A 576716-nucleotide genomic window follows, 5' to 3' on the forward strand; every position below is an offset into this window, starting at 1 on the left:
CTCTGCTGCTACCTCCCCCTGCCCCACTCATGCTCTCTCTCTCTCTCAAATAAATAAATACAATCTTTAATTTTTTAATTAAAAATAAGATAAATAAAATAAAATAAAAAGTCTGGTCTTACTGCCCCATTTAGCTCCTTTTTTCTTTTTGAGTTGTATTTAAAGCAGCATGAGAGAACATGAGGCTCTCAAACTTAAAAAAAAAAGGAAAAAATTGAGTTTTGTTAGGATTTAAGATCTTGTCTGCTAGAAAATACGTTGGCTTTGTTAACATGTGAAAATTAACAAAAGAGAATAAGATAGAATTCTAATAATTTTTGTAGAAATTAAAAATTTCCTCCAACACAATGACATACAGACCCATTAAGTAAATTCATTCCAATGTCCGAAACCAACCTTTTCTAATACTAATGCATCTGTGTAAACAGAGTCAACCCAAGGAATAAATAAATATTATTATTTTTTTCCTGTCTCTTCCACAGTCACATCTGGGTATATTGGTAGCAAGCCAATTATCTATCTTATAAGACATGATATCATAAGGAAGGGTCTTCTGTCCATTTGGAACAACTGAAAATCATTGTAATTTTATCTTGGTGCAGTAACTTGAGATGGCACAGTGTGGGTTATGAATATATTTTATTTTTTTTTTACTGGGAAGAAGAGATTATAGAGATATTGGTTATCCAAGAGAGACTGACAGGTGTTGATAGTTGCCAGGTCAATATCCATTTACTTTTTCCTTGAATCTCAGAAAGCACTGAGGGATTGACAACAAGGAAACTTAAAACAACATCAAATATTTTATTGTCTCTTTTCTATTTATATTGTAACCACATGACAAAGTATCAGTCGTACAAGATATCATTCTCTTTACCTCTATCTTTCTGCAAGAAATGTGGGCTTAATAGTGAGTACTCCAACAGCAATTTTTGCAACTGTGAATAAAAAGCCATGAAAACCTCTAAGATACTTCACTTGACTTTCTTAAGACGCTGAACCAACACCAGAATACACTCTCTGTAGTCTTCTTGTTAAATGAAAAAATATGGTTAAACCACTTTTGAAAGTCTACTACATACAGCAAAATGTAAATCTTAATTGAAATATGTCCTCTTAGCTGTGCTTAAGCAACTGAGTCCTGAGCTTTTCGGGTTTTCAGTCTGAAAGAGTACACCTCTGGTGCTCTGAAAGGGAAGAGAAAGGACACCCTGTTCTCCATATAAATTAAAGAAGAGAAATCTATGCATTTAAGTGGGCCATATAAAATTTATCAAGCAATTATCTCCTAACTCCTTCCTATCCAAATTACCTGATATGCTCTCCCTACTCCTTTATTCCACGTTACTGCCTTTTCCAGGATTCTGTATCACATCACAACATGTCTTCTGTTATTTCCTTCTTGCAAGCTAGTTTTGTTTTCTCCATCTAAAAAAATCAACAATCATTGTGTATTTCAATTCCCATTTTCCTCAAATGCATTGATTCTTCTTATCTATTACTCTTTTCTCATACTCAGTGTCTTTGTCTTTATGGGGTTTGTACTTTGCTTTTCCCCATCCTTTACTGCCATTATATAATCATATCTAATAACTTCTTAGAGAAAGTTAAAAATTCCTGCATAGCCACACGTGAACACAAAGTCACTGATTTTTAGCAAACCTATAAGATAGTCAGACATCCATTCAATTTGTTTTTTTTTAAGATTTTATTTATTTATTTGACAGAGAGAGATGACAAGCAGGCAGAGAGGCAGGCAGAGAGAGAGGAGGAAGCAGGCTCCCTGCTGAGTAGAGAGCCTGACTTGGGGCTCGGTCCCAGGACCCTGGGATCATGACCTGAGCCGAAGACAGTGGCTTAACCCACTGAGCCACCCAGGCGTCCCTCCATTCAATTTCTTAACTGAGTCTCAAATGCATCCTGAGTTCTAACCTAAACCTAAGTTCTACTTCTTACACGTTGTTCTATGACCAAATCCTTTCAGTTCAGTATTTTGTAACATTTAAATATTAATCAATTGATGCTTTGTCTGTGTATTTCTATGATAATAATTTGAATACTGTAGATTTATTGTTATATTTATAGATTTATAATCAAAGTTTCATCAGTTGAAGTTTTTGGAAATTTCAGATATAATGATTAACCTAAAATGATAGTGCCTCAAATCCCTCTGATATCAAGGCCCAACACTTGATTATAGCCAAACCTGTGGTGGATAGTTCCATGGGAAATTGCAGTTACTTAACACTGATAGCATCTCATGTTCTCTCTCTCATTTTAGAATGTCTCCAACACAACCCAAAAGTGTAGGAGAGTTAATGTCCTCTGAGGACAGCTCTCAGTGAAGTGGAAATAAGAGCTATAGATAAAATTGTCAGTTTTCAGGTCTTCATGAGGACAACTTAAAGAAGTTTCTCAGGACCTTTCAGTAAAAGCAAGCCTTCATTTTCTATCCACAACAATTATATCAACAATGTACCTCTTTGACAAAGTTGCTTCTTCACTGTATCACTTTCCCATTCTTTTCTACCTTGGATAATCTCCCAGATAAACTAACAGTACTCAAATCCTTTGTCCTACTCTTTGCTCTCAGGATAAATGGAGCCAAAAGACTTAGATTAATATCAAGTTCTGAATGGGATCTCAGAGCTATTTCTGTCCAGATTTTCATAAACATAGGGACCTTTGAATTATCAGGCTATAAATAAGTTCTAAATGGAGGGGGCAAAAGCAAAAAGTAGGAATTTTTATGTTTGATTTTTAATCATGATTAAAAATAATGTTAGTACATTATAAAAGTGTGGATCTTTGTAAAACAATGTCATAATGTAAGAAATAGGTTGCATAGTCCTTTTGAGAATATTAAACCAAGTGTTCAGGTGCCATCTAATTTCTTGTTTAATCCAGAACTTTGGTGTGCATTATCTTGAGGAATAGAATTTTGAAGTCCAGACAGACTAACAGAAAACTGACCCAAATGTGTGTGTTTATATTTCTGCTTTTGTTGTGAAGATCAAAGTGTGATTGCTGGTTTAAAATGGTAAAACTAATAATGTTCATGGACTCTATTATAAATTTTCTAATTGTATGGGAAGAATCCAAGAAACATATAATTAATTGATTTGCAAATCCTCAAAGAGCTACAGGATCAGGTAGTGGTATGTTCTGATTCAACAGCATCATAATGCAGCATTTTATATGTGTGGCTAATGGATATTTTCATGAATGTTTGCTAGCTAGTCAACCAATACAGAGAAATATTAGGTAGGGTAATTACTCACAGTTGTGTTTAATAAAATGAGAGAAAATGATCAAATGACACTAATAATAATAATCCTATAGCAGGCTAAATAATTCAATGATAATTACAAGTATTAATCTACCTTTCTTCCCTGATTATGACTCTTCTCTCCTTTATCCTAATGGGAGTAGCAGATTGTCTGCTATGAATTGTGAAAACCCAGCAGTGACTTTGGCAGTGAAGGCCTCCCATCAATTTTGATAGGTTAAAATGATTCTGGATGGTCTTGAGCAAATGTGTCAATTTTTTTTTCTGTGTGTGTCAAAAAAGAAAGAAGCAATAGTAAATTCTTGCTGTTATTCCATGGAGCCAATAAAATCATACTGCCAACAAGAGGCTGTTGACACCGTAAGTGTGGTTAACTGTCTTGAAATACTAGACCTCGAAATAAAATTCCAATATTTCACATAACCTCTTTTTATTTTTAAAGCACAAAACAAAACAAAACAACTATACTGCTTACATTTAGGGCCCTGCTGTTGTGTAACTATTTTTGAACATGTCTACTGTAAGTGTATATATATATATTTTTTTTCCTGTGCAATAAATTCATTTAGAGATAAATTTGGATTGCAAATTATTTGGGGGGAGGCATGGTATTTGTGGCTAGTCTTACAAGTAAAAAGGACTAAAAGAAAGAAGAAAAACTTTTTTTATTACAGCATATTTACATCTGTCCAAAGTACTTATTTACTATCATACTGACTAATGTATAATACTGTACACAAAGAAAGAAGTTAAATGAGTTATAATTCAGTCGAAGTATAGCTGGCCATTTTAAAACTTACCACTGAATCTTTCTGGTATGAAATGTGATATCTGGCAATCTGGTCCAGTTCATTACATCAGGTCATTTGTATGTTCTTATTACCATTTTGATAGCATAGCACATTTTATAACCCAGACATTTTACAATGGAACTATGATGCATGTATTTTCAAAAGTATAGACATACATGAAGCTATGAGGTCAAAAAAGATGAATGTCCGTAGTACCATATAGACTCAACAAATAAAAATGTCCAAGGCTCTGAGTGAGATTTATGAATATTGTATAAGATTAGGCCAACATGTGGTTTTGATATAAATCATCTGTTCTTAAATTAGAATTACAATCGTTGAGTACAGTGTTGAAAATGGCAGATAGATTTTAGCTATCTTTGCTCAGTAGGGAAAATGGAAAAATGTTTAGTTTGGTCAGATTTTCACTTAACTTCTAAAAAATCTTACGTTTGAGAGAACCCTTCTGAAATAAGAATCCTTAAAGAAATAACCCCTTTGGCACAAGTTTTCAAGAAACTTGTTGGATATTGTAGACAATTATATGGCACATGTACTGTTCTAGATGTTTCATGCCAATAATATGTAAGCCATACCAAGGCTACATATACATATAGAGATGTTCCTCAGCTTACAAGGGGGCTATGTACAGAGAAACACATAAAAAACTGAAAATGCATTTAATACCCCTAAACTATCAAATATCATAGCTTCTCTTAAGCTTATTTCAACATACTCAGAACACTTATATTTGCCTGCATTTGGGCAAAATCATCTTAAGCAAAGCCTATTTTATAACAAAGTATCAAATATCACATGCAATTTATTAAATATTACACTAAAAAAAAGAAGAATGGCTATATATAGAATGCTTGTAAGAATATCAGGTGTTCACCCCTGTAATCTTCTAGCTGACTGGGAGCTGTGGCTCACTACCCCTGCCCAGCATCACAAGACGGCACCATACCACATGTCACTGGCCCTTTTTATAAAGACCCAAATTCAAAATTCAAAGTACAGTTTCTACTGAATCACTTTCACTTTCACATCTTTGCGAAATATATTGTAAGTTGAATCATTGTAAATCAGGAGCCATCTTATTTGAAAGTTAAATCACAGTCACCCGTATACACACAAAAAAGGCCTTCATGTAGGGCCATCTATGGATCTCTAAACAACATAGCATGACCTATCAACAGCAAAAAATGGATGTGAAGGGGACAATTGCTTCGCGTCGGTACTCTGAGCAGTAACATACATGGCCTTACTCACCTAGCAGAACTCCAGAGCTAGCTGATGGCAAGGAATTTTACAAATGTTTGCTGAACAGCTTAAGCACGATTCTTTTTAAATTAGTGTGCATATCTGTTTTCTAAAGATATGTTAATTTATTTTATTGACTTATTACAAAACCAAATAATTTCCTCTTATTTAAGTGGCAGGTAAATGGAATTCTTTTTAATTTAAATCAAATGGCTTTTTAGGGAAAATATACTAAAAATTCTGAAACTTGTATTGCTTATGAATCTTTTATTGGAATCCTTATCAAGTTGTATTTTTCAAGTTTTTCCTAAATAATCTTCAATGAATTGAAAATATTTTTTGGATTTTATTCAAGGCTATTAACTCACAATTTCACTTTGTTAAATAGAGTGCTAGCCTTTCAACCAAAACATTGTGTCTTTTTTTTTTCCACTACCACATCCTCCATCTACTGACTGGATTCTCTCCCCAACTAGCACATATATACCATTGTCTATCTTTAGGATAAGTAAGGGTCATCTTTTGTCTTTATTCTATTCCTTGCATGCTTCTGAACTTGTTGAATTTTAATATAGTCACACCATAAGCATCACATATTGGATTCCCCTTTCAATAGTAAACAGGGCACAACCAGAGCATACCTTCAAAGCTATCAATATACTTTCTCTGATATATTACTTTTGTATTTCTGTACATTAAAATAATTAAATTATAGAACAAGAGTTTCAGGTGGTAGGTGTTGTAAGTTTTACCCAAACTGACTTTTGTCAAACTCGTTTTTGTCATCATATATGACAAGTAGTTTTCTCACGTTGATTTTTAGAATATCCTTGTATAATGAATATTTACACTGATATCTACTATAAAAATCTTGCAATTTATTTTAGAAACATTAAGATATTGAAAATCAATCTATTTCTTTGATTCATTAAAGACATTTTTGGCTTGTTTCCAGTACTTTCTTACTGGTTAAAAAATGAATTTGAAGTAGTCTGAATTTCATTATTATATGGCACTTTCCCTTTGATGAATACAAAGACGATATTCTATATTAGCTATCTGAGAAGAATTTGTTTTTTTAATTTTATTTATTTGTGAGTGAGAGAGAGCACAAGCAGGGGGAGCAGCAGGGTGAGGGAGAAGCAAACTCCTGGCTAAGCAGGGAATCTGTTGCAGAACTGAGTCCCAGGACCCTAAGATCATGACCTGAGCTAAAGGCTCAGGCGTTCAAATGACTGAGCCACCCAGGTGTCCCAATCTGAGAAGAGTTCTGTATGTTATTCCTATTAATATGCAGTTTAAAGTCTAGGTGATTAACTTAATATTTTAGTGGCTATTACATAGATAGCACTATGTTCCAGGCAGAGAGTAAGAAAGAAATATTAAATCAACCATATTCTATGCATTCTAAATGAAAATAATTAATCAATCATAATAAATCCTTCTATTTATGGAATACCAACTTATAAGCTTTCCTCCATATGAAAAATGCCAAATACCAGAATAAAGGGTCATCTAATACAAATAAAGGATAGAATTAAAGAATTCTGGTAAGCCATTTAATTTTGAAAAATGGTGTTCTATTGTTGCTGAGTTGTGGTTTTCAGTTACATAATATCTGATAAGTGTAGAAGTAACATGAGTGTTACGTGAGAAGAGAAATGGTTTATAATTAAGATAATTTTAAAAGTACAGATAAATACAAATTTGTAAACATAGCATTATGGAGGAATAAAAATAAAATACACACTCTAAAGTGAATAAATCTTGCAAAGCTAATAGAGAAGTAAAACAAGGACAGTGCAAAAAGTGTGGTACATTTTTATGAAGTTCAAACAAATTCTGTGAATCCGTAGATGGACTTAAAGATACTATTATGTATCAAATATTGTAAAAATTAAGCAAGGAAATAGCAAACATAAAATAACCAAAGCATACAACCTTGGGTAGATACAATAGGTGTGATCATGTTCTACTTCATAAAGAGATGAGTTAATAGATAAATAGAAGTAACTAGACTTTTTAGAAGTTAATAAAAGTTTGCCTGGTATTTCTTAGTAATATAAAATATGTGGTTTTCTAACAAAAACGTTTATCTTAAAAATATTTAAAAATAAATTTCAGGCTACTCATAAGGTTATATTTACTTTTCCACTGAAGGAAAAGCTGGTTGTTGTAGTTGTAGTTGTTTGTTTGTTTTAGTCTCCTCCTAGTTTTTATTATTATAATGTGGAATGAGGAATGTTAGATTGAAAAGTGAATTATTTTATAGACAAAAATCATTACTTGATTCACCTCCTGGTACAGCAGATGGAACTCCTGAAAATATGCCCTTTTGCCTTACAGAAGAGTAACAGTTATGCTTACTTCTGAAACATACTTGGTGGTGGCCCTAAATAGTGACACCATAGTAAACATTTTGAATATTTGCAATTAATTTTTATAGTCATAGGGCTCCAAAAGGCACTGCTGGTATCTTAGCAGGTATTTCAATAGAGCTAAAAGTTGCCTGACTGTTTAAAAATATTAACAAGGCACAAAACATGGCAGAAGTATTGTCTTCAGATATTATTTTTTTCCATATGCTCCTGATTCCAGACATGACAAGTTATTTTTTTAAATTTTTTTATAAAAGATTTTATTTATTTATTTGACAGAGACCACAAGTAGGCAGAGTCAGGCAGAGAGAGAGAGAGGAGGAAGCAGGTTCCCTGCTGAGCTGAGAGCCCGATGTGGGACTCAATCCAAGGTTCCTGGGATCATGATCTGAGCTGAAGGCAGAGGCTTTAACCCACTGAGCCACCCAGGCGCCCCCATGACGAGTTATTTTTGATAGATATATATATACAATGTATTTTCCAGTTATAAGAAAAATGGTTCTGCTATTTTTAACCTTTTTTTAAAATTACATAATTTTTAATTGAAATTTTATTTTTTAATGTTTTACTTTTCTTTTTTAAAGATTTTATTTATTTATTTGACAGACAGAGATCACAAGTAGGCAGAGAGGCAGGCAGAGAAAGAGAGGGAAGCAGGCTCCCTGCAGAGCTGAGAGCCCAATGCGGGGCTCAATCCCAGGACCCTGAGATCATGACCCGAGCCGAAGGCAACAGCCCAACCCACTGAGCCACCCAGGTGCCCCAATGTTTTACTTTTCAATATACTACTTAGAATATAAAACCTATTCCATTTTGTAAGAAGTTTAACCATTTAAAAAATGGTAATTTTCTCATTGTGTCTTCCCCTCACATTGCTTTATTTTGAATAAAAATTTCACAATAAACATAACTGATGATTTCCTTCTGATGGTCCCTTCGTTGGTCATATTGTATATGAGCCATGACAATTAGTTTCACAAAATTTATTGATGTTTGTTAATATGTTTTATCATAACTAATTTTCCCTCCCTTATCTAGGTTCCCCAGCTTTCAGACAGGTGGACACTTCAATAAACCATACCCAAGGGAAGTATCAAGTACTTCTTAGACATTCTCTTAGATCCTTGAGGTCTCATTTAGCCTAGGGATTTGCAATAGGTTCTGCCAGAGGCACCACTGTGACAACTGATGTCCATGGTCTATCTCCTGCTAAGCTCAAGAGGTCACTGGTTTCCAAGTTTATCTATACAATTAATGCATTCCAGCAAGTTCTTTTTTTTTTAATATTAACAAACTTATTTTAAAGTTTATATGGAGAGGAAAAGACTCACAATAGTCAACATAGTGTTGAAGGAGAACAAAGACTGAGGACTGACTTCAAAGTTTACCATAACGATGGGGCGGCTGGGTGGCTCAGTGGGTTAAGCCTCTGCCTTCGGCTCAGGTCATGATCCCAGGGGCCTGGGATCGAGTCCTGCATTGGGCTCTCTGCTCAGCAGGGAGCCTGATTCTCCTCATCTCTCTCTCTGTCTGTCTCTCTGCCTATTTGTGATCCCTCTCTGTCAAATAAATAAATAAAATCTTTTAAAAAAGTTTACCATAACGACAATTGTAAGCAAGATATTGTAATACCACAGAAAGACTAGATTGAAGCAACAGAATATATATTATCAATTATATTTTATATTTAATATAAAAGCAAAAGCAATACAAGAGAGCAAAATACAATCTTTTAAACAAATGGTTCTGGAGTAATGGTGAAGCTAAATGTAAAAATATCAAATCAAATCAAATCAAATAATAAAATAAAATAAATTCAGGCAGATATCATACACTCTTCACAAAAATTAACTCAGATTGGATTATAAACCTGAACATGAAACATGTAGAAGGTAATATAGAAGAAAATTTAAATGACCTTGGTTTTGGCGATAACTTTAGCTACAAAAGCACAAGCACTGAATTTTAAAATGTCTATTCTGTGAAACACAATGCCAAGAGAATGAAAAGGCAAAGCACAGGCTATGAGAAAAAATTTGCAAAATACACATCTGGCAAAGGACTGTTAATCAAAAATACACAAAGACCCCTTAAAACTCAACAATGGGGGAAAAACCTGATTAAAAATGAGCCAAAGACCTTAGCAGATACCTCACAAAAGAAAATATTACAGATGGCAAATGAGCATATAAAAAGATGCTTCACATCATAAGTCATCAGGAAAATGCAAATTAAAACAAAAAAGAGACACCAGTACATTCCCAGAACCCAGAGCACTGACAACAGAACACGAAATGTTGGTGAGGACGTGGAGCAACAGGAATGTTCTTCCATGTCTATTGAGAATAAAGTATGGAAAACAACTTGGCAATTTCTTACAAAACTAAACATATTCTTGCCAAATGATTCAGCAGTAGCAGTTCTTGGTATTCATCCAAAGAAGATGAAATCTATACCCACAAAGATGTCTATAGAAGTTTTATTCATAACTGACAAAGGCTTGGAAGCAACCAAGATATCCTTCCATAGGTGAAAGGTCAAATAAAAAGTGTAGTACATGCAAACAATGGAATATTATTTAATGCTAGAGAAATGAATTACCAAGCCATGAAAAGATATGGATATGAATATTTAATAAATATTTGATTTTAGGCTTCTACCAATCTATCCATAGTATTAGTATATTTTAACAGTGAATGCTCAGCATTCATGAATTTACCTAATAAAATATTTTGGGTTCAATATTTTAAATACTTCAACCTCTATGATTATATTCCTAATAATTTTGAATTGGGGTAAATAAACCTTAATTTTTTGTAACTTGTTTCTTATTGCAAAAGAGCTCAATGAAATTTTAGAAAATAAAAATTTACAAAAAAAAGTTTAGTTTACTATTGCCAAATAATTTAAAACTTTATCTTATATCAAATACATATATTTTTCTAAATTGATTTATATGCTACTAAAACCAAAAACTTTTAGTTATACTAGATTTCATATCATGCCATCAATGCCAGAAATCCATCTGGCAATGATTTGTCTTAAATAGAGTTAAGATGGGTGTTATTACAATGCAAGATGGAAACAAAGATAGTATAACAATTGGTGTTACATAACTTTTCCGTTTTGATCAAGTTACTAATCTACAAAAGGCTTTTATCAGTGACAGACTTGGGAATTTAACAAAACTTTTAAACTAGCATGTGCGACTCATTCCTAGAAAACAACACAATCAGTAACACTTTATTTAGATTAAATCATGACTATTTCTCCATTTGAATAAAAAAGGTAGCAACCCCAATAAGTTTATTGAACATGAAAAGTTGAAATGCTATAATGCTTCTAAGGAATTAAATGATCCAGTCATGAATTACAAAAAAAGGATATAAATTACCAAAGTGTTTGTATAATTGTAATGTACAACTGCGCATTATCGTTCAAGAGTGTAGGCTTGTACAAGAACTGTATAAAAGAACTCCACTTCTAAACTGTGGAAAATATGTTCCCTTCCCCCCTATATACAACTATTAAGCCATTCATTTAGCTTTTAAAATATCGACTTAATACATGCTTTTTACACATTTGAACAGGCAGCAGGGCTCTATTCTTATTGCTTACATCTGAAGGATAGACTTCTAGCGTAAGAGGTAAAGCCCATAAAGGAGCCCAATAATAACAACAAAATACAGTTTAGTGAGCCCTTACAATCTGCCAGCTACCTTTCTGAGAATAATTCGATTAATAAAACATATAAAATACCTGACCACAAAGAGCTTACATTCTTTTGAAATATAATAGTGAAATAAACCAATAATAGAGGGGCACCTCGGTGGCTCAGTCCATTGAGTGACTGCCTTTGGCTTGGGTCATGATCTCAGAGTCCTGGGATGTAACTCCCCAGCAGGCTTTCTAGGCAGTGGGGTGTTTTCTTCTTCCTCTGCGCACCCTCCCAATTCTCTCTCTCTCTGTCTCAAATAAGGTAATAAACCAGTAATAGAATAATGATTGATGGTTGATGGCGATAAGTGTTACAAAGAAATACAAGAAAGGTAAAAGCCATTGGAGAATGCTGGGATGAAAGTTAATTTTATTTTGTGTTGGGTAGTTATATCTCATTTAGGAGATGTTATTTGCACAAAGACCCAGGAAGTGAAGGAGAGTGTTATACAAATATTAAAGGAAAAGATTGCTCTAGGCAGAGCAAGTAAGTATATAGACTTTGTGTGAACAGCTTGTCTGTTACTTTTGAGGAAAAGCAAGGAGGCCAATGAGGAGTTCATAGTGGTGGAGAGAGGAAGAACGTATTGATGTATGACCTTCTAGTACATTGAAACGCCTTCAGTTTTTATTTAATATGAAAGGGGAAGATACCAAAAGACTTTCAACAGCAGAATAAAATCATCTGACTTGATTTTTACGTTAAGTTGCTGTACCAAAATAAATTTGCAGGGAGAAAGGAGTGCATTATGTGTGGAAGTGGGGCTATCAATCAAGTCAATAATTCAGGAACATATGATGGTGTTTTTAGCATGCTGGGTGGTAATAGAAGTGGTGAGGTATGGTTTTCATTTTGTATATATTTTGATGGTGAATATTCTGGTGAACAGGATGGGGTATGTGCAGGACAGACAATATCAACATTTATTTTACCTGCACAAACAGAAGGGTGGAGTCTTCATTCCCTGATATGGAGAGAACTCTGAGTTCAAATGTTATTTCTCATTAAATGGCATAGTGATGATGAGGATTTAGTCAGACAGTGAAAGAGAGCAGTAAGCATAGTGTTAAGCGGTAAGACATTATAATACATTTGAACATCAAAAAACGTTGTGTTGGATCATCTGTTTATGTGAGTAAATAAATAAATAAAGCTTCTTGGGGTTCTGATACAGGTAAAGAAGACTGCTATATGATCCAAAGGGGCACGTGCACCAAATGTTTATTGCAGTAATATCCACAATAGCCAAACTATGGAAAGAACCTAGATGTCCATCAACAAATGAATGGTATATATATATATATATATATATATATATATATATATATATATATATATATGATGGAATACTATGCAGCCATCAAAAGAAATGAAATCTTGCCATTTGCGTTGCCATGGATGGAACTAGAGGGTATTATGCTTAGCAAAATAAGTCAACCAGAGAAAGACACTATCATATGATCTCCCTGATATGAGGAAATGGTGGTGCAATGTGGGGAGTTTGGGGGACAGGAAAAGAGTAAAAGAAACAAGATGGGATCAGGAGGGAGACAAACCATAAGAGACTCTTCATCTCACAAAACAAACTGAGAGTTGCCGGGGGGGTGGGGAGGGTAGGGAGAGGGTGGTGGGGTTATGAACATTGGGGAGGGTATGTGCTGTGGTGAGTGCTGTGAAATGTGTAAACCTGGCGATTCACAGACCTGTACCACTGGGGCAAATAATATATTATATGTTAATTAAAAAAAAGAAGAAGAAAAAGAAGACTACTATAAATCAAATGCTATGGTGTTCAGCAAAGAGTGTGTAATCAGGCATATTTTATTAAAGTAACCAAGTAAAATGATGGTCGAAAATTGGAATAACAGAAAACATAAAAATCAGAGATTTTAAAAAGAGATATGGGACAGTGTAGAGAATATAGTAAATGATATTATAATAGTGTTATATGGTGAAAGATGGTGGCTATATTTGTAGTGATCATAGAATAATGTATGGAGATATTGAAAACCTGAAACCAATGTAACACTGAATATCAACTATACTCAAATAAAAAAATAGTAAAAATAAAACATTTTAATTTAAAAAGATAAAAAGAGGGACAAGAATTTGAAAAGTGAATTTCAAAAAGAGTAAAGATGAGGCTAAGACATACTCTGAACCTTGAGGAAAACACCATTTTGAAAAGTCTTCCCATTTTGAGAAAACTCAAATGAATCAATACCATAAAAGAACCCATTTTAACTGAGAGATGTAATGAATGCTCAAGAAATAATTTTATGACAGGATAATTCTTCCCTATGAAACAGCATCCAGAAACCAGGGGAAACACCTGGAAGCGAAATAAACTATACTGAAAATAAGAATTAGGAAAAAGATAAATGATGAACGATAGGAAAATTAGACCTATGACAGAGACCTAGTGAAGAGAATTTTTAGCTTGTGGTTTAATGTTTTTGAGGATAATCTAGAGTTCATAACTGCCTTGAGGCAGGCTGGTTGTAGGCAGTTTAGGCAGACCCCTAAGACAGGCCTATTTTGGGCAGGTGGTGATGGAGGAGGCCATTGGGCTGGACAAAGACAAATCCAACCATTTGACTAAAGTGTCTGTGAAGATGTTGAAGTCAGATGCAACAGAGAAAGACCTGTTAACCTAATCTCAGAAATGGAGATGATGAAGATGATTGGACAGCACAAGGACACCATCAACCTGCTGGGTCCTGCTCACAGGATGGTCCTTCGTACACTCTCATGGAATAGGCCTCCAAAGACAACATACAGGAGTACCTGCAGGCCCAGAGGCCTCCTGACCTGGAGTACTGTTACAATATCAGCCACAATGCAGCAGAGCAACTCTCCTCCAAGGACCTTGTATCCTGTGCCTATCAGGTAGCCTGAGGCATGGAGTACCTTACCTCCAAGAATTGCATACACCAAGACCTGGCCACCAGGGATGTGCTGGTGACAAAGGACAACATGATGAAGATCTCAGACTTCAGACTTGCCAGAGATATCACCACATCAGTTACTATAAAAAGACAACCAACAGTGGACTGCCTGTGAAGTGGATGGTCCCTAAGGCCATGTTTGACCAGATCTACATCCACCAGAGTGACTTCTGGTCTTTTGGGGTGATCCTGTGCAAAATTTTCACTCTGGAAGCCTCCCACATCCTGGAGTGCCTGTGGAGGTGGTTTTCAAGCTGCTGAAGGAGTCATTTGATGGATAAGCCAATAAGTGCAACAGAGAGATATACACAATAATGAGGGGTGGCTGGCATGTGGTACCTTCAAGCTGCTGGTAGAAGACCTGGATCATACTGTGGCCTTGACCTCCAACCAGGAGTACCTCGACCTGTCCTTGGCCCTGGAACAATACTGTCTATGCTTTCCCAACACCCGAAGCTCCACCTGCTCCTCAGAGAAGAGCACCTTCTCTCATGTGCCATTGCCCAGGGAGGCCTATCTGCCCTGACACCCAGCCCAGCTTGCCAATGGTGGACTCAAATGACTAGTATCCCTATTACTCCTGTCCAGATTCCGTCATAAGCTGTAACCCTTACCCCCCACCCTCCCTGCAAGACTCACTGCCTTCTCCTTTGTCCCTTTCCTACTGGCAGGAGCCAGATGCCTACCTGAGGCCTTCACCCCCTGAAGTTCACCTCTCTTCCCCTTCCTCTTCCTCCTCCTTACAACCTGCTCATGAAAGAAAGGCACAGAGAGGCAGGTACTTGCTCGTGGCTACTTCCTTCCCGCCCATATGTTGGACCAAGACCCCTCCCTGGCATCTGGTACTGCCTGGACGTCGTTGGGAGTGGGAGATGAGGCATGCCAGTGAAAGGTGTCGGAGCTTTCCTGTTTTGGTTTTGTCTGCTTAGCATAACATGTAAGACTGAGTTCTGGTGGCAGGGACCTAGTCCTTGGGGCTATAGCACTAGCGAGGGGAGGTCAACTGCTCTGGGCCTTGGCTAAGAGCAACCCCTGCTCCAGAGATATGGTGCCAAAGGCTTATTAATTTTGATACTAATTTGCTTTGCTGACCAAATACCTGGTATCAAAAGATGGGAAGGCAAAGGCTGAAAGCAGTGTTGTCACCATGGGGTCCAGCCCCAAACTATGAAGAAAACACAAAGTGTATAAATCTGAGTAAGTATATATTTACACACCTTTTTAAATAGGTTGTTATCAAAGATTTAATCAATGGGTATTATGCTCCTCGTGGCTGGGAAGCATCAGTTGCCATATATTAAAAACAAAGAAAAGAGGTGTCTGGGTGGCTTCCTCCATAAGTGTTCCTTCTTTTCAGGTCACGATCCCAGGGTCCTGGGATGGAGCCCCACATCAGGCTCTCTGCTCAGTGGGAAACCTGCTTCTCCTTTTCCCTCTGCCCTGCTTATAGTTCCTCTTCCTATCTCTCTGTCTGTCAAATAAATAAAATATTAAAAAAAATACAAGAAAGAAACAAAATGTTTTTAAAAGTTATTTTTTTTTAATTTTCTAGGGGTGCCTGGATGACTCAGTTGTTTAAGCAGATGTTTGCCTTTGGCTGAGGTCATGATTCCAGTGTACAGGGATCTAGCCCTGCATGGGACTACTTGCACCACAAGGAGCTTGCTTCTTCCTCTCCCTTTGCACGTGATTCCCCATGCTTGTGAGCTTCTTCTTCTCTATCTCTCTCTCTCTCTTGCTGTCAATAAACAAAATAAAATCTTTTACTAAATAAATAAATAAATTTCTAATCCTACTTTCACTTTAGGTCCCTTAACAAAAATTGCTACTGCTTTATTTAAAAAAAAAAAAAGATAATTTAGAAAGATGCTTCCAGAGTTAAAAATCTTTTTGTTTCTTTGTCAGGATTAAATATAGAAGTGCTTTAAAAAGTAAAAGAAAAAGTATGCTATATTAACACTAATCACACTATAACTTTGGTGGTTATATCAAGATAGTGAAAAGTGATTTTAAAGCAAATTTTATTATCAGACATAAAGATCAAGTCAAAATTACAGAAGAGTAAAAGGATGAATTCATCAGGGAGTATAATAATTCTTGACTTTTAATATTTAATAACAGATTTGGGGATATATTGGGAAAAACTAAGAAAAAATCATAACTTCTACCTTAGAAGAGAAATGGAAAAAAATGTCAACACCCTTATTTTAAGATTATATAGACAAATGGTCATCAAATTGGTAAGATATGTAAGACTTGAACAAAATTATCAACTAACTAGATATGCTTGATATTACAGAACACTCCAAACAACCGCATACTACATATATCTTAAGCCATGATTTTCTTTGCAAAGGTCAACATTGATAATGTTCTAGTCATACATTGGTGTACCAGGAAAGAAGTAGCACTTTCTTGAAAGACACAGCTATCAAAGCTCCATTCAGAAACCGTAAAGATGAAGAATGGATTTGCAAATTATATATCTGATAATGGACATCTACTCTGATTATTAAAAAATGAAAAAAATTAAAAACCTTACTAATAACCAAACAGAGTATCCAATTTTGAAGAAAATTATTGAAGAGATATGTCACGAAAAGAATATGGATGGCTTATAAGCACATGACAAATTTCTCAACATTTAGACATTAAAGAAATACAAACTAAAATCATAAGGAGACATGCTTACATATCTATTAGAATGGCTAAAATTATAAAGGCTAATTGTACTTCGTCTGAGCTAGATTGAGAAGCAACAAATAATCCAAACTGTTGTTGGCATATATCATGATACCACCACTTTGGAAAATAGTTTGAAAATTTTTTTAAATGCAAAATATGTTGCAGTTACACAAATAGCCATTTTACTTCTAGGTATTTAACCAAGAGAAACAAACCCTATGTTCATACAAGGACTTGTATATGAATTTCATAGCAGCTTTAAGAATTGAAAACAGTGGAAATGTTCATCAATATCCATCAATTGAGCAAAGACAAATTATGATCTATTCATTAAAGAGATTACTATTCAACATCAAAATGAACTATTTACAATTGCAGATTCTCAAAGTAATGATGCTTTTCTCAAAGAAAAGCCAGGCAATGAATAGTATATACTGTGTGATTCCATGACTATAAAAAATCTAGAAAATACAAATTTATATATAGTCACAGTCATCTAATATATTGGTGTGATTTTAGTGCCTTCTTCTGTGCTCCCATAGCTTCCTACACTTGGATCTCCGAGCATTTGTTACACCATGTGAAAATATGAACTCTTTTTCTTTATTCCGTCTTAGTAGAATAAGAATCCTTGAAATTTTATGGACATTTGAACTCTCAGTTATTAGCAGAAATTCTATCACACAGTAAGTTTCCAAATATAAAAGCCAGAGTTTTACAATGACTTCTAAGCTTTTACATGATCTAGCCACTCATTTAACCTCTGTGACCTCTTTCCCTGCTACTCTTCAGTCACTCACAGTGGCCTCCTTGCTATTCCTCAGATATGCCAGGCATGATCCAACCTTATGGCCTTCAAGATAGCCAATTCCTTTGTCTGGAGTGATCTTATTGCTAATAGTTCTGGGCAAATTCATCACCTTTCCATACCTTTGTTCAATTGTCAGCTTCATTGTAACTACCCTGATCTTCCTATTAAAAATTTTAACTCCCCATCCCCTGCCTAGCAACCTTGATTTTTCTCACCCTGATCGAATTTTTCTTTTTCCCCATTTTACTCATCATTTTTGAATGCACTATGCAATTTTTATTAAGGTTTATAGCTTTTAATTGTCTCACCCATGAAAATAAAAGTTCTACAAAGCCAAGTATTTCATTTACCAGTGTAGTCTGAAGTAATATCTGCCATATAATAGGTTCAGTAGACAACTGGTAAATTTCAAAATAAATTAATGTTGAGAGTATACTGAATTTCATAAGTCATTTCAATATTTTTTCCAAAAAATAAACTATGAAAAACATACTTTAAATTTACTTTCAAAATATTTTATAGCATATAATGGACAATATACATAAGCCTTAAAGAAAAAATCTTATAAATAACCATTTCATACCTGCTTAAAAACTGCATAATATCACACTACTAGATCCTCTCTGAACGCTCTAAAATAACCCTTCAAAGGATATACATTTTTAAAAATAACAGATTTTTTGGCAAATAATTTAATAAAATAAAAGTTTCATTCATCTATGTAGATCATAATAAATGTTTTTAATAAGCATGAAATTATAACTCTGAAGTGTGCTAAAATGAAACCACCTGCTAAGGGTGAGAGAACAAAAATAAACATCATTTTTCCAAATAAGAGGAATTTATTACCTTTGAATCCAAGCATGTGGATTTGTTCAAACTGGCAATAAAGGAATATGGACACAAACCATAGAAAGTCATATTTTAGATTTCTAAAAGACTTCAAAGTGAAGAGTATACATTTTTTAAATGCTACATAATGCTACATAATGAAAAGATGACAGGTTGTGACAAATAGCATTTTAAAAGCTCTACTCATAATGGAACAGAAGGTGTCATTTCCCTATAATTTTATATATGTCATTAATTTACTATATCTGGATACAACATATTACTAAAAAGATGTTCATCAAAGACTAAATCATTTTTAATGGAACATAATAATTTGAACCTACATCTATTAATCATTTTTTTTGATCTAACATTTATAGTCTCGCTAAACATTTTATCAATTGTCGACAAAATTCAAAAAAAATAGGATGAAAAGTCGTGTTTGGAAAAGTAGATTTTTTTTCAAATTTGCATTTAAATGAAAATATTTGATGATATTTTTAAAACTTTAAAAGTAATTTTATATATATCTGACCTATCTGATGATATAAAATTTTTGTATAAAATATGACATATTTTTTGATCTTGGTTGAAGGTATTAATAAAGAGCAACTGTTTGTATTATTTGTATTGTGATATCTTCGTTAATAAACATGAATAACTGGTATAAAATATGTTTTTTAAAAAATTTTATTTATTTACTTGACAGAGATCACAGGAAGGCCGAGAGGCAGCCAGAGAGAGAGGAATGGAAGCAGGCTCCCTGCTGAGAAGAGAGCCCACTGTGGGACTCAATCCCAGGAACCTGGAATCATGACCTGAGCCGAAGGCAGAGATTTTAACCCACTGAGCCACCCAGGCACCCTAAAATATGTTTTTTTTTTATATATAGAATTATAGTTCTTGCCAAAATATGGAACTAGCTGGAACTGAATGCCTCCTTCAAAGTCAGCTCTGGAGAAATTATGCAAGTGTAATATGGAACTATTTCAGATATTAACCAAAAACAAAGAAATGATGATAAATTCCTTAAAAGACTCAAAGTTGCTCTTGACTGGTATGTTTCAAGCTCTATTCCTGGTTTGAAGACAGGTTTTAACAGGCCTGTCACTGTAGAAATCAGCTGGATGTTTAGAGGCTATCAGAACTGTACAAAAACCTTGAAGGGGTAAAGACTTGAAAATTCTTTAGAGAGATTAGCTCCCTAAGGCATTATTCCTCCACACATTTTCCTCCAATCAATTAAGACTGATGGATGAGGGGCACCTGAGTGGCTCTCTCATCACGTGGGTGGTGGGTTAAGCCTCTGCCTTCATCTCAAGTCATGGTCTCTGGGTCCTGGGAACCAGCCCCACATCGGGCTCTGCTCAAAAGGAAGCCTGCTTCTTTCCCTGCTTGCCTGCCTCTCTGCTTACTTGTGATCTCTCTCTCTCTCTCTCTTTCTCTCTCTCTGTGTCCAAGAAATAAATAAAATCTTAAAAAAAAGGCTGATGGATGATAAATTATGAAAACTGCTCCCTCCAAATGATGCTTCTTCATAAGGATTTAAGAATTTAAAATTGTAAGAATTTAAAATTGAAACTTGATCGTAGGATTTATCTTACATCAAGTGAAGGCAGTTATAATTAGTTCTGAATTATTTGTGATTCTGAATTCTTGGCCTCATTAGTAAATTTATTTTTAAATTCTCCCATGGAGTGGTGATTGGCCTTCAGTCTTTCATTGATATACATCATTGGGTCAAATGAGATGTGTGTGCCCAGAACTATACATAATCTTCTTTGTATTTCACTGGAGATGGCATTTCTGAGTTTTGTTCAATTTAATTTGGACAGATGTTTTAATAGTCACTTCTAGAGTTGGCCCTGGAGAATATCTTCCTTTTTTTATCTTCCCGATTCTCTAAAAAACCCTGACTAATTCACATTATCACAGTGATATCACAATTCAAGTTTTTCCAAACACTATAGCTGCAAAATAGAAGGAAGCTACTCAGAATGTAATACTATTGTGAATGATTGAGAAAGAAAACATTATTATAATTAAGCTACCAGGTTTCAATGTATTTTATTGTTGCTTAGAAAATCCTAGCATACCCAGACTTTACAGAGATTTGATGATCCTAAGAGGAGCTGAACTCATGGACCAAAATAACTATGCACATAAAAAGTACAATTACTTACCTAAAAAAGGTGATGTGGTTAACTTTATATGGCAATTCAAGTGTTATTGGAACAGGAATTAAAAAAATAGCTTAGGGGCGCCTAGGTGGCGCAGTGGATTAAGCCACTGCCTTCAGCTCAGGTCATGATCTCAGGTTCCTGGGTTCAAGTCCTGTATCAGGCTCTCTGCTCAGCAGGGAGTCAGCTTCCCTCTCTCTCTCTTTCTCTCTCTCTCTCTGCCTGCTCTCCGTCTACTTGTGATCTCTCTCTGTCAAATAAATAAAGAAAGAAAATCTTAAAAAAAAAAAAAAGAATGACTGTACTTTAAAAAAATAGCTTAAAAGGGGCGCCTGGGTGGCTCAGTGGGTTAAGCCGCTGCCTTCGGTTCAGGTTATGATCTCAGGGTCCTGGGATCAAGCCCCACATCGGGCTTTTTGCTCAGCAGGTAGCCTGCTTCCCTTCCTCTCTCACTGCCCGCCTCTCTGCCTATTTGTGATCTCTCACGGTCAAATAAATAAATAAAATATTTTTAAAAATAGCTTAAAAGTATATGATAAAATAATGATATACATATACAAAGAAAAGATACTATACTGTGAATATAAATTAAGTGAAAATTGTTGAAATAAAGAATACAATAAATGGAGACTAAGATGAATATAGCTGTAAAATGAATAAATGAGTTGGGAAAAACAAACAAACAAACAAATTAATGACTTTTGCCCAAATGCAGCAGAAGAGAAAAAAAAATAAAGAAAATATTTAAATAAGTACTGAGATAAATTTTGGAGAATTAAAGAAAGATAAAAGATACTAGACTTAAAATGATGCCAAACATGAGAAATCAGAAACAAAACAAAACAAAAACCACACACACACAAAACCACTCATATACTTTATGGTGAGTTTTAAGAATATCAAAAACAGAGAAGAGCATAAATGATGCCCAAGAGAAGAACAGATCACCTAAAATGTACAAGAATAATACTGACAGCAGAATTCTCAATAGTAATAGCATATAAAGGAGACAGCTGGGTGTTTGTATAGATGGAAAAGATATTTGAAACTAGATATTATACATCAAGCCAAATTATTGATTAAATTTGAGAGCACAGTAAAAATACAATGAAGCATGTTAGGTCTTAGAACATTTATCACACAGAGATACACATTTTAGAAAACTTCCTTGGAGAACAGCTCAATTTAGATAGAGAAAACAGAATTATGTACTCAAAGGCACATTTTGAAGGAAGGATTGAATATAGTCTGCACTGCAAATATTCCTTAATCGTATGTTCTGAATTTCCTAAATTTAAGAAGTATTTGTTCAAATATTTATCTTTAAATAAACCCTAGGAGACTTTTTCTTGGATTCTGGAAAATCAGTCCATTTGGATACAAATCTTCTTGTCACTGATGGAAATTTTGATATGATAGCCCTCAACAGTGGAATGCCTAATGTATTGTTACAGCAACTGTAATTTGCCAATACATGGGTGATGTGTGTGTGTTGTGTGTGTTTATTTTTATTTTTGATGGTTTTACTCTCTATGAGATTTTTAAGTAGACATAATTTTAATAAATTATGATTTGTTGAAATTTATCTGAGGTTATATATAATAAAATGAAATTTGTGTGAACTAAAGAAGTGCGTCTCCATTTTTTTGTTTTAAGAGTAGACTGGTCTTTTTTTTTTTTTAACTTTTTATTTTTTATAAACATATATTTTTATCCCCAGGTAGACTGGTCTTTAAAAATTGTCCAAAAAGTACATTATATTCATTATTAAATTTGATAATATACAATAAAGTATTTATGGGCATATGGAACCATATCAAATTCTACTATTAATTCATATTAATAATTACCATAAGAGGAAAAAGGGATATTTTTCAAAATGAAAATTAGCGTATTTTTCAGAATATGATATAGTGTTATTCACTGAACAGAGGGAACAAATGTCAAAGTTTAACACAGTTTACAGAATGTTTTAACATAAATTGAAAATTAAATCTGACCAAATTTCACAGTTTTAAGTAAAATGGTAGCACTTTATATCCTTGAAAAGTGGTAAGTGACCCAAAACATTGCTTAGAAAAACAAATTTAACACTTCACTAGTCTGAGATGGTTAAGTTATGGTACAACTTGCCATTGTGTATCATCAAATGGTATATTTTTTCTTTTGGTCTTGTCATTATATTTAGTTTTAGCCATTCTGGTAAGTGGGTAGTGATATCTCAGTGTCATTTTAATTGCATTTCCTTGATGTCTAATTATGTCAAAATATATTATTTTGATGTTTAATGTTCTGAGATTTCTCAGTTCAAGACCATGAAGCCACTTAGGAAAAATACAGTTGCAGATGCACTCATAGACCAACTCTTATTTAGAAATAAGAAGAAACATTACTACCCATTCCAATAAAAATAGACTTGTTATGCAGTAGGGATTTTATAAATTACCTGACAAAACTTATATAGTAAGATGAAATGGGACAGGCGGCTTCTTGCAGCTATATACAACATCATTTTAATTTCAATTTTCAGTATAATTTTTCCAAGGTACACACAGAATATATATTTAATGTAAATTGTGAACATTTTAAACTCTGTATATGGAAATTAATCAGTTTTAAGTTTATAACAATCAAAATTAACGGAAGTTTATTTTAATTTAGTTAGCTTTCTCTGCATTGCAAGACAGAATAATCAAGAATTGGTAAGAAAAAAATAATCTCTGTAAAATTACCAGGGGTGCATTATAAACTGTTCGGTAACCGATCAAACTCACAATTTGGATTGAATGGCAAGTGATTTTTAAAATCTGGAACTCATTGTCAATTTTTTTTTCTTCATTGTGTCTTAATAAATTACTGTGTTCATTTGCATGGAAGTGAAGAAAAATGCATGACATTTCATCTCAACACTAACACTTTTAACTGGCAACTCTGAATGTACTTTACAGCAGTGTCACAAAGTAAAGATCAATGATGTTTCATGAAATATTTGTTATAATTCTCAAGGAGATAGGGAGTTTGTGCAAAAATGCAAATCACTTTGCGACTAAACACATTGTTTATTTCAGCTAATTTTAAGAAAATATGCTAAGACTCTCTCAAAAAAGGAAGCAATGATTTAGGTTTTCCTTCAAACTCCTTATCTAATCCTGAACCAACAGCACATAGTTCAAAGAGCAACTAATTTGAGCAGCTCCAATTTACACGTTTCCTAACAATGCTTAATTTAGTGGAATTTCTGTCCAATTATGTTAATTTGATGTAGTGAAAGACAAACATTCAAAAAGATCATCCTTAATTTATATAGATTGCCAAACTCTGCATTTTCTGAATGACGCCCAGGGACGTATTTTCAAAAACAAACAAACAATGGCAGAACCACTATTAGGTCATCTCTAGGCAGAAAGTGACTCAGAGCCTACATTACTCTCTCCCTGAAAGTATACTGTAGGCACTGAAACTACTACCCTGAGTCTGTGCTATCAAATCCCTTAAGTTAGAAAGTTTTAAAACACGTCTGTGTGGGAGTATTTCATTTACAGATAGAGATTTGGTTGTTTATACATTTTCATACTTGATTTTTAGGGTGTAAAAACTATGTCTTAAAATTCATGGTGGTTTTGAATACTGTTGGATAATTGTGCTAAAATGGTATATCCATTCCTTCTAGGAAACAGAAATTATAGAAAGGTAGTGCTTTTCAGATCTGACATCTTTGAGTCATTGCAGTTTCAGTATAAATGCAATAGGAAAAGTGACATTCATGTTTATGAAATTTTCTATAAATAAATTATAATGTACTGGAGGCCTGATATAAAGTGGGATGCCTAAACTTCAGTAAGATCTTGTTTTCAATTCAAAATAAATTTTATTTTTTATTTTTTTTATAATGTCCCTCAATTTCAGATAAGCACCCCCGTAAGGTCCACTCCATTTTTTTTAAGATTTTATTTATTTTAATTGACAGATAGAGATCACAAGTAGGCAGAGAGGCAGGCAGAGAGAGAGGGAAGAGGAAGCAGGCTCCCTGCTAGGCAGAGAGCCCGATGCGGGGCTCGATCCCAGGACCCTGGGATCATGACCTGAGCCAAAGGCAGAGGCTTTAACCCACTGAGCCACCCAGGCGCCCCCAAAATAAATTTTAAATTGAATTATGCACCTCTAAGTTCAGAAACAATAAACATCAACCAACACAATTAATAAGTTCTATTTCTTGAAATTTCAGGAACATTGATAGTCTCATCTCCTAGAAGAACAACAGCTAAAATTTTTGGTCATGGATTCTTGCTAAAATATCACTTTCCCAAAGAAAATTAATGTTGTGAATTTTCATTGATTGTTATTGATCATGAAGAATATAACAACCACGATAAAAAGAGTAGGAAAAACATGATATCTCATCTGTAAGGGCATGTGGAAAGTAGGAAATGCTAATAAAAATAACTACCATTATTTCCTAAGTTAACATAATATAACAGAACACAAATATTTCATAACAATATTTTCTAGGCTCATTCTGATAACTCTTTTCTACATTCAAATTTAAAGGTTGAGGCATGTGATATATATTACACAAAAAACATCCCAAGCAATTTGTTAAAAAAAAAAAAAAAACTCTTAATAAAGGACAAATCCAAAGGAATTTTTTTCTAATTTAATTAACAAATTATGAATCGACTTACCTATTTCATCACAGTGTATCAGGCACCAATAATATTTTTTAATCGTCATACCTGATGCAATAGTTACCATCTTTCAGACATACTGATCACGAACAAGCAAATAAACAAGAGCACCGTAGCTTAAGATCTACCTGCATAAATATAGGACTACTTCAGACAATCTCTTCACCACAACATAGCAATGAATAGAAATCATACATGCTCTGTAATGGACATACAGATGAGATAGAAGGGGATGGGTGTTAATATATGCAAAATCTTTATTAATTACATTGTAAAACACAATATGGAAAAACAGAATACAATTTTAGAAATACCCAGGTCACCATCATTGTTTTATTTTTATATGTGTAGATAAGGAGTTTAATAAACAATCCATGACTATTCAACTTCTTATATTTTGAAAATTTTAGCAAAAGTAACAAACCTAGCAACTAGAAAATTGAATCTATCTGCAAAATACAGCTTTGCCAGCATCGTAGAGGAAAAGCAAAACAAAATAAGTAAGAAAAGTTTAACATTTCACAAGAGTTTTACTTTTATTTTTTTATTTACTATTTTTTATTTTTCATTTATTATTTACTTCTATTTTCTACTTTATTTTAATGAAAATGTCATGACCATAACATAAGAGCAGAATTAAACCAACATGAGAAATTATTTTTTCATAAGTTATAATAAACTAGCTTGGTGATTAATTCAAAAATTATATTACAAACTTCAGTGTTCTTGCAGTAAGCATCACTGCATAAACAAATGAGTCAGGAGTCATAAACTAATGATTCTAAATGTTATTTAGAGAGACATTCTGTTCTTAATATATTTCAAATATTCTACACAAGGCAAAGTGGATCCAAGTAATCTGTAGGCAAAATAAGATTTTAGAGAAGTATATATTTCCAACAGTATTTATAAAATATTACCTTTATGTAAGGCATCATCCTGGACTTTGTGGAAAACACACAAAGGAGTAAGAAGTGGCCCTTCAAGAAACATATCCAATATCAAGGTTTAACATGAAGCAGCATGTCTTCTCTAAGTAAAAAAACATTGTACCAACTGACTTTACTGAAACTTTATATTTATTGCTCTCGTTTTAGGTCATAGTGTTCTTCTGCATGCAGGCTGCTATAATGGACATGATATAGACTGAATAGCTTATAAAGAACAGGAATTTATTTCTCACAGTTCTAGAACTGAAAAGTTCAAGATTAAGGAATGGGCAGATCCAGGGAGAGCCCACATCCTCATAGATGGCTATCTTCTCACTGTAAACGTACATGATGAATGAATCAAGAGAACGCTCTGGGGTCTCCTTTAAAAGGACTGTAATCCCACTTATGACATAATCACCTCCCAAAGGCCCCTATGTTTTAATACTATCACTTCCAGAGTTAGATTTCATAATATGATTTTGGGAGACATAAACATTCACACCATAGTATATATAAACAAAAAAAAGGCACAAAAACAACAAACAACAAAAATTATTTTAACCACCTATTATTTTCAACAACATAAAATTTTAATTTGTTTCTATATAATATTAAATAACTCATTTGAGTGATTCACTTATATCCAATGCATCTGAGTGCAATTAAATTTGCTCACCCAACATATCCAGCAGCACATTTCTTCAGACTATCCCATTTCCCACTTTACAAGATTTACCACAATTAGAAGACAGGAACGGGGATAGAGGATAGATAGATAGATGTATACATAAACACACTTGTACATACACATATGCATATTTTTTCCTGTTAATGACACTCATGCAAATAAAATTTAAGCTCAAGGAAACCTGTCTTGTGTGTTACTTAATATCCAGTTTTTAGTCAACATCCAAAAACAAATAATCCAATAAAAACATGGATAGAAGACATGAACAAGTGTTTCCCCAAAGAACACATTCAAATGTTCAGTAGATACATGAAAAGATGTCTATCATCATGTATCATCAGGAAATTGCAAAGCAAAACTAGAAAGAGATACCACCTCACACCTGTCAGAATGGCTAAAATCAACACTACAAGAAACAAAAGGTGTTGGAGAGGATGTGAAAAAGTAACACTTGTGGGGGCTGCCTGGGTGGCTCAGTGGGTTAAGCCTCTGCCTTCAGCTCAGGTCATGATCTCAGGGTCCTGGGATCAAGTCCCACATTGGGCTCTCTGCCAGGCATGGAGCCTGCTCTTCCTCTCTCTCTCTACTTGTGATCTCTCTCTGTCAGATGAATAAAATCTTAAAAAAAAAGAAAAAGTAACAATTGTGAACTGTTAGTGGTGATGCAAACTGATACAGCCATATTTGAAAACAGTATGGAATTTCCATAAAATTTAAAAATAGAAGTCCTTTGTGATCCAACAATTCTGTTGGTGTGTATTTACCAATGAATATAAGAAAACGTATTCAAAGGGATGCTAGCACCCCTATGTTTATAGTAGCATTATTTGTAAAGCTAAGATATGGAAAGAGCCCAAGTATCCATCAATTGATGAATAAATAAAGAATAAGTGGTATGTATATACAATGGAATATTATTCTGCCATAAAAAAAGACTGAAATCTTGCCATTTGCAATAACATGGCTGGAACTAGACAGTATAATGCTAAAAGTGAAATAAGTCAGTCAGAGAAAGACAAATACCTTTACTCATATATGGAATAAAAGAAACAAAACAAACAAGCAAAGGGGGAAATAATAAGACATAGAAAGAGAAAGAAAGCAAGAAACAGACATTTCATTACGGAGAATAAACTGATGGTTACTTGAGAGGATCTGAAAGGAGTGATGGATTAAATAAGTGATGGGGGTTAATTAGAGCACTTGTCATGATGAGCACCGAGTGCTAGATGTTATATTGTACACATGAAACTAATACAACCATATATGTTAACTAACTGGATTTCAAATAAAAACTTTTTTTTTTTTTAAATTTTTAACTTTTTATTTTTTATAAACATATATTTTTATCCCCAGGGGTACAGGTCTGTGAATCACCAGGTTTACACACTTCACAGCACTCACCAAAGCACATACCCTCCCCAATGTCCATAATCCCACCCCCTTCTCCCAAACCCCCTCCCCCCAGCAACCCTCAGTTTGTTTTGTGAGATTAAGAGTCACTTATGGTTTGTCTCCCTCCCAATCCCATCTTGTTTCATTTATTCTTCTCCTACCCACTTAAGCCTCCATGTTGCATCACCACTTCCTCATATCAGGGAGATCATATGATAGTTGTCTTTCTCTGCTTGACTTATTTCGCTAAGCATGATACGCTCTAGTTCCATCCATGTTGTCGCAAATGGCAAGATTTCATTTCTTTTGATGGCTGCATAGTATTCCATTGTGTATATATACCACATCTTCTTGATCCATTCATCTGTGGATGGACATCTAGGTTCTTTCCATAGTTTGGCTATTGTGGACATTGCTGCTATAAACATTCGGGTGCATGTGCCCCTTTGGATCACTACATTTGTATCTTTAGGGTAAATACCCAATAGTGCAATTGCTGGGTCATAGGGCAGTTCTATTTTCAACATTTTGAGGAACCTCCATGCTGTTTTCCAGAGTGGCTGCACCAGCTTGCATTCCCACCAACAGTGTAGGAGGGTTCCCCTTTCTCCACATACTCGCCAGCATCTGTCATTTCCTGACTTGTTGATTTTAGCCATTCTGACTGGTGTGAGGTGATATCTCATTGTGGTTTTGATTTGTATTTCCCTGATGCCGAGTGATATGGAGCACTTTTTCATGTGTCTGTTGGCCATCTGGATGTCTTCTTTGCAGAAATGTCTGTTCATGTCCTCTGCCCATTTCTTGATTGGATTATTTGTTCTTTGGGTGTTGAGTTTGCTAAGTTCTTTATAGATTCTGGACACTAGTCCTTTATCTGATATGTCGTTTGCAAATATCTTCTCCCATTCTGTCAGTTGTCTTTTGATTTTGTTAACTGTTTCCTTTGCTGTGCCAAAGCTTTTGATCTTGATGAAATCCCAATAGTTCATTTTTTCCCTTGCTTCCCTTGCCTTTTGCGTTGTTCCTAGGAAGATGTTGCTGCGGCAGAGGTCGAAGAGGTTGCTGCCTGTGTTCTCCTCAAGGATTTTGATGGATTCCTTTCGCACATTGAGGTCCTTCATCCATTTTGAGTCTATTTTTGTGTGTGGTGTAAGGAAATGGTCCAATTTCATTTTTCTGCATGTGGCTGTCCAATTTTCCCAGCACCATTTATTGAAGAGGCTGTCTTTTTTCCATTGGACATTCTTTCCTGCTTTGTCGAAGATTAGTTGACCATAGATTTGAGGGTCTATTTCTGGGATCTCTATTCTGTTCCATTGATCTATGTGTCTGTTTTTGTGCCAGTACCATGCTGTCTTGATGATGACAGCTTTGTAATAGAGCTTGAAGTCCGGAATTGTGATGCCACCAATGTTGGCTTTCTTTTTCAATATCCCTTTGGCTATTCGAGGTCTTTTCTGGTTCCATATAAATTTTAGCATTATTTGTTCCATTTCTTTGAAAAAGATGGATGGTACTTTGATAGGAATTGCATTAAATGTGTAGATTGCTTTAGGTAGCATAGACATTTTCACAATATTTATTCTTCCAATCCAGGAGCATGGAACATTTTTCCATTTCTTTGTGTCTTCCTCAATTTCTTTCATGAGTACTTTATAGTTTTCTGCGTATAGATTCTGTGTCTCTTTGGTTAGGTTTATTCCTAGGTATCTTATGGTTTTGGATGCAATTGTAAATGGGATTGACTCCTTAATATCTCTTTCTTCTGTCTTGCTGTTGGTGTAGAGAAATGCAACTGATTTCTGTGCATTGATTTTATATCCTGACACTTTACTGAATTCCTGTATAAGTTCTAGCAGTTTTGGAGTGGAGTCTTTTGGGTTTTCCACATATAGTATCATATCATCTGCGAAGAGTGATAATTTGACTTCTTCTTTGCCGATTTGGATGCCTTTAATTTCCTTTTGTTGTCTGATTGCTGAGGCTAGGACCTCTAGTACTATGTTGAATAGCAGTGGTGATAATGGACATCCCTGCCGTGTTCCTGACCTTAGTGGAAAAGCTTTCAGTTTTTCTCCATTGAGAATGATATTTGCAGTGGGTTTTTCATAGATGGCTTTGATGATATTGAGGTATGTGCCCTCTATCCCTACACTTTGAAGAGTTTTGATCAGGAAGGGATGCTGTACTTTGTCAAATGCTTTTTCAGCATCTATTGAAAGTATCATATGGTTCTTGTTCTTTCTTTTATTGATGTGTTGTATCACATTGACTGATTTGCGGATGTTGAACCAACCTTGCAGCCCTGGAATAAATCCCACTTGGTCGTGGTGAATAATCTTTTTAATGTACTGTTGAATCCTATTGGCTAGTATTTTGTTGAGTATTTTTGCATCTGTGTTCATCAAGGATATCGGTCTATAGCTCTCTTTTTTGGTGGGATCCTTGTCTGGTTTTGGGATCAAGGTGATGCTGGCCTCATAAAATGAGTTTGGAAGTTTTCCTTCCATTTCTATTTTTTGGAACAGTTTCAGGAGAATAGGAATTAGTTCTTCTTTAAATGTTTGGTAGAATTCCCCCGGGAAGCCATCTGGCCCTGGGCTTTTGTTTGTTTGGAGATTTTTAATGACTGTTTCAATCTCCTTACTGGTTATGGGTCTGTTCAGGCTTTCTATTTCTTCCTGGTTCAGTTGTGGTAGTTTATATGTTTCTAGGAATGCATCCATTTCTTCCAGATTGTCAAATTTATTGCCGTAGAGTTGCTCATAGTATGTTCTTATAATAGTTTGTATTTCTTTGGTGTTAGTTGTGATCTCTCCTCTTTCATTCATGATTTTATTTATTTGGGTCCTTTCTCTTTTCTTTTTGATAAGTCGGGCCAGGGGTTTATCAATTTTATTAATTCTTTCAAAGAACCAGCTCCTACTTTCGTTGATTTTTTCTATTGTTTTTTTGGTTTCTATTTCATTGATTTCTGCTCTGATCTTTATGATTTCTCTTCTCCTGCTGGGCTTAGGGTTTCTTTCTTGTTCTTTCTCCAGCTCCTTTAGGTGTAGGGTTAGGTTGTGTACCTGAGACCTTTCTTGTTTCTTGAGAAAGGCTTGTACCGCTATATATTTTCCTCTCAGGACTGCCTTTATTGTGTCCCACAGATTTTGAACCGTTGTATTTTCATTATCATTTGTTTCCATGATTTTTTTCAATTCTTCTTTAATTTCCCGGTTGACCCATTCATTCTTTAGAAGGATACTGTTTAGTCTCCATGCATTTGGGTTCTTTCCAAACTTCCTTTTGTGGTTGAGTTCTAGCTTTAGAGCATTGTGGTCTGAAAATATGCAGGAAATGATCCCAATCTTTTGATACCGGTTGAGTCCTGATGTAGGACCGAGGATGTGATCTATTCTGGAGAATGTTCCATGTGCACTAGAGAAGAATGTGTATTCTGTTGCTTTGGGATGAAATGTTCTGAATATATCTGTGATGTCCATCTGGTCCAGTGTGTCGTTTAAGGCCTTTATTTCCTTGCTGATCTTTTGCTTGGATGACCTGTCCATTTCAGTGAGGGGAGTGTTAAAGTCCCCTACTATTATTGTATTGTTGTTGATGTGTTTCTTTGATTTTGTTATTAATTGGTTTATATAGTTGGCTGCTCCCACGTTGGGGGCATAGATATTTAAAATTGTTAAATCTTCTTGTTGGACAGACCCTTTGAGTATGATATAGTGTCCTTCCTCATCTCTTATTATAGTCTTTGGCTTAAAATCTAATTGATCTGATATAAGGATTGCCACTCCTGCTTTCTTCTGATGTCCATTAGCATGGTAAATTCTTTTCCACCCCCTCACTTTAAATCTGGAGGTGTCTTTGGGCTTAAAATGAGTTTCTTGGAGGCAACATATAGATGGGTTTTGTTTTTTTATCCATTCTGATACCCTGTGTCTTTTGACAGGGGCATTTAGCCCATTCACATTCAGGGTAACTATTGAGAGATATGAATTTAGTGCCATTGTATTGCCTGTAAGGTGACTGTTATTGTATATGGTCTCTGTTCCTTTCTGATCTACCACTTGTAGGCTCTCTCTTTGCTTAGAGGACCCCTTTCAATATTTCCTGTAGAGCTGGTTTGGTATTTGCAAATTCTTTCAGTTGTTGTTTGTCCTGGAAGCTTTTAATCTCTCCTTCTATTTTCAATGATAGCCTAGCTGGATATAGTATTCTGGGCTGCATGTTTTTCTCGTTTAGTGCTCTAAAAATATCATGCCAGCTCTTTCTGGCCTGCCAGGTCTCTGTGGATAAGTCAGCTGCCAATCTAATATTTTTACCATTGTATGTTACAGACTTCTTTTCCCGGGCTGCTTTCAGGATTTTCTCTTTGTCACTGAGACTTGTAAATTTTACTATTAGGTGACGGGGTGTGGGCCTATTCTTATTGATTTTGAGGGGCGTTCTCTGAACCTCCTGAATTTTGATGCTCGTTCCCTTTGCCATATTGGGGAAATTCTCCCCAATAATTCTCTCCAGTATACCTTCTGCTCCCCTCTCTCTTTCTTCTTCTTCTGGAATCCCAATTATTCTAATGTTGTTTCGTCTTATGGTGTCACTTAATTCTCGAATTCTCCCCTCGTGGTCCAGTAGCTGTTTGTCCCTCTTTTGCTCAGCTTCTTTATTCTCTGTCATTTGGTCTTCTATATCACTAATTCTTTCTTCTGCCTCATTTATCCTAGCAGTTAGAGCCTCCATTTTTGATTGCACCTCATTAATAGCTTTTTTGATTTCAACTTGGTTAGATTTTAGTTCTTTTATTTCTCCAGAAAGGGCTTTTATATCTCTCGAGAGGGTTTCTCTAATATCTTCCATGCCTTTTTCGAGCCCGGCTAGAACCTTGAGAATTGTCATTCTGAACTCTAGATCTGACATATTACCGATGTCTGTATTGATTAGGTCCCTAGCCTTCGGTACTGCCTCTTGTTCTTTTTTTTGCGTTGAATTTTTACGTCTTGTCATTTTGGCCAGATAAGAGTAAATGAAGGGGCAAGTAAAATACTAAAAGTGTGGCAACAACCCCAGGAAAATATGCTTTAACTAAATTAGAAGAGATCCAAAATCGTGAGTGGGGAGAAAGGGGATAAAAAGAGGTTCAAAAAGAAAGAAAGAAAAAAAAAGAAAAGAAAAAAAATTTTTTTTTAAAAAAAGAAAACACCTGAGAAAAATGTAAAAAAGAAAAAATATATATATTAGATAAACTAGTAAAAAATAGTTAAAAAAGAAAAAGGTAACAGTTAAAAAAAAAAATTTTTACCCGAAGGCGAGAAGAAAAAGAAATAAAAAAAATGAAAAAGAAAAAATTAAATTAACTGCAAGACTAAAAAAAAAAATCACAGGAAAAAAGCCATGAGTTCCGTGCTTGGCTTTCTCCTCCTCTGGAATTCTGCTGCTCTCCTTGGTATTGAAACCGCACTCCTTGGTAGGTGAACTTGGTCTCGGCTGGATTTCTTGTTGATCTTCTGGGGGAGGGGCCTGTTGTAGTGATTCTCAAGTGTCTTTGCCCCAGGCGGAATTACACCTCCCTTACCCGGGGCCGGGGTGAGTAATCCGCTCGGGTTTGCTTTCAGGAGCTTTTGTTCCCTGAGCGCTTTCCGTAGAGTTCCGGAGGACGGGAACACAAATGGCGGCCTCCTGGTCTCCGGCCCGGAGGAGCCGAGAGCCCAGGGCCCCACTCCTCAGTGCGCCCTCAGAGAACAGCGCCCAGTTATTCCCGTCTGCCTGACCTCCGGCCGCGCTCCGAGCTCACCGAGCCTGCGATCGGTTCAAGGTAACACCGAGCTGTGAGCTTACTGTCGGCTCTGTTTCTGTAGCCGGCTTTCCCGTTCCAATACCCGCAAGCTCTGCGACACTCAGACACCCCCGATCCTTCTGTGACCCTGCGGGACCTGAGGCCACGCTGACCCCGCGTGGGCTTCGCCCCGGTTTAGCCTCTGGAGCGATGTCCCTCAGCAGAACAGACTTTTAAAAGTCCTGATTTTGTGCGCGGTTGCTCCGCCGCTTGCCGGGAGCCGGCCCCTCCCCCCGGGGTCTATCTTCCCGTCGCTTTGGATTCACTTCTCCGCCGGTCCTACCTTTCAGAAAGCGGTTGTTTTTCTGTTTCCAGAATTGCTGTTCTTCTTCTCTTCGGTCTGCCGATGGATTTTCAGGTGTTTGCAATCTTTAGATAAGCTATCTAGCTGATCTCCGGCTAGCTGAAGCAGTCTCAGCTTGCTACTTCTCCGCCATCTTGACTCCTCCCTCGAAAACTTTTTTAAAATCCCAGTTTTTAGCTCACATTCTGGCTTACAAAAGGGATTTAGTCAGGAATTTGGAGATTAGTTAATGATCAAATAAGGGGTGAACAGGCAGTTGTTAGATAAAATTACTATCCTTTCAGGCATGATCTTATACCTTTTATCTAGAATTACATTTAGCACTTTAGACTCTTCCTATTTTATTTTGAGTCATTAAACAAAAATTTCCTCAAAGGACCTTAGACTCCATCCAATTTGAGCAACAGTGTGAGAGAGGAAATGGTGTCCAGGAGGAAAAAAAAAGAAGATAAAACTACTTTTGTTTACTAGTGAATGCATAGTTCTTCCACAGAAGAAGCTCTAAATGGTCATGGCTCCAGCTTTATATGTGTTCAGTCATATGTTCAGAAGTAGGTAACACTATCAAAAAATATAAAGCATCTGAGATTATTTTCCCTTATTTGAAAGCTGGTGTATGAGTCTGCCGTGGTTTCTTGGGTGTTGATAGAAGACGCAGACTCATGGTTCAGAAATAATATAGTTTATTATTCACAGCAATAGAAGTAGCCAGAATATTAACAGTATTTGTGTGTGTGTGTGTGTGTGTTTGTGTGTGTGCGTGTGTGTGTGTGTGTGTGTAGGGGTGGGAGTTATATATCAGTTCTGAGCACCAGTTCCCACAAGAAGAATCAAAACAGAGGCAGATAATATTTGCAAACACAACAGGTTAAGTTAAAAAAAAAAGATACTATTTCTGTCTTCCAAGTCTATTCAATACAACCATCTTCAAAGGATGGTCTAGAACAAATAATAAATGCAGAAATGTAAGCAACCAATTGAAAAGTGTCTCCCAAGAAACACACTTTGAGAGTCTTCATTTGACAAAAATACTATAGGATATTACATGGATCAGGTGCATTGAATACTGGAAGGTTAAAATTACAAGGGACCAAATATTTTTAAGCAGTTCTGGCATCCAGTAGAGTTCAAATAGGTTTTATAAGATTGAGGAAAGAAGCCATCAAAACCTGGGCCCAGGGGCGCCTGGGTAGCTCAGTGGGTTAAGCCTCTGCCTTTGGCTCAGGCCATGATCTCAGGGTCCTGGGATCGAGCTCTGCATCAAGCTCTCTGTTCAGTAGGGAGCCTGCTTCCCCCTCTCTCTCTGCCTCTCTGCCGACTTGTGGTCTCTGTCTGTCAAATAAATAAATAAAATCTTAAAACAAAACAAAGCAAAACAAAAAAACCTAGGCCCAATTTTCCCAAAAGCATGATTCTGATTCTAGTCTCTATGATGTTATCCCTTGAAGACAATGTCTCTAATTGAGTTGAATTAGTTTACTAAAGAGCATACCCCCATTTGTTGTAGGAGATGAACAATATGCAAGAGGCAAAATGCCACATGGAAGCCACCTGGTCTTCAGTGGAATATAGAATCTGTTCCTTTGGGATGAATTTGTTCCACATTTGAATTCCCACTTAAGGGAAAATAAGAATGCCTTCTAATAGATTTTAAATAGGAAATGACAACGGAAGCTTATACAAGATTATAAAATGGGAAATTTCATTTAGATAAGCAATAATTTCAAAGTCATCTTCTTAATATTACAGACTCTTTACATAATCATAATTTTATTTTGGTATTATATGGTAATTTCAAATATAGTAAATATAAAGAATTTACCTCTGTAATTATAGCGAGTCTGGTCGTAGTTTAATGGCAACAAAACTTCAAGTTAGAAGTATGGTCTACCAATTATGAATACATTTGGAAATGGTGTGTCATCTTCACTCCACTTGTCTCACTAAAACAGTGAGCCAAAAAAAGTAGGTCCAAGCTGTTTACTATGGTCAAAATGGGTTGCTTTTGCACTTGATAAAGAAGCAGTCATATTTTGGAAGAAGAAACTGAGGCTATTAATATTTTCAACTTATTTTCAGAAAAGGAAAGAAAGGATAATCTAAGCTAAAGCCAAAATCTTACACAAGGTGGCAGGAGAATGATCTTTTCCCAGATAAAGGGTTTTTCAACTTAGCCATGTTAGGAGGAAGAAGAGATGAGACATTGTGGACTTGACTAACGTTTGTACACTGTTCAAAAAGTTTTCAAAATAATGTGTATTATTTTTCTTCTTTTAGTTGAGACAAACAAACAAACAAACAAACAAAAAACCACTAATGAGCTTACTTTTAAAAGGAGGTAAACAAGAAACTAGCACAGATTGAGTGTTAGGTACTGTTCCCCTCCTTTTTTTTTTTAATTATGTTATGTTAGTTACCATACAATACATCATTAGTTTTTGAAGTAGTGTTCCATGATTCATTGTTGGTGTAAAACACCCAGTGCCCCATGCAATATGTGCCCTCCTTAATACCCATCACCAGGCTCACCCATCCCCACATCCTTCTCATCTTTAAAACCCTCAGTTTGTTTCTTGGAGTCCATATTTTTTCATGTTTCATTTCCCCCTCCAATGCCCCCACTTCATTTTTCCTTTCCTTCTCCTAATGTCCTCCATGCTATTCCTTAGGTTCCACAAATAAGTGAAACCATATGATGATTGACTTTCTCTACTTGACTTATTTCACTTAACATAATCTCCTCCAGTCCCATCCATGTTGATGCAAAAGTTGGGTATTCATCCTTTCTGATGGCTGAGTGATATTCCATTGTATCCATAGATCACATCTTCTTTATCCGTTTGTCTGTTGAAGGGGATCTTGGCTCTTTCAACAGAATGGCTATTGTGGACATTGCTGCTATGAACACTGGGGTGCATATGGCCCTTCTTTCCAGTAAAATAGAGCTAGCCTATGACCCAGCGATTGCACTACTGAGTATTGACCTCAAAGATACAGATGTAGTGAAAAGAATTAGGTATTGTTAAAGCACAAATGCAGGGGATAGAAGTTATGGTACAGAAGAGGGAAGGGCAACCATATGGCAGAGTAGAATAAAGTAGCTCAGGAAGAAATTAGTCATATCCAGATATTGTAAGGCATGTGGGGTTGGCAGGGAGAGCATGAGAAATCATGAGAGAAGAGAGAGAAAATGGACCAGGCAGGAGAGGTATATAACATTTTAACATCTAAGGTAAGCATATGCAAAGCAGAATAGGGAAAGAAATAAAAGTTTTTATAAGACTCAATACATAAGGAATAACGTGGAGGACACTGGGAGATGGAGAGAAGTGTGCTGGGGGAAATCGGAGGGAGAGACAAACCATGAGAGACTGTGGACTCTGAGAAACAAACTGAGTGTTTTGAAGAGGACGGTGGCAGGTGGTTGGGTGAGCCCAGTGGTGGGTATTAAGGAGGGAATTTATTACATGAAGCACTGGGTGTGGTACATAAACAATGAATTTTAGATCACTGAAAATAAATTAAAAGAAAAAAAAAAGACTGACTACAGACATGGACCTCAGTGTAACACAGATATGGAACTCACTGTAATAACAGCCACTTCCCACCGACACACACAGACTATGATAATAATAAATAATAATAAATAATCATGCAATTAAGAAAATTGCCTGCCGGGCGCCTGGGTGGCTCAGTGGGATAAGCCGCTGCCTTCGGCTCAGGTCATGATCTCAGAGTTCTGGGATGGAGTCCCGCTGAGCAGAGAGCCTGCTTCCCTCTCTCTCTCTCTCTTGCTGCCTCTCCATCTACTTGTGATTTCTCTTTGTTAAATTAATAAATTAAATCTTTAAAAAAAAAAAGAATATTGCCTGCCAAATAATTTTTCCTCTTTTTTATTTTTATGATTATTATTTTCATTTTATTTTTAAAGTTTTTATTTAAATTCCAGTTAGTTAAAATAACGTTAATATTAGTTTCATGTGTACAATATAGTGATCAACACTGCCATACAATGGCTTAAATAAAAAAATGAAAAAAAAATTTTTTAAAGATTTTATTTTTAAAAACCTCTACACCCAAGGTGGTTTTCAAACGTACAACCCCAAGATCAAGAGTTACATATTTTACTGACTGATCCAGCCAGGCACCCCAACAAATAAAAATTTTATAAAATTGTTGAGTTTGTGGGAGTCTCATTTGCTCAGTCAGTTAAGTGTCTGCCTTTGGCTCAGATCATGATCTCAAGAGTCCTGGGATCGAGCCCCATATTGCTCATGCTCTCTCTCTCTCTCTCTCTTTCTCTCTCTCTCTGGCTTTTCCTCTTAAATAAATAAATAAAATATTTTTTAAAAAATTGTCGAGTTTGTTTAACTAGTTTTAAACTAGTAGACAGAGATGAAGATAAAGTATGATGTCATGGCAGGGAAAAATACAACTTAAACACGTTTTAAAAATAAAATGTGCAATGCAAGTTACATCACTTCTTTGATCACCACACTGGGACTTTCCCTACTGAGTTGTTGTAATGTAAAAACCTATTTTATATTTTTATATTTTAGCAAGAGGCTTTCATTGAGGTTAACCCTGAAACTGTCCTTGCTGCCCTTCCCCCAGGGAATTCACTTAAAAACAAGACCTGGAAATCAGCTCCAGGTAACAAAGCCCATATACAAGGGTGGGTCAGGCCAGGTGGAGACATCAATCAGCGGGAGGGGGGGTGGTGTTTGCATATTGTCTCCCTAGATACTAAGGAGTATGCCCCACTCCTCTGCCCTTTGGGAACCATTTTGGCACCAATCCTAATCAAGGTGTAATAGGCTGGGTCAAATGTCTATACTAGGGTAAATTGAACCTCAATTGGTCACCTAGCCTCACTGTGGAGTTTCCTGTGTGTGTTAAAATCTCATTGGTCACCTGTGCGTGGCCAGGCCTGACTTCATGGCCTTTGCCCTTAAAAGCTAGACTGTGAGGGGCGCCTGGGTGGCTCAGTGGGTTAAGCCTCTGCCTTCGGCTCAGGTCATGATCTCAGGGTCTTGGGATCGAGCCCCGCATCGGGCTCTCTGCTCGGCAGGGAGCCTGCTTCCTCCTCTCTCTCTCTCTCTCTTCCTGCCTCTCTGCCTACTTGTGATCTCTCTCTGTCAAATAAATAAATAAATTCTTTAAAAAAAAAAAAAAGCTAGACTGTGAAACAGTGAAGGGTTGCCTTCTCTCATAAGAGGTGTGGCTCTGAACGTTCGGTTTGATTCTTGATGCTTGGCATGAAATAAGGCTTTGCTTGACCTTCGCTTTACATCAGTCTCACTCCTTTAATCATAGACCCATTATTGGGGCATAACAGTATTAATCTTATAGTTATAAGTCCACAATGCACCCATCATCCATTCTACCCCTTAACATTCCCCTTTGGACAGACCCATGATCTAGAACAAGCCTTATTTTATAGTGCCTTGTAGGAGATTTTTGCTGCTGCCTAAATTGCCTACTTTCCTCTCACCATTACCACGGAAATTGGGTCCACTGAAACAAAGGGGTAGTGTAAGAAATTAACAACTTCCATAAATCTCTTTAAATCATAAAGTATAAGATAGTGATACCTTTTTTTCTGCCACATAACCAATTTTTGCAAGAATAAGGTCATATAAGAGAATTTACAACACATGCTAGCATTATCCTACTGGACCCAGATCATTTGTATGTTTCGCTGTCTCTGAGAAATGTAGTTATTTACATGACTGAAACCTACAAACTGTTTGATATGACTACTAATATCACCTACATTATTTTAAAGCCTGTTTAAGGCTTCTGAAATACATAGGTTTTGTAAACACTTATTAAGCATCTTGTATATATCAAACACTTTAAAAATCTCTGCTTTAAAAACAAAACAAAAAAACTCTACCTCAATGGAACTTTGAGTCTGAAAAAGATACAGGCAATATACAAGGCAACAGATAGAATAATTACATATTTGATTATATACTCCGAGGATGTCACATTAAATTGATATGAAAATGATGAGAAGGATCTGGATTTCTTGTCAAAATTTTTTGCCTTAAAAAGAAATTGATATTTAGGGAATTTGTTACTGAAAGAGGTCCCGTGTCAACCAAAAATGTTAAACCATGATCTGATTAAATTTTCCAGTTGTGATCATTGCTTTGTTTAGCTGTCTTATATTAAGACTGAATTTAGTAATTCAGTCTCAGATTTCAGTCAGTCTTTTTTTTTAATGATTTTATTTATTTATTAGAAAGAGAGAGGGAGGGGCAGAGGGAGAGGAAGAACCAGACTCCTTGCTGAGCAGGCAGCTGATGCAGGACTGGATCCTAGTACCCTGGCATCATGGCCTAAGCTGAAGGAAGACACTTAACCAACTGAGCCACCCAGGCACTCTAGACTGTAAACTTCTTAAAGGTAAAAAAGTTTATTCTTCTAGAAGTTCCACAGACATTTATAACATCCATAAGAAAGCATGTACTGATGTAAAATGCCAGCAAATGAAATTATTTAGAAAAGAAAGAAAGAAAGAAAAGATATATCTGGATAAAAACAGAAAATCTAATAATACATTGAATTATTAGAGCAAAGAGTGGAGGAAGAGAAAATAAATATGAAATAGAGATTTCCACTAAAAGAAAAAAATTGAATAAGGCAGGAGATTTAGAAAATTATTATGACAGACTTGAGAAAAAAATAAAATAGGAATTTTTAGAAAATAGCAATGAATGAAAAGGTAAATTGTTCCTACCTCTATAATATTAGCTGTTTGTTGTTGTTGTTGTTGCTAATTTACCTATTTAAGCTAATAAACAAAGAAAGGTTTCATTTAGGGATAAGGTTTCTATATATATATATTTTTTTTTTCCATTTAGGGATAAGGTATATATATATATATATATACCTTATCTATAAATTTTCATTGTTAGAAAATGTGTCACAGAAAGTGTTTAAACTTTAAGATACAGATGCAACATGTAACGAACTACATTGTTTGAACGTCTTATTTGTAAATGCTGTTAGAGGAAACTTGGTGGAAATGTCCTTATGTGGTTGTGTTTCTGGAACTAAGTATATTTATTAATAAGGAATAGTTTAAAATTATGAAATGACCAGGAGTGGACAATTTTCCTAATCCTATCAGCTCTTTGCAGCTCTTTTTTTAGCCCCCTTCAGGAATACCAGCTTTATTTATCTAATTAAATTTTATATTAATATGCTTTTGACTTTTGGCCTTTCTCTTCCTTCTGTTCTTTTTTTTCCCCTAAATTACATGTTTCTGTTTAACAGCTACTATCAATTCTTTGATATGAATTCTCAGCATCAATGGACTAACTCCAGAGATGAAGCAGCATCAATGTTTAGAAGCGAAGAATACAAAGCCTTGGGCATCTGGATGGCTCAGTCAGTTAAGCATCTGCCTTCGACTCAGGTGGTGATCCCAGGGTCGTGGGATGGAACCCCAGTTTGAACTTTCTGCTCAGCTGGGAGCCTACTTCTCCCTCTCCCTCTGCCTGCAGCTCCCTTTGCTTGCGTTCTCCCTCTCTTTGTCAACTAAATAAAATAAAGTAAAATAAGATAATGTAAATAATACATTTATTTATTTATTAAAATGCAATTATTACACAATACATAATGTATTGCATAATCATTATAATAATGATTAAATAATTTATTAAATATTTATATTAAATATATCGATTTAATTAAATAACTATTTTTTAGAATTTAAAATATTTCAAATTTAGATTTTTAAATATTAAATCATTAATTTAATAAATAAATATCTAAACATAATTAAATAAAATAATTTATTTATTAAAATGAATAAAATAATGTTGTCATTATCTGAGCATGTCTAAAAATAGTCTAAAAGAACCATCTAATACAGTCTAAATAGTCTAAAAGAACCATCTAATACAGTCTAAATACCTTGAGTTCAGATATTTATACTAGTTAACCCAGACACTCAACCCACAGACAGTTTCAGAACATTTGTTTTTATCTACGACTCAAAATATGATTGTAATGTATTTAATTATAACTTTGACATAGCAAGGAAACTTGGAGGAAAAGGAGACATTTGCTTTTAATATTTGAAAATTATTTTGTTGATTTTAAAAAAAATAAAAACCTTAACACATGAGCATTTCTTCTTAAATAACACTGTGAAGTTTCTGAGTCGCATTCTATTAAAAGTGCTGATAAAATGGCCTCAGTTACTCTTTTAAATTATCAGCTGAATGTGTAACAAATGAAGTAGAGAGCTTTTTAATTATTTATAAATGTATTGCTTGTGGATGGAGTGCCACATAGAGTTACCTCTCTTTTTGGCTTTGTTTTGTGAGCAGCAGTGGAATCTATGAATGAGATTAAACATAAGGACATTCACAGAAATTCTTAATGAACTTCTGGGGAAGGGCAATAAGTGCAAGGAAAACCTGCAGCAAGACTAATTACAAATTTCAAGTGGTCATCGCTTAATTATAGAAGCTTTTAAGTTCAAGTAATATATCTTTTTTATGAGCCTATCATGTTGTATTAATTACCACAAACTGCACTCTTGAACACTTATCTTTTCACATATTTCTTATTCTTAGTACTTAACATTACCCTTATGATTGATAAGTAAATGGATTTTACTGACAATGCATTTATTTACATAAATAAATAATGCTGTTTATATATATAAAAACAATTGAATATGTGTATGTGTTCAATGAAATTTTTTTTTCAAATTAACATCTTAATTCTACCACATTGGTTACAAATAGATATAGACTTTATAGATTCATCAAATATTTTATTCTCAAATTTATATCTCCTTTGTGAAGTAAATGAAACTGTATATAATAAATATAATCCTATCACATGTAACAGTTACTAGTGCATCCCAGGACATACATAGGTCAGGTCCTACTCTAGGCATCACGGATAACTGGATTTAACTTTCTATCCTAGGAGTCTTCTGAATATTTCTGTGGCTTTTATACTACAATCAGGAGGAAGAATTCTTTTGCTAAAAGCTTCCAAATCACTATGTGAGTAGATTATTTGTAGACTAGTGATATAATATTATAGTTTCATATGTAAAGCATGACAAAATAAAATGCTATTGCCATATTTAATTTGTTCAGTAAAGCATTCATTTAGTTATCAAGCATTCATTTGCTTTTTTTAAGATTTTATTTATTTATTTGACAGACAGAGAGCACAAGTAGACAGAGAGGCAGGCAGAGAGAAAGGAAAGGAAGCAGGGTCCCTGCTGAGCAGAGAGCCTGATGTGGGGCTCTATCCCAGGACTCTGGGATCATGACCTGAGCAGAAGGCAGAGGCTTTAACGCACTGAGCCACCCAAGAGCCCCAAGCATTCATTTTCTTTATACAGAAGAGATAGAACAATATTATATAGTAGAAAATACAGTAAATAATCTAGAAACCTTGATCATTTTGTTTTGGCAATTTTAGAACATAAAATTAGCTAAAGCTCAAGTGCAAGTTATATTTGTATCCTAGGAGGAAAAGTTCATTAAAAGTTTGTTTATTACCATAGTTTAACACTTCAACAAAATGATAACGAGTCAAAAATTAATGAATATATGAAGTATACAATAAAAACAATAATCTTGAGTGTATGTGACTCACTGTAGGTATTGATAGGCTAGAAATCAAAGGGAAAGTATCTATAGGGTTTGTTCAGTTCCATGCTCATCAGATTAATAGGCTTTCTCATATTGCTTCCTTCACCACATTAATTTGTATAATAAAGTTTTCAAGAGTTAAAGACAGTGATAGGTTCATGGCTGGAGAGAAGGTACAGAATCTAAGATAGTTCAGCAGTGCTTATTATTTAAGAGAAAGACAGCATGGGAGGTGAGGGGTGGAAGGAAAGGGATAAGAAGAGAGAATCTTAAGCAACCTCCTTGCCCAGCACAGAGCCTATAGGGGCTTCATCTCATCGCCCTGAGATAACAACCTGAGCTGAAATCAGATGCTTATCTAATTGAGTCACCCAAGTGCCCCATTTTTTTCCCTGTATCTTTATTTTCATCTCTTTCTGTAACTGAGTTTCCCTTCAAAATCAGGACTTGCATACACAACCTAAATAATTATTTTGGGATTTGATCACATGGAAGAGGAGAGAATGAGAAGAGCTAAGTGGTCCAGGAGAAACATATATGAGTTCAGACTGAGTGGATTATGATTGTGGACAACTGAGCATCAATCCTAATGCACAGAATACATCTCAGAATTATTTTCCTGAAACAAGAAAGAATCTGTTTAACCCACTGGCTTCTGCATCCTATCCACAGTGGTTAAAATTCATCCCAGAAGTAATTAATGTCCCTGACTTTTCTATTACTGGGCATGAGAGAGGAGCTGAGTGGGCTTGGTCAGTGTCCCACCTAATGAAAGGCAGATCAGATTCAGGAAAAAAAAAAAACTATTAGTTCTTTCCAAATTAGATTTAATGGGATTCTCTTTTTCATTCATGAATTTATTTTACATTTTATATTTTATTGATTTTTCTAAGCTTTGGCCAATATTCACTGCATTTTTGAATAGCTTTTATCTATTATTGTAAATCATTTTTCTGCTACATTTGTTTAGTCATGGTTATCCATTTCTTCTTCCAAGTTTTTCAGATATGTGATATCAATTTCCAAATAAATTATTTAAAATGTTTATTTTTTATACTAAACTTCTATGAAAAACATTGATATATGTATTATGGCATATTGTTCCCCTTTCAACTTATTTTTTAAAATGTGAATGTGCCTTGGCGAATATATATTGTTTCATTTTATGTTTATGTAGATTCTTCATAATTTTCCCAAGTTCATTGGCTTATGGTTTATATTTTTTTAATAATTTTCCTACTGCCAATTAATAGATTTTTTTCCATTACCTTGTCTAAGTTGCTATTGCCATTATAAGTAAAAAGCATCTGGAAATCTATATCCCTGTCCAGTTTCCTCAAATCACTCATTATTTTCAGGATCTAGTTGGATTTTCTTACAGGTTCCAGGTGGACAAGCTTTTGTACTGGTGCTAATTATTATTTGTTTGTTTCTGGCTTCCTGCATTTACCAGCTTAGGAATCATTTTTAACAACTATGATGAAATGAGGCATCATATTCTTATTCTCAACTTCATTAATAATGATCTTAGTGTAATATGTCCTACAAGATAATAATAGATACATGTAAAATAATTTCATTGACCAAAAAAGTGGTGGAAAATGTAAATGGCAACCAACTAGTCATTTCAAGTTGAGCTATTTTTTTCCCCCTTTATCTTTCTGTCTCTTTAATTTCCTGTAGCACATTCCAACAAAGTATATTAAGGTGTTTTATATGCACATACATAGAGATCATCATGGAGTCTAAATCTAATAATTCCTTGTCAGTTTTAAATATTTTAAGTATTGTTCATTCCTATGTCAGTTGTCTATTAACTTTTCCTCCACACTGCACTTAATTGCAAGGAAATATTTAATTTTAATATAAATTAATTAATCACTTTAATAAAGATTTTTACCTTATGGATTAATCTTTGATGCTTATTTCTTAATTTTTTTAACTTTTAAAATTTTATTTATTGAGAGAGAGAGTGAGAGAGAGAAAGAACAAGTGCAAGCAGGGGAAGCTGCAGAGGGAGAGGGAAAAGAAGAAGCAGGTTCCCCACCAAGCAGGGAGTCAAACTCAGTCTCAGGGCCTTGGGATCATGATCTGAGGTGAAGGCAGAGGCTTAGCTGACTGAGCCACTGAGTCTACTTGTTATCTTTGATATTTAAGGAAATACTTTATCATCTCTAATTGCTCCCCTATGTCACAAATACAGTTTTGTCTATGGTGCTATTAATTTTATTGTCTTCAAATGAGACTCTTTTTCTAGAAGCATTTTTAATTAGTCTATAATTTAGTTTTTATACATTTCATTTAGTATTTTATTTTATCTTCATCATCTCTGAGTATTCCTGACCAGTACTCATTGGTCAAATCTTTCTTATTAATCTATTCCAAAAATTTGCTTGTTTCCATAATATTTTGTTATTACTGCTGCTGTTCTTAGGTTTTGCCTTTATATTCTTTTTGTTTTGTTTTGTTGTTTTATGCTTTGGTGTTTTGTTGTATTGTTTTGTTTTTCTTTTGAATTAATACAATTAAACCTTTAGATTTCCTTCATACCTTTAATTATTGTCACATATTTTCACAAATGATATTACCATAGTACAGTAATTCTAAATATTTCTGAATTAGCTGTATTATTTCTTTTTAGGTATAAAGTTAACTTCCAGTTACATGGACTTAATATTTTGGTCATTCTATTCTAGTTTTATTGCCTTATCATTGGAAAATATAGCCTGATACTTAACTCTAGGGAATGATGTGGGAGAGCTAGGTTCTTGTCTCTTGGAGTCAAGGAAGGAATCTCGTGGGCAATGGAGAGTGAGTAAGTGACAGAAGTTTATCAAGTGAATATATAGAAAAAGTTCTCACAACTAAGAGGGGTCCCCACTCAGTTAACAATGAGTGCCTTCAGGGTTTATTTTTTATAAAAAGGTAACCAGGCAACTTTAATCCTTTTAACATCTCTATCAATAACTGCTGCAATGGCTTACCTCCTTTTGAGGGTCTGATTATTCTTTTTTGGTTACAGGTGTTTATCATAGAGACACCCACCCCACATGACCCACCCCATACACCTAGGGAAGGGTGGTCCTCCATCCTACATGCCTAGATCAGGGTGCTCTTCCCGGGGTAGGGTGGTCCAATTTATCTCTTTACCACACCACATTTTGGGGATTTCTGAGAGCCTGTTCACAAAGTTCCCTATGGATCTCTTCCTCCCTAGCCCCACCTGTCCGTTACTCATTTTGAGAGTTGATATTACCAAAGTACTGTAATTCTAAAAATTTCTGAATTAGCTGTATTATTTCTTTTTAGGTATGAAGTTAACTTCCAATTATATGAATTTAATATTTTGGTCATTGTTTTCTAATTTTATTGCCTTATTCTTGGAAAATATAGCCTGATATTTAACTCTAGGAATTTATTGGCATATACTTCTGGCCTAAATAATGGCCTGTTTGTGTAAATGTTCAACTTATGCTTATATACTTACTGAAGACTATTGTTTTGGGGTCAGGATGGCTACATTTATTAATAGATCAGGACTATTAGATTCTCTAAATTTTGATGTCTCTTAATTTAATCTAATTAAATTATCAGTTAATGAAAGAAGTTAAATTTTTTATGTACTACTGCATCTACACTTATCAAAGTCTTTTGCTATAATTAGACAAGTATGTCATCCTGTTTTTATACCAAGTCTTACATTAAAAAAATCATGCTATCTGTAATATTATTTATTATTATTATTATTATTATTTGTAAAGATTGTATTCATTGGGGGTACGTGAGTGGCTCAGCCAGTTAAGTGTCTACCTATAGCTCAGGTCATAATACCCGGGTCCTGAGATAGAGCCCGCAGGGGATTCCCTGCTCAGTGGGGTGCTTCTCCCTCTCCCTCTGTTATTCCCCCTGCTGTGTGCATGTTTTTCTTTTCTCACTCTCTCTCAAATAAATAAGTAAAATTTAAAGATTATCTCTCTCAAATAAATAAGTCAAAATTTTTTTCTCAATGGGAGGGAGAAGCAGACTCTCCACTGAGCAGGGAGCCTGATGCAGGGCTCAATACCAGAACCCTGGGATCATCATCTGAGCTGAAGGCAGACACTTGAACCGAATAAGTCACCCAGGCACTCCAGTTGTTTATTTATTTATTTTTATTATGCATATGTTTTATCTCTCTTTTCTTCAAGTCTTTTTTTCGATCTTTTTACTTTTTACATAAAACTGAATTATTTCAAGATGACTTGGTCATCCTCTTTTCCCCTACCCCATAGGTCATAGATACATTTTAACTGTTAAAATAATATTAGTATTTAAGTGCTGCCTACACAAATTAAGGCAAATTAACTGTGGTCTGTATTCCTGAAAATTTTTTTTATTATGCCTTCCTATTCCAATGACATTTTATAAGGATCTAAATGTTTACATTTGTGATTATTTTTTTCAAGATAATAAAGCTATTACTTCATTCTTTTTTATAACTGATGTTATTTAAAAAATTTCTGTCAGTCTGATACTTGTCTCTTTATTAATGAATTATTTTTTTTCTCTCTAACACTTATGATTTTATTTTTGTCTTTGGTATGTATGCCCTAGTTTGGGATTCATAGAGTCAACTATAGTTAAGAATATTTTCTTTCTTTTCTTGTATGTAAGTTTTAATCCAGTGTCTTGACTATTTTATGCTTGAGAAACAGATGTACATTAATATTCAAATATTTCTTTCCTTTTTCTTCTTTCATTTAAAAAAAGTCATTTATTTTATTTTATTTAAAAATATTTATTTATTTATTTGGAGTAGAGAGAGAGGGTCATGAAGAGTGGCTGATTATATACTTTCAATTTGGGAGGAGGTTAGGGATAGCACAGGCCTCCAAGGTATTTTATAAACAAGGTTTCCAGGACCTTGAGGGGGCTAGCTATTGTTAGGGAAAGGTCATTTATTACTATTTAGTAAAAACTTGGGGAAGAGACTCTTCTGATGTGTATCAGTGGGTATATGCTTGGGAGATGATTGCCAATGTATATCTTGAGGGTAGGGGTGGGGAGTAGAGATAAAGAAGTTTCCAAAGTAATTTTTACATGTGAAAGTAGATTTTCAGTATCCTGGGGGGGGGGTGGACTAAGAATGCTTTTTGCCCTGAGTGGATGTGTCCACATGGAAGCAGCTGAGTCCCCAGAGGAACTTCAAGGACTTGTCAACAGGCTATGAGTAGTAAGGAAATCTAATTTTTTCTCTAGCTTTTGTTCCACACACATCACCTACATCTTACACCTCTTTTATATTAATAATTTTAATGCTTTGCTGGTATCCAGATGACTATATCCTTAAGTGACTTCTTATCTCTATTGAATCCATTATGTATTCTATCCATTGTATTCTTAATTCAACTAGATTACATATATTTAATCTATTAGTACCACTAGGTTCTTATTCTTGTTTTCATTTCAAAATCTTTTCTTATTTCCTTACATTATTTATTGGGTATATTTTAAATCCCTGAAATACTCACTTATTATATCTAAGCTGTCAACCTTATTCTTATTTTGAGGTAGCTATATCTTTTTGGGTTTTGGGACATCATACCAACAATGCCAAATAATTTTCAGACAACAGCAGGATCTCCAAGAATTCAACTAAATTCTGACACTATCTACCTGAACATAGCGTAAGATTTCATCAGTTAAGGGATCAGTCCTCCAAGACTATCTCCAACCCCATCTCAGATGCCAGTCTCACTGTAGGCCCCAGGTTATTACCTGTGCTTGTGACTGAGCAACTACAGGTTGGAGGTCCCAGTGGCCTACTTCTTTCATTCTTTTAATTTGCTACAGGGACTCACAAAACTCAGAAAAATACTTACTTTGTGTTTGCCAGCTTATTAAAAGATATAATAGAAGATTTAAATCAATAGATAGATAAAGAAGTACACAGGGCAAGGTATGGAGAATGGGCACAGAGCTTCTATTACCTTCTGTAAGACTGCCACTCTTCCTGCCTTTTCATACATTTAACAAACTAAAAGCTTTCTGAACCCAGTCCTTTCAGGTTTTCTGTGGAGGCTTCATGACATAGTCATGACTGACTAAATCATTGTCATTTGCTGATCTAATCTCCAGCTCCTCTTCCCTCCCCAGATAATCCTGAATTGGGAGGAAGGGGAGGCATGTTGGGCAAAAAGTTATGAAGGCTTTCACCAAGTGGTTGGTCCTTCAGGCAAAGAGCCCTTGCCTTGAGTGAGGTCTGAAGGTCACTTCATTAACATAACAAAACACACCTCTCTCACCCTTATCACAGGAAATTCCAAGAGTTTTAGGAGCTGTGAGTTAGTAGCCATGGTTGAAAACCAAATATTCAGATGACCAAAATATATTTCTTGTAAACCACTATATTACACTACATGCTTAAGTATTTAATTATGTGATCTTTTAAACTAATATTTTTCTAAGGGTCTAAACTGTTCTGTCAGTAATCTGGATTGGGGAGTGATGTATTGCCAAATTTCTGTCGTTTCAGTCCAGGAAGTCAAAGAGAAACAACAGGAGAGCCCCTTAGGGCAGGAAGTTCAAAGTAACAATGTTGACTACTACTCCCTTTGCTTGATTTTTTTTTAAACAAGCAAATCATCTCTTCAGAGTTGCAGTTTAAAGCCAAGAACATGTGGAATTGGGAGAAAAAAATAGTTAAATTTGGAGACTTGCAGAGGTAGAATCAGAGTAGTGAAAGCCATTACAGTAACGGAACTAACTGAGGTCAGTCTTTGGTGAATCACAGAAACAGGTGGAGTTGTCAAACAAAGGAATCTTTGTTTACAACATACAAGGAGATCACAGGGAATAAGTTCCAAAGCCTTGACTGTTTGAACAGGAGAGAGATTTTTATTTAGTATTTAAGATGAATACTCAGAAGGGAGAGTTTTATTATCCCGTGTATGGTTGGTCATAAGGTTGTGGATGCATGCACATCCACATATGTATTTGTGCAATATGTATTGCATGTTCACATGAATGAAGCTTGTATTCCACCGAGGGCAGAAACTTCAACGTTAGAATAAAGCAGAGGTAACTGTTGGACAAGGGAAAGGGACTCTGCAGGCTTCAAGAGCAAATATAAACTAGATGGGGTCTTGGGCTCATTTTCTGGAACAAGGAATGCAAGGCCTTGATTACTTTTGAAATAGCACTAGGAGTTTTACCACTCATTTATTGTCTCAATAGCTTAGGCTATTTCCTGGTCTGCTGGTGACTGTTAGTTTTCCCATTGCCTTGTTCCCTCAAAATCCTTAACTAGTGAGGTTTTTGCATTTCTTTGTAAGAACCTCCCAGGAAGTTTTGGAAGAAGTGTGCTTGGGCAAGTACACAGGTGGGGTATAGATCATTGAAAATAGCTGGGGAAAAAAATGACTTTTCTCATGTCAGGAAAACTATATCTCATCTTTAATTTTCTGGGAACCTCTAACTCTTTCTGCTGATGTTACCAGCAGGCATCTGAGATATTACTGATTGTTCTCTTGAACCTAAGGAAAAGGAAATGTAGAAAGCAAAAGACAAAACTTTAAAATCTATCCTGCAACTCATCAATTCACTGCAGCCACCTCTCTGTCTTTCCCTTTTTCTTTTTCTCTCTTTCTCTTTCTCTCTCACTTTCTCTCCCACATACGCACAACACACGCAAATCAACTTAAAACAATTTTTAATTTTCCCTATTCCATTTTAATATACTTGAGGCATGATCATTTTCTTAGTAAATAGAAGAAAAAAAATCTAGGATTCCATCATTCTGTGTGATTAAAATATTGAGGAATTTACTTCCAATAGCACTTATAAAAACATATTTTATTTAAGTAATATTATATAATCAGGTGCCTGCATTTTTCTTATTCTCCAACTAGTGTTATTTGGCAATTAATATTTTGTCAATCAATATTCCCCTATATCTGAATGTGTGGGCAGTGAGAGATGAGTGAGAGGCAAGGATGGTGAACACTCCCAACAACTGCAGACTACATATATCTTAAGCCATGATTTTCTTTGCAAATGTTCTAGTCATACCTCCGTGTACCAGGAAAGAAGTAGCATATTTCGGGGCGCCTGGGTGGCTCAGTGGTTTGGGCTGCTGCCTTTGGCTCAGGTCATGATCTCAGGGTCCTGGGATCGAGCCCCGCATCTGGCTCCCTGCTCCGCAGGAAGCCTACTTCCCTCTCTCTCTCTCTCTGCCTGCCTCTCTGCCTACTTGTGATCTCCGTCTTTCAAATAAATAAATAAAATTAAAAAAAAAAAGAAGTAGCATATTTCTTGAAAGAGACAGCTATCAAAGCTCCATTGAGAAACCGTAACAATGGAGAAGGGATTTGCAAATTATATATATGATAATGAACATCTACTCTGATTATTAAAAAATGAATAAAAATAAAAAACCTTACTAATAACCAGAGTATCCAATTTTACATGTGAAGGAAATAATGGAAGAGACATGTCACCAAAAGTATATGGATGGCTTATAAGCACATGACAAATTTCTCAACATTTAGACATTAAAGAAATACAAATTAAAATCATAATGAGACATGCTTACATATCTATTAGAATGGCTAAAATTATAAAGGCTAATTGTACTTCGTCTGAGCTAGATTGAGAAGCAACAAAAAATCAAAACTGTTGTTGGCATATATCATGATACCACCACTTTGGAAAATAGTTTGAAAATTTTTTAAATGCAAAGTATGTTGCAGTTACACAAATAGCCATTTTACTTCTAGGCATTTAACCAAGAGAAACAAACCCTATGTTCATACAAGGACTTGTATATGAATTTCATAGCAGCTTTATTTTTAAGAATTGAAAACAGTGGAAATGTTCATCAATGTCCATCAATAGAGCAAAGACAAATTATGATCTATTCATTAAAGAGATTACTATTCAACATCAAAATGAACTATTTACAATTGGAGATTCTCAAAGTAATGATGCTTTTCTCAAAGAAAAGCCAGGCAATGAATAGTATATACTGTGTGATTCCATGACTATAAAAAATCTAGAAAATACAAATTTATATATAGTCACAGTCATCAAATATATTGGTGTGATTTTAGTGCCTTCTTCTGTGCTCCCATAGCTTCCTACACTTGGATCTCCGAGCATTTGTTACACCATGTGAAAATATGAACTCTTTTTCTTTATTCCGTCTTAGTAGAATAAGAATCCTTGAAATTTTATGGACATTTGAACTCTCAGTTATTAGCAGAAATTCTATCACACAGTAAGTTTCCAAATATAAAAGCCAGAGTTTTACAATGACTTCTAAGCTTTTACATGATCTAGCCACTCATTTAACCTCTGTGACCTCTTTTCCTGCTACTCTTCAGTCACTCACAGTGGCCTCCTTGCTATTCCTCAGATATGCCAGGCATGATCCAACCTTATGGCCTTCAAGATAGCCAATTCCTTTGTCTGGAGTGACCTTATTGCTGATAGTTCTGGGCAAATTCATCACCTTTCCATACCTTTGTTCAATTGTCAGCTTCATTGTAACTACCCTGATCTTCCTATTAAAAATTTTAGCTCCCCATCCCCTGCCTAGCAACCTTGATTTTTCTCACCCTGATCGAATTTTTCTTTTTCCCCATTTTACTCATCATTTTTGAATGCACTATGCAATTTTTATTAAGGTTTATAGCTTTTAATTGTCTCACCCATGAAAATAAAAGTTCTACAAAGCCAAGTATTTCATTTACCAGTGTAGTCTGAAGTAATATCTGCCATATAATAGGTTCAGTAGACAATTGGTAAATTTCAGAATAAATTAATGTTGAGAGTATACTGAATTTCATAAGTCATTTCAATAATTTTTTCCAAAAAATAAACTATGTAAAACATACCTTAAATTCTCTTTCAAAATATTTTATAGCATATAATGGACAATATACATAAGCCTTAAAGAAACAATCATAGAAATAACCATTTCATACCTACTTAAAAACTGCATAATACCACACGCCTAGATCCTCTCTGAACGCTCTAAAATGACCCTTCAAAAGAATTACATTTTTAAAATAACAGATTTTTTTGTCAAATAATTTAATAAAACAAAAGTTTCTTTCATCTATGTAGATCATATTAAATGTTTTTAATAAGCATGAAATTATAACTCTGAAGTGTGCTAAAATGAAACCACCTGCGAAGGGTGAGAGAACAAAAATAAGCATCATTTTTCTAAATAAGAGGAATTTATTACCGTTGAATCAAAGCATGTGGATTTGTTCAAACTGGCAATAAAGGAATATGGAGACACAAACCATAGAAAGTCATATTTTAGATTTCTAAAAGACTTCGAAGTGAAGAGTATACATTCACTTCTCACTTATTGCTCCTACATATTCATGAATTTGAGAGAAAAAATAGGCCCTGTGTGTCTTAGCAACTAATGGGATATATTTTGATATTTACATGCTTACACATATTATGTGTTATAGTCTTCTCTTTTACATGCAGTAAAAAGGTTAGCCCCTTTTCTGCAGAGATCTGAAAATGTGAAACAGTGCCTGAGTAGCTGAATTCATCAAATTCGAATTTCTTGCAGGTCTAAGACCTATTGTTTTTCACTTGACTGCCTCCTTTTTCATCTGTCAATTGGTTACAAATTCTGGTACTGAAGAGAATACATTGGGGCTGGTGGCTCAGTGGGTTAAAGCCTCTGCCTTCAGTTCAGGTCATGATGTCAGGATCCTGGGATTGAGCTCCACATCGGGACATAATGTAACGACAGATAGTTTATATGGGAGCCCTTTGGGTACTCTGGTGGATGAATGTTTTTAAATTAGTTTTTCATGGACATGAGGAGTTAGAAACGAGAAGGGAGGTGGGGGAAATTGGAAGGGGAGCTGAACCATGAGAGACTATGGACTCTGAAAAACAATCTGAGGGTTTAGAAGGGGCGGGGGGTTGGGAGGTTGGGGTACCAGGTGTTGGGTATTATAGAGGGCACTGCTTGCATGGAGCACTGGGTGTGGAGCTGAAAATAAATAAAATATAAATTTTAAAAATATTAGTTCTTCGTAAACTACAAAAAAAAGAAAAGCGCTCCCATTTATAGCATACACTTTATGGTTCACAAAGAACGTGCCAACAATAAAAATAATGATGGGAAGGGAAATTTTTTTACCGTTACAATTCATAGAAAAGGAGGTACAGGGAAATTGAATGAAAGGGAATAACAAAGTAGGTTCATAAGTCAATCTTCCTTGTAAAAAAATTAACCTGAAAGTGCGTTTCTGCCACCTCTCTACTGTGTGATATGATAAATAATGACCACGATACATGAATTAGTGTTCGGGGTTTTGAAAAGCATAATAGCTTTATACCAACACTTGAGCATGCCGCCCATGCGCTCCCGCGTGAGGCCCTGCTGTCCCGCTCCTGCTGCCTGCTGCCCCTTCCCGCCCCAAGGCTTCTCCTGACCACCCTGGAGATGAGGAGACTGCTCAGACAGATCCTGGGCAGGCATCTCAGCTCAGGCCTGTGCTGGGGCAGCTGGTTCCTGGCTTTGGGCGCAATCTGGAAGCCAGCAAACTGACCCAAGTGTGCAGCCGGCATTTAGGACTGATGACCTTTTCACAGCCAGGCCGGGCGCAGACACCTGCTCAGGGAGCCAGGCTAGGAGGCTGCCCAGCACTGGCGCTGGCAACACTTGCAACACTTGCAGCCCGCCAAGGCTTCGCCCCCCACCCCAGGCCGGCGGGGCCTCAGGAGGGAGGGGGGCAGGGGCGGCGCAGAGAAGGGGCATTGCTAATTTCCAAAGCGGGAAGTGAGCTTGCTGAGGACTCAGGAGGAAGGGTCGGGGGCCAGGCGGGAGCAGCCCGGAGAAGGGGCTTTGCTAATTGCCAAGGCAGGATGTGAGCTCTGGGAGGATGCAGTGGAGAGTCTGGGAGGAGGTGGAGGGGCTGGTGGAGGAGGGGCGCTCAGCGCCAGGGTGCTGTGCTGCAGCCCAGTCTGGACTGCAGGACCCACCATACCGCCGCCCTCGCCGCCCGTGCGCTCCCTGCTCCAGCCTAGCCCCCGAGGCCCCGCTGTCCCGTTCCGCCGCCTGCTGCCCCTCCAGGCCCCATGGCTTCTCCGGAAGACCCTCTGCTCACAGGTAAAGTGACACCGCGCCGCGCCCTCACCTGGAGCAGAAAACGGGGGCCACGAGCTGGGGGGGCGGGGCCCAGCCTCCAGCAAACCCCATGGCACCGGGACCACCCTGGACGCGGCGCCGCACCCCGACCCCCAGGGGTCGGGCCAGGCACAGCGCTGCAGGAGGTATTCCCGAACCGAAAAGGGGCGGGCTAGCCCCCTTCGTTTGGCACCCCCACGCGCGGGTCAGAGCCTCCTGCCATTCCAGGCCACCCAGAACCCAGAGAGTGAGGCCTTGGGTGCTTTCTTGTGACAGATTCAAGGCAATTCTTCGACTTTGGGACTTCAGAGTTAACATAGTTTTCATTTGTGATTATTATTTTTGTGTGGGGGCCATAGCTTTTCTTTTGACCTATGGTTGTTTTCACTCCCGGTTCTGAAGAAGCCCCTAAATCCTAACCCTGTTGAGGACTCTGAAAACTCTCAGAGCAGCAGTGCTGGGCGACAGTGTGGACACATGGTTTGGTTTCTCCTCTGGCCTGATTCTGTGGCAGCCCTGCTCTGTCCTCCTCAGACTTCAGAGCAATATCTGAACAAGTGGAGAAGGGACCAGGGGGTCAGGAAGGTGGCTACCGAAGAGAGACTTCTCTGGAGGGTGACTGAGCTAGCAAGTGAGCATGTTAGTCCAGCTCTGCCTGCAGTCGGGATGGAGCTGAACAGGGCCCAGGGAAGGGGAGGAGGAGCAGAGAGCAAGGACAAAGGGAACAAAGAGGAGATTCAGATGAAGGGAAGTAATGGGGAGGAAAGAGAAGAAACTCTACAAGTCAGGCATGTAGAAAGGAAAAGGGATGAAGTGGGCATTGGGAAAGGGCACCACCAGGGAAGGAGAGAGGGGAAGGGAAGAGGGAGGAAGAGAGGAAAGGGGAAAGGGAGAAGGGAGGAGTCAGCATGCCAGGGTTCCCTCTGCATCTGAAGAAGAGGTGGCTGGTCCAGCTTGTCAAACAGGGTGCTCACTCTTTGGTCCCAGTTTCTGCTCCCAGTGCTACTGGGCTTTTCAAGGAAGGCAGGCTGTCCCCTGGGACCTACTGGAGCCCACTGGAGCCCACAGGAGGGTGAGAGAGGTAAGATGCCACCGGGTCCTGTCCTGAGCTGCTCCCAGCCACCAGCCTCACCACATGGTGCAAGAGGGACCCCAGAACAAAGGAAGGACACAGGCCCGCATGTCTGCCCCTAGCCCTGGGCACTTAGCTCATTGCAGTGAACCAAACCGCCTCCTCAACCCAGGCTTTCAAAGCCTCCTTCTTCGTTCCTGGCTTTCATGTCTGTAAGAACATGAGCCAGATCTAACTCATCTCCAACAGACAATTCTGACTCACCCCGTGTCAGATTTTTATGAGTGGCTGTGATAGAGTAAGATAGCAATGCTCCAACAAACGGACTGTTTTCTCCCACTTGACCTCAACAGTCTTATACATTTTCTTAGTGAAAACATCTTGTCTCCTTCCATTAAGCTCATAACGTGGTCTAATAGTATACATGTGCCTTCGTTAGATGCGAAGCGATACAGAGGTCCTTTTTTTTTTTTTTTTTTTAATTTTACAAGGTAAAGTCAGTGAACACATCCAACTTGATGAATACGTCTCTAAAATGTCAATCCAGGCAAAGCTTTTTCTGCCTACAGTTTGGAGCCTACGTGGTGACCTTTTTAAAATGCTTTCAGTCCCTCAGTGAGGCTCTTAGAAGCTAGCCAGGGCTTACTACGTGCCAGGCACTGTGTCAGGTGTTGGAGCTAAAGGGAAGGAGAGCTTGGAGGCTGGCTGGGGAGGGACATCCATGACACAACCACAGCTAGAAACAGAGGCCAGTGCTAGAAAAGAGAGAGCAGGCTGCATGGAGAGTGTGTACCATGGGGCTAGTTAGCTCACGAATAAGTGGGAGTAACTGGAGTGGGGAGATGGGGGAGAGGAAGAGGGTCTTCCCATCAATGGGAATCACCTGTGCTTGGAGGCAGGCACCATGAGGGGTCTCCACAGGAAGAGGGAGGCAGTGTGGTTGAAGGGCAGAGAGATGGGGGCAGAACAGGCATCAGTCAGTTGGAGGGGTATGAAGAGACTGATGGGAGGATTATGGGTGCCTTTGGAGGACTGGGAATTTGTTAGAAGATCAATGCAGATTTCTATGGAGACAAATGCCAGGAACTGATAGGTCTTTGAAAGGTCACTCTGGCTGCCTTTTGGCAAAGGGGTTGGTAAAAGGCACTTGCAGGTGTGAACACACCAGGTGGGAGGTGAGTGCAGGAAATCAGGTGAGGGAGCATGGGAACTTTGTCAGGGGGTATATAATGGAGAATAGCCTTTAAGGAGTTCCACAAATTGGCACCAGCTGTGGCTTCATTACAGAGCTGGAAGGGGGAGGTGGGTGTGTCCTGGAGGTTACAGAAATTACATGAGAAAGGGACATCTTTTTAGATCTTTTTTTCAACTAGAGGAACTCTCACCTTATTGATAGAATTCCAGAGTGGGAACCGATGGACATGAGGACATCTTTGAAATGTCTGAATATGTTCTTCGACATCTTTGCAAGTGACAAGGAGACCTCGACCTTAGGAGGCCTCGGCCCTCTTTGTAGCCAAAAAGATTTCACCTACAGATTTGGGTTCTCCCTTTTAAAGTCAAGGAGACAGTCCTTCCAAAGGACACCTCCTATTATTTTACCCTCTCATCATACCTCACGTGCTGGGATCTCCAAGACCCTCTGTTCCAGGTTGTGAGTATCCACTTTGGCCGGGCTGGTCTTGCCACCACAGGAAATCTAGAGCCTGTAGTGCTATTAATAACATCATCTAAGACTGTATTTGCTGCCCTCATGGCCTCTTCCCACCATGACTCACTGAAGCTTTTTACACATTGTATCCATTAAGCTATAGTTCCCAAAGCTCATCTTCTCTAGTGCCATTAATTTTTAGGGGACCAGGCAAACCTTAAACTTGTCCCCCTTAATTGGATCCCTGTGCCCCCACAATCTCTTTGAATGCCTTTCACCATGATCCTTGAATGAGATCTGAGACCACTGCTGGTACCTAACACTTCTTGGCACCTTGTCTGTTAGGTTCTTGGAAGAGGAGGTGGCTATGGAGGTGAGTGGGGATGGGAGTGGGAGGATTTCTCCCTTCACTTCCCTTTTTGTTTTTTCAAATAATGGGTTTTGAGGGGGAGGGAAAGGTTAACCAGACCATTTATTTTCAATCTCCCATCCATAAAATGTTTACCACTCCCCACTGGAAGAATTTAGATCTTTCGTTTGAATCTCCAGGAGAATCTCCCAAACCCAGACCACCACCATGTGGATTCAGCCATCTTCTGATTCGCCTCCAGATTGTCTCCTCCTAACTGCTCAAGCCACAGGTTAAGGGCGAAATGTTCAATGCCCAAGCAATTAAGTGGGGAACACGTTTAAGCAATTGCATGCAGCTCTGTATCTCCATACAGGGGGTCTCGCCCAAGCCTTTCCAACCTCAGCAAAACAAGACAAAGCCCCAGCGATCTGGGGTATATATCATTCATTCATTCCTGGGTTCAACACTCATGGCGGATTCCCACCAAGACAGTGGGAGAGCAAGGACTGGAGAAATCCTGGAAGCTGAAGTCTGAGGAGGATTTCAAATTCAAGTCAGAGATGAAAGAAACATCTGGACTCGGTCCTCAGATACATGCAGTATTCTGAACTGAGGCTAGAACCAGAGACCATTCTAATGAAAGGCCTCTACAGGTGGGCTCTCACAGGTGGGTTCCGAATAATGGGGGCTAGCGCGCCGCTGGCGGGGGGCACCTCGCAAGGCGCTGTCCCCAGCCCGACCCCATGCGGACCCGGATTCTGCCCAGCGTTTGGGGTGGTCCCGGTGCCCTGGTGTTCCCGGGAGGCTGGGTTACAACAACCCCCCTCCCCGCCCCCAGGTCGCGTCCCCCGCTTTCTGCTCCAGGTGAGGGTGAGGCGCAGTGTCACTTTACCTGTGCACAGAGGGTGGTCAGGAGAAGCCTTGGGGCGGGAAGGGGCAGCAGGCAGCAGGAGCGGGACAGCAGGACCTCACGCGGGAGCGCATGGGCGGCGAGTCCGGTGGGTCCTGCAGTCCCAACTGGGCCGCAGCACAGCACCGGGGCGCTGCGCGCCCCTCCTCCTCCAGCCGCTCCACCTCCTCCCAGACTCTCCGCCACATCCTCCTTGAGCTCACTTCCCACTTCAGCAATTAGCAAAGTCCCTTCTCCTGGCCGCCCTCGACCCGCCCCCGCCCCCATCCCTCCTGAGTCCTCAGCGAGCTCACTTCCCGTTTTGGCAATTAGCAAAGCCCCTTCTCTGCGCCGCCCCGCCCCCCTCCCTCCTGAGGCCAGGCCGGTGCTGGGGGCGGGGCGAAGCCCCAGGGGGCTTGTAAGCATTGCCAGCTCAGGCGCTGGGCAGCCTCCTAGCCTGGCTCCCTGAGCGGGTGTCCGCGCCTGGCCTGGCTGCTAAAAGATCATCAGTCCTGTTCACCGTGGCTGCACTCTCCGGTCAGTTTGCTGGCTTCCTGATTGCGCCCAAAGCCAGCTCCAGCTTCCCCAGCACAGGCCTGGGCTGAGATGCCTGCCCAGGGTCTGTTGAGCAGTTTACTCATCTCCAGTCAGGGATGGCACTTCGACCTGGATGTTTGGGTTTTTTGTTTGTTTTTTGGTCATTGGTTATTACATGACCTCCAGGGTAGGTGCTCCACAAAGGGAGTGAAAACAGGACACCTGATATATAGGCATACGGCCATTCTTCCTTCTATTTATGGAATATCAATTTATAAGCTTTCCTCCATATGAAAAATGCCAAATACCAGAATAAAGCGTCATCTAATACAAATAAAGGATAGAATTAAAGAATTCTGGTAAGCCATTTAATTTTGAAAAATCTGCTATATTGTTGCTGAGTTGTGGTTTTCAGTTACATAATATCTGATAAGTGTAGAAGTAACATGAGTGTTACGTGAGATGAGAAATGGTTTATAATTAAGATGATTTTAAAAGTACAGATAAATACAAATTTGTAAACATAGCATTATGGAGGAATAAAAATAAATGATAGCTACACACTCTAAAGTGAATAAATCTTGGAAAGTTAATAGAGAAGTAAAACAAGGGCAGTGCAAAAAGTATGGTACATTTTTATGAAGTTCAAACAAATTCTGTGAAACCATAGATGGACTTAAAGATACTATTATGTATCAAATATTGTAAAAATTAATCAAGGAAATAGCAAACATAAAATAACCAAAGCATACAAACTTGGGTAGATACAATAGGTGTGATCATGTTCTACTTCAAAAAGATATGAGTTAATAGATAAATAGAAGTAACTAGACTTTTTAGAAGTTAATAAAACTTTGCCTGTTATTTCTTAGTAATATAAAATATATGGTTTTCTAACAAAAACGTTTATCTTAAAAATGTTTAAAAATAAATTTCAGGCTACTCATAAGGTTATATTTACTTTTCCACTGAAGGAAAAGCTGGTTGTTGTAGTTGTAGTTGTTTGTTTGTTTTAGTCTCCTCCTAGTTTTTATTATTATAATGTGGAATAAGGAATGTTAGATTGAAAAGTGAATTATTTTATAGACAAAATCATTACTTGATTCACCTCCTGGTACAGCAGATGGAACTCCTGAAAATATGCCCTTTTGCCTTACAGAAGAGTAACAGTTATGCTTACTTCTGAAACATACTTGGTGGTGGCCCTAAATAGTGACACCATAGTAAACATTTTGAATATTTGCAATTAATTTTTATAGTCATAGGGCTCCAAAAGGCACTGCTGGTATCTTAGCAGGTATTTCAATAAAGCTAAAAGTTGCCTGACTGTTTAAAAATATTAACAAGGCACAAAACGGCAGAAGTATTGTCCTCAGATATTATTTTTTTCCATACGCTCCTGATTCCAGACATGACAAGTTATTTTTTTAAATTTTTTTATAAAAGATTTTATTTATTTATTTGACAGAGATCACAAGTAGGCAGAGTCAGGCAGAGAGAGAGGAAGAAGCAGGAACGCTGCTGAGCTGAGAGCTCAATGTGGGACTCGATCCAAGGATCCTGGGATCATGACCTGAGCCGAAGGCAGAGGCTTTAACCTACTGGGCCACCCAGGCGCCCCCATGAAAAGTTATTTTTGATAGATATATACACAATGTATTTTCCAGTTATAAGAAAAATGGTTCTGCTATTTTTAACCTTTTTTAAAAATTACATAATTTTTTAAATTAAAATTTTATTTTTTAATGTTTTAATTTTCTTTTCTTTTTTTTAAAAGATTTTATTTATTTATTTGAAAGACGGAGATCACAAGTAGGCAGAGAGGCAGGCAGAGAGAGAGAGAGAGGGAAGCAGGCTTCCTGCGGAGCAGGGAGCCCGATGCGGGGCTCGATCCCAGGACCCTGAGATCATGACCCGAGCCAAAGGCAGCAGCCCAAACCACTGAGCCACCCAGGCGCCCCAATGTTTTACTGTTCAATATACTACTTAGAATATAAAACCTATTCCATTTGGTAAGATATTTACCATTTAAAAAATGGTAATTTTCTCATAGTGTGTTCCCCTCACATTGCTTTATTTTGAATAAAAAAATTTCACAATAAACATAACTGATGCTTTCCTTTTGATTGTCCCTCTGTCGGTCATACTGTATATGAGCCATGACAATTAGTTTTACAAAATTTATTCATGTTTGTTGATATGTTTTTCATCACTAATTTTCCCTCCCTTATCTAGATTCCCGAGCTTTCAGACAGGTGGACACTTCAATAAACCATACCCAAGGGATGTATCAAGTACTTCTTAGACATCTCCCAGATCCCTGAGGTCTCATTTTACCTAGGGATTTGCAAAAGGCTCTGCCAGAGGCACCACTGTGACAACTGATGACCATGGTCTATCTCCTGCTAAGCTCAAGAGGTCACTGGTTTCCAAGTTTATCTATACAATTAATGCATTCCAGCAAGTTCTTTGTTTTTTAATATTAACAAACTTACTTTAAAGTTTATATGAAGAGGCAAAGACTCACAATAGTCAACATAGTGTTGAAGGAGAACAAAGACTGAGGACTGACTTCAAAGTTTACCATAACGATGGGGCGCCTGGGTGGCTCAGTGGGTTAAGCCTCTACCTTCGGCTCAGGTCATGATCCCAGGGGCCTGGGATCGAGCCCTGCATTGGGCTCTCTGCTCAGCAGGGAGCCTGATTCTCCTCATCTCTCTCTCTGTCTGTCTCTCTGCCTATTTGTGATCCCTCTCTGTCAAATAAATAAATAAAATCTTTTAAAAAAAGTTGACCATAACGATAATTGTAAGCAAGATATTGTAATACCACAGAAAGACTAGATTAAAGGAACAGAATATATATTATCAACTACATTTTATATTTAATATAAAAGCAAAAGCAATACAAGAGAGCAAAATACAATCTTTTAAACAAATGGTTCTGGAGTAATGGTGAAGCTAAATGTAAAAATATAAAATTAAAATAAAATAAAATAATAAAATAAAATAAATCCAGGCAGATATCATACACTCTTCACAAAAATTAACTCAGATTGGATTATAAACCTAAACATGGGGACGCCTGGGTGGCTCAGTTGGTTAAGCAGCTGCCTTCGGCTCAGGTCATGATCCCAGCGTCCTGGGATCGAGTCCCACATCGGGCTCTTTGCTCCGCAGGGAGCCTGCTTCTCCCTCTGACTCTGCCTTCCACTCTGTCTGCCTATGCTCGCTCTCGCTCACTCTCTCTCTGACAAATAAATAAATCCAAAAAAAAAAAAAAATCTAAACCTACACATGAAACATGTAGAAGGTAATATAGAAGAAAATTTAAATGACCTTGGTTTTGGCAATAACTTTAGCTACAAAAGCACAAGCACTGAATTTTAAAATGTCTACTCTGTGAAACACAATGCCAAGAGAATGAAAAGGCAAAGCACAGACTATGAGAAAAAATTTGCAAAATACACATCTGGCAAAGGACTGTTAATCAAAAATACACAAAGACCCCTTAAACCTCAACAATGGGGGAAAAACCTGATTAAAAATGAGCCAAAGACCTTAGCAGATACCTCACAAAAGAAAATATTACAGATGGCAAATAAGCATATAAAAAGATGCTTCACATCATAGGTCATCAGGAAAATGCAAATTAAAACAAAAAAGAGACTCCCGTACATACCCAGAATTCAGAACACTGTAAACAGAACATGAAATGTTGGTGAGGATGTGGAGCAACAGGAATGTTCTTCCATGTCTATTGAGAATAAAGAATGGAAAACAACTTGGCAGTTTTTTACAAAACTAAACATATTCTTGCCAGATGATTCAGCAGTAGCAGTTCTTGGTATTTATCCAAAGAAGATGAAATCTATACCCACAAAGAGATCTATAGTAGTTTTATTCATTACTGACAAAAGCTTGGAAACAACCAGGATATCATTCCACAGGTGAAAGGTCAAATAAAGTATAGTACATGCAAACAATGGAATATTATTTAATGCTAGAGAAATGAATTACCAAGCCATGAAAAGATATGGATATAAATATTTAATAAATATTTGATTTTAGGCTTCTACCAGTCTATCAATAGTATTAGTATATTTTAACAGTGAATGCTCAGCATTCATGAATTTACCTAATAAAATATTTTGGGTTCAATATTTTAAATACTTCAACCGCTATGATTATATTCCTAATAATTTTGAATTGGGGTAAATAAACCTTAACTTTTTGTAACTTGTTTCAATATGCAAAAGAGCTCAATGAAATTTTAGAAAATAAAAATTAACAAAAAAAAAGTTTAGTTTACTATTGCCAAATAATTTAAAACTTTATCTTATATTCAAATACATAGATTTTTCTAAATTGATTTATATGCTACTAAAACCAAAAACTTTTAGTTATACTAGATTTCATATCATGTTTGGGGCACATGGTAAGCAATAATCACCTTTTTAGTTGATCCAGTGTTGGACCTTTCTTATTTATTCTACTACCACAATTTACTTGTTCTAAGATTTGTCCCCCCCACCATTTTAATATCTCTTAAGGTGTCTCTCACCTTGCACTTGATGACTTATCCTAGTTTAACTGACAGCATTTCTGTTTCTTAGTCGAACATAAACTATAGTGCATCTTACCCTTGATGAAAGCTAGGATGCAATTAAATACTCTATTATGGTTACGATTCTGATATTTGAAATCCTCCGGTAGCTCCCTGTGCCCCCACAGTGTAGTACCTCACCTCCTCGCCATAGGATACAAACCTTCTCACCCCCAGTGTTAACCCCGGGGCTCAGCCTCCATCCCCAGGTGATGCTGCCAGATCAGCTGTCGGTAGTCATGAACTTGCTGTAGTTTCCCCAATGCATGTGCTGCCTCCTGGCATTTTGACACTTGACACACTCATCCTCATTCTTCGCTTTGCCCTTGTCTATCAACTCCCCTGAAAATCTGTTCCTAAGTGGCTTTTCCCAGGTCCAACCTACCCTTGGCAGTGTATTATCTCCCTGTGGTAAAGCCTGTCACACTGCACCATGGACATGCCCGTTGTCCCCCTGAGAAGAGAAAAGGGACAATGAGGGCCCCCAACATTTACAGCTCTAGTGCAGATCCCCATGCCTGGCTTGCAGGAAATGCCGGAACATGAAGACAAACGGAGATCATCCTCTGGCTAAAACCAGCTCTTCTTTGCCTACCGCAGGATCTGGATCAATAAAGAGCAGCCAGTTATTATTGCTGTTTGTCTAGGGATTTTTTCCCCATATATTTCCCAGGTCTTTACTTTTTTTATAGCACATCAATTCAGGCTTCAACCATTTCCTAGTCAGATCAGGTGAAATCATTTCCTTCCTATACCCTCGATGTATTTCACACCTAGTAATTCTTTTTTTAAAGATCATATTTACCCATTTGACAGACAGATCACAAGTAGGTAGAGAGCGAGGCAGAGAGAGAGGGGGAAAACAGGCTCCCCGCTGAGCAGAGAGCCCGATGTGGGGCTCCATCCCAGGACCCTGAAATCATGACCTGAGCCGAAGGCAGAGGCCTAAACCACTGAGCCACCCAGGAGCCCCCATATCTGGTAATTTTTAACCAACGTGGATTTGCTGCATCAAATAGTTCCTTCTTCTTCAAATATTAATATATAAATATATTGATCAAGTCACTCACATGTCTTAGGCGAATGTCATACCATTAGAAGCAAACTTGAAATCTTGGCCATTGGTTTTGATTTTTGTTTTGGTTATATTTGAATCGGTTTTTGTAATTTTAAAAATCCCTCCAGCCCTTGGCTCTGTCTGACCTGATTGCTTTCAGCTGTTTCTGCAACAAAAATATCCCTGCAGCAAAAACTCTCATTGTTTACAGTGGCGCCCCCTTCTGAACACTTTGTTAATAAAAAGCTTTTTTTTGTTGTTTGTTTTTCGGTTAAGGTAAATGTGGAACAACAATGAGGTATTTCAAAGAGGTGAACCACAGATAAATTTCTCTAAGGGTGGGGTGAGTGTTACTCAAAAAGGAACTTGACAAGGCTTTTAAAATATTGACAATCATTATAACATAACGTGACTGATTGTTACCGTGCTCTTAACTGGGCCAACACTTGTTGGCTTCCAAGATAGACTAACAACGTTGAGATGGTTCTAGCGGTCATCTAGCACAGGGTCTCATGAGGCAGGGATTCTAGCCACTGGCTTTGCAAGGCATGAGGCCTGTTAGTGACTCTATTTTTTTCTCTGCAGAATGGGTCTTTCTACATTCCAGGTCCTTTCTACCCCAATAAATAAAGCAGCGATTCTCTCTATGAGTTGTACTATTGGTTTAAACAGCCAACTGTCTCTTTAAAAGGACTTTTGTTTAAATTCCTTTAAAAAAAAGTCCTTTCAAAAAAATCTTTATTTTTTATTTTTTATTTTTAATCCCATATGTTTACTCTGATCGTGGAACTTTGTCATTTTGACCTTCTCTGCTGATTAAAATATTCTTCATCATCAGCACCTACTGCTCTCCTCTCCTGGTGGTCTCTCCGGAACGGGTCTTCTCTAGCTCTTCTAGCAGGAGATGGGCACTTCCCCTCTACCCATGTTTCCAGACCAGCCTTACCTATCCTGCAGGGCCAGGTCGGCCTGGCTTTTTATCTGTTGTTCTCTTCTGAGTCGTTACTTTTTCATAGATACCGTGCTTTGCATTTGTCAGGACTTACCCTGGACTATCAAAACCCTTTTCTGGTGCCAGTGAATCCTAAGAAACAATCGTGATGAGAGAACCAGGAACTCGAACAGATCATATTTATCCTGAATGTTCTGTCCAAAATGAAAAATTCATTTCTGAGGAGCCTCAAGATCTCTGAGAAGGGAAGTTTCACCAACTCTGTCATGTAGGGGCATCAATTCCGATTCTGTGTCAATTGTCCTACTTTCCCAGCTAGTAATTCTCTACCTCAGAAAGCCCACTCTCAACCGATTCCTCGTTCAAAGGCAGTTGCTCTTAGAGTCTGCACATGGCACTTGGGACCTGCTGGTCGTTGGCTACTGCCCTCTGTACCTTGGGTCTAACAGCTGCGGGGCATCAAGATGAGCACGTCTCTTGTTCCTGGTCTTAAAGTAGTTTGGGTCACATGGTAAGCAGTAATCACTTCTTTAGTTGAACCAAGTGTAATCTTTCTTATTTATTCTACTACCACAATTTACTTGTTCTAAGATTTCCCCCCCCTTTTAATATCTCTTAAGGTGGCACTCACGTTGCACTTGATGACATATCCTTGTTTAATTGACAGCATTTCTCTTTCTTAGTCGAACATAAACTATAGTGCATCTTACCCTTGATGAAAGCTAGGATGCAATTAAATACTCTTTTATGGTTACGATTCTGATATTTGAAATCCTCCGGTAGCTCCCTGTGCCCCCACAGTGTAGTACCTCACCTCCTCGCCATAGTATACAAACCTTCTCACCCCCAGTGTTAACCCCGGGGCTCAGCCTCCATCCCCAGGTGATGCTGCCAGATCAGCTGTCAGTTGTCATGAACTTGCTGTAGTTTCCCGAATGCACTGTGATGCCTCCTGGCACTTTGAAACTTGACACACTCATCCTCATTCTTCGCTTTGCCCTTGTCTATCACCTCCCCTGAAAATCTGTTCCTAAGTGGCTTTTCCCAGCTCCCACCTACCCTTGGCAGTGTATTATCTCCCTGTGGTAAAGCCTGTCACACTGCACCATGGACATGCCCGTTGTCCCCCTGAGAAGAGAAAAGGGACAATGAGGGCCCCCAGCATTTGCAGCTCTAGTGGAGAGCCCCATGCCTGGCTTGCAGGAAATGCCAGATCATGAAGACAAACGGAGATCATCCTCTGGCTAAAACCAGCTCTTCTTTGCCTACCGCAGGATCTGGATCAATAAAGAGCAGCCAGTTATTATTGCTGTTTTTCTAGGGATTTTTACCCCATATATTTCCCAGGTCTTTACTCTTTTTATAACACTTAATTCAGGCTTCAACCACTTCCTAGTCAGATCAGGTGAAATCAATTTCTTCCCATACCCTCGATGTATTTCACATCTAGTAATTCTTTTTTTAAACATCTTATTTACCCATTTGACAGACAGATCACAAGTAGGTAGAGAGGGAGGCAGAGAGAAAGGGGGTAAGCAGGCTCTCCACTCAGCAGAGAGCCCGATGTGGGGCTCCATCCCAGGACCCTGAAATCATGACCTGAGCCGAAGGCAGAGGCCTAAACCACTGAGCCACCCAGGAGGCCCCATATCTGGTAATTTTTAACCAACGTGGATTTGCTGCATCACATAGTTCCTTCTTCTTCAAATATAAATATATAAATATATTGATCAAGTCAATTGCATGTCTTACGAGAATGTTATACTTTAGTAGCAAACTTGAAATCTTGGCCATTGGTTTTGATTTTTGTTATGGTTAGATTTGGTTCGGTTTTTGTAATTTTAAAAATCCCTCCAGCCCTTGGCTCTGTCTGACCTGATTGCTTTCAGCTGTTTCTTCAACAAAATTGTCCCAGCAGCAAAAACTCTCATTGTTTACAGTGGCGCCCCCTTCTGAACACTTTGTTAATAAAAAGCTTTTTTTTTTTTTTTTTTTCGGCTATGGTAAATGTGGAACAACAATGAGGTATTTCAAAGAGGTGAACCACAGATAAATTTCTCTAAGGGTGGGGTGAGGGTTACTCAAAATGAACTTGACAAGGCTTTTAAAGATATCGACAATCATTATAACATAACGTGACTGATTGTTACCATGCTCTTAACTGGGCAAACACTTGTTGGCTTCGAAGAAAAACTAACATAGTTGAAATGCTTCTTGTGGCCTTCTAGCACAGGGTCTGATGGGGCAGGTATTCTAGCCACTGGCTGTGCAAGGCATGAGGCCTGTTAGTGATTCTATTTTTCCTCTGCAGAATGGGTCTTTCTACATTCCAGGTCCTTTCTACCCCAACCAATAATACGGCGATTCTCTCAGTGAGTTGTACTTTAGGTTTAAACAGACAACTGTCTCTTAAAAATGTCTTTTGGTCAAATTCCTTTAAAAAAAAAGTTCTTCCAAAAAATTTTTTTTTATTTTTTATTTTTAAATCCCATATGTTTACTCTGATCGTGGAACTTTGTCATTTTGACCATCTCTGCTGATTAAAATATTCTTCATCATTAGCACCTCCTACTCTCCTCTCCTGATGGTCTCTCCGGAAGGGGTCTTCTCTAGCTTTTCTAGCAGGAGATGGGCACTTCCCCTCTACCCCTGTTGCCAGACTAACCTTCCCTATCCTGCATGGTCAGGTCGGCCAGGCCCTTTATCTGTTGTTCTCCTCTAAGTGGTTAGTTTTTCATAGATACCGTGCTTTGCTTTTGTCAGGATTTACCCTATATTATCAAAACCCTTTTCTTGTGCCTGTGAAGCCTAAGAAACAGTCCTAATGAGAGAACCAGGAACTTAACAGATCATATTTATCCTGAATGGTCTGTCCAAAATGAAAAATACATTTCTGAGGAGCCTCAAGTTCTCTGAGAAGGGAAGTTTCACCAACTCTATCATGTAGGGGCATCAATTCCGATTCTGTGTCAACTTTCCTACTCTTCCAGCTAGTAATATTCTACCGCAGAAAGCCAACTCTCAACCGTTTCCTCTTTCAAAGGCAGTTGCACTTAGAGTCTGCACATGGCACTTGGGGCCTGCTGGTCGTTGGCTACTGCCCTCTGTACCTTGGGTCTAACAGCTGCGGGGCATCAAGATGAGCACGTCTCTTGTTCTAGGTCTTAATATAGTTTGGGGCACATGGTAAGCAATAATCACTTCTTTAGTTGATCCAAGTGTTGGACCTTTCTTAATTATTCTACTACCACAATTTACTTGTTCTAATATTTGCCCCCCCCCACCATTTTAATATCTCTTAAGGTGTCTCTCACCTTGCACTTGATGACTTATCCTAGTTTAACTTACAGCATTTCTGTTTCTTAGTCGAACATAAACTATAGTGCATCTTACCCTTGATGAAAGCTAGGATGCATTAAATACTCTATTATGGTTACGATTCTGATATTTGAAATCCTCCGGTAGCTCCCTGTGCCCCCACAGTGTAGTACATCACCTCCTCGCCATAGTATACAACCCTTCTCACCCCCAGTGTTAACCCAGGGGCTCAGCCTCCATCCCCAGGTGATGCTGCCAGATCAGGTGTCAGTTGTCATGAACTTGCTGTAGTTCCCCGAATGCACTGTGCTGGCTCCTGTCACTTTGAAACTTGACACACTCATCCTCATTCTTCGCTTTGCCCTTTTCTATCACCTCCCCTGAAAATCTGTTCCTAAGTGGCTTTTCCCAGATCCCACCTACCCTTGGCAGTGTATTATCTCCCTGTGGTAAAGCCTGTCACACTGCACCATGGACAAGCCCGTTGTCCCCCTGAGAAGAGAAAAGGTACAATGAGGGCCCCCAGCATTTGCAGCTCTAGTGTAGAGCCCCATTCCTGGCTTGTAGGAAATGCCAGATCATGAAGACAAACGGAGATCATCCTCTGGCTAAAACCAGCTCTTCTTTGCCTACCACAGGATCTGGATCAATAAAGAGCAGCCAGTTATTATTGCTGTTTTTCTAGGGATTTTTACCCCATATATTTCCCAGGTCTTTACTCTTTTTGTAGCACATCAATTCAGGCTTCAACCACTTCCTAGTCAGATCAGGTGAAATCATTTTCCTTTTTATACCCTCGATGTATTTCACATCTAGTAATTCTTTTTTTAAAGATTTTATTTACCCATTTGACAGACAGATCACAAGTAGGTAGAGAGGGAGGCAGAGAGAGAGGGGGAAAGCAGGCTCCCCGCTGAGCAGAGAGCCCGATGTGGGGTTCCATCCCAGGACCCTGAAATCATGACCTGAGGCGAAGGCAGAGGCCTAAACCACTGAGCCACCCAGGAGCCCCCATATCTGGTAATTTTTAACCAACGTGGATTTGCTGCATCAAATAGTTCCTTCTTCTTCAAATATAAATATATATATATTGATCAAGTCCTTCGCATGTCTTAGGAGAATGGCGTACCTTTAGTAGCAAACTTGAAATCTTGGCCATTGGTTTTGATTTTTGTTTTGGTTAGATTTGGTTCGGGTTTTGTAATTTTAAAAATCCCTCCAGCCCTTGGCTCTGTCTGACCTGATTGCTTTCAGCTGTTTATGCAACAAAATTGTCCAGGCACCGAAAACTCTCATTGTTTACAGTGGCGCCCCCTTCTGAACACTTTGTTAATAAAAAGCTTTTTTTTTGTTTCTTTTTGTTTTTTAGCTATGGTAAATGTGGAACAACAATGAGGTATTTCAAAGAGGTGAACCACAGATAAATTTCTCTAAGGGTGGGGTGAGGGTTACTCAAAAAGGAACTTGACAAGGCTTTTAAAGATATCGACAATCATTATAACATAACGTGACTGATTGTTACCGTGCTCTTACGGGCAAACACTTGTTGGCTTCCAAGAAAGACTAACATCGTTGAGATGGTTCTAGTGGCCTTCTAGCACAGGGTCTCATGAGGCAGGGATTCTAGCCACTGGCTGTGCAAGGCATGAGGCCTGTTAGTGATTCTATTTTTTCCTCTGCAGAATGGGTCTTTCTACATCCCAGGTCCTTTCGACCCCAATAAATAATGCGGCGATGCTCTCAGTGAGTTGTACTATTGGTTTAAATAGCCAATTGTCTATTTAAAAGGACTTTTGCTTAAATTCCTTTAAAAAAAAGTCCTTTCAAAAAAATCTTTTTTTTATTATTTATTTTTAAATCCCATATGTTTACTCTGATCATGGAACTTTGTCATTTTGACCATCTCTGCTGATTAAAATATTCATCATCATTAGCACCTAGTGCTCTCCTCTCCTGGTGGTCTCTCTGGAACGTGTCTTCTCTAGCTCTTCTAGCAGGAGATGGGCACTTCCCCTCTACCCCTGTTGCCAGACTAACCTTACCTATCCTGCAGGGTCAGGACAGCCTGGTCCTTTATCTGTTGTTCTCCACTGAGTGGTTAGTTTTTCATAGATATCTTGCTTTGCTTTTGTCAGGATTTTCCCTGGACTATCAAAACCCTTTTCTTGTGCCAGTGAAGCTTAAGAAACAGTACGGATGAGAGAACTAGGAACTCGAACAGATCATATTTATCCTGAATGGTCTGTCCAAAATGAAAAATTCATTTCTGAGGAGCCTCAAGATCTCTGAGAAGGGAAGTTTCACTAACTCTGTCATGTAGGGGCATCAATTCCGATTCTTGTCAATTGTCCTACTTTCCCAGCTAGTAATTCTCTACCTCAGAAAGCCCACTCTCAACCGTTTCCTCTCTCAAAGGCAGTTGCTCTTAGAGTCTGCACATGGCAATTGGGGCCTGCTGGTCATTGGCTACTGCCTTCTGTACCTTGGGTCTAACAGCTGCGGGGCATCAAGATGAGCACTTCTCTTGTTCTAGGACTTAATATAGTTTGGGGCACATGGTAAGCAATAATCACTTCTTTAGTTGATCCAAGTGTGGGACCTTTCTTATTTATTCTACTACCACCATTGACTTGTTCTAAGAGTTGTCCCCCCCCATTTTAATATCTCTTAAGGTGGCACACACCTTGCACTTGATGACATATCCTAGTTTAACTGACAGCATTTCTCTTTCTTAGTCGAACATAAACTATACTGCATCTTACCCTTGATGAAAGCTAGGATGCAATTAAATACTCTATTATGGTTACGATCCTAATCCAATCCATTACTCTAACACTGACTGTCAACTGTCGTTGACACTAATGTGGACTTTAAACTAATACCTGATCCTGACCGTCAACCTGACACTGGCCCTAGACTTCACCCTGACCCTGACTCAGGCAAACAACAGAAACCTAACCCTGAACCTAAAAGTGACCCTGACCCTGACATTAACACTAACCCTGACACTGAATGTGAGCCTGACCCTAACTCTAACCCTAAACCTAACCCTCCCTGACACTAACACGGGCCCTGACCCGAAACCTAACACTGAACCTAACCCTAAAACTAACCCCTAACATTATCCCTGACACTGACCCTAACCTGGTCTAACCCTAACCCTCAACCTACCTCTACCCTAAACCTAACCACACTTTAACCATAATCCCGAACCTCTCCCTGACCATGATCATAACCCTAAATCTGAAATTTGCCTTTGTCATTTCTTAAACTTAAACCTGACTCTGGCCTTGACCTTATCACTGACTCTAACCTAGACTGTAAACCTAACTCTGACGCAAACCGTGATCCTGAACAGAATCGTAACCCTAAAGCTAACCCTGATCCTGAACCTACTCATAAAACAGAACCTAAACATAAATATCAGAATCGTAACCATAATAGAGTATTTAATTGCATCCTAGCTTTCATCAAGGGTAAGATGCACTATAGTTTATGTTCGACTAAGAAAGAGAAATGCTGGGGCACCTGGGTGGCTCAGTGGGTTAAGCCGCTGCCTTTGGCTCAGGTCATGAATCAGGGTCCTGGGATCGAGTCCCGCATCGGGCTCTCTGCTCAGCAGGGAGCCTGCTTTCCTCTCTCTCTCTCTGCCTGCCTCTCCATCTACTTGTGATTTCTCTCTGTCAAATAAAAAAAAAAATTAAAAAAAAAAGAAAGAGAAATGCTGTCAGTTAAACTAGGATATGTCATCAAGTGCAAGGTGAGTACCACCTTAAGAGATATTAAAACAGGGGGGGCAAATCTTAGAAAAGTAAATTGTGGTATTAGAATAATTAAGAGAAGTTCGAACACTTGGATCAACTAAAAAAGTGATTATTGCTTACCATGTGCCCCAAACTATATTAAGTCTTAGAACAAGAGAAGTTCTCATCTGATGCCGCGCAGCTGTTAGACCCAAAGTACAGAGCGCAGTAGCCAACGACCAACAGGCCCCAGGTGCCATGTGAAGACTCTAAGAGCAACTGCCTTTGAGAGAGGAAACGGTTGAGATTGGGCTTTATGAGGTAGAGAATTATTAGCTGGGAAAGTAGGAAAATTGACACAGAATCGGAATTGATGCCCCTACATGACAGAGTTGGTGAAACTTCCCTTCTCAGAGATCTTGAGGCTCCTCAGAAATGTATTTTTCATTTTGGACAGAACATTCAGGATAAATATGATCTGTTCGAGTTCCTGGATCTCTCATCAGGACTGTTTCTTAGGCTTCACTGGCACAAGAAAAGGGTTTTGATAGTCCAGGGTAAATCCTGACAAAAGGAAAGCACGGTATCTATGAAAAACTAACCACTCAGAAGAGAACAACAGATAAAAGGCCAGAACGACCTGACCCTACAGGATTGGTAAGGCTCGTCCGGCAATAGGGGTAGAGGGAAAGTGCCCATCTCCTGCTAGAAGAGCTAGTGAAGTCCCCTTCCGGGAGACCACCAGGAGAGGAGAGCAGTAGGTGCTGATGATGAATATTTTAATCAGCCGAGAAGGTCATAATGACAAAGTTCCACGATCAGAGTAAACATATGGGATTCAAAAATAAAAATTAAAAAAAAGATTTTTTTAAAAAGACTTTTTTTTAAGGGAATTTAAACAAAAGTCCTTTTTAAGAGACAGTTGGCTGTTTAAACCAAAAGTACAACTCACTGAGAGAATCGCCGCATTATTTATTGAGGTCGAAAGGACCTGGAATGTACAAAGACCCATTCTGCATAGGACAAAATAGAATCACTAACAGGCCTCATGCCTTGCACATCCAGTGGCTAGAATCCCTGCCTCATGAGACCCTGTGCTAGAAGGCCGCTAGAACCATCTCAACGATGTTAGTCTTTCTTGGAAGCCAACAAGTGTTTCCCAGTTAAGAGCACGGTAACAATCAGTCACATTATGTTATAATGATTGTCGATATCCTTAAAAGCCTTGTCAAGTTCCTTTTTGAGTAACCCTCACCCCACCCTTAGAGAAATTTATCTGTGGTTCACCTCTTTGAAATACCTCATTGTTGTTGCACATTTATCATAGCCAAAAAAAAAAAATCTTTTTATTAATAAAGTGTTCAGAAGGGGGCGACACTGTAAACAATGAGAGTTTTCGGTGCCTGGACGATTTTGTTGCATAAACAGCTGAAAGCAATCAGGTCAGACAGAGCCAAGGGCTGGAGGTATTTTTAAAATTACAAAAACCGAACCAAATCTAACCAAAACAAAAATCAAAAATCAAAACCAATGGCCAAGATTTCAAGTTTGCTACTAAAGGCATGACATTCTCCTAAGACATGCGAGTGACTTGATCAATATATTTATATATTTATATTTGAAGAAGGAAGTATTTGATGCAGCAAGTCCACGTTGATTAAAAATTACCAGATATGGGGTCTCCTGCGTGGCTCAGTGGTTTAGGCCTCTGCCTTCGGCTCAGGTCATGATTTCAGGGACCTGGGATGGAGCCCCACATGGGGTTCTCTGCTGAGCGGGGAGCCTGCTTCCCCCCTCTCTCTCTGCCTCGCTCTCTATATACTTGTGATCTGTCTGTCAATGGGTAAATAAGATCTTTAAAAAAAGAATTACTAGATGTGAAATACATCGAGGGTATGGGAAGCAAATTGATTTCACCTGATCTGACTAGGAAGTGGTTGAAGCCTGAATTAAAGTGCTATAAAAAGAGTAGAGACGTGAGAAATATATGGGGAATAAATCCCTAGGCAAACAGCAATAATAACTGGCTGCTCTTTATTGATCCAGATCCTGCGGTAGGCAAAGAAGAGCTGGTTTTAGTCAGAGGATGATCTCTGTTTGTCTTCATGATCTGGCATTTCCTGCAAGCCAGGCATGGGGCTCTGCACTATAGCTGCAAATGCTGGGGGCCCTCACTGTCCCTTATCTCTTCTCAGGGGGACAACGGGCATGTCCATGGTGCAGTGTGACAGGATTTACCACAGGGAGATAATACACTGCCAAGGGTAGGTGGGAGCTGGGAAAAGCCACTTAGGAACAGATTTTCAGGGGAGGTGATAGACAAGGGCAAAGCGAAGAATGAGGATGAGTGTGTCAAGTTTCAAAGTGTCAGGAGCCAGCACAGTGCATTCGGGAAACTACAGCAAGTTCATGACAACGTACAGCTGATCTGGCAGCTTCACCTGGGGATGGAGGCTGAGCCCCGGGGTTAACACTGGGTGTGAGAAGGTTTGTATACTATGGCGAGGAGGTGAGGTACTACACTGTGGGGGCACAGGGAGCTACCGGAGGATTTCACATATCAGAATTGTAAATATAATAGAGTATTTAATTGCATCCTAGCTTTCATCAAGGTTAAGATGCACAATAGTTGGGGCGCCTGGGTGGCTCAGTGGGTTAAAGCCTCTGCCTTCGGCTCGGGTCATGATCCCAGGGTCCTGGGATCGGGCCCCGCATCGGGTTCTCTGCTCGGCAGGGAGCCTGCTTCCTCCTCTCTCTCTCTGCCTGCCTCTCTGCCTACTTGTGATCTCTGTCTGTCAAATAAATAAATAAAAATCTTTAAAAAAAAAAAAAAAAAAAAAAAGATGCACAATAGTTTATGTTAGACTAAGAAAGAGAAATGCTGTCAGTTAAACTAGGATATTTCATGAAGTGCAAGGTGAGTGCCACCTTAAGAGCTATTAATATGGAGGAGAGTGGAAAAATCTTAGAAGTATAAATTGTGGTACTAGAATAATTAAGAAAAATAATACAAGAACACTTGGATCAACAAAAAAATTGATTATTGCTTACCATATGCACCAAACTATATTGTCTCCAAAAATTTTATATCATTTGATAGGTTAGATATATATAAAATTACATTTAAAGTTTTAAAAATATCAGCAAATATTTTCATTTAAATGCAAATTTCAAAGAAAATCTACTTTTCCAAACACGACTTTTTATCCTATTGTTTTTTAATTTTGTCGACAACTGATAAAATGTTTAGTGAGACTGTAAATGTTTGATTGAAAAAAATGATTAATAGATGTAGGTTCAAATTATTATGTTCCATTAAAAATGATTTAGTCTTTGATGAACATCTGTTTGGTAATATGTTGTATCCAGATATAGTAAATTAATGACATATAAAATTATAGGGAAATGACACCTTCCGTTCCATTATGAGTAGAGCTTTTAAAATGCTATTTGTCACAACCTGTCATCTTGTCATTATGTAGCATTATGTAACATTTAAAAAATGTATACTCTTCACTTTGAAGTCTTTTATAAATCTAAAATATGACTTTCTATGGTTTGTGTTTCCATATTTCTTTATTGCCAGTTTGAACAAATCCACATGCTTGGATTCAAAGGTAATAAATTCCTCTTATTTGGAAAAATGATGTTTATTTTTGTTCTCTCACCCTTAGCAGGTGGTTTCATTTTAGCACACTTCAGAGTTATAATTTCATGCTTATTAAAACATTTATTATGATCTACGTAGAATGAATGAAATTTTTATTTATTAAATTATTTGCCAAAAAATCTGTTATTTTTAAAAATGTATTTCCTTTGAAGGGTTATTTTAGAGCATTCAGAGAGGATCTAGGAGTGTGGTATTATGCAATTTTTAAGTAGGTATGAAATGGTTATTTATATGATTGTTTCTTTAAGGCTTATGTATATTGTCCATTATATGCTATAAAATATTTTGAAAGTAAATTTAAGGTATGTTTTACATAGTTTATTTTTTGGAAAAAAATATTGAAATGACTTATGAAATTCAGTATACTATCAACATTATTTTTTTCTGAAATTTACAAATTGTCTACTGAACCTATTATATGGCAGATATTTTCCAAAGTGGTGGTATCATGATATATGCCAACAACAGTTTAGATTTTTTATTGCTTCTCAATCTAGCTCAGACGAAGTACAATTAGCCTTTATAATTTTAGCCATTCTAATAGATATGTAAGCATGCCTCATTATGATTTTAATTTGTATTTCTTTAATGTCTAAATGTTGAGAAATTTGTCATGTGCTTATAAGCCATCCATATACTTTTGGTGACATGTCTCTTCCATTATTTCCTTCACATGTACAATTGGATACTCTGGTTATTAGTAAGGTCTTTTATTTTTATTCATATTTAATAATCAGAGTAGATGTCCATTATCAGATATATAATTTGCAAATCCCTTCTCCATCTTTACGGTTTCTCAATGGAGCTTTGATAGCTGTGTCTTTCAAGAAAGTGCTACTTCTTTCCTGGTACATGGAGGAATGACTAGAACATTATCAATGTTGGCCTCTGCAAAGAAAATCATGGCTTAAGATATATGTAGTCTGCGGTTGTTGGGAGTGTTCTGTAATATCAAGCATATCTAGTTAGTTGATAATTTTGTTCAAGTCTTAAATATCTTACCAATTTGATGACCATTTGTCTATATACTCTTAAAATAAAGGTGTTGAAATTTTTTTCCATTTCTCTTCTAAGGTAGAAGTTATGATTTTTGTTCTTAGTTTTTCCCTATATATCCCCAAAACTGTTATTAAGTATTAAAAGTCAAGAATTATTATACTCCCTGAGGAATTCATCCTTTTACTCTTCTGTGTTTTTGACTTGATCTTTATGTCTGATAATGAAATTTGCTTTAAAATCACTTTTCATTATCTTGATATAACCACCAAAGTTATAGTGTGATTAGTGTTAATATAGCATATTTTTTCTTTTACTTTTTAAAGCCCTTCTATATTTAATCCTGACAAAAAAACAAAACAGCTTTTTAGCTCTGGAAGCACATTTCTAAATTATCTTTTTTTTTTTTTTTTTTTAATGAAGCAGTAGCAATTTTTGTTAAGGGACCTAAAGTGAAAGTAGGATTAGAAATTTATTTATTTATTTATTTAGGAAAAGATTTTATTTTGTTTATTGACAGCAAGAGAGAGAAAGAGAGAGAGAGAGTGGAAGCACACAAGCGGGGGGAATCACGTGCAAAGGGAGAGGAAGAAGCAAGCTCCTTGTGGTGCAAGTAGTCCCATGCAGGGCTGGAGCCCTGTACACTGGAATCATGACCTCAGCCAAAGGCAAACATATGCTTAAACAACTGAGTCATCCAGGCACCCCTAGAAAATTAAAAAAAAAAAAAAGACCTTTTAAAAACATTTTGTTTATTTCTTTTTTTAAAAATATTTTATTTATTTGACAGACAGAGAGATAGGAAGAGGAACTATAAGCAGGGCAGAGGGAAAAGGAGAAGCAGGTTTCCCACTGAGCAGAGAGCCTGATGTGGGGCTCCATCCCAGGACCCTGGGATCATGACCTGAAAAGAAGGGACATTTATGGAGGAAGCCACCCAGACACCTCTTTTCTTTGTTTTTAATATATGGCAACTGATGCTTCCCGCCACGAGGAGCATATTACCCATTGATTAAATCTTTGATAACAACCTATTTAAAAAGGTGTGTAAATATATACTTACTCAGATTTATACACTTTGTGTTTTCTTCATAGTTTGGGGCTGGACCCCATGGTGACAACACTGCTTTCAGCCTTTGCCTTCCCATCTTTTGATACCAGGTATTTGGTCAGCAAAGCAAATTAGTATCAAAATTAATAAGCCCTTGGCACCATATCTCTGGAGCAGGGGTTGCTCTTAGCCAAGGCCCAGAGCAGTTGACCTCCCCTCGCTAGTGCTATAGCCCCAAGGACTAGGTCCCTGCCACCAGAACTCAGTCTTACATGTTATGCTAAGCAGACAAAACCAAAACAGGAAAGCTCCAACAGCTTTCACTGGCATGCCTCATCTCCCACTCCCAACGACGTCCAGGCAGTACCAGATGCCAGGGAGGGGTCTTGGTCCAACATATGGGCGGGAAGGAAGTAGCCACGAGCAAGTACCTGCCTCTCTGTGCCTTTCTTTCATGAGCAGGTTGTAAGGAGGAGGAAGAGGAAGGGGAAGAGAGGTGAACTTCAAGGGGTGAAGGCCTCAGGTAGGCAGCTGGCTCCTGCCAGTAGGAAAGGGACAAAGGAGAAGGCAGTGAGTCTTGCAGGGAGGGTGGAGGGTAAGGGTTACAGCTTATGACGGAATCTGGACAGGAGTAATAGGGATACTAGTCATTTGAGTCCACCATTGGCAAGCTGGGCTGGGTGTCAGGGCAGATAGGCCTCCCTGGGCAATGGCACATGAGAGAAGGTGGAATTCTTCTCTGAGGAGCAGGTTGAGCTTCAGGTGTTGGGAAAGCATAGACAGTTTTGTTCCAGGGCCAAGGACAGGTCCAGGTACTCCTGGTTAGAGGTCAAGGCCATAGTATGATCCAGGTCTTCTACCAGCAGCTTGAAGGAACCACATGCCAGCCACCCCTCATTATTGTGTATAACTCTCTGTTGCACTTATTGGCTTATCCATCAAATGACTCCTTCAGCAGCTTGAAAACCACCTCCACAGGCACTCCAGGATATGGGAGGCTTCCAGATTGAAGATTTTGCACAGGATCACCCCAAAAGACCAGAAGTCACTCTGGTGGATGTAGCTCTGGTCAAACATGGCCTTAGGGACCATGCACTTCACAGGCAGTCCACAGTTGGTTGTATTTTTATAGTAACTGATGTGGTGATATCTCTGGCAAGGCTGAAGTCTGAGTTCTTCATCATGTTGTCCTTTGTCACCAGCACTTCCCTGGTGTCAGGTCTTGGTGTATGCACTTCTTGGAGGCAAGGTACTCCATGCCTCAGGCTACCTGATAGGCACAGGATACCAGGTCCTTGGAGGAGAGTTGCTCTGCTGCATTGTGGCTGATATTGTAACAGTACTCCAGGTCAGGAGGCCTCTGGGCCTGCAGGTACTCCTGTATGTTGTCTTTGGAGGCATATTCCATGAGAGTGTACGAAGGACCATCCTGTGTGCAGAACCCAGCAGGTTGATGGTGTCCTTGTGGTGTCCAATCATCTTCATCATCTCCATTTCTGAGATTAGGTTTAACAGGTCTTTCTCTGTTGCATCTGACTTCAACATCTTCACAGACACTTTAGTCAAATGGTTGGATTTGTCTTTGTCCAGCCCAATGGCCTCCTCCAACACCACCTGCCCAAAGTAGGCCTGTCTTAGGGGTCTGCCTAAACTGCCTACAACCAGCCTGCCTCAAGGCAGTTATGAACTCTAGATTATCCTCAAAAACATTAAACCACAAGCTAAAAATTCTCTTCACTAGGTCTCTGTCGCAGGTCTAATTTTCTTATCTTTTATTATTTATCTTTTTCCTAATTCTTATTTTCAGTATAGTTTATTTTGCTTCCAGGTGTTTCCCCTGGTTTCTGTATGCTGTTTCATAGGGAAGAATTATCCTGTCATAAAATTATTTCTTGAGCATTCATTATATCTCTCAGTTAAAATGGGTTCTTTTATGGTATTGATTCATTTGAGTTTTCTCAAAATGGGAAGAATTTTCAAAATGGTGTTTTCCTCAAGGTTCAGAGTATGTCTTTGCCTCATCTTTAAGCTTTTTGAAATTCACTTTACAAATTCTTGTCCCTCTTTTTATCTTTTTAAAATAAAATGTTTTATTTTTACTATTTTTTTATTTGAGTATAGTGATATTCAGTGTTACATTGGTTTCAGGTTTTCAATATCTCCATACATTATTCTATGATCACTATAAATATAGCCACCATCTGTCACCATATAACACTATTATAATATCATTGATTATATTCTCTACACTGTCCCATATCTCTTTTTAAAATCTCTAATTTTTATGTTTTCTGTTATTCCAATTTTCAACCATCATTTTACATGGTTACTTTAATAAAATATGCCTGATTACACACTCTTTGCTGAAAACCATAGCATTTGATTTATAGTAGTCTTCTTCTTCCTCTTTTTTTTTAAATTAACATATAATGCATTATTAGCCCCAGTGGTACAGGTCTGTGAATCGCCAGGTTTACACACTTCACAGCACTCACCACAGCACCTACCCTCCCCAATGTTCATAACCCCACCACCCTCTCCCTACCCTCCCCACCCCCCGGCAACTCTCAGTTTGTTTTGTGAGATTAAGAGTCTCCTATGGCTTGTCTCCCTCCTGATCCCATCTTGTTTCATTTACTCTTTTCCTGTCCCCCAAGCACCCACATTGCACCTCCATTTCCTCATATCAGAGAGATCATATGATAGTGACTTTCTCTGGTTGACTTATTTTGCTAAGCATAATACCCTCTAGTTCCATCCATGTCATCGCAAATGGCAAGATTTCATTTCTTTTGATGGCTGCATAGTATTCCATCGTATATATATACCGTTCATTTCTTGATGGACATCTAGGTTCTTTCCATAGTTTCGCTATTGTGGATATTTCTGCTATAAACATTTGGTGCACATGCCCCTTTGGATCATATACTAGTCTTCTTTACCTCTATCAGAAACCCAGGAAGCTTTATTTATTTATTTACTCACATGAACACATGATCCAACACAACGTTTTTTGTTGTTCAAATGTATTATAATGTCTTACCGCTTAACACTATGCTTACTGTTCTCTTTCACTGTCTGACTAAATCCTCATCATCACTATGCCACTTAATGACAAAGAACAATTGAACTCAGAGTTCTCTCCATATCGGGAATGAAGACTCCACCCTTCTGTTTGTGCAGGTAAAATAAATGTTGATATTGTCTGTCCTGCACATACCCCATCCTGTTCACCGGAATATTCACCATCAAAATATATACAAAATAAAAACCATACCTCACCACTTCTATTACCACCCAGCATGCTAAAAACACCATCATATATGTTCCTGAATTATTGACTTGATTGATAGCCCCACTTCCACACATAATGCAGTCCTTTCTCCCTGCAAATTTATTTTGGTACAGCAACTTAACCTAAAAATCAAGTTAGATGATTTTATTCTGCTGTTGAAAGTCTTTTGGTATCTTCCCCTTTCATATTAAATAAAAACTGAAGGCGTTTCAATGTACTAGAAGGTCATACATCAATACGTTCTTCCTCTCTCCACCACTATGAACTCCTCATTGGCCACCTTGCTTTTCCTCAAAAGTAACAGACAAGCTGTTCACACAAAGTCTATATACTTACTTGCTCTGCCTAGGTCAATCTTTTCCTTTAATATTTGTATAACACCCTCCTCACTTCCTGGGTGTTTGTGCAAATAACATCTCCTAAATGAGATATAACCACCCAACACAAAATAAAATTAACTTTCATCCCAGCATTCTCCAATGGCTTTTACCTTTCTTGTATTTCTTTGTAACACTTATCACCATCAACCATCAATCATTATTCTATTACTGGTTTATTACCTTATTTGAGACAGAGAGAGAGAGAATTGGGAGGGTGCGCAGAGGAAGAAGAAAACACCCCACTGCCTAGAAAGCCTGCTGGGGAGTTACATCCCAGGACCCTGAGATCATGACCCAAGCCAGAGGCAGTCACTCAATGGACTGAGCCACCGAAGCGCCCCTCTATTATTGGTTTATTTCACTATTATATTTCAAAAGAATGTAAGCTCTTTCTGGTCAGCTATTTTATATGTTTTATTAATTGAAGTATTCTCTGAAAGGTAGCTGGCAGATTGTAAGGGATCACTAAACTGTATTTTGTTGTTATTATTGGGCTCCTTTATGGGCTTTACCTCTTACGCTAGAAGTCTATCCTTCAGATGTAAGCAATAAGAATAGAACCCTGCTGCCGGGTTCAAATGAGTAAAAAGCCTGTATTAAGTGGATATTTTAAAAACTAAATGAATGGCTTAATAGTTGTATATAGGGAGAAAGGGAACATATTTTCCACAGTTTAGAAGTGGAGTTCTTTTATAGAGTTCTTGTACAAGCCTACACTCTTGAACGATAATGGGCAGTTGTACATTACAATTATACAAACACTTTGGTATTTATATCATTTTTTTGTAATTCATGACTGGATCATTTGATTCCTTAGGAGCATTACAGCATTTCAACTTTTCACGTTCAATAAACTTATTGGGGTTGCTACCTTTTTTATTCAAATGGAGAAATAGTCATGATTTAATCTAAATAAAGTGTTATTGGTTGTGTTGTTTTCTAGGAATGAGTCGCACATGCTAGTTTAAAAGTTTTGTTAAATTCCCAAGTCTGTCACTGATAAAAGCCTTTTGTAGATTAGTAACTTGATCAAAACAGAAAAGTTATGTAACACCAATTGTTATACTATCTTTGTTTCCATCTTGCATTGTTATAACGCCCATCTTAACTCTATTTAAGACAAGTCATCGACAGATGGCTTTCTTGCATTGGTTGCATGATATGAAATCTAGTATAACTAAAAGATTTTGGTTTTAGTAACATATAAATCAATTTAGAAAAATATATGTATTTGAATATAAGATAAATTTTTAAATTATTTGGCAATAGTAAACTAAACTTTTTTTTTGTAAATTTTTATTTTCTAAAATTTCATTGAGCTCTTTTGCATATTGAAACAAGTTACAAAAAGTTAAGGTTTATTTACCCCAATTCAAAATTATTAGGAATATAATCATAGAGGTTGAAGTATTTAAAATATTGAACCCAAAATATTTTATTAGGTAAATTCATGAATGCTGAGCATTCACTGTTAAAATATACTAATACTATTGATAGACTGGTAGAAGCCTAAAATCAAATATTTATTAAATATTTATATCCATATCTTTTCATGGCTTGGTAATTCATTTCTCTAGCATTAAATAATATTCCATTGTGGAAGTGGGGCTATCAATCAAGTCAATAATTCAGGAACATATATGATGGTGTTTTTAGCATGCTGGGTGGTAATAGAAGTGGTGAGGTATGGTTTTTATTTTGTATATATTTTGATGGTGAATATTCCGGTGAACAGGATGGGGTATGTGCAGGACAGACAATATCAACATTTATTTTACCAGCACAAACAGAAGGGTGGAGTCTTCATTCCCTGATATGGAGAGAACTCTGAGTTCAATTGTTCTTTGTCATTAAATGGCATAGTGATGATGAGGATTTAGTCAGACAGTGAAAGAGAACAGTTAGCATAGTGTTAAGTGGTAAGACATTATAATACATTTGAACAACAAAAAACGTTGTGTTGGATCATGTGTTTATGTGAATAAATAAATAAATAAAGCTTCCTGGGTTTCTGATAGAGGTAAAGAAGACTAGTATATGATCCAAAGGGGCATGTGCACCAAATGTTTATAGCAGAAATATCCACAATAGCGAAACTATGGAAAGAACCTAGATGTCCATCAAGAAATGAACGGTATATATATACGATGGAATACTATGCAGCCATCAAAAGAAATGAAATCTTGCCATTTGCGATGACATGGATGGAACTAGAGGGTATTATGCTTAGCAAAATAAGTCAACCAGAGAAAGACACTATCATATGATCTCTCTGATATGAGGAAATGGAGGTGCAATGTGGGTGCTTGGGGGACAGGAAAAGAGTAAATGAAACAAGATGGGATCAGGAGGGAGACAAACCATAGGAGACTCTTAATCTCACAAAACAAACTGAGAGTTGCCGGGGGGTGGGGAGGGTAGGGAGAGGGTGGTGGGGTTATGAACATTGGGGAGGGTAGGTGCTGTGGTGAGTGCTGTGAAATGTGTAAACCTGGCGATTCACAGACCTGTACCCCTGGGGCTAATAATACATTATATGTTAATTTAAAAAAAAGAGGAAGAAGACTACTATAAATCAAATGCTATGGTTTTCAGCAAAAAGTGTGTAATCAGGCATATTTTATTAAAGTTACCATGTAAAATGATGGTTGAAAATTGGAATAACAAAAAACATAAAAATTAGAGGTTTTAAAAAGAGATCTGGGACAGTATAGAGAATATAATCAATGATATTATAATAGTGTTATATGGTGACAGATGGTGGCTATATTTATAGTGATCATAGAATAATGTATGGAGATATTGAAAACCTGAAACCAATGTAACACTGAATATCACTATACTCAAATAAAAAAATAGTAAAAATAAAACATTTTATTTTAAAAAGATAAAAAGAGGGACAAGAATTTGTAAAGTGAATTTCAAAAAGCTTAAAGATGAGGCAAAGACATACTCTGAACCTTGAGGAAAACACCATTTTGAAAATTCTTCCCATTTTGAGAAACTCAAATGAATCAATACCATAAAAGAACCCATTTTAACTGAGAGATATAATGAATGCTCAAGAAATAATTTTATGACAGGATAATTCTTCCCTATGAAACAGCATCCAGAAACCAGGGGAAACACCTGGAAGCAAAATAAACTATACTGAAAATAAGAATTAGGAAAAAGATAAATGATGAATGATAGGAAAATTAGACCTGCGACAGAGACCTAGTGAAGAGAATTTTTAGCTTGTGGTTTAATGTTTTTGAGGATAATCTAGAGTTCATAACTGCCTTGAGGCAGGCTGGTTGTAGGCAGTTAAGGCAGACCCCTAAGACAGGCCTATTTTGGGCAGGTGGTGATGGAGGAGGCCATTGTGCTGGAAAAAGACAAATCCAACCATTTGACTAAAGTTTCTGTGAAGATGTTGAAGTCAGATGCAATAGAGAAAGACCTGTTAACCTAATCTCAGAAATGGAGATGATGTAGATGATTGGACAGCAGAAGGACACCATCAACCTGCTGGGTTCTGCACACAGGATGGTCCTTCATACACTCTCATGGAATAGGCCTCCAAAGATAACATACAGGAGTACCTGCAGGCCCAGAGGCCTCCTGACCTGGAGTACTGTTACAATATCAGCCACAATGCAGCAGAGCAACTCTCCTCCAAGGACCTGGTATCCTGTGCCTATCAGGTAGCCTGAGGCATGGAGTACCTTGCCTCCAAGAAGTGCATACACCAAGACCTGGCCACCAGGGAAGTGCTGGTGACAAAGGACAACATGATGAAGATCTCAGACTTCAGCCTTGCCAGAGATATCACCACATCAGTTACTATAAAAAGACAACCAACAGTGGACTGCCTGTGAAGTGTATGGTCCCTAAGGCCATGTTTGACCAGAGCTACATCCACCAGAGTGACTTCTGGTCTTTTGGGGTGATCCTGTGCAAAATCTTCAATCTGGAAGCCTCCCATATCCTGGAGTGCCTGTGGAGGTGGTTTTCAAGCTGCTGAAGGAGTCATTTGATGGATAAGCCAATAAGTGCAACAGAGAGTTATACACAATAATGAGGGGTGGCTGGCATGTGGTTCCTTCAAGCTGCTGGTAGAAGACCTGGATCATACTGTGGCCTTGACCTCCAACCAGGAGTACCTGGACCTGTCCTTGGCCCTGGAACCATACTGTCTATGCTTTCCCAACACCTGAAGCTCAACCTGCTCCTCAGAGAAGAATTCTACCTTCTCTCATGTGCCGTTGCCCAGGGAGGCCTATCTGCCCTGACACACAGTCCAGCTTGCCAATGGTGGACTCAAATGACTAGTATCCCTATTACCCTGTCCAGATTCCGTCATAAGCTGTAACCCTTACCCCCCACCCTCCCTGCAAGACTCACTGCCTTCTCCTTTGTCCTTTTCCTACTGGCAGGAGCCAGATGCCTACCTGAGGCCTTCACCCCTTGAAGTTCACCTCTCTTCCCTTTCCTCTTCCTCCTCCTTACAACCTGCTCATGAAAGAAAGGCACAGAGAGGCAGGTACTTGCTCGTGGCTACTTCCTTCCCGCCCATATGTTGGACCAAGACCCCTTCCTGGCATCTGGTACTGCCTGGACGTCGTTGGGAGGGGGACATGAGGCATGCCGGTGAAAGGTGTCAGAGCTTTCCTGTTTTGGTTTTGTCTGCTTAGCATAACATGTAAGACTGAGTTCTGGTGGCAGGGACCTAGTCCTTGGGGCTATAGCACTAGCGAGGGGAGGTCAACTGCTCTGGGCCTTGGCTAAGAGCAACCCCTGCTCCAGAGATATGGTGCCAAGGGCTTATTAATTTTGATACTAATTTGCTTTGCTGACCAAATACCTGGTATCAAAAGATGGGAAGGCAAAGGCTGAAAGCAGTGTTGTCACCATGGGGTCCAGCCCCAAACTATGAAGAAAACACAAAGTGTATAAATCTGAGTAAGTATATATTTACACACCTTTTTAAATAGGTTGTTATCAAAGATTTAATCAATGGGTAATGTGCTCCTCGTGGCTGGGAAGCATCAGTTGCCATATATTAAAAACAAAGAAAAGAGGTGTCTGGGTGGCTTCCTCCATAAGTGTCCCTTCTTTTCAGGTCATGATCCCAGGGTCCTGGGATGGAGCCCCACATCAGGCTCTCTGCTCAGTGGGAAACCTGCTTCTCCTTTTCCCTCTGCCCTGCTTATAGTTCCTCTTCCTATCTCTCTGACTGTCAAATAAATAAAATATTTTTAAAAAAAGAAATAAACAAAATGTTTTTTAAAGGTCTTTTTTTTTTTTAATTTTCTAGGGGTGCCTGGATGACTCAGTTGTTTAAGCATATGTTTGCCTTTGGCTGAGGTCATGATTCCAGTGTACAGGGCTCCAGCCCTGCATGGGACTACTTGCACCACAAGGAGCTTGCTTCTTCCTCTCCCTTTGCACGTGATTCCCCCCGCTTGTGCGCTTCCACTCTCTCTCTCTCTCTCTTTCTCTCTCTTGCTGTCAATAAACAAAATAAAATCTTTTCCTAAATAAATAAATAAATAAATTTCTAATCCTACTTTCACTTTAGGTCTCTTAACAAAAATTGCTACTGCTTCATTTAAAAAAAAAAAAGATAATTTAGAAATGTGCTTCCAGAGCTAAAAAGCTGTTTTTTTTTGGTCAGGATTAAATATAGAAGTGCTTTAAAAAGTAAAAGAAAAAATATGCTATATAAACACTAATCACACTATAACTTTGGTGGTTATATCAAGATAATGAAAAGTGATTTTAAAGCAAATTTCATTATCAGACATAAAGATCAAGTCAAAATTACAGAAGAGTAAAAGGATGAATTCATCAGGGAGTATAATAATTCTTGACTTTTAATATTTAATAACTGTGTTGGGGATATATAGGGAAAAACTAAGAACAAAAATCATAACTTCTACCTTAGAAGAGAAATGGAAAAAAATTTCAACACCTTTATTTTAAGAGTATATAGACAAATGGTCATCAAATTGGTAAGATATTTAAGACTTGAACAAAATTATCAACTAACTAGATATGCTTGATATTACAGAACACTCCCAACAACCGCATACTTCATATATCTTAAGCCATGATTTTCTTTGCAAAGGTCAACATTGATAATGTTCTAGTCATTCCTCCGTGTACCAGGAAAGAAGTAGCACTTTCTTGAAAGCACAGCTATCAAAGCTCCATTGAGAAACCGTAAAGATGGAGAAGGGATTTGCAAATTATATATATGATAATGGACATCTACTCTGATTATTAAAAAATGCATAAAAATAAAAAACCTTACTAATAACCAAACAGAGTATCCAATTTTACATGTGAAGAAAATTATTGCAGAGACATGTCACCAAAAGGATATGGATGGCTTATAAGCACATGACAAATTTCTCAACATTTAGACATTAAAGAAATACAAATTAAAATCATAATGAGACATGCTTACATATCTATTAGAATGGCTAAAATTATAAAGGCTAATTGTACTTCGTCTGAGCTAGATTGAGAAGCAACAAAAAATCTAAACTGTTGTTGGCATATATCATGATACCACCACTTTGGAAAATATCTGCCATATAATAGGTTCAGTAGACAATTTGTAAATTTCAGAAAAAAATAATGTTGAGAGTATACTGAATTTCATAAGTCATTTCAATATTTTTTTTCCAAAAAATAAACTATGTAAAACATACCTCAAATTTACTTTCAAAATATTTTATAGCATATAATGGACAATATACATAAGCCTTAAAGAAACAATCATATAAATAACCATTTCATACCTACTTAAAAATTGCATAATACCACACTCCTAGATCCTCTCTGAATGCTCTAAAATAACCCTTCAAAGGAAATACATTTTTAAAAATAACAGTTTTTTTGACAAATAATTTAATAAATAAAAATTTCATTCATCTACGTAGATCATAATAAATGTTTTTAATAAGCATGAAATTATAACTGTGAAGTGTGCTAAAATGAAACCACCTGCTAAGGGTGAGAGAACAAAAATAAACATCATTTTTCCAAATAAGAGGAATTTATTACCTTTGAATCCAAGCATGTGGATTTGTTCAAACTGGCAATAAAGGAATATGGAAACACAAACCATAGAAAGTCATATTTTAGATTTCTAAAAGACTTCAAAGTGAAGAGTATACATTTTTTAAATGTTTCATAATGCTACATAATGACAAGATGACAGGTTGTGACAAATAGCATTTTAAAAGCTCTACTCATAATGGAACAGAAGGTGTCATTTCCCTATAATTTTATATATGTCATTAATTTACTATATCTGGATACAACATATTACTAAAAAGATGTTCATCAAAGACTAAATCATTTTTAATGGAACATAATAATTTGAACCTACATCTATTAATCATTTTTTTCGATCAAACATTTATAGTCTCGCTAAACATTTTATCAGTTGTCGACAAAATTAAAAAACAATAGGATAAAAAGTCGTGTTTGGAAAAGTAGATTTTCTTTGAAATTTGCATTTAAATGAAAATATTTGCTGATATTTTTAAAACTTTAAATGTAATTTTATATATATCTAACCTATCAAATGATATAAAATTTTTGGAGACTTAATATAGTTTGGGGCACATGGTAAGCAATAATCAATTTTTTTGTTGATCCAAGTGTTCTTGTATTATTTTTCTTAATTATTCTAGTACCACAATTTATAGTTCTAAGATTTTTCCACCCCCCCATTTTAATATCTCTTAAGGTGGCACTCACCTTGCACTTGATGACATATCCTAGTTTAACTGACAGCATTTCACTTTCTTAGTCGAACATAAACTATAGTGCATCTTACCCTTGATGAAAGCTAGGATGCAATTAAATACTCTATTATTGTTACGATTCTGATATGTGAAATCCTCCGGTAGCTCCCTGTGCCCCCACAGTGTAGTACATCACCTCCTCGCCAAGTATACAAACCTTCTCACCCCCAGTGTTAACCCCGGGGCTCAGCCTCCATCCCCAGGTGATGCTGCCAGATCAGCTGTACGTTGTCATGAACTTGCTGTAGTTTCCCGAATGCACTGTGCTGGCTCCTGACACTTTGAAACTTGACACACTCATCCTCATTCTTCGCTTTGCCCTTGTCTATCACCTCCCCTGAAAATCTGTTCCTAAGTGGCTTTTCCCAGCTCCAACCTACCCTTGGCAGTGTATTATCTCCCTGTGGTAAAGCCTGTCACACTGCACCATGGACATGCCCATTGTCTCCCTGAGAAGAGAAAAGGGACAGTTAGGGCCCCCCAGCATTTGCAGCTCTAGTGCAGAGCCCCATGCTTGGCTTGCAGGAAATGCCAGATCATGAAGACAAACGGAGATCATCCTCTGACTAAAACCAGCTCTTCTTTGCCTACCGCAGGATCTGGATCAATAAAGAGCAGCCAGTTATTATTGCTGTTTGTCTAGGGATTTTTTCCCCATATATTTCCCAGGTCTTTACTCTTTTTATAGAACTTTAATTCAGGCTTCAACCACTTCCTCGTCAGTTCAGGTGAAATCATTTTCCTTCCCATATCCTCGATGTATTTCACACCTAGTAATTCTTTTTGTAAAGATCTTATTTACCCATTTGACAGACAGATCACAAGTAGGTAGAGAGGCAGGCAGAGAGAGAGGGGGGAGGCAGGCTCCCCGCTGAGCAGAGCGCCCGATGTGGGGCTCCATCCCAGGACCCTGAAATCATGACCTGAGCGGAAGGCAGAGGCCTAAACCACTGAGGCACTCAGGAGACCCCATATCTGGTAATTTTTTTTTTAAAGATTTTATGTATTTATTTGACAGAGAGAGAGAGAGAGATCAAGTAGGCAGTTAGGCAAGAGAGAGGAAGCAGGCTCCCCGCTGAGCAGACAGCCCGCTGCGGGGCTCGATCCCATGACCTGAACCAAAGTCAGAGGCTTAACCCACTGAGCCATCCAGGTTCCCCCATATCTCGTAATATTTAATCAACGTGGATTTGCTGCATCAAATAGTTCCTTCTTCAAATATAAATATATAAATATATTGATCAAGTCACTCGCATGTCTTAGGAGAATGTCATGCCTTTAGTAGCAAACTTGAAATCTTGGCCATTGGTTTTGATTTTTGATTTTTGTTTTGGTTTGATTTGGTTCGGTTTTTGTAATTTTAAAAATGCCTCCAGCCCTTGCTCGGTCTAACCTGATTGCTTTCAGCTGCTTTTGCAACAAAATTGTCCCGGCAGCGAAAACTCTCATTGTTTACAGTGGCGCCCCCTTCTGAACACTTTGTTAATAAAAAGCTTTTTTTTTTTTTTTTTTTTTTTGGCTATGATAAATGTGCAACAACAATGAGGTATTTCAAAGAGGTGAACCACAGATAAATTTCTCTAAGGGTGGGGTGAGGGTTACTCAAAAAGGAACTTGACAAGGCTTTTAAAGATATCGACAATCATTATAACGTAATGTGACTGATTGTTACAGTGCTCTTAACTGGGCAAACACTTGTTGGCTTCCAAGAAAGACTAACATTGTTGAGATGGTTCTAGCGGTCTTCTAGCACAGGGTCTCATGAGGCAGGGATTCTAGCCACTGGCTGTGCAAGGCATGAGGCCTGTTAGTGATTTTATTTTTTCCTCTGCAGAATGGGTCTTTCTACATTCCAGGTTCTTTCTACCCCAATAAATAATGCGACAATTCTCTCAGTGAGGTGTACTTTTGGTTTAAACAGCCAACTGTCTCTTAAAAAGGACTTTTGTTTAAATTCCTTAAAAAAAAAGTCTTTTTAAAAAAAATCTTTTTTTTTTAATTTTTTGTTTTTTAATCCCATATGTTTACTCTGATCGTGGAACTTTGTCATTATGACCTTCTCGGCTGATTAAAATATTCATCATCAGCACCTACTGCTCTCCTCTCCTGGTGGTCTCTCCGGAAGGGGACTTCTCTAGCTTTTCTAGCAGGAGATGGGCACTTCCCCTCTACCCCTGTTGCCGGACCAGCCTTTCCTATCCTGCAGGGTCAGGTCGTTCTGGCCTTTTATCTGTTGTTTTCTTCTGAGTGGTTAATTTTTCATAGATACCGTGCTTTCCTTTTGTCAGGATTTACCCTGGACTATCAAAACCCTTTTCTTGTGCCAGTGAAGCCTATGAAACAGTCCTGATGAGAGAACCAGGAACTCGAACAGATCATATTTATCCTGAATGTTCTGTCCAAAATGAAAAATACATTTCTGAGGAGCCTCAAGATCTCTGAGAAGGGAAGTTTCACCAACTCTGTCATGTAGGGGCATCAATTCCGATTTTGTGTCAATTTTCCTACTTTCCCAGCTAATAATTCTCTACCTCATAAAGCCCAATCTCAACCGTTTCCTCTCTCAAAGGCAGTTGCACTTAGAGTCTTCACATGGTACATGGGGCCTGCTGGTCGTTGGCTACTGCGCTCTTACTTTGGGTCTAACAGCTGCGCGGCATCAAGATGAGAACGTCTCTTGTTCTAAGACTTAATATAGTTTGGGGCACATGGTAAGCAATAATCACTTTTTTAGTTGATCCAAGTGTTCGAACTTTTCTTAATTATTCTAGTACCACAATTTACTTTTCTAAGATTTGCCCCCCCCTATTTTAATATCTCTTAAGGTGGCCCTCACCTTGCACTTGATGACATACCTAGTTTAACTGACAGCATTTCTCTTTCTTAGTCGAACATAAACTATAGTGCATCTTACACTTGATGAAAGCTAGGATGCATTTAAATACACTATACGGTTACGATTCTGATATTTGAAATCCTCCAGTAGCTTCCTGTGCCCCCACATTGTAGTACCTCACCTCCTCGGCATAGTATACAAACCATCTCATCCCCACTGTTAACCCCGGGGCTCAGCCTCCATCCCCAGGTGATGCTGCCAGATCAACTGTCGGTTGTCATGAACTTGCTGTAGTTTCCCGAATGCACTGTGCTGCCTCCTGGCACTTTGAAACTTGACACACTCATCCTCATTCTTCGCTTTGGCCTTGTCTATCACCTCCCCTGAAAATCTGTTCCTAAGTGGCTTTTCCCAGCTCCCACCTACCCTGGCAGTCTTTTATCTCCCTGTCGTAAAGCCTGTCACACTACCCATGGACATGCTCGTTGTCCCCCTGAGAAGAGAAAAGGGACAGTGAGGGCCCCCCAGCATTTGCAGCTCTAGTGCAGAGCCCCATGCCTGGCTTGCAGGAAATGCCAGATCATGAAGACAAACGGAGATCATCCTCTGGCTAAAACCAGCTCTTCTTTGCCTACCGCAGGATCTGGATCAATAAAGAGCCGCCAGTTTATTATTGCTGTTTTTCTAGGGATATTTCCCCCATATATTTCAGGGGTTTCTGGTTAGCCCCAGAGGGCAATGTTTTTTCTTCTGGAAGGCAGGCAGAGGGCTGCATTGTAGTTCTGGAATTGCCAAACTGGAGGGCTTGTGGGCCAGGAGTTGAGGACAGAAGTCTGAGAACACAAGCAACCCTAGGGTCTGGGCAAGGGCATGGCAGGTACGCTCTGCAGATGAAACAAGATCTCGTGCATCTGAAATCAGGTGAGGATCTGACGAACGCTCAGGTTGGAGTTTTTGTCCCTTATGGCCCTCTTCATGAAGAGGTGGTGGATCACGAGGCTATGGAATTTTTCCCATGATGGGAGTTGTGAGATGCTCCAAACCGTAAAGATTCTTCTGCAGGGCGATTGAGACCTGTTGGTTGGCTCCAGGACTTCCCATACGGATCGATTCCGAGTAGGGTTCTAAGGATGGATAGCTGGGAAGCCCGACTCTCATTCCTCTTGTGTCCTAGTGACAAGACAGGTTAGATCTGCTGGATCTGGGGGAGAAACTGAGAGGGTTGAGTTGAAATGAACTCTCTTGTGGATGGGTCCTAATGTGGGTTTGTGTCCATGGAGAACTTGGAATGAGGCAGTGGCACAGGGTCCCTGAAGGGTTCTCCTAACCAGAGGCTTTGACTCAGCTCCAACGTGCAAGATTCCCACGTGGAGACGAGATTTCTTCTGATGGGTGCCTCAAGAAACAGCCATATGCTGCTATTGGAATCCAGGCCTCTGAGGAGAGATGCCTGGACAACAAAGCAATGGATCCGATTAGGATCTAGGGGCCTGCTCATTGCAATTTACCTCTGGGGACATCTGTCCACGGGTCTAAGTGCAGGTAGATGCTCAGCTGGTGTCAGACCGCCCTTGTTTTTCCTGGGCAGTCAACACTATTGGGATGGCCCCGGGCACTTTGGAGGTTTATCATCCTATTTCTAGTTTTGTGGCCAATGGAATGGGCAGAATTCCCAGGTACAGTCCTCAGGTTTGGCTCCAAGAACCTGTGCCTGTAGGTTTTGTGGGCCAGGGCTGTGGGGACAGTTGTCTGAAAACACAAACTCGGCTTAGGTTTCGGGTCGTAGGTATTGCAGGACTGATCTACAGACAGTGAGGAGAACTCTTCAGGATATGAACAAGGGGGCGAGTGTGAGATGCTTGCTCAAGATTTTGTCTCTGGATATTCTGTCACTGATGGCCGTGGAATGTCCGGGTGGCCTCATGGGCCATGGACGAGTCTTCCTCTCTGGGCATTTGGCCCGATCCGAAGAGTTTGGGGTTATTCTTTGAGATGGGAGGAGTTGGTTTTGCTTTGTTTTTACCTCAGGTGTCCCATCAAAAGAGAGTTTCCAGAGCAGAGCCCTGGGGAGGGGCGATGGGACAACCAGAAAGCTGGTTAAAACTTGGGGCCTAGGGGCATGGCAAGCCCATTATGACGTCTAATGGTCCAGCCACTGAGAGGACTTACTAGAGGACAGGACTCACGCTGAGGGTCACAATGCGTGTTTGTGCCCTCTTCGTACTTAAGCATTGGCGGGGCATAATGGTGTCAGGGTCAGGGTCAGTGTCAGCGTTCGGGTTAGGGTTTGGGGCAGGCTCAAAGTCAGTGTCAGGGTCAGGGTTAGTGGTTACTGTTAGGGTTAGCCCCGCTCCTGGGTCATGGACCCATCCATTCAGGGTCTCAGGATAAACCCTGTGCAGAAGGGTGTAGACCCTCCACCTGATCCCCCTTAACCAGCCTTAAACTGGTGTGTGAACATAACTTGCCCACCAGACATCTAAACCCTCATCAGCCTGATCCTGCTTGGGGCATCTCCTCCCACGATGGCATGGCAAGGTCCTCTTTACACACAGACACACAGACACCCAGAGGCACACACACACACACAGAAACGGGGAAGAGACCTAGGGCTACACCCGTGGATCAGAAGGTGTGGGACTCTCTGACTCTGAGCCCCCTGGTGTCACCTTTTGATTTTATTAGCCAAAGGGTCTGAGGCATTGGGGAAACATGATCTGACCTGAAGGGAGGCGACGTGTCTGGTGGGCGAGCTCTCTTCTCCCTGCATCCTCTCGGCTTCAGTACAGCAGAAGAACATGTCGCTTCCTTTAGGATGTGCCTAGAAATGAGCTGGACAGGGGTTTTTTCTCTGTAATGGGTTGCCTGGATACGTGGGTTCCAATTCCGTTGGGCTCTGTCGTCAGGGAAGTGAGGTCACCACTGCCTGGGGGCTCCTTACCAAACTTCCTGCTGTACCAGAGCTCCCTGAGCCACCGGTGCACAAGCTGCTCAGGCTCACACTCCACTCAATGCAGTGCCCATCCAGTGACCCCCATTCAGACTCCACCCAACCCTTGGGAGGCCTGGGTGCAGCTGTTGTTCCCGCTGGAGGCAACAGAGCTGGGTTTAGACTAGGTTAGAGTTAGGGTTAGGGTTAAGAAAGACTTAGGGTCAGGGTTAGGTTTAGACGTCATTGGGGTCAGGGTTAGCGTAAGGCTTAGGGTAGGGGTCAGGGTTAGGGTTAGGTTCATGGTTAGGTTTAGGGTCAGGCTCACAGTAGGGTCACGGTATAGCGTAACGGTCAGAGTCAGGGTCAGGGTCAGTGTTAGGGTGACGGTTAGGTTTAGGGTCAGGTTCAGGGTCATGGTCAGATTTAGGGTCAGGTTCAAGTTTTGGTTTGGGGGCAAGGTTCATGTCAGGGTCAGGGTTAGGTTCATGGTTATGGTAAGGTCAGCTTTATGTTTAGGATCTGTTTTATGAGTAGGTTCAGAATCAGGGTTAGCTTTAGGGTTAAGATTCTGTTCAGGATCTTGGATTGGGTCAGAGTTAGGTGTACATTCAGGGTTAGGGTCAGTGTTAAGGTCAAGGCCAGGGTCAGGTTTAAGGTTAAGGTCTGACATAGGCAAAGTTCAGAGATAGGGTTATGATCAGGGTCAGGTAGAGGGTCAGGATTATTGTTAAAGTGGGGTTAGGGTTAGGGCTAGGTAGGTTGAGGGTTAGGGTTAGACCAGGTTAGAGTCAGTGTCAGTGATAATGTTAGGGGTTAGTTTTAGGGTTAGGTTCAGCGTTAGGTTTCGGGTCAGGGCCCGTGTTAGTGTCAGGGTCAGGGTTACGTTTAGGGTTAGAGTTAGGGTCAGGCTCACAGTCAGGGTCAGGTTCAGTGTTCAGGTCAGGGTCGGGTCACTGTTAGGGTCAGGGTAAGATTTATGGTCATGGTCTGGGTCAGGGTCAGGGTGAAGTCTTGGGCCAGTGTCAGGGTTACAGTCAGGATCAGGTATTGGTTTAAAGTCCACATTCGGGTCAGAGACAGGGTTATGTAGTGGTCAGTGTTAGGGTCATGGTTAGGTTTAGGCTCAGGGCCAGGGTCACGTATAGGGTCAGGGTCTGGTATAGGCAAAGTTCAGGGTTAGGGTTATGATCATAGTCAGGTATAGGGTCAGGGTTATTGTTAAAGTTAGGGTTAGTGTTAGGGTTAGCGTTTGGTTGACGTTTATGGTTAGAGCTTGTTAGGATCAGGGTCTGTGGTAGGGTTAGTGGTTAGTGTTAGGGTTGGGACCAGCGATAGGATTCGGGGGAGGGCCCGTGTTAGTGTCAGGGTCAGGGTCACATTTAGGGTTAGTGTTAGGGTCAGACTCACAGTCAGGGTCAGGTTTGTTGTTCAGGTCAGGGTCGGCGTCACTGTTAGCGTTAGGGTTAGATTTATGGTCATGGTCTGGGTGAGGGTCATGGTGAAGTTTAGCGCCAGTGTCAGGTTTAGTGTCAGGTATAGGTATTGGTTTAAAGTCCACATTCAGGTCAGGGACAGGATTGTGTAGTGGTCAGTGTTAGTGTCATGGTTAGGATAAGGGTCAGGTGAAGGTCAGGGCCAGGGTCAGGTTTAGGGTCAGGCTTTGGTTTAGGGTCAATGTTTGGTTCAGTGTCACAGTTAGGTTAGTCGGTAGCGTTTGGGATTGGGGTTAGAGTTAGAGTTAGAAGTAGGGTTATGGTTAGGGTTAGTGTTAGACAGCGTAAGGTCAGGGTCAGCGTTAGGTTTAGGTTCAGGGTCCGTATTAGGGTCATGGTTAGAGATACCTTTAGGTTTAGGGTTAGGGTCAGGCTCACAGTCACGGTCATGGGTAGGGTTAGGGTCAGGGTTATGTCAGCGTCAGGGTTAGGATTAGGGTCATGGTCAGGGTCATGGTTAGTTATGAGTCTTAGTTACAGTAATATCAATGTTAGGTTTAGGTTCAGGGTCCACATCAGGGTCAGTGTCAGGCTTAGGTTTAGGTTTAGGGTTCCGGTCAGGATCACAGATAGGGTCAGGGTCAGGGTCAAGGTTTGGGTTAGGGTTTGGGGCAGGCTCACAGTCAGTGTCAGGGTCAGGATTAGTGGTTACTGTTAGGGTTAGCCCCGCTCCTGGGTCATGGACCCATCCGTTCAGGGTCTCAGGATAAACCCTGGGCAGAAGGGTGTAGACCCTCCACCCGATCCCCCTTAACCAGCCTTAAACCGGGGTGTGAACATAACTTGCCCACCAGACATCTAAACCCTCATCAGCCTGATCCTGCTTGGGGCATCTCCACCCACGATGGCATGGCATGGCCAGGTCCTCTTTACACACAGACACACGAACACCCAGAGGCACACACACACACACACACACACACACACACACACACGACGGGGAGGAGACCTAGGGCTACACTGGTTGATCAGAAGGTGTGGGACTCTCTGTCTCTGAGCCCCCTGGTGTCACCTTTTGAGTTTATTATCCAAAGGGCCTTGGGCGTTGGGGAAACCTGATATGACCTGCCATGGAGGGGATGTGTCTGGCAGGCGAGCTCTCTTCTCCCTGTATCCTCTCGGCTTCAGTACAGCAGAAGAACATGTCGCTTCCTTTAGGATTTGCTTTGAAATGAGCTTGGATGGGGGGTTTTCTCTGTAATGGGGTGCCTGGATACAAAGGTTCCAATTCCGTTGGGTTCTGTCATCAGGGAAGTGAGGTCACCACTGCCTGGGGGCTCCTTACCAAAATTCCTGCTGCACCAGAGCTCCCTGAGCCACCAGTCCCCAAGCTGCTCAAGGCTCACCCTCCACTTAATGCAGCGCCAATCCAATGACCCCATACAGCCTCCCATAAGCTCCTGGGAGACCTGGGTGCAGCTGTTGTTCCCGCTGGAGAGAACAGAGCTGGGTATAGACTAGGTTAGTGTTAGGGTTAGGGTTAAGAAAGACTTAGGATCAGGGTTAGGGTTAGACGTCATTGGGGTCAGGGTTAGCGTAAGGCTTAGGGTAGGGGTCAGGGTTAGGGTTAGGTTCATGGTTAGGTTTAGGGTCAGGCTCACAGTAGGGTCACGGTTAAGGTTATGGTCAGAGTCAGGGTCAGGGTCAGTGTTAGTGACGGTTAGGTTTAGGTTCAGGTTCAGGGTCATGGTCAGATTTAGGGTCAGGTTCAAGTTTAGGTTTGGGGGCAAGGTTCATGTCAGGGTCAGGGTTAGGTTTGGGACAGGTTTAGTGTCAGGGTTAGGTTCAGGTTCAGGGTTAGGTTCATGGTTATGGTAAGGTCAGCTTTATGTTTAGGTTCTGTTTTATGTGTAGGTTCAGGATCAGGGTTAGCTTTAGTGTTATGATTCTGTCAGGATCACGGATTGGGTGAGAGTTAGGTTTACAGTCAGGGTTAGGGTCAATGTTAAGGTCAAAGCCAGGGTCAGGTTTAAGGTTAAGGTCTGACATAGGCAAAGTTCAGAGTTAGGGTTATGATCAGGTTCAGGGAGATGGTCAGGATTATTGTTAAAGTGGGGTTAGGGTTAGGGTTAGAGGTAGGTTGAGGGTTAGGGTTAGACCGGGTTAGGGTCAGGGCCAGTGATAATTTTAGGGGTTAGTTTTAGGGTTAGGTTCAGCGTTAGGTTTCGGGTCAGGGCCCGTGTTAGTGTCAGGGCCAGGGTTACTTTTAGGGTTAGAGTTAGGGTCAGGCTCACAGTCAGGGTCAGGTTCAGTGTTCAGGTCAGGGTCGGGTCACTGTTAGGGTCAGGGTAAGATTTATGGTCATGGTCTGGGTCAGGGTCAGGGTGAAGTCTTGGGCCAGTGTCAGGGTTACAGTCAGGATCAGGTATTGGTTTAAAGTCCACATTCGGGTCAGAGACAGGGTTATGTAGTGGTCAGTGTTAGGGTCATGGTTAGGTTTAGGCTCAGGGCCAGGGTCACGTATAGGGTCAGGGTCTGGTATAGGCAAAGTTCAGGGTTAGGGTTATGATCATAGTCAGGTATAGGGTCAGGGTTATTGTTAAAGTTAGGGTTAGTGTTAGGGTTAGCGTTTGGTTGACGTTTAGGGTTAGAGCTTGTTAGGATCAGGGTCTGTGGTAGGGTTAGTGGTTAGTGTTATGGTTGGGTTTCAGCGATAGGATTCGGGGGAGGGCCCGTGTTAGTGTCAGGGTCAGGGTCACATTTAGGGTTAGTGTTAGGGTCAGGCTCACTGTCAGGGTCAGGTTTGTTGTTCAGGTCAGGTTCGGGGTCACTGTAAGGGTCAGGGTTAGGTTTATGGTCATGGTCTGGGTCAGGGTCAGGGTGAAGTTTAGTGCCAGTGTCAGGTTTAGGGTCAGGTTCAGGTATTGGTTTAAAGTCCACATTCGGGTCAGGGACAGGATTATGTAGTGGTCAGTGTTAGTGTCATGGTTAGGATTAGGGTCAGGGTCTGGGTCAGGTGAAGGTCAGGGACAGGGTCAGGTTTAGGTTCAGTCTTTCGTTTAGGGTCAATGTTCGGTTCAGTGTCACAGTTAGGTTTGTCGGTAGGGTTTGGGATTGGGGTTAGGGTTAGAGTTAGAAGTAGGGTTATGGTTAGGGTTAGGGTTAGACAGCGTAAGGTCAGGGTTAGGGTTTGGTTTAGGGTCCGGGTTAGTGTTAGGGTCAGGGTCAGCGTTAGGTTTAGGTTCAGGGTCCGTATTAGGGTCATGGCTAGAGTTACCTTTAGGTTTAGGGTAAGGGTCAGGCTCACAGTCACGGTCATGAGTAGGCTTAGGGTCAGAGTTAGGTCAGCATCAGGGTTAGTATTAGGGTCAGGGTCAGGGTCATGGTTACATATGAGTCTTAGTTACAGTAATATAGCGTTAGGTTTAAGTTCAGGGACCAATTCAGGGTCAGTGTCAGGCTTAGGTTTAGGTTTAGGGTTCAGGTCAGGATCACAGACAGGGTCAGGGTCAGGGTTATTGGTTACTTTTGGGGTTAGACCCGCTCCTGTGTATGGACCCTACCCTTCAGGGTCTCAGGATAAACCCTGGGCAGAAGGATGTAGACCCTCCACCCAACCCACTTAACCAGCCTTAAACTAGGGTAAGATCATGACTTGCCCACCAGACATCTAACCCCTCATCAGCCTGATCATGCCTGGGGCATCTCCACCCACGATGGCATGGCCAGCTCTTCTTTACACACACCCTAACAAACACCCAGAGGCACACACACACACACACACACACACACACACACAGAGACGGGGAGGAGAACTAGGCCTACACCCGTGGATCAGAAGGTGTGGGACTCTCTGACTCTGAGCTCCCTGGTGTCACCTTTTGATTTTATTAGCTAAAGGGCCTGAGGCACTGGGGAAACCTGACATGACCTGCCAGGGAGGGGACGTGTCTGGCTGGTGAGCTCTCTTCTCCCTGCATCCTCTCGGTTTCAGTACAGGAGAAGAACATGTCGCTTCCTTTAGGATGTGCCTAGAAATGAGCTGGGCAGGGGGATTTTCTCTGTAAAGGGGTGCCTGGATACATGGGTTCCTATTCCGTTGGGCTCTGTCGTCAGGGAAGCCAAATCACCACATCCGGGGTGCTCCTTACCGACCTTCCTGCTCCACCAGAGCTCCCTGAGTCCCCGGGCCCTGAGCTGCTCAAGGCTCACACTCCACTCAATGCAGTGCCCATACAGTGACCCCCATACAGCCTCCCCCCAACCCTGGGAGGCCTGGGTGCAGCTGTTGTCCCCGCTGGAGGGAACAGAGCTGGGTTTAGATCAGGTTAGTGTTAGGATTAGGCTTAGAAAGCCTTAGTGTCAGGGTTAGGGTTAGATGTCATTGGGGTCAGGGTTAGCATAAGGCTTAGGGTAGGGGTCAGGGTTAAGGTTAGGTTCATGGTTAGGTTTAGGGTCAGGCTCACAGTAGGGTCAGGGTTAGCATTACGGTCACAGTCAGGGTCAGGCTCAGTGTTAGGGTGACGGTTAGGTTTAGGGTCAGGTTCAGGGTCATGGTAAGATTTAGGGTCAGGTTCAAGTTTTTGTTTAAGGGCAAGATTCATGTAAGGGTCAGGGATAGATTTGGGACAGTTTTAGTGTCAGGGTTAGGGTCAGGGTCAGGGTTAGTTTCATGGTCAGCTTTATGTTTAGGTTCTGTTTTATGAGTAGGTTCTGGATCAGGCTTAGTTTTAGGTTTACGATTCTGTTCAGGATCACGGATTGGGTCAGAGTTAGGGTTATGATATGGGTCAGGGAGAGGGTCAGGATTATTGTTAAAGTGGGGTTAGGGTTAGGGTTAGAGGTAAGTTGAGGGTTAGGGTTAGACCGGGTTAGGATCAGTGTCAGGGACAAGGTTAGGTTGTTAGTTTTAGGGTTAGGTTCAGCGTTAGGTTTAGGTTCAGGGTCCGTATTAGGGTCATGGTTAGAGTTACCTTTAGCTTTAGGGTTAGAGTCAGGCTCACAGTCACGGTCTAAGTTAGGGTTAGGGTCAGGGTTAGGTCAGCGTCAGGGTTAGGATTAGAGTCAGGGTCTGTGTCATGATTAGGTTTGAGTCATGGTTACGGTAAGGTCAGATTTAAGTTTAAGTTCAGGGTCCACATCAGGGTGAGTGTCAGGCTTAGGTTTAGGTTTAGGGTTCAGGTCAGGATCACAGTCAGGGTCAGATCAGGGCTTGGGTTAGGGTTTGGTGTAGGCTCACAGTCAGTGTCAGGGTCAGGGTTAGTGGTTACTGTTTGGGTTAGCCCCGCTCCTGGGTATGGACCCATCTCTTCAAGGTCTCAGGATAAACTCTGGGCAGAAGGGTGTAGACCCTCCACCCAATCCCACTTAACCAGCCTTAAACTGGGGTGTGAACATTACTTGCCCACCAGACATCTAACCCCTCATCAGCCTGATCCTGCTTGGGGCATCTCCACCCATGATGGCATGGCCAGGTCCTCTATACAACACAAAGACACAGACACTCAGAGGCGCGCGCGCACACACACACACACACACACACACACACACACAGTGAGAGAGACTGCGAAGAGACCTAGGGCTACACCAGTGGATCAGAAGGTGTGGGACTCTCTGACTCTGAGCCCCCTGGTGTCACCTTTTGATTTTATTAGCCAAAGGGCCTGAGGTGCTGGGGAAACCTGATATGACCTGCCAGGGAGGGGACGTGTCAGGCAGCGAGCTCTCTTCTCCCTGCATCCTCTCGGCTTCAGTACAGCAGAAGAACATGTCGCTTCCTTTAGGATGTGCCTAGAAATGAGCTGGGCAGGAGTGTTTTCTCTGTAAAGGGTTGCCTGGATACGTGGGTTCCAATTCCGTTGGGCTCTGTCGTCAGGGAATTGAGGTCTCCACTGCCTGGGGGCCTCTTACGAACTTCAGGGAGGGTTAGGTTTAGGGTTAGAGTTAGGGTCAGGCTCACATTCAGTGTCAGGGTTAGTGTTAGGGTCAGGGTCAGGGTCACTTTTAGGTTCAGGGTTAGGTTTCTGGTGTTTGCCTGAGTCAGGGTCAGGGTGAAGTCTAGGGCCAGTGTCAGGTTTATGGTCAGGATCAGGTATTGGTTTAAAGTCCACATTAGTGTCAACGACAGGGTTATGTAGTAGTCAGTGTTAGAGTAATGGATTGGATTAGGGTCAGGGTCCGGGTCAGGTGAAGCTCAGGGCCAAGCTCAAGTTTAGGGCCAGGCTTTGGTTTAGGGTCAATGTTCGGTTCAGTGTCACAGTTAGGTTTGAGCGGTAGGGTTTGGGATTGGGGTTAGGGTTAGAGTTAGAAGTAGGGTATGGTTAGGGTTAGGGTTAGACAGTGTAAGGTCAGGGTTAGGATTTGGTTTAGGGTAGGGTCTAGTGTTAGGGTCAGGGTCAGCATGAGGTGTACGTTCAGGGTTCGTATTAGGGTCAGGGTTAGAGTTACCATTACTTTTAAGGTTATGGTAGGCTCACAGTCATGGTCAAGGTAATGGTTAGGGTCAGTGTTAGGTCAGCATCAGGGTTAGGATTAGGGTCAGGGTCAGGTCAATGTTAGGTATGAGTCATGTTTTCGGTAATGTCAGAGTTAGGTTTAGGTTCAAGGTCCCCATCAGGGTCAGTTTCAGGCTTAGATTTAGGTTTAGGGTTCAGGTCAGGATAAAAATCAAGGTCAGGGTCAGGGTCATGTTCATGACTTGGTTTAGGGTTTAGGGCAGTTTCACAGTCAATGTCAGGGTCATGGTTAGTGGTTACTGTTAGGGTTAGCCCTGCTCCTTGGTCATGGACCCATTCCTTCAGGGTCTCAGGATAAACCCTGTGCAGAAGGGTGTAGACCCTACACCCGATCCCTCTTAACCAGACTAAACTGGGGTGTGAACATGACTTGCCCACCAGACACCTAAACCCTCATCAGCCTGATCCTTCTTGGGGCATCTCCACTCATGATGGCATGGTCGGGTCCTCTTTTACACACAAACACACACAGACACCCAGAGGCACACACGCACACACACACACACACACATACACACACAGACGGGGAGGAGACCTAGGGCTACACCCGTGTTGATCAGAAGGTGTGGGACTCTATGACTCTGAGTCCCCTGGTGTCACCTTTTGAGTTTATTAGCCAAAGGGCCTGAGGCGTTGGGGAAACCTGATATGACCTGCCAGGGAGGGGACGTGTCTGGCGGGCGAGCTCTCTTCTCCCTGCATCCTCTCGGCTTCAGTACAGCAGAAGAACATGTTGCTTCCTTTAGGATGTGCCTAGAAATGAGCTGGGCAGGAGTGTTTTCTCTGTAAAGGGTTGCCTGGATACGTGGGTTCCAATTCCGTTGGGCTCTGTCGTCAGGGAATTGAGGTCTCCACTGCCTGGGGGCCTCTTACGAACTTCCTGCTGCACCAGAGCTCCCTGAGCCGCCGATCCCCAAGCTGCTCAAGACTCACACTCCACTCAATGCAGTGCCCATCCAGTGACCCCCATACAGCCTCCCCCAAGCCCTGGGAGGCCTGGCTGCAGCTGTTGTCCCAGCTGGAGGGAAGAGAGCTGGGTTTAGACTAGGTTAGTGTTAGGGTTAGGGTTAAGAAAGACTTAGGGTCAGGGTTAGGGTTAGACGTCATTGGGGCCAGGGTTGGTGTAAGGCTTAGGGAAGGTTTCAGGGTTAGGTTTAGGTTCATGGTTAGGTTTAGGGTCAGGCTCACAGTAGGGTCAGGGTTAGCGTTATGGTCTGAGTCAGGGTCAGGGTCAGTGTTAGGGTGACGTTAAGGTTTAGGGTCAGGTTCAGGGTCATGGTCAGATTTAGATTCAGGTTCAAGTTTAGGTTTGGGGGCAAGGTTCATGTCAGGGTCAGGATTAGGTTTGGGACAGGTTTAGTGTCAGGGTTAGGGTCCGGGTCTGGGTTAGGTTCATGGTTATGGTAAGGTCAGCTTTATGTTTAGGTTCTGTTTTATGCGTAGGTTCAGGATCAGGGTTAGCTTTTGGTTTATGATTCTGTTCAGGATCATGGATTGGGTCAGAGTTAGGTTTACAGTCAGGGTTAGGGTCAGTTTTAAGGTCAAAGCCAGGGTCAGGTTTAAGGTTAAGGTCTGACATAGGCAAAGTTCAGAGTTAGGGTTTGATCAGGGTCAGGGAGAGGGTCAGGATTAGGGTCAGTGTCAGGGATAATGTTATGGGTTAGTTTTAGGGTTAGGTTCAGCGTTAGGTTTCCGGTCAGGGCCCGTGTAGTGTCAGGGTCAGGGTTACGTTTAGGGTTAGAGTTAGGGTCAGGCTTACATTCAGTGTCAGGGTTAGTGTTAGGGTCAGGGTTAGGTTTCTGGTCTTGCCTGGGTCAGGGTCAGGGTGAAGATTAGGGCCAGTGTCAAGTTTATTGTCGGGATCAGGTATTGGTCTAAAGTCCACATTTGGTTCAGCGACAGGGTTATGTAGTAGTCATTGTTAGGGTCATGGTTAGGTTTAGGGTCTGGGCCAGGGTCAGGTTTAGGGTCAGGGTCTGGTATAGGCAAAGTTCAGGGTTAGGGTTATGAGCATAATCAGCTATAGGTTCAGGGTTATTGTTAAAATTTAGGGTTAGTGTTAGGGTTAGAGTTAGGTTGAGGATTAGGGTTAGACCTGGTTAGGGTCAGGGTCCGTGGTAGGTTTAGGGTATAGTATTAGGGTTAGGTTCAGCGATAGGATTCGGCGGAGGGCCCGTGTTTTTGTCAGGGTCAGGGTTACATTTAGGGGTAGAGTTAGGGTCAGGCTCACATTCAGTATCAGGGTTAGTGTTAGGTTCTGGGTCAGGGTCACTGTTAGGGTCAGGGTTAGGTTTATGGTCATGGCCTGGGTCAGGGTCAGGGTGAAGATTAGGGCCAGTGTCAGGTTTATTGTCAGGATCAGGTATTGCTCTAAAGTCCACATTCGGGTCAGGGACATGGTTATGTAGTGGTCAGTGTTAGGGTCATGGTTAGGTTTAGGGTCAGGGCCAGGGTCAGGTTTAGGGTCAGGGTCTGGTATAGGCAAAGTTCAGGGTTATGGTTATGTTCATAGTCAGGTATAGGGTCATGGTTATTGTTAAAGTTTAGGGTTAGTGTTAGGGTTAGAGTTAGTTTGAGGGTTAGGGTTAGAACTGGTTAGGGTCAGGGTCTGAGGTAGGGTTAGGGGTTAGTGCTAGGGTCAGGTTCAGCGATAGGAATCGGGAGAGGGCCCGTGTTATTGTTAGGGTCAGGGTTACATTTAGGGTTACAGTAAGGGTCAGGCTCACAGTCAGGTTCTGGTTTAGTGTTCAGGTTTGGGTCGGGGTCACTGTTAGGGTCAGGGTTAGGTTGATGGTCTTTGCCTGGGTCAGGTCAGGGTGAAGGCTTGGGCCAGTGTCAGGTTTACGGTCAGGATCAGGTATTGGTTTAAAGTCCACATTCGGGTCAGCGACAGGGTTATTTAGTGGTCAGTGTTAGGGTCATGGTTAGGTTTGGGCTCAGGGCCAGGGTCAGGTATATATGCTCAGGTTCTGGTATAGGCAAAGTTCAGGGTTAGGGTTATGATCATAGTCAGGTATAGGGTAGGGTTATTGTTAAAGTTTAGGTTTAATGTTAGGGTTAGCGTTTGGTTGATGGTTAGGGTTGGAACTTGTTAGGATCAGGATCCGTGGTAGGGTTAGGGGTTAGTGTTAGGGTTAGGTTCAGGTCTACATTTAGGGTTAGAGTTAGGGTCAGGTCTAGTGTCAGGTCAGGGTCGGGGTCACTGTTAGGGTCAGGGTTAGGTTTATGGTCATGGTCTGGGTCAGGGTCAGGGTGAAGTTTAGCGCCAGTGTCCGGTTTAGGGTCAGGTTCAGGTATTGGTTTAAAGTCCACATTCGGGTCTGGGACAGGATTATGTAGTGGTCAGTATAGTGTCATGGTTAGGATAAGGGCAGGGTCAGGGTCAGGTGAAGGTCATGGACAGGGTCAGGTTCAGCGTCAGGCTTTGGTTTAGGGTCAATGTTCTGTTCAGTGTCACAGTTAGGTTTTGGCGGTAGGGTTGGGATTTGGGTTAGGGTTAGAGTTAGAAGTAGGGTTATTTTTAGGGTTAGGTTTAGACAGCGTAAGGTCAGGGTTAGGGTTTGGTTTATGGTAGGGGTTAGTGTTAGGGTCAGGGTCAGCATTAGGTTTATGTTCAGGGTCCGTATTAGGGTCATGGTTTGAAGTTACCTTTAGGTTTAGGGTTAGGGTTAGGCTCACAGTTACGGTCAGGGTTAGGGTTAGGTCAGTGTTAGGTCAGCGTCAGGTTTAGGATTAGGGTCAGGGTCAGGGTCATGGGTAGGTATGAGTCATGGTTACAGTAATGTCAGAGTTAGGTTTAGGTTCAGGGTCCACATCAGGGTCAGTGTCAGGCTTAGGTTTAGGTTTAGGTTTCAGGTCAGGATCACAGTCAGGGTCAGGGTTGGGTCAGGGCTTGGGTTAGCTTTTGGGGCAGGCTCACAGTCAGTGTCAGGGTCAGGGTTAGTTCTTACTGTTATTGTTAGCCCCACTCTGGGTATGTACCCATCCGTTTCGGGTCTCAGTATAAACCCTGGGCAGAAGGGTGTAGACCCTCCACCCGATCCCACTTAACCAGCCTTAAACTGGGTTGTGAACATGACTTGCCCACCAGACATCTAACCCCCATCAGCCTGATCCTGCTTGTGGCATCTCCACCCACGATGGCATGGCCAGGTCCTCTTTACACAGAGAAACACAGACACACAGAGGCGCACACACACACACACACACACACACACACACACACACACACAGGAATACTATGCAGCCATAAAAAATGAAATCTTGCCTTTTGCAATGACTTGGATTTAACTAGAGGGTATTATGCTAAGTAAAGTAAGTCAATCAGAGAAAGGCAATTATCATATGATCTGTCTGATATGAGGAATTTGAAAGGCGGGGTAGGGGGTCATGGTAGGTAGGGAGGGAAAAAATGAAACAAGATGGGATTGGGAGAGAGACAAACCATAACAGACTTAATCTCACAAAACAAACTGAGGTTTGCGGGGATGGAGGGGGTATGGAGAGGGTGGCTGGGTTATGAACATTGGGGAGGTTATGTGATACGGTGAGTTCTGTGAAATGGGTAACACAGATGAATCACAGACCTGCACCCTTGGGGCAAATAATACATTATATGTTAATTTAAGAAAATTTACCTGTGCTTTATGCTGTCTGGAGGAGGATGGGCACACATATAAACCCATATAGTGACTAGTCCACCTGACACCAATAGGACCAATCAGAGTCTCCCTGGGATTGATATGTAAATGACAGGAAGACGAGGTTCTCTCTTTAGGCGAGTGACTGGCCTTGCTGGATGGGATTCAGGAGCTGGCCATGGCTATCTTCCTGGACACTTGAAGAGTCTGACCAGAGAAGAAAGCAGCCATATGGAGACGAGTAAACATGAGACATGGAGAAATAGAAAACTGTTTTGCTGGTTTCCAGTCCCTGTTCTTGATTCTGAAATTTTTGTTCTGCAGCTCTTCTTTTGATTTTTTAAAAAGATTTTTTTTATTTATCTGACAGAGATCACAAGTAGGCAGAGAGGCAAGCAGAGAGAGAGGAGGAAGCAGGCTCCCTGCAGAGCAGAGAGCCCGATGTGGGGCTCGATCCCAGGACCCTGGGATCATGACCTGAGCCAAAGGCAGAGGCTTAACCCACTGAGCCACCCAGGTGCCCCATCTTCTTTTGGATTTTTATGAACTTCTGTGGTATCCATCCCTACAGGAACCTGGACATTCCTTTGTTTTTTGTTTGTTTGCTTGCTTTTCCCTTTTGGTTCCTCCAGTTTACTTTGGATTGCTGCCACTTGCAAGCAAAGGGTCTTGTAAAAATACCACACCAAGGAAATTCACACATCCTTAGGAGCTATTGAGCAAGTTCCTGTAGGGGAAGGACACAGTGAGATGCACATTTTAGAGTGATCACCTTAGAATAAGTTTAGAGGATAAATTGGTGTGAGGAGGGGAGGGAAAGGGGCATATTCCTGAAGAGGAGATGACGTTATGGTCATTCTGGCAAAGTATGGTGAGTGCCTGAAACAGAAGAGAAAGGGGGGCCGAGGAAAGATTAAACTTACACAAGGTGAGAAGACTAATGAGACTTTATGAAATCTGAGTTTGTGAAATCGGATATTGTTAGGCTTTTAGCACACTAACTTTGGGATCTAATCTTCAAAAATATTTAAATATCTCTGGTGGTGACAACACCATCGTCTTTCCAGTGATTAAGAACTCTGAAATCTTAATCTGGCCTGGGCTGTAGAATGTCAGCTGTGGCTTGAGCACAACGAAAAGCCGTTGAAGGGTTTTACACTGGTGGGTGGAGGGTGGTCATGGGATTCCTTTTGCATTTTTAAAATGTCATTTTTGGCTGCTGTGTAAAGAATGGATAGAGAAAAGGCAAAAATAGTAACAAATCATTCTCCAATATTTACGGAACATCTACTATGTGTCAGGTACTGTTCTAAACCCTAAAGACAGAATAGTTAACAAGAGACAAAATAAATTTGATGTCCTCTTGGAGTTTTCATTTTAGTTGTTGAGTGAGAAATGAAGCAAATAAATATACATACATATCAGGGGTTGATGTGGGGTAGGAAGGAAACTAAGCTGAGTGAGTGGACATGGCGTGTGGGGTTTAGGGGAGCAGGTTGGTATTTTCTATGGGACTGTGTCAGGGAAGTCTCCCTCATTTGAGGAAAGACTTGGAGGAAATTAAGGAACAAGCAGTTGTGCTGTTTGGAGAAGAGCATCCCATACAAAGCAAACAGTAAGCCCAAGGTGGGAGCACATCTGGTGTGTTTAAAGAATGACACGGCGACCAATAATGCTGGGCAAAAAATGAGCAAGACGGCAAGTGGTAGTGAAAGACCCTGGAGCCACACCCAAGAATCAAACAGCACGCCTCCACTGGATGCAAATTGCAAGAGGTTTATTGGTTACACAGGCGCCTGCGGATGCATCAGCCTTTGTGGGCTGAGCGTGCCGGGCTAAGTTGGGGAGCAGATTATATAGGGCAGGGTTGGGGTGGCGGGAAGCAAGCTTACAGAAGCAGATGCATGGTTACAGGGATCTGATTGGTTAATTAGTCAGGCGTTGGGTTTAAGGCAAGGACACAGCTGTTTGTTCTGGCGGGCCTTGCCTCAGCACTCTGGAAAGTCCCAGGTACACTCTATTCCTCATTTGTCTTTTCTTTTGACAGACCGGGTGATCACAGACAATAGACATCCTGGTATGTGTTGCCATCCGGCTATGGGGACAATCAAGCCTTCAGCAAGGGGAGAGGGGGTGCTGTGGGGACATCAGGTTACTTAAACAAGCCTTTAGCAAGGGGAGAGGGGCCTTTCAGTAGGAGGTAGGTAAGGAAGGTAGTGGGGTCAGATCACATAAAGTATTCAAGGCCATTGTAAAGATTTGCCTTTAACTTTGTGCCAGATGAGAAGAGCTTGGATGGTTTTGAAGAGGCTTGACTTGATTTAGATTAGAAAAGGATTGGGGCGCCTGGGTGGCTCAGTGGGTTAAGCCTCTGCCTTCAGCTCAGGTCATGGTCTCGGGGTCCTGGCATCGAGCCCCGCATTGGGCTCTTTGCTCATCAGGGAGCCTTATTCTCCCTTTCCCACTGCCTGCCTCTCTGCCTACATGGATCTCTCACTCTGTCAAATAAATAAATAAAATCTTAAAGAGAAAAGAAAAGAATCACTCAGGCTGCTGTGTGCAGAACGGACTTGTGGGGTTGTGGGGTGGGGATGCTACTTGCATTAATGTAGACTGAGATTTCTATACTGCTGACATTTGGGGCCACATTAATTTTTGTTATGGGGAGCTGTCCTGTGCACTGACCACTAGATCGCAGGAGCGCCCTTTCCCACTCTCAAGTTGTGACAACGAAAAGTGTGTCCAGACCCTGTCAAAATCCCCTGGGGGGGAGCAGGTACACAAAACTCTCCTGGTTGAGGACCACTGATTTGGGTGAGAAGGGGTATTGGCCCAGACCAGAGCAGTAGATGCAGGGGTGGGGAGAAGGGGGGAGATTCTGGGTGTATATTGAAGACAAAACATGCAGGATTTGTAAACATATTAAGTGTGGAGTGTGCGGAAAAGACAAGAGTTGGGATGATTTTACAATTTTGGGGGCCCGAGGCCCTGGAACAGTGACGTTACCACTTGCTAAGATGGGAAAGACGACGGGAGAAGCAAGTTTGATGGGCAACAGGTGTTTGGTTCTGGAAATGGTGGCTGAATCCACATGGGGATGCCCAACCAGCAGCTGAACACACGAGTCTGGCATTCATGGGTGAGGTCCAGGCTGGAGGCACAAATATGAGCACCGTTAGGACATAGGGTTCAAGCTCTGAGAAGAAGTGGGCTTACCTACGCAGTGAGTATGGACAGAGGTGTGTTTGGCAACATGATAAGGCAGCTTCATGATATCTGTCCCCTGGTATTTGTCCTGTGAGTATGGATGGGAGTGTGTATGGGACTTAGGACTTGCTTTTAACCAGTATAATTTGGCAAGGTAAGAAGATGTCACTATTATGATCTCATTATATTAAATCAGACTGTTTTACGGATTGGAGTGAGAGGCTGTCCTGGACTTGAAGAAGCAAAGAGTCAAGTTCAGAATCACCTGTGGAGAGAGTTATATGGAAGGAAACCGCAAGCAGACTCTGGGGGCTGAGGATGGTTTCCAGTTAACAGCCTGGAGAATCTCCCTGGCCCGCCCCAGCATGGGCTGCCCCCCAAATCACACAGCTACAAGGAAATGAGTTCTTCCAACAACCCGAGTGAGTTTGGAAGCAGAGCCTTCCCTAGTGGAACCTGCAGGTGAGAACACAGCTTGGTGGGCGCCTTCTCTCCTCCTTTGAGTGAGACCCAGAGCCGAGGACCCTGGTTAAGCTGTGTCTGGCCTCCTGACAGCTAGAGATGGTAGGATAGTAAACTGAGCTGTTTAAAGTTACTAAACTTGTTATTATTAGTTATGAAGTAACTATTAAAAACAAAACAAGAGGCCCAAAATGGAGTTGCTTATGCTAAGCCCCATGTCCCCAAAACCAGACTTAATTATGATTTCAGCTGTCCCAGAAATTGAATCTGAGCCCAGGCAAGCAGACACCACCTGATCCCCACTCCCTCGGACCCCTGCCATCCCCATAAGCCAAGTCACCTGGCCATAACCAACCTGCCTTGTTTGCCTGACGTGACTTCCTTGCTCCTCCTCTCTTCTGCCTATAAAAGTCTTTCATTTTGTACTGCTCCTCCTAGCTCCTTTCAGTCTGCAAGCAGGATGCTGCCCATTTCGTGAATCATTGAATAAGGCCAATAGGTTCTTTAAAATGTACTCAGCTGAATTTTTTTTTTTAACACAACAGAAAACTCAAGCAGAAGGTCCGAGTCCCAGAGCACAGGACTGATGTCTAAAGGTCAGGAAGCTCAACAAAACCCAGCCAGGAAAGGAGCCATCATCACTGACCAGTGTGGAAGAGGAAGGGAGAGCCAACATCACGATGAAAAAGATAGAATATTTCCAGAGAAGTGGAGGGAGTTCTATGTCTATAGGACTGACAGGTTGAGTCATTTGGATCTGAAAGTTAATCATTGGATTTGGCAACTTGGCGGTGATTAGCGATCTTGTAAAATATCTGTGTAGGTGTAGTCGTGGCTGTTAACAGTGTCTGAAGTGCAAAAAAAATTCAGGGTTTGGATTCAAATGGGAGCAGTGGATATAAAGAGCAGTGAGCAAGTCTGACTTCTGTTTTGGAGGTCAAATCAGTTGGTTTTGCTGATGGATTAGATACGAGAAAAGGGAAAGGGGGAATTTATCCCAGGGGCTGAGGCTTTAGCCAGTAGGAGGTGGGGATGCTGTTTACTAAGATGGGGAGACTGGGACAGGAGCAGGTTGAGGAGGGAGCAGGATAGAAATCATGGTGAAAATAAGACTCCTGTTACATATTCATGGAGAAATATGCTGCATGTGAATCTCAGCTCCAAGGGCGGGTTAGGATTAAAGACGTTAACTTCAGAGCCTTCAGCTTCTACAAAGAACTTAAATCAATGATGCTGAATGGAATCGGCCAAAGCAGTGGTTTTAAAACTGGGGCTGGGAGGCAAGGAGTTTTGCTCCCAGGGCCGATTGAACAATATCTGGCGACATTTTTGATGCTCACCACTTGGGGGGGGTGCTGCTGGCATCTAGTGGCTAGAGACCAGAGATGCTGCTAACTGTCCTGCATGGCACAGGACAGCCCCACAGCAGAGAATCACCCACCAGGTATCAATAGTGCTAGGTTGCAAAAGCCTGATGGAGGGAGAGAGAGAGAGAGAGAGAGAGAGAGAGCAAACGCATAGCTACAGAAGACCCAGAATCAAGCTCTTCAAAGGGGCAGAGATGAAATAGAGAAGCAAATTGAGAATACAGGTCCAGGATGGTAGGAAGAGAAACCATGTGATTAAGAGGGCACTAAGGAAGCGGGAACCTAGAGACACCGAGTACATCCACGTTTGCTAGTGATAGGCGTGTTCGGTGCATGGACCACCTATGAGAATTCACACACCTTGCACATTTTTAAGTTGACATCTGAAACTTTTTAATCATAAACTTTTCATCACAATATATGTATATTTTATTAACTAGGTGTTGAAAATATTAAACATTTAAAAAATGAGATAGAGGGCACCTGGGTGGCTCAGTCACTAAGCAGCTGCCTTTGGCTCAGGTCATGATCCCAGGGGCCTGGGATGAAGGCCCACATTCCTGATCAGCAGGAAGCCTGCTTCTCCCTCCCCCGCTCTCCCTACTTGTGTTCTCTGTGTGTGTGTGTGTGTACCAAATAAATAAATAAATCTTTAAAAAGAAAATGAGATAGGAAAGGATCGACTTCATTGGAATAACATTTGCCTGCTACAAGTTGTATTTTTTTTTTCTAAAGCAGAACAGTCTCATTTTCTGTTATTTTATTTCCCAAACCACACTGGAATGGAATGAAACCATTAAAATCCTTACTTGTGCTTTTTCCTATTATGTCCCTAAAAATATGTAGTTTAATTTAAATATGAAGGAATGAGTGTCACTAACCAAAACTGATTGTTATTCTGATGTCAGAGCACTTCCAACATCTGCCCTAATCCCCTTTCCGATGTTAACCTTTACCCTTAATAAGGAGAGGAAGCTCTAAAGGTGGAGCCCCAGGACTGCCCACAGAAGGGCATTATTTGAAACAAAACTGGTATTTCAACTTTGGTATCAGCCCAAGTCCTACACTCTAATAAGATCTGAGAGGAGTGTCTTGATCTTCCAGGAAGTAGAGGAGTATCCTGATATCAGACCCAAGAATGGGCATATCACCTATCCTACAGAGCACACATGGAGTTTGGATCTGGAAATGGACTCCCTTAAAATGATCTGCACATAAGGATTCTTTATAGAGATTTTTCAGCTACCCTTGGGGACACGGTACCTTACAGCCACAGGTGTAGACAAATATTTTACAAGCTATGCTGGGAATGAGGTGGGGAGAGAAATATGGAGGTTGTTATAGGAAGGTAGAAGGTTAAAGGAAGTCTTTGTTTTGGGCTTTTTCCTTTTGTTTTTAAGAAAAAGGTCATTTGTCTTCTGACTGGAAGGATCCATTGGGACAAGAACTTGATATTGACCCTGGGAGTGGAGTCCTGGAGAGGGTTGGAGGGAACAAATCCCAGGCACAAGGAAGAACAAACCCCAGCTGGGGATGTCTGCTCTTCTCAATAAACCTGCTCTGTCTTCAACTCTTTCTGTGTTTCTTGTACATTTCTCCAATTACCATGTAAATTCCATGATGCCAGGGACTTTTCTGTGTCGTTCGCCACAGATTTACAAACACTCAGGGCAGTGTGTAGCACACAGTAGGTACCGACTAAATATTGTTGAGTAAATGTCTAAAAACAAATTAAAAATGGATACAAATGTAGGTATAGATTTGATTGGGTGGTGGTAAGATAAGAGAATTCCTGCACAAGGGGCTTTTATTTTCTTGAAGTGTGACACTAGTGATGAAGTTTTGGAACACAGGTGAGGTTTGGTGGGGTGAGGTCCAGAGCCGATGACCAAGAAAGGATTCTTGAGACGTCTTAGGTGCAAATGGTGGTTTTATTAAAACACAGGGACAGGACCCAGGGTCAGAAAGAGCTGCTCAGACAGAGGCATGGTTGACTGGGAGCTGAGGAAGGTGAGTACAAAGGGGGTGTCCAGAAGGACTGTCATATGCTAAAGAAGAATTTCAGGATAAGGGAGACCTGGTTATTGTCAAGTCAAGGCTGTTTTTGCCTCTAATGAGGGAAAGCATGAAGACAGCTGGGAGTTTCCTGGAGATATGTTACATTCCTCTTATCACACATCCTTGTCAGTGGGCTTTGGGCTTAGAAGAAATTCAGTTTTATTACACTTCCCTCCCCCTTAGCCTCCCTCAATTTTATGGAGGGGAGGGTGATGTTAGGGCTTCCGGAAACTGAGGTATGGTTGTCTGGATGTCAGGCTATTGATGAGAAAGCTTCTTCCTTCCTTGTAAGTTGCTAGGACATTTGTAGATGGAGGGAAACTCCTGTCCTGCAAGACTGGGATCTCTATCAGTTAAGAATCGTTTTTCCTTTAGGGCAGCCGGGAGTGCATGAGGAATGTTACACATATGGCATGGGGAGAGGGTGTAGGGCGCCAGCTTCTGCTTTGTCCTCAGCTTGCCTTCTGCTCCCTCATCCTTAGGACAGGAGCTAAGGAGCTGGGAGTGAGGTGACATAGTTCAGAAGAGGTAGGGGTAGGGATTGTTGAGGCAAGTCTTGAAGGTGTGAAACGGTCATCCATTACAGGGAAAGCAAACTCACCAGAGAGACAAGGGAGTTTGAAGCCAGAGTTGAGTATCCACTGGAGAATTGTGGTCAAGTGTTTTAAAGTACAGCAGGTTGGCTCAGCTATATGATTCCTTCCTGGTTTCTGGTGCATGCCGCTGGCATTGGTAGAATCATTTCTAAAGAAACAAAACAAAAGAGGATAAGCCGTTCTTTCAGAAATGACGATGAATCAAGTTTTGAACATGCTGGGTTTTGAGGCACAGGTGGGATATCAGTGAAATAGCATGAGTAGGTAGTCAGTTACATGGGCCTGGTGGGTAGGAAAGAAACAGATGGTCATGTATCAGTGGGAGAGATGTTGGCTAGGGAATGGGAGCTGAAACCAAGGGCACAGTTGATATCACTACAAGAGAGGGTAGCTTGGAAGAGAAAGGTTAAATGAACCCCCGGGGAAACCCTGATGGGAAAGTCACATGCATTTCTCAGGCATGCCAATGTTGACACATATTATTGTAACTTCTGGAGGCCAGAAGCCATGGCTTTGAGACTCATTCATTCTCTGCCTCTGGCATAGCATGGGCCACATTAAAGGTAATTCTAAAATTCATTCCGATTTGATTTCATTGCACTTCTCATTTACTAGAATCTTGTCATGGTTTGCTAGTGTATCATTTTCTCGAAAAGATTAAATAAGGACCATTTTACAAATATGAGATGAATGCCTGAAGGGATTTTGTTTAATTCATTCATTAGCTCGGGAACCACTAAGATGTTACCACCATTTCAAGCAAAAATCTCCAGGCAGACACATATACAATCAGTAATACTTAAATGAATTTGCTTTGATAGATGCAAATAGATATGCAAATAGAATGCAAATGGATGCAAAACTGCCTTCTACCAAAGGAAAAGGGGTCAACTGTACTTCCAGTGGACAAAATTCATTTACATATAGCTAGACAAGATCATCTGCATCCACATCAATTATGTACAATCTATAGAGTTGCAAAATAGCTCAAAGACAAGAAAGGCACAGAATATCCCATAGAATTGGTCATCCCAGAAGGTTACATGAGACAACACGTGTTTTCCCTTGGAAGACACTATAATCTTTTAGGTTCATTTCAATGTCTTTCATGATTTTGCCTATGCTTTAAAAAAAAAAAAAGTTACCCTTATTCTTATTAGTTTGAAAAAAAACTAATAAAATACTAGTCTGTTATAAAATACACATGGAAGAATGTTCTGGCACTATCATACCCAATTTGGGTATGATTAACTGATTAAGAAGATGAGGCAGAATTTGGGAGCCCCTAGAATGAGTCTGTTTCCGGTTGGAATGGGAAATATTTAAGAATCAAATTAAATGATCTCAAATCCACTCTGGAATGAAACAGGTTATAAGGAAAATACAGAAGATGTTGAAATGGACCTGTTGGCTCATTGTGAGCTTTCCTGGTCGAATGGAGACCTCTACCATGATGCTTGTCCTCCATGTCCCACCCATCCCATACCTGCTATCCTGGCACCAAAGGGCCATCAGACTTTAGGCTCAGTCTGCAGTTCCAAATGGAAACCCTCTGTTCCCACAGTAGTGGACAGGATGACTCTGGTTGCTGGTGGAAGCGTCAGCTGCTTTAGTCCAACAGTTCAAGAGAGGATCAGAAGAGCATAAGGACGATATTGGAAAAAAATGCTCAGATGAATTTCCAGAACACAATATTTCTCTTTGCAATTTTTGAGTGTTCTGTAGCCAACCTGCCAAAAAAATGTGAAAACTATAAATAGAGAGGAGTGGGAAGGAGAAATGAGGACCTGTCACAGTGCCAGCGAAAATAGGGAACTGAGAATCTTCCAGAGATCCAGAGTCAAAGGGGGTTAATATTTACTTAGAAAAGAAGTCGTGGGCACAAGTTCTAGGATGAAATGAAGGCAAGAGAGGGAAGTTAGGGAATTGAGAGAGAGAGAGACTTGAAGATAAAAAAAAGTCAACTTAAAGTCTCATTCCTCATTAAGGAAAGTACGTATCAGAGAAGAGGGGAGAGACTGGGATATAGTTGATCGCCGATTGTGTCTGGCTCTGATTAGAAGCTTTGTATCCACTTTTTAATTTAATCTTCCAGCCTGTTTCCTGGATTCCAGCTTCTATTTCCTATGAAATAGGTACCATCACCAAAGACGAGAGTCAAACATGTAACAGTAGTCAAATCTTTAACAGCGTGGACAACTAACCAACCAAAAGCTGGCCCGGGGACCCCTGCAGAGTCAAGTGTTACACGCCCAGTGCCTGGATCACGAGGCCTTCTTGGGAAGGGTTTAGGGTAGGGAGACACACAGCAGGTTCTGGCCAGAGGCTAGTCACCAAACTTTGTGTGGCTGAAGGGGTGTGTACCAGCTGAATGGCAGCTCCCAGATGAAACTGAGGGAAATGTACTTTGGGAAGGTTTCCGCTGACTCTCTGCCTTTCCTTCATCCTCCCCAGGGTGTTCCATTAGCATTTGGCGTCTGGGGTCTTGCCTGTTGCTCCTGGCTTTGGTGGGCCACGCCACTGCCACAGCCAGGGCTCCAAGTGGCAGTGCACTGTATGGGCTCTTGACTGTTCCCTCCTTACTCTTGGAAGGAGAACAGGCAGCAGGGATTTTCATTCTTTGTTGGCACCTACTCTCTTCAGCAACCCCAAGATCAGTACCCCAGGCTGCACAAGCTCAGGTTCATGTCTTTACCAAAGGCCGGCAATAATTTCAGAAAGGAATGACAATGAAGGTAAAAAACAGTTCAACTACTCGCTCATCTGGACTTCTAGGGCAGGTGGGGTTCCCAGACAACTTTATTCCATCGGTCTGGCACCCTTGCCCCCCGTCTCGGTGCCTTGGTGATGAGTGTGGGCCTTGCTGTTTGCGCTGCCTGAATTTGCCCTTGTCGCTTATTAGTACTGTGGCCCTGGGCTAAAAGTCATGCCTCTCAGAGCCAATCAGAATAGCTTATTACACCTATTGATTCTGGCATAGTGGGCCTGTGCGGAAATCTCTCTTCTTCATCCCTCCTCCTTCTCAGTCTTCCCCTCCTCCACCTCTTCCTCCTCCTTCTTTGATGTGTAAACCAAGGTATTTGGGGAGCAGGGAATGATGTGATGTTTGGGATTTACTTTAAAATATATTCCAGACCTCCCCCCTCCCCAAAAACAAAAATACAGGCACTTCGGGGGCAGTAGAAGGAGGAGGGCCTATGAAACAGTTGGGGAAGCAGAGTGATAAGTACTCGGAAGGGGCGGGATCCTTCTGCTCTACACATTTTGGTGTATGCTTGAGAATTTTCATAATAAGAGTAAACAAACAAAGACCAAATAATGAGGCTTTCATTCCCTATATCCAAATGACCACAACAGGGCATAGAATGCAATTTCATAGTTGTTCCCCTGGCAATTTATTCTGATTCTCCAAATAAGATTCCAGCTCTCATTCTACCTGTCATAGTCTCTGGATATTGACTGGGAACGTTTTCCTCAACAAGGCCTTGCCAGGCCCACTGCTAGGGAATGTATTGTTTCAGATTCTGTACTCAGGTTTTAAAGATTTTTTTTTTATTTATTTATCAGAGGAGGGGGAGAGCGAGCACAGGCAGATAGAATGGCAGGCAGAGGCAGAGGGAGAAGCAGGCTCCCTGCCGAGCAAGGAGCCCTTGTGGGACTCCATCCGAGGACGCTGGGATCATGACCTGAGCCAAAGGCAGCTGCTTAACCAACTGAGCAACCCAGGCGTCCCTGTACTCACGTTTTAAAAAAAGTGACCAGTTTCCCGTTTGGAGTGACTCGAATGCAAGACTCACTGTAAGCCATTGTCTTGCTGTGTCCCATCCCTTTCTAAGGACTGCTTGTGCTATCTCTGGGAGATCACAGCATTGGCAGGGGCAGCCCAGGCCTGGGCTATTACAGCAAAGCTGCAGCCTGAAGGGCACGCGTGAGATCTGTGCTTTGAGCTGTCAGAGTCTCACGGAGAAAAAAAAGAGAAATGAATCATCATTTGACCATGACATTCCCACTAAAGGGGAGGACAGTGGGAGAAGAGCAAGGGAAGAGGAAAGAAAAATCTCAAAATAAATGTGGGGTGGACGGCAGGAGGAGGGGGGGCAGGTGTGGCGATTGAACCAACGCTAGCCAAACACACGATTCCGCCCATTCTAGAGCGGACTGGACACAAACATGCTCCCACATCTACTTGTGGACTGCGTTTTGTTGGCCAGTAGCGAGGTGATTCTTTAAGAGCTCTGAGAACCCAAACTTGTGGCCTCCCAGCAGCTGAGCCGAAGTGGAGCTGGGAGCTGCCCAGACGACCCGAGGCTGCCAGATGACCACCTTCCTCCCTACTGATCACTGGAGCCAAGCTCGGCGGGGGAGAAGCCACGCTCGCGGGTGGGTGCGGGGGCTAAGGGCGGAAGCCGGGTTCCCACAGAGGACTCTGCGCCCAGGCGGCTGCAGCGGCGGCGCAAGGGGACCGGAGGCCTGACACCGGGACGCGCCCCCCACTCTGGACAACCGGCCGCAGAAGTAAAGGGCCAGCATCGCGCCACAGCTATGCTTCCCGCGGGACAATCTCGGGAGAAGGTCCTGGAAGAGGCTCGCAGGCCGATTTTCCGAGGGAAACGGCGAGGTGGGGAGGGAGCGCCCCTGACCCTACCCGCCCTCCCCTCTCCCGCTCACGCCGCATCACCAGCGGAGGGGCTGCTCCGCAGAAACTTACTCGAGGTTGTAGTTCGCCCTCCGCCGCATGGGGGCCGCATCACCTGCTGGCTCGGCGTTAGCGGTCCGCACCCCTCTCTTGGCGGAGGCAGGCGGAGGCGGGCCTGCGGAGTCCTCTTTCATTGGCCGGGGTGCAGACGCTGCCATGTTGGAGGAAGCAGTGCCTTCTGTTCGGTGGAAACGCCGTGGCTTCACCGGTAGCGTCGGTAGGAGCGCAGCCTCCTACCTTTCCTCCTCGCTCGAGTGTCGGTGCTGAGAGGCGGCGGCCGGCGGGATGGAGAGAAGTAGGATGAACCTGCCCAAGGGGCCGGACAGGCTCTGCTTCGACAAGGACGTGTTCATGAAGGTGCGCGCCTGGGCTCTGCTCCCCGGAGCTGGGACGTGGGTGGCCTGCCCTTCTTGGCCCTCCGGGGCCTCTCCTCGGGCTTCTCCTGTGGGCTTCCTGGGCCGTCCCCGCCCCGGACGGGTCCTCGGCAGGGACCTCACTGCACTTCGCAGTGAGTCTCTTGGCCTCGGGTGGGCTAGGTGCAACCTGGAGAAAGCACTCCTGTGAAATCGTGCACATTGAATGAAAAGGCCTGAAAGTTCAGGGCAAGTGGTTTTGAGCTAAACATAAAAGCCCCGGACCCGTAGGACCCGCCTCTGGTACCGTGCGGCACAGTCAGACCGCCGCTCCCCCAGCCTGACAGAAGCCTCCCAGTGCCTTGTGCCTAGAAGCTCAGCGTCTGTGCGTTGAACACATCTCTGAACACACGTACTTACCAGGAATCGGGTCAAAAAGGCACTTAAGCTAACGTTTATGCCTGACTTTTGTCTTAAGCTCAGAATGAGAAATCTGAAAGACTGTACTGTCCTTACTGGTTCTGGTCCAGTACTACAAAGCATACCAAGCTCCTTTTCTAATGTTTCCCTACTTCTCTTGGTGAAGTCAGCCTGAAGCTGGCAGCATATAACTGTAGGACATAAACTTACAGAATAGAAATTTAAACTGAAAAGACTTTACTGACAGGAAAGGTTCATCAGACATAGCCTTGAAAATGTCCCAAGGTTTGAATCAGAGCCAGGAGGAGCTTTATCTGTTTTCTGTATCCCTCTGGGTCTGTACTTAAACTATCAAAACGTATATGTTTAATTTCTAAGGATTGGGATTTAGTAGCTGGTTTCAGTGTTAAAAAGTTTTGGCTCTGTAGGTACCTAAAATTCTGAAGAGTTTGAATTTCTTACTTTTTTATGGCTTCAAGTCATAATATGTTTTTTTCTTTTTTGGGTTAACCAGCTAGTTCCTTTTTGATACTTGCATTCAGATCACATCTCCCAAACTCTGGCTTTAAAAGTCCTTATGTCTGGATCCTCTGCGGTGTGGCCATATCATTTTTAATATGTAGGGATGTCTAGACGAAGGTATATTGTACTCTTGTTCTTGTATGGTGATGTTAAGCCACTGTAATAAAAGGTGTAAAGTGAATGGAGTGTCTGAAGGAGAGCACAGAGTGAATTCTCTGATCCAGAAACCTTTTGTTAATGAAGGACACGTGATGAGGAGAGAGGTCATTGGAAGAAGAAAAGGCACACACATAGACTTAAAGAATCTCAAAGCACGGAATTCTCTTTAGCTTGTCTGTCTTTGGACTTCGTCAGGCTTTCTTTGGGCCTAACACTAGCATTTTCTAACACTTCCTAGCCCTGCCATCTTTCTCACTCTGAGCTGACAGAATGCCTTTGGTCAAAGCAGCTTCGGAAAATAGAAATCTCAAAATAGCAGTTCTAAAGTAGGACTTAGAGGTAGGAAGAGAGCAAACTGGGAAAGTGGCTAGAATGCCAGCAATTCCATATTCTTTCAAAGCTCTGAAATTTCTGAATATAATGTACAATTTGTAGTGTTAATGAACATGACCCCTTCATACATAGAAGGAAAATACATGGAACAGCTGTTCTGTGTAAAGTGGTATTGATCTTCTATGTGGGAGCTGGAGATAAAGGTTATTTGCAATTTCTGTTTCCATCAGAGAGATGTTTTGTTAAGTTACAGTTCCGAGGCAGAAATGAGCGGAGAGCTTGCTGTCGGGGTTGTATTTCTACATAGGTGTCTTGTTTGGCACATTTTGGAATGAGACTGGGATGGTAGAAAGGGAGATGGGGTGGGGCTGCGGGTTGCACCTTGGACACTGCATACATTGAGGGGTCCACGTTGATGCAGTCTTCATGGTAGAGCTGCAGTCAGGTTTACAGCAGGAAGTTGCATGGTCATATCTGTTGAGTTCGAGCTGACTGGTGGCAGGAGACTACTTAAAAAGTCATGTTTATGAGATCTAATAAGAAATAGAAGGGGAAAGGTATGCAAAAGAGGTAGGTGATCAAAGTGCAGGAATGGCAGATGGGGAAGGGTCACCTGGGGCAGAGGCACTGGCAACATCATACTTTGTCGGCTTAGAAATCCAAAAATCCTTTGGGTTGACAGCCAACTAATAGATGAGCAGGACATAAGGTATTGGTAGTAGGGGGAGAAAGTGGCATAACAGATAAATTAGACCATTTACATGGGTGTGCTATTGACATCACAAGTAGCCTTCCTCTTTCATCTCCAGTCGTACAGAAAAATTAGCAGCCATCCCACGGGACCTCTTCCATCCTGCTGACCATGATCCCATTCTTGTATTTGTCCCCTTCTCCTCCTCGCCTGGTACGGGGAGGGGCTCTCCTTCCTCCTCGGGTTCAGTCTCCACTCTGGCTCGGAGTCCATGCCCTCCCGCCCTTCCAGGAGCCTGCAAGGATCCTCTCCCCTGCACTCCTTCCCATCACGCGCTCCTGTTTGATCCTCTCCCACTTGACTGCCCCACCTCTAGGTATTGCCCTGTCACTGTCGCGCATCACAGCCAGTGCTCAGGGGTTGACTTGACTTTCCCACCTTCCACCCTTCAGGCCCTGTCGTTCCACTAAAGAGTTCTTACCAAAACTGTTTCTAAGTCAGCGCACCTGACCTTTCTCTGTCTCCTTACTCGACATCGCAGTAGACCAAATGCTCTGCATTGCTTTCTGTCTTTCTTCTACCTCTCTGATGTGTCTCCTGTGCAGAGTCATGCTCCTGGTAGCCACTGAATGCTAATTATGGGCTCAGCCCCGTGTTCCTTTCTTTTCCTAGATGACCTTTTGTGCAGCTTCATGACCACCTATCAGCAGGTAAGGCAGATTCCTGTCTCTGGTCCACACGCTTCCTGAGCACCAGTTCTGTGTATCGGACTTGCTGACCTTTCTTCTCGGATGTGTCTGTGGCCCCTCAGACTCATCAGGCTCAAGACGGAATTCATGAGCACCTCCTCCACGGAAAACCACCTTTCTTATTCTATTGCCTCTCTCGGTAAACACTTCATCCGTTTAGCCTGGAGTCGGGAAACCAGAAGTCAACTCCTACTCTGTCACCTTTCCAAAATCTAGTCTGTTACACCAAGTCCTGTGGATTTCGCTTACTAAACCTCTTGAGTCCATATACTTCTTTCCATCTCTTCTCGTACCTTTGCAGTGCGCCCTTGCCATCACACCGTAGAAGCTTCTCACCCAGTCTCCATGTGCCTTCCTTGTCTTTCTGGCCCCTGGTCTACACTGCAGGCGAGCCACTCTTGTCAGAATGCGGATGTGATCTTGTATGTACCAGGTGACTGGTCAGTCCACCAGCTCTTGAAAAACCATTTTCCCACGCACTCGAACGTATTTCAAAGAGAATCAGTACCCCATGGGGTAGTTTTCCTTGGTAGACAGTTTGTTTCTGCAATGAGCCATCTGCCTCCTTTGAACTTCTCTGTGTCAGTTCCTCTCTGGAACCTGTGGCTTCGTTGGCACCCCGGGTAGGCACATGATGACCTTTTCCATGAGAAGTGAAGGCAGGAGCCCTCTGGACAGTGAATGTATGTACCCTCATGTTCCATAGGTAAAAGAACCGTGTGTGGGGGTGGGGGGGTAAGTCCTTGAGTCTCCTCCCTGTTCTAATTGGGTGAACTGGGAATTTTGAGGCAGGAAGCAGGTCCTGTGTGTCCTTGTTTGCAGGGAGCATGCATTCTGATGGACAAAACGGAAAAGGGGAAGAATGAGCAGCTGCTCAGATCTGTTTGTACTGTGCTGGCTGATTAGCTGTGACCTGCAGATGTGGGTCCCATCCTCGGCTCTGCTCTCTGCCTGCTTATGTCTGACTTGGGGCAAATCACTCGCCTCCGGCCTTCTGTTTGCTTGTTAGTATAATGAGGTGGTGCTTATCTATGTGATCTTTGCCGGCTCCTCTGAAAAGACTCTAGTCCATCCTGGCTTGCAGATAAGGAAACTGAGGCCTGAGGTGTGATGACTTCCTTTAAAGCCACACAGCTAGTTGGGGCCAATCACAGGCCAGATCTCCTGACCCCCACGCATCAGTCCTTGGAAATCCTACTGTAATATGTTCCTTTCCAGAGGCCACAGGTGGGAACTGAGGGAAGTGGGACAATCAGAACATTAAGAATAGCGCAGAAGATGGCACAATGTCCGCATGCCTTGGCACCTGCATTTCACCAATAGGGCCACCTCTTACCTTAGAAGAAGTTCCCACAGGGCTGGTGATCTGGATGCCTGGCCTGGAGCTTAGCTATGGTAAATGGGACCAGAGGGAAGTGATGGCTGTTTGAGGTGGACTTTGTTGACAGCAGCTGGAGATAGCAGCTGACAGAGGAGGAAGAGGGAAGAGTGACAGACGGCAGATAGCCGCAGGCCCACAGGTCAGCCACTGTTGCCCAGGGTCGCCCATCCCCAGCAGCCGACTTCATATCACAGGATCTGAGTGCTTACCCTGTGGGTTCTTAGTTCGATGTCACGTCTTGATGACAAGATTCCATTCTCTTCCGCATCAGTGTGAGACAGACATCGTAATGAAATTCTAATTAGCCAAATATGGAATGTAAGCCTGGAACTCATTTTATAGAGAAATTTTCTTATGTGAACTACTTTCCCTGATGATAGAGGAGTTGTGACGATGTAACATCAGATAAAGTTTATCTGATTGGCACTTGTAAGAAGGGTTCCCGGCAAAAAAGAACTGTTTTCTTGTTGTTGTTGTCCTCCCTTTTGATCTTTCCTTTCCATTCCTTTTTTTTTTTTTTTTTGTCTTGTGAGCGGTCATCTGATTTATAAAAAGATGCAACAAAAAGTAAAATGGTACAAGATAATCAGTTTCAAAACATAAAAAAGTGAGTGTCTTTAGCCATAGCTCAGAACAGAGGAACTGGGTAAGGAGAATTGCTTGTATGAACTGGCAACAGGAAAAGTTGGTAAAGGAGAGCTGAGGAACTCTATTAAGACATAGGAGTGAGGGGCTCCATCATCATCTGGCATTTGCTCAGTGTCGTCTATATGGTTAGAGATGTCCATGATGGGAACTCCAGCAATCTTCTGGGTCTGGGTCAGCTGATGCCACAGTGTAACACTCTGAAGTACTTCCATACTGAGCAGTCATCTGCATAGTTTGTCTTGTGTGTACGTGGTAATCATTTGAATCTTGGCTCTTTCGCAATCCTTAGAGCCTCTTGATACTTTCACCCCGGTTTCTCAGTTTCAGCCATTACACAGTCAGTTGTACAACTGGTAAACTTGGCACACAGCCCATCCATCATTGACCGGTCAAGTTTGGCTTAAATAGAAAAGTTGATAAAGTCGGTACCAACCAGGATGTGGTAAGTCGGCCCAGCTGTGTGTTTATATTGGAAAAAGCAGGAGGGATGTTGGGGGACTTCTCTTTCCTTGAGTGCATGGGATCCTTCTTTTCTTTCTTTTTAGGTTTTAATCTGTCCTTCTCTCAGAGAAGGATCTCAGAGCTAAGCATTCGCTTCCTGGTCACATAGTTTCTTGCTTTCTCTTGCTTCCCCATGTTCACATCATGCCCATTTCTCCTTGCTTTTGATTTTCTAATTCACTCTTTGTAGTACCATAAAACTTATTTAAATAAAATGTTGGCCTACTAAGTTATTGATTATTAGTAAGTTCTTTGTTCAAAATTTGAGAGCAAGAAGTATTATGTAAATATATCTTTTTGTTATTTAACTAGTCTTACAACATTTAGCATCAAATTTCTTGAAACATTTAAACAAATTAATCACAAACTGGGGCTTGGGCTCTTTCTTTCTTTTTTTTTTTTTTTAAGTAATCTCTATACCCAACATGGGACTTGAACTCACAACCCTGAGATCAAGACCTGCACGCTCCAGTGACTGAACAAGCCAGGTGCCCTTTGGGCTTTTTGTTTTTAAGTTCCTCAGGTGAGGGGGTGCCTTAGTGGCTCAGAGGTTTAAGCTTCTGCCTTCAGCTCAGGTCATGGTCTCAGGGTCCTGGGGTCGAGCCCTGCATGGGACACTCTGCTCAGCATGGAGCATGATTCCCTCCCTCTCTGCCTACTTGTGATCTCTCTCTCTGTGTCAAATAAATAAATAAAATCTTAAAAAAAAAAAAGTTTCTTAAGTGATTCTAATGTGTGACCAGTGTTGAGAACTCTAGCACTGGATAATTCCTTTAAATAGCTCAAGAAATTAATTTTGAAAAGCGAACTAAAAGCCTACATAGATTATGATTGGTGTTAAATTGAGGGGAAAAAAGAGATAAAGAGAAGAAATCAGCTGGAACAGAGTGTAATTAGGTACTCAAATATTTGTTAGATGGATAAATACATTTACGGAATGTAGGGTTTGTTGTTTTTTTTTTTTGTCTCTTCATAAATATGTCAAATGGGTATATAAATTCAAGAAAGGAGTTTGATATAAAATTGATTAAAATGTTAGAACAGAAGTTTTTTAGAATTTTAGTGTTACTATTTCATGATGCTTTTAAGATGATCTCTCTGTAGATGGTGGGAAGATCTTGTTAGCATATGTTTTTAATTTCTCAAGCTTGAATAATTTAGTCACCGAACAAAGATTTAGAATGAGTTTTGGGAGACACAAGTCCTAGATTATGTCCCCACCTAGCTGGGTCAGAGATTTGAGAGCAGGGGCTGGAGGGAAGAGCTCCAAGGACATTTTTGTATACATGCTGATACCTTGGGCGGGAACACTCTTCCCACACTTCCGGTGGCTAGCTCTTTTGTGTCATTTGGATCTCAACTCATTGTTCTATATTTCCTGGTTCATCCAAGTTAAAATACATCCCATTTGTCACTCAACCTTTACTGTGTCCTGTTTTCTTTTTAGCTGTGATCACTATTCATTAATCACTATTTGATCACTGTTCATTAATATAATGTTTGTTTACATATTTATTTTCTCATTTCTGCATTAGAATATCTGCTCCTTAAAAGCAGAGACCTTGTCTTTTCTTTTCCTGACTGTGTCCGCAGGTCTTAGAGCAGAGCTGGAGTTGCATGATAAATATTTGAGGAATATTTATGGGATATACAGGGACATTTATTCATCTCTGTTGTCCATTGTTTTCAAGAATGGTTGGAAACACACACATACGTGAGCTCACACAAACTTTCTATGTCTTTCAACCCCTATGTAGTGTGCAGATTAGTGCTTAACTATTTTGGTTTTTTGTCTCGATGAAATGGGACATGTTTCATAAATTTCATATGCCCTCTTAGTACTTCTCATCATTACAGAGTGATGGTTCTGGGGGATTCTGCTTCTCGTGGAGATAGTATATAGTGATTTTATAAGTCCATGTATCTGGGAAGGAGTGTTTTACTTCTTGGCAGCTTAGAGAACTTCAATCTTTCCAAATTCCATGTAATTTTCATAGCATTAAAGCTACTAATTTCAGATTATTGGTAAGTTTTAAATGATTAATTCCCAGGTTACTTTGAATTAGTCTTTGTTTGCCATCCCTGATTGCAGCTAGTTAGTAAAGTAGCTAAACTTTTAAACTCTACTTGGTTTTAATTTTGAGTGATGTCACTGCTTCTCTCATGGTTAATGGTTCTTAATTACCTGCAGCTTGTCTGGTTTGCTCATTTATTTTCCTGTGTTCCAACACCTCTTGTGATCTCCCAACTTCTGGCCTTTTGGGGGATTTGTACTTTAACTGGGTTCAGATAGGAAATGCCCCTGAGTACAAAGAGAAGATATTTTTCTTCTAACTTCACTATCTCCTATTATTAATGTATTACATTGTTGTGGTGCATGTGTTACAACTGATGAACCAGCATTGATACAGTATTAATTAAAATCCATGGTTTACATTAGGGTTCACTCCTCTTTCTATAGTTCTGTGGGTCTTGACAAATGTATAATGTTATTTACCTACTGTTGGTATCTTACAGCCTAGTTTCATTGCCTTGAAAAACCCTGTACCTCATCTATTTGTTTCTTCTCCTCTCTCTGCACCCTCCTTGCTCACCCCTCAGCCTGGGATCTTTTTACTGTCTAGAGTTTTACCTTTTTAGAGGCACCTGGCTGGCTTAGTTGCTAGGGCATCTGACTCTTGATCTCAGGGTTGTGAGTTCTAGCCACCACATTGGGTATAGAGATGACCTAAACAATAAATAAAAATAAAAATGTTGGTTAATTTTTACCTTTTCCAGAATGCCATAGAGTTGGAATCATATAGTATTTAGCCTTTGAGACTGGTCCTTCACTTAGCAATATGCATTTAAGGTTCTTCGAAGTCTTGTGGCTTAATAATTCATCTTTTAATTGTCGAATAATCCGTTGTGTGGGTGTGGCACAGTGTACCTGTTCACCTACTGAAGGAGATTGGATTGCTTCCAAGTTTTGGCACTTCAGAGAATAAAGCTGCTGTAAATATCCGTGTGCAGGTTTTTGTGTGGACACTAGTTTTAAGCTCTTTTGGGTAAATACAAAGGAGCACAATTACTGATCTTATAGTGAGAATGTGTTTAGTTCTGTGAGAAACTGCCAAGCTGTCTCACACAGTGCCTCCCATTTTGCATTCTGACCAAACAGTGAATGAGAGTTTGGTTGTCCCACATCCTTGCTAGCATTTGGTATTACTAGTGCTTTGGATTTTTTATATTCTACGTGATATGTAATAGTACCTTGTTTAAATTTGCAATTTCTTAATGACATACAAAGTTGAGCATCTTTTCAGATCCTTTTTTTTTTTCGTTTTTAAAGATTCTATTTATTTATTAACAGCACAAGCATACGGAGAGGTAGCAGCAGGCAGCAGGAGAGGGAAAAAAGCAGGCTCCTCGCTGAGCCGGGAGCCCAGTGTGGATTTCAGTCCCAGGACCTGAGCTAAAGGCAGATGCTTAACTGACTGGGGTTCCCAGCCACCGCTCTTTTCACATTTTTAAATTAGGTTTGATTTCTTGTTGCTACTAAGACATCTTTATATTATATTTCTTATTTTAAGTCCTTTACCATGGCTGTGTTTTGCAGATATTTTCTCTACTCTGTGACTGGTCTTTTCATCTCTCTCTCTTTTTTTTTTAAAGATTTTATTTATTTATTTGTCAGAGAAAGAGCGAGCGAGAGTGAGCACAGGCAGACAGAGTGGAAGGCAGAGTCAGAGGGTGAAGCAGGATCCCTGCGGAGCAAGGATCCCAATGTGGGACTCGATCCCAGGACGCTGGGATCGTGACCTGAGCCAAAGGCAGCTGCTTAACCAACTGAGCCACCCAGTTGTCCCGTCTTTTCATTCTCTTAACAGTGTCTTTTACAGAGAAGTTTAATTTTAACAAAGTCCCTCTCATCAATTTTTTTCTTTCGTAGATCATGCTTTTGGTTTTATATCTGAAAAGTCATTGCCAAATCCAAGGATCCCTACATTTTTTCTTATGTCATCTTTAAGAAGTTTTGCATTTTACGTTTAGGTTTTGTGAAAGGTGTGAAAAGTTTGTTTTTATTCTTTTCATTTGTTTGTTTTTTCTTATCAATGTCCCATTGTTCGGTTCCATTTGTTGAAGACTGTCCTTGCCATTGAGTTGCTTTTGCCTGTGTGTGTGGATGTTGTTCTGGGCTCTCCACTCTGTTCCAAGCACCTGTCTCTTTTGCCAGGCACCTTCTGTCTTAATCACTATAGCTTTAATAGTAAGTCTTGAGATTGGGTGGTGGCAATCCTCAATTTCCTTTTTTCCCTGCTATTTAATATTTTGTTGACTACTCTGGGACTCTTGGTTTTCCAGTTTTCCATCCAAATTTTAGAGTCAACATGTTGGTATGCACAGAATAACTTCCTGGCATTTTGATTGGGATTGCATTGAGTCTGTCGATCAGTTTGGGAAGAACTGACCTCTTAACAGTATTGAGTGTTCTTACCCACGATTGTGGACTTTCTTTCCACTTCACATCTTACCTTGCTTGTTATCTTTCATCAGAATTTTATACTTTTTCTCATATAGATCTTGTGCATATTTTGTTAGATTTGCACCTAAGTATTAATTTTTTTGGTATGCTAATGTAAATGGTCTTGTGTTTTTAACTTCAAATTCCACTTGTACATTGCTGGTATATACGAAAGCAATTGACTTTTTAAATTTTTTAATTAAAATTCAATCTCGTTAACATACAGTGTACTTTTAGTTTCATGGTTAGAATTTCGTGATTCATTGGTTGCATACAACACCCAGAGCTCATCCCAACAAGTGCCCTCCTTAATACCCCTCACGCAGTTACCCCAAATTTTCCCTCTCCAGTAACCCTCAGTTTGTTTCCTGTAGTTAAGTCTCTTGTGATTTGCCTCCCTGTCTGTTTCTATTTTTCCTTCCCTTCTCCTATATTCATCTGTTGTTTCTTAAGTTCACATGTGACTGAAACTATATGGTATTTGTCTTCCTCTAGTTCCATCCATGTCCTTGCAAATGGCAAGATTTTGTTCTTTTTGATGGCTGAGTAATGTGTGTGTGTGTGTGTGTGTGTGTGTATGTATACCACATCTTCTTTATCCATTCATCTGTTGATGGACATCTGGGCTCTTTCAATAGTTTGACTATAAACATCTGGGTGCTTTTGCCCCTTCAAATCACTTTGTGTACTTTGGATAAACATCTAATAGGGCAATTGCTAAGTCGTTGGGTTGTTACATTTTTAACTTTTTGAGGAGCCTCCATACTGTTTTCCAGAGTTGCATTCTCACCAACAGTGTAGGAGGATTCCCCTTTCTACACATCTTCGCCAACATCTGTTGTTTCCTGACTTGTTAATTTTAGCCATTTTGACTGATGTAAGGTGGTGTCTCATTGTGGTTTTGATTTGTATTTCCCTGATGCTGAGTGATGTGGAGCCCTTTTTCATGTGTCTGTTGGCCATTTGGATGCCTTCTTTGGTCTGTTCATGTCTTCTGTCCATTTCTTGACTGGATTTTTTTGTTTTTTGGATGTTGAGTTTGATAAATTCTTTATAAATTTTGAATACTGGCCCTTTGTCTGATACATCATTGGAAAGCAATTGACTTCTGAATTTTAACTGTGTATTGTGTAGACTTGCTATAATCACTTGACTAGTTTCAGGAGGGTGTGGGGTGTGAAGTCTTTGTATTTTCTGTAGACAGTCATGTCATCTGTGAACAAAGTTTTATTCTTTCCCAGGTTGTATACCTTTTGTTTCCTTTTCTTACCTTATTTCATTAGTTTGGCCTTCCAGTATAGTATTGAATAGTAGTAGTAGGAGGGACATCCTTGCCTTGATTCCCTGTCTTCTATTTTCTCAGTATTAATATCATGTTAGCTGTGGATTTTTGGAAACATTCTTTATCAAGTTGAGGAAGTCCTCCTATTCTTAGTTTCCTGAGGGTTAATAATGAAGAGGTGTGGATTTTGTTAAATGTTTTTTTTCCTCCCTTCATTGATATGATCATGTGATTTTCTTTCTGTTGATATGATGGATCACATTGATTTTCTAATGTTGAACATTTTCTAATGTTGCATACCTGGAATAAATCCTACATGACCCTGGTGTATAATTTTTTAATATAGTGTTTGCTTTTATTTGCTAATTTTTGTTGAAGATTTTTATGTCTGTGTTCATGAGAGATACTAGTTTATAGTTTCTTTTCTTGTAGTATTGGTTTTGGTGTCAGGGTAATAATGATCTCCTAGAATGATTTAGGAAGTACTCCTTCTAGTTTTACTTTCTGGAAGAGATTTTAGAGAATTGTGTAGTATTCCATAAATGTTTGGTTGAATTTACAGTGATTGGGATTGTTAGCAGTAGCCCTCCCTTCTTTCATCTGATATTAGTAATTTATGTCTTCTACCTTTTTTTCTTTGTTTGACTGGCTAAGGGTCTATCTGTTTTATTGATGTTTTCAAAGAAACAGACTTGGGGTTTATTGATTTAAAAAAAAATTCCTGGTTTTAATTACATTGATTTCTGCTCTAATTTTTATTTTTTTTCTACTTCCTTTAGGGTTTTTTTTTTTAATGATTTTATTCGACACAGAGAGAGTCAGTGAGAGAGGGAATACAGGCAGGAGGAATGGGAGATGGAGAAGCAGCCTCCCTGAGCAGGAAACTCTGATGCAGGGCTCTGTCCCAGGACCCTAGGACCATGTCCTGAGCCAAAGGCAGATGATTAACCAAATGAACCACCCAGGAGCCCCTCCTTACTTTAGATTTGATTTTGTTGTTGTTGCCTAAAATGGAAGCTTAGATTATTGACTTTAATCTTTTTTTTTTCTAATATTTGCATTCAGTACTGTATTTTCCCTTTAAGCAGCATTCCACACATTTTGCTACATTGTATTTTGTTGAGACTGGTCTCCTGTCATTTAGAAGTGTGTCATTTAATCTCCATGTATTTTGGACTTCTTCAACTATCTTCTGTTACTGATTTTTAATTCCATTGCGGTCTGAGAACATATTTGGTATAATTTTTATTTTTAAAAATTTGTTGTGTTTTGTGGCCCAGAATTATTCTGTCTTGATGAGTGTTCCATATGAGCTTAAGAAGAATGTGTGTTGCACTATTACTGGGCGAAATAGTCTGTGTACATCTGTTGTACGGTAATTGATGGTGGTGTTAAGTGTGCCATGTCTGGACTGAATGTCCACATCTGTCAAATCCTTGTTGCCCTGCTGCTGGATCGGCCCATTAATGATGAAGAAGTGTTGAAGTCACCAGCTGTGATAATGGAATTGTTTATTTCTCCCTGCAGTTCTGTTAGGTTGTGTCTTACCTGTGTTGATCAGGCACACATACCTTAAGGATAATTGTGTCTTCTTGGTCAGTCGATTTCTTTATCATTATGTAATGCTGCTCTTTATGCCTGATAATTTTCCTTCTCTGAAATCTGCTTTGTCTGAAATTCATGTAGCTACGCCATTGTTCCTGTGATTAGTGTTACTTTGGATTTTTTTTAATGTATCCTAGCATTTAGCTTGTTGATATTTAAGTTGTTTCATTTTTCATCAAAATATAATTCACAAAGCATAATAGTTGCCATTTTAAAGTGTACTCTTCTCTGGTTTTTAGTATATTTACTGTTTATATGGTACATACGTCACTTCTGTCTAATTCCAGAATGCTTCCATCACCCGAAAAATAAACCTCTTACTTCCAATTCTCCCCTCCCCTTATTCCCTGGCAATCATGAATCTACTTTCTGTTTTTATGGATTTGCCTTTTCTGGAACATCTCATATCAGTGGAATTGTATAACACGTGACCTTTTGTGTCTGGCTTCCTTTAACCTGAGAGTAGAATGTTTTCAGACTTCACTCGTGTTGTAGCATGTAACAGTTTATTCCTTTTTATGGTTGTGTAAGAGGCTCTTCCACATTTTATGTATCCATTCATCAGTTGATGGACGTTGGGTATATACTCTTTTGGCTGTTACGAGCAGCGCTGCTGTGCACATTCATGTACAGGTTGTGGCAGGAACATCTGTTGTCAGTTCTGTCGATGTCATACCCCTAGACGTAGAACTGCTGGGTAATTGTACGTGTGTAACTTCTTGAGGAGCTACCGAGCTGTTTGCTGCCTTAGCCACACTGTTTTACATTCTCACCGACAATACAGGAGGGTTCCAGCTTCTCCGCCTTCTTGCCAGCACTTTTCTTCTTCTTTTTTTTTCTTTTTCTTTTTCTTATTTTACCATAGTTGTCCTAGTGGGTGTGACGTGGCATCTGCATGTGCTTTTGATTCGCATTTCCCCAATGACTAAGGATGTCGAACATCCCGACATGTGCTCTTGACCATCTGTGTATCATCTTTGGAGAAATGTCTATTCAAAAGTCTTTGGCTTGTTTTTAAATTAGGTTATTTGTTTTTTTGTTGTTGAGTTCTAAGAGTATATTTGCATATTCTGGTTATTAGATCCTTGTCAGACAAATGATTTGCAGATACTCTCTCCCATTCTGTGGGTTGTCTTTTCACGTTCTCCGTAGTGTCCTTTGACACACGAAAGTTTTTATTTTGATCAAGTTCAGCTTATCTAATATTTCTTATTGCTTTGTGTATCATGTCTAAGAAAGCTTTTCCCGATCCAAAGTCATACAGATTTTCACCTGTTTTCTCTGAGTGTTACAGTTTTGACTCTTACATTTAAATCTTTGATCCATTTTGAGTTATATTTTTGTGTATGTGTGACGTTGCTGTTCCAAGTTCATTCTTTTGCATGTAGATATTCACTTGTCCCAGTAGTAGGCACTCGAAAAGACTGTTCCCCCCCCCCCCCATTAAATGGTCTTGGCATCCTTGTGAAAAATCAGTTGACCATAAATGTATGGGTTGTAAATACTTTCTTTTTGAATACTTGGGGAATCTACACTATAAAGTAAAACCATTCCTAAAGTAGTAAAACCATTTTTGGTTAAGTGAAATGGGTCTCTATTATGGCACTGTGAGTTTGGGTTTGCTTTTCACAGCAAACGCTGCCTAACCCAGTATTCACAGATGTTCCGAGTTATTTAGTCATGTGTTATGCAACTTTTGTTTATCTGAGAACAAATGCATAAATGGTAAGTTGAGTACTAATATTACCTAATAGCATTTGTTCACTGAGGCTAAGTTATATGATTTATTGATTTATTTATTTATTTAAGATTTTATTTGAGAGTGAGAGAGTGCAGGAGCAGGAGGAAGGGACAGAGGGAGAAGCAGGCTCCTTGCTCAGCAGAGCGCCTGATGTGGAACTCAAACCCAAGAGACTGGGATCATGACCTGAGCCAAAGGAAGATGCTTAACCACATAGGCACCCCAGTTATACAATTTAGAATGCCATCATGAAGTTCAAGAACTTCAACAATGTGTAACTGAGGCAGGGAAAGTGATCGACCTAAAGGTATACAGTTGATGCGTAGGATGGCCAGGATTATGAACCAAGACCCCCTCCTGTGATGTACTACATAACTATGATGTAAGGTCTGAAATTGTCTCAGGAGAGAAAGGTCCAGGCTAATTTGGTCACCAGTGTAAGGAGCAGGTGGCTTTCTGTAGATGACTGTGAAATTACGGTTTGGTATGAAGTCCTTCTCTCCGACACTAGCAGGGTCAGTCTTTGGTTGATTAACTAAAAAAGTCAGTTTAAACAAGTACTCTTAGGGAATGGTACATACAGTTTTTAGCATTTTATTTGGAAAAAATATATGTACATTTATTCTCCATTGAAACAGTGCCAGGTCTTTTCTCTGGAAACTGGCCTGCAGATTAGATTTCTGAGTTATCACAGCACTTGGGTCGCTCAATAGGTTAGGCATCTACCTTCGGTTCAGGTCATGACCTCGGGGTCCTGGGATGGAGTCCCACATTGGGCCCCCTGTTCAGCAGGGAATCTCCTCCCATTGCCCCTTTCCCTGCTCATACTGTCTGTCTGTGTCTCAAATAAATAAAAAGAATCTTTAAAAAAAGTTTTCTATGTTGTCTTTTTTTGCATTCAGTTTCAGTTTCTTTAACTGAATTGAGTGAGAATCCTGTGGTCACTCCCTCCCTGCCTGGTACTTGGTCATCTCACCCATACCTAACTTAGCAAAAATTTTCTTATTGATTTCTTTGTATCAAATCTTTCCAAAGTAGCTGTGTTAGTTTTCAAAAGAACAGTGATTTTTTTTGCAGTCATATTTTGTTGGTTTACATAGTGTTTAATGAAAAGTAAGTGTAGGTGTCCTTAACTAGTTTGGGAATCATCACATTTGATTCTTTTTTTTTTTTTTAAGATTTATTTATTTGACAGAGAGAAATCACAAGTAGACAGAGAGGCAGCCAGAGAGAGAGAGAGAGGGAAGCAAGCTCCCTGCCGAGCAGAGAGCTCGATGCGGGACCTGATCCCAGGACCCTGAGATCATGACCTGAGCCAAAGGCAGCGGCTTAATCCACTGAGCCACCCAGGCGCCCCATCACATTTGATTCTTGCTGACTAAACAGGTCATGGAGTAGCGGAGTCACAGAGGAATTAGATAGTAATTTATTGCCTCTAAGCATATAAGCCTACCGGGATATCACAGTATTGTAGAGGGTAAACACAGGATAGCTAATCCTGTGAGACCAATACTTGGAAATAGGTTATGAAAGATTTGGAACATCTGTTCAATGGGACACTCAGCATGCACATAAAATATTAATAGAAATGTATGTGTTTTATGTAAAGACATTCAAGTTATATTTTTAGATGGGAAATTTTTTTAATAGAATGGGTTTTTATTTTTTATTTTTTTATTCTTTTTTTAAGATTTTATTTATTTATTTGACAGAGAGAGAGAGAGGTCACAAGGAGGCAGAGAGACAGGCAGAGAGAGGGGGGAAAGTAGGCTCCGGCTGAGCAGAGAGCCTGATGTGAGGCTTGATCTCAGGACCCTGAGATATGACCTGAGCCGAAGGCAGAGGCTTAACCCACTGAGCCACCCAGGTGCCCCTAGATGGGAAATAGTTTAGAAGAGCATGAATATTTGTGTGTGTGTGTGTGTGTGTGTGTACACACATATGTGTGTGTACACACATACATAGATAAGGTCTGGGGTTTCCATTCAAGATGGTGGCATGGGAGGATCTTGATCTCATCTCTTCTATGAAATACACACTGAATCTATAGCTCCATATAGAAAAATTTCCTGTGGAAAAAACCCTACAACTAGCTGAGTGACTCCTACACATTAGGTGAGTAAGGAAAAAAACCTATGTTGAAGTAAGAATCAGTCTTGCCATAAACCCCACCCCTGGTACAGCGACCTGGGATTGGGAGGGTACTCAAAACCCCAGGCTTCTCCCTGAGGAGCAAAGGGTTTGAGCCCCACTTCTGGCACCCCAACTTCCAAGACGTACATCTAAGAGACAAGACCCCAAAACATCCAGCTTTGAAAGCCATCAGAGCTTGCACCCATGAGACCCACAAGGCTATAGCAAACTGAGAAACAGTTCTTAAAGCAGTCCCGCGAGTAGACTGACCCACCCTGGAACTCAGCACAGAAGCAGCATACTGAAATGGGATTAGATTTCTGTGAAAGAGGCTCATTTGCTTATCTTAAAGCCCTGAGGGGCAGGCATCTAATTTAACGTGGATCTGGGAGCCTAGTAAGGTATTCTCCAAAGATGGAGCTGATGGGTACCATCTTTGCGCTGTCCCTCTACCTCGCTTCTGCTTTCTGGTATCTCCTGGAAAGGAGCTTGAATGCTCGTATGATGCCCCGAGGTTTGCAGTTGCTACCCAGGTATAACTCTAGATCACCTGGCTCAAGCAGCCAGCAAGATTCACACTCACGGTAGTGAGTATCACAGTATTTACAACAACCAAGACTTGGAAATAACTAAAGTGTCCACCAATGGGGTGAATGGATAAAGACAATGTGTGTGTATACGATGGAATATTAACCATAAAAAGAAGGAAGTCTTGCCATTTGCAACAACATGGATGGACCTTGAGGATATTGTGCTGAGTGAAATAAGTCAGACAGAGAAAGAGAAATACTGTATGATCTCCCTCACATGTGGAATCTAAGAAACAAATCAAAATGAAGTCATAGAGAACAGATTGGTGGTTGCCAGAGGCGAGGTTGTGGAGGAAATAGATGAAGGGGTCCAGTGGTATAAACTTCCAGTTAATAACATAAGCCTTGGGGATGTAATGTACATCATAGTGACTGTAGTAAATAATACTGTGTATTATTGTATATTAATTTTATTATTTTTTATTAGAAATATGTATTATTAGCCCCAGGTTTACAGGTCTGTGAATTGTCAGGCTTACACACTTCCCAGCACTCACCGTAGTACCTACCTTCCCCAATGTCCACAACCCCACGACCCTCTCCATATACCCCTCCCTCCAGCAACCCTCAGTTTGTTTTGTGAGATTAAGAGTCTCTTATGGTTTGTCTCCCTCCCAATCCAATATTTTTTTTTAAGATTTAATTTATTTATTGGACAGACAGAAATCACAAGTAGGCAGAGAGGCAGGCAGAGAGAGAGGAGGAAGCAGGATCCCCGTTGAGCAGAGAGCCCGATGTGGCCTCGATTCCAGGACCCTGTGATCATGACCTGAGCCGAAGGCAGAGGCTTTAACCCACTGAGCCACCCAGGTGCCCCCCTCCGAATCCAATCTTGTTTCATTTTTCCTTCCCTACCCCCACACCCCCCACTTTGCCTCTCAAATTCCTCATATCAGGGAGATTGTATGATAATTGTCTTTCTCTGATTATTTCACTCAGCATACCTTCTAGTTCCATCCACGTCATTGCACATGGCAAGATTTCATTTCTTTTGATGGCTGCATAGTATAATATATATATATATATATATATGTATCTATATATATATATATTTTTTTTAAGATTTTATTTATTTATTTGACAGAGATCACAAGTAGGAAGAGAGGCAGGCAGAGAGAGAGGAAGAAACAGGCTCCCTGCTGAGGAGAGAACCTGATGTGGGGCTCGATCCAAGGTCCCTGGAATCATGACCTGAGCCGAAGGCAGAGGCCTTAACTCACTGAGCTACCCAGGTGCCGTATATTATTATATATTTAAAGTTGCTAAAGCTTAATAGTTCTTAGCACAAGAAAAAAATGTGTATGTTTGGTGATGGATGTTAACTAGTCTTAGGGTGATCATTTCACAACAGATAAAAATATGGAATTTTTTCCCTGATATGAGGAAGTGGTGATGCAACATGGAGGCTTAAGTGGGTAGGAGAAGAATAAATGAAACAAGATGGGATTGGGAGGGAGACAAACCATAAGTGACTCTTAATCTCACAAAACAAACTGAGGGTTGCTGGGGGGAGGGGGTTTGGGAGAAGAGGGTGGGATTATGGACATTGGGGAGGGTATGTGCTTTGGTGAGTGCTGTGAAGTGTGTAAACCTGGTGATTCACAGACCTGTACCCCTGGGGATAAAAATATATGTTTATAAAAAATAAAAAATTAAAAAAAAATGGAATTTTTATGTTGTACGCCTGAAACTAACATGTGTCCATTATATGTCAGTTTCTTTAAAAAGTAATTGATATTTTATTTTTTTAAAAATTATTTATTTATTAGACAGAGATCACAAGTAGGCAGAGAGGCAGGCAGAGAGAGAGACAGGGAAGCAGGCTCCCTGCTGAGCAGAAAGCCCAATGTGGGCTTGAACCCATAACCACTGAACCAGCCAGGCACCCCAAAAGTAATTTATATTTTAAAGAGAAAGACTATGGCACCTGGGTGGCTCAGTCAGTTAAGCGTCTGCCTTCGGTTGAGATCTTGATTTCAGGGTCTTGGAATGAACCCTGGCATCAGGCTCCCAGCTCAGCAGAGAGCTGGCTTCTCCCTCTGCCCCTCCTCCCACTTGTTCTCTCTGTCTCTCTCTCTCAAATAAATAAAATCTTAAAAAAAAAAAAAGTAAAGAGACCAAAACAAAGTCTGGAAGGATGTGAATCGCTGTGTTAAAATTAAGAAGAAAAAGCTGTTTCTATTTTGAGAAGAGCCTCTGAAATGTATAATTAAAAGAAATAAAATGCCTTTAGAGTTAGGCAACAGGAGAGAATGGTCTTGGTGAGGGGCCCCCTTTCCCATAATCTTAGGAAGTGAGCAGACCCCCTGATGTCCTGTGTGTGTTCCCCTGCAGTAATACGGCCTCTTATTCTTTCTCTGATCTTATTTTTCTATGTAAAATGTGGTATCAGTGCAATCATTTTTTCTTTCTGGTTTGATTTTCAGGAAGATTTCAACGTCGATCACTTTGTGTCTGACTGTAGGAAGCGTGTCCAGCTGGAGGAACTAAGAGGAGATCTGGAACTCTACTATAAACTTCTTAAAATAGCCATGGTCGAGCTCATCAACAAGGATTATGCAGATTTTGTCAACCTTTCCACAAACTTGGTAAACCTGAAATTCACAAGTCCTACACACACACACACACACACACACACACACACACACACACTTTCTCTCTCCTTCATATTTATTAAAAGGGCAGAGTTTTTAGAAACCTTTCAGTTGATTACCCCACCAACCCCACCAGAAACTTGAAGAAATTACCAATTTCATTAATAAAAGAACTAAACTTTTTGGAATACATTTTTTTGTTTTAGTTTTTATTCATTTAAGGTTGCTCTAGTTTGATTATGTTTCAAATTCATTAGTCAACAGTGAAAAGTAAAGGATAATAATACCCAAGGGGTTGTTTTATTAGTTGCTAAGTGATTACCCTGAAGTCTTCCTTGATTTAGACTAATTTGTAGGAGCAAATGTCCACCACTCTTACAATGTTTAATTTACTCCCAGGTATATCTGTTAGCCAGAGCTAGGTTGAGGGAACATTGGCCAATATTGATATTTAAAAAGTTTGGTTTTATAAAAATATAAGAATGATTTGCAGTGAGCTTATCAATTGTTTGTAAAAGCCGTTTAGAAATGTTGAATTTTGTTCCTTGGCAGAAAAGTCTCCTTGTTGATGCTTCATTTTGTTTTAAATCTGTTTGTCCAGAGAAGCACAGAAAGTTGCAGCTCCGTGGGAATTTCAAGAAGCATTAAAATTAATGATGCACATTTGCTTTTGGGAAATATACCACTAAGATAAATATCCCAATAGGATTAAAAACCTAGAAAATTTTACTTCTGTTTAATTTCTATTTTTCTCAAGGCTTATAATAATGTTTAAGAGAGACGTAGCCCGTCAGACTTTCACATCAGCTGGCTGAGTATCATCAATTACAGACAGAGAACTGTTCACCTTCTGTGAAAATTTGTCACATTCATTTAAAATGTCATCTAAAGGCAAATTGTTCTTAAGGAAACCTTCGTTTCTCCTGACTTCCCTTATTTTTATAGTTTCATGTATTTCAACAGATTTTTTTCATATTCTATGAACAACATTAATGGCCAAATAACACTTCTGTTGTTTAGCTAGTTATGTAGCAAAATATGGTTGTGCCAAAAAAAACAAGTTAAATCTGGTACTGCTTTGATCGTTAAATAGATACGTCACTATTACTCCTTATCGTGATGTGTTTGTGCCAACCTGGTTTTGCCTTTAGGTTGGCATGGACAAAGCCCTCAATCAACTTTCTGTGCCTTTGGGACAGTTACGAGAAGTTCTGGTAAGTCCCCAATTAATGAAAACAGTCTGCTGTGACGCCTGTTGTCCTCGTCGGCTTTTCTTTAAGAATTCTTTTCATCTGTTAGTTTGGTGGTACTGGTGGTTGTATTTTAACGGTTCATGATTATAATATTCACCTTCAGAAGAGTTGTAAATGATTTTGTTTTTGCATATGCTAAAAACCTAAAAAAACATGTTCGATTTGAAGAAGACATATTCTCAGAGTAGACGACCTTAAAATGTCAGGGGAGAGGAAGCATATTTCCAAATTCAACTTATTAATGCCACTTTGGTCATATGTAAGTGGTTTCTAACTTACGAATGACTTGTATTTTAACAGTTTGTAATCTTGTAAATATCCCCCCCCACCCCACGTAATCTACGTGTGGTTAGGTTCCTGGGCTGATCTACAAAAACTGTGTAATCCCTAATGGAACTGAAGGATAATATAAATAAAATGTAATACTTAATAAATGTTACATTTGCATGTTCTCTCAGAAAAATCTCTGTTGTGGGAATGGGACTCCCCACCTCTAAGCCATTGGGAATAGGAACTCTACCTGGGTGAACAGTGGAGGGGCAGTTGTGGCATCACTTCTTACAGAAAACTGTGCTGCCCTGTCTCCCCTCCCGCCCCCCCCCCGTCTGTGTCTGGTGCCCTGACTTACGGCCTCTGTCCATTCTGATGCCCTGTCGTAAACTTGTCATAAACGACACCATCCTTCCTTGTGTGTCTCCTCTAGCTTGAGTGGCCTCTTGCGTCCCTCCCCTAAGACAGTGCCTGCATCCTAGAGAGAATATAAGGAGAACATAATTTAAGTGAAGACACAGTACATGGTTAGAACCAAGAAAAATGCGGAGTAATGGAAATATCAGTGCTGAGAAGCCTAGGGGAGGGGCAGGCAGGAAAGAGTTCGTGAAACAGGTAAAAATCTTGAGTTGTGCCTTGAGGTAGCCAATACTTTCCATGGTTTATGTCTCATTTGAATTTTACAAAATCTTGTTAATGATACTTTTCCTTGGAATGGAAGGGATTTTCATGGTCCGCTGTTGGATTCCACACCAGCCGCTGTGGGGCTCTCCCACTGCCTCCTTGGTGTGCCTCTTCCTCCCGGGGCCTCATAGTGGTGTTGTTTCCCAAGCCTAGGCTTCCTTTGGCCTCCCACTCTTCTCTCGAACCCCCTTCCTGGAGGCAGATTTGCTCTACTCACACAGGCTCCCGTCCCGCCTCACCCCCTGCCATCACCGTATCCCCTCCCTTTTCCATGGCCTGTTTTTATGGCCACTTTGGTCCTGCTCAGCCACAGGCCTGACCTGCCTTTCTGGTCCCAACTCTGAAGCTGTTCTGTGAGATTCTCAGACCACTGAGGGATACGACTATATCTGTCTTCATTGCATCCCTGTAGGCTGCCACAATACTGACGTCCAGGAGGTGTTTCATAATGTTGATGGAGTGAATTAATTCACCTTCCTGTGGAATTTTTGTGATATGCCTACTTCATTCTAGTTGTTTCTGTTAACCTTTGTTTTGGCCCTAATTCCTAATTATCTCTTTATTCATTAGCTTCTGGACATGTTTCTCTACCTCTGTGCTCTGCCTTTTTCTGGTCTTCTGTTCTTCATTCTTGATTCCTGGTATTTCCATACCCACATTTCATCATCATGCATCAGTGCTTTGACATTCTTTCGTTCTCCAAAATATGCAGAATCTAAAGACTTCATCTCAGTGAAGTTGGCCCTCCATTCCTATTTCTGCTTCTCTCCAGAAGGAAGCCTGCAGTGCACATGGCTGTGTGCCTGTCTGACCCTGCCCCTGAGTGTGTGTGCACTTACATCTGCTCCCCATCCCCTCCCCACCTCGGCAGCTGTGTACACATGGCTTTCAGAGTCCGATTCGAGCCCCGTCGCATTTCCAGACTCTCCTGTACTTTGCTTCATATTATCTGTTCTCCATTCTAAGCCCCCTCATCCCCATAACTTTCACTGTATATGTCATTCTTCTTCTGGCCATGCGACCCTGCCTTCGTGTCATTATGCCCCCAGGTCATGAGTCCCCTCAACAGTAACTGTGTCTGGTATATCATGTTTTTTTTTTCCTTGTCAATATCTGCATAGTACTGGTGCACAGGTATTAATTTCTGTGGAATTGAATGAGATGTAGGAAATTGATAATGTGACAAAACAATGTCTGTAATACATTTTCTTTATTATTCTTTTAAAGAGTTTCAGGTCATCAGTCAGTGAAGGAATTCGGGCAGTAGATGAACGAATGTGTAAACAAGAGGACATAAGGAAGAAAAAGGTACCCTCCAGTAGATTTCTTATGCTGCATGCCAGTTGAAGCCCTCTCCTCTTGTCTCCGCGAACTTGTCAGCACTATTCAGCTTTTTTTCTTTTTTTTTTTTAAATTTAGCTTTTTTTCAAAGCTCTCACGCATGTGCATTTTATGCATTATGTCACGTTATCTACCTGAAATAAGAAGACAGAATTTCAGAGGTACCCACACGATCTCAAGATCACCCACTTTTTCCAGAACAAGAAACAGTGATAACTGTTGTCGGTGCAGCGCTTGACAGTTAACGACTGTATAAATTGTCAGCGGCCCTGTAAAGAAAATAGGCCTATATTAGAGACTAGGGGAGAAGTGGGCTTTCCAAAGCAAACTCAGGATTCTGCCGTAGATTTGCTGTTATTTTCTGATCCTGTGTTCTTTATGTTCTGGTGTTCACTTTAATTTTTTCAATTCCTAGTAGTTAGCATGCGGTGTTGGCTTAGTTTCAGGTGTGTGAGACAGGCAACGGCTCTGTACATCTGAGGGCTCACCCCGGGAGTGTGCCCCTTAGTGCTATCTCCAGTTCCAAGTGTCCCCGATATCATTCATGATCATAACGATGTAGGGGCACAGCGGGCATTGAGAGTCTGGGCTTCTGACTCTCGCCTGCTGCTCTGTACAATGTTTTCTATGTGTATTATTAGCATATTTGTTAAAATCTCAGTGGGGAGAAGCCTGTTTGAGGGACCTTCTGTTTAATTCGCCTCTGGATCTCCTCACAGCTTTTGTCCAAAGAATGCTTGTCGTGCGCTTCCAGACAAAACAGTAAGCTTTGTGAGAGCAGGGTGTATCTCTTGCTTTATTTTCTCGTGCCCCCCCCACCCCCCGTCGGAATGAATATTGAGCTCCCAGGGGTGTTCATTATTATTATTATTTATTGAATGGATGACTTTGTATTTTTTTGTTCTTTAAGGATGAGAGTTTTCATAATGTCCCTCAACCTCTTTGATAATATTTGTAGTGTAAAAGGTCTTTAATGATTTGGTGCTTGGGCATATAGGTATATGCACATGTAAACTGAGAGGGCCAGTACAATCGGAAGCCAAAGTTAAAACATGAATAAAGGGCCATAAGAAAACAAATGGAGGGGCGCCTGGTGGCTCAGTTGGTTAAACGTCTGACTCTTGATTTTGGCTCAGGTCATGATCTCAGGATCATGAGATTGAGCCCCGCATTGAGCTCTGTGCTCAGCAGGATGTCTGCTCGAGATTCTCTCTCTCCCTCTGCCCCTCCCCTGCACGCGCACATGCAGTCTCTCTCTCTCTCAAATAAACAAATCTTTTTTAAAAAAAATAGGAAAGAAATGCTCATAGAAAGATTCAGGATGGGGAAAAAAAGAAATAAGAGTATAGAATACGAGAAAGCAAAGTCTAGGGTTTTTTTTTTTTTCCTTTATAAACTTGCAATAGATTATGGAAGTATGCTTATTCTAGAACTAAGATTTGCATTCTTGAGAATTCTGTGTTTCATAGAAATATTCAAAATATAGCATGCCCTATATATTTGAAGTTAACTTTTGGTCTTATATTTTCCTGCATTTAGCATGGGAAATAAAGATGATTAAGAGTAAAGATGGTGACGTTTTTTGTTTGCTTAATTTTTATTTTTATAGATGTGTGTGTTGAGGCTTATACAAGTTATTTGATCAGTTGAAAAGATTGAAAAAATCTTAAATTCACAAAGTTCGAAAGAAACCTCTGCACTAGAAGCAAGCAGGTAAGTATTTTTTTTTTTTAACTAAGTAGCACATAAATTAATACTTCACATCCAATCTAATTAGGCGGGGACGGCTTAGTTAGAATTCATTTCTGAACAAGAAGAAAATCCAGGTTTGTGGCTAGAATGTAGCTCCAGGAGAGTGGAGAGCATGAAATGGTGAAATCTATAACACGTTCCTATAAACCCTTTGGTTATAGACCACAGTTCCAACACGTCATTATGCTTGCAGTGTAAAAGTATATTTGGAATCACCTTCCCTGAGGACTAGCAAAGTCCTGTTGATCTTTAAGGCATACCTACCATTCATCTTGGTTTTTCTCCATCTCATTTTTTTTCCTAGACATGCCCAGAGTATTACCATTGATGTATTTTGCACCAGCATTATATTATTATGAAACAGTATAGGACATATCCAGTTGAAATTTACAAACAGGAAAGAAAAAACTTATGAAATAGGAAAAAGATGATGGCTCTCTTTGTTATACTGTGATTGTCTTGTTCCCTTCCTGGTGTGAATTTTCAATCAGCCAGGGTAGATGAGTGACTCAGAAAATGAGTAGTTAGGTCCTGTCAGCACTGTGAGACGCACAGTGGTGCAGTGGGAGTAGCGGGGGCTGGTCCTACACATACCAGCTGGGCTGCCTGCGTCAAGGTCGCCTGGTGCCCTGAGTGCTCTGTTGTGTGACGCTAACAGTCCCTCCCCTTGCAGGCGGAGTTAGGTTTCTAAATTTTAGGAATTAAGGTTTTAGATTTGGAAGGAACTTGAGAGACCATATGCTCCACATGTCTCATGATGGAGATTAAGAACGGACACATCCCAAAGGAAGCGATTCTCTGGTCCTAGGTCTCTGTCCCCTTTCACATCAAGGCATTCAACTAAGTGGTCAGCCTCCACTGTGCTTGTGTCTCTAGCCCGTTGCACTCGTGCTTCTGCCCCATTCGTCCACACTTAGCAGACAGTCTGCACGCGGCCCTTCTGCAGCCCGTGTGTCTCCGGCGGCTCTGCTTCACTGCGGCCCTTGGCAGCGCCTGCAGCCCCTCCAGCCCCTCCAGCCATGTCCACGTTCGGCCCCTGGAGAGCTGGCCCTCCAGTGTTCTTCCCGTCTTTGCTGTTGCTGCTGTGCTCCTCGGATAGAAACACCTCAGTGAGCTCTGTGTCTACAATCCTGTCCCTTTGCAACACTGTCCTTGATAAACAGACATTGTGCGCTTTCTTGCTCTGAATTACCTTGGAGGACTTTTTTCTCCAGAAGAGCAGCTCTGAGCTCTAGAGTCAGGAAAGCCAGAGCAGCGTCAGCGCACAGTAAATCCATCATGCTCTGCCAGGCCCAGAAATGCCGAGAAAAGGATAAATAGGAAATGCGCATGGGATCAGTCAGTAGAGGTTGGGATTAGGCTTCAGCACTGTTCCTGCCAAGCACTTGCCTTCCCTCCACACCAGTTCTGATGCTCTGGGACGGGGCACACCATGGCAGGTCTCCAGAGATTTTGGGTTTTCTTACAGTGTGTTTCCTCACTACCTGACTGCCCATCCTCAGATGTGGGATGCCTCATAGAGCCCAGCAGGGGCTTTGGGGCCTTTGTTGTGTTTTTTTTTTTTCTTTCACTGTTCGACTTCCTTTTGAATGGGGTTAATGCTTTCTAATGTGGGGGGCAAGAGGGAAGTGTATCCAGTCCACTTGATGGCAGATGCACTGTGAGTGATTTCTCACCAGCTCCCGGAGCACCGAGCTTGCTCTTTCTGCCGTTGGGTAAATTTAAACTTGGAGTCCACTGCTCTGAGCAATTTCCCAGGTTGCTGCTAGGCGGTCAGTTTTAGCTGATTGAGGAGACAGCAGTAGTTGGTACTGGGGAGGTACTTGGGAGGGAGAATGAGGCAGGCAGAGAAGATGAGGGGGCTTCGGGTATGAACGGTAGGACAGGGCAAGAGAGAGGAGGGGGTTAGAGAATGGGAGAAGAAGGGAGAAGAAGGGCACGAATGGGAGAGCCCGAGGAACGTGGAGGAATCATGCAGTTGTACCCATACTGACCTAAAATAGCTCCATCCCCTTGCCTGGGCCCTGTGGCCCGGGCCAGGCTGCGTCGGTGGCTTCTACGACCTCCCCGCTCCTCACCCCTTGCACTGGGGCCTGCTGCACAGACAGTTTGTCATGAAAATTGATGGCGTTCAGGTGCAGGTGCCTGAGCGCTGTAAGGCATGGGGGGCGGTGGGGATGGCAGGTTTTAACTTTGGGAATTACATTTCTCTAATTGTCTCTACTAGCCCTCTCTGGACTAGACAGATTTTGGAGAGAATTGCCACAGAATTTAACCAGTTACACTTTCATGCTGTTCAGAGCAAAGGCATGCCTCTTCTGGACAAAGTAAGACCAGCAAGTGTTGGTTTCGATTTTCAATTTGCTGTTTGCGAATTTCCTGGATGATTTTGGTTTGACCTAGCATTGCCCCTGATAATTGCTACTCTACAGGATTTTGAAGCTAGCTTTGAATTTTTTTTTTTTCAGTGTCTCCTGCTTGGGACCCTGCTTCCATTATGTCACACTAGATAGATTTTGTGTAAAGACACAAGCATAGTCTCCAAACTATGCAACTAAAATTAATTCTGAATTTCATGTAACTTGACACATCATATGATGTAGTCAGAGTTCATTTATCCAAAGCCCTTGACTGGGTTTAAATGCACGTTTGTCAGATTTACTCCGTAGCTTAAGAGGCAAATAACTTTTTGTCATTCCGTAATTGTCTAAACTTCACTTTGATGAAGCCGACTTACTTTCAAAGAAATCATAGGGAGGGGACGCCTCAGTGGCTCAGTCAGTTAAGCCACTGCCTCTGGCTTAGGTCATGATCCCAGGGTCCTGGGATCGAGTCCCACCTTGGGCTCCTTGCTTGGCAGGAAGCCTGCTTCTCTTTCTGCCTGTGTCTCCTTGTGTGCTTGTGCTCTCTCTTGACAAATAAATAAATAAAAACCTTAAAAAAAAAAGAAAGAAAGCAATCATGGGGAGAAGAGATTCATTGTTATTCTCTAGGAAATGTTGGGATTTTAATCTTACATATATTCTGGTAGAATTAGAGGCTCGCTTTATATATATAACACATATGTATATAAATTATACACATATATTTGAGCTTTTAGAAACTGTGGTGCCTGGACCTTCTTTCCTGGTCTCTCTGTTCTTGCAGCGTATAGCCCACATTACGGCCATGCTGCAGCAGTCCCTGGGAGGCCTGCTGCTAGAAGAGCTTCAGACTTCCAATGTGGACATCATACGGCACTGCCTCCAGACTTACGCTACAATTGACAAGACACGGGATGCAGAGGCGTTAGTCGGTCAAGTACTGGTGAAACCGTACATGGATCAGGTTTGTGCCCCCATGCACCTCATTCCACAAACACAGAGCATCTAATCTGGCTTCGTTTCTTGACTGGGTGCGAGAGAGCTCAGGGCTCTTCCTTGAAGATGCTCTTAGTTCCGGCTCTTCTGGTTGTAAGAAAAGGTTGGTCCCGCTTGGTGCCCATCAGCATGGCAGGAATCAGGCATGTGCTCTGGTCTCTTACAGTGATGCCATAACTCAGGGATCATCTTAATTTAGTAGGGGTGAGGGACTTGCCTAGGAAGAAGGTACAGATCAGAACATTTTCAGGTCAATTTCCATTTCCATAAGTTATACGTTAATGAAGTTGCCGAAAAGCATGACCCCACCAAGGTGCCCATGCCCACTGGAGGAGCTGGAAGACAGCTCTGTGCGCAGGGAAAGTCTGTGAAGGGAAGCGTCTTCGCAGAATTGATGTGGCCTAAGTCTTGAAGACCATGGGGGGGGGGGGGGGGCGCCTGGGTGGCTCAGTGGGTTAAGCCGCTGCCTTCGGCTCAGGTCATGATCTCAGGGTCCTGGGATCAAGTCCCGCATCGGGCTCTCTGCTCAGCAGGGAGCCTGCTTCTCTCTCTCTCTCTCTGCCTTCCTCTCCGACTACTTGTGATTTCTCTCTGTCAAATAAATAAATAAAATCTTAAAAAAAAAAAAAAAAAAGAAGACCATGGGGGAGTTTGCCAGGCTAGGAAGGTGGGAGGGAGGGAATATTCAAAGATAAAGGGCTTTGAAGAGCGAGTTAGTGGGGTAGTACCTTAAGTCCAGAACTTGGTTACCCAGTGTTCTTGACCTTTAAGGATACAGTTAAATATAGGAAGTCTGTGTATCCTGCCTCTGAGCGGCCGGAGTATGGGCTGCACCATGTGAGGCCGCCAGCAATCAGCAGCTTCCAACTTAGAGAGCGTCGGTTTCATCTAGTTCAAGCTGACAGAAGTCATGAAGCCAGTCTCAGCGTTTGAGGGCTTTCTTCCAGTCACCTGCCAGTGCGAGTGTTCTTTCTGTCTGGTAAGTATAAAGCTACCCACCATGACTTCAGGATGAAAGGCTTCCAGTTTTAAAACGAGACAGTATCCCAGTGATAGAAGTGAAATTGAAGGATTAATTTCAGTAATCTTCTCAGCTTCATTAAGACTACTAAAAGTAAATGATCTGTCAGTTCTTTGTATGTATCCTATTATAGTTCATAGCTCTCTCTGTGGGGGTGAAAAAGATCACATTATTCTTTGTCACTAAATGAAAATATTTTAGTTATTTAATTTATGCCCTTTTCATTGAACTGAATCTAATATGCTAAATTAGGGAAGTACTTTACGTTTCCGTGTCATTAAATGAACTGTGGCCACGTTTGTATTTTAAGTTTGTATGCTTGTCATTCACCTCCTGCAACTCAGCCTCACCAAAAAAAAATTAAATACTAAAGCAAAATAAGATGTGTTTTCTTCCATCACTTTCCATCTCAGCCCTTTCCCTGTTCTGGAGACGGTAGAGGATAAGGCCAGGGTGAAGATGGTACAGAGCTGTTGTCTGCAGATACAGTATTTCGCTTTTAAGCTCAGAAGGGAAGCAGAGGAGTGTGTGTGATGTTTTAGCTTCAGGCCAGTCTCTGTCCCTCAGCCTCTGTGTCCCCCAGGGTTGGAGCAGTATTCCCAAATCCCGGGACCTAGATTTTCATGCCATTGTTACTTACCTCCTATTTAGAAAGCATACTGAGTGGGGAGGAGGAAGGACGAAGTGCATTTTTAAGGTTTACACGATTCTTTTCTCTGTAGTGTATAGTTCATACTTCTCTTTTAGGTGCTTTAAAAAAAAACAAAAACACAAACAAACAAACAAACAAATAAATAAAAATAAAACGCTCTTCCTTCTGCTAGGTGATTGTAGAGCAGATCGTTGAGTCTCATCCAGACGGCCTGAAGATCATGAATGCTAATAAGCTCCTGGAGTTCGTTCCTCACCACTGCCACCTTCTTCGAGAGGTCACAAGAGGAGCCATCTCAAGGTGACATAAAATGCTGTGTATGCACCTGAGCTCAGTTTAGTGACCACCTGTCACCTCCTCATGTGCCGCTGATCCCTGGCTGTCCTGTCTGACCTGGGAACGTGGGAACGTGTGCTCTTCCCTATTTATTACCAGTGCTGTGAGGCAGGTGTCACTTGCCTGGGTTTACAGGGAAGGGAATGAAGAGTGGGGACGAATCTCAACGGTGACATTTGTGTGACTCCAGAGCCTCTGCTTTTCTCTTGTCTATACTGTCTCCTTAACCAGGCTCAAAATCAAAATTGGTTTCCTTCCATTATTGTGATGTCATCATCGGTCTAGAAATACCAATTCATTTTAATTCAACACGTTTTATACTGATGGCAATTAAAGTCATGAACGGTTTTCCCTCCCTCTCTTATTTCATTTCCATGGCTTTCCAGTTCTGTTTCATGAATATCCCATTACCTTCCACCATCTCCGTCATCCCAGTCCAGACCTTTGTTGCCTTTTGTTCGAGGGTAGTGGGCTCTCCCCACCTGGTCTCCCAGCTCCACCTGTCCCTCTTCATTGCAGCCCTCAGGTGTCCCACCTGCCCAGAGCTCTTCAGCCTTCCTGAGTCGCTCGTCGCTTCTCATCGCCCACAGAAGAGCATCCAGTCTTCCTGGCGTAACCTGTGACCATTGGTGCTTGAGTCCTAGTGGTTCTCCGCTGTAGAACTTTCTACTGTGGAACTTTCCCCCATACCACTATGGTTCCTGGCCAGACAGGAGCACTTGACCTTCCCTAACACACCTGGTACAGAAGATCCCTGACTTCACCTTCGTTCAGTTTATGGTTTTTTGACTTTTTATAATAGTGCAGAAGTGATATGCATTTAGTTTGGATCTTTTCCCAGGCTGGCGATCTACAGTAGGGTCCTCTTTTGTAATGCTGGGCAGGGACAGCGAGCACAGCCCCCAGGCAAACCACGTGATCACGAGGGTCAGCAACCAACACACTTGAACCGTCCTGTTCTGGCTTTCAGTGCAGTGTTCAGTAAGTTACATGAGATACCAGACACTTTATTGTGAAATAGGCTTTGTGTTAGAGGATTTTGCCCAACTGTGCAATACTGTAAGTGTTCTCAAGACATTTAAGTTTGGCGGGGCTAAGCTCTGATGTTCAGTCGCTTAGGTGTTTTCCATGCATTTTCAACTAAAGAGATTTCCAGCTGAACAATGGGTTTATTAGAAGCCGAGGCCGTCATAAGCCGAGGAACATCTGTCTATACTGTGCGCCTCTGTGTTTTCCTTCATTGCTTCCTGTCTCTTATTCCTTTGTCTTTCTGTTGATCTGTCACTCCACGTGAAGCTCCAGTCAAATACAACTTCTTTTTTTTTTAGGTTATTTATTTATTTACTTATTAGAGAAAGCATAAGCAGAGGGGGAGGCAAAGAGTGAAGCAGGCTCCCCACTGAGCAGGGAGCCCGATGTGGGACTCAATCCCAGGACCCTGAGATCATGACCTGAGCCACCCAGGCGCCCCCAGGCTATGGTTATTTCAAGAAAAAGTCCTATTTGTGAATTCTTCATCTAGTGAAGATGAATTAAAATCAGAAAGTCAACTCTGCCACCTTGAAAAACCCAGGAACAGAAAAAAATTCCACGAGCAGGTATAACCCTATCCACAATAAATCACTTTCAATCCAGTCCTGAAAACTAATACAGAGTAGGAAGAAAGCATTACAGAAAAATTTTGTTTTCATTAATCAAGCTGGAAAATAACGGGCCTTACATGAATGCCCTTTAGGAAGACAGTTCTTATAGTTTTATGTTGATGGAAACTCACATTACATTCGAAATGCATGTTAAAACCATGACTGTAGATTAACTACCACTTTCAGTCATCAGAAGATGAAAAATGGTCAAGAGTCACCCAAACTGAATCCTGGTTCCTCCTGGAAAATGTGTTCCTAAATATTTTCCCCCTGAACTACTGTGCTCTTTCTGTATCTTACACAGCAGACACTGCGATGCACAAACACATCCAGAAGGCCTTTGAGGGCTGACAGCCTGCTGGAACAATGAGGAATTCACCTGGGTTTCTGCCTTTCTGCCGGGCCCAGAAAGTTCTGGGTAACCCAGGTGACGTGTCATGAGAATACATGTGTAGCTCACACCATATGTATTATCTCCTCAGGGTAGACACCAAAATCGATGTTCGTATATGAAAATCCGAGATGTGTACAGAAATCAAGAGTGATTCTGTCATCTTGAAAGAAAAACACACTGTTGCGCTGCCACATGCCTCGTTTCTTCTTGAGTGACTGCAGGAAGTAGCGATTGCAGTCAGAAATCTCAGAAAGAAAAATTAGAGTAAGGGCAACACCTGAAGTTTATTCCTGAAAATACTTGGAGAACGACTGTGACCAATAAACCAGGGCTTAGTTCATGAGACTATGTCAATGAGCTTATACCATCCCATGTCCTGGTCAAACCCTCATGTCTGGGAGATGGAGGGACGTCTTCATCTTCCAGAGCTACTCTTAGGGAAAAAGGTGGAGACCATACTGACTGAGTCCCTACTTCAGCAGGAGAGCCAAAAACACCTTGCCCCTCCATAATCCCAAATGAAAATAAACATCTCGGGGCGCCTGGGTGGTTTAAGCTTCTGCCTTTGGCTGGGATCAAGCCCCACGTCGGGCTCTTTGCTCAGCAGGGAGCCCACTTCCCTCCTTCTCTCTCTGCCTGCCTCTCTGCCTACTTGTGATCTCTGTCTGTCAAATAAATAAAATAAATAAAATCTTTAAAAAAGAAAAGAAAAGAAACATCTCATTTTACTAGTGTGCAGCAGTGACTATGCAGGAGAAATTATTATTATTTTATTATTAGATGATATATTATTATTATTATTGTACTCAATTGTTAACCTTTTGAATTCGGACACCTAAAATTTTTAATAAAATATGAAGGCCTTTTTTTTTAAGATTTTATTTATTTGAAAGACAGAGATCACAAGTAGGCAGAGAGGCAGGCAGAGAGGGGGAAGCAGGCTCCCCACTGAACAGAGAATCCGATGCAGGACTTGATCCCAGGACCCTGGGATCATGACCTGGGCTGAAGGCAAGAGGCTTTAGCCCACTGAGCCACCCAGGCGCCCCATGAAGGCTTTTTTTGTTGTTGTTGTTTTTTTAAAGATTTTACCTATTTATTTGACAGAGAGATCACAAGTAGGCAGAGAGGCAGGCAGAGAGAGAGAGAGGAGGAAGCAGGCTCCCCACTGAGCAGAGAGCCCGACATGGGACTTGATCCCAGGACCCTGAGATCATGACCTGAGCCGAAGGCAGCGGCTTAACCCACTGAGCCACCCAGGCGCCCCATGAAGGCTTTTTTTAAAGAACAAAAACTTCAGACTATATCTTTATCCTATCAGTTCCCACTACAACTGGCTTCTGTCTTGGCCAACATTTAGCCATTCAGATAAAGTCCGTATTTAGTGCTTCGTGTGTATGCATGTGTAAAATAAGCGGACAGTCATAAATCTTTAAGATTGTGTATAATAACTGTGAAATAAGGATTCTTGATACACAAGGTCTCGTCTGGGAGAAACAGCTGGAGAACAGTATGCAGTTTTCAAATGACGAAGGGGAAATATGCATTCGGTTATGAAAAAGGGAAGGAGAACAAGACCAAATATTAATAAAAGGGAAAAAAGCTTTTTCTGCCATCTTTCCGTGCCGCAGTAACAGTGTGAACAAATGTCCCACAGATGCCCTCAAGAACATTAACACTGCTGAAAGGGGGGGCGATGATATGATGACGAAGCATGAGTACATTGGCAAATTTGAAATTATTGATGACCACAGAGCTGGGAAAACTGCTGTGTACCTCACGGGCAAGTTAAACAAGTGTGGCATGACCAGCCCTAGACTTGTATAACTGAAAGATCTAGAAAAGTGGCAGAATATTTCCATCCCCTCAGTTTGGTTTCACTGCATGGAAAAATTCTTCTGGCATCATGCACCATGAAGAAGGAAGAATCCAGGCAGGAGGGAAAATCCTGGGATTCCTTTTTCCTAGAAATATAATATACATGGCACGTGAAATGCCTCAATGGGAAAAAAAAAAAAAGGAAAATAAATTACAGTCAACTAATGTTTGACAAGGGTGCCAAACAATTCAATGGGGGTAAGAACAGTATTTTACTCCCAAGCAGCCACATGCAAATAATGAAACAGGTGTCCTGCCTCACACCATACAGAGAAAATAACCCAAAATGCATCAAAGACATAAATGTAAGCATTAAAATGATAAAGTTCGGGATGCCTGGGTAGCTCAGTTGGTTGGACGGCTGCCTTCTGCTCAGGTCATGATCCCGGAGTTTCCAGATTGAGTCCTGCATCAGGCTCCAAGCTCCACAGGGAGTCTGCTTCTCCCTCTGACCTTCTCCTCGCTCATGCTCTCTCTCCTTGTCTCTTTCTCAAATAAATAAAATCTTTTAAAAAATAAAAATAAAGTAAAATGATAAAGTTTTCAGAAGAAAACACAAAGGTAAATGTTAGTGGTCTTGAATCTAACAACGGCTCCTCAGCCAAACACCAAAGTACAAGCAACTTAAAAAAAATAATAAACAAATAAATGGGACTCAACCAAAATATCCCAGTTTTGTGCTTCCAAGGACCCCATTGACAAAGTCAAAAGACAAGCCACTAAATGGGAGAAAATATTTGCAGGTCATATATAAGGAACATGCATTCAGACTGTGTGAAGAATTCTTACAACTCAAATAAAAAGACAACCAAGTTAAGAAATGAGCAAAGAGGGGCGCCTGGGTGGCTCAGCGGGTTAAGCTGCTGCCTTCCACTCAGGTCTTGAACTCGGAGTCCTGGGATCGAGCCCCGTTCTTTCTGCTCAGCAGGGAGCCTGCTTTTCCTCTCTCTCTGCCTGCCTCTCTGCCTGCTTGTGATCTCTCTCAATAAATCTCTCTCAAATAAATAAATAAAATCTCTTAAAAAATGAGCAAAGAACTTGAATATACATTTCTCTAATATTCAAATGTATACATTAATATATAAATGTATATATAAATATGTTTTACATGATCATATATTTATATAAACATTTATGTAAGTATATTTACATTCTTAAATATGTATTTAAATATAAATAAAATATGAAATATATAATATATATTTAAAGATACATATAAGGTATATATAAAATATATGGGACAATAAGCACATGAAAATATGCTCAACATCACTAATCATTCGGGAAATGCAAATCAAAACCATGGTGAGATACCACCTCCCACCCACGTGGATGGCTACTATCAAAAACCCCAAAAGCAGGTGTTGGAAGGATGTGAAGAGCTGGAACCTGGAAATTGCTGGTGGGCTTGGAAAATGGCGCAGCCACATTAGAAATGGTTTGGTAGCTCCTCAAAATGCAGAACACAGAGTTGCCATATGACACACCAATATCACTCCTGTGTATAGAGCCAAGAAAAAAACTATGCCCACACAAAAACTTGTGCATGAAGGTTTAGGGTTTATTCGTAATAGTGAAAAGGTGAGAACAACCCTGATGTTCATCAACTGATGAAGAGATAAATAAAATGTGATCCATTCAGCCTGTGGAATATTATTCAGCCTTGAAAAGGAATAGAATTTTGATATGTGCCACGACACAGAGGAGCCTTGAAAACATTCTGCTGATTGAGAGAAGTCAGTCACAGAATACCACGTATTGCATAATTTGATTTATATGAAATTTCCAGAATAGCTAAATCTACAGAGATTAGCGGTGGTGATGGCTAAAGTTGTCTTTTGAGGATGATGAAAATGTGTAGGTAGTTCAGTATAGTATAGTTAAATATAGTGAAAGCCATTAAATTGTCCACATTAGATGGTGAGTGGTATGGCCTGTGAATTATATCTCAATTAAGCTGTCATCGAAAAATGCAAAGAACTTCTATATTTATCAAGTACAAAAAGAATGAACTAGAGATCTCCCTGATATGAGGAAGTGGTGATGCAACATGGAGGCTTAAGTGGGTAGAAGAAGAATAAATGAAACAAGATGGGATTGGGAGGGAGACTAACCATAAGTGACTCTTAATCTCACAAAACAAACTGAGGGTTGCTGGGGGGAGGGGGTTTGGGAGAAATGGGTGGGATTATGGACATTGGGGAGGGTATGTGCTTTGGTGAGTGCTGTGAAGTGTGTAATCCTGGTGATTCACAGACCTGTACCCCTGGGGATAAAAATATATGTTTATAAAAAATAAAAAGTTAAAAAAAAAAACATCAAAAATGGGGAAAATAAAAACAAAATAAGATGGGAGGAATAAAATTATGACTGTTTATCATTAATTTAAATGTGTACAGACTGACTTTTTCTATTAAAGCGCCTATCAGGAGGTTACAGATCCACGCTGTTCAAGAAACATACTTAAAATGCAAAAGGGATTGAGAATGTATCAGGTGAGGAGATACCATGCAAAAGAGAAAGCCGGAATGGCAAAATTCATCGCAGACAAGTTGGGTCTAAAGTTATAGGTACTAAGATGAAGAGGGACATTTTTAAAGGCAGAGTTTGGAAAAAAGATGTAAAAGGTATAAGCAGGTATACATCTAACAACATAATACCTGAAGACTCTAAAAATGCAATAACAAGGTAAAATTTTAGCTTTTCAAATGGGAGTATCTACTAGAAGGAGGGAAAAACAAGGACACACAGAAAATAGACATCCTGGGGCGCCTGGGTGGCTCAGTGGGTTAAAGCCTCTGCCTTCGGCTCAGGTCATGATCCCAGGGTCCTAGGATCGAGCCCCACATCGGTCTCTCTGCTCCGCGGGGAGCCTGCTTCCTCCTCTCTCTCACTCTCTGCCTGCCTCTCTGCCTACTTGTGATCTCTGTCTGTCAAATAAATAAATAAAATCTTTAAAAAGAAAAAGAAAATAGACATCCTTATTTCCCTCGGAAAACATTTCTTTCTTACACCTAAGGAAAGCCATATTTGTAAAGATTAATTGCATACTAGGCAACAAAGGAAACCTTTACAAGCCTTCCAAATTAAAGATTTAAAGAACAGTTCTTTGATCACAATCCAGTAGAATCAGAATTAGATAACCTGGTAACAAAAAATTGAAACTACATACAAGTTAAGAAATACAGTCTTCAGTCAAAGAAGAAATCATAAGACGACTGAAGAAAATCTTGAAAGCAATGGAAAGGAGACTATTTCATACCAAAACTTACAGAAGACACCAGAAGTTATACTCTAAGGAGACTTTAGTGTCAAATGTCTTCAATTTCAAACATTTTTTTAAATAAAAGAAAGTACTCATTTAAACCCATCAGAAAAGGGCAGCTCAATCCAAAGAAAGGAAGTAGTTATAATAAAGATAAATTTTTAAACTAATAAAAAATATCAGGGGCAAATAAACTCAAAGTTGTTTCTATGAACGACTAATGAAATAATAATAATAAAAAAAACTTCACATGCCCTATTAAGGATAAGAGAGGGGGAAGATGGGGTGTGGGAGGAGGTGGGGAGAGGGAAGGGGAATGGGGATAGGGGGGTTTCAGGGAGGAGGGGACAGAGAGAGGGAGAGAGTTGCAAAACAGATAAGGATTGGGAACAGAGATATAAAAGCAAATGCATAATATAAAAGAATCACTAAACTGCAAGGCACTTTATACTAATCAATTTGATAACCTAGAAGAAACGATGATTTCCTAGGAAAACAAAATCATCCAAATGATTCAAGAATGGAAAATTAAGAAGATGAGTTCCAAGATCAGACAGGTTTGCAGCTGGATAACTCTCATTCTACTGTTAAATGGCAACAGGCAATTAAACAATAATAAGTCAATTCACTTGATGAAGCTGAGCACAATTTTAATACCCAAACCTGAGAGGGAGGAACGGGGAAGCTATTAACAAACCTGGCTAAGGACAGATTAGTTAACAGAAACTGAACTAATGTTAGCAAATAACAGAAGTCAGGCCTCTATCAAAGGACTATATCCTGAGACCAACTTGGATTCATTCCAGGAAAATAAAGGGAGCTCAAGACCAGAAAATCAATAAGATTTACCTCATCACTAAATTAACTGTGAAAAACTCTTAAGACCATAGCAATAAATGCATTTGATAAAAAAATAAAGGCACCTGATAAAAGGTGAGCAGCCATTCTTTATAAAAATGAAGATAAAAACAGAAGGACGTTATGCAGGAGGGATTATTAACTGGGAAGCACTAGATCAAGAGGTAGATAAAATGAGCCCATATTTGTTAAACAGTGACAGAGCCCCATGCGTGCGTGGATAGAGGCGAATGAGCTCATGGATGAGCACCAGGCTGTCAACAGGTATTATAGGGACAAAGGCAGCGGTGAGGAGAGGAGAGTCTTAACAGGGAAGAAGGTAAAAGGAGGATTGCAGTTAAAAATTGTGCATGATACAAACACATGCAAATAAGACCGGATATTTTCCGGTATATAGTTTTTTAAAACCCTGCACACATTACTGGAACTACCAACTCTTGCTTTCAGCTCCGCAGCCCTCGCGTGCTTTCCCAGTACCAGGATGCAGGGGTAGATCCTCCGTTGGTGACATCCTATGTCATTGTACTCCTAAAGGGACAGGTGAAACAGCGCAGGGTCTTGAGGTCAGAACTTAGGCATCGCTGCGCCCACCCCAGCTCCCTGCTCGCCCAGCCCCCACTCTGAAGCGGCGGGCACTTGGAGCTGTTAAGAAGCAGGGATCTGAGCAGTTCTCTGGTTTCCCCTGGAGCCATCTGCATCCATCATATTTCCCACAGCTCTCCCCGAGTGTTGGTGCTGGCTCCCCCCGAGTGTTCCCTTAACTCCAGGCATACCCTTCTTATGACAGCACCTAGTACTCCCCGTCACAGTGCTCTGTCTGTCACATGCATCCATTGATCAACTTTGTGCTGGTTGAGGGCTGGAGCCCCCTCCTGTTAACTTCTCAAGTCTGTTTCTAATGCAGCAGCACCTGGCACTTAAGCACCCTGTCAGTACCTGCCAAATGAATGAAATGTACTCAAAACATAGTATGAAGTCTGCGTTCTGAAACTCCTTTTTGGAGCTGTTTGCTATCATTTTCCCAGGCAATTAAAAAAATTTCCAGCCTTGCTGCCAATAACCTGAAGGGGTAAAGGAATGCCGGCGTGCCCCATGGGACATGTCACTCTGGATGGTCCTTCGGCAGCAGGGACTTTGATAGCGCTCTTCCAAACCCAGCAGGATGGTGGAATGGGTACGTGGCTGAGTGCCTCCCGGGTCTGACCCTGTGTGACGCCACCCAGTGCCTGCAGCTGCCCTCTGGAAGGTGTTGCTTTTGCGGCAGAGCCGGAGGGCACCAAGCATGTGTCTGTCTCCAAAGTCCTGGGCACCACATCACAATGCCTTCCTGAGAAGCAGAATCAAGGACAGTTGCTGATCTTCATTCCTTCCCACCAAAGGTATCTCATACACCATCTTTGGAAGTTGGAGCCAGGGGGTGCCTGGGTGGCTCAGTCAGTTAAGTGTCTGCCTTCAGCTTAGGTCATGATCCCAGGGTCCTGGGATCGAGTCCCACACATTTGCCTCCCCGCTCAGCGGGGAGCCTGCTTCTCCTTCTCCCTCTGCCATTCCCCCCACTTGTGCTTTCTGGCTCTCTGTGTGTCAAATAAGCGAATAAAATTTTTTTTAAAAGTTTGGGCCATACTCTTTAGCCATTCTACTTTCCCTGGGGTAATTTGCCACCTCCCTGAATTTACCTGAATCTTTCCCAAAATCTACTTATCTTCCAGCCTTCTTGACCATAATGAGTCTATAAATTTTCAATAGACAGTGTGAACTTACACTTGCTAATATTTGCATAACATGCACCTCTTTCGATCTCAAAGAAAAGCTTTGCACCGCAATGGTCTCTAATCTCCAAATAGGTTCTGTTCCTGGATCCCACTGGAATTCTATGCGCCTGTCCCCTAAGATCCCATAAATTGTGGTCCAGTTTCGCAGCCAGCCAAGGAAAGCACATGGGAAATCTTGCTGAAGTATGAGTAAGAGCCAACGAAAGGGAACATATTTATCTGCCTCGAATGCTGGGACCTGAGGAAAGCAAGTTTCATTACAGACAAATCAGGAAGGAGGTGCAGATTGCTTTTTATGTCACTCTGGAGTGGAGGTCTGCCATTGATCATTAAGGCCATTTCCTGCAATGCACTCACCAAAGTGATACTCACTTCGGAGTGGACAAAACTTAGGAAATGGCCAAGGGGAGCTCTGCTTACACTTTACACTCTCAGCATTTATTTGTATTATTTTCTTTATAGGGCAGTATAGAGACTTGAGACCACATTGAAAAAGCAAAGCTTGTCATCCTGTGGCCTTGGGTCAAGAATAGAGATAGTGCTGCTCATGTCAGTTTCAACCTCCAGTGGCCAAGGGTTTGATCTGATGCTCTTTCAAGTCTTCACCATAGCCTTTCTCAAGCTCAATGGCCAATAATCCCACAGGAGGAGATTTTAGGGCCCTCTCAAACTTCTGTTTTGCTATCTCTCCCCAGCCTGCTTCCTCTGCAAAAGTCACCACTTTGCCTGTGCATCTACCACCTCTTAGAGCCTTTGGAATCAGCCACGAATTGCAGTGCTGATTCCTTCCATGACCACATATTGTTTACAGGAAAACTCTTCTTCGTTATGCCTTGCCAGTCAGAGTGACGGTTTCATCCGCAACCTGGACCAGGCTCGGGAATGTTCTACACATAAATGTGAGCAAATGTCTTCTGTATTGAGAGACATGTACAATCTGTAAATGGAATCTATTGAAAAACCAATACATAGGGTACACTTATGTCCTGACCCAGCTGGAAGGAGGCAATTCATTTCTATCTTTCAGAAAATTGGTGTAACACATTGATTTTCATAACAAAGAAAGCAGTTTTGTGTCCTCTACCAAAAGACTGTCATAGTAAGCAATAAATTGCCTCTTTGGGGTGAACAAATTAATAAGATATTTTCTAAATTTCAAAATAACAAAGACAGAACGATGTCTGTAATGCTAAGTGCATCCCCTTAGTTGCAGGGCACTGTGTCATGGACCACCTGAGCAATGGCACATGGCGGCCGGTAGTCTGATTTGTACATCAATACACCTGGCAACCTGTTAAAAGAAAGTCTTGCACATGACAAGCTTTCAATAAGACACTGACAAGATGGCCAGGAAGCCCCCTTAGCTGGCTTTTTCAGGTGTCCAGACATCTAGTCAACCTACCTCACCAACTCATCACCATGCTTACTGGAGTAAACCCAATCTCTTCCTTCCCCCCCTGGAGATGGGAGAAGAGCCACTCACACGTTTGTATGGAATTCTCATTCCCCCTCGCTCTGTCCCCACATGGCGCTGTCCGTGTAATAAATAAACAAATCTTTATGTCACCCGGAAGTTCCTGGGTCAAATTACACAACTCGGACAATTTTGGGTCACTACAGCCTTTTGTTTTTCTCTCCACCTTAAGCCTTCTGGGTGACCAACAACTATCTAAAACTCATGTTGCTGCCATATGCTGTTGTTCTGCTTCATCTTCCCAGTAAAGTTCAGTATTTTTCCCTAAAGTTTGGTTTATCAGTATCTCCAGCGTCTATCTCCAGCTAGGGTCATGATCCCAGGTCCTGGGATCAAGTCCCACTCTGGACTTCCTGCTCTGCGGGAAGCCTGCTTCTGCCTCTGCCTCCCATCTCTTATGAATAAATAAAGAAAATATTTAAAAAAATTTAAAAAAACCATTTCTATCTTCCCACTTTTAAAGATTAATTCTAGGAATTATTGCTATAAATCCAGTGTCCTATCTCTTTCTTAAAAAGTCTTCTCCAGGGCATCTGGGTGTCTCAGTTGATTAAATGTCTGACTCAAAATTTTGGCTCAAGTCATGATCTCAGGGTCATGGGATTGAGCCCTTAGTGAGGCCTCTGTGCTCAATGGGGAGTCTGCTTCTCTCCTTTTCCCTTTGCCCCACCCCCCTACTCACATGTGCACACACGTGTTGTCTCTCTCTCAATAAATAAATAAACAAATCTTTAAAAAGTCTTCTCCAAAGGGAGTTTCACAAATAGTCCAGTACGGGGCTGGAAGAAAATATTATAAGTTTTATTCATATTTCATGTCATCCATTTAACTGTTTAGCTTTTGCATGTCATTTATAATGTGCATAATAATTTAGTAGAGTAGTAGAGTTTATAATTTATCAAAAATTTGCTTAAATTTGTGCTATGTCCGCAAATATTTTTTGTATGTATGTATGTATGTATGTATTTATGTATTTATTTATTTTTGTGAAAGAGAGGTGCACAGTATTAAAAGGAGATCACTGCTCCAGGGACCCAGATATTTCCCCAAGTCCTGTTTCCTTCCATTCCCTCTGGGCTTCATTAGACCCCCTTAACACCAATCTTGTCCCTAAAACACGCCCTCTGCAGCACCAAGTTCAAATGCTTAACTCGGGCCATCACTGCAGGCTGTACCGGGATGACCTTAGGGAAAAGGGTGGTGGGTCTCACGGGTTAGCTGTGTCACCTCCATGAACAGTCATTTGTTCTGAACAGCTAGTGCAGCCCACGTTTGCAATCACAGGCTCTGGCACCAGAGTGGGCATAGATCCCAGCTGGCCCCTCAGTAGCAATATGGCTTTGGGAAAGTTGTGTCATTTCTGGCCCAGACTTAAGGCTCATCCATAACGTGGAGGAGAAGACAGTGTGACCCTCAGTGGGCTGTTGAAAGGATCACGAGATGGTTCGACTCAAGTGCTCCGAGGTACCCAGCACACAGTAGGCCCACAGTAGAACAAAAAGTTGTTCTATTGATCTTATAGTTACTATTACTCATACTAACAAAACTAACTGATCATTTGAGATGATTTTCAAGCGAAGTGTCTTCGCCTGGATTTCTAAGATTAACCTACTTCAAAATGAATTCTGCTCTACTGTGAAAAACGAGCTAACCAGCAGGTTTCTTCTGCATCTTTTCTGAACTTTTTAGGATCCTCTCTAGAGAAAGGTTCTAAAGGAAGGCAAAGTGCAGAAATATTCTTGCTTCAAAGGATGTGTAGGAAATGATTAATTTTGCCAAAAAACAGTGCCTTGAACATAAAAGATGTTTGACGAAGCTCACTGTAGACAGTGTATCCCTCCAGGATTCATAAGTTGAAAACTCAATGTCCAAAGGGACATAACTAGGAGATGGGGTCCTTGGGAGATGTTTAGGTCATGAGGGTGGAGTCCTCATGGGCGAGATTAGTGTCTCCATAAGAGAGACCCCACAGAGATCCCTCGCCTCCTCCACCTTGGAGGTTATAGGGAGAAGATGGTCATCTGTGACCCAGGAAGTGGGCACTTGAACAGACACGGAATCTTCCAGGGTCTTGATCATAGACTTCCCAGCTTCCAGAACTGAGAGAAATAAGTATGTCTTTAAAGCACCTAGTTTATGGTGCTCTTGTTACATCAGCCCAAACTAAGATAAAGCTTGTCTCTTATACTGAAAAATAACACAAATGTTAACAACAATTTAAAAAAGGAACATTGTGGCCAATGACATGTAATGAACATCATCTCTCCTCTACAGAGACAAGAGCTTAATTAGTTTCGGGCAACTCAGTAGAGTATGATTAAACCAAAGAGCAGCAAGATGTCTAAATGCTCAAGTCCTCTGCCTCCTACTTTTCTGCCAAAACAAAAGAAAAGCCCTAGGCTGGTTTTGGTTACCACCAAGCACAAAACAGTCAAATTCCAAATTAAAAAGCTCTGGGGTTTAATTGTGGATGTATGGAATTACATAGAAGCTCTCTTTGATCATTCCAAAGGATGTTTCCCTCAAAGGTTACAAATACATCTCAGCCTACCAACCATCTCAGGCCTACCACAAAAATTATATATATACACTTTTAGCATTTTAAAATGTGTCTAAATTTCAGTTTCGGATCCAGTTTTGACTATTGTTATGGGCTTAGTTGGATGCCCCCAGATTCCTACGTTGACGTCCTAACACCCAGCATCTCAGAATGTGGCAGTATTCAGAGACAGGATTTTTAAAGAGGTGATAAAGGAAAAACGAGCTCACTGGGGGTGGGCACCAAGCCAACAGGACTGGTGTGCTTACAGGAAGAAGAGATTAGGACACAGACAGTACAGACTGAAGGACAATCGTTTGAAGACAGAGTGGAGAACACAGCTATCTGCAAGCCAAGGAGAGACGTTTGAAGAATCGAACCCTACTGCCACCTTGATCTTGGACTTCCAGCGCCCAGAACCATGAGAAAATAAATTGTATGTTGCCTAAGCCACCCGGCTGTTATTTTGTTTATGACAGCCCATGACTCAGAAATTTGAGGACCTCCCCCCCAGACTTTATCCTGAAGTTCTGTTTCAGCTTCAGGGGCTTGTGTAATACTACTGTATCAAGGAGGGAGGCTCCTGCCATTCCCTGCACTGGGTCATTGAGACACTGCACAGCTGTCCCCAGGGCTGGCTACATAATTTACAAGCCCCATGCAAAATGAAGATATAGGACCCTTTGGGCAAAAACAGGGAGGAAGTGTTTGTTAAAGGTACTAAAATAGAAAGCTCATTTCCTCCATCATCTATCTTCTGAAGGGGCATGGCTGCTGTTTTCTATTTGCATTTAATGTCATTCCAAGCAAATAAAAATTTTATAATGTGATTATGGGCATGATTTATGCCATTCATCTTCGCAGGGTGCAATGTCAGTGTTAAATAATTCACGCAGGGATTCCACAGCTGGGGCACACCCACGTGCCCTCTTCTTATCAGAACCGTAGAAATCCTGCACAAGACCAGCTCTGCCATCTTTACCTCACCTGGGGACTCACACCTGTTCCACCAACCCTGCTGCCCTCGGCTTCCTGATGAGTACGGAACTTGACAGGATCAGGAGCCAGGGGCTGCCTTTCTTTCCCTTCCCTCCTAAGTCACCACTTCCAAGGCTTGGCTAACACAGGGAGGTGACATAAGTGAGAAAGGACAAGACAGGGTTCTGGGCTGCTCACAAGAGGCCACCGCCTCCTGCCGGTGCTCAGAGCAAGCTCTGGTCTGTAGGGAAGGCGAGCTCCGGTTGACTCGGTCATAGACATCACGTGGTCAGCGAGTCTCGTTGACCACCACTCACGAGGTGTCCATTTCCATGCTGTGCTCACCGGGCAGGGTGAGCAGTACATGCAAATGAGCAGTACAGGCAAGGAATGGTGGATACCCACAGTGGGCTGTCCCCTCCACTATGTACGTGCTCCACTATCCCACCTGTTATGCCCCAATAATGGGTCCATGATTAAAAGAGCGAGACTGATACAAAGCGAAGGTCAAACAAAGCTTTATTTTGCACCAAGCATCAAGAATCAAACTGACCAGCCAGGGCCGCTTTTCTTACAGAGAAGTCAACCCCTCTCTCCTTTACAGACTAGCTTTTAAGGACATAGGCCATGCGGTTGGGCCTGGTCATGCACAGGTGGCCAATGAAATTGTAACACACAGAGAAAGCTGCACAGTGATGCTAGGTGACCAATTGAATTACAACTTACCTTTTAGTAGATATTTGACCTAGCCTATCACCTTGGTTAGGATTTTCGCCCAAAAGACTCACAAAGGGCGGGACCCATACTCCTTGGTAGCTAGGGAGACAGTATGCAGCCCTCCACTGATCAGGTGTCTTACCTGGCCTGACCCACCCTTGTATTTGGGCTTTGTTACCTGAGGTTGATTTCCAGGACTTGTTTTTAAGTAAGTCCCCTGGGAGAAGGGGAGCAGGGACAGCTTAAGGGTTAAACAACAAGGTTATTGTGTAACCTCAATGGAAGCCTCTGGCTAAAATATAAAAATATAAAGTAGGTCCTTACACCACCCACTTCGCTCAAAAAACACAAAGTCAAAAATAAAACTGAGTAATTCCTAGACATTGAGAGAGAAGCACACTGACTTCACCTTAGAACCCTTCTGAGGGCGGTGCTTGGCAGGGTAGGGGGGGTGAGGGGGTTGGGGGTGGATAATGGGACCTCTGAGGGTGTGGCCAAAGGTCAGGGCCAATTGGGAAGGGGCTTTCTGGGGGAGGGGCCCTTCTGGGAGCAAAGCCCTGGGTGGGGGCATTCCCTCTGGGGGCAGGGCTGGGAGCAACCCCAGAAACCTGGCCCACAGAGAAGCTGGTCCTTTCTCTCCCTCTGCCCCCTTTCCCCAGGGACCCCTAGGCTTTGGAGACTAAAGTCAAAATGAAAGCCATATGTCTAAATGGTTCATACTGTGGTTGGGTAGTGTTTTTAACATATTAATTGACTGGTTTTTCTCAGTATTTGTCAAACCTTTCCCAACTCAAGGCTTTCTCTTAAGCAGCAGCGCAAGGCAGGCCATTCAGTTTGGTCAAGCTGTTTGGTGATTCTTTGTAAAAACCCACCCTCTTGCGCTGCTCAGGAGGGCAGTGTTGCGTCCTAGGATAAACATAAATATATATCAAATGTGTTTACAAGTTATATTTATATGTATACATTCAATTCTCTGTTTACATATATATGTATAAAATAAAAATAAAAATATTGTTTAAAAGGCTGTTTTCCGGGGTGCCTGGTGGCTCGGTGGGTTAAAGCCTCTGCCTTCAGCTCAGGTCATGATCCCAGGGTCCTGGGATGGAGCCCCTCATCGGGCTCTCTGCTCAGTGGGGAGCCTGCTTCTCCCTCTCTCTCTGCCTGCTTCTCTGCCTACTTGTGATCTCTGTCGGTCAAATTAATAAATAAAATCTTTTAAAAAAATGCTGTTTTGCAGGGAACCTGGGTGGCTCAGTCCTTAAAGCATCGTTTTTCTACTCAGATCATGAACTTAGGGTCTTGGGATGGAGGCCCACATTGGGCTCCCTGCTCAGCAGGAAGACTTCTTCTCCCTCTCCCACTCCCCTGCTTTTATTCCTGCTCTGTCTCTCTGTCAAATAAACAATTTTTTAAAAAGAAATACTTTATTAAAAAATATATGTAAAATGCTATTTTGCCCTCTATTCTGGTAAGATTGAACACATTCCTAACAAGAGATCTTCCTTGACTCCGTGATAAAAATTTAACATTGTCTTAATGAATCCTCACAACATCCGCCTCCCCAACCCTTCTCAGATGTTACAATTAAGGTTCAGTGAAGTCCAAACACTGGGCCTGAGGTAATATATCCAGTATGTGGCCTCTTGGCATAGTCCAGCAGCCCAAATTGGGGGCGTGGGTGTTTGAGTGTCGTTGGCCAGGATGAAAAAGCTGAAAGATGAAAAGAAGGGTAGTCTTGCTTTTTGGCCCAAAAAAAGAAGATTTAGAAAGAAAGAGACCTGTCGCCCAAAGGAGGAGGCTCCCCACTGATCCCGGCTGGGCAGGAGTCAGAGCAGAAGGAAAACTCCCATCACCAAGGAGAATGGGCTTCTCCTTCATACAAAAGCATAGGATCCCTCTCACCTGATATGTTTCTGTCCCATAGTCATCCCCCTGTGCCTGCCCCATAATAGCATTCACAGGAAATGGCTGAGAGATACATTCAACTTGCAGAATTATAGCAAATAAAGTAATCTTTGACCCATCCTGGGAGCTTCTGATTACTGGGAGGGGCCAAGCCATCCTAGGGCAAGTGCACTCATTTCAAGAACCAGTAAAATGACTCCAAGAGTATCATAAGGGCTAGTGATCATGACTGGTCCAGAAATATTTCTGGGAGTCCCTTTTAACATCCCTCCCATCATTTCTTCTCATCTCCAAGGGAATGGTACTTAGGTATTCTGAAAGAAATATGCATGACTAGTAAACTGTGTGTGACCCCTGCCGCCTAATTCATCCCTCACCAGCAATTAACACTGATGGTTTGAAGGATGGCTACTCCCCTGGCAGGGCAAGAACTGAAGCAGAACATATGGGGCGAGGCGGCTCTTCCCCCTGGATATAAATAATTAAACCCAGTAGCCACCCTTCCTGCCTGGCCACTGTCATTTAGGTATGGCTGATTATCCCTAAATGGGAATCAGATGGGGGCGGGGGTGGGGGAGGGAAGCAGGTGACGGTCAAAAAAACTACAGTAGCTGCCACTGAGGGTCCAACTTGGCATTAGACTGAGCTCAAGTCCTGATTCCATCATATACGAGCTGTATGAACTTGGAAAACTGAGTTCAACTCTCGAAGCATCTGCTTTGCCCCCCCTTGGAGTGAGAATAGTCAGTAGTATTGACTTCACAGGGCTTGTTAGGAGGATTAAATTAGATACTGTTCATTTAGCACAGTTCCTGGCCTATAGAAGGCACACATCAAAGTTGATTATCGTTTTTATGGACCTCCAACTTTAAGCCTTCTATAAAGAACCAAATGATATCTCTGAAAAATACCAACTGCCTACAAGGTTGTAGGGAAAGTGGTATCTATGTTGACCTGATTAGAAAAAAGTGGAAAATCTCTCTTGTTTAAGCCTTGTTGAAAATTTTCTAAACTCTGTCCACTCTTCTGCTTTAGTAATTAGAACAAACGTTGGAGACTCGTGATTTTCTGATAATTGAGTTGCTCGTTGTAACGCAGGGCAATTCGACATTAGTGTTTATTTAAAAAATTACCGCAAATGAAGATAAATGGTGAGACGTGCACTAAATTTGATGAAAATCCTGACGTGAGTGTTTCTTCTTGGGATTCTCTCTCTCTCTTTTTTCTCCTCTGATCTGAGAGCGGATTACATTCTACTTGGGTGATGGCTCAGGTCAAATGTGTGGTTTTGCAGGTGCCTAGCCTTTCACAGACAATCTTGGAAGAACCATCATTGTCTCTGTAAGAAAACGGAGGGAAAGATGTGATTTTAACACTCAGCCTACAACAGTTCAACAATCTACCAGTGTGAATTTAGAAACGCTGAGCAAGTCCCCCTTCTAGTAACGAATATCTCTCCCGTTTTCTTATAATACCTGAGTTTCTACAACTGAGCAATCTACTCTTTGGTGTAAAACAGCTTACCAGGATTGTTTCTCCTTTAAACGCAAGTGAACTTTGGGGATGGCACTCAGATCCCTTTCTTTTACTGGACAACTGTGGAGCAGGGGTTGGGTGTGTTTCAAGAGGGAAAATATCCACGAGGGGACAGAAAAAGGACATAAATGTACAAAATCCCATTTTCCAAGAATGTAAAAAGCTAACTTCCAGGGGAGCCTGGGTAGCTCAATTGTTAAGCATCTGCTCTTTGGCTCAGGTCATGATCCCAGGGGCCTGAGAATCCAGCCCCGCATCGGGCTCCCTTCTCAGCGGAAAAACCTGCTTCTCCCTCTCCCACTGCTTGTATTCCCTATCTCATTGTGTCTCTGTCAAATAAATAAATAAAATCTTAAAAAAAATGCAAACTTCCAATATTTATTTTTTTTTCCTTTGCTCTAAATATCTCAATGTTCACTTGTTGAAAGCAATTGATTGAAGCCCTGGGAAGAAGTGGTAGATTGAAGCACTCATCAGAGTTGTTTGTGCTGCTTTGCAGGGGTCTGGCTGCACTAAATTATTTCAAGAAGTATTAATTATCTAAGTCACTCAGAAGAATCCATTTACCTATTTCATTTTCTTTTTTTTGAAGAGAATCTTTTTTTTTTAAAGATTTTATTTATTTGTCAGAGAGAGGGAGCAAGAGCGGGCACAGGCAGACAGAGTGGCAGGCAGAGACTGAGGGAGAAGCAGGCTCCCTGCCGAGCAAGGAGCCTGATGTGGGACTTGATCCCAGGACGCTGGGATCATGGCCTGAGCCGAAGGCAGCTGCTTAACCAACTGAGCCACCCAGGCGTCCCCCTATTTCATTTTCTGTGGTTCTTGATCCTTACCCCAAATTCTCACAGGCCTCTGCAGCTGGCACAGAGTCCGCTCCCATAACTATAATCCCTGTCCCATACTCTCACCTCCATCATACATTATACATACCTGATAAAACCCCACCCTGGTAAAAACCCAACCTTCTGTCCACCCTATGTCTGTCCCTGGCAGCTGAAGGTGGTTGGTGAGAAAAGCAACAATGCTGGAAGCTTTCACATTAAATTCTTTTTTTTTTTAAGATTTTATTTATTTATTTGACAGAGAGAGATCACAGTAGGAGAGAGGAAGGGAAGAGATCACAGAAAGAGGAAGGGAAGCAGGCCCCCTGCTGAGCAGAGAGCCCAATGTGGGACTCGATCCCAGGACCCTGAGATCATGACCTGAGCCGAAGGCAGCGGCTTAACCCACTGAGCCTACCAGGCGCTCCTTTCACATTAAATTCTCAGCCACAAATCCAAGTATGTTTCTCTGACCGACAGAATCTCCATTCTTCTCGTGAAATATTTTGACTATTTCACATCTTCTTTCCTCCAACCTTAAGCCAGGGATTCTCAACACTGGCCACACTTTTGAATCACCTGGAAGACTTTAAAACACAGGAGTGCCCACCTCCAAAGGACCTGATCTAATTGGTGTAGAACCAATTAGATTAATATCCAATTAGGGTCTGGATATAAGTGTGCTTTTAAAATTCTCCCAGTGATTCTAATGTACAGCCATTTTGTTCAGAGTGAGAATTGAACACCTTCCATCAGATACAGCTGATGACCGACCATTCTGATGACTTCACTGAGAAAAGTAAATTGAGGGCACCTGGGTGGTTTCAGCTCAGATCATGGTCTCAGGGTCTCGGGCTCTCGCATCAGGCTCTCTGCTCAGCAGGAAACCTGCTTCTCCCTCTCCCTCTGCCTGCCTCTCTGCCTACTTGTGATCTCTCTCTCTCTCTTTCTCTCTGTGTCAAATAAATAAATAAATGAATAAAATATTTAAAAAAAAGAATGAAAAACAAACTGGGTGGGTGTCTAGGTGGCTAAGTGGTTAAGCGTGTGAATCTTGGCTCAGGTCATGAGCTCAGGGTTATGGAGTCGAGCCCCACGTCAGGCTCCATGCTCAGCGGGGAATCTGATTGAGATTCTCTCCCTCTCCTTCTGTCTCTTCCCCCTGCATGTGTGTGCTCCTGCTCTCTCTCTCTCTCTCAAATAAATCTTGAAAAGAAAAATCGGTAAGGAAAGAAGACCCACAGAATCCCACTAAGTTTACCTGGGTGGAACCCTTACTCCAATCCCTTCTGAGTGAGGACAAGCCCCTCCACTTGGGGTTTCTTCTCATTTCCCTGATCTCTGAGTATGAATGTGCTCCAGGACCCAACCTCAGACTTCCCCTCTGTCTACACTGAGTCCTTGGTGACTGTCCCTCTTCTACCATCTATCTCCTGATGACTCCACATCTCCACCTCCAGTCCAGACCTGGATTTTGAGCTTTCTTCCACTGCCTGCTTTCCAGATCTACCTAGATGAGTTAAACCCAACATGTTCAAAACCAAGCTCTTATTCTTCTCGAGCTCTGCTGGTCTTGCAATAGCTCAAACAGGAAACTGTAGAGTCATTCTTGATTCATCTCTTTCTTTCACTGCCCACGTTTAATTCTTTGGTAGAAACTGTGGATTCTAGCTTCAAAATATATTCTAAATCTGACCAGTTCTCCACATTTCAGTTACTCCCACTGTGGTCCAAAACACCGTCTTCTATGAGTTATTGTAATAGTCTCCTATCTGGTCTTCTGGATTCCATCTTTGCTCTGTTCTAGTTTATTTTCCACTCAGCAGTTAAAGCAATCCGTTTAAGACAAAAGTCAGACCTTGTTATTTCTCTGCTCTAAAATCTCCAATGGCTCCCCACTTCACTCAATACAAAATTCAGTCTTACAAAATTTAACACTCAACTTCCTTCTCAATTCATCTCCTACCTCTTCACTCAGCTGTCTCTGCCTCCGCTCACCAGCCTCCTTAGTGTTTAACAGAGTACAGCAAGTGCGTGCCTTTCTTGGGGCGTTGCACTTGTTTCCTCTTCTTAAATGTACCCGTCTTGTTCTCTGAATCCACTCAAGGATCTGCCAATGTCTTCTTATCAGAGTAATCTCCCCTAACTGCACACACAGACAGCACCAGCACCATCACAATCAACATAGTTTCTGTCCCTCTCTACTTTTGACTTCTTATCAACAGCTGACATATTATATATTTATTTATTTACTGTCTGTTCTCTCTCTTCTATTTGAATGCATGTGCTATAAAAATGGTATTTGTGGGTTTTTTTCCTTATTTATTCTGTGTTCAGAAGAGGATTTGATACATAATACTCAGTACATAATTGTTGAACGAATGAATGAATGAATGAATGAATGAATCAATGGAAATATCAGGTTATCTCAATCATAAGAGAGATTTCTCTCAAGCACTTTCTATAGTATTGCCCTATTTCATTCTCTGCATCTCTGGGTTGATTAGTAGATAAAATCATCATGTAAAATCAGTTTGAGCAAGGTTGGATCCTTAAGTTTCTATGTCACCTAGGACTCCAAATGTCACGGTGTACCATGCACATTTGCCTCCAGCCTTCTCCCCCATATTTTGGTCATGGTTCAGCAGCTGTGGCATCGTTCAGCTTTCTTTTCCCCTCCCCTGTCTCAGTTCCAGGAGGTCCTCCTTGGCTTTGGGCCCCCTCCCTGTGGGTGATGAAGGCAATGTAGGGAGAAGCAGCAGCTTCCCTGACTCACCCCTGCTTTCTCCATTCATACTGATCCAGTAACACATAGCCTGTGCAGTACAGGGCTGGCCAGGTCAGTCTCTGCCACCTTAGGACCTCATTTTTGTTCCCTGCGGCAGCTTGCCCATTTGCAAAATCAGAAATTGTATAAGTACAAACAGGAGACAATATGCCATATTTTATGGATTTTAAGATGCCCCTCCCCTCCCATTTTCTTTCACATCTCCAATGTCAGGAATTGTCTTATAGTTGGGGCTGAGCAGGTGGAAGTCCCTATAAAGTTACCACAGCTTGACCCTGTGCCATGTGGTTACTGCTCCTAGGGCACAACTGATCATCTACATCCCTTGGCATGCCAAGCCACAGGCCTTTTGAGGACCATTTAAAGAAAGAAAATAAACTGGTTATTATATGAAAATCTCAGATAAGGAAAAAAAAAAAGAAAAAAGAAAAAGAGAAACCCTACCAGCATCAAACCAAGCAGAATGGAGGGGTGGCAATTTGGATGACCTCAGAATACTTTTATAAGAAGTGTAGCATGCAAAACAATCTTGAGAAAGGAGAACAAAGCTGGAGGTATCAGTTTCTTGGATTTAAAGATATACTACAAAGTTATAGTAATCAAAACAGTAGGGTACTGGGAGAAAATATACGCATAAATCAATGGAAACAGGATAGAGAGCCCAGAAATAAATCCACAATTATATGGTCAATTAATCTTTGACAAAGGAGGCAAGTATATGTAACAGAAGAAAGTCTCCTCAAAAACAGTGTTGGGAAAACTGGAGAGCCATTTGCAAAAGAATGAAACTAGACCACATTCTTTTACCATACACGTAAAGAAACTCAAAATGGATCAAAGATCTAAATGTGAAGTGTGAGGTGTGCCTGTCTTGCTCAGCCTTTACAGCATGTGACTCTTATTCTTGAGGCTGTGAGTTTAGGTCCCACATTCAGTGTAAAGCTTACTTAAGAAAAAAAAAATTAAATGAATAAATGAGAGCCCTGAAACAATAAAACTCCTAAAAGACAATAAGCAGTAATCACTTGGAGATTGGTTTTAGCAACATTATTTGTGCGTATGTCTGCTTAGGCAAGGGAAACAAGAACAAAAATAAATTATTAAGACTACAACAAAATAAAAAGCTTTTGCACAGTAAGGGAAACCCGCAACAAAACCAAAAGGGAACCTACAGAATGGGAGAATACAGTGGTGAATGATAAATAAAATAAAGAATTAATAACCAAAATATGTAAAGAACACACACACACACACACACACCAAACCCCCAAAAAACCCAAACCCCAACATATAATCCAATTGAAAAATGGGCAGAGGACTTAATAGACATTTTTCCAAAAAATACATACAGACACCCAATAGACATGTGAAAAGATGCTCAATATCACTCATCATCAGGAAAATAAAATCAAACCCACAGGGAGATCTATCACCTTATACTTGTCAGAATGGCTAGTATTAAAAAGACAAGAAAGAACAAGTGTTGGCCAGGATGTGGAGAAAAAGGAACCTCTGTACATTTTTAGTGGGATTGTAAATTGGTGCAACAACTGTGGAAAACAGTATGGAGGTTCCTCAAAAAATTAAAAATAGATTTACCATATGCTTTAGTAATTCTAGTACTTGATATTTACCCAAAGGAAATAAAAACACTTGATTCAAAAAGATATATGCCCTCCTAGGTTTTCTGCAGCACTATTTATAATAGCCAGTATATGGAAGCAGTTCAGGTGTTTATCAGTAGATGAATGGGTAAAGATATGGTGTATATAGATATATAATGGAATATTATCCAGCTATAAAAAAGAATGAGATCTTGCTATTTGTGACAATATGGCTGGATCTAGAAGGTATTAGTTTAAGAGAAATAAGTCAGACTGAGAAAGGCAAATACCATATGATTTCACTTCCTTTTTTTTCTTTTTAAGATTTTATTTATTTATTTGAAAGAGAGAGAGATCACAAGTAGGCAGAGAGACAGGCAGCGAGGCAGGTGAAGCAGGGTCCCCACCGAGCAGAGAGCCCAACTCGGGGCTCAATTCCAGGAACATGGTATCATGACCTGAGCAAAAGGCAGAGGCTTTAACCCACTAAGCCACCCAGGGGCCCCTGTAATTTCACGTCTATATGGAATATAAAAAAAGAAACAAGTGAACAGACAAAAAAAAAACAAAACAAAAATAGACTCTTAAATACAAAGAACAAACTGGTGGTTATGGGAGGGAAGGTGGATGGGGGATGGGTGAAATAGGTGAAGGGGATTAAGAGGTACAAATTTCCTGTTATTAAATAAATAAAATAATTTTCTGTTCTCATCTGGAGATGAAAAGTACAGCATTGGGAATACAGCCAATGATATTATAATAAGTTTATATGGTGACGTGATGATATACTTACTGTGGTGATCACTGAGTAATGTATAGAATTGTCAAATTACTATGTTGTACAACTGAAACTAATTTAACATTGAATGTCAGGTATATGTCTAATAATAATTTTTTAAGTGCAGCATGACAAAAGCTCTGGGTGGCTCAGAGGAACATATTGTGAGAAAAATCTGGGCGCTGAAATCTCTCAGTTAGAAAGTAAATAAAAGTAGTGAGATTCTTAATGTGAGGTTTGGAAAAATGTTAACCAAAAATTTTAACTTTTATTTTATGTATGCATTAAGGCCATATGTAATAAAAATCTGTCTAAATACTTACCAAAGAGCTTTTTGAATACATTTAAATTAAAATATTAATGAAAAGAAAACATTGTATCATAGTTTGAATGGTAGCATTTTTTGTTTCTTATTAAACTATACCAGGAAAGGAGGCCAAGACTCAATGAAATATGGCTATTATCCCCAGTTTCACAAGAGCATGAACCTCTCTGGCTTAACAAAGCCTAAGGAATCTACTACAGAAATGGGTTGTTCTTACTACCCTGGAGCCTTTTGTGCAGACTATGAACCAAAAGCTCAATATTAATTATAATTAATCTTAAAATTAATTATATTACAAAGTTGTATTATTTGGAAGATGTGTTTAAATGACTCAAAGTTAAAAGATCTCAGTATAATGCTGGTTCTATAATTATCCTCCCAGAAAACATTACTTGTAAAACTTAATGATGTAGAACCATAATCATAGCATCGAGTAGGAGGTTGCCAAGCAGATGGGAAAGTTTTTTGGTTTTTGTTTTCCAGTTGTTTTCTTCCCTTTCCTCCCCTCCTTTCACAAGGAGAATCAGCCACCTGTTTTTAAAGGCTGAAGTATTTTTACTGTTCTTGGTCGGAAACATTTGTTTAAACAAAGTAGCACTTGGTTGCTAAACCCTTGATTCTAAATGGACATAGCCATCTCATTTTTGTTGGGCCAGGGTTTGGATAACAATTTGATTTCCCAGTCTGTTTCTTTTGTGACCATATAATCCTCTCCCAGTGTTGCATGCTCTGTGAGCTACAAGCACTTGAGAGCTCATAAGCACAAAGACTCTAAGGTTTCTTTGGGATTAGCACCATACAAATGCAGATTTGGCACAATGGAAGACTGATTCGATCCTTGTAACTGTTACTACTCTACTTCCTGCTTCCTCTGGGTAGCAAAGCAAGCCACTATTTTTAAAATACTTACTTTAGCTGCTGACTTTTCATTGGCTGCCTGGAGAAGAGAAGGAGTTCTTCCTATGTATTTCAGTGTTTTGATCCCTTTCAATTATTTTTTAAAATATATGTCATTAAATTTTACAGGAGTATTACAGAATTCCTAATTGCAGAATTTGAACTTGAGCTACGCAATCTTACTTTTCGTCTTTAATCTATGTGTCAATGACCTTTTTAAGTCTGATTACCTGTATGAACTCTCTTCAGAATATTTCCCTGGTTAACACAGTATAGAGAAGTGCTGGAAACCAGTTCTTTTCTGTGACACAATTCTTCCAACGGAGTTGAAATGCTTTGCAAACAATTTCACGTATATCAGCCAATTCATATACAAATCAATGTCATGTGAATCCTTTCCTTTTTATATATCATCTTTCAGTGATGATCAGGAATTCATGCTGGTACAGAGACTCTGGTTTGGGAGGAGGAAACAGGGGCTTGCGAGGGGAGGGCGAGAGCAGAAGCTGCTCACCTGCTGTTAGAACGACCTTAGCTGGTGGTACCAACATCTTCACCCTTTATGCATCTGCATCCTTTATGCATGAAATAGCAATATGCCTTTCCCTTTCGTGTAATCCTTATTTAGTTAATACCCAGTAGGATTTGCAAGCCCTTCACATCTCTGTGGATTTATTTTATTTCAGAGTGCAAGTGACTTTATGGCCCAATTACCATCATTGTGACTTATTGCATTATTTTTGGGAGGGAGAGAGGAGCAAGAAATGCCTGATCACGTGTATCGTCATCAATGGAATGAGTGCCACGCACTCCTGGCCAAGGCAGAGGGATGGATGAAACCTTTCTGATCTATTGTTTATCAGAACACTGAAGCCTGGGTGATTGTGCCGTACTTTAACAGACAAGTGTGTCAAATGTATGGGTGAAGATGTTGCAGTGGTGGTGTTAGAGTAATTAATATTTGGAAGGTAATGAATATTTTGATTTTAAAGATGTCAAAGGTCAAAGACGGAAGGAATGACTAAGATCGGATGTTGACCCCCTGAAATTACAGGGGTATTGAAGCGAGACTGAGTCACCACCTGACCCCAGGAATGAACCAGCGAGGAGGGCTCCTTATTAGAGCAAGGCTCCCGGAAGCCAGATAGCCCTTGTGCTTGCAAGAGTTCAAGGTACAGCCGGCTGTGGAGCACCGAAGCAGCAGCAGCCACAGCAGCCACGGGAATCGTGACCCTCAGGCCCGGCGCCTACCTGGAATTTCCGCAGCGCCTGGTTCAGAACCACCGGGGCAGACAGCTCCCCGCCGCTGCCGGCGCCGACTGCGGAAGGGGACCGAGAGCGCGGGCTTCACGCTCGGTGAGCCGGCTGGGGCGGCGGGAAGACCGGCTGCGTCCCCCCCAACCCCCGACACCCACTGGGTTCCTCCCTTCCCCCTGCGGGGCCGCGCGGGGCCTGCGGGTGGCCTTCCCGGGCCACAGGTCCTGCAGGCGAGGAAGCCACCGGCCGCCCTCCCCCCTGCCGCCACCGCCGCCGCAGCTGCTCTCCTCGCCCCGCTCCGCGGAGGGGTGTGGGGCGTGCCCCGCGCGGGCCCCGCCCCGGACTGCTCCCCATTGGCCGGCGGGCGGGCCTCAGGTGCGAGGAGGCGGGTCCGTCTCTGGCAGCTCGCGCCGGGGAAGGTCGGCCAGGGAGCGGGGGGTGCGGCGCGCGGGGACGCAGCGGGCGCCGAGGAGACGCAGCGGCGGCGGTAGCGGCGGCACCTGGGTCCGGCCGCAGCCCCTGCCTCCCGCCCTCGCGCCCTGCGTCCTCCGCGGCCTGCAGCCTGCGGCGCCCGAGCTCCGAGGGCGCTTCCTCGGGCGCTGGGCCCGAGGCGGCCAAGATGGCGGGCGGGCCGGGCGTGGGGCGGCAGGCGCTGTGCGCGGGCCCGGTGCCCGGCGCGTGCGGCTGGGAGGCGCTCTGGGGGGCGGGCGCGCGGGCGGCGGCCGGGGCCATGGCCCAGGTCGGCGGGAGCGCGCGGAGGAGGGCGCCGGCGCTGCTCGAGGCGGCCCTCGCGCGCCACGAGAGCCTGCACATCTGGGACGAAGTGTTCGGCGAGTCTGGCCGGACAGCGGCGGGAGCGCCTTCTACAGCACGTCCGCAGCCTCGCGCTCCTCCTCCGCCGCCTCCTCGGACGCTGAACACGAGCGCCCCGGCCCCCCGCTGCCTCCCGCCGCCCCCGAAGGGCAGGAGTCCGACGAGGACGAGGCCAGCGCGGGTTGGAGTGCCACGCTGCGGGACTGCCTGCCCCCGCGCTTCGTGGACACTGGCGGTAAGGCGCGGCCCGCGGGTGCGGGGGCTGCCTGGGGAGGCGTGAGCGCGGGGCTGGGAGAACTCCAGACGCTCCGCCGGCCGGCTGCTTGAGGGCGGCTTTTCGGTCAGCACACAGATGGGGCCCTGGCAGCGGGGATTTGAAGTGCGAGAATCAATCTGGTTGCGTGGTGGTGGTTGGTGGGGGCCGCTCCGACTTCCCCGCGGATGGAGAGGATGAGGCGGAGGCCCAGGTGGCACCCTGCCGCTGGCAAGGACCCAAGGGGGGGGGGCCTTCCCTCCCTTGCTGGGAGTGTCCAACCCAGTCACATCTGTGGGGTTGTTGTTAGGGGTGCATTTGAGTTAGGTTCCTAAAGCCCGATGCAGCTTGTGTGTGTGTGTGTGTGTGTGTGTGTGTGTGTCTGTGTCTGTGTCTGTGTGTGTTTGTTGCGGGTGGGGGGTACGTAAATCGTTTTGTGTGGATGGCCCCAGAGCAGGGTTACCCAGGTGCCAGGGGTGGGGCAGCCAGCCTTTGGAGGGAGGCCTAGTGCGAGCCGGGACGTCTTCACTGGCTCGTGTTTTCTCCAGTGAATCTGACCAACTTTGTCCATCCCTTTCAGGATCACTTGCTGAGAGCAGAGAAGAGTGAGAGGACCAGTTATCAGCGTTAAGCTGTCTTCTCTCGCTCCAGAAGGCACTTGTGTGTTCTGCTTACCGACACGGTCATGGTCAAGCCCCTGATATCTGGAGGTCGCAGGCCTGCTGGTGGTTGTGGCTGCTTGAAATCCTCCTTTACTGCCTACTTTTTGGGAAGGTAATTCTGACACGTCTCTGCTTAGCCTGCAGAAGCTCTGCGGCCTCTGCCCTCTGGGAGAGGTGGAGACCAGCCAGCAGTCCCACCTGTCCCCTGATGCTTTCTGTTCCTTGCTCGACAGCCTACTGTGGCAGGCCCTTGTTTCTGCACACCATTTTCTTGTGTTGAAGAGTGTGCAACCAGTGTTGTGGAGGACCAGGGAGTGGCCATACTGGACCCAATGCCGCTCTCCCTGTGGCTCTCCATGATTGTTGTTCAACCATAAGAGGGCAGGCCAAAGGGAACCCTGGCTGGTGCCTGGGCTAGGATCTGGACCTTGTGCCACAGCCTGCTGGTAGGCTGATTGGGTTGGCTGGACTCTCTCAGCAGGGAGTGGTCTGCAGACCTCCCACAGACAGGCTGCAGTGTGGACACCCTGAGCTACAGCTGGGCTCTAGGGTCCGAGTCAACTGTGCTGTGTTTTGGAATGGGTGAATTTAACATATTCTCATTTAGGCTTCAGTTCAGAGTTTGGGAATTTTGAAAGTCACATCACCCTGCATAATCCTTTTAAAGCCCATACATTTCCCAGAATGTCATAAGGGTTTCCAGCCCCAGATGGCTGTTTTCCATTCAATTAGCTCTTTAAGAATTGTACATACCCAGAGCTCTGGTTTGGCAGACTTGATGCTGTGAGTGCTGTGATCCAGTTTTTGATCTTGGAACATGAGAGACATGTCCTCTTGTTTCCCTCCCTCTCTGGGGAAAATAGGGGAATCGTGTTAGCTTAAGCCTGGTTATGACTAAGAGCCCATGAGTGTTGGTCTGAGAAGGATGAGCGCACCTAAATACATTTTCAAGCAATATTATGTTTCTCAGTAACCTATACTTGGGAGAAATTCTGCATCAGAGCAATTTAGTCTAGCCACTGTGGCACTTAAATGGTCATGAAGTTCAGGATCATTTGTCATTTAGCATCAGGTTCAAATTCTGCTTCCTTTAGATGTGCACTGAGCTCACATCTGGACCTGAGAATCACAGGCAGGCAGGTGCTTTAACCAAAGACATTTAGTAGTTATTGGATGGTATTTATACCCAATTTTGTTTTCTGGATTTTTGTGGAAGCTTGCTTTTAAAATCCAGCCCTAATGAAGAATTTCCTTTTCTTCTTGAAACAGTCTTTCCCTGTGGGAAATTCGGGGTGGTGGCGGAAGGGTGAGGTGGATGGTTTATTAAGCATGAGTTCAGATGGCCTGGAACAATGGGATATGATTTATGGGGCCTGGAAATAGATGCTGGGCAGAGAAAACCCTTGTGCCCCGCGGTGGGGGGAGGAGAGATGGATGGGTTTGGTAAGAGTGAGAGCTGCACCCTGGCCAGTCTGAGAGCAGAGAGGCTCAGGCTCTGAGGTTTATTAAAGTGTCAAATATAACCCCACTTTAGGAAGGCAGCTTGGGCCTGTCTTCCATCTTTGTTCCCTGGTTCACTGACAGACGTCAGCGGGCCGGTGGGGTAGGAAAGGGTGGCAAACAGGATGGTGGCATTTGGATCTGTGATCAACCCTCGAATAGGAAAATCTGTAGCAGAAATGGCTGTTGCTGCTAGAAGCAGATGAGGAAAGCAAAGGACTTAGGGAACAGGTTTCATGCCTGCCTTCTGCTGCAAAAGCGTGTGTGTGTGTGTGTGTGTGTGTGTGTGTGTGTGTGTAGAAAAGTGAATGTGTATGTGTGCATAGGTGTCTTCACATAAATATGTATTGCTTGTGCTGGATTGGGCTGGTTGGGGATTTTGGTTTTGGTTTTAAATTAGAGATCACAGGTGCTGTCTAGGAGTCCCGCTGATGCCCTAGAGTCCCTGCGCCGGAGAGAGGCATCGGCACTGGGCACCCCTGAGCTTGGATCTGCATGTGGAGTGCAGTAGGGAGGCACCTGGTGCCCAGCCGAGGGGAGGAGGGCAGGGAGGCAGAGGTGTTTCTGTGGTTCAGGTTGAGACTAGTCCACGAACAGCTCTTCTAGTCTTCCAGTCTTCCCAGATTCTTCCTTCTGTTCTGTCCACACATTTAGCTTCCTGGATCAGGCGCTCCAGAAGTGCAGCCAGCAGATAGGAGTGGAGGTACCCTCTCCCTCTCCCCCTTCCCTCTCCTCCCTGGCTTCTGGTTGTGCCTGGAGATATGGGCCCCCTTGAGGTGATTTAAATACAAAGACCATGCTTGCCCTGCTGCCTCTTAAACCCTGTCTGAAGGGAGGGTCAGCTTGGAAGCTGGAGATGCGTGCTGGGACCCCAGGGTCCAGAACCTTCTCCTGATCAGACTTACAGCTCTCCCTCTAAAATAACCCCTTCAAGCTGTCAGCCTCACCTGCCCACTGTGTAAATAACTGACACAGCAGCACAGCAGGCGGGCTCACTCCTTGGAAGCAGCATGAAGTTCAGGACGCGCTGGTTTCTGGGCTTCTGCCCTTCTCATTTCCCATTCTGAGCAGTCTTGTGACTCGTTTCCTCTGAGGAGGCAAAGGAACAGGCAGATTCCCAGATGCTCAGGGGCCCCTCTGTGTTTGGCTTTGTCGTTGGTTCCTTTGCCGTGGCTGGCTGCATTCTGAGCTGTTTGCTTTTTCTCTTAGAGGCTGGACATCCTAAGAGTTTTTTTTTTTTTTTTTTCTGTGTACCATGTCAGCAACCCTCGGTAATCATTCAGCAGGGAGGTGTGACCTTGAGAAGCTGAAGACGACCGTAGGCCTTAGGAAATTAACACAGTTAAATGTTTTATCTTAGGGTTTGTTGTTGGTTTACTCGGCTTAAAGTCTTTTTTGACTGAGAAGTAAGAGGAGAAACATCTTAAAGCTAGAGTTAAATGTATATGCTTGTAATGGGTTTGTGAGCTGAGGTACCTGGGCCCTCGTCATTGGTGTCCACGGTGAGCCACTGCTCCCAGCTTTAGCTCTGTATGGCATTCGGTGGCTCCGGGAGGAGCTGGGCGTCTGGGCAAGCGACAGGGTATGCCTTATGCAGTGCTCCCTAATAGTCAGCCACGTGCCCCTACCACACAGAATTCAGAGAAGGGAGCTTCCTGGAGGTGGTGTTCAGGCTGTGGGCATGACAGTGACCACAACCAGTGGGCCCCGGTCATAGTGTTCCGTTTCATAATCACGCCAAACCTTTGCGAGTACTCCGAGAGAGCCGCGATCACCTCCACTTCACAGAGAAACATGGTTTCGTCTGAGGCGATGAGATTACCTGGGGAAGTGGTAGCCTTCTCTCGAGGGAGACTTGATTAATCAGGGAAGGTCGTGCCTTTTTAGTTTTTTTTTTTCTTTACAGCATCTGAAAACTTTTGCTGTCAGAAATACTTTCGTATTTTTACAGGGAATTGCTTTACAGGGTCTTTTTCTCAGGGCGTACGCAGTTCAGTGAGATCTAATGCATGTATGGATTTGGATTTGTGTAACCAATCTGCACAGTCGGATAAGAGACAGGAAATCTGCAATGTTATATCTTTATTGAATCTGTCTCAGCCACTGTGATGAGCGTCGATAGAGCGCTTCTGCAGGCAGCAGGGCTCTGAATCCATGGGGAATCTGGGAGTTGTGTGGGGTCTGGTACTCAGTTTTATTTTATTTATTTAAAGATTTTATTTATTTTATTTGACAGAGATCACAAGTAGGCAGAGAGGCAGGCAGAGAGAAGGACGAGGAAGCAGACTCCCTGCTGAGCAGAGAGCCCGATGCGGGGCTCGATCCCAGGACCCTGAGATCATGACCTGAGCCAAAGGCAGAGGCTTTAACCCACTGAACCACCCAGGCGCCCCTGGTACTCAGTTTTAGAGTTGAAAACTCACCTTTATTTTTAAGAAGTGTGATTGTGTATTTTTTCTTATTAATAAGTAATATATGTACATTTTAGGGAAAAATGATAAAATTTTAAGAAATCCCATAACCCCTCATGGCCTTAGCTAATCATAGTTAATCATATTGAGTATATTCTTCATATATCTTAGGTGTCAGCTTGTTGGGTGACCTGCTCTTTAATTGTAATTAATATCTTGTAGTCGTTTTCCATTTACATTTTTAAATGTCGATTTTAATGAGTCCGCGGTATCACACAGTTTCCTCTGGGTCCGTGTTGTTGCTGCCTCCCTCTTGTATTTGTTCTGCTGTGATAAATATTCTTGAAACCTAAGTCTGTGTGCACATCTGTAGCACAATCCTTAGCAGAAAATGACTGAAGTAGAATTGAATCAAGGACCCACTGTAAGGTTTTTGGTGTCTGTGGTGAAATAGGTCTCCATAAACATATCTACAATGCTCCTGCCGGCTGTGCACCGAAATCCTTAGAAAGTCATGCTCGGAGGACCTGCTCCAGTGTGTGATTCCTGCCCGCCGGGGCTCTTAGAGGACCGTTGCCTTTGGTAAAGCTTGCTGAGGTGTAATACACACACACAGCACATGAGTCCTAGCATGCGGCACGCTGTGTGTAACTACTACCCAGATGAGGATCAGGAACATTCTGAGCACACCAGAGGTTCCCTCCTGCTCCTTCCCAGTCAGTCACTCCCTGCCCCCTGCTTCTCTTCCATCACCAGCGATCAAGTTTGCCTGTTACCTTGCTCTGGTGGTTCGGTTCCTCAGGACATCTGTGGATTCCTTCTTGTTGTCGCGTATATGGCATCTTAAATTTCGTTATCGTCTGTTGTCTTCCATCACGTAGGTACTGTAGTCGGTTATCCGTTCTCCTGTTAATGGTCTTTTACATGGCATCCAGTTTGGGGCTTCCGAGGATAAGCTGCTTTAGACATTCTTGTGGTTTTGATGGACAGATACATTTCCCTTGATCATGTAAACCTAGGAAAAGGTTTTCCAGGTCCTAGATTAGATGCGGGTCTCCCCTGTCGACCTCGTGGACTGGGTGATGTTTTGCTGAGGCCTGTCTTGTGCATGGCCAGATGTTGGCCACCTCCATTTGGCCTCTCCCCACCAAATGCCCAGTGGCGCCCTTTCCTCCAATTACATCAACCAAACGTTTCTCCAGGCATTGCCATATGTCCCCTGGGGAGCCAAATCACCTGCAGCTGAGAACAACTGCTTAATTTTTTAAAAATTTATTTTAAATTTATTTTTTGAAAAGATTTTATGTATTTATTTGAGAGGGAGGGGATAAGCAGAGGGAGAGGGAGAAGCCAACTCCCTGTTGAGTAGGGATCCCGGTGCAGGCCTGGATCCCAGGACCTTAGGATCATGACCTGAGCCGAAGGCAGATGCTTCACCGACTGAATCCCCTGGTGCTCTGAGAACCCCTGCTTCAGTACATGCTGCCACACTGTGTTCCAGTTCATCCAGCTGCCAGCGATGTGCAGGACATGCCATGTGTTAATTCAGCAACATACTGAACCCTGCTGGGATAAAATGATGAGTGAGACCTGTCTCCTGGGGTCCAGCAGGAGAGACAAAGTAAAGACAAGGAGAAAGAGCCTCTGGGAAGCAGTGGGATCAACATTAACAGGGATTTATATGGAATTCTGGGGAGGGTCACCTGGTCCAGCGGGGTTGGGGAGGAGGTGGCCTCTCGGATGGAGGTGGCCCCCTGAGCTGCTTCTGGAAGCAGAGATAATTATTACTCAGGTGAAGAGGAAGGAACAGGGCATCTCCAACTCGGGCAAAGGCCAGGAGGAGAGAGAAGGTATGCCACTCTGCCCAGGGGCGAACCCACCCTTTTCCTACCCTGAGCATCCCGACCCGAGGCCTTATATACGAAAATGTCCTGAAACGCGATATGATGTCCTTGTTACCACAGCACAAGTGACTGTAGCTGGGATCCAAGGTCCCATGTTCAGGTGCAGATACAGATGTTTCCGGCGTTTTCTGGCGCCCACAGGGAGGGCAATGTGGTCGGCTCGGTGAGATCTATGAACTTAGGATGGAATCTCTGGAGAAGCCCTGAGCTCTGCCCTCGAAAGAAGGAAGAGGGAAAGGGAAAAACTCAACTTCTGTTGGCGGAAAGAGGCACGGTGTTGTCTCGGGGTGGGAGGGATGTCGTACTAAAAGGATAACAGGCTCTGAAAACTCCCTGTAATGTGACGATGATGTTCCGCCCCGACTGGCACGTGGTGCAGAGAGCCCCTCTCCCCTTTTTGAGTTTCAGAAAAAACTTATTACAAAAGTAGGAATCCCGGGCAATAGTTAGCTGTGTGTTTAATAAGCCACTTTACTAAAAAGTTTAGAACTGCAAATCTTGACACTCTCACTGCGACAGACTCACTCCTTGGCCAGGATATTGGAAACTTCATCTGCTTCCATTTCCAGCTTCTAGGCTCGTGGACACCCCCACCCCATCCCCATTTCTTCTGTGGAAGAGGAGCGATCTTTTACAAATATAGGCTAATCTGATGATTCCCCGCTTAAACCTTCATGTAGCTTCTGGCTGAAACCAAAGGGAATTCCAGAGTCCTTCGCAAGGCCTCCAATGCCGACAGCTGCTCCGCAGCCTTCCTTTCCAGTGTCCCCTTAGTCCCCTGTCCTGCTGTCTGCACATAATCTATTCATTTCCGCCTTCATGCCTATGGGGCCCATACCTGGAATGTTCTTCATGGCAGGCTCTGCTTGTTAGTTTGGTCTTGATTCAGATGTCACTGCCTTACCCCATCCCTCTTTGCTGCCACATTTGCTAATATGTTTCCTTTGTGGGATGAGATGCTGGATGTCTTGGTCACAGTTAGGACACGGTGAGTCCTCTATGTTTGTTGAATAAAGGAACTAACAGAAGACCAGATGAACACACAGCTAGATTGTTAAAAATGAGGATGGAATCAGCACCAATGGAGAAATGTCTAAACGTTTTCTACATCCCAAATAGTGGAAGAGAGGTTGGACCACTCTTGAGGGAACGGATTCCCTACTAGGAAGGCAGCGAAGCAAGTCTGGGATGTGTTTTACAGGTTTTCTGTCCTGCATAGAAAACTGAACTTGGCCTCGGAGGAACTCTACAATCTTGGGCTTCTGCGGCCTCCCCACTTCCTAAGAGCTAGAGACCCCCAGACAGGAGTCTATTAGAAATCTGAAGGGAAGCCAGCCTCTTGTACCCTTTTATCTGTTTAACAAGTGCTTGTGTGTCCTGTAATATGTGCATATGGTGTTCTAAGAACTTCGTTTTTTTAAAAGATTTTATTTATATATTTGAGAGAGAGAGAGAGGGCAGGAAGTGAAGAGGGAGGGAGAGGGACATGCAGACTCCTCGCTGAGCAAGGAGCCTGACACGGCCCTCTCCCAGGACTATGAGATCATGACCTAAGCTGAAGTCAGATGCTTACCCACTGAGCCACCCAGGTGCCTCTAAACACTTTGTAACGTGTGTGCTCCTCAAAACAATCTTGTGATGTATTGTTATCCTCATTTTTAGTATAAGGAAACTGAGTCACCGATTGGTCAAGTGATCTCGGGTGAAAGAGTTCCTTTGATTAGGGCTCGAGGAAACCCCATCCTTACGGCGTGAATGTGGAACACAGTATATCTGTTCAGATCTGCTACTTAATGGTATTTCCCTTGTGAGGGGCCCTTGAAGGCCAGTGTCATTCTCCAGATCTGTCTGACCTGCTGCCTCTCTTCCTGGTGGCGGCACCTCGTTACTCAGCACCCTTTGTAGTGAGACGGGGCCGCTGCCTGGATTCAGCGCGGTGGAAAATGAGCCCAAGGGTGGGCTCCACTCTCAGGCCTGGCCGCGGGGAGGCCCCTGGGAGCCACACGTCAGGGATGTTGGGGGCCGGCAGGCAAAACGACCTCGTATCGAAATCACCATTTGGAGAAAAGCTGCTCCTGCATCAGCCACAGCTCTCAGGGATTAAAGGCTTGTCGGCCAGAAATGAACTTCTTCCCCCGTTGGTTCTTGGTACGTTTGGTGGGGGATGTTAGAGGAGCCGGGTTTGCAGACACAGACGCTGAAGAAAAGCGGATTCCTCCGGGGAAGTGGATTCAGAGCAGTAGGGCCCACGCGGCATTGCTGCGTGGGGACTCCTGAGGGGCTACGAGGGAAGACAACCCAGAGGATAAAAATCGATTCCCTGTCTCCTTGCTGCGACATTCCCACGGTGATTTGGGGAGTGGCCAGGGAAGGGTGCGGGGAAGCCACGTGCATCCTGTGCTCTGGAGATGGGTGCTGAACCGCACGTCAGTGGTTTGAGGCTGTAGACGGTTTGGAAGGGGCTAGGGGGTCAGTTTATGGCTGGAGAGGACCTGGGGCAGGAGGCCTGGGCTGTGCGTGGGCTCCCCCTGTGACTTTGCACCAAGGGGCTCCTTCCCAGGGTTCTGAAGGTCAGGAAAGATGTGCGGGGAAGCCCAGAGCTGCTGGCTCATTCTGGGGAGCTTTATCTTTCTTCCTTTAAACTCCCTCTGTCCCGTGTGGCCAAAATGCACATGATGGCTTTTGTGCTACTTAGGAGATTTTCAGACCTTTGCAGGAACCAGGAACCTTAAAGAGGGCAAACCCAGGGTACCTATATGAGGCAGGGGAAAGCAGTCGCTGTCTTTGAAGTTGGGAGTGGGAGGGCCCCAGAGCCCCCCACCCCACCCCAGGGTGCTTCCACACCCCATCCTGCTCAGTTCCTCATACTCTAATGTGAAGGACCTTTGGCTGGGACCTGGGTCAGGAGGGGAGAGAGGCCTCTGAGAGGCACCCAGTCCTTTTCTGAGATGGTGAAGAGGACACTGATAAGTCAATGAGATTCTGGTGTTTCAAAGCCACCCAAAAGTGTCTATGGCAAAGTGATTAAAAATTGAATTATTTTGGGGCTTCCTGGGTGCCTCAGTTGGTTAAGCATCTGCCTTCGGTTCAGGTCATGGTCTCAGGGTCCTGGGATCGAGCCCCAAATCGGGCTTCCTGCTCAGTGGGAGAGTCTGCTTGTCCCTCTGCATATGTGCTCTGTCTCAACAAATCACAATTTTTTTTTTAAATTTTAAAGATTTTTATTTTATTATTTTGGATGGAACTGGAATGGGAGGACACCTGTTTCCTTCTTTAGGAAACTGTTACAAAAAGAAGATCATGGATTGGGAGAGAGGATGATTTTCTAGGAAGAAAAAAGGTAAATAAGTGTAATTGCCTAAAAGTGGTGACAGTCTTGCTTGTAGATGTTCCTCCTGCATTTTGGGAAGTTGGAGAATCCGTAATACTTTCAATTAAAGTTTTCCTGAGAATCCCCAGGTGACTTTGGGGGTGGGGGGCATTGTCCTTTGTGAAGATTTTGAGCTTCTGTGAGTGAGCAGACCTCCACTCCAGAGTGACATAAAAAGCAATCTGCACCTCCTTCCTGATTTGTCTGTAATGAAACTTGCTTTCCTCAGGTCCCAGCATTCGAGGCAGATAAATATGTTCCCTTTCATTGGCTCTTACTCATACTTCAGCAAGATTTCCCATGTGCTTTCCTTGGCTGGCTGGGAAACTGGACCACAATTTATGGGATCTTAGGGGACAGGCGCATAGAATTCCAGTGGGATCCCAGAACAGAAACTAATTGGAGATTAGAGACCATTGTGGTGTGAAGCTTTTCTTTGAGATCAAAAGAGGTGCATGTTATGCAAATATTAGCAAGTGTAAGTTCACACTGTCTATTGAAAATTTATAGACTCATTATGGTCATGAAGGCAGGAAGATAAGTAGATTTTGGGAAAGGTGCAGGTAAATTCAGGGAGGTGGCAAATTACCCCAGGGAAAGTAGAATGGCTAAAGAGTATGGCCCACACTTTTTTTTTTTTAAGATTTTATTTATTTGCCAGAGATAGAGAGAGTACACACAAGCAGGCAGAGAGGCAGGCAGAGGCAGCGAGAGAAGCAGGCTTTCCACCGAGCAAGGAGCCCGATGTGGAACTCGATCCCAGGACCTTGGAATCATGACCCGAGCCAAAGGCAGCGGCTTAACCAACTGAGCCACCCAGGCATCCCTGGCCCCAACTTTTTTTTTTTTTAAGATTTTATTTATTTATTTGACAGAGAAAAATCACAAGTAGATGGAGAGGCAGTCAGAGAGAGAGAGAGAGGGAAGCAGGCTCCCTGCCGAGCAGAGAGCCCGATGCGGGACTCGATCCCAGGACCCTGAGATCATGACCTGAGCCGAAGGCAGCGGCTTAACCCACTGAGCCACCCAGGCGCCCCCTGGCCCAAACTTTTTAAAAAGATTTTATTCACTTATTTGACACACAGAGAGCCAGAAAGCACAAGTGGGGGGAATGGCAGAGGGAGAAGGAGAAGCAGGCTCAGGGGAGCTGAGCAGGGAGGCAAATGTGTGGGACTCCATCCCAGGAGCCTGGGATCATGACCTGAGCTGAAGAAAGACACTTAACCAACTGAGCCACCCAGGCGCCCCCTGGCTCCAACTTCCAAAGATGGTGTATGAGATACCTTTGGTAGGAAGGAATGAAGATCAGCAACTGTCCTTGATTCTGCTTCTCAGGAAGGCATTGTGATGTGGTGCCCAGAACTTTGGAGACAGACACACGCTTGGTGCCCTCCGGCTCTGCCACTAAAGCAACACCTTCCAGAGGGCAGCTGCAGGCACCGGGTGGCGTCACACAGGGTCAGACCCGGGAGGCACACAGGCATGTACCCCTTCCACCATCCTGCTGGGGTTAAAAAAATTACCTATATATATAAAAAAAAAGAACCAGAATAGTGGTAATGAATGAAAGATAAAAGTTTCCTATGTAGTAGTGGTAGTTCTCTTGTAGTACTTTTTCTCTCTCTCTCTCTCTTTTTTTTTTTTTTTTCTTTCTTGGTTTGTTTTCTGGGGAAGGGGCCTGCCATGTGGGTTTTCAGTCAATGATGTTCCCTGACTTAAGTCCTACCGCCCCCCTCAAGGGGGTGGGCTCTGAGGAAACTGTTTTTTTTTTTCAGGCTTTTGTTCTCTGGCAGTTTTTTGTTTGTTCACTTTTTTTTCTCACTTTGACCGCTTTTGATGTTTTTTGTAGTTTTAGAGGAAAACAAACCGCACCCTGATCTCCCTCTCAGAAAGAAGCCTCAGTCTGGCTGCAGAGCCCAAATAAGTTCCCCCTTGGCCACTGGCAGAGCAGGTTCCAAGTCGCTGTCCCTGGGGATGGAGGATCTTTTGCTTGTACCCAAAAGCACGGCAGCAGCAGCTTTGGGCACCTCTAGACCGCTAGAGAGGTTCCAAGCAGCAATCGCACACTGAGATTTTCCCGCTGGCCCGGGCTGGGAGTGCCCGGTCTTTCTGGGTCTAAGAGCGCCCACCTTACATGCACCAATTTCAGGGAAGGCAGAGGTTCGCGCGCGGGTCTCAGGCTCTGAGAATGGGGCACAGGTCCGAGAGCACCAGGCTGGGCCTTCACGCACCTCTCTGGGGCGAGAGTTTGGTGCAGGCTCTGAAACAAGGGCGTGTATCAAAGGGCACAGGCTGGGCCTTTATACCTCTCTCAGGGGAGTATCTCAGGCTCTATAGCAGGACTCTTGCATTCTGCCGCCTGGTGTGGCTCCCATCCCCTCACAGGAAACAGACCCCATGCATTCTCCTTGCGCTGGCAGCTTAGGGACCAAGAGCTGGTTTCTCTGCCGCACTCTCTCTGCCTCAGTGCCAAGGGAGGCTGTCCTGGGACCAGGGACTTAAGCCCCTGTCCCTAGCCGCCCCGATTCCCACAATTTCCCCAGAGATGCTTTGCTCTTTTGGAGTGCTTTCAACCAGTCTCCGAGTTAATGCTGGTCCCCAGACGCAGGGCACTCTCGCTTGTATTGGGGTATTACTTTCCAACTGGTTGCCTCTGGCAGCTCCCTCCCCCTTTTGTTTATCTTCTGATATCAGTTCACAGTTCCCACTCCGCTTTACCTGCCCACTGGCTTCTTCTCCCCCTGTAGAGATCCAGACATGTATAATTCTGATCTCAGGCTGATTTCATGGGTGATTGGAGTTCATGGATGATTGGTAGGTAATCAGCTCATTTTGGGGTACAAGTTGAAAAGACGCCTCCTACTTCCGCGCCATTTTGTCCCCCCTCTTAACTTTTTTTTTTTTTTTAATTTTATTTGACAGCACAAGTAGAGGGAGAGGATGAAAGAGAAGCAGGATCTGCACTGAGCATGGAGCCAGATGCAGGGCTGGATCCCAGGACCCTGGACAGATGCTGCACTGAGGGAGCCACCCAGACACCCTTTTAGACCTAGGATACAGGTAGGAGAAGCAAGCCAGGGGTTCCTTGGCCCAACACTAATGACCATGGCTCAGACAAATCCATCTTCCACTTCAGGCTTCCAGATACTCTGTGAAGGAGACATTCCCCTTCCTGTCCCTGAATGCTCTGCCAGTTCAAGGCAGATCCATGTTTCTGAGGGTTCCTCTTTGGTCATTCTGTCAGGGACAGCCAAGAGGGCTCCAAGCCTGTGTGGACCCCAGGCCTGGGGATCCCAGCCCTGAACTCTTTCCTCTGCCCTTGATGACCCCAGAATAGATCAATTCAGCAACTGTCAATCCATGCCAGGCCAGGGAACAAACACAGCAGTACACAAGATCAACTCGCCTTGGTCCCAGGAGCCTGGATTCCCCAAGGAGGGCTTCACCTGGTCTCTGAAGGGGATTCCAGGGGTTCCAAGATGGCCATGGGTGGAGCCCACCAGGTAGAGAGGCCCCTGGAGAGTGTCCACTGGCACTGAGCAGACGGAAGATCCCCTCAGGCCTTCCCTCGCGGCTCCACTGTGCCCTGGGGAGAGAAAAGGGCCAGCCACACCGCACCAGGGCCGCAGCTCAGCCGCCCAGGAGCAGCAGCGGGCCTAGCCTGGAGCTCAAGCAGAGGCAGGGAGGCCGGGACTGGGCGGGGGACTGGGGTCCTGGAGTCAGCAGAAGAGCAGCGGGAACCAGCAGGGGGCGCAGCCAGCCCCCTCACCGGACAGGACAGAACAGGAGGCTGGGTGAGGGTGCAGGGTTTGCAGAGAGGCCTGCACCGATGTTTGCAGCCCCCCACCCGCCGCAGCCAGCGCCCGCACCTGCCTGCCCCGCCCACCGCCTTCTGTGGGCCCAGCAAACTCACTGCGCAAGTAGCGCCTCCCGGGAAGGCAGGGGTTCTGGGCTGGCGGGGCAAGGCGCAGGGGAGTGCATTGGTGCCCCACTGACTCAGGTACTGAGGGGCTGGGGAGGGGTAGGGGCGCTAGGCAGAGAGGGAGACTGGGGCCCTGCTGCCCGCTGCCACCTGCTTCTTCGTCCAAGGGAGCGGGAGGGGGGCCTGGCGGACAGGTTCCTGGCGGCCTGGTGCTCCTACGCCCCATATCCCTTGCCCCACAGCCCTCGCTCCACTTCTCGGTATCCAGGGAACCCGTGGGGCCCTACTGACATCAAGGGGCCCAGCACCACTGGGCTCATCTGGACCCCGGAGAGACGCCTGTGCTGACAGGCTTCTTTTCCAGAACTTGATGGAAAATTTTGTCCCTCAGAATCGCCGGGCTCCCCAGCCTGAGAGGCGCTGGCTCTGCCCGCGCAGCCTGGGCCCCACTGAGCCCCCTCCACCTCAAGTGCCTTTTACCCAGGAGCCCCAGGATACCATTTTTTTCTGGCCCATGGACCCCTTTTCCCCACCCCCACCCCCACACCTCTACTTTGGGCCTGCAACCACCCTGGGATCACTTCCATCTCTGGCCCCCTACCCCACAGGTCCTTGTCCACCTCCAGGCCTGACCCCTGGCCCCTCTCACCTCTGGAGTTACTGAAACCCTTCCACTTGGGGGCCACTGGCATCTGTGATCCCAGACTCCCGGGACTCCCCTCCACCTTGGAGCTCCCTACCCTGTTTCCTCTAGGAACTGCTGTGCCTAGAGCACCGAAACCCCACATTCTCAAGCCAGCTGTCTTTGGGCCAAGGACTCAGGTATCCTCAGGGACCCTCCTTTCCGGGGCACATACTCCTCTCTGTGCAGGAGAGACCAGAGAGAGCAGGCTTGGGGATCCTTCACTCCAGCTGGATGGAGGGGCAGAAGCTGGGGTGTGTGTGAGGGGGTGCTCACAGGTTGCCTCCCTGGGTAAGGAGCTTCCAGGAGGAAACTTCAGAGTGAGGCTATGATGTGGAAGCCTCAGGAAGCACTGTCTGCACAGACTCCAGGCTCCTGGCTTGAGCAGTGGGCATTTAGTGGCCAGAGCCCTACAGGACCAACCCCGTCCAAACCCACCCCACCATGGCCGGCTTTTTTGTCTGGAATTTGCACAGCAACCTTTTCTCCAGTATGAAATTGAAAGCTTTGCTTTGTAAAGTTTTGTGTCCAGGAGGCTCCTGGGCATTCACTTACTTTATTTCCAGAGGCTAGTTGAGGAGGGTGGAGTCTTTGGGACCTTAACAGCAGGTCTCCTGATCCTTCCTGACTTCTTTTTTTTTTTTTTTTTTTTGATTTATTTATTTGGAGAGAGAGAGAGAGAGATAAAGAGCACACCACAGAACACATGCAGGCACAGGTGAATAGGCCAGGTGAATGGACCTGTGCCAAAACAAAGAGTCAGATGCTCAACCAGCTGCAACCACCACCCCCCGTCCACCTTTTACAGGTGGGTTACATCTACACACTGTTAGGCGCTTTGCCTGGACCCGGCTAGTCTTACAGCAGTCCTAGGACACTGTCTCTTGCCCAGTGTCTCTGGTCAGTACCAACCCATGCCTCAAGTGTGGGAATGACTTCTTCCTGACTCCTTTTTTTTTTTTTAAGATTTTTTATTTTATTTTATTTATTTGACAGAGATAGATCACAAGTAGGCAGAGAGGCAGGCGGAGAGAGAGAGAGGAGGAAGCAGGCTCGCTGCTGAGCAGAGAGCCTGATGCGGGACTCGATCCCAGGACCCTGAGATCATGACCTGAGCCGAAGGCAGCGGCTTAACCCACTGAGCCACCCAGGCGCCCTTCCTGACTCCTTCTTAACTCCCTGTCCAGCCTGGGTTGCCCACCCCCCTCCAGGCTGTCCTAGTTGTATATATTGGATCTCTGTAGATAGTGGGCACCATCAGATCCTCACCTGTCGTGGCTGGCGCAACAAATCAACCAGGAACATGAGGGTAAGAGGATGAAGAAAAGAACTTGAGAAGCAAAGAGATGGGGGGCAGGAGGAGCACTGAGGAGGATGTCCAACAGTGCTAAGTTTATTCAAAGCCTTAAGGCCATATATATAGTGACATTACATCTGTGTTTAGTTAAGCAACTATGGTTCCTCATGACGCCAAATGGCTGATGCCAGTACAAATACAGCAAACCTGAAAGTAAATTATGGGTTGTACTAAGGCAGCAAGGACCAGCAACAAACTTTTTAGCCCAACCGAATTGTTCTCATTTGTTTAGTAAGTGTGTGTTAAGTCACGTAGGCGAGCGCACAACACATAGCACAGACTCTTGCCCAGTGCTACTGAACTTTTCCCGTCCTAAACCTTTTGTTAGGTTATTTGGACTTTAAAGGAGGCACAAGTCAGGGTCTGGTTTGGTTCTCGTCTCAAGCCTTATTGCGGGCTCCCACACTCACCGAAATGAGAACATGGCTCAGGGTTATGGAGTGAATATACCCTTTAGGAAACATTAAAGGACATAGCATAACTGGTCCGGGGTCACCCAGCCTGTGAGAGGCATGGGTGAGATTCAGACTGCACTGGGTGCCACAGCCATTTTCAGCTCACCTTAGTGTCCAACCTGGTCCCAGAAGGTTCCTGCTCAGGACTTTGCTTTGTGCTGAGCTGGGCTTGCTTCCTGCCTTTGAAGCCATTTTCACAGTGTATCCCCAGCCCACCCTCTCACATTGAGCATCAGTGCTGCCTTGGCTGGCCTCTGTTGATCGTGCCATTCCTCTCAATCCCTCTGTTACCGCTCCGGCCCACTGTCCTACTGCCCTCTGTCCGGTGGGCCAAGTTCTGAGTTTCTTGCCTGCACTTCCTCTTAACTGTGCTCTGTTGAAATCCTCTCTAACAGGGAAGACCTGCTTATCAGAGCAGCTTGATTTGGAATCCATCTCCCCTGGAGGTCAGAGCTTCTGACCATCATGTCCCCAGCCTCAGCACTGGGGATGCCTGCCCAGCCTATTCTGGGTGCTCATGGAGCTCTGGGATCTTGGAGAAGATTTGCCATGAAAATAAGCATTTATACATAACACGGAAGAGAAGATTTGAGGAAATTGAGTGGGTGTCATCTGGTAATGTTTGTGTTAGGATGGTTCTGAAATTTCTGGGCCTGAGTTACCAAGAACCCTAGGTTGCCCAGCTGGAAGGACCTCAGATAGATCAGCTGGGCTCCTCACCTCATTTGACAGATGGGAAGTTGAGGCCCAGAGCTTAGTGCCACAGAGCAGGAGTGAGGAGAGATGTTAGTGACAGGAAGAAACCATAGGGTAAGCACAAAGTGGCTGAGCCTGGGCTTTGTTTATGCAAATGAGTTGCTAAAACAGTGGGCCTGAGGCTGCTGACTCTATCTAGTGGCCAGCAAGAAGTAACACCAGCCCACACCTTCTGAGGTTTAACTCATGCCAGGAATGATTCTCAATGTTTTATTCGTGGGCACCTGGGTGGCTCAGTTGTTCAGCTGAGGTTATGCTCCCAGGGTGCAGGGATCTAATCCTCACCAGGCTTCCTGCTCAGTGGGAAGCCTGCTTCTCCCTTTCACACTCCCCCTGTGTGTGTTCCCTCTCATCCTGTCTCTCTCTCTCTGTCAAATAAATAATAAAATCTTAAAACAAGAACAACAACACCAAAATGCTTTATTTGCCTTAGGAGATAGGGTCTGTTATGGCTACCATTTTAATGCATGGAAATATGGGCACAGGGGAGCTAAAGGAGTCCAAGGTCACACAGCTTGCAAGTGGAGAAGCCAAGATTTGAACCCTGGGCAGCCTGCCTGCAGAAACTGTATTATTTTTTCCCCTTGTGTATGTCATTTTTAAAAACCTTTCCCTGAATTCTAACAGAGATGTGTAAACATTGTTAAGCATGTAGCTTATTGATCATCACAAAGCTTAGGTTCTGAAGCATTGCAGCAAGCTGGGGTGGGCTTTGATGTCAGAACTGGTTGGAATCCAGTTTCTGGTGCTGCATGATTTTAGGTGACTTACTCAGCCTCAGTTTCTGCACTGAGTTTGGCAGCCTTGTGATGAGTAGAGCGTGTGACAGTGCCTGGCGAGTGTTTAATAAATGGTTTTCTCTTCTTAATAATGAAAATTCTAAGTTGTGTTGGTTTTGTTAAGCAGTCCGAATACCTTCCTCATCGGTCAGTTGCCTGTCAGTCGCCTTGTAGGTACTTGTGATGAGTCACTTTGGTAAGTCACTATATATAGCTGAAACATTTGGGGGTAGTTGGGGGACACCCCCCACCTGCCCCCACTGCCCCTGCATTGAAAGTCTGTAATTTAAAATGTTCCACCTGTGCCTTTTTTTTTTTTTTTAAACATAACCACTTTGGGACAGTGAAAGTTATATGTCTTCTCCTTAGGGTTGTGACGGAGCCTTTGGGGACCTGCAACAGCTTACTTCCAGTTTCTGTCTGGCATACTGATGGGCCAGAACTTATTTTAACAACATTCCATCACATTCCAGGCACCTGGAAGGAGGAATATGTTGAACTTCTCGGAAATTATTTTTTGGAACTGTTTTTATCCTGAGGAATAACCCATTTAAAAATTGAATGACCTTTATGGTGGACTTTTCCACTCTACATAATGCAAACTGAAAAACTCGTTGTTTTCAGCTGCTTCTGCAGCAGTGGGAAGAGCAAGCCTATGGGAGTCCTCCCCAGGTTGGCCCCAGCACAGAGCTGCATCATTCTACACACCCCTCATGCCTTGTCTCCTTGTCTGTGAGGTGGTAATGATGATGCAGGGAGCTCCAGGGGTTGTCGTGAAGGTTACAGAGATGGGGGGTGTAAACTTTGAACAGTATGCCCCACATAAAATGCAGATCTGGTGAGCAGAGGCAGCTGCTCACATTAATTGTTGATGCCAAGGCACTGGAGTTCCACAACAGCCTATGCCTTTCTTTCCTGGGTCCTTTTTGTCTCAGCCACCACCTTAGAGAAAGTGACTCAGCAAGGCTGGTGCTTGTGGAGCCCTCTACAAAGCCAGCTAATTCACACGGGCGATGCCCTGGAGATAAGGGGGTTTTCCTGGGTGGTAGGACCCCATTTCAGAGGCTTAACTAGCCGGTTTCTCCTAACTGGTCCTGTCCTCCAGGGTCAAGATGAAGGCCTGCCAGGAGACTGGTGGTCTCACCAGAGTTTTCCACGGGAAGCATGAAGGACCCCATGGAGCCTTGTGCAGAATGACATGGGTGTTGGGGGGAGAACAGGGGGGACATCGCCTGTACCATCATGGGCAGGTCACTATATCTGGCTCACGCCGGCTTTCTTCCCATCTGGGAAATGGCAGAAGACCATGCTTTTTCACAGGAGGGATGAGGGTTTAGGGAGGTATTTGATGACTGTGTTGGGGCTGCATGAGTAACAGATTTGACGGAGGGGCCTTGGAGTCACAGACTTGGGTTCAGGCCCCTGCTGCTGCCACATAAAAGTAGATCGCTTGGGTAAGCCATGGACCTCAGTGTCCTCCTCTGTGCACTGTGGATAATACCTAGCATGTAGGTCTGTGAGGGGTACAAAATAAAAGGCCATATTAGGAGCTTAGAGCAGAGCCTGGTACTCACTAGATTGTAGTTTTATGGAGATACTCTGGCATCACTGGTGTTGCAGACCTGGTCCTACCCTCTGGAAACTTTGGCTGTGTGACAGATGGCTTATGAGGCCGTGGCTGACAGAAAGAAGCGGTGTCTGTCTTTTCTTAAGATTAAGGGTACAGAGGGGTGCCTGGTGGCTCAGTCGTTGAAGCATCCAACTCTTGGTTTCAGCTAAGGTCATGATCTCAGGGTGGTGGGATTGAGCCCTGAGGTGTGCTCTGCTCTCAGTGTAGAATCTTCTGGAGGTTCTATCTCCCTGTATTTGTGTGTGTGTGCTCTCTCTGTATCTCTCTCTCTGTGTATCTCTCCCTAAAATAAATGAAGCTGTAAAAATAAATAAATACATACATGCATAAGTTAATTAATTATGGGTACAGAAATCAGTGATGGAGGTGGGCTGATGGGATGCTTGGCAGCAAAGACAGGTGCACCCTGCTTGAAGGCTCGGGGGTAGCTGCGGTGTCACCAGTGGTGATGGGGGTGTGAGGAAGTTGCCTCGTGCAGCATCCAGAGAGGAACTAAGATGGGGGGGTTCCAGGGAGTAAATGCCCATGGGTAGGAAGCATCTTCAGATGAATGTCAGAGGGTGTCCTCATGGATGGGGAGGCACCCTTTCTCCCTGAAGCTGCCCACGAGTGGAGGTGTGCCTGCTGGGGACATAACTAAATCATTGGGGTTTAGCCTCCTAAGCTGTTAATTTATGAAGATGTGGCCAAGACCTTGTCTCACTGCTTTTTAAAGAGAAGTAAATTAAACTGTTGTTTGGGATGGTGTTGTCTTCCAAAGGCTCATTCAGAGTCAGTGGCAGAGCTGCTGTGGGCTTTCCAACTTGTCTTGAAAGCCTGGTCCAGGCAAGGGTGAGGGATATTCCCATCTCTTGGGGTCTCTTGCCCTCTCTGTTTATGGCAGAACGTGGTTTTGTGACTGGTAAATAAACAGGCATCCTGTGCAGATCCTTCAGCTCTTCGTGTGGCTTCCGTAGAGAAAATTCCCATTCACTGGGCACAGACTGTGGCTGGACGGGCGGTGTGGCGGGGCTCTCACTGAGCATTCTCCTTTCACGTAATCCCCGACAAGATATGAATTTTGTGGTGTTGCCACTTTCCTGCTGGCCAGGAGGGAAGTTGAGGCCCAGGAAAGTTACACTTTCTCGCTGTGGTAAGCGGCAGAGCCATGTCAGCCGGTCCAGGCCCTGGATTTCAGGTCTGTTTGCTGTGAGCATTTCCTCTTGTGTTTCCAGCTTTTGGCCTGTTTGACCTATCAAACTACTGATGGTGTATTGATAATTCTAATACTCTCGACATTGTGAAAGATTAGCTCTTCACTTTGTGCTAGAAATGTTTCTTGCTGTATTTTTCTTTTAATTAAAAAAAAAAAGTCAAAGTCCCACGTTTCTGCCCATTTGAATCTCCCTGAGTCTCCCTGTTGTGAAGTGGTTGGGTTTGGGGATTTCTAGGGCAGGGGCCTAGTTGGTGGTGGCTTTGCCTGGAGGAGCCCATGGCTCAGGACTTAGAGTGGGGACTGGAGCAGTGTGAACTGTGGCCTGAAAATGTGTTCATGTGTGCTGAGGTGGTGCCCAGATTCTTTTGGAGGATGAACTGAGGTTTTGATCAGTAGGTTAGAGAAACACTTGATGGAATAACACTGATAATTTTGTTTTTGTATTCAATCCTAATTTTGTGTTTTCGTTTTCGTGTAGTGCAGTGTGCTCTATGTTCTAAGAAAAAATTGGCAATCAATTCATACAGTATCATGATTTAATAATCCTTCCTCACTCACTGGGTCATATTTCAGGTTTTTATATGTAGGTTTTATATCTGTAGTTCTGTTTCTGAATTCTGCATTTTGATTCATTCCTTCATTTTTAAATTTCTTATTTTAAATATTTTATTTATTTGAGAGAGAGAGAGAGAATGAGCTAGGAGCAGGGGCAGAGGGAGAAGGAAAGGGAGACTCCTCACTGAGCATGGAGCCTGATGTGGGTCTCAGATCCCAGGTCTCTGAGATCAGGACCTGACCCAAAGGCAGATGCTTAACAGACTGAGCTACCCAGGTGCAGCCACATTCCTTCATATTTTTATTTTTACTCCAGTGCTGCACTGTTTGGCTGGTTGCTTCAGTTTCTGGGAGGGAGGGAGATGACCCCCTCCCCTGTTCTTCTAACAAGTTTGCTTTTGCTGCGTTGACTGGAGAAGGGCCAGGCTTCCTGAAGATGAGTAGGATGATTCAGTGACACCCAAAAGGCAGTGGCTATCATTGTTCCCACTGTGCTTCAACAACTTCACCCACTGACTCTTTGATGATGGCAGCCACCAGCAAATCTTCTGCAGAGGACTGCTGCCTTGGGATGCTTTCCTTGTGGTGCTGGACTTCATTCTTCCTGGCAGCCAGTACAGCTAGGATTAGAACCTAGGAAAAGTCCCATTAGAACCCAAGAAAGTGGGGTGCCTGGGTGGCTTAATCGATTGTCTGCCTTTGGCTCAGTTCATGGTCTTAGGGTCCTGAGATGAAACCCTGCACTAGTGTCCGTGCTGGCTGTGGAACCTACTTAAAATCAAACAAACAGAAATCAGCCCAAGAAAGTACCATCCTTTGTGTTGTTCTATACTGTGGATCAGATTTTATTTTTCTTTTCTTTTTTTTTTCTTTCTACTTTCTTTTTAAAGATTATTTATTTGTCAGTGAGAGAGCACAAGCAGGGGGAGCAACAGGCAGAGGGAGAGGCAGGCTTCTGGTTGGGTAAGGGGTCTGATGCCGGACTTGATCCCAGGACCCTGTGATCATGACCTGAGTCATGTTAGGCTGCTGCCTAACAGACTGAGCCAACTAGGCATCCTCCAGGATCAGACTTCAATAACCCTACCAGATTTCTTTAGCTTTGACATTTTAAAGGACAATGAAAGCTAGCTAAACCTACACCAGGATTCTGCATCTGCTGGGGCTGTGCTGTCCGGGCCTATGTGCTTCCTGTTCTTCTAACCCCATCAATTCCACCCATGTTTTAGCCAGAGAACTGTAGGCAGGTGTGGGTGTGTCACTGAAAGCTTTGACTCATCATTCATATCTTTATTGTAAGCTTATAATCTTTCTTTTTTTCTTTTTTTTGGGTAAGATTTTATTGATTTGTTTGTTTATGAGAATGAATGGGGAGCAGAGGCAGAGGGAGAAGCAGACTCCCTGCTGAGCAGGAAGTCTGACATAGGGCAAGATCCCAGGATTATTTATGACCTGAGCCCAATGCAGATGCTTAACCGACTGAGCCACCCAGGCGCCTCTTTATTTTTTTTTTTTATTGATTATCTGCCTTTCTGAGGCAGCGTTCTACCTGGGTTTTCATAACTCCACACTACGGTATTCTTCCACTAGTGTGGCCTGTTTTGAGTTAATTCCTATACATTCTGGCTATGCTGCTAAATGATGATATGATCTTGGACTCTTTTTTTTTTTTTTAACCTCTCTGAGCCTTGGTTTCCTCTGTGCTAATGTGGATAATATACCCTCTCTTGCAGATGTGTGGAGGGCCATGGCTGACTTGGATGCAGTTGGAGTCATCTCACGGCACATGGAATACACAATTTATCTTGCTTCCTGTCTTGATAACGACATCTTGATTTTCATGCTGTCTTAGAACAAGTAGAACTTGACTTACATGTAAGTTGTAAATTCACGTACTTTTGATAGAGGTGTTATTTTAGTTTAGTTTAGTTTAGTTTAGTTTAGTTTAGTTTAAAGCAGGCTCCACACCCAGTGCAGAGCCCAGTGTGGAACTCAAACTCACCACCGTGAGATCAAGATCCGAGCTGAGATCAAGAGTTGGCCGCTCAGCCAGCCTAGTCACCCAGGCATCCCTTCTGTTTATCATTTTTCAAAAAATGTGAAACATAACACTTTCTCTGCTTGGACCTGTCCTCACACCTGCTATGCTGGTCTGGGGGTCAGACGTGTAGCTGGTGTGGTGCTGGTGAAGTTGAGCAAGACAGTTGTTAAGTCTTTTTACCCTAATTGCTGTTGTCCTATTATTTCCTTTTTATCTTAAAGATTTTATTTTATATCGTGGTGATATATGCTAAAACTGTTGCTTCTGGTCCTGCATTAAAACTTGAATATGTAGGGCATTTTTAAAGGATTCATCCCTGGAGATACAGTATTTGTTTTTCTCTGTCTGACTTATTTTGCTTAGCACAATACCCTCTAGGTACATCCATACTGTTGTAAATATCAGGATCTCATCCTTTTTGATGGCTGAGTAATATACCATTGTGTGTATGTACCACTTTGTCTTCTGTTGCTGGACACTTGGGCTGCTTCCATATCTCGGCTATGGAAAAAAAAATGCTGCAGTAGGCTTAGGGGTGCCTCTGTGCTTTCAGAATGTTGAGTCTGATGTGTCAACTGCCACAACAGTCGTGGCAACTCAGGAAGGGAGCCAGGTGCAGGAGGTAAGAGGAGGAGTGCAGCTTTAGGCAATCTGAGTTGAGGTGTCTGTTGGACGTGCAGGTGTAGGTTCTGGTTGGACAGTCAAAATGAAGGAATGGGTGCTTGGGGGAAGAGAGATGCAATCATGCTGTTGCCAAGGGATATATTCCTTGTAGAGAGAGTGACAGTTAAGGATTTAGGGTAATTCCTTCTTTTCTTGGGCAGATAAAGGGGAAGAATAAAGGAGTAGTGGATGGAAGGGGAGGGACGTGGCTTTGATGCCAGGAAGGCATTTTTGCACAGATGTCTAGAGAAGAGAGATTTCAAGGAATGAAATGTCAGCAATGTTCGATGATGTGAAAAGTTGCAAAGCAGCTTGATTAGGGGGTGGGGGTGGATCGAGGAGGTTGTCACTGAGTACTGAAAGAAAATGGGAGGTGAGTAGTGGAGTCCTAAGCCAGACAGAGAGATAGGGTGACTGGGCGTGAGACCATGGAGGTCACACACAAGAATAGCCTTTTAGAAAGTTTGATGGTAAAGACACAGACGATCATAACTCCAGACATAGCTTGGACAAGGGTGGGTTTTACAGGCTGTGTTTACCTATTTGCAGGTTGACTGAAGGGAGATGACAGATGGTGCATGCTGCTGGATGTTTTGGGTTGAGATGGGATCAGGTATACAGAAAAGCACACAGAGAGGAGTGTATGGCTGCCCTGACTGCTTCTGTAGAACACAAGGCCAACATTAGGCATGGAGGGAATGGAACGTGGCTCAAGGAGATGTGCAGTCTCAGATACAGACCACATGGCTCAGAGTCTTACAGGGCTCTCCTTGCCTCTGCGTGGCCCTTCTCACAGGGTTTAAGTTTTGAAGAGTCCTTTTGTTTCTCTGGGTTTGGGGTGTGACTGGAGAGACATAGCAGAGAGCAAGGGCTGAGGAAAGACCAAGAGGGCAGGAACTCACAGAGGGGAGTCTACTACCCTCTCTGCCTTTTCTGGTATGGGCTCTCTCCTGATCTGGATGGATGGATGACCTGCCATTACTTCTTTTAAAAATGCATTTGGCTTTACCCTGCCAGAAAGCAACACATGTTTATTGAAGAATAGTGGGAAACCCCAGAGAAACTGAAGGAAGAAAATAAGCACTCAGCTGAAGACAACCATTCAAAAGTTCTGGCACCTTTTCCTCCCAACTTTCACTGAAGTTGAACAGATAAATGTATATATATGAAGTGATTTCTGGGAAAGACCAAAAAAAAAAAAAAAAAAAAAAAAAAGATACCGACAACAAGAAAACAAAAAAGAGAACAAAGCAGAAGAAAACGGTGTTCATTTTCTTCCTGAGGCTGCCCTTCCTCGATACTGCTACTTGGTTTTACTACCTGCTTTTCTCCCTGGGCTTTCTTGACAAAACATGGTTCCACTACTTTTACCTTCTTCAAAGTGTTTGACAGAGTCGTTTGCTTTCAACATGGAGTTTGAGCAAAATGGACTATTGTTTTAAAATATTCTATCATGTGTGCTGTAATATCTCATCCTGGACATGATGCAAATGCTATGATAAAAAGAAGAGATGCTTTTAAAGTGATCACCAGAGTTGTGAAATTCATTGGCATGATCCTTCTTTTTTTTTTAAAAAGATTTTATTTATTTATTTGACAGACAGAGATCACAAGTAGGCAGAGAGGCAGGCAGAGAGAGGAGAAAGCAGGCTCCCTGCAGAGCAGAAAGCCCGATGCGGGGCTCGATCCCAGGACCCTGGGATCATGACCTGAGCTGAGGGCAGAGGCTTAACCCACTGAGCCACCCAGGCTCCCCGACATGATCCTTCTTTTGAGGGTCATAATTCGTTTAATTTTTTTTCTGCTCCAGTTTAACCTTCGCAGTCTTCAGTTGTTATGTGCATTAGACACAGTATTAGCAGTACTGGCAGTAAAAATACTCCTGTCACCCTTTACAGGTACCATTTTACTAGCATCTCCTTACCACTGTAGCAGCTTTAAACCCTGTTTCCACCCTGTTCATTCCTTTAAATGCCTTTTCCTTAAAACCTTTTCTTAGTTTTTGGTGTTCTATAGCTTTACCACAAAATGTTTAATTGAAGATTTCTCATCTTGCTTGGTATCTGTGCATTTCCTGTATTTCTGGATTTATCATTTCTGTAATATCCTCAGCTGTTTTCTTCTGAAATTTTGACTCTGTCCTTCTGCTGTACATCCCAGGATTCTTATTTAAACCTCCCGTCTGTTGTTCGTGTCTCTCAAGCTGGCGTTCATCCTCTTCTCCTGCCTCCTTGTGTTGCATTCTGGGGAATGTCTTCACTTCTTGGTGCAGTGTTGTGAAGTCCTTCATTCGGGGCTCATCTACTGCCCCACCATTCTGGTGTGTTTTCTGTTGTGTTTTACGTCTCAGTGATTTTTGGTCCCTGTTTAACTTCCTTCAGTTCCATGTTCACACTTGGCCTGTTGCTTTTGATAGGCTCTTGATCCTTCTTCATTTTTAAACCTCTTTTGTGTTCTTAAACAATTAACATGTAATATTTTCTATTCTGTATCTGATCATTCCAGTGTCTAAAGTCTTCATTTTCCCTCAGTCTTCTGTCTCTCACAGTGGCCTCATTTCTTGCATGCTCTGTGAAGGGATTTGAGACCAGATTTATTGGAACATAGATGTAATCTCTTTTAATTCTGTTTTATGGTGTTTTTTGTTTGTTTGTTTGTTTGTCTGTCTGTTTTTTCCTGGAGGGTTTGTCTTTCCTTTGCCAGGAGGCTGGGAGTGTTCTTGGTTGGGATCACTTTGGTTCCATTTGAGGGTCCTGGTTTATTAAGGAAATCTCAGGTTCAGTTCCCCCAACTTACCGTGTGGTGGGAACGGGGTCTGGAGGGCACAGGCCTGTAGAGATCCTGCAGTGAAAATGGCATTTGTTCTCTGGCACCCTGATTTGTTTCTCTTGAGCTTGTTGCTTACAGATCAGGTTTTGGCTCACTTGTTTCTGCCACCTCCCTCTTCCTGCTTCCTTTCCTACCATTTTCTAAGTCCTTTGCTAGTTTTCCGATGTCTTCTAAAGCCCAGAAATGTTTTGTGAATTCCATTTGCCATCACTAATTGCAAGTCTCATCCTGCAGCAGGAAGGCCAGAGCCAGACACTGTAATGCTCTGCCTCCCACAGAGGAGATTTTAATACCCTCTCCTCGTGTTCAGAAATTCTAGATTGGAGATGGAGTTATGGATACATTACCATCTACAGAGGATTAGTTGCCTATATAATAGAACAAGTATGCATTATTCTAATCTTCCTAAAACTTCCATTTTGCATAATAAATATGAATGAATAAGGAACCTGCATTATTTTAGTTTATGCAGATGTTCTCTTTCTGTCTCTGGCTTTATTTTTATTTTTTTTTTAAAGATTTTATTTATTTATTTGACAGAGAGAGATCACAAGTAGGCAGAGAGGCAGGCAGAGAGAGAGAGGAGGAAGCAGGCTCCCTGCTGAGCAGAGAGCCCGATGTGGGACTCGATCCCAGGACCCTGAGATCATGACCTGAGCCAAAGGCAGTGGCTTAACCCACTGAGCCACCCAGGCGCCCTGTCTCTGGCTTTAGATGGTAGGTTGTCATTTGTATGGTTCATTCTGAAAATTGGGTAACTTCATTCTTATTTTCTACATGTTGGTGCCATATAAAGTGATGATTTATGGAGATTCAGAGGTAAATATTTATCAACATCTAAATAATTGGGGAAGGCTTCCTTTACAAAAGGTAGAATTATTAAGACCTGTTTAATCACAGAAGGGATATCCTGTAAAGCTAGCCCATAAATAAAAAGTGGATCAGAAGAAAGCAGAGAGAGGAGAGAATTTGGAAGGAGCACGTGGAGGGACACCTACTGCCTATCCCTGTAAGTCAGGGGCAATCCGGAAGGGAAACCTTGTTAAAGGAGGCAGTAGTGTTTAGATGTAATGAGCTACTGGAAACCTCACAGTGTTCTGGTGAATCAAGTGGTGTGCAATCAAGTCCGCAGCCCAGTTGAAGTTGTGGCTTCAGGCAGCAAGCGAGCAGGCCTTTCTGTCTGCCTTTATCTCCAGTGGGAGCGACTTGTCCTCCTTGAAGTCAGCCTCCAGACATCTTTTCCTGTTGCTACACATCTGTGCATCACTGAGAATTTCTGCGGTTGCTGCTTCATGGAGATGTTTGTCAGTTTTGGGTTTTGTTTGTTTTGTTTTGTTTTTTACCGAGGTTTACTTGCTAACTTTTCTCTTCTCTTAAAAAAATATATATTTAATCTAGGGGTGCCTGGGTGGCTCAGTGGGTTAAAGCCTCTGCCTTCGGCTCGGCTTGAAGGCATGATCCCAGGGTCCTGGGATTGAGCCCCACATCAGGCTCTCTGTTCAGCAGGGAGCCTGCTTCCCTTCCTCTCTCTCTGCCTGCCTCTCTGCCTATTTGTGATCTCTGTCTGCCAAATAAATAAATAAAATCTTTAAAAAATATATGTGTTTAATCTAGGGGCACCTGGGTGGCTAAGTGGGTGGGTTAAGCCTGTCTCTTCAGCTCAGGTTATGATCTCAGAGTCCTGGGATTGAGTCCTGCATCATCAGGGAGCCCTCTTCCTCCTCCTCCTCCTTTTCCTCCTCCTTCTCTCTCTCTCTCTCTCTCTCTGCCTCTCTGACTACTTGTGATCCCTCTCTGTCAAATAAATAAGTAAGTAAATAAATCTTTTAAAAATATATATATAATCTCTTCCAGGAAGAGATTATGCTGAGTGAAAAAAGTCAAGCAGAGAGAGTCAATTATCATATGGTTTCACTTATTTGTGGAGCATTACAAATAGCATGGTGGACAAGGGGAGATGGAGAGAAGGGAGTTGAGGGAAACTGGAAGGGGAGGTGAACCATGACAGACTATGGACTCTGAAAAATAATCTGAGGGTTTTGAAGGGGTAGGGGGTGGGAGGTTGGGGGAACCAGGTGGTGGGTATTAGAGAGGGCACGGATTGCATGGAGCACTGGGTGTGGTGCAAAAACAACGAATACTGTTACACTGAAAAAATATATATATATTTCATCTCTTATTACCATGTATTTTAAATGGTAGTGGGGATGATGGTGTGGGACCCCATGAAGTGAATTTACACTGCCATCTTGACCACAATATAAGTGTCGTACACAGCCGTCCTGTGTCCCCTTTCGTTCTGAAATGGATTCTCTCTTCCCAGCTGTTATCAATAGAAGACAGGGGTCTTTGTTCTTGTAGGTGACTTGTCCAAGATCGCACAACTTTCGAGGTTTAACCTTTGGTCTGATTGTAGGACCCATTTTCTTTAACTCAGTGCCATGCAACCTACCATGTAGGACTCTCAATACTCTCCTGCTTTTGAAGCTGTAATCCACAGGCCACGTCTACCAGTGCATATCTATTTTTGTCTAGTTCACTCATTTATTGCACACATTTACTGGATGCCAGCTATGTGTTTCAGGCACCTTTCTAGGTGCTGGAGATATGGCAGTGGGCAAGTCAAACACAACCCCCTGCCCTCATTGAGCATGTTCCATTTCCTACTACTGGAAGCATCCACCAGGAACAATGGACTTATGCCAGAAGTCCAGCAATGATATGAGTTCCAGAAATTTCTGAATGGTTCTTTGTGGAAGTGATGATTTGGCGGCAGCCCTCAAGGTAGCTACCTGCACAGGCAAAAAAAAAAAAAAAAAAAAAAAAAAAAAAAGGAGGGCTGGTGTAGAAATGCCTGATGAATGTGCTTCAAGGTCAAATAACTGAGCCAGGTCTTTAAGGTCTTATTTAGCTCTGAGATTTTTCAAGAACTTTCCATGATACATAAGCATATTATAGAAAAAAACCTATTCAAAGCACACTGTAAATTTGGAGGACGATTGTCTTTGCATTATTTTTGTGATTAAATGACAGTTGATGATACAGGCACTGTTGTAAGTCACTTATCCCTGTGCAAACACTTTGTGGTAAATTCTTTTATTATCCTTATTTTTCAGAGGTAGAGACTGATGCAAAGGGAGAAGTTTGGTGGTTCTCCACTGGCCACAGCTAAGCAAGCAAAAAGCAAAAAGCAGAGCCTGCATTGGACCCAGGTACTGTGGCTCCAGACCCCAACTCTTCACCCTTGGGCTTCTTGCAGCACGCCTGATTTCTTGTCACTAAGAACTTGGTGCAGGAGTTTAACGGTACCTTTAACTTCTAGTTTTTCTTTCTCAGAACTGAATCTGCATTGCAGTGCATCTCTGCATAAACATGTGTTTAATTTTGTCACCTTTAATTTTGTTTTTAGGTAAGATCTGAAGGAGTCAATCTGTTTCTTCTGTGGCTTCAAGCACTTCAGACAAACTTTGCAGAAGAGCAGGTGCTGATTTTTGCTTGCCTCGTGCCTGGTTTCCCAGCGATCATGTCATCCAGAGGGACCTGCATGGTGGAGACACTCATCAGTCCTAGCCCTGGTGTGGCGGATGGTGAGGAACATTTTAGCCAGCCTTACAGGTTGAAATGACTCTGGAAGTTCTCTTGAGGGATTCCTCAGCTTGTCATGATCCTGAATAGAACCCTTTATTTCGTAGATGGGTTTGGAGGAGGAATTATCCCCTGCTCTTGTTCACAGTAATGTCTTACAGACATTAGAATAGAAAGAATCCGAGCCTTTTTTATATGCAGTGAGGACGGGAGACATTTACTGAAGTGGTGGAAACAGGAATGGAAGGGAGGACTCAGATGTTGGAAACAGCAGGAAGTGGAGACACATCATGTATCTGGAGTGTTTTCTTGGCTGTGAATGAAATTTAAATCTGCCATCCAAAACTACTGTTTATTGTCCTCAGCATGATTGTTTCACGAGTGGACATTCATCTGCTCACCCAGCCCTGTATTTTCATGCCGCATTCATGGAAAGACAGTAGCTGCTTCCTGGGAAAGTCATGGCAACCATCTGTGTCCCATGAGTTTTTAAGGAACTTGCCAGTTAGGGCCAATGATTGATTAATGCACATCACTTTATTGCCCAAAGACAGGTATTTGATCCTTAGGCTGACCGAAGCAGAATTTGGCAGAGAGAAGAATAGTTTAGAGGGAGAGGTGGCTTCATGGGACTTTGTACCGTATTTCCAACCCCTTGATGCTCGCTGGCCTGGAGTGTCGCGTGAGCAGGTTCCAAAGGAGGGGCCGATGTATTTTAATGAAGGCCATTTTTTAAAAACCCTTTGAACGTTGGTGAAAGAACTCCTTTTTTTCCCCACTCTGGAGCAAAGATATATCCACAAGAATCACTCCACTCTTGCCGGCCATATCAGGGGAAAGGATCGCTGAGGACCAAACATGCTTTTTTCTTCAAGTACTATTGAACTGTATGGTTATTCAGGTAAAATCAAAATCTTGGATAATTCAGGAATGGTCTTTCTCTTGATAGGAAAGAGGAAACATTGCTTATTTTCTCCCAGCTCATCCATATTTTGTATGTTTGCTTGTTTGTTTGTTTGTTTTTGAGTTGACTCTTTATGATATTTCACTAGAACTTGAATATGTGCTATATCACATCAGCAAAGACCTGGCATACATAATATTTTGTGTGAGAGTGTATGTCAAGCAAACATTTCAGTTCTCCCATCTGCTTTCATATTACCATATTCACACAGAACACTTCACTTCTAACACTGTGCCTGAGGCCGTGGATTTTTCCCTCACCAGGCAACTCTGCAACACCAGCTGGGTGTCCTGTAGTTTTACTCAGCTTTGACACTGTCTGCCTTGATATGGCATCTGATCCCACAGGTTAAGGGCTCAGTCCCGTGAGACTGTTCCATCACATTCAGGTGCCAGTCATAAGTAGGAGGGGCCCAGGTTACCCACAACTTCTCTACAACTTGGCTACAAATCAGAGGTTCCTTCAACTCCTCCTCCGGTTCAACTGAGTGGCTCGCAGAACTCTGGGAAACATTTGTTTTCATTTGCAATTTATGAAAGATATGATAAAGGATACAGATGAACAGTCAGATGCAGAGACACAAAGGGCACAGTCTTGGAGGGTCCCAAGCACAGGAATGTCTATTCCTGTGGAGCTGGGTTTTATCCCCCTCCTGGTACCTGGATATGTTTACTTACCTGGAAGTTTCCTGAAACCCCTGCTATGAGGATTTTTTTTAAAGATTTTATTTATTTATCAAAGAGAGAGAGGGGGAGAGAGCGAGCACAGGCAGACAGAATGGCAGGCAGAGGCAGAGGGAGAAGCAGGCTCCCTGCTGAGCAAGGAGCCCGAAGTGGGACTAGATCCCAGGATGCTGGGATCATGACCTGAGCCGAAGGCAGCTGCTTAACCAACTGAGCCACCCAGGCGTCTCTGCTATGAGGATTTTTATGGAGGCTTCCTTACATAGATGTGCTCTGCTTTTAGCCCCCTCCCCTCTCTGGGGGAATGTAGGGGTTGGGGTGGGGGTGCCGAAGATTCTAAATTCTAATCATGGTGTGGTCTTCCTGGTGATGTGTCCCCACTGAGGAGCCATCTTGGAGCCCACCCAGAGTTGTGTTATTAGAACAAAATATTAAACTCAAATGGATGGAAGACCTCAATGTAAGATAGGAATTCTTGCCAGTTTTCTTAAGGTGATTCTTTCTCTCTGCTATCCCTCAAGATTCTGTCCTTGCCTCCCTTCCTGACTGCACTGTCCTATTGGGCAATCTTGCCTATTGGGCAGGTGGAATGGACCAGTAGGGTCAAAATGCACAGCTTCTAGAAGGCAAAGGGATACTCCAGTCTGCTCTCAGGACTTTGGAGTCTTTGTGTTTTTGGTGCTGGTGAAAGGAAATGAGAGAGGAGAGCAGACAAGAAAGAATGCTAAGTCATTAGAGAGAACTGGTAGGATAAAATACAGGCATGATGAGTAGAATGAGTTTAAAAACATGATACCATTGGGTGATTTTTTTAATACTCAGTAAGAATATTTTTAACAAAGTGAACCATTTAGTTTTGAAATATTCATTCTTAGCATAATTTGAGTTTTAAGATAGGATTACATTACATGATTGTCACCATTATTTGTCACCATGACTTTTTTTAAATTTTGGATAGGAATTTTAATAAGATAGCATTTTATTTCAGTAGACATTTAAGTTAAAATTTAAATGTATATATGTTCTTTCCCACATATTATCCAAAGTCTACAAATTAGAGTGGAAGAATAAGGAGAATCAAGGTACTTGTTTTAAAGTTCCTTTTACACTGTTTTGAAAATATTGTCTTCCTCATTTATTTCCATCATTTACCATGTGAGCAAAATCTACAAACTTGTACTTGGTAAGTACTGATTGGGCTGGGTATAGAGGATGTCCACAGGGAAGCTGCCATTCTCTTTCAAAGTGACCTTTGTTTATTTTTAAGCAAAATAGTCACTTTATTCTTATATTTAATGGTAACTTTATGGTAAGAGGTTTAAAGTTTCCTAATAAATGATTTTACCTATTTGTACAAACTATTTATTTGTACCTCAGGAAGACTGTGGCTCCTAAAATAATTCAACATGTGTCATGATTCTTCTTGGTATAATTATATTTAAAATTAAGTTTTAAAATTTTAATTTTTAATTGAAACTGTTTATTGAAGGCAGTGTTTATTTTCTCTGCAAAGATGTTGAAATAAACATTCTTGTTGAAGTCTTCTTAACGGTGTTGAGGTATGGTGACCCCAGACCCCAGACCTTGCCCAGTGGTGAGGCAGACCATCCCAGGCCATGCAACTGCCCAGAGTAGCCCTTCCTTATATCCTGGATCTTTCACCCACTACGTGCTACTTACAGCTTCTTATGGAGGGGCCAATATTTGGGCAACTGTGCAACCTAAGGGCAGTAAGCTCCAGAAAGGAAGGAAACATGAGGGAATTTCTAGTTTCACTGCTCAGGGTTTTTGTTTGTTTGTTTGTTTGTTTGTTTGTTTTCCCCTATGAAAAATGAAGGTTCACAGGACATAAGTATCCCTTTGATTGGTGCTGGGGTGGGGAAGCAAATTTTCTTCTCCCTATTATTGGAAAGCAGGCAAAATTAGTTAAAGTGAATAATCAGAAACAATTTGGGAGGGAAAGAGATCACAACAGGCATTAATCCATGTGGTGAATGTGGACTACTAATTCAGTTGTCTTTGGGTGTTTACTTACATACACACAAATGTGCATGCTTGGATCAGGGGAAAGCAGCAAAAACTTGATGCCTTTTGAAATATGTAGAAGTACTAACCTTTAGAGGTACTGGGCTGTGTATTTGTTAGCTATCTGTATATGGGTATTTTTTTCAGAACTTGATTCTGATTTGATAAAAACTCTATATTCACTGTGGAAAACATAGTATACTTTAATATATTGAAATTAAAGTTCTTTATTGAGAACTTGTCTGCCTCATGCAAGTGCCTCCAGGTATATAAAAGGTGGGAGGTCGGGGTACCAGGTGGTGGGTAATATAGAGGGCATGGATTGCATGGAGCACTGGGTGTGGTACAAAAACAATGAATACTGTTATGCTGAAAATAAAAAAAAAAGAAAGTAAGAGAGATGGACATACAGCAAGTAGTAGCTCAAGTCCAATACCATGTAGCTTTTTGTATTGATTATGAAATTTAAAGGAGAAAGGGACTTTTTTTAAATTATTCTATTTCTTTTCAGTGTTCCACAATTCATTGTTTATGCACCACACCCAGTGCTTCATGCAATATGTGCCCTCCATAATACCCATCACCAGGCTCACCCAACCCCCTACCTGCCTCCCTTCTAAAGCCCTCAGTTTGCTTCTCAGAGTCCACAGTCTCTCATGGTTTGTCTCCCCCACCAATTTCCCTCAACTCACTTCTCCCCTCAATCTCCCAATGTCCTCTGTGTTATTCCTTATGCTCCAGAAGTAAGAAACCATATGATAATTGACTCTGCTTCACTTATTTCACTCAGCATAATCTCTTCCAGTCCAGTTCATGTTGATACAAAAGTTGGGTATTCATTCTTTCTGATGGAGGCATAATAATCCATATTGTATATGGACCACATCTTTATCCATTCATCCATTGAAGGGCATCTTGGTTATTTCCACACTTTAGTGACTTTGGCCATTGCTGCTATGAACATTGGTGTACAGATGGCCCTTCTTTTCACTACATCTGTATCTTCTTGGTATATACCGAGTGCAGTTGCAGGGTCATAGGGCAGCTCCATTTTAATTTTTTTGAGGAATTTCCACACTGTTTCCCAATGTGGCTGCACCAAGAAAGGGACTTGTTATTAATTCTGTGGAGCTGGTCAAGTCTGATACTCAAAGATAAATTCTTTCAGACATAAAGTTGTTTATACTGATTCTATTCTTCAGATTCATCTACAAGGAAAAGGCTATAAAACTAAAGTCCCATGGATTTGATTAGGGTAGTATTGGGTGTTAAAGTACCTAAAATGATAAAGAATGTCTGTACATTCTTCTAGATTTGTTTCAGTCCTAAAATATTAAATTAGTTATAATGTATGTGAAAATATCCTTACTATTAGAATTGCTTATCCTTTCTCAAATTTTCTAGTGGCTTAGTACTTAGTAGTTCCACCGCTGTATGCCATAGCTATAATAAGCAAGCAGTAACAGGAGTCACCATCCCACCTTTGTCAGGTCACAAGGCAGAATCAGAAACAAGTCTACCAAAAAATGTCATCCCTAATAATTTCCAGTACTTTAATTTTAAAGTTTTAGTTGATATTCATCCAATCAAATATATAGCTGAGATATATGTTTGTGAGAAATTGAACTGTTTAGGGTGGTGGCTTACACTCACTCCCCTAATCATGTATTCTGTTTCCTTCCAGACATCCCCCATTTGAGACCAGCGCCAGTGTATGTACATTACTACAACTCAAGACAATGAAAACATTTATAGTATAAAAATTCCATACATGGCAATTCACATTGTTTTTATTAAATGGATTATAAATTTCTTTTTGGAAAAAAAGTATCTAGCTATAATCCAAAACACTCAAAATCGAGTTGCTGTACTGCCCCAAATCATACAGGTATGTCATTCATCTTTTTCTTATATTTTACATAGGTAAAAGTACACTAACACATACCAAAGTAATTGACTCATAGGGGTTTTGGTTCCTAAAGGATGCTGGTTCTAGGTATTATGTTTGTGGATGGGCTCTCTCTCTGTTGCTGAGGTGTCAGAGGGACTTCTGAGATAGCACTTGCCATGCTCTGCTGACATTGCCATGACAAGGTGATCTTGGGGGCCAGGGAGATGTTTGAGAACATGGTGTTGTGTGCAGTCTCCTGGACCCTCTCATTTTCCCTCCTTTGCTCAAGAGCCAGTGACATCAGAGCATAAGACCAGGGGCCTGTGTTGCCTTCACCCATCCCCAGCACCAGGCAGGCCCTCAAGAATCATGTAGGTGGGCTGTGGGAAGGACCTATTCGACTGCCAAGTGCCTCTTGGCATCTCAGAGGGAGCAGTGGAAGAGCATCTCAGGATTTTGAGGTGCCATGATGGAATGCCTGGAAGAAAAGGCAGACTCTCTTTTGAAGGCTTTCAGTGAAGACCTCTTTCTGTGTGGGGCCCATGGTATACCTTCCCTCTCTTGTGGTCCTTGGTCATAGAGAAATGGGCTTTCCCAGCAGGTTGAGCTTCTTAGAGACTTTGCTGTGTAAGGAAGGACAACTTGGGGAGGTTTGAGAGGGGCTGCTTCATGGCAGGGGCCTGCTTTTATGCACAAAGCATGGTCCCCTTAGAGCAGCTTCGCTGATGCCCCAGAGTTCCCAAAAGTGTGACTAGGCCTGAGCTGCAAGAGTTCACACACCTGAGTGGCAGGTAGCATCTTGGTGGAGGAGCACCAAACTGAGGTCCAGAGCACATGTCCTCATTGATTAAGAACTGACTACAGAGCTAGACAAACTTATTGTCAAGAAGTCTGAGGGGGATACAGTTACAGTAAAGAGCAGCAAAATACTTACTGAAGATTTTGAAAGGGAGCTTTGGGGTGCGTGGATGGCTCAGTTGGTTAAATGTCTGCCAGAGATCAAACCCTGTGGTGGGGGGTGGGGAGTCCCTACTAAGTGAGGAGTCTGCTTCTCCCTCTCCCTTTCCCTCTGCCACTCTCCCTGTCTGTGCTCACTTTCTCTCTGTCTCTCTGTGTCAAATAAATTTTATAATCTTTTAAAACATAAAAATACAAGAAAGATTTGAAACTTAAATTCACTAGTTGTAACATGTAATAGGAACCCTGTAAACAGTAATGATCACTGCTGAGAACAAAATTGATTTTTTAAAGATTTTATTTATTTGGCAGAGAGAGATCCCAAGTAGGCAGAAAGGCAAGCAGAGAGAGAGGAGGAAGCAGGCTCCCCACTGAGCAGTGAGCCCAATGCAGGACTTGATCCCAGGAGCTGAAGGCAGTGGCTTAACCCACTGAGCCACCCAGGTGCCCCACAAAATTGATTTTCCAAAGGAATATCCCAGAACACTGAGGAAAATTTCAAAGAGATGGAAATGAGAAACGAATAAGTAAGATCTGAGGTCAGGTCCAAATCTACCTTGCAAGTACCCTGAGGACAAAAGGAGAAAATAACAGAAGTTATAACTGAACTAATGCAGCATTTACTTGAGCTGAAAAACAGTCATGCCTTCAGTTCATAAAGCCTTCAAGTCCCAGGGAGAATTAGCTGAACAGACTCAAACCAAAACAGACGTAAACCTATTTGACTTTCAGGGACTAAGAAAAAATTGTCAGAGTTCCAAACAGAAACCACCAGTTCCTTCTAGAAAATGAGACAGAGTATCATTGAATATTGACTTTAAGCTCTATCCCTCAGAGCTGAAAGAACTCTCTTTCTTAGAATCTTGCTTCCTATCAAATATGTAAGCAGATGTCAGATTGATTAACCTTGTAAATTGGTTTAAGTTCTAACTCTACAAACAAAATGATAAAGAACTTGGAGACAATCTAGGGGCATGTAAAAATTTGGGAAGTGGTAGACTACCTTAGGTAGAGATAAGACCCACAGGCCATAGAAGAAATGACATGCCACTTTATTTTAAAAATTTGAAAAAGATTTGTATATTAAAAAAGAGTAAAGCTGCATGTGGGCAACAGGCTGTGAAAAGCATCTGTAACATCAGCTGTTCAAGGAGTTCATGTCTCTGACGTGCCTACAAATTGAGAAGAAGACAAACAGTCCGATTGAAAAACAGACCAAATGAGAGGAAGGAGAAGTTCATGGAAAAGGAAACAGAAATGACCCCGATTTTATAGTGAGCCAGGGAACACCATTAGTTCTGGACCATGTTGAGACACCTTTATTCACTCACCCTGTAGACAAAAACTAAAAATCATCAGGTAGACAAAAATTTGCATGAAATCATATATAAGAAACTCAGCCCCACTCTTTGATAAATTTTACAGTCTATTTTGTGTGATTGTTAAGTCAATTCAAAACAATCTGTTTAGAGACTCTGACTGTTCCCTACTTGGTTACAAATTTTCAGGGAACCATCACCGTATTTATTGAGAATAATTTCCTCATTCTTGAAAAATACATTTGAGTGATGAAAAATAGCAAGAATAACGGTATAGCCACAAATTCAAGGTTCTAGTTTTCCCCCCGCCCTTAGTGGGAAAGGAAACTTTTCACACATGTGAGTCATCTACTTTTGTTATCTGGATTTCTTAGTTTCCGTAAAGTCTGACCTCCTGAATCAGTTTGGATGGTTGTCTCATCCTAACTCAAACTGTATTAAAGATTAAAAAAACAAAAAAACAAAAAAAAAAAAACTTCAATCTCATGAAGAAGCAGCTCATGGCAGTGCTTGCAGAGAATGTGTTTTATTCACACTATCTCCATGATTTTCTCCATTTTTCCCTACTCTGCCCTTTCCCTCTGGCCAGTTTGTCTTCCACCCCCTGCTGACTGTGTGATGGCTGCCCGCAGTGGGGGCACTGCTTTTCTTGTTCACATTCAGAGACAACCCAGATATTTCTGTAAAGCCCTTCCCGTTTGTGTGTGGGGGACAACCTAGGTTACTGTCTCTCATAGAACAGTAACAAGGCACTGACTGTCGTGCAGCTGGCTGTGTGAATGGCCCAGGAGGAACATGACTGGCTTCCATGACAGACCCCTTCCCTGTAGTGTGGATGGGGCCAGCTTCCTGTGAGTCACCTGGGCTGCAGTGGAGGAGGCACACAGTGCACTGGGGTTCAGGGAGGGGGAGGGAGGAAGGATGCTGGCAGTCAACTCTCCAGATCCAGTACTACCACACCCTGAAGATAGTCCTACCTAGCAATGGTCCCTGCCATGGTACAGACTCAATATGTCTCAGTGAGTTCTTCTAGTAGTTTTTAGTGCCACTGTAGCAAATGACAAATTCTCAGTGGCTTGAAACAACACAAATTGATTATCTTGCAGTTCTGGAGGTCAGAAGTTCAAAAATCAGTCTCAGTGTGGTAAAATCGGGGTGTTAGCAGCCTGTGTTCCTTCTGGAGGCTCTAGAGGAGAATCCACTTTCTTGCCTTGTCCTGCTTCTAAAGCTGCCTGCATTCCCTGACTTGTGGCCCTTCATTGCACCACCTTTTATCCCTCTGTTTCCAACTTCACATTGCCTTCTGATTCTGATCCTCCTGTCTCCTTATGGATCCTCATGATTACATTGGGACCACCGAGGTAATCCAGGATAATCTCTCCCCCCTCACACCTTAATTTAATCATGCTTGCTAAATCCCATTTGCCAGGTAAGGTAAAGTACTCAGAGCTTCTTGGGCTCAGGATATGGTCATCTTTGGGGCAGTCGCTATTCAGCTGGTCAGTTGCCTCCTGTGCTCCCTTTTATGCCTCACACCTCATCTCACATGTGTCTGCTGTGTTCCTCTCTTCATCTGCATTGCAAATGAGAAATGCAGCAATTTAAACCATTGAATATTAGATTTTGGAGATAGTTGCAGGAATAAGAGCACATATAATTTTATTTGTGTCCTAAAAGTTTTTGTTTGGAATTTTAAATTTTATCTAATTGTCCCTAGGTAAATTAAATATGATTCAATCAGTTGATCTGAAAAATCTTTTCAAAGAGTATACCGCTGTTGTAAAGGCCCTTCAAAACAGTATTTTGAGTGCTGTTTCCAAATGAAGTTTACACTTTCACCCTTATCACTGTATTAAAGGTCATGTTGGAGGGTTTTGTGTGTGTGTGCTTTTTTCCAAAGTGAACTTGCTTCTCTATCTAAAACGAATACCTCTAACAGTATTTTTCACCAGGGAGGAGAGGAATTAGTGTATCTTCTAGACTAAGTTTTCTTTCCACATGAAGAATCTGTTAGGACTAATATTCATGGGAGAAGGAAAAGACAGTAGCTCTTACACCCCATATACTATGTTGACAACAACAGTATAAACCTGACCAAAGCTGTACATCTTGGTGCATCATTTCAGCTGAAACGTGTTCAGTGAAGTATGATTTATTCCTTAGTAATTCATTTTTGTGTGAGATAAAAGTACATCAACAGAAATTAGGGAAAGCAGAGTGGTAATTTTAAAATTTCATCATTGACTGTTTTTTTTTACCAGTTCTATAAGCACATTAATTGATATTAAAACCCATAAAAGCTCATTTGGAAATGAAAAAGAAAGTTTGAGGTGGTATTGATTTTTTAACGATATTTGTATTTATTTGTATGATTACGCTTAGTTACACTTTGATTGAGTCCGAATGTGCCCTTCAACAATAATCCATGGGCTCTGGGTTTCCTGAAGTTGTATGTCATGGGGTGATCAGTTAGAAAAAGTGAATCCCACCAATTGACAACCCTATGGGGGTTTATATATTACACAAACACATTTGTTTGTTGACTGCCACTCCAGTACTTTCTGTGTCCTAGAGCTCCACCCACGTGGTGCAGGCTGCCCCCATCTGTGCTGGAGAATCATGACGGGGCATTCAGTGGCCTTAGGCATCCCCAGAGAGCTGCAGTTGCATCCTCTCATTTCCCACCTAGTTTGTGGGCATCCCCCTTTAACTTGACCCTGACAGTGGACAGGTCTCAGTATGAGCTGTCTGTGGGAAGAAACAAGATGTTGGGGGGGGGCAGCGGTAGTTGTTGATGGGAAGTTTTAAGTGTCAGGTTGTATCTTGCAATTTTCTGAACCCTGGCAGTGCAGGCCTGGGCCAACCTGGTATGTCTGTTTCACCAACCAAATCTTCCTCATGTGCCCAAGAAGTGAAACCATATTTGCATTTGCCACCAGAATCAACTAATACTAAATAATAGTTGAGAATTCCAGCTTGATTATAGTGAGTGGAAAATAGACCTCTCTCTGGTTAATTCTTACATATGATTTTACTGTTCATCTTCATAAAAGGGATAAGAAATGAGGAAACGTGGATTATCAGTTTGTTTTCACTCTCATCACTCACTGCAGTTATAATTTTCAAAATACCAAGATGTTTTTCAAAAGTAGTTGTTTTTTTTGTTTTTTTTTGTTTTTTTGTTTTGTTTTGTTTTGTTTTTGTGGAGGGAGTAGGGACTAAGACTAAGGAAAGCATTGTTCTATCAAGAGAAGTCATTTTCAATTTATGGTATGATGGGAAATCCATCTCATATGTCCTATTTGGATAACAGAGCTCACTTTTAATTTTTTTAAACTTCCTTTGATTTTTTAATTGAATTATAGCTGACCCACAATGTTGCATTCGTTTCAGATATAAAACAACAAGATTTGACAAGTCTGTATGTTATGCTGTGCTCGCCGTACTGTACCACCAACCATATTCCCTATGCTGTGCCTTTCGTCCTGCAACTTATTAATTTTTTAACTGGAAGCCTGTTATCTCCCACTGTATTTCACGCATTTTGCCTGTCCACCCGCTGCCTCCTCTTTGGAAACGATCAATTTGTTCTCTGTAGTTATGGGTCTCTTTCTGTTTTTCTGTGTGTTCAGAGAACTTTTTAAGATAACTTGGTGCCTTTAAACATATTCCTTGATTTACATTATTTTGGATACGTATTTGCCATGTTACCCAATTAGTTATGTAATGACTTCAAAATTTGGGGGCTTAAAACAACCCTTTTGTCATATTACATATGTTTTGGGGGTCAGAAATTAGGGCAGGATCTCATGGGGCAATTTTTATGCTTAATATGGCATTAACTGAGGTCAGTGGGTGGTGGCCTTCAGCAGGCGGCTGCTTGGTCTAGAGGATTCAGGATGACTTTATGCACATGCCTGTCACTTTGATGGGTACAGTTGGGAGATGAGGCTCAGATGGCCCTCCACTTCCGTGCAGTCTTTGTAACAAGGTTGTTGGACTTATTTCCTGTCCACTCAGAGCTCCAATAGCAAATGTTCCAAGAGAGGGGTTCCTTTTGTACTTGGGCCTGAAACTGACACGTTTATTTCACTGTTTAACACAGTCACATAGCCCATGTGAATCAAAGGGAATGGGGAGTCATAGGATTTGTGATCATTTTTTAACGTGCTACATAGGTTCATATGTGCATTTTTTTTCCCATTTCTCTGACCTGTGGGAAAATGGAAGTTATTGATCAAAGAGTCACAGGTTATCAAGCTGTATGAGAGACTTCAGACTTAATCCAACCTCCATACTTTATAGATTAAAGAATATATATGTAGGTGCACATGTACATCTCCATATCAGTTATTATATATACACTTGTATATCACTAAAAATGGTATCTGTGGATTAGCCAATTCTTCTATCTTCATAGGAATGAAAAGGACTCGTCATTCCCCGGCAAATCTGAAGAAAGAAGCCAGAGCAAGAGTAAGGGAGAAAGAGAGTGAGAGGAGCATCTGATGGGATAGGATTTCTTACAAAAGGACTCCTGAAGTGACCAGAGAAAACAGACCAACAGAAAAGGGCAGACTTTGACCAAGCGGTGCTCAACGATGTGAATATCCACATGGAACAGAAGAGGTTTTAACGCTATTCCCTACTGATGTAGCCTACATACTAAAGAGGACATCAGAAGTTTTCTGGAAGATACCATAGAAAACCATTTTGAGGACCTGGGGGCGGTGGCAGAGATGAGTGGAATAGAACACCAAAAACAGGAAGCCCAAGAAAGCTTGGGTGCCGCTTCCAGATGGCGACGAGAGAAGAATTAGGCACGAACCAGTCAGCTGGAAAAGACTGGGAGCAGGGGACAACAGTGGAAAAGGACGGCTGCCAAGAGCAACTCCACAGTCTCACTTTTTTTGGATAGAAAACAATAGCCAATAGAAGGATTGAGGAAGGTCAAATGTTAATCCCATCTTGCTGACAAGCAAGAAGGAGGATAAAGTTTATAGTTAAACAAGCACATTGAAAGAACTCTTCTAACTAACAACAGGCACTTCTGGGAAGAGAAAGGCTCTATGGCGGATAAGGGAGGCAGGCGGTTTTCATTCCACCCTGAGCTAACCTGTCGTTCCCGGGTGCTCCTCTTTCCTGAAGCAGGCGGCATTCCGCCCTGGGCCGGCCGGGCTTCCAGCCAGCCAAGCTTCTGTGAGGGGGCTGCATTCCGCCATGAGCAAGCGAGGTATCCCCCGCTGCCCAGCTTCTGTGAAGGGGCGGTGTTCCGCCCTGAGCAAGCTGGGCATCCCCAACTATAAGTGCTACCATTTTACTTAAAACTGTGAAATTTGGTCAGATTTAAATTTCAATTTATGTTAAAACATTCTGTAAACTGTGTTAAACTTTGACATTTGTTCCCTCTGTTCAGTGAATAACACTATATCATATTCTGAAAAATACGCTAATTTTCATTTTGAAAAATATCCCTTTTTCCTCTTATGGTAATTATTAATATGAATTAATAGTAGAATTTGATATGGTTCCATATGCCCATAAATACTTTATTGTATATTATCAAATTTAATAATGAATATAATGTACTTTTTGGACAATTTTTAAAGACCAGTCTACTCTTAAAACAAAAAAATGGAGACGCACTTCTTTAGTTTACACAAATTTCATTTTATTATATATAACCACAGATAAATTTCAACAAATCATAATTTATTAAAATTATGTCTACTTAAAAATCTCATAGAAGAGTAAAACCATCAAAAATAATAATAAACACACACAACACACACACATCACCCATGTATTGGCAAATTACAATTGCTGTAACAATACATTAGGCATTCCACTGTTAAGGGCTATCAAAATTTCCATCAATGACAAGAAGATTTGTATCCAAATGGACTGATTTTCCAGAATCCAAGAAAAAGTCTCCTAGGGTTTATTTAAAGATAAATATTTGAACAAATACTTCTTAAATTTAGGAAATTCAGAACATACGATTAAAGAATATTTGCAGTGCAGACTATATTCAATCCTTCCTTCAAAATGTGCCTTTGAGTACATAATTCTGTTTTCTCTATCTTAATTGAGCTGTCCTCCAAGGAAGTTTTCTAAAATGTGTGTCTCTCAGGGCGCCTGGGTGGCTCAGTGGTTAAGCCGCTGCCTTCGGCTCAGGTCATGATCTCAGGGTCCTGGGATCGAGTCCTGCATCGGGCTCTCTGCTTAGCAGGGAGCCTGCTTCCGTCTCTCTCTCTCTGCCTGCCTCTCTGTCTACTGTGATCTCTCTCTGTCAAATAAATAAATAAAATCTTTAAAAAAAAATGTGTGTCTCTGTGTGATAAATGTTCTAAGACCTAACATGCTTCATTGTATTTTTACTGTGCTCTCAAATTTAATCAATAATTTGGCTTGATGTATAATATCTAGTTTCAAATATCTTTTCCATCTATACAAACACCCAGCTGTCTCCTTTATATGCTATTACTATTGAGAATTCTGCTGTCAGTATTATTCTTGTACATTTTAGGTAATCTGTTCTTCTCTTTGGCATCATTTATGCTCTTCTCTGTTTTTGATATTCTTTTTTTTTTTTAAAGATCTTATTTATTTATTTGACAGAGAGAAATCACAAGTAGTCAGAGAGGCAGGCAGAGAGAGAGAGAGAGGGAAGCAGGCTCCCCGCTGAGCAGAGAGCCCGACGCGGGACTCGATCCCAGGACCCTGAGATCATGACCTGAGCCAAAGGCAGCGGCTTAACCCACTGAGCCACCCAGGCGCCCCTGTTTTTGATATTCTTAAAACTCACCATAATGTATATGAGTGGTTTTGTGTGTGTGTGTGTGGTTTTTGTTTTGTTTTGTTTCTGATTTCTCATGTTTGGCATCATTTTAAGTCTGGTATCTTTTATCTTTCTTTAATTCTCCAAAATTTATCTCAGTACTTATTTAAATATTTTCTTTATTTTTTTTTTTCTCTTCTGCTGCATTTGGGCAGAAGTCATTAATTTGTTTGTTTGTTTGTTTTTCCCAACTCATTTATTCATTTTAAAGCTATATTCATCTTAGTCTCCATTTATTGTATTCTTTATTTCAACAATTTTCACTTAATTTATATTCACGGTATAGTATCTTTTCTTTGTATATGTATATCATTATTTTATCATATACTTTTAAGCTATTTTTAAAAATATTTTACTTATTTATTTGACAGTGAGAGATCACAAGTAGGCAGAGAGGCGGGCAGAGAGAGAGGAAGGGAAGCAGGCTACCTGCTGAGCAGAAAGCCCGATGTGGGGCTTGATCCCAGGACCCTGAGATCATGACCTGAACTGAAGGCAGCGGCTTAACCCACTGAGCCACGCAGGCGCCCCTTTTAAGCTATTTTTTAAAAGTACAGTCATTCCTTTTTTTTTTTTAAGATTTTCTTTATTTATTTGACAGAGAGAGATCACAAGTAGATGGAGGGCAGGCAGAGAGAGAGAGAGAGAGAGAGGTAAGCTGACTCCCTGCTGAGCAGAGAGCCTGATGCAGGACTTGATCCCAGGACCCTGAGATCATGACCTGAGCTGAAGGCAGTGGCTTAATCCACTGCGCCACCTAGGCGCCCCTAAGCTATTTTTTTAATTCCTGTTCCAATAACACTTGGATTGCCATAAGAAGTTAACCGCATCATCTTTTTTAGGTAAGTAATTGTACTTTTTATATGCATAGTTATTTTAGTCCATGAGTTCAGCTCCTCTTCGGATCATCAAATCTCTGTAAAGTCTGGGTATGCTAGGATTTTCTAAGCAACAATAAAATACATTGAAACCTGGTAGCTTAATTATAATAATGTTTTCTTTCTCAATCATTCACAATAGTATTACATTCTGAGTAGCTTCCTTCTATTTTGCAGCTATAGTGTTTGGAAAAACTTGAATTGTGATATCACTGTGATAATGTGAATTAGTCAGGGTTTTTCAGAGAATCGGGAAGAGAAAAAAGGGAAGATATTCTCCAGGGCCAACTCTAGAAGTGACGATTAAAACATCTGTCCAAATTCAATTGAACAAAACTCAGAAATGCCATCTCCAGTGAAATACAAAGAAGATTATATATAGTTCTGGGCACACACATCTCATTTGACCCAATTATGTACATCAATGAAAGACTGAAGGCCAATCACCACTCCATGGGAAAATTTAAAAATAAATTTACTAATGAGGCCAAGAATTCAGAATCACAAATACTTCAGAACTAATAATAACTGCCTTCACTTGATGTTATTCTATAAGATAAATCCTATGATCAAGTTTCAATTTTAAATTCTTACAATTTTAAATTCTTAAATCCTTATGAAGAAGCATCATTTGGAGGGAGCAGTTTTCATAATTTATCATCCATCAACCTTTTTTTTAAAGATTTTATTTATTTATTGGACACAGAGAGAGAGAAAGAGAAAGAGAGAGAGATCACAAGTAAGCAGAGAGGCAGGCAAGCAGGGAGGGAAGCAGGCTTCCTTTTGAGCAGAGTCCGATGTGGGGCTGGATCCCAGGACCCAGAGACCATGACTTGAGATGAAGGCAGAGGCTTAACCCACCACCCACGTGATGAGAGAGCCACTCAGGTGCCCCTCATCCATCAGTCTTAATTGTTTGGAGGAAAATGTGTGGAGGAATAATGCCTTAGGGAGCTAATCTCTCTAAAGAATTTTCAAGTCTTTACCCCTTCAAGGTTTTTGTACAGTTCTGATAGCCTCTAAACATCCAGCTGATTTCTACAGTGACAGGCCTGTTAAAACCTGTCTTCAAACCAGGAATAGAGCTTGAAACATACCAGTCAAGAGCAACTTTGAGTCTTTTAAGGAATTTATCATCATTTCTTTGTTTTTGGTTAATATCTGAAATAGTTCCATATTACACTTGCATAATTTCTCCAGAGCTAACTTTGAAGGAGGCATTCAGTTCCAGCTAGTTCCATATTTTGGCAAGAACTATAATTCTATATATATAAAAAAAAAAAACATATTTTAGGGCGCCTGGGTGGCTCAGTGGGTTAAAATCTCTGCCTTCAGCTCAGGTCATGATTCCAGGTTCCTGGGATTGAGTCCCACAGTGGGCTCTCTTCTCAGCAGGGAGCCTGCTTCCATTCCTCTCTCTCTGGCTGCCTCTCTGCCTTCCTGTGATCTCTGTCAAGTAAATAAATAAAATTTTTAAAAAAACATATTTTATACCAGTTATTCATGTTTATTAACTAAGATATCACAATACAAATAATACAAACAGTTGCTCTTTATTAATACCTTCAACCAAGATCAAAAAATATGTCATATTTTCTCCAAAAATTTTATATCATCTGATAGGTCAGATATATATAAAATTACTTTTAAAGTTTTAAAAATATTATCAAATATTTTCATTTAAATGCAAATTTGAAAAAAAATCTACTTTTCCAAACACGACTTTTTATCCTATTTTTTTGAATTTTGTCGACAACTGATAAAATGTTTAGTGAGACTATAAATGTTAGATCGAAAAAAATGATTAATACATGTAGGTTCAAATTATTATGTTCCATTAAAAATGATTTAGTCTTTGATGAACATCTTTTTGGTAATATGTTGTAGCCAGATATAGTAAATTAATGATATATATAAAATTATAGGGAAATGACACCTTCCGTTCCATTATGAGTAGAGCTTTTAAAATGCTATTTGTCACAACCTGTCATCTTGTCATTATGTAGCATTATGTAACATTTAAAAAATGTATACTCTTCACTTCGAAGTCTTTTAGAAATCTAAAATATGACTTTCTATGGTTTGTGTTTCCATATTCCTTTATTGCCAGTTTGAACAAATCCACATGCTTGGATTCAAAAGTAATAAATTCCTCTTATTTGGAAAAATGATGTTTATTTTTGTTCTCTCACCCTTAGCAGGTGGTTTCATTTTAGCACACTTCAGAGTTATAATTTCATGCTTATTAAAAACATTTATTATGATCTACGTAGATGAATGAAACTTTTATTTTATTAAATTATTTGACAAAAAAATCTGTTATTTTTAAAAATGTATTTCCTTTGAAGGGTTATTTTAGAGAGTTCAGAAGGATCTAGGAGTGTGGAATTATGCAATTTTTAAGTAGGTATAAAATGGTTATTTATATGATTGTTTCTTTAAGGCTTATGTATATTGGCCATTATATGCTATAAAATATTTTGAAAGTAAATTTAAAGTATGTTTTACATAGTTTATTTTTTGGAAAAAATATTGAAATGACTTATGAAATTCAGTATACTCTCAACATTAATTTATTTTGAAATTTACCAGTTGTCTACTGAACCTATTATATGGCAGATATTACTTCAGACTACACTGGTAAATGAAATACTTGGCTTTGTAGAACTTTTATTTTCATGGGTGAGACAATTAAAAGCTATAAACCTTAATAAAAATTGCATAGTGCATTCAAAAATGATGAGTACAATGGGGAAAAAGAAAAATTCGATCAGGGTGAGAAAAATCAAGGTTGCTAGGCAGGGGATGGGGAGCTAAAATTTTTAATAGGAAGATCAGGGTAGTTACAATGAAGCTGACAACTGAACAAAGGTATGGAAACGTGATGAATTTGCCCAGAACTATCAGCAATAAGGTCACTCCAGACAAAGGAATTGGCTATCTTGAAGGCCATAAGGTTGGATCATGCCTGGCATATCTGAGGAATAGCAAGGAGGCCACTGTGAGTGACTGAAGAGTAGCAGGGAAAGAGGTCACAGAGGTTAAATGAGTCGCTAGATCATGTAAAAGCTTAGAAGTCATTGTAAAACTCTGGCTTTTATATTTGGAAACTTACTGTGTGATAGAATTTCTGCTAATAGCTGAGAGTTCAAATGTCCATAAAATTTCAAGGATTCTTATTCTAGTAAGACAGAATAAAGAAAAAGAGTTCATATTTTCACATGGTGTAACAAATGCTCGGAGATCCAAGTGTAGGAAGCTATGGGAGCACAGAAGAAGGCACTAAAATCACACCAATATATTTGATGACTGTGACTATATATAAATTTGTATTTTCTAGATTTTTTATAGTCATGGAATCACACAGTATATACTATTCATTGCCTGGCTTTTCTTTTCTCAGCATCATTATTTTGAGAATCTCCAACTGTAAATAGTTCATTTTGATGTTGAATAGTAATCTCTTTAATGAATAGATCAAAATTTGTCTTGGCTCTATTGATGGACATTGATGAACATTTCCATTGTTTTCAATTCTTAAAAATAAAGCTGCTATGAAATTCATATACAAGTCCTTGTATGAACATAGGGTTTGTTTCTCTTGGTTAAATGCCTAGAAGTAAAATGGCTATTTGTGTAACTGCAACATATTTTGCATTTAAAAAAATTTTCAGACTATTTTCCAAAGTGGTTGTATCATGATATATGCCAACAACAGTTTTGATTTTTTGTTCCTTCTCAATCTAGCTCAGACGAAGTACAATTAGACTTTATAATTTTAGCCATTCTAATAGATATGTAAGCATGTCTCATTATGATTTTAATTTGTATTTCTTTAATGTCTAAATGTTGAGAAATTTGTCATGTGCTTATAAGCCATCCTTATCCTTTTGGTGACATATCTCTTCCATTATTTCCTTCACATGTAAAATTGGATACTCTGTTTGGTTATTAGTAAGGTTTTTTATTTTTATTCATTTTTTAATAATCAGAGTAGATGTCCATTATCAGATATATAATTTGCAAATCCCTTCTCCATCTTTACGGTTTCTCAATGGAGCTTTGATAGCTGTGTCTTTCAAGAAATATGATACTTCTTTCCTGGTACACGGAGGTATGACTAGAACATTATCAATGTTGACCTTTGCAAAGAAAATCATGGCTTAAGATATATGTAGTCTGCAGTTGTTGGGAGTGTTCACCATCCTTGCCTCTAACTCATCTCTCACTGCCCACACATTCAGATATAGTGGAATATTGATTGACAAAATATTAATTGCCAAATAACACTAGTTGGAGAATAAGAAAAATGCAGGCACCTGATTATATAATATTACTTAAATAAAATATGTTTTTATAAGTGCTATTGGAAGTAAATTCCTCAATACTTTAATCACACAGAATGATGGAATCCTAGATTTTTTTTTCTTGTATTTACTAAGAAAATGATCATGCCTCAAGTATATTAAAATGGAATAGGGAAAATTAAAAATTGTTTTAAGTTGATTTGCGTGTGTTGTGCGTATGTGAGAGAGAAAGTGAGAGAGAAATAGAAAGAGAGAAAAAGAGAAAAGGAAAGACAGAGAGGTGGCTGCAGTGAATTATGAGTTGCAGGATAGATTTCAAAGTTTTGTCTTTTGCTTTCTACATTTCCTTTTCCTTAGGTTCAAGAGAACAATCAGTAATATCTCAGATGCCTTTTGGTAAGATCAGCAGAAAGAGTTAGAGGTTCCCAGAAAATTAAAGATGAGATATAGTTTTCCTGACATAAGAAAAGTCATTTTTTGTCCCCAGCTATTTTCAATGATCTATACCCCACCTGTGTACTTGCCCAAGCACACTTCTTCCAAAATTTCCTGGGAGGCTCTTACAAAGAAATGCAAAAACCTCACTAGTTAAGGATTTTGAGGGAACAAGGCAATGGGAAAACTAACAGTCACCACCAGATCAGGAAATAGCCTAAGCTATTGAGACAATAAATCAGTGGTAAAACTCCTAGTTCTATTTCAAAAGTAATCAAGGCCTTGCATTCCTTGTCCCAGAAAATGAGCCCAAGACCCCATCTAGTTTATATCTGCTCTTGAAGCCTGCAGAGTCCCTTTCTCTTGTCCAACAGTTACCTCTGCTTTATTCTGACGTTGAAGTTTCTGCCCTCGGTGGAATGCAAGCTTCATTCAGGTGAACATGCAATACATATTGCACAAATACATATGTGGATGTGCATGCATCCACAACCTTATGACCAACCATACACGGGATAATAAAACTCTCCCTTCTGAGTATTCATCTTAAATACTAAATAAAAATCTCTCTCCTGTTCAAACAGTCAAGGCTTTGGAACTTATTCCCTGTGATCTCCTTGTATGTTGTAAACAAAGATTCCTTGGTTTGACAACTCCACCTGTTTCTGTGATTCACCAAAGACTGACCTCAGTTAGTTCCGTTACTGTAATGGCTTTCACTACTCTGATTCTACCTCTGCAAGTCTCCAAATTTAACTATTTTTTCTCCCAATTCCGCATGTTCTTGGCTTTAAACTGCAACTCTGAAGAGATGATTTGCTTGTTTAAAAAAAAAAAATCAAGCAAAGGGAGTAGTAGTCAACATTGTTACTTTGAACTTCCTGCCCTAAGGGGCTCTCCTGTTGTTTCTCTTTGACTTCCTGGACTGAAACGACAGAAATTTGGCAATACATCACTCCCCAATTCAGATTACTGACAGAACAGTTTAGACTCTTAGAAAAATATTAGTTTAAAAGATCACATAATTAAATACTTAAGCATGTAGTGTAATATAGTGGTTTACAAGAAATATATTTTGGTCATCTGAATATTTGGTTTTCAACCATGGCTACTGACTCACAGCTCCTAAATCTCTTGGAATTTCCTGTGATAAGGGTGAGAGAGGTGTGTTTTGTTATGTTAATGAAGTGACCTTCAGACCTCACTCAAGGCAAGGGCTCTTTGCCTGAAGGACCAACCACTTGGTGAAAGCCTTCATAATTTTTGCCCAACATGCCTCCCCTTCCTCCCAATTCAGGATTATCTGGGGAGGGAAGAGGATCTGGAGATTAGATCAGCAAATGACAATGATTTAGTCAGTCATGACTATGTCATGAAGCCTCCACAGAAAACCTGAAAGGACTGGGTTCAGAAAGCTTTTAGTTTGTTAAATGTATGAAAAGGCAGGAAGAGTGGCAGTCTTACAGAAGGTAATAGAAGCTCTGTCCCCATTCTCCATACCTTGCCCTGTGCACTTCTTTATCTATCTATTGATTTAAATCTTCTATTATATCTTTTAATAAGCTGGCAAACATAAAGTAAGTATTTTTCTGAGTTTTGTGAGTCCCTGTAGCAAATTAAAAGAACGTAAGAAGTAGGCCACTGGGACCACCAACCTGTAGTTGCTCAGTCACAAGCACAGGTAATAACCTGGGGCCTACAGTGAGACTGGCATCTGAGATGGGGTTGGAGATAGTCTTGGAGGACTGATCCCTTAACTGATGAAATCTTACGCTATGTTCAGGTAGATAGTGTCAGAATTTAGTTGAATTCTTGGAGATCCTGCTGTTGTCTGAAAAGTATTTGGCATTGTTGGTATGGTGTCCTAAAACCCAAAAAGATATAGCTACCTCAAAATAAGAATAAGGTTGACAGCTTATATATAAATAAGTGAGTATATCAGGGATTTAAAATATACCCAATAAATAATGTAAGGAAATAAGGAAAGATTTTGAAATAAAAACAAGAATAAGAACCTAGTGGTACTAATAGATTAAATATATGTAATCTAGTTGAATTAAGAATACAATGGATAGAATACATAATGGATTCAATAGAGATAAGAAGTCACTTAAGGATATAGTCATCTGGATACCAGCAAAGCATTAAAATTATCAATATAAAAGAGGTGTAAGATGTAGGTGATGTGTGTGGAACAAAAGCTAGAGAAAAAATTAGATTTCCTTACTACTCATAGCCTGTTGACAAGTCCTTGAAGTTCCTCTGGGGACTCAGCTGCTTCCATGTGGACACATCTACTCAGGGCAAAAAGCATTCTTAGTCCACCCCCCCAGGATACTGAAAATCTACTTTCACATGTAAAAATTACTTTGGAAACTTCTTTATCTCTACTCCCCACCCCTGCCCTCAAGATCTACATTGACAATCATCTCCCAAGCATATACCCACTGATACACATCAGAAGAGTCTCTTCCCTAAGTTTTTACTAAATAGTAATAAATGACCTTTCCCTAACAATAGCTAGCCCCTTCAAGGTCCTGGAAACCTTGTTTATAAAATACCTTGGAGGCTTGTGCTATCCCTAACCTCCTCCCAAATTGAAAGTATATAATCAGCCACTCTTCATGATCCTCTCTCTCTACTCCAAATAAATGAATAAATATTTTTTAACTTTTTATTTTTTATAAACATATATTTTTATCCCCAGGGGTACAGGTCTGTGAATCACCAGGTTTACACACTTCACAGCACTCACCAAAGCACATACCCTCCCCAATGTCCATAATCCCACCCCCTTCTCCCAAACCCCCTCCCCCCAGCAACTCTCAGTTTGTTTTGTGAGATTAAGAGTCACTTATGGTTTGTCTCCCTCCCAATCCCATTAAATAAAATAAAATAAATGACTTTTTTTTTAAATGAAAGAAGAAAAAGGAAAGAAATATTTGAATATTAATGTACATCTATTTCTCAAGCATAAAATAGTCAAGACACTGGATTAAAACTTACATACAAAAAAAGAAAGAAAATATTCATAACTATAGTTGACTCTATGAATCCCATACTAGGGCATACATACCAAAGACAAAAAAAAAAATCATAAGTGTTAGAGAGAAAAAAAATAATTCATTAATAAAGAAACAAGAATCCGACTGACAGAAATTTTTTAAATAACATCAGATATAAAAAAGAATGAAGTAATAGCTTTATTATTTTGAAAAAAATAATCACAAATGTAAACATTTAGATCCTTATAAAATGTCATTGGAATAGGAAGGCATAATAAAAAAAAATATTTTCAGGAATACAGACCACAGATAATTTGCCTTAATTTGTGTAGGCAGCACTTAAATACTAATATTATTTTAACAGTTAAAATGTACTCTATGACCTATGGGGTGGGGTAAAAGAGGATGACCAAGTCATCTTGAAATAATTCAGTTTTATGAAATAAGTAAAAAGATCGAAAAAAAGACTTGAAGAAAAGAGAGATAAAACATATGCATAATAAAAATAAATAAATGAATAAACAACTGGAGTTCCTGGGTGACTTAGTCGGTTCAAGTTTTCTGCCTTCAGCTCAGGTGATGATCCCAGGGTCCTGGTATTGAGCCCTGCATCAGGCTCCCTGCTCAGTGGAGAGTCTGCTTCTCCCTCCCATTGAGAAAAATAATTTGACTTATTTATTTGAGAGAGATAATCTTTAAATTTTACTTATTTATTTGAGAGAGAGTGAGAAAAGAAAAACATGCACACAGGAGGGGGAATAACAGAGGGAGAGGGAGAAGCACCCCACTGAGCAGGGAACCCCCTGCGGGGCTCTATCCCAGGACCCGGGTATTATGACCTGAGCTATAGGTAGACACTTAACTGACTGAGCCACTCAGGTACCCCAATGAATACAATCTTTAAAAATAATAATAATAATGATAATAATAATAATAAGTAATATTTCATATAGTATGATTTTTTTTTAATGTAAGACTTGGTATAAAAACAGGATGACATACTTGTCTAATAATAGCAAAAGACTTTGATAAGTTTAGATGCAGTAGTACATAAAAAATTTAACTTCTTTCATTAACTGATAATTTAATTAGATTAAATTAAGAGACATCAAAATTTAGAGAATCTAATAGTCCTGATCTATTAATAAATGTAGCCATCCTGACCCCAAAACAATAGTCTTCAGTAAGTATATAAGCATAAGTTGAACATTTACACAAACAGGCCATTATTTAGGCCAGAAGTATATGCCAATAAATTCCTAGAGTTAAATATCAGGCTATATTTTCCAAGAATAAGGCAATAAAATTAGAAAACAATGACCAAAATATTAAATTCATATAATTGGAAGTTAACTTCATACCTAAAAAGAAATAATACAGCTAATTCAGAAATTTTTAGAATTACAGTACTTTGGTAATATCAACTCTCAAAATGAGTAACGGACAGGTGGGGCTAGGGAGGAAGAGATCCATAGGGAACTTTGTGAAAAGGCTCTCAGAAATCCCCAAAATGTCGTGTGGGAAAACCAGAGTAAAGAGATAAACTGGACCACCCTACCCCAGGGAAGAGCACCCTGATCTAGGCATGTGGGATGGAGGACCACCCTTCCCTAGGTGTATGGAGTGGGTCATGTGGGGTGGGTGTCTCTATGATAAACACCTGTAACCAAAAAAGAATAATCAGACCCTCAAAAGGAGGTAAGCCATTGCAAGAGTTATTGATAGAGATGTTAAAAGGATTAAAGTTGCCTGGTTACCTTTTTATAAAAAATAAACCCTGAAGGCACTCATTGTTAACTGTGTGGGGACCCCTCTTAGTTGTGAGAGCTTTTTCTATATATTCACTTGATAAACTTCTGTCACTTCCTCACTCTCCATTGCCCACGAGATTCCTTCTTTGACTCCAAGAGACAAGAACCTAGCTCTCCCACATCATTCCCTAGAGTTAAGTATCAGGCTATATTTTCCAATGATAAGGCAATAAAACTAGAATAGAATGACCAAAATATTAAGTCCATGTAACTGGAAGTTAACTTTATACCTAATTCAGAAATATTTAGAATTACTGTACTATGGTAATATCATTTGTGAAAATAAGTGACAATAATTAAAGGTATGAAAGAAATCTAAAGGTTTAATTGTATTAATTCAAAAGAAAAACAAAGCAATACAACAAAAACACCAAAGCATAAAACAACAAAACAAAAGAAAAAGAATATAAAGGCAAAACCTAAGAACGACAGCAGTAATAACAAAATATTACAGAAACACATTTTTGGAATAGATTAATAAGAAAGATTTGACCAATGAGTACTTGTCAGAAATACTCAGAGATGATGAAGATAAAATAAAATACTAAATGAAATGTATAAAAACTAAATTATAGACCTAAGAGACTAATTAAAAATGCTTCTAGAAAAAGAGTCTATTTGAAGACAATAAAATTAATAGCACCATAGAGAAAACTGTATTTGTGACATAGGGGATCAATTAGAGATGATAAAGTATTTCCTTAAATATCAAAGATAACAATTAGACTCAGTGGCTCAGTCAGCTAAGCCTCTGCCTTCACCTCAAATCATGATCCCAAGGCCCTGAGACTGAGCTTGACTCCCTGCTTGGTGGGAAACCTGCTTCTTCTTTTCCCTCTCCCTCTGCAGCTTCCCCTGCTTGTGCTTGTTCTCTCTCTCTCTCACTCTCTCTCTCAATAAATAAAATTTTAAAAGTTAAAAAAAATTAAGAAATAAGCATCAAAGATTAATCCATAAGGTAAAAATATTTATTAAAGTGATTAATTAATTTATATTAAAATTAAATATTTCCTTGCAATTAAGTGCAGTGTGGAGAAAAAGTTAATAGACAACTGACATAGGAATGAACAATACTTAAAATATTTAAAACTGACAAGGAATTATTAGATTTAGACTCCATGATGATCTCTATGTATGTGCATATAAAACACCTTAAAATACTTTGTAGGAATGTGCTACAGGAAATTAAAGAGACAGGGAGATAAAGGGGGAAAAATAGCTCAACTTGAAATGACTAGTTGGTTGCCACTGTGTTTTATTTACATTTTCCACCACTTTTTTGGTCAATGAAATTATTTTACATGTATCTATTATTATCTTGTAGGACATGTTACACTAAGATCATTATTAATGAAGTTGAGAATAAGAATATGATGCCTCATTTCATCATAGTTGTTAAAAATGATTCCTAAGCTGGTAAATGCAGGAAGCCAGAAACAAACAAATAATAATTAGCACCAGTTCAAAAGCTTGTCCACCTGGAACCTGTAAGAAAATCCAACTAGATCCTGAAAATAATGAGTGATTTGAGGAAACTGGACAGGGATATAGATTTCCAGATGCTTTTTACTTATAATGGCAATAGCAACTTAGACAAGGTAATGGAAAAAAATCTATTAATTGGCAGTAGGAAAATTATTAAAAAAATATAAACCATAAGCCAATGAACTTGGGAAAATTATGAAGAATCTACATAAACATAAAATGAAACAATATATATTTGCCAAGGCACATTCACATTTTAAAAAATAAGTTGAAAGGGGAACAATATGCCATAATACATATATCAATGTTTTTCATAGAAGTTTAGTATAAAAAATAAACATTTTAAATAATTTATTTGGAAATTGATATCACATATCTGAAAAACTTGGAAGAAGAAATGGATAACCATGACTAAACAAATGTAGCAGAAAAATGATTTACAATAATAGATAAAAGCTATTCAAAAATGCAGTGAATATTGGCCAAAGCTTAGAAAAATCGATAAAATATAAAATGTAAAATGAATTCATGAATGAAAAAGAGAATCCCATTAAATCTAATTTGGAAAGAACTAAAATTTTTTTTTTTGCCTGAATCTGCTCTGCCTTTCATTAGGTGGGACACTGACCAAGTCCACTCAGCTCCTCTCTCATGCCCAGTAATAGAAAAGTCAGGGACATTAATTACTTCTGGGATGAATTTTAACCACTGTGGATAGGATGCAGAAGCCAGTGGGTTAAACAGATTCTTTCTTGTTTCAGGAAAATAATTCTGAGATGTATTCTGTGCATTAGGATTGATGCTCAGTTGTCCACAATCATAATCCACTCAGTCTAAACTCATATATGTTTCTCCTGGACCACTTAGCTCTTCTCATGCTCTCCTCTTCCACGTGATCAAATCCCAAAATAATTATTTAGGTTGTGTATGCAAGTCCTGATTTTGAAGGGAAACTCAGTTACAGAAAGAGATGAAAATAAAGATACAGGGAAAAAAATGGTGCACTTGGGTGACTCAATTAGATAAGCATCTGACTCTTGATTTCAGCTCAGGTTGTTATCTCAGGGCGATGAGATGAAGCCCCTATAGGCTCTGTGCTGGGCAAGGAGGTTGCTTAAGATTCTCTCTTCTTATCCCTTTCCTTCCACCCCTCACCTCCCATGCTGTCTTTCTCTTAAATAATAAGCACTGCTGAACTATCTTAGATTCTGTACCTTCTCTCCAGCCATGAACCTATCACTGTCTTTAACTCTTGAAAACTTCATTAGACAAATTAATGTGATGAAGGAAGCAATATGAGAAAGCCTATTAATCTGATGAGCATGGAACTGAACAAACCCTATAGATACTTTCCCTTTGATTTCTAGCCTATCAATACCTACAGTGAGTCACATACACTCAAGATTATTGTTTTTATTGTATACTTCATATATTCATTAATTTTTGACTCGTTATCATTTTGTTGAAGTGTTAAACTATGGTAATAAACAAACTTTTAATTAACTTTTTCTCCTAGGATACAAATATAACTTGCACTTGAGCTTTAGCTAATTTTATGTTCTAAAATTGCCAATACACAATGATCAAGGTTTCTAGATTATTTACTGTATTTTCTACTATATAATATTGTTCTATCTCTTCTGTATAAAGAAAATGAATGCTTGGGTCTCTTGGGTGGCTCAGTGCGTTAAAGCCTCTGTCTTCTGCTCAGGTCATGATCCCAGAGTCCTGGGATAGAGCCCCACATCAGGCTCTCTGCTCAGCAGGGACCCTGCTTCCTCCTTTCTCTCTGCCTGCCTCTCTGTCTACTTGTGCTGTCTGTCAAATAAATAAATAAAATCTTTTAAAAAAGCAAATGAATGCTTGATAACTAAATGAATGCTTTTCTGAATAAATTAAATATGGCAATAGCATTTTATTTTATCATGCTTTACATATTAAACTATAATATTATATCACTAGTCTACAAATAATCTACTCACATAGTGATTTGGAAGCTTTTAGCAAAAGAATTCTTCCTCCTGATTGTAGTATAAAAGCCACAGAAATATACAGAAGACTCCCAGGATAGAAAGTTAAATCCAGTTATCCGTGATGCCTTGAGTAGGACCTGACCTATGTATGTCCTGGGATGCACTAGTAACTGTTACATGTGATAGGATTATATTTAATATATACAGTTTCATTTACTTCACAAAGGAGATATAAATTTGAGAATAAAATATTTGATGAATCTATAAAGTCTATATCTATTTGTAACCAATGTGGTAGAATTAAGATGTTAATTTGAAAAAAAAATTTCATTGAACACATACACATATTCAATTGTTTTTATATATATAAACAGCATTATTTATTTATGTAAATAAATGCATTGTCAGTAAAATCCATTTACTTATCAATCATAAGGGTAATTTTAAGTACTAAGAATAAGAAATATGTGAAAAGATAAGTGTTCAAGAGTGCAGTTTGTGGTAATTAATACAATATGATAGGCTCATAAAAAAGATATATTACTTGAACTTAAAAGCTTCTATAATTAAGCAATGACCACTTGAAATTTGTAATTAGTCTTGCTGCAGTTTTTCGTTGCACTTATTGCCCTTCCCCAGAAGTTCATTAAGAATTTCTGTGAATGTCCTTATGTTTAATCTCATTCATAGATTCCACTGCTGCTCACAAAACAAAGCCAAAAAGAGAGGTGACTCTATGTGGCACTCCATCCACAAGCAATACATTCATAAATAATTAAAAAGCTCTCTACTTCATTTGTTACCCATTCAGCTGATAATTTAAATGAGTAACTGAGGCCATTTTACCAGCACTTTTAATAGAATACGACTCAGAAACTTCACAGTGTTATTTAAGAAGAAATGCTCATGTGTTAAGGTTTTTATTTTTTTTAAATCAACAAAATAATTTTCAAATATTAAAAGCAAATGTCTCCTTTTCCTCCAAGTTTCCTTGCTACGTCAAAGTTATAAATAAATACATTACAATCGTATTTTGAGTAGTAGATAAAAACAAATGTTTTGAGGGGCGCCTGGGTGGCTCAGTGGGTTAAGCCACTGCCTTCGGCTCAGGTCATGATCTCAGGGTCCTGGGATCGAGTCCCGCATCAGGCTCTCTGCTCCACAGGGAGCCTGCTTCCTCCTCTCTCTCTCTGCCTGCCTCTCTGCCTACTTGTAATCTCTCTCTGTCAAATAAAAAATTAAAATCTTTAAAAAAAACAAATGTTTTGAAACTGTCTGTGGGTTGAGTGTCTGGGTTAACTTGTATAAATATCTGATCTCAATGTATTTAGACTTTATTAGATGGTTGTTTTTAGACTATTTAAAAATACATGCTCTGATAATGACAACATTATTTTATTCATTTTAATAAATAAATTATTTTATTTAATTATGTTTAGATATTTATTTATTAAATTAATGATTTAATATTTAAAAATCTAAATTTGAAATATTTTAAATTCTAAAAAATAGTTATTTAATTAAATCGATATATTTAATATAAATATTTAATAAATTATTTAATCATTATTATAATTATGCAATACATTATGTATTGTGTAATAATTGCATTTTAATAAATAAATAAATGTATTATTTACATTATTTTATTTTACTTTATTTTATTTAGTTGACAAAGAGAGGGAGAATGCAAGCAAAGGGAGCTGCAGGCAGAGGGAGAGGGAGAAGTAGGCTCCCAGCTGAGCAGAAAGTTCAAACTGGGGTTCCATCCCACGACCCTGGGATCACCACCTGAGTTGAAGGCAGATGCTTAACTGACTGAGCCATCCAGATGCCCAAGGCTTTGTATTCTTCGCTTCTAAACATTGATGCTGCTTCATCTCTGGAGTTAGTAAATTGATGCTGAGAATTCATATCAAAGAATTGATAGTAGCTGTTAAACAGAAACATGTAATTTAGGGGAAAAAAAAGAACAGAAGGAAGAGAAAGGCCAAAAGTCAAAAGCATATTAATATAAAATTTAATTAGATAAATAAAGCTGGTATTCCTGAAGGGGGCTAATAAAAGAGCTGCAAAGAGCTGATAGGATTTGGAAAATTGTCCACTCCTGGTCATTTCATAATTTTAAACTATTCCTTATTAATAAATATACTTAGTTCCAGAAACACAACCACATAAGGACAATTCCACCAAGTTTCCTCTAACAGCATTTACAAATTAGACGTTCAAACAATGTAGTTTTTTACATGTTGCTTCTGTATCTTAAAGTTTAAACACTTTCTGTGACACATTTTCTAACAATGAATATATATATATATATATATATATATATATATATATATATATATACCTTATCCCTAAATGGAAAAAAAAAATATATATATATATATAGAAACCTTATCCCTAAATGAAACCTTTCTTTGTTTATTAGCTTAAATGGGTAAATTAGCAACAACAAGAACAACAAACGGCTAATATTATAGAGGTAGGAACAATTTACCTTTTCATTCATTGCTATTTTCTAAAAACTCCTATTTTATTTTTTCTCAAGTCTGTCATAATAATTTTCTAAATCTCCTGCCTTATTCAATTTTTTTCTTTTAGTGGAAATCTCTATTTCATATTTATTTTCCCTTCTTCCACTCTTTGCTCTAATAATTCAATGTATTATTAGATTTTCTGTTTTTCTCTTTATCCAGATATATCTTTTCTTTCTTTCTTTCTTTTCTATAATTTCATTTGCTGGCATTTTACATCAGTACATGCTTTCTTATGGATGTTATAAATGTCTGTGGAACTTCTAGAAGAATAAACTTTTTTACCTTTAAGAAGTTTACAGTCTAGAGTGCCTGGGTGGCTCAGTTGGTTAAGTGTCTTCCTTCAGCTTAGGCCATGATGCCAGGGTACTAGGATCCAGTCCTGCATCAGCTGCCTGCTCAGCAAGGAGTCTGGTTCTTCCTCTCCCTCTGCCCCTCCCTCTCTCTTTCTAATAAATAAATAAAATCATTTAAAAAAAAAGACCGACTGAAATCTGAGACTGAATTACTAAATTCAGTCTTAATATAAGACAGCTAAACAAAGCAATGATCACAACTGGAAAATTTAGTCAGATCATGGTTTAACATTTTTGGTTGACACGGGACCTCTTTCAGTAACAACTTCCCTAAATATCAATTTCTTTTTAAGGCAAAAAATTTTGACAAGAAATCCAGATCCTTCTCATCATTTTCATATCAATTTAATGTGACATCCTCGGAGTATATAATCAAATATGTAATTATTCTATCTGTTGCCTTGTATATTGCCTGTATCTTTTTCAGACTCAAAGTTCCAATGAGGTAGAGTTCTTTTGTTCTGTTTTTAAAGCAGAGATTTTTAAAGTGTTTGATATATACAAGATGCTTAATAAGTGTTTATAAAATCTATGTATTTCAGAAGCCTTAAACAGGCTTTAAAATAATGTAGGTGATATTAGTAGTCATATCAAACAATTTGTAGGTTTCAGTCATGTAAATAACTACATTTCTCAGAGACAGAGAAACATACAAATGATCTGGGTCCAGTAGGATAATGCTAGCATGTGTTGTAAATTCTCTTATATGACCTTATTCTTGCCAGAATTGGTTATGTGGCAGAAAAAAAGGTATCACTATCTTATACTTTATGATTTAAAGAGATTTATGGAAGTTGTTAATTTCTTACACTACCCCTTTGTTTCAGTGGACCCTATTTCTGTGGTAATGGTGAGAGGAAAGTAGGCAATTTAGGCAGCAGCAAAAATCTCCTACAAGGCACTATAAAATAAGGCTTGTTCTAGATCATGGGTCTGTCCAAAGGGGAATGTTAAGGGGTAGAATGGATGATGGATGCATTGTGGACTTATAACTATAAGATTAATACTGTTATGCCCCAATAATGGGTCTATGATTAAAGGAGCGAGACTGATGTAAAGCGAAGGTCAAGCAAAGCCTTATTTCATGCCAAGCATCAAGAATCTAACCGTACGTTCAGAGCCACACCTCTTATGAGAGAAGGCAACCCTTCACTGTTTCACAGTCTAGCTTTTAAGGGCAAAGGCCATGAAGTCAGGCCTGGTCACGCACAGGTGACCAATGAGATTTTAACACACACAGAAAACTCCACAGTGAGGCTAGGTGACCAATTGAGGTTCAATTTACCCTAGTATAGACATTTGACCCAGCCTATTACACCTTGATTAGGATTGGTGCCAAAACGGTTCCCAAAGGGCAGAGGAGTGGGGCATACTCCTTAGTATCTAGGGAGACAATATACAAACACCGCCCCCCCCTCCCGCTGATTGATGTCTCCACCTGGCCTGACCCACCCTTGTATATGGGCTTTGTTACCTGGAGCTGATTTCCAGGTCTTGTTTTTAAGTGAATTCCCTGGGGGAAGGGGAGCAAGCACAGTTTCAGGGTTAACCTCAATGGAAGCCTCTTGCTAAAATATAAAAATATAAAATAGGTCCTTACATTACAACAACTCAGTAGGGAAAGTCCCTGTGTGGTGATAAAAGAAGTGATGTAACTTGCATTGCACATTTTATTTTTAAAACGTGTAAGTTGTATTTTTCCCTGCCATGACATCATACTTTATCTTCATCTCTGTCTACTAGTTTAAAACTAGTTAAACAAACTCAACAATTTTTTTAAAAAATATTTTATTTATTTATTTAAGAGCAAAAGCCAGAGAGAGAGAGGGAGAGAGAGGGAGAGAGAGAGAGCGCATGAGCAATATGGGGCTCCATCCCAGGACTCTTGAGATCATGATCTGAGCCAAAGGCAGACACTTAACTGACTGAGCAAATGAGACTCCCACAAACTCAACAATTTTATAAAATTCTTATTTGTTCGGGTGCCTGGCTGGATCAGTCAGTAAAATATGTAACTCTTGATCTTGGGGTTGTACGTTTGAAATCCACCTTGGGTGTAGAGGTTTTTAAAAATAAAATCTTTAAAAAATTTTTTTTTCATTTTTTTATTTAAGCCATTGTATGGCAGTGTTGATCACTATATTGTACACCTGAAACTAATATTAACCTTATTTTAACAAACTGGAATTTAAATAAAAACTTTAAAAATAAAATAAAAATAATAATCATAAAAATAAAAAAGAGGAAAAATTATTTGGCAGGAAATTTTCTTAATTGAATTATTATTTATTATTATCATAGTCTGTGTGTGTCGGTGGGAAGTGGCTGGTATTCCAGTGAGTTCCATATCTGTGTTACACTGAGGTCCATGTCTGTAGTCAGTCTTTTTTTTTCTTTTAATTTATTTTCAGTGATCCAAAATTCATTGTTTATGCACCACACCCAGTGCTTCATGTAATAAATTCCCTCCTTAATACCCACCACTGGGCTCACCCAACCACCTGCCACCCTCCTCTTCAAAACCCTCAGTTTGTTTCTCAGAGTCCACAGTCTCTCATGGTTTGTCTTTCCCTCCGATTTCCCCCAGCACACTTCTCTCCATCTCCCAGTGTCCTCCACGTTATTCCTTATGTATTGAGTCTTATAAAAACTTTTATTTCTTTCCCTATTCTGCTTTGCATATGCTTACCTTAGATGTTAAAATGTTATAAACCCTCCTGCCTGGTCCATTTTCTCTCTCTTCTCTCATGATTTCTCATGCTCTCCCTGCAAACCCCACATGCCTTACAATATCTGGATATGACTAATTTCTTCCTGAGCTACTTTATTCTACTCTGCCATATGGTTGCCCTTCCCTCTTCTGTACCATAACTTCTATCCCCTGCATTTGTGCTTTAACAATACCTAATTCTTTTCACTACATCTGTATCTTTGAGGTCAATACTCAGTAGTGCAATCGCTGGGTCATAGGCTAGCTCTATTTTATTGGAAAGAAGGGCCATATGCACCCCAGTGTTCATAGCAGCAATGTCCACAATAGCCATTCTGTTGAAAGAGCCAAGATCCCCTTCAACAAACAAACGGATAAAGAAGATGTGATCTATGGATACAATGGAATATCACTCAGCCATCAGAAAGGATGAATACCCAACTTTTGCATCAACATGGATGGGACTGGAGGAGATTATGTTAAGTGAAATAAGTCAAGCAGAGAAAGTCAATCATCATATGGTTTCACTTATTTGTGGAACCTAAGGAATAGCATGGAGGACATTAGGAGAAGGAAAGGAAAAATGAAGTGGGGGCATTGGAGGGGGAAATGAAACATGAAAAACTATGGACTCCAAGAAACAAACTGAGGGTTTTAAAGATGAGAAGGATGTGGGGATGTGTGAGCCTGGTGATGGGTATTAAGGAGGGCACATATTGCATGGGGCACTGGGTGTTTTACACAAACAATGAATCATGGAACACTACTTCAAAAACTAATGATGTATTGTATGGTAACTAACATAATTTAAAAAAAAAAGGAGGGGAACAATACCTAACACTCAATCTGTGCTAGTTTCTTGTTTACCTCCTTTTAAGAGTAAGCTCATTATTGGCTTTTTGTTTGTTTGTTTGTTTGTTTTTGTCTCAACTAAAAGAAGAAAAATAATACACATTATTTTGAAAACTTTTTGAACAGTGTACAAACGTTAGTCAAGTCCACAATGTCTCATCTCTTCTTCCTCCTAACATGGCTAAGTTGAAAAACCCTTTATCTGGGAAAAGATCATTTTCCTGCCACCTTGTGTAAGATTTTGGCTTTAGCTTAGATTATCCTTTCTTTCCTTTTCTGAAAATAAGTTGAAAATATTAATAGCCTCAGTTTCTTCTTCCAAAATATGACTGCTTCTTTATCAAGTGCAAAAGCAACCCATTTTGACCATAGTAAACAGCTTGGACCTACTTTTTTTGGCTCACTGTTTTAGTGAGACAAGTGGAGTGAAGATGACACACCATTTCCAAATGTATTCATAATTGGTAGACCATACTTCTAACTTGAAGTTTTGTTGCCATTAAACTACGACCAGACTCGCTATAATTACAGAGGTAAATTCTTTATATTTACTATATTTGAAATTACCATATAATACCAAAATAAAATTATGATTATGTGAAGAGTCTGTAATATTAAGAAGATGACTTTGAAATTATTGCTTATCTAAATGAAATTTCCCATTTTATAATCTTGTATAAGCTTCCGTTGTCATTTCCTATTTAAAATCTATTGGAAGGCACTCTTATTTTCCCTTAAGTGGGAAGTCAAATGTGGAACAAATTCATCCCAAAGGAACTGATTCTATATTCCACTGAAGACCAGGTGGCTTCCATGTGGCATTTTGCCTCTTGCATATTGTTCATCTTCTACAACAAATGGGGGTATGCTCTTTAGTAAACTAATTCAACTCAATTAGAGACATTGTCTTCAAGGGATAACATCATAGAGACTAGAATCAGAATCATACTTTTGGGAAAATTGGGCCCAGGTTTTTTGTTTTGTTTTGTTTTGTTTTAAGATTTTATTTATTTATTTGACAGACAGAGACCACAAGTAGGCAGAGAGGCAGAGAGAGGGGGGGAAGCAGGCTCCCTGCTGAACAGAGAGCCTGATGCAGAGCTCGATCCCAGGACCCTGAGATCATGGCCTGAGCCAAAGGCAGAGGCTTAACCCACTGAGCTACCCAGGCGCCCCTGGGCCCAGGTTTTGATGGCTTCTTTCCTCAATCTTATAAAACCTATTTGAACTCTACTGGATGCCAGACTGCTTAAAAATATTTGGTCCCTTGTAATTTTAACCTTCCAGTATTCAATGCACCTGATTCATGTAATATCCTATAGTATTTTTGTCAAAGGAAGACTCTCAAAGTGTGTTTCTTGGGAGACACTTTTCAATTGGTTGCTTACATTTCTGCATTTATTATTTGTTCTAGACCATCCTTTGAAGATGGTTGTATTGAATAGACTTGGAGGACAGAAATAGTATCTTTTTTTTTTTTTAACTTAACCTGTTGTGTTTGCAAATATTATCTGCCTCTGTTTTGATTCTTCTTGTGGGAACTGAGGCTCAGAACTGATATATAACTCCCACCCCTACACACACACACACACACACACACACAAACACAGAAACACACACACACACAAATACTGTTAATATTCTGGCTACCTCTAATGCTGTGAATAATAAACTATATTATTTCTGAACCATGAGTCTGCGTCTTCTATCAACACCCAAGAAACCACAGCAGACTCATACACCAGCTTTCAAATAAGGGAAAATAATCTCAGATGCTTTATATTTTTTGATAGTGTTACCTACTTCTGAACATATGACTGAACACATATAAAGCTGGAGCCATGACCATTTAGAGCTTCTTCTGTGGAATAACTATGCATTCACTAGTAAACAAAAGTAGTTTTATCTTTTTTTTTTTTTTTCTTCCTGGACACCATTTCCTCTCTCACACTGTTGCTCAAATTGGATGGAGTCTAAGGTCCTTTGAGGAAATTTTTGTTTAATGACTCAAAATAAAATAGGAAGAGTCTAAAGTGCTAAAATTAATTCTAGATAAAAGGTATAAGTCATGCCAGAAAGGATAGTAATTTTATCTAACAACTGCCTGTTCACCCCTTATTTGTTCATTAACTAATCTCCAAATTCCTGACTAAGTCCCTTTTGTAAGCCAGAATGTGAGCTAAAAACTGGGATTTTAAAAAAGTTTTCATTTGAAATCCAGTTAGTTAACATATATGGTTGTATTAGTTTCATGTGTACAATATAACATCTAGCACTCGGTGCTCATCATGACAAGTGCTCTAATTAACCCCCATCACTTATTTAATCCATCACTCCTTTCAGATCCCCTCAAGTAACCATCAGTTTGTTCTCCGTAATGAAATGTCTGTTTCTAGGTTTGTTTCTCTTTCTATGTGTTATTATTTTCCCCTTTGCTTGTTTGTTTTGTTACTTTTATTCCATATATGAGTAAAGGTATTTGTCTTTCTCTGACTGACTTATTTCACTTTTAGCATTATACTGTCTAGTTCCAGCCATGTTATTGCAAATGGCAAGATTTCAGTCTTTTTTCTGGCAGAATAATATTCCATTGTATATACATACCACTTATTCTTTATTTATTCATCAATTGATGGATACTTGGGTTCTTTCCATATCTTAGCTTTACAAATAATGCTGCTATAAACATAGGGGTGCTAGCATCCCTTTGAATAAGTTTTCTTATATTCATTGGGTAAATACACACCAACAGGATTGTTGGATCACAAAGGACTTCTATTTTTAAATTTTATGGAAATTCCATACTGTTTTCAAATATGGCTGTATCAGTTTGCATCACCACTAACAGTTCACAATTGTTACTTTTTCTTTTTTTTAAGATTTTATTCATTTGACAGAGAGAGATCACAAGTAGAGAGAGAGAGGAGGGAGCAGGCTCCATGCCTGGCAGAGAGCCCAATGTGGGACTTGATCCCAGGACCCTGAGATCATGACCTGAGCTGAAGGCAGAGGCTTAACCCACTGAGCCACCAAGGCAACCCCCACAAGTGTTACTTTTTCACATCCTCTCCAACACCTTTTGTCTCTTGTAGTGTTGATTTTAGCCATTCTGACAGGTGTGAGGTGGTATCTCTTTCTAGTTTTGCTTTGCAATTTCCTGATGATACATGATGATGGACATCTTTTCATGTATCTACTGAACATTTGAATGTGTTCTTTGGGGAAACACTTGTTCATGTCTTCTATCCATGTTTTTATTGGATTATTTGTTTTTGGATGTTGACTAAAAACTGGATATTAAGTAACACACAAGACAGGTTTCCTTGAGCTTAAATTTTATTTGCATGAGTGTCATTAACAGGAAAAAATATGCATATGTGTATGTACAAGTGTGTTTATGTATACATCTATCTATCTATCCTCTATCCCCTGTCTTCTAATTGTGGTAAATCCTGTAAGGTGGGGAATGGGATAGTCTGAAGAAATATGCTGCTGGATATTTTGGGTAAGCAAATTTAATTGCACTCAGATGCATTGGATATAAGTGAATCACTCAAATGAGTTATTTAATATTATATAGAAACAAATTAAAATTTTATGTAGTTGAAAATAATAGGTAGTTAAAATAATTTTTGTTGTTTGTTGTTTTTGTGTCTTTTTTGTTTATATATACTATAGTGTGAATGTTTATGTCTCCCAAAATCATATTATGAAATCTAACTCTGGAAGTGATAGTATTAAAACATAGGGGCCTTTGGGAGGTGATTAGGTTATAAGTGGGATTACAGTCCTTTTAAAGGAGACCCCAGAGAGTTCTCTTGATTCATTCATCATGTACGTTTACAGTGAGAAGATAGCCATCTATAAGGAAGTGGGCTCTCCCTGGATCTGCCCATTCCTTAATCTTGAACTTCTCAGTTCTAGAACTGTGAGAAATAAATTCCTGTTCTTTATAAGCTATTCAATCTATATCATGTCCGTTATAGCAGCCTGCATGCAGAAGGCCACTATGACCTAAAACGAGACCAATAAATATAAAGTTTCAGTAAAGTCAGTTGGTACAATGTTTTTTTTACTTAGAGAAGACATGCTGCTTCATGTTAAACCTTGATATTGGATATGTTTCTTGAAGGGCCACATCTTACTCCTTTGTGTGTTTTCCACAAAGTCCAGGATGATGCCTTACACAAAGGTAATATTTTATAAATACTGTTGGAAATATATACTTCTCTAAAATCTTATTTTGCCTACAGATTACTTGGATCCACTTTGCCTTGTGTAGAATATTTGAAATATATTAAGAACAGAATGTCTCTCTAAATAACATTTAGAATCATCATTAAAAGATTGGTAGCAGACTGAAGGAAAAGTCCAAGAAGTTGGCAGAAGCAAAGGACCAAATTTTTGACCTGGCAGAAAAGGATTGGTAAATAAGGAAACAAATCCAAAGAAAGAAGGAAGAATGATGAAACATGACAATGAGTTTAGGAAAGTCATTGACTCCAAGGAATAGAAAGAGGTGCTTATTGTAGGAGAAGTAGGAGTGAGAGAAAAAAAAGAGGGCTGAACATGGATTTGAGAATTCAGAGCTAAAACTGTCCCTCATCTGGGAGCAGAAACAGAGATCCAGATTCAGAGGCAAGAAGGACTCACATCACCATCCACAGAAGCATAGAACAACAAGACATAGTTTTATTCCCTCTGCAAAAGCTATCAATGGAGGAATTCTCTTTACCTAAATATGCGTGGGAGTGTAGTTTGTACATAGCCAAGTCACTTACCTCAAGAGGACAAACTATACCAGCTCTCGAAGCAGGCCAGATAGCTCAAGCAACACCAGCCCAAGCCAAAATCCATTTCCCCTGCATTTGTGAACAATGACAGAGCAGTGGTTCACGTCTAGAACTAGGACGTATTCAGAAGTCAAAGATTGTGTCATGGATTGTGCCTATCAGTTCAGAGGCGGCCTTCAGCTCAACTCATGATCCCAGGGTCTTGGCATCGACTCTGTTCTCAGGTTCGCTGCTCAGGGGTAATTCAGCTTTTCCCTCTCCAGCTCTACACCCTGATTGTGATCTCTCTGTCTCTCTGTCAAATATGTGCATGTGCATTGTTTGACAAAAATACAAAAACATAACCGGGGTACAAGGATTGACTGTGGCCAGGGGATGTTTTCTTTAATTTGGACCTAGATCTCTATGGAAGGCAGCCAGGTTCAGAGAACCTCCCACCATCCTCAAATGCCAGACCTTCGCTCAGAGCTCCAATGTTCATTCTCCAGTTCCTTGTCTTCCTGAATATCCTCACCAACCTGTAGCATACACTGTCTGTGGCTCTCTAATGGCCCTTTGTTGTCCCACTGTTCATCTTCTGCTGCCTCCATTAGAACACGCCCATCTTCCACAAGAGGCACTGTTTGCTTATCCCATGAAACCATTTGGGGGATGTTCATGAGAGGGTGAAGGCAGGCTTGTGCTGTCACATCTACATGTACTTCTCCAGAGGGTATCTGCAGGACCCTGTGGGAATGCTCCAGGTTCTTTGACATTTGAATCCTCTTCAATGCGTCCTTTTGAAGATACAAGTTGTCTTCCTGAAACGGGCACGGAAGTCTTTCAGATGGCTTCACTTGGGCTATGGGTCTTTTCCAACATGCTCCATGCTTGCTCCTGTGGACTCCAAGTACATGAGTCTATTCTGGACCTAAGGTTCTAGGATGTAGAATCTGCCTTTGGTACATCGTCAGTTTTGAAGATTTGGAAGTCATTTTGGCTCGATTTCTAGAGACGCTACAGGTACTCGTTATAAGGGCCGCTAGGCCAGAGGGAGTCATTTTGTGTTTCAGCAGTAAACTTATATTGAACCCATGCAGTAAACTAAATTGACCCTACTCCTCCCAGAGGAGCTTACTCTCAAAGCCTAGATACAAGGGTGAATCAGGCCAGGAGAAGACATCCCATTAGAGGGGCACACATATATCTACTAGGGTAAATTGAGATCCAATTGTCCACCCATGTGTTACCTAGCATTTTTGTTTTTGTGGTGTAGCAGACTTAGCACGACTGTGCAGTTTTTTCTGTATTGTTATCTCATTGGCCAACTCTGTATAGCCTGGCTAAACTACCGCTATAAATGTTAGTCTGTGAGGCTGGGAGTGGTCGCCTCTTTGCAAGAGAAGGCCCTGACCGGTCAATATGATTCTCGATGCTTTGTGCAAAATTAACGTTTGCTTGAACTTCACTTTGTATCAGTCTCGCTCCTTTGAATAAGGACCCTATCTTTGGAGGGCCACCCGAATTCAAATGATGAGAACTGAAACAGCATTAGAATTTTTGGAAAAGCCTCTGGAGGTAAGATCATGGGATCCTGCATGGAGCTGCAGGGTATGGCCCACTGGTAGAAGTTGGCAGCAGCCATGCTCCCCAGAGCTGGTGTGGATGCGGAGATGCCCCATCCTCTGCTGGTAGGTCGTATGGGGGTTCAAGTCCCCCTGGGTGGTCAGGGGGTTCGAGTCCCCCTAGATGGTCAGGGGGCTCGAGTTCCCCTTTGCGGTTAGAGGGGGTTCAAATACCCCTAGGTGAACTCCAGGGGGTTCGAGTCCCCCTGGATAGTGAGGGGGGTTCGAGTATCCCTAGACATTCAGGGGGTTCAAGTCCCCCTGGGCGGTTTGGGGGTTCGAGTCCTCCTAGGCGATCAGGGGATAAAGAAAGCCCCCACCAGTGGCAGGTTATGGGTAGGAATCGTTGGGCCTACGGTTGTCTTTGCCTGGTCCTTTTGTTGTCTGTTGTATTGTTTGTTATGATTGAAGGAATGGGGCAAGCAGAGAGTAAAGGGACTCTGACTTTCATCTCTCTGTTCTTCATAATAGATGTGAGGCTTCTCACTCACTTATTTCGTGTGTTAAGGGCTATGGCTGTAGCCAGCTGGGGTTAGTCTAAGAGTGAGTTAAGGTGCCCATGCAGATGCTCATTGGAGCTGAGCATGGAATATGAGTGCCTAATGGACCACTTTTGGTAAGCAGAACTGGCACTGTGGGATGAACCGACCTTGAGCCAAAGACTTTAAAAAATATTCCCCAGCAGCTGCCGAAACCCCCTTTGTTGTGGGGAATTCTTTGCCTTCTCTGGCCTGATGTGGACTGCCTAGCCCCTCCCCCTTGTTGGCGGGAGAGCATGGCATCTGAAGTGGAGATAGTTATTTGTCTGTCTCAAGGTTTTAATGGGTAATTGTTAAAGTGGCTTCCAAAGTCTTTGGTAACCTGAAACTGTGAAGGGTTGCTTGAATGACAAATGGAATTAAATTCGTTGGACATGTAGGTCTTAACCAAATGAGATATAATGCTAGACCATTAGGTCAAGATCTCATCTTGACCACCACACACGCTATCGCGGACCTTCGTAGACTCCAACTGACTGATGGATGGTGAACACCCGAGTGACAGGGTATCAGGCCCTCCTCCTCAACAAACCAAGAGTGATCTCACAGCCACAAGTGGTGCTAAACCCAGCCACACTGCTCCCAGAGGAGCTGGCTGAACATCCACACAACTGTGCAGAGGTCCTAAACCAAGTCACAGGAATAAGACTGGATCTCAGAGACATGCCCTTCCCAGATGCAGACATGACTCTGTTCATGGAAAGAGGTATGTGAGGTATGTGAGGGCTGTGGTAGTTTATCCTGAGCAGGAATTCTGGGCAGCACCCTGCCACATGGAACTTCGGCACAACAAGCAGAACTGATTGAAATCACTAAGGCACTGCAGATGGCTAAAGGTAAAACCACCAACATCAATACGGACCACAGGTATGTCTTTGCTACTCTCCATATACATGGAGCTACTTACAAAGTAAGGAGCCTATAACAGCAGAAGGAAAAGGAATTAAAACAGAAGAGAAATATTGGGACCCAAAAGAGGTGGCTGTTATGCATTTCTTGCGACACCAAAAGGGGACTGATCTGATTTCAAAAGGAAACCAATTATCAGATCGAGATTTAAAGCAAGCAGCCTGAGAAACAATGCAAGAGCTGGTTACACACCTGGATCTATTCCTACCAGATAAACTGGAGTATTCAGAGGAAGATTTAAAGTATTTACAAAAATGGCTAAATTATATTATAAAGGAGACTGGGCTAAGACTAAAAGAGGAAATTTAATTCTTATTCGAAGACTAGGTAAGAAGTTAGTAGACCAGATACATCAGGGTACTCACCTGGGGTCACTCAAACTCAAGGAACTTCCAGGCTTCTAAATTACGGTGTATGGTTCAGGATATAGTTGATAGATGTGCTCAGTGCCAGGCAGTTAATGTGGGAGGAACTAGAATTGGAAGAGGGAAAAGAGAAAGAGGTAGGGTACCAGGAATTTATTGGAAATAGATATTACAGAAATAAAACCCGGAAAATATGGGGACAAGTATATGTTAGTTTTTGTAGATACCATTTCAGGCCAGGTTGAGGCTTTTTCCGAGAAACATGAGACGGCAGGAGTGATAGCCAGAAAGCTACAAGAAAAATAATTCCTAGGTCTGGGCTCCCTCTCACGGTTGAGTCAGACAATGGCCTTGCATTTTGAGTTCAGTCTCACAGGAATTGGCCAAGGCCCTGGGCACAAATTGGAAACTACATTGTGCCTATCAGACCTAGAGTTCTGGGCATGTAGAGAGAATGAACCGGACTCTTAAAGAGACCTTGACAAAACTAACCCTGGAGACAGGCAGTGGATGGGTGGATCTGCTTCCTTTCACCCTACTCAGGGCAAGATGTACGCACTATTTAAACAGGGTGACCCCATTTGAAATGTTTGGGAGAACCCCTGCTCCCGCTCTGTTTTCAGCTACAAAAGGTTGCCCTAGCAGAAATGACTGATCAGTCTGTACTCCAGTCACTGCAGGCATTACAGTCTGTATTAAAAAAAAAAAATGCAGGGATCCAGACTGCCCACACTGGTATGGAGACGGAGGTGGAACCACTTCCTTTCCAACCCAATCACTTGGTTTGGATATGACATTATCAAGTGGGGAGCTTGGAGCCTCGCTGGATGGGACCTTTTACTGTTACCCTGACCACACCACAGCAGTAAAAGTAGAATGCATCAGGGCCTGGATTCACGCATGTCACATCAAACGAGCCAAGGATGAAGATGACCCCAAAAGGTGGAAGCCACAGCCAAAGATCCCGTTCACTGTGGACTAAATCTAAGACTGAAAAGACTATGAGTTTGTTGTTGCTCCTATTTTTACCTGTTTATGTAAAGTATAGGTAGTTAATTAGATAAAGGAAATTAGAAAAAAAAATGGAAAGGGTTCTATGAAGCGGTAAATGGGTAAGTCATCAGCTGACTGTGCACTAGTGTCATTTACACTAGTGTAAATATACAGCCGACTGTACACTAGTGTCATGTACAAAAGAAAATGAGAGCGATAAAAATGTTAGAATTACATGCTCAATAAACCCTTTATAACCAGAGAATGTAGAACTGGATGAAAAGTCAAGGATTGGACTAATCTCCAAAGAATAGGGAGGAATGTAAGAGCCTGGGTGGCCAGAGGGAATCATTTTGTGTTTATGCAGTATACATAGATTGACCTCATGCAGTAAATTTAGATTGATACTGCCCCTTCCAAAGGTATTTACTCTCAAAGCCTAGATATAAGGGCAGGTCAGGGCAGATGAAGATATCCAGTCAGTGGGGAGCTTATATCTACTAGGTAAATTGAGATTCAATTGTCCATCCGTGTGTTACTAGCAGTTTTTTTCTATGTCTGGCAGACCTAGCACCACTGTGCAGTTTTCTCTGTGTATTGCAATCTCAAGGCCACCTGTGTATAGCCCAGCTAAACTACATCTATACATGTTAGTCTGTGATGCTGGAGGGGGTCGAATTTGGAAGAGAAGGCCCTGACCAGTCAGTATGATTCTCGATGTTTGGAATGAAATTAAGCTTTGCTTGACCTTCGCTTTGTATCAGTCTTGCTCCTTTGATTAAAAACCCTAACACTTGTGTCTGCACTGTGGAAGACTCCAGACATGTCTATGTCATGATTGGGGGTGTTCCCTTTGAGCTTTCCTTGGGTGGCCCTTCTCCTGTTCAGAAGATTGGTGAATGGGTGGGAGGGCCTAACCCTTGTGCAGGGCTCAGATTCCCTCCCCTGAGTTTTGCTTGAGGCCTGATTGTTACTTGACCTTTCCTGGCTAAGATGGAATGGTGGATTCTTGCCTTTCTCCGAAATCCAGAGGGCTGGTGCTGACAGTCAGGACCAAACACTATGAATCGGGCCATGGAGATGGTGATACCGACTCGCTTCACAAATTGCCTTGGTGAGAGACCCAGGCGGCTCCAGCGGTTTGGGATGGCTAGGGGTCCTATTGGCACACCCATGAATACTCCAACCAAGTGTAGTGATCAGGCATGGGTTTATGAGGATTGGTTGCTATGACCTCAAAGCATTGTGACATCACAGATGCTGGCTTCACTGAAGCAGCTGTCCCTCTCCCATGACCTTGGTATCCTATGGCTTTAGGTAGGAAGCCCCGGGAAGGATAGAACAAGAGCCCTCTGAGCCTGATCAGGAACTCAGGTTGTCTTGTGGGTTAATGTCCCATTTCCCCTTTCTAGATAAATAGGAAAAAAATGATGTTCATTATACCTTCCTTTAGGCCAACATTTCTCCAGAGACAGCAAGGTGTCCTATTTCCAATACAATTTCTAGATCTCAAAAAACAGTGAGGCATCTTGGGTACCAACAGCTCTCCATGGGGTTTGTCATCCTGTGGGTGAGCAAGTCCATTGTCAGTGTCTTTTCCCAACGGGTCAGTGATGACTAACGGACAGAAAGTCCCTTTTTGAGGAAAAAGGTGAGGGCATGGATATATGGTACTGCCTTTGTCCTCATCTCCTAGAGTTCTGAAACACAAGGTTAAGGGATTAGGGCTCTGTCTACCTGGTTTTCCCTTAACTTTGCAAAGTCTTCGAGGAAAGTGACGTTCTGATCAGAGCTAACTCTTCAGGAAGAGGCCTGGACCGCACCTGTTGTCATCATTAGTTAACTGTACTTGTAATGGAACGGGTATAGACATGTTGACCAAGTCTCTTTAGTCAAAAGGAAAGGGATGGCCTATATCGATGTCTTGCAAAGCCCACTTGAGCAGAACTGTGGACTGAGCCTCAAGGTCCTTGCAGACTAGTGATGAAGAAGGTGTGGTCCATCTTGGTAACAGAGTATTCCTCAGCCATCGGGGAGGATGAACCCCTGGACCTTACATTGACATGAACTTCCCATGTCTGGGTGATGGGAAATGGAAAAGACAGGCAGAACAATGGAAATATCATATAGCTTTCCACAATATGTTCCTCAGGAGGAATACCTTGGCTCTTAGTAAAGGAAAGGAAAATTGAATGGGAAGAATGCAGAGAAGGAGACCCACCAAGAGTGACTCAGGACTCTGAGAACCAAGCTGAGTGTTACAGAGAAGAGACACATGCAGGGAATAAGTGAAATGCTTAATGGGTGTTCAGGAGCTGTGGCATATATTAGGAAAAGCACTAGGTCGCACATGAAACTAAAAGATCCATGAATACTGTGTCAAAAAAAAATGACAAAAAAATTCCAAGAAGAATTCTAAGATTTTCAACAAAAAAATTCAGAGAAAAACAATGTGACCCTTTCAAAACCTAAAGAAGGCACAGGGAGAAAAGGAAAGAATTATAATTTTTATTATCTTTCCTTATTGAAATGGCATGGGATTTGTTTCCTAAAATGTCCTTATCTGAATTGGGTCTTTATCCTTGTAAATTAGAGTCTACCCACCTCTTCCATTTCTGAAATTGATGAGAAGACATGACATTGCCTTCTCTAAATACCTAGAAGAGTGGCCCAGGAAAATGACTTGGACCTGGCCTTCTGTGTGCTGGCAGGTGTTTGATTACTGCTTCAAACGCTTCAGTCACTACTAGAGAGCTGAGATTTTGTAGGTTTCCTGACCTAATCGTGGGATTTTCTATGTGTCTGGGAATTTAACCTTTTCTCTCAGGTCTTGGATTTGCTAGCATAAATGTGTGTATGTGCCTCTTAGGTTATTCTTTTTTTCCTTTCTGCCAGTTGTCATGTGGTTTCATACTTTCAGCTGTGAGCTTGTCTCCCTGCTGTATCCCAGTAATGGCTTCTGCAGTTTGTTCATGTTTTCAGAACTGAAGTGTGAGATCTCCGGATTTTTTTTTTCTATTGGTTTGTTTGTATTTCCTTTATTTTGATAATCATATATATGATTTCATTTTTTCTGCTAACTTTGGAGTTAGGCTCTTCTTCTACTTGCTCCTTCAGGCATCCAGTTAGATTCCTTTTTTTTTTTTTTTTTCGTTTTTTTTAAATTTTGGAAATGCATGCGTTTAACCCTTTATGGTTTCCCAATAAAATGTTTTTGCATCACCCCATAAGTTTCTTGACATTCCTTTGTTCATGGCTATTTCTGCATTTCCTTTGGATTTTCTTTGTTGATTCATTGCTAGGTCGTGAGTGTGTTGTGTTTTCCAACCTTTAGGGTATGGCTGTATTTCCAATTTGAAAGTGATATCTTCCCGTTTTCATACCTTCATGATCATAAGAGCCCAGGATAGGTTTTGACTTCTCTTCCATGAATTACGACTGGATTTGGACTCGAGCTCATGACCTGCGATAGACAAAGTTAGGTCTGCCGCTGGGAAGAACAACATATCTTATTGTCCTCAGAGACGCAATCTTACTCATGGATCCCCAAAGTTCAGGTGGTCTCCAGAGCCCATGTGGACATCTGTTATTCCTTACCACCATTCCACCAAATGATCTGTGCTGTGCTTAACGTGGATATCATAGTCCCCAACAATATTGGATTAAAGTCCCCATCTCCCTTCCTCTCTGATCATATGCTTCCAACGTTTAGATACAGCCATGTTCTGGTATATATGTTGGCAGTCCTTCCAGGTTTCTGATGTTTTGATGCTCCATTATGACAAAACACCTTCCGCTCTCTTTTGTCTCTGAAAGGCATAAAATCACTCTAGATGACTTAGGCACAATCACTTTGGCTCTCTTCTCCTTGGCAAGAGCATAACCTACGTTTCCAAATTTCTTCACTTTCAAGCTATGTGTATTTTATAGTCAAAGGAAATCTCCAATGGGCAACAGAGGTCGAGCTTGTTTAATATTTGTTGTTTTTTGATGGATCCTTTCTGGTTTTGTTTGTTTGTTTTATTTTATTTTATTTTATTTTATTTTATTTTTTCTAATTTCAACCACACCTACAAAATGTTTGTATTGACGGGAGACTTTCGTCCTGAATGCTGAATGAATTATTGTTAGGTAAGAAGTTCACTTTCTCATTTCGGTTGAATTCTGACTTGAATTCTCTGTGCCTTTCCCTTTTATGGTATTTTCTTTGGGGATGCTTCATTAGTGCGATTTCTCACTTCCTCCCCCTCTTTCTCGTGTCTTCTCTGTGTGTGTGTTCGTCTGTGTGTGCATGTGCATGTCTTAATGTGTGCGTGGTCTGTGTGTGTTTCACAAAAAACTTATAATTAAATTCCAGAGGTAGGAATTGGGTCTCTTAAGGTTAGCAATTCAATTTGACATGCCTTAGAAACTCACATTCCATCCGTTTCAAGAACATCTTCTGCAAGCAATGTCATCATTTGTACTCTTCCATAAACACGTATTCTCACAAAACTGCCCTCAAACAAACACCACATTTTGTGTCCCTATTAGAATCGTATTGTTTGTCCCTATACCCCTTGATTTTTCATATGTTTCTTGAGTGTCTTGAGGGAGTGAAATCGTCTGTTTGTTTTCTTTCTGAGAATGATAGATATGACAGAGCCCAAAGCTCTCTGCAAGCCTGTCACATGAGACATATGGAAGAATTCATTCTTGCTTAAGTCTCAGTAAGAATTTGCGGTGACATGGGGGACAGTGAGATGGTAGTAGTGTCTAATAACCTCATGCTTGTCTTCAGCCATGAAAGCAAAAGGAAGATGACAACAATAACGGAACCGGGGGGAAATTGAACTGAAGCCTACACAGTAAACTCCACAGAGTAAGAGATCAGAGGTCGCAGAAACTATGGGAGAAGTTTGGAGACATGGCTCATGGGAGATTTGGGTGGTTCGTGCATCAGAGGGCAGTGATATCATGCAAAGGACAAAGGCACAGGAGAACAGGGCCCACTGGGAACCCACAAGGAACCTGTTTCCCAGTGCAATTGGCTGTGATGAACAGAGGGTCTCAGTTCTTGACAACACAATTCTTGAGGGGTGGAGTTTTTAGATCAGCGGGCTTGGCAGAAATTGACTCGAAAGAACACCGTGTTTTCTTGTAGGGGACACGAACAAGCAACCAGGTGCAGACAGCCTGGAGACCATGATCAGAAACAATACCAGGAGATGTAGTTGGAGGAGAGTGGGTCCTGGCAGTGCATCCGTGAGAGGCAGTGTTTGTGGAAATGATTCAATGGGTGCATAAGAAATGTTCGGCGCTCAAACCAGTAGCAACAGGACCGAGCATGGTCAAGACAGGATGGTGAGACATTTGCTGCCTACCCTGTCAACACGAAAACCCAACCATGGAACACTTGGAGGAATGCCTTCCTCAGTCCAAGATGCTTAGTCCAAGGAGAACACATTCTCCCATAGGGGACAAGAAGAATGCCTTGACCACATGCTCTCTTCTGAACACAGCATTCTGCAGGCCTGCATTCTATTCGGTTGTGGAAGGTCTCCTTTCACACTCACACTAGACCCTACTAAGTGAAACCTCAGCATATTTAGCCCGGGCCCTAACACACCAAACGCCCGGCAAGGAGGGCCATTGCAGTTGACTGGTCTCAAGGACAGGGTCAGCCATAACACAACAGCCGATGGCATGCATCACACACACACACACACACACACACACACACACACACACACACCCATCATCCCTTAAAGGCCAGCACTTGGTCACTCCTGATTTCCTCTTCTTAAAGACATTAACCTCAGGATGGAAAAAGAATGAGCATTCAGAATACGGAGAGGTAGACAGAGACTTATATCCAAGGCAAAGATGGAAGAATCCACTGACGCCAAGGTAAAAGAACAAGAAATGATCACGGCTAGGCAATCAGAGAGAAACTTCTACTTAGAACACGCCCGATGGGGTATAGAAAGCAGTGGCCTGGATACTTCCTGTACATCAGAAAACATAGAAGATATCAGAGAGTCTTGAACCACAGAGATAAACTGATAAAGATAAATGAACATCAATAGCTCCTGAAGAGAAGATTGGTAGGAGACTGGATGCAAAGTCCGGGAACAAGGCAGAAGTAGAGGATACAATGAGTGACCTGGAAGAACTAGTCTAGACAATAAGGAAGCAAATTCTAAAAGAGAAGGAAGAATGACGGGACATGACAATGAGCTTAGGGAATCATCATCTCCAGGAATTGAAAGAGGTGCCTCTTGTAGGAGAAGTAAGAGTGAGTGAAAAAAAGTGGGCTGAACATGGATTTGAGAAATCGGGGCTGAAAATGACCCTCATCTGGTAGCACAAACAGAGGTCCACAATCAGAGGCACAGAGGACTCCCATCACCTTCCAAAGAAGCAGAGCACCAAAAGACATAGTGCATGGAAAATCTAGGCATGGAGGAATTCACTTTAGCAAATAGGTATGGGAGAATAGTTTGTCCATAGCCCAGTCACTGACTTCAAGAGGAAATGCTATACCAGCTCTCGAAAAAATCCGGATAGCTCAAGCAACACCAGCCCAGGCCAAAACCCTTATCCCCTGCATTTCTGAACAGTGACTGAGCAGCGGTTCTTGTCTAGAACCACGAGGTTCTCAGAAGTCAACGGTTGGGCCCCAGAATGTGTCAATCAGTTCAGAGGCAGTCTTCAGATCAACTCATGATTCCAGGGTCTTGGCAATGACTGTGGTCTCAGATTCTCTGCTCAGGGGAAAGTAAGCTTCTCCCTCGCCAGCTCTACCCCTTGATTGTGAACTCTCGGTCTCTCTGTCTAATAAGTGCAAGCGCATCGTTTGACAAGATAACAAAAACAAAACCAGGCACAATAATTGACTGGGGGCAGAGGATGATTTATTGAATTTGGACCAAGGTTCCTATGGAGGGCAGCTAGGTACAGAGAACCTCCCACCATCTTAAAATACCAGACCTTCGCTCAGAGCTCCAATGTTCATTCTGCTGTTCTTTCTCTTCCTGGATCTCCTCACCAACCTGAAGCATCCGCTGTGTGCCACGCTGTACTGACCCCTTGTTGACACATGTTCATTCTCTTCTGGCTCCATTATAACATGCCCATCTTCTACAACAGGCACTGTTTGCTTATCACATGACATCATTTGGCTGGGGGTCATGAGAGTTAGAAGGCAGGCTTGTGCTGCCACATCTCCATGCATTTCCACAGGGGTAGCTGCTCCACCCTGAGGGAGTACTCAAGATTCTTCCACATTCGAATCCTCTTCAATGCGTCCTTTTGGACATAAAAGTTGTCTTCCTGAAACGGGCAGGGAAGACTTTCAGATGGCTTCACTTGGGCTATGGGTCTCTTCCAACATGCTCTACGTTTGCTCCTATGGACTCCAAGTACATGAGTCCAACCTGGACCTAAGGTTAAGGGTGTAGAGTCTGCCTTGATGCATGGTCATTTTTGAAGATTGGGAGGCATTGTTGGCACTGTTTCTGGAGATGCTCGAGGTACTCGTGTCCTCGCTGTGGAAGACTCCAGACATGTCTTTGGCACGGTTGCGGGGGTTCATTTTGAGCTCTCCTTGAGTGGCCATTTTTCTGTTCAGAAGCACTGTGATAGGGTGGGAGGGCCTGACCCTTGTGCCGGGCTCAGATTTCCTCCCCTGAGGCTTTGCTTGAGGCCTGATTGTTTCTTGGCCTGTTGTGGTTAAGATGGAATGGTGGATACTTGTCTTTCTCTGGAATCCAGAGGGCTGGTGCTGATAATCACGACCAAACACTATGAATTGGGTCATGTAGTAGGTGACACCGACTCGCTTCGCAAACTGCCTTGGTGAGAGACCCAGACAGCTCCAGCGGTTCGGGACGGCCTGGGGTGCTCTTGGCCCACCCACGACTACTCTAGCCAATTGTAGTGATCAGGCGTGATAATGAGGAGTGGTTGCTATGAACTCAAAGCATTGTGACATCACAAATGCTGGCTTCACTGACGCAGCTGTCCTTCTCCCATGACCTTGGTGTCCTAAGGCTTTAGGTAGGAAGCCACCGAAGGACAGAACAAGAGCCCTCTGATTCTGATCAAGAATTCAGGTTGTCATGTGGGTTAGTGTCCCACTTCCCCATTCTGGAAAAAGCGGAAAGAAAATGATGTTCAGTATACCTTCCTTTAGGCCAACATTTTCCCAGAGACGGCAAGGTGTCCTAATTCCACTACAATTCCTAGAGATCTCAAGAAACGGTGAGGCCTCATGGGTACCAACAACTCTCCATGGGTTTGGAAATCCTGTGTTTGAGAGCATCCTTTCTCAGCGTCTTTTGCCTATGGCTCAGTGATGACTAAGGGACGGAAAGTCCCCTTTCGAGGAAAAAGGTGAGGGCATAGATATATGGTGCTGTCTGTGGTCTCATCTCTTAGTTTTATGAAACACACGGCTAATGGTTTAAGGCTCTGTCTACCTGGCTTTCCCTTACACACCTTTGCAAAGTCTTAGAGGAGAGTGTCATTCTGCATCAGGGCTAAACCTAAGGAAGAGGCCCGGACAGCACCCGTTGTCATCATTAGTTGTCCTTGTTGCGTTAACGGGTATAATCATGTTGACCATGTCTCTTTAGTCAGAAGGATAGGTATGGCTAATATCGAAGGCTTGCAAAGCCAATTCGAGAGGACCTTTGCAGTGAGCCGCAATGCCCTTGCAAGGACTAGTGGATAAGGAAGGCTTGGTCTATTTTGGCAAGCAGTATTCCTCGGCTGTCGAAGAGAATGAACGCCCTGGACCTTGCCTTGACATGAATGTCCCATGCCTGGCTGATGTGAAATGAAAAGGCAAGCAGAAAAAGGGAAATATCATATGGCTTCCCACAATATGTGCCTCCTAAGGAATACCTTGGCGCTTTGTCCTCTTCAATAAACACATATTCTCATAAAACTGCCTTCACACAATCACCACGATTGGGTGCCTCATTAGTGTCGTATTATTTGTCCTTATACCCCTTGCTTTTTCATATGTTTCTTGACTGTCATGAGGGAGTGAAATCATCTGTTTGTTGTCTTTCTGAGAATGATAGATGTGACGAAGCCCAATGCTCTCCGCAACACTACCAAATGAGGCAAGTGGAAGAATTCATTCTTTCTTATGTCTCAGTAAGAATTTGTGGTGACATGGAGGACAGTGAGATGGTAGTAGTGTCTAATAACCTCGTGCTTGTCTTCAGCCAAGAAGGCAACAGGAAGATGACCACAACAACTGCAACGGAGTGGACATTGACCGGAAGCCTACAAGGGAAACTCGACAAGAAGAAAGGTAGTCGCAGAGACTAAGGGAGAGGTTGGAGACATGGCTTATAGGAGATTTCGTTGGTTCATGCATCAGATGGCAGTGATCCCTTGCAAAGGACAAATGCCCAGGAGAGCAGGGAATGCTGGAAAACCACAAGGCATCTGTTTCCCAGTGCCATTGGCTGTGACTAGAAGAGGGTCTGAAGGGCACGAGTTCTTGACAACACAAGTCCTGAGTGCTGGAGTTTTCAGATCAGCAGGCTTGGCAGATATAACGTCGAAAGAACTCCGTGTTTTTCCTGCATAGGTCACCAACAAGCAACCATGTGCAGACAACCTGGAGACCATGATCAGCGACAATACCAGGACACGCAGTGGGAAGATGGTGGTCCTGGCAGTGCATCCATGAGAGGCAGTTTTGGTGGAGTTGTATCAATGGGGGCATAAGAAATATTGGGCTCCCACACGAGGAGAATCAAGACTGAGCTACTGGCCAATACAGGATGGTGAGTACATTAGCTGCCTACTCTGCCCACACGAAATCCCAACCATGGAACACTTGAGGGACAGCCTTCCTCACTCCAAGTTGTTTAGTCCAAGGAGATCAGACTATCCCAAAGGGGACGAGAAGAATGCCTTGAACACATGATCTCTTCTGAACACAGCATTCTGTAGGTCTGCGTTCTGATGATTTTGTGGAATGTCTCCTTTCACAGGCACACCAGAGCCCACCAAGGTAAACCTCAACATATTCAGCCCAGGCCCCAAACACACCAAACGGCAGGCAAGGAGATCCACTGCAGATTGCTGGTCTCAAGGACAGCGTCAGCCACAACACAAACATCAGATGGCATGCATGCCACACACACACACACACACACACACACACACACACACACACGATAAACCTTAAGGGCCCTCCCTTGGACACTCAATGATCTCTTCTACCTAAATAAATTACCCACAGGATAGAAAACAGTATAAGTATTTCGAATACAGAGAGGATACAGAGATCTAGATCTAATATAGATGGAAGGATCAATAGATGCCAAGGAAAAAGAACAAGAAAGGATCACGGCTAGGAAATCAGAGTGAAGCTTCTACATATAACACGCCCGATGTGGGTTTGATAGCAGCGGCATGGATCCTCCCTATACATCAGAAAACATAGAAGATATCAGAGAGTCTCGAACCACAGAGATAAAACTGATAAAGGTAAAAGAACCTAAAGAGCTCCTGAAGAAAAGATTGGTAGGAGACTGGATGCAAAGTCTGGGAACGTGGCAGAAGTAGAGGATCCAATTAGTGACCTGGAAGAACAAGCCTAGAAAATAAGGAAGCAAATTCTAAGAGAGAAGGAAGAATGACGGAACATGACAATGGGCTTAGGGAATCATCATCCAAAAAGAAGGTAATAGGTGCCTATTGTAGGATAAGTAATAGTGAGAGAAAAAAAAGAGGGCTGAATATGGATTTGAGAATCAGGCTGTCAATGACCCTCATCTGGGAGCTGAAACAGAGGTCCAGAATCAGAGGCACAGAGGACTCCCATCACCTTCCACAGAAGCAGAGCACCAAAAGACATAGTGTCCTTCCCCCTGGAAAATCTAGGCATGGAGGAGTTCTCTTTACACAAATAGGCATCGGAGAATAGTTTGTCCATAGCCCAGTCACTGACTTCAAGAGGACAAGCTATAACAGCTCTCGAAGCAGGTCGGATAGCTCAAGCAACACCTGACCAAGCCAAAATCCTTATCCCCTGCATTTCTGAACAATGAAAGAGCAGCGGTTCTTGTCTAGAACCAGGAGGTATTCAGAAGTCAAAGGTTGGGTCCCTTGTTGTGTCCATCATTTCAGAGGCGGCCTTCAGATCAACTCATGATTCCAGGGTCTTGGCTATGACTCTGAATATTACTTTTATGTGACTTTAATATGAATTTTATATAACTATAAGATAAATAAAAAATGAATTAAAAAAATAAAAAGATAATTTCTTTACCTATAGGTATAGCATTGTTTGGGAAAAGAAGATTACCTTGAAGTTTAACTCTATATGAACATTAGAAAATAGAAATGAAAAAGGAATAAACTAGACTAAAGTAAACTAAATTTTTTAAAAAATTAGAATGCAAATGAAAAAAAATGTGTATGTATCAAAAAGTTCAGGTTAGAAGGTTAATATGGAATTTGATATACTGGACATCTCAGTTTGAAGGTAAATAGGTTAAAAAGTTATCTATATATTACAAATAAAGCAGAATAGTGGGAATGAGTTAAAAATAAAAGTTGTATCTATGAAGTAGCAGTGGTTGTTGTTGTGTAGTCTTTTTTCTTTCCTGGTTGTTTTTCTGAGGCAGAGGCCTGTCACGTGGGTTTCAGTCAATGATGTTCCCTGATTTAAATTCTCCCACCCCTCTCAAGGGGATGGGCTCTGAGGAATCCTGTTTTTTCAGGTCTTTATTCTTTGGAGGTTTTTATGTTTGTTAATTTTTTTTTCTCTTGCCTTGACCTCTTTTGATGGCTTTTGGAGATTAAAGCAAACTGCACCCTGTTCTCTCTCTCAGAGATAATCCTCAGTCTTGTCACCTGTGGGTGCTGCAGAGCCCATATAAATTCGCCCTTGCCTGCTGCCAGAGCAAATTTTGAGTCGTAGTCCCAGGGAGCACAGAATCTTCTGCTTGTACCCAAACCATTGCAGCAGTGTCTGTCTAGGCAGCTCCTGACCATCAGAGAGGTTCCAATTGCCATCCCACACTGAGATTTTCATGCTGGCCCTGGCTGGGAGTGCCTGGTCTTTCTCTGTCTAAGGGTTCTGGGCTTGCAAGCACTCTCTCAGGGGAGGGTGTGGGTCACGCGTGTCTCAGGCTCTGATAGAAGGGTGCGTGTCCGAGAGCATGAGCCTGGGCCTTCACGCACCTCTCTCAGGAGAGTGTGTGGGGTGCACGCGTGTCTCATGCTCTGATAGTATGGACTGGGCCTTTGCACACCTTTCTCAGGGGATGGTAAGGGGTGCAGGTGTCTCAGGCTCTGTTAGCAAGTCTCATTGCTCTGCTGCATGGTGAGTCTCCAAGCCCCTAACAGGAGCTGAACCCCACATGATCATGGGTGTGCTGTTGGCTCAGGGACCAAAACATCGTTTTTCCAACACACTCTCTTTGGCTCAGCACCAGGGAATCTGTACTGGGTGTGGGGACTTAAGCCCCTGTCCTTAGCTGCCATGATTCACACAATTTACCTTCAATGTCCTTTGCACTTTTTGAATGCTTTCAACCAGAGTCCAAGTTAATGCTGGTCCCCGGACTCAGAACACTCTTGTATTGGGGTATTACTTTCCAATTGGTGGCCTTGGGTGGGTCCCTTGAATTTTTGTTTATTTCAGTAACAGTCCAACGTTCTCACTCCACTTTTCCTGCCCACTGATGACTTCTGAGCTGGCAGAGATCCAGACATATATAATTCTGATCTCAGGCTGTTTTCATGGGTAATCAGAATTCTTTGGTAGGAAATAACTTCAATTTGGAGTACAGGTTGAAATGGCACTTCCTCTTACTTGCCCATCATCTTGTTTCCTCTCACATGACACTTATAAGAAAATTTCAAGAGATAGGAATTTGGCATTTTATGGATAGCAAATCAATTTCATGTGCATTGAGAACTCACATTCCATCACTTTCAGCCACAATTCCTGCAAAGAATGTCCCATTTTGTCCTGTTTTATAAACACGTATTCCCACTAACATGCCTACAAAGAAAGACAAAAGTTTAAGTGTCTGTTTAGAGTAGTATTGCTTGTCCATTTTCCCCTGCTTTTTCACATGTTTCTTTACTACCATGACAGGGTGAAATCATACGTTATTTGTCTTTCTGAGACTCAGAGATGTGACATAGCCCAATGCTCTCCACAACATTGCCACATGAGGCAAGTGGCAAGAATTCATTCTTCCTTATGGCTGGGTAAGAGTCTGTGATGCCTTTGGAAGATAGTGAGATGTTAGTAGTATCTGGGAACTCCAGGCTTGTCATCAGCCATGAACACAACTGGAAGATGACTACATCAACTGTGACTTGGTGGAAATTGACCTGAAGCCTACAGACCAAACTCTACAGTAAAAGAGAAAAGAAGTCAAAGAGACTATGGGAGAAAATTGGAGACATGGCTTAGGGAGAAGTAGGCGGTGGTGCTTCAGACGGCAGTAAGCCAATGCAAAAGACAAAGGCACAGGAGAGACGAGAACACTGGGAACCCACAGGTAGCATGTTTCCCAATGCCACTTGCTCTAACCAGCAGCTTATCTGAATGGTACAAGTCCTTTCCAACAAAGGGTGTTGAGTCTGGAGTTTTCAGATCATCAGTCTTGGCAGATATTGAGTTGAGAGAACACTGTGTTTCTCCTGGAGAGGACACCAAGAAACAACCAGGTGCAAACAGCCTGGAAATCATGATCAGAGACAGTACCAGCAGACACAGAAGGAAGATGGTGGTTTCTGGCAGTGTATCTGTGAGAGGCACGGCTCGTGGAGATGATTTGATGGGGGCAAAAGTAATTTGGGGCTCTAGCACAAACAGCATAAAGACCGAACTACTGGCAAAGACAGGACGGTGAGGACATTAGCTGCCTCACGTACAAAAACGAAGTCCAAACCATGGAACACTGTGGAGACTGTCTTCCTCAGTCCAAGTTGCTTAGCCAAAGGAGAACAGACTCTCCAGTAAGGGACTAGAAGAAAGCCCTTCTACCATGCTCTCTTTAAAACACAGCATTCTGCAGGCGTTTGTCTGTTGAGTTGGTTGAACGTCTCCTTTCTTAGGCAAACCAGTGAACACCAAACTAAACCACACCATATTCAGCACAGAAACACTAAAATGGCATGCAAGGAGAGACCCTGCAGATGACTGTCTTAATGTCAGGGGACAGCCACAACACAACAACAGAGGGCATGCACTCCACAAACACCCGAGACTTCCTCAATGGCCAGACCTTGGCCACCCCATGATCTCTTCTTCCTAAAGACATTACTCTAAGGGTAGAAAACAGAATGGGCTTTGTGAATAGAGAGAAGAAGACAGAGACCTGGATCCAATGCAAAGATGGAAGACTCAATTGATGCTGAGGAAAAAAATTAGAAATGATCATAGCCAGGCAATCAAAGTTAAACCTTTAAATGTAACAAGCCCGATGAAGGATTGAAAGCAATATCCAGAATACTCACTGTACATAGAAAAAGACAGAAGACATCAGGGAGTCTTATACCACAGAGATAAAAGTGATAAAAAAATAAAATCTAGGGTCTCTGATAATAAGATTGGTAGTAGACTGGTTGCAAGGCCAAGAAGCTGGCAGAATCAGAGGATACAATTAGTGACGTGGTAGAAAAATACTGGAAAATAATGGAAGGTAAGTGAAAGAGAGAAGGAAGAATGATGGAACATGACAATAAGCTTATGGAAATCATCAACTCCAAGAAAAAAAAAAAGAGGTGCCTATTCTTGCACACCTAGGAGTGAAAGAATAAAGAAGGCCAAATATTTCTTTGAGAAATCAGAGCTGAAAATGTCCCTGATCTTGGAGTAGAAACAGAGCTCCATATTAAGAGGCACAGAGTACTCCCATCACCATCAACAGATTCAGAGCAATACAATACAGTGTCATCCCCCCTGCAAAAGATAGCAAGGGAGTTATTCTCGTAATGCAAAAATGTGTGTGAGAGTAGTTTGTCCATAGCCAAGTCACTGACTTTAAGGCGACCAGTTATACCAGCTCTCAAAGCAGGTCGGATAGAACAATCAACACCAGCCCAAGCCAAAATGCGTATCCCCTGCATTTCTGAACAATGACAGAGCAGTGATTCTGTCTAGGACTCTGAGGTATTAAGAAGACAAAGATTGGGTCCTGGGGTGTGTCCATCAGTTCAGAAACAGCCTTCAGCTCAGCTCATGATACCAGGGTCATGGCCTTGTCTCTGGTCTCAAGATCCCTGTTCAAGGGCAACTCTGATTCCCCACCACATCTCCATCCCGTGAGTGTGATCTTTCTGTTTCTCTCTCAAGTACGTTCATGTATATTGGTGGACATAAATAAATTTTAAAAAGTTTACAATGATTTACTAGGGCCAGAGTATTGTTTATTTAATTTGGACCTATGTCCCTATGGAATGCACGCAGGTACAGAGCACCTCCCACCGTCTTAAAGTGCCAGGCCTTCACTCTGTGCTCCCTTGTCCATTCTCCTGTTCTTTGTCTTCCTGTACCTCCTCACCAACCTGTATCACCCACTGTCTGTCCCAGTATAGTGGCCCTTTGTTGTCACATTGTTCATCCTTTCCTGGTTCCATTAGAACATGCCCATCTTCTGCAAGAAGCACCATTTGGTTATTACCTGAAATCATTTGGGGGATGGTAATGAGAAGGTTAAGGCAGGCTTGTGCTGCCATATCTCAATTCAGTTCTGCAGAGGGTAGCTACACCACCCTGTGGGCATGCTCAAGGTTCTGCATCATTCGAGTCCTCTTCCATTTGTCTTTTGTAGATACACGTTTTTATCTTGAAATGAGCAAGAGTGCCATTCAGATGGCTTCCCTTGTGCTATAGGTCTCCTCCAACATGTTTCATGCTTGCTCCTGTGGACTCCAAGTAAATGAGTCCATCCTGGGACTCAGGTTCTAGGGTGTAGAGTCTGACTTTGGTGCTTGGTCAGTTTTGAAGATTGGGAGGCCCTATGTCATGATTTCTTGAGATGCTAGAGGAACTCATATCCTTGCTGTTGTAGACTCCAGACATAACTTTGGCAGGGTTGCGGGTGTTCTCTATGAGATTTCCTTGGGTGGCACTTTTCCTGGTCAGAAGCGCCCTGATTGGGAGGGAGGACCATAACATATGCAGGACATGGAGTTCATCCCCTGTCTCTTTTTTGAGACCTGATTCTTTCTTGGCCTTTCGTGGGTAAGATGGATTGGGGGATACTTGTCTTTCTCCGGAGTCCAGATGGCTTTTGTAACTGTCACGACAATAGACTACAAAATCGGCCATGGAGAATGCTACACTGACTCGCTTCTCAAACTGACTTGGTGAGAGACCCAGGCGGCTACAGTATTTGGGGGAGCTGTGGATCCTCTTGGACCACTCATGACTACAACATCCAAGTGTAGATCAGGCGTGGTTTGGGGAGGAGGAGTTGCTATGACCTCAAAGCTTTGTGACATCAGAGAAGCTGTCTTAACTGAAGCAGCAGTCCCTCTCTCATAACCTTTGATTCCTATGGCTTTAGGTAGGAAGCCAGGGAAGGGCTAAAAAGAGCCCTGAGCCTGATCAAGAACTCAGGTTGTCTATGTGTTAATTTCCACTTCCCCTTTCTAGAAAAATAGAAAAGAAAATGATGTACAACATACCTTTTTTTTTTTTGTTTAGGCCAACATTTCTCCAGAGATGGCAAGGTTTTCCTATTTCCACTGCAATTTCTAGAGATCTCAATAAACAGTGAGGCCCTGGGTATCATCAGCTCTCTGTGATGTTTGTCATCCTGTGGGTAACAGAGTCCTTGCTCAGCATCTTTTACCTATGGGTCAGTAATGACTAAGGGACGGGAAGTCCTTTTTCAAGGATAAATGTTAGAATATGTATGTATTATGCTGTCTGTGTCCTCATCTCCTCGTGTTAAGAAACACTATTCATAAGGGATTAGGGCTCTGTCTACCTGGCTTTACCTTGGACAGCTTTTCAAATGCTTCAAGAAGATTGATATTCTGCATGATAATTAACCCTTAAGGAAGAACCCATGAGAGCACTCCTTGTCATCTTAGTTAACTCTACCTGCTGTGGTAATGGGTATAGCCATGTTGACTACTTCTCATTAATCAGAGGAAAATGAACGGCTTATATGGATGGCCTGCAAGGCCCAATATATCAGAACTGTGGATTGAGTTGCATTGCCCTCACAAGGACTATTGGATAAAGAAGGTGCCATCCACATTGGCAACAGAGTATTCCTCAGCCATCAGAGAGGATGAACCCCTGGTACTTGCATTGACATGAATGTCACAGGATGCCAAATGAAAAAGGCAAGCAGACAAAGGGAAATATAATATGGCTTCTCTCATATGTGCCCCAGGATGAATACCATGGGCCTTAGTAGAAAGAAGGGGAAATGGAAGGGGAAGAAGTCACAGAAGGAGACAAACCAGAAGTGACTCAGTACTCTGAGGTTACAGAAAAGAAAGACATGCAGGAAATGAGGGAACTGGCTAATGGGTGTTGAGAAGTTGTGGAACATCTTAGAGTTTTAGGATGAACTCTAGGTCATATATGGAACTAAAGCATCATGAATACTTGTCAAAATCGAATGATGGATGATAGGCCTATTTCCTCAACAGAACAAAAAATTAAAATAAAAACAAACTGGCCCTTTCAAAAGCAGGTAAAGATAGACAGAGAAAATGAAAAATTATATTTATATTATCTTTACTTATGAAAATGGCATGGAATTTGTTTCCTATAATGTCCTTATCTGAATTGGGTCTTCACACTTGTAAATTACAGTCTACCTGCCTCCTCCATTTGTGGCTTTGATGAGAAGAAACGACATTGACTTCATCAAATGTCTAGAAATGTTGACCAGAAAAACGATTTGGATCTGACCTTCTGTGTGTTGGGAGGTGTTGGATTACTGCTTCAAACGCTTTAGTCACTACTAGAGAGCTAAGGTTTTGTAGGGTTCCTGACTTAATATGTGTTCCTGATTTGATATGTGTCTTGGAATTTAGCCTTTTTCTCAGTGTTGGATTTGCTGGAATAATTGTGTAGATGTGTCATTTCGGTTATTTTTTTTTTCCTTTCTATCAGTTGTCATATGATCTCATAATTTCATCTGTATGCTAGTCTCCCTGTTTAATCCAGGTAATGGCTATTCCCGTTTGTTAAAGTTTTCAAAACTGACAATTGAGTTCTCCAGATTTTTTTCTATTGTTTTGTTTGTATTTCTTTTATTCCAATGATCATATATATTATCTCTCTTTTTCTGTTCACTTTGGATTCCATTTCATCTTTTTCTAGTTCCTTATGCCATCGGTTAGGTTGCTTTTATTTGGTGCTTTGAATTTTTTGAAATAAACGCATTTAGCCCTATATTATTTCCCCAAAGAATGTTTTGGCATCATCTCATAAGTTTCTTTACTTTCCTTTGTTGAAAGTACTTTATGACTTTCCTTTTGATTGTCCTTCTTTAAGGCATTGATAGTTTGGGAGTGTTTGTGTTTTCCACCTATTAGTGTGTGGCTGTGTTTCCCATTCATAAGTGATTTCTTTCCTTTTTCATATCTTTGTGGTCATAAGTATACAAGAAAGGATATGAATTCTCTTCTATTAATTATTACTGGGTTTTTACTTCAGCACAGGATCTGATAGACAATGTTAGGTCTGCCCTTGGGAAGAACTTCTCTTATGGTTCTCCGAGACACAATCTTATGCATGTTTCTCCTATGCTCAGGTGGTCTAGAGAGCCCATGATGACGTCTGTTATTCCTTCCCACCTATCCCTCTGCATGATTTGTCCTGTGCTAAAAGTGGATATCATCGTCCTCAAAATATTGGATTGTGGTCCCCAACTCCCTTCTGTTCTGGTAATATGCTTCCAACATTTAGATACAACCAAGTTGGTGGTGTATCTGTTGGCAATTCTTCCAAGTTTCTGAAGTTTTGATGCTCAATCAAGACAAAACACCTTCTGGTAATATTTTGTCTCTTGAAGGCATAAAATTTCTCTATCTGCCATAGGCACCAATGGATTGGTTCTCTTATCTTTGCCAATTGCACTACCTATGTTTTCCCAAATCCATAATTTCCAAGCTATTGTATCTTTATAGTCGAAGGATCTCCTATGGCTAACATAAGGTCGAGCTGGTTTTGTTTTGTTTGTTTGTCTGTTTGTTTGTTTTCTTGTTGGTCTTTTTTGCCTTTTTTTTTTTTCAATTTTCATCCTTCCAACAACGTGTTTATAGGAATAGGAGTATTTAGTCCTGAATACTTCAACTAATTATTGATGTGTACAGAGTTAACTTTCTCATTTTCGTTGTTTTTTTGACTTGGATTCTCAGTGCCTTTCCCATTTATGGTATTTTCCTTTGGGTTTGCTTCCTTCAGTGCGATTCCTCCCATCTTCCCCATCTTTTGTGTGTCTTATTTGTGTGTGTATGTGTGCGTGTGTATGTTGTCTGTGTGTTTCACATAACAATTATAATGAAATATCAGTAGTTAGATTTCTTTCCTTTATGGATAGCAATTCAATTTGATATGCCTTGAAAACCCACATTCCATCACTTTCAGCCACATTTCCTGCAAGGAATGTCCCATTAAGTCCTCTTTTATAAACACATATTCTCACTAACTTGCCTTCAAAAAAACACCAAATTTTAAGAGCCTGGTTAGAGTAGTATTGTTTGTCCCCTTTTCCCTTGCATATTCACATGCTCCTTGACTAGCATGAGAGAGCAAAATCGTATGTTATTTGTCTTTCTGAGACTGATAGATGTGACATAGCCCTATGCTTTCCACAATTATGCTCCATGAGGCAAGTGTAAAGAATTCATTCTTGCTTATGGCTGGGCAAGAGTCCGTGGTGCTTTTGGAGGACAGTGAGATGTTAGTAGTGTCTGGGAACTCCAGGCTTGTCTTTAGCCAGCAACACAACTAAAAGATTACTATATCAAGTGCAACATGGAGGAAATGGACCTGAAGCCTACAAAGTAAATGCCACAGCAAAAGATAAAAGAAGTCGCAGAGACTTTGGGAGAAGACTAGAGACATGATTAGGGGAGACAGGGGATTGGTGCTTCAGAGGGCAGTGAGATAATCCAAAGAAAGAAGGCACAGGAGAGTGCACACTGGGAACCCAAAAGGAGCATGCATCCTTATGCCAGTGGTTTCGACCAGCAGAAAGTCTGAATGGCACGAGTTTTTGCTAACAAATGGTCTTGAGTCCGGAGTATTTAGATCATTAGAATTGTCAGACATCGACTCTAGAGAACACTGTGTTTATCATGGAGAGTACCTCAACAAGCAACCATGTGCAGACAGCCTGGAAACCATGATCAGAAACAATCAGAGGAGACACAGTGGGAAGAGGGTGGGTTCTGGCAGGGTATCCGTGAGAAACAGTGTTTATGGAGATGACTCGATGGGAGTACACGAAATTTTGGGCTCTCGTACCAGCAGCATGAAATGGAGGTACTGGCCAAAGACAGGATGGTGATGACATTAGCTGCCGAAACTGCAAACATGAAGTCCTGACCATGAAAAACAGGGGGTACTGCCATCCTCAGACCAAGTAGCTTTTTCCCAGAATAGAATCTCCCATAGGGGGATAGAAGAAAGCCCTGCCCACATTATTTCTCCTGACCACAGCATTCTATAGGTCTTCATTCTATTGTTTGGGTTGAAAGTCTCATTTCACTGGCACACCAGAGCCCACGATGCTAAACCTCACCATATTCATCCATACACCAAACACTCCAAATGACAGGCAAGTAGAGCCTCTTCAGATAACTGGTTTCAAGGATTGGGGACAGCCACAAAACAACAGCAGAGGGCATGCATGCTACACAAATCTGAGACTCCCACAAAGGCCAGACCTTGGGCACTCCATGATCTCGTCATCTTAAAGAATTTACTCTCAGGGTAGAAAACAGAAAGGACTTTTTGAATAAAGAGAAGAAGACAGAGACCTAGATCCAATGCAAAGATGGAAGAATCATTTGACAACAAGGAAAAAGAACAAGAAATGATCCTGTCTAGGCAATCAAAGTGAAACGTCTACATGGAACACACCCGGATATGCAGCCAGCATACTCACTGTACATCAGAAAAACACAGAAGACATCAGGGAGTCTCGAACCACAGAGATAAAAGTGATTTAAATAATAAAATGAGGAGTCCCTGATGAAAAGTTTGGAAACAAAAGGGATGCAAAGGTCAGGAAGGTGGCAGAAGCAGAGGATCAAATTGGTAATCTAGAAGACAAATACTGGAAAATACAGAAGCAAATCCAGAGAGAGAAAAAGGAATGGTGGAACTCGACTATGAGCTTAGGGAAGTCATCAACTCCTCGGAAAGGAAAGAGGTGCCTAATTTAAGAGAACTAGGAGTGAGAGAGAAAAAAGAGTGCTGAACATGTCTTTGAGAAATCAGAGCTGAAAATGTCCCTCATCTGGGGACAGAAACAGAGCAGAAACAGAGATCCAGATTCAGAGACACAGAAGTGTCCCATCTACGTCAACAGAAGCAGTGCATCACAAGACATAGTGTCATTCCCCCTGCAAAATATAGCAAGGGAGGAATTCTCTTAACCAAAATATGCTCGGGAGAATAGTTTGTCCATAGCCAAGTCACGGTCTTCAAGAAGACAAGATATACCCATTCTTGAATGAGGTTGGATAGAGCATGCAACACCAGCCCAAGGGAAAATCTGTATCCCCTGCATTCTGTACAATGACAGAGCACTGGTTCTTGTCTAGAAAGGACACTATGTCTTTTGGTGCTCTGCTTCTGTGGAAGGTGATGGGAGTCCTCTGTGCCTCTGATTCTGGACCTCTGTTTCAGCTCCCAGATGAGGGTCATTGACAGCCTGATTCTCAAATCCATATTCAGCCCTCTTTTTTTTCTCTCACTATTACTTATCCTACAATAGGCACCTATTACCTTCTTTTTGGATGATGATTCCCTAAGCCCATTGTCATGTTCCGTCATTCTTCCTTCTCTCTTAGAATTTGCTTCCTTATTTTCTAGGCTTGTTCTTCCAGGTCACTAATTGGATCCTCTACTTCTGCCACGTTCCCAGACTTTGCATCCAGTCTCCTACCAATCTTTTCTTCAGGAGCTCTTTAGGTTCTTTTACCTTTATCAGTTTTATCTCTGTGGTTCGAGACTCTCTGATATCTTCTATGTTTTCTGATGTATAGGGAGGATCCATGCCGCTGCTATCAAACCCACATCGGGCGTGTTATATGTAGAAGCTTCACTCTGATTTCCTAGCCGTGATCCTTTCTTGTTCTTTTTCCTTGGCATCTATTGATCCTTCCATCTATATTAGATCTAGATCTCTGTATCCTCTCTGTATTCGAAATACTTATACTGTTTTCTATCCTGTGGGTAATTTATTTAGGTAGAAGAGATCATTGAGTGTCCAAGGGAGGGCCCTTAAGGTTTATCGTGTGTGTGTGTGTGTGTGTGTGTGTGTGTGTGTGTGTGTGTGTGGCATGCATGCCATCTGATGTTTGTGTTGTGGCTGACGCTGTCCTTGAGACCAGCAATCTGCAGTGGATCTCCTTGCCTGCCGTTTGGTGTGTTTGGGGCCTGGGCTGAATATGTTGAGGTTTACCTTGGTGGGCTCTGGTGTGCCTGTGAAAGGAGACATTCCACAAAATCATCAGAACGCAGACCTACAGAATGCTGTGTTCAGAAGAGATCATGTGTTCAAGGCATTCTTCTCGTCCCCTTTGGGATAGTCTGATCTCCTTGGACTAAACAACTTGGAGTGAGGAAGGCTGTCCCTCAAGTGTTCCATGGTTGGGATTTCGTGTGGGCAGAGTAGGCAGCTAATGTACTCACCATCCTGTATTGGCCAGTAGCTCAGTCTTGATTCTCCTCGTGTGGGAGCCCAATATTTCTTATGCCCCCATTGATACAACTCCACCAAAACTGCCTCTCATGGATGCACTGCCAGGACCACCATCTTCCCACTGCGTGTCCTGGTATTGTCGCTGATCATGGTCTCCAGGTTGTCTGCACATGGTTGCTTGTTGGTGACCTATGCAGGAAAAACACGGAGTTCTTTCGACGTTATATCTGCCAAGCCTGCTGATCTGAAAACTCCAGCACTCAGGACTTGTGTTGTCAAGAACTCGTGCCCTTCAGACCCTCTTCTAGTCACAGCCAATGGCACTGGGAAACAGATGCCTTGTGGTTTTCCAGCATTCCCTGCTCTCCTGGGCATTTGTCCTTTGCAAGGGATCACTGCCATCTGATGCATGAACCAACGAAATCTCCTATAAGCCATGTCTCCAACCTCTCCCTTAGTCTCTGCGACTACCTTTCTTCTTGTCGAGTTTCCCTTGTAGGCTTCCGGTCAATGTCCACTCCGTTGCAGTTGTTGTGGTCATCTTCCTGTTGCCTTCTTGGCTGAAGACAAGCACGAGGTTATTAGACACTACTACCATCTCACTGTCCTCCATGTCACCACAAATTCTTACTGAGACATAAGAAAGAATGAATTCTTCCACTTGCCTCATTTGGTAGTGTTGCGGAGAGCATTGGGCTTCGTCACATCTATCATTCTCAGAAAGACAACAAACAGATGATTTCACTCCCTCATGACAGTCAAGAAACATATGAAAAAGCAAGGGGTATAAGGACAAATAATACGACACTAATGAGGCACCCAATCGTGGTGATTGTGTGAAGGCAGTTTTATGAGAATATGTGTTTATTGAAGAGGACAAAGCGCCAAGGTATTCCTTAGGAGGCACATATTGTGGGAAGCCATATGATATTTCCCTTTTTCTGCTTGCCTTTTCATTTCACATCAGCCAGGCATGGGACATTCATGTCAAGGCAAGGTCCAGGGCGTTCATTCTCTTCGACAGCCGAGGAATACTGCTTGCCAAAATAGACCAAGCCTTCCTTATCCACTAGTCCTTGCAAGGGCATTGCGGCTCACTGCAAAGGTCCTCTCGAATTGGCTTTGCAAGCCTTCGATATTAGCCATACCTATCCTTCTGACTAAAGAGACATGGTCAACATGATTATACCCGTTAACGCAACAAGGACAACTAATGATGACAACGGGTGCTGTCCGGGCCTCTTCCTTAGGTTTAGCCCTGATGCAGAATGACACTCTCCTCTAAGACTTTGCAAAGGTGTGTAAGGGAAAGCCAGGTAGACAGAGCCTTAAACCATTAGCCGTGTGTTTCATAAAACTAAGAGATGAGACCACAGACAGCACCATATATCTATGCCCTCACCTTTTTCCTCGAAAGGGGACTTTCCGTCCCTTAGTCATCACTGAGCCATAGGCAAAAGACGCTGAGAAAGGATGCTCTCAAACACAGGATTTCCAAACCCATGGAGAGTTGTTGGTACCCATGAGGCCTCACCGTTTCTTGAGATCTCTAGGAATTGTAGTGGAATTAGGACACCTTGCCGTCTCTGGGAAAATGTTGGCCTAAAGGAAGGTATACTGAACATCATTTTCTTTCCGCTTTTTCCAGAATGGGGAAGTGGGACACTAACCCACATGACAACCTGAATTCTTGATCAGAATCAGAGGGCTCTTGTTCTGTCCTTCGGTGGCTTCCTACCTAAAGCCTTAGGACACCAAGGTCATGGGAGAAGGACAGCTGCGTCAGTGAAGCCAGCATTTGTGATGTCACAATGCTTTGAGTTCATAGCAACCACTCCTCATTATCACGCCTGATCACTACAATTGGCTAGAGTAGTCGTGGGTGGGCCAAGAGCACCCCAGGCCGTCCCGAACCGCTGGAGCTGTCTGGGTCTCTCACCAAGGCAGTTTGCGAAGCGAGTCGGTGTCACCTACTACATGACCCAATTCATAGTGTTTGGTCGTGATTATCAGCACCAGCCCTCTGGATTCCAGAGAAAGACAAGTATCCACCATTCCATCTTAACCACAACAGGCCAAGAAACAATCAGGCCTCAAGCAAAGCCTCAGGGGAGGAAATCTGAGCCCGGCACAAGGGTCAGGCCCTCCCACCCTATCACAGTGCTTCTGAACAGAAAAATGGCCACTCAAGGAGAGCTCAAAATGAACCCCCGCAACCGTGCCAAAGACATGTCTGGAGTCTTCCACAGCGAGGACACGAGTACCTCGAGCATCTCCAGAAACAGTGCCAACAATGCCTCCCAATCTTCAAAAATGACCATGCATCAAGGCAGACTCTACACCCTTAACCTTAGGTCCAGGTTGGACTCATGTACTTGGAGTCCATAGGAGCAAACGTAGAGCATGTTGGAAGAGACCCATAGCCCAAGTGAAGCCATCTGAAAGTCTTCCCTGCCCGTTTCAGGAAGACAACTTTTATGTCCAAAAGGACGCATTGAAGAGGATTCGAATGTGGAAGAATCTTGAGTACTCCCTCAGGGTGGAGCAGCTACCCCTGTGGAAATGCATGGAGATGTGGCAGCACAAGCCTGCCTTCTAACTCTCATGACCCCCAGCCAAATGATGTCATGTGATAAGCAAACAGTGCCTGTTGTAGAAGATGGGCATGTTATAATGGAGCCAGAAGAGAATGAACATGTGTCAACAAGGGGTCAGTACAGCGTGGCACACAGCGGATGCTTCAGGTTGGTGAGGAGATCCAGGAAGAGAAAGAACAGCAGAATGAACATTGGAGCTCTGAGCGAAGGTCTGGTATTTTAAGATGGTGGGAGGTTCTCTGTACCTAGCTGCCCTCCATAGGAACCTTGGTCCAAATTCAATAAATCATCCTCTGCCCCCAGTCAATTATTGTGCCTGGTTTTGTTTTTGTTATCTTGTCAAACGATGCGCTTGCACTTATTAGACAGAGAGACCGAGAGTTCACAATCAAGGGGTAGAGCTGGCGAGGGAGAAGCTTACTTTCCCCTGAGCAGAGAATCTGAGACCACAGTCATTGCCAAGACCCTGGAATCATGAGTTGATCTGAAGACTGCCTCTGAACTGATTGACACATTCTGGGGCCCAACCGTTGACTTCTGAGAACCTCGTGGTTCTAGACAAGAACCGCTGCTCAGTCACTGTTCAGAAATGCAGGGGATAAGGGTTTTGGCCTGGGCTGGTGTTGCTTGAGCTATCCGGATTTTTTCGAGAGCTGGTATAGCATTTCCTCTTGAAGTCAGTGACTGGGCTATGGACAAACTATTCTCCCATACCTATTTGCTAAAGTGAATTCCTCCATGCCTAGATTTTCCATGCACTATGTCTTTTGGTGCTCTGCTTCTTTGGAAGGTGATGGGAGTCCTCTGTGCCTCTGATTGTGGACCTCTGTTTGTGCTACCAGATGAGGGTCATTTTCAGCCCCGATTTCTCAAATCCATGTTCAGCCCACTTTTTTTCACTCACTCTTACTTCTCCTACAAGAGGCACCTCTTTCAATTCCTGGAGATGATGATTCCCTAAGCTCATTGTCATGTCCCGTCATTCTTCCTTCTCTTTTAGAATTTGCTTCCTTATTGTCTAGACTAGTTCTTCCAGGTCACTCATTGTATCCTCTACTTCTGCCTTGTTCCCGGACTTTGCATCCAGTCTCCTACCAATCTTCTCTTCAGGAGCTATTGATGTTCATTTATCTTTATCAGTTTATCTCTGTGGTTCAAGACTCTCTGATATCTTCTATGTTTTCTGATGTACAGGAAGTATCCAGGCCACTGCTTTCTATACCCCATCGGGCGTGTTCTAAGTAGAAGTTTCTCTCTGATTGCCTAGCCGTGATCATTTCTTGTTCTTTTACCTTGGCGTCAGTGGATTCTTCCATCTTTGCCTTGGATATAAGTCTCTGTCTACCTCTCCGTATTCTGAATGCTCATTCTTTTTCCATCCTGAGGTTAATGTCTTTAAGAAGAGGAAATCAGGAGTGACCAAGTGCTGGCCTTTAAGGGATGATGGGTGTGTGTGTGTGTGTGTGTGTGTGTGTGTGTGTGTGTGTGTGATGCATGCCATCGGCTGTTGTGTTATGGCTGACCCTGTCCTTGAGACCAGTCAACTGCAATGGCCCTCCTTGCCGGGCGTTTGGTGTGTTAGGGCCCGGGCTAAATATGCTGAGGTTTCACTTAGTAGGGTCTAGTGTGAGTGTGAAAGGAGACCTTCCACAACCGAATAGAATGCAGGCCTGCAGAATGCTGTGTTCAGAAGAGAGCATGTGGTCAAGGCATTCTTCTTGTCCCCTATGGGAGAATGTGTTCTCCTTGGACTAAGCATCTTGGACTGAGGAAGGCATTCCTCCAAGTGTTCCATGGTTGGGTTTTCGTGTTGACAGGGTAGGCAGCAAATGTCTCACCATCCTGTCTTGACCATGCTCGGTCCTGTTGCTACTGGTTTGAGCGCCGAACATTTCTTATGCACCCATTGAATCATTTCCACAAACACTGCCTCTCACGGATGCACTGCCAGGACCCACTCTCCTCCAACTACATCTCCTGGTATTGTTTCTGATCATGGTCTCCAGGCTGTCTGCACCTGGTTGCTTGTTCGTGTCCCCTACAAGAAAACACGGTGTTCTTTCGAGTCAATTTCTGCCAAGCCCGCTGATCTAAAAACTCCACCCCTCAAGAATTGTGTTGTCAAGAACTGAGACCCTCTGTTCATCACAGCCAATTGCACTGGGAAACAGGTTCCTTGTGGGTTCCCAGTGGGCCCTGTTCTCCTGTGCCTTTGTCCTTTGCATGATATCACTGCCCTCTGATGCACGAACCACCCAAATCTCCCATGAGCCATGTCTCCAAACTTCTCCCATAGTTTCTGCGACCTCTGATCTCTTACTCTGTGGAGTTTACTGTGTAGGCTTCAGTTCAATTTCCCCCCGGTTCCGTTATTGTTGTCATCTTCCTTTTGCTTTCATGGCTGAAGACAAGCATGAGGTTATTAGACACTACTACCATCTCACTGTCCCCCATGTCACCGCAAATTCTTACTGAGACTTAAGCAAGAATGAATTCTTCCATATGTCTCATGTGACAGGCTTGCAGAGAGCTTTGGGCTCTGTCATATCTATCATTCTCAGAAAGAAAACAAACAGACGATTTCACTCCCTCAAGACACTCAAGAAACATATGAAAAATCAAGGGGTATAGGGACAAACAATACGATTCTAATAGGGACACAAAATGTGGTGTTTGTTTGAGGGCAGTTTTGTGAGAATACGTGTTTATGGAAGAGTACAAATGATGACATTGCTTGCAGAAGATGTTCTTGAAACGGATGGAATGTGAGTTTCTAAGGCATGTCAAATTGAATTGCTAACCTTAAGAGACCCAATTCCTACCTCTGGAATTTAATTATAAGTTTTTTGTGAAACACACACAGACCACGCACACATTAAGACATGCACATGCACACACAGACGAACACACACACAGAGAAGACACGAGAAAGAGGGGGAGGAAGTGAGAAATCGCACTAATGAAGCATCCCCAAAGAAAATACCATAAAAGGGAAAGGCACAGAGAATTCAAGTCAGAATTCAACCGAAATGAGAAAGTGAACTTCTTACCTAACAATAATTCATTCAGCATTCAGGACGAAAGTCTCCCGTCAATACAAACATTTTGTAGGTGTGGTTGAAATTAGAAAAAATAAAATAAAATAAAATAAAATAAAATAAAACAAACAAACAAAACCAGAAAGGATCCATCAAAAAACAACAAATATTAAACAAGCTCGACCTCTGTTGCCCATTGGAGATTTCCTTTGACTATAAAATACACATAGCTTGAAAGTGAAGAAATTTGGAAACGTAGGTTATGCTCTTGCCAAGGAGAAGAGAGCCAAAGTGATTGTGCCTAAGTCATCTAGAGTGATTTTATGCCTTTCAGAGACAAAAGAGAGCGGAAGGTGTTTTGTCATAATGGAGCATCAAAACATCAGAAACCTGGAAGGACTGCCAACATATATACCAGAACATGGCTGTATCTAAACGTTGGAAGCATATGATCAGAGAGGAAGGGAGATGGGGACTTTAATCCAATATTGTTGGGGACTATGATATCCACGTTAAGCACAGCACAGATCATTTGGTGGAATGGTGGTAAGGAATAACAGATGTCCACATGGGCTCTGGAGACCACCTGAACTTTGGGGATCCATGAGTAAGATTGCGTCTCTGAGGACAATAAGATATGTTGTTCTTCCCAGCGGCAGACCTAACTTTGTCTATCGCAGGTCATGAGCTCGAGTCCAAATCCAGTCGTAATTCATGGAAGAGAAGTCAAAACCTATCCTGGGCTCTTATGATCATGAAGGTATGAAAACGGGAAGATATCACTTTCAAATTGGAAATACAGCCATACCCTAAAGGTTGGAAAACACAACACACTCACGACCTAGCAATGAATCAACAAAGAAAATCCAAAGGAAATGCAGAAATAGCCATGAACAAAGGAATGTCAAGAAACTTATGGGGTGATGCAAAAACATTTTATTGGGAAACCATAAAGGGTTAAACGCATGCATTTCCAAAATTTAAAAAAAACGAAAAAAAAAAAAAAAAAGGAATCTAACTGGATGCCTGAAGGAGCAAGTAGAAGAAGAGCCTAACTCCAAAGTTAGCAGAAAAAATGAAATCATATATATGATTATCAAAATAAAGGAAATACAAACAAACCAATAGAAAAAAAAAATCCGGAGATCTCACACTTCAGTTCTGAAAACATGAACAAACTGCAGAAGCCATTACTGGGATACAGCAGGGAGACAAGCTCACAGCTGAAAGTATGAAACCACATGACAACTGGCAGAAAGGAAAAAAAGAATAACCTAAGAGGCACATACACACATTTATGCTAGCAAATCCAAGACCTGAGAGAAAAGGTTAAATTCCCAGACACATAGAAAATCCCACGATTAGGTCAGGAAACCTACAAAATCTCAGCTCTCTAGTAGTGACTGAAGCGTTTGAAGCAGTAATCAAACACCTGCCAGCACACAGAAGGCCAGGTCCAAGTCATTTTCCTGGGCCACTCTTCTAGGTATTTAGAGAAGGCAATGTCATGTCTTCTCATCAATTTCAGAAATGGAAGAGGTGGGTAGACTCTAATTTACAAGGATAAAGACCCAATTCAGATAAGGACATTTTAGGAAACAAATCCCATGCCATTTCAATAAGGAAAGATAATAAAAATTATAATTCTTTCCTTTTCTCCCTGTGCCTTCTTTAGGTTTTGAAAGGGTCACATTGTTTTTCTCTGAATTTTTTTGTTGAAAATCTTAGAATTCTTCTTGGAATTTTTTTGTCATTTTTTTTTTGACACAGTATTCATGGATCTTTTAGTTTCATGTGCGACCTAGTGCTTTTCCTAATATATGCCACAGCTCCTGAACACCCATTAAGCATTTCACTTATTCCCTGAATGTGTCTCTTCTCTGTAACACTCAGCTTGGTTCTCAGAGTCCTGAGTCACTCTTGGTGGGTCTCCTTCTCTGCATTCTTCCCATTCAATTTTCCTTTCCTTTACTAAGAGCCAAGGTATTCCTCCTGAGGAACATATTGTGGAAAGCTATATGATATTTCCATTGTTCTGCCTGTCTTTTCCATTTCCCATCACCCAGACATGGGAAGTTCATGTCAATGTAAGGTCCAGGGGTTCATCCTCCCCGATGGCTGAGGAATACTCTGTTACCAAGATGGACCACACCTTCTTCATCACTAGTCTGCAAGGACCTTGAGGCTCAGTCCACAGTTCTGCTCAAGTGGGCTTTGCAAGACGTCGATATAGGCCATCCCTTTCCTTTTGACTAAAGAGACTTGGTCAACATGTCTATACCCGTTCCATTACAAGTACAGTTAACTAATGATGACAACAGGTGCGGTCCAGGCCTCTTCCTGAAGAGTTAGCTCTGATCAGAACGTCACTTTCCTCGAAGACTTTGCAAAGTTAAGGGAAAACCAGGTAGACAGAGCCCTAATCCCTTAACCTTGTGTTTCAGAACTCTAGGAGATGAGGACAAAGGCAGTACCATATATCCATGCCCTCACCTTTTTCCTCAAAAAGGGACTTTCTGTCCGTTAGTCATCACTGACCCGTTGGGAAAAGACACTGACAATGGACTTGCTCACCCACAGGATGACAAACCCCATGGAGAGCTGTTGGTACCCAAGATGCCTCACTGTTTTTTGAGATCTAGAAATTGTATTGGAAATAGGACACCTTGCTGTCTCTGGAGAAATGTTGGCCTAAAGGAAGGTATAATGAACATCATTTTTTTCCTATTTATCTAGAAAGGGGAAATGGGACATTAACCCACAAGACAACCTGAGTTCCTGATCAGGCTCAGAGGGCTCTTGTTCTATCCTTCCCGGGGCTTCCTACCTAAAGCCATAGGATACCAAGGTCATGGGAGAGGGACAGCTGCTTCAGTGAAGCCAGCATCTGTGATGTCACAATGCTTTGAGGTCATAGCAACCAATCCTCATAAACCCATGCCTGATCACTACACTTGGTTGGAGTATTCATGGGTGTGCCAATAGGACCCCTAGCCATCCCAAACCGCTGGAGCCGCCTGGGTCTCTCACCAAGGCAATTTGTGAAGCGAGTCGGTATCACCATCTCCATGGCCCGATTCATAGTGTTTGGTCCTGACTGTCAGCACCAGCCCTCTGGATTTCGGAGAAAGGCAAGAATCCACCATTCCATCTTAGCCAGGAAAGGTCAAGTAACAATCAGGCCTCAAGCAAAACTCAGGGGAGGGAATCTGAGCCCTGCACAAGGGTTAGGCCCTCCCACCCATTCACCAATCTTCTGAACAGGAGAAGGGCCACCCAAGGAAAGCTCAAAGGGAACACCCCCAATCATGACATAGACATGTCTGGAGTCTTCCACAGTGCAGACACAAGTGTTAGGGTTTTTAATCAAAGGAGCAAGACTGATACAAAGCGAAGGTCAAGCAAAGCTTAATTTCATTCCAAACATCGAGAATCATACTGACTGGTCAGGGCCTTCTCTTCCAAATTCGACCCCCTCCAGCATCACAGACTAACATGTATAGATGTAGTTTAGCTGGGCTATACACAGGTGGCCTTGAGATTGCAATACACAGAGAAAACTGCACAGTGGTGCTAGGTCTGCCAGACATAGAAAAAAACTGCTAGTAACACACGGATGGACAATTGAATCTCAATTTACCTAGTAGATATAAGCTCCCCACTGACTGGATATCTTCATCTGCCCTGACCTGCCCTTATATCTAGGCTTTGAGAGTAAATACCTTTGGAAGGGGCAGTATCAATCTAAATTTACTGCATGAGGTCAATCTATGTATACTGCATAAACACAAAATGATTCCCTCTGGCCACCCAGGCTCTTACATTCCTCCCTATTCTTTGGAGATTAGTCCAATCCTTGACTTTTCATCCAGTTCTACATTCTCTGGTTATAAAGGGTTTATTGAGCATGTAATTCTAACATTTTTATCGCTCTCATTTTCTTTTGTACATGACACTAGTGTACAGTCGGCTGTATATTTACACTAGTGTAAATGACACTAGTGCACAGTCAGCTGATGACTTACCCATTTACCGCTTCATAGAACCCTTTCCATTTTTTTTTCTAATTTCCTTTATCTAATTAACTACCTATACTTTACATAAACAGGTAAAAATAGGAGCAACAACAAACTCATAGTCTTTTCAGTCTTAGATTTAGTCCACAGTGAACGGGATCTTTGGCTGTGGCTTCCACCTTTTGGGGTCATCTTCATCCTTGGCTCGTTTGATGTGACATGCGTGAATCCAGGCCCTGATGCGTTCTACTTTTACTGCTGTGGTGTGGTCAGGGTAACAGTAAAAGGTCCCATCCAGCGAGGCTCCAAGCTCCCCACTTGATAATGTCATATCCAAACCAAGTGATTGGGTTGGAAAGGAAGTGGTTCCACCTCCGTCTCCATACCAGTGTGGGCAGTCTGGATCCCTGCATTTTTTTTTTTTTAATACAGACTGTAATGCCTGCAGTGACTGGAGTACAGACTGATCAGTCATTTCTGCTAGGGCAACCTTTTGTAGCTGAAAACAGAGCGGGAGCAGGGGTTCTCCCAAACATTTCAAATGGGGTCACCCTGTTTAAATAGTGCGTACATCTTGCCCTGAGTAGGGTGAAAGGAAGCAGATCCACCCATCCACTGCCTGTCTCCAGGGTTAGTTTTGTCAAGGTCTCTTTAAGAGTCCGGTTCATTCTCTCTACATGCCCAGAACTCTAGGTCTGATAGGCACAATGTAGTTTCCAATTTGTGCCCAGGGCCTTGGCCAATTCCTGTGAGACTGAACTGAAAATGCAAGGCCATTGTCTGACTCAACCGTGAGAGGGAGCCCAGACCTAGGAATTATTTTTCTTGTAGCTTTCTGGCTATCACTCCTGCCGTCTCATGTTTCTCGGAAAAAGCCTCAACCTGGCCTGAAATGGTATCTACAAAAACTAACATATACTTGTCCCCATATTTTCCGGGTTTTATTTCTGTAATATCTATTTCCAATAAATTCCTGGTACCCTACCTCTTTCTCTTTTCCCTCTTCCAATTCTAGTTCCTCCCACATTAACTGCCTGGCACTGAGCACATCTATCAACTATATCCTGAACCATACACCGTAATTTAGAAGCCTGGAAGTTCCTTGAGTTTGAGTGACCCCAGGTGAGTACCCTGATGTATCTGGTCTACTAACTTCTTACCTAGTCTTCGAATAAGAATTAAATTTCCTCTTTTAGTCTTAGCCCAGTCTCCTTTATAATATAATTTAGCCATTTTTGTAAATACTTTAAATCTTCCTCTGAATACTCCAGTTTATCTGGTAGGAATAGATCCAGGTGTGTAACCAGCTCTTGCATTGTTTCTCAGGCTGCTTGCTTTAAATCTCGATCTGATAATTGGTTTCCTTTTGAAATCAGATCAGTCCCCTTTTGGTGTCGCAAGAAATGCATAACAGCCACCTCTTTTGGGTCCCAATATTTCTCTTCTGTTTTAATTCCTTTTCCTTCTGCTGTTATAGGCTCCTTACTTTGTAAGTAGCTCCATGTATATGGAGAGTAGCAAAGACATACCTGTGGTCCGTATTGATGTTGGTGGTTTTACCTTTAGCCATCTGCAGTGCCTTAGTGATTTCAATCAGTTCTGCTTGTTGTGCCGAAGTTCCATGTGGCAGGGTGCTGCCCAGAATTCCTGCTCAGGATAAACTACCACAGCCCTCACATACCTCACATACCTCTTTCCATGAACAGAGTCATGTCTGCATCTGGGAAGGGCATGTCTCTGAGATCCAGTCTTATTCCTGTGACTTGGTTTAGGACCTCTGCACAGTTGTGTGGATGTTCAGCCAGCTCCTCTGGGAGCAGTGTGGCTGGGTTTAGCACCACTTGTGGCTGTGAGATCACTCTTGGTTTGTTGAGGAGGAGGGCCTGATACCCTGTCACTCGGGTGTTCACCATCCATCAGTCAGTTGGAGTCTACGAAGGTCCGCGATAGCGTGTGTGGTGGTCAAGATGAGATCTTGACCTAATGGTCTAGCATTATATCTCATTTGGTTAAGACCTACATGTCCAACGAATTTAATTCCATTTGTCATTCAAGCAACCCTTCACAGTTTCAGGTTACCAAAGACTTTGGAAGCCACTTTAACAATTACCCATTAAAACCTTGAGACAGACAAATAACTATCTCCACTTCAGATGCCATGCTCTCCCGCCAACAAGGGGGAGGGGCTAGGCAGTCCACATCAGGCCAGAGAAGGCAAAGAATTCCCCACAACAAAGGGGGTTTCGGCAGCTGCTGGGGAATATTTTTTAAAGTCTTTGGCTCAAGGTCGGTTCATCCCACAGTGCCAGTTCTGCTTACCAAAAGTGGTCCATTAGGCACTCATATTCCATGCTCAGCTCCAATGAGCATCTGCATGGGCACCTTAACTCACTCTTAGACTAACCCCAGCTGGCTACAGCCATAGCCCTTAACACACGAAATAAGTGAGTGAGAAGCCTCACATCTATTATGAAGAACAGAGAGATGAAAGTCAGAGTCCCTTTACTCTCTGCTTGCCCCATTCCTTCAATCATAACAAACAATACAACAGACAACAAAAGGACCAGGCAAAGACAACCGTAGGCCCAACGATTCCTACCCATAACCTGCCACTGGTGGGGGCTTTCTTTATCCCCTGATCGCCTAGGAGGACTCGAACCCCCAAACCGCCCAGGGGGACTTGAACCCCCTGAATGTCTAGGGATACTCGAACCCCCCTCACTATCCAGGGGGACTCGAACCCCCTGGAGTTCACCTAGGGGTATTTGAACCCCCTCTAACCGCAAAGGGGAACTCGAGCCCCCTGACCATCTAGGGGGACTCGAACCCCCTGACCACCCAGGGGGACTTGAACCCCCATACGACCTACCAGCAGAGGATGGGGCATCTCCGCATCCACACCAGCTCTGGGGAGCATGGCTGCTGCCAACTTCTACCAGTGGGCCATACCCTGCAGCTCCATGCAGGATCCCATGATCTTACCTCCAGAGGCTTTTCCAAAAATTCTAATGCTGTTTCAGTTCTCATCATTTGAATTCGGGTGGCCCTCCAAAGATAGGGTCCTTATTCAAAGGAGCGAGACTGATACAAAGTGAAGTTCAAGCAAACGTTAATTTTGCACAAAGCATCGAGAATCATATTGACCGGTCAGGGCCTTCTCTTGCAAAGAGGCGACCACTCCCAGCCTCACAGACTAACATTTATAGCGGTAGTTTAGCCAGGCTATACAGAGTTGGCCAATGAGATAACAATACAGAAAAAACTGCACAGTCGTGCTAAGTCTGCTACACCACAAAAACAAAAATGCTAGGTAACACATGGGTGGACAATTGGATCTCAATTTACCCTAGTAGATATATGTGTGCCCCTCTAATGGGATGTCTTCTCCTGGCCTGATTCACCCTTGTATCTAGGCTTTGAGAGTAAGCTCCTCTGGGAGGAGTAGGGTCAATTTAGTTTACTGCATGGGTTCAATATAAGTTTACTGCTGAAACACAAAATGACTCCCTCTGGCCTAGCGGCCCTTATAACGAGTACCTGTAGCGTCTCTAGAAATCGAGCCAAAATGACTTCCAAATCTTCAAAACTGACGATGTACCAAAGGCAGATTCTACATCCTAGAACCTTAGGTCCAGAATAGACTCATGTACTTGGAGTCCACAGGAGCAAGCATGGAGCATGTTGGAAAAGACCCATAGCCCAAGTGAAGCCATCTGAAAGACTTCCGTGCCCGTTTCAGGAAGACAACTTGTATCTTCAAAAGGACGCATTGAAGAGGATTCAAATGTCAAAGAACCTGGAGCATTCCCACAGGGTCCTGCAGATACCCTCTGGAGAAGTACATGTAGATGTGACAGCACAAGCCTGCCTTCACCCTCTCATGAACATCCCCCAAATGGTTTCATGGGATAAGCAAACAGTGCCTCTTGTGGAAGATGGGCGTGTTCTAATGGAGGCAGCAGAAGATGAACAGTGGGACAACAAAGGGCCATTAGAGAGCCACAGACAGTGTATGCTACAGGTTGGTGAGGATATTCAGGAAGACAAGGAACTGGAGAATGAACATTGGAGCTCTGAGCGAAGGTCTGGCATTTGAGGATGGTGGGAGGTTCTCTGAACCTGGCTGCCTTCCATAGAGATCTAGGTCCAAATTAAAGAAAACATCCCCTGGCCACAGTCAATCCTTGTACCCCGGTTATGTTTTTGTATTTTTGTCAAACAATGCACATGCACATATTTGACAGAGAGACAGAGAGATCACAATCAGGGTGTAGAGCTGGAGAGGGAAAAGCTGAATTACCCCTGAGCAGCGAACCTGAGAACAGAGTCGATGCCAAGACCCTGGGATCATGAGTTGAGCTGAAGGCCGCCTCTGAACTGATAGGCACAATCCATGACACAATCTTTGACTTCTGAATACGTCCTAGTTCTAGACGTGAACCACTGCTCTGTCATTGTTCACAAATGCAGGGGAAATGGATTTTGGCTTGGGCTGGTGTTGCTTGAGCTATCTGGCCTGCTTCGAGAGCTGGTATAGTTTGTCCTCTTGAGGTAAGTGACTTGGCTATGTACAAACTACACTCCCACGCATATTTAGGTAAAGAGAATTCCTCCATTGATAGCTTTTGCAGAGGGAATGAAACTATGTCTTGTTGTTCTATGCTTCTGTGGATGGTGATGTGAGTCCTTCTTGCCTCTGAATCTGGATCTCTGTTTCTGCTCCCAGATGAGGGACAGTTTTAGCTCTGAATTCTCAAATCCATGTTCAGCCCTCTTTTTTTTCTCTCACTCCTACTTCTCCTACAATAAGCACCTCTTTCTATTCCTTGGAGTCAATGACTTTCCTAAACTCATTGTCATGTTTCATCATTCTTCCTTCTTTCTTTGGATTTGTTTCCTTATTTACCAATCCTTTTCTGCCAGGTCAAAAATTTGGTCCTTTGCTTCTGCCAACTTCTTGGACTTTTCCTTCAGTCTGCTACCAATCTTTTAATGATGATTCTAAATGTTATTTAGAGAGACATTCTGTTCTTAATATATTTCAAATATTCTACACAAGGCAAAGTGGATCCAAGTAATCTGTAGGCAAAATAAGATTTTAGAGAAGTATATATTTCCAACAGTATTTATAAAATATTACCTTTGTGTAAGGCATCATCCTGGACTTTGTGGAAAACACACAAAGGAGTAAGATGTGGCCCTTCAAGAAACATATCCAATATCAAGGTTTAACATGAAGCAGCATGTCTTCTCTAAGTAAAAAAAACATTGTACCAACTGACTTTACTGAAACTTTATATTTATTGGTCTCGTTTTAGGTCATAGTGGCCTTCTGCATGCAGGCTGCTATAACGGACATGATATAGATTGAATAGCTTATAAAGAACAGGAATTTATTTCTCACAGTTCTAGAACTGAGAAGTTCAAGATTAAGGAATGGGCAGATCCAGGGAGAGCCCACTTCCTTATAGATGGCTATCTTCTCACTGTAAACGTACATGATGAATGAATCAAGAGAACTCTCTGGGGTCTCCTTTAAAAGGACTGTAATCCCACTTATAACCTAATCACCTCCCAAAGGCCCCTATGTTTTAATACTATCACTTCCAGAGTTAGATTTCATAATATGATTTTGGGAGACATAAACATTCACACTATAGTATATATAAACAAAAAAGACACAAAAACAACAAACAACAAAAATTATTTTAACTACCTATTATTTTCAACTACATAAAATTTTAATTTGTTTCTATATAATATTAAATAACTCATTTGAGTGATTCACTTATATCCAATGCATCTGAGTGCAATTAAATTTGCTTACCCAAAATATCCAGCAGCATATTTCTTCAGACTATCCCATTCCCCACCTTACAGGATTTACCACAATTAGAAGACAGGGGATAGAGGATAGATAGATAGATGTATACATAAACACACTTGTACATACACATATGCATATTTTTTCCTGTTAATGACACTCATGCAAATAAAATTTAAGCTCAAGGAAACCTGTCTTGTGTGTTACTTAATATCCAGTTTTTAGTCAACATCCAAAAACAAATAATCCAATAAAAACATGGATAGAAGACATGAACAAGTGTTTCCCCAAAGAACACATTCAAATGTTCAGTAGATACATGAAAAGATGTCCATCATCATGTATCATCAGGAAATTGCAAAGCAAAACTAGAAAGAGATACCACCTCACACCTGTCAGAATGGCTAAAATCAACACTACAAGAGACAAAAGGTGTTGGAGAGGATGTGAAAAAGTAACACTTGTGGGGGTTGCCTGGGTGGCTCAGTGGGTTAAGCCTCTGCCTTCAGCTCAGGTCATGATCTCAGGGTCCTGGGATCAAGTCCCACATTGGGCTCTCTGCCAGGCATGGAGCCTGCTCCCTCCTCTCTCTCTCTACTTGTGATCTCTCTCTGTCAAATGAATAAAATCTTAAAAAAAAGAAAAAGTAACAATTGTGAACTGTTAGTGGTGATGCAAACTGATACAGCCATATTTGAAAACAGTATGGAATTTCCATAAAATTTAAAAATAGAAGTCCTTTGTGATCCAACAATCCTGTTGGTGTGTATTTACCCAATGAATATAAGAAAACTTATTCAAAGGGATGCTAGCACCCCTATGTTTATAGCAGCATTATTTGTAAAGCTAAGATATGGAAAGAACCCAAGTATCCATCAATTGATGAATAAATAAAGAATAAGTGGTATGTATATACAATGGAATATTATTCTGCCAGAAAAAAGACTGAAATCTTGCCATTTGCAATAACATGGCTGGAACTAGACAGTATAATGCTAAAAGTGAAATAAGTCAGTCAGAGAAAGACAAATACCTTTACTCATATATGGAATAAAAGTAACAAAACAAACAAGCAAAGGGGAAAATAATAACACATAGAAAGAGAAACAAACCTAGAAACAGACATTTCATTACGGAGAACAAACTGATGGTTACTTGAGGGGATCTGAAAGGAGTGATGGATTAAATAAGTGATGGGGGTTAATTAGAGCACTTGTCATGATGAGCACCGAGTGCTAGATGTTATATTGTACACATGAAACTAATACAACCATATATGTTAACTAACTGGATTTCAAATGAAAACTTTTTTAAAATCCCAGTTTTTAGCTCACATTCTGGCTTACAAAAGGGACTTAGTCAGGAATTTGGAGATTAGTTAATGAACAAATAAGGGGTGAACAGGCAGTTGTTAGATAAAATTACTATCCTTTCTGGCATGACTTATACCTTTTATCTAGAATTAATTTTAGCACTTTAGACTCTTCCTATTTTATTTTGAGTCATTAAACAAAAATTTCCTCAAAGGACCTTAGACTCCATCCAATTTGAGCAACAGTGTGAGAGAGGAAATGGTGTCCAGGAAGAAAAAAAAAAAAAAAAGATAAAACTACTTTTGTTTACTAGTGAATGCATAGTTATTCCACAGAAGAAGCTCTAAATGGTCATGGCTCCAGCTTTATATGTGTTCAGTCATATGTTCAGAAGTAGGTAACACTATCAAAAAATATAAAGCATCTGAGATTATTTTCCCTTATTTGAAAGCTGGTGTATGAGTCTGCCGTGGTTTCTTGGGTGTTGATAGAAGACGCAGACTCATGGTTCAGAAATAATATAGTTTATTATTCACAGCATTAGAGGTAGCCAGAATATTAACAGTATTTGTGTGTGTGTGTGTTTCTGTGTTTGTGTGTGTGTGTGTGTGTGTGTAGGGGTGGGAGTTATATATCAGTTCTGAGCCTCAGTTCCCACAAGAAGAATCAAAACAGAGGCAGATAATATTTGCAAACACAACAGGTTAAGTTAAAAAAAAAAAAGATACTATTTCTGTCCTCCAAGTCTATTCAATACAACCATCTTCAAAGGATGGTCTAGAACAAATAATAAATGCAGAAATGTAAGCAACCAATTGAAAAGTGTCTCCCAAGAAACACACTTTGAGAGTCTTCCTTTGACAAAAATACTATAGGATATTACATGAATCAGGTGCATTGAATACTGGAAGGTTAAAATTACAAGGGACCAAATATTTTTAAGCAGTCTGGCATCCAGTAGAGTTCAAATAGGTTTTATAAGATTGAGGAAAGAAGCCATCAAAACCTGGGCCCAGGGGCGCCTGGGTAGCTCAGTGGGTTAAGCCTCTGCCTTTGGCTCAGGCCATGATCTCAGGGTCCTGGGATCGAGCTCTGCATCAGGCTCTCTGTTCAGCAGGGAGCCTGCTTTCCCCCCTCTCTCTGCCTCTCTGCCTACTTGTGGTCTCTGTCTGTCAAATAAATAAATAAAATCTTAAAACAAAACAAAACAAAACAAAAAACCTGGGCCCAATTTTCCCAAAAGTATGATTCTGATTCTAGTCTCTATGATGTTATCCCTTGAAGACAATGTCTCTAATTGAGTTGAATTAGTTTACTAAAGAGCATACCCCCATTTGTTGTAGAAGATGAACAATATGCAAGAGGCAAAATGCCACATGGAAGCCACCTGGTCTTCAGTGGAATATAGAATCAGTTCCTTTGGGATGAATTTGTTCCACATTTGACTTCCCACTTAAGGGAAAATAAGAGTGCCTTCCAATAGATTTTAAATAGGAAATGACAACGGAAGCTTATACAAGATTATAAAATGGGAAATTTCATTTAGATAAGCAATAATTTCAAAGTCATCTTCTTAATATTACAGACTCTTCACATAATCATAATTTTATTTTGGTATTATATGGTAATTTCAAATATAGTAAATATAAAGAATTTACCTCTGTAATTATAGCGAGTCTGGTCGTAGTTTAATGGCAACAAAACTTCAAGTTAGAAGTATGGTCTACCAATTATGAATACATTTGGAAATGGTGTGTCATCTTCACTCCACTTGTCTCACTAAAACAGTGAGCCAAAAAAAGTAGGTCCAAGCTGTTTACTATGGTCAAAATGGGTTGCTTTTGCACTTGATAAAGAAGCAGTCATATTTTGGAAGAAGAAACTGAGGCTATTAATATTTTCAACTTATTTTCAGAAAAGGAAAGAAAGGATAATCTAAGCTAAAGCCAAAATCTTACACAAGGTGGCAGGAAAATGATCTTTTCCCAGATAAAGGGTTTTTCAACTTAGCCATGTTAGGAGGAAGAAGAGATGAGACATTGTGGACTTGACTAACGTTTGTACACTGTTCAAAAAGTTTTCAAAATAATGTGTATTATTTTTCTTCTTTTAGTTGAGACAAAAACAAACAAACAAACAAACAAAAAGCCAATAATGAGCTTACTCTTAAAAGGAGGTAAACAAGAAACTAGCACAGATTGAGTGTTAGGTATTGTTCCCCTCCTTTTTTTTTTAAATTATGTTAGTTACCATACAATACATCATTAGTTTTTGAAGTAGTGTTCCATGATTCATTGTTTGTGTAAAACACCCAGTGCCCCATGCAATATGTGCCCTCCTTAATACCCATCACCAGGCTCACACATCCCCACATCCTTCTCATCTTTAAAACCCTCAGTTTGTTTCTTGGAGTCCATAGTTTTTCATGTTTCATTTCCCCCTCCAATGCCCCCACTTCATTTTTCCTTTCCTTCTCCTAATGTCCTCCATGCTATTCCTTAGGTTCCACAAATAAGTGAAACCATATGATGATTGACTTTCTCTGCTTGACTTATTTCACTTAACATAATCTCCTCCAGTCCCATCCATGTTGATGCAAAAGTTGGGTATTCATCCTTTCTGATGGCTGAGTGATATTCCATTGTATCCATAGATCACATCTTCTTTATCCGTTTGTTTGTTGAAGGGGATCTTGGCTCTTTCAACAGAATGGCTATTGTGGACATTGCTGCTATGAACACTGGGGTGCATATGGCCCTTCTTTCCAATAAAATAGAGCTAGCCTATGACCCAGCGATTGCACTACTGAGTATTGACCTCAAAGATACAGATGTAGTGAAAAGAATTAGGTATTGTTAAAGCACAAATGCAGGGGATAGAAGTTATGGTACAGAAGAGGGAAGGGCAACCATATGGCAGAGTAGAATAAAGTAGCTCAGGAAGAAATTAGTCATATCCAGATATTGTAAGGCATGTGGGGTTTGCAGGGAGAGCATGAGAAATCATGAGAGAAGAGAGAGAAAATGGACCAGGCAGGAGGGTTTATAACATTTTAACATCTAAGGTAAGCATATGCAAAGCAGAATAGGGAAAGAAATAAAAGTTTTTATAAGACTCAATACATAAGGAATAACGTGGAGGACACTGGGAGATGGAGAGAAGTGTGCTGGGGGAAATCGGAGGGAAAGACAAACCATGAGAGACTGTGGACTCTGAGAAACAAACTGAGGGTTTTGAAGAGGAGGGTGGCAGGTGGTTGGGTGAGCCCAGTGGTGGGTATTAAGGAGGGAATTTATTACATGAAGCACTGGGTGTGGTGCATAAACAATGAATTTTGGATCACTGAAAATAAATTAAAAGAAAAAAAAAGACTGACTACAGACATGGACCTCAGTGTAACACAGATATGGAACTCACTGGAATACCAGCCACTTCCCACCGACACACACAGACTATGATAATAATAAATAATAATTCAATTAAGAAAATTTCCTGCCAAATAATTTTTCCTCTTTTTTATTTTTATGATTATTATTTTTATTTTATTTTTAAAGTTTTTATTTAAATTCCAGTTTGTTAAAATAAGGTTAATATTAGTTTCAGGTGTACAATATAGTGATCAACACTGCCATACAATGGCTTAAATAAAAAAATGAAAAAAAATTTTTTTAAAGATTTTATTTTTAAAAACCTCTACACCCAAGGTGGATTTCAAACGTACAACCCCAAGATCAAGAGTTACATATTTTACTGACTGATCCAGCTAGGCACCCGAACAAATAAGAATTTTATAAAATTGTTGAGTTTGTGGGAGTCTCATTTGCTCAGTCAGTTAAGTGTCTGCCTTTGGCTCAGATCATGATCTCAAGAGTCCTGGGATCGAGCCCCATATTGCTCATGCGCTCTCTCTCTCTCCCTCTCTCTCCCTCTCTCTCTCTGGCTTTTGCTCTTAAATAAATAAATAAAATATTTTTTAAAAAAATTGTTGAGTTTGTTTAACTAGTTTTAAACTAGTAGACAGAGATGAAGATAAAGTATGATGTCATGGCAGGGAAAAATACAACTTACACGTTTTAAAAATAAAATGTGCAATGCAAGTTACATCACTTCTTTTATCACCACACAGGGACTTTCCCTACTGAGTTGTTGTAATGTAAGGACCTATTTTATATTTTTATATTTTAGCAAGAGGCTTCCATTGAGGTTAACCCTGAAACTGTGCTTGCTCCCCTTCCCCCAGGGAATTCACTTAAAAACAAGACCTGGAAATCAGCTCCAGGTAACAAAGCCCATATACAAGGGTAGGTCAGACTAGGTGGAGACATCAATCAGCGGGAGGGGGGGGCGGTGTTTGTATATTGTCTCCCTAGATACTAAGGAGTATGCCCCACTCCTCTGCCCTTTGGGAACCGTTTTGGCACCAATCCTAATCAAGGTGTAATAGGCTGGGTCAAATGTCTATACTAGGGTAAATTGAACCTCAATTGGTCACCTAGCCTCACTGTGGAGTTTTCTGTGTGTGTTAAAATCTCATTGGTCACCTGTGCGTGGCCAGGCCTGACTTCATGGCCTTTGCCCTTAAAAGCTAGACTGTGAAACAGTGAAGGGTTGCCTTCTCTCATAAGAGGTGTGGCTCTGAACGTACGGTTAGATTCTTGATGCTTGGCATGAAATAAGGCTTTGCTTGACCTTCGCTTTACATCAGTCTCGCTCCTTTAATCATAGACCCATTATTGGGGCATAACAGTATTAATCTTATAGTTATAAGTCCACAATGCATCCATCATCCATTCTACCCCTTAACATTCCCCTTTGGACAGACCCATGATCTAGAACAAGCCTTATTTTATAGTGCCTTGTAGGAGATTTTTGCTGCTGCCTAAATTGCCTACTTTCCTCTCACCATTACCACAGAAATAGGGTCCACTGAAACAAAGGGGTAGTGTAAGAAATTAACAACTTCCATAAATCTCTTTAAATCATAAAGTATAAGATAGTGATACCTTTTTTTCTGCCACATAACCAATTCTGGCAAGAATAAGGTCATATAAGAGAATTTACAACACATGCTAGCATTATCCTACTGGACCCAGATCATTTGTATGTTTCTCTGTCTCTGAGAAATGTAGTTATTTACATGACTGAAACCTACAAATTGTTTGATATGACTACTAATATCACCTACATTATTTTAAAGCCTGTTTAAGGCTTCTGAAATACATAGATTTTATAAACACTTATTAAGCATCTTGTATATATCAAACACTTTAAAAATCTCTGCTTTAAAAACAGAACAAAAGAACTCTACCTCATTGGAACTTTGAGTCTGAAAAAGATACAGGCAATATACAAGGCAACAGATAGAATAATTACATATTTGATTATATACTCCGAGGATGTCACATTAAATTGATATGAAAATGATGAGAAGGATCTGGATTTCTTGTCAAAATTTTTTGCCTTAAAAAGAAATTGATATTTAGGGAAGTTGTTACTGAAAGAGGTCCCGTGTCAACCAAAAATGTTAAACCATGATCTGACTAAATTTTCCAGTTGTGATCATTGCTTTGTTTAGCTGTCTTATATTAAGACTGAATTTAGTAATTCAGTCTCAGATTTCAGTCGGTCTTTTTTTTTAAATGATTTTATTTATTTATTAGAAAGAGAGAGGGAGGGGCAGAGGGAGAGGAAGAACCAGACTCCTTGCTGAGCAGGCAGCTGATGCAGGACTGGATCCTAGTACCCTGGCATCATGGCCTAAGCTGAAGGAAGACACTTAACCAACTGAGCCACCCAGGCACTCTAGACTGTAAACTTCTTAAAGGTAAAAAAGTTTATTCTTCTAGAAGTTCCACAGACATTTATAACATCCATAAGAAAGCATGTACTGATGTAAAATGCCAGCAAATGAAATTATTTAGAAAAGAAAGAAAGAAAGAAAAGATATATCTGGATAAAGAGAAAAACAGAAAATCTAATAATACATTGAATTATTAGAGCAAAGAGTGGAAGAAGGGAAAATAAATATGAAATAGAGATTTCCACTAAAAGAAAAAAATTGAATAAGGCAGGAGATTTAGAAAATTATTATGACAGACTTGAGAAAAAATAAAATAGGAGTTTTTAGAAAATAGCAATGAATGAAAAGGTAAATTGTTCCTACCTCTATAATATTAGCCGTTTGTTGTTCTTGTTGTTGCTAATTTACCCATTTAAGCTAATAAACAAAGAAAGGTTTCATTTAGGGATAAGGTTTCTATATATATATATATTTTTTCCATTTAGGGATAAGGTATATATATATATATATATATATATATATATATATATATATATTCATTGTTAGAAAATGTGTCACAGAAAGTGTTTAAACTTTAAGATACAGAAGCAACATGTAAAAAACTACATTGTTTGAACGTCTAATTTGTAAATGCTGTTAGAGGAAACTTGGTGGAATTGTCCTTATGTGGTTGTGTTTCTGGAACTAAGTATATTTATTAATAAGGAATAGTTTAAAATTATGAAATGACCAGGAGTGGACAATTTTCCAAATCCTATCAGCTCTTTGCAGCTCTTTTATTAGCCCCCTTCAGGAATACCAGCTTTATTTATCTAATTAAATTTTATATTAATATGCTTTTGACTTTTGGCCTTTCTCTTCCTTCTGTTCTTTTTTTTCCCCTAAATTACATGTTTCTGTTTAACAGCTACTATCAATTCTTTGATATGAATTCTCAGCATCAATTTACTAACTCCAGAGATGAAGCAGCATCAATGTTTAGAAGCGAAGAATACAAAGCCTTGGGCATCTGGATGGCTCAGTCAGTTAAGCATCTGCCTTCAACTCAGGTGGTGATCCCAGGGTCGTGGGATGGAACCCCAGTTTGAACTTTCTGCTCAGCTGGGAGCCTACTTCTCCCTCTCCCTCTGCCTGCAGCTCCCTTTGCTTGCATTCTCCCTCTCTTTGTCAACTAAATAAAATAAAGTAAAATAAAATAATGTAAATAATACATTTATTTATTTATTAAAATGCAATTATTACACAATACATAATGTATTGCATAATTATAATAATGATTAAATAATTTATTAAATATTTATATTAAATATATCGATTTAATTAAATAACTATTTTTTAGAATTTAAAATATTTCAAATTTAGATTTTTAAATATTAAATCATTAATTTAATAAATAAATATCTAAACATAATTAAATAAAATAATTTATTTATTAAAATGAATAAAATAATGTTGTCATTATCAGAGCATGTATTTTTAAATAGTCTAAAAACAACCATCTAATAAAGTCTAAATACATTGAGATCAGATATTTATACAAGTTAACCCAGACACTCAACCCACAGACAGTTTCAAAACATTTGTTTTTTTTAAAGATTTTAATTTTTTATTTGACAGAGAGAGATTACAAGTAGGCAGAGAGGCAGGCAGAGAGAGAGAGGAGGAAGCAGGCTCCCTGTGGAGCAGAGAGCCTGATGCGGGACTCGATCCCAGGACCCTGAGATCATGACCTGAGCCGAAGGCAGTGGCTTAACCCACTGAGCCACCCAGGCGCCCCTCAAAACATTTGTTTTTATCTACTACTCAAAATACGATTGTAATGTATTTATTTATAACTTTGACGTAGCAAGGAAACTTGGAGGAAAAGGAGACATTTGCTTTTAATATTTGAAAATTATTTTGTTGATTTAAAAAAAATAAAAACCTTAACACATGAGCATTTCTTCTTAAATAACACTGTGAAGTTTCTGAGTCGTATTCTATTAAAAGTGCTGGTAAAATGGCCTCAGTTACTCATTTAAATTATCAGCTGAATGGGTAACAAATGAAGTAGAGAGCTTTTTAATTATTTATGAATGTATTGCTTGTGGATGGAGTGCCACATAGAGTCACCTCTCTTTTTGGCTTTGTTTTGTGAGCAGCAGTGGAATCTATGAATGAGATTAAACATAAGGACATTCACAGAAATTCTTAATGAACTTCTGGGGAAGGGCAATAAGTGCAACGAAAAACTGCAGCAAGACTAATTACAAATTTCAAGTGGTCATTGCTTAATTATAGAAGCTTTTAAGTTCAAGTAATATATCTTTTTTATGAGCCTATCATATTGTATTAATTACCACAAACTGCACTCTTGAACACTTATCTTTTCACATATTTCTTATTCTTAGTACTTAAAATTACCCTTATGATTGATAAGTAAATGGATTTTACTGACAATGCATTTATTTACATAAATAAATAATGCTGTTTATATATATAAAAACAATTGAATATGTGTATGTGTTCAATGAAATTTTTTTTTCAAATTAACATCTTAATTCTACCACATTGGTTACAAATAGATATAGACTTTATAGATTCATCAAATATTTTATTCTCAAATTTATATCTCCTTTGTGAAGTAAATGAAACTGTATATATTAAATATAATCCTATCACATGTAACAGTTACTAGTGCATCCCAGGACATACATAGGTCAGGTCCTACTCAAGGCATCACGGATAACTGGATTTAACTTTCTATCCTGGGAGTCTTCTGTATATTTCTGTGGCTTTTATACTACAATCAGGAGGAAGAATTCTTTTGCTAAAAGCTTCCAAATCACTATGTGAGTAGATTATTTGTAGACTAGTGATATAATATTATAGTTTAATATGTAAAGCATGATAAAATAAAATGCTATTGCCATATTTAATTTATTCAGAAAAGCATTCATTTAGTTATCAAGCATTCATTTGCTTTTTTAAAAGATTTTATTTATTTATTTGACAGACAGCACAAGTAGACAGAGAGGCAGGCAGAGAGAAAGGAAGGGAAGCAGGGTCCCTGCTGAGCAGAGAGCCTGATGTGGGGCTCTATCCCAGGACTCTGGGATCATGACCTGAGCAGAAGACAGAGGCTTTAACGCACTGAGCCACCCAAGAGACCCAAGCATTCATTTTCTTTATACAGAAGAGATAGAACAATATTATATAGTAGAAAATACAGTAAATAATCTAGAAACCTTGATCATTGTGTATTGGCAATTTTAGAACATAAAATTAGCTAAAGCTCAAGTGCAAGTTATATTTGTATCCTAGGAGAAAAAGTTAATTAAAAGTTTGTTTATTACCATAGTTTAACACTTCAACAAAATGATAACGAGTCAAAAATTAATGAATATATGAAGTATACAATAAAAACAATAATCTTGAGTGTATGTGACTCACTGTAGGTATTGATAGGCTAGAAATCAAAGGGAAAGTATCTATAGGGTTTGTTCAGTTCCATGCTCATCAGATTAATAGGCCTTCTCATATTGCTTCCTTCATCACATTAATTTGTCTAATGAAGTTTTCAAGAGTTAAAGACAGTGATAGGTTCATGGCTGGAGAGAAGGTACAGAATCTAAGATAGTTCAGCAGTGCTTATTATTTAAGAGAAAGACAGCATGGGAGGTGAGGGGTGGAAGGAAAGGGATAAGAAGAGAGAATCTTAAGCAACCTCCTTGCCCAGCACAGAGCCTATAGGGGCTTCATCTCATCGCCCTGAGATAACAACCTGAGCTGAAATCAAGAGTCAGATGCTTATCTAATTGAGTCACCCAAGTGCACCATTTTTTTCCCTGTATCTTTATTTTCATCTCTTTCTGTAACTGAGTTTCCCTTCAAAATCAGGACTTGCATACACAACCTAAATAATTATTTTGGGATTTGATCACGTGGAAGAGGAGAGCATGAGAAGAGCTAAGTGGTCCAGGAGAAACATATATGAGTTTAGACTGAGTGGATTATGATTGTGGACAACTGAGCATCAATCCTAATGCACAGAATACATCTCAGAATTATTTTCCTGAAACAAGAAAGAATCTGTTTAACCCACTGGCTTCTGCATCCTATCCACAGTGGTTAAAATTCATCCCAGAAGTAATTAATGTCCCTGACTTTTCTATTACTGGGCATGAGAGAGGAGCTGAGTGGACTTGGTCAGTGTCCCACCTAATGAAAGGCAGAGCAGATTCAGGCAAAAAAAAAAAATTTTTAGTTCTTTCCAAATTAGATTTAATGGGATTCTCTTTTTCATTCATGAATTCATTTTACATTTTATATTTTATCGATTTTTCTAAGCTTTGGCCAATATTCACTGCATTTTTGAATAGCTTTTATCTATTATTGTAAATCATTTTTCTGCTACATTTGTTTAGTCATGGTTATCCATTTCTTCTTCCAAGTTTTTCAGATATGTGATATCAATTTCCAAATAAATTATTTAAAATGTTTATTTTTTATACTAAACTTCTATGAAAAACATTGATATATGTATTATGGCATATTGTTCCCCTTTCAACTTATTTTTTAAAATGTGAATGTGCCTTGGCAAATATATATTGTTTCATTTTATGTTTATGTAGATTCTTCATAATTTTCCCAAGTTCATTGGCTTATGGTTTATATTTTTTTTAATAATTTTCCTACTGCCAATTAATAGATTTTTTTCCATTACCTTGTCTAAGTTGCTATTGCCATTATAAGTAAAAAGCATCTGGAAATCTATATCCCTGTCCAGTTTCCTCAAATCACTCATTATTTTCAGGATCTAGTTGGATTTTCTTACAGGTTCCAGGTGGACAAGCTTTTGAACTGGTGCTAATTATTATTTGTTTGTTTCTGGCTTCCTGCATTTACCAGCTTAGGAATCATTTTTAACAACTATGATGAAATGAGGCATCATATTCTTATTCTCAACTTCATTAATAATGATCTTAGTGTAACATGTCCTACAAGATAATAATAGATACATGTAAAATAATTTCATTGACCAAAAAAGTGGTGGAAAATGTAAATAAAACACAGTGGCAACCAACTAGTCATTTCAAGTTGAGCTATTTTTCCCCCTTTATCTCCCTGTCTCTTTAATTTCCTGTAGCACATTCCTACAAAGTATTTTAAGGTGTTTTATATGCACATACATAGAGATCATCATGGAGTCTAAATCTAATAATTCCTTGTCAGTTTTAAATATTTTAAGTATTGTTCATTCCTATGTCAGTTGTCTATTAACTTTTTCTCCACACTGCACTTAATTGCAAGGAAATATTTAATTTTAATATAAATTAATTAATCACTTTAATAAATATTTTTACCTTATGGATTAATCTTTGATGCTTATTTCTTAATTTTTTTTAACTTTTAAAATTTTATTTATTGAGAGAGAGAGTGAGAGAGAGAGAGAACAAGCACAAGCAGGGGAAGCTGCAGAGGGAGAGGGAAAAGAAGAAGCAGGTTTCCCACCAAGCAGGGAGTCAAGCTCAGTCTCAGGGCCTTGGGATCATGATTTGAGGTGAAGGCAGAGGCTTAGCTGACTGAGCCACTGAGTCTAATTGTTATCTTTGATATTTAAGGAAATACTTTATCATCTCTAATTGATCCCCTATGTCACAAATACAGTTTTCTCTATGGTGCTATTAATTTTATTGTCTTCAAATAGACTCTTTTTCTAGAAGCATTTTTAATTAGTCTCTTAGGTCTATAATTTAGTTTTTATACATTTCATTTAGTATTTTATTTTATCTTCATCATCTCTGAGTATTTCTGACAAGTACTCATTGGTCAAATCTTTCTTATTAATCTATTCCAAAAATGTGTTTCTGTAATATTTTGTTATTACTGCTGTCGTTCTTAGGTTTTGCCTTTATATTCTTTTTCTTTTGTTTTGTTGTTTTATGCTTTGGTGTTTTTGTTGTATTGCTTTGTTTTTCTTTTGAATTAATACAATTAAACCTTTAGATTTCTTTCATACCTTTAATTATTGTCACTTATTTTCACAAATGATATTACCATAGTACAGTAATTCTAAATATTTCTGAATTAGGTATAAAGTTAACTTCCAGTTACATGGACTTAATATTTTGGTCATTCTATTCTAGTTTTATTGCCTTATCATTGGAAAATATAGCCTGATACTTAACTCTAGGGAATGATGTGGGAGAGCTAGGTTCTTGTCTCTTGGAGTCAAAGAAGGAATCTCGTGGGCAATGGAGAGTGAGGAAGTGACAGAAGTTTATCAAGTGAATATATAGAAAAAGCTCTCACAACTAAGAGGGGTCCCCACACAGTTAACAATGAGTGCCTTCAGGGTTTATTTTTTATAAAAAGGTAACCAGGCAACTTTAATCCTTTTAACATCTCTATCAATAACTCTTGCAATGGCTTACCTCCTTTTGAGGGTCTGATTATTCTTTTTTGGTTACAGGTGTTTATCATAGAGACACCCACCCCACATGACCCACTCCATACACCTAGGGAAGGGTGGTCCTCCATCCCACATGCCTAGATCAGGGTGCTCTTCCCTGGGGTAGGGTGGTCCAGTTTATCTCTTTACTCTGGTTTTCCCACACGACATTTTGGGGATTTCTGAGAGCCTTTTCACAAAGTTCCCTATGGATCTCTTCCTCCCTAGCCCCACCTGTCCGTTACTCATTTTGAGAGTTGATATTACCAAAGTACTGTAATTCTAAAAATTTCTGAATTAGCTGTATTATTTCTTTTTAGGTATGAAGTTAACTTCCAATTATATGAATTTAATATTTTGGTCATTGTTTTCTAATTTTATTGCCTTATTCTTGGAAAATATAGCCTGATATTTAACTCTAGGAATTTATTGGCATATACTTCTGGCCTAAATAATGGCCTGTTTGTGTAAATGTTCAACTTATGCTTATATACTTACTGAAGACTATTGTTTTGGGGTCAGGATGGCTACATTTATTAATAGATCAGGACTATTAGATTCTCTAAATTTTGATGTCTCTTAATTTAATCTAATTAAATTATCAGTTAATGAAAGAAGTTAAATTTTTTATGTACTACTGCATCTAAACTTATCAAAGTCTTTTGCTATTATTAGACAAGTATGTCATCCTGTTTTTATACCAAGTCTTACATTAAAAAAAAATCATACTATATGAAATATTACTTATTATTATTATTATCATTATTATTATTATTTTTAAAGATTGTATTCATTGGGGTACCTGAGTGGCTCAGTCAGTTAAGTGTCTACCTATAGCTCAGGTCATAATACCCGGGTCCTGGGATAGAGCCCCGCAGGGGGTTCCCTGCTCAGTGGGGTGCTTCTCCCTCTCCCTCTGTTATTCCCCCTCCTGTGTGCATGTTTTTCTTTTCTCACTCTCTCTCAAATAAATAAGTAAAATTTAAAGATTATCTCTCTCAAATAAATAAGTCAAATTATTTTTCTCAATGGGAGGGAGAAGCAGACTCTCCACTGAGCAGGGAGCCTGATGCAGGGCTCAATACCAGGACCCTGGGATCATCACCTGAGCTGAAGGCAGACAACTTGAACCGACTAAGTCACCCAGGAACTCCAGTTGTTTATTCATTTATTTATTTTTATTATGCATATGTTTTATCTCTCTTTTCTTCAAGTCTTTTTTTCGATCTTTTTACTTATTTCATAAAACTGAATTATTTCAAGATGACTTGGTCATCCTCTTTTACCCCACCCCATAGGTCATAGAGTACATTTTAACTGTTAAAATAATATTAGTATTTAAGTGCTGCCTACACAAATTAAGGCAAATTATCTGTGGTCTGTATTCCTGAAAATATTTTTTTTTATTATGCCTTCCTATTCCAATAACATTTTATAAGGATCTAAATGTTTACATTTGTGATTATTTTTTTCAAAATAATAAAGCTATTACTTCATTCTTTTTTATATCTGATGTTATTTAAAAAATTTCTGTCAGTCGGATTCTTGTTTCTTTATTAATGAATTATTTTTTTTCTCTCTAACACTTATGATTTTTTTTTTGTCTTTGGTATGTATGCCCTAGTATGGGATTCATAGAGTCAACTATAGTTATGAATATTTTCTTTCTTTTTTTGTATGTAAGTTTTAATCCAGTGTCTTGACTATTTTATGCTTGAGAAATAGATGTACATTAATATTCAAATATTTCTTTCCTTTTTCTTCTTTCATTTAAAAAAAAAGTCATTTATTTTATTTTATTTAATGGGATTGGGAGGGAGACAAACCATAAGTGACTCTTAATCTCACAAAACAAACTGAGAGTTGCTGGGGGGAGGGGGTTTGGGAGAAGGGGGTGGGATTATGGACATTGGGGAGGGTATGTGCTTTGGTGAGTGCTGTGAAGTGTGTAAACCTGGTGATTCACAGACCTGTACCCCTGGGGATAAAAATATATGTTTATAAAAAATAAAAAGTTAAAAAATATTTATTCATTTATTTGGAGTAGAGAGAGAGGATCATGAAGAGTGGCTGATTATATACTTTCAATTTGGGAGGAGGTTAGGGATAGCACAAGCCTCCAAGGTATTTTATAAACAAGGTTTCCAGAACCTTGAAGGGGCTAGCTATTGTTAGGGAAAGGTCATTTATTACTATTTAGTAAAAACTTAGGGAAGAGACTCTTCTGATGTGTATCAGTGGGTATATGCTTGGGAGATGATTGCCAATGTAGATCTTGAGGGTAGGGGTGGGGAGTAGAGATAAAGAAGTTTCCAAAGTAATTTTTACATGTGAAAGTAGATTTTCAGTATCCTGGGGTGGGGGGTGGACTAAGAATGCTTTTTGCCCTGAGTGGATGTGTCCACATGGAAGCAGCTGAGTCCCCAGAGGAACTTCAAGGACTTGTCAACAGGCTATGAGTAGTAAGGAAATCTAATTTTTTCTCTAGCTTTTGTTCCACACACATCACCTACATCTTACACCTCTTTTATATTGATAATTTTAATGCTTTGCTGGTATCCAGATGACTATATCCTTAAGTGACTTCTTATCTCTATTGAATCCATTATGTATTCTATCCATTGTATTCTTAATTCAACTAGATTACATATATTTAATCTATTAGTACCACTAGGTTCTTATTCTTGTTTTTATTTCAAAATCTTTCCTTATTTCCTTACATTATTTATTGGGTATATTTTAAATCCCTGATATACTCACTTATTTATATATAAGCTGTCAACCTTATTCTTATTTTGAGGTAGCTATATCTTTTTGGGTTTTAGGACACCATACCAACAATGCCAAATACTTTTCAGACAACAGCAGGATCTCCAAGAATTCAACTAAATTCTGACACTATCTACCTGAACATAGCGTAAGATTTCATCAGTTAAGGGATCAGTCCTCCAAGACTATCTCCAACCCCATCTCAGATGCCAGTCTCACTGTAGGCCCCAGGTTATTACCTGTGCTTGTGACTGAGCAACTACAGGTTGGTGGTCCCAGTGGCCTACTTCTTACGTTCTTTTAATTTGCTACAGGGACTCACAAAACTCAGAAAAGTACTTACTTTATGTTTGCCAGCTTATTAAAAGATATAATAGAAGATTTAAATCAATAGATAGATAAAGAAGTGCACAGGGCAAGGTATGGAGAATGGGCACAGAGCTTCTATTACCTTCTGTAAGACTGCCACTCTTCCTGCCTTTTCATACATTTAACAAACTAAAAGCTTTCTGAACCCAGTCCCTTCAGGTTTTCTGTGGAGGCTTCATGACATAGTCATGACTGACTAAATCATTGTTATTTGCTGATCTAATCTCCAGCTCCTCTTCCCTCCCCAGATAATCCTGAATTGGGAGGAAGGGGAGGCATGTTGGGCAAAAATTATGAAGGCTTTCACCAAGTGGTTGGTCCTTCAGGCAAAGAGCCCTTGCCTTGAGTGAGGTCTGAAGGTCACTTCATTAACATAACAAAACACACCTCTCTCACCCTTATCACAGGAAATTCCAAGAGTTTTAGGAGCTGTGAGTCAGTAGCCATGGTTGAAAACCAAATATTCAGATGACCAAAATATATTTCTTGTAAACCACTATATTACACTACATGCTTAAGTATTTAATTATGTGATCTTTTAAACTAATATTTTTCTAAGAGTCTAAACTGTTCTGTCAGTAATCTGAATTGGGGAGTGATGTATTGCCAAATTTCTGTCGTTTCAGTCCAGGAAGTCAAAGAGAAACAACAGGAGAGCCCCTTAGGGCAGGAAGTTCAAAGTAACAATGTTGACTACTACTCCCTTTGCTTGATTTTTTTTTTTTAAACAAGCAAATCATCTCTTCAGAGTTGCAGTTTAAAGCCAAGAACATGCGGAATTGGGAGAAAAAATAGTTAAATTTGGAGACTTGCAGAGGTAGAATCAGAGTAGTGAAAGCCATTACAGTAACGGAACTAACTGAGGTCAGTCTTTGGTGAATCACAGAAACAGGTGGAGTTGTCAAACAAAGGAATCTTTGTTTACAACATACAAGGAGATCACAGGGAATAAGTTCCAAAGCCTTGACTGTTTGAACAGGAGAGAGATTTTTATTTAGTATTTAAGATGAATACTCAGAAGGGAGAGTTTTATTATCCCGTGTATGGTTGGTCATAAGGTTGTGGATGCATGCACATCCACATATGTATTTGTGCAATATGTATTGCATGTTCACCTGAATGAAGCTTGCATTCCACCGAGGGCAGAAACTTCAACGTCAGAATAAAGCAGAGGTAACTGTTGGACAAGAGAAAGGGACTCTGCAGGCTTCAAGAGCAGATATAAACTAGATGGGGTCTTGGGCTCATTTTCTGGGACAAGGAATGCAAGGCCTTGATTACTTTTGAAATAGAACTAGGAGTTTTACCACTGATTTATTGTCTCAATAGCTTAGGCTATTTCATGATCTGGTGGTGACTGTTAGTTTTCCCATTGCCTTGTTCCCTCAAAATCCTTAACTAGTGAGGTTTTTGCATTTCTTTGTAAGAGCCTCCCAGGAAATTTTGGAAGAAGTGTGCTTGGGCAAGTACACAGGTGGGGTATAGATCATTGAAAATAGCTGGGGACAAAAAATGACTTTTCTTATGTCAGGAAAACTATATCTCATCTTTAATTTTCTGGGAACCTCTAACTCTTTCTGCTGATCTTACCAAAAGGCATCTGAGATATTACTGATTGTTCTCTTGAACCTAAGGAAAAGGAAATGTAGAAAGCAAAAGACAAAACTTTGAAATCTATCCTGCAACTCATAATTCACTGCAGCCACCTCTCTGTCTTTCCTTTTCTCTTTTTCTCTCTTTCTATTTCTCTCTCACTTTCTCTCTCACATTCGCACAACACATGCAAATCAACTTAAAACAATTTTTAATTTTCCCTATTCCATTTTAATATACTTGAGGCATGATCATTTTCTTAGTAAATACAAGAAAAAAAATCTAGGATTCCATCATTCTGTGTGATTAAAGTATTGAGGAATTTACTTCCAATAGCACTTATAAAAACATATTTTATTTAAGTAATATTATATAATCAAGTGCCTGCATTTTTCTTATTCTCCAACTAGTGTTATTTGGCAATTAATATTTTGTCAATCAATATTCCACTATATCTGAATGTGTGGGCAGTGAGAGATGAGTTAGAGGCAAGGATGGTGAACACTCCCAACAACTGCAGACTACATATATCTTAAGCCATGATTTTCTTTGCAAAGGTCAACATTGATAATGTTCTAGTCATACCTCCGTGTACCAGGAAAGAAGTATCATATTTCTTGAAAGACACAGCTATCAAAGCTCCATTGAGAAACCGTAAAGATGGAGAAGGGATTTGCAAATTATATATCTGATAATGGACATCTACTCTGATTATTAAAAAATGAATAAAAATAAAAAACCTTACTAATAACCAAACAGAGTATCCAATTTTACATGTGAAGGAAATAATGGAAGAGATATGTCACCAAAAGGATAGGGATGGCTTATAAGCACATGACAAATTTCTCAACATTTAGACATTAAAGAAATACAAATTAAAATCATAATGAGACATGCTTACATATCTATTAGAATGGCTAAAATTATAAAGTCTAATTGTACTTCGTCTGAGCTAGATTGAGAAGCAACAAAAAATCAAAACTGTTGTTGGCATATATCATGATACAACCACTTTGGAAAATAGTCTGAAAATTTTTTTAAATGCAAAATATGTTGCAGTTACACAAATAGCCATTTTACTTCTAGGCATTTAACCAAGAGAAACAAACCCTATGTTCATACAAGGACTTGTATATGAATTTCATAGCAGCTTTATTTTTAAGAATTGAAAACAATGGAAATGTTCATCAATGTCCATCAATAGAGCCAAGACAAATTATGATCTATTCATTAAAGAGATTACTATTCAACATCAAAATGAACTATTTACAGTTGGAGATTCTCAAAATAATGATGCTGAGAAAAGAAAAGCCAGGCAATGAATAGTATATACTGTGTGATTCCATGACTATAAAAAATCTAGAAAATACAAATTTATATATAGTCACAGTCATCAAATATATTGGTGTGATTTTAGTGCCTTCTTCTGTGCTCCCATAGCTTCCTACACTTGGATCTCCGAGCATTTGTTACACCATGTGAAAATATGAACTCTTTTTCTTTATTCTGTCTTACTAGAATAAGAATCCTTGAAATTTTATGGACATTTGAACTCTCAGCTATTAGCAGAAATTCTATCACACAGTAAGTTTCCAAATATAAAAGCCAGAGTTTTACAATGACTTCTAAGCTTTTACATGATCTAGCGACTCATTTAACCTCTGTGACCTCTTTCCCTGCTACTCTTCAGTCACTCACAGTGGCCTCCTTGCTATTCCTCAGATATGCCAGGCATGATCCAACCTTATGGCCTTCAAGATAGCCAATTCCTTTGTCTGGAGTGACCTTATTGCTGATAGTTCTGGGCAAATTCATCACGTTTCCATACCTTTGTTCAGTTGTCAGCTTCATTGTAACTACCCTGATCTTCCTATTAAAAATTTTAGCTCCCCATCCCCTGCCTAGCAACCTTGATTTTTCTCACCCTGATCGAATTTTTCTTTTTCCCCATTGTACTCATCATTTTTGAATGCACTATGCAATTTTTATTAAGGTTTATAGCTTTTAATTGTCTCACCCATGAAAATAAAAGTTCTACAAAGCCAAGTATTTCATTTACCAGTGTAGTCTGAAGTAATATCTGCCATATAATAGGTTCAGTAGACAACTGGTAAATTTCAAAATAAATTAATGTTGAGAGTATACTGAATTTCATAAGTCATTTCAATATTTTTTCCAAAAAATAAACTATGTAAAACATACTTTAAATTTACTTTCAAAATATTTTATAGCATATAATGGCCAATATACATAAGCCTTAAAGAAACAATCATATAAATAACCATTTTATACCTACTTAAAAATTGCATAATTCCACACTCCTAGATCCTCTCTGAACTCTCTAAAATAACCCTTCAAAGGAAATACATTTTTAAAAATAACAGATTTTTTTGTCAAATAATTTAATAAAATAAAAGTTTCATTCATCTACGTAGATCATAATAAATGTTTTTAATAAGCATGAAATTATAACTCTGAAGTGTGCTAAAATGAAACCACCTGCTAAGGGTGAGAGAACAAAAATAAACATCATTTTTCCAAATAAGAGGAATTTATTACTTTTGAATCCAAGCATGTGGATTTGTTCAAACTGGCAATAAAGGAATATGGAAACACAAACCATAGAAAGTCATATTTTAGATTTCTAAAAGACTTCGAAGTGAAGAGTATACATTTTTTAAATGTTACATAATGCTACATAATGACAAGATGACAGGTTGTGACAAATAGCATTTTAAAAGCTCTACTCATAATGGAACGGAAGGTGTCATTTCCCTATAATTTTATATATATCATTAATTTACTATATCTGGCTACAACATATTACCAAAAAGATGTTCATCAAAGACTAAATCATTTTTAATGGAACATAATAATTTGAACCTACATGTATTAATCATTTTTTTCGATCTAACATTTCTAGTCTCACTAAACATTTTATCAGTTGTCGACAAAATTCAAAAAAATAGGATAAAAAGTCGTGTTTGGAAAAGTAGATTTTTTTTCAAATTTGCATTTAAATGAAAATATTTGATAATATTTTTAAAACTTTAAAAGTAATTTTATATATATCTGACCTATCAGATGATATAAAATTTTTGGAGAAAATATGACATATTTTTTGATCTTGGTTGAAGGTATTAATAAAGAGCAACTGTTTGTATTATTTGTATTGTGATATCTTAGTTAATAAACATGAATAACTGGTATAAAATATGTTTTTTTAAAAATTTTATTTATTTACTTGACAGAGATCACAGGAAGGCAGAGAGGCAGCCAGAGAGAGAGGAATGGAAGCAGGCTCCCTGCTGAGAAGAGAGCCCACTGTGGGACTCAATCCCAGGAACCTGGAATCATGACCTGAGCTGAAGGCAGAGATTTTAACCCACTGAGCCACCCAGGCGCCCTAAAATATGTTTTTTTTTTTATATATATAGAATTATAGTTCTTGCCAAAATATGGAACTAGCTGGAACTGAATGCCTCCTTCAAAGTTAGCTCTGGAGAAATTATGCAAGTGTAATATGGAACTATTTCAGATATTAACCAAAAACAAAGAAATGATGATAAATTCCTTAAAAGACTCAAAGTTGCTCTTGACTGGTATGTTTCAAGCTCTATTCCTGGTTTGAAGACAGGTTTTAACAGGCCTGTCACTGTAGAAATCAGCTGGATGTTTAGAGGCTATCAGAACTGTACAAAAACCTTGAAGGGGTAAAGACTTGAAAATTCTTTAGAGAGATTAGCTCCCTAAGGCATTATTCCTCCACACATTTTCCTCCAAACAATTAAGACTGATGGATGAGGGGCACCTGAGTGGCTCTCTCATCACGTGGGTGGTGGGTTAAGCCTCTGCCTTCATCTCAAGTCATGGTCTCTGGGTCCTGGGATCCAGCCCCACATCGGACTCTGCTCAAAAGGAAGCCTGCTTCCCTCCCTGCTTGCCTGCCTCTCTGCTTACTTGTGATCTCTCTCTCTTTCTCTTTCTCTCTCTCTGTGTCCAATAAATAAATAAAATCTTTAAAAAAAAGGTTGATGGATGATAAATTATGAAAACTGCTCCCTCCAAATGATGCTTCTTCATAAGGATTTAAGAATTTAAAATTGTAAGAATTTAAAATTGAAACTTGATCATAGGATTTATCTTATAGAATAACATCAAGTGAAGGCAGTTATTATTAGTTCTGAAGTATTTGTGATTCTGAATTCTTGGCCTCATTAGTAAATTTATTTTTAAATTTTCCCATGGAGTGGTGATTGGCCTTCAGTCTTTCATTGATGTACATAATTGGGTCAAATGAGATGTGTGTGCCCAGAACTATATATAATCTTCTTTGTATTTCACTGGAGATGGCATTTCTGAGTTTTGTTCAATTGAATTTGGACAGATGTTTTAATCGTCACTTCTAGAGTTGGCCCTGGAGAATATCTTCCCTTTTTTCTCTTCCCGATTCTCTGAAAAACCCTGACTAATTCACATTATCACAGTGATATCACAATTCAAGTTTTTCCAAACACTATAGCTGCAAAATAGAAGGAAGCTACTCAGAATGTAATACTATTGTGAATGATTGAGAAAGAAAACATTATTATAATTAAGCTACCAGGTTTCAATGTATTTTATTGTTGCTTAGAAAATCCTAGCATACCCAGACTTTACAGAGATTTGATGATCCGAAGAGGAGCTGAACTCATGGACTAAAATAACTATGCATATAAAAAGTACAATTACTTACCTAAAAAAGATGATGCGGTTAACTTCTTATGGCAATCCAAGTGTTATTGGAACAGGAATTAAAAAAATAGCTTAGGGGCGCCTAGGTGGCGCAGTGGATTAAGCCACTGCCTTCAGCTCAGGTCATGATCTCAGGGTCCTGGGATCAAGTCCTGCATCAGGCTCTCTGCTCAGCAGGGAGTCAGCTTACCTCTCTCTCTCTCTCTCTCTCTGCCTGCCCTCCATCTACTTGTGATCTCTCTCTGTCAAATAAATAAAGAAAATCTTAAAAAAAAAAAAAGGAATGACTGTACTTTTAAAAAATAGCTTAAAAGGGGCGCCTGCGTGGCTCAGTGGGTTAAGCCGCTGCCTTCAGTTCAGGTCATGATCTCAGGGTCCTGGGATCAAGCCCCACATCGGGCTTTCTGCTCAGCAGGTAGCCTGCTTCCCTTCCTCTCTCTCTGCCCGCCTCTCTGCCTACTTGTGATCTCTCACTGTCAAATAAATAAGTAAAATATTTTTAAAAATAGCTTAAAAGTATATGATAAAATAATGATATACATATACAAAGAAAAGATACTATACCGTGAATATAAATTAAGTGAAAATTGTTGAAATAAAGAATACAATAAATGGAGACTAAGATGAATATAGCTTTAAAATGAATAAATGAGTTGGGAAAAACAAACAAACAAACAAATTAATGACTTCTGCCCAAATGCAGCAGAAGAGAAAAAAAAAAATAAAGAAAATATTTAAATAAGTACTGAGATAAATTTTGGAGAATTAAAGAAAGATAAAAGATACCAGACTTAAAATGATGCCAAACATGAGAAATCAGAAACAAAACAAAACAAAAACCACACACACACACACAAAACCACTCATATACATTATGGTGAGTTTTAAGAATATCAAAAACAGGGGCGCCTGGGTGGCTCAGTGGGTTAAGCCGCTGCCTTTGGCTCAGGTCATGATCTCAGGGTCCTGGGATCGAGTCCCGCGTCGGGCTCTCTGCTCAGCGGGGAGCCTGCTTCCCTCTCTCTCTCTCTCTGCCTGCCTCTCTGACTACTTGTGATTTCTCTCTGTCAAATAAATAAATAAGATCTTTAAAAAAAAAAAAGAATATCAAAAACAGAGAAGAGCATAAATGATGCCAAAGAGAAGAACAGATTACCTAAAATGTACAAGAATAATACTGACAGCAGAATTCTCAATAGTAATAGCATATAAAGGAGACAGCTGGGTGTTTGTATAGATGGAAAAGATATTTGAAACTAGATATTATACATCAAGCCAAATTATTGATTAAATTTGAGAGCACAGTAAAAATACAATGAAGCATGTTAGGTCTTAGAACATTTATCACACAGAGACACACATTTTTTTTTAAAGATTTTATTTATTTATTTGACAGAGAGAGATCACAGTAGACAGAGAGGCAGGCAGAGAGAGAGAGACGGAAGCAGGCTCCCTGCTAAGCAGAGAGCCCGATGCAGGACTCGATCCCAGGACCCTGAGATCATGACCTGAGCCGAAGGCAGCGGCTTAACCACTGAGCCACCCAGGCGCCCTGAGAGACACACATTTTAGAAAACTTCCTTGGAGGACAGCTCAATTAAGATAGAGAAAACAGAATTATGTACTCAAAGGCACATTTTGAAGGAAGGATTGAATATAGTCTGCACTGCAAATATTCTTTAATCGTATGTTCTGAATTTCCTAAATTTAAGAAGTATTTGTTCAAATATTTATCTTTAAATAAACCCTAGGAGACTTTTTCTTGGATTCTGGAAAATCAGTCCATTTGGATACAAATCTTCTTGTCATTGATGGAAATTTTGATAGCCCTTAACAGTGGAATGCCTAATGTATTGTTACAGCAATTGTAATTTGCCAATACATGGGTGATGTGTGTGTGTTGTGTGTGTTTATTATTATTTTTGATGGTTTTACTCTTCTATGAGATTTTTAAGTAGACATAATTTTAATAAATTATGATTTGTTGAAATTTATCTGTGGTTATATATAATAAAATGAAATTTGTGTAAACTAAAGAAGTGCGTCTCCATTTTTTTGTTTTAAGAGTAGACTGGTCTTTAAAAATTGTCCAAAAAGTACATTATATTCATTATTAAATTTGATAATATACAATAAAGTATTTATGGGCATATGGAACCATATCAAATTCTACTATTAATTCATATTAATAATTACCATAAGAGGAAAAAGGGATATTTTTCAAAATGAAAATTAGCGTATTTTTCAGAATATGATATAGTGTTATTCACTGAACAGAGGGAACAAATGTCAAAGTTTAACACAGTTTACAGAATGTTTTAACATAAATTGAAATTTAAATCTGACCAAATTTCACAGTTTTAAGTAAAATGGTAGCACTTATAGTTGGGGATGCCCAGCTTGCTCAGGGCGGAACACCGCCCCTTCACAGAAGCTGGGCAGCGGGGGATACCTCGCTTGCTCATGGCGGAATGCAGCCCCCTCACAGAAGCTTGGCTGGCTGGAAGCCCGGCCGGCCCAGGGCGGAATGCCGCCTGCTTCAGGAAAGAGGAGCACCCGGGAACGACAGGTTAGCTCAGGGTGGAATGAAAACCGCCTGCCTCCCTTATCCGCCATAGAGCCTTTCTCTTCCCAGAAGTGCCTGTTGTTAGTTAGAAGAGTTCTTTCAATGTGCTTGTTTAACTATAAACTTTATCCTCCTTCTTGCTTGTCAGCAAGATGGGATTAACATTTGACCTTCCTCAATCCTTCTATTGGCTATTGTTTTCTATCCAAAAAAAGTGAGACTGTGGAGTTGCTCTTGGCAGCCGTCCTTTTCCACTGTTGTCCCCTGCTCCCAGTCTTTTCCAGCTGACTGGTTCGTGCCTAATTCTTCTCTCGTCGCCATCTGGAAGCGGCACCCAAGCTTTCTTGGGCTTCCTGTTTTTGGTGTTCTATTCCACTCATCTCTGCCACCGCCCCCAGGTCCTCAAAATGGTTTTCTATGGTATCTTCCAGAAAACTTCTGATGTCCTCTTTAGTATGTAGGCTACATCAGTAGGGAATAGCGTTAAAACCTCTTCTGTTCCATGTGGATATTCACATCGTTGAGCACCGCTTGGTCAAAGTCTGCCCTTTTCTGTTGGTCTGTTTTCTCTGGTCACTTCAGGAGTCCTTTTGTAAGAAATCCTATCCCATCAGATGCTCCTCTCACTCTCTTTCTCCCTTACTCTTGCTCTGGCTTCTTTCTTCAGATTTGCCGGGGAATGACGAGTCCTTTTCATTCCTATGAAGATAGAAGAATTGGCTAATCCACAGATACCATTTTTAGTGATATACAAGTGTATATATAATAACTGATATGGAGATGTACATGTGCACCTACATATATATTCTTTAATCTATAAAGTATGGAGGTTGGATTAAGTCTGAAGTCTCTCATACAGCTTGATAACCTGTGACTCTTTGATCAATAACTTCCATTTTCCCACAGGTCAGAGAAATGGGAAAAAAAATGCACATATGAACCTATGTAGCACGTTAAAAAATGATCACAAATCCTATGACTCCCCATTCCCTTTGATTCACATGGGCTATGTGACTGTGTTAAACAGTGAAATAAACGTGTCAGTTTCAGGCCCAAGTACAAAAGGAACCCCTCTCTTGGAACATTTGCTATTGGAGCTCTGAGTGGACAGGAAATAAGTCCAACAACCTTGTTACAAAGACTGCACGGAAGTGGAGGGCCATCTGAGCCTCATCTCCCAACTGTACCCATCAAAGTGACAGGCATGTGCATAAAGTCATCCTGAATCCTCTAGACCAAGCAGCCGCCTGCTGAAGGCCACCACCCACTGACCTCAGTTAATGCCATATTAAGCATAAAAATTGCCCCATGAGATCCTGCCCTAATTTCTGACCCCCAAAACATATGTAATATGACAAAAGGGTTGTTTTAAGCCCCCAAATTTTGAAGTCATTACATAACTAATTGGGTAACATGGCAAATACGTATCCAAAATAATGTAAATCAAGGAATATGTTTAAAGGCACCAAGTTATCTTAAAAAGTTCTCTGAACACACAGAAAAACAGAAAGAGACCCATAACTACAGAGAACAAATTGATCGTTTCCAAAGAGGAGGCAGCGGGTGGACAGGCAAAATGCGTGAAATACAGTGGGAGATAACAGGCTTCCAGTTAAAAAATTAATAAGTTGCAGGACGAAAGGCACAGCATAGGGAATATGGTTGGTGGTACAGTACGGCGAGCACAGCATAACATACAGACTTGTCAAATCTTGTTGTTTTATATCTGAAACGAATGCAACATTGTGGGTCAGCTATAATTCAATTAAAAAATCAAAGGAAGTTTAAAAAAATTAAAAGTGAGCTCTGTTATCCAAATAGGACATATGAGATGGATTTCCCATCATACCATAAATTGAAAATGACTTCTCTTGATAGAACAATGCTTTCCTTAGTCTTAGTCCCTACTCCCTCCACAAAAACAAAACAAAACAAAACAAAAAAACAAAAAAAAACAAAAAAAACAACTACTTTTGAAAAACATCTTGGTATTTTGAAAATTATAACTGCAGTGAGTGATGAGAGTGAAAACAAACTGATAATCCACGTTTCCTCATTTCTTATCCCTTTTATGAAGATGAACAGTAAAATCATATGTAAGAATTAACCAGAGAGAGGTCTATTTTCCACTCACTATAATCAAGCTGGAATTCTCAACTATTATTTAGTATTAGTTGATTCTGGAGGCAAATGCAAATATGGTTTCACTTCTTGGGCACATGAGGAAGATTTGGTTGGTGAAACAGACATACCAGGTTGGCCCAGGCCTGCACTGCCAGGGTTCAGAAAATTGCAAGATACAACCTGACACTTAAAACTTCCCATCAACAACTACCGCTGCCCCCCCCCAACATCTTGTTTCTTCCCACAGACAGCTCATACTGAGACCTGTCCACTGTCAGGGTCAAGTTAAAGGGGGATGCCCACAAACTAGGTGGGAAATGAGAGGATGCAACTGCAGCTCTCTGGGGATGCCTAAGGCCACTGAATGCCCCGTCATGATTCTCCAGCACAGATGGGGGCAGCCTGCACCACGTGGGTGGAGCTCTAGGACACAGAAAGTACTGGAGTGGCAGTCAACAAACAAATGTGTTTGTGTAATATATAAACACCCATAGGGTTGTCAATTGGTGGGATTCACTTTTTCTAACTGATCACCCCATGACATACAACTTCAGGAAACCCAGAGCCCATGGATTATTGTTGAAGGGCACATTCGGACTCAATCAAAGTGTAACTAAGCGTAATCATACAAATAAATACAAATATCGTTAAAAAATCAATACCACCTCAAACTTTCTTTTTCATTTCCAAATGAGCTTTTATGGGTTTTAATATCAATTAATGTGCTTATAGAACTGGTAAAAAAAAACAGTCAATGATGAAATTTTAAAATTACCACTCTGCTTTCCCTAATTTCTGTTGATGTACTTTTATCTCACACAAAAATGAATTACTAAGGAATAAATCATACTTCACTGAACACGTTTCAGCTGAAATGATGCACCAAGATGTACAGCTTTGGTCAGGCTTATACTGTTGTTGTCAACATAGTATATGGGGTGTAAGAGCTACTGTCTTTTCCTTCTCCCATGAATATTAGTCCTAACAGATTCTTCACGTGGAAAGAAAACTTAGTCTAGAAGATACACTAATTCCTCTCCTCCCTGGTGAAAAATACTGTTAGAGGTATTCGTTTTAGATAGAGAAGCAAGTTCACTTTGGAAAAAAGCACACACACACAAAACCCTCCAACATGACCTTTAATACAGTGATAAGGGTGAAAGTGTAAACTTCATTTGGAAACAGCACTCAAAATACTGTTTTGAAGGGCCTTTACAACAGCGGTATACTCTTTGAAAAGATTTTTCAGATCAACTGATTGAATCATATTTAATTTACCTAGGGACAATTAGATAAAATTTAAAATTCCAAACAAAAACTTTTAGGACACAAATAAAATTATATGTGCTCTTATTCCTGCAACTATCTCCAAAATCTAATATTCAATGGTTTAAATTGCTGCATTTCTCATTTGCAATGCAGATGAAGAGAGGAACACAGCAGACACATGTGAGATGAGGTGTGAGGCATAAAAGGGAGCACAGGAGGCAACTGACCAGCTGAATAGCGACTGCCCCAAAGATGACCATATCCTGAGCCCAAGAAGCTCTGAGTACTTTACCTTACCTGGCAAATGGGATTTAGCAAGCATGATTAAATTAAGGTGTGAGGGGGGAGAGATTATCCTGGATTGGTGGTCCCAATGTAATCATGAGGATCCATAAGGAGACAGGAGGCTCAGAATCAGAAGGCAATGTGAAGTTGGAAACAGAGGGATAAAAGGTGGTGCAATGAAGGGCCACAAGTCAGGGAATGCAGGCAGCTTTAGAAGCAGGACAAGGCAAGAAAGTGGATTCTCCTCTAGAGCCTCCAGAAGGAACACAGGCTGCTAACACCCCGATTTTACCACACTGAGACTGATTTTTGAACTTCTGACCTCCAGAACTGCAAGATAATCAATTTGTGTTGTTTCAAGCCACTGAGAATTTGTCATTTGCTACAGTGGCACTAAAAACTACTAGAAGAACTCACTGAGACATATTGAGTCTGTACCATGGCAGGGACCATTGCTAGGTAGGACTATCTTCAGGGTGTGGTAGTACTGGATCTGGAGAGTTGACTGCCAGCATCCTTCCTCCCTCCCCCTCCCTGAACCCCAGTGCACTGTGTGCCTCCTCCACTGCAGCCCAGGTGACTCACAGGAAGCTGGCCCCATCCACACTACAGGGAAGGGGTCTGTCATGGAAGCCAGTCATGTTCCTCCTGGGCCATTCACACAGCCAGCTGCACGACAGTCAGTGCCTTGTTACTGTTCTATGAGAGACAGTAACCTAGGTTCTCCCCCACACACAAATGGGAAGGGCTTTACAGAAATATCTGGGTTGTCTCTGAATGTGAACAAGAAAAGCAGTGCCCCCACTGCGGGCAGCCATCACACAGTCAGCAGGGGGTGGAAGACAAACTGGCCAGAGGGAAAGGGCAGAGTAGGGAAAAATGGAGAAAATCATGGAGATAGTGTGAATAAAACACATTCTCTGCAAGCACTGCCATGAGCTGCTTCTTCATGAGATTGAAGGTTTTTTTGTTTTTGTTTTTTATCTTTAATACAGTTTGAGTTAGGATGAGACAACCATCCAAACTGATTCAGGAGGTCAGACTTTACGGAAACTAAGAAATCCAGATAATAAAAGTAGATGACTCACATGTGTGAAAAGTTTCCTTTCCCACTAAGGGCGGGGGGAAAACTAGAACCTTGAATTTGTGGCTATACCGTTATTCTTGCTATTTTTCATCACTCAAATGTATTTTTCAAGAATGAGGAAATTATTCTCAATAAATACGGTGATGGTTCCTTGAAAATTTGTAACCAAGTAGGGAACAGTCAGAGTCTCTAAACAGATTGTTTTGAATTGACTTAACAATCACACAAAATAGACTGTAAAATTTATCAAAGAGTGGGGCTGAGTTTCTTATATATGATTTCATGCAAATTTTTGTCTACCTGATGATTTTTAGTTTTTGTCTACAGGGTGAGTGAATAAAGGTGTCTCAACATGGTCCAGAACTAATGGTGTTCCCTGGCTCACTATAAAATCGGGGTCATTTCTGTTTCCTTTTCCATGAACTTCTCCTTCCTCTCATTTGGTCTGTTTTTCAATCGGACTGTTTGTCTTCTTCTCAATTTGTAGGCACGTCAGAGACATGAACTCCTTGAACAGCTGATGTTACAGATGCTTTTCACAGCCTGTTGCCCACATGCAGCTTTACTCTTTTTTAATATACAAATCTTTTTCAAATTTTTTAAAATAAAGTGGCATGTCATTTCTTCTATGGCCTGTGGGTCTTATCTCTACCTAAGGTAGTCTACCACTTCCCAAATTTTTATATGCCCCTAGATTGTCTCCAAGTTCTTTATCATTTTGTTTGTAGAGTTAGAACTTAAACCAATTTACAAGGTTAATCAATCTGACATCTGCTTACATATTTGATAGGAAGCAAGATTCTAAGAAAGAGAGTTCTTTCAGCTCTGAGGGATAGAGCTTAAAGTCAATATTCAATGATACTCTGTCTCATTTTCTAGAAGGAACTGGTGGTTTCTGTTTGGAACTCTGACAATTTTTTCTTAGTCCCTGAAAGTCAAATAGGTTTACGTCTGTTTTGGTTTGAGTCTGTTCAGCTAATTCTCCCTGGGACTTGAAGGCTTTATGAACTGAAGGCATGACTGTTTTTCAGCTCAAGTAAATGCTGCATTAGTTCAGTTATAACTTCTGTTATTTTCTCCTTTTGTCCTCAGGGTACTTGCAAGGTAGATTTGGACCTGACCTCAGATCTTACTTATTCGTTTCTCATTTCCATCTCTTTGAAATTTTCCTCAGTGTTCTGGGATATTCCTTTGGAAAATCAATTTTGTGGGGCACCTGGGTGGCTCAGTGGGTTAAGCCACTGCCTTCAGCTCAGGTCATGATCTCAGGGTCCTGGGATCAAGTCCTGCATTGGGCTCACTGCTCAGTGGGGAGCCTGCTTCCTCCTCTCTCTCTGCTTGCCTTTCTGCCTACTTGGGATCTCTCTCTGCCAAATAAATAAAATCTTTAAAAAATCAATTTTGTTCTCAGCAGTGGTCATTACTGTTTACAGGGTTCCTATTACATGTTACAACTAGTGAATTTAAGTTTCAAATCTTTCTTGTATTTTTATGTTTTAAAAGATTATAAAATTTATTTGACACAGAGAGACAGAGAGAAAGTGAGCACAGACAGGGAGAGTGGCAGAGGGAAAGGGAGAGGGAGAAGCAGACTCCTCACTTAGCAGGGACTCCCCACCCCCCACCACAGGGTTTGATCTCTGGCAGACATTTAACCAACTGAGCCATCCACGCACCCTAAAAGCTCCCTTTCAAAATCTTCAGTAAGTATTTTGCTGCTCTTTACTGTAACTGTATCCCCCTCAGACTTCTTGACAATAAGTTTGTCTAGCTCTGTAGTCAGTTCTTAATCAATGAGGACATGTGCTCTGGACCTCAGTTTGGTGCTCCTCCACCAAGATGCTACCTGCCACTCAGGTGTGTGAACTCTTGCAGCTCAGGCCTAGTCACACTTTTGGGAACTCTGGGGCATCAGCGAAGCTGCTCTAAGGGGACCATGCTTTGTGCATAAAAGCAGGCCCCTGCCATGAAGCAGCCCCTCTCAAACCTCCCCAAGTTGTCCTTCCTTATACAGCAAAGTCTCTAAGAAGCTCAACCTGCTGGGAAAGCCCATTTCTCTATGACCAAGGACCACAAGAGAGGGAAGGTATACCATGGGCCCCACACAGAAAGAGGTCTTCACTGAAAGCCTTCGAAAGAGAGTCTGCCTTTTCTTCCAGACATTCCATCATGGCACCTCAAATTCCTGAGATGCTCTTCCACTGCTCCCTCTGAGATGCCAAGAGGCACTTGGCAGTCGAATAGGTCCTTCCCACAGCCCACCTACATGGTTCTTGAGGGCCTGCCTGGTGCTGGGGATGGGTGAAGGCAACACAGGCCCCTGGTCTTATGCTCTGATGTCACTGGCTCTTGAGCAAAGGAGGGAAAATGAGAGGGTCCAGGAGACTGCACACAACACCATGTTCTCAAACATCTCCCTGGCCCCCAAGATCACCTTGTCATGGCAATGTCAGCAGAGCATGGCAAGTGCTATCTCAGAAGTCCCTCTGACACCTCAGCAACAGAGAGAGAGCCCATCCACAAACATAATACCTAGAACCAGCATCCTTTAGGAACCAAAACCCCTATGAGTCAATTACTTTGGTATGTGTTAGTGTACTTTTACCTATGTAAAATATAAGAAAAAGATGAATGACATACCTGTATGATTTGGGGCAGTACAGTAACTCGATTTTGAGTGTTTTGGATTATAGCTAGATACTTTTTTTCCAAAAAGAAATTTATAATCCATTTAATAAAAACAATGTGAATTGCCATGTATGGAATTTTTATACTATAAATGTTTTCATTGTCTTGAGTTGTAGTAATGTACATACACTGGTGCTGGTCTCAAATGGGGGATGTCTGGAAGGAAACAGAATACATGATTAGGGGAGTGAGTGTAAGCCACCACCCTAAACAGTTCAATTTCTCACAAACATATATCTCAGCTATATATTTGATTGGATGAATATCAACTAAAACTTTAAAATTAAAGTACTGGAAATTATTAGGGATGACATTTTTTGGTAGACTTGTTTCTGATTCTGCCTTGTGACCTGACAAAGGTGGGATGGTGACTCCTGTTACTGCTTGCTTATTATAGCTATGGCATACAGCGGTGGAACTACTAAGTACTAAGCCACTAGAAAATTTGAGAAAGGATAAGCAATTCTAATAGTAAGGATATTTTCACATACATTATAACTAATTTAATATTTTAGGACTGAAACAAATCTAGAAGAATGTACAGACATTCTTTATCATTTTAGGTACTTTAACACCCAATACTACCCTAATCAAATCCATGGGACTTTAGTTTTATAGCCTTTTCCTTGTAGATGAATCTGAAGAATAGAATCAGTATAAACAACTTTATGTCTGAAAGAATTTATCTTTGAGTGTCAGACTTGACCAGCTCCACAGAATTAATAACAAGTCCCTTTCTTGGTGCAGCCACATTGGGAAACAGTGTGGAAATTCCTCAAAAAAAAAATTAAAATGGAGCTGCCCTATGACCCTGCAACTGCACTCGGTATATACCAAGAAGATACAGATGTAGTGAAAAGAAGGGCCATCTGTACACCAATGTTCATAGCAGCAATGGCCAAAGTCACTAAAGTGTGGAAATAACCAAGATGCCCTTCAATGGATGAATGGATAAAGATGTGGTCCATATACAATATGGATTATTATGCCTCCATCAGAAAGAATGAATACCCAACTTTTGTATCAACATGAACTGGACTGGAAGAGATTATGCTGAGTGAAATAAGTCAAGCAGAGTCAATTATCATATGGTTTCTTACTTCTGGAGCATAAGGAATAACACAGAGGACATTGGGAGATTGAGGGGAGAAGTGAGTTGAGGGAAATTGGTGGGGGAGACAAACCATGAGAGACTGTGGACTCTGAGAAGCAAACTGAGGGCTTTAGAAGGGAGGCAGGTAGGGGGTTGGGTAAGCCTGGTGATGGGTATTCTGGAGGGCACATATTGCATGAAGCACTGGGTGTGGTGCATAAACAATGAATTGTGGAACACTGAAAAGAAATAGAATAATTTAAAAAAAGTCCCTTTCTCCTTTAAATTTCATAATCAATACAAAAAGCTACATGGTATTGGACTTGAGCTACTACTTGCTGTATGTCCATCTCTCTTACTTTCTTTTTTTTTTTATTTTCAGCATAACAGTATTCATTGTTTTTGTACCACACCCAGTGCTCCATGCAATCCATGCCCTCTATATTACCCACCACCTGGTACCCCGACCTCCCACCTTTTATATACCTGGAGGCACTTGCATGAGGCAGACAAGTTCTCAATAAAGAACTTTAATTTCAATATATTAAAGTATACTATGTTTTCCACAGTGAATATAGAGTTTTTATCAAATCAGAATCAAGTTCTGAAAAAAATACCCATATACAGATAGCTAACAAATACACAGCCCGGTACCTCTAAAGGTTAGTACTTCTACATATTTCAAAAGGCATCAAGTTTTTGCTGCTTTCCCCTGATCCAAGCATGCACATTTGTGTGTATATAAGTAAACACCCAAAGACAACTGAATTAGTAGTCCACATTCACCACATGGATTAATGCCTGTTGTGATCTCTTTCCCTCCCAAATTGTTTCTGATTATTCACTTTAACTAATTTTGCCTGCTTTTCAATAATAGGGAGAAGAAAATTTGCTTCCCCACCCCAGCACCAATCAAAGGGATACTTATGTCCTGTGAGCCTTCATTTTTCATAGGGGAAAACAAACAAACAAACAAACAAACAAACAAAAACCCTGAGCAGTGAAACTAGAAATTCCCTCATGTTTCCTTCCTTTCTGGAGCTTACTGCCCTTAGGTTGCACAGTTGCCCAAATATTGGCCCCTCCATAAGAAGCTGTAAGTAGCACGTAGTGGATGAAAGATCCAGGATATAAGGAAGGGCTACTCTGGGCAGTTGCATGGCCTGGGATGGTCTGCCTCACCACTGGGCAAGGTCTGGGGTCTGGGGTCACCATACCTCAACACCGTTAAGAAGACTTCAACAAGAATGTTTATTTCAACATCTTTGCAGAGAAAATAAACACTGCCTTCAATAAACAGTTTCAATTAAAAATTAAAATTTTAAAACTTAATTTTAAATATAATTATACCAAGAAGAATCATGACACATGTTGAATTATTTTAGGAGCCACAGTCTTCCTGAGGTACAAATAAATAGTTTGTACAAATAGGTAAAATCATTTATTAGGAAACTTTAAACCTCTTACCATAAAGTTACCATTAAATATAAGAATAAAGTGACTATTTTGCTTAAAAATAAACAAAGGTCACTTTGAAAGAGAATGGCAGCTTCCCTGTGGACATCCTCTATACCCAGCCCAATCAGTACTTACCAAGTACAAGTTTGTAGATTTTGCTAACATGGTAAATGATGGAAATAAATGAGGAAGACAATATTTTCAAAACAGTGTAAAAGGAACTTTAAAACAAGTACCTTGATTCTCCTTATTCTTCCACTCTAATTTGTAGCCTTTGGATAATATGTGGGAAAGAACATATATACATTTAAATTTTAACTTAAATGTCTACTGAAATAAAATGCTATCTTATTAAAATTCCTATCCAAAATTTAAAAAAAGTCATGGTGACAAATAATGGTGACAATCATGTAATGTAATCCTATCATAAAACTCAAATTATGCTAAGAATGAATATTTCAAAACTAAATGGTTCACTTTGTTAAAAATATTCTTACTGAGTATTAAAAAAATCACCCAATGGTATCATGTTTTTAAACTCATTCTACTCATCATGCCTGTATTTTATCCTACCAGTTCTCTCTAATGACTTAGCATTCTTTCTTGTCTGCTCTCCTCTCTCATTTCCTTTCACCAGCACCAAAAACACAAAGACTCCAAAGTCCTGAGAGCAGACTGGAGTATCCCTTTGCCTTCTAGAAGCTGTGCATTTTGACCCTACTGGTCCATTCCACCTGCCCAATAGGCAAGATTGCCCAATAGGACAGTGCAGTCAGGAAGGGAGGCAAGGACAGAATCTTGAGGGATAGCAGAGAGAAAGAATCACCTTAAGAAAACTGGCAAGAATTCCTATCTTACATTGAGGTCTTCCATCCATTTGAGTTTAATATTTTGTTCTAATAACACAACTCTGGGTGGGCTCCAAGATGGCTCCTCAGTGGGGACACATCACCAGGAAGACCACACCATGATTAGAATTTAGAATCTTCGGCACCCCCACCCCAACCCCTACATTCCCCCAGAGAGGGGAGGGGGCTAAAAGCAGAGCACATCTATGTAAGGAAGCCTCCATAAAAATCCTCATAGCAGAGACGCCTGGGTGGCTCAGTTGGTTAAGCAGCTGCCTTCGGCTCAGGTCATGATCCCAGCATCCTGGGATCTAGTCCCACTTCGGGCTCCTTGCTCAGCAGGGAGCCTGCTTCTCCCTCTGCCTCTGCCTGCCATTCTGTCTGCCTGTGCTCGCTCTCTCCCCCTCTCTCTCTTTGATAAATAAATAAAATCTTTAAAAAAAATCCTCATAGCAGGGGTTTCAGGAAACTTCCAGGTAAGTAAACATATCCAGGTACCAGGAGGGGGATAAAACCCAGCTCCACAGGAATAGACATTCCTGTGCTTGGGACCCTCCAAGACTGTGCCCTTTGTGTCTCTGCATCTGACTGTTCATCTGTATCCTTTATCATATCTTTCATAAATTACAAATGAAAACAAATGTTTCCCAGAGTTCTGCGAGCCACTCAGTTGAACCGGAGGAGGAGTTGAAGGAACCTCTGATTTGTAGCCAAGTTGTAGAGAAGTTGTGGGTAACCTGGGCCCCTCCTACTTATGACTGGCACCTGAATGTGATGGAACAGTCTCACGGGACTGAGCCCTTAACCTGTGGGATCAGATGCCATATCAAGGCAGACAGTGTCAAAGCTGAGTAAAACTACAGGACACCCAGCTGGTGTTGCAGAGTTGCCTGGTGAGGGAAAAATCCACAGCCTCAGCCACAGTGTTAGAAGTGAAGTGTTCTGTGTGAATATGGTAATATGAAAGCAGATGGGAGAACTGAAATGTTTGCTTGACATACACTCTCACACAAAATATTATGTATGCCAGGTCTTTGCTGATGTGATATAGCACATATTCAAGTTCTAGTGAAATATCATAAAGAGTCAACTCAAAAAACAAACAAGCAAACATACAAAATATGGATGAGCTGGGAGAAAATAAGCAATGTTTCCTCTTTCCTATCAAGAGAAAGACCATTCCTGAATTATCCAAGATTTTGATTTTACCTGAATAACCATACAGTTCAATAGTACTTGAAGAAAAAAGCATGTTTGGTCCTCAGCGATCCTTTCCCCTGATATGGCCGGCAAGAGTGGAGTGATTCTTGTGGATATATCTTTGCTCCAGAGTGGGGAAAAAAAGGAGTTCTTTCACCAACGTTCAAAGGGTTTTTAAAAAATGGCCTTCATTAAAATACATCGGCCCCTCCTTTGGAACCTGCTCACGCGACACTCCAGGCCAGCGAGCATCAAGGGGTTGGAAATACGGTACAAAGTCCCATGAAGCCACCTCTCCCTCTAAACTATTCTTCTCTCTGCCAAATTCTGCTTCAGTCAGCCTAAGGATCAAATACCTGTCTTTGGGCAATAAAGTGATGTGCATTAATCAATCATTGGCCCTAACTGGCAAGTTCCTTAAAAACTCATGGGACACAGATGGTTGCCATGACTTTCCCAGGAAGCAGCTACTGTCTTTCCATGAATGCGGCATGAAAATACAGGGCTGGGTGAGCAGATGAATGTCCACTCGTGAAACAATCATGCTGAGGACAATAAACAGTAGTTTTGGATGGCAGATTTAAATTTCATTCACAGCCAAGAAAACACTCCAGATACATGATGTGTCTCCACTTCCTGCTGTTTCCAACATCTGAGTCCTCCCTTCCATTCCTGTTTCCACCACTTCAGTAAATGTCTCCCGTCCTCACTGCATATAAAAAAGGCTCGGATTCTTTCTATTCTAATGTCTGTAAGACATTACTGTGAACAAGAGCAGGGGATAATTCCTCCTCCAAACCCATCTATGAAATAAAGGGTTCTATTCAGGATCATGACAAGCTGAGGAATCCCTCAAGAGAACTTCCAGAGTCATTTCAACCTGTAAGGCTGGCTAAAATGTTCCTCACCATCCGCCACACCAGGGCTAGGACTGATGAGTGTCTCCACCATGCAGGTCCCTCTGGATGACATGATCGCTGGGAAACCAGGCACGAGGCAAGCAAAAATCAGCACCTGCTCTTCTGCAAAGTTTGTCTGAAGTGCTTGAAGCCACAGAAGAAACAGATTGACTCCTTCAGATCTTACCTAAAAACAAAATTAAAGGTGACAAAATTAAACACATGTTTATGCAGAGATGCACTGCAATGCAGATTCAGTTCTGAGAAAGAAAAACTAGAAGTTAAAGGTACCGTTAAACTCCTGCACCAAGTTCTTAGTGACAAGAAATCAGGCGTGCTGCAAGAAGCCCAAGGGTGAAGAGTTGGGGTCTGGAGCCACAGTACCTGGGTCCAATGCAGGCTCTGCTTTTTGCTTTTTGCTTGCTTAGCTGTGGCCAGTGGAGAACCACCAAACTTCTCCCTTTGCATCAGTCTCTACCTCTGAAAAATAAGGATGATAAAAGAATTTACCACAAAGTGTTTGCACAGGGATAAGTGACTTACAACAGTGCCTGTATCATCAACTGTCATTTAATCACAAAAATAATGCAAAGACAATCGTCCTCCAAATTTACAGTGTGCTTTGAATAGGTTTTTTTCTATAATATGCTTATGTATCATGGAAAGTTCTTGAAAAATCTCAGAGCTAAATAAGACCTTAAAGACCTGGCTCAGTTATTTGACCTTGAAGCACATTCATCAGGCATTTCTACACCAGCCCTCCTTTTTTTTTTTTTTTTTTTTTTTTTTTTTGCCTGTGCAGGTAGCTACCTTGAGGGCTGCCGCCAAATCATCACTTCCACAAAGAACCATTCAGAAATTTCTGGAACTCATATCATTGCTGGACTTCTGGCATAAGTCCATTGTTCCTGGTGGATGCTTCCAGTAGTAGGAAATGGAACATGCTCAATGAGGGCAGGGGGTTGTGTTTGACTTGCCCACTGCCATATCTCCAGCACCTAGAAAGGTGCCTGAAACACATAGCTGGCATCCAGTAAATGTGTGCAATAAATGAATGAACTAGACAAAAATAGATATGCACTGGTAGACGTGGCCTGTGGATTACAGCTTCAAAAGCAGGAGAGTATTGAGAGTCCTACATGGTAGGTAGCATGGCACTGAGTTAAAGAAAATGGGTCCTACAATCAGACCAAAGGTTAAACCTCGAAAGTTGTGCAATCTTGGACAAGTCACCTACAAGAACAAAGACCCCTGTCTTCTATTGATAACAGCTGGGAAGAGAGAATCCATTTCAGAACGAAAGGGGACACAGGACGGCTGTGTACGACACTTATATTGTGGTCAAGATGGCAGTGTAAATTCACTTCATGGGGTCCCACACCATCATCCCCACTACCATTTAAAATACATGGTAATAAGAGATGAAATATATATATATTTTTTCAGTGTAACAGTATTCGTTGTTTTTGCACCACACCCAGTGCTCCATGCAATCCGTGCCCTCTCTAATACCCACCACCTGGTTCCCCCAACCTCCCACCCCCTACCCCTTCAAAACCCTCAGATTATTTTTCAGAGTCCATAGTCTGTCATGGTTCACCTCCCCTTCCAGTTTCCCTCAACTCCCTTCTCTCCATCTCCCCTTGTCCACCATGCTATTTGTAATGCTCCACAAATAAGTGAAACCATATGATAATTGACTCTCTCTGCTTGACTTTTTTCACTCAGCATAATCTCTTCCTGGAAGAGATTATATATATATTTTTAAAAGATTTATTTACTTACTTATTTATTTGACAGAGAGAGATCACAAGTAGTCAGAGAGGCAGAGAGAGAGAGAGAGAGAGAGAGAGAAGGAGGAGGAAAAGGAGGAGGAGGAGGAAGAGGGCTCCCTGATGATGCAGGACTCAATCCCAGGACTCTGAGATCATAACCTGAGCTGAAGAGACAGGCTTAACCCACCCACTTAGCCACCCAGGTGCCCCTAGATTAAACACATATATTTTTTAAAGATTTTATTTATTTATTTGGCAGACAGAGATCACAAATAGGCAGAGAGGCAGGCAGAGAGAGAGGAAGGGAAGCAGGCTCCCTGCTGAACAGAGAGCCTGATGTGGGGCTCAATCCCAGGACCCTGGGATCATGCCTTCAAGCCGAGCCGAAGGCAGAGGCTTTAACCCACTGAGCCACCCAGGCACCCCTAGATTAAATATATATTTTTTTTGAGAAGAGAAAAGTTAGCAAGTGAACCTCGGTAAAAAACAAAACAAAACAAACAAAACCCAAAACTGACAAACATCTCCATGAAGCAGCAACCGCAGAAATTCTCAGTGATGCACAGATGTGTAGCGACAGGAAAAGATGTCTGGAGGCTGACTTCAAGGAGGACAAGTCGCTCCCACTGGAGATAAAGGCAGACAGAAAGGCCTGCTTGCTTGCTGCCTGAAGCCACAACTTCAACTGGGCTGCGGACTTGATTGCACACCACTTGATTCACCAGAACACTGTGAGGTTTCCAGTAGCTCATTACATCTAAACACTACTGCCTCCTTTAACAAGGTTTCCCTTCCGGATTGCCCCTGACTTACAGGGATAGGCAGTAGGTGTCCCTCCACGTGCTCCTTCCAAATTCTCTCCTCTCTCTGCTTTCTTCTGATCCACTTTTTATTTATGGGCTAGCTTTACAGGATATCCCTTCTGTGATTAAACAGGTCTTAATAATTCTACCTTTTGTAAAGGAAGCCTTCCCCAATTATTTAGATGTTGATAAATATTTACCTCTGAATCTCCATAAATCATCACTTTATATGGCACCAACATGTAGAAAATAAGAATGAAGTTACCCAATTTTCAGAATGAACCATACAAATGACAACCTACCATCTAAAGCCAGAGACAGGGCGCCTGGGTGGCTCAGTGGGTTAAGCCACTGCCTTCGGCTCAGGTCATGATCTCAGGGTCCTGGGATCGAGTCCCACATCAGGCTCTCTGCTCAGCAGGGAGCCTGCTTCCTCCTCTCTCTCTCTGCCTGCCTCTCTGCCTACTTGTGATCTCTCTCTGTCAAATAAATAAATAAAATCTTTAAAAAAAAAAATAAAAATAAAGCCAGAGACAGAAAGAGAACATCTGCATAAACTAAAATAATGCGGGTTCCTTATTCATTCATATTTATTATGCAAAATGGAAGTTTTAGGAAGATTAGAATAATGCATACTTGTTCTATTATATAGGCAACTAATCCTCTGTAGATGGTAATGTATCCATAACTCCATCTCCAATCTAGAATTTCTGAACACGAGGAGAGGGTATTAAAATCTCCTCTGTGGGAGGCAGAGCATTACAGTGTCTGGCTCTGGCCTTCCTGCTGCAGGATGAGACTTGCAATTAGTGATGGCAAATGGAATTCACAAAACATTTCTGGGCTTTAGAAGACATCGGAAAACTAGCAAAGGACTTAGAAAATGGTAGGAAAGGAAGCAGGAAGAGGGAGGTGGCAGAAACAAGTGAGCCAAAACCTGATCTGTAAGCAACAAGCTCAAGAGAAACAAATCAGGGTGCCAGAGAACAAATGCCATTTTCACTGCAGGATCTCTACAGGCCTGTGCCCTCCAGACCCCGTTCCCACCACACGGTAAGTTGGGGGAACTGAACCTGAGATTTCCTTAATAAACCAGGACCCTCAAATGGAACCAAAGTGATCCCAACCAAGAACACTCCCAGCCTCCTGGCAAAGGAAAGACAAACCCTCCAGGAAAAAACAGACAGACAAACAAACAAACAAAAAAAAAACACCATAAAACAGAATTAAAAGAGATTACATCTATGTTCCAATAAATCTGGTCTCAAAATCCCTTCACAGAGCATGCAAGAAATGAGGCCACTGTGAGAGACAGAAGACTGAGGGAAAATGAAGACTTTAGACACTGGAATGATCAGATACAGAATAGAAAATATTACATGTTAATTGTTTAAGAACACAAAAGAGGTTTAAAAATGAAGAAGGATCAAGAGCCTATCAAAAGCAACAGGCCAAGTGTGAACATGGAACTGAAGGAAGTTAAACAGGGACCAAAAATCACTGAGACGTAAAACACAACAGAAAACACACCAGAATGGTGGGGCAGTAGATGAGCCCCGAATGAAGGACTTCACAACACTGCACCAAGAAGTGAAGACATTCCCCAGAATGCAACACAAGGAGGCAGGAGAAGAGGATGAACGCCAGCTTGAGAGACACGAACAACAGACGGGAGGTTTAAATAAGAATCCTGGGATGTACAGCAGAAGGACAGAGTCAAAATTTCAGAAGAAAACAGCTGAGGATATTACAGAAATGATAAATCCAGAAATACAGGAAATGCACAGATACCAAGCAAGATGAGAAATCTTCAATTAAACATTTTGTGGTAAAGCTATAGAACACCAAAAACTAAGAAAAGGTTTTAAGGAAAAGGCATTTAAAGGAATGAACAGGGTGGAAACAGGGTTTAAAGCTGCTACAGTGGTAAGGAGATGCTAGTAAAATGGTACCTGTAAAGGGTGACAGGAGTATTTTTACTGCCAGTACTGCTAATACTGTGTCTAATGCACATAACAACTGAAGACTGCGAAGGTTAAACTGGAGCAGAAAAAAAATTAAACGAATTATGACCCTCAAAAGAAGGATCATGTCGGGGAGCCTGGGTGGCTCAGTGGGTTAAGCCTCTGCCCTCAGCTCAGGTCATGATCCCAGGGTCCTGGGATCGAGCCCCGCATCGGGCTTTCTGCTCTGCAGGGAGCCTGCTTTCTCCTCTCTCTGCCTGCCTCTCTGCCTACTTGTGATCTCTGTCTGTCAAATAAATAAATAAAATCTTTTTTAAAAAAAAAGAAGGATCATGCCAATGAATTTCACAACTCTGGTGATCACTTTAAAAGCATCTCTTCTTTTTATCATAGCATTTGCATCATGTCCAGGATGAGATATTACAGCACACATGATAGAATATTTTAAAACAATAGTCCATTTTGCTCAAACTCCATGTTGAAAGCAAACGACTCTGTCAAACACTTTGAAGAAGGTAAAAGTAGTGGAACCATGTTTTGTCAAGAAAGCCCAGGGAGAAAAGCAGGTAGTAAAACCAAGTAGCAGTATCGAGGAAGGGCAGCCTCAGGAAGAAAATGAACACCGTCTTCTTCTGCTTTGTTCTCTTTTTTGTTTTCTTGTTGTCGGTATCTTTTTTTTTTTTTTTTTTTTTTTTGGTCTTTCCCAGAAATCACTTCATATATATACATTTATCTGTTCAACTTCAGTGAAAGTTGGGAGGAAAAGGTGCCAGAACTTTTGAATGGTTGTCTTCAGCTGAGTGCTTATTTTCTTCCTTCAGTTTCTCTGGGGTTTCCCACTATTCTTCAATAAACATGTGTTGCTTTCTGGCAGGGTAAAGCCAAATGCATTTTTAAAAGAAGTAATGGCAGGTCATCCGTCCATCCAGATCAGGAGAGAGCCCATACCAGAAAAGGCAGAGAGGGTAGTAGACTCCCCTCTGTGAGTTCCTGCCCTCTTGGTCTTTCCTCAGCCCTTGCTCTCTGCTATGTCTCTCCAGTCACACCCCAAACCCAGAGAAACAAAAGGACTCTTCAAAACTTAAACCCTGTGAGAAGGGCCACGCAGAGGCAAGGAGAGCCCTGTAAGACTCTGAGCCATGTGGTCTGTATCTGAGACTGCACATCTCCTTGAGCCACGTTCCATTCCCTCCATGCCTAATGTTGGCCTTGTGTTCTACAGAAGCAGTCAGGGCAGCCATACACTCCTCTCTGTGTGCTTTTCTGTATACCTGATCCCATCTCAACCCAAAACATCCAGCAGCATGCACCATCTGTCATCTCCCTTCAGTCAACCTGCAAATAGGTAAACACAGCCTGTAAAACCCACCCTTGTCCAAGCTATGTCTGGAGTTATGATCGTCTGTGTCTTTACCATCAAACTTTCTAAAAGGCTATTCTTGTGTGTGACCTCCATGGTCTCACGCCCAGTCACCCTATCTCTCTGTCTGGCTTAGGACTCCACTACTCACCTCCCATTTTCTTTCAGTACTCAGTGACAACCTCCTCGATCCACCCCCACCCCCTAATCAAGCTGCTTTGCAACTTTTCACATCATCGAACATTGCTGACATTTCATTCCTTGAAATCTCTCTTCTCTAGACATCTGTGCAAAAATGCCTTCCTGGCATCAAAGCCACGTCCCTCCCCTTCCATCCACTACTCCTTTATTCTTCCCCTTTATCTGCCCAAGAAAAGAAGGAATTACCCTAAATCCTTAACTGTCACTCTCTCTACAAGGAATATATCCCTTGGCAACAGCATGATTGCATCTCTCTTCCCCCAAGCACCCATTCCTACATTTTGACTGTCCAACCAGAACCTACACCTGCACGTCCAACAGACACCTCAACTCAGATTGCCTAAAGCTGCACTCCTCCTCTTACCTCCTGCACCTGGCTCCCTTCCTGAGTTGCCACGACTGTTGTGGCAGTTGACACATCAGACTCAACATTCTGAAAGCACAGAGGCACCCCTAAGCCTACTGCAGCATTTTTTTTTCCATAGCCGAGATATGGAAGCAGCCCAAGTGTCCAGCAACAGAAGACAAAGTGGTACATACACACAATGGTATATTACTCAGCCATCAAAAAGGATGAGATCCTGATATTTACAACAGTATGGATGTACCTAGAGGGTATTGTGCTAAGCAAAATAAGTCAGACAGAGAAAAACAAATACTGTATCTCCAGGGATGAATCCTTTAAAAATGCCCTACATATTCAAGTTTTAATGCAGGACCAGAAGCAACAGTTTTAGCATATATCACCACGATATAAAATAAAATCTTTAAGATAAAAAGGAAATAATAGGACAACAGCAATTAGGGTAAAAAGACTTAACAACTGTCTTGCTCAACTTCACCAGCACCACACCAGCTACACGTCTGACCCCCAGACCAGCATAGCAGGTGTGAGGACAGGTCCAAGCAGAGAAAGTGTTACGTTTCACATTTTTTGAAAAATGATAAACAGAAGGGATGCCTGGGTGACTAGGCTGGCTGAGCGGCCAACTCTTGATCTCAGCTCGGATCTTGATCTCACGGTGGTGAGTTTGAGTTCCACACTGGGCTCTGCACTGGGTGTGGAGCCTGCTTTAAACTAAACTAAACTAAACTAAACTAAAATAACACCTCTGTCAAAAGTACGTGAATTTACAACTTACATGTAAGTCAAGTTCTACTTGTTCTAAGACAGCATGAAAACCAAGATGTCGTTATCAAGACAGGAAGCAAGATAAATTGTGTATTCCATGTGCCGTGAGATGACTCCAACTGCATCCAAGTCAGCCATGGCCCTCCACACATCTGCAAGAGAGGGTATATTATCCACATTAGCACAGAGGAAACCAAGGCTCAGAGAGGTTAAAAAAAAAAAAAAGAGTCCAAGATCATATCATCATTTAGCAGCATAGCCAGAATGTATAGGAATTAACTCAAAACAGGCCACACTAGTGGAAGAATACCGTAGTGTGGAGTTATGAAAACCCAGGTAGAACGCTGCCTCAGAAAGGCAGATAATCAATAAAAAAAAAAATAAAGAGGCGCCTGGGTGGCTCAGTCGGTTAAGCATCTGCATTGGGCTCAGGTCATAAATAATCCTGGGATCTTGCCCTATGTCAGACTTCCTGCTCAGCAGGGAGTCTGCTTCTCCCTCTGCCTCTGCTCCCCATTCATTCTCATAAACAAACAAATCAATAAAATCTTACCCAAAAAAAAGAAAAAAAGAAAGATTATAAGCTTACAATAAAGATATGAATGATGAGTCAAAGCTTTCAGTGACACACCCACACCTGCCTACAGTTCTCTGGCTAAAACATGGGTGGAATTGATGGGGTTAGAAGAACAGGAAGCACATAGGCCCGGACAGCACAGCCCCAGCAGATGCAGAATCCTGGTGTAGGTTTAGCTAGCTTTCATTGTCCTTTAAAATGTCAAAGCTAAAGAAATCTGGTAGGGTTATTGAAGTCTGATCCTGGAGGATGCCTGGTTGGCTCAGTCTGTTAGGCAGCAGCCTAACATGACTCAGGTCATGATCACAGGGTCCTGGGATCAAGTCCGGCATCAGACCCCTTACCCAACCAGAAGCCTGCCTCTCCCTCTGCCTGTTGCTCCCCCTGCTTGTGCTCTCTCACTGACAAATAAATAATCTTTAAAAAGAAAGTAGAAAGAAAAAAAAAAGAAAAGAAAAATAAAATCTGATCCACAGTATAGAACAACACAAAGGATGGTACTTTCTTGGGCTGATTTCTGTTTGTTTGATTTTAAGTAGGTTCCACAGCCAGCACGGACACTAGTGCAGGGTTTCATCTCAGGACCCTAAGACCATGAACTGAGCCAAAGGCAGACAATCGATTAAGCCACCCAGGCACCCCACTTTCTTGGGTTCTAATGGGACTTTTCCTAGGTTCTAATCCTAGCTGTACTGGCTGCCAGGAAGAATGAAGTCCAGCACCACAAGGAAAGCATCCCAAGGCAGCAGTCCTCTGCAGAAGATTTGCTGGTGGCTGCCATCATCAAAGAGTCAGTGGGTGAAGTTGTTGAAGCACAGTGGGAACAATGATAGCCACTGCCTTTTGGGTGTCACTGAATCATCCTACTCATCTTCAGGAAGCCTGGCCCTTCTCCAGTCAACGCAGCAAAAGCAAACTTGTTAGAAGAACAGGGGAGGGGGTCATCTCCCTCCCTCCCAGAAACTGAAGCAACCAGCCAAACAGTGCAGCACTGGAGTAAAAATAAAAATATGAAGGAATGTGGCTGCACCTGGGTAGCTCAGTCTGTTAAGCATCTGCCTTTGGGTCAGGTCCTGATCTCAGAGACCTGGGATCTGAGACCCACATCAGGCTCCATGCTCAGTGAGGAGTCTCCCTTTCCTTCTCCCTCTGCCCCTGCTCCTAGCTCATTCTCTCTCTCTCTCTCAAATAAATAAAATATTTAAAATAAGAAATTTAAAAATGAAGGAATGAATCAAAATGCAGAATTCAGAAACAGAACTACAGATATAAAACCTACATATAAAAACCTGAAATATGACCCAGTGAGTGAGGAAGGATTATTAAATCATGATACTGTATGAATTGATTGCCAATTTTTTCTTAGAACATAGAGCACACTGCACTACACGAAAACGAAAACACAAAATTAGGATTGAATACAAAAACAAAATTATCAGTGTTATTCCATCAAGTGTTTCTCTAACCTACTGATCAAAACCTCAGTTCATCCTCCAAAAGAATCTGGGCACCACCTCAGCACACATGAACACATTTTCAGGCCACAGTTCACACTGCTCCAGTCCCCACTCTAAGTCCTGAGCCATGGGCTCCTCCAGGCAAAGCCACCACCAACTAGGCCCCTGCCCTAGAAATCCCCAAACCCAACCACTTCACAACAGGGAGACTCAGGGAGATTCAAATGGGCAGAAACGTGGGACTTTGACTTTTTTTTTTAATTAAAAGAAAAATACAGCAAGAAACATTTCTAGCACAAAGTGAAGAGCTAATCTTTCACAATGTCGAGAGTATTAGAATTATCAATACACCATCAGTAGTTTGATAGGTCAAACAGGCCAAAAGCTGGAAACACAAGAGGAAATGCTCACAGCAAACAGACCTGAAATCCAGGGCCTGGACCGGCTGACATGGCTCTGCCGCTTACCACAGCGAGAAAGTGTAACTTTCCTGGGCCTCAACTTCCCTCCTGGCCAGCAGGAAAGTGGCAACACCACAAAATTCATATCTTGTCGGGGATTACGTGAAAGGAGAATGCTCAGTGAGAGCCCCGCCACACCGCCCGTCCAGCCACAGTCTGTGCCCAGTGAATGGGAATTTTCTCTACGGAAGCCACACGAAGAGCTGAAGGATCTGCACAGGATGCCTGTTTATTTACCAGTCACAAAACCACGTTCTGCCATAAACAGAGAGGACAAGAGACCCCAAGAGATGGGAATATCCCTCACCCTTGCCTGGACCAGGCTTTCAAGACAAGTTGGAAAGCCCACAGCAGCTCTGCCACTGATTCTGAATGAGCTTTTGGAAGACAACACCATCCCAAACAACAGTTTAATTTACTTCTCTTTAAAAAGCAGTGAGACAAGGTCTTGGCCACATCTTCATAAATTAACAGCTTAGGAGGCTAAACCCCAATGATTTAGTTATGTCCCCAGCAGGCACACCTCCACTCGTGGGCAGCTTCAGGGAGAAAGGGTGCCTCCCCATCCATGAGGACACCCTCTGACATTCATCTGAAGATGCTTCCTACCCATGGGCATTTACTCCCTGGAACCCCCCCATCTTAGTTCCTCTCTGGATGCTGCACGAGGCAACTTCCTCACACCCCCATCACCACTGGTGACACCGCAGCTACCCCCGAGCCTTCAAGCAGGGTGCACCTGTCTTTGCTGCCAAGCGTCCCATCAGCCCACCTCCATCACTGATTTCTGTACCCATAATTAATTAACTTATGCATGTATGTATTTATTTATTTTTACAGCTTCATTTATTTTAGGGAGAGATACACAGAGAGAGAGATACAGAGAGAGCACACACACACAAATACAGGGAGATAGAACCTCCAGAAGATTCTACACTGAGAGCAGAGCACACCTCAGGGCTCAATCCCACCACCCTGAGATCATGACCTTAGCTGAAACCAAGAGTTGGATGCTTCAACGACTGAGCCACCAGGCACCCCTCTGTACCCTTAATCTTAAGAAAAGACAGACACCGCTTCTTTCTGTCAGCCACGGCCTCATAAGCCATCTGTCACACAGCCAAAGTTTCCAGAGGGTAGGACCAGGTCTGCAACACCAGTGATGCCAGAGTATCTCCATAAAACTACAATCTAGTGAGTACCAGGCTCTGCTCTAAGCTCCTAATTTGGCCTTTTATTTTGTACCCCTCACAGACCTACATGCTAGGTATTATCCACAGTGCACAGAGGAGGACACTGAGGTCCATGGCTTACCCAAGCGATCTACTTTTATGTGGCAGCAGCAGGGGCCTGAACCCAAGTCTGTGACTCCAAGGCCCCTCCGTCAAATCTGTTACTCATGCAGCCCCAACACAGTCATCAAATACCTCCCTAAACCCTCATCCCTCCTGTGAAAAAGCATGGTCTTCTGCCATTTCCCAGATGGGAAGAAAGCCGGCGTGAGCCAGATATAGTGACCTGCCCATGATGGTACAGGCGATGTCCCCCCTGTTCTCCCCCCAACACCCATGTCATTCTGCACAAGGCTCCATGGGGTCCTTCATGCTTCCCGTGGAAAACTCTGGTGAGACCACCAGTCTCCTGGCAGGCCTTCATCTTGACCCTGGAGGACAGGACCAGTTAGGAGAAACCGGCTAGTTAAGCCTCTGAAATGGGGTCCTACCACCCAGGAAAACCCCCTTATCTCCAGGGCATCGCCCGTGTGAATTAGCTGGCTTTGTAGAGGGCTCCACAAGCACCAGCCTTGCTGAGTCACTTTCTCTAAGGTGGTGGCTGAGACAAAAAGGACCCAGGAAAGAAAGGCATAGGCTGTTGTGGAACTCCAGTGCCTTGGCATCAACAATTAATGTGAGCAGCTGCCTCTGCTCACCAGATCTGCATTTTATGTGGGGCACACTGTTCAAAGTTTACACCCCCCATCTCTGTAACCTTCACGACAACCCCTGGAGCTCCCTGCACCATCATTACCACCTCACAGACAAGGAGACAAGGCATGAGGGGTGTGTAGAATGATGCAGCTCTGTGCTGGGGCCAACCTGGGGAGGACTCCCACAGGCTTGCTCTTCCCACTGCTGCAGAAGCAGCTGAAAACAACGAGTTTTTCAGTTTGCATTATGTAGAGTGGAAAAGTCCACCATAAAGGTCATTCAATTTTTAAATGGGTTATTCCTCAGGATAAAAACAGTTCCAAAAAATAATTTCCGAGAAGTTCAACATATTCCTCCTTCCAGGTGCCTGGAATGTGATGGAATGTTGTTAAAATAAGTTCTGGCCCATCAGTATGCCAGACAGAAACTGGAAGTAAGCTGTTGCAGGTCCCCAAAGGCTCCGTCACAACCCTAAGGAGAAGACATATAACTTTCACTGTCCCAACGTGGTTATGTTTAAAAAAAAAAAAAAAGGCACAGGTGGAACATTTTAAATTACAGACTTTCAATGCAGGGGCAGTGGGGGCAGGTGGGGGGTGTCCCCCAACTACCCCCAAATGTTTCAGCTATATATAGTGACTTACCAAAGTGACTCATCACAAGTACCTACAAGGCGACTGACAGGCAACTGACCGATGAGGAAGGTATTCGGACTGCTTAACAAAACCAACACAACTTAGAATTTTCATTATTAAGAAGAGAAAACCATTTATTAAACACTCGCCAGGCACTGTCACACGCTCTACTCATCACAAGGCTGCCAAACTCAGTGCAGAAACTGAGGCTGAGTAAGTCACCTAAGATCATGCAGCACCAGAAACTGGATTCCAACCAGTTCTGACATCAAAGCCCACCCCAGCTTGCTGCAATGCTTCAGAACCTAAGCTTTGTGATGATCAATAAGCTACATGCTTAACAATGTTTACACATCTCTGTTAGAATTCAGGGAAAGGTTTTTAAAAATGACATACACAAGGGGAAAAAATAATACAGTTTCTGCAGGCAGGCTGCCCAGGGTTCAAATCTTGGCTTCTCCACTTGCAAGCTGTGTGACCTTGGACTCCTTTAGCTCCCCTGTGCCCATATTTCCATGCATTAAAATGGTAGCCATAACAGACCCTATCTCCTAAGGCAAATAAAGCATTTTGGTGTTGTTGTTCTTGTTTTAAGATTTTATTATTTATTTGACAGAGAGAGAGAGACAGGATGAGAGGGAACACACACAGGGGGAGTGTGAAAGGGAGAAGCAGGCTTCCCACTGAGCAGGAAGCCTGGTGAGGATTAGATCCCTGCACCCTGGGAGCATAACCTCAGCTGAACAACTGAGCCACCCAGGTGCCCACGAATAAAACATTGAGAATCATTCCTGGCATGAGTTAAACCTCAGTAGGTGTGGGCTGGTGTTACTTCTTGCTGGCCACTAGATAGAGTCAGCAGCCTCAGGCCCACTGTTTTAGCAACTCATTTGCATAAACAAAGCCCAGGCTCAGCCACTTTGTGCTTACCCTATGGTTTCTTCCTGTCACTAACATCTCTCCTCACTCCTGCTCTGTGGCACTAAGCTCTGGGCCTCAACTTCCCATCTGTCAAATGAGGTGAGGAGCCCAGCTGATCTATCTGAGGTCCTTCCAGCTGGGCAACCTAGGGTTCTTGGTAACTCAGGGCCCAGAAATTTCAGAACCATCCTAACACAAACATTACCAGATGACACCCACTCAATTTCCTCAAATCTTCTCTTCCGTGTTATGTATAAATGCTTATTTTCATGGCAAATCTTCTCCAAGATCCCAGAGCTCCACGAGCACCCAGAATAGGCTGGGCAGGCATCCCCAGTGCTGAGGCTGGGGACATGATGGTCAGAAGCTCTGACCTCCAGGGGAGATGGATTCCAAATCAAGCTGCTCTGATAAGCAGGTCTTCCCTGTTAGAGAGGATTTCAACAGAGCACAGTTAAGAGGAAGTGCAGGCAAGAAACTCAGAACTTGGCCCACCGGACAGAGGGCAGTAGGACAGTGGGCCGGAGCGGTAACAGAGGGATTGAGAGGAATGGCACGATCAACAGAGGCCAGCCAAGGCAGCACTGATGCTCAATGTGAGAGGGTGGGCTGGGGATACACTGTGAAAATGGCTTCAAAGGCAGGAAGCAAGCCCAGCTCAGCACAAAGCAAAGTCCTGAGCAGGAACCTTCTGGGACCAGGTTGGACACTAAGGTGAGCTGAAAATGGCTGTGGCACCCAGTGCAGTCTGAATCTCACCCATGCCTCTCACAGGCTGGGTGACCCCGGACCAGTTATGCTATGTCCTTTAATGTTTCCTAAAGGGTATATTCACTCCATAACCCTGAGCCATGTTCTCATTTCGGTGAGTGTGGGAGCCCGCAATAAGGCTTGAGACGAGAACCAAACCAGACCCTGACTTGTGCCTCCTTTAAAGTCCAAATAACCTAACAAAAGGTTTAGGACGGGAAAAGTTCAGTAGCACTGGGCAAGAGTCTGTGCTATGTGTTGTGCGCTCGCCTACGTGACTTAACACACACTTACTAAACAAATGAGAACAATTCGGTTGGGCTAAAAAGTTTGTTGCTGGTCCTTGCTGCCTTAGTACAACCCATAATTTACTTTCAGGTTTGCTGTATTTGTACTGGCATCAGCCATTTGGCGTCATGAGGAACCATAGTTGCTTAACTAAACACAGATGTAATGTCACTATATATATGGCCTTAAGGCTTTGAATAAACTTAGCACTGTTGGACATCCTCCTCAGTGCTCCTCCTGCCCCCCATCTCTTTGCTTCTCAAGTTCTTTTCTTCATCCTCTTACCCTCATGTTCCTGGTTGATTTGTTGCGCCAGCCACGACAGGTGAGGATCTGATGGTGCCCACTATCTACAGAGATCCAATATATACAACTAGGACAGCCTGGAGGGGGGTGGGCAACCCAGGCTGGACAGGGAGTTAAGAAGGAGTCAGGAAGGGCGCCTGGGTGGCTCAGTGGGTTAAGCCGCTGCCTTCGGCTCAGGTCATGATCTCAGGGTCCTGGGATCGAGTCCCGCATCAGGCTCTCTGCTCAGCAGCGAGCCTGCTTCCTCCTCTCTCTCTCTCCGCCTGCCTCTCTGCCTACTTGTGATCTATCTCTGTCAAATAAATAAAATAAAATAAAAAATCTTAAAAAAAAAAAAAGGAGTCAGGAAGAAGTCATTCCCACACTTGAGGCATGGGTTGGTACTGACCAGAGACACTGGGCAAGAGACAGTGTCCTAGGACTGCTGTAAGACTAGCCGGGTCCAGGCAAAGCGCCTAACAGTGTGTAGATGTAACCCACCTGTAAAAGGTGGACGGGGGGTGGTGGTTGCAGCTGGTTGAGCATCTGACTCTTTGTTTTGGCACAGGTCCATTCACCTGGCCTATTCACCTGTGCCTGCATGTGTTCTGTGGTGTGCTCTTTATCTCTCTCTCTCTCTCTCCAAATAAATAAATCAAAAAAAAAAAAAAAAAAAAAGAAGTCAGGAAGGATCAGGAGACCTGCTGTTAAGGTCCCAAAGACTCCACCCTCCTCAACTAGCCTCTGGAAATAAAGTAAGTGAATGCCCAGGAGCCTCCTGGACACAAAACTTTACAAAGCAAAGCTTTCAATTTCATACTGGAGAAAAGGTTGCTGTGCAAATTCAAGACAAAAAAGCCGGCCATGGTGGGGTGGGTTTGGACGGGGTTGGTCCTGTAGGGCTCTGGCCACTAAATGCCCACTGCTCAAGCCAGGAGCCTGGAGTCTGTGCAGACAGTGCTTCCTGAGGCTTCCACATCATAGCCTCACTCTGAAGTTTCCTCCTGGAAGCTCCTTACCCAGGGAGGCAACCTGTGAGCACCCCCTCACACACACCCCAGCTTCTGCCCCTCCATCCAGCTGGAGTGAAGGATCCCCAAGCCTGCTCTCTCTGGTCTCTCCTGCACAGAGAGGAGTATGTGCCCCGGAAAGGAGGGTCCCTGAGGATACCTGAGTCCTTGGCCCAAAGACAGCTGGCTTGAGAATGTGGGGTTTCGGTGCTCTAGGCACAGCAGTTCCTAGAGGAAACAGGGTAGGGAGCTCCAAGGTGGAGGGGAGTCCCGGGAGTCTGGGATCACAGATGCCAGTGGCCCCCAAGTGGAAGGGTTTCAGTAACTCCAGAGGTGAGAGGGGCCAGGGGTCAGGCCTGGAGGTGGACAAGGACCTGTGGGGTAGGGGGCCAGAGATGGAAGTGATCCCAGGGTGGTTGCAGGCCCAAAGTAGAGGTGTGGGGGTGGGGGTGGGGAAAAGGGGTCCATGGGCCAGAAAAAAATGGTATCCTGGGGCTCCTGGGTAAAAGGCACTTGAGGTGGAGGGGGCTCAGTGGGGCCCAGGCTGCGCGGGCAGAGCCAGCGCCTCTCAGGCTGGGGAGCCCGGCGATTCTGAGGGACAAAATTTTCCATCAAGTTCTGGAAAAGAAGCCTGTCAGCACAGGCGTCTCTCCGGGGTCCAGATGAGCCCAGTGGTGCTGGGCCCCTTGATGTCAGTAGGGCCCCACGGGTTCCCTGGATACCGAGAAGTGGAGCGAGGGCTGTGGGGCAAGGGATATGGGGCGTAGGAGCACCAGGCCGCCAGGAACCTGTCCGCCAGGCCCCCCTCCCGCTCCCTTGGACGAAGAAGCAGGTGGCAGCGGGCAGCAGGGCCCCAGTCTCCCTCTCTGCCTAGCGCCCCTACCCCTCCCCAGCCCCTCAGTACCTGAGTCAGTGGGGCACCAATGCACTCCCCTGCGCCTTGCCCCGCCAGCCCAGAACCCCTGCCTTCCCGGGAGGCGCTACTTGCGCAGTGAGTTTGCTGGGCCCACAGAAGGCGGTGGGCGGGGCAGGCAGGTGCGGGCGCTGGCTGCGGCGGGTGGGGGGCTGCAAACATCGGTGCAGGCCTCTCTGCAAACCCTGCACCCTCACCCAGCCTCCTGTTCTGTCCTGTCCGGTGAGGGGGCTGGCTGCGCCCCCTGCTGGTTCCCGCTGCTCTTCTGCTGACTCCAGGACCCCAGTCCCCCGCCCAGTCCCGGCCTCCCTGCCGCTGCTTGAGCTCCAGGCTAGGCCCGCTGCTGCTCCTGGGCGGCTGAGCTGCGGCCCTGGTGCGGTGTGGCTGGCCCTTTTCTCTCCCCAGGGCACAGTGGAGCCGCGAGGGAAGGCCTGAGGGGATCTTCCGTCTGCTCAGTGCCAGTGGACACTCTCCAGGGGCCTCTCTACCTGGTGGGCTCCACCCATGGCCATCTTGGAACCCCTGGAATCCCCTTCAGAGACCAGGTGAAGCCCTCCTTGGGGAATCCAGGCTCCTGGGACCAAGGCGAGTTGATCTTGTGTACTGCTGTGTTTGTTCCCTGGCCTGGCATGGATTGACAGTTGCTGAATTGATCTATTCTGGGGTCATCAAGGGCAGAGGAAAGAGTTCAGGGCTGGGATCCCCAGGCCTGGGGTCCACACAGGCTTGGAGCCCTCTTGGCTGTCCCTGACAGAATGACCAAAGAGGAACCCTCAGAAACATGGATCTGCCTTGAACTGGCAGAGCATTCAGGGACAGGAAGGGGAATGTCTCCTTCACAGAGTATCTGGAAGCCTGAAGTGGAAGATGGATTTGTCTGAGCCATGGTCATTAGTGTTGGGCCAAGGAACCCCTGGCTTGCTTCTCCTACCTGTATCCTAGGTCTAAAAGGGTGTCTGGGTGGCTCCCTCAGTGCAGCATCTGTCCAGGGTCCTGGGATCCAGCCCTGCATCTGGCTCCATGCTCAGTGCAGATCCTGCTTCTCTTTCATCCTCTCCCTCTACTTGTGCTGTCAAATAAAATTAAAAAAAAAAAAAAAGTTAAGAGGGGGGACAAAATGGCGCGGAAGTAGGAGGCGTCTTTTCAACTTGTACCCCAAAATGAGCTGATTACCTACCAATCATCCATGAACTCCAATCACCCATGAAATCAGCCTGAGATCAGAATTATACATGTCTGGATCTCTACAGGGGGAGAAGAAGCCAGTGGGCAGGTAAAGCGGAGTGGGAACTGTGAACTGATATCAGAAGATAAACAAAAGGGGGAGGGAGCTGCCAGAGGCAACCAGTTGGAAAGTAATACCCCAATACAAGCGAGAGTGCCCTGCGTCTGGGGACCAGCATTAACTCGGAGACTGGTTGAAAGCACTCCAAAAGAGCAAAGCATCTCTGGGGAAATTGTGGGAATCGGGGCGGCTAGGGACAGGGGCTTAAGTCCCTGGTCCCAGGACAGCCTCCCTTGGCACTGAGGCAGAGAGAGTGCGGCAGAGAAACCAGCTCTTGGTCCCTAAGCTGCCAGCGCAAGGAGAATGCATGGGGTCTGTTTCCTGTGAGGGGATGGGAGCCACACCAGGCGGCAGAATGCAAGAGTCCTGCTATAGAGCCTGAGATACTCCCCTGAGAGAGGTATAAAGGCCCAGCCGGTGCCCTTTGATACACGCCCTTGTTTCAGAGCCTGCACCAAACTCTCGCCCCAGAGAGGTGCGTGAAGGCCCAGCCTGGTGCTCTCGGACCTGTGCCCCATTCTCAGAGCCTGAGACCCGCGCGCGAACCTCTGCCTTCCCTGAAATTGGTGCATGTAAGGTGGGCGCTCTTAGACCCAGAAAGACCGGGCACTCCCAGCCCGGGCCAGCGGGAAAATCTCAGTGTGCGATTGCTGCTTGGAACCTCTCTAGCGGTCTAGAGGTGCCCAAAGCTGCTGCTGCCGTGCTTTTGGGTACAAGCAAAAGATCCTCCATCCCCAGGGACAGCGACTTGGAACCTGCTCTGCCAGTGGCCAAGGGGGAACTTATTTGGGCTCTGCAGCCAGACTGAGGCTTCTTTCTGAGAGGGAGATCAGGGTGCGGTTTGTTTTCCTCTAAAACTACAAAAAACATCAAAAGCGGTCAAAGTGAGAAAAAAAAGTGAACAAACAAAAAACTGCCAGAGAACAAAAGCCTGAAAAAAAAAAACAGTTTCCTCAGAGCCCACCCCCTTGAGGGGGGCGGTAGGACTTAAGTCAGGGAACATCATTGACTGAAAACCCACATGGCAGGCCCCTTCCCCAGAAAACAAACCAAGAAAGAAAAAAAAAAAAAAAAGAGAGAGAGAGAGAGAAAAAGTACTACAAGAGAACTACCACTACTACATAGGAAACTTTTATCTTTCATTCATTACCACTATTCTGGTTCTTTTTTTTTATATATATAGGTAATTTTTTTAACCCCAGCAGGATGGTGGAAGGGGTACATGCCTGTGTGCCTCCCGGGTCTGACCCTGTGTGACGCCACCCGGTGCCTGCAGCTGCCCTCTGGAAGGTGTTGCTTTAGTGGCAGAGCCGGAGGGCACCAAGCGTGTGTCTGTCTCCAAAGTTCTGGGCACCACATCACAATGCCTTCCTGAGAAGCAGAATCAAGGACAGTTGCTGATCTTCATTCCTTCCTACCAAAGGTATCTCATACACCATCTTTGGAAGTTGGAGCCAGGGGGCGCCTGGGTGGCTCAGTTGGTTAAGTGTCTTTCTTCAGCTCAGGTCATGATCCCAGGCTCCTGGGATGGAGTCCCACACATTTGCCTCCCTGCTCAGCTCCCCTGAGCCTGCTTCTCCTTCTCCCTCTGCCATTCCCCCCACTTGTGCTTTCTGGCTCTCTGTGTGTCAAATAAGTGAATAAAATCTTTTTAAAAAGTTTGGGCCAGGGGGCGCCTGGGTGGCTCAGTGGGTTAAGCCGCTGCCTTCGGCTCAGGTCATGATCTCAGGGTCCTGGGATCGAGTCCCGCATCGGGCTCTCTGCTCGGCAGGGAGCCTGCTTCCCTCTCTCTCTCTCTCTGACTGCCTCTCCATCTACTTGTGATTTTTCTCTGTCAAATAAATAAATAAAATCTTAAAAAAAAAAAAAGTTGGGGCCAGGGATGCCTGGGTGGCTCAGTTGGTTAAGCCGCTGCCTTTGGCTCGGGTCATGATTCCAAGGTCCTGGGATCGAGTTCCACATCGGGCTCCTTGCTCGGTGGAAAGCCTGCTTCTCTCGCTGCCTCTGCCTGCCTCTCTGCCTGCTTGTGTGTACTCTCTCTATCTCTGGCAAATAAATAAAATCTTAAAAAAAAAAAAGTGTGGGCCATACTCTTTAGCCATTCTACTTTCCCTGGGGTAATTTGCCACCTCCCTGAATTTACCTGCACCTTTCCCAAAATCTACTTATCTTCCTGCCTTCATGACCATAATGAGTCTATAAATTTTCAATAGACAGTGTGAACTTACACTTGCTAATATTTGCATAACATGCACCTCTTTTGATCTCAAAGAAAAGCTTCACACCACAATGGTCTCTAATCTCCAATTAGTTTCTGTTCTGGGATCCCACTGGAATTCTATGCGCCTGTCCCCTAAGATCCCATAAATTGTGGTCCAGTTTCCCAGCCAGCCAAGGAAAGCACATGGGAAATCTTGCTGAAGTATGAGTAAGAGCCAATGAAAGGGAACATATTTATCTGCCTCGAATGCTGGGACCTGAGGAAAGCAAGTTTCATTACAGACAAATCAGGAAGGAGGTGCAGATTGCTTTTTATGTCACTCTGGAGTGGAGGTCTGCTCACTCACAGAAGCTCAAAATCTTCACAAAGGACAATGCCCCCCACCCCCAAAGTCACCTGGGGATTCTCAGGAAAACTTTAATTGAAAGTATTACGGATTCTCCAACTTCCCAAAATGCAGGAGGAACATCTACAAGCAAGACTGTCACCACTTTTAGGCAATTACACTTATTTACCTTTTTTCTTCCTAGAAAATCATCCTCTCTCCCAATCCATGATCTTCTTTTTGTAACAGTTTCCTAAAGAAGGAAACAGGTGTCCTCCCATTCCAGTTCCATCCAAAATAATAAAATAAAAATCTTTAAAATTTAAAAAAAAAATTGTGATTTGTTGAGACAGAGCACATATGCAGAGGGACAAGCAGACTCTCCCACTGAGCAGGAAGCCCGATTTGGGGCTCGATCCCAGGACCCTGAGACCATGACCTGAACCGAAGGCAGATGCTTAACCAACTGAGGCACCCAGGAAGCCCCAAAATAATTCAATTTTTAATCACTTTGCCATAGACACTTTTGGGTGGCTTTGAAACACCAGAATCTCATTGACTTATCAGTGTCCTCTTCACCATCTCAGAAAAGGACTGGGTGCCTCTCAGAGGCCTCTCTCCCCTCCTGACCCAGGTCCCAGCCAAAGGTCCTTCACATTAGAGTATGAGGAACTGAGCAGGATGGGGTGTGGAAGCACCCTGGGGTGGGGTGGGGGGCTCTGGGGCCCTCCCACTCCCAACTTCAAAGACAGCGACTGCTTTCCCCTGCCTCATATAGGTACCCTGGGTTTGCCCTCTTTAAGGTTCCTGGTTCCTGCAAAGGTCTGAAAATCTCCTAAGTAGCACAAAAGCCATCATGTGCATTTTGGCCACACGGGACAGAGGGAGTTTAAAGGAAGAAAGATAAAGCTCCCCAGAATGAGCCAGCAGCTCTGGGCTTCCCCGCACATCTTTCCTGACCTTCAGAACCCTGGGAAGGAGCCCCTTGGTGCAAAGTCACAGGGGGAGCCCACGCACAGCCCAGGCCTCCTGCCCCAGGTCCTCTCCAGCCATAAACTGACCCCCTAGCCCCTTCCAAACCGTCTACAGCCTCAAACCACTGACGTGCGGTTCAGCACCCATCTCCAGAGCACAGGATGCACGTGGCTTCCCCGCACCCTTCCCTGGCCACTCCCCAAATCACCGTGGGAATGTCGCAGCAAGGAGACAGGGAATCGATTTTTATCCTCTGGGTTGTCTTCCCTCGTAGCCCCTCAGGAGTCCCCACGCAGCAATGCCGCGTGGGCCCTACTGCTCTGAATCCACTTCCCCGGAGGAATCCGCTTTTCTTCAGCGTCTGTGTCTGCAAACCCGGCTCCTCTAACATCCCCCACCAAACGTACCAAGAACCAACGGGGGAAGAAGTTCATTTCTGGCCGACAAGCCTTTAATCCCTGAGAGCTGTGGCTGATGCAGGAGCAGCTTTTCTCCAAATGGTGATTTCGATACGAGGTCGTTTTGCCTGCCGGCCCCCAACATCCCTGACGTGTGGCTCCCAGGGGCCTCCCCGCGGCCAGGCCTGAGAGTGGAGCCCACCCTTGGGCTCATTTTCCACCGCGCTGAATCCAGGCAGCGGCCCCGTCTCACTACAAAGGGTGCTGAGTAACGAGGTGCCGCCACCAGGAAGAGAGGCAGCAGGTCAGACAGATCTGGAGAATGACACTGGCCTTCAAGGGCCCCTCACAAGGGAAATACCATTAAGTAGCAGATCTGAACAGATATACTGTGTTCCACATTCACGCCGTAAGGATGGGGTTTCCTCGAGCCCTAATCAAAGGAACTCTTTCACCCGAGATCACTTGACCAATCGGTGACTCAGTTTCCTTATACTAAAAATGAGGATAACAATACATCACAAGATTGTTTTGAGGAGCACACACGTTACAAAGTGTTTAGAGGCACCTGGGTGGCTCAGTGGGTAAGCATCTGACTTCAGCTTAGGTCATGATCTCATAGTCCTGGGAGAGGGCCGTGTCAGGCTCCTTGCTCAGCGAGGAGTCTGCATGTCCCTCTCCCTCCCTCTTCACTTCCTGCCCTCTCTCTCTCTCTCAAATATATAAATAAAATCTTTTAAAAAAACGAAGTTCTTAGAACACCATATGCACATATTACAGGACACACAAGCACTTGTTAAACAGATAAAAGGGTACAAGAGGCTGGCTTCCCTTCAGATTTCTAATAGACTCCTGTCTGGGGGTCTCTAGCTCTTAGGAAGTGGGGAGGCCGCAGAAGCCCAAGATTGTAGAGTTCCTCCGAGGCCAAGTTCAGTTTTCTATGCAGGACAGAAAACCTGTAAAACACATCCCAGACTTGCTTCGCTGCCTTCCTAGTAGGGAATCCGTTCCCTCAAGAGTGGTCCAACCTCTCTTCCACTATTTGGGATGTAGAAAACGTTTAGACATTTCTCCATTGGTGCTGATTCCATCCTCATTTTTAACAATCTAGCTGTGTGTTCATCTGGTCTTCTGTTAGTTCCTTTATTCAACAAACATAGAGGACTCACCGTGTCCTAACTGTGACCAAGACATCCAGCATCTCATCCCACAAAGGAAACATATTAGCAAATGTGGCAGCAAAGAGGGATGGGGTAAGGCAGTGACATCTGAATCAAGACCAAACTAACAAGCAGAGCCTGCCATGAAGAACATTCCAGGTATGGGCCCCATAGGCATGAAGGCGGAAATGAATAGATTATGTGCAGACAGCAGGACAGGGGACTAAGGGGACACTGGAAAGGAAGGCTGCGGAGCAGCTGTCGGCATTGGAGGCCTTGCGAAGGACTCTGGAATTCCCTTTGGTTTCAGCCAGAAGCTACATGAAGGTTTAAGCGGGGAATCATCAGATTAGCCTATATTTGTAAAAGATCGCTCCTCTTCCACAGAAGAAATGGGGATGGGGTGGGGGTGTCCACGAGCCTAGAAGCTGGAAATGGAAGCAGATGAAGTTTCCAATATCCTGGCCAAGGAGTGAGTCTGTCGCAGTGAGAGTGTCAAGATTTGCAGTTCTAAACTTTTTAGTAAAGTGGCTTATTAAACACACAGCTAACTATTGCCCGGGATTCCTACTTTTGTAATAAGTTTTTTCTGAAACTCAAAAAGGGGAGAGGGGCTCTCTGCACCACGTGCCAGTCGGGGCGGAACATCATCGTCACATTACAGGGAGTTTTCAGAGCCTGTTATCCTTTTAGTACGACATCCCTCCCACCCCGAGACAACACCGTGCCTCTTTCCGCCAACAGAAGTTGAGTTTTTCCCTTTCCCTCTTCCTTCTTTCGAGGGCAGAGCTCAGGGCTTCTCCAGAGATTCCATCCTAAGTTCATAGATCTCACCGAGCCGACCACATTGCCCTCCCTGTGGGCGCCAGAAAACGCCGGAAACATCTGTATCTGCACCTGAACATGGGACCTTGGATCCCAGCTACAGTCACTTGTGCTGTGGTAACAAGGACATCATATCGCGTTTCAGGACATTTTCGTATATAAGGCCTCGGGTCGGGATGCTCAGGGTAGGAAAAGGGTGGGTTCGCCCCTGGGCAGAGTGGCATACCTTCTCTCTCCTCCTGGCCTTTGCCCGAGTTGGAGATGCCCTGTTCCTTCCTCTTCACCTGAGTAATAATTATCTCTGCTTCCAGAAGCAGCTCAGGGGGCCACCTCCATCCGAGAGGCCACCTCCTCCCCAACCCCGCTGGACCAGGTGACCCTCCCCAGAATTCCATATAAATCCCTGTTAATGTTGATCCCACTGCTTCCCAGAGGCTCTTTCTCCTTGTCTTTACTTTGTCTCTCCTGCTGGACCCCAGGAGACAGGTCTCACTCATCATTTTATCCCAGCAGGGTTCAGTATGTTGCTGAATTAACACATGGCATGTCCTGCACATCGCTGGCAGCTGGATGAACTGGAACACAGTGTGGCAGCATGTACTGAAGCAGGGGTTCTCAGAGCACCAGGGGATTCAGTCGGTGAAGCATCTGCCTTCGGCTCAGGTCATGATCCTAAGGTCCTGGGATCCAGGCCTGCACCGGGATCCCTACTCAACAGGGAGTTGGCTTCTCCCTCTCCCTCTGCTTATCCCCTCCCTCTCAAATAAATACATAAAATCTTTTCAAAAAATAAATTTAAAATAAATTTTTAAAAAATTAAGCAGTTGTTCTCAGCTGCAGGTGATTTGGCTCCCCAGGGGACATATGGCAATGCCTGGAGAAACGTTTGGTTGATGTAATTGGAGGAAAGGGCGCCACTGGGCATTTGGTGGGGAGAGGCCAAATGGAGGTGGCCAACATCTGGCCATGCACAAGACAGGCCTCAGCAAAACATCACCCAGTCCACGAGGTCGACAGGGGAGACCCGCATCTAATCTAGGACCTGGAAAACCTTTTCCTAGGTTTACATGATCAAGGGAAATGTATCTGTCCATCAAAACCACAAGAATGTCTAAAGCAGCTTATCCTCGGAAGCCCCAAACTGGATGCCATGTAAAAGACCATTAACAGGAGAACGGATAACCGACTACAGTACCTACGTGATGGAAGACAACAGACGATAACGAAATTTAAGATGCCATATACGCGACAACAAGAAGGAATCCACAGATGTCCTGAGGAACCGAACCACCAGAGCAAGGTAACAGGCAAACTTGATCGCTGGTGATGGAAGAGAAGCAGGGGGCAGGGAGTGACTGACTGGGAAGGAGCAGGAGGGAACCTCTGGTGTGCTCAGAATGTTCCTGATCCTCATCTGGGTAGTAGTTACACACAGCGTGCCGCATGCTAGGACTCATGTGCTGTGTGTGTGTATTACACCTCAGCAAGCTTTACCAAAGGCAACGGTCCTCTAAGAGCCCCGGCGGGCAGGAATCACACACTGGAGCAGGTCCTCCGAGCATGACTTTCTAAGGATTTCGGTGCACAGCCGGCAGGAGCATTGTAGATATGTTTATGGAGACCTATTTCACCACAGACACCAAAAACCTTACAGTGGGTCCTTGATTCAATTCTACTTCAGTCATTTTCTGCTAAGGATTGTGCTACAGATGTGCACACAGACTTAGGTTTCAAGAATATTTATCACAGCAGAACAAATACAAGAGGGAGGCAGCAACAACACGGACCCAGAGGAAACTGTGTGATACCGCGGACTCATTAAAATCGACATTTAAAAATGTAAATGGAAAACGACTACAAGATATTAATTACAATTAAAGAGCAGGTCACCCAACAAGCTGACACCTAAGATATATGAAGAATATACTCAATATGATTAACTATGATTAGCTAAGGCCATGAGGGGTTATGGGATTTCTTAAAATTTTATCATTTTTCCCTAAAATGTACATATATTACTTATTAATAAGAAAAAATACACAATCACACTTCTTAAAAATAAAGGTGAGTTTTCAACTCTAAAACTGAGTACCAGGGGCGCCTGGGTGGTTCAGTGGGTTAAAGCCTCTGCCTTTGGCTCAGGTCATGATCTCAGGGTCCTGGGATCGAGCCCCGCATCGGGCTCTCTGCTCAGCAGGGAGTCTGCTTCCTCGTCCTTCTCTCTGCCTGCCTCTCTGCCTACTTGTGATCTCTGTCAAATAAAATAAATAAAATCTTTAAATAAATAAAATAAAACTGAGTACCAGACCCCACACAACTCCCAGATTCCCCATGGATTCAGAGCCCTGCTGCCTGCAGAAGCGCTCTATCGACGCTCATCACAGTGGCTGAGACAGATTCAATAAAGATATAACATTGCAGATTTCCTGTCTCTTATCCGACTGTGCAGATTGGTTACACAAATCCAAATCCATACATGCATTAGATCTCACTGAACTGCGTACGCCCTGAGAAAAAGACCCTGTAAAGCAATTCCCTGTAAAAATACGAAAGTATTTCTGACAGCAAAAGTTTTCAGATGCTGTAAAGAAAAAAAAAAACTAAAAAGGCACGACCTTCCCTGATTAATCAAGTCTCCCTCGAGAGAAGGCTACCACTTCCCCAGGTAATCTCATCGCCTCAGACGAAACCATGTTTCTCTGTGAAGTGGAGGTGATCGCGGCTCTCTCGGAGTACTCGCAAAGGTTTGGCGTGATTATGAAACGGAACACTATGACCGGGGCCCACTGGTTGTGGTCACTGTCATGCCCACAGCCTGAACACCACCTCCAGGAAGCTCCCTTCTCTGAATTCTGTGTGGTAGGGGCACGTGGCTGACTATTAGGGAGCACTGCATAAGGCATACCCTGTCGCTTGCCCAGACGCCCAGCTCCTCCCGGAGCCACCGAATGCCATACAGAGCTAAAGCTGGGAGCAGTGGCTCACCGTGGACACCAATGACGAGGGCCCAGGTACCTCAGCTCACAAACCCATTACAAGCATATACATTTAACTCTAGCTTTAAGATGTTTCTCCTCTTACTTCTCAGTCAAAAAAGACTTTAAGCCGAGTAAACCAACAACAAACCCTAAGATAAAACATTTAACTGTGTTAATTTCCTAAGGCCTACGGTCGTCTTCAGCTTCTCAAGGTCACACCTCCCTGCTGAATGATTACCGAGGGTTGCTGACATGGTACACAGAAAAAAAAAAAAAAAAAACTCTTAGGATGTCCAGCCTCTAAGAGAAAAAGCAAACAGCTCAGAATGCAGCCAGCCACGGCAAAGGAACCAACGACAAAGCCAAACACAGAGGGGCCCCTGAGCATCTGGGAATCTGCCTGTTCCTTTGCCTCCTCAGAGGAAACGAGTCACAAGACTGCTCAGAATGGGAAATGAGAAGGGCAGAAGCCCAGAAACCAGCGCGTCCTGAACTTCATGCTGCTTCCAAGGAGTGAGCCCGCCTGCTGTGCTGCTGTGTCAGTTATTTACACAGTGGGCAGGTGAGGCTGACAGCTTGAAGGGGTTATTTTAGAGGGAGAGCTGTAAGTCTGATCAGGAGAAGGTTCTGGACCCTGGGGTCCCAGCACGCATCTCCAGCTTCCAAGCTGACCCTCCCTTCAGACAGGGTTTAAGAGGCAGCAGGGCAAGCATGGTCTTTGTATTTAAATCACCTCAAGGGGGCCCATATCTCCAGGCACAACCAGAAGCCAGGGAGGAGAGGGAAGGGGGAGAGGGAGAGGGTACCTCCACTCCTATCTGCTGGCTGCACTTCTGGAGCGCCTGATCCAGGAAGCTAAATGTGTGGACAGAACAGAAGGAAGAATCTGGGAAGACTGGAAGACTAGAAGAGCTGTTCGTGGACTAGTCTCAACCTGAACCACAGAAACACCTCTGCCTCCCTGCCCTCCTCCCCTCGGCTGGGCACCAGGTGCCTCCCTACTGCACTCCACATGCAGATCCAAGCTCAGGGGTGCCCAGTGCCGATGCCTCTCTCCGGCGCAGGGACTCTAGGGCATCAGCGGGACTCCTAGACAGCACCTGTGATCTCTAATTTAAAACCAAAACCAAAATCCCCAACCAGCCCAATCCAGCACAAGCAATACATATTTATGTGAAGACACCTATGCACACATACACATTCACTTTTCTACACACACACACACACACACACACACACACACACACACGCTTTTGCAGCAGAAGGCAGGCATGAAACCTGTTCCCTAAGTCCTTTGCTTTCCTCATCTGCTTCTAGCAGCAACAGCCATTTCTGCTACAGATTTTCCTATTCGAGGGTTGATCACAGATCCAAATGCCACCATCCTGTTTGCCACCCTTTCCTACCCCACCGGCCCGCTGACGTCTGTCAGTGAACCAGGGAACAAAGATGGAAGACAGGCCCAAGCTGCCTTCCTAAAGTGGGGTTATATTTGACACTTTAATAAACCTCAGAGCCTGAGCCTCTCTGCTCTCAGACTGGCCAGGGTGCAGCTCTCACTCTTACCAAACCCATCCATCTCTCCTCCCCCCACCGCGGGGCACAAGGGTTTTCTCTGCCCAGCATCTATTTCCAGGCCCCATAAATCATATCCCATTGTTCCAGGCCATCTGAACTCATGCTTAATAAACCATCCACCTCACCCTTCCGCCACCACCCCGAATTTCCCACAGGGAAAGACTGTTTCAAGAAGAAAAGGAAATTCTTCATTAGGGCTGGATTTTAAAAGCAAGCTTCCACAAAAATCCAGAAAACAAAATTGGGTATAAATACCATCCAATAACTACTAAATGTCTTTGGTTAAAGCACCTGCCTGCCTGTGATTCTCAGGTCCAGATGTGAGCTCAGTGCACATCTAAAGGAAGCAGAATTTGAACCTGATGCTAAATGACAAATGATCCTGAACTTCATGACCATTTAAGTGCCACAGTGGCTAGACTAAATTGCTCTGATGCAGAATTTCTCCCAAGTATAGGTTACTGAGAAACATAATATTGCTTGAAAATGTATTTAGGTGCGCTCATCCTTCTCAGACCAACACTCATGGGCTCTTAGTCATAACCAGGCTTAAGCTAACACGATTCCCCTATTTTCCCCAGAGAGGGAGGGAAACAAGAGGACATGTCTCTCATGTTCCAAGATCAAAAACTGGATCACAGCACTCACAGCATCAAGTCTGCCAAACCAGAGCTCTGGGTATGTACAATTCTTAAAGAGCTAATTGAATGGAAAACAGCCATCTGGGGCTGGAAACCCTTATGACATTCTGGGAAATGTATGGGCTTTAAAAGGATTATGCAGGGTGATGTGACTTTCAAAATTCCCAAACTCTGAACTGAAGCCTAAATGAGAATATGTTAAATTCACCCATTCCAAAACACAGCACAGTTGACTCGGACCCTAGAGCCCAGCTGTAGCTCAGGGTGTCCACACTGCAGCCTGTCTGTGGGAGGTCTGCAGACCACTCCCTGCTGAGAGAGTCCAGCCAACCCAATCAGCCTACCAGCAGGCTGTGGCACAAGGTCCAGATCCTAGCCCAGGCACCAGCCAGGGTTCCCTTTGGCCTGCCCTCTTATGGTTGAACAACAATCATGGAGAGCCACAGGGAGAGCGGCATTGGGTCCAGTATGGCCACTCCCTGGTCCTCCACAACACTGGTTGCACACTCTTCAACACAAGAAAATGGTGTGCAGAAACAAGGGCCTGCCACAGTAGGCTGTCGAGCAAGGAACAGAAAGCATCAGGGGACAGGTGGGACTGCTGGCTGGTCTCCACCTCTCCCAGAGGGCAGAGGCCGCAGAGCTTCTGCAGGCTAAGCAGAGACGTGTCAGAATTACCTTCCCAAAAAGTAGGCAGTAAAGGAGGATTTCAAGCAGCCACAACCACCAGCAGGCCTGCGACCTCCAGATATCAGGGGCTTGACCATGACCGTGTCGGTAAGCAGAACACACAAGTGCCTTCTGGAGCGAGAGAAGACAGCTTAACGCTGATAACTGGTCCTCTCACTCTTCTCTGCTCTCAGCAAGTGATCCTGAAAGGGATGGACAAAGTTGGTCAGATTCACTGGAGAAAACACGAGCCAGTGAAGACGTCCCGGCTCGCACTAGGCCTCCCTCCAAAGGCTGGCTGCCCCACCCCTGGCACCTGGGTAACCCTGCTCTGGGGCCATCCACACAAAACGATTTACGTACCCCCCACCCGCAACAAACACACACAGACACAGACACAGACACACACACACACACACACACACACACACACAAGCTGCATCGGGCTTTAGGAACCTAACTCAAATGCACCCCTAACAACAACCCCACAGATGTGACTGGGTTGGACACTCCCAGCAAGGGAGGGAAGGCCCCCCCCCCTTGGGTCCTTGCCAGCGGCAGGGTGCCACCTGGGCCTCCGCCTCATCCTCTCCATCCGCGGGGAAGTCGGAGCGGCCCCCACCAACCACCACCACGCAACCAGATTGATTCTCGCACTTCAAATCCCCGCTGCCAGGGCCCCATCTGTGTGCTGACCGAAAAGCCGCCCTCAAGCAGCCGGCCGGCGGAGCGTCTGGAGTTCTCCCAGCCCCGCGCTCACGCCTCCCCAGGCAGCCCCCGCACCCGCGGGCCGCGCCTTACCGCCAGTGTCCACGAAGCGCGGGGGCAGGCAGTCCCGCAGCGTGGCACTCCAACCCGCGCTGGCCTCGTCCTCGTCGGACTCCTGCCCTTCGGGGGCGGCGGGAGGCAGCGGGGGGCCGGGGCGCTCGTGTTCAGCGTCCGAGGAGGCGGCGGAGGAGGAGCGCGAGGCTGCGGACGTGCTGTAGAAGGCGCTCCCGCCGCTGTCCGGCCAGACTCGCCGAACACTTCGTCCCAGATGTGCAGGCTCTCGTGGCGCGCGAGGGCCGCCTCGAGCAGCGCCGGCGCCCTCCTCCGCGCGCTCCCGCCGACCTGGGCCATGGCCCCGGCCGCCGCCCGCGCGCCCGCCCCCCAGAGCGCCTCCCAGCCGCACGCGCCGGGCACCGGGCCCGCGCACAGCGCCTGCCGCCCCACGCCCGGCCCGCCCGCCATCTTGGCCGCCTCGGGCCCAGCGCCCGAGGAAGCGCCCTCGGAGCTCGGGCGCCGCAGGCTGCAGGCCGCGGAGGACGCAGGGCGCGAGGGCGGGAGGCAGGGGCTGCGGCCGGACCCAGGTGCCGCCGCTACCGCCGCCGCTGCGTCTCCTCGGCGCCCGCTGCGTCCCCGCGCGCCGCACCCCCCGCTCCCTGGCCGACCTTCCCCGGCGCGAGCTGCCAGAGACGGACCCGCCTCCTCGCACCTGAGGCCCGCCCGCCGGCCAATGGGGAGCAGTCCGGGGCGGGGCCCGCGCGGGGCACGCCCCACACCCCTCCGCGGAGCGGGGCGAGGAGAGCAGCTGCGGCGGCGGTGGCGGCAGGGGGGAGGGCGGCCGGTGGCTTCCTCGCCTGCAGGACCTGTGGCCCGGGAAGGCCACCCGCAGGCCCCGCGCGGCCCCGCAGGGGGAAGGGAGGAACCCAGTGGGTGTCGGGGGTTGGGGGGGACGCAGCCGGTCTTCCCGCCGCCCCAGCCGGCTCACCGAGCGTGAAGCCCGCGCTCTCGGTCCCCTTCCGCAGTCGGCGCCGGCAGCGGCGGGGAGCTGTCTGCCCCGGTGGTTCTGAACCAGGCGCTGCGGAAATTCCAGGTAGGCGCCGGGCCTGAGGGTCACGATTCCCGTGGCTGCTGTGGCTGCTGCTGCTTCGGTGCTCCACAGCCGGCTGTACCTTGAACTCTTGCAAGCACAAGGGCTATCTGGCTTCCGGGAGCCTTGCTCTAATAAGGAGCCCTCCTCGCTGGTTCATTCCTGGGGTCAGGTGGTGACTCAGTCTCGCTTCAATACCCCTGTAATTTCAGGGGGTCAACATCCGATCTTAGTCATTCCTTCCGTCTTTGACCTTTGACATCTTTAAAATCAAAATATTCATTACCTTCCAAATATTAATTACTCTAACACCACCACTGCAACATCTTCACCCATACATTTGACACACTTGTCTGTTAAAGTACGGCACAATCACCCAGGCTTCAGTGTTCTGATAAACAATAGATCAGAAAGGTTTCATCCATCCCTCTGCCTTGGCCAGGAGTGCGTGGCACTCATTCCATTGATGACGATACACGTGATCAGGCATTTCTTGCTCCTCTCTCCCTCCCAAAAATAATGCAATAAGTCACAATGATGGTAATTGGGCCATAAAGTCACTTGCACTCTGAAATAAAATAAATCCACAGAGATGTGAAGGGCTTGCAAATCCTACTGGGTATTAACTAAATAAGGATTACACGAAAGGGAAAGGCATATTGCTATTTCATGCATAAAGGATGCAGATGCATAAAGGGTGAAGATGTTGGTACCACCAGCTAAGGTCGTTCTAACAGCAGGTGAGCAGCTTCTGCTCTCGCCCTCCCCTCGCAAGCCCCTGTTTCCTCCTCCCAAACCAGAGTCTCTGTACCAGCATGAATTCCTGATCATCACTGAAAGATGATATATAAAAAGGAAAGGATTCACATGACATTGATTTGTATATGAATTGGCTGATATACGTGAAATTGTTTGCAAAGCATTTCAACTCCGTTGGAAGAATTGTGTCACAGAAAAGAACTGGTTTCCAGCACTTCTCTATACTGTGTTAACCAGGGAAAGATTCTGAAGAGAGTTCATACAGGTAATCAGACTTAAAAAGGTCATTGACACATAGATTAAAGACGAAAAGTAAGATTGCGTAGCTCAAGTTCAAATTCTGCAATTAGGAATTCTGTAATACTCCTGTAAAATTTAATGACATATATTTTAAAAAATAATTGAAAGGGATCAAAACACTGAAATACATAGGAAGAACTCCTTCTCTTCTCCAGGCAGCCAATGAAAAGTCAGCAGCTAAAGTAAGTATTTTAAAAATAGTGGCTTGCTTTGCTACCCAGAGGAAGCAGGAAGTAGAGTAGTAACAGTTACAAGGATCGAATCAGTCTTCCATTGTGCCAAATCTGCATTTGTATGGTGCTAATCCCAAAGAAACCTTAGAGTCTTTGTGCTTATGAGCTCTCAAGTGCTTGTAGCTCACAGAGCATGCAACACTGGGAGAGGATTATATGGTCACAAAAGAAACAGACTGGGAAATCAAATTGTTATCCAAACCCTGGCCCAACAAAAATGAGATGGCTATGTCCATTTAGAATCAAGGGTTTAGCAACCAAGTGCTACTTTGTTTAAACAAATGTTTCCGACCAAGAACAGTAAAAATACTTCAGCCTTTAAAAACAGGTGGCTGATTCTCCTTGTGAAAGGAGGGGAGGAAAGGGAAGAAAACAACTGGAAAACAAAAACCAAAAAACTTTCCCATCTGCTTGGCAACCTCCTACTCGATGCTATGATTATGGTTCTACATCATTAAGTTTTACAAGTAATGTTTTCTGGGAGGATAATTATAGAACCAGCATTATACTGAGATCTTTTAACTTTGAGTCATTTAAACACATCTTCCAAATAATACAACTTTGTAATATAATTAATTTTAAGATTAATTATAATTAATATTGAGCTTTTGGTTCATAGTCTGCACAAAAGGCTCCAGGGTAGTAAGAACAACCCATTTCTGTAGTAGATTCCTTAGGCTTTGTTAAGCCAGAGAGGTTCATGCTCTTGTGAAACTGGGGATAATAGCCATATTTCATTGAGTCTTGGCCTCCTTTCCTGGTATAGTTTAATAAGAAACAAAAAATGCTACCATTCAAACTATGATACAATGTTTTCTTTTCATTAATATTTTAATTTAAATGTATTCAAAAAGCTCTTTGGTAAGTATTTAGACAGATTTTTATTACATATGGCCTTAATGCATACATAAAATAAAAGTTAAAATTTTTGGTTAACATTTTTCCAAACCTCACATTAAGAATCTCACTACTTTTATTTACTTTCTAACTGAGAGATTTCAGCGCCCAGATTTTTCTCACAATATGTTCCTCTGAGCCACCCAGAGCTTTTGTCATGCTGCACTTAAAAAATTATTATTAGACATATACCTGACATTCAATGTTAAATTAGTTTCAGTTGTACAACATAGTAATTTGACAATTCTATACATTACTCAGTGATCACCACAGTAAGTATATCATCACGTCACCATATAAACTTATTATAATATCATTGGCTGTATTCCCAATGCTGTACTTTTCATCTCCAGATGAGAACAGAAAATTATTTTATTTATTTAATAACAGGAAATTTGTACCTCTTAATCCCCTTCACCTATTTCACCCATCCCCCATCCACCTTCCCTCCCATAACCACCAGTTTGTTCTTTGTATTTAAGAGTCTATTTTTGTTTTGTTTTTTTTTTGTCTGTTCACTTGTTTCTTTTTTTATATTCCATATAGACGTGAAATTACAGGGGCCCCTGGGTGGCTTAGTGGGTTAAAGCCTCTGCCTTTTGCTCAGGTCATGATACCATGTTCCTGGAATTGAGCCCCGAGTTGGGCTCTCTGCTCGGTGGGGACCCTGCTTCACCTGCCTCGCTGCCTGTCTCTCTGCCTACTTGTGATCTCTCTCTCTTTCAAATAAATAAATAAAATCTTAAAAAGAAAAAAAAGGAAGTGAAATCATATGGTATTTGCCTTTCTCAGTCTGACTTATTTCTCTTAAACTAATACCTTCTAGATCCAGCCATATTGTCACAAATAGCAAGATCTCATTCTTTTTTATAGCTGGATAATATTCCATTATATATCTATATACACCATATCTTTACCCATTCATCTACTGATAAACACCTGAACTGCTTCCATATACTGGCTATTATAAATAGTGCTGCAGAAAACCTAGGAGGGCATATATCTTTTTGAATCAAGTGTTTTTATTTCCTTTGGGTAAATATCAAGTACTAGAATTACTAAAGCATATGGTAAATCTATTTTTAATTTTTTGAGGAACCTCCATACTGTTTTCCACAGTTGTTGCACCAATTTACAATCCCACTAAAAATGTACAGAGGTTCCTTTTTCTCCACATCCTGGCCAACACTTGTTCTTTCTTGTCTTTTTAATACTAGCCATTCTGACAAGTATAAGGTGATAGATCTCCCTGTGGGTTTGATTTTATTTTCCTGATGATGAGTGATATTGAGCATCTTTTCACATGTCTATTGGGTGTCTGTATGTATTTTTTGGAAAAATGTCTATTAAGTCCTCTGCCCATTTTTCAATTGGATTATATGTTGGGGTTTGGGTTTTTTGGGGGTTTGGTGTGTGTGTGTGTGTGTGTGTTCTTTACATATTTTGGTTATTAATTCTTTATTTTATTTATCATTCACCACTGTATTCTCCCATTCTGTAGGTTCCCTTTTGGTTTTGTTGCGGGTTTCCCTTACTGTGCAAAAGCTTTTTATTTTGTTGTAGTCTTAATAATTTATTTTTGTTCTTGTTTCCCTTGCCTAAGCAGACATACGCACAAATAATGTTGCTAAAACCAATCTCCAAGTGATTACTGCTTATTGTCTTTTAGGAGTTTTATTGTTTCAGGGCTCTCATTTATTCATTTAATTTTTTTTTTCTTAAGTAAGCTTTACACTGAATGTGGGACCTAAACTCACAGCCTCAAGAATAAGAGTCACATGCTGTAAAGGCTGAGCAAGACAGGCACACCTCACACTTCACATTTAGATCTTTGATCCATTTTGAGTTTCTTTACGTGTATGGTAAAAGAATGTGGTCTAGTTTCATTCTTTTGCAAATGGCTCTCCAGTTTTCCCAACACTGTTTTTGAGGAGACTTTCTTCTGTTACATATACTTGCCTCCTTTGTCAAAGATTAATTGACCATATAATTGTGGATTTATTTCTGGGCTCTCTATCCTGTTTCCATTGATTTATGCGTATATTTTCTCCCAGTACCCTACTGTTTTGATTACTATAACTTTGTAGTATATCTTTAAATCCAAGAAACTGATACCTCCAGCTTTGTTCTCCTTTCTCAAGATTGTTTTGCATGCTACACTTCTTATAAAAGTATTCTGAGGTCATCCAAATTGCCACCCCTCCATTCTGCTTGGTTTGATGCTGGTAGGGTTTCTCTTTTTCTTTTTTCTTTTTTTTTTTCCTTATCTGAGATTTTCATATAATAACCAGTTTATTTTCTTTCTTTAAATGGTCCTCAAAAGGCCTGTGGCTTGGCATGCCAAGGGATGTAGATGATCAGTTGTGCCCTAGGAGCAGTAACCACATGGCACAGGGTCAAGCTGTGGTAACTTTATAGGGACTTCCACCTGCTCAGCCCCAACTATAAGACAATTCCTGACATTGGAGATGTGAAAGAAAATGGGAGGGGAGGGGCATCTTAAAATCCATAAAATATGGCATATTGTCTCCTGTTTGTACTTATACAATTTCTGATTTTGCAAATGGGCAAGCTGCCGCAGGGAACAAAAATGAGGTCCTAAGGTGGCAGAGACTGACCTGGCCAGCCCTGTACTGCACAGGCTATGTGTTACTGGATCAGTATGAATGGAGAAAGCAGGGGTGAGTCAGGGAAGCTGCTGCTTCTCCCTACATTGCCTTCATCACCCACAGGGAGGGGGCCCAAAGCCAAGGAGGACCTCCTGGAACTGAGACAGGGGAGGGGAAAAGAAAGCTGAACGATGCCACAGCTGCTGAACCATGACCAAAATATGGGGGAGAAGGCTGGAGGCAAATGTGCATGGTACACCGTGACATTTGGAGTCCTAGGTGACATAGAAACTTAAGGATCCAACCTTGCTCAAACTGATTTTACATGATGATTTTATCTACTAATCAACCCAGAGATGCAGAGAATGAAATAGGGCAATACTATAGAAAGTGCTTGAGAGAAATCTCTCTTATGATTGAGATAACCTGATATTTCCATTGATTCATTCATTCATTCATTCATTCATTCGTTCAACAATTATGTACTGAGTATTATGTATCAAATCCTCTTCTGAACACAGAATAAATAAGGAAAAAAACCCACAAATACCATTTTTATAGCACATGCATTCAAATAGAAGAGAGAGAACAGACAGTAAATAAATAAATATATAATATGTCAGCTGTTGATAAGAAGTCAAAAGTAGAGAGGGACAGAAACTATGTTGATTGTGATGGTGCTGGTGCTGTCTGTGTGTGCAGTTAGGGGAGATTACTCTGATAAGAAGACATTGGCAGATCCTTGAGTGGATTCAGAGAACAAGACGGGTACATTTAAGAAGAGGAAACAAGTGCAACGCCCCAAGAAAGGCACGCACTTGCTGTACTCTGTTAAACACTAAGGAGGCTGGTGAGCGGAGGCAGAGACAGCTGAGTGAAGAGGTAGGAAATGAATTGAGAAGGAAGTTGAGTGTTAAATTTTGTAAGACTGAATTTTGTATTGAGTGAAATGGGGAGCCATTGGAGATTTTAGAGCAGAGAAATAACAAGGTCTGACTTTTGTCTTAAACGGATTGCTTTAACTGCTGAGTGGAAAATAAACTAGAACAGAGCAAAGATGGAATCCAGAAGACCAGATAGGAGACTATTACAATAACTCATAGAAGACGGTGTTTTGGACCACAGTGGGAGTAACTGAAATGTGGAGAACTGGTCAGATTTAGAATATATTTTGAAGCTAGAATCCACAGTTTCTACCAAAGAATTAAACGTGGGCAGTGAAAGAAAGAGATGAATCAAGAATGACTCTACAGTTTCCTGTTTGAGCTATTGCAAGACCAGCAGAGCTCGAGAAGAATAAGAGCTTGGTTTTGAACATGTTGGGTTTAACTCATCTAGGTAGATCTGGAAAGCAGGCAGTGGAAGAAAGCTCAAAATCCAGGTCTGGACTGGAGGTGGAGATGTGGAGTCATCAGGAGATAGATGGTAGAAGAGGGACAGTCACCAAGGACTCAGTGTAGACAGAGGGGAAGTCTGAGGTTGGGTCCTGGAGCACATTCATACTCAGAGATCAGGGAAATGAGAAGAAACCCCAAGTGGAGGGGCTTGTCCTCACTCAGAAGGGATTGGAGTAAGGGTTCCACCCAGGTAAACTTAGTGGGATTCTGTGGGTCTTCTTTCCTTACCGATTTTTCTTTTCAAGATTTATTTGAGAGAGAGAGAGAGAGCAGGAGCACACACATGCAGGGGGAAGAGACAGAAGGAGAGGGAGAGAATCTCAATCAGATTCCCCGCTGAGCATGGAGCCTGACGTGGGGCTCGACTCCATAACCCTGAGCTCATGACCTGAGCCAAGATTCACACGCTTAACCACTTAGCCACCTAGACACCCACCCAGTTTGTTTTTCATTCTTTTTTTTAAATATTTTATTCATTTATTTATTTATTTGACACAGAGAGAAAGAGAGAGAGAGAGATCACAAGTAGGCAGAGAGGCAGGCAGAGGGAGAGGGAGAAGCAGGTTTCCTGCTGAGCAGAGAGCCTGATGCGAGAGCCCGAGACCCTGAGACCATTATCTGAGCTGAAGCCACCCAGGTGCCCTCAATTTACTTTTCTCAGTGAAGTCATCAGAATGGTCGGTCATCAGCTGTATCTGATGGAAGGTGTTCAATTCTCACTCTGAACAAAATGGCTGTACATTAGAATCACTGGGAGAATTTTAAAAGCACACTTATATCCAGACCCTAATTGGATATTAATCTAATTGGTTCTACACCAATTAGATCAGGTCCTTTGGAGGTGGGCACTCCTGTGTTTTAAAGTCTTCCAGGTGATTCAAAAGTGTGGCCAGTGTTGAGAAGCCCTGGCTTAAGGTTGGAGGAAAGAAGATGTGAAATAGTCAAAATATTTCACGAGAAGAATGGAGATTCTGTCGGTCAGAGAAACATACTTGGATTTGTGGCTGAGAATTTAATGTGAAAGGAGCGCCTGGTAGGCTCAGTGGGTTAAGCCGCTGCCTTCGGCTCAGGTCATGATCTCAGGGTCCTGGGATCGAGTCCCACATTGGGCTCTCTGCTCAGCAGGGGGCCTGCTTCCCTTCCTCTTTCTGTGATCTCTTCCCTTCCTCTCTCCTACTGTGATCTCTCTCTGTCAAATAAATAAATAAAATCTTAAAAAAAAAAAAGAATTTAATGTGAAAGCTTCCAGCATTGTTGCTTTTCTCACCAACCACCTTCAGCTGCCAGGGGCAGACATAGGGTGGACAGAAGGTTGGGTTTTTACCAGGGTGGGGTTTTATCAGGTATGTATGATGTATGATGGAGGTGAGAGTATGGGACAGGGATTATAGTTATGGGAGCGGACTCTGTGCCAGCTGCGGAGGCCTGTGAGAATTTGGGGTAAGGATCAAGAACCACAGAAAATGAAATAGGGGGACGCCTGGGTGGCTCAGTTGGTTAAGCAGCTGCCTTCGGCTCAGGCCATGATCCCAGCGTCCTGGGATCAAGTCCCACATCAGGCTCCTTGCTCGGCAGGGAGCCTGCTTCTCCCTCAGTCTCTGCCTGCCACTCTGTCTGCCTGTGCTCGCTCTTGCTCCCTCTCTCTGACAAATAAATAAAATCTTTAAAAAAAAAAGATTCTCTTCAAAAAAAGAAAATGAAATAGGTAAATGGATTCTTCTGAGTGACTTAGATAATTAATACTTCTTGAAATAATTTAGTGCAGCCAGACCCCTGCAAAGCAGCACAAACAACTCTGATGAGTGCTTCAATCTACCACTTCTTCCCAGGGCTTCAATCAATTGCTTTCAACAAGTGAACATTGAGATATTTAGAGCAAAGGAAAAAAAATAAATATTGGAAGTTCGCATTTTTTTTAAGATTTTATTTATTTATTTGACAGAGACACAATGAGATAGGGAATACAAGCAGTGGGAGAGGGAGAAGCAGGTTTTTCCGCTGAGAAGGGAGCCCGATGCGGGGCTGGATTCTCAGGCCCCTGGGATCATGACCTGAGCCAAAGAGCAGATGCTTAACAATTGAGCTACCCAGGCTCCCCTGGAAGTTAGCTTTTTACATTCTTGGAAAATGGGATTTTGTACATTTATGTCCTTTTTCTGTCCCCTCGTGGATATTTTCCCTCTTGAAACACACCCAACCCCTGCTCCACAGTTGTCCAGTAAAAGAAAGGGATCTGAGTGCCATCCCCAAAGTTCACTTGCGTTTAAAGGAGAAACAATCCTGGGAAGCTGTTTTACACCAAAGAGTAGATTGCTCAGTTGTAGAAACTCAGGTATTATAAGAAAACGGGAGAGATATTTGTTACTAGAAGGGGGACTTGCTCAGCGTTTCTAAATTCACACTGGTAGATTGTTGAACTGTTGTAGGCTGAGTGTTAAAATCACATCTTTCCCTCCGTTTTCTTACAGAGACAATGATGGTTCTTCCAAGATTGTCTGTGAAAGGCTAGGCACCTGCAAAACCACACATTTGACCTGAGCCATCACCCAAGTAGAATGTAATCCGCTCTCAGATCATAGGAGAAAAAAGAGAGAGAGAGAATCCCAAGAAGAAACACTCACGTCAGGATTTTCATCAAATTTAGTGCATGTCTCACCATTTATCTTCATTTGCGGTAATTTTTTAAATAAACACTAATGTCGAATTGCCCTGCGTTACAACGAGCAACTCAATTATCAGAAAATCACGAGTCTCCAACGTTTGTTCTAATTACTAAAGCAGAAGAGTGGACAGAGTTTAGAAAATTTTCAACAAGGCTTAAACAAGAGAGATTTTCCACTTTTTTCTAATCAGGTCAACATAGATACCACTTTCCCTACAACCTTGTAGGCAGTTGGTATTTTTCAGAGATATCATTTGGTTCTTTATAGAAGGCTTAAAGTTGGAGGTCCATAAAAACGATAATCAACTTTGATGTGTGCCTTCTATAGGCCAGGAACTGTGCTAAATGAACAGTATCTAATTTAATCCTCCTAACAAGCCCTGTGAAGTCAATACTACTGACTATTCTCACTCCAAGGGGGGGCAAAGCAGATGCTTCGAGAGTTGAACTCAGTTTTCCAAGTTCATACAGCTCGTATATGATGGAATCAGGACTTGAGCTCAGTCTAATGCCAAGTTGGACCCTCAGTGGCAGCTACTGTAGTTTTTTTGACCGTCACCTGTTTCCCTCCTTCACCCCCGCCCCCATCTGATTCCCATTTAGGGATAATCAGCCATACCTAAATGACAGTGGCCAGGCAGGAAGGGTGGCTACTGGGTTTAATTATTTATATCCAGGGGGAAGAGCCGCCTCGCCCCATACGTTCTGCTTCAGTTCTTGCCCTGCCAGGGGAGTAGCCATCCTTCAAACCATCAGTGTTAATTGCTGGTGAGGGATGAATTAGGCGGCAGGGGTCACACACAGTTTACTAGTCATGCATATTTTTTCAGAATACCTAAGTACCATTCCCTTGGAGATGAGAAGAAATGATGGGAGGGATGTTAAAAGGGACTCCCAGAAATATTTCTGGACCAGTCATGATCACTAGCCCTTATGATACTCTTGGAGTCATTTTACTGGTTCTTGAAATGAGTGCACTTGCCCTAGGATGGCTTGGCCCCTCCCAGTAATCAGAAGCTCCCAGGATGGGTCAAAGATTACTTTATTTGCTATAATTCTGCAAGTTGAATGTATCTCTCAGCCATTTCCTGTGAATGCTATTATGGGGCAGGCACAGGGGGATGACGATGGGACAGAAACATATCAGGTGAGAGGGATCCTATGCTTTTGTATGAAGGAGAAGCCCATTCTCCTTGGTGATGGGAGTTTTCCTTCTGCTCTGACTCCTGCCCAGCCGGGATCAGTGGGGAGCCTCCTCCTTTGGGCAACAGGTCTCTTTCTTTCTAAATCTTCTTTTTTTGGGCCAAAAAGCAAGACTACCCTTCTTTTCATCTTTCAGCTTTTTCATCCTGGCCAACGACACTCAAACACCCACGCCCCCAATTTGGGCTGCTAGACTATGCCAAGAGGCCACATACTGGATATATTACCTCAGGCCCAGTGTTTGGACTTCACTGAACCTTAATTGTAACATCTGAGAAGGGTTGGGGAGGCGGATGTTGTGAGGATTCATTAAGACAATGTTAAATTTTTATCACGGAGTCAAGGAAGATCTCTTGTTAGGAATGTGTTCAATCTTACCAGAATAGAGGGCAAAATAACATTTTACATATATTTTTTAATAAAGTATTTCTTTTTAAAAAATTGTTTATTTGACAGAGAGACAGAGCAGGAATACAAGCAGGGGAGTGGGAGAGGGAGAAGAAGTCTTCCTGCTGAGCAGGGAGCCCAATGTGGGCCTCCATCCCAAGACCCTATGTTCATGATCTGAGTAGAAAAACGATGCTTTAAGGACTGAGCCACCCAGGTTCCCTGCAAAACAGCATTTTTTTTAAAGATTTTATTTATTAATTTGACCGACAGAGATCACAAGTAGGCAGAGAAGCAGGCAGAGAGAGAGGGAGAAGCAGGCTCCCCGCTGAGCAGAGAGCCCGATGAGGGGCTCCATCCCAGGACCCTGGGATCATGACCTGAGCTGAAGGCAGAGGCTTTAACCCACCGAGCCACCAGGCACCCCGGAAAACAGCCTTTTAAACAATATTTTTATTTTTATTTTATACATATATATGTAAACAGAGAATTGAATGTATACATATAAATATAACTTGTAAACACATTTGATATATATTTATGTTTATCCTAGGACGCAACACTGCCCTCCTGAGCAGCGCAAGAGGGTGGGTTTTTACAAAGAATCACCAAACAGCTTGACCAAACTGAATGGCCTGCCTTGCGCTGCTGCTTAAGAGAAAGCCTTGAGTTGGGAAAGGTTTGACAAATACTGAGAAAAACCAGTCAATTAATATGTTAAAAACACTACCCAACCACAGTATGAACCATTTAGACATATGGCTTTCATTTTGACTTTAGTCTCCAAAGCCTAGGGGTCCCTGGGGAAAGGGGGCAGAGGAAGAGAAAGAACCAGCTTCTCTGTGGGCCAGGTTTCTGGGGTTGCTCCCAGCCCTGCCCCCAGAGGGAATGCCCCCACCCAGGGCTTTGCTCCCAGAAGGGCCCCTCCCCCAGAAAGCCCCTTCCCAAATGGCCCTGACCTTTGGCCACACCCTCAGAGGTCCCATTATCCACCCCCAACCCCCTCACACCCCCCTGCCAAGCACCGCCCTCAGAAGGGTTCTTTTTTTTTTTTTTTTTTTTTTTTTTAAAGATTTTATTTATTTATTTGACAGAGAGAAATTACAAGTACACTGAGAGGCAGGCAGAGAGAGAGAGAGAGAGAGAGAACGAAGCAGGCTCCCTGCCGAGCAGAGAGCCCGATGCGGGACTCGATCCCAGGACCCTGAGATCATGACCTGAGCCGAAGGCAGTGTGCTTCTCTCTCAATGTCTAGGAATTACTCAGTTTTATTTTTGACTTTGTGTTTTTTGAGCGAAGTGGGTGGTGTAAGGACCTACTTTATATTTTTATATTTTAGCCAGAGGCTTCCATTGAGGTTACACAATAACCTTGTTGTTTAACCCTTAAGCTGTCCCTGCTCCCCTTCTCCCAGGGGACTTACTTAAAAACAAGTCCTGGAAATCAACCTCAGGTAACAAAGCCCAAATACAAGGGTGGGTCAGGCCAGGTAAGACATCTGATCAGTGGAGGGCTGCATACTGTCTCCCTAGCTACCAAGGAGTATGGGTCCCGCCCTTTGTGAGTCTTTTGGGCCAAAATCCTAACCAAGGTGATAGGCTAGGTCAAATATCTACTAAAAGGTAAGTTGTAATTCAATTGGTCACCTAGCATCACTGTGCAGCTTTCTCTGTGTGTTACAATTTCATTGGCCACCTGTGCATGACCAGGCCCAACCGCATGGCCTATGTCCTTAAAAGCTAGTCTGTAAAGGAGAGAGGGGTTGACTTCTCTGTAAGAAAAGCGGCCCTGGCTGGTCAGTTTGATTCTTGATGCTTGGTGCAAAATAAAGCTTTGTTTGACCTTCGCTTTGTATCAGTCTCGCTCTTTTAATCATGGACCCATTATTGGGGCATAACAGGTGGGATAGTGGAGCACGTACATAGTGGAGGGGACAGCCCACTGTGGGTATCCACCATTCCTTGCCTGTACTGCCCATTTGCATGTACTGCTCACCCTGCCCGGTGAGCACAGCATGGAAATGGACACCTCGTGAGTGGTGGTCAACGAGACTCGCTGACCACGTGATGTCTATGACCGAGTCAACCGGAGCTCGCCTTCCCTACAGACCAGAGCTTGCTCTGGGCACCGGCAGGAGGCGGTGGCCTCTTGTGAGCAGCCCAGAACCCTGTCTTGTCCTTTCTCACTTATGTCACCTCCCTGTGTTAGCCAAGCCTTGGAAGTGGTGACTTAGGAGGGAAGGGAAAGAAAGGCAGCCCCTGGCTCCTGATCCTGTCAAGTTCCGTACTCATCAGGAAGCCGAGGGCAGCAGGGTTGGTGGAACAGGTGTGAGTCCCCAGGTGAGGTAAAGATGGCAGAGCTGGTCTTGTGCAGGATTTCTACGGTTCTGATAAGAAGAGGGCACGTGGGTGTGCCCCAGCTGTGGAATCCCTGCGTGAATTATTTAACACTGACATTGCACCCTGCGAAGATGAATGGCATAAATCATGCCCATAATCACATTATAAAATTTTTATTTGCTTGGAATGACATTAAATGCAAATAGAAAACAGCAGCCATGCCCCTTCAGAAGATAGATGATGGAGGAAATGAGCTTTCTATTTTAGTACCTTTAACAAACACTTCCTCCCTGTTTTTGCCCAAAGGGTCCTATATCTTCATTTTGCATGGGGCTTGTAAATTATGTAGCCAGCCCTGGGGACAGCTGTGCAGTGTCTCAATGACCCAGTGCAGGGAATGGCAGGAGTCTCCCTCCTTGATACAGTAGTATTACACAAGCCCCTGAAGCTGAAACAGAACTTCAGGATAAAGTCTGGGGGGGAGGTCCTCAAATTTCTGAGTCATGGGCTGTCATAAACAAAATAACAGCCGGGTGGCTTAGGCAACATACAATTTATTTTCTCATGGTTCTGGGCGCTGGAAGTCCAAGATCAAGGTGGCAGTAGGATTCGATTCTTCAAACGTCTCTCCTTGGCTTGCAGTTAGCTGTGTTCTCCACTCTGTCTTCAAACGATTGTCCTTCAGTCTGTACTGTCTGTGTCCTAATCTCTTCTTCCTGTAAGCACACCAGTCCTGTTGGCTTGGTGCCCACCCCCAGTGAGCTCGTTTTCCCTTTATCACCTCTTTAAAAATCCTGTCTCTGAATACTGCCACATTCTGAGATGCTGGGTGTTAGGACATCAACGTAGGAATCTGGGGGCATCCAACTAAGCCCATAACAATAGTCAAAACTGGATCCGAAACTGAAATTTAGACACATTTTAAAATGCTAAAAGTGTATATATATAATTTTTGTGGTAGGCCTGAGATGGTTGGTAGGCTGAGATGTATTTGTAACCTTTGAGGGAAACATCCTTTGGAATGATCAAAGAGAGCTTCTATGTAATTCCATACATCCACAATTAAACCCCAGAGCTTTTTAATTTGGAATTTGGCTGTTTTGTGCTTGGTGGTAACCAAAACCAGCCTAGGGCTTTTCTTTTGTTTTGGCAGAAAAGTAGGAGGCAGAGGACTTGAGCATTTAGACATCTTGCTGCTCTTTGGTTTAATCATACTCTACTGAGTTGCCCGAAACTAATTAAGCTCTTGTCTCTGTAGAGGAGAGATGATGTTCATTACATGTCATTGGCCACAATGTTCCTTTTTTAAATTGTTGTTAACATTTGTGTTATTTTTCAGTATAAGAGACAAGCTTTATCTTAGTTTGGGCTGATGTAACAAGAGCACCATAAACTAGGTGCTTTAAAGACATACTTATTTCTCTCAGTTCTGGAAGCTGGGAAGTCTACGATCAAGACCCTGGAAGATTCCGTGTCTGTTCAAGTGCCCACTTCCTGGGTCACAGATGACCATCTTCTCCCTATAACCTCCAAGGTGGAGGAGGCGAGGGATCTCTGTGGGGTCTCTCTTATGGAGACACTAATCTCGCCCATGAGGACTCCACCCTCATGACCTAAACATCTCCCAAGGACCCCATATCCTAGTTATGTCCCTTTGGACATTGAGTTTTCAACTTATGAATCCTGGAGGGATACACTGTCTACAGTGAGCTTCGTCAAACATCTTTTATGTTCAAGGCACTGTTTTTTGGCAAAATTAATCATTTCCTACACATCCTTTGAAGCAAGAGTATTTCTGCACTTTGCCTTCCTTTAGAACCTTTCTCTAGAGAGGATCCTAAAAAGTTCAGAAAAGATGCAGAAGAAACCTGCTGGTTAGCTCGTTTTTCACAGTAGAGCAGAATTCATTTTGAAGTAGGTTAATCTTAGAAATCCAGGCGAAGACACTTCGCTTGAAAATCATCTCAAATGATCAGTTAGTTTTGTTAGTATGAGTAATAGTAACTATAAGATCAATAGAACAACTTTTTGTTCTACTGTGGGCCTACTGTGTGCTGGGTACCTCGGAGCACTTGAGTCGAACCATCTCGTGATCCTTTCAACAGCCCACTGAGGGTCACACTGTCTTCTCCTCCACGTTATGGATGAGCCTTAAGTCTGGGCCAGAAATGACACAACTTTCCCAAAGCCATATTGCTACTGAGGGGCCAGCTGGGATCTATGCCCACTCTGGTGCCAGAGCCTGTGATTGCAAACGTGGGCTGCACTAGTTGTTCAGAACAAAGGACTGTTCATGGAGGTGACACAGCTAACCCATGAGACCCACCACCCTTTTCCCTAAGGTCATCCCGGTACAGCCTGCAGTGATGGCCCGAGTTAAGCATTTGAACTTGGTGCTGCAGAGGGCGTGTTTTAGGGACAAGATTGGTGTTAAGGGGGTCTAATGAAGCCCAGAGGGAATGGAAGGAAACAGGACTTGGGGAAATATCTGGGTCCCTGGAGCAGTGATCTCCTTTTAATACTGTGCACCTCTCTTTCACAAAAATACATACATACATACATACATACATACATACATACAAAAAATATTTGCGGACATAGCACAAATTTAAGCAAATTTTTGATAAATTATAAACTCTACTACTCTACTAAATTATTATGCACATTATAAATGACATGCAAAAGCTAAACAGTTAAATGGATGACATGAAATATGAATAAAACTTATAATATTTTCTTCCAGCCCCTTACTGGACTATTTGTCAAACTCCCTTTGGAGAAGACTTTTTAAAGATTTGTTTATTTATTTATTGAGAGAGAGACAACACGTGTGTGCACATGTGAGTAGGGGGGTGGGGCAAATGGAAAAGGAGAGAAGCAGACTCCCCATTGAGCACAGAGGCCTCACTAAGGGCTCAATCCCATGACCCTGAGATCATGACTTGAGCCAAAATTTTGAGTCAGACATTTAATCAACTGAGACACCCAGATGCCCTGGAGAAGACTTTTTAAGAAAGAGATAGGACACTGGATTTATAGCAATAATTCCTAGAATTAATCTTTAAAAGTGGGAAGATAGAAATGGTTTTTTAAAAATTTTTTTAAATATTTTCTTTATTTATTCATAAGAGATGGGAGGCAGAGGCAGAAGCAGGCTTCCCGCAGAGCAGGAAGTCCAGAGTGGGACTTGATCCCAGGACCTGGGATCATGACCCTAGCTGGAGATAGACGCTGGAGATACTGATAAACCAAACTTTAGGGAAAAATACTGAACTTTACTGGGAAGATGAAGCAGAACAACAGCATATGGCAGCAACATGAGTTTTAGATAGTTGTTGGTCACCCAGAAGGCTTAAGGTGGAGAGAAAAACAAAAGGCTGTAGTGACCCAAAATTGTCCGAGTTGTGTAATTTGACCCAGGAACTTCCGGGTGACATAAAGATTTGTTTATTTATTACACGGACAGCGCCATGTGGGGACAGAGCGAGGGGGAATGAGAATTCCATACAAACGTGTGAGTGGCTCTTCTCCCATCTCCAGGGGGGAAGGAAGAGATTGGGTTTACTCCAGTAAGCATGGTGATGAGTTGGTGAGGTAGGTTGACTAGATGTCTGGACACCTGAAAAAGCCAGCTAAGGGGGCTTCCTGGCCATCTTGTCAGTGTCTTATTGAAAGCTTGTCATGTGCAAGACTTTCTTTTAACAGGTTGCCAGGTGAATTGATGTACAAATCAGACTACCGGCCCCCATGTGCCATTGCTCAGGTGGTCCATGACACAGTGCCCTGCAACTAAGGGGATGCACTTAGCATTACAGACATCGTTCTGTCTTTGTTATTTTGAAATTTAGAAAATATCTTATTAATTTGTTCACCCCAAAGAGGCAATTTATTGCTTACTATGACAGTCTTTTGGTAGAGGACACAAAACTGCTTTCTTTGTTATGAAAATCAATGTGTTACACCAATTTTCTGAAAGATAGAAATGAATTGCCTCCTTCCAGCTGGGTCAGGACATAAGTGTACCCTATGTATTGGTTTTTCAATAGATTCCATTTACAGACTGTACATGTCTCTCAATACAGAAGACATTTGCTCACATTTATGTGTAGAACATTCCCGAGCCTGGTCCAGGTTGCGGATGAAACCGTCACTCTGACTGGCAAGGCATAACGAAGAAGAGTTTTCCTGTAAACAATATGTGGTCATGGAAGGAATCAGCACTGCAATTCGTGGCTGATTCCAAAGGCTCTAAGAGGTGGTAGATGCACAGGCAAAGTGGTGACTTTTGCAGAGGAAGCAGGCTGGGGAGAGATAGCAAAACAGAAGTTTGAGAGGGCCCTAAAATCTCCTCCTGTGGGATTATTGGCCATTGAGCTTGAGAAAGGCTATGGTGAAGACTTGAAAGAGCATCAGATCAAACCCTTGGCCACTGGAGGTTGAAACTGACATGAGCAGCACTATCTCTATTCTTGACCCAAGGCCACAGGATGACTAGCTTTGCTTTCTCAAGTCTCTATACTGCCCTATAAAGAAAATAATACAAATAAATGCTGAGAGTGTAAAGTGTAAGCAGAGCTCCCCTTGGCCATTTCCTAAGTTTTGTCCACTCCGAAGTGAGTATCACTTTGGTGAGTGCATTGCAGGAAATGGCCTTAATGATCAATGGCAGACCTCCACTCCAGAGTGACATAAAAAGCAATCTGCACCTCCTTCCTGATTTGTCTGTAATGAAACTTGCTTTCCTCAGGTCCCAGCATTCGAGGCAGATAAATATGTTCCCTTTCGTTGGCTCTTACTCATACTTCAGCAAGATTTCCCATGTGCTTTCCTTGGCTGGCTGCGAAACTGGACCACAATTTATGGGATCTTAGGGGACAGGCGCATAGAATTCCAGTGGGATCCAGGAACAGAACCTATTTGGAGATTAGAGACCATTGCGGTGCAAAGCTTTTCTTTGAGATCGAAAGAGGTGCATGTTATGCAAATATTAGCAAGTGTAAGTTCACACTGTCTATTGAAAATTTATAGACTCATTATGGTCAAGAAGGCTGGAAGATAAGTAGATTTTGGGAAAGATTCAGGTAAATTCAGGGAGGTGGCAAATTACCCCAGGGAAAGTAGAATGGCTAAAGAGTATGGCCCAAACTTTTTAAAAAAATTTTATTCGCTTATTTGACACACAGAGAGCCAGAAAGCACAAGTGGGGGGAATGGCAGAGGGAGAAGGAGAAGCAGGCTCCCCGCTGAGCAGGGAGGCAAATGTGTGGGACTCGATCCCAGGACCCTGGGATCATGACCTGAGCTGAAGGCAGACACTTAACTGACTGAGCCACCCAGGCACCCCCTGGCTCCAACTTCCAAAGATGGTGTATGAGATACCTTTGGTGGGAAGGAATGAAGATCAGCAACTGTCCTTGATTCTGCTTCTCAGGAAGGCATTGTGATGTGGTGCCCAGGACTTTGGAGACAGACACATGCTTGGTGCCCTCCGGCTCTGCCGCAAAAGCAACACCTTCCAGAGGGCAGCTGCAGGCACCGGGTGGCGTCACACAGGGTCAGACCCGGGAGGCACTCAGCCACGTACCCATTCCACCATCCTGCTGGGTTTGGAAGAGCGCTATCAAAGTCCCTGCTGCAGAAGGACCATCCAGAGTGACATGTCCCATAGGGCACGCCGGCATTCCTTTACCCCTTCAGGTTATTGGCAGCAAGGCTGGAAATTTTTTTAATTGCCTGGGAAAATGATAGCAAACAGCTCCAAAAAGGAGTTTCAGAATGCAGACTTCATACTATGTTTTGAGTACATTTCATTCATTTGGCAGGTACTGACAGGGTGCTTAAGTGCCAGGTGCTGCTGCATTAGAAACAGACTTGAGAAGTTAACAGGAGGGGGCTCCAGCCCTCAACCAGCACAAAGTTGATCAATGGATGCATGTGACAGACAGAGCACTGTGACGGGGAGTACTAGGTGCTGTCATAAGAAGGGTATGCCTGGAGTTAAGGGAACACTCGGGGGGAGCCAGCACCAACACTCGAGGAGAGCTGTGGGAAATATGATGGATGCAGATGGCTCCAGGGGAAACCAGAGAACTGCTCAGATCCCTGCTTCTTAACAGCTCCAAGTGCCCGCCGCTTCAGAGTGGGGGCTGGGCGAGCAGGGAGCTGGGATGGGCGCAGCGATGCCTAAGTTCTGACCTCAAGACCCTGCGCTGTTTCACCTGTCCCTTTAGGAGTAAAATGACATAGGATGTCACCAACGGAGGATCTACCCCTGCATCCTGGTACTGGGAAAGCACGCGAGGGCTGCGGAGCTGAAAGCAAGAGTTGGTAGTTCCAGTAATGTGTGCAGGGTTTTAAAAAACTATATACCGGAAAATATCCGGTCTTATTTGCATGTGTTTGTATCATGCACAATTTTTAACTGCAATCCTCCTTTTACCTTCTTCCCTGTTGTTAAGACTCTCCTCTCCTCACCGCTGCCTTTGTCCCTATAATACCTGTTGACAGCCTGGTGCTAATCCATGAGCTCATTCGCCTCTATCCACGCACGCATGGGGCTCTGTCACTGTTTAACAAATATGGGCTCATTTTATCTACCTCTTGATCTAGTGCTTCCCAGTTAATAATCCCTCCTGCATAACGTCCTTCTGTTTTTATCTTCATTTTTATAAAGAATGGCTGCTCACCTTTTATCAGGTGCCTTTATTTTTTTATCAAATGCATTTATTGCTATGGTCTTAAGAGTTTTTCACAGTTAATTTAGTGATGAGGTAAATCTTATTGATTTTCTGGTCTTGAGCTCCCTTTATTTTCCTGGAATGAATCCAAGTTGGTCTCAGGATATAGTCCTTTGATAGAGGCCTGACTTCTGTTATTTGCTAACATTAGTTCAGTTTCTGTTAACTAATCTGTCCTAAGCCAGGTTTGTTAATAGCTTCCCCGTTCCTCCCTCTCAGGTTTGGGTATTAAAATTGTGCTCAGCTTCATCAAGTGAATTGACTTATTATTGTTTAATTGCCTGTTGCCATTTAACAGTAGAATGAGAGTTATCCAGCTGCAAACCTGTCTGATCTTGGAACTCATCTTCTTAATTTTCCATTCTTGAATCATTTGGATGATTTTGTTTTCCTAGGAAATCATCGTTTCTTCTAGGTTATCAAATTGATTAGTATAAAGTGCCTTGCAGTTTAGTGATTCTTTTATATTATGCATTTGCTTTTATATCTCTGTTCCCAATCCTTATCTGTTTTGCAACTCTCTCCCTCTCTCTGTCCCCTCCTCCCTGAAACCCCCCTATCCCCATTCCCCTTCCCTCTCCCCACCTCCTCCCACACCCCATCTTCCCCCTCTCTTATCCTTAATAGGGCATGTGAAGTTTTTTTTATTATTATTATTTCATTAGTCTTTCATAGAAACAACTTTGAGTTTATTTGCCCCTGATATTTTTTATTAGTTTAAAAATTTATCTTTATTATAACTACTTCCTTTCTTTGGATTGAGCTGCCCTTTTCTGATGGGTTTAAATGAGTACTTTCTTTTATTTAAAAAAATGTTTGAAATTGAAGACATTTGACACTAAAGTCTCCTTAGAGTATAACTTCTGGTGTCTTCTGTAAGTTTTGGTATGAAATAGTCTCCTTTCCATTGCTTTCAAGATTTTCTTCAGTCGTCTTATGATTTCTTCTTTGACTGAAGACTGTATTTCTTAACTTGTATGTAGTTTCAATTTTTTGTTACCAGGTTATCTAATTCTGATTCTACTGGATTGTGATCAAAGAACTGTTCTTTAAATCTTTAATTTGGAAGGCTTGTAAAGGTTTCCTTTGTTGCCTAGTATGCAATTAATCTTTACAAATATGGCTTTCCTTAGGTGTAAGAAAGAAATGTTTTCCGAGGGAAATAAGGATGTCTATTTTCTTTTTCTTTTTAAAGATTTTATTTATTTATTTGACAGACAGAGATCACAAGTAGGCAGAGAGGCAGGCAGAGAGTGAGAGAGAGGAGGAAGCAGGCTCCCCGCGGAGCAGAGAGACCGATGTGGGGCTCGATCCTAGGACCCTGGGATCATGACCTGAGCCGAAGGCAGAGGCTTTAACCCACTGAGCCACCCAGGCGCCCCAGGATGTCTATTTTCTGTGTGTCCTTGTTTTTCCCTCCTTCTAGTAGATACTCCCATTTGAAAAGCTAAAATTTTACCTTGTTATTGCATTTTTAGAGTCTTCAGGTATTATGTTGTTAGATGTATACCTGCTTATACCTTTTACATCTTCTTTCCAAACTCTGCCTTTAAAAATGTCCCTCTTCATCTTAGTACCTATAACTTTAGACCCAACTTGTCTGCGATGAATTTTGCCATTCCGGCTTTCTCTTTTGCATGGTATCTCCTCACCTGATACATTCTCAATCCCTTTTGCATTTTAAGTATGTTTCTTGAACAGCGTGGATCTGTAACCTCCTGATAGGCGCTTTAATAGAAAAAGTCAGTCTGTACACATTTAAATTAATGATAAACAGTCATAATTTTATTCCTCCCATCTTATTTTGTTTTTATTTTCCCCATTTTTGATGTTTTTAATCAAGTTCATTCTTTTTGTATTTGATAAATATAGAAGTTCTTTGCATTTTTCGATGACAGCTTAATTGAGATATAATTCACAGGCCATACCACTCACCATCTAATGTGGACAATTTAATGGCTTTCACTATATTTAACTATACTATACTGAACTACCTACACATTTTCATCATCCTCAAAAGACAACTTTAGCCATCACCACCAGTCTTAGGCAACCGCTAATCTACTTTCGGTCTCTGTAGATTTAGCTATTCTGGAAATTCCATATAAATCAAATTATGCAATACGTGGTATTCTGTGACTGACTTCTCTCAATCAGCAGAATGTTTTCAAGGCTCCTCTGTGTCATGGCACATATCAAAATTCTATTCCTTTTCAAGGCTGAATAATATTCCACAGGCTGGATGGATCACATTTTATTTATCTCTTCATCAGTTGATGAACATCAGGGTTGTTCTCACCTTTTCACTATTACGAATAAACCCTAAACCTTCATGCACAAGTTTTTGTGTGGGCATAGTTTTTTTCTTGGCTCTATACACAGGAGTGATATTGGTGTGTCATATGGCAACTCTGTGTTCTGCATTTTGAGGAGCTACTAAACCATTTCTAATGTGGCTGCGCCATTTTCCAAGCCCACCAGCAATTTCCAGGTTCCAGCTCTTCACATCCTTCCAACACCTGCTTTTGGGGTTTTTGATAGTAGCCATCCACGTGGGTGGGAGGTGGTATCTCACCATGGTTTTGATTTGCATTTCCCGAATGATTAGTGATGTTGAGCATATTTTCACGTGCTTATTGTCCCATATATTTTATATATACATTATATGTATCTTTAAATATATATTATATATTTCATATTTTATTTATATTTAAATACATATTTAAGAATGTAAATATACTTACATAAATATGTTTATATAAATATATGATCATGTAAAATATGTTTATATATACATTTATATATTAATGTATACATTTGAATATTAGAGAAATGTATATTCAAGTTCTTTGCTCATTTTTTAAGAGATTTTATTTATTTATTTGAGAGAGATTTATTGAGAGAGATCACAAGCAGGCAGAGAGGCAGGCAGAGAGAGAGGAAGAAGCAGGCTCCCTGCTGAGCAGAAAGAACGGGGCTCGATCCCAGGACTCCGAGTTCAAGACCCGAGCGGAAGGCAGCAGCTTAACCCGCTGAGCCACCCAGGCGCCCCTCTTTGCTCATTTCTTAACTTGGTTGTCTTTTTATTTGAGTTGTAAGAATTCTTCACACAGTCGGAATGCATGTTCCTTATATATGACCTGCAAATATTTTCTCCCATTTAGTGGCTTGTCTTTTGACTTTGTCAATGGGGTCCTTGGAAGCACAAAACTGGGATATTTTGGTTGAGTCCCATTTATTTATTATTTTTTTTAAGTTGCTTGTACTTTGGTGTTTGGCCGAGGAGCCGTTGTTAGATTCAAGACCACTAACATTTACCTTTGTGTTTTCTTCTGAAAACTTTATCATTTTACTTTATTTTTATTTTTTAAAAGATTTTATTTATTTGAGAAAGAGACAATGAGAGAGAGCATGAGCGAGGAGAAGGTCAGAGGGAGAAGCAGACTCCCTGTGGAGCTTGGAGCCTGATGCAGGACTCAATCTGGAAACTCCGGGATCATGACCTGAGCAGAAGGCAGCCGTCCAACCAACTGAGCTACCCAGGCATCCCGAACTTTATCATTTTAATGCTTACATTTATGTCTTTGATGCATTTTGGGTTATTTTCTCTGTATGGTGTGAGGCAGGACACCTGTTTCATTATTTGCATGTGGCTGCTTGGGAGTAAAATACTGTTCTTACCCCCATTGAATTGTTTGGCACCCTTGTCAAACATTAGTTGACTGTAATTTATTTTCCTTTTTTTTTTTTTTCCCATTGAGGCATTTCATGTGCCATGTATATTATATTTCTAGGAAAAAGGAATCCCAGGATTTTCCCTCCTGCCTGGATTCTTCCTTCTTCATGGTGCATGATGCCAGAAGAATTTTTCCATGCAGTGAAACCAAACTGAGGGGATGGAAATATTCTGCCACTTTTCTAGATCTTTCAGTTATACAAGTCTAGGGCTGGTCATGCCACACTTGTTTAACTTGCCCGTGAGGTACACAGCAGTTTTCCCAGCTCTGTGGTCATCAATAATTTCAAATTTGCCAATGTACTCATGCTTCGTCATCACAGTGAGGAAACGGGACGATGACTTTGGTGCAGGGCCTCCTAAGAACCTGGCCTTCGCCCCCCCTTTCAGCAGTGTTAATGTTCTTGAGGGCATCTGTGGGACATTTGTTCACACTGTTACTGCGGCACGGAAAGATGGCAGAAAAAGCTTTTTTCCCTTTTATTAATATTTGGTCTTGTTCTCCTTCCCTTTTTCATAACCGAATGCATATTTCCCCTTCGTCATTTGAAAACTGCATACTGTTCTCCAGCTGTTTTCCCCAGACGAGACCTTGTGTATCAAGAATCCTTATTTCACAGTTATTATACACAATCTTAAAGATTTATGACTGTCCGCTTATTTTACACATGCATACACACGAAGCACTAAATACGGACTTTATCTGAATGGCTAAATGTTGGCCAAGACAGAAGCCAGTTGTAGTGGGAACTGATAGGATAAAGATATAGTCTGAAGTTTTTGTTCTTTACAAAAAGCCTTCATGGGGCGCCTGGGTGGCTCAGTGGGTTAAGCCGCTGCCTTCGGCTCAGGTCATGATCTCAGGGTCCTGGGATCAAGTCCCATGTCGGGCTCTCTGCTCAGTGGGGAGCCTGCTTCCTCCTCTCTCTCTCTCTCTGCCTGTCTCTCTGCCTACTTGTGATCTCTCTGTCAAATAAATAGGTAAAATCTTTAAAAAAAAAAACAAAAAAAGCCTTCATGGGGCGCCTGGGTGGCTCAGTGGGCTAAAGCCTCTTGCCTTCAGCCCAGGTCATGATCCCAGGGTCCTGGGATCAAGTCCTGCATCGGATTCTCTGTTCAGTGGGGAGCCTGCTTCCCCCTCTCTGCCTGCCTCTCTGCCTACTTGTGATCTCTGTCTTTCAAATAAATAAAATCTTAAAAAAAAAAAGGCCTTCATATTTTATTAAAAATTTTAGGTGTCCGAATTCAAAAGGTTAACAATTGAGTACAATAATAATAATAATAATAATAATATATCATCTAATAATAAAATAATAATAATTTCTCCTGCATAGTCACTGCTGCACACTAGTAAAATGAGATGTTTCTTTTCTTTTCTTTTTTAAAGATTTTATTTATTTTATTTATTTGACAGACAGAGATCACAAGTAGGCAGAGAGGCAGGCAGAGAGAGAAGGAGGGAAGTGGGCTCCCTGCTGAGCAAAGAGCCCGACGTGGGGCTTGATCCCAGCCAAAGGCAGAAGCTTAAACCACCCAGGCGCCCCGAGATGTTTATTTTCATTTGGGATTATGGAGGGGCAAGGTGTTTTTGGCTCTCCTGCTGAAGTAGGGACTCAGTCAGTATGGTCTCCACCTTTTTCCCTAAGAGTAGCTCTGGAAGATGAAGACGTCCCTCCATCTCCCAGACATGAGGGTTTGACCAGGACATGGGATGGTATAAGCTCATTGACATAGTCTCATGAACTAAGCCCTGGTTTATTGGTCACAGTCGTTCTCCAAGTATTTTCAGGAATAAACTTCAGGTGTTGCCCTTACTCTAATTTTTCTTTCTGAGATTTCTGACTGCAATCGCTACTTCCTGCAGTCACTCAAGAAGAAACGAGGCATGTGGCAGCGCAACAGTGTGTTTTTCTTTCAAGATGACAGAATCACTCTTGATTTCTGTACGCATCTCGGATTTTCATATACGAACATGGATTTTGGTGTCTACCCTGAGGAGATAATACATATGGTGTGAGCTACACATGTATTCTCATGACACGTCACCTGGGTTACCCAGAACTTTCTGGGCCCGGCAGAAAGGCAGAAACCCAGGTGAATTCCTCATTGTTCCAGCAGGCTGTCAGCCCTCAAAGGCCTTCTGGATGTGTTTGTGCATCGCAGTGTCTGCTGTGTAAGATACAGAAAGAGCACAGTAGTTCAGGGGGAAAATATTTAGGAACACATTTTCCAGGAGGAACCAGGATTCAGTTTGGGTGACTCTTGACCATTTTTCATCTTCTGACGACTGAAAGTGGTAGTTAATCTACAGTCATGGTTTTAACATGCATTTCGAATGTAATGTGAGTTTCCATCAACATAAAACTATAAGAACTGTCTTCCTAAAGGGCATTCATGTAAGGCCCGTTCTTTTCCAGCTTGATTAATGAAAACAAAATTTTTCTGTAATGCTTTCTTCCTACTCTGTATTAGTTTTCAGGACTGGATTGAAAGTGATTTATTGTGGGTTTTATTTTATTGTTTATTTATTGTGAGCAGGGTTATACCTGCTCGTGGAATTTTTTTCTGTTCCTGGGTTTTTAAAGGTGGCAGAGTTGACTTTCTGATTTTAATTCATCTTCACTAGATGAAGAATTCACAAATAGGACTTTTTCTTGAAATAACCATAGCCTGGGGGCGCCTGGGTGGCTCAGGTCATGATCTCAGGGTCCTGGGATTGAGTCCCACATCGGGCTCCCTGCTCAGTGGGGAGCCTGCTTCACTCTTTGCCTCCCCCTCTGCTTATGCTTTCTCTAATAAGTAAATAAATAAATAACCTAAAAAAAAAAAAGAAGTTGTATTTGACTGAAGCTTCATGTGGAGTGACAGATCAACAGAAAGACAAAGGAATAAGAGACAGGAAGCAATGAAGGAAAACACAGAGGCGCACAGTATAGACAGATGTTCCTCGGCTTATGACGGCCTCGGCTTCTAATAAACCCATTGTTCAGCTGGAAATCTCTTTAGTTGAAAATGCATGGAAAACACCTAAGCGACTGAACATCAGAGCTTAGCCCCGCCAAACTTAAATGTCTTGAGAACACTTACAGTATTGCACAGTTGGGCAAAATCCTCTAACACAAAGCCTATTTCACAATAAAGTGTCTGATATCTCATGTAACTTACTGAACACTGCACTGAAAGCCAGAACAGGACGGTTCAAGTGTGTTGGTTGCTGACCCTCGTGATCACGTGGTTTGCCTGGGGGCTGTGCTCGCTGCCCCTGCCCAGCATTACAAAAGAGAACCCTACTGTAGATCGCCAGCCTGGGAAAAGATCCAAACTAAATGCATATCACTTCTGCACTATTATAAAAAGTCAAAAAACCATAAACTGAACGAAGGTGAAGTCAGGGATCTTCTGTACCAGGTGTGTTAGGGAAGGTCAAGTGCTCCTGTCTGGCCAGGAACCATAGTGGTATGGGGGAAAGTTCCACAGTAGAAAGTTCTACAGAGAGAACCACTAGGACTCAAGCACCAATGGTCACAGGTTATGCAAGGAAGACTGGATGCTCTTCTGTGGGCGATGAGAAGCCACGAGCGACTCAGGAAGGCTGAAGAGCTCTGGGCAGGTGGGACACCTGAGGGCTGCAATGAAGAGGGACAGGTGGAGCTGGGAGACCAGGTGGGGAGAGCCCACTACCCTCGAACAAAAGGCAACAAAGGTCTGGACTGGGATGACGGAGATGGTGGAAGGTAATGGGATATTCATGAAACAGAACTGGAAAGCCATGGAAATGAAATAAGAGAGGGAGGGAAAACCGTTCATGACTTTAATTGCCATCAGTATAAAACGTGTTGAATTAAAATGAATTGGTATTTCTAGACCGATGATGACATCACAATAATGGAAGGAAACCAATTTTGATTTTTTTTTAAAGATTTTATTTATTTATTTGACAGAGATCACAAGTAGGCAGAGAGGCAGACAGAGAGAGAGGAGGAAGCAGGCTCCCTTCCGAGCAGAGAGCCCGACGCGGGACTCGATCCCAGGACCCCGAGATCATGACCTGAGCCGAAGGCAGCGGCTTAACCCACTGAGCCACCCAGGCGCCCCCCAATTTTGATTTTGAGCCTGGTTAAGGAGACAGTATAGACAAGAGAAAAGCAGAGGCTCTGGAGTCACACAAATGTCACCGTTGAGATTCGTCCCCACTCTTCATTCCCTTCCCTGTAAACCCAGGCAAGTGACACCTGCCTCACAGCACTGGTAACAAATAGGGAAGAGCACACGTTCCCATGTTCCCAGGTCAGACAGGACAGCCAGGGATCAGCGGCACATGAGGAGGTGACAGGTGGTCACTAAACTGAGCTCAGGTGCATACACAGCATTTTATGTCACCTTGAGATGGCTCCTCTTGTGACCTCTCGAGGAAGGTGGCAGTGGTGAGGAACGAACTCCAGGAGCTTATTAGCATACATGATCTTCAGGCCGTCTGGATGAGACTCAACGATCTGCTCTACAATCACCTAGCAGAAGGAAGAGCGTTTTATTTTTATTTATTTGTTTGTTTGTTTGTTTGTGTTTTTGTTTGTTTTTAAAGCACCTAAAAGAGAAGTATGAACTATACACTACAGAGAAAAGAATCGTGTAAACCTTAAAAATGCACTTCGTCCTTCCTCCTCCCCACTCAGTATGCTTTCTAAATAGGAGGTAAGTAACAATGGCATGAAAATCTAGGTCCCGGGATTTGGGAATACTGCTCCAACCCTGGGGGACACAGAGGCTGAGGGACAGAGACTGGCCTGAAGCTAAAACATCACACACACTCATCTGCTTCCCTTCTGAGCTTAAAAGCGAAATACTGTATCTGCAGACAACAGCTCTGTACCATCTTCACCCTGGCCTTATCCTCTACCGTCTCCAGAACAGGGAAAGGGCTGAGATGGAAAGTGATGGAAGAAAACACATCTTATTTTGCTTTAGTATTTAATTTTTTTTGGTGAGGCTGAGTTGCAGGAGGTGAATGACAAGCATACAAACTTAAAATACAAACGTGGCCACAGTTCATTTAATGACACGGAAACGTAAAGTACTTCCCTAATTTAGCATATTATATTCAGTTCAATGAAAAGGGCATAAATTAAATAACTAAAATATTTTCATTTAGTGACAAAGAATAATGTGATCTTTTTCACCCCCACAGAGAGAGCTATGAACTATAATAGGATACATACAAAGAACTGACAGATCATTTACTTTTAGTAGTCTTAACGAAGCTGAGAAGATTACTGAAATTAATCCTTCAATTTCACTTCTATCACTGGGATACTGTCTCGTTTTAAAACTGGAAGCCTTTCATCCTGAAGTCATGGTGGGTAGCTTTATACTTACCAGACAGAAAGAACACTCACACTGGCAGGTGACTGGAAGAAAGCCCTCAAACGCTGAGACTGGCTTCATGACTACTGTCAGCTTGAACTAGATGAAACCGACGCTCTCTAAGTTGGAAGCTGCTGATTGCTGGCGGCCTCACATGGTGCAGCCCATACTCCGGCCGCTCAGAGGCAGGATACACTGACTCCCTGTATTTAACTGTATCCTTAAAGGTCAAGAACACTGGGTAACCAAGTTCTGGACTTAAGGTACTACCCCACTAACTCGCTCTTCAAAGCCCTTTATCTTTGAATATTCCCTCCCTCCCACCTTCCTAGCCTGGCAAACTCCCCCATGGTCTTCTTTTTTTTTTTTTTTTTTTAAGATTTTATTTATTTATTTGACAGAGAGAAATCACAAGTAGTCAGAGAGGCAGGCAGAGAGAGAGAGAGAAGCAGGCTCCCTGCTGAGCAGAGAGCCCGATGCAGGACTTGATCCCAGGACCCTGAGATCATGACCTGAGCCGAAGGCAGCGGCTTAACCCACTGAGCCACCCAGGCGCCCCCCCCATGGTCTTCAAGACTTAGGCCACATCAATTCTGCGAAGACGCTTCCCTTCACAGACTTTCCCTGCGCACAGAGCTGTCTTCCAGCTCCTCCAGTGGGCATGGGCACCTTGGTGGGGTCATGCTTTTCGGCAACTTCATTAACGTATAACTTATGGAAATGGAAATTGACCTGAAAATGTTCTGATCTGTACCTTCTTCCTAGGCAAGTCCCTCACCCCTACTAAATTAAGATGATCCCTGAGTTATGGCATCACTGTAAGAGACCAGAGCACATGCCTGATTCCTGCCATGCTGATGGGCACCAAGCGGGACCAACCTTTTCTTACAACCAGAAGAGCAGGAACTAAGAGCATCTTCAAGGAAGAGCCCTGAGCTCTCTCGCACCCAGTCAAGAAACGAAGCCAGATTAGATGCTCTGTGTTTGTGGAATGAGGTGCATGGGCGCACAAACCTCATCCATGTACGGTTTCACCAGTACTTGACCGACTAACGCCTCTGCATCCCGTGTCTTATCAATTGTAGCGTAAGTCTGGAGGCAGTGCCGTATGATGTCCACATTGGAAGTCTGAAGCTCTTCTAGCAGCAGGCCTCCCAGGGACTGCTGCAGCATGGCCGTAATGTGGGCTATACGCTGCAAGAACAGAGAGACCAGGAAAGAAGGTCCAGGCACCACAGTTTCTAAAAGCTCAAATATATGTGTATAATTTATATACATATGTGTTATATATATAAAGCGAGCCTCTAATTCTACCAGAATATATGTAAGATTAAAATCCCAACATTTCCTAGAGAATAACAATGAATCTCTTCTCCCCATGATTGCTTTCTTTCTTTTTTTTTTTTAAGGTTTTTATTTATTTATTTGTCAAGAGAGAGCACAAGCACACAAGGAGACACAGGCAGAAAGAGAAGCAGGCTTCCTGCCAAGCAAGGAGCCCAAGGTGGGACTCGATCCCAGGACCCTGGGATCATGACCTAAGCCAGAGGCAGTGGCTTAACTGACTGAGCCACTGAGGCGTCCCCTCCCTATGATTTCTTTGAAAGTAAGTCGGCTTCATCAAAGTGAAGTTTAGACAATTACGGAATGACAAAAAGTTATTTGCCTCTTAAGCTACGGAGTAAATCTGACAAACGTGCATTTAAACCCAGTCAAGGGCTTTGGATAAATGAACTCTGACTACATCATATGATGTGTCAAGTTACATGAAATTCAGAATTAATTTTACTTGCATAGTTTGGAGACTACGCTTGTGTCTTTACACAAAATCTATCTAGTGTGACATAATGGAAGCAGGGTCCCAAGCAGGAGACACTGAAAAAAAAAGAAAAATTCAAAGCTAGCTTCAAAATCCTGTAGAGTAGCAATTATCAGGGGCAATGCTAGGTCAAACCAAAATCATCCAGGAAATTCGCAAACAGCAAATTGAAAATCGAAACCAACACTTGCTGGTCTTACTTTGTCCAGAAGAGGCATGCCTTTGCTCTGAACAGCATGAAAGTGTAACTGGTTAAATTCTGTGGCAATTCTCTCCAAAATCTGTCTAGTCCAGAGAGGGCTAGTAGAGACAATTAGAGAAATGTAATTCCCAAAGTTAAAACCTGCCACCCCCACCGCCCCCCATGCCTTACAGCGCTCAGGCACCTGCACCTGAACGCCATCAATTTTCATGACAAACTGTCTGTGCAGCAGGCCCCAGTGCAAGGGGTGAGGAGCGGGGAGGTCGTAGAAGCCACCGACGCAGCCTGGCCCGGGCCACAGGGCCCAGGCAAGGGGATGGAGCTATTTTAGGTCAGTGTGGGTACAACTGCATGATTCCTCCACGTTCCTCGGGCTCTCCCATTCGTGCCCTTCTTCTCCCTTCTTCTCCCATTCTCTAACCACCTCCTCTCTCTTGCCCTGTCCTACCGTTCATACCCGAAGCCCCCTCATCTTCTCTGCCTGCCTCATTCTCCCTCCCAAGTACCTCCCCAGTACCAACTACTGCTGTCTCCTCAATCAGCTAAAACTGACCGCCTAGCAGCAACCTGGGAAATTGCTCAGAGCAGTGGACTCCAAGTTTAAATTTACCCAACGGCAGAAAGAGCAAGCTTGGTGCTCCGGGAGCTGGTGAGAAATCACTCACAGTGCATCTGCCATCAAGTGGACTGGATACACTTCCCTCTTGCCCCCCACATTAGAAAGCATTAACCCCATTCAAAAGGAAGTCGAACAGTGAAAGAAAAAAAAAACACAACAAAGGCCCCAAAGCCCCTGCTGGGCTCTATGAGGCATCCCACATCTGAGGATGGGCAGTCAGGTAGTGAGGAAACACACTGTAAGAAAACCCAAAATCTCTGGAGACCTGCCATGGTGTGCCCCGTCCCAGAGCATCAGAACTGGTGTGGAGGGAAGGCAAGCGCTTGGCACGAACAGTGCCAAAGCCTAATCCCAACATCTACTGACTGATCCCATGCGCATTTCCTATTTATCCTTTTCTCGGCATTTCTGGGCCTGGCAGAGCATGATGGATTTACTGTGCGCTGACGCTGCTCTGGCTTTCCTGACTCTAGAGCTCAGAGCTGCTCTTCTGGAGAAAAAAGTCCTCCAAGGTAATTCTGAGCAAGAAAGCGCACAATGTCTGTTTATCAAGGACAGTGTTGCAAAGGGACAGGATTGTAGACACAGAGCTCACTGAGGTGTTTCTATCCGAGGAGCACAGCAGCAACAGCAAAGACAGGAAGAACACTGGAGGGCCAGCTCTCCAGGGGCCGAACGTGGACATGGCTGGAGGGGCTGGAGGAGCTGCAGGCGCTGCCAAGGGCCGCAGTGAAGCAGAGCCGCCGGAGACACACGGGCTGCAGAAGGGCCGCGTGCAGACTGTCTGCTAAGTGTGGACGAATGGGGCAGAAGCACGAGTGCAACGGGCTAGAGACACAAGCACAGTGGAGGCTGACCACTTAGTTGAATGCCTTGATGTGAAAGGGGACAGAGACCTAGGACCAGAGAATCGCTTCCTTTGGGATGTGTCCGTTCTTAATCTCCATCATGAGACATGTGGAGCATATGGTCTCTCAAGTTCCTTCCAAATCTAAAACCTTAATTCCTAAAATTTAGAAACCTAACTCCGCCTGCAAGGGGAGGGACCGTTAGCGTCACACAACAGAGCACTCAGGGCACCAGGCGACCTTGACGCAGGCAGCCCAGCTGGTATGTGTAGGACCCGCCCCGGCTACTCCCACTGCACCACTGTGCGTCTCACAGTGCTGACAGGACCTAACTACTCATTTTCTGAGTCACTCATCTACCCTGGCTGATTGAAAATTCACACCAGGAAGGGAACAAGACAATCACAGTATAACAAAGAGAGCCATCATCTTTTTCCTATTTCATAAGTTTTTTCTTTCCTGTTTGTAAATTTCAACTGGATATGTCCTATACTGTTTCATAATAATATAATGCTGGTGCAAAATACATCAATGGTAATACTCTGGGCATGTCTAGGAAAAAAAATGAGATGGAGAAAAACCAAGATGAATGGTAGGTATGCCTTAAAGATCAACAGGACTTTGCTAGTCCTCAGGGAAGGTGATTCCAAATATACTTTTACACTGCAAGCATAATGACGTGTTGGAACTGTGGTCTATAACCAAAGGGTTTATAGGAACGTGTTATAGATTTCACCATTTCATGCTCTCCACTCTCCTGGAGCTACATTCTAGCCACAAACCTGGATTTTCTTCTTGTTCAGAAATGAATTCTAACTAAGCCGTCCCCGCCTAATTAGATTGGATGTGAAGTATTAATTTATGTGCTACTTAGTTAAAAAAAAAAAAATACTTACCTGCTTGCTTCTAGTGCAGAGGTTTCTTTCGAACTTTGTGAATTTAAGATTTTTTCAATCTTTTCAACTGATCAAATAACTTGTATAAGCCTCAACACACACATCTATAAAAATAAAAATTAAGCAAACAAAAAACGTCACCATCTTTACTCTTAATCATCTTTATTTCCCATGCTAAATGCAGGAAAATATAAGACCAAAAGTTAACTTCAAATATATAGGGCATGCTATATTTTGAATATTTCTATGAAACACAGAATTCTCAAGAATGCAAATCTTAGTTCTAGAATAAGCATACTTCCATAATCTATTGCAAGTTTATAAAGGAAAAAAAAAAAACCCTAGACTTTGCTTTCTCGTATTCTATACTCTTATTTCTTTTTTTCCCCATCCTGAATCTTTCTATGAGCATTTCTTTCCTATTTTTTTAAAAAAGATTTGTTTATTTGAGAGAGAGAGAGACTGCATGTGCGCGTGCAGGGGAGGGGCAGAGGGAGAGAGAGAATCTCGAGCAGACATCCTGCTGAGCACAGAGCTCAATGCGGGGCTCAATCTCATGATCCTGAGATCATGACCTGAGCCAAAATCAAGAGTCGGACGTTTAACCAACTGAGCCACCAGGCGCCCCTCCATTTGTTTTCTTATGGCCCTTTATTCATGTTTTAACTTTGGCTTCCGATTGTACTGGCCCTCTCAGTTTACATGTGCATATACCTATATGCCCAAGCACCAAATCATTAAAGACCTTTTACACTACAAATATTATCAAAGAGGTTGAGGGACATTATGAAAACTCTCATCCTTAAAGAACAAAAAAATACAAAGTCATCCATTCAATAAATAATAATAATAATGAACACCCCTGGGAGCTCAATATTCATTCCGACGGGGGGTGGGGGGGGCACGAGAAAATAAAGCAAGAAATACACCCTGCTCTCACAAAGCTTACTGTTTTGTCTGGAAGCGCACGACAAGCATTCTTTGGACAAAAGCTGTGAGGAGATCCAGAGGCGAATTAAACAGAAGGTCCCTCAAACAGGCTAATCCCCACTGAGATTTTAACAAATATGCTAATAATACACATAGAAAACATTGTACAGAGCAGCAGGCGAGAGTCAGAAGCCCAGACTCCCAATGCCCGCTGTGCCCCTACATCGTTATGATCATGAATGATATCGGGGACACTTGGAACTGGAGATAGCACTAAGGGGCACACTCCCGGGGTGAGCCCTCAGATGTACAGAGCCGTTGCCTGTCTCACACACCTGAAACTAAGCCAACACCGCATGCTAACTACTGGGAATTGAAAAAATTAAAGTGAACACCAGAACATAAAGAACACAGGATCAGAAAATAACAGCAAACCTACGGCAGAATCCTGAGTTTGCTTTGGAAAGCCCACTTCTCCCCTAGTCTCTAATATAGGCCTATTTTCTTTACAGGGCCGCTGACAATTTATACAGTCGTTAACTGTCAAGCGCTGCACCGACAACAGTTATCACTGTTTCTTGTTCTGGAAAAAGTGGGTGATCTTGAGATCGTGTGGGTACCTCTGAAATTCTGTCTTCTTATTTCAGGTAGATAACGTGACATAATGCATAAAATGCACATGCGTGAGAGCTTTGAAAAAAAGCTAAATTTAAAAAAAAAAAGAAAAAAAGCTGAATAGTGCTGACAAGTTCGCGGAGACAAGAGGAGAGGGCTTCAACTGGCATGCAGCATAAGAAATCTACTGGAGGGTACCTTTTTCTTCCTTATGTCCTCTTGTTTACACATTCGTTCATCTACTGCCCGAATTCCTTCACTGACTGATGACCTGAAACTCTTTAAAAGAATAATAAAGAAAATGTATTACAGACATTGTTTTGTCACATTATCAATTTCCTACATCTCATTCAATTCCACAGAAATTAATACCTGTGCACCAGTACTATGCAGATATTGACAAGGAAAAAAAAAAAACATGATATACCAGACACAGTTACTGTTGAGGGGACTCATGACCTGGGGGCATAATGACACGAAGGCAGGGTCGCATGGCCAGAAGAAGAATGACATATACAGTGAAAGTTATGGGGATGAGGGGGCTTAGAATGGAGAACAGATAATATGAAGCAAAGTACAGGAGAGTCTGGAAATGCGACGGGGCTCGAATCAGACTCTGAAAGCCATGTGTACACAGCTGCCGAGGTGGGGAGGGGATGGGGAGCAGATGTAAGTGCACACACACTCAGGGGCAGGGTCAGACAGGCACACAGCCATGTGCACTGCAGGCTTCCTTCTGGAGAGAAGCAGAAAAAGGAATGGAGGGCCAACTTCACTGAGATGAAGTCTTTAGATTCTGCATATTTTGGAGAACGAAAGAATGTCAAAGCACTGATGCATGATGATGAAATGTGGGTATGGAAATACCAGGAATCAAGAATGAAGAACAGAAGACCAGAAAAAGGCAGAGCACAGAGGTAGAGAAACATGTCCAGAAGCTAATGAATAAAGAGATAATTAGGAATTAGGGCCAAAACAAAGGTTAACAGAAACAACTAGAATCAAGTAGGCATATCACAAAAATTCCACAGGAAGGTGAATTAATTCACTCCATCAACATTATGAAACACCTCCTGGACGTCAGTATTGTGGCAGCCTACAGGGATGCAATGAAGACAGATATAGTCGTATCCCTCAGTGGTCTGAGAATCTCACAGAACAGCTTCAGAGTTGGGACCAGAAAGGCAGGTCAGGCCTGTGGCTGAGCAGGACCAAAGTGGCCATAAAAACAGGCCATGGAAAAGGGAGGGGATACGGTGATGGCAGGGGGTGAGGCGGGACGGGAGCCTGTGTGAGTAGAGCAAATCTGCCTCCAGGAAGGGGGTTCGAGAGAAGAGTGGGAGGCCAAAGGAAGCCTAGGCTTGGGAAACAACACCACTATGAGGCCCCGGGAGGAAGAGGCACACCAAGGAGGCAGTGGGAGAGCCCCACAGCGGCTGGTGTGGAATCCAACAGCGGACCATGAAAATCCCTTCCATTCCAAGGAAAAGTATCTTTAACAAGATTTTGTAAAATTCAAATGAGACATAAACCATGGAAAGTATTGGCTACCTCAAGGCACAACTCAAGATTTTTACCTGTTTCACGAACTCTTTCCTGCCTGCCCCTCCCCTAGGCTTCTCAGCACTGATATTTCCATTACTCCGCATTTTTCTTGGTTCTAACCATGTACTGTGTCTTCACTTAAATTATGTTCTCCTTATATTCTCTCTAGGATGCAGGCACTGTCTTAGGGGAGGGACGCAAGAGGCCACTCAAGCTAGAGGAGACACACAAGGAAGGATGGTGTCGTTTATGACAAGTTTACGACAGGGCATCAGAATGGACAGAGGCCGTAAGTCAGGGCACCAGACACAGACGGGGGGGGGGGCGGGAGGGGAGACAGGGCAGCACAGTTTTCTGTAAGAAGTGATGCCACAACTGCCCCTCCACTGTTCACCCAGGTAGAGTTCCTATTCCCAATGGCTTAGAGGTGGGGAGTCCCATTCCCACAACAGAGATTTTTCTGAGAGAACATGCAAATGTAACATTTATTAAGTATTACATCTTATTTATATTATCCTTCAGTTCCATTAGGGATTACACAGTTTTTGTAGATCAGCCCAGGAACCTAACCACACGTAGATTACGTGGGGTGGGGGGGGATATTTACAAGATTACAAACTGTTAAAATACAAGTCATTTGTAAGTTAGAAACCACTTACATATGACCAAAGTGGCATTAATAAGTTGAATTTGGAAATATGCTTCCTCTCCCCTGACATTTTAAGGTTGTCTACTCTGAGAATATGTCTTCTTCAAATCGAACATGTTTTTTTAGGTTTTTAGCATATGCAAAAACAAAATCATTTACAACTCTTCTGAAGGTGAATATTATAATCATGAACCGTTAAAATACAACCACCAGTACCACCAAACTAACAGATGAAAAGAATTCTTAGAGAAAAGCCGACGAGGACAACAGGCGTCACAGCAGACTGTTTTCATTAATTGGGGACTTACCAGAACTTCTCGTAACTGTCCCAAAGGCACAGAAAGTTGATTGAGGGCTTTGTCCATGCCAACCTAAAGGCAAAACCAGGTTGGCACAAACACATCACGATAAGGAGTAATAGTGACGTATCTATTTAACGATCAAAGCAGTACCAGATTTAACTTGTTTTTTTTGGCACAACCGTATTTTGCTACATAACTAGCTAAACAACAGAAGTGTTATTTGGCCATTAATGTTGTTCATAGAATATGAAAAAAATCTGTTGAAATACATGAAACTATAAAAATAAGGGAAGTCAGGAGAAACGAAAGTTTCCTTAAGAACAATTTGCCTTTAGATGACATTTTAAATGAATGTGAAAAATTTTCACAGAAGGTGAACAGTTCTCTGTCTGTAATTGATGATACTCAGCCAGCTGATGTGAAAGTCTGACGAGCTACGTCTCTCTTAAACATTATTATAAGCCTTGAGAAAAATAGAAATTAAACAGAAGTAAAATTTTCTAGGTTTTTAATCCTATTGGGATATTTATCTTAGTGGTATATTTCCCGAAAGCAAATGTGCATCATTAATTTTAATGCTTCTTGAAATTCCCACGGAGCTGCAACTTTCTGTGCTTCTCTGGACAAACAGATTTAAAACAAAATGAAGCATCAACAAGGAGACTTTTCTGCCAAGGAACAAAATTCAACATTTCTAAACGGCTTTTACAAACAATTGATAAGCTCACTGCAAATCATTCTTATATTTTTATAAAACCAAACTTTTTAAATATCAATATTGGCCAATGTTCCCTCAACCTAGCTCTGGCTAACAGATATACCTGGGAGTAAATTAAACATTGTAAGAGTGGTGGACATTTGCTCCTACAAATTAGTCTAAATCAAGGAAGACTTCAGGGTAATCGCTTAGCAACTAATAAAACAACCCCTTGGGTATTATTATCCTTTACTTTTCACTGTTGACTAATGAATTTGAAACATAATCAAACTAGAGCAACCTTAAATGAATAAAAACTAAAACAAAAAAATGTATTCCAAAAAGTTTAGTTCTTTTATTAATGAAATTGGTAATTTCTTCAAGTTTCTGGTGGGGTTGGTGGGGTAATCAACTGAAAGGTTTCTAAAAACTCTGCCCTTTTAATAAATATGAAGGAGAGAGAAAGTGTGTGTGTGTGTGTGTAGGACTTGTGAATTTCAGGTTTACCAAGTTTGTGGAAAGGTTGACAAAATCTGCATAATCCTTGTTGATGAGCTCGACCATGGCTATTTTAAGAAGTTTATAGTAGAGTTCCAGATCTCCTCTTAGTTCCTCCAGCTGGACACGCTTCCTACAGTCAGACACAAAGTGATCGACGTTGAAATCTTCCTGAAAATCAAACCAGAAAGAAAAAATGATTGCACTGATACCACATTTTACATAGAAAAATAAGATCAGACAAAGAATAAGAGGCCGTATTACTGCAGGGGAACACACACAGGACATCAGGGGGTCTGCTCACTTCCTAAGATTATGGGAAAGGGGGCCCCTCACCAAGACCATTCTCTCCTGTTGTCTAACTCTAAAGGCATTTTATTTCTTTTAATTATACATTTCAGAGGCTCTTCTCAAAATAGAAACAGCTTTTTCTTCTTAATTTTAACACAGCGATTCACATCCTTCCAGACTTTGTTTTGGTCTCTTTACTTTTTTTTTTTTTTAAGATTTTATTTATTTGAGAGAGAGACAGAGAAAACAAGTGGGAGGAGGGGCAGAGGGAGAAGCCAGCTCTCTGCTGAGCTGGGAGCCTGATGCCAGGGTTCATTCCAAGACCCTGAAATCAAGATCTCAACCGAAGGCAGACGCTTAACTGACTGAGCCACCCAGGTGCCATAGTCTTTCTCTTTAAAATATAAATTACTTTTGGGGTGCCTGGCTGGTTCAGTGGTTATGGGTTCAAGCCCACATTGGGCTTTCTGCTCAGCAGGGAGCCTGCTTCCCTGTCTCTCTCTCTGCCTGCCTCTCTGCCTACTTGTGATCTCTGTCTAATAAATAAATAATTTTTAAAAAAATAAAATATCAATTACTTTTTAAAGAAACTGACATATAATGGACACATGTTAGTTTCAGGCGTACAACATAAAAATTCCATATTTTTATCTGTTGTGAAATGATCACCCTAAGACTAGTTAACATCCATCACCAAACATACACATTTTTTTCTTGTGCTAAGAACTATTAAGCTTTAGCAACTTTAAATATATAATAATATACGGCACCTGGGTAGCTCAGTGAGTTAAGGCCTCTGCCTTCGGCTCAGGTCATGATTCCAGAGACCTTGGATCGAGCCCCACATCAGGTTCTCTCCTCAGCAGGGAGCCTGTTTCCTCCTCTCTCTCTGCCTGCCTCTCTTCCTACTTGTGATCTCTGTCAAATAAATAAATAAAATCTTAAAAAAAATATATATATATATAGATACATATATATATATATATATATTATACTATGCAGCCATCAAAAGAAATGAAATCTTGCCATGTGCAATGACGTGGATGGAACTAGAAGGTATGCTGAGTGAAATAATCAGAGAAAGACAATTATCATACAATCTCCCTGATATGAGGAATTTGAGAGGCAAAGTGGGGGGTGTGGGGGTAGGGAAGGAAAAATGAAACAAGATTGGATTCGGAGGGGGGCACCTGGGTGGCTCAGTGGGTTAAAGCCTCTCAGGTCATGATCACAGGGTCCTGGAATCGAGGCCACATCGGGCTCTCTGCTCAACGGGGATCCTGCTTCCTCCTCTCTCTCTGCCTGCCTCTCTGCCTACTTGTGATTTCTGTCTGTCCAATAAATAAATTAAATCTTAAAAAAAATATTGGATTGGGAGGGAGACAAACCATAAGAGACTCTTAATCTCACAAAACAAACTGAGGGTTGCTGGAGGGAGGGGTGTATGGAGAGGGTCGTGGGGTTGTGGACATTGGGGAAGGTATGTACTACGGTGAGTGCTGGGAAGTGTGTAAGCCTGACAATTCACAGACCTGTAACCCTGGGGCTAATAATACATATTTCTAATAAAAAATAATAAAATTAATATACAATAATACACAGTATTATTTACTACAGTCACTATGATGTACATTACATCCCCAAGGCTTATCTTATTAACTGGAAGTTTATACCACTGGACCCCTTCATCTATTTCCTCCACAACCTCGCCTCTGGCAACCACCAATCTGTTCTCTATGACTTCATTTTGTTTTGTTTCTTAGATTCCACATGTGAGGGAGATCATACAGTATTTCTCTTTCTCTGTCTGACTTATTTCACTCAGCACAATATCCTCAAGGTCCATCCATGTTGTTGCAAATGGCAAGACTTCCTTCTTTTTATGGTTAATATTCCATCGTATATACACACATTGTCTTTATCCATTCACCCCATTGGTGGACACTTTAGTTATTTCCAAGTCTTGGTTGTTGTAAATACTGTGATACTCACTACCGTGAGTGTGAGTCTTGCTGGCTGCTTGAGCCAGGTGATCTAGAGTTATACCTGGGTAGCAACTGCAAACCTCGGGGCATCATACGAGCATTCAAGCTCCTTTCCAGGAGATACCAGAAAGCAGAAGCGAGGTAGAGGGACAGCGCAAAGATGGTACCCATCAGCTCCATCTTTGGAGAATACCTTACTAGGCTCCCAGATCCACGTTAAATTAGATGCCTGCCCCTCAGGGCTTTAAGATAAGCAAATGAGCCTCTTTCACAGAAATCTAATCCCATTTCAGTCTGCTGCTTCTGTGCTGAGTTCCAGGGTGGGTCAGTCTACTCGCGGGACTGCTTTAAGAACTGTTTCTCAGTTTGCTATAGCCTTGTGGGTCTCATGGGTGCAAGCTCTGGTGGCTTTCAAAGCTGGATGTTTTGGGGTCTTGTCTCTTAGATGTACGTCTTGGAAGTTGGGGTGCCAGAAGTGGGGCTCAAACCCTTTGCTCCTCAGGGAGAAGCCTGGGGTTTTGAGTACCCTCCCAATCCCAGGTCGCTGTACCAGGGGTGGGGTTTATGGCAAGACTGATTCTTACTTCAACATAGGTTTTTTTCCTTACTCACCTAATTTGTAGGAGTCACTCAGCTAGTTGTAGGGTTTTTTCCACAGGAAATTTTTCCATATGGAGCTATAGATTCAGTGTGTATTTCATAGAAGAGATGAGATCAAGATCCTCCCATGCCACCATCTTGAATGGAAACCCCAGACCTTATCTATGTATGTTTGTACACACACACACACACACACACACACACACACAAATATTCATGCTCTTCTAAACTATTTCCCATCTAGGGGCACCTGGGTGGCTCAGTGGGTTAAGCCTCTGCCTTCGGCTCAGGTCATATCTCAGGGTCCTGAGATCAAGCCTCACATCAGGCTCTCTGCTCAGCCGGAGCCTACTTTCCCCCCTCTCTCTGCCTGTCTCTCTGCCTCCTTGTGACCTCTCTCTCTCTCTGTCAAATAAATAAATAAAATCTTAAAAAAAGAATAAAAAAATAAAAAATAAAAACCCATTCTATTAAAAAAATTTCCCATCTAAAAATATAACTTGAATGTCTTTACATAAAACACATACATTTCTATTAATATTTTATGTGCATGCTGAGTGTCCCATTGAACAGATGTTCCAAATCTTTCATAACCTATTTCCAAGTATTGGTCTCACAGGATTAGCTATCCAGTGTTTCCCCTCTACAATACTGTGATATCCCGGTAGGCTTATATGCTTAGAGGCAATAAATTACTATCTAATTCCCCTGTGACTCTGCTACTCCATGACCTGTTTAGTCAGCAAGAATCAAATGTGATGGGGCACCTGGGTGGCTCAGTGGATTAAGCCGCTGCCTTTGGCTCAGGTCATGATCTCAGGGTCCTGGGATCAGGTCCCGCATCGAGCTCTCTGCTCGGCAGGGAGCTTGCTTCCCTCTCTCTCTCTCTCTCTGGCTGCCTGTCTACTTGTGATTTCTCTCTGTCAAATAAATAAATCTTAAAAAAAAAAAAAAGAATCAAATGTGATGATTCCCAAACTAGTTAAGGACACCTACACTTACTTTTCATTAAACACTATGTAAACCAACAAAATATGACTGCAAAAAAAATCACTGTTCTTTTGAAAACTAACACAGCTACTTTGGAAAGATTTGATACAAAGAAATCAATAAGAAAATTTTTGCTAAGTTAGGTATGGGTGAGATGACCAAGTACCAGGCAGGGAGGGAGTGATCACAGGATTCTCACTCAATTCAGTTAAAGAAACTGAAACTGAATGCAAAAAAAGACAACATAGAAAACTTTTTTTAAAGATTCTTTTTATTTATTTGAGACACAGACAGTATGAGCAGGGAAAGGGGCAATGGGAGGAGATTCCCTGCTGAACAGGGGGCCCAATGTGGGACTCCATCCCAGGACCCCGAGGTCATGACCTGAACCGAAGGTAGATGCCTAACCTATTGAGCGACCCAAGTGCTGTGATAACTCAGAAATCTAATCTGCAGGCCAGTTTCCAGAGAAAAGACCTGGCACTGTTTCAATGGAGAATAAATGTACATATATTTTTTCCAAATAAAATGCTAAAAACTGTATGTACCATTCCCTAAGAGTACTTGTTTAAACTGACTTTTTTAGTTAATCAACCAAAGACTGACCCTGCTAGTGTCGGAGAGAAGGACTTCATACCAAACCGTAATTTCACAGTCATCTACAGAAAGCCACCTGCTCCTTACACTGGTGACCAAATTAGCCTGGACCTTTCTCTCCTGAGACAATTTCAGACCTTACATCATAGTTATGTAGTACATCACGGGAGGGGGTCTTGGTTCATAATCCTGGCCATCCTACGCATCAACTGTATACCTTTAGGTCGATCACTTTCCCTGCCTCAGTTACACATTGTTGAAGTTCTTGAACTTCATGATGGCATTCTAAATTGTATAACTGGGGTGCCTATGTGGTTAAGCATCTGCCTTTGGCTCAGGTCATGATCCCAGTCTCTTGGGTTTGAGTTCCACATCAGGCGCTCTGCTGAGCAAGGAGCCTGCTTCTCCCTCTGTCCCTTCCTCCTGCTCCTGCACTCTCTCACTCTCAAATAAAATCTTAAATAAATAAATAAATAAATAAATCATATAACTTAGCCTCAGTGAACAAATGCTATTAGGTAATATTAGTACTCAACTTACCATTTATGCATTTGTTCTCAGATAAACAAAAGTTGCATAACACATGACTAAATAACTCGGAACATCTGTGAATACTGGGTTAGGCAGCGTTTGCTGTGAAAAGCAAACCCAAACTCACAGTGCCATAATAGAGACCCATTTCACTTAACCAAAAATGGTTTTACTACTTTAGGAATGGTTTTACTTTATAGTGTAGATTCCCCAAGTATTCAAAAAGAAAGTATTTACAACCCATACATTTATGGTCAACTGATTTTTCACAAGGATGCCAAGACCATTTAATGGGGGGGGGGGAACAGTCTTTTCGAGTGCCTACTACTGGGACAAGTGAATATCTACATGCAAAAGAATGAACTTGGAACAGCAACGTCACACATACACAAAAATATAACTCAAAATGGATCAAAGATTTAAATGTAAGAGTCAAAACTGTAACACTCAGAGAAAACAGGTGAAAATCTGTATGACTTTGGATCGGGAAAAGCTTTCTTAGACATGATACACAAAGCAATAAGAAATATTAGATAAGCTGAACTTGATCAAAATAAAAACTTTCGTGTGTCAAAGGACACTACGGAGAACGTGAAAAGACAACCCACAGAATGGGAGAGAGTATCTGCAAATCATTTGTCTGACAAGGATCTAATAACCAGAATATGCAAATATACTCTTAGAACTCAACAACAAAAAAACAAATAACCTAATTTAAAAACAAGCCAAAGACTTTTGAATAGACATTTCTCCAAAGATGATACACAGATGGTCAAGAGCACATGTCGGGATGTTCGACATCCTTAGTCATTGGGGAAATGCGAATCAAAAGCACATGCAGATGCCACGTCACACCCACTAGGACAACTATGGTAAAATAAGAAAAAGAAAAAGAAAAAAAAAGAAGAAGAAAAGTGCTGGCAAGAAGGCGGAGAAGCTGGAACCCTCCTGTATTGTCGGTGAGAATGTAAAACAGTGTGGCTAAGGCAGCAAACAGCTCGGTAGCTCCTCAAGAAGTTACACACGTACAATTACCCAGCAGTTCTACGTCTAGGGGTATGACATCGACAGAACTGACAACAGATGTTCCTGCCACAACCTGTACATGAATGTGCACAGCAGCGCTGCTCGTAACAGCCAAAAGAGTATATACCCAACGTCCATCAACTGATGAATGGATACATAAAATGTGGAAGAGCCTCTTACACAACCATAAAAAGGAATAAACTGTTACATGCTACAACACGAGTGAAGTCTGAAAACATTCTACTCTCAGGTTAAAGGAAGCCAGACACAAAAGGTCACGTGTTATACAATTCCACTGATATGAGATGTTCCAGAAAAGGCAAATCCATAAAAACAGAAAGTAGATTCATGATTGCCAGGGAATAAGGGGAGGGGAGAATTGGAAGTAAGAGGTTTATTTTTCGGGTGATGGAAGCATTCTGGAATTAGACAGAAGTGACGTATGTACCATATAAACAGTAAATATACTAAAAACCAGAGAAGAGTACACTTTAAAATGGCAACTATTATGCTTTGTGAATTATATTTTGATGAAAAATGAAACAACTTAAATATCAACAAGCTAAATGCTAGGATACATTAAAAAAAATCCAAAGTAACACTAATCACAGGAACAATGGCGTAGCTACATGAATTTCAGACAAAGCAGATTTCAGAGAAGGAAAATTATCAGGCATAAAGAGCAGCATTACATAATGATAAAGAAATCGACTGACCAAGAAGACACAATTATCCTTAAGGTATGTGTGCCTGATCAACACAGGTAAGACACAACCTAACAGAACTGCAGGGAGAAATAAACAATTCCATTATCACAGCTGGTGACTTCAACACTTCTTCATCATTAATGGGCCGATCCAGCAGCAGGGCAACAAGGATTTGACAGATGTGGACATTCAGTCCAGACATGGCACACTTAACACCACCATCAATTACCGTACAACAGATGTACACAGACTATTTCGCCCAGTAATAGTGCAACACACATTCTTCTTAAGCTCATATGGAACACTCATCAAGACAGAATAATTCTGGGCCACAAAACACAACAAATTTTTAAAAATAAAAATTATACCAAATATGTTCTCAGACCGCAATGGAATTAAAAATCAGTAACAGAAGATAGTTGAAGAAGTCCAAAATACATGGAGATTAAATGACACACTTCTAAATGACAGGAGACCAGTCTCAACAAAATACAATGTAGCAAAATGTGTGGAATGCTGCTTAAAGGGAAAATACAGTACTGAATGCAAATATTAGAAAAAAAAAAGATTAAAGTCAATAATCTAAGCTTCCATTTTAGGCAACAACAACAAAATCAAATCTAAAGTAAGGAGGGGCTCCTGGGTGGTTCATTTGGTTAATCATCTGCCTTTGGCTCAGGACATGGTCCTAGGGTCCTGGGACAGAGCCCTGCATCAGAGTTTCCTGCTCAGGGAGGCTGCTTCTCCATCTCCCATTCCTCCTGCCTGTATTCCCTCTCTCACTGACTCTCTCTGTGTCGAATAAAATCATTAAAAAAAAAAACCCTAAAGGAAGTAGAAAAAAAATAAAAATTAGAGCAGAAATCAATGTAATTAAAACCAGGAATTTTTTTTTAAATCAATAAACCCCAAGTCTGTTTCTTTGAAAACATCAATAAAACAGATAGACCCTTAGCCAGTCAAACAAAGAAAAAAAGGTAGAAGACATAAATTACTAATATCAGATGAAAGAAGGGAGGGCTACTGCTAACAATCCCAATCACTGTAAATTCAACCAAACATTTATGGAATACTACACAATTCTCTAAAATCTCTTCCAGAAAGTAAAACTAGAAGGAGTACTTCCTAAATCATTCTAGGAGATCATTATTACCCTGACACCAAAACCAATACTACAAGAAAAGAAACTATAAACTAGTATCTCTCATGAACACAGACATAAAAATCTTCAACAAAAATTAGCAAATAAAAGCAAACACTATATTAAAAAATTATACACCAGGGTCATGTAGTATTTATTCCAGGTATGCAACATTAGAAAATGTTCAACATTAGAAAATCAATGTGATTCATCATATCAACAGATAGAAAATCACATGATCATATCAATGAAGGGAAGAAAAAAAACATTTAACAAAATCCACACCTCTTCATTATTAACCCTCAGGAAACTAAGAATAGGAGGACTTCCTCAACTTGATAAAGAATGTTTCCAAAAATCCACAGCTAACATGATATTAATACTGAGAAAATAGAAGACAGGGAATCAAGGCAAGGATGTCCCTCCTACTACTACTATTCAATACTATACTGGAAGGCCAAACTAATGAAATAAGGTAAGAAAAGGAAACAAAAGGTATACAACCTGGGAAAGAATAAAACTTTGTTCACAGATGACATGACTGTCTACAGAAAATACAAAGACTTCACACCCCACACCCTCCTGAAACTAGTCAAGTGATTATAGCAAGTCTACACAATACACAGTTAAAATACAGAAGTCAATTGCTTTCCAATGATGTATCAGACAAAGGGCCAGTATTCAAAATTTATAAAGAATTTATCAAACTCAACATCCAAAAAACAAAAAAATCCAGTCAAGAAATGGACAGAAGACATGAACAGACCAAAGAAGGCATCCAAATGGCCAACAGACACATGAAAAAGGGCTCCACATCACTCAGCATCAGGGAAATACAAATCAAAACCACAATGAGACACCACCTTACATCAGTCAAAATGGCTAAAATTAACAAGTCAGGAAACAACAGATGTTGGCGAAGATGTGTAGAAAGGGGAATCCTCCTACACTGTTGGTGAGAATGCAACTCTGGAAAACAGTATGGAGGCTCCTCAAAAAGTTAAAAATGTAACAACCCAACGACTTAGCAATTGCCCTATTAGATGTTTATCCAAAGTACACAAAGTGATTTGAAGGGGCAAAAGCACCCAGATGTTTATAGTCAAACTATTGAAAGAGCCCAGATGTCCATCAACAGATGAATGGATAAAGAAGATGTGGTATACATACACACACACACACACACACACACACATTACTCAGCCATCAAAAAGAACAAAATCTTGCCATTTGCAAGGACATGGATGGAACTAGAGGAAGACAAATACCATATAGTTTCAGTCACATGTGAACTTAAGAAACAACAGATGAATATAGGAGAAGGGAAGGAAAAATAGAAACAGACAGGGAGGCAAATCACAAGAGACTTAACTACAGGAAACAAACTGAGGGTTACTGGAGAGGGAAAATTTGGGGTAACTGCGTGAGGGGTATTAAGGAGGGCACTTGTTGGGATGAGCTCTGGGTGTTGTATGCAACCAATGAATCACGAAATTCTAACCATGAAACTAAAAGTACACTGTATGTTAACGAGATTGAATTTTAATTAAAAAATTTAAAAAGTCAATTGCTTTCGTATATACCAGCAATGTACAAGTGGAATTTGAAGTTAAAAACACAAGACCATTTACATTAGCATACCAAAAAAATTAATACTTAGGTGCAAATCTAACAAAATATGCACAAGATCTATATGAGAAAAAGTATAAAATTCTGATGAAAGATAACAAGCAAGGTAAGATGTGAAGTGGAAAGAAAGTCCACAATCGTGGGTAAGAACACTCAATACTGTTAAGAGGTCAGTTCTTCCCAAACTGATCGACAGACTCAATGCAATCCCAATCAAAATGCCAGGAAGTTATTCTGTGCATACCAACATGTTGACTCTAAAATTTGGATGGAAAACTGGAAAACCAAGAGTCCCAGAGTAGTCAACAAAATATTAAATAGCGGGGAAAAAAGGAAATTGAGGATTGCCACCACCCAATCTCAAGACTTACTATTAAAGCTATAGTGATTAAGACAGAAGGTGCCTGGCAAAAGAGACAGGTGCTTGGAACAGAGTGGAGAGCCCAGAACAACATCCACACACACAGGCAAAAGCAACTCAATGGCAAGGACAGTCTTCAACAAATGGAACCGAACAATGGGACATTGATAAGAAAAAACAAACAAATGAAAAGAATAAAAACAAACTTTTCACACCTTTCACAAAACCTAAACGTAAAATGCAAAACTTCTTAAAGATGACATAAGAAAAAATGTAGGGATCCTTGGATTTGGCAATGACTTTTCAGATATAAAACCAAAAGCATGATCTACGAAAGAAAAAAATTGATGAGAGGGACTTTGTTAAAATTAAACTTCTCTGTAAAAGACACTGTTAAGAGAATGAAAAGACGGGACAACTGGGTGGCTCAGTTGGTTAAGCAGCTGCCTTTGGTTCAGGTCACGATCCCAGCGTCCTGGGATCGAGTCCCACATTGGGATCCTTGCTCCGCAGGGATCCTGCTTCACCCTCTGACTCTGCCTTCCACTCTGTCTGCCTGTGCTCACTCTCGCTCGCTCTTTCTCTGACAAATAAATAAATAAAATCTTTAAAAAAAAAGAGAGAGAGAGATGAAAAGACCAGTCACAGAGTAGAGAAAATATCTGCAAAACACAGCCATGGTAAAGGACTTAAAATAAGAAATATAATATAAAGATGTCTTAGTAGCAACAAGAAATCAAACCTAATTTAAAAATGTGAAAAGAGCGGTGGCTGGGAACCCCAGTCAGTTAAGCATCTGCCTTTAGCTCAGGTCCTGGGACTGAAATCCACACTGGGCTCCCGGCTCAGCGAGGAGCCTGCTTTTTTCCCTCTCCTGCTGCCTGCTGCTACCTCTCCGTATGCTTGTGCTGTTAATAAATAAATAGAATCTTTAAAAACGAAAAAAAAAAAAGGATCTGAAAAGATGCTCAACTTTGTATGTCATTAAGAAATTGCAAATTTAAACAAGGTACTATTACATATCACGTAGAATATAAAAAATCCAAAGCACTAGTAATACCAAATGCTAGCAAGGATGTGGGACAACCAAACTCTCATTCACTGTTTGGTCAGAATGCAAAATGGGAGGCACTGTGTGAGACAGCTTGGCAGTTTCTCACAGAACTAAACACATTCTCACTATAAGATCAGTAATTGTGCTCCTTTGTATTTACCCAAAAGAGCTTAAAACTAGTGTCCACACAAAAACCTGCACACGGATATTTACAGCAGCTTTATTCTCTGAAGTGCCAAAACTTGGAAGCAATCCAATCTCCTTCAGTAGGTGAACAGGTACACTGTGCCACACCCACACAACGGATTATTCGACAATTAAAAGATGAATTATTAAGCCACAAGACTTCGAAGAACCTTAAATGCATATTGCTAAGTGAAGAACCAGTCTCAAAGGCTAAATACTATATGATTCCAACTCTATGGCATTCTGGAAAAGGTAAAAATTAACCAACATTTTTATTTTTATTTATTGTTTAGGTCATCTCTATACCCAATGTGGTGGCTAGAACTCACAACCCTGAGATCAAGAGTCAGATGCCCTAGCAACTAAGCCAGCCAGGTGCCTCTAAAAAGGTAAAACTCTAGACAGTAAAAAGATCCCAGGCTGAGGGGTGAGCAAGGAGGGTGCAGAGAGAGGAGAAGAAACAAATAGATGAGGTACAGGGTTTTTCAAGGCAATGAAACTAGGCTGTAAGATACCAACAGTAGGTAAATAACATTATACATTTGTCAAGACCCACAGAACTATAGAAAGAGGAGTGAACCCTAATGTAAACCATGGATTTTAATTAATACTGTATCAATGCTGGTTCATCAGTTGTAACACATGCACCACAACAATGTAATACATTAATAATAGGAGATAGTGAAGTTAGAAGAAAAATATCTTCTCTTTGTACTCAGGGGCATTTCCTATCTGAACCCAGTTAAAGTACAAATCCCCCAAAAGGCCAGAAGTTGGGAGATCACAAGAGGTGTTGGAACACAGGAAAATAAATGAGCAAACCAGACAAGCTGCAGGTAATTAAGAACCATTAACCATGAGAGAAGCAGTGACATCACTCAAAATTAAAACCAAGTAGAGTTTAAAAGTTTAGCTACTTTACTAACTAGCTGCAATCAGGGATGGCAAACAAAGACTAATTCAAAGTAACCTGGGAATTAATCATTTAAAACTTACCAATAATCTGAAATTAGTAGCTTTAATGCTATGAAAATTACATGGAATTTGGAAAGATTGAAGTTCTCTAAGCTGCCAAGAAGTAAAACACTCCTTCCCAGATACATGGACTTATAAAATCACTATATACTATCTCCACGAGAAGCAGAATCCCCCAGAACCATCACTCTGTAATGATGAGAAGTACTAAGAGGGCATATGAAATTTATGAAACATGTCCCATTTCATCGAGACAAAAAACCAAAATAGTTAAGCACTAATCTGCACACTACATAGGGGTTGAAAGACATAGAAAGTTTGTGTGAGCTCACGTATGTGTGTGTTTCCAACCATTCTTGAAAACAATGGACAACAGAGATGAATAAATGTCCCTGTATATCCCATAAATATTCCTCAAATATTTATCATGCAACTCCAGCTCTGCTCTAAGACCTGGGGACACAGTCAGGAAAAGAAAAGACAAGGTCTCTGCTTTTAAGGAGCAGATATTCTAATGCAGAAATGAGAAAATAAATATGTAAACAAACATTATATTAATGAACAGTGATCAAATAGTGATTAATGAATAGTGATCACAGCTAAAAAGAAAACAGGACACAGTAAAGGTTGAGTGACAAATGGGATGTATTTTAACTTGGATGAACCAGGAAATATAGAACAATGAGTTGAGATCCAAATGACACAAAAGAGCTAGCCACCGGAAGTGTGGGAAGAGTGTTCCCGCCCAAGGTATCAGCATGTATACAAAAATGTCCTTGGAGCTCTTCCCTCCAGCCCCTGCTCTCAAATCTCTGACCCAGCTAGGTGGGGACATAATCTAGGACTTGTGTCTCCCAAAACTCATTCTAAATCTTTGTTCGGTGACTAAATTATTCAAGCTTGAGAAATTAAAAACATATGCTAACAAGATCTTCCCACCATCTACAGAGAGATCATCTTAAAAGCATCATGAAATAGTAACACTAAAATTCTAAAAAACTTCTGTTCTAACATTTTAATCAATTTTATATCAAACTCCTTTCTTGAATTTATATACCCATTTGACATATTTATGAAGAGACAAAAAAAAAAAAAACAACAAACCCTACATTCCGTAAATGTATTTATCCATCTAACAAATATTTGAGTACCTAATTACACTCTGTTCCAGCTGATTTCTTCTCTTTATCTCTTTTTTCCCCTCAATTTAACACCAATCATAATCTATGTAGGCTTTTAGTTCGCTTTTCAAAATTAATTTCTTGAGCTATTTAAAGGAATTATCCAGTGCTAGAGTTCTCAACACTGGTCACACATTAGAATCACTTAAGGAACTTTTTTTTTTAAGATTTTATTTATTTATTTGACACAGAGAGAGAGATCACAAGTAGGCAGAGAGGGAGGGAATCATGCTCCATGCTGAGCAGAGTGTCCCATGCAGGGCTCGACCCCAGGACCCTGAGACCATGACCTGAGCTGAAGGCAGAAGCTTAAACCTCTGAGCCACTAAGGCACCCCCTCACCTGAGGAACTTAAAAACAAAAAGCCCAAAGGGCACCTGGCTTGTTCAGTCACTGGAGCGTGCAGGTCTTGATCTCAGGGTTGTGAGTTCAAGTCCCATGTTGGGTATAGAGATTACTTAAAAAAAAAAAAAGAAAGAAAGAGCCCAAGCCCCAGTTTGTGATTAATTTGTTTAAATGTTTCAAGAAATTTGATGCTAAATGTTGTAAGACTAGTTAAATAACAAAAAGATATATTTACATAATACTTCTTGCTCTCAAATTTTGAACAAAGAACTTACTAATAATCAATAACTTAGTAGGCCAACATTTTATTTAAATAAGTTTTATGGTACTACAAAGAGTGAATTAGAAAATCAAAAGCAAGGAGAAATGGGCATGATGTGAACATGGGGAAGCAAGAGAAAGCAAGAAACTATGTGACCAGGAAGCGAATGCTTAGCTCTGAGATCCTTCTCTGAGAGAAGGACAGATTAAAACCTAAAAAGAAAGAAAAGAAGGATCCCATGCACTCAAGGAAAGAGAAGTCCCCCAACATCCCTCCTGCTTTTTCCAATATAAACACACAGCTGGGCCGACTTACCACATCCTGGTTGGTACCGACTTTATCAACTTTTCTATTTAAGCCAAACTTGACCGGTCAATGATGGATGGGCTGTGTGCCAAGTTTACCAGTTGTACAACTGACTGTGTAATGGCTGAAACTGAGAAACCGGGGTGAAAGTATCAAGAGGCTCTAAGGATTGCGAAAGAGCCAAGATTCAAATGATTACCACGTACACACAAGACAAACTATGCAGATGACTGCTCAGTATGGAAGTACTTCAGAGTGTTACACTGTGGCATCAGCTGACCCAGACCCAGAAGATTGCTGGAGTTCCCATCATGGACATCTCTAACCATATAGACGACACTGAGCAAATGCCAGATGATGATGGAGCCCCTCACTCCTATGTCTTAATAGAGTTCCTCAGCTCTCCTTTACCAACTTTTCCTGTTGCCAGTTCATACAAGCAATTCTCCTTACCCAGTTCCTCTGTTCTGAGCTATGGCTAAAGACACTCACTTTTTTATGTTTTGAAACTGATTATCTTGTACCATTTTACTTTTTGTTGCATCTTTTTATAAATCAGATGACCGCTCACAAGACAAAAAAAAAAAAAAAAAGGAATGGAAAGGAAAGATCAAAAGGGAGGACAACAACAACAAGAAAACAGTTCTTTTTTGCCGGGAACCCTTCTTACAAGTGCCAATCAGATAAACTTTATCTGATGTTACATCGTCACAACTCCTCTATCATCAGGGAAAGTAGTTCACATAAGAAAATTTCTCTATAAAATGAGTTCCAGGCTTACATTCCATATTTGGCTAATTAGAATTTCATTACGATGTCTGTCTCACACTGATGCGGAAGAGAATGGAATCTTGTCATCAAGACGTGACATCGAACTAAGAACCCACAGGGTAAGCACTCAGATCCTGTGATATGAAGTCGGCTGCTGGGGATGGGCGACCCTGGGCAACAGTGGCTGACCTGTGGGCCTGCGGCTATCTGCCGTCTGTCACTCTTCCCTCTTCCTCCTCTGTCAGCTGCTATCTCCAGCTGCTGTCAACAAAGTCCACCTCAAACAGCCATCACTTCCCTCTGGTCCCATTTACCATAGCTAAGCTCCAGGCCAGGCATCCAGATCACCAGCCCTGTGGGAACTTCTTCTAAGGTAAGAGGTGGCCCTATTGGTGAAATGCAGGTGCCAAGGCATGCGGACATTGTGCCATCTTCTGCGCTATTCTTAATGTTCTGATTGTCCCACTTCCCTCAGTTCCCACCTGTGGCCTCTGGAAAGGAACATATTACAGTAGGATTTCCAAGGACTGATGCGTGGGGGTCAGGAGATCTGGCCTGTGATTGGCCCCAACTAGCTGTGTGGCTTTAAAGGAAGTCATCACACCTCAGGCCTCAGTTTCCTTATCTGCAAGCCAGGATGGACTAGAGTCTTTTCAGAGGAGCCGGCAAAGATCACATAGATAAGCACCACCTCATTATACTAACAAGCAAACAGAAGGCCGGAGGCGAGTGATTTGCCCCAAGTCAGACATAAGCAGGCAGAGAGCAGAGCCGAGGATGGGACCCACATCTGCAGGTCACAGCTAATCAGCCAGCACAGTACAAACAGATCTGAGCAGCTGCTCATTCTTCCCCTTTTCCGTTTTGTCCATCAGAATGCATGCTCCCTGCAAACAAGGACACACAGGACCTGCTTCCTGCCTCAAAATTCCCAGTTCACCCAATTAGAACAGGGAGGAGACTCAAGGACTTACCCCCCCACCCCCACACACGGTTCTTTTACCTATGGAACATGAGGGTACATACATTCACTGTCCAGAGGGCTCCTGCCTTCACTTCTCATGGAAAAGGTCATCATGTGCCTACCCGGGGTGCCAACGAAGCCACAGGTTCCAGAGAGGAACTGACACAGAGAAGTTCAAAGGAGGCAGATGGCTCATTGCAGAAACAAACTGTCTACCAAGGAAAACTACCCCATGGGGTACTGATTCTCTTTGAAATACGTTCGAGTGCGTGGGAAAATGGTTTTTCAAGAGCTGGTGGACTGACCAGTCACCTGGTACATACAAGATCACATCCGCATTCTGACAAGAGTGGCTCGCCTGCAGTGTAGACCAGGGGCCAGAAAGACAAGGAAGGCACATGGAGACTGGGTGAGAAGCTTCTACGGTGTGATGGCAAGGGCGCACTGCAAAGGTACGAGAAGAGATGGAAAGAAGTATATGGACTCAAGAGGTTTAGTAAGCGAAATCCACAGGACTTGGTGTAACAGACTAGATTTTGGAAAGGTGACAGAGTAGGAGTTGACTTCTGGTTTCCCGACTCCAGGCTAAACGGATGAAGTGTTTACCGAGAGAGGCAATAGAATAAGAAAGGTGGTTTTCCGTGGAGGAGGTGCTCATGAATTCCGTCTTGAGCCTGATGAGTCTGAGGGGCCACAGACACATCCGAGAAGAAAGGTCAGCAAGTCCGATACACAGAACTGGTGCTCAGGAAGCGTGTGGACCAGAGACAGGAATCTGCCTTACCTGCTGATAGGTGGTCATGAAGCTGCACAAAAGGTCATCTAGGAAAAGAAAGGAACACGGGGCTGAGCCCATAATTAGCATTCAGTGGCTACCAGGAGCATGACTCTGCACAGGAGACACATCAGAGAGGTAGAAGAAAGACAGAAAGCAATGCAGAGCATTTGGTCTACTGCGATGTCGAGTAAGGAGACAGAGAAAGGTCAGGTGCGCTGACTTAGAAACAGTTTTGGTAAGAACTCTTTAGTGGAACGACAGGGCCTGAAGGGTGGAAGGTGGGAAAGTCAAGTCAACCCCTGAGCACTGGCTGTGATGCGCGACAGTGACAGGGCAATACCTAGAGGTGGGGCAGTCAAGTGGGAGAGGATCAAACAGGAGCGCGTGATGGGAAGGAGTGCAGGGGAGAGGATCCTTGCAGGCTCCTGGAAGGGCGGGAGGGCATGGACTCCGAGCCAGAGTGGAGACTGAACCCGAGGAGGAAGGAGAGCCCCTCCCCGTACCAGGCGAGGAGGAGAAGGGGACAAATACAAGAATGGGATCATGGTCAGCAGGATGGAAGAGGTCCCGTGGGATGGCTGCTAATTTTTCTGTACGACTGGAGATGAAAGAGGAAGGCTACTTGTGATGTCAATAGCACACCCATGTAAATGGTCTAATTTATCTGTTATGCCACTTTCTCCCCCTACTACCAATACCTTATGTCCTGCTCATCTATTAGTTGGCTGTCAACCCAAAGGATTTTTGGATTTCTAAGCCGACAAAGTATGATGTTGCCAGTGCCTCTGCCCCAGGTGACCCTTCCCCATCTGCCATTCCTGCACTTTGATCACCTACCTCTTTTGCATACCTTTCCCCTTCTATTTCTTATTAGATCTCATAAACATGACTTTTTAAGTAGTCTCCTGCCACCAGTCAGCTCGAACTCAACAGATATGACCATGCAACTTCCTGCTGTAAACCTGACTGCAGCTCTACCATGAAGACTGCATCAACGTGGACCCCTCAATGTATGCAGTGTCCAAGGTGCAACCCGCAGCCCCACCCCATCTCCCTTTCTACCATCCCAGTCTCATTCCAAAATGTGCCAAACAAGACACCTATGTAGAAATACAACCCCGACAGCAAGCTCTCCGCTCATTTCTGCCTCGGAACTGTAACTTAACAAAACATCTCTCTGATGGAAACAGAAATTGCAAATAACCTTTATCTCCAGCTCCCACATAGAAGATCAATACCACTTTACACAGAACAGCTGTTCCATGTATTTTCCTTCTATGTATGAAGGGGTCATGTTCATTAACACTACAAATTGTACATTATATTCAGAAATTTCAGAGCTTTGAAAGAATATGGAATTGCTGGCATTCTAGCCACTTTCCCAGTTTGCTCTCTTCCTACCTCTAAGTCCTACTTTAGAACTGCTATTTTGAGATTTCTATTTTCCGAAGCTGCTTTGACCAAAGGCATTCTGTCAGCTCAGAGTGAGAAAGATGGCAGGGCTAGGAAGTGTTAGAAAATGCTAGTGTTAGGCCCAAAGAAAGCCTGACGAAGTCCAAAGACAGACAAGCTAAAGAGAATTCCGTGCTTTGAGATTCTTTAAGTCTATGTGTGTGCCTTTTCTTCTTCCAATGACCTCTCTCCTCATCACGTGTCCTTCATTAACAAAAGGTTTCTGGATCAGAGAATTCACTCTGTGCTCTCCTTCAGACACTCCATTCACTTTACACCTTTTATTACAGTGGCTTAACATCACCATACAAGAACAAGAGTACAATATACCTTCGTCTAGACATCCCTACATATTAAAAATGATATGGCCACACCGCAGAGGATCCAGACATAAGGACTTTTAAAGCCAGAGTTTGGGAGATGTGATCTGAATGCAAGTATCAAAAAGGAACTAGCTGGTTAACCCAAAAAAGAAAAAAACATATTATGACTTGAAGCCATAAAAAAGTAAGAAATTCAAACTCTTCAGAATTTTAGGTACCTACAGAGCCAAAACTTTTTAACACTGAAACCAGCTACTAAATCCCAATCCTTAGAAATTAAACATATACGTTTTGATAGTTTAAGTACAGACCCAGAGGGATACAGAAAACAGATAAAGCTCCTCCTGGCTCTGATTCAAACCTTGGGACATTTTCAAGGCTATGTCTGATGAACCTTTCCTGTCAGTAAAGTCTTTTCAGTTTAAATTTCTATTCTGTAAGTTTATGTCCTACAGTTATATGCTGCCAGCTTCAGGCTGACTTCACCAAGAGAAGTAGGGAAACATTAGAAAAGGAGCTTGGTATGCTTTGTAGTACTGGACCAGAACCAGTAAGGACAGTACAGTCTTTCAGATTTCTCATTCTGAGCTTAAGACAAAAGTCAGGCATAAACGTTAGCTTAAGTGCCTTTTTGACCCGATTCCTGGTAAGTACGTGTGTTCAGAGATGTGTTCAACGCACAGACGCTGAGCTTCTAGGCACAAGGCACTGGGAGGCTTCTGTCAGGCTGGGGGAGCGGCGGTCTGACTGTGCCGCACGGTACCAGAGGCGGGTCCTACGGGTCCGGGGCTTTTATGTTTAGCTCAAAACCACTTGCCCTGAACTTTCAGGCCTTTTCATTCAATGTGCACGATTTCACAGGAGTGCTTTCTCCAGGTTGCACCTAGCCCACCCGAGGCCAAGAGACTCACTGCGAAGTGCAGTGAGGTCCCTGCCGAGGACCCGTCCGGGGCGGGGACGGCCCAGGAAGCCCACAGGAGAAGCCCGAGGAGAGGCCCCGGAGGGCCAAGAAGGGCAGGCCACCCACGTCCCAGCTCCGGGGAGCAGAGCCCAGGCGCGCACCTTCATGAACACGTCCTTGTCGAAGCAGAGCCTGTCCGGCCCCTTGGGCAGGTTCATCCTACTTCTCTCCATCCCGCCGGCCGCCGCCTCTCAGCACCGACACTCGAGCGAGGAGGAAAGGTAGGAGGCTGCGCTCCTACCGACGCTACCGGTGAAGCCACGGCGTTTCCACCGAACAGAAGGCACTGCTTCCTCCAACATGGCAGCGTCTGCACCCCGGCCAATGAAAGAGGACTCCGCAGGCCCGCCTCCGCCTGCCTCCGCCAAGAGAGGGGTGCGGACCGCTAACGCCGAGCCAGCAGGTGATGCGGCCCCCATGCGGCGGAGGGCGAACTACAACCTCGAGTAAGTTTCTGCGGAGCAGCCCCTCCGCTGGTGATGCGGCGTGAGCGGGAGAGGGGAGGGCGGGTAGGGTCAGGGGCGCTCCCTCCCCACCTCGCCGTTTCCCTCGGAAAATCGGCCTGCGAGCCTCTTCCAGGACCTTCTCCCGAGATTGTCCCGCGGGAAGCATAGCTGTGGCGCGATGCTGGCCCTTTACTTCTGCGGCCGGTTGTCCAGAGTGGGGGGCGCGTCCCGGTGTCAGGCCTCCGGTCCCCTTGCGCCGCCGCTGCAGCCGCCTGGGCGCAGAGTCCTCTGTGGGAACCCGGCTTCCGCCCTTAGCCCCCGCACCCACCCGCGAGCGTGGCTTCTCCCCCGCCGAGCTTGGCTCCAGTGATCAGTAGGGAGGAAGGTGGTCATCTGGCAGCCTCGGGTCGTCTGGGCAGCTCCCAGCTCCACTTCGGCTCAGCTGCTGGGAGGCCACAAGTTTGGGTTCTCAGAGCTCTTAAAGAATCACCTCGCTACTGGCCAACAAAACGCAGTCCACAAGTAGATGTGGGAGCATGTTTGTGTCCAGTCCGCTCTAGAATGGGCGGAATCGTGTGTTTGGCTAGCGTTGGTTCAATCGCCACACCTGCCCCCCCTCCTCCTGCCGTCCACCCCACATTTATTTTGAGATTTTTCTTTCCTCTTCCCTTGCTCTTCTCCCACTGTCCTCCCCTTTAGTGGGAATGTCATGGTCAAATGATGATTCATTTCTCTTTTTTTTCTCCGTGAGACTCTGACAGCTCAAAGCACAGATCTCACGCGTGCCCTTCAGGCTGCAGCTTTGCTGTAATAGCCCAGGCCTGGGCTGCCCCTGCCAATGCTGTGATCTCCCAGAGATAGCACAAGCAGTCCTTAGAAAGGGATGGGACACAGCAAGACAATGGCTTACAGTGAGTCTTGCATTCGAGTCACTCCAAACGGGAAACTGGTCACTTTTTTTAAAACGTGAGTACAGGGACGCCTGGGTTGCTCAGTTGGTTAAGCAGCTGCCTTTGGCTCAGGTCATGATCCCAGCGTCCTCGGATGGAGTCCCACAAGGGCTCCTTGCTCGGCAGGGAGCCTGCTTCTCCCTCTGCCTCTGCCTGCCATTCTATCTGCCTGTGCTCGCTCTCCCCCTCCTCTGATAAATAAATAAAAAAAAAATCTTTAAAACCTGAGTACAGAATCTGAAACAATACATTCCCTAGCAGTGGGCCTGGCAAGGCCTTGTTGAGGAAAACGTTCCCAGTCAATATCCAGAGACTATGACAGGTAGAATGAGAGCTGGAATCTTATTTGGAGAATCAGAATAAATTGCCAGGGGAACAACTATGAAATTGCATTCTATGCCCTGTTGTGGTCATTTGGATATAGGGAATGAAAGCCTCATTATTTGGTCTTTGTTTGTTTACTCTTATTATGAAAATTCTCAAGCATACACCAAAATGTGTAGAGCAGAAGGATCCCGCCCCTTCCGAGTACTTATCACTCTGCTTCCCCAACTGTTTCATAGGCCCTCCTCCTTCTACTGCCCCCGAAGTGCCTGTATTTTTGTTTTTGGGGAGGGGGGAGGTCTGGAATATATTTTAAAGTAAATCCCAAACATCACATCATTCCCTGCTCCCCAAATACCTTGGTTTACACATCAAAGAAGGAGGAGGAAGAGGTGGAGGAGGGGAAGACTGAGAAGGAGGAGGGATGAAGAAGAGAGATTTCCGCACAGGCCCACTATGCCAGAATCAATAGGTGTAATAAGCTATTCTGATTGGCTCTGAGAGGCATGACTTTTAGCCCAGGGCCACAGTACTAATAAGCGACAAGGGCAAATTCAGGCAGCGCAAACAGCAAGGCCCACACTCATCACCAAGGCACCGAGACGGGGGGCAAGGGTGCCAGACCGATGGAATAAAGTTGTCTGGGAACCCCACCTGCCCTAGAAGTCCAGATGAGCGAGTAGTTGAACTGTTTTTTACCTTCATTGTCATTCCTTTCTGAAATTATTGCCGGCCTTTGGTAAAGACATGAACCTGAGCTTGTGCAGCCTGGGGTACTGATCTTGGGGTTGCTGAAGAGAGTAGGTGCCAACAAAGAATGAAAATCCCTGCTGCCTGTTCTCCTTCCAAGAGTAAGGAGGGAACAGTCAAGAGCCCATACAGTGCACTGCCACTTGGAGCCCTGGCTGTGGCAGTGGCGTGGCCCACCAAAGCCAGGAGCAACAGGCAAGACCCCAGACGCCAAATGCTAATGGAACACCCTGGGGAGGATGAAGGAAAGGCAGAGAGTCAGCGGAAACCTTCCCAAAGTACATTTCCCTCAGTTTCATCTGGGAGCTGCCATTCAGCTGGTACACACCCCTTCAGCCACACAAAGTTTGGTGACTAGCCTCTGGCCAGAACCTGCTGTGTGTCTCCCTACCCTAAACCCTTCCCAAGAAGGCCTCGTGATCCAGGCACTGGGCGTGTAACACTTGACTCTGCAGGGGTCCCCGGGCCAGCTTTTGGTTGGTTAGTTGTCCACGCTGTTAAAGATTTGACTACTGTTACATGTTTGACTCTCGTCTTTGGTGATGGTACCTATTTCATAGGAAATAGAAGCTGGAATCCAGGAAACAGGCTGGAAGATTAAATTAAAAAGTGGATACAAAGCTTCTAATCAGAGCCAGACACAATCGGCGATCAACTATATCCCAGTCTCTCCCCTCTTCTCTGATACGTACTTTCCTTAATGAGGAATGAGACTTTAAGTTGACTTTTTTTTATCTTCAAGTCTCTCTCTCTCTCAATTCCCTAACTTCCCTCTCTTGCCTTCATTTCATCCTAGAACTTGTGCCCACGACTTCTTTTCTAAGTAAATATTAACCCCCTTTGACTCTGGATCTCTGGAAGATTCTCAGTTCCCTATTTTCGCTGGCACTGTGACAGGTCCTCATTTCTCCTTCCCACTCCTCTCTATTTATAGTTTTCACATTTTTTTGGCAGGTTGGCTACAGAACACTCAAAAATTGCAAAGAGAAATATTGTGTTCTGGAAATTCATCTGAGCATTTTTTTCCAATATCGTCCTTATGCTCTTCTGATCCTCTCTTGAACTGTTGGACTAAAGCAGCTGACGCTTCCACCAGCAACCAGAGTCATCCTGTCCACTACTGTGGGAACAGAGGGTTTCCATTTGGAACTGCAGACTGAGCCTAAAGTCTGATGGCCCTTTGGTGCCAGGATAGCAGGTATGGGATGGGTGGGACATGGAGGACAAGCATCATGGTAGAGGTCTCCATTCGACCAGGAAAGCTCACAATGAGCCAACAGGTCCATTTCAACATCTTCTGTATTTTCCTTATAACCTGTTTCATTCCAGAGTGGATTTGAGATCATTTAATTTGATTCTTAAATATTTCCCATTCCAACCGGAAACAGACTCATTCTAGGGGCTCCCAAATTCTGCCTCATCTTCTTAATCAGTTAATCATACCCAAATTGGGTATGATAGTGCCAGAACATTCTTCCATGTGTATTTTATAACAGACTAGTATTTTATTAGTTTTTTTTCAAACTAATAAGAATAAGGGTAACTTTTTTTTTTTTTAAAGCATAGGCAAAATCATGAAAGACATTGAAATGAACCTAAAAGATTATAGTGTCTTCCAAGGGAAAACACGTGTTGTCTCATGTAACCTTCTGGGATGACCAATTCTATGGGATATTCTGTGCCTTTCTTGTCTTTGAGCTATTTTGCAACTCTATAGATTGTACATAATTGATGTGGATGCAGATGATCTTGTCTAGCTATATGTAAATGAATTTTGTCCACTGGAAGTACAGTTGACCCCTTTTCCTTTGGTAGAAGGCAGTTTTGCATCCATTTGCATTCTATTTGCATATCTATTTGCATCTATCAAAGCAAATTCATTTAAGTATTACTGATTGTATATGTGTCTGCCTGGAGATTTTTGCTTGAAATGGTGGTAACATCTTAGTGGTTCCCGAGCTAATGAATGAATTAAACAAAATCCCTTCAGGCATTCATCTCATATTTGTAAAATGGTCCTTATTTAATCTTTTCGAGAAAATGATACACTAGCAAACCATGACAAGATTCTAGTAAATGAGAAGTGCAATGAAATCAAATCGGAATGAATTTTAGAATTACCTTTAATGTGGCCCATGCTATGCCAGAGGCAGAGAATGAATGAGTCTCAAAGCCATGGCTTCTGGCCTCCAGAAGTTACAATAATATGTGTCAACATTGGCATGCCTGAGAAATGCATGTGACTTTCCCATCAGGGTTTCCCCGGGGGTTCATTTAACCTTTCTCTTCCAAGCTACCCTCTCTTGTAGTGATATCAACTGTGCCCTTGGTTTCAGCTCCCATTCCCTAGCCAACATCTCTCCCACTGATACATGACCATCTGTTTCTTTCCTACCCACCAGGCCCATGTAACTGACTACCTACTCATGCTATTTCACTGATATCCCACCTGTGCCTCAAAACCCAGCATGTTCAAAACTTGATTCATCGTCATTTCTGAAAGAACGGCTTATCCTCTTTTGTTTTGTTTCTTTAGAAATGATTCTACCAATGCCAGCGGCATGCACCAGAAACCAGGAAGGAATCATATAGCTGAGCCAACCTGCTGTACTTTAAAACACTTGACCACAATTCTCCAGTGGATACTCAACTCTGGCTTCAAACTCCCTTGTCTCTCTGGTGAGTTTGCTTTCCCTGTAATGGATGACCGTTTCACACCTTCAAGACTTGCCTCAACAATCCCTACCCCTACCTCTTCTGAACTATGTCACCTCACTCCCAGCTCCTTAGCTCCTGTCCTAAGGATGAGGGAGCAGAAGGCAAGCTGAGGACAAAGCAGAAGCTGGCGCCCTACACCCTCTCCCCATGCCATATGTGTAACATTCCTCATGCACTCCCGGCTGCCCTAAAGGAAAAACGATTCTTAACTGATAGAGATCCCAGTCTTGCAGGACAGGAGTTTCCCTCCATCTACAAATGTCCTAGCAACTTACAAGGAAGGAAGAAGCTTTCTCATCAATAGCCTGACATCCAGACAACCATACCTCAGTTTCCGGAAGCCCTAACATCACCCTCCCCTCCATAAAATTGAGGGAGGCTAAGGGGGAGGGAAGTGTAATAAAACTGAATTTCTTCTAAGCCCAAAGCCCACTGACAAGGATGTGTGATAAGAGGAATGTAACATATCTCCAGGAAACTCCCAGCTGTCTTCATGCTTTCCCTCATTAGAGGCAAAAACAGCCTTGACTTGACAATAACCAGGTCTCCCTTATCCTGAAATTCTTCTTTAGCATATGACAGTCCTTCTGGACACCCCCTTTGTACTCACCTTCCTCAGCTCCCAGTCAACCATGCCTCTGTCTGAGCAGCTCTTTCTGACCCTGGGTCCTGTCCCTGTGTTTTAATAAAACCACCATTTGCACCTAAGACGTCTCAAGAATCCTTTCTTGGTCATCGGCTCTGGACCTCACCCCACCAAACCTCACCTGTGTTCCAAAACTTCATCACTAGTGTCACACTTCAAGAAAATAAAAGCCCCTTGTGCAGGAATTCTCTTATCTTACCACCACCCAATCAAATCTATACCTACATTTGTATCCATTTTTAATTTGTTTTTAGACATTTACTCAACAATATTTAGTCGGTACCTACTGTGTGCTACACACTGCCCTGAGTGTTTGTAAATCTGTGGCGAACGACACAGAAAAGTCCCTGGCATCATGGAATTTACATGGTAATTGGAGAAATGTACAAGAAACACAGAAAGAGTTGAAGACAGAGCAGGTTTATTGAGAAGAGCAGACATCCCCAGCTGGGGTTTGTTCTTCCTTGTGCCTGGGATTTGTTCCCTCCAACCCTCTCCAGGACTCCACTCCCAGGGTCAATATCAAGTTCTTGTCCCAATGGATCCTTCCAGTCAGAAGACAAATGACCTTTTTCTTAAAAACAAAAGGAAAAAGCCCAAAACAAAGACTTCCTTTAACCTTCTACCTTCCTATAACAACCTCCATATTTCTCTCCCCACCTCATTCCCAGCATAGCTTGTAAAATATTTGTCTACACCTGTGGCTGTAAGGTACCGTGTCCCCAAGGGTAGCTGAAAAATCTCTATAAAGAATCCTTATGTGCAGATCATTTTAAGGGAGTCCATTTCCAGATCCAAACTCCATGTGTGCTCTGTAGGATAGGTGATATGCCCATTCTTGGGTCTGATATCAGGATACTCCTCTACTTCCTGGAAGATCAAGACACTCCTCTCAGATCTTATTAGAGTGTAGGACTTGGGCTGATACCAAAGTTGAAATACCAGTTTTGTTTCAAATAATGCCCTTCTGTGGGCAGTCCTGGGGCTCCACCTTTAGAGCTTCCTCTCCTTATTAAGGGTAAAGGTTAACATCGGAAAGGGGATTAGGGCAGATGTTGGAAGTGCTCTGACATCAGAATAACAATCAGTTTTGGTTAGTGACACTCATTCCTTCATATTTAAATTAAACTACATATTTTTAGGGACATAATAGGAAAAAGCACAAGTAAGGATTTTAATGGTTTCATTCCATTCCAGTGTGGTTTGGGAAATAAAATAACAGAAAATGAGACTGTTCTGCTTTAGAAAAAAAAAATACAACTTGTAGCAGGCAAATGTTATTCCAATGAAGTCGATCCTTTCCTATCTCATTTTCTTTTTAAAGATTTATTTATTTATTTGGTACACACACACACACACAGAGAACACAAGTAGGGAGAGCGGGGGAGGGAGAAGCAGGCTTCCTGCTGATCAGGAATGTGGGCCTTCATCCCAGGCCCCTGGGATCATGACCTGAGCCAAAGGCAGCTGCTTAGTGACTGAGCCACCCAGGTGCCCTCTATCTCATTTTTTAAATGTTTAATATTTTCAACACCTAGTTAATAAAATATACATATATTGTGATGAAAAGTTTATGATTAAAAAGTTTCAGATGTCAACTTAAAAATGTGCAAGGTGTGTGAATTCTCATAGGTGGTCCATGCACCGAACACGCCTATCACTAGCAAACGTGGATGTACTCGGTGTCTCTAGGTTCCCGCTTCCTTAGTGCCCTCTTAATCACATGGTTTCTCTTCCTACCATCCTGGACCTGTATTCTCAATTTGCTTCTCTATTTCATCTCTGCCCCTTTGAAGAGCTTGATTCTGGGTCTTCTGTAGCTATGCGTTTGCTCTCTCTCTCTCTCTCTCTCTCTCTCTCCCTCCATCAGGCTTTTGCAACCTAGCACTATTGATACCTGGTGGGTGATTCTCTGCTGTGGGGCTGTCCTGTGCCATGCAGGACAGTTAGCAGCATCTCTGGTCTCTAGCCACTAGATGCCAGCAGCACCCCCCCCAAGTGGTGAGCATCAAAAATGTCGCCAGATATTGTTCAATCGGCCCTGGGAGCAAAACTCCTTGCCTCCCAGCCCCAGTTTTAAAACCACTGCTTTGGCCGATTCCATTCAGCATCATTGATTTAAGTTCTTTGTAGAAGCTGAAGGCTCTGAAGTTAACGTCTTTAATCCTAACCCGCCCTTGGAGCTGAGATTCACATGCAGCATATTTCTCCATGAATATGTAACAGGAGTCTTATTTTCACCATGATTTCTATCCTGCTCCCTCCTCAACCTGCTCCTGTCCCAGTCTCCCCATCTTAGTAAACAGCATCCCCACCTCCTACTGGCTAAAGCCTCAGCCCCTGGGATAAATTCCCCCTTTCCCTTTTCTCGTATCTAATCCATCAGCAAAACCAACTGATTTGACCTCCAAAACAGAAGTCAGACTTGCTCACTGCTCTTTATATCCACTGCTCCCATTTGAATCCAAACCCTGAATTTTTTTTGCACTTCAGACACTGTTAACAGCCACGACTACACCTACACAGATATTTTACAAGATCGCTAATCACCGCCAAGTTGCCAAATCCAATGATTAACTTTCAGATCCAAATGACTCAACCTGTCAGTCCTATAGACATAGAACTCCCTCCACTTCTCTGGAAATATTCTATCTTTTTCATCGTGATGTTGGCTCTCCCTTCCTCTTCCACACTGGTCAGTGATGATGGCTCCTTTCCTGGCTGGGTTTTGTTGAGCTTCCTGACCTTTAGACATCAGTCCTGTGCTCTGGGACTCGGACCTTCTGCTTGAGTTTTCTGTTGTGTTAAAAAAAAAAATTCAGCTGAGTACATTTTAAAGAACCTATTGGCCTTATTCAATGATTCACGAAATGGGCAGCATCCTGCTTGCAGACTGAAAGGAGCTAGGAGGAGCAGTACAAAATGAAAGACTTTTATAGGCAGAAGAGAGGAGGAGCAAGGAAGTCACGTCAGGCAAACAAGGCAGGTTGGTTATGGCCAGGTGACTTGGCTTATGGGGATGGCAGGGGTCCGAGGGAGTGGGGATCAGGTGGTGTCTGCTTGCCTGGGCTCAGATTCAATTTCTGGGACAGCTGAAATCATAATTAAGTCTGGTTTTGGGGACATGGGGCTTAGCATAAGCAACTCCATTTTGGGCCTCTTGTTTTGTTTTTAATAGTTACTTCATAACTAATAATAACAAGTTTAGTAACTTTAAACAGCTCAGTTTACTATCCTACCATCTCTAGCTGTCAGGAGGCCAGACACAGCTTAACCAGGGTCCTCGGCTCTGGGTCTCACTCAAAGGAGGAGAGAAGGCGCCCACCAAGCTGTGTTCTCACCTGCAGGTTCCACTAGGGAAGGCTCTGCTTCCAAACTCACTCGGGTTGTTGGAAGAACTCATTTCCTTGTAGCTGTGTGATTTGGGGGGCAGCCCATGCTGGGGCGGGCCAGGGAGATTCTCCAGGCTGTTAACTGGAAACCATCCTCAGCCCCCAGAGTCTGCTTGCGGTTTCCTTCCATATAACTCTCTCCACAGGTGATTCTGAACTTGACTCTTTGCTTCTTCAAGTCCAGGACAGCCTCTCACTCCAATCCGTAAAACAGTCTGATTTAATATAATGAGATCATAATAGTGACATCTTCTTACCTTGCCAAATTATACTGGTTAAAAGCAAGTCCTAAGTCCCATACACACTCCCATCCATACTCACAGGACAAATACCAGGGGACAGATATCATGAAGCTGCCTTATCATGTTGCCAAACACACCTCTGTCCATACTCACTGCGTAGGTAAGCCCACTTCTTCTCAGAGCTTGAACCCTATGTCCTAACGGTGCTCATATTTGTGCCTCCAGCCTGGACCTCACCCATGAATGCCAGACTCGTGTGTTCAGCTGCTGGTTGGGCATCCCCATGTGGATTCAGCCACCATTTCCAGAACCAAACACCTGTTGCCCATCAAACTTGCTTCTCCCGTCGTCTTTCCCATCTTAGCAAGTGGTAACGTCACTGTTCCAGGGCCTCGGGCCCCCAAAATTGTAAAATCATCCCAACTCTTGTCTTTTCCGCACACTCCACACTTAATATGTTTACAAATCCTGCATGTTTTGTCTTCAATATACACCCAGAATCTCCCCCCTTCTCCCCACCCCTGCATCTACTGCTCTGGTCTGGGCCAATACCCCTTCTCACCCAAATCAGTGGTCCTCAACCAGGAGAGTTTTGTGTACCTGCTCCCCCCCAGGGGATTTTGACAGGGTCTGGACACACTTTTCGTTGTCACAACTTGAGAGTGGGAAAGGGCGCTCCTGCGATCTAGTGGTCAGTGCACAGGACAGCTCCCCATAACAAAAATTAATGTGGCCCCAAATGTCAGCAGTATAGAAATCTCAGTCTACATTAATGCAAGTAGCATCCCCACCCCACAACCCCACAAGTCCGTTCTGCACACAGCAGCCTGAGTGATTCTTTTCTTTTCTCTTTAAGATTTTATTTATTTATTTGACAGAGTGAGAGATCCATGTAGGCAGAGAGGCAGGCAGTGGGAAAGGGAGAATAAGGCTCCCTGATGAGCAAAGAGCCCAATGCGGGGCTCGATGCCAGGACCCCGAGACCATGACCTGAGCTGAAGGCAGAGGCTTAACCCACTGAGCCACCCAGGCGCCCCAATCCTTTTCTAATCTAAATCAAGTCAAGCCTCTTCAAAACCATCCAAGCTCTTCTCATCTGGCACAAAGTTAAAGGCAAATCTTTACAATGGCCTTGAATACTTTATGTGATCTGACCCCACTACCTTCCTTACCTACCTCCTACTGAAAGGCCCCTCTCCCCTTGCTAAAGGCTTGTTTAAGTAACCTGATGTCCCCACAGCACCCCCTCTCCCCTTGCTGAAGGCTTGATTGTCCCCATAGCCGGATGGCAACACATACCAGGATGTCTATTGTCTGTGATCACCCGGTCTGTCAAAAGAAAAGACAAATGAGGAATAGAGTGTACCTGGGACTTTCCAGAGTGCTGAGGCAAGGCCCGCCAGAACAAACAGCTGTGTCCTTGCCTTAAACCCAACGCCTGACTAATTAACCAATCAGATCCCTGTAACCATGCATCTGCTTCTGTAAGCTTGCTTCCCGCCACCCCAACCCTGCCCTATATAATCTGCTCCCCAACTTAGCCCGGCACGCTCAGCCCACAAAGGCTGATGCATCCGCAGGCGCCTGTGTAACCAATAAACCTCTTGCAATTTGCATCCAGTGGAGGCGTGCTGTTTGATTCTTGGGTGTGGCTCCAGGGTCTTTCACTACCACTTGCCGTCTTGCTCATTTTTTGCCCAGCATTATTGGTCGCCGTGTCATTCTTTAAACACACCAGATGTGCTCCCACCTTGGGCTTACTGTTTGCTTTGTATGGGATGCTCTTCTCCAAACAGCACAACTGCTTGTTCCTTAATTTCCTCCAAGTCTTTCCTCAAATGAGGGAGACTTCCCTGACACAGTCCCATAGAAAATACCAACCTGCTCCCCTAAACCCCACACGCCATGTCCACTCACTCAGCTTAGTTTCCTTCCTACCCCACATCAACCCCTGATATGTATGTATATTTATTTGCTTCATTTCTCACTCAACAACTAAAATGAAAACTCCAAGAGGACATCAAATTTATTTTGTCTCTTGTTAACTATTCTGTCTTTAGGGTTTAGAACAGTACCTGACACATAGTAGATGTTCCGTAAATATTGGAGAATGATTTGTTACTATTTTTGCCTTTTCTCTATCCATTCTTTACACAGCAGCCAAAAATGACATTTTAAAAATGCAAAAGGAATCCCATGACCACCCTCCACCCACCAGTGTAAAACCCTTCAACGGCTTTTCGTTGTGCTCAAGCCACAGCTGACATTCTACAGCCCAGGCCAGATTAAGATTTCAGAGTTCTTAATCACTGGAAAGACGATGGTGTTGTCACCACCAGAGATATTTAAATATTTTTGAAGATTAGATCCCAAAGTTAGTGTGCTAAAAGCCTAACAATATCCGATTTCACAAACTCAGATTTCATAAAGTCTCATTAGTCTTCTCACCTTGTGTAAGTTTAATCTTTCCTCGGCCCCCCTTTCTCTTCTGTTTCAGGCACTCACCATACTTTGCCAGAATGACCATAACGTCATCTCCTCTTCAGGAATATGCCCCTTTCCCTCCCCTCCTCACACCAATTTATCCTCTAAACTTATTCTAAGGTGATCACTCTAAAATGTGCATCTCACTGTGTCCTTCCCCTACAGGAACTTGCTCAATAGCTCCTAAGGATGTGTGAATTTCCTTGGTGTGGTATTTTTACAAGACCCTTTGCTTGCAAGTGGCAGCAATCCAAAGTAAACTGGAGGAACCAAAAGGGAAAAGCAAGCAAACAAACAAAAAACAAAGGAATGTCCAGGTTCCTGTAGGGATGGATACCACAGAAGTTCATAAAAATCCAAAAGAAGATGGGGCACCTGGGTGGCTCAGTGGGTTAAGCCTCTGCCTTTGGCTCAGGTCATGATCCCAGGGTCCTGGGATCGAGCCCCACATCGGGCTCTCTGCTCTGCAGGGAGCCTGCTTCCTCCTCTCTCTCTGCTTGCCTCTCTGCCTACTTGTGATCTCTGTCAGATAAATAAAAAAAATCTTTTTAAAAAATCAAAAGAAGAGCTGCAGAACAAAAATTTCAGAATCAAGAACAGGGACTGGAAACCAGCAAAACAGTTTTCTATTTCTCCATGTCTCATGTTTACTCGTCTCCATATGGCTGCTTTCTTCTCTGGTCAGACTCTTCAAGTGTCCAGGAAGATAGCCATGGCCAGCTCCTGAATCCCATCCAGCAAGGCCAGTCACTCGCCTAAAGAGAGAACCTCGTCTTCCTGTCATTTACATATCAATCCCAGGGAGACTCTGATTGGTCCTATTGGTGTCAGGTGGACTAGTCACTATATGGGTTTATATGTGTGCCCATCCTCCTCCAGACAGCATAAAGCACAGGTAAATTTTCTTAAATTAACATATAATGTATTATTTGCCCCAAGGGTGCAGGTCTGTGATTCATCTGTGTTACCCATTTCACAGAACTCACCGTATCACATAACCTCCCCAATGTTCATAACCCAGCCACCCTCTCCATACCCCCTCCATCCCCGCAAACCTCAGTTTGTTTTGTGAGATTAAGTCTGTTATGGTTTGTCTCTCTCCCAATCCCATCTTGTTTCATTTTTTCCCTCCCTACCTACCATGACCCCCTACCCCGCCTTTCAAATTCCTCATATCAGACAGATCATATGATAATTGCCTTTCTCTGATTGACTTACTTTACTTAGCATAATACCCTCTAGTTAAATCCAAGTCATTGCAAAAGGCAAGATTTCATTTTTTATGGCTGCATAGTATTCCTGTGTGTGTGTGTGTGTGTGTGTGTGTGTGTGTGTGTGCGCGCCTCTGTGTGTCTGTGTTTCTCTGTGTAAAGAGGACCTGGCCATGCCATCATGGGTGGAGATGCCACAAGCAGGATCAGGCTGATGGGGGTTAGATGTCTGGTGGGCAAGTCATGTTCACAACCCAGTTTAAGGCTGGTTAAGTGGGATCGGGTGGAGGGTCTACACCCTTCTGCCCAGGGTTTATACTGAGACCCGAAACGGATGGGTACATCCCCAGAGGGGGGCTAACAATAACAGTAAGAACTAACCCTGACCCTGACACTGACTGTGAGCCTGCCCCAAAAGCTAACCCAAGCCCTGACCCAACCCTGACCCTGACTGTGATCCTGACCTGAAACCTAAACCTAAACCTAAGCCTGACACTGACCCTGATGTGGACCCTGAACCTAAACCTAACTCTGACATTACTGTAACCATGACTCATACCTACCCATGACCCTGACCCTGACCCTAATCCTAAACCTGACACTGACCTAACACTGACCTAACCCTAACCCTGACCGTAACTGTGAGCCTAACCCTAACCCTAAACCTAAAGGTAACTCTAAACCATCACCCTAATACGGATCCTGAACATAAACCTAATGCTGACCCTGACCCTAACACTAACCCCTACCATAAACCAAACCCTAACCCTGACCTTACGCTGTCTAAACCTAACCCTAAAAATAACCCTACTTCTAACTCTAACCCTAACCCAAATCCCAACCCTACCGCCAAAACCTAACTGTGACACTGAACAGAACATTGACCCTAAACCAAAGCCTGACGCTGAACCTGACCCTGTCCATGACCTTCACCTGACCCTGACCCTGCCCTTATCCTAACCATGACACTATACTGACCACTACATAATCCTGTCCCAGACCCGAATGTGGACTTTAAACCAATACCTGAACCTGACCCTAAACCGGACACTGGCGCTAAACTTCACCCTGACCCTGACCCAGACCATGACCATAAACCTAACCCTGACCCTAACAGTGACCCTGACCCTGACCTGACACTAGACCTGACCCTAACTCTAACCCTAAATGTAGACCTGAACCTAACCCTAACACTAACCCCTAACCCTACCACGGATCCTGATCCTAACAAGTTCCAACCCTAACCATCAACCAAACGCTAACCCTAACATTAAACCTAAACTTTAACAATAACCCTACCCTATACCTGACTATGATCATAACCCTAACCCTGAACTTTGCCTATACCAGAACCTGAGCATATATACCTGACCCTGGACCTGAGCCCAAACCTAACCATGACCCTAACACTGACCACTAAATAACCCTGTCGCTGACCCGAATGTGGACTTTAAACCAATACCTGATCCTGACCGTAAACCTGACACTGGCCCAAGCCTTCACCCTGACCTGACCCAGGCAAAGACCATCAACCTAACCCTGACCCTAACAGTGACCCCGACCCAAACCTGAACACTAAACCAGAACCTGACTGTGAGCCTGACCCTTACTGTAACCCTAAATGTAACCCTGACCCTAACAATAACACGGGCCCTCTCCCGATTCCTATCGCTGAACCTAACCCTAGCACTAACCCCTAACCCTACCTCAGACCCTGACCCTAACCAGTTCTAACCCTAACCCTCAAACTAACTCTAACCCTAACACTAACCCTAAACTTTAACAATAACCATGACCCTATACCTGACTATGAACATAACCATAACCCTGAACTTTGCCTATACCAGACCCTGACCCTAAACCTGACCCTGGCCCTGACCCTAAACCTAACCATGACCCTAACACTGACCACTACATAACCATGTCCCTGACCCGAATGTGGACTTTAGACCAATAACTGATCCTGACAATAAACCTGACACTGGCCCTAATCTTCACCCTGACCCTGACCCAGGCCATGACCATAAACCTAACCCTGACCCTAACAGTGACCCTGACCCAGAACCTAACACTAACCCTGATACTGAATGTGAGCCTGACCCTAACTCTACCCCTAAATGTAACCCTGACCCTGACAAAAACACGGGCCCTCCGCCGAATCCTATCGCTGAACCTAACCCTAATACTATACCCTAAACCTACCACGGACCCTGACCCTAACCAGGTCTAACCCTAATCCTCAACCTAACTCTAACCCTAACACTAACCCTAAATTTTAACAATAACCCTGAACCTATAGCTGATTATGCTCATAACCCTAACCCTGAACTTTGCCTATACCAGACCCTGACCCTAAACCTGACCCTGGCCCAGACCCTAAACCTAACCATGACCCTAACAATGACTACTACATAACCCTGTCGCTGAACCAAATGTGGACTTTAGACCAATACCTGATCCCGACAATAAACTTGACACTGGCCCTAATCTTCACCCTGACCCTGACCCAGGCAAGACCAGAAACCTAACCCTGACCCTAACACTAACCCTGACACTGAATGTAAGCCTGACCCTAACTCTAACCCTAAACGTAACCCTGACCCTGACACTAACACGGGCCCTGACCGGAAACCTAATGCTGAACCTAACCCTAAAACTAACCCATAACATTATCCCTGACACTGACCCTAATCCTGACCCTCTCCCTGACCCTGATCAAACCCTAACTCTGAACTTTGCCTATGTCAGACCTTAACCTTAAACCTGACCCTGGCTTTGACCTTAAAACTGACCCTAACCCTGACTGTAAACCTAACTCTGACCCAATCCATGATCCTGAACAGAATCGTAAACCAAAAGCTAACCCTGATCCTGAACCTACGCATAAAACAGAACCTAAACATAAAGCTGACCTTACCATAACCATGAACCTAACCCAGACCCGGACCCTAACCCTGACACTAAACCTGTCCCAAACCTAATCCTGACCCTGACATGAACCTTGCCCCCAAACCTAAACTTGAACCTGAATCTAAATCTGACCATGACCCTGAACCTGACCCTAAACCTTAACGTCACCCTAACACTGACCCTGACCCTGACTCAGACCATAACGCTAACCCTGACCCTACTGTGAGCCTGACCCTAAACCTAACCATGAACCTAAACCTAACCCTGAAACCTTCCCTAAGCCTTACACCAACCCTGGCCCCAATGACGTCTAACCCTAATCCTGACCCTAAGTCTTTCTTAACCCTAACCCTAACACTAACCTAGTCTAAACCCAGCTCTGTTCCCTCCAGCTGGGACAACAGCTGCAGCCAGGCCTCCCAGGGCTTGGGGGAGGCTGTATGGGGGTCACTGGATGGGCACTGCATTGAGTGGAGTGTGAGTCTTGAGCAGCTTGGGGATCGGCGGCTCAGGGAGCTCTGGTGCAGCAGGAAGTTCGTAAGAGGCCCCCAGGCAGTGGAGACCTCAATTCCCTGACGACAGAGCCCAACGGAATTGGAACCCACGTATCCAGGCAACCCTTTACAGAGAAAACACTCCTGCCCAGCTCATTTCTAGGCACATCCTAAAGGAAGCAACATGTTCTTCTGCTGTACTGAAGCCGAGAGGATGCAGGGAGAAGAGAGCTCGCCCGCCAGACACGTCCCCTCCCTGGCAGGTCATATCAGGTTTCCCCAACGCCTCAGGCCCTTTGGCTAATAAACTCAAAAGGTGACACCAGGGGACTCAGAGTCATAGAGTCCCACACCTTCTGATCAACACGGGTGTAGCCCTAGGTCTCCTCCCTGTCTGTGTGTGTATGTGTGTGTGTGTGTGTGTGCGTGTGTGCCTCTGGGTGTCTGTGTGTGTTTGTGTGTAAAAGAGGACTCGACCATGCCATCATGAGTGGAGATGCCCCAAGAAGGATCAGGCTGATGAGGGTTTAGGTGTCTGGTGGGCAAGTTATGTTCACACCCCAGTTTAGTCTGGTTAAGAGGGATCGGGTGTAGGGTCTACACCCTTCTGCACAGGGTTTATCCTGAGACCCTGAAGGAATGGGTCCATGACCAAGGAGCAGGGCTAACCCTAACAGTAACCACTAACCATGACCCTGACATTGACTGTGAAACTGCCCTAAACCCTAAACCAAGTCATGAACATGACCCTGACCCTGACCTTGACTTTTATCCTGACCTGAACCCTAAACCTAAATCTAAGCCTGAAACTGACCCTGATGGGGACCTTGAACCTAAACCTAACTCTGACATTACTGAAAACATGACTCATACCTAACATTGACCTGACCCTGACCCTAATCCTAACCCTGATGCTGACCTAACACTGACCCTAACCATTACCTTGACCATGACTGTGAGCCTACCATAACCTTAAAAGTAATGGTAACTCTAACCCTGACCCTAATACGAACCCTGAACGTACACCTCATGCTGACCCTGACCCTAACACTAGACCCTACCCTAAACCAAATCCTAACCCTGACCTTACACTGTCTAACCCTAACCCTAACCATACCCTACTTCTAACTCTAACCCTAACCCCAATCCCAAACCCTACCGCTCAAACCTAACTGTGACACTGAACCGAACATTGACCCTAAACCAAAGCCTGGCCCTAAACTTGAGCTTGGCCCTGAGCTTCACCTGACCCGGACCCTGACCCTAATCCAATCCATTACTCTAACACTGACTACTACATAACCCTGTCGTTGACACTAATGTGGACTTTAAACCAATACCTGATCCTGACCATAAACCTGACACTGGCCCTAGACTTCACCCTGACCCTGACTCAGGCAAACACCAGAAACCTAACCCTGAACCTAAAAGTGACCCTGACCCTGACCCTAACACTAACCCTGAGACTGAATGTGAGCCTGACCCTAACTCTAACCCTAAACCTAACCCTCCCTGAAGTTCGTAAGAGGCCCCCAGGCAGTGGAGACCTCAATTCCCTGACGACAGAGCCCAACGGAATTGGAACCCACGTATCCAGGCAACCCTTTACAGAGAAAACACTCCTGCCCAGCTCATTTCTAGGCACATCCTAAAGGAAGCGACATGTTCTTCTGCTGTACTGAAGCCGAGAGGATGCAGGGAGAAGAGAGCTCGCTGCCTGACACGTCCCCTCCCTGGCAGGTCATATCAGGTTTCCCCAGCACCTCAGGCCCTTTGGCTAATAAAATCAAAAGGTGACACCAGGGGGCTCAGAGTCAGAGAGTCCCACACCTTCTGATCCACTGGTGTAGCCCTAGGTCTCTTCGCAGTCTCTCTCACTGTGTGTGTGTGTGTGTGTGTGTGTGTGTGTGTGTGTGCGCGCGCGCCTCTGAGTGTCTGTGTCTTTGTGTTGTATAGAGGACCTGGCCATGCCATCATGGGTGGAGATGCCCCAAGCAGGATCAGGCTGATGAGGGGTTAGATGTCTGGTGGGCAAGTAATGTTCACACCCCAGTTTAAGGCTGGTTAAGTGGGATTGGGTGGAGGGTCTACACCCTTCTGCCCAGGGTTTATCCTGAGACCCTGAAGAGATGGGTCCATACCCAGGAGCGGAGCTAACCCAAACAGTAACCACTAACCCTGACCCTGACACTGACTGTGAGCCTACACCAAACCCTAACCCAAGCCCTGATCTGACCCTGACTGTGATCCTGACCTGAACCCTAAACCTAAACCTAAGCCTGACACTCACCCTGATGTGGACCCTGAACTTAAACTTAAATCTGACCTTACCGTAACCATGACTCAAACCTAATCATGACACAGACCCTGACTCTAATCCTAACCCTGACGCTGACCTAACCCTGACCCTAACCCTAACTTAGACCGTGACTGTGAGCCTGACTCTAACCCTAAAGCTAAAGGTAACTCTAACCATGACCCTAATACGGACCCTGAACCTAAACCTAACGCTGAACCTAACCCTAAAACTAACAACCTAACCTTGTCCCTGACACTGATCCTAACCCGGTCTAACCCTAACCCTCAACTTACCTCTAACCCTAACCCTAACCCCACTTTAACAATAATCCTGACCCCCTCCCTGACCCATATCATAACCCTAACTCTGACCCAATCCGTGATCCTGAACAGAATCGTAAACCTAAAACTAAGCCTGATCCAGAACCTACTCATAAAACAGAACCTAAACATAAAGCTGACCATGAAACTAACCCTGACCCTGACCCTAACCCTGACACTAAAACTGTCCCAAATCTATCCCTGACCCTTACATGAATCTTGCCCTTAAACAAAAACTTGAACCTGACCCTAAATCTTACCATGACCCTGAACCTGACCCTAAACCTAACCGTCACCCTAACACTGAGCCTGACCCTGACTGTGACCGTAATGCTAACCCTGACCCTACTGTGAGCCTGACCCTAAACCTAACCATGAACCTAACCTTAACCCTGACCCCTACCCTAAGCCTTATGCTAACCCTGACCCCAATGACATCTAACCCTAACCCTGACACTAAGGCTTTCTAAGCCTAATCCTAACACTAACCTGATCTAAACCCAGCTCTGTTCCCTCCAGCGGGGACAACAGCTGCACCCAGGCCTCCCAGGGTTGGGGGGAGGCTGTATGGGGGTCACTATATGGGCACTGCATTGAGTGGAGTGTGAGCCTTGAGCAGCTCAGGGCCCGGGGACTCAGGGAGCTCTGGTGGAGCAGGAAGGTCGGTAAGGAGCACCCCGGATGTGGTGATTTGGCTTCCCTGACGACAGAGCCCAACGGAATAGGAACCCATGTATCCAGGCACCCCTTTACAGAGAAAATCCCCCTGCCCAGCTCATTTCTAGGCACATCCTAAAGGAAGCGACATGTTCTTCTCCTGTACTGAAACCGAGAGGATGCAGGGAGAAGAGAGCTCACCAGCCAGACACGTCCCCTCCCTGGCAGGTCATGTCAGGTTTCCCCAGTGCCTCAGGCCCTTTAGCTAATAAAATCAAAAGGTGACACCAGGGAGCTCAGAGTCAGAGAGTCCCACACCTTCTGATCCACGGGTGTAGGCCTAGTTCTCCTCCCCGTCTCTGTGTGTGTGTGTGTGTGTGTGTGTGTGTGTGTGTGTGCCTCTGGGTGTTTGTTAGGGTGTGTGTAAAGAAGAGCTGGCCATGCCATCGTGGGTGGAGATGCCCCAGGCATGATCAGGCTGATGAGGGGTTAGATGTCTGGTGGGCAAGTCATGATCTTACCCTAGTTTAAGGCTGGTTAAGTGGGTTGGGTGGAGGGTCTACATCCTTCTGCCCAGGGTTTATCCTGAGTCCCTGAAGGGTAGGGTCCATACACAGGAGCGGGTCTAACCTCAAAAGTAACCAATAACCCTGACCCTGACCCTGTCTGTGATCCTGACCTGAACCCTAAACCTAAACCTAAGCCTGACACTGACCCTGAATTGGTCCCTGAACTTAAACCTAACGCTATATTACTGTAACTAAGACTCATATGTAACCATGACCCTGACCCTGACCCTAATACTAACCCTGATGCTGACCTAACTCTGACCCTAAGCCTACTCATGACCGTGACTGTGAGCCTGACCCTTACCCTAAACCTAAAGGTAACTCTAGCCATGACCCTAATACGGACCCTGAACCTAAACCAAACGCTGACCCTGACCCTAACACTAACCCAGACCCTAAACCAAACCCTAACCCTGACCTTACACTGTCTAACCCTAACCCTAACCATAACCCTACTTCTAACTCTAACCCTAACCTCAATCCCAAACCCTACCGACAAACCTAACTGTGACACTGAACCGAACATTGACCCTAAACGAAAGACTGAACCTAAACCTGACCCTGTCCCTGACCTTCACCTGACCCAGACCCTGACCCTAATCCTAACCATGACACTAACACTGACCACTACATAATCCTGTCCCTGACCCGAATGTGGACTTTAAACCAATACCTGAACCTGACCCTAAACCTTACACTGGCACTAAACTTCACCATGACCCTCACCCAGACCATGACCATAAACCTAACCCTGACCCTTACAGTGACCCCGACCCTGACCTGAACAACAAACCTGACCCTGACTGTGAGCCTGACCCTAACACTAACCCTAAATGTGACCCTGACCCTGACACTAACACGGGCCCTCCCCCGAATCCTATCGCTGAAACCCAACCATAACACTAACCACTAACCCTACCACAGACCCTGATCCTAACAAGCTCTAACCCTAAACGTCAACCAAACGCTAACCCTAACACTAACCCTAACTTTAACAATAACCCTGACCCTATACCTGACTATGATCATAACCCTAACCCTGAACTTTGCCTATACCAGACCCTGACCCTATACGTGACCCTGGCCCTGAGCCTAAACCTAACCATGACCCTAACACTGACCACTACATAACCCTGTCTCTGACCCGAATGTGGACTTTAAACCAATACCTGATCCTGACTGTAACCCTGACACTGGCCCAAGACTTCACCCTGACCCTGACCCAGACCATGACCATAAATCTTACCCTGACCCTAACAGTGACCCGACCCTGACCTGAACACTGAACCTGACCCTGACTGTGAGCCTGACCCTAACTCTAACCCTAAAAGTAACCCTGGCCCTGACACTAACACGGGCCCTGACCCAAAACCTACCGCTGAACCTAACCCTAAAACTAACCCCTAAAATTATCACTGGCCCTGACCCTAACCCGGTCTAACCCTAACCCTCAACCTACCTCTAACCCTAACCCTAACCCCACTTTAACAATAATCCTGACCTTCTCCCTGAACCTGATCATAACCCTAACTCTGAAGTTTGCCTATGTCAGACCTTAACCTTAAACCTGACCCTGGCTTTGACCTTAACATTGACCCTAACCCTGACTGTAAACCTAACTCTCACCCAATCCGTGATCCTGACAGAATCATAACACTAAAGCTAACCCTGATCCTGAACCTACACATAAAACAGAACCTAAACATAAAGCTGACCTTACCATAACCATGAACCTAACCCTGAACCTGAACCTAACCCTGACACTAAACCTGTCCCAAACCTAACCCTGACTCTGACATGAACCTTGCCCCCAAACCTAAACTTGAACCTGACCCTAAATCTGACCATGACCCTGAACCTGAACCTAAACCTAACCGTCACTAACACTGACTCTGACCCTGACTCTGACCATAACCTTAACCGTGACCCTACTGTGAGCCTGACCCTAAACCTAACCATGAACCTAACCCTAACCCTGACCCCTACCCTAAGCCTTACGCTAACCCTGACCCCAATGACGTCTAACCCTAACCCTGATCCTAAGTCTTTCTTAACCCTAACCCTAACACTAACCTAGTCTATACCCAGCTCTGTTCTCTCCAGCGGGGACAACAGCTGCACCCAGGTCTCCCAGGAGCTTATGGGAGGCTGTATGGGGTCACTGGATGGGCACTGCATTAAGTGGAGGGTGAGCCTTGAGCAGCTTGGGGACTGGTGGCTCAGGGAGCTCTGGTGCAGCAGGAATTTTGGTAAGGAGCCCCCAGGCAGTGGTGACCTCACTTCCCTGATGACAGAACCCAACGGAATGGGAACCTTTGTATCCAGGCACCCCATTACAGAGAAAACCCCCCATCCAAGCTCATTTCAAAGCAAATCCTAAAGGAAGCGACATGTTCTTCTGCTGTACTGAAGCCGAGAGGATACAGGGAGAAGAGAGCTCGCCTGCCAGACACATCCCCTCCATGGCAGGTCATATCAGGTTTCCCCAACGCCCAAGGCCCTTTGGATAATAAACTCAAAAGGTGACACCAGGGGGCTCAGAGACAGAGAGTCCCACACCTTCTGATCAACCAGTGTAGCCCTAGGTCTCCTCCCCGTCTGTGTGTGTGTGTGTGTGTGTGTGTGTGCCTCTGGGTGTTCGTGTGTCTGTGTGTAAAGAGGACCTGGCCATGCCATGCCATCGTGGGTGGAGATGCCCCAAGCAGGATCAGGCTGATGAGGGTTTAGATGTCTGGTGGGCAAGTTATGTTCACACCCCGGTTTAAGGCTGGTTAAGGGGGATCGGGTGGAGGGTCTACACCCTTCTGCCCAGGGTTTATCCTGAGACCCTGAACGGATGGGTCCATGACCCAGGAGCGGGGCTAACCCTAACAGTAACCACTAATCCTGACCCTGACACTGACTGTGAGCCTGCCCCAAACCCTAACCCAAACCTTGACCCTGACCCTGACCCTATCTGTGATCCTGACCGGAACCCTAAACCTAAACCTAAGCCTGACACTGACCCTGATGTGGACCCTGAACCTAAACCTAACATTGATATTACTGTAACCAAGACTCATAACTAACCATGACCCTGACCATGACCCTAATTCTAACCCTGACGCTGACATAACCCTGACCCTAACCCTACCCATGACCGTGACTGTGAGCCTGACCCTAACCCTAAACCTAAAGGTATCTCTAACCATGACCCTAATACGGACCCTGAACCTAAACCTAACGCTGACCCTGACCCTAACACTAACCCCGACCCTAAACCAAACCCTAACCCTGACCTTACGCTGTCTAACACTAACCCTAACCATAACCCTACTTCTAACTCTAACTCTAACCCCAATCCCAAACGCTACCGACTAACCTAACTGTGACACTGAACCAAACATTGACCCTAAACCAAAGCCTGACCCTAAACCTGACCCTGGCCCTGACCTTCACCTGACCCTGACCCTGACCCTTATCCTAACCATGACACTAACACTGACCACTACACAATCCTGTCCCTGACCCGAATGTGGACTTTAAACCAATACCTATACCTGAGCCTAAACCTGACACTGGCGCTAAACTTCACCATGACCCTCACCCAGACCATGACCATAAATCTAAAACTAACGCTAACAGTGACGCCGACCCTGACCTGAACACTAAACCTGACCCTGACTGTGAGTCTGACCCTAACACTAACCCTAAATGTGACCCTGACCCTGACACTAACACGGGCCCTCCCCCGAATCCTATCGCTGAACCCAACCATAACACTAACCACTAACCCTACCACAGACCCTGATCCTAACAAGCTCTAACCATAAACGTCAACCAAACGCTAACCCTAACACTAACCCTAACTTTAACAATAACCCTGACCCTATACCTGACTATGATCATAACCCTAACCCTGAACTTTGCCTATACCAGACCCTGACCCTATACGTGACCCTGGCCCTGAGCCTAAACCTAACCATGACCCTAACACTGACCACTACATAACCCTGTCTCTGACCCGAATGTGGACTTTAAACCAATACCTGATCCTGACTGTAACCCTGACACTGGCCCAAGACTTCACCCTGACCCTGACCCAGACCATGACCATAAATCTTACCCTGACCCTAACAGTGACCCGACCCTGACCTGAACACTGAACCTGACCCTGACTGTGAGCCTGACCCTAACTCTAACCCTAAACGTAACCCTGACCCTGACACTAACACGGGCCCTGACCCGAAACCTAACGCTGAACCTAACCCTAAAACTAACCCCTAACATTATCACTGACACTGACTCTAACCTGGTCTAACCCTAACCCTCAACCTACCTAGCCCTAACCCTAACCCCACTTTAACAATAATCCTGACCCTCTACCTGACCCTGATCATAACCCTATCTCTGAACTTTGCCTATGTCAGACCTTAACCTTAAACCTGACCCTGGCCTTGACCTTAACACTGACCCTAACCCTGAATGTACACCTAACTCTGACCCAATCCAAGATCCTGAACAGAATCTTAACCCTAAAGCTAACCCTGATTCTGAACCTACTCATAAAACAGATCCTAAACATAAAGCTGACCTTACCATAACCATGAACCTAACCCTGACCCTGACATGAACCTTGCCCCCAAACCAAAACTTGAACCTGACCCTAAATCTGACCATGACCCTGAACCTGACCCTAAACCTAACCGTCACCCTAACACTGACCCTGACCCTGACTCTGACCGTTACGCTAAGCGTGACCCTACTGTGAGCCTGACCCTAAACCTAACCATGAACCTAACCCTAACCCTGACCCCTACCCTAAGCCTTACGGTAACCCTGACCCCAACGACGTCTAAACCTAACCCTGACCCTAAGTCTTTCTTAACCCTAACCCTAACTCTAACCTAGTCTAAACCCAGCTCTGTTGCCTCCAGCGGGAACAACAGCTGCACCCAGGCCTCCCAAGGGTTGGGTGGAGTCTGAATGGGGGTCACTGGATGGGCACTGCGTTGAGTGGAGTGTGAGCCTGAGCAGCTTGTGCACCGGTGGCTCAGGGAGCTCTGGTACAGCAGGAAGTTCGGTAAGGAGCCCCCAGGCAGTGGTGACCTCACTTCCCTGACGACAGAGCCCAACGGAATTGGAACCCACGTATCCAGGCAACCCATTACAGAGAAAAAACCCCTGTCCAGCTCATTTCTAGGCACATCCTAAAGGAAGCGACATGTTCTTCTGCTGTACTGAAGCCGAGAGGATGCAGGGAGAAGAGAGCTCGCCCACCAGACACGTCGCCTCCCTTCAGGTCAGATCATGTTTCCCCAATGCCTCAGACCCTTTGGCTAATAAAATCAAAAGGTGACACCAGGGGCTCAGAGTCAGAGAGTCCCACACCTTCTGATCCACGGGTGTAGCCCTAGGTCTCTTCCCCGTTTCTGTGTGTGTGTTGTGTGCCTCTGGGTGTCTGTGTGTCTGTGTGTAAAGAGGACCTTGCCATGCCATCGTGGGAGGAGATGCCCCAAGCAGGATCAGGCTGATGAGGGTTTAGATGTCTGGTGGGCAAGTTATGTTCACACACCAGTTTAAGGCTGGTTAAGGGGGATCAGGTGGAGGGTCTACACCCTTCTGCCCAGGGTTTATCCTGAGACCCTGAACGGATGGGTCCATGACCCAGGAGCGGGGCTAACCCTAACAGTAACCACTAACCCTGACCCTGACACTGACTTTGAGCCTGCCCCAAACCCTAACCCGAACGCTGACACTGACCCTGACCCTGACACCATTATGCCCCGCCAATGCTTAAGTACGAAGAGGGCACAAACACGCATTGTGACCTTCAGCGTGAGTCCTGTCCTCTAGTAAGTCCTCTCAGTGGCTGGACCATTAGACGTCATAATGGGCTTGCCATGCCCCTAGGCCCCAAGTTTTAACCAGCTTTCTGGTTGTCCCATCGCCCCTCCCCAGGGCTCTGCTCTGGAAACTCTCTTTTGGTGGGACACCTGAGGTAAAAACAAAACAAAACCAACTCCTCCCATCTCAAAGAATAACCCCAAACTCTTCAGATCGGGCCAAATGCCCAGAGAGGAAGACTCGTCCATGGCCCATGAGGCCACCCGGACATTCCACGGCCATCAGTGACACAATATCCAGAGACAAAATCTTGAGCAAGCATCTCACACTCGCCCCCTTGTTCATATCCTGAAGAGTTCTCCTCACTGTCTGTAGATCAGTCCTGCAATACCTACGACCCGAAACCTAAGCCGAGTTTGTGTTTTCAGACAACTGTCCCCACAGCCCTGGCCCACAAAACCTACAGGCACAGGTTCTTGGAGCCAAACCTGAGGACTGTACCTGGGAATTCTGCCCATTCCATTGGCCACAAAACTAGAAATAGGATGATAAACCTCCAAAGTGCCCGGGGCCATCCCAATAGTGTTGACTGCCCAGGAAAAACAAGGGCGGTCTGACACCAGCTGAGCATCTACCTGCACTTAGACCCGTGGACAGATGTCCCCAGAGGTAAATTGCAATGAGCAGGCCCCTAGATCCTAATCGGATCCATTGCTTTGTTGTCCAGGCATCTCTCCTCAGAGGCCTGGATTCCAATAGCAGCATATGGCTGTTTCTTGAGGCACCCATCAGAAGAAATCTTGTCTCCACGTGGGAATCTTGCACGTTGGAGCTGAGTCAAAGCCTCTGGTTAGGAGAACCCTTCAGGGACCCTGTGCCACTGCCTCATTCCAAGTTCTCCATGGACACAAACCCACATTAGGACCCATCCACAAGAGAGTTCATTTCAACTCAACCCTCTCAGTTTCTCCCCCAGATCCAGCAGATCTAACCTGTCTTGTCACTAGGACACAAGAGGAATGAGAGTCGGGCTTCCCAGCTATCCATCCTTAGAACCCTACTCGGAATCGATCCGTATGGGAAGTCCTGGAGCCAACCAACAGGTCTCAATCGCCCTGCAGAAGAATCTTTACGGTTTGGAGCATCTCACAACTCCCATCATGGGAAAAATTCCATAGCCTCGTGATCTACCACCTCTTCATGAAGAGGGCCATAAGGGACAAAAACTCCAACCTGAGCGTTCGTCAGATCCTCACCTGATTTCAGATGCACGAGATCTTGTTTCATCTGCAGAGCGTACCTGCCATGCCCTTGCCCAGACCCTAAGGTTGCTTGTGTTCTCAGACTTCTGTCCTCAACTCCTGGCCCACAAGCCCTCCAGTTTGGCAATTCCAGAACTACAATGCAGCCCTCTGCCTGCCTTCCAGAAGAAAAAACATTGCCCTCTGGGGCTAACCAGAAACCCCTGAAATATATGGGGGAAATATGCCTAGAAAAACAGCAATAATAAACTGGCTGCTCTTTATTGATCCAGATCCTGCGGTAGGCAAAGAAGAGCTGGTTTTAGCCAGAGGATGATCTCCGTTTGTCTTAATGATCTGGCATTTCCTGCAAGCCAGGCATGGGGCTCTGCACTAGAGCTGCAAATGCTGGGGGGCCCTCACTGTCCCTTTTCTCTTCTCAGGGGGACAACGAGCATGTCCATGGGTAGTGTGACAGGCTTTACGACAGGGAGATAAAAGACTGCCAGGGTAGGTTGGAGCTGGGAAAAGCCACTTAGGAACAGATTTTCAGGGGAGGTGATAGACAAGGGCAAAGCGAAGAATGAGGATGAGTGTGTCAAGTTTCAAAGTGCCAGGAGGCAGCACAGTGCATTCGGTAAACTACAGCAAGTTCATGACAACCGACAGTTGATCTGGCAGCATCACCTGGGGATGGAGGCTGAGCACCGGGGTTAACTGTGGGGGTGAGATGGTTTGTATACTATGCCGAGGAGGTGAGGTACTACAATGTGGGGGCACAGGAAGCTACTGGAGGATTTCAAAAATCAGAATCGTAACCGTAATAGTGTATTTAAATGCATCCTAGCTTTCATCAAGTGTAAGATGCACTATAGTTTATGTTCGACTAAGAAAGAGAAATGCTGTCAGTTAAACTAGGTATGTCATCAAGTGCAAGGTGAGGGCCACCTTAAGAGATATTAAAATAGGGGGGGGGCAAATCTTAGAAAAGTAAATTGTGGTACTAGAATAATTAAGAAAAGTTCGAACACTTGGATCAACTAAAAAAGTGATTATTGCTTACCATGTGCCCCAAACTATATTAAGTCTTAGAACAAGAGACGTTCTCATCTTGATGCCGCGCAGCTGTTAGACCCAAGGTAAGAGCGCAGTAGCCAACGACCAGCAGGCCCCATGTACCATGTGAAGACTCTAAGTGCGACTGCCTTTGAGAGAGGAAATGGTTGAGATTGGGCTTTATGAGGTAGAGAATTATTAGCTGGGAAAGTAGGAAAATTGACACAAAATCGGAATTGATGCCCCTACATGACAGAGTTGGTGAAACTTCCCTTCTCAGAGATCTTGAGGCTCCTCAGAAATGTATTTTTCATTTTGGACAGAACATTCAGGATAAATATGATCTGTTCGAGTTCCTGGTTCTCTCATCAGGACTGTTTCGTAGGCTTCACTGGCACAAGAAAAGGGTTTTGATAGTCCAGGGTAAATCCTGACAAAAGGAAAGCACGGTATCTATGAAAAATTAACCACTCAGAAGAAAACAACAGATAAAAGGCCAGAACGACCTGACCCTGCAGGATAGGAAAGGCTGGTCCGGCAACAGGGGTAGAGGGGAAGTGCCCATCTCCTGCTAGAAAAGCTAGAGAAGTCCCCTTCCGGAGAGACCACCAGGAGAGGAGAGCAGTAGGTGCTGATGATGAATATTTTAATCAGCCGAGAAGGTCATAATGACAAAGTTCCACGATCAGAGTAAACATATGGGATTAAAAAACAAAAAATTAAAAAAAAAAGATTTTTTTTAAAAAGACTTTTTTTTTTAAGGAATTTAAACAAAAGTCCTTTTTAAGAGACAGTTGGCTGTTTAAACCAAAAGTACACCTCACTGAGAGAATTGCCGCATTATTTATTGGGGTAGAAAGAACCTGGAATGTAGAAAGACCCATTCTGCAGAGGAAAAAATAAAATCACTAACAGGCCTCATGCCTTGCACAGCCAGTGGCTAGAATCCCTGCCTCATGAGACCCTGTGCTAGAAGACCGCTAGAACCATCTCAACAATGTTAGTCTTTCTTGGAAGCCAACAAGTGTTTGCCCAGTTAAGAGCACGGTAACAATCAGTCACATTACGTTATAATGATTGTCGATATCTTTAAAAGCCTTGTCAAGTTCCTTTTTGAGTAACCCTCACCCCACCCTTAGAGAAATTTATCTGTGGTTCACCTCTTTGAAATACCTCATTGTTGTTGCACATTTATCATAGCCAAAAAAAAAAAAAAAAAAGCTTTTTATTAACAAAGTGTTCAGAAGGGGGCGCCACTGTAAACAATGAGAGTTTTCGCTGCCGGGACAATTTTGTTGCAAAAACAGCTGAAAGCAATCAGGTTAGACCGAGCAAGGGCTGGAGGCATTTTTAAAATTACAAAAACCGAACCAAATCAAACCAAAACAAAAATCAAAAATCAAAACCAATGGCCAAGATTTCAAGTTTGCTACTAAAGGCATGACATTCTCCTAAGACATGCGAGTGACTTGATCAATATATTTATATATTTATATTTGAAGAAGGAACTATTTGATGCAGCAAATCCACGTTGATTAAATATTACGAGATATGGGGGAACCTGGATGGCTCAGTGGGTTAAGCCTCTGACTTTGGTTCAGGTCATGATCTCAGGGTCATGGGATCGAGCCCCGCATCGGGCTGTCTGCTCAGCGGGGAGCCTGCTTCCTCTCTCTTGCCTAACTGCCTACTTGATCTCTCTCTCTCTCTCTGTCAAATAAATACATAAAATCTTTAAAAAAAAAATTACCAGATATGGGGTCTCCTGCGTGCCTCAGTGGTTTAGGCCTCTGTCTTCGGCTCAGGTCATGATTTCAGGGTCCTGGGATGGAGCCCCACATCGGGCGCTCTGCTCAGCGGGGAGCCTGCCTCCCCCCTCTCTCTCTGCCTGCCTCTCTACCTACTTGTGATCTGTCTGTCAAATGGGTAAATAAGATCTTTACAAAAAGAATTACTAGGTGTGAAATACATCGAGGGTATGGGAAGGAAAATGATTTCACCTGATCTGACTAGGAAGTGGTTGAAGCCTGAATTAAAGTTCTATAAAAAGAGTAAAGACCTGGGAAATATATGGGGAAAAAATCCCTAGACAAACAGCAATAATAACTGGCTGCTCTTTATTGATCCAGATCCTGCGGTAGGCAAAGAAGAGCTGGTTTTAGTCAGAGGATAATCTCCGTTTGTCTTCATGATCTGGCATTTCCTGCAAGCCAGGCATGGGGCTCTGCACTAGAGCTGCAAATGCTGGGGGGCCCTAACTCTCCCTTTTCTCTTCTCAGGGGGACAATGGGCATGTCCATGGTGCAGTGTGACAGGCTTTACCACAGGGAGATAAAAGACTGCCAAGGGTAGGTTGGAGCTGGGAAAAGCCACTTAGGAACAGATTTTCAGGGGAGGTGATAGACAAGGGCAAAGCGAAGAATGAGGATGAGTGTGTCAAGTTTTAAAGTGTCAGGAGCCAGCACAGTGCATTCGGGGAACTACAGCAAGTTCATGACAACCGACAGCTGATCTGGCAGCATCACCTGGGGATGGAGGCTGAGCCCCGGGGTTAACACTGGGGGTGAGAAGGTTTGTATACTTGGCGAGGAGGTGAGGTACTACACTGTGGGGGCACAGGGAGCTACCGGAGGATTTCACATATCAGAATCGTAACCATAATAGAGTATTTAATTGCATCCTAGCTTTCATCAAGGGTAAGATGCACTATAGTTTATGTTCGATTAAGAAAGTGAAATGCTGTCAGTTAAACTAGGATATGTCATCAAGTGCAAGGTGAGTGCCACCTTAAGAGATATTAAAATGGGGGGGTGGAAAAATCTTAGAACTATAAATTGTGGTACTAGAATAATTAAGAAAAATAATACAAGAACACTTGGATCAACAAAAAAATTGATTATTGCTTACCATGTGCCCCAAACTATATTAAGTCTCCAAAAATTTTATATCATTTGATAGGTTAGATATATATAAAATTACATTTAAAGTTTTAAAAATATCAGCAAATATTTTCATTTATATGCAAATTTCAAAGAAAATCTACTTTTCCAACCACGACTTTTTATCCTATTGTTTTTTAATTTTGTCGAAAACTGATAAAATGTTTAGCGAAACTATAAATTTTGATCGAAAAAAATGATTAATAGATGTAGGTTCAAATTATTATGTTCCATTAAAAATGATTTAGTCTTTGATGAACATCTTTTTAGTAATATGTTGTATCCAGATATAGTAAATTAATGACCTATATAAAATTATAGGGAAATGACACCTTCCGTTCCATTATGAGTAGAGCTTTTAAAATGCTATTTGTCACAACCTGTCAACTTGTCATTATGTAGCATTATGTAACATTTAAAAAATGTATACTCTTCACTTTGAAGTCTTTTAGAAATCTAAAATATGACTTTCTATGGTTTGTGTTTCCATATTCCTTTATTGCCAGTTTGAACAAATCCACATGCTTGGATTCAAAGGTAATAAATTCCTCTTATTTGGAAAAATGATGTTTATTTTTGTTCTCTCACCCTTAGCAGGTGGTTTCATTTTAGCACACTTCAGAGTTATAATTTCATGCTTATTAAAAACATTTATTATGATCTACGTAGATGAATGAAATTTTTATTTATTAAATTATTTGTCAAAAAAACTGTTATTTTTAAAAATGTATTTCCTTTAAAGGGTTATTTTAGAGCATTCAGAGAGGATCTAGGAGCGTGGTATTATGCAATTTTTAAGTAGGTATGAAAGGGTTATTTATATGATTGTTTCTTTAAGGCTTATGTATATTGTCCATTATATGCTATAAAATATTTTGAAAGTAAATTTAAGGTATGTTTTACATAGTTTATTTTTTGGAAAAAAAATATTGAAATGACTTATGAAATTCAGTATACTCTCAACATTATTTTTTTCTGAAATTTACAAATTGTCTACTGAACCTATTATATGACAGATATTTTCCAAAATGGTGGTATCATGATATATGCCAACAACAGTTTAGATTTTTTGTTGCTTCTCAATCTAGCTCAGACGAAGTACAATTAGCCTTTATAATTTTAGCCATTCTAATAGATATGTAAGCATGCCTCATTATGATTTTAATTTGTATTTCTTTAATGTCTAAATGTTGAGAAATTTGTCATGTGCTTATAAGCCATCCATATCCTTTTGGTGACATGTCTCTGCAATAATTTTCTTCACATGTAAAATTGGACACTCTGTTTGTTTATTAGTAAGGTTTTTTATTTTTATTCATTTTATTAATAATCAGAGTAGATGTCCATTATCATATATATAATTTGCAAATCCCTTCTCCATCTTTACGGTTTCTCAATGGAGCTTTGATAGCTGTGTCTTTCAAGAAAGTGCTACTTCTTTCCTGGTACACGGAGGAATGACTAGAACATTATCAATGTTGACCTTTGCAAAGAAAATCATGGCTTAAGATATATGTAGTATGCGGTTGTTGGGAGTGTTCTGTAATATCAAGCATATCTAGTTAGTTGATAATTTTGTTCAAGTCTTAAATATCTTACCAATTTGATGACCATTTGTCTATATACTCTTAAAATAAAGGTGTTGAAATTTTTTTCCATTTCTCTTCTAAGGTAGAAGTTATGATTTTTGTTCTTAGTTTTTCCCTATATATCCCCAAATCTGTTATTAAGTATTAAAAGTCAAGAATTATTATACTCCCTGAGGAATTCATCCTTTTACTCTTCGGTAATTTTGACTTGATCTTTATGTCTGATAATGAAATTTGCTTTAAAATCACTTTTCATTATCTTGATATAACCACCAAAGTTATAGTGTGATTAGTGTTTATATAGCATATTTTTTCTTTTACTTTTTAAAGCACTTCTATATTTAATCCTGACAAAAAAAAACAGCTTTTTAGCTCTGGAAGCACATTTCTAAATTATCTTTTTTTTTTTTAATGAAGCAGTAGCAATTTTTGTTAAGGGACCTAAAGTGAAAGTAGGTTTAGAAATTTATTTATTTATTTATTTAGGAAAAGATTTTATTTTGTTTATTGACAGCAAGAGAGAGAAAGAGAGAGAGAGAGAGAGTGGAAGCACACAAGCGGGGGGAATCATGTGCAAAGGGAGAGGAAGAAGCAAGCTCCTTGGGGTGCAAGTAGTCCCATGCAGGGCTGGAGCCCTGTACACTGGAATCATGACCTCAGCCAAAGGCAAACATCTGCTTAAACAACTGAGTCATCCAGGCACCCCTAGAAAATTAAAAAAAAAAAAAAAGACCTTTAAAAAACATTTTGTTTATTTCTTTTTTAAAAAATATTTTATTTATTTGACAGACAGAGAGATAGGAAGAGGAACTATAAGCAGGGCAGAGGGAAAAGGAGAAGCAGGTTTCCCACTGAGCAGAGAGCCTGATGTGGGGCTCCATCCCAGGACCCTGGGATCATGACCTGAAAAGAAGGGACACTTATGGAGGAAGCCACCCAGACACCTCTTTTCTTTGTTTTTAATATATGGCAACTGATGCTTCCCAGCCACGAGGAGCACATTACCCATTGATTAAATCTTTGATAACAACCTATTTAAAAAGGTGTGTAAATATATACTTACTCAGATTTATACACTTTGTGTTTTCTTCATAGTTTGGGGCTGGACCCCATGGTGACAACACTGCTTTCAGCCTTTGCCTTCCCATCTTTTGATACCAGGTATTTGGTCAGCAAAGCAAATTAGTATCAAAATTAATAAGCCCTTGGCACCATATCTCTGGAGCAGGGGTTGCTCTTAGCCAAGGCCCAGAGCAGTTGACCTCCCCTCGCTAGTGCTATAGCCCCAAGGACTAGGTCCCTGCCACCAGAACTCAGTCTTACATGTTATGCTAAGCAGACAAAACCAAAACAGGAAAGCTCCAACAGCTTTCACTGGCATGCCTCATCTCCCACTCCCAACGACGTCCAGGCAGTACCAGATGCCAGGGAGGGGTCTTGGTCCAACATATGGGCAGGAAGGAAGTAGCCACGAGCAAGTACCTGCCTCTCTGTGCCTTTCTTTCATGAGCAGGTTGTAAGGAGGAGGAAGAGGAAGGGGAAGAGAGGTGAACTTCAAGGGGTGAAGGCCTCAGGTAGGCATCTGGCTTTTGCCAGTAGGAAAAGGACAAAGGAGAAGGCAGTGAGTCTTGCAGGGAGGGTGGGGGGTAAGGGTTACAGCTTATGACGGAATCTGGACAGGAGTAATAGGGATACTAGTCATTTGAGTCCACCATTGGCAAGTTGGACTGGGTGTCAGGGCAGATAGGCCTCCCTGGGCAACGGCACATGAGAGAAGGTGGAATTCTTCTCTGAGGAGCAGGTTGAGCTTCAGGTGTTGGGAAAGCATAGACAGTATTGTTCCAGGGCCAAGGACAGGTCCAGGTACTCCTGGTTGGAGGTCAAGGCCACAGTATGATCCAGGTCTTCTACCAGCAGCTTGAAGGAACCACATGCCAGCCACCCCTCATTATTGTGTATAACTCTCTGTTGCACTTCTTGGCTTATCCATCAAATGACTCCTTCAGCAGCTTGAAAACCACCTCCACAGGCACTCCAGGATATGGGAGGCTTCCAGATTGAAGATTTTGCACAGGATCACCCCAAAAGACCAGAAGTCACTCCGGTGGATGTAGCTCTGGTCAAACATGGCCTTAGGGACCATCCACTTCACAGGCAGTCCACTGTTGGTTGTCTTTTTATAGTTACTGATGTGGTGATATCTCTGGCAAGGCTGAAGTCTGAGATCTTCATCATGTTGTCCTTTGTCACCAGCACTTCCCTGGTGGCCAGGACTTGGTGTATGCACTTCTTGGAGGCAAGGTACTCCATGCCTCAGGCTACCTGATAGGCACAGGATACCAGGTCCTTGGAGGAGAGTTGCTCTGCTGCATTGTGGCTGATATTGTAACAGTACTCCAGGTCAGGAGGCCTCTGGGCCTGCAGGTACTCCTGTATGTTATCTTTGGAGGCCTATTCCATGAGAGTGTACGAAGGACCATCCTGTGTGCAGAACCCAGCAGGTTGATGGTGTCCTTCTGCTGTCCAATCATCTTCATCATCTCCATTTATGAGATTAGGTTAACGGGTCTTTCTCTGTTGCATCTGACTTCAACATCTTCACAGAAACTTTAGTCAAATGGTTGGATTTGTCTTTTTCCAGCACAATGGCCTCCTCCATCACCAGCTGTCCAAAATAGGCCTGTCTTAGGGGTCTGCCTAAACTGCCTACAACCAGCCTGCCTCAAGGCAATTATGAACTCTAGATTATCCTCAAAAACATTAAACCACAAGCTAAAAATTCTCTTCACTAGGTCTCTGTCGCAGGTCTAATTTTCCTATCATTCATCATTTATCTTTTTCCTAATTCTTATTTTCAGTATAGTTTATTTTGCTTCCAGGTGTTTCCCCTGGTTTCTGAATGCTGTTTCATAGGGAAGAATTATCCTGTCATAAAATTATTTCTTGAGCATTCATTATATCTCTCAGTTAAAATGGGTTCTTTTATGGTATTGATTCATTTGAGTTTTCTCAAAATGGGAAGAATTTTCAAAATGGTGTTTTCCTCAAGGTTCAGAGTATGTCTTAGCCTCATCTTTAAGCTTTTTGAAATTCACTTTACAAATTCTTGTCCCTCTTTTTATCTTTTTAAAATAAAATGTTTTATTTTTACTATTTTTTTATTTGAGTATAGTGATATTCAGTGTTACATTGGTTTCAGGTTTTCAATATCTCCATACATTATTCTATGATCACTATAAATATAGCCACCATCTGTCACCATATAACACTATTATAATATCATTGATTATATTCTCTATACTGTCCCAGATCTCTTTTTAAAACCTCTAATTTTTATGTTTTTTGTTATTCCAATTTTCAACCATCATTTTACATGGTAACTTTAATAAAATATGCCTGATTACACACTTTTTGCTGAAAACCATAGCATTTGATTTATAGTAGTCTTCTTCTTCCTCTTTTTTTTAAATTAACATATAATGTATTATTAGCCCCAGGGGTACAGGTCTGTGAATCGCCAGGTTTACACATTTCACAGCACTCACCACAGCACATACCCTCCCCAATGTTCATAAACCCACCACCCTCTCCCTACCCTCCCCACCCCCCGGCAACTCTCAGTTTGTTTTGTGAGATTAAGAGTCTCCTATGGTTTGTCTCCCTCCTGATCCCATCTTGTTTCATTTACTCTTTTCCTGTCCCCCAAGCACCCACATTGCACCTCCATTTCCTCATATCAGAGAGATCATATGATAGTGTCTTTCTCTGGTTGACTTATTTTGCTAAGCATAATACCCTCTAGTTCCATCCATGGCAACGCAAATGGCAAGATTTCATTTCTTTTGATGGCTGCATAGTATTCCATCGTATATATATACCGTTCATTTCTTGATGAACATCTAGGTTCTTTCCATAGTTTGGCTATTGTGGATATTTCTGCTATAAACATTTGGTGCACATGCCCCTTTGGATCATATACTAGTCTTCTTTACCTCTATCAGAAACCCAGGAAGCTTTATTTATTTATTTACTCACATGAACACATGATCCAACACAACGTGTTTTGTTGTTCAAATGTATTATAATGTCTTACCGCTTAACACTATGCTTACTGTTCTCTTTCACTGTCTGACTAAATCCTCATCATCACTATGCCACTTAATGACAAAGAACAATTGAACTCAGAGTTCTCTCCATATCAGGGAATGAAGACTCCACCCTTCTGTTTGTGCAGGTAAAATAAATGTTGATATTGTCTGTCCTGCACATACCCCATCCTGTTCACCGGAATATTCACCATCAAAATATATACCAAATAAAAACCATACCTCACCACTTCTATTACCACCCAGCATGCTAAAAACACCATCATATGTTCCTGAATTATTGACTTGATTGATAGCCCCACTTCCACAATGGAATATTATTTAATGCTAGAGAAATGAATTACCAAGCCATGAAAAGATATGGATATAAATATTTAATAAATATTTGATTTTAGGCTTCTACCAGTCTATCAATAGTATTAGTATATTTTAACAGTGAATGCTCAGCATTCATGAATTTACCTAATAAAATATTTTGGGTTCAATATTTTAAATACTTCAACCTCTATGATTATATTCCTAATAATTTTGAATTGGGGTAAATAAACCTTAACTTTTTGTAACTTGTTTCAATATGCAAAAGAGCTGAATGAAATTTTAGAAAATAAAAATTTACCAAAAAAAAGTTTAGTTTACTATTGCCAAATAATTTAAAAATTTATCTTATATTCAAATACATATATTTTTTCTAAATTGATTTATATGCTACTAAAACCAAAAACTTTTAGTTATACTAGATTTCATATCATGCAACCAATGCCAGAAAGCCATCTGTCGATGACTTGTCTTAAATAGAGTTAAGATGGGCGTTATAACAATGCAAGATGGAAACAAAGATAGTATAACAATTGGTGTTACATAACTTTTCTGTTTTGATCAAGTTACTAATCTACAAAAGGCTTTTATCAGTGACAGACTTGGGAATTTAACAAAACTTTTAAACTAGCATGTGCGACTCATTCCTAGAAAACAACACAACCAATAACACTTTATTTAGATTAAATCATGACTATTTCTCCATTTGAATAAAAAAGGTAGCAACCCCAATAAGTTTATTGAACGTGAAAAGTTGAAATGCTGTAATGCTCCTAAGGAATCAAATGATCCAGTCATGAATTACAAAAAAATGATATAAATACCAAAGTGTTTGTATAATTGTAATGTACAACTACCCATTATCGTTCAAGAGTGTAGGCTTGTACAAGAACTCTATAAAAGAACTCCACTTCTAAACTGTGGAAAATATGTTCCCTTTCTCCCTATATACAACTATTAAGCCATTCATTTAGCTTTTAAAATATCCACTTAATACAGGCTTTTTACTCATTTGAACCCGGCAGCAGGGTTCTATTCTTATTGCTTACATCTGAAGGATAGACTTCTAGCGTAAGAGGTAAAGCCCATAAAGGAGCCCAATAATAACAACAAAATACAGTTTAGTGATCCCTTACAATCTGCCAGCTACCTTTCTGAGAATACTTCAATTAATAAAACATATAAAATAGCTGACCAGAAAGAGCTTACATTCTTTTGAAATATAATAGTGAAATAAACCAATAATAGAGGGGCGCTTCGGTGGCTCAGTCCATTGAGTGACTGCCTCTGGCTTGGGTCATGATCTCAGGGTCCTGGGATGTAACTCCCCAGCAGGCTTTCTAGGCAGTGGGGTGTTTTCTTCTTCCTCTGCGCACCCTCCCAATTCTCTCTCTCTCTGTCTCAAATAAGGTAATAAACCAGTAATAGAATAATGGTTGATGGTTGATGGTGATAAGTGTTACAAAGAAATACAAGAAAGGTAAAAGCCATTGGAGAATGCTGGGATGAAAGTTAATTTTATTTTGTGTTGGGTGGTTATATCTCATTTAGGAGATGTTATTTGCACAAAGCCCCAGGAAGTGAAGGAGGGTGTTATACAAATATTAAAGGAAAAGATTGCTCTAGGCAGAGCAAGTAAGTATATAGACTTTGTGTGAACAGCTTGTCTGTTACTTTTGAGGAAAAGCAAGGTGGCCAATGAGGAGTTCATAGTGGTGGAGAGAGGAAGAACGTATTGATGTATGACCTTCTAGTACATTGAAACGCCTTCAGTTTTTATTTAATATGAAAGGGGAAGATACCAAAAGACTTTCAACAGCAGAATAAAATCATCTACTTGATTTTTAGGTTAAGTTGCTGTACCAAAATAAATTTGCAGGGAGAAAGGAGTGCATTATGTGTGGAAGTGGGGCTATCAATCAAGTCAATAATTCAGGAACATATATGATGGTGTTTTTAGCATGCTGGGTGGTAATAGAAGTGGTGAGGTATGGTTTTTATTTTGTATATATTTTGATGGTGAATATTCCGGTGAACAGGATGGGGTATGTGCAGGACAGACAATATCAACATTTATTTTACCTGCACAAACAGAAGGGTGGAGTCTTCATTCCCCATATGGAGAGAACTCTGAGTTCAATTGTTCTTTGTCATTAAGTGGCATAGTGATGATGAGGATTTAGTCAGACAGTGAAAGAGAACAGTAAGCATAGTGTTAAGCGGTAAGACATTATAATACATTTGAACAACAAAAAACGTTGTGTTGGATCATGTGTTCATGTGAGTAAATAAATAAATAAAGCTTCCTGGGTTTCTGATAGAGGTAAAGAAGACTAGTATATGATCCAAAGGGGCATGTGCACCAAATGTTTATAGCAGAAATATCCACAATAGCCAAACTATGGAAAGAACCTAGATGTCCATCAAGAAATGAACGGTATATATATACGATGGAATACTATGCAGCCATCAAAAGAAATGAAATCTTGCCATTTGCGATGACATGGATGGAACTAGAGGGTATTATGCTTAGCAAAATAAGTCAACCAGAGAAAGTCACTATCATATGATCTCTCTGATATGAGGAAATGGAGGTGCAATGTGGGTGCTTGGGGGACAGGAAAAGAGTAAATGAAACAAGATGGGATCAGGAGGGAGACAAACCATAGGAGACTCTTAATCTCACAAAACAAACTGAGAGTTGCCGGGGGGTGGGGAGGGTAGGGAGAGGGTGGTGGGTTTATGAACATTGGGGAGGGTATGTGCTGTGGTGAGTGCTGTGAAGTGTGTAAACCTGGCGATTCACAGACCTGTACCCCTGGGGCTAATAATGCATTATATGTTAATTTAAAAAAAAAGAGGAAGAAGAAGACTACTATAAAATAAATGCTATGGTTTTCAGCAAAGGGTGTGTAATCAGGCATATTTTATTAAAGTAACCATGTAAAATGATGGTTGAAAATTGGAATAACAGAAAACATAAAAATTAGAGGTTTTAAAAAGAGATCTGGGACAGTGTAGAGAATATAATTAATGATATTATAATAGTGTTATATGGTGACAGATGTTGGCTATATTTATAGTGATCATAGAATAATGTATGGAGATATTGAAAACCTGAAACCAATGTAACACTGAATATCACTATACTCAAATAAAAAAATAGTAAAAATAAAACATTTTATTTTAAAAAGATAAAAAGAGGGACAAGAATTTGTAAAGTGAATTTCAAAAAGCTTAAAGATGAGGCAAAGACATACTCTGAACCTTGAGGAAAACACCATTTTGAAAATTCTTCCCATTTTGAGAAAACTCAAATGAATCAATACCATAAAAGAACCCATTTTAACTGAGAGATATAATGAATGCTCAAGAAATAATTTTATGACAGGATAATTCTTCCCTATGAAACAGCATACAGAAACCAGGGGAAACACCTGGAAGCAAAATAAACTATACTGAAAATAAGAATTAGGAAAAAGATAAATAATGAAAGATAAGAAAATTAGACCTGCGACAGAGACCTAGTGAAGAGAATTTTTAGCTTGTGGTTTAATGTTTTTGAGGATAATATAGAGTTCATAACTGCCTTGAGGCAGGCTGGTTGTAGGCAGTTTAGGCAGACCCCTAAGACAGGCCTATTTTGGACAGGTGGTGATGGAGGAGGCCATTGTGCTGGAAAAAGACAAATCCAACCATTTGACTAAAGTTTCTGTGAAGATGTTGAAGTCAGATGCAACAGAGAAAGACCTGTTAAACCTAATCTCAGAAATGGAGATGATGAAGATGATTGGACACCACAAGGACACCATCAACCTGCTGGGTTCTGCACACAGGATGGTCCTTCGTACACTCTCATGGAATATGCCTCCAAAGACAACAACAGGAGTACCTGCAGGCCCAGAGGCCTCCTGACCTGGAGTACTGTTACAATATCAGCCACAATGCAGCAGAGCAACTCTCCTCCAAGGACCTGGTATCCTGTGCCTATCAGGTAGCCTGAGGCATGGAGTACCTTGCCTCCAAGAAGTGCATACACCAAGACCTGGCCACCAGGGAAGTGTTGGTGACAAAGGACAACATGATGAAGATCTCAGACTTCAGCCTTGCCAGAGATATCACCACATCAGTTACTATAAAAAGACAACCAACAGTGGACTGCCTGTGAAGTGGATGGTCCCTAAGGCCATGTTTGACCAGAGCTACATCCACCAGAGTGACTTCTGGTCTTTTGGGGTGATCCTGTGCAAAATCTTCAATCTGGAAGCCTCCCATATCCTGGAGTTCCTGTGGAGGTGGTTTTCAAGCTGCTGAAGGAGTCATTTGATGGATAAGCCAATAAGTGCAACAGAGAGTTATACACAATAATGAGGGGTGGCTGGCATGTGGTTCCTTCAAGCTGCTGGTAGAAGACCTGGATCATACTGTGGCCTTGACCTCTAACCAGGAGTACCTGGAACTGTCCTTGGCCCTGGAACAAAACTGTCTATGCTTTCCCAACACCTGAAGCTCAACCTGCTCCTCAGAGACGAATTCCACCTTCTCTCATGTGCCATTGCCCAGGGAGGCCTATCTGCCCTGACACCCAGCCCAGCTTGCCAATGGTGGACTCAAATGACTAGTATCCCTATTACTCCTGTCCAGATTCCGTCATAAGCTGTAACCCTTACCCCCCACCCTCCCTGCAAGACTCACTGCCTTCTCCTTTGTCCCTTTCCTACTAGCAGGAGCCAGCTGCCTACCTGAGGCCTTCACCCCTTGAAGTTCACCTCTCTTCCCCTTCCTCTTCCTCCTCCTTACAACCTGCTCATGAAAGAAAGGCACAGAGAGGCAGGTACTTGCTCGTGGCTACTTCCTTCCTGCCCATATGTTGGACCAAGACCCCTCCCTGGCATCTGGTACTGCCTGGACGTCGTTGGGAGTGGGAGATGAGGCATGCCAGTGAAAGCTGTTGGAGCTTTCCTGTTTTGGTTTTGTCTGCTTAGCATAACATGTAAGACTGAGTTCTGGTGGCAGGGACCTAGTCCTTGGGGCTATAGCACTAGCGAGGGGAGGTCAACTGCTCTGGGCCTTGGCTAAGAGCAACCCCTGCTCCAGAGATATGGTGCCAAGGGCTTATTAATTTTGATACTAATATGCTTTGCTGACCAAATACCTGGTATCAAAAGATGGGAAGGCAAAGGCTGAAAGCAGTGTTGTCACCATGGGGTCCAGCCCCAAACTATGAAGAAAACACAAAGTGTATAAATCTGAGTAAGTATATATTTACACACCTTTTTAAATAGGTTGTTATCAAAGATTTAATCAATGGGTAATATGCTCCTCGTGGCTGGGAAGCATCAGTTGCCATATATTAAAAACAAAGAAAAGAGGTGTCTGGGTGGCTTCCTCCATAAGTGTCCCTTCTTTTCAGGTCATGATCCCAGGGTCCTGGGATGGAGCCCCACATCAGGCTCTCTGCTCAGTGGGAAACCTGCTTCTCCTTTTCCCTCTGCCCTGCTTATAGTTCCTCTTCCTATCTCTCTGTCTGTCAAATAAATAAAATATTTTTTAAAAAAGAAATAAACAAAATGTTTTTTAAAGGTCTTTTTTTTTTTTTTAATTTTCTAGGGGTGCCTGGATGACTCAGTTGTTTAAGCATATGTTTGCCTTTGGCTGAGGTCATGATTCCAGTGTACAGGGCTCCAGCCCTGCATGGGACTACTTGCACCACAAGGAGCTTGCTTCTTCCTCTCCCTTTGCACGTGATTCCCCCCGCTTGTGTGCTTCCACTCTCTCTCTCTCTTTCTCTCTCTTGCTGTCAATAAACAAAATAAAATCTTTTCCTAAATAAATAAATAAATAAATTTCTAAACCTACTTTCACTTTAGGTCCCTTAACAAAAATTGCTACTGCTTCATTAAAAAAAAAAAAAAAAAAAAGATAATTTAGAAATGTGCTTCCAGAGCTAAAAAGCTGTTTTGTTTTTTTGTCAGGATTAAATATAGAAGGGCTTTAAAAAGTAAAAGAAAAAATACGCTATATTAACACTAATCACACTATAACTTTGGTGGTTAAATCAAGATAATGAAAAGTGATTTTAAAGCAAATTTCATTATCAGACATAAAGATCAAGTCAATAACACAGAAGAGTAAAAGGATGAATTCCTCAGGGAGTATAATAATTCTTGACTTTTAATACTTAATAACAGATTTGGGGATATATAGGGAAAAACTAAGAACAAAAATCATAACTTCTACCTTAGAAGAGAAATGGAAAAAAATTTCAACACCTTTATTTTAAGAGTATATAGACAAATGGTCATCAAATTGGTAAGATATGTAAGACTTGAACAAAATTATCAACTAACTAGATATGCTTGATATTACAGAACACTCCCAACAACCGCAGACTACATATATCTTAAGCCATGATTTTCTTTGCAGAGGCCAACATTGATAATGTTCTAGTCATTCCTCCGTGTACCAGGAAAGAAGTAGCACTTTCTTGAAAGACACAGCTATCAAAGCTCCATTCAGAAACCGTAAAGATGGAGAAGGGATTTGCAAATTATATATCTGATAATGGACATCTACTCTGATTATTAAATATGAATAAAAATAAAAAACCTTACTAATAACCAGAGTATCCAATTGTACATGTGAAGGAAATAATGGAAGAGACATGTCACCAAAAGTATATGGATGGCTTATAAGCACATGACAAATTTCTCAACATTTAGACATTAAAGAAATACAAATTAAAATCATAATGAGGCATGCTTACATATCTATTAGAATGGCTAAAATTATAAAGGCTAATTGTACTTCGTCTGAGCTAGATTGAGAAGCAACAAAAAATCTAAACTGTTGTTGGCATATATCATGATACCACCACTTTGGAAAATATCTGCCATATAATAGGTTCAGTAGACAATTTGTAAATTTCAGAAAAAAATAATGTTGATAGTATACTGAATTTCATAAGTCATTTCAATATTTTTTTCCAAAAAATAAACTATGTAAAACATACCTTAAATTTACTTTCAAAATATTTTATAGCATATAATGGACAATATACATAAGCCTTAAAGAAACAATCATATAAATAACCCTTTCATACCTACTTAAAAATTCCATAATACCACACTCCTAGATCCTCTCTGAATGCTCTAAAATAACCCTTCAAAGGAAATACATTTTTAAAAATAACAGATTTTTTGGGCAAATAATTTAATAAATAAAAATTTCATTCATCTACGTAGATCTTAATAAATGTTTTAATAAGCATGAAATTATAACTCTGAAGTGTGCTAAAATGAAACCACCTGCTAAGGGTGAGAGAACAAAAATAAAAATCATTTTTCCAAATAAGAGGAATTTATTACCTTTGAATCCAAGCATGTGGATTTGTTCAAACTGGCAATAAAGGAATATGGAAACACAAACAATAGAAAGTCATATTTTAGATTTCTAAAAGACTTCAATGTGAAGAGTATACATTTTTTAAATGTTACATAATGCTACATAATGACAAGATGACAGGTTGTGACAAATAGCATTTTAAAAGCTCTACTCATAATGGAACGGAAGGTGTCATTTCCCTATAATTTTATATATGTCATTAATTTACTATATCTGGATACAACATATTACCAAACAGATGTTCATCAAAGACTAAATCATTTTTAATGGAACATAATAATTTGAACCTACATCTATTAATCATTTTTTTCAATCAAACATTTACAGTCTCACTAAACATTTTATCAGTTGTCGACAAAATTAATAAACAATAGGATAGAAAGTCGTGTTTGGAAAAGTAGATTTTCTTTGAAATTTGCATTTAAATGAAAATATTTGCTGATATTTTTAAAACTTTAAATGTAATTTTATATATATCTGACCTATCAAATGATATAAAATTTTTGGAGACAATATAGTTTGGTGCATATGGTAAGCAATAATCAATTTTTTTGTTGATCCAAGTGTTCTTGTATTATTTTTCTTAATTATTCTAGTACCACAATTTATAGTTCTAAGATTTTTTCCACCCTCCCCCATATTAATAGCTCTTAAGGTGGCACTCACCTTGCACTTCATGAAATATCCTAGTTTAACTGACAGCATTTCTCTTTCTTAGTCTAACATAAACTATTGTGCATCTTAACCTTGATGAAAGCTAGGATGCAATTAAATACTCTATTATATTTACAATTCTGATATGTGAAATCCTCCGGTAGCTCCCTGTGCCCCCACAGTGTAGTACCTCACCTCCTCGCCAAGTATACAAACCTTCTCACACCCAGTGTTAACCCCGGGGCTCAGCCTCCATCCCCAGGTGATGCTGCCAGATCACCTGTACGTTGTCATGAACTTGCTGTAGTTTCCCGAATGCACTGTGCTGCCTCCTGACACTTTGAAACTTGACACACTCATCCTCATTCTTCGCTTTGCCCTTGTCTATCACCTCCCCTGAAAATCTGTTCCTAAGTGGCTTTTCCCAGCTCCCACCTACCCTTGGCAGTGTATTATTTCCCTGTGGTAAAGCCTGTCACACTGGACCATGGACATGCCCGTTGTCCCCCTGAGAAGAGATAAGGGACAGTGAGGGCCCCCAGCATTTGCAGCTATAGTGCAGAGCCCCATGCCTGGCTTGCAGGAAATGCCAGATCATGAAGACAAACAGAGATCATCCTCTGACTAAAACCAGCTCTTCTTTGCCTACCGCAGGATCTGGATCAATAAAGAGCAGCCAGTTATTATTGCTGTTTGCCTAGGGATTTTTTCCCCATATATTTCTCAGGTCTTTACTCTTTTTATAGCACTTTAATTCAGGCTTCAACCACTTCCTAGTCAGATCAGGTGAAATCAATTTGCTTCCCATACCCTCGATGTATTTCACATCTAGTAATTCTTTTTTTAAAGATCTTATTTACCCATTGACAGACAGATCACAAGTAGGTAGAGAGGCAGGCAGAGAAAGAGGGGGGAAGCAGGCTCCGCGCTCAGCAGAGAACCCCATGTGGGGCTCCATCCCAGGTCCCTGAAATCATGACCTGAGCCGAAGGCAGAGGCCTAAACCACTGAGCCACGCAGGAGACCCCATATCTGGTAATTTTTAATCAACGTGGACTTGCTGCATCAAATACTTCCTTCTTCAAATATAAATATATAAATATATTGATCAAGTCACTCGCATGTCTTAGGAGAATGTCATGCCTTTAGTAGCAAACTTGAAATCTTGGCCATTGGTTTTGATTTTTGATTTTTGTTTTGGTTAGATTTGGTTCGGTTTTTGTAATTTTAAAAATACCTCCAGCCCTTGGCTCTGTCTGACCTGATTGCTTTCAGCTGTTTATGCAACAAAATCGTCCAGGCACCGAAAACTCTCATTGTTTACAGTGTCGCCCCCTTCTGAACACTTTATTAATAAAAAGATTTTTTTTTTTTTTTGGCTATGATAAATGTGCAACAACAATGAGGTATTTCAAAGAGGTGAACCACAGATAAATTACTCTAAGGGTGGGGTGAGGGTTACTCAAAAAGGAACTTGACAAGGCTTTTAAAGATATCGACAATCATTATAACATAATGTGACTGATTGTTACCGTGCTCTTAACTGGGAAACACTTGTTGGCTTCCAAGAAAGACTAACATCGTTGAGATGGTTCTAGCGGCCTTCTAGCACAGGGTCTCATGAGGCAGGGATTCTAGCCACTGGATGTGCAAGGCATGAGGCCTGTTAGTGATTCTATTTTGTCCTATGCAGAATGGGTCTTTCTACATTCCAGGTCCTTTCGACCTCAATAAATAATGCGGCGATTCTCTCAGTGAGTTGTACTTTTGGTTTAAACAGCCAACTGTCTCTTAAAAAGGACTTTTGTTTAAATTCCCTTAAAAAAAAGTCTTTTTAAAAAAATCTTTTTTTTACTTTTTATTTTTTAATCCCATATGTTTACTCTGATCGTGGAACTTTGTCATTATGACCTTCTCGGCTGATTAAAATATTCATCATCAGCACCTACTGCTCTCCTCTCCTGGTGGTCTCTCCGGAAGGGGACTTCACTAGCTCTTCTAGCAGGAGATGGGCACTTTCCCTCTACCCCTATTGCCGGACGAGCATTACCAATCCTGCAGGGTCAGGTCGTTCTGGCCTTTTATCTGTTGTTCTCTTCTGAGTGGTTAGTTTTTCATAGATACCGTGCTTTCCTTTTGTCAGGATTTACCCTGGACTATCAAAACCCTTTTCTTGTGCCAGTGAAGCCTAACAAACAGTCCTGATGAGAGAACCAGGAACTCGAACAGATCATATTTATCCTGAATGGTCTGTCCAAAATGAAAAATACATTTCTGAGGAGCCTCAAGATCTCTGAGAAGGGAAGTTTCACCAACTCTGTCATGTAGGGGCATCAATTCCGATTCTGTGTCAATTTTCCTACTTTCCCAGCTAATAATTCTCTACCTCATAAATCCCAATCTCAACCGTTTCCTCTCTCAAAGGCAGTTGCTCTTAGAGTCTTCACATGGCACCTGGGGCCTGCTGGTCGTTGGCTACTGCGCTCTGTACTTTGGGTCTAACAGCTGCGCGGCATCAGATGAGAACTTCTCTTGTTCTAAGACTTAATATAGTTTGGGGCACATGGTAAGCAATAATCACTTTTTCAGTTGATCCAAGTGTTCGAACTTTTCTTAATTATTCTAATACCACAATTTACTTTTCTAAGATTTGCCCCCCCTGTTTTAATATCTCTTAAGGTGGTACTCACCTTGCACTTGATGACATATCCTAGTTTAACTGACAGCATTTCTCTTTCTTTTTTTTTAATTTTTTTTTTATTTGACAGAGAGAAATCACAAGTAGATGGAGAGGCAGGCAGAGAGAGAGAGAGGGAATCAGGCTCCCTGCTGAGCAGAGAGCCCGATGCGGGACTCGATCCCAGGACCCGGATTCATGACCTGAGCCGAAGGCAGCGGCTTAACCCACTGAGCCACCCAGGTGCCCCAGCATTTCTCTTTCTTAGTCGAACATAAACTATAGTGCATCTTACCCTTGATGAAAGCTAGGATGCAATTAAATACTCTATTATGGTTATGATTCTGATATTTATGTTTAGGTTCTGTTTTATGAGTAGGTTCAGGATCAGGGTTAGCTTTAGGGTTACGATTCTGTTCAGGATCACGGTTTGCGTCAGAGTTAGGTTTACATTCTGGGTTAGAGTCAGTGTTAAGGTCAAGGCCAGAGTCAGGTTTAAGTTTAAGAAATGACAAAGGCAAATTTCAGAGTTAGGGTTATGATCATGGTCAGGGAGAGGTTCGGGATTATGGTTAAAGTGTGGTTAGGGTTAGGGTAGAGGTAGGTTGAGGGTTAGGGTTAGACCAGGTTAGGGTCAGTGTCAGGGATAATGTTAGGGGTTAGTTTTAGGGTTAGGTTCAGTGTTAGGTTTCGGGTCAGGGCCCGTGTTAGTGTCAGGGAGGGTTAGGTTTAGGGTTAGAGTTAGGGTCAGGCTCACATTCAGTGTCAGGGTTAGTGTTAGGGTCAGGGTCAGGGTCACTTTTAGGTTCAGGGTTAGGTTTCTGGTGTTTGCCTGAGTCAGGGTCAGGGTGAAGTCTAGGGCCAGTGTCAGGTTTACGGTCAGGATCAGGTATTGGTTTAAAGTCCACATTAGTGTCAACGACAGGGTTATGTAGTAGTCAGTGTTAGAGTAATGGATTGGATTAGGATCGTAACCATAATAGAGTATTTAATTGCATCCTAGCTTTCATCAAGGGTAATATGCAGTATAGTTTATGTTCGACTAAGAAAGAGAAATGCTGTCAGTTAAACTAGGATATGTCATCAAGTGCAAGGTGTGTGCCACCTTAAGAGATATTAAAATGGGGGGGGGGACAACTCTTAGAACAAGTCAATTGTGGTAGTAGAATAAATAAGAAAGGTCCAACACTTGGATCAACTAAAGAAGTGATTATTGCTTACCATGTGCCCCAAACTATATTAAGTCCTAGAACAAGAGAAGTGCTCATCTTGATGCCCCGCAGCTGTTAGACCCAAGGTACAGAGGGCAGTAGCCAATGACCAGCAGGCCCCAATTGCCATGTGCAGACTCTAAGAGCAACTGCCTTTGAGAGAGGAAACGGTTGAGAGTGGGCTTTCTGAGGTAGAGAATTAGTAGCTGGGAAAGTAGGACAATTGACAAGAATCGGAATTGATGCCCCTACATGACAGAGTTAGTGAAACTTCCCTTCTCAGAGATCTTGAGGCTCCTCAGAAATGAATTTTTCATTTTGGACAGACCATTCAGGATAAATATGATCTGTTCGAGTTCCTAGTTCTCTCATCCGTACTGTTTCTTAAGCTTCACTGGCACAAGAAAAGGGTTTTGATAGTCCAGGGAAAATCCTGACAAAAGCAAAGCAAGATATCTATGAAAAACTAACCACTCAGTGGAGAACAACAGATAAAGGACCAGGCTGTCCTGACCCTGCAGGATAGGTAAGGTTAGTCTGGCAACAGGGGTAGAGGGGAAGTGCCCATCTCCTGCTAGAAGAGCTAGAGAAGACCCGTTCCAGAGAGACCACCAGGAGAGGAGAGCAGTAGGTGCTAATGATGAAGAATATTTTAATCAGCAGAGATGGTCAAAATGACAAAGTTCCATGATCAGAGTAAACATATGGGATTTAAAAATAAATAATAAAAAAAAGATTTTTTTGAAAGGACTTTTTTTTTAAAGGAATTTAAGCAAAAGTCCTTTTAAAGAGACAATTGGCTGTTTAAACCAATAGTACAACTCACTGAGAGAATCGCCGCATTATTTATTGGGGTAGAAAGGACCTGGAATGTAGAAAGACCCATTCTGCAGAGGAAAAAATAGAATCACTAACAGGCCTCATGCCTTGCAAAGCCAGTGGCTAGAATCCCTGCCTCATGAGACCCTGTGCTAGAAGGCCGCTAGAACCATCTCAACGATGTTAGTCTTTCTTGGAAGCCAACAAGTGTTTGCCCGTAAGAGCACGGTAACAATCAGTCACGTTATGTTATAATGATTGTCGATATCTTTAAAAGCCTTGTCAAGTTCCTTTTTGAGTAACCCTCACCCCACACTTAGAGAAATTTATCTGTGGTTCACCTCTTTGAAATACCTCATTGTTGTTCCACATTTACCATAGCTAAAAAACAAAAAGAAACAAAAAAAAAAGCTTTTTATTAACAAAGTGTTCAGAAGGGGGCGCCACTGTAAACAATGAGAGTTTTCGGTGCCTGGACAATTTTGTTGCATAAACAGCTGAAAGCAATCAGGTCAGACAGAGCCAAGGGCTGGAGGTATTTTTAAAATTACAAAACCCGAACCAAATCTAACCAAAACAAAAATCAAAACCAATGGCCAAGATTTCAAGTTTGCTACTAAAGGTATGCCATTCTCCTAAGACATGCGAGAGACTTGATCAATATATATATATATTTATATTTGAAGAAGAAGGAACTATTTGATGCAGCAAAACCACGTTGGTTAAAAATTACCAGATATGGGGGCTCCTGGGTGGCTCAGTGGTTTAGGCCTCTGCCTTCGCCTCAGGTCATGATTTCAGGGTCCTGGGATGGAACCCCACATCGGGCTCTCTGCTCAGCGGGGAGCCTGCTTTCCCCCTCTCTCTCTGCCTCCCTCTCTACCTACTTGTGATCTGTCTGTCAAATGGGTAAATAAAATCTTTAAAAAAAGAATTACTAGATGTGAAATACATCGAGGGTATAAAAAGGAAAATGATTTCACCTGATCTGACTAGGAAGTGGTTGAAGCCTGAATTGATGTGCTATAAAAAGAGTAAAGACCTGGGAAATATATGGGGAAAAATCCCTAGAAAAACAGCAATAATAACTGGCTGCTCTTTATTGATCCAGATCCTGCGGTAGGCAAAGAAGAGCTGGTTTTAGCCAGAGGATGATCTCCGTTTGTCTTCATGATCTGGCATTTCCTACAAGCCAGGAATGGGGCTCTACACTAGAGCTGCAAATGCTCGGGGCCCTCATTGTACCTTTTCTCTTCTCAGGGGGACAACGGGCATGTCCATGGTGCAGTGTGACAGGCTTTACCACAGGGAGATAATACACTGCCAAGGGTAGGTTGGACCTGGGAAAAGCCACTTAGGAACAGATTTTCAGGGGAGGTGATAGACAAGGGCAAAGCGAAGAATGAGGATGAGTGTGTCAAGTTTCAAAGTGACAGGAGCCAGCACAGTGCATTCGGGGAACTACAGCAAGTTCATGACAACCGACAGCTGATCTGGCAGCATCACCTGGGGATGGAGGCTGAGCCCCTGGGTTAACACTGGGGGTGAGAAGGTTTGTATACTATGGCGAGGAGGTGAGGTACTACACTGTGGGGGCACAGGGAGCTACCGGAGGATTTCAAATATCAGAATCGTAACCATAATAGAGTATTTAATGCATCCTAGCTTTCATCAAGGGTAAGATGCACTATAGTTTATGTTCAACTAAGAAACAGAAATGCTGTAAGTTAAACTAGGATAAGTCATCAAGTGCAAGGTGAGAGACACCTTAAGAGATATTAAAATGGTGGGGGGGGGGACAAATATTAGAACAAGTAAATTGTGGTAGTAGAATAATTAAGAAAGGTCCAACACTTGGATCAACTAAAGAAGTGATTATTGCTTACCATGTGCCCCAAACTATATTAAGTCCTAGAACAAGAGACGAGCTCATCTTGATGCCCCGCAGCTGTTAGACCCAAGGTACAGAGGGCAGTAGCCAACGACCAGCAGGCCCCAAGTGCCATGTGCAGACTCTAAGTGCAACTGCCTTTGAAAGAGGAAACGGTTGAGAGTTGGCTTTCTGCGGTAGAGAATTACTAGCTGGAAGAGTAGGAAAGTTGACACAGAATCGGAATTGATGCCCCTACATGATAGAGTTGGTGAAACTTCCCTTCTCAGAGAACTTGAGGCTCCTCAGAAATGTATTTTTCATTTTGGACAGAACATTCAGGATAAATATGATCTGTTAAGTTCCTGGTTCTCTCATTAGGACTGTTTCTTAGGCTTCACAGGCACAAGAAAAGGGTTTTGATAATATAGGGTAAATCCTGACAAAAGCAAAGCACGGTATCTATGAAAAACTAACCACTTAGAGGAGAACAACAGATAAAGGGCCTGGCCAACCTGACCATGCAGGATAGGTAAGGTTAGTCTGGCAACAGGTGTAGAGGGGAAGTGCCCATCTCCTGCTAGAAAAGCTAGAGAAGACCCCTTCCGGAGAGACCATCAGGAGAGGAGAGTAGGAGGTGCTAATGATGAAGAATATTTTAATCAGCAGAGATGGTCAAAATGACAAAGTTCCACGATCAGAGTAAACATATGGGATTTAAAAATAAAAAATAAAAAAAAATTTTTTGGAAGAACTTTTTTTTTAAAGGAATTTGACCAAAAGACATTTTTAAGAGACAGTTGTCTGTTTAAACCAAAAGTACAACTCACTGAGAGAATCGCCGTATTATTGGTTGGGGTAGAAAGGACCTGGAATGTAGAAAGACCCATTCTGCAGAGGAAAAAATAGAATCACTAACAGGCCTCATGCCTTGCACAGCCAGTGGCTAGAATACCTGCCCCATCAGACCCTGTGCTAGAAGGCCACAAGAAGCATTTCAACTATGTTAGTTTTTCTTCGAAGCCAACAAGTGTTTGCCCAGTTAAGAGCACGGTAACAATCAGTCACGTTATGTGTTAATGATTGTCGATATCTTTAAAAGCCTTGTCAAGTTCATTTTGAGTAACCCTCACCCCACCCTTAGAGAAATTTATCTGTGGTTCACCTCTTTGAAATACCTCATTGTTGTTCCACATTTACCATAGCCCGAAAAAAAAAAAAAAAAAAAAAAGCTTTTTATTAACAAAGTGTTCAGAAGGGGGCGCCACTGTAAACAATGAGAGTTTTTGCTGCTGGGACAATTTTGTTGCAGAAACAGCTGAAAGCAATCAGTTCAGACAGAGCCAAGGGCTGGAAGGATTTTTAAAATTACAAAAACCGAACCAAATCTAACCATAACAAAAATCAAAACCAATGGCCAAGATTTCAAGTTTGCTACTAAAGTATAACATTCTCGTAAGACATGCAATTGACTTGATCAATATATTTATATATTTATATTTGAAGAAGAAGGAACTATGTGATGCAGCAAATCCACGTTGGTTAAAAATTACCAGATATGGGGCCTCCTGGGTGGCTCAGTGGTTTAGGCCTCTGCCTTCGGCTCAGGTCATGATTTCAGGGTCCTGGGATGGAGCCCCACATCGGGCTCTCTGCTGAGCGGAGAGCCTGCTTACCCCCTTTCTCTCTGCCTCCCTCTCTACCTACTTGTGATCTGTCTGTCAAATGGGTAAATATGATCTTTAAAAAAAGAATTACTAGGTGTGAAATACATCGAGGGTATAGGAAGGAAATGATTTCACCTGATCTGACTAGGAAATGGTTGAAGCCTGAATTGATGTGCTATAAAAAAAGTAAAGACCTGGGAAATATATGGGGAAAAAATCCCTAGAAAAACAGCAATAATAACTGGCTGCTCTTTATTGATCCAGATCCTGCGGTAGGCATAGAAGAGCTGGTTTTAGCCAGAGGATGATCTCCGTTTGTCTTCATGTTCCGGCATTTCCTGCAAGCCAGGCATGGGGATCTGCACTAGAGCTGTAAATGCTGGGGGCCCTCATTGTCCCTTTTCTCTTCTCAGGGGGACAACGGGCATGTCCATGGTGCAGTGTGACAGGCTTTACCACAGGGAGATAATACACTGCCAAGGGTAGGTTGGACCTGGGAAAAGCCACTTAGGAACAGATTTTCAGGGGAGTTGATAGACAAGGGCAAAGCGAAGAATGAGGATGAGTGTGTCAAGTTTCAAAGTGCCAGGAGGCAGCACATGCATTGGGGAAACTACAGCAAGTTCATGACAACCGACAGCTGATCTGGCAGCATCACCTGGGGATGGAGGCTGAGCCCCGGGGTTAACACTGGGGGTGAGAAGGTTTGTATCCTATGGCGAGGAGGTGAGGTACTACTCTGTGGGGGCACAGGGAGCTACCGGGGGATTTCAAATATCAGAATCGTAACCATAATAGAGTATTTAATTGCATCCTAGCTTTCATCAAGGGTAAGATGCACTATAGTTTATGTTCGACTAAGAAACAGAAATGCTGTCAGTTAAACTAGGATAAGTCATCAAGTGCAAGGTGAGAGACACCTTAAGAGATATTAAAATGGTGGGGGGGACAAATCTTAGAACAAGTAAATTGTGGTAGTAGAATAAATAAGAAAGGTCCAACACTGGATCAACTAAAAAGGTGATTATTGCTTACCATGTGCCCCAAACATGATATGAAATCTAGTATAACTAAAAGTTTTTGGTTTTAGTAGCATATAAATCAATTTAGAAAAATATATGTATTTGAATATAAGATAAAGTTTTAAATTATTTGGCAATAGTAAACTAAACTTTTTTTTTGTAAATTTTTATTTTCTAAAATTTCATTGAGCTCTTTTGCATATTGAAACAAGTTACAAAAAGTTAAGGTTTATTTACCCCAATTCATAATTATAAGGAATATAATCATAGCGGTTGAAGTATTTAAAATATTGAACCCAAAATATTTTATTAGGTAAATTCATGAATGCTGAGCATTCACTGTTAAAATATACTAATACTATTGATAGACTGGTAGAAGCCTAAGTTCAAATATTTATTAAATATTTATATCCATATCTTTTCATGGCTTGGTAATTCATTTCTCTAGCATTAAATAATATTCCATTGTTTGCATGTACTATACTTTATTTGACCTTTCACCTGTGGAATGATATCCTGGTTGCTTCCAAGCTTTTGTCAGTAATGAATAAAACTACTATAGATCTCTTTGTGGGTATAGATTTCATCTTCTTTGGATAAATACCAAGAACTGCTACTGCTGAATCATCTGGCAAGAATATGTTTAGTTTTGTAAAAAACTGCCAAGTTGTTTTCCATTCTTTATTCTCAATAGACATGGAAGAACATTCCTGTTGCTCCACATCCTCACCAACATTTCATGTTCTGTTTTCAGTGTTCTGAATTCTGGGTATGTACGGGAGTCTCTTTTTTGTTTTCATTTGCATTTTCCTGATGACCTATGATGTGAAGCATCTTTTTATATGCTTATTTGCCATCTGTAATATTTTCTTTTGTGAGGTATCTGCTAAGGTCTTTGGCTCATTTTTAATCAGGTTTTTCCCCCATTGTTGAGGTTTAAGGGGTCTTTGTGTATTTTTGATTAACAGTCCTTTGCCAGATGTATATTTTGCAATTTTTTTCTCATAGTCTGTGCTTTGCCTTTTCATTCTCTTGGCATTGTGTTTCACAGAGTAGACATTTTAAAATTCAGTGCTTGTGCTTTTGTAGCTAAAGTTATTGCCAAAACCAAGGTCATTTAAATTTTCTTCTATATTACCTTCTACATGTTTCATGTTTAGGTTTATAATCCAATCTGAGTTAATTTTTGTGAAGAGTGTATGATATCTGCCTGGATTTATTTTATTTTGTTATTTTATTTGATTTTAATTTTATATTTTTACATTTAGCTTCACCATTACTCCAGAACCATTTGTTTAAAAGATTGTATTTTGCTCTCTTGTATTGCTTTTGCTTTTATATTAAATATAAAATATAGTTGATAATATATATTCTGTTCCTTTAATCTAGTCTTTCTGTGGTATTACAATATCTTGCTTACAATTATCGTTATGGTCAACTTTTTTTAAAAGATTTTATTTATTTATTTGACAGAGAGGGATCACAAATAGGCAGAGAGACAGACAGAGAGAGAGATGAGGAGAATCAGGCTCCCTGCTGAGCAGAGAGCCCAATGCAGGACTCGATCCCAGGCCCCTGGGATCATGACCTGAGCCGAAGGTAGAGGCTTAACCCACTGAGCCACCCAGGCGCCCCATCGTTATGGTAAACTTTGAAGTCAGTCCTCAGTCTTTGTTCTCCTTCAACACTATGTTGACTATTGTGAGTCTTTGCCTCTTCATATAAACTTTAAAGTAAGTTTGTTAATATTAAAAAACAAAGAACTTGCTGGAATGCATTAATTGTATAGATAAACTTGGAAACCAGTGACCTCTTGAGCTTAGCAGGAGATAGACCATGGTCATCAGTTGTCACAGTGGTGCCTCTGGCAGAGCCTTTTGCAAATCCCTAGGTAAAATGAGACCTCAAGGATCTGAGAGATGTCTAAGAAGTACTTGATACATCCCTTGGGTATGGTTTATTGAAGTGTCCACCTGTCTGAAAGCTCGGGAATCTAGATAAGGGAGGGAAAATTAGTGATGAAAAACATATCAACAAACATGAATAAATTTTGTAAAACTAATTGTCATGGCTCATATACAGTATGACCAACAGAGGGACAATCAAAAGGAAAGCATCAGTTATGTTTATTGTGAAATTTTTTTATTCAAAATAAAGCAATGTGAGGGGAACACACTATGAGAAAATTACCATTTTTTAAATGGTAAATATCTTACCAAATGGAATAGGTTTTATATTCTAAGTAGTATATTGAACAGTAAAACATTGGGGCGCCTGGGTGGCTCAGTGGTTTGGGCTGCTGCCTTTGGCTCGGGTCATGATCTCAGGGTCCTGGGATCGAGCCCCGCATCGGGCTCCCTGCTCCGCAGGAAGCCTGCTTCCCTCTCTCTCTCTCTCTGCCTGCCTCTCTGCCTACTTGTGATCTCTGTCTTTCAAATAAATAAATAAAATCTTTTAAAAAAAAGAAAAGAAAATTAAAACATTAAAAATAAAATTTTAATTTAAAAAATTATGTAATTTTTAAAAAAGGTTAAAAATAGCAGAACCATTTTTCTTATAACTGGAAAATACATTGTGTATATATCTATCAAAAATAACTTGTCATGGGGGCGCCTGGGTGGACCCGTGGGTTAAAGCCTCTGCCTTCGGCTCAGGTCATGATCCCAGGATCCTTGGATCGAGTCCCACATTGAGCTCTCAGCTCCGCAGCGTTCCTGCTTCTTCCTCTCTCTCTGCCTGACTCTGCCTACTTGTGATCTCTGTCAAATAAATAAATAAAATCTTTTATAAAAATATTTAAAAAAATAACTTGTCATGTCTGGAATCAGGAGCATATGGAAAAAAATAATATCTGAGGACAATACTTCTGCCGTTTTGTGCCTTGTTAATATTTTTAAACAGTCAGGCAACTTTTAGCTTTATTGAAATACCTGCTAAGATACCAGCAGTGCCTTTTGGAGCCCTATGACTATAAAAATTAATTGCAAATATTCAAAATGTTTACTATGGTGTCACTATTTAGGGCCACCACCAAGTATGTTTCAGAAGTAAGCATAACTGTTACTCTTCTGTAAGGCAAAAGGGCATATTTTCAGGAGTTCCATCTGCTGTACCAGGAGGTGAATCAAGTAATGATTTTTGTCTATAAAATAATTCACTTTTCAATCTAACATTCCTCATTCCACATTATAATAATAAAAACTAGGAGGAGACTAAAACAAACAAACAACTACAACTACAACAACCAGCTTTTCCTTCAGTGGAAAAGTAAATATAACCTTATGAGTAGCCTGAAATTTATTTTTAAATATTTTTAAGATAAACGTTTTTGTTAGAAAACCATATATTTTATATTACTAAGAAATACCAGGCAAAGTTTTATTAACTTCTAAAAAGTCTAGTTACTTCTATTTATCTATTAACTCATCTCTTTTTGAAGTAGAACATGATCACACCTATTGTATCTACCCAAGTTTGTATGCTTTGGTTATTTTATGTTTGCTATTTCCTTGATTAATTTTTACAATATTTGATACATAATAGTATCTTTAAGTCCATCTATGGTTTCACAGAATTTGTTTGAACTTCATAAAAATGTACCATACTTTTTGCACTGCCCTTGTTTTACTTCTCTATTAACTTTCCAAGATTTATTCACTTTAGAGTGTGTAGCTATCATTTATTTTTATTCCTCCATAATGCTATGTTTACAAATTTGTATTTATCTGTACTTTTAAAATTATCTTAATTATAAACCATTTCCATCTCACGTAACACTCATGTTACTTCTACACTTATCAGATATTATGTAACTGAAAACCACAACTCAGCAACAATATAGCACCATTTTTCAAAATTAAATGGCTTACCAGAATTCTTTAATTCTATCCTTTATTTGTATTAGATGACGCTTTATTCTGGTATTTGGCATTTTTCATATGGAGGAAAGCTTATAAATTGATATTCCATAAATAGAAGGAAGAATGGCCGTATGCCTATATATCAGGTGTCCTGTTTTCACTCCCTTTGTGGAGCACCTACCCTGGAGGTCATGTAATAACCAATGACCAAAAAACAAACAAAAAACCCAAACATCCAGGTCGAAGTGCCATCCCTGACTGGAGATGAGTAAACTGCTCAACAGACCTTGGGCAGGCATCTCAGCCCAGGCCTGTGCTGGGGAAGCTGGAGCTGGCTTTGGGCGCAATCAGGAAGCCAGCAAACTGACCGGAGAGTGCAGCCACGGTGAACAGGACTGATGATCTTTTAGCAGCCAGGCCACGCGCGGACACCCGCTCAGGGAGCCAGGCTAGGAGGCTGCCCAGCGCCTGAGCTGGCAATGCTTACAAGCCCCCTGGGGCTTCGCCCCGCGCCCCAGCACCGGCCTGGCCTCAGGAGGGAGGGGGGCGGGGCGGCGCAGAGAAGGGGCTTTGCTAATTGCCAAAACGGGAAGTGAGCTCGCTGAGGACTCAGGAGGGATGGGGGCGGGGGCGGGTCGAGGGCGGCCAGGAGAAGGGACTTTGCTAATTGCTGAAGTGGGAAGTGAGCTCAAGGAGGATGTGGCAGAGAGTCTGGGAGGAGGTGGAGCGGCTGGAGGAGGAGGGGCGCGCAGCGCCCCGGTGCTGTGCTGCGGCCCAGTTGGGACTGCAGGACCCACCGGACTCGCCGCCCATGCGCTTTCGCGTGAGGTCCTGCTGTCCCGCTCCTGCTGCCTGCTGCCCCTTCCCGCCCCAAGGCTTCTCCTGACCACCCTCTGTGCACAGGTAAAGTGACACCGCGCCTCACCCTCACCTGGAGCAGAAAGCGGGGGACGCGACCTGGGGGCGGGGAGGGGGGTTGTTGTAACCCAGCCTCCCGGGAACACCAGGGCACCGGGACCACCCCGGACGCTGGGCAGAATCCGGGTCCGCATGGGGTCGGGCTGGGGACAGCGCCTTGCGAGGTGCCCCCCGCCAGCGGGCGCGCTAGCCCCCATTATTCGGAACCCACCTGTGAGAGCCCACCTGTAGAGGCCTTTCATTAGAATGGTCTCTGGTTCTAGCCTCAGTTCAGAATACTGCATGTATCTGAGGACCGAGTCCAGATGTTTCTTTCATCTCTGACTTGAATTTGAAATCCTCCTCAGACTTCAGCTTCCAGGATTTCTCCAGTCCTTGCTCTCCCACTGTCTTGGTGGGGATCCGCCATGAGTGTTGAACCCAGGAATGAATGAATGATATATACCCCAGATCGCTGGGGCTTTGTCTTGTTTTGCTGAGGTTGGAAAGGCTTGGGCGAGACCCCCTGTATGCAGATACAGAGCTGCATGCAATTGCTTAAACGTGTTCCCCACTTAATTGCTTGGGCATTGAACATTTCGCCCTTAACCTGTGGCTTGAGCAGTTAGGAGGAGACAATCTGGAGGCGAATCAGAAGATGGCTGAATCCACATGGTGGTGGTCTGGGTTTGGGAGATTCTCCTGGAGATTCAAACGAAAGATCTAAATTCTTCCAGTGGGGAGTGGTAAACATTTTATGGATGGGAGATTGAAAATAAATGGTCTGGTTAACCTTTCCCTCCCCCTCAAAACCCATTATTTGAAAAAACAAAAAGGGAAGTGAAGGGAGAAATCCTCCCACTCCCATCCCCACTCACCTCCATAGCCACCTCCTCTTCCAAGAACCTAACAGACAAGGTGCCAAGAAGTGTTAGGTACCAGCAGTGGTCTCAGATCTCATTCAAGGGTCATGGTGAAAGGCATTCAAAGAGATTGTGGGGGCACAGGGATCCAATTAAGGGGGACAAGTTTAAGGTTTGCCTGGTCCCCTAAAAATTAATGGCACTAGAGAAGATGAGCTTTGGGAACTATAGCTTAATGGATACAATGTGTAAAAAGCTTCAGTGAGTCATGGTGGGAAGAGGCCATGAGGGCAGCAAATACAGTCTTAGATGATGTTATTAATAGCACTACAGGCTCTAGATTTCCTGTGGTGGCAAGACCAGCCCGGCCAAAGTGGATACTCACAACCTGGAACAGAGGGTCTTGGAGATCCCAGCACGTGAGGTATGATGAGAGGGTAAAATGATAGGAGGTGTCCTTTGGAAGGACTGTCTCCTTGACTTTAAAAGGGAGAACCCAAATCTGTAGGTGAAATCTTTTTGGCTACAAAGAGGGCCGAGGCCTCCTAAGGTCAAGGTCTCCTCATCACTTGCAAAGATGTCAAAGAACATATTCAGACATATCAAAGATGTCCTCATGTCCATCGGTTCCCACTCTGGAATTCTATCAATAAGGTGAGAGTTCCTCTAGTTGAAAAAAAGATCTAAAATGACGTCCCTTTCTCATGTAATTTCTGTAACCTCCAGGACACACCCACCTCCCCCTTCCAGCTCTGTAATGAAGCCACAGCTGGTGCCAATTTGTGGAACTCCTTAAAGGCTATTCTCCATTATATACCCCCTGACAAAGTTCCCATGCTCCCTCACCTGATTTCCTGCACTCACCTCCCACCTGGTGTGTTCACACCTGCAAGTGCCTTTTACCAACCCCTTTGCCAAAAGGCAGCCAGAGTGACCTTTCAAAGACCTATCAGTTCCTGGCATTTGTCTCCATGGAAATCTGCACTGATCTTCTAACAAATTCCCAGTCCTCCAAAGGCACCCATAATCCTCCCATCAGTCTCTTCATACCCCTCCAACTGACTGATGCCTGTTCTGCCCCCATCTCTCTGCCCTTCAACCACACTGCCTCCCTCTTCCTGTGGAGACCCCTCATGGTGCCTGCCTCCAAGCACAGGTGATTCCCATTGATGGGAAGACCCTCTTCCTCTCCCCCATCTCCCCACTCCAGTTACTCCCACTTATTCGTGAGCTAACTAGCCCCATGGTACACACTCTCCATGCAGCCTGCTCTCTCTTTTCTAGCACTGGCCTCTGTTTCTAGCTGTGGTTGTGTCATGGATATCCCTCCCCAGCCAGCCTCCAAGCTCTCCTTCCCTTTAGCTCCAACACCTGACACAGTGCCTGGCACGTAGTAAGCCCTGGCTAGCTTCTAAGAGCCTCACTGAGGGACTGAAAGCATTTAAAAAAGGTCACCACGTAGGCTCCAAACTGTAGGCAGAAAAAGCTTTGCCTGGATTGACATTTTAGAGACGTATTCGTCAAGTTGGATGTGTTCACTGACTTTACCTTGTAAAATTAAAAAAAAAAAAAAAAAAAAAGGACCTCTGTATCGCTTCGCATCTAACGAAGGCACATGTATACTATTAGACCACGTTATGAGCTTAATGGAAGGAGACAAGATGTTTTCACTAAGAAAATGTATAAGACTGTTGAGGTCAAGTGGGAGAAAACAGTCCGTTTGTTGGAGCATTGCTATCTTACTCTATCACAGCCACTCATAAAAATCTGACACGGGGTGAGTCAGAATTGTCTGTTGGAGATGAGTTAGATCTGGCTCATGTTCTTACAGACATGAAAGCCAGGAACGAAGAAGGAGGCTTTGAAAGCCTGGGTTGAGGAGGCGGTTTGGTTCACTGCGATGAGCTAAGTGCCCAGGGCTAGGGGCAGACATGCGGGCCTGTGTCCTTCCTTTGTTCTGGGGTCCCTCTTGCACCATGTGGTGAGGCTGGTGGCTGGGAGCAGCTCAGGACAGGACCCGGTGGCATCTTACCTCTCTCACCCTCCTGTGGGCTCCAGTGGGCTCCAGTAGGTCCCAGGGGACAGCCTGCCTTCCTTGAAAAGCCCAGTAGCACTGGGAGCAGAAACTGGGACCAAAGAGTGAGCACCCTGTTTGACAAGCTGGACCAGCCACCTCTTCTTCAGATGCAGAGGGAACCCTGGCATGCTGACTCCTCCCTTCTCCCTTTCCCCTTTCCTCTCTTCCTCCCTCTTCCCTTCCCCTCTCTCCTTCCCTGGTGGTGCCCTTTCCCAATGCCCACTTCATCCCTTTTCCTTTCTACATGCCTGACTTGTAGAGTTTCTTCTCTTTCCTCCCCATTACTTCCCTTCATCTAAATCTCCTCTTTGTTCCCTTTGTCCCCGCTCTCTGCTCCTCCTCCCCTTCCGTGGGCCCTGTTCAGCTCCATCCCGACTGCAGGCAGAGCTGGACTAACATGCTCACTTGCTAGCTCAGTCACCCTCCAGAGAAGTCACTCTTCGGTAGCCAACTTCCTGACCCCTGGTCCCTTCTCCACTTGTTCAGATATTGCTCTGAAGTCTGAGGAGGACAGAGCGGGGCTGCCACAGAATCAGGCCAGAGGAGAAACCAAACCATGTGCCCACACTGTCGCCCAGCACTGCTGCTCTGAGAGTTTTCAGAGTCCTCAACAGGGTTAGGATTTAGGGGCTTCTTCAGAACCGGGAGTGAAAACAACCATAGGTCAAAAGAAAAGCTATGGCCCCCACACAAAAATAATAATCACAAATGAAAACTATGTTAACTCTGAAGTCCCAAAGTCGAAGAATTGCCTTGAATCTGTCACAAGAAAGCACCCAAGGCCTCACTCTCTGGGTTCTGGGTGGCCTGGAATGGCAGGAGGCTCTGACCCGCGCGTGGGGGTGCCAAACGATGGGGGCTAGCCCGTCCCTTTTCGGGGCGGGAATACCTCGTGCAGCGCTATGCCTGGCCCGACCCCTGGGGGTCGGGGTGCGGCGCCGCGTCCAGGGTGGTCCCGGTGCCATGGGGTTTGCTGGAGGCTGGCCCCCCCCCCCCAGCTCGTGGCCCCCGTTTTCTGCTCCAGGTGAGGGCGCGGCGCGGTGTCACTTTACCTGTGAGCAGAGGGTCTTCCGGAGAAGCCATGGGGCCTGGAGGGGCAGCAGGCGGCGGAACGGGACAGCGGGGCCTCGGGGGCTAGGCTGGAGCAGGGAGCGCACGGGCGGCGAGGACGGCGGTATGGTGGGTCCTGCAGTCCAGACTGGGCTGCAGCACAGCACCCTGGCGCTGAGCGCCCCTCCTCCACCAGCCCCTCCACCTCCTCCCAGACTCTCCACTGCGTCCTCCCAGAGCTCACATCCTGCCTTGGCAATTAGCAAAGCCCCTTCTCCGGGCTGCTCCCGCCTGGCCCCCGACCCTCCCTCCTGAGTCCTCAGCAAGCTCACTTCCCGCTTTGGAAATTAGCAATGCCCCTTCTCTGCGCCGCCCCTGCCCCCCTCCCTCCTGAGGCCCCGCTGGCCTGGGGTGGGGGGCGAAGCCTTGGCGGGCTGCAAGTGTTGCAAGTGTTGCCAGCGCCAGTGCTGGGCAGCCTCCTAGCCTGGCTCCCTGAGCAGGTGTCTGAGCCCGGCCTGGCTGTGAAAAGGTCATCAGTCCTAAATGCCGGCTGCACACTTGGGTCAGTTTGCTGGCTTCCAGATTGCGCCCAAAGCCAGGAACCAGCTGCCCCAGCACAGGCCTGAGCTGAGATGCCTGCCCAGGATCTGTCTGAGCAGTCTCCTCATCTCCAGGGTGGTCAGGAGAAGCCTTGGGGCTGGAAGGGGCAGCAGGCAGCAGGAGCGGGACAGCAGGGCCTCACGCGGGAGCGCATGGGCGGCATGCTCAAGTGTTGGTATAAAGCTATTATGCTTTTCAAAACCCCGAACACTAATTCATGTATCGTGGTCATTATTTATCATATCACACAGTAGAGAGGTGGCAGAAACGCACTTTCAGGTTAATTTTTTTACAAGGAAGATTGACTTATGAACCTACTTTGTTATTCCCTTTCATTCAATTTCCCTGTACCTCCTTTTCTATGAATTGTAACGGTAAAAAAATTTCCCTTCCCATCATTATTTTTATTGTTGGCACGTTCTTTGTGAACCATAAAGTGTATGCTATAAATGGGAGCGCTTTTCTTTTTTTTGTAGTTTACGAAGAACTAATATTTTTAAAATTTATATTTTATTTATTTTCAGCTCCACACCCAGTGCTCCATGCAAGCAGTGCCCTCTATAATACCCAACACCTGGTACCCCAACCTCCCAACCCCCCGCCCCTTCTAAACCCTCAGATTGTTTTTCAGAGTCCATAGTCTCTCATGGTTCAGCTCCCCTTCCAATTTCCCCCACCTCCCTTCTCGTTTCTAACTCCTCATGTCCATGAAAAACTAATTTAAAAACATTCATCCACCAGAGTACCCAAAGGGCTCCCATATAAACTATCTGTCGTTACATTATGTCCCGATGTGGAGCTCAATCCCAGGATCCTGACATCATGACCTGAACTGAAGGCAGAGGCTTTAGCCCACTGAGCCACCAGCCCCAATGTATTCTCTTCAGTACCAGAATTTGTAACCAATTGACAGATGAAAAAGGAGGCAGTCAAGTGAAAAACAATAGGTCTTAGACCTGCAAGAAATTCGAATTTGATGAATTCAGCTACTCAGGCACTGTTTCACATTTTCAGATCTCTGCAGAAAAGGGGTTAACCTTTTAACTGCATGTAAAAGAGAAGACTATAACACATAATATGTGTAAGCATGTAAATATCAAAATATATCCCATTAGTTGCTAAGACACACAGGGCCTATTTTTTCTCTCAAATTCATGAATATGTAGGAGCAATAAGTGAGAAGTGAATGTATACTCTTCACTTCAAAGTCTTTTAGAAATCTAAAATATGACTTTCTATGGTTTGTGTCTCCATATTCCTTTATTGCCAGTTTGAACAAATCCACATGCTTTGATTCAAAGGTAATAAATTCCTCTTATTTGGAAAAATGATGTTTATTTTTGTTCTCTCACCCTTCGCAGGTGGTTTCATTTTAGCACACTTCAGAGTTATAATTTCATGCTTATTAAAAACATTTAATATGATCTACATAGATGAAAGAAACTTTTGTTTTATTAAATTATTTGACAAAAAAATCTGTTATTTTAAAAATGTAATTCTTTTGAAGGGTCATTTTAGAGCGTTCAGAGAGGATCTAGGAGTGTGGTATTATGCAGTTTTTAAGTAGGTATGAAATGGTTATTTCTATGATTGTTTCTTTAAGGCTTATGTATATTGTCCATTATATGCTATAAAATATTTTGAAAGAGAATTTAAGGTATGTTTTACATAGTTTATTTTTTGGAAAAAATTATTGAAATGACTTATGAAATTCAGTATACTCTCAACATTAATTTATTTTGAAATTTACCAGTTGTCTACTGAACCTATTATATGGCAGATATTACTTCAGACTACACTGGTAAATGAAATACTTGGCTTTGTAGAACTTTTATTTTCATGGGTGAGACAATTAAAAGCTATAAACCTTAATAAAAATTGCATAGTGCATTCAAAAATGATGAGTAAAATGGGGAAAAAGAAAAATTAGATCAGGGTGAGAAAAATCAAGGTTGCTAGGCAGGGGATGGGGAGTTAAAATTTTTAATAGGAAGATCAGGGTAGTTACAATGAAGCTGACAATTGAACAAAGGTATGGAAATGTGATGAATTTGCCCAGAACTATCAGCAATAAGGTCACTCCAGAAAAAGGAATTGGCTATCTTGAAGGCCATAAGGTTGGATCATGCCTGGCATATCTGAGGAATAGCAAGGAGGCCACTGTGAGTGACTGAAGAGTAGCAGGGAAAGAGGTCACAGAGGTTAAATGAGTGGCTAGATCATGTAAAAGCTTAGAAGTCATTGTAAAACTCTGGCTTTTATATTTGGAAACTTACTGTGTGATAGAATTTCTGCTAATAACTGAGAGTTCAAATGTCCATAAAATTTCAAGGATTCTTATTCTACTAAGACGGAATAAAGAAAAAGAGTTCATATTTTCACATGGTGTAACAAATGCTCGGAGATCCAAGTGTAGGAAGCTATGGGAGCACAGAAGAAGGCACTAAAATCACACCAATATATTTGATGACTGTGACTATATATAAATTTGTATTTTCTAGATTTTTTATAGTCATGGAATCACACAGTATATACTATTCATTGCCTGGCTTTTCTTTTCTCAGCATCATTACTTTGAGAATCTCCAATTGTAAATAGTTCATTTTGATGTTGAATAGTAATCTCTTTAATGAATAGATCATAAGTTGTCTTTGCTCTATTGATGGACATTGATGAACATTTCCACTGTTTTCAATTCTTACAAATAAAGCTGCTATGAAATTCATATACAAGTCCTTGTATGAACATAGGGTTTGTTTCTCTTGGTTAAATGCCTAGAAGTAAAATGGCTATTTGTGTAACTGCAACATACTTTGCATTTAAAAAATTTTCAAACTATTTTCCAAAGTGGTGGTATCATGATATATGCCAACAACAGTTTTGATTTTTTGTTGCTTCTCAATCTAGCTCAGACGAAGTACAATTAGCCTTTATAATTTTAGCCATTCTAATAGATATGTAAGCATGTCTCCTTATGATTTTAATTTGTATTTCTTTAATGTCTAAATGTTGAGAAATTTGTCATGTGCTTATAAGCCATCCATATACTTTTGGTGACATGTCTCTTCCATTATTTCCTTCACATGTAAAATTGGATACTCTGGTTATTAGTAAGGTTTTTTATTTCTATTCATTTTTTAATAATCAGAGTAGATGTCCATTATCATATATATAATTTGCAAATCCCTTCTCCATCTTTACGGTTTCTGAATGGAGCTTTGATAGCTGTGTCTTTCAAGAAATATGCTACTTCTTTCCTGGTACACGGAGGTATGACTAGAACATTTGCAAAGAAAATCATGGCTTAAGATATATGTAGTCTGCAGTTGTTGGGAGTGTTCACCATCCTTGCCTCTCACTCATCTCTCACTGCCCACACATTCAGATATAGGGGAATATTGATTGACAAAATATTAATTGCCAAATAACACTAGTTGGAGAATAAGAAAAATGCAGGCACCTGATTATATAATATTACTTAAATAAAATATGTTTTTATAAGTGCTATTGGAAGTAAATTCCTCAATACTTTAATCACACAGAATGATGGAATCCTAGATTTTTTTTTCTTGTATTTACTAAGAAAATGATCATGCCTCAAGTATATTAAAATGGAATAGGGAAAATTAAAAATTGTTTTAAGTTGATTTGCGTGTGTTGTGCGTATGTGAGAGAGAAAGTGAGAGAGAAAGAGAAAGAGAGAAAAAGAGAAAGGGAAAGACAGAGAGGTGGCTGCAGTGAATTGATGAGTTGCAGGATAGATTTTAAAGTTTTGTCTTTTGCTTTCTACATTTCCTTTTCCTTAGGTTCAAGAGAACAATCAGTAATATCTCAGATGCCTGCTGGTAACATCAGCAGAAAGAGTTAGAGGTTCCCAGAAAATTAAAGATGAGATATAGTTTTCCTGACATGAGAAAAGTCATTTTTTGTCCCCAGCTATTTTCAATGATCTATACCCCACCTGTGTACTTGCCCAAGCACACTTCTTCCAAAATTTCCTGGGAGGCTCTTACAAAGAAATGCAAAAACCTCACTAGTTAAGGATTTTGAGGGAACAAGGCAATGGGAAAACTAACAGTCACCACCAGACCAGGAAATAGCCTAAGCTATTGAGACAATAAATCAGTGGTAAAACTCCTAGTGCTATTTCAAAAGTAATCAAGGCCTTGCATTCCTTGTTCCAGAAAATGAGCCCAAGACCCCATTTGTTTATATTTGCTCTTGAAGCCTGCAGAGTCCCTTTCCCTTGTCCAACAGTTACCTCTGCTTTATTCTAACGTTGAAGTTTCTGCCCTCGGTGGAATACAAGCTTCATTCATGTGAACATGCAATACATATTGCACAAATACATATGTGGATGTGCATGCATCCACAACCTTATGACCAACCATACACGGGATAATAAAACTCTCCCTTCTGAGTATTCATCTTAAATACTAAATAAAAATCTCTCTCCTGTTCAAACAGTCAAGGCTTTGGAACTTATTCCCTGTGATCTCCTTGTATGTTGTAAACAAAGATTCCTTTGTTTGACAACTCCACCTGTTTCTGTGATTCACCAAAGACTGACCTCAGTTAGTTCCGTTACTGTAATGGCTTTCACTACTCTGATTCTACCTCTGCAAGTCTCCAAATTTAACTATTTTTTTCTCCCAATTCCACATGTTCTTGGCTTTAAACTGCAACTCTGAAGAGATGATTTGCTTGTTTAAAAAAAAATCAAGCAAAGGGAGTAGTAGTCAACATTGTTACTTTGAACTTCCTGCCCTAAGGGGCTCTCCTGTTGTTTCTCTTTGACTTCCTGGACTGAAACGACAGAAATTTGGCAATACATCACTCCCCAATCCAGATTACTGACAGAACAGTTTAGACCCTTAGAAAAATATTAGTTTAAAAGATCACATAATTAAATACTTAAGCATGTAGTGTAATATAGTGGTTTACAAGAAATATATTTTGGTCATCTGAATATTTGGTTTTCAACCATGGCTACTGACTCACAGCTCCTAAAACTCTTGGAATTTCCTGTGATAAGGGTGAGAGAGGTGTGTTTTGTTATGTTAATGAAGTGACATTCAGACCTCACTCAAGGCAAGGGCTCTTTGCCTGAAGGACCAACCACTTGGTGAAAGCCTTCATAACTTTTTGCCCAACATGCCTCCCCTTCCTCCCAATTCAGGATTATCTGGGGAGGGAAGAGGAGCTGGAGATTAGATCAGCAAATGACAATGATTTAGTCAGTCATGACTATGTCATGAAGCCTCCACAGAAAACCTGAAAGGACTGGGTTCAGAAAGCTTTTAGTTTGTTAAATGTATGAAAAGGCAGGAAGAGTGGCAGTCTTACAGAAGGTAATAGAAGCTCTGTGCCCATTCTCCATACCTTGCCCTGTGTACTTCTTTATCTATCTATTGATTTAAATCTTCTATTATATCTTTTAATAAGCTGGCAAACACAAAGTAAGTATTTTTCTGAGTTTTGTGAGTCCCTGTAGCAAATTAAAAGAATGAAAGAAGTAGGCCACTGGGACCTCCAACCTGTAGTTGCTCAGTCACAAGCACAGGTAATAACCTGGGGCCTACAGTGAGACTGGCATCTGAGATGGGGTTGGAGATAGTCTTGGAGGACTGATCCCTTAACTGATGAAATCTTACGCTATGTTCAGGTAGATAGTGTCAGAATTTAGTTGAATTCTTGGAGATCCTGCTGTTGTCTGAAAATTATTTGGCATTGTTGGTATGATGTCCTAAAACCCAAAAAGATATAGCTACCTCAAAATAAGAATAAGGTTGACAGCTTATATATAATAAGTGAGTATATCAGGGATTTAAAATATACCCAATAAATAATGTAAGGAAATAAGAAAAGATTTTGAAATGAAAACAAGAATAAGAACCTAGTGGTACTAATAGATTAAATATATGTAATCTAGTTGAATTAAGAATACAATGGATAGAATACATAATGGATTCAATAGAGATAAGAAGTCACTTAAGGATATAGTCATCTGGATACCAGCAAAGCATTAAAATTATCAATATAAAAGAGGTGTAAGATGTAGGTGATGTGTGTGGAACAAAAGCTAGAGAAAAAATTAGATTTCCTTACTACTCATAGCCTGTTGACAAGTCCTTGAAGTTCCTCTGGGGACTCAGCTGCTTCCATGTGGACACATCCACTCAGGGCAAAAAGCATTCTTAGTCCACCCCCCCCCCCCAGGATACTGAAAATCTACTTTCACATGTAAAAATTACTTTGGAAACTTCTTTATCTCTACTCCCCACCCCTACCCTCAAGATATACATTGGCAATCATCTCCCAAGCACATACCCACTGATACACATCAGAAGAGTCTCTTCCCTAAGTTTTTACTAAATAGTAATAAATGACCTTTCCCTAACAATAGCTAGCCCCCTCAAGGTCCTGGAAACCTTGTTTATAAAATACCTTGGAGGCCTGTGCTATCCCTAACCTCCTCCCAAATTGAAAGTATATAATCAGCCACTCTTCATGACCCTCTCTCTCTACTCCAAATAAATAAATAAATATTTTTAAATAAAATAAAATAAATGACTTTTTTTAAATGAAAGAAGAAAAAGGAAAGAAATATTTGAATATTAATGTACATCTGTTTCTCAAGCATAAAATAGTCAAGACACTGGATTAAAACTTACATACAAGAAAAGAAAGAAAATATTCATAACTATAGTTGACTCTATGAATCCCAAACTAGGGCATACATACCAAAGACAAAAAAAAAATCATAAGTGTTAGAGAGAAAAAAAATAATTCATTAATAAAGAGACAAGTATCAGACTGACAGAAATTTTTTAAATAACATCAGATATAAAAAAGAATGAAGTAATAGCTTTATTATCTTGAAAAAAATAATCACAAATGTAAACATTTAGATCCTTATAAAATGTCATTGGAATAGGAAGGCATAATAAAAAAAATTTTCAGGAATACAGACCACAGTTAATTTGCCTTAATTTGTGTAGGCAGCACTTAAATACTAATATTATTTTAACAGTTAAAATGTATCTATGACCTATGGGGTAGGGGAAAAGAGGATGACCAAGTCATCTTGAAATAATTCAGTTTTATGAAAAAAGTAAAAAGATCGAAAAAAAGACTTGAAGAAAAGAGAGATAAAACATATGCATAATAAAAATAAATAAATAAACAACTGGAGTGCCTGGGTGACTTAGTCGGTTCAAGTGTCTGCCTTCAGCTCAGGTGATGATCCCAGGGTTCTGGTATTGAGCCCTGCATCAGGCTCCCTGCTCAGTGGAGAGTCTGCTTCTCCCTCCCATTGAGAAAAAAAATTTGACTTATTTATTTGAGAGAGATAATCTTTAAATTTTACTTATTTATTTGAGAGAGAGTGAGAAAAGAAAAACATGCACACAGCAGGGGGAATAACAGAGGGAGAGGGAGAAGCACCCCACTGAGCAGGGAACCCCCTGCGGGCTCTATCTCAGGACCCGGGTATTATGACCTGAGCTATAGGTAGACACTTAACTGGCTGAGCCACTCACGTACCCCCAATGAATACAATCTTTACAAATAATAATAATAATAATAATAATAATAAATAATATTACAGATAGTATGATTTTTTTAATGTAAGACTTGGTATAAAAACAGGATGACATACTTGTCTAAAAAGACTTTGATAAGTGTAGATGCAGTAGTACATAAAAAATTTAACTTCTTTCATTAACTGATAATTTAATTAGATTAAATTAAGAGACATCAAAATTTAGAGAATCTAATAGTCCTGATCTATTAATAAATGTAGCCATCCTGACCCCAAAACAATAGTCTTCAGTAAGTATATAAGCATAAGTTGAACATTTACACAAACAGGCCATTATTTAGGCCAGAAGTATATGCCAATAAATTCCTAGAGTTAAATATCAGGCTATATTTTCCAAGAATAAGGCAATAAAATTAGAAAACAATGACCAAAATATTAAATTCATATAATTGGAAGTTAACTTCATACCTAAAAAGAAATAATACAGCTAATTCAGAAATTTTTAGAATTACAGTACTTTGGTAATATCAACTCTCAAAATGAGTAACGGACTGGTGGGGCTAGGGAGGAAGAGATCCATAGGGAACTTTGTGAACAGGCTCTCAGAAATCCCCAAAATGTGGTGTGGTAAAGAGATAAATTGGACCACCCTACCCCGGGAAGAGCACCCTGATCTAGGCATGTAGGATGGAGGACCACCCTGCCCTAGGTGTATGGGGTGGGTCATGTGGGGTGGGTGTCTCTATGATAAACACCTGTAACCAAAAAAGAATAATCAGACCCTCAAAAGGAGGTAAGCCATTGCAGCAGTTATTGATAGAGATGTTAAAAGGATTAAAGTTGCCTGGTTACCTTTTTATAAAAAATAAACCCTGAAGGCACTCATTGTTAACTGAGTGGGGACCCCTCTTAGTTGTGAGAACTTTTTCTATATATTCACTTGATAAACTTCTGCCACTTACTCACTCTCCATTGCCCACGAGATTCCTTCCTTGACTCCAAGAGACAAGAACCTAGCTCTCCAACATCATTCCCTAGAGTTAAGTATCAGGCTATATTTTCCAATGATAAGGCAATAAAACTAGAATAGAATGACCAAAATATTAAGTCCATGTAACTGGAAGTTAACTTTATACCTAAAAAGAAATAATACAGCTAATTCAGAAATATTTAGAATTACTGTACTATGGTAATATCGTTTGTGAAAATATGTGACAATAATTAAAGGTATGAAGGAAATCTAAAGGTTTAATTGTATTAATTCAAAAGAAAAACAAAACAATACAACAAAACACCAAAGCATAAAACAACAAAACAAAACAAAAAGAATATAAAGGCAAAACCTAAGAACAGCAGCAGTAATAACAAAATATTATGGAAACAAGCAAATTTTTGGAATAGATTAATAAGAAAGATTTGACCAATGAGTACTGGTCAGGAATACTCAGAGATGATGAAGATAAAATAAAATACGAAATGAAATGTATAAAAACTAAATTATAGACTAATTAAAAATGCTTCTAGAAAAAGAGTCTCATTTGAAGACAATAAAATTAATAGCACCATAGACAAAACTGTATTTGTGACATAGGGGAGCAATTAGAGATGATAAAGTATTTCCTTAAATATCAAAGATAACAAGTAGACTCAGTGGCTCAGTCAGCTAAGCCTCTGCCTTCACCTCAGATCATGATCCCAAGGCCCTGAGACTGAGCTTGACTCCCTGCTTGGTGGGGAACCTGCCTTCTTCTTTTCCCTCTCCCTCTGCAGCTTCCCCTGCTTGCGCTTGTTCTTTCTCTCTCTCACTCTCTCTCTCTCAATAAATAAAATTTTAAAAGTTAAAAAAATTAAGAAATAAGCATCAAAGATTAATCCATAAGGTAAAAATCTTTATTAAAGTGATTAATTAATTTATATTAAAATTAAATATTTCCTTGCAATTAAGTGCAGTGTGGAGGAAAAGTTAATAGACAACTGACATAGGAATGAACAATACTTAAAATATTTAAAACTGACAAGGAATTATTAGATTTAGACTCCATGATGATCTCTATGTATGTGCATATAAAACACCTTAATATACTTTGTTGGAATGTGCTACAGGAAATTAAAGAGACAGAAAGATAAAGGGGGAAAAAAATAGCTCAACTTGAAATGACTAGTTGGTTGCCATTTACATTTTCCACCACTTTTTTGGTCAATGAAATTATTTTACATGTATCTATTATTATCTTGTAGGACATGTTACACTAAGATCATTATTAATGAAGTTGAGAATTAGAATATGATGCCTCATTTCATCATAGTTGTTAAAAATGATTCCTAAGCTGGTAAATGCAGGAAGCCAGAAACAAACAAATAATAATTAGCACCAGTACAAAAGCTTGTCCACCTGGAACCTGTAAGAAAATCCAACTAGATCCTGAAAATAATGAGTGATTTGAGGAAACTGGACAGGGATATAGATTTCCAGATGCTTTTTACTTATAATGGCAATAGCAACTTAGACAAGGTAATGGAAAAAAATCTATTAATTGGCAGTAGGAAAATTATTAAAAAAATATAAACCATAAGCCAATGAACTTGGGAAAATTATGAAGAATCTACATAAACATAAAATGAAACAATATATATTCGCCAAGGCACATTCACATTTTAAAAAATAAGTTGAAAGGGGAACAATATGCCATAATACATATATCAATGTTTTTCATAGAAGTTTAGTATAAAAAATAAACATTTTAAATAATTTATTTGGAAATTGATATCACATATCTGAAAAACTTGGAAGAAGAAATGGATAACCATGACTAAACAAATGTAGCAGAAAAATGATTTACAATAATAGATAAAAGCTATTCAAAAATGCAGTGAATATTGGCCAAAGCTTAGAAAAATCGATAAAATATAAAATGTAAAATGAATTCATGAATGAAAAAGAGAATCCCATTAAATCTAATTTGGAATGAACTAATAGTTTTTTTTTTTGCCTGAATCTGATCTGCCTTTCATTAGGTGGGACACTGACCAAGCCCACTCAGCTCCTCTCTCATGCCCAGTAATAGAAAAGTCAGGGACATTAATTACTTCTGGGATGAATTTTAACCACTGTGGATAGGATGCAGAAGCCAGTGGGTTAAACAGATTCTTTCTTGTTTCAGGAAAATAATTCTGAGATGTATTCTGTGCATTAGGATTGATGCTCAGTTGTCCACAATCATAATCCACTCAGTCTGAACTCATATATGTTTCTCCTGGACCACTTAGCTCTTCTCATTCTCTCCTCTTCCATGTGATCAAATCCCAAAATAATTATTTAGGTTGTGTATGCAAGTCCTGATTTTGAAGGGAAACTCAGTTACAGAAAGAGATGAAAATAAAGATACAGGGAAAAAAATGGGGCACTTGGGTGACTCAATTAGATAAGCATCTGATTTCAGCTCAGGTTGTTATCTCAGGGCGATGAGATGAAGCCCCTATAGGCTCTGTGCTGGGCAAGGAGGTTGCTTAAGATTCTCTCTTCTTATCCCTTTCCTTCCACCCCTCACCTCCCATGCTGTCTTTCTCTTAAATAATAAGCACTGCTGAACTATCTTAGATTCTGTACCTTCTCTCCAGCCATGAACCTATCACTGTCTTTAACTCTTGAAAACTTTATTATACAAATTAATGTGGTGAAGGAAGCAATATGAGAAAGCCTATTAATCTGATGAGCATGGAACTGAACAAACCCTATAGATACTTTCCCTTTGATTTCTAGCCTATCAATACCTACAGTGAGTCACATACACTCAAGATTATTGTTTTTATTGTATACTTCATATATTCATTAATTTTTGACTCGTTATCATTTTGTTGAAGTGTTAAACTATGGTAATAAACAAACTTTTAATGAACTTTTCCTCCTAGGATACAAATATAACTTGCACTTGAGCTTTAGCTAATTTTATGTTCTAAAATTGCCAAAACAAAATGATCAAGGTTTCTAGATTATTTACTGTATTTTCTACTATATAATATTGTTCTATCTCTTCTGTATAAAGAAAATGAATGCTTGGGGCTCTTGGGTGGCTCAGTGCGTTAAAGCCTCTGCCTTCTGCTCAGGTCATGATCCCAGAGTCCTGGGATAGAGCCCCACCTCAGGCTCTCTGCTCAGCAGGGACCCTGCTTCCTTTCCTTTCTCTCTGCCTGCCTCTCTGTCTACTTGTGCTCTCTGTCTGTCAAATAAATAAATAAAATCTTTAAAAAAAGCAAATGAATGCTTGATAACTAAATGAATGCTTTACTGAACAAATTAAATATGGCAATAGCATTTTATTTTGTCATGCTTTACATATGAAACTATAATATTATATCACTAGTCTACAAATAATCTACTCACATAGTGATTTGGAAGCTTTTAGCAAAAGAATTCTTCCTCCTGATTGTAGTATAAAAGCCACAGAAATATTCAGAAGACTCCTAGGATAGAAAGTTAAATCCAGTTATCCGTGATGCCTAGAGTAGGACCTGACCTATGTATGTCCTGGGATGCACTAGTAACTGTTACATGTGATAGGATTATATTTAATATATACAGTTTCATTTACTTCACAAAGGAGATATAAATTTGAGAATAAAATATTTGATGAATCTATAAAGTCTATATCTATTTGTAACCAATGTGGTAGAATTAAGATGTTAATTTGAAAAAAAAATTTCATTGAACACATACACATATTCAATTGTTTTTATATATATAAACAGCATTATTTATTTATGTAAATAAATGCATTGTCAGTAAAATCCATTTACTTATCAATCATAAGGGTAATGTTAAGTACTAAGAATAAGAAATATCTGAAAAGATAAGTGTTCAAGAGTGCAGTTTGTGGTAATTAATACAACATGATAGGCTCATAAAAAAGATATATTACTTGAACTTAAAAGCTTCTATAATTAAGCGATGACCACTTGAAATTTGTAATTAGTCTTGCTGCAGGTTTTCCTTGCACTTATTGCCCTTCCCCAGAAGTTCATTAAGAATTTCTGTGAATGTCCTTATGTTTAATCTCATTCATAGATTCCACTGCTGCTCACAAAACAAAGCCAAAAAGAGAGGTAACTCTATGTGGCACTCCATCCACAAGCAATACATTTATAAATAATTAAAAAGCTCTCTACTTCATTTGTTACACATTCAGCTGATAATTTAAAAGAGTAACTGAGGCCATTTTATCAGCACTTTTAATAGAATGCGACTCAGAAACTTCACAGTGTTATTTAAGAAGAAATGCTCATGTGTTAAGGTTTTTATTTTTTTTTAAATCAACAAAATAATTTTCAAATATTAAAAGCAAATGTCTCCTTTTCCTCCAAGTTTCCTTGCTATGTCAAAGTTATAAATAAATACATTACAATCGTATTTTGAGTCGTAGATAAAAACAAATGTTCTGAAACTGTCTGTGGGTTGAGTGTCCGGGTTAACTAGTATAAATATCTGAACTCAAGGTATTTAGACTGTATTAGATGGTTCTTTTAGACTATTTAAAAATACATGCTCAGATAATGACAACATTATTTTATTCATTTTAATAAATAAATTATTTTATTTTATTATGTTTAGATATTTATTTATTAAATTAATGATTTAATATTTAAAAATCTAAATTTGAAATATTTTAAATTCTAATAAATAGTTATTTAATCGATATATTTAATATAAATATTTAATAAATTATTTAATCATTATTATAATGATTATGCAATACATTATGTATTGTGTAATAATTGCATTTTAATAAATAAATAAATGTATTATTTACATTATTTTATTTTACTTTATTTTATTTAGTTGACAAAGAGAGGGAGAACGCAAGCAAAGGGAGCTGCAGGCAGAGGGAGAGGGAGAAGTAGGCTCCCAGCTGAGCAGAAAGTTCAAACTGGGGTTCCATCCCACGACCCTGGGATCACCACCTGAGTCGAAGGCAGATGCTTAACTGACTGAGCCATCCAGATGCCCAAGGCTTTGTATTCTTCGCTTCTAAACATTGATGCTGCTTCATCTCTGGAGTTAGTCCATTGATGCTGAGAATTCATATCAAAGAATTGATAGTAGCTGTTAAACAGAAACATGTAATTTAGGGGAAAAAAAAGAACAGAAGGAAGAGAAAGGCCAAAAGTCAAAAGCATATTAATATAAAATTTAATTAGATAAATAAAGCTGGTATTCCTGAAGGGGGCTAATAAAAGAGCTGCAAAGAGCTGATAGGATTAGGAAAATTGTCCACTCCTGGTCATTTCATAATTTTAAACTATTCCTTATTAATAAATATACTTAGTTCCAGAAACACAACCACATAAGGACATTTCCACCAAGTTTCCTCTAACAGCATTTACAAATAAGACGTTCAAACAATGTAGTTCGTTACATGTTGCATCTGTATCTTAAAGTTTAAACACTTTCTGTGACACATTTTCTAACAATGAAAATTTATATATAAGGTATATATATATATATATATATATATATATATATATATATATATACCTTATCCCTAAATGGAAAAAGAAATATATATATATATAGAAACCTTATCCCTAAATGAAACCTTTCTTTGTTTATTAGCTTAAATAGGTAAATTAGCAACAACAACAACAACAAACAGCTAATATTATAGAGGTAGGAACAATTTACCTTTTCATTCATTGCTATTTTCTAAAAATTCCTATTTTATTTTTTTCTCAAGTCTGTCATAATAATTTTCTAAATCTCCTGCCTTATTCAATTTTTTTCTTTTAGTGGAAATCTCTATTTCATATTTATTTTCTCTTCCTCCACTCTTTGCTCTAATAATTCAATGTGTTATTAGATTTTCTGTTTTTCTCTTTATCCAGATATATCTTTTCTTTCTTTCTTTCTTTTCTAAATAATTTCATTTGCTGGCATTTTACATCAGTACATGCTTTCTTATGGATGTTATAAATGTCTGTGGAACTACTAGAAGAAAAAACTTTTTTACCTTTAAGAAGTTTACAGTCTAGAGTGCCTGGGTGGCTCAGTTGGTTAAGTGTCTTCCTTCAGCTTAGGCCATGATGCCAGGGTACTAGGATCCAGTCCTGCATCAGCTGCCTGCTCAGCAAGGAGTCTGGTTCTTCCTCTCCCTCTGCCCCTCCCTCTCTCTTTCTAATAAATAAATAAAATCATTAAAAAAAAGACTTACTGAAATCTGAGACTGAATTACTAAATTCAGTCTTAATATAAGACAGCTAAACAAAGCAATGATCACAACTGGAAAATTTAGTCAGATCATGGTTTAACATTTTTGGTTGACACGGGACCTCTTTCAGTAACAACTTCCCTAAATATCAATTTCTTTTTAAGGCAAAAAATTTTGACAAGAAATCCAGATCCTTCTCATCATTTTCATATCAATTTAATGTGACATCCTCGGAGTATATAATCAAATATGTAATTATTCTATCTGTTGCCTTGTATATTGCCTGTATCTTTTTCAGACTCAAAGTTCCATTGAGGTAGAGTTTTTTTGTTTTGTTTTTAAAGCAGAGATTTTTAAAGTGTTTGATATATACAAGATGCTTAATAAGTGTTTACAAAACCTATGTATTTCAGAAGCCTTAAACAGGCTTTAAAATAATGTAGGTGATATTAGTAGTCATATCAAACAGTTTGTAGGTTTCAGTCATGTAAATAACTACATTTCTCAGAGACAGCAAAACATACAAATGATCTGGGTCCAGTAGGATAATGCTAGCATGTGTTGTAAATTCTCTTATATGACCTTATTCTTGCCAGAATTGGTTATGTGGCAGAAAAAAAGGTATCACTATCTTATACTTTATGATTTAAAGAGATTTATGGAAGTTGTTAATTTCTTACACTACCCCTTTGTTTCAGTGGACCCAATTTCCGTGGTGAGAGGAAAGTAGGCAATTTAGGCAGCAGCAAAAATCTCCTACAAGGCACTATAAAATAAGGCTTGTTCTAGATCATGGGTCTGTCCAAAGGGGAATGTTAAGGGGTAGAATGGATGATGGGTGCATTGTGGACTTATAACTATAAGATTAATACTGTTATGCCCCAATAATGGGTCTATAATTAAAGGAGCGAGACTGATGTAAAGCGAAGGTCAAGCAAAGCCTTATTTCATGCCAAGCATCAAGAATCTAACCGAACGTTCAGAGCCACACCTCTTATGAGAGAAGGCAACCCTTCACTGTTTCACAGTCTAGCTTTTAAGGGCAAAGGCCATGAAGTCAGGCCTGGCCACGCACAGGTGACCAATGAGATTTTAACACACACAGGAAACTCCACAGTGAGGCTAGGTGACCAATTGAGGTTCAATTTACCCTGGTATAGACATTTGACCCAGCCTATTACACCTTGATTAGGATTGGTGCCAAAACGGTTCCCAAAGGGCAGAGGAGTGGGGCATACTCCTTAGTATCTAGGGAGACAATATGCAAACACCACCCCCCCCTCCCGCTGATTGATGTCTCCACCTGGCCTGACCCACCCTTGTATATGGGCTTTGTTACCTGGAGCTGATTTCCAGGTCTTGTTTTTAAGTGAATTCCCTGGGGGAAGGGGAGCAAGGACAGTTTCAGGGTTAACCTCAATGAAAGCCTCTTGCTAAAATATAAAAATATAAAATAGGTCCTTACATTACAACAACTCAGTAGGGAAAGTCCCAGTGTGGTGATCAAAGAAGTGATGTAACTTGCATTGCGCATTTTATTTTTAAAACGTGTAAGTTGTATTTTTCCCTGCCATGACATCATACTTTATCTTCATCTCTGTCTACTAGTTTAAAACTAGTTAAACAAACTCGACAATTTTTTAAAAAATATTTTATTTATTTATTTAAGAGGAAAAGCCAGAGAGAGAGAGAGAGAGAGAGCATGAGCAATATGGGGCTCGATCCCAGGACTCTTGAGATCATGATCTGAGCCAAAGGCAGACACTTAACTGACTGAGCAAATGAGACTCCCACAAACTCAACAATTTTATAAAATTTTTATTTGTTGGGGTGCCTGGCTGGATCAGTGAGTAAAATATGTAACTCTTGATCTTGGGGTTGTACGTTTGAAAACCACCTTGGGTGTAGAGGTTTTTAAAAATAAAATCTTTTAAAATTTTTTTTCATTTTTTTATGTAAGCCATTGTATGGCAGTATTGATCACTATATTGTACACATGAAACTAATATTAACCTTATTTTAACTAACTGGAATTTAAACAAAAACTTTAAAAATAAAATAAAAATAATAATCATAAAAATAAAAAAGAGGAAAAATTATTTGGCAGGCAATATTCTTTTTTTTTTAAAGATTTAATTTATTAATTTAACAGAGAGAAATCACAAGTAGATGGAGAGGCAGCCAGAGAGAGAGAGAGAGGGAAGCAGGCTCTCTGCTCAGCGGGACTCGATCCCAGAACTCTGAGATCATGACCTGAGCCGAAGGCAGCGGCTTATCCCACTGAGCTACCCAGGCGCCTGGCAGGCAATTTTCTTAATTGCATGATTATTTATTATTATTTATTATTATCATAGTCTGTGTGTGTCGGTGGGAAGTGGCTGGTATTCCAGTGAGTTCCATATCTGTGTTACACTGAGGTCCATGTCTGTAGTCAGTCTTTTTTTTTCTTTTAATTTATTTTCAGTGATCTAAAATTCATTTTTTATGTACCACACCCAGTGCTTCATGTAATAAATTCCCTCCTTAATACCCACCACTGGGCTCACCCAACCACCTGCCACCCTCCTCTTCAAAACCCTCAGTTTGTTTCTCAGAGTCCACAGTCTCTCATGGTTTGTCTCTCCCTCCGATTTCCCCCAGCACACTTCTCTCCATCTCCCAGTGTCCTCCACGTTATTCCTTATGTATTGAGTCTTATAAAAACTTTTATTTCTTTCCCTATTCTGCTTTGCATATGCTTACCTTAGATGTTAAAATGTTATAAACCTCTCCTGCCTGGTCCATTTTCTCTCTCTTCTCTCATGATTTCTCATGCTCTCCCTGCCAACCCCACATGCCTTACAATATCTGGATATGACTAATTTCTTCCTGAGCTACTTTATTCTACTCTGCCTTATGGTTGCCCTTCCCTCTTCTGTACCATAACTCCTATCCCCTGCATTTGTGCTTTAACAATACCTAATTCTTTTCACTACATCTGTATCTTTGAGGTCAATACTCAGTAGTGCAATCGCTGGGTCATAGGCTAGCTCTATTTTACTGGAAAGAAGGGCCATATGCACCCCAGTGTTCATAGCAGCAATGTCCACAATAGCCATTCTGTTGAAAGAGCCAAGATCCCCTTCAACAGACAAACGGATAAAGAAGATGTGATCTATGGATACAATGGAATATCACTCAGCCATCAGAAAGGATGAATACCCAACTTTTGCATCAACATGGATGGGACTGGAGGAGATTATGTTAAGTGAAATAAGTCAAGTAGAGAAAGTCAATCATCATATGGTTTCACTTATTTGTGGAACCTAAGGAATAGCATGGAGGACATTAGGAGAAGGAAAGGAAAAATGAAGTGGGGGCATTGGAGGGGGAAATGAAACATGAAAAACTATGGACTCCAAGAAACAAACTGAGGGTTTTAAAGATGAGAAGGATGTGGGGATGGGTGAGCCTGGTGATGGGTATTAAGGAGGGCACATATTGCATGGGGCACTGGGTGTTTTACACGAACAATGAATCATGGAACACTACTTCAAAAACTAATGATGTATTGTATGGTAACTAACATAACATAATTAAAAAAAAAAAAAGGAGGGGAACAATACCTAACACTCAATCTTTGCTAGTTTCTTGTTTACCTCCTTTTAAAAGTAAGCTCATTAGTGGTTTTTTGTTTGTTTGTTTGTTTGTTTGTCTCAACTAAAAGAAGAAAAATAATACACATTATTTTGAAAACTTTTTGAACAGTGTACAAACGTTAGTCAAGTCCACAATGTCTCATCTCTTCTTCCTCCTAACATGGCTAAGTTGAAAAACCCTTTATCTGGGAAAAGATCATTCTCCTGCCACCTTGTGTAAGATTTTGGCTTTAGCTTAGATTATCCTTTCTTTCCTTTTCTGAAAATAAGTTGAAAATATTAATAGCCTCAGTTTCTTCTTCCAAAATATGACTGCTTCTTTATCAAGTGCAAAAGCAACCCATTTTGACCATAGTAAACAGCTTGGACCTACTTTTTTTGGCTCACTGTTTTAGTGAGACAAGTGGAGTGAAGATGACACACCATTTCCAAATGTATTCATAATTGGTAGACCATACTTCTAACTTGAAGTTTTGTTGCCATTAAACTACGACCAGACTCGCTATAATTACAGAGGTAAATTCTTTATATTTACTATATTTGAAATTACCATATAATACCAAAATAAAATTATGATTATGTGAAGAGTCTGTAATATTAAGAAGATGACTTTGAAATTATTGCTTATCTAAATGAAATTTCCCATTTTATAATCTTGTATAAGCTTCCGTTGTCATTTCCTATTTAAAATCTATTAGAAGGCACTCTTATTTTCCCTTAAGTGGGAATTCAAATGTGGAACAAATTCATCCCAAAGGAACAGATTCTATATTCCACTGAAGACCAGGTGGCTTCCATGTGGCATTTTGCCTCTTGCATATTGTTCATCTCCTACAACAAATGGGGGTATGCTCTTTAGTAAACTAATTCAACTCAATTAGAGACATTGTCTTCAAGGGATAACATCATAGAGACTAGAATCAGAATCATGCTTTTGGGAAAATTGGGCCTAGGTTTTTTGTTTTGCTTTGTTTTGTTTTAAGATTTTATTTATTTATTTGACAGACAGAGACCACAAGTTGGCAGAGAGGCAGAGAGAGAGGGGGAAGCAGGCTCCCTACTGAACAGAGAGCTTGATGCAGAGCTCAATCCCAGGACCCTGAGATCATGGCCTGAGCCAAAGGCAGAGGCTTAACCCACTGAGCTACCCAGGCGCCCCTGGGCCCAGGTTTTGATGGCTTCTTTCCTCAATCTTATAAAACCTATTTGAACTCTACTGGATGCCAGAACTTCTTAAAAATATTTGGTCCCTTGTAATTTTAACCTTCCAGTATTCAATGCACCTGATCCATGTAATATCCTATAGTATTTTTGTCAAATGAAGACTCTCAAAGTGTGTTTCTTGGGAGACACTTTTCAATTGGTTGCTTACATTTCTGCATTTATTATTTGTTCTAGACCATCCTTTGAAGATGGTTGTATTGAATAGACTTGGAAGACAGAAATAGTATCTTTTTTTTTTTAACTTAACCTGTTGTGTTTGCAAATATTATCTGCCTCTGTTTTGATTCTTCTTGTGGGAACTGAGGCTCAGAACTGATATATAACTCCCACCCCTACACACACACACACACACGCACACACACAAACACACAAACACACACACACACACACAAATACTGTTAATATTCTGGCTACTTCTATTGCTGTGAATAATAAACTATATTATTTCTGAACCATGATTCTGCGTCTTCTATCAACACCCAAGAAACCACGGCAGACTCATACACCAGCTTTCAAATAAGGGAAAATAATCTCAGATGCTTTATATTTTTTGATAGTGTTACCTACTTCTGAACATATGACTGAACACATATAAAGCTGGAGCCATGACCATTTAGAGCTTCTTCTGTGGAAGAACTATGCATTCACTAGTAAACAAAAGTAGTTTTATCTTTTTTTTTTTTCCTCCTGGACACCATTTCCTCTCTCACACTGTTGCTCAAATTGGATGGAGTCTAAGGTCCTTTGAGGAAATTTTTGTTTAATGACTCAAAATAAAATAGGAAGAGTCTAAAGTGCTAAATGTAATTCTAGATAAAAGGTATAAGATCATGCCTGAAAGGATAGTAATTTTATCTAACAACTGCCTGTTCACCCCTTATTTGATCATTAACTAATCTCCAAATTCCTGACTAAATCCCTTTTGTAAGCCAGAATGTGAGCTAAAAACTGGGATTTTAAAAAAGTTTTCATTTGAAATCCAGTTAGTTAACATATATGGTTGTATTAGTTTCATGTGTACAATATAACATCTAGCACTCGGTGCTCATCATGACAAGTGCTCTAATTAACCCCCATCACTTATTTAATCCATCACTCCTTTCAGATCCTCTCAAGTAACCATCAGTTTATTCTCCGTAATGAAATGTCTGTTTCTTGCTTTCTTTCTCTTTCTATGTCTTATTATTTCCCCCTTTGCTTGTTTGTTTTGTTTCTTTTATTCCATATATGAGTAAAGGTATTTGTCTTTCTCTGACTGACTTATTTCACTTTTAGCATTATACTGTCTAGTTCCAGCCATGTTATTGCAAATGGCAAGATTTCAGTCTTTTTTATGGCAGAATAATATTCCATTGTATATACATACCACTTATTCTTTATTTATTCATCAATTGATGGATACTTGGGCTCTTTCCATATCTTAGCTTTACAAATAATGCTACTATAAACATAGGGGTGCTAGCATCCCTTTGAATACGTTTTCTTATATTCATTGGTAAATACACACCAACAGGATTGTTGGATCACAAAGGACTTCTATTTTTAAATTTTATGGAAATTCCATACTGTTTTCAAATATGGCTGTATCAGTTTGCATCACCACTAACAGTTCACAATTGTTACTTTTTCTTTTTTTTTAAGATTTTATTCATCTGACAGAGAGAGATCACAAGTAGAGAGAGAGAGGAGGGAGCAGGCTCCATGCCTGGCAGAGAGCCCAATGTGGGACTTGATCCCAGGACCCTGAGATCATGACCTGAGCTGAAGGCAGAGGCTTAACCCACTGAGCCACCCAGGCAGCCCCCACAAGTGTTACTTTTTCACATCCTCTCCAACACCTTTTGTTTCTTGTAGTGTTGATTTTAGCCATTCTGACAGGTGTGAGGTGGTATCTCTTTCTAGTTTTGCTTTGCAATTTCCTGATGATACATGATGATGGACATCTTTTCATGTATCTACTGAACATTTGAATGTGTTCTTTGGGGAAACACTTGTTCATGTCTTCTATCCATGTTTTTATTGGATTATTTGTTTTTGGATGTTGACTAAAAACTGGATATTAAGTAACACACAAGACAGGTTTCCTTGAGCTTAAATTTTATTTGCATGAGTGTCATTAACAGGAAATAATATGCATATGTGTATGTACAAGTGTGTTTATGTATACATCTATCTATCTATCCTCTATCCCCTGTCTTCTAATTGTGGTAAATCTTGTAAAGTGGGAAATGGGATAGTCTGAAGAAATGTGCTGCTGGATATGTTGGGTAAGCAAATTTAATTGCACTCAGATGCATTGGATATAAGTGAATCACTCAAATGAGTTATTTAATATTATATAGAAACAAATTAAAATTTTATGTAGTTGAAAATAATAGGTGGTTAAAATAATTTTTGTTGTTTGTTGTTTTTGTGTCTTTTTTTTGTTTATATATACTATGGTGTGAATGTTTATGTCTCCCAAAATCATATTATGAAATCTAACTCTGGAAGTGATAGTATTAAAACATAGGGGCCTTTGGGAGGTGATTATGTCATAAGTGGGATTACAGTCCTTTTAAAGGAGACCCCAGAGCGTTCTCTTGATTCATTCATCATGTACGTTTACAGTGAGAAGATAGCCATCTATGAGGAAGTGGGCTCTCCCTGGATCTGCCCATTCCTTAATCTTGAACTTTTCAGTTCTAGAACTGTGAGAAATAAATTCTTGTTCTTTATAAGCTATTCAGTCTATATCATGTCCATTATAGCAGCCTGCATGCAGAAGAACACTATGACCTAAAACGAGAGCAATAAATATAAAGTTTCAGTAAAGTCAGTTGGTACAATGTTTTTTTACTTAGAGAAGACATGCTGCTTCATGTTAAACCTTGATATTGGATATGTTTCTTGAAGGGCCACTACTTACTCCTTTGCGTGTTTTCCACAAAGTCCAGGATGATGCCTTACATAAAGGTAATATTTTATAAATACTGTTGGAAATATATACTTCTCTAAAATCTTATTTTGCCTACAGATTACTTGGATCCACTTTGCCTTGTGTAGAATATTTGAAATATATTAAGAACAGAATGTCTCTCTAAATAACATTTAGAATCATCATTAGTTTATGACTCCTGACTCATTTGTTTATGCAGTGATGCTTACTGCAAGAACACTGAAGTTTGTAATATAATTTTTGAATTAATCACCAAGCTAGTTTATTATAACTTATGAAAAAATAATTTCTCATGTTGGTTTAATTCTGCTCTTATGTTATGGTCATGACATTTTCATTAAAATAAAGTAGAAAATAGAAGTAAATAATAAATGAAAAATAAAAAATAATAAATAAATAAATAAAAGTAAAACTCTTGTGAAATGTTAAACTTTTCTTACTTATTTTGTTTTGCTTTTCTTCTACGATGCTGGCAAAGCTGTATTTTGCAGATAGATTCAATTTTCTAGTTGCTAGGTTTGTTACTTTTGCTAAAATTTTCAAAATATAAGAAGTTGAATAGTCATGGATTGTTTATTAAACTCCTTATCTACACATATAAAAAAAAATGATGGTGACCTGGGTATTTCTAAAATTGTATTCTCTTTTTCCATATTGTGTTTTAAAATGTAATTAATAAAGATTTTGCATATATTAACACCCATCCCCTTCTATCTCATCTGTATGTCCATTACAGAGCATGTATGATTTCTATTCATTGCTATGTTGTGGTGAAGAGATTGTCTGAAGTAGTCCTATATTTATGCAGGTAGATCTTAAGCTACGGTGCTCTTGTTTATTTGCTTGTTCGTGATCAGTATGTCTGAAAGATGGTAACTATTGCATCAGGTATGACGATTAAAAAATATTATTGGTGCCTGATACACTGTGATGAAATAGGTAAGTCGATTCATAATTTGTTAATTAAATTAGAAAAAAATTCCTTTGGATTTGTCCTTTATTAAGAGTTTTTTTTTTTTTTCTTAACAAATTGCTTGGGATGTTTTTTGTGTAATATATATCACATGCCTCAACCTTTAAATTTGAATGTAGAAAAGAGTTATCAGAATGAGCCTAGAAAATATTGTTATGAAATATTTGTGTTCTGTTATATTATGTTAACTTAGGAAATAATGGTAGTTATTTTTATTAGCATTTCCTACTTTCCACATGCCCTTACAGATGAGATATCATGTTTTTCCTACTCTTTTTATCGTGGTTGTTATATTCTTCATGATCAATAACAATCAATGAAAATTCATAACATTAATTTTCTTTGGGAAAGTGATATTTTAGCAAGAATCCATGACCAAAAATTTTAGCTGTTGTTCTTCTAGGAGATGAGACTATCAATGTTCCCGAAATTTCAAGAAATAGAACTTATTAATTGTGTTGGTTGATGTTTATTGTTTCTGAACTTAGAGGTGCATAATTCAATTTAAAATTTATTTTGGGGGCGCCTGGGTGGCTCAGTGGGTTAAAGCCTCTGCCTTTGGCTCAGGTCATGATCCCAGGGTCCTGGGATCGAGCCCTGCATCGGGCTCTCTGCCTAGCAGGGAGCCTGCTTCCTCTTCCCTCTCTCTCTGCCTGCCTCTCTGCCTACTTGTGATCTCTATCTGTCAATTAAAATAAATAAAATCTTAAAAAAAATGGAGTGGACCTTACGGGGGTGCTTATCTGAAATTGAGGGACATTATAAAAAAAATAAAAAATAAAATTTATTTTGAATTGAAAACAAGATCTTACTGAAGTTTAGGCATCCCACTTTATATCAGGCCTCCAGTACATTATAATTTATTTATAGAAAATTTCATAAACATGAATGTCACTTTTCCTATTGCATTTATACTGAAACTGCAATGACTCAAAGATGTCAGATCTGAAAAGCACTACCTTTCTATAATTTCTGTTTCCTAGAAGGAATGGATATACCATTTTAGCACAATTATCCAACAGTATTCAAAACCACCATGAATTTTAAGACATAGTTTTTACACCCTAAAAATCAAGTATGAAAATGTATAAACAACCAAATCTCTATCTGTAAATGAAATACTCCCACACAGACGTGTTTTAAAACTTTCTAACTTAAGGGATTTGATAGCACAGACTCAGGGTAGTAGTTTCAGTGCCTACAGTATACTTTCAGGGAGAGAGTAATGTAGGCTCTGAGTCACTTTCTGCCTAGAGATGACCTAATAGTGGTTCTGCCATTGTTTGTTTGTTTTTGAAAATACGTCCCTGGGCGTCATTCAGAAAATGCAGAGTTTGGCAATCTATATAAATTAAGGATGATCTTTTTGAATGTTTGTCTTTCACTACATCAAATTAACATAATTGGACAGAAATTCCACTAAATTAAGCATTGTTAGGAAACGTGTAAATTGGAGCTGCTCAAATTAGTTGCTCTTTGAACTATGTGCTGTTGGTTCAGGATTAGATAAGGAGTTTGAAGGAAAACCTAAATCATTGCTTCCTTTTTTGAGAGAGTCTTAGCATATTTTCTTAAAATTAGCTGAAATAAACAATGTGTTTAGTCGCAAAGTGATTTGCATTTTTGCACAAACTCCCTATCTCCTTGAGAATTATAACAAATATTTCATGAAACATCATTGATCTTTACTTTGTGACACTGCTGTAAAGTACATTCAGAGTTGCCAGTTAAAAGTGTTAGTGTTGAGATGAAATGTCATGCATTTTTCTTCACTTCCATGCAAATGAACACAGTAATTTATTAAGACACAATGAAGAAAAAAAAATTGACAATGAGTTCCAGATTTTAAAAATCACTTGCCATTCAATCCAAATTGTGAGTTTGATCGGTTACCGAACACTTTATAATGCACCCCCGGTAATTTTACAGAGATTATTTTTTTCTTACCAATTCTTGATTATTCTGTCTTGCAATGCAGAGAAAGCTAACTAAATTAAAATAAACTTCCGTTAATTTTGATTGTTATAAACTTAAAACTGATTAATTTCCATATACAGAGTTTAAAATGTTCACAATTTACATTAAATATATATTCTGTGTGTACCTTGGAAAAATTATACTGAAAATTGAAATTAAAATGATGTTGTATATAGCTGCAAGAAGCCGCCTGTCCCATTTCATCTTACTATATAAGTTTTGTCAGGTAATTTATAAAATCCCTACTGCATAACAAGTCTATTTTTATTGGAATGGGTAGTAATGTTTCTTCTTATTTCTAAATAAGAGTTGGTCTATGAGTGCATCTGCAACTGTATTTTTCCTAAGTGGCTTCATGGTCTTGAACTGAGAAATCTCAGAACATTAAACATCAAAATAATATATTTTGACATAATTAGACATCAAGGAAATGCAATTAAAATGACACTGAGATATCACTACCCACTTACCAGAATGGCTAAAACTAAATATAATGACAAGACCAAAAGAAAAAATATACCATTTGATGATACACAATGGCAAGTTGTACCATAACTTAACCATCTCAGACTAGTGAAGTGTTAAATTTGTTTTTCTAAGCAATGTTTTGGGTCACTTACCACTTTTCAAGGATATAAAGTGCTACCATTTTACTTAAAACTGTGAAATTTGGTCAGATTTAAATTTCAATTTATGTTAAAACATTCTGTAAACTGTGTTAAACTTTGACATTTGTTCCCTCTGTTCAGTGAATAACACTATATCATATTCTGAAAAATACGCTAATTTTCATTTTGAAAAATATCCCTTTTTCCTCTTATGGTAATTATTAATATGAATTAATAGTAGAATTTGATATGGTTCCATATGCCCATAAATACTTTTATTGTATATTATCAAATTTAATAATGAATATAATGTACTTCTTTGGACAATTTTTAAAGACCAGTCTACTCTTAAAACAAAAAAATGGAGACGCACTTCTTTAGTTCACACAAATTTCATTTTATTATATATAACCTCAGATAAATTTCAACAAATCATAATTTATTAAAATTATGTCTACTTAAAAATCTCATAGAGAGTAAAACCATCAAAAATAAAAATAAACACACACAACACACACACATCACCCATGTATTGGCAAATTACAGTTGCTGTAACAATACATTAGGCATTCCACTGTTGAGGGCTATCATATCAAAATTTCCATCAGTGACAAGAAGATTTGTATCCAAATGGACTGATTTTCCAGAATCCAAGAAAAAGTCTCCTAGGGTTTATTTAAAGATAAATATTTGAACAAATACTTCTTAAATTTAGGAAATTCAGAACATACGATTAAGGAATATTTGCAGTGCAGACTATATTCAATCCTTCCTTCAAAATGTGCCTTTGAGTACATAATTCTGTTTTCTCTATCTAAATTGAGCTGTTCTCCAAGGAAGTTTTCTAAAATGTGTATCTCTCTGTGATAAATGTTCTAAGACCTAACATGCTTCATTGTATTTTTACTGTGCTCTCAAATTTAATCAATAATTTGGCTTGATGTATAATATCTAGTTTCAAATATCTTTTCCATCTATACAAACACCCAGCTGTCTCCTTTATATGCTATTACTATTGAGAATTCTGCTGTCAGTATTATTCTTGTACATTTTAGGTGATCTGTTCTTCTCTTGGGCATCATTTATGCTCTTCTCTGTTTTTGATATTCTTAAAACTCACCATAAAGTATATGAGTGGTTTTGTGTGTGTGTGGTTTTTGTTTTGTTTTGTTTCTGATTTCTCATGTTTGGCATCATTTTAAGTCTAGTATCTTTTATCTTTCTTTAATTCTCCAAAATTTATCTCAGTACTTATTTAAATATTTTCTTTATTTTTTTTTCTCTTCTGCTGCATTTGGGCAAAAGTCATTAATTTGTTTGTTTGTTTGTTTTTCCCAACTCATTTATTCATTTTACAGCTATATTCATCTTAGTCTCCATTTATTGTATTCTTTATTTCAACAATTTTCACTTAATTTATATTCACAGTATAGTATCTTTTCTTTGTATATGTATATCATTATTTTATCATATACTTTTAAGCTATTTTTAAAAATATTTTATTTATTTATTTGACCGTGAGAGATCACAAATAGGCAGAGAGGCGGGCAGTGAGAGAGGAAGGGAAGCAGGCTACCTGCTGAGCAGAAAGCCCGATGTGGGGCTTGATCCCAGGACCCTGAGATCATAACCTGAACCGAAGGCAGCGGCTTAACCCACTGAGCCACCCAGGCGCCCCTTTTAAGCTATTTTTTTAAAGTACAGTCATTCTTTTTTTTTTTTTAAGATTTTCTTTCTTTATTTATTTGACAGAGAGAGATCACAAGTAGACGAAGGGCAGGCAGAGAGAGAGAGAGAAAGAGAGAGAGAGGGAAGCTGACTCCCTGCTGAGCAGAGAGCCTGATACAGGACTTGAACCCAGGAACCTGAGATCATGACCTGAGCTGAAGGCAGTGGCTTAATCCACTGCGCCACCTAGGCGCCCCTAAGCTATTTTTTTAATTCCTGTTCCAATAACACTTGGATTGCCATATAAAGTTAACCACATCACCTTTTTTAGGTAAGTAATTGTACTTTTTATGTGCATAGTTATTTTGGTCCATGAGTTCAGCTCCTCTTAGGGTCATCAAATCTCTGTAAAGTCTGGGTATGCTAGGATTTTCTAAGCAACAATAAAATACATTGAAACCTGGTAGCTTAATTATAATAATGTTTTCTTTCTCAATCATTCACAATAGTATTACATTCTGAGTAGCTTCCTTCTATTTTGCAGCTATAGTGTTTGGAAAAACTTGAATTGTGATATCACTGTGATAATGTGAATTAGTCAGGGTTTTTTAGAGAATCGGGAAGATAAAAAAAGGAAGATATTCTCCAGGGCCAACTCTAGAAGTGACTATTAAAACATCTGTCCAAATTCAATTGAACAAAACTCAGAAATGCCATCTCCAGTGAAATACAAAGAAGATTATGTATAGTTCTGGGCACACACATCTCATTTGACCCAATGATGTATATCAATGAAAGACTGAAGGCCAATCACCACTCCATGGGAGAATTTAAAAATAAATTTACTAATGAGGCCAAGAATTCAGAATCACAAATAATTCAGAACTAATAATAACTGCCTTCACTCGATGTAAGATAAATCCTACGATCAAGTTTCAATTTTAAATTCTTACAATTTTAAATTCTTAAATCCTTATGAAGAAGCATCATTTGGAGGGAGCAGTTTTCATAATTTATCATCCATCAGCCTTTTTTTTAAGATTTTATTTATTTCTTGGACACAGAGAGAGAGAAAGAGAGAGAGAGAGAGAGAGATCACAAGTAAGCAGAGAGGCAGGCAAGCAGGGAAAGAAGCAGGCTTCCTTTTGAGCAGAGCCCGATGTGGGGCTGGTTCCCAGGACCCAGAGACCATGACTTGAGATGAAGGCAGAGGCTTAACCCACCACCCACGTGATGAGAGAGCCACTCAGGTGCCCCTCATCCATCAGTCTTAATTGATTGGAGGAAAATGTGTGGAGGAATAATGCCTTAGGGAGCTAATCTCTCTAAAGAATTTTCAAGTCTTTACCCCTTCAAGGTTTTTGTACAGTTCTGATAGCCTCTAAACATCCAGCTGATTTCTACAGTGACAGGCCTGTTAAAACCTGTCTTCAAACCAGGAATAGAGCTTGAAACATACCAGTCAAGAGCAACTTTGAGTCTTTTAAGGAATTTATCATCATTTCTTTGTTTTTGGTTAATATCTGAAATAGTTCCATATTACACTTGCATAATTTCTCCAGAGCTGACTTTGAAGGAGGCATTCAGTTCCAGCTAGTTCCATATTTTGGCAAGAACTATAATTCTATATATTAAAAAAAAACATATTTTAGGGTGCCTGGGTGGCTCAGTGGGTTAAAATCTCTGCCTTCGGCTCAGGTCATGATTCCAGGTTCCTGGGATTGAGTCCCACAGTGGGCTCTCTTCTCAGCAGGGAGCCTGCTTCCATTCCTCTCTCTCTGGCTGCCTCTCTGCCTTCCTGTGATCTCTGTCAAGTAAATAAATAAAATTTAAAAAAAAACATATTTTATACCAGTTATTCATGTTTATTAACAAAGATATCACAATACAAATAATACAAACAGTTGCTCTTTATTAATACCTTCAACCAAGATCAAAAAATATGTCATATTTTATACAAAAATTTTATATCATCTGATAGGTCAGATATATATAAAATTACTTTTAAAGTTTTAAAAATATCATCAAATATTTTCATTTAAATGCAAATTTGAAAAAAAAATCTACTTTTCCAAACACGACTTTTCATCCTATTTTTTTTGAATTTTGTCGACAATTAATAAAATGTTTAGCGAGACTATAAATGTTAGATCAAAAAAATGATTAATAGATGTAGGTTCAAATTATTATGTTCCATTAAAAATGATTTAGTCTTTGATGAACATCTGTTTGGTAATATGTTGTATCCAGATATAGTAAATTAATGATATATATAAAATTATAGGGAAATGACACCTTCCGTTCCATTATGAGTAGAGCTTTTAAAATGCTATTTGTCACAACCTGTCATCTTGTCATTATGTAGCATTATGTAGCATTTAAAAAATGTATACTCTTCACTTCGAAGTCTTTTAGAAATCTAAAATATGACTTTCTATGGTTTGTGTCCATATTCCTTTATTGCCAGTTTGAACAAATCCACATGCTTGGATTCAAAGGTAATAAATTCCTCTTATTTGGAAAAATGATGTTTATTTTTGTTCTCTCACCCTTCGCAGGTGGTTTCATTTTAGCACACTTCAGAGTTATAATTTCATGCTTATTAAAGACATTTATTATGATCTACATAGATGAATGAAACTTTTATTTTATTAAATTATTTGCCAAAAAATCTGTTATTTTTAAAAATGTATATCCTTTGAAGGGTTATTTTAGAGCGTTCAGAGAGGATCTAGGAGTGTGATATTATGCAATTTTTAAGCAGGTATGAAATGGTTATTTATATGACTGTTTTTTTAAGGCTTATGTATATTGTCCATTATATGCTATAAAATATTTTGAAAGTAAATTTAAAGTATGTTTTACATAGTTTATTTTTTTGGAAAAAATATTGAAATGACTTATGAAATTCAGTATACTCTCAACATTAATTTATTTTGAAATTTACCAGTTGTCTACTGAACCTATTATATGGCAGATATTACTTCAGACTACACTGGTAAATGAAATACTTGGCTTTGTAGAACTTTTATTTTCATGGGTGAGAAAATTAAAAGCTATAAACCTTAATAAAAATTGCATAGTGCATTCAAAAATGATGAGTAAAATGGGGAAAAAGAAAAATTAGATCAGGGTGAGAAAAATCAAGGTTGCTAGGCAGGGGATGGGAGTTAAAATTTTTAATAGGAAGATCAGGGTAGTTACAATGAAGCTGACAATTAAACAAAGGTATGGAAAGGTGATGAATTTGCCCAGAACTATTAGCAATAAGATCACTCCAGACAAAGGAATTGGCTATCTTGAAGGCCATAAGGTTGGATCATGCCTGGCATATCTGAGGAATAGCAAGGAGGCCACTGTGAGTGACTGAAGAGTAGCAGGGAAAGAGGTCACAGAGGTTAAATGAGTGGCTAGATCATGTAAAAGCTTAGAAGTCATTGTAAAACTCTGGCTTTTATATTTGGAAATTTACTGTGTGATAGAATTTATGCTAATAACTGAGAGTTCAAATGTCCATAAAATTTCAAGGATTCTTATTCTACTAAGACGGAATAAAGAAAAAGAGTTCATATTTTCACATGGTGTAACAAATGCTCGGAGATCCAAGTGTAGGAAGCTATGGGAGCACAGAAGAAGGCACTAAAATCACACCAATATATTTGATGACTGTGACTATATATAAATTTGTATTTTCTAGATTTTTTATAGTCATGGAATCACACAGTATATACTATTCATTGCCTGGCGTTTCTTTGAGAAAAGCATCATTACTTTGAGAATCTGCAATTGTAAATAGTTCATTTTGATGTTGAATAGTAATCTCTTTAATGAATAGATCATAATTTGTCTTTGCTCAATTGATGGATATTGATGAACATTTCCACTGTTTTCAATTCTTAAAGCTGCTATGAAATTCATATACAAGTCCTTGTATGAACATAGGGTTTGTTTCTCTTGGTTAAATGCCTAGAAGTAAAATGGCTATTTGTGTAACTGCAACATATTTTGCATTTAAAAAAATTTTCAAACTATTTTCCAAAGTGGTGGTATCATGATACATGCCAACAACAGTTTAGATTATTTGTTGCTTCTCAATCTAGCTCAGACGAAGTACAATTAGCCTTTATAATTTTAGCCATTCTAATAGATATGTAAGCATGTCTCCTTATGATTTTAGTTTGTATTTCTTTAATGTCTAAATGTTGAGAAATTTGTCATGTGCTTATAAGCCATCCATATCCTTTTGGTGACATGTCTCTTCAATAATTTTCTTCAAAATTGGATACTCTGTTTGGTTATTAGTAAGGTTTTTTATTTTTTTCAATTTTAATAATCAGAGTAGATGTCCATTATCAGATATATAATTTGCAAATCCATTCTTCATCTTTACGGTTTCTGAATGGAGCTTTGATAGCTGTGTCTTTCAAGAAAGTGCTACTTCTTTCCTGGTACACCAATGTATGACTAGAACATTATCAATGTTGACCTTTGCAAAGAATATCATGGCTTAAGATATATGTAGTCTGCGGTTGTTGGGAGTGTTCTGTAATATCAAGCATATCTAGTTAGTTGATAATTTTGTTCAAGTCTTACATATCTTACCAATTTGATGACCATTTGTCTATATAATCTTAAAATAAGGGTGTTGACATTTTTTCCATTTCTCTTCTAAGGTAGAAGTTATGATTTTTTCTTAGTTTTTCCCAATATATCCCCAAATCTGTTATTAAATATTAAAAGTCAAGAATTATTATACTCCCTGATGAATTCATCCTTTTACTCTTCTGTAATTTTGACTTGATCTTTATGTCTGATAATAAAATTTGCTTTAAAATCACTTTTCATTATCTTGATATAACCACCAAAGTTATAGTGTGATTAGTGTTAATATAGCATACTTTTTCTTTTACTTTTTAAAGCACTTCTATATTTAATCCTGACAAAGAAACAAAACAGATTTTTAACTCTGGAAGCATCTTTCTAAATTATCTTTTTTTTTTAAATAAAGCAGTAGCAATTTTTGTTAAGGGACCTAAAGTGAAAGTAGGATTAGAAATTTATTTATTTATTTAGTAAAAGATTTTATTTTGTTTATTGACAGCAAGAGAGAGAGAGAGAGAGAGAGAAGAAGAAGCTCACAAGCATGGGGAATCACGTGCAAAGGGAGAGGAAGAAGCAAGCTCCTTGTTGTGCAAGTAGTCCCATGCAGGGCTAGATCCCTGTACACTGGAATCATGACCTCAGCCAAAGGCAAACATCTGCTTAAACAACTGAGTCATCCAGGCACCCCTAGAAAATTAAAAAAAAAAAGACCTTTTAAAAACATTTTGTTTCTTTCTTGTATTTTTTAAATATTTTATTTATTTGACAGACAGAGAGATAGGAAGAGGAACTATAAGCAGGGCAGAGGGAAAAGGAGAAGCAGGTTTCCCACTGAGCAGAGAGCCTGATGTGGGGCTCCATCCCAGGACCCTGGGACCATGACCTGAAAAGAAGGGACATTTATGGAGGAAGCAACCCAGACACCTCTTTTCTTTGTTTTTAATATATGGCAACTGATGCTTCCCAGCCACGAGGAGCACATTACCCATTGATTAAATCTTTGATAACATCCTATTTAAAAAGGTGTGTAAATATATACTTACTCAGATTTATACACTTTGTGTTTTCTTCATAGTTTGGGGCTGGACCCCATGGTGACAACACTGCTTTCAGCCTTTGCCTTCCCATCTTTTGATACCAGGTATTTGGTCAGCAAAGCAAATTAGTATCAAAATTAATAAACCCTTGGCACCATATCTCTGGAGCAGGGGTTGCTCTTAGCCAAGGCCCAGAGCAGTTGACCTCCCCTCGCTAGTGCTATAGCCCCAAGGACTAGGTCCCTGCCACCAGAACTCAGTATTACATGTTATGCTAAGCAGACAAAACCAAAACAGGAAAGCTCCGACATCTTTCACTGGCATGCCTCATCTCCAACTCCCAACGACGTCCAGGCAGTACCAGATGCCAGGGAGGGGTCTTGGTCCAACATATGGGCGGAAAGGAAGTAGCCACGAGCTAGTACCTGCCTCTCTGTGCCTTTCTTTCATGAGCAGGTTGTTAGGAGGAGGAAGAGGAAGGGGAAGAGAGGTGAACTTCAGGGGGTGAAGGCCTCAGGTAGGCATCTGGCTACTGCCAGTAGGAAAGGGACAAAGGAGAAGGCAGTGAGTCTTGCAGGGAGGGTGGGGGGTAAGTGTTACAGCTTATGACAGAATCTGGACAGGAGTAATAGGGATACTAGTCATTTGAGTCCACCATTGGCAAGCTGGGCTGGGTGTCAGGGCAGATAGGCCTCCCTGGGCAATGGCACATGAGAGAAGGTGCTCTTCTCTGAGGAGCAGGTGGAGCTTCGGGTGTTGGGAAAGCATAGACAGTATTGTTCCAGGGCCAAGGACAGGTCCAGGTACTCCTGGTTGGAGGTCAAGGCCACAGTATGATCCAGGTCTTCTACCAGCAGCTTGAAGGTACCACATGCCAGCCACCCCTCATTATTGTGTATATCTCTCTGTTGCACTTATTGGCTTATCCATCAAATGACTCCTTCAGCAGCTTGAAAACCACCTCCACAGGCACTCCAGGATATGGGAGGCTTCCAGAGTGAAAATTTTGCACAGGATCACCCCAAAAGACCAGAAGTCACTCTGGTGGATGTAGATCTGGTCAAACATGGCCTTAGGGACCATCCACTTCACAGGCAGTCCACTGTTGGTTGTCTTTTTATAGTAACTGATGTGGTGATATCTCTGGCAAGTCTGAAGTCTGAGATCTTCATCATGTTGTCCTTTGTCACCAGCACATCCCTGGTGGCCAGGTCTTTGTGTATGCAATTCTTGGAGGTAAGGTACTCCATGCTTCAGGCTACCTGGTAGGCACAGGTCCTTGGAGGAGAGTTGCTCTGCTGCATTGTGGCTGATATTGTAACAGTACTCCAGGTCAGGAGGCCTCTGGGCCTGCAGGTACTCCTGTTGTTGTCTTTGGAGGCCTATTCCATGAGAGTGTACGAAGGACCATCCTGTGAGCAGGACCCAGCAGGTTGATGGTGTCCTTGTGCTGTCCAATCATCTTCATCATCTCCATTTCTGAGATTAGGTTAACAGGTCTTTCTCTGTTGCATCTGACTTCAACATCTTCACAGACACTTTAGTCAAATGGTTGGATTTGTCTTTGTCCAGCCCAATGGCCTCCTCCATCACCACCTGCCCAAAATAGGCCTGTCTTAGGGGTCTGCCTAAACTGCCTACAACCAGCCTGCCTCAAGGCAGTTATGAACTCTAGATTATCCTCAAAAACATTAAACCACAAGCTAAAAATTCTCTTCACTAGGTCTCTGTCGTAGGTCTAATTTTCCTATCGTTCATCATTTATCTTTTTCCTAATTCTTATTTTCAGTATAGTTTATTTTGCTTCCAGGTGTTTCCCCTGGTTTCTGGATGCTGTTTCATAGGGAAGAATTATCCTGTCATAAAATTATTTCTTGAGCATTCATTACATCTCTCAGTTAAAATGGGTTCTTTTATGGTATTGATTCATTTGAGTTTTCTCAAAATGGGAAGACTTTTCAAAATGGTGTTTTCCTCAAGGTTCAGAGTATGTCTTAGCCTCATCTTTACTCTTTTTGAAATTCACTTTTCAAATTCTTGTCCCTCTTTTTATCTTTTTAAATTAAAATATTTTATTTTTAATATTTTTTTATTTGAGTATAGTTGATATTCAGTGTTACATTGGTTTCAAGTTTTCAATATCTCCATACATTATTCTATGATCACTACAAATATAGCCACCATCTTTCACCATATAGCACTATTATAATATCATTGACTATATTCTCTACACTGTCCCATATCTCTTTTTAAAATCTCTGATTTTTATGTTTTCTGTTATTCCAATTTTCGACCATCTTTTTACTTGGTTACTTTAATAAAATATGCCTGATTACACACTCTTTGCTGAACACCATAGCATTTGATTTATAGTAGTCTTCTTTTTCTTCTTCTTTTTTTTAATTAACATATAATGTATTATTTTCCCCAGTGGTACAGGTCTGTGAATCGCCAGGTTTACACATTTCACAGCACTCACCACAGCACATACCCTCCCCAATGTTCATAACCCCACCACCCTCTCCCTACCCTCCCCACCCCCCCGGCAACTCTCAGTTTGTTTTGTGAGATGAAGAGTCTCTTATGGTTTGTCTCCCTCCTGATCCCATCTTGTTTCTTTTACTCTTTTCCTGTCCCCCAAACCCCCCACATTGCACCTCCATTTCCTCATATCAGGGAGATCATATGATAGTGTCTTTCTCTGGTTGACTTATTTTGCTAAGCATCATACCCTCTAGTTCCATCCATGGCAACACAAATGGCAAGATTTCATTTCTTTTGATGGCTGCATAGTATTCCATCATATATATATATATATATATATATATATATATATATATATATGATATATAGATATATATACCATTCATTTGTTGATGGACATCTAGGTTCTTTCCATAGTTTGGCTATTGTGGATATTACTGCAATAAACATTTGGTGCACGTGCCCCTTTGGATCATATAGCAGTTTTCTTTACCTGTATCAGAACTCCAAGAAGCTTTATTTATTTATTTACTCACATAAACAGATGATCCAATACAACGTTTTTTGATGTTCAAATGTATTATAATGTCTTACCGCTTAACACTATGCTTACTGTTCTCTTTCACTGTCTGACTAAATCCTCATCATCACTATGCCATTTAATGAGAAATAACATTTGAACTCAGAGTTCTCTCCATATCAGGGAATGAAGACTCCACCCTTCTGTTTGTGCAGGTAAAATAAATGTTGATATTGTCTGTCCTGCACATACCCCATCCTGTTCACCAGAATATTCACCATCAAAATATATACAAAATGAAAACCATACCTCACCACTTCTATTACCACCCAGCATGCTAAAAACACCATCATATGTTCCTGAATTATTGACTTGATCGATAGCCCCACTTCCACACATACTGCACTCCTTTCTCCCTGCAAATTTATTTTGGTACAGCAACTTAACGTAAAAATCAAGTCAGATGATTTTATTCTGCTGTTGAAAGTCTTTTGATATCTTCCCCTTTCATATTAAATAAAAACTGAAGGCGTTTCAATGTACTAGAAGGTCATACATCAATACGTTCTTCCTCTCTCCACCACTATGAACTCCTCATTGGCCTCCTTGCTTTTCCTCAAAAGTAACAGACAAGCTGTTCACACAAAGTCTATATACTTACTTGCTCTGCCTAGAGCAATCTTTTCCTTTAATATTTGTATAACACTCTCCTTCACTTCCTGGGTCTTTGTGCAAATAACATCTCCTAAATGAGATATAACTACCCAACACAAAATAAAATTAACTTTCATCCCAGCATTCTCCAATGGCTTTTACCTTTCTTGTATTTCTTTGTAACACTTATCGCCATCAACCATCAATCATTATTCTATTACTAGTTTATTTTCTTATTTGAGACAGAGAGAGAGAGAGAATTGGGAGGGTGCGCAGAGGAAAAAAAAAACACCCCACTGCCTAGAAAGCCTGCTGGGGAGTTACATCCCAGGACTCTGAGATCATGACCCAAGCCAAAGGCAGTCACTCAATGGACTGAGCCACCGAAGCGCCCCTCTATTATTGGTTTATTTCACTATTATATTTCAAAAGAATGTAAGCTCTTTGTGGTCAGGTATTTTATATGTTTTATTAATCGAATTATTCTCAGAAAGGTAGCTGGCAGATTGTAAGGGCTCACTAAACTGTATTTTGTTGTTATTATTGGGCTCCTTTATGGGCTTTACCTCTTACGCTAGAAGTCTATCCTTCAGATGTAAGCAATAAGAATAGAGCCCTGCTGCCTGTTCAAATGTGTAAAAAGCATGTATTAAGTCGATATTTTAAAAGCTAAATGAATGGCTTAATAGTTGTATATAGGGGGGAAGGGAACATATTTTCCACAGTTTAGAAGTGGAGTTCTTTTATACAGTTCTTGTACAAGCCTACACTCTTGAACGATAATTGGCAGTTGTACATTACAATTATACAAACACTTTGGTAATTTATATCCTTTTTTTGTAATTCATGACTGGATCATTTAATTCCTTAGGAGCATTATAGCATTTCAACTTGTCATGTTCAATAAACTTATTGGGGTTGCTACCTTTTTTATTCAAATGGAGAAATAGTCATGATTTAATCTAAATAAAGTGTTACTGATTGTCTTGTTTTCTAGGAATGAGTCGCACATGCTAGTTTAAAAGTTTTGTTAAATTCCCAAGTCTGTCACTGATAAAAGCCTTTTGTAGATTAGTAACTTGATCAAAACGGAAAAGTTATGTAACACCAATTGTTATACTATCTTTGTTTCCATCTTGCATTGTAATAACACCCATCTTAACTCTATTTAAGACAAATCATTGCCAGATGGATTTCTGGCATTGATGGCATGATATGAAATCTAGGATAACTAAAAGTTTTTGGTTTTAGTAGCATATAAATCAATTTAGAAAAATATATGTATTTGAATATAAGATAAAGTTTTAAATTATTGGCAATAGTAAACTAAACTTTTTTTTGTAAATTTTTATTTTCTAAAATTTCATTGAGCTCCTTTGCAATAAAAAACAAGTTACAAAAAATTAAGGTTTATTTACCCCAATTCAAAATTATTAGGAATATAATCATAGAGGTTGAAGTATTTAAAATATTGAACCCAAAATATTTTATTAGGTAAATTCATGAATGCTGAGCATTCACTGTTAAAATATACTAATACTATTGATAGATTGGTAGAAGCCTAAAATCAAATATTTATTAAATATTCATATCCATATCTTTTCATGGCTTGGTAATTCATTTCTCTAGCATTAAATAATATTCCATTGTTTGCATGTACTACACTTTTTATTTGACCTTTCACCTATGGAAGGATATCTTGGTTGCTTCCAAGCCTTTGTCAGTTATGAATAAAACTACTATAGACATCTTTGTGGGTATAGATTTCATCTTCTTTGGATGAATACCAAGAACTGCTACTGCTGAATCATTTGGCAAGAATATGTTTAGTTTTGTAAGAAATTGCCAAGTTGTTTTCCATACTTTATTCTCAATAGACATGGAAGAACATTCCTGTTGCTCCACGTCCTCACCAACATTTCATGTTCTGTTGTCAGTGCTCTGGGTTCTGGGAATGTACTGGTGTCTCTTTTTTGTTTTAATTTGCATTTTCCTGATGACTTATGATGTGAAGCATCTTTTTATATGCTCATTTGCCATCTGTAATATTTTCTTTTGTGAGGTATCTGCTAAGGTCTTTGGCTCATTTTTAATCAGGTTTTTCCCCCATTGTTGAGTTTTAAGGGGTCTCTGTGTATTTTTGATTAACAGTCCTTTGCCAGATGTGTATTTTGCAAATTTTTTCTCATAGCCTGTGCTTTGCCTTTTCATTCTCTTGGCATTGTGTTTCACAGAATAGACATTTTAAAATTCAGTGCTTGTGCTTTTGTAGCTAAAGTTATCGCCAAAACCAAGGTCATTTAAATTTTCTTCTATATTACCTTCTACATGTTTCATGTTCAGGTTTCTAATCCAATCTGAGTTAATTTTTGTGAAGAGTGTATGATATCTGCCTGATTTTATTTTATTTTATTATTTTATTTTATTTGATTTTATATTTTTACATTTAGCTTCACCATTACTCCAGAACCATTTGTTTAAAAGATTGTATTTTGCTCTCTTGTATTGCTTTTGCTTTTATATTAAATATAAAATATAATTGATAATATATATTCTGTTGCTTTAATCTAGTCTTTCTGTGGTATTACAATATCTTGCTTACAATTGTTGTTATGGTAAACTTTTTTAAAAGATTTTATTTATTTATTTGACAGAGAGAGAGATCACAAATAGGCAGAGACACAGACAGAGAGAGAGATGAGGAGAATCAGGCTCCCTGCTGAGCAGAGAGCCCAATGCAGGACTCGATCCCAGGCCCCTGGGATCATGACCTGAGCCGAAGGCAGAGGCTTAACCCACTGAGCCACCCAGCCGCCCCATCGTTATGGTAAACTTTGAAGTCAGTCCTCAGTCTTTGTTCTCCTTCAACACTATGTTGACTATTGTGAGTCTTGGCCTCTCCATATAAACTTTAAAATAAGTTTGTTAATATTAAAAAAAAAAGAACTTGCTGGAATGCATTAATTGTATAGATAAACTTGGAAACCAGTGACCTCTTGAGCTTAGCAGGAGATAGACCATGGACATCAGTTGTCACAGTGGTGCCTCTGGCAGAACCTATTGCAAATCCCTAGGCTAAATGAGACCTCAAGGATCTAAGAGAATGTCTAAGAAGTACTTGATACATCCCTTGGGTATGGTTTATTGAAGTGTCCACCTGTCTGAAAGCTGGGGAATCTAGATAAGGGAGGGAAAATTAGTTATGGTAAAACATATTAACAAACATCAATAAATTTTGTGAAACTAATTGTCATGGCTCATATACAATATGACCAACGAAGGGACCATCAGAAGGAAATCATCAGTTATGTTTATTGTGAAATTTTTATTCAAAATAAAGCAATGTGAGGGGAAGACACAATGAGAAAATTACCATTTTTTAAATGGTTAAACTTCTTACAAAATGGAATAGGTTTTATATTCTAAGTAGTATATTGAAAAGTAAAACTTTGGGGCACCTGGGTGGCTCAGTGGGTTGGGCTGTTGCCTTCGGCTCGGGTCATGATCTCAGGGTCCTGGGATTGAGCCCCGCATTGGGCTCTCTGCTCTGCAGGGAGCCTGCTTCCCTCTCTTTCTCTGCCTGCCTCTCTGCCTACTTGTGATCTCTGTCTGTCAAATAAATAAATAAAATCTTTAAAAAAGAAAAGTAAAACATTAAAATATAAAATTTCAATAAAAAATTATGTAATTTTAAAAAAAGGTTAAAAATAGCAGAACCATTTTTCTTATAACTGGAAAATACATTGTATATATATATCTATCAAAAATAACTCGTCATGGGGGCGCCTGGGTGGCTCAGTGGGTTAAAGCCTCTGCCTTCAGCTCAGATCATGATCCCAGGAACCTTGGATTGAGTCCCACATCGGGCTCTCAGCTCAGCAGGGAACCTGCTTCCTCCTCTCTCTCTCTTTGCCTGACTCTGCCTGCTTGTGGTCTCTGTCAAATAAATAAATAAAATCTTTTATAAAAAAATTTTTAAAAATAACTTGTCATGTCTGGAATCAGGAGCATATGGAAAAACATAATATCTGAAGACAATACTTCTGCCATGTTTTGTGCCTTGTTAATATTTTTAAACAGTCAGGCAACTTTTAGCTTTATTGAAATACCTGGTAAGATACCAGCAGTGCCTTTTGGAGCCCTATGACTATAAAAATTAATTGCAAATATTCAAAATGTTTACTATGGTGTCACTATTTAGGGCCACCACCAAGTATGTTTCAGAAGTAAGCATAACTGTTACTCTTCTGTAAGGCAAAAGGGCATATTTTCAGGAGTTCCATCTGCTGTACCAGGAGGTGAATCAAGTAATGATTTTTGTCTATAAAATAATTCACTTTTCAATCTAACATTCCTCATTCCACATTATAATAATAAAAACTAGGAGGAGACTAAAACAAACAAACAACTACAACTACAACAACCAGCTTTTCCTTCAGTGGAAAAGTAAATATAACCTTATGAGTAGCCTGAAATTTATTTTTAAATATTTTTAAGATAAACGTTTTTGTTAGAAAACCACATATTTTATATTACTAAGAAATACCAGGCAAAGTTTTATTAACTTCTAAAAAGTCTAGTTACTTCTATTTATCTATTAACTCATCTCTTTATGAAGTAGAACATGATCACACCTATTGTATCTACCCAAGGTTGTATGCTTTGGTTATTTTATGTTTGCTATTTCCTTGCTTAATTTTTACAATATTTGATACATAATAGTATCTTTAAGTCCATCTACGGATTCACAGAATTTGTTTGAACTTCATAAAAATGTACCAAACTTTTTGCACTGTCCTTGTTTTACTTCTCTATTAGCTTTGCAAGATTTATTCACTTTAGAGTGTGTATTTTATTTTTATTCCTCCATAATGCTATGTTTACAAATTTGTATTTATCTGTACTTTTAAAAATATCTTAATTATATACCATTTCTCATCTCACGTAACACTCATGTTACTTCTACACTTATCAGATATTATGTAACTGAAAACCACAACTCAGCAACAATAGAACACCATTTTTCAAAATTAAATGGCTTACCAGAATTCTTTAATTCTATCCTTTATTTGTATTAGATGACCCTTTATTCTGGTATTTGGCATTGTTCATTTGGAGGAAAGCTTATAAGTTGATATTCCATAAATAGAAGGATTATTTATGATTGATTAATTATTTTCATTTAGAATGCATAGAATATGGTTGATTTAATATTTCTTACTCTCTGCCTGGAACATAGTGCTATCTATGTAATAGCCACTAAAATATTAAGTTAATCACCTAGACTTTAAACTGCATATTAATAGGAATAACATACAGAACTCTTCTCAGATTGGGACACCTGGGTGGCTCAGTCATTTGAACGCCTGAGCCTTTAGCTCAGGTCATGATCTTAGGGTCCTGGGACTCAGTTCTGCAACAGATTCCCTGCTTAGCCAGGAGTTTGCTTCTCCCTCACCCTGCTGCTCCCCCTGCTTGTGCTCTCTCTCACTCTCTCTCTTACAAATAAATACAATTAAAAAAATAAATTCTTCTCAGATAGCTAATATAGAATATCGCCTTGTATTCATCAAAGGGAAAGTGCCGGGGCGCCTGGGTGGCCCAGTATTTAAGCCGCTGCCTTCGGCTCAGGTCATGATCCCAGGACCCTAGGATCGAGCCCCGCATCGGGCTCTCTGCTCAGCAGGGAGCCTGCTTCCTCCTCTCTCTCTCTGCCTGCCTCTCTGTCTACTTACAATCTCTGTCTGTCAAATAAATAAATAAAATCTAAAAAAAAAAAAAAAGGGAAAGTGCCATATAATAATGAAATTCAGACTACTTCAAATTCATTTTTTAACCAGTAAGAAAGTACTGGAAACAAGCCAAAAATGTCTTCAATGAATTAAAGAAATAGATTGATTTTCAATATCTTAATGTTTATAAAATAAATTGCAAGACTTTTATACTAGATATCAGTGTAAATATTCATTATACAAGGATATTCTAAAAATAAACCCGAGAAAACTACTTGACATATCTGATGACAAAATCGAGTTTGACAAAAGTCAGTTTGGGTAAAACTTACAACACCTACCACCTGAAACTCTTGTTCTATAATTTAATTATTTTAATGTACAGAAATACAAAAGTAATATATCAGAGAAAGTATATTGATAGCTTTGAAGGTATGCTCTGGTTGTGCCCTGTTTACTATTGAAAGGGGAATCCAATATGTGATGCTTATGGTGTGACTATATTAAAATTCAACAAGTTCAGAAGCATTCGAGGAATAGAATAAAGACAAAAGATGACCCTTACTTATCCTAAAGATAGACAATGGTATATATGTGCTAGTTGGGGAGAGAATCCAGTCAGTAGATGGAGGATGTGGTAGTGGAAAAAAAAAAGACACAACGTTTTCGTTGAAAGGCTAGCACTCTATTTAACAAAGTAAAATTGTGTGTTAATAGCCTTGAATAATATCCAAAAAATATTTTCAATTCATTGAAGATTATTTAGGAAAAACTTGAAAAATACAACTTGATAAGGATTCCAATAAAAGATTCATAAGCAATACAAGTTTCAGAATTTTTAGTATATTTTCCCTAAAAAGCCATTTGATTTAAATTAAAAAGAATTCTATTTACCTGCCACTTAAATAAGAGGAAATTATTTGGTTTTGTAATAAGTCAATAAAATAAATTAACATATCTTTAGAAAACAGATATGCACACTAATTTAAAAAGAATAGTGCTTAAGCTGTTCAGCAAACATTTGTAAAATTCCTTGCCATCAGCTAGCTCTGGAGTTCTGCTAGGTGAGTAAGGCCATGTATGTTACTGCTCAGAGTACTGACACAAAGCAATTGTCCCCTTCAAATCCATTTTGTGCTGTTGATATGTCATGCTATGTTGTTTAGAGATCCATAGATGGCCCTACATGAAGGCCTTTTTTTGTGTGTATATGGGTGACTGTGATTTAACTTTCAAATAAGATGGCTCCTGATTTACAATGATTCAACTTACGATATATTTGGCAATGATGTGAAAGTGAAAGTGATTCAGTAGAAACTGTACTTTGAATTTTGAATTTGGGTCTTTATTAAAAGGGCCAGTGACATGTGGTATGGTGCCATCTTGTGATGCTGGGCAGCGGCAGTGAGCCACAGCTCCCAGTAAGCTAGAAGATTGCAGGGGTGAACACCTGATATTCTTACAAGCATTCTATATATAACCATTCTTCTTTTTTTAGTGTAATATTTAATAAATTGCATGTGATATTTGATACTTTGTTATAAAATAGGCTTTGCTTAAGATGATTTTGCCCAAATGCAGGCAAATGTAAGTGCTCTGAGTATGTTTAAATAAGCTTAAGGTAAGCTATGATATTTGATAGTTTAGGGGTATTAAATGCATTTTCAATTTTTTTATGTGTGTCTCTGTACATAGCCCCCTTGTAAGCTGAGGAACATCTCTATATGTATATGTAGCCTTGGTATGGCTTACATATTATTGGCATGAAACATCTAGAACAGTATGTGTGCCATGTAATTGTCTACAACATCCAACAAGTTTCTTGAAAACTTGTGCCAAAGGGGTTATGTCTTTAAGGATTCTTATTTCAGAAGGGTTCTCTCAAACGTAAGATTTTTCAGAAGTTAAGTGAAAATCTGACCAAACTAAACATTTTTCCATTTTCCCTACTGAGCAAAGATAGCTAAAATCTATCTGCCATTTTCAACACTGTACTCAACGATTGTAATTCTAATTTAAGAACAGATGATTTATATCAAAACCACATGTTGGCCTAATCTTATACAATATTCATAAATCTCACTCAGAGCCTTGGACACTTTTATTTGTTGAGTCTATATGGTACTACGGACATTCATCTTTTTTGACCTCATAGCTTCATGTATGTCTATACTTTTGAAAATACATGCATCATAGTTCCATTGTAAAATGTCTGGGTTATAAAATGTGCTATGCTATCAAAATGGTAATAAGAACGTACAAATGACCTGATGTAATGAACTGGACCAGATTGCCAGATATCACATTTCATACCAGAAAGATTCAGTGGTAAGTTTTAAAATGGCCAGCTATACTTCGACTGAATTATAACTCATTTAACTTCTTTCTTTGTGTACAGTATTATACATTAGTCAGTATGATAGTAAATATGTACTTTGGACAGATGTAAATATGCTGTAATAAAAAAAGTTTTTCTTCTTTCTTTTAGTCCTTTTTACTTGTAAGACTAGCCACAAATACCATGCCTCCCCCCAAATAATTTGCAATCCAAATTTATCTCTAAATGAATTTATTGCACAGGAAAAAAAATATATATATATACACTTACAGTAGACATGTTCAAAAATAGTTACACAACAGCAGGGCCCTAAATGTAAGCAGTATAGTTGTTTTGTTTTGTTTTGTGCTTTAAAAATAAAAAGAGGTTATGTGAAATATTGGAATTTTATTTCGAGGTCTAGTATTTCAAGACAGTTAACCACACTTACGGTGTCAACAGCCTCTTGTTGGCAGTATGATTTTATTGGCTCCATGGAATAACAGCAAGAATTTACTATTGCTTCTTTCTTTTTTGACACACACAGAAAAAAAAATTGACACATTTGCTCAAGACCATCCAGAATCATTTTAACCTATCAAAATTGATGGGAGGCCTTCACTGCCAAAGTCACTGCTGGGTTTTCACAATTCATAGCAGACAATCTGCTACTCCCATTAGGATAAAGGAGAGAAGAGTCATAATCAGGGAAGAAAGGTAGATTAATACTTGTAATTATCATTGAATTATTTAGCCTGCTATAGGATTATTATTATTAGTGTCATTTGATAATTTTCTCTCATTTTATTAAACACAACTGTGAGTAATTACCCTACCTAATATTTCTCTATATTGGTTGACTAGCTAGCAAACATTCATGAAAATATCCATTAGCCACACATATAAAATGCTGCATTATGATGCTGTTGAATCAGAACATACCACTACCTGATCCTGTAGCTCTTTGAGGATTTGCAAATCAATTAATTATGTTTCTTGGATTCTTCCCATACAATTAGAAAATTTATAATAGAGTCCATGAACATTATTAGTTCTACCATTTTAAACCAGCAATCACACTTTGATTTTTACAACAAAAGCAGAAATATAAACACACACATTTGGGTCAGTTTTCTGTTAGTCTGTCTGGACTTCAAAATTCTATTCCTCAAGGTAATGCACACCAAAGTTCTGGATTAAACAAGAAATTAGATGGCACCTGAACACTTGGTTTAATATTCTCAAAAGGACTATGCAACCTATTTCTTACATTATGACATTGTTTTACAAAGATCCACACTTTTATAATGTACTAACATTATTTTTAATCATGATTAAAAATCAAACATAAAAATTTCTACTTTTTGCTTTTGCCCCCTCCATTTAGAACTTATTTATAGCCTGATAATTCAAAGGTCCCTATGTTTATGAAAATCTGGACAGAAATAGCTCTGAGATCCCATTCAGAACTTGATATTAATCTAAGTCTTTTGGCTCCATTTATCCTGAGAGCAAAGAGTAGGACAAAGGATTTGAGTACTGTTAGTTTATCTGGGAGATTATCCAAGGTAGAAAAGAATGGGAAAGTGATACAGTGAAGAAGCAACTTTGTCAAAGAGGTACATTGTTGATATAATTGTTGTGGATAGAAAATGAAGGCTTGCTTTTACTGAAAGGTCCTGAGAAACTTCTTTAAGTTGTCCTCATGAAGACCTGAAAACTGACAATTTTATCTATGGCTCTTATTTCCACTTCACTGAGAGCTGTCCTCAGAGGACATTAACTCTCCTACACTTTTGGGTTGTGTTGGAGACATTCTAAAATGAGAGAGAGAACATGAGATGCTATCAGTGTTAAGTAACTGCAATTTCCCATGGAACTATCCACCACAGGTTTGGCTATAATCAAGTGTTGGGCCTTGATATCAGAGGGATTTGAGGCAGTATCATTTTAGGTTAATCATTATATCTGAAATTTCCAAAACTTCAACTGATGAAACTTTGATTATAAATCTATAAATATAACAATAAATCTACAGTATTCAAATTATTATCATAGAAATACACAGACAAAGCATCAATTGATTAATATTTAAATGTTACAAAATACTGAACTGAAAGGATTTGGTCATAGAACAACGTGTAAGAAGTAGAACTTAGGTTTAGGTTAGAACTCAGGATGCATTTGAGACTCAGTTAAGAAATTGAATGGAGGGACGCCTGGGTGGCTCAGTGGGTTAAGCCACTGTCTTCGGCTCAGGTCATGATCCCAGGGTCCTGGGACCGAGCCCCAAGTCAGGCTCTCTACTCAGCAGGGAGCCTGCTTCCTCCTCTCTCTCTGCCTGCCTCTCTGCCTGCTTGTCATCTCTCTCTGTCAAATAAATAAATAAATAAAATCTTAAAAAAAAACAAATTGAATGGATGTCTGACTATCTTATAGGTTTGCTAAAAATCAGTGACTTTGTGTTCACGTGTGGCTATGCAGGAATTTTTAACTTTCTCTAAGAAGTTATTAGATTTGATTATATAATGGCAGTAAAGGATGGGGAAAAGCAAAGTACAAACCCCATAAAGACAAAGACACTGAGTATGAGAAAAGAGTAATAGATAAGACGAATCAATGCATTTGAGGAAAATGGGAATTGAAATACACAATGATTGTTGATTTTTTTAGATGGAGAAAACAAAACTAGCTTGCAAGAAGGAAATAACAGAAGACATGTTGTGATGTGACACAGAATCCTGGAAAAGGCAGTAACATGGAATAAAGGAGTAGGGAGAGCATATCAGGTAATTTGGATAGGAAGGAGTTAGGAGATAATTGCTTGATAAATTTTATATGGCCCACTTAAATGCACAGATTTCTCTTCTTTAATTTATATGGAGAACAGGGTGTCCTTTCTCTTCCCTTTCAGAGCACCAGAGGTGTACTCTTTCAGACTGAAAACCTGAAAAGCTCAGGACTCAGTTGCTTAAGCACAGCTAAGAGGACATATTTCAATTAAGATTTACATTTTGCTGTAGGTAGTAGACTGTCAAAAGTGTTTTAACCATATTTTTTCATTTAACAAGAAGACTACAGAGAGTGTTTTCTGGTGTTGGTTCAGCGTCTTAAGAAAGTGAAGTGAACTATCTTAGAGGTTTTTATGGCTTTTTATTCACAGTTGCAAAAATTGCTGTTGGAGTTCTCACTATTAAGCCCACATTTCTGGCAGAAAGATAGAGGAAAAGAGAATGATATCTTGTACGACTGATACTTTGTCATGTGGTTACAATATAAATAGAAAAGAGACAATAAAATATTTGATGTTGTTTTAAGTTTCCTTGTTGTCAATCCCTCAGTTCTTTCTGAGATTCAAGGAAAAAGTAAATGGATATTGACCTGGCAACTATCAACACCTGTCAGTCTCTCTTGGATAACCAATATCTCTATAATCTCTTCTTCCCAGTAAAAAAAAAAAATAAAATATATTCATAACCCACACTGTGCCATATCAAGTTACTGCACCAAGATAAAATTACAATGATTTTCAGTTGTTCCAAATGGACAGAATACCCTTCCTTATGATATCATGTCTTATAAGATAGATAATTGGCTTGCTACCAATATACCCAGATGTGACTGTGGAAGAGACAGGAAAAAAATAATAATATTTATTTATTCCTTGGGTTGACTCTGTTTACACAGATGCATTAGTATTAGAAAAGGTTGGTTTCGGACATTGGAATGAATTTACTTAATGGGTCTGTATGTCATTGTGTTGGAGGAAATTTTTAATTTCTACAAAAATTATTAGAATTCTATCTTATTCTCTTTTGTTAATTTTCACATGTTAACAAAGCCAACGTTTTTTCTAGCAGACAAGATCTTAAATCCTAACAAAACTCAATTTTTTCCTTTTTTTTTTTTTAAGTTTGAGAGCCTCATGTTCTCTCATGCTGCTTTAAATACAACTCAAAAAGAAAAAAGGAGCTAAATGGGGCAGTAAGACCAGACTTTTTATTTTATTTTATTTATCTTATTTTTAATTAAAAAATTAAAGATTGTATTTATTTATTTGAGAGAGAGAGAGAGCATGAGTGGGGCAGGGGGAGGTAGTGGCAGAGAGAGACTGAGAAGTATACTCCCTAATGAGCAAAAAGCCCGATATGGAGCTCGATCCCAGGATCCTGACTGAGATCATGACCAGAGACAAAGGCAGATACATGTGCAAAATCCCTTTTTTTCTGGGAAACAATACTTTACAAGAGATGTTTGAAAAAGTACTGGGGAATCAACTTTAATAGGAGATACAAAAATTTAATTGACTTTTGTAAAGCTACAGGGATCCAAATGATGGGAATCCCAGCCCGTTTAGGTTGTGGACCACAGAGTATTCCTCTCTGTAATATTTTATTTTCTTCCATGTCTACTAACTCCAGTCCAAGTTCACTGATCTCTTTTTAGATAGTGCAAAACATGGCAAAGAATACCAAACGAGTGCCCAATATTCTACATTTATTATATCATTTCTAACATATAGAAGTGTGTTATCAAGGCTGGTTCTGTGAACGAACCTAGTTACGCTAAAATGTGTTTTGTTCTCCAAGAAATTAAATGCATGATTATCACACAATTATAAAATACTTGTGTCAAGAATTTTTATTCAAAAATTAATAAGAAGCAGATATTAAAACTAGTTCACATGGTTATTTGGGATATAAGCAGAGTTGTGCAGCAGAAGTGCTCTGGGCCCATAATTTGGGTTATAGAATTTATGTTTTCTAATGAAATATCACTAACTTGCATTATTGTTAACAAGAATCTTGTGCATTACCATCAGTTTTCTACATTATAACCTCTTGCTCTACAGTTTGTAAATAACTTTGTCAATAGCAAGCTAGTAAACAGGGTGACTCCAATGAATTGAGATAATCTCCAGAGTTTCTGCTACATAATGCCCAGGACTCCATTGAAAGGATACTTAAGAATTTATTTTGCCCAAAACTTTGATCATTTTTTTCACTGTCCTTACCTATTTTCCAATCCTAGTCCTTTTGCTTCACCTTTCAGTCTACGGACAACCCTGTATCTGACTGACTTGTAAATTCTGGGAATGTCTTGCAGATTAATTTGCTTGCCAGAGGTGGTTCCTCTATTTGATGTCTAAGAACCCTAATTAGTTAAGAAAACTTTTTTTTAACATTTTCATTGCTATTTATTATTATTATTATTATTATTATTGCTAATATCTCTATTATAAATAATTCACAAGGGCATCTTTCTGACAAAAGACAAAGAGCTGGCTACTAGTAGAAAAAGTACATTTGAATCTGTCAGTGAAAGTGGTAAAGGGATTTGAGAAAATAAGGCAAAGCACTGGAATTATGTGTTAAAACTTTAAATATTATAGACCCATTTACTTAATTTCTAATACTGTTGTTGCTTATAATTAAATAAGATGTTTTTCATGAACCACGCATTACAGCAAATATATTGTTTATACAGATTAAATTTTCATCAAAAGGGATGCCAGGGCGGCTCAGTTGGTTAAGCAGCTGCCTTTGGCTCAGGTCATGATCCCAGCATCCTGGGATCGAGTCCCACATTGGGCTCCTTGCTCGGCCGGGAGCCTGCTTCTCCCTCTGCCTCTGCCTGCCATTCTGTCTGCCTGTGCTTGCTCTCTCGCCCACAATCTCTGATAAATAAATAAAATCTTATAAACATTCGGGTGCACGTGCCCCTTTGGATCACTACGTTTGTATCTTTAGGGTTGCAAGTTCTTTCAGTTGTTGTTTGTCCTGGAAGCTTTTAATCTCTCCTTCTATTTTCAATGATAGCCTAGTTGGATATAGTATTCTGGGCTGCATGTTTTTCTCGTTTAGTGCTCTAAAAATATCATGCCAGCTCTTTCTGGCCTGCCAGGTCTCTGTGGATAAGTCAGCTGCCAATCTAATATTTTTACCATTGTATGTTACAGACTTCTTTTCCCGGGCTGCTTTCAGGATTTTCTCTTTGTCACTGAGACTTGTAAATTTTACTATTAGGTGACGGGGTGTGGGCCTATTCTTATTGATTTTGAGGGGTGTTCTCTGAACCTCCTGAATTTTGATGCTCGTTCCCTTTGCCATATTGGGGAAATTCTCCCCAATAATTCTCTCCAGTATACCTTCTGCTCCCCTCTCTCTTTCTTCTTCTTCTGGAATCCCAATTATTCTAATGTTGTTTCGTCTTATGGTGTCACTTAATTCTCGAATTCTCCCCTCGTGGTCCAGTAGCTGTTTGTCCCTCTTTTGCTCAGCTTCTTTATTCTCTGTCATTTGGTCTTCTATATCACTAATTCTTTCTTCTGCCTCATTTACCTAGCAGTTAGAGCCTCCATTTTTGATTGCACCTCATTAATAGCTTTTTTTATTTCAACTTGGTTAGATTTTAGTTCTTTTATTTCTCCAGAAAGGGCTTTTATATCTCTCGAGAGGGTTTCTCTAATATCTTCCATGCCTTTTTCGAGCCAGGCTAGAACCTTGAGAATTGTCATTCTGAACTCTAGATCTGACATATTACCGATGTCTGTATTGATTAGGTCCCTAGCCTTCGGTACTGCCTCTTGTTCTTTTTTTTGCGTTGAATTTTTACGTCTTGTCATTTTGGCCAGATAAGAGTAAATGAAGGGGCAAGTAAAATACTAAAAGGGTGGCAACAACCCCAGGAAAATATGCTTTAACTAAATTAGAAGATATCCAAAATCGTGAGTGGGGAGAAAGGGGATAAAAAGAGGTTCAAAAAGAAAGAAAGAAAAAAAAAGAAAAGAAAAAAATTTTTTTTTTAAAAAAGAAAACACCTGAGAAAAATGTAAAAAAGAAAAAATATATATATTAGATAAACTAGTAAAAAATCGTTAAAAAAGAAAAAGGTAACCGTTAAAAAAAAAAAAAATTTTACCCGAAGGCGAGAAGAAAAAGAAAAAAAAAAAATGAAAAAGAAAAAATTAAATTAACTGCAAGACTAAAAAAAAATCACAGGAAAAAAGCCATGAGTTCGCTTTCTCCTCCTCTGGAATTCTGCTGCTCTCCTTGGTATTGAAACCGCACTCCTTGGTAGGTGAACTTGGTCTCGGCTGGATTTCTTGTTGATCTTCTGGGGGAGGGGCCTGTTGTAGTGATTCTCAAGTGTCTTTGCCCCAGGCGGAATTACACCTCCCTTACCCGGGGCCGGGGTGAGTAATCCGCTCGGGTTTGCTTTCAGGAGCTTTTGTTCCCTGAGCGCTTTCCGTAGAGTTCCGGAGGACGGGAACACAAATGGCGGCCTCCTGGTCTCCGGCCCGGAGGAGCCGAGAGCCCAGGGCCCCACTCCTCAGTGCGCCCTCAGAGAACAGCGCCCAGTTATTCCCGTCTGCCTGACCTCCGGCCGCGCTCCGAGCTCACCGAGCCTGTGATCGGTCAAGGTAACACCGAGCTGTGAGCTTACTGTCGGCTCTGTCTCTGTAGCCGGCTTTCCCGTTCCAATACCCGCAAGCTCTGCGACACTCAGACTCCCCCGATCCTTCTGTGACCCTGCGGGACCTGAGGCCACGCTGACCCCGCGTGGGCTTCACCCCGGTTTAGCCTCTGGAGTGATGTCCCTCAGCGGAACAGACTTTTAAAAGTCCTGATTTTGTGCGCGGTTGCTCCGCTGCTTGCCGGGAGCTGGCCCCTCCCCCCGGGGTCTATCTTCCCGTCGCTTTGGATTCACTTCTCCGTCGGTCCTACCTTTCAGAAAGTGGTTGTTTTTCTGTTTCCAGAATTGCTGTTCTTCTTCTCTTCGGTCTGCCGATGGATTTTCAGGTGTTTGCAATCTTTAGATAAGCTATCTAGCTGATCTCCGGCTAGCTGAAGCAGTCTCAGCTTGCTACTTCTCCGCCATCTTGACTCCTCCTATTTTGTATATATTTTGATGGTGAATATTCCAGTGAACAGGATGGGGTATGTGCAGGACAGACAATATCAACATTTATTTTACCTGCACAAACAGAAGGGTGGAGTCTTCATTCTCTGATATGGAGAGAACTCTGAGTTCAATTGTTCTTTGTCATTAAGTGGCATAGTGATGATGAGGATTTAGTCAGACAGTGAAAGAGAACAGTAAGCATAGTGTTAAGCGGTAAGACATTATAATACATTTGAACAACAAAAAACGTTGTGTTGGATCATGTGTTTATGTGAGTAAATAAATAAATAAAGCTTCCTGGGTTTCTGATAGAGGTAAAGAAGACTAGTATATGATACAAAGGGGCATGTGCACCAAATGTTTATAGCAGCAATATCCACAATAGCCAAACTATGGAAAGAACCTAGATGTCCATCAACAAATGAATGGTATATATATATACGATGGAATACTATGCAGCCATCAAAAGAAATGAAATCTTGCCATTTGCGATGACATGGATGGAACTAGAGGGTATTATGCTTAGCAAAATAAGTCAACCAGAGAAAGTCACTATCATATGATCTCTCTGATATGAGGAAATGGAGGTGCAATGTGGGTGCTTGGGGGACAGGAAAAGAGTAAATGAAACAAGATGGGATCAGGAGGGAGACAAACCATAGGAGACTCTTAATCTCACAAAACAAACTGAGAGTTGCCGGGGGGTGGGGAGGGTAGGGAGGGAGAGGGTGGTGGGGTTATGAACATTGGGGAGGGTAGGTGCTGTGGTGAGTGCTGTGAAGTGTGTAAACCTGGCGATTCACAGACCTGTACCCCTGGGGCTAATAATGCATTATATGTTAATTTTAAAAAAAAGAGGAAGAAGACTACTATAAATCAAATGCTATGGTTTTCAGCAAAGAGTGTGTAATCAGGCATATTTTATTAAAGTAACCATGTAAAATGATGGTTGAAAATTGGAATAACAGAAAACATAAAAATTAGAGATTTTAAAAAGAGATCTGGGACAGTGTAGAGAATATAATCAATGATATTATAATAGTGTTATATGGTGACAGATGGTGGCTATATTTATAGTGATCATAGAATAATGTATGGAGATATTGAAAACCTGAAACCAATGTAACACTGAATATCACTATACTCAAATAAAAAAATAGTAAAAATAAAACATTTTATTTTAAAAAGATAAAAAGAGGGACAAGAATTTGTAAAGTGAATTTCAAAAAGCTTAAAGATGAGGCAAAGACATACTCTGAACCTTGAGGAAAACACCATTTTGAAAATTCTTCCCATTTTGAGAAAACTCAAATGAATCAATACCATAAAAGAACCCATTTTAACTGAGAGATATAATGAATGCTCAAGAAATAATTTTATGACAGGATAATTCTTCCCTATGAAACAGCATACAGAAACCAGGGGAAACACCTGGAAGCAAAATAAACTATACTGAAAATAAGAATTAGGAAAAAGATAAATAATGAAAGATAAGAAAATTAGACCTGCGACAGAGACCTAGTGAAGAGAATTTTTAGCTTGTGGTTTAAAGTTTTTGAGGATAATCTAGAGTTCATAACTGCCTTGAGGCAGGCTGGTTGTAGGCAGTTTAGGCAGACCCCTAAGACAGGCCTACTTTGGGCAGGTGGTGTTGGAGGAAGCCATTGGGCTGGACAAAGACAAATCCAACCATTTGACTAAAGTTTCTGTGAAGATGTTGAAGTGAGATGCAACAGAGAAAGACCTGTCAAACCTAATCTCAGAAATGGAGATGATGAAGATGATTGGACAGCACAAGGACACCATCAACCTGCTGGGTTCTGCACACAGGATGGTCCTTCGTACACTCTCATGGAATATGCCTCCAAAGACAACATACAGGAGTACCTTCAGGCCCAGAGGCCTCCTGACCTGGAGTACTGTTACAATATCAGCCACAATGCAGCAGAGCAACTCTCCTCCAAGGACCTGGTATCCTGTGCCTATCAGGTAGCCTGAGGCATGAAGTACCTTGCCTCCAAGAAGTGCATACACCAAGACCTGGCACCAGGGAAGTGCTGGTGACAAAGGACAACATGATGAAGATCTCAGACTTCAGCCTTGCCAGAGATATCACCACATCAGTTACTATAAAAAGACAACCAACAGTGGACTGCCTGTGAAGTGGATGGTCCCTAAGGCCATGTTTGACCAGAGCTACATCCACCAGAGTGACTTCTGGTCTTTTGGGGTGATCCTGTGCAAAATCTTCAATCTGGAAGCCTCCCATATCCTGGAGTTCCTGTGGAGGTGGTTTTCAAGCTGCTGAAGGAGTCATTTGATGGATAAGCCAATAAGTGCAACAGAGAGTTATACACAATAATGAGGGGTGGCTGGCATGTGGTTCCTTCTAGCTGCTGGTAGAAGACCTGGATCATACTGTGGCCATGACCTCCAACCAGGAGTACCTGGACCTGTCCTTGGACCTGGAACAAAACTGTCTATGCTTTCCCAACACCTGAAGCTCAACCTGCTCCTCAGAGAAGAATTCCACCTTCTCTCATGTGCCATTGCCCAGGGAGGCCTATCTGCCCTGACACCCAGCCCAGCTTGCCAATGGTGGACTCAAATGACTAGTATCCCTATTACTCCTGTCCAGATTCCGTCATAAGCTGTAACCCTTACCCCCCACCCTCCCTGCAAGACTCACTGCCTTCTCCTTTGTCCCTTTCCTACTGGCAGGAGCCAGCTGCCTACCTGAGGCCTTCACCCCTTGAAGTTCACCTCTCCTTCCCTTCCTCTTCCTCCTCCTTACAACCTGGTCATGAAAGAAAGGCACAGAGAGGCAGGTACTTGCTCGTGGCTACTTCCTTTCCACCCATATGTTGGACCAAGACCCCTCCCTGGCATCTGGTACTGCCTGGACGTCGTTGGGAGTGGGAGATGAGGCATGCCAGTGAAAGGTGTCGGAGCTTTCCTGTTTTGGTTTTGTCTGCTTAGCATAACATGTAAGACTGAGTTCTGGTGGCAGGGACCTAGTCCTTGGGGCTATAGCACTAGCGAGGGGAGGTCAACTGCTCTGGGCCTTGGCTAAGAGCAACCCCTGCCAGAGATATGGTGCCAAGGGCTTATTAATTTTGATACTAATATGCTTTGCTGACCAAATACCTGGTATCAAAAGATGGGAAGGCAAAGGCTGAAAGCAGTGTTGTCACCATGGGGTCCAGCCCCAAACTATGAAGAAAACACAAAGTGTATAAATCTGAGTAAGTATATATTTACACACCTTTTTAAATAGGTTGTTATCAAAGATTTAATCAATGGGTAATGTGCTCCTCGTGGCTGGGAAGCATCAGTTGCCATATATTAAAAACAAAGAAAAGAGGTGTCTGGGTGGCTTCCTCCATAAGTGTCCCTTCTTTTCAGGTCATGATCCCAGGGTCCTGGGATGGAGCCCCACATCAGGCTCTCTGCTCAGTGGGAAACCTGCTTCTCCTTTTCCCTCTGCCCTGCTTATAGTTCCTCTTCCTATCTCTCTGTCTGTCAAATAAATAAAATATTTAAAAAAAAAAAGAAAGAAACAAAATGTTTTTAAAAGGTCTTTTTTTTTTTTAATTTTCTAGGGGTGCCTGGATGACTCAGTTGTTTAAGCAGATGTTTGCCTTTGGCTGAGGTCATGATTCCAGTGTACAGGGCTCCAGCCCTGCATGGGACCACTTGCACCCCAAGGAGCTTGCTTCTTCCTCTCCCTTTGCACGTGATTCTCCCCGCTTGTGCGCTTCCACTCTCTCTCTCTCTCTTTCTCTCTCTAGCTGTCAATAAACAAAATAAAATCTTTTCCTAAATAAATAAATAAATAAATTTCTAAACCTACTTTCACTTTAGGTCCCTTAACAAAAATTGCTACTGCTTCATTAAAAAAAAAAAAAGATAATTTAGAAATGTGCTTCCAGAGCTAAAAAGCTGTTTTGTTTTTTTGTCAGGATTAAATATAGAAGTGCTTTAAAAAGTAAAAGAAAAAATATGCTATATTAACACTAATCACACTATAACTTTGGTGGTTATATCAAGATAATGAAAAGTGATTTTAAAGCAAATTTCATTATCAGACATAAAGATCAAGTCAAAAACACAGAAGAGTAAAAGGATGAATTCATCAGGGAGTATAATAATTCTTGACTTTTAATACTTAATAACAGATTTGGGGATATATAGGGAAAAACTAAGAACAAAAATCATAACTTCTACCTTAGAAGAGAAATGGAAAAAAATTTCAACACCTTTATTTTAAGATTATATAGACAAATGGTCATCAAATTGGTAAGATATGTAAGACTTGAACAAAATTATCAACTAACTAGATATGCTTGATATTACAGAACACACCCAACAACCGCAGACTACATATATCTTAAGCCATGATTTTCTTTGCAAAGGTCAACATTGATAATGTTCTAGTCATTCCTCCGTGTACCAGGAATGAAGTAGCACTTTCTTGAAAGACACAGCTATCAAAGCTCCATTGAGAAACCGTAAAGATGGAGAAGGGATTTGCAAATTATATATCTGATAATGGACATCTACTCTGATTATTAAAAAATGAATAAAAATAAAAAACCTTACTAATAACCAGAGTATCCAATTTTACATGTGAAGGAAATAATGGAAGAGACATGTCACCAAAAGTATATGGATGGCTTATAAGCACATGACAAATTTCTCAACATTTAGACATTAAAGAAATACAAATTAAAATCATAATGAGGCATGCTTACATATCTATTAGAATGGCTAAAATTATAAAGGCTAATTGTACTTTGTCTGAGCTAGATTGAGAAGCAACAAAAAATCTAAACTGTTGTTGGCATATATCATGATACCACCACTTTGGAAAATATCTGCCATATAATAGGTTCAGTAGACAATTTGTAAATTTCAGAAAAAAATAATGTTGATAGTATACTGAATTTCATAAGTCATTTCAATATTTTTTTCCAAAAAATAAACTATGTAAAACATACCTTAAATTTACTTTCAAAATATTTTATAGCATATAATGGACAATATACATAAGCCTTAAAGAAACAATCATATAAATAACCATTTCATACCTACTTAAAAATTCCATAATACCACACTCCTAGATCCTCTCTGAATGCTCTAAAATAACCCTTCAAAGGAAATACATTTTTAAAAATAACAGATTTCTTGGCAAATAATTTAATAAATAAAAATTTCATTCATCTACGTAGATCATAATAAATGTTTTTAATAAGCATGAAATTATAACTCTGAAGTGTGCTAAAATGAAACCACCTGCTACGGGTGAGAGAACAAAAATAAACATCATTTTTCCAAATAAGAGGAATTTATTACCTTTGAATCCAAGCATGTGGATTTGTTCAAACTGGCAATAAAGGAATATGGACACACAAACCATAGAAAGTCATATTTTAGATTTCTGAAAGACTTCAAAGTGAAGAGTATACATTTTTTAAATGTTACATAATGCTACATAATGACAAGATGACAGGTTGTGACAAATAGCATTTTAAAAGCTCTACTCATAATGGAACGGAAGGTGTCATTTCCCTATAATTTTATATATGTCATTAATTTACTATATCTGGATACAACATATTACCAAACAGATGTTCATCAAAGACTAAATCATTTTTAATGGAACATAATAATTTGAACCTACATCTATTAATCATTTTTTTCAATCAAACATTTACAGTCTCACTAAACATTTTATCAGTTGTCGACAAAATTAAAAAACAATAGGATAAAAAGTCGTGTTTGGAAAAGTAGATTTTCTTTGAAATTTGCATTTAAATGAAAATATTTGCTGATATTTTTAAAACTTTAAATGTAATTTTATATATATCTGACCTATCAAATAATATAAAATTTTTGGAGACAATATAGTTTGGGGCACATGGTAAGCAATAATCAATTTTTTTGTTGATCCAAGTGTTCTTGTATTATTTTTCTTAATTATTCTAGTACCACAATTTATAGTTCTAAGATTTTTCCACCCCCCCCATTTTAATATCTCTTAAGGTGGCAATCACATTGCACTTGATGACATATCCTAGTTTAACTGACAGCATTTTACTTTCTAGTCGAACATAAACTATAGTGCATCTTACCCTTGATGAAAGCTAGGATGCAATTAAATACTCTATTATGGTTACGATTCTGATATGTGAAATCCTCCGGTAGCTCCCTGTGCCCCCACAGTGTAGTACCTCACCTCCTCGCCAAGTATACAAACCTTCTCACCCCCAGTGTTAACCCCGGGGCTCAGCCTCCATTCCCAGGTGATGCTGCCAGATCAGCTGTTGGTTGTCATGAACTTGCTGTAGTTTCCCGAATGCACTGTGCTGCCTCCTGACACTTTGAAACTTGACACACTCATCCTCATTCTTCGCTTTGGCCTTGTCTATCACCGCCGCTGAAAATCTGTTCCTAAGTGGCTTTTCCCAGCTCCCACCTACCCTTGGCAGTCTTTTATCTCCCTGTGGTAAAGCCTGTCACACTGCACCATGGACATGCCCGTTGTCCCCCTGAGAAGAGAAAAGGGACAGTGAGGGCCCCCAGCATTTGCAGCTATAGTGCAGAGCCCCATGCCTGGCTTGCAGGAAATGCCAGATCATGAAGACAAACAGAGATCATCCTCTGACTAAAACCAGCTCTTCTTTGCCTACCGCAGGATCTGGATCAATAAAGAGCAGCCAGTTATTATTGCTGTTTGTCTAGGGATTTTTTCCCCATATATTTCCCAGGTCTTTACTCTTTTTATAGCACTTTAATTCAGGCTTCAACCACTTCCTAGTCAGATCAGGTGAAATCATTTTCCTTCCCATACCCTCGATGTATTTCACATCTAGTAATTCTTTTTTTAAAGATCTTATTTACCCATTTGACAGACAGATCACAAGTAGGTAGAGAGGCAGGCAGAGCAAGAGGGGGGAAGCAGGCTCCCCGCTCAGCAGAGAACCCCATGTGGGGCTCCATCCCAGGACCCTGAAATCATGACCTGAGCCGACGGCAGAGGCCTAAACCACTGAGCCACGCAGGAGACCCCATATCTGGTAATTTTTAATCAACGTGGACTTGCTGCATCAAATACTTCCTTCTTCAAATATAAATATATAAATATATTGATCAAGTCACTCACATGTCTTAGGAGAATGTCATGCCTTTAGTAGCAAACTTGAAATCTTGGCCATTGGTTTTGATTTTTGATTTTTGTTTTGGTTAGATTTGGTGGGGTTTTTGTAATTTTAAAAATGCCTCCAGCCCTTGGCTCTGTCTGATGATTGCTTTCAGCTGTTTCTGCAACAAAAATGTCCCAGCAGCAAAAACACTCATTGTTTACAGTGGTGCCCCTTCTGAACACTTTGTTAATAAAAAGATTTTTTTTTTTTGGCTATGATAAATGTGCAACAATAATGAGGTATTTCAAAGAGGTGAACCACAGATAAATTTCTCTAAGGGTGGGGTGAGGGTTACTCAAAAAGGAACTTGACAAGGCTTTTAAAGATATCGACAATCATTATAACATAATGTGACTGATTGTTACCGTGCTCTTAACTGGGCAAACACTTGTTGGCTTCCAAGAAAGACTAACATCGTTGAGATGGTTCTAGCGGCCTTCTAGCACAGGGTCTCATGAGGCAGGGATTCTAGCCACTGGATGTGCAAGGCATGAGGCCTGTTAGTGATTCTATTTTTTCCTCTGCAGAATGGGTCTTTCTACATCCCAGGTCTTTTCGACCCCAATAAATAATGCGGCGATTCTCTCAGTGAGTTGTACTTTTGGTTTAAACAGCCAACTGTCTCTTAAAAAGGACTTTTGTTTAAATTCCTTTAAAAAAAAGTCTTTTTAAAAAAATCTTTTTTTTAATTTTTATTTTTGAATCCCATATGTATACTCTGATCATGGAACTTTGTCATTATGACCTTCTCGGCTGATTAAAATATTCATCATCAGCACCTACTGCTCTCCTCTCCTGGTGGTCTCTCCGGAAGGGGACTTCTCTAGCTCTTATAGCAGAAGATGGGCACTTCCCCTCTACCCCTATTGCCGGACGAGCCTTACCAATTTTGCAGGGTCAGGTCGTTCTGGCCTTTTATCTGTTGTTCTCTTCTGAGTGGTTAGTTTTTCATAGATACCGTGCTTTCCTTTTGTCAGGATTTACCCTGGACTATCAAAACCCTTTTCTTGTGCCAGTGAAGCCTAAGAAACAGTCCTGATGAGAGAACCAGGAACTCAAACAGATCATATTTATCCTGAATGTTCTGTCCAAAATGAAAAATACATTTCTGAGGAGCCTCAAGATCTCTGAGAAGGGAAGTTTCACCAACTCTGTCATGTAGGTGCATCAATTCCAATTCTGTGTCAATTTTCCTACTTTCCTAGCTAATAATTCTCTACCTCAGAAAGCCCACTCTCAACCGTTTCCTCTCTCAAAGGCAGTTGCTCTTAGAGTCTTCACATGGCACCTGGAACCTGCTGGTCGTTGGCTACTTCGCTCTGTACTTTGGGTCTAACAGCTGCGCGGCATCAGATGAGAACTTCTCTTGTTCTAAGACTTAATATAGTTTGGGGCACATGGTAAGCAATAATCACTTTTTTAGTTGATCCAAGTGTTCGAACTTTTCTCAATTATTCAAAGACCACAATTTACTTTTCTAAGATTTGCCCCCCCCCGTTTTACTATCTCTTAAGGTGGCACTCACCTTGCACTTGATGACATATCCTAGCTTAACTGACAGCATTTTTCTTTCTTAGTCGAACATAAACTATAGTGCATCTTACCCTTGATGAAAGCTAGGATGCAATTAAATACTCTATTATGGTTACGATTCTGATATTTATGTTTAGGTTCTGTTTTATGAGTAGGTTCAGGATCAGGGTTAGCTTTAGGGTTACGATTCTGTTCAGGATCACGGTTTGCGTCAGAGTTAGGTTTACAGTCTGGGTTAGGGTCAGTGTTAAGGTCAAGGCCAGAGTCAGGTTTAAGTTTAAGAAATGACAAAGGCAAATTTCAGAGTTAGGGTTATGATCATGGTCAGGGAGAGGTTTGGGATTATGGTTAAAGTGTGGTTAGGGTTAGGGTAGAGGTAGGTTGAGGGTTAGGGTTAGACCAGGTTAGGGTCAGTGTCAGGGATAATGTTAGAGGTTAGTTTTAGGGTTAGGTTCAGTGTTAGGTTTCGGGTCAGGGCCCGTGTTATTGTCAGGGAGGGTTAGGTTTAGGGTTAGAGTTAGGGTCAGGCTCACATTCAGTGTCAGGGTTAGTGTTAGGGTCAGGGTCAGGGTCACTTTTAGGTTCAGGGTTAGGTTTCTGGTGTTTGCCTGAGTCAGGGTCAGGGTGAAGTCTAGGGCCAGTGTCAGGTTTACGGTCAGGATCAGGTATTGGTTTAAAGTCCACATTAGTGTCAACGACAGGGTTATGTAGTAGTCAGTGTTAGAGTAATGGATTGGATTAGGATCGTAACCATAATAGAGTATTTAATTGCATCCTAGCTTTCATCAAGGGTAATATGCACTATAGTTTATGTTCGACGAAGAAAGACAAATGCTGTCAGTTAAACTAGGATATGTCATCAAGTGCAAGGTGAGTGCCACCTTAAGAGATATTAAAATGGGGGGGGGACAACTCTTAGAACAAGTCAATTGTGGTAGTAGAATAAATAAGAAAGGTCCCACACTTGGATCAACTAAAGAAGTAATTATTGCTTACCATGTGCCCCAAACTATATTAAGTCCTAGAACAAGAGACGTGCTCATCTTGATGCCCCGCAGCTGTTAGACCCAAGGTACAGAGGGCAGTAGCCAGTGACCAGCAGGCCCCCATTGCCATGTGCAGACTCTAAAAGCAACTGACTTTGAGAGAGGAAACGGTTGAGAGTGGGCTTTCTGAGGTAGAGAATTACTAGCTGGGAAAGTAGGACAATTGACAAGAATCGGAATTGATGCACCTACATGACAGAGTTGGTGAAACTTCCCTTCTCAGAAAACTTGAGGCTCCTCAGAAATGAATTTTTCATTTTGCACAGAACATTCAGGATAAATATGATCTGTTCGAGTTCCTGGTTCTCTCATCCGTACTGTTTCTTAAGCTTCACTGGCACAAGAAAAGGGTTTTGATAGTCCAGGGAAAATCCTGACAAAAGCAAAGCAAGGTATCTATGAAAAACTAACCACTGAGAAGAGAACAACAGATAAAGGACCAGGCTGACCTGACCCTACAGGATAGGTAAGGTTAGTCTGGCAACAGGGTTAGAGGGGAAGTGCCCATCTCCTGCTAGAAGAGCTAGAGAAGACCCGTTCCGGAGAGACCACCAGGAGAGGAGCCAGTAGGTGCTAATGATGAAGAATATTTTAATCAGCAGAGATGGTCAAAATGACAAAGTTCCATGATCAGAGTAAACATATGGGATTTAAAAATAAATAATAAAAAAAAAGATTTTTTTGTAAGGACTTTTTTTTTAAGGAATTTAAGCAAAAGTCCTTTTAAAGAGACAATTGGCTGTTTAAACCAATAGTACAACTCACTGAGAGAATCGCCGCATTATTTATTGGGGTAGAAATTACCTGGAATGTAGAAAGACCCATTCTGCAGAGGAAAAAATAGAATCACTAACAGGCCTCATGCCTTGCACAGCCAGTGGCTAGAATCCCTGCCTCATGAGACCCTGGCCAGAAGGCCGCTAGAACCATCTCAACGATGTTAGTCTTTCTTGGAAGCCAACAAGTGTTTGCCCGTAAGAGCACGGTAACAATCAGTCACGTTATGTTATAATGATTGTCGATATCTTTAAAAGCCTTGTCAAGTTCCTCTTTGAGTAACCCTCACCCCACCCTTAGAGAAATTTATCTGTGGTTCACCTCTTTGAATTACCTCATTGTTTTTCCACATTTACCATAGCAAAAAAACAAAAACAAAAAAAAATCTTTTTATTAACAAAGTGTTCAGAAGGGGCACCACTGTAAACAATGAGTGTTTTTGCTGCTGGGACATTTTTGTTGCAGAAACAGCTGAAAGCAATCAGGTCAGACAGAGCCAAGGGCTGGAGGGATTTTTAAAATTACAAAAACCGAACCAAATCTAACTATAACAAAAATCAAAACCAATGGCCAAGATTACAAGTTTGCTACTAAAGTATAACATTCTCGTAAGACATGCAAGTGACTTGATCAATATATTTATATATTTATATTTGAAGAAAAAGGAACTATGTGATGCAGCAAAACCACGTTGGTTAAAAATTACCAGATATGGGGGCTCCTGGGTGGCTCAGTGGTTTAGGCCTCTGCCTTCAGTTCAGGTCATGATTTCAGTGTCCTGGGATGGAGCCCCACATCGGGCTCTCTGCTGAGCGGAGAGCCTGCTTAGCCCCTCTCTCTCTGCCTCCCTCCCTACCTACTTGTGATCTGTCTGTCAAATGGGTAAATAAGATGTTTAAAAAAAGAATTACTAGATGTGAAATACATCGAGGGTATGGGAAGGAAAATGATTTAACCTGATCTGACTAGGAAGTGGTTGAAGCCTGAATTAAGTGTTACAAAAAGAGTAAAGACCTGGGAAATATATGGGGTAAAAATCCCTAGAAAAACAGCAATAATAACTGGCTGCTCTTTATTGATCCAGATCCTGCGGTAGGCAAAGAAGAGCTGGTTTTAGCCAGAGGATGATCTCCGTTTGTCTTCATGATCTGGCATTTCCTGCAAGCCAGGCATGGGGCTCTCCACTAGAGCTGCAAATGCTGGGGGCCCTCATTGTCCCTTTTCTCTTCTCAGGGGGACAACGGGCATATCCATGGTGCAGTGTGACAGGCTTTACCACAGGGAGATAATACATTGCCAAGGGTAGGTTGGACCTGGGAAAAGCCACTTAGGAACAGATTTTCAGGGGAGGTGATAGACAAGGGCAAAGAGAAGAATGAGGATGAGTGTGTCAAGTTTCAAAGTGCCAGGAGGCAGCACATGCATTCGGGAAACTACAGCAAGTTCATGACAACCGACAGCTGATCTGGCAGCATCCCCTGGGGATGGAGGCTGAGCCCCGGGGTTAACACTGGGGGTGAGAAGTTTTGTATCCTATGGTGAGGAGGTGAGGTACTACACTGTGGGGGCACAGGGAGCTACCGCAGGATTTCAAATATCAGAATCATAACCATAAAAGAGTATTTAATTGCATCCTAGCTTTCATCAAGGGTAAGATGCACTATAGTTTATGTTCGACTAAGAAAGAGAAATGCTGTCAATTAAACAAGGATATGTCATCAAGTGCAACGTGAGTGCCACCTTAAGAGATATTAAAAGGGGGGGGGACAAATCTTAGAACAAGTAAATTGTGGTAGTAGATAAATAAGAAAGATCCAACACTTGGTTCAACTAAAGAAGTGATTACTGCTTAACATGTGCCCCAAACTATATTAAGTCCTAGAACAAGAGACTTGCTCATCTTGATGCCCCGCAGCTTAGACCCAAGGTACAGAGGGCAGTAGCCAACGACCAGCAGGCCCCAAGTGCCATGTGCAGACTGTAAGAGCAACTGCCTTTGAGAGAGGAAACGGTAGAGAGTGGGCTTTCTGAGGTAGAGAATTACTAGCTGGAAAAGTAGGAAAATTGACACAGAATCGGAATTGATGCCCCTACATGACAGAGTTGGTGAAACTTCCCTTATCAGAGGTCTTGAGGCTCCTCAGAAATGTATTTTTCATTTTGGACAGAACATTCAGGACAAATATGTTCTGTTCGAGTTCCTGGTTCTCTCATCACGACTGTTTCTTAGGATTCACTGGCACCAGAAAAGGGTTTTGATAGTCCAGGGTAAGTCCTGACAAATGCAAAGCACGGTATCTATGAAAAACTAACCACTGAGAAGAGAACAACAGACAAAAAGCCAGGCCGACCTGACCCTGCAGGATAGGTAAGGCTGGTCTGGAAACATGGGTAGAGGGGAAGTGCCCATCTCCTGCTAGAAGACCTAGAGAAGACCCCATCCGGAGAGACCACCAGGAGAGGAGAGCAGTAGGTGCTGATGATGAAGAATATTTTAATCAGCAGAGAAGGTCAAAATGACAAAGTTCCACGATCAGAGTAAACATATGGGATTTAAAAATAAAAAATAGAAAAAAAAAAGATTTTTTTGAAAGGACTTTTTTTTAAAGGAATTTAAACAAAAGTCCTTTTAAAGAGACAGTTGGCTGTTTAAACCAATAGTACAACTCACTGAGAGAATCGCTGCTTTATTTATTGGTGTAGAAAGGACCTGGAATGTAGAAAGACCCATTCTGCAGAGGAAAAAATAGAATCACTAACAGGCCTCATGCCTTGCACAGCCAGTGGCTAGAATCCCTGCCTCATAAGACCCTGTGCTAGAAATCCCCTAGAACCATCTCAACTATGTTAGTCTATCTTGGAAGCCTACAAGTGTTGGCCCATTTAGCGCACGGTAACAATCAGTCACGTTATGTTATAATGATTGTCGATATCTTTAAAAGCCTTGTCAAGTTCCTTTTTGAGTAACCCTCACCCCACCCTTAGAGAAATTTATCTGTGGTTCACCTCTTTGAAATACCTCATTGTTGTTCCACATTTACTATAGTCCGAAAAAAAAAAAAAAAAAGCTTTTTATTAACAAAGTGTTTAGAAGGGGGCACCACTGTAAACAATGAGAGTTTTCGATGCCGGGTCATTTATGTTGCAGAAACCGCTGAAAGCAATCAGGTCAGACAGAGCCAAGGGCTGGAGGGATTTTTAAAATTACAAAAACCGAACCAAATCTAACCAATGTTATAAGTTTGCAATGTTATAAGAAATCATTTCTTAAATTTACAAATTATAATATGTCGATTTTTTTTCAATAAAGCTGGCAAAAACTTTTTGTAGAATTAATCTATTTTTCAAAAAAGGAATTAAGGAAGTAGAAACTGCAACTAACTCTGAAATAATAAATATAAAATCCATTTTCGTTATATACACTGTGACAAAAACTATTACTTAGTTTACAATGGAGTACTTATGAAGCATGAAGGATGGTCTATAAATAAGGCTGAAAGAGCTCAGTTTTAAGGTTTAAATTTAAAATCTTCTTTTGAAATACTAAACTGACCACACAGTTTTCCAAACATAAATGTCTTAACTGCATGAATTTATTTCATACAACTCTATAATCTAGTTTCGTAAGAAAGCAGCATGCAAATTTTGAATAAGACAGACTTGCTTAAGTTTCTTTATGTTCAACAGTAAAGGATACTTCCCTAAAAATAAATAGAAGAAAAATCAGCATATTTATTATGATAATTATTATTCATAATGAGATTCATATTGAATTAGGGAATATATATCCTCAGAGGGGGTAACGTAAAATGAAATTTATTTTGGTAAAAGTGTCTATGAATAGTCAATACAATGCCTCAATATAAATGAATATTACCATTTTGAACAATTTAATTACTATTATTAGAATTATTATAAGTATATTATAAGTATAAAAATAGCTATCGAGTCCCACATCGGACTCCTTGCTCAGCAGGGAGCCTGCTTCTCCCTCTGCCTCTGCCTGCCATTCTGTGTGCCTGTGCTCGCTCTCTCCCCCTCTCTCTCTCTGATAAATAAATAAAATCTTTAAAAAAAATAGCTATCATTTTAGCATGGAATATGAGACTCTCATGCTCCATGCTTCATCACATCCACACAACAACTCTGCATAATAAGTATTATCATCACCATTTCATGGGTGAAAAAACTGAGGCTAACACATTTAGATAACTGGTTTATGATTACATGGCTAGTAAAGATGCATCACACTAATTTAGGCTTTATGATTTCAGAATTGTACTCTTTCCACTGCACATTCTATTACTCTGTAAATACTTGGCCTGTTTTCATTTAATTCTTTAATTTTATTCATGTGGGATGGCTTAAAGCTTCATTTAAAGGAAGCTTAAAAAATTCATTTAACCAAAAGCTCCCAAGAATTAAAAATGTCATGGATCTAATGTAGACATGGATATCATTAGTTAATGGGTAACTATATATTTTCCACTCTAGTGAGATAACAATCAGAGTATTTTTCTAAGTTTTAGTCTCTCAGTTTTAAAAAGGACTTTGTTAAAATAGAAATATTTAGACAAAGGTGATCAAAAGTCTGGATCAGGTCACCTTAAGATAAATATTAGGAAACTGAGGAAACAAATGGAGATTTGAACACTGAGCTATGATATAATGAATGGTTTCAAGTATTTAGTAGAGTATAGAAAAGCCCTTTAAAGCCTGGTCTTAGCCCAACATTGCAGCTTCTGGGATATCTGTCTATCTATCATCTCTCTATCTAGATATAAATTTGAAAACTTTTTTAACTTAAAGATTTTGAGAAATAGAACATAATCAGCACCATAGAAGATCTGTTTATGATAACAACCTAGCCCCTCCTCCCAGTTTGTTAATATTCTCTCTTATTTAATGTAACATTGTGCAAATAGACCACTACTGATCTGCAGTTATGAATGAAATAGCTATAATCATCTGTTTGCATATCCTGGTGAAAATATTCATTTAGTTCCATGTTGTGTTTCTAGGAATGGACCAAATCTTTATTTTTATTTTTAAGTTTTCTAAATATTGTCCAACTTACCTCAAATGCTTTTATTATGGGCACTTTCATTCTTTCACATTCTTGCAAGACAATTTTACTGTTGCCCAATATGGTAAGTGTGTAATAGTATGTCATTTTAGGTTTTAATTTATTTTTAATTTAATTTAATTTAATTCCAGATTCATAATAAAGATAAACAGTTTTTATATATGAGTGGCCATTTGGATTACCCTTTCTGTAAAGTACATGCTCAAATCTTTTGATATCTTAACATTGTGTCATACTGACTTCTTTAATAGTAGATTTTCTGAATGAACTTTTAGCTGTGTAGGTCTTCTCTATTTTATTTAGAACTTGTTTTCATTTCAAAATCTTTATATTTATTTTCATAATCTGCTTTTATTTTGCTTTGTCTATTATCTATCTATCTATCTATCTATCTATCTATCTATCTATCTATCTATCATCTATTTGCAAGCAAGAGAGAGCGAGCAAGTGAGAGCGCAGGGAGAAAAAGAACGGAACAGAATCTTAAGCAGGCTCCAGGCTCAGCACAGAGCCCAACTCTGGGCTCTATTTCACAACCCTGACATCACGACCTGAGCCAAAATGAAAGAAATAAAATAAAATTAAGGTGTTAAAAAAAAAAAAAGGAACAAGAATTGTAGGTTTAATTAAGTGAGCCACCCAGGCACCCCTGTGGTATCTTAAATTAGCAGTCATATCCTTAAAGTTCTAGAGTATCCATTTGGTTCATTTATAAAACCTTTCTCAATATCATTTTTAGTTTCAGTTTTTGTTCAATTTGCTTCCCCTCTCATTTCTTTGAGCAGAGTACTCAAGCCATTTTACAATCTTTATTGATCATTTTAACATCATACTTAATCCCATGTTGTCTATCAAATCTTGTTAATGGTTTTTCTTTGTGCGCTTTGTTACATTTTTGCTATGTTCAAGACATTATATTTGAAACTCTTATTGAGTAGGGATAATTAAGAGCTATAATAATAGTATGGTCCTCCTTGGCAGGATTTTCTCTTATATCTGAGACTCTACAAGATAATCATACTCCAAATTCAGTGATTGACTTTCTCAGTTTACACAGAAGGCAAGGTAGGCTATAGTCTTATTTCTGCTTCTCCTTGTGCTTTGGGGATCTCAACTTAAATTTGGGTTGTACCAAAGTCCTCAAATTTGATTGCTGCTGGATTTTGAATTTTGTTTCTCTAGTATCAAGTGTCTATTAACAACACAGCTCAGTGTGTTTTAGCCGTTTCAAATGCTCTCATAGCTAAAATGGCTTCAGGGCATATATCTCTAGGCTCTCATTGTATTTCGTATTTAGGCCCAGTAATCTCACACTTAATTTTTATAATCATACTGATATTTTTAATTTTAAAAGCTATTTTGTCTGTATTTTTAGTTGTCTTAAGTAGGAGTTTTTAGATCACCATTACTAGAAGCAACAACAAATATACATGAAAATGTCTGCAGTAGTTTATCACATTTTTATGGCTTTGAAATTCCATAAGCTGAGGCATCCTTCTCTAATCACTTAGGCAAACTCCAATTTACCCTTAAAAACAACACAAGAATTGCTTCATTTAAGAACATGTTCAGGGATGACTCTTCCCCACTGTTCTTACCAACATTCCCACACACTCTTTGCTACCCACACCTTTTTTTTGAACTTTCATTAGGTATATCAGCGTGACCAGAATTTTGCTCTATTGTATTTTAGTCCTTTAGAGCTTTAATTAAATATGAATTCCATAGAAAGTCTGTCCCTTTTCTTTCAAACCTGGGTTAGTTATTTCTTCTCATTCTTTGTCAGAAGTTACTTTATTAGAGAAACTTATAGCTCTATTGTGACTTTGGAGCCTTTATAGTTTTTTGACTGGAAAAATCACCCATCCCTGAGATTTTTACGCAGCTTCCTGGCTGATATTATTCAGAAATCTGTTCAAAACAGACTTTTTCAGGGAGGCCCTTTCAGACCACTCAGTTAAAAAGCCTCTTCTCAATCACTGCTCTTTTTAAAATGTGCTTATTTAGTTCAAATATGCATCACTATTAAAGAAAAACCAGTACGATTTTTTTTTTAAGTTGGCTTACCTATTATCTATCTCTCCCATTAAAATGATTCCTCTGTGCTGGGGTTTTGTTGTGCTCATCTTAGGCCAGGCACTCAATAAATTGTCTCTGAATGATTGAATTGTTTGACTCCCTTGCTAGATTCTCAAATTTATGAGGACAAGGATTGTTCTATTCAGTCCTTCTTTATCCTCAATGTCTGTTATATTGCAGTTACTTACGTGACTAATGGGAAAATCACAGAAAGAAAGAGTTAAAACTACAGAAAAACCCTGTAGGGTCAATAACACAAAGCTTTCTAAAATTATTTAGCCCAGGAATTGAATACTCGCTGCACTTTTGATTTGTTTTTAAATTGTATTGAATTTAATTTAAATGGAAATACTTGAATGGTAGAATAATAAAAAAAAATTATAAAAGCAACTTGCTCCATAAAGTACGAATTATACATGGCATCTCTTCTAGAAGCAAAATTTTCAAATGTCAAACATCTGAAAGCATAGAAGGAGAAGTAAGAGTGTGAATTGTACTTCAATGTTCTTTTCTTTATATTCAGCAAACAGCTTCATTCACACCTTTCCAATTTTTTCAACTCTTTTGACAAAGCCTTCAGAGGAGTTACTGCTGATGACAATCATCACAGCCTAACAGGAGAAATTTTTATAAAGAAAAATATTAGCATGTTTTCCCCAAGTTGTTAAGGATATGGTGAAGCTCTGTTGGATTCAAAGGAGGAATGTGCAATTCCATGCTATATATCATAATAACTTATTTTAATAGTGGTTTGCAATTTTTCAGATATATCCATTTACTGAAACCACTATCAAATAAACAAAAACAAACAAATTAACAGGGGTTCTAGACAGAAGTTATCTAATCTAAAATTAGCACATGTTCACAGAATACACAACACATATCCCAAGTACTACTATAGGTTTCAAGTAATAGTCAAAACAATAGTAAAAATGATTCAGACCCTACCAGTCAAATCATAAATGGGACGTTAACTGTAAATCCTTATCTTTAGATCAAAGCGGGTAATTGGGTGCTGAAGATACATTCTAGAACTAATATGTTATAGAACTCCTCTGAAATGAGTCATTTATTCCATCACTTTTCCTGCACAGCTGCTGACCCATGTTTTGGTTCCTGGAAATAGCTGCTACCCTGTCATACTTCTTAAAAGCACATATATTGATAACTCTACTCATTCCTCCATTCCTCTGTGACTGTCACTGTGTTAAAATGTGGAGTCAGGGGCGCCTGGGTGGCTCAGTGGGTTAAGCCGCTGCCTTCGGCTCAGGTCATGATCTCAGGGTCCTGGGATTGAGTCCCGCATCGGGCTCTCTGCTCAGCGGGGAGCCTGCTTCCTCCTCTCTCTCTCTGCCTGCCTCTCTGCCTACTTGTAATCTCTCTCTGTCAAATAAATAAATAAAATCTTTAAAAAAAAATGTGGAGTCAGCTGACTCACTTGTGGTGGTAATAAAGTAGATGAGTTTGCAAAGTATTTTGTTATTTCTAAAAATGCAAAAACCAAATTACATTGAAATCATAAAGGGTGTTTCAGGGAGAGCTGTAGGATGTGGTTTCTTGTGTAATCCACAGAGATTAGCTCCAACACATATTTAAACTCTCCTCTAGGAGCAACCTTAGTGGTAAAGCAAGAAGATAAACAGATGTATACACACCCTGGCACAAAAGTATCACTTATGTTTGGCTTCCTAGTCTCCTCGTGTTCCTTATTTATCTTAACTTCTCTCTGAAATCAGGGAACACAGAATCTCAATCAGTTGACATTTTTCTACTGAATTACCCAATAGTCTGATCATACCCCTAAGAATTTTTAAATTATTTCACTCATAATCCCAAATCTGCTTTGCTTCCTCATCTTAGTACACTGTAATTTGATTTCAAAATGAGGACAGTTGTCAGTAATGCCACATTCATTAATCTATTTTACAATTCCATGTACTTATAACTATGAAGATATGTTAATAACATCCATTCCAATAAGCCACCCTAAATTGATTATCATGAAACAAGACCTCAAGAAAGAGAATTCAAAATCATCCATGTATTTGCAACTTATTGCAATAAAGCCTTTATCAATAGACTTCCCTGTGCACATGGTGGTCAAATTGCTGGTGAAAACCAGCCAGATCTATTACAAGCTTTCTCATGGCTTCTAGGTAACCCAAGTGAGCCTTTATTGATACTGGGAAGGGATAAAGCAGGGAAGGGATAAACAGTGATGTAAGAATTGGCTAGACAAAAGTAATGACTCTCATTACAAAGTGAGTATTTTAAAGCAAAAGAGCCTGTTGGGAATATTGTTTTATAAAATAGTGGGTTTTTTTAATTAACTTTTTAAAATTCAATTAGTTAACATATAGTGTACCATTAGTTTCAAATGTAGATTTCAGTTATTCATCCATAGCATATAATAGCTAATGCTCAGTACTTACTGTTATAGCTTCTTGAAAGCAGAATTTTAACCCACTGAGCCACCCAGGCGCCCTTGAAAGCACACTTTTAGATCACTTTTTCTGATTACTTCCATGTAGTACAACACTTTCCTGCTAGCAACCTTCAAAACATACTGTTAGAGGAATTTCTTTAATAATAAATAAATAGGAATTTATTTAAATTTATAAATATATATAAATATATATAAATTTATAAAAAATATATAAAATAAATAAGAATTTATTTAAATTTATTTAAATATTGCACACTGTTTCATTGTTCATAAATAAGGTGATGATATTATAGCCATTAGTTGGTAGCACTGATATATCACTTTCTTTTTACTTCTCAGTGCATTCTCTTTACACAAAATAGATATATATTTTAAAAGAATCTGAATCTGTGGCAAACTTTTAAAAAACCCTCTATAGTAAAGTTTATCATTTTAATTAATCTCAATTATCTTCCTCAATTGTGATAGTATATCCTTCTATCTAGGCCAGATATTGTATGAGGGATTTGAAGAGACATACTTTTCTGATTTCACTTTTCTCATCTGCAAAATGCTTATCAGGATCCTGCAATAAAATACACTTACTATTTTTTGATGAAAATTTATTTATTTATTTTAAGATTTTATTTCTTTATCAGAGAGAGTGGGCGAGAGAGCAAGCACAGGCAGACAGAATGGCAGGCAGAGGCAGAGGGAGAAGCAGGCTCCCGGCGGAGCAAGGAGCCCGATGCGGGACTCGATTCCTGGACGCTGGGATCATGACCTGAGCCAAAGGCAGCTGCTTCACCAACTGAGCCACCCAGGCATCCCTTTTGATGAAAATTTAATCTGTATAAACAATATATTTGCTGTAATGCGTGGTTCATGGAAAACATCTTATTTAATTATAAGCAACAACAGTATTAGAAATTAAGTAAATGGGTCTATAATATTTAAAGTTTTAACACATAATTCCAGTGCTTTCCCTTATTTTCTCAAATCCCTTTACCACTTTCACTGACAGAGTCAACTGTACTTTTTCTACTAATAGCCAGCTCTTTGTCTTTTGTCAGAAAGATGCCCTTGTGAATTATTTATAATAGAGATATTAGCAATAATAATAATAATAATAATAATAAGTAGCAATGAAAATGTTAAAAAAAAGTTTTCTTAACTAATTAGGGTTCTTAGACATCAATTAGAGGAACCACCTCTGTCAAGCAAATTAACCTGCAAAACATTCCCAGAATTAACAAGTCAGTCAGATAGATACAGGGTTGTCCATAGACTGAAAGGTGAAGCAAAAGGACTAGGATTGGAAAATAGGTAAGGGCAGTGAAAAAAATGATCAAAGTTTTGGGCAAAATAAATTCTTAGGTGTCCTTTCAATGGAGTCCTGGGCATTATGTAGCAGAAAATCTGGAGATTATCTCAATCCATTGGAGTCACCCCGTTTATTAGCTTGCTATTGACAAAGTTATTTACAAACTGTAGAGCAAGAGGTTGTAATGTAGAAAACTGATGGTAATGCACAAGATTCTTGTTAACAATAATGTAAGTTAGTGATTTTCATTAGAGAACATAAATTCTATAACCCAAATTATGGGCCCAGAGCACTTCTGCTGCACAACTCTGCTTATATCCCAAATAACCATGTGAACTAGTTTTAATATCTGATTCTCTTATTAATTTTTGAATAAAAATTCTTGACACAAGTATTTTATAATTGTGTGATAATCATGCATTTAATTTCTTGGAGAACAAAACACACTTTAGCGTAACTAGGTTTGTTCACAGAACCAGCCTTGATAACACACTTCTATATGTTAGAAATGATGTAATAAATGTAGAATATTGGGCACTTGTTTGGTATTCTTTGCCATGTTTTGCACTATCTAAAAAGAGATCAGTGAATTTGGACTGGAGTTAGTAGACATGGAAGAAAATAAAATATTACAGAGAAGAATACTCTGTGGTCCACAACCTAAACAGGCTGGGATTCCCATCATTTGGATCCCTGTAGCTTTACAAAAGTCAATTAAATTTTTGTATCTCCAATTAAAGTTGATCCCCCAGTACTTTTCCAAACATCTATTGTAAAGTATTGTTTCCCAGAAAAAAAGGGATTTTGCACATGTATCTGCCTTTGTCTCTGGTCATGATCTCAGTCAGGATCCTGGGATCGAGCCCCATATCGGGCTTCCTGCTCATTAGGGAGTATACTTCTCAGTCTCTCTCTGCCACTACATCCCCCTGCCCCACTCATGCTCTCTCTCTCTCTCTCAAATAAATAAATACAATCTTTAATTTTTTAATTAAAAATAAGATAAATAAAATAAAATAAAAAGTCTGGTCTTACTGCCCCATTTAGCTCCTTTTTTCTTTTTGAGTTGTATTTAAAGCAGCATGAGAGAACATGAGGCTCTCAAACTTAAAAATAAGAGGAAAAAATTGAGTTTTGTTAGGATTTAAGATCTTGTCTGCTAGACAAAAATGTTGGCTTTGTTAACATGTAAAAATTAACAAAAGAGAATAAGATAGAATTCTAATAATTTTTGTAGAAATTAAAAATTTCCTCCAACCCAATTACATACTAACCCAATAAGTAAATTCATACCAATGTCCCAAACCAACCTTTTCTAATAGTAATGCATCTGTGTAAACAGGGTCAACCCAAGGAATAAATAAATATTATTATTTTTTTCCTGTCTCTTCCACAGTCACATCTGGGTATATTGGTAGCAAGCCAATTATCTATCTTATAAGACATGATATCATAAGGAAGGGTATTCTGTCCATTTGGAACAACTAAAAATCATTGTAATTTTATCTTGGTGCAGTAACTTGAGATGGCACAGTGTGGGTTATGAATATATATATATATATTTTTTTTTTTTTTACTGGGAAGAAGAGATTATAGAGATATTGGTTACCCAAGAGAGACTGACAGGTGTTGATAGTTGCCAGGTCAATATCCATCTACTTTTTCCTTTAATATCAGAAAGCACTGAGGGATTGACAACAAGGAAACTTAAAACAACATCAAATATTTTATTGTCTCTTTTCTAGTTACATTGTAACCATATGACAAAGTATCAGTCATACAAGATATCATTCTCTTTTACCTCTATCTTTCTGCCAGAAATGTGGGCTCAAAAGTGAGAGCTCCAACAGCAATTTTTGCAACTGTGAATAAAAAGCCATGAAAACCTCTAAGATAGTTCACTTGACTTTCTTAACGACTCTGAACCAACACCAGAAAACACTCTCTGTAGTCTTCTTGTTAAATGAAAAAATATGGTTAAACCACTTTTGACAGTCTACTACCTACAGCAAAATGTAAATCATAATTGAAATATGTCCTCTCAGCTGTGCTTAAGCAACTGAGTCCTGAGCTTTTCAGGTTTTCAGTCTGAAAGAGTACACCTCTGGTGCTCTGAAAGGGAAGAGAAAGGACACCCTGTTCTCCATATAAATTAAAGAAGAGAAATCTGTGCATTTAAGTGGGCCATATAAAATTTATCAAGCAATTATCTCCTAACTCCTTCCTATCCAAATTACCTGATATGCTCTCCCTACTCCTTTATTCCATGTGACTGCCTTTTCCAGGATTCTGTGTCACATCACAACATGTCTTCTGTTATTTCCTTCTTGCAAGCTAGTTTTGTTTTCTCCATCTAAAAAAATCAACAATCATTGTGTATTTCAATTCCCATTTTCCTCAAATGCATTGATTCGTCTTATCTATTACTCTTTTCTCATACTCAGTGTCTTTGTCTTTATGGGGTTTGTACTTTGCTTTTCCCCATCCTTTACTGCCATTATATAATCAAATCTAATAACTTCTTAAGGAAAGTTAAAAATTCCTGCATAGCCACACGTGAACACAAAGTCACTGATTTTTAGCAAACCTATAAGATAGTCAGACATCCATTCAATTTGTTTTTTTTTAAGATTTTATTTATTTATTTATTTGACAGAGAGAGATGACAAGCAGGCAGAGAGGCAGGCAGAGAGAGAGGAGGAAGCAGGCTCCCTGCTGAGCAGAGAGCCTGACTTGGGGCTCGGTCCCAGGACCCTGGGATCATGACCTGAGCCGAAGACAGTGGCTTAACCCACTGAGCCACCCAGGCGTCCTTCCATTCAATTTCTTAACTGAGTCTCAAATGCATCCTGAGTTCTAACCTAAACCTATGTTCTACTTCTTACACGTTGTTCTATGACCAAATCCTTTCAGTTCAGTATTCTGTAACATTTAAATATTAATCAATTGATGCTTTGTTTGTGTATTTCTATGAAAATAATTTGAATACTGTAGATTTATTGTTATATTTATAGATTTATAATCAAAGTTTCATCAGTTGAAGTTTTTGGAAATTTCAGATATAATGATTAACCTAAAATGATACTGCCTCAAATCCCTCTGATATCAAGGCCCAACACCTGATTATAGCCAAACCTGTGGTGGATAGTTCCATGGGAAATTGCAGTTACTTAACACTGATAGCATCTCATGTTCTCTCTCTCATTTTAGAATGTCTCCAACACAACCCAAAAGTGTAGGAGAGTTAATGTCCTCTGAGGACAGCACTCAGTGAAGTGGAAATAAGAACCATAGGTAAAATTGTCAGTTTTCAGGTCTTCATGAGGACAACTTAAAGAAGTTTCTCAGGACCTTTCAGTAAAAGCAAGCCTTCATTTTCTATCCACAACAATTATATCAACAATGTACCTCTTTGACAAAGTTGCTTCATTATCTGGGTAATCTCCCAGATAAACTAACAGTACTCAAATCCTTTGTCCTACTCTTTGCTCCCAGGATGAATGGAGCCTAAAGGTTTAGATTAATATCAAGTTCTGAATGGGATCTTAGAGCTATTTCTGTCCAGACTTTCATAAACATAGGGACCTTTGAATTATCAGGCTATAAATAAGTTCTAAATGGAGAGGGCAAAAGCAAAAAGTAGAAATTTTTATGTTTGATTTTTAATCATGATTAATTGACTTTATTGATTATTAAAAATACTAACATTATAAAAGTGTGGATCTTTGTAAAACAATGTCATAATGTAAGAAATAAGTTGCATAGTCCTTTGGAGAATATTAAACCAAGTGTTCAGGTGCCATCTAATTTCTTGTTTAATCCAGAACTTTGGTGTGCATTATCTTGAGGAATAGGATTTTGAAGTCCAGACAGACTAACAGAAAACTGGTCCAAATGTGTGTGTTTATATTTCTGCTTTTGTTGTAAAAATCAAAGTGTGATTGCTGGTTTAAAATGGTAAAACTAATAATGTTCATGGACTCTATTATAAATTTTCTAATTGTATGGGAAGAATCCAAGAAACATATAATTAATTGATTTGCAAATCCTCAAAGAGCTACAGAATCAGGTAGTGGTATGTTCTGATTCAACAGCATCATAATGCAGCATTTTATGTGTGTGGCTAATGGATATTTTCATGAATGTTTGCTAGCTAGTCAGCCAATACAGAGAAATACTAGGTAGGGTAATTACTCACAGTTGTGTTTAATAAAATGAGAGAAAATGATCAAATGACACTAATAATAATAATCCTATAGCAGGCTAAATAATTCAATGATAATTACAAGTATAAATCCAGCTTTCTTCCCTGATTATGACTCTTCTCTCCTTTATCCTAATGGGAGTAGCAGATTGTCTGCTATGAATTGTGAAAACCCAGCAGTGACTTTGGCAGTGAAGGCTTCCCATCAATTTTGATAGGTTAAAATAATTCTGGTTTGTCTTGAGCAAATGTGTCAATTTTTTTTTCTGTGTGTGTCATAAAAGAAAGAAGCAATAGTATATTCTTGCTGTTATTCCATGGAGCCGATAAAATCATACTGCCAACAAGAGGCTGTTGACACCGTAAGTGTAGTTAACTGTCTTGAAATACTAGGCCTGGAAATAAAATTCCAATATTTCACATAACCTCTTTTTATTTTTTAAAGAAAAAAACAAAACAAAACAAAACAACTATACTGCTTACATATAGGGCCCTGCTGTTGTGTAACTATTTTTGAACATATCTACTGTAAGTGTATATATATATATTTTTTTTTTCTGTGCAATAAATTCATTTAGAGATAAATTTGGATTGAAAATTATTTTGGGGGAGGCATGGTATTTGTGGCTAGTCTTACAAGTAAAAAGGACTAAAGGAAAGAAGAAAAACATTGTTTATTACAGCATATTTACATCTGTCCAAAGTACTTATTTACTATCATACTGACTAATGTATAATACTGTACACAAAGAAAGAAGTTAAATGAGTTATAATTCAGTCGAAGTATAGCTGGCCATTTTAAAACTTACCACTGAATCTTTCTGGTATGAAATGTGATATCTGGCAATCTGGTCCAGTTCATTACATCAGGTCATTTGTACGTTCTTATTACCATTTTGATAGCATAGCACATTTTATAACCCAGACATTTTACAATGGAACTATGATGCATGTATTTTCAAAAGTATAGACATACATGAAGCTATGAGGTCAAAAAAGATGAATGTCCGTAGTACCATATAGACTCAACAAATAAAAGTGTCCAAGGCTCTGAGTGAGATTTATGTATATTGTATAAGATTAGGCCAACATGTGGTTTTGATATAAATCATCTGTTCTTAAATTAGAATTACAATCGTTGAGTACAGTGTTGAAAATGGCAGATAGATTTTAGCTATCTTTGCTCAGTAGGGAAAATGGAAAAATGTTTAGTTTGGTCAGATTTTCACTTAACTTCTGAAAAATCTTACGTTTGAGAGAACCCTTCTGAAATAAGAATCCTTAAAGACATAACCCCTTTGGCACAGGTTTTCAAGAAACTTGTTGGATGTTGTAGACAATTATATGGCACACATACTGTTCTAGATGTTTCATGCCAATAATATGTAAGCCATACCAAGGCTACATATACATATAGAGATGTTCCTCAGCTTACAAGGGGGCTATGTACAGAGACACACATAAAAAAATTGAAAATGCATTTAATACCCCTAAACTATCAAATATCATAGCTTACCTTAAGCTTATTTAAACATACTCAGAGCACTTACATTTGCCTGCATTTGGGCAAAATCATCTTAAGCAAAGCCTATTTTATAACAAAGTATCAAATATCACATGCAATTTATTAAATATTACACTAAAAAAAGAAGAATGGTTATATATAGAATGCTTGTAAGAATATCAGGTGTTCACCCCTGCAATCTTCTAGCTTACTGGGAGCTGTGGCTCACTGCCGCTGCCCAGCATCACAAGATGGCACCATACCACATGTCACTGGCCCTTTTTATAAAGACCCAAATTCAAAATTCAAAGTACAGTTTCTACTGAATCACTTTCACTTTCACATCATTGCCAAATATATCGTAAGTTGAATCATTGTAAATCAGGAACCATCTTATTTGAAAGTTAAATCACAGTCACCCATATACACACAAAAAAAGGCCTTCATGTAGGGCCATCTATGGATCTCTAAACAACATAGCATGACATATCAACAGCAAAAAATGGATGTGAAGGGGACAATTGCTTTGTGTCAGTACTCTGAGCAGTAACATACATGGCCTTACTCACCTAGCAGAACTCCAGAGCTAGCTGATGGCAGGGAATTTTACAAATGTTTGCTGAACAGATTAAGCACGATTCTTTTTAAATTAGTGTGCATATCTGTTTTCTAAAGATATGTTAATTTATTTTATTGACTTATTACAAAACCAAATAATTTCCTCTTATTTAAGTGGCAGGTAAATAGAATTCTTTTTAATTTAAATCAAATGGCTTTTTAGGGAAAATATACTAAAAATTCTGAAACTTGTATTGCTTATGAATCTTTTATTGGAATCCTTATCAAGTTGTATTTTTCAAGTTTTTCCTAAATAATCTTCAATGAATTGAAAATATTTTTTGGATATTATTCAAGGCTATTAACACACAATTTTACTTTGTTAAATAGAGTGCTAGCCTTTCAACCAAAACGTTGTGTCTTTTTTTTTTTCCACTACCACATCCTCCATCTACTGACTGGATTCTCTCCCCAACTAGCACATATATACCATTGTCTATCTTTAGGATAAGTAAGGGTCATCTTTTGTCTTTATTCTATTCCTCGCATGCTTCTGAACTTGTTGAATTTTAATATAGTCACACCATAAGCATCACATATTGGATTCCCCTTTCAATAGTAAACAGGGCACAACCAGAGCATACCTTCAAAGCTATCAATATACTTTCTCTGATATATTACTTTTGTATTTCTGTACATTAAAATAATTAAATTATAGAACAAGAGTTTCAGGTGGTAGGTGTTGTAAGTTTTACCCAAACTGACTTTTGTCAAACTCGATTTTGTCATCATATATGTCAAGTAGTTTTCTCGGGTTTATTTTTAGAATATCCTTGTATAATGAATATTTACACTGATATCTAGTATAAAAGTCTTGCAATTTATTTTATAAACATTAAGATATTGAAAATCAATCTATTTCTTTAATTCATTGAAGACATTTTTGGCTTGTTTCCAGTACTTTCTTACTGGTTAAAAAATGAATTTGAAGTAGTCTGAATTTCATTATTATATGGCACTTTCCCTTTTTTTTTTTTTAGATTTTATTTATTTATTTGACAGACAGAGATTGTAAGTAGACAGAGAGGCAGGCAGAGAGAGTGAGGAGGAAGCAGGCTCCCTGCTGAGCAGAGAGCCCGATGCGGGGCTGGATCCCAGGGTCCTGGGATCATGACCTGAGCCGAAGGCAGCGGCTTAAATACTGAGCCACCCAGGCGCCCCGGCACTTTCCCTTTGATGAATACAAGGCGATATTCTATATTAGCTATCTGAGAAGAATTTATTTTTTTAATTGTATTTATTTGTAAGAGAGAGAGTGAGAGAGAGCACAAGCAGGGGGAGCAGCAGGGTGAGGGAGAAGCAAACTCCTGGCTAAGCAGGGAATCTGTTGCAGAACTGAGTCCCAGGACCCTAAGATCATGACCTGAGCTAAAGGCTCAGGCGTTCAAATGACTGAGCCACCCAGGTGTCCCAATCTGAGAAGAGTTCTGTATGTTATTCCTATTAATATGCAGTTTAAAGTCTAGGTGATTAACTTAATATTTTAGTGGCTATTACATAGATAGCACTATGTTCCAGGCAGAGAGTAAGAAATATTAAATCAACCATATTCTATGCATTCTAAATGAAAATAATTAATCAATCATAAATAATCCTTCTATTTATGGAATATCAACTTATAAGCTTTCCTCCAAATGAACAATGCCAAATACCAGAATAAAGGGTCATCTAATACAAATAAAGGATAGAATTAAAGAATTCTGGTAAGCCATTTAATTTTGAAAAATGGTGTTCTATTGTTGCTGAGTTGTGGTTTTCAGTTACATAATATCTGATAAGTGTAGAAGTAACATGAGTGTTATGTGAGATGAGAAATGGTATATAATTAAGATATTTTTAAAAGTACAGATAAATACAAATTTGTAAACATAGCATTATGGAGGAATAAAAATAAAATACACACTCTAAAGTGAATAAATCTTGCAAAGCTAATAGAGAAGTAAAACAAGGACAGTGCAAAAAGTTTGGTACATTTTTATGAAGTTCAAACAAATTCTGTGAATCCGTAGATGGACTTAAAGATACTATTATGTATCAAATATTGTAAAAATTAAGCAAGGAAATAGCAAACATAAAATAACCAAAGCATACAACCTTGGGTAGATACAATAGGTGTGATCATGTTCTACTTCATAAAGAGATGAGTTAATAGATAAATAGAAGTAACTAGACTTTTTAGAAGTTAATAAAACTTTGCCTGGTATTTCTTAGTAATATAAAATATGTGGTTTTCTAACAAAAACGTTTATCTTAAAAATATTTAAAAATAAATTTCAGGCTACTCATAAGGTTATATTTACTTTTCCACTGAAGGCAAAGCTGGTTGTTGTAGTTGTAGTTGTTTGTTTGTTTTAGTCTCCTCCTAGTTTTTATTATTATAATGTGGAATGAGGAATGTTAGATTGAAAAGTGAATTATTTTATAGACAAAAATCATTACTTGATTCACCTCCTGGTACAGCAGATGGAACTCCTGAAAATATGCCCTTTTGCCTTACAGAAGAGTAACAGTTATGCTTACTTCTGAAACATACTTGGTGGTGGCCCTAAATAGTGACACCATAGTAAACATTTTGAATATTTGCAATTAATTTTTATAGTCATAGGGCTCCAAAAGGCACTGCTGGTATCTTAGCAGGTATTTCAATAAAGCTAAAAGTTGCCTGACTGTTTAAAAATATTAACAAGGCACAAAACATGGCAGAAGTATTGTCTTCAGATATTATTTTTATCCATATGCTCCTGATTCCAGACATGACAAGTTATTTTTAAAAAATTTTTTTATAAAAGGTTTTATTTATTTATTTGACAGAGACCACAAGTAGGCAGAGTCAGGCAGAGAGAGAGAGAGGAGGAAGCAGGTTCCCTGCTGAGCTGAGAGCCCGATGTGGGACTCAATCCAAGGTTCCTGGGATCATGATCTGAGCTGAAGGCAGAGGCTTTAACCCACTGAGCCACCCAGGCGCCCCCATGACGAGTTATTTTTGATAGATATATATATACAATGTATTTTCCAGTTATAAGAAAAATGGTTCTGCTATTTTTAACCTTTTTTTAAAATTACATAATTTTTAATTGAAATTTTATTTTTTAATGTTTTACTTTTCTTTTTTAAAGATTTTATTTATTTATTTGACAGACAGAGATCACAAGTAGGCAGAGAGGCAGGCAGAGAAAGAGAGGGAAGCAGGCTCCCTGCAGAGCTGAGAGCCCAATGCGGGGCTCAATCCCAGGACCCTGAGATCATGACCCGAGCCGAAGGCAACAGCCCAACCCACTGAGCCACCCAGGTACCCCAATGTTTTACTTTTCAATATACTACTTAGAATATAAAACCTATTCCATTTTGTAAGAAGTTTAACCATTTAAAAAATGGTAATTTTCTCATTGTGTCTTCCCCTCACATTGCTTTATTTTGAATAAAAATTTCACAATAAACATAACTGATGATTTCCTTCTGATGGTCCCTTCGTTGGTCATATTGTATATGAGCCATGACAATTAGTTTCACAAAATTTATTGATGTTTGTTAATATGTTTTATCATAACTAATTTTCCCTCCCTTATCTAGATTCCCCAGCTTTCAGACAGGTGGACACTTCAATAAACCATACCCAAGGGATGTATCAAGTACTTCTTAGACATTCTCTTAGATCCTTGAGGTCTCATTTAGCCTAGGGATTTGCAATAGGTTCTGCCAGAGGCACCACTGTGACAACTGATGTCCATGGTCTATCTCCTGCTAAGCTCAAGAGGTCACTGGTTTCCAAGTTTATCTATACAATTAATGCATTCCAGCAAGTTCTTTTTTTTTTAATATTAACAAACTTATTTTAAAGTTTATATGGAGAGGCCAAGACTCACAATAGTCAACATAGTGTTGAAGGAGAACAAAGACTGAGGACTGACTTCAAAGTTTACCATAACGATGGGGCGGCTGGGTGGCTCAGTGGGTTATGCCTCTGCCTTCGGCTCAGGTCATGATCCCAGGGGCCTGGGATCGAGTCCTGCATTGGGCTCTCTGCTCAGCAGGGAGCCTGATTCTCCTCATCTCTCTCTCTGTCTGTGTCTCTGCCTATTTGTGATCTCTCTCTCTGTCAAATAAATAAATAAAATCTTTTAAAAAAGTTTACCATAACAACAATTGTAAGCAAGATATTGTAATACCACAGAAAGACTAGATTAAAGCAACAGAATATATATTATCAATTATATTTTATATTTAATATAAAAGCAAAAGCAATACAAGAGAGCAAAATACAATCTTTTAAACAAATGGTTCTGGAGTAATGGTGAAGCTAAATGTAAAAATATAAAATCAAATCAAATAAAATAATAAAATAAAATAAATTCAGGCAGATATCATACACTCTTCACAAAAATTAACTCAGATTGGATTATAAACCTAAACATGAAACATGTAGAAGGTAATATAGAAGAAAATTTAAATGACCTTGGTTTTGGCGATAACTTTAGCTACAAAAGCACAAGCACTGAATTTTAAAATGTCTATTCTGTGAAACACAATGCCAAGAGAATGAAAAGGCAAAGCACAGGCTATGAGAAAAAATTTGCAAAATACACATCTGGCAAAGGACTGTTAATCAAAAATACACAGAGACCCCTTAAAACTCAACAATGGGGGAAAAACCTGATTAAAAATGAGCCAAAGACCTTAGCAGATACCTCACAAAAGAAAATATTACAGATGGCAAATGAGCATATAAAAAGATGCTTCACATCATAAGTCATCAGGAAAATGCAAATTAAAACAAAAAAGCGACACCAGTACATTCCCAGAACCCAGAGCACTGAAAACAGAACACAAAATGTTGGTGAGGACGTGGAGCAACAGGAATGTTCTTCCATGTCTATTGAGAATAAAGTATGGAAAACAACTTGGCAATTTCTTACAAAACTAAACATATTCTTGCCAAATGATTCAGCAGTAGCAGTTCTTGGTATTCATCCAAAGAAAATGAAATCTATACCCACAAAGATGTCTATAGTAGTTTTATTCATAACTGACAAAGGCTTGGAAGCAACCAAGATATCCTTCCATAGGTGAAAGGTCAAATAAAAAGTGTAGTACATGCAAAAAATGGAATATTATTTAATGCTAGAGAAATGAATTACCAAGCCATGAAAAGATATGGATATGAATATTTAATAAATATTTGATTTTAGGCTTCTACCAATCTATCAATAGTATTAGTATATTTTAACAGTGAATGCTCAGCATTCATGAATTTACCTAATAAAATATTTTGGGTTCAATATTTTAAATACTTCAACCTCTATGATTATATTCCTAATAATTTTGAATTGGGGTAAATAAACCTTAATTTTTTGTAACTTGTTTCTTATTGCAAAAGAGCTCAATGAAATTTTAGAAAATAAAAATTTACAAAAAAAGTTTAGTTTACTATTGCCAAATAATTTAAAACTTTATCTTATATCAAATACATATATTTTTCTAAATTGATTTATATGCTACTAAAACCAAAAACTTTTAGTTATACTAGATTTCATATCATGCCATCAATGCCAGAAATCCATCTGGCAATGATTTGTCTTAAATAGAGTTAAGATGGGTGTTATTACAATGCAAGATGGAAACAAAGATAGTATAACAATTGGTGTTACATAACTTTTCCGTTTTGATCAAGTTACTAATCTACAAAAGGCTTTTATCAGTGACAGACTTGGGAATTTAACAAAACTTTTAAACTAGCATGTGCGACTCATTCCTAGAAAACAAGACAATCAGTAACACTTTATTTAGATTAAATCATGACTATTTCTCCATTTGAATAAAAAGGTAGCAACCCCAATAAGTTTATTGAACGTGAAAAGTTGAAATGCTATAATGCTCCTAAGGAATTAAATGATCCAGTCATGAATTACAAAAAAAGGATATAAATTACCAAAGTGTTTGTATAATTGTAATGTACAACTGCCCATTATCGTTCAAGAGTGTAGGCTTGTACAAGAACTGTATAAAAGAACTCCACTTCTAAACTGTGGAAAATATGTTCCCTTCCCCCCTATATACAACTATTAAGCCATTCATTTAGCTTTTAAAATATCGACTTAATACATGCTTTTTACACATTTGAACAGGCAGCAGGGCTCTATTCTTATTGCTTACATCTGAAGGATAGACTTCTAGCGTAAGAGGTAAAGCCCATAAAGGAGCCCAATAATAACAACAAAATACAGTTTAGTGAGCCCTTACAATCTGCCAGCTACCTTTCTGAGAATAATTCGATTAATAAAACATATAAAATACCTGACCACAAAGAGCTTACATTCTTTTGAAATATAATAGTGAAATAAACCAATAATAGAGGGGCACCTCGGTGGCTCAGTCCATTGAGTGACTGCCTTTGGCTTGGGTCATGATCTCAGAGTCCTGGGATGTAACTCCCCAGCAGGCTTTCTAGGCAGTGGGGTGTTTTCTTCTTCTTCTGCGGACCCTCCCAATTCTCTCTCTCTCTCTGTCTCAAATAAGAAAATAAACCAGTAATAGAATAATGATTGATGGTTGATGGCGATAAGTGTTACAAAGAAATACAAGAAAGGTAAAAGCCATTGGAGAATGCTGGGATGAAAGTTAATTTTATTTTGTGTTGGGTAGTTATATCTCATTTAGGAGATGTTATTTGCACAAAGACCCAGGAAGTGAAGGAGAGTGTTATACAAATATTAAAGGAAAAGATTGCTCTAGGCAGAGCAAGTAAGTATATAGACTTTGTGTGAACAGCTTGTCTGTTACTTTTGAGGAAAAGCAAGGAGGCCAATGAGGAGTTCATAGTGGTGGAGAGAGGAAGAACGTATTGATGTATGACCTTCTAGTACATTGAAACGCCTTCAGTTTTTATTTAATATGAAAGGGGAAGATACCAAAAGACTTTCAACAGCAGAATAAAATCATCTGACTTGATTTTTAGGTTAAGTTGCTGTACCAAAATAAATTTGCAGGGAGAAAGGAGTGCAGTATGTGTGGAAGTGGGGCTATCAATCAAGTCAATAATTCAGGAACATATGATGGTGTTTTTAGCATGTTGGGTGGTAATAGAAGTGGTGAGGTATGGTTTTCATTTTGTATATATTTTGATGGTGAATATTCTGGTGAACAGGATGGGGTATGTGCAGGACAGACAATATCAACATTTATTTTACCTGCACAAACAGAAGGGTGGAGTCTTCATTCCCTGATATGGAGAGAACTCTGAGTTCAAATGTCATTTCTCATTAAATGGCATAGTGATGATGAGGATTTAGTCAGACAGTGAAAGAGAACAGTAAGCATAGTGTTAAGCGGTAAGACATTATAATACATTTGAACATCAAAAAACGTTGTGTTGGATCATCTGTTTATGTGAGTAAATAAATAAATAAAGCTTCTTGGGGTTCTGATACAGGTAAAGAAGACTGCTATATGATCCAAAGGGGCACGTGCACCAAATGTTTATTGCAGTAATATCCACAATAGCCAAACTATGGAAAGAACCTAGATGTCCATCAACAAATGAATGGTATATATATATATATATGATGGAATACTATGCAGCCATCAAAAGAAATGAAATCTTGCCATTTGCGTTGCCATGGATGGAACTAGAGGGTATTATGCTTAGCAAAATAAGTCAACCAGAGAAAGACACTATCATATGATCTCCCTGATATGAGGAAATGTTGGTGCAATGTGGGGGGTTTGGGGGACAGGAAAAGAGTAAAAGAAACAAGATGGGATCAGGAGGGAGACAAACCATAAGAGACTCTTCATCTCACAAAACAAACTGAGAGTTGCCGGGGGGGTGGGGAGGGTAGGGAGAGGGTGGTGGGGTTATGAACATTGGGGAGGGTATGTGCTGTGGTGAGTGCTGTGAAATGTGTAAACCTGGCGATTCACAGACCTGTACCACTGGGGCAAATAATACATTATATGTTAATTAAAAAAAAGAAGAAGAAAAAGAAGACTACTATAAATCAAATGCTATGGTGTTCAGCAAAGAGTGTGTAATCAGGCATATTTTATTAAAGTAACCAAGTAAAATGATGGTCGAAAATTGGAATAACAGAAAACATAAAAATCAGAGATTTTAAAAAGAGATATGGGACAGTGTAGAGAATATAGTCAATGATATTATAATAGTGTTATATGGTGAAAGATGGTGGCTATATTTGTAGTGATCATAGAATAATGTATGGAGATATTAAAAACCTGAAACCAATGTAACACTGAATATCAACTATACTCAAATAAAAAAATAGTAAAAATAAAACATTTTAATTTAAAAAGATAAAAAGAGGGACAAGAATTTGAAAAGTGAATTTCAAAAAGAGTAAAGATGAGGCTAAGACATACTCTGAACCTTGAGGAAAACACCATTTTGAAAAGTCTTCCCATTTTGAGAAAACTCAAATGAATCAATACCATAAAAGAACCCATTTTAACTGAGAGATGTAATGAATGCTCAAGAAATAATTTTATGACAGGATAATTCTTCCCTATGAAACAGCATCCAGAAACCAGGGGAAACACCTGGAAGCAAAATAAACTATACTGAAAATAAGAATTAGGAAAAAGATAAATGATGAACGATAGGAAAATTAGACCTACGACAGAGACCTAGTGAAGAGAATTTTTAGCTTGTGGTTTAATGTTTTTGAGGATAATCTAGAGTTCATAACTGCCTTGAGGCAGGCTGGTTGTAGGCAGTTTAGGCAGACCCCTAAGACAGGCCTATTTTGGGCAGGTGGTGATGGAGGAGGCCATTGGGCTGGACAAAGACAAATCCAACCATTTGACTAAAGTGTCTGTGAAGATGTTGAAGTCAGATGCAACAGAGAAAGACCTGTTAACCTAATCTCAGAAATGGAGATGATGAAGATGATTGGAAAGCACAAGGACACCATCAACCTGCTGGGTCCTGCTCACAGGATGGTCCTTCGTACACTCTCATGGAATAGGCCTCCAAAGACAACATACAGGAGTACCTGCAGGCCCAGAGGCCTCCTGACCTGGAGTACTGTTACAATATCAGCCACAATGCAGCAGAGCAACTGTCCTCCAAGGACCTGGTATCCTGTGCCTACCAGGTAGCCTGAAGCATGGACTACCTTACCTCCAAGAAGTGCATACACCAAGACCTGGCCACCAGGGATGTGCTGGTGACAAAGGACAACATGATGAAGATCTCAGACTTCAGACTTGCCAGAGATATCACCACATCAGTTACTATAAAAAGACAACCAACAGTGGACTGCCGGTGAAGTGGATGGTCCCTAAG

General features: G+C 41.1%; 3 long non-coding RNA genes and 1 pseudogene across 4 annotated transcripts; 1 reads left to right on the forward strand and 3 right to left on the reverse strand.

Moving 5' to 3' along the window:
* Positions 1–26498: 26498 nt before the first annotated feature.
* Positions 26499–484966, reverse strand: LOC309871357. The gene is made up of 3 exons (XR_014315235.1): positions 484904–484966; positions 482887–482914; positions 26499–26559 (listed from the first exon to the last, which is right to left on the reverse strand). It is a non-coding gene; the product is annotated as an uncharacterized lncRNA (long non-coding RNA).
* Positions 122785–143033, forward strand: LOC309871354. The gene is made up of 2 exons (XR_014315230.1): positions 122785–122992; positions 142674–143033. It is a non-coding gene; the product is annotated as an uncharacterized lncRNA (long non-coding RNA).
* LOC309871947 (rRNA-processing protein FCF1 homolog pseudogene) lies at positions 127432–128527 on the reverse strand (annotated as a pseudogene). Its single transcript has 2 exons — positions 127904–128527; positions 127432–127453 (listed from the first exon to the last, which is right to left on the reverse strand). The product of its transcript is annotated as an rRNA-processing protein FCF1 homolog pseudogene (transcript).
* LOC309871353 lies at positions 402861–422777 on the reverse strand. Its single transcript, XR_014315229.1, has 2 exons — positions 422545–422777; positions 402861–403198 (listed from the first exon to the last, which is right to left on the reverse strand). It is a non-coding gene; the product is annotated as an uncharacterized lncRNA (long non-coding RNA).
* Positions 484967–576716: the final 91750 nt, after the last annotated feature.

Source organism: Mustela nivalis (genome assembly GCF_964662115.1).
Source record: "Mustela nivalis genome assembly, chromosome: 8".
Taxonomy (NCBI): Eukaryota; Metazoa; Chordata; class Mammalia; order Carnivora; family Mustelidae; genus Mustela; species Mustela nivalis.